The 576,716-nt window shown below is 25.4% G+C and overlaps 32 protein-coding genes and 1 pseudogene across 56 annotated transcripts in view; 18 read left to right on the forward strand and 15 right to left on the reverse strand.

Annotated features, from left to right (window-relative positions):
* Positions 1-1,542, forward strand: part of LOC113556796 (probable cysteine--tRNA ligase, mitochondrial) — a 3,640-nt gene extending 2,098 nt beyond the window's left edge. For both annotated transcript variants that reach the window (XM_026961953.1, XM_026961954.1), the window contains exons 7-11: positions 1-129; positions 198-314; positions 384-482; positions 555-722; positions 797-1,542. The exon at positions 1-129 is cut by the window's left edge and continues 5 nt beyond it. In XM_026961953.1, the coding sequence (XP_026817754.1) occupies positions 1-129; positions 198-314; positions 384-482; positions 555-722; positions 797-862 (579 nt within the window). In that variant the 3' untranslated portion in view covers positions 863-1,542. The remainder of the gene's footprint in view (positions 130-197; positions 315-383; positions 483-554; positions 723-796) is intronic.
* Positions 1,543-2,061: 519 nt separating this feature from the next.
* Positions 2,062-8,538, reverse strand: LOC113557338 (transmembrane protein 39A). The gene is made up of 10 exons (XM_026962799.1): positions 8,203-8,538; positions 7,346-7,516; positions 6,309-6,448; positions 6,137-6,235; positions 5,968-6,068; positions 4,791-4,951; positions 4,177-4,274; positions 2,621-2,707; positions 2,444-2,564; positions 2,062-2,362 (listed from the first exon to the last, which is right to left on the reverse strand). The coding sequence occupies exons 1-10, from the start codon at positions 8,239-8,241 to the stop codon at positions 2,138-2,140; spliced, it is 1,242 nt and encodes a 413-aa protein (XP_026818600.1). The 5' UTR covers positions 8,242-8,538; the 3' UTR covers positions 2,062-2,137.
* A 189-nt stretch (positions 8,539-8,727) lies between these two features.
* On the forward strand, positions 8,728-13,644 carry LOC113556720 (ATP-dependent RNA helicase SUV3 homolog, mitochondrial). The gene is made up of 15 exons (XM_026961840.1): positions 8,728-9,013; positions 9,159-9,385; positions 9,487-9,709; positions 10,308-10,476; positions 10,593-10,704; positions 10,791-10,960; positions 11,017-11,133; positions 11,201-11,358; positions 11,425-11,566; positions 11,650-11,808; positions 11,879-12,058; positions 12,165-12,313; positions 12,396-12,586; positions 12,644-12,765; positions 13,419-13,644. The coding sequence occupies exons 1-15, from the start codon at positions 8,946-8,948 to the stop codon at positions 13,533-13,535; spliced, it is 2,304 nt and encodes a 767-aa protein (XP_026817641.1). The 5' UTR covers positions 8,728-8,945; the 3' UTR covers positions 13,536-13,644.
* Positions 13,645-27,106: 13,462 nt separating this feature from the next.
* On the reverse strand, positions 27,107-28,198 carry LOC113557733 (annotated as a pseudogene).
* Positions 28,199-29,946: 1,748 nt separating this feature from the next.
* On the forward strand, positions 29,947-49,634 carry LOC113555458 (CAP-Gly domain-containing linker protein 1-like). Its single transcript, XM_026959758.1, has 19 exons — positions 29,947-30,167; positions 31,970-32,029; positions 32,888-32,953; positions 33,017-33,082; positions 33,245-33,397; positions 33,454-33,672; positions 34,751-34,946; positions 35,007-35,193; positions 40,160-40,300; positions 40,383-44,338; positions 44,474-44,599; positions 44,668-44,758; positions 46,339-46,411; positions 46,479-46,593; positions 46,886-46,994; positions 47,076-47,223; positions 47,295-47,430; positions 49,187-49,377; positions 49,476-49,634. Exons 1-19 carry the CDS (start codon positions 30,056-30,058, stop codon positions 49,520-49,522), a joined length of 6,192 nt encoding a protein of 2,063 aa, XP_026815559.1. The 5' UTR covers positions 29,947-30,055; the 3' UTR covers positions 49,523-49,634.
* A 1,235-nt stretch (positions 49,635-50,869) lies between these two features.
* Positions 50,870-56,154, reverse strand: LOC113556131 (solute carrier family 25 member 44). Of its 2 annotated transcripts, XM_026960899.1 has the most exons (6): positions 56,115-56,154; positions 55,858-56,045; positions 55,147-55,439; positions 53,406-53,592; positions 51,858-51,985; positions 51,188-51,379 (listed from the first exon to the last, which is right to left on the reverse strand). In XM_026960899.1, the coding sequence occupies exons 2-6, from the start codon at positions 56,039-56,041 to the stop codon at positions 51,188-51,190; spliced, it is 984 nt and encodes a 327-aa protein (XP_026816700.1). In that variant the 5' UTR covers positions 56,042-56,045; positions 56,115-56,154. The 2 variants fall into 2 exon arrangements, with proteins under 2 accessions (XP_026816701.1, XP_026816700.1); XM_026960900.2 differs by lacking the exon at positions 56,115-56,154 and having other exon boundaries at positions 50,870-51,379; positions 55,858-56,041.
* Positions 56,155-56,511: 357 nt separating this feature from the next.
* LOC113556132 (exosome complex component RRP46) lies at positions 56,512-57,710 on the forward strand. The gene is made up of 5 exons (XM_026960901.1): positions 56,512-56,745; positions 56,802-56,915; positions 56,982-57,103; positions 57,165-57,305; positions 57,382-57,710. The coding sequence occupies exons 1-5, from the start codon at positions 56,673-56,675 to the stop codon at positions 57,565-57,567; spliced, it is 636 nt and encodes a 211-aa protein (XP_026816702.1). The 5' UTR covers positions 56,512-56,672; the 3' UTR covers positions 57,568-57,710.
* An 865-nt stretch (positions 57,711-58,575) lies between these two features.
* Positions 58,576-59,744, forward strand: LOC113557534 (HIG1 domain family member 2A, mitochondrial). Its single transcript, XM_026963108.1, has 3 exons — positions 58,576-58,727; positions 58,813-58,976; positions 59,355-59,744. The coding sequence occupies exons 2-3, from the start codon at positions 58,820-58,822 to the stop codon at positions 59,555-59,557; spliced, it is 360 nt and encodes a 119-aa protein (XP_026818909.1). The 5' UTR covers positions 58,576-58,727; positions 58,813-58,819; the 3' UTR covers positions 59,558-59,744.
* A 2,648-nt stretch (positions 59,745-62,392) lies between these two features.
* Positions 62,393-75,640, reverse strand: LOC113558588 (insulin-like growth factor-binding protein-related protein 1). The gene is made up of 4 exons (XM_026964084.1): positions 75,250-75,640; positions 66,309-66,480; positions 64,929-65,072; positions 62,393-62,716 (listed from the first exon to the last, which is right to left on the reverse strand). The coding sequence occupies exons 1-4, from the start codon at positions 75,565-75,567 to the stop codon at positions 62,535-62,537; spliced, it is 816 nt and encodes a 271-aa protein (XP_026819885.1). The 5' UTR covers positions 75,568-75,640; the 3' UTR covers positions 62,393-62,534.
* A 14,178-nt stretch (positions 75,641-89,818) lies between these two features.
* On the reverse strand, positions 89,819-108,110 carry LOC113556100 (prominin-1-A-like). The gene is given in 15 exon segments (XM_026960846.2): positions 89,819-90,094; positions 90,153-90,311; positions 90,976-91,104; positions 91,193-91,366; positions 91,683-91,914; positions 92,001-92,234; positions 92,848-92,947; positions 93,038-93,208; positions 93,508-93,640; positions 93,712-93,914; positions 93,986-94,081; positions 97,687-97,874; positions 100,974-101,167; positions 107,315-107,623; positions 107,625-108,110. Coding segments are annotated over 15 exon segments (2,970 nt in total). The 3' UTR covers positions 89,819-89,932.
* LOC113556101 (trace amine-associated receptor 1) lies at positions 97,841-175,131 on the forward strand. Of its 2 annotated transcripts, XM_026960847.2 has the most exons (10): positions 97,841-97,882; positions 119,079-119,230; positions 149,806-149,981; positions 157,002-157,242; positions 157,384-157,509; positions 163,935-164,051; positions 171,188-171,481; positions 174,047-174,202; positions 174,308-174,433; positions 174,495-175,130. In XM_026960847.2, exons 4-10 carry the CDS (start codon positions 157,021-157,023, stop codon positions 174,738-174,740), a joined length of 1,287 nt encoding a protein of 428 aa, XP_026816648.1. In that variant the 5' UTR covers positions 97,841-97,882; positions 119,079-119,230; positions 149,806-149,981; positions 157,002-157,020; the 3' UTR covers positions 174,741-175,130. The 2 variants fall into 2 exon arrangements, with proteins under 2 accessions (XP_026816648.1, XP_026816649.1); XM_026960848.1 differs by lacking the exons at positions 97,841-97,882; positions 149,806-149,981 and having other exon boundaries at positions 119,186-119,230; positions 174,495-175,131.
* A 1,608-nt stretch (positions 175,132-176,739) lies between these two features.
* Positions 176,740-188,809, reverse strand: LOC113555680 (protein-cysteine N-palmitoyltransferase Rasp). Of its 3 annotated transcripts, none has more exons than XM_026960175.2 (10): positions 188,522-188,697; positions 185,913-186,074; positions 185,660-185,832; positions 185,381-185,578; positions 185,085-185,294; positions 184,877-185,023; positions 184,585-184,805; positions 177,635-177,845; positions 176,944-177,085; positions 176,740-176,881 (listed from the first exon to the last, which is right to left on the reverse strand). In XM_026960175.2, exons 2-10 carry the CDS (start codon positions 186,028-186,030, stop codon positions 176,784-176,786), a joined length of 1,518 nt encoding a protein of 505 aa, XP_026815976.1. In that variant the 5' UTR covers positions 186,031-186,074; positions 188,522-188,697; the 3' UTR covers positions 176,740-176,783. The 3 variants fall into 3 exon arrangements, with proteins under 3 accessions (XP_026815976.1, XP_026815977.1, XP_026815975.1); XM_026960174.1 differs by lacking the exon at positions 188,522-188,697 and adding an exon at positions 188,795-188,809 and having other exon boundaries at positions 176,784-176,881; XM_026960176.1 differs by lacking the exon at positions 188,522-188,697 and having other exon boundaries at positions 185,923-186,062.
* Positions 178,527-180,388, forward strand: LOC114253641 (gamma-glutamyl hydrolase B-like). The gene is made up of 4 exons (XM_026960181.1): positions 178,527-178,756; positions 178,819-178,930; positions 179,041-179,273; positions 180,019-180,388. Exons 1-4 carry the CDS (start codon positions 178,527-178,529, stop codon positions 180,386-180,388), a joined length of 945 nt encoding a protein of 314 aa, XP_026815982.1.
* On the forward strand, positions 181,263-183,400 carry LOC114253640 (gamma-glutamyl hydrolase B-like). Its single transcript, XM_026960179.1, has 4 exons — positions 181,263-181,492; positions 181,557-181,668; positions 181,886-182,118; positions 182,922-183,400. Exons 1-4 carry the CDS (start codon positions 181,263-181,265, stop codon positions 183,289-183,291), a joined length of 945 nt encoding a protein of 314 aa, XP_026815980.1. The 3' UTR covers positions 183,292-183,400.
* A 4,988-nt stretch (positions 188,810-193,797) lies between the features above and the next one.
* On the forward strand, positions 193,798-198,374 carry LOC113555681 (gamma-glutamyl hydrolase B-like). Its single transcript, XM_026960177.1, has 4 exons — positions 193,798-194,126; positions 194,191-194,302; positions 195,138-195,370; positions 197,998-198,374. Exons 1-4 carry the CDS (start codon positions 193,897-193,899, stop codon positions 198,368-198,370), a joined length of 948 nt encoding a protein of 315 aa, XP_026815978.1. The 5' UTR covers positions 193,798-193,896; the 3' UTR covers positions 198,371-198,374.
* Positions 198,375-206,588: 8,214 nt separating this feature from the next.
* On the forward strand, positions 206,589-210,487 carry LOC113559401 (probable cytochrome P450 6a13). Its single transcript, XM_026965204.1, has 4 exons — positions 206,589-207,656; positions 208,785-209,006; positions 209,792-210,043; positions 210,147-210,487. Exons 1-4 carry the CDS (start codon positions 206,765-206,767, stop codon positions 210,308-210,310), a joined length of 1,530 nt encoding a protein of 509 aa, XP_026821005.1. The 5' UTR covers positions 206,589-206,764; the 3' UTR covers positions 210,311-210,487.
* Positions 210,488-220,884: 10,397 nt separating this feature from the next.
* LOC113559105 (autophagy-related protein 2 homolog B) lies at positions 220,885-233,169 on the forward strand. Of its 3 annotated transcripts, none has more exons than XM_026964692.2 (30): positions 220,885-221,291; positions 221,374-221,660; positions 222,121-222,289; positions 222,353-222,505; positions 222,821-222,923; positions 222,977-223,124; positions 223,396-223,747; positions 223,807-223,909; positions 223,967-224,010; positions 224,085-224,464; positions 224,530-224,666; positions 225,970-226,078; positions 226,142-226,236; positions 226,305-226,586; positions 226,916-227,263; positions 227,324-227,457; positions 227,522-227,676; positions 227,778-227,928; positions 228,008-228,189; positions 228,257-228,444; positions 228,513-229,236; positions 229,306-229,550; positions 229,632-229,710; positions 229,777-229,917; positions 229,978-230,145; positions 230,207-230,375; positions 230,441-230,807; positions 230,878-231,154; positions 231,219-231,374; positions 232,479-232,703. In XM_026964692.2, exons 2-30 carry the CDS (start codon positions 221,493-221,495, stop codon positions 232,701-232,703), a joined length of 5,952 nt encoding a protein of 1,983 aa, XP_026820493.1. In that variant the 5' UTR covers positions 220,885-221,291; positions 221,374-221,492. The 3 variants fall into 3 exon arrangements, with proteins under 3 accessions (XP_026820493.1, XP_026820494.1, XP_026820495.1); XM_026964693.2 differs by having other exon boundaries at positions 220,885-221,121; XM_026964694.1 differs by lacking the exon at positions 220,885-221,291 and having other exon boundaries at positions 221,493-221,660; positions 232,479-233,169.
* Positions 233,170-233,673: 504 nt separating this feature from the next.
* On the reverse strand, positions 233,674-236,713 carry LOC113559106 (molybdopterin synthase catalytic subunit 1-like). Of its 6 annotated transcripts, XM_026964697.1 has the most exons (4): positions 236,523-236,654; positions 234,352-234,456; positions 234,017-234,271; positions 233,674-233,919 (listed from the first exon to the last, which is right to left on the reverse strand). In XM_026964697.1, the coding sequence occupies exons 3-4, from the start codon at positions 234,259-234,261 to the stop codon at positions 233,706-233,708; spliced, it is 459 nt and encodes a 152-aa protein (XP_026820498.1). In that variant the 5' UTR covers positions 234,262-234,271; positions 234,352-234,456; positions 236,523-236,654; the 3' UTR covers positions 233,674-233,705. The 6 variants fall into 6 exon arrangements, with proteins under 6 accessions (XP_026820498.1, XP_026820499.1, XP_026820497.1 ...); XM_026964698.1 differs by lacking the exon at positions 234,352-234,456 and having other exon boundaries at positions 236,523-236,623; XM_026964696.1 differs by lacking the exon at positions 236,523-236,654 and having other exon boundaries at positions 234,352-234,487.
* Positions 236,714-237,595: 882 nt separating this feature from the next.
* LOC113559107 (protein yippee-like 5) lies at positions 237,596-240,267 on the forward strand. The gene is made up of 3 exons (XM_026964702.2): positions 237,596-237,907; positions 238,015-238,198; positions 239,952-240,267. The coding sequence occupies exons 2-3, from the start codon at positions 238,038-238,040 to the stop codon at positions 240,139-240,141; spliced, it is 351 nt and encodes a 116-aa protein (XP_026820503.1). The 5' UTR covers positions 237,596-237,907; positions 238,015-238,037; the 3' UTR covers positions 240,142-240,267.
* A 6,025-nt stretch (positions 240,268-246,292) lies between these two features.
* Positions 246,293-252,204, reverse strand: LOC113559429 (dolichyl-diphosphooligosaccharide--protein glycosyltransferase subunit STT3B). Its single transcript, XM_026965252.2, has 12 exons — positions 251,806-252,204; positions 251,481-251,699; positions 250,525-250,702; positions 249,920-249,985; positions 249,266-249,636; positions 248,979-249,157; positions 248,702-248,916; positions 247,581-247,801; positions 247,135-247,480; positions 246,953-247,066; positions 246,677-246,892; positions 246,293-246,505 (listed from the first exon to the last, which is right to left on the reverse strand). Exons 1-12 carry the CDS (start codon positions 251,946-251,948, stop codon positions 246,410-246,412), a joined length of 2,364 nt encoding a protein of 787 aa, XP_026821053.1. The 5' UTR covers positions 251,949-252,204; the 3' UTR covers positions 246,293-246,409.
* Positions 252,205-252,479: 275 nt separating this feature from the next.
* On the forward strand, positions 252,480-259,159 carry LOC113559428 (WD repeat-containing protein 11-like). 2 transcript variants are annotated; one of them, XM_026965250.1, is made up of 23 exons: positions 252,824-252,945; positions 253,098-253,209; positions 253,327-253,471; positions 253,531-253,704; positions 253,765-253,957; positions 254,027-254,195; positions 254,259-254,397; positions 254,460-254,579; positions 254,652-254,791; positions 254,859-255,082; positions 255,163-255,336; positions 255,399-255,507; positions 255,572-255,635; positions 255,733-255,854; positions 255,913-256,137; positions 256,447-256,624; positions 256,905-257,027; positions 257,110-257,333; positions 257,693-257,859; positions 257,917-258,014; positions 258,075-258,244; positions 258,488-258,620; positions 258,721-259,159. In XM_026965250.1, the coding sequence occupies exons 1-23, from the start codon at positions 252,824-252,826 to the stop codon at positions 258,822-258,824; spliced, it is 3,429 nt and encodes a 1,142-aa protein (XP_026821051.1). In that variant the 3' UTR covers positions 258,825-259,159. The 2 variants fall into 2 exon arrangements, with proteins under 2 accessions (XP_026821052.1, XP_026821051.1); XM_026965251.2 differs by lacking the exons at positions 257,917-258,014; positions 258,075-258,244; positions 258,488-258,620; positions 258,721-259,159 and having other exon boundaries at positions 252,480-252,945; positions 257,673-257,852.
* Positions 259,160-261,761: 2,602 nt separating this feature from the next.
* On the reverse strand, positions 261,762-268,134 carry LOC113556791 (poly [ADP-ribose] polymerase tankyrase). Its single transcript, XM_026961946.2, has 20 exons — positions 267,255-268,134; positions 266,329-266,553; positions 266,131-266,258; positions 265,876-266,063; positions 265,523-265,776; positions 265,340-265,461; positions 265,070-265,271; positions 264,846-264,986; positions 264,653-264,779; positions 264,484-264,582; positions 264,246-264,411; positions 263,931-264,150; positions 263,618-263,850; positions 263,150-263,505; positions 262,927-263,087; positions 262,593-262,762; positions 262,348-262,531; positions 262,178-262,286; positions 261,954-262,110; positions 261,762-261,887 (listed from the first exon to the last, which is right to left on the reverse strand). The coding sequence occupies exons 1-20, from the start codon at positions 267,445-267,447 to the stop codon at positions 261,822-261,824; spliced, it is 3,501 nt and encodes a 1,166-aa protein (XP_026817747.1). The 5' UTR covers positions 267,448-268,134; the 3' UTR covers positions 261,762-261,821.
* Positions 268,135-268,413: 279 nt separating this feature from the next.
* On the forward strand, positions 268,414-270,836 carry LOC113556612 (succinate--CoA ligase [ADP/GDP-forming] subunit alpha, mitochondrial). Its single transcript, XM_026961667.2, has 6 exons — positions 268,414-268,648; positions 269,297-269,541; positions 269,608-269,829; positions 269,901-270,185; positions 270,246-270,380; positions 270,441-270,836. The coding sequence occupies exons 1-6, from the start codon at positions 268,612-268,614 to the stop codon at positions 270,504-270,506; spliced, it is 990 nt and encodes a 329-aa protein (XP_026817468.1). The 5' UTR covers positions 268,414-268,611; the 3' UTR covers positions 270,507-270,836.
* Positions 270,837-272,098: 1,262 nt separating this feature from the next.
* LOC113555737 (26S proteasome non-ATPase regulatory subunit 1-like) lies at positions 272,099-275,869 on the reverse strand. Its single transcript, XM_026960259.2, has 3 exons — positions 274,557-275,869; positions 274,006-274,267; positions 272,099-273,942 (listed from the first exon to the last, which is right to left on the reverse strand). The coding sequence occupies exons 1-3, from the start codon at positions 275,756-275,758 to the stop codon at positions 272,452-272,454; spliced, it is 2,955 nt and encodes a 984-aa protein (XP_026816060.1). The 5' UTR covers positions 275,759-275,869; the 3' UTR covers positions 272,099-272,451.
* A 147-nt stretch (positions 275,870-276,016) lies between these two features.
* On the forward strand, positions 276,017-277,201 carry LOC113555739 (apoptosis regulatory protein Siva-like). Its single transcript, XM_026960260.2, has 4 exons — positions 276,017-276,575; positions 276,735-276,892; positions 276,960-277,075; positions 277,142-277,201. Exons 1-4 carry the CDS (start codon positions 276,458-276,460, stop codon positions 277,185-277,187), a joined length of 438 nt encoding a protein of 145 aa, XP_026816061.1. The 5' UTR covers positions 276,017-276,457; the 3' UTR covers positions 277,188-277,201.
* A 1,615-nt stretch (positions 277,202-278,816) lies between these two features.
* On the forward strand, positions 278,817-281,838 carry LOC113555914 (ferrochelatase, mitochondrial). The gene is made up of 9 exons (XM_026960533.1): positions 278,817-278,856; positions 278,918-279,062; positions 279,126-279,228; positions 279,288-279,406; positions 279,471-279,572; positions 279,633-279,798; positions 281,069-281,225; positions 281,317-281,432; positions 281,529-281,838. The coding sequence occupies exons 1-9, from the start codon at positions 278,817-278,819 to the stop codon at positions 281,727-281,729; spliced, it is 1,149 nt and encodes a 382-aa protein (XP_026816334.1). The 3' UTR covers positions 281,730-281,838.
* Positions 281,839-282,281: 443 nt separating this feature from the next.
* LOC113555913 (beta-TrCP) lies at positions 282,282-301,727 on the reverse strand. Of its 3 annotated transcripts, none has more exons than XM_026960531.2 (11): positions 301,033-301,727; positions 286,055-286,298; positions 285,808-285,994; positions 285,652-285,745; positions 284,666-284,836; positions 284,402-284,593; positions 284,068-284,330; positions 283,872-283,982; positions 282,941-283,019; positions 282,666-282,858; positions 282,282-282,600 (listed from the first exon to the last, which is right to left on the reverse strand). In XM_026960531.2, the coding sequence occupies exons 1-11, from the start codon at positions 301,099-301,101 to the stop codon at positions 282,590-282,592; spliced, it is 1,614 nt and encodes a 537-aa protein (XP_026816332.1). In that variant the 5' UTR covers positions 301,102-301,727; the 3' UTR covers positions 282,282-282,589. The 3 variants fall into 3 exon arrangements, with proteins under 3 accessions (XP_026816332.1, XP_026816331.1, XP_026816333.1); XM_026960530.2 differs by having other exon boundaries at positions 282,666-282,861; XM_026960532.2 differs by lacking the exon at positions 301,033-301,727 and adding an exon at positions 287,148-288,143 and having other exon boundaries at positions 282,666-282,861.
* Positions 301,728-307,475: 5,748 nt separating this feature from the next.
* LOC113557015 (transferrin-like) lies at positions 307,476-315,994 on the reverse strand. Its single transcript, XM_026962286.1, has 14 exons — positions 315,752-315,994; positions 315,556-315,667; positions 313,959-314,089; positions 312,138-312,280; positions 311,358-311,502; positions 311,136-311,293; positions 310,945-311,069; positions 310,474-310,873; positions 310,253-310,409; positions 309,357-309,497; positions 309,169-309,291; positions 308,944-309,065; positions 307,852-308,019; positions 307,476-307,736 (listed from the first exon to the last, which is right to left on the reverse strand). The coding sequence occupies exons 1-14, from the start codon at positions 315,816-315,818 to the stop codon at positions 307,545-307,547; spliced, it is 2,184 nt and encodes a 727-aa protein (XP_026818087.1). The 5' UTR covers positions 315,819-315,994; the 3' UTR covers positions 307,476-307,544.
* Positions 315,995-322,534: 6,540 nt separating this feature from the next.
* On the forward strand, positions 322,535-332,994 carry LOC113556875 (succinate--hydroxymethylglutarate CoA-transferase). Its single transcript, XM_026962080.2, has 4 exons — positions 322,535-323,166; positions 330,288-330,613; positions 331,130-331,437; positions 332,661-332,994. Exons 1-4 carry the CDS (start codon positions 322,739-322,741, stop codon positions 332,883-332,885), a joined length of 1,287 nt encoding a protein of 428 aa, XP_026817881.1. The 5' UTR covers positions 322,535-322,738; the 3' UTR covers positions 332,886-332,994.
* Positions 332,995-338,740: 5,746 nt separating this feature from the next.
* On the reverse strand, positions 338,741-454,581 carry LOC113557155 (gastrin/cholecystokinin type B receptor-like). 2 transcript variants are annotated; one of them, XM_026962490.1, is made up of 9 exons: positions 454,127-454,581; positions 381,553-381,834; positions 352,326-352,468; positions 343,597-343,712; positions 341,763-341,952; positions 341,331-341,464; positions 340,747-340,890; positions 340,504-340,668; positions 338,741-339,521 (listed from the first exon to the last, which is right to left on the reverse strand). In XM_026962490.1, the coding sequence occupies exons 1-9, from the start codon at positions 454,165-454,167 to the stop codon at positions 339,378-339,380; spliced, it is 1,359 nt and encodes a 452-aa protein (XP_026818291.1). In that variant the 5' UTR covers positions 454,168-454,581; the 3' UTR covers positions 338,741-339,377. The 2 variants fall into 2 exon arrangements, with proteins under 2 accessions (XP_026818291.1, XP_026818290.1); XM_026962489.1 differs by having other exon boundaries at positions 338,741-339,528.
* A 19,346-nt stretch (positions 454,582-473,927) lies between these two features.
* Positions 473,928-516,588, reverse strand: LOC113555906 (alpha-1,6-mannosyl-glycoprotein 2-beta-N-acetylglucosaminyltransferase). Of its 4 annotated transcripts, none has more exons than XM_026960519.1 (10): positions 516,421-516,588; positions 482,713-482,874; positions 482,301-482,515; positions 478,914-479,126; positions 478,327-478,568; positions 478,027-478,172; positions 477,482-477,639; positions 477,189-477,293; positions 474,570-474,784; positions 474,293-474,503 (listed from the first exon to the last, which is right to left on the reverse strand). In XM_026960519.1, the coding sequence occupies exons 2-10, from the start codon at positions 482,756-482,758 to the stop codon at positions 474,293-474,295; spliced, it is 1,551 nt and encodes a 516-aa protein (XP_026816320.1). In that variant the 5' UTR covers positions 482,759-482,874; positions 516,421-516,588. The 4 variants fall into 4 exon arrangements, with proteins under 4 accessions (XP_026816322.1, XP_026816321.1, XP_026816320.1 ...); XM_026960518.1 differs by lacking the exon at positions 516,421-516,588 and adding an exon at positions 499,378-499,609; XM_026960521.1 differs by lacking the exons at positions 477,189-477,293; positions 516,421-516,588 and adding an exon at positions 499,378-499,609 and having other exon boundaries at positions 473,928-474,503.
* A 6,638-nt stretch (positions 516,589-523,226) lies between these two features.
* Positions 523,227-536,180, forward strand: LOC113557732. The gene is made up of 15 exons (XM_026963290.2): positions 523,227-523,295; positions 524,277-524,433; positions 524,528-524,568; positions 524,698-524,804; positions 527,250-527,570; positions 528,839-529,083; positions 529,421-529,581; positions 529,651-529,809; positions 531,793-531,898; positions 531,995-532,035; positions 532,147-532,253; positions 533,868-534,188; positions 534,951-535,195; positions 535,610-535,770; positions 535,844-536,180. The coding sequence occupies exons 1-15, from the start codon at positions 523,242-523,244 to the stop codon at positions 536,009-536,011; spliced, it is 2,394 nt and encodes a 797-aa protein (XP_026819091.1). The 5' UTR covers positions 523,227-523,241; the 3' UTR covers positions 536,012-536,180.
* A 5,378-nt stretch (positions 536,181-541,558) lies between these two features.
* Positions 541,559-565,384, reverse strand: LOC113556538 (ribosome-releasing factor 2, mitochondrial). 6 transcript variants are annotated; one of them, XM_026961548.1, is made up of 15 exons: positions 551,941-551,972; positions 547,947-548,077; positions 547,674-547,787; positions 547,451-547,603; positions 547,220-547,390; positions 546,459-546,727; positions 546,176-546,397; positions 545,419-545,550; positions 545,154-545,324; positions 544,118-544,220; positions 543,905-544,051; positions 542,850-543,037; positions 542,074-542,169; positions 541,857-542,003; positions 541,559-541,788 (listed from the first exon to the last, which is right to left on the reverse strand). In XM_026961548.1, the coding sequence occupies exons 1-15, from the start codon at positions 551,958-551,960 to the stop codon at positions 541,618-541,620; spliced, it is 2,235 nt and encodes a 744-aa protein (XP_026817349.1). In that variant the 5' UTR covers positions 551,961-551,972; the 3' UTR covers positions 541,559-541,617. The 6 variants fall into 6 exon arrangements, with proteins under 6 accessions (XP_026817349.1, XP_026817353.1, XP_026817354.1 ...); XM_026961552.2 differs by lacking the exon at positions 551,941-551,972 and adding an exon at positions 565,354-565,384 and having other exon boundaries at positions 541,618-541,788; XM_026961553.1 differs by lacking the exon at positions 551,941-551,972 and adding an exon at positions 561,767-561,785 and having other exon boundaries at positions 541,618-541,788.
* Positions 565,385-576,716: the final 11,332 nt, after the last annotated feature.

A 576,716-nucleotide genomic window follows, 5' to 3' on the forward strand; every position in this document is an offset into this window, starting at 1 on the left:
GAGTTTAATGAAAGTACTATGGACGTAGCTTGCGGAGTGTTGAAAAAATTTGATTGTTTCATTGCTAATTGCTATGCTCATTTAAATAATTACAATAGTAACCATACTCCTGATATTACATTGCTTAAAGTAAAAAAAACTTTATAATTAAAATAAAACAGATCATATGTTACTAAAATTTAACATTTTTATTTCAGAAAATGAATGATATTGAAAATGATATATTAATTAATCTTGCGGATAATTTTAATACATCAAAAGCTTTGAATTTACTTATTGAACTTATTAACATATTTAATAAATTACTTACAGTGGTAATGTAAACGGTTTTTTATATTATGTTAATTTTAAAAGCATTATTAAAGAGTATAATTTAAATTTAGGACTTTCATTTTAATTGTTCAAAATTGGAAGTAATTCAGGCATTAAATTTAGTATTAAAAACATTGGATTCATTTGGAATCAGTCTAGCTAATTCAAAGGTAATTATTTTTTTTTAAAAATGAATGATAAATTTCTTAATAACATTTTTTATTAAATTATTTTCTTTTTAGTTCAAGTCTGATGCTGAAAACATTTCAATTATTAATACCACAGTAAATTTTAGAGCAAAACTTAGACAATTAGCATTACAATCAAAGTCCGATAATATTAAACAAGATATCTTAAAACTTTGTGATACTTTAAGAGATGAACTTGCTGTAGCCAGTATCATTGTACAAGTAAATTGAAATAATAAATATTTTATACTAACTTATTTTATTAGATATTACAATTATTTTACTTCTTATTTCAGGACTCTAATAAATCATCCATATGGAGGCATCAAAAAGTAACAAAAATACAAGTCAAAGAAAATTAAATTCAAGACTTATTAATTTTCTGTTTACCATGAGTAATAATTAAATTGATCTGTAGTTTATTGCGTGTAATTTACTTTTATTTTCTAATATCATAAATTTGTTAGTAAATCTGATGTACATTAATAAAAAATAGGATAAAAATAATTATTAATGACAATTTAATTAATATAAGCATTTGTGTAACCTAGATTTACCAACAACTGCGTTTTGAACATTTTAAATCGTACATTAATACAAACCACCACTCTGCACTGTATCATTGTATTGGGATTCAACACCCTAGGCTCTATACATATTTTTACATTGTTAAGTGTTGTTGAATATGACCTGTATTCTATTTTTGGCCAATTCAATTATTTAAAAAATCAGATATTTATTCAAATCTTAATCAAACTCTGGAAAACTTTTTGCAAAAAAAAAACTTCCTATATAGTCTATTCAATGTGGGATTGGTAAGGGTGGCTAAGTTATGCGCATGGCTATGGATTTGTTCTGCAGGACATGAATCAATAGGTGATTTACTTGGTGGAGAAAGTTATATTTGCGTGCCACCGAAAAAAACTGATCGCCACCCCAAACCGATCTCGTTTTGAATAGACTTTGATAATTAATAGATAACTAAAAATGATATGTGTTCATCAGTTTTTATTGTGTGAAATAAAATATTATATGCTTTTTATCTTGTTCAGTAGCTAATATAAATACTAAGGACCTATAAATCTTAGTTTGTTTTACTACTAAATAATTGAAGATAAGCTTATATAAAACATTGTATAAAAGCTTACTGTAATATGACAAATAATCTAATGCATATAAAAATTAAAAAAAAAAACATTTACAATATTATTAACTTTAATTATATTGTAATTAAGTACTTATTGGATAATTCAAATTTTTCTTTTTGACTAGAATTGTGTACAAAGTAAAAAAAAAAAATAAAAAATAGATAATACAAAAAATTAAGGAACTTGCTATTATCACTATTTGAGTATTAAAGTAATAAATAATAATTGGAAAAATGTAAGGAAAATTACAATTATTGTTGCTACAAATATTTACAAATTGAGCAATGAGATTTGCTTTAAATACTGTACATAAGTTAATAATAAAAACATTCAAATCTTACATTATAATATAATTTAAATCTAGCATAAATTAATATCATAATAAATAATAGTTATTATTAAATAGTCCTATGTCCAAACCATTGATAAAAAATAATATGCAAAAGTTTGATATAATAGTTTTTAGAAGTTTAAGAAATAGTTCATAGTCTATTGAGTTTTTTCCTTTAACAATTTGTATATTTTGGCAGTCATACGATAATTAAACAAAGTTTTACATAATGTAACATAATTTAATAGCATTACAAATGAAAGGTAAAATATATGATGCCATTGAAAACTGATAACTAGTGCTATTATTAATACTATCATAAATGATACTTGCATAGAAGCTAATGTAAAAAATACTGTTTCTGAAGGATTACTGAAAATTCTCTAGATTATAAAAAATATATAAAAAAAGATTTTTAAAAACTTATTACAGTCCAAAACTCCAAAATAATATAATGTACTTACATAAAAAACTTTATCAGCATTTTTTCCTGGTTCAGCCACATTCGATACTCCTTCAGCCTTATACAAACACTGATTATGACGAACCAATGATCCTTGTTGCCATACCACTTCTTCTGACCATCTGTAATGTTCTATTAGTTAACAGCCAACACGAATACAAAAAATATTAATACGTACAAATGTATAGGCAGATGAGGCCGATCTAATTTTACTCTCTTCCAACGACCCAAGTGCATAGCTGCTTTGTGTAAGTGATCAAAATACCTATGCATATTATAATTAACAACTAAAACTTAATTACTTTTATATTATATATTATATTTAAATCTGTAAATAATATATTTTAAACAGCATGGTATTTTTTAAAAAAAGGAGGGTAAATGGGTACTACTCTACTGTACGTTAGAAGTTGAGTGGCGCAACGTAATGTAATGTAACAAGATTGAATTCAATGATACATCATTGCATACAGAAAATGATTCTGAACAGAGACAGTCTATCAGTTTATATTGCCACCAAATACATTTAATAATATATTTATTAATATTGTAATTAAAGTAAATTTATTTTACTATAAGTAGCAGAGTAGGTTGATTTAATTTTTACAAAAACATAACATTTATAAAATTATTATTGTAATATATATTTATTATTTAAATCATATTATATTATAATTATTAAGTTTGAGTCAATACCACCTTACTGTATATACCTATAAAAAGTAATTGTATTTGTACATTTTCAGATTTTTCAGTTATGATATAAACATTTTTGAGAAAAATCATGTTAATTTTATAAACCATATCTTTAAAAATTAAAGATTATAAAAACGATTTGTAAATTTCAGTGATTTTGACAAGTATGAAAAAAAAAAATTATGTGGAATCTTGGATAAAATTTTAAAGAATTTTGACCAAGAAAATACATTTTTATACACATTTGTAAAAAAAGAAAAACTACAAAAAAATTTGTAAATCCTGTAATAATTTATTTTCAAGTATTTTTATCTATAAAAATGAAATAAAATTACTAAAATAAAAATTTGAATTTCAAATAACAATAACAAAAAATTGTGTTATATTTATTTCTTATATTTTTTAAATTTAATATTACTTATGAGGAATGTTCTATTAAAAAATTTATCAATAGAAAATAAAAATTTTATAATTTTTCAATTATAAAATAATTTGTGAATTTTTATGATTTTGTTAAATTTTAATTTATAAAATCTCGAACTGCTTGCTTAAAAAATAAACTAAAAATATTAAAAATGCTAACTATCAATAAGTAGCTCAAAAAGAATATTTTAAAAATTGTATCAATTTTAGAAATTAATAATATAAAAATTGTGAAAATTTCAAGTTTCAAAGGTTATGTGTTTTAAAATTAAAATTAAATAAAGAAATCAATTTTGTTGAAGATATTCAACATTTTTGTTTTGTGTGAAATTTCCCATTTTTCTTTATTTATATTTTTGTTTTTCTGGTAATTTTGAAAATTACTGAGAACTTTTTATTTTTGACCCCCTAAGACTAGTATTAACTAGATCAAACTTGCTACCAGGGATCTCTCATAAAACGAAGCATTTTACAGCCTCAAAAGGTGATAACATACACACATCATAGTCAAATTAGTACATTAATTTTCTGCAATTAGAATAAAAATATATTAAAATTTGTATTCTAACAATATAATTATTACATTAATAATATATTATATAAATAATTCCTTACTTAACAGGATAATAATGAATACATAGCATCATGCCCATAGTCATCATAACAAATGGAAAATGCATTAACACCCAATGTTCTTCATAGACAACATAAGTCTAAAATACATACATAGAATAAAATAAAAATAATTTTACTGAATTTAATAAAAGGGATAATTATCCAAACAATTAACAAAATTTTAAAGTTATTTTTAATAAACATCAAACTTGTTTCAATAGCATCATAACTGAAAAAATTTATAAATACATAATTGTATCATATAGACATTAGTTTATGCTTCAATTATATGGATAATTTCCCCGTAAAATAATTATGTTAAAAGTAAAACACAATATACTGATTTTTTTAAATAATGGATTAGTGGTGTTTTCATAATTGTTAATATAGTGAAATATCTATTTAAAGAATATAAACATCCCTCAAAAATGTAAATCTCTCTGTAAAAGACAATTGTTAATACTTCAATAGTCCAGCTAAAGAATTTGTATGGTTAATTTTCCCAATAGTGAACAGATATTTTTTTTTAAATTTCCATTACATAGAGATCCACATTTGAAAAATCAGAAAATTATGAACTACTGTGTTTATTTAAAAACAATAAAATAACATACTTGTACAAATACTAGTGGTAAAAAACATGCATAATATGCTGAGAAAAAAGAAGAAAACAGTATTTGGGTTAGCCTATTGTTAAAATCATCTCTCATATTTTCCACTTCTGATCGAATTATTTTTGGGTTTGATGTACATATGTGCATATTTGTATATTGAACTGAAATTGTTAGAAGTTATGATAAAAAAGTTATAAAAATTATACTAATATTACTACACAAATGATAATAAAACAATTATTGTTAATAAAAGGGTTGCCATTTGCAAGGCTGGCATTAACAATTTAAAAGTTAAAATTAAGTTAAAATGTTAAGTTAATTAACTCATTACTTTTTTTTCAAGATTAACTTGTTAACTTCAAGTTAACTTTATTCAAAAGTATCTAAATTAAGTTAATTTTGAATAATGCAAGAATAATTTAGAATTTTAGGATTTATTTTAGAACAGTTTTGATAGCTAGTTGATACTTTGATGTCATTTTAAATTTCTCCAGTAATTTTCTTGAGCATAAAGAAAAACTATCAAATAAACAATATTATGTGTCTAGAATTTTTTATTTTGCAAATTAGAAAATTTTTACTTTGAACCAAGTTATTTTAATTTTTTTAAAGTTAACAAAAAAATATTAGTAACTTTAACTTAACTTTATTATTTTAAAATAACTTAACTAAAGAAGTTAAAAAAAAATTGTTAACTTGCAAAGCCTTGGCCATTTGTAAAAAAAAGGGTGTTGATGTCAGTCTCCCAAAAAATGTCCAGGTTTAAGATAGAATTATCTCGAATTTAGTGTGCAAATTAAATTAGTAATGCATGTGAAATTATATTTAATGTTGTTTATTGAATAAAAAATGTTGGAAATGTTACTTTCTTGGACACCACTATTTTTGACCATTTTTTCTTAGAAAAAAATATTGGAATAATCAGAATTTGGGATTCAAACTTAATTTTTAAGTTGTAGCTATTTTAAATTGTTTGCCTTAATAAAAAAATTTTAAAATTCTAATATGCTAAACATTTTAATGAAGTATAAAAACACTAAACATTATAATCATGTTTTTATTTTTATTCGCCTTTTCAATTAATGGCAACCCTAGTTAATACAAAATATTTGAGGTTAAATAAATTGTTAATTTAAAGCCACAAAGTATAAATGTTTATAATAATTTAAAAACTTACTTAATGGTTTTCCATTGATAATTATTTCTTTTTCACTTATACACATCATGTCAAAAAATGGACATGCTTTAAAACCATAATAGCATAAATAACCAATTATCCTAAAATAAACCAATAGTTTTGTATTGAAAACATAAATTAATAATAAAAAAATTGATTATTGACTCACGGCATAAATAAGTACATTATTATTAAATAATCATACTTTAAATAGAGATCAAATGCCAATAGGGCTAATAAAAGGAATAATGTTACTGAAACAAATAATCTGAAAAAATGTATGGTAAATATTATTTATATGGTAAACGTGTACTTCATATTTGAAATAGAGATAATCTTACCTAATGAACAGTCTTATAAATTTCCAATAATTTTGAGGACATAACATGTGGAAAACCCATGTTATTAAGCAATATATAAATCTTCGACAATGCATGGCCAGTATAAATATAACCACTTGATAATCAATTAAATGTATTTTCTGAAATGAAAAAAGAAAAATAATGTTGATTGTTATAAGATTTAAAATTGTAATATTATTTATCCACTTTATTGAAACAATTTAGTAGTATTATTAGTAGAAACTATTTTTATTTTATTAATGACAGATTACGAAAAAATGTTTAGCAATTGAGACTGCTATATAAATAACAGGAAAAAATAATGAATAGATAATTTTTCAATTTTTAATATGCTTTACCTAGTATTATACTCAACTTAACTAAAACTGCCAAAATGTATTATTCAATATTAAAACAACATAAGCGCTCTATGGTCCAAACTATCTTCTATTGAACATATTTTACACTTAGGTATTTAAGATAACATATCTTTTTAACAGATAATTATAATTAAATATTAATTGAATATAATTAGAAATGTAATAGATATAATACTTAAGTTTAATAATATCAACCAGTCCCAAATAGCATTAGAAGTATTATCTGAAATTATAATTTGATTTTTGTTTTCACTAAGCTTTTTTAAATATAATCCTAAATATTAATTTGTATAAATACAATTTATTATTTGTAAAGAATACAATTTAAATAATTTTTGTTTTTAATTTATAATATGATGCCATTATGGTTGAAAAAACAAAGATGCAACTTATAGTGTAATTTAGTGTAAAGCAACTAACAGTTAAATACATTTCTACTTTCTAAATTGGTTCTTATTTTTATTGTTATATTAAAAACAATAGCATTTTGAATTATATAGGCTTTTTATAATAGCATTTAATTATAAATACACAATAAAATAATATGTATTTACAATTTGTTTATATTTAACATAATAATAATTTCATAGTATTTAATTTAGAAATATTATGTAGAAAATAAATATATTTAAATATTATATTAGTATATTATCTTACCCATAAAGTGTAATTTGAATTTGGTAACCACCACACTGATCTATAAATGTTTAAATATTGCAAATATGTGGAAAATGATGCAAAAACAACCATTAATCCTTCAAATGTAATATTGCCATCATTGTACATGCGTGGGGATGTGACTCGTGGTAATGTGTCATCAGATTTCATCTAGTAAAATAAAACATTCATTATAATATACAAAATATGTAACTATTTTAAAAATTAATATACTGGTCAGATTCCTACTGTAATTCAATACTTCAAAATATTATTAAGTACTCTGATGGTCTTTTAATGGCCAATTTCATATGCAACTCAGCATTACATTAATCATTAATTTTAACCAATAGAATGGATGTAAAATCTACTTTTTCTGATCTGTATATATACTAATTGTAAACTATAAATCAGAGATGGGTAACTGGTAGCTCATGTACCTATTTTGTCTACATTTTAAAATTAATTTATAAGATTATAGCGCTTTTCTGTATTTTATTTTATTATATTTTTGAATATTTAAACATACTGTGAATACAAATAAATAAATGTAAAAAGTAAATGTTAAATTTCATTATCTTTATTTGCTTTCTTTACGTTTTAGCCTACTATACTTAAAAATTCTAAAAATTGACCCTTTAGTAACTTTGAGTTACCTACCATTCCTGCTATAAATTATAATAATTTATTTTTCAATGAATGCAAGTATTTGGATAATAACATTTAACTTTGATAAATTTACATGTGTAATTTGATCAACAAGTTAATAGTTGAGATTAATTTGAAAAATGGGTCATTTTATGAATAAAACTACAAAAATTAGGTGTTCGTACTATTTTTTAAACTCAATGACTTACTTTTTTTAAACAGTCTGCCAAAAAATTAAAAAATTCCATTGTTTCAGTTATGTAGAGAGAAAAATTGTGTATCTCAGTTTGAAATGTTAATAGAAAATTAGTCAATAACTAATTTATTGATTTTTGTGGTGTTCTATAGAATATTATTTTAAAGAGCATTTTTTGATTCATGGATTCGACTAGTTTTAATGTGGTATATAGTATAAGATATTATGACTTTTTATGACAGTTAAAATTTAGAACAATATTTTTTGTCATTCTTAAACATCTTTAAATACTAAATAGCAAATACGTGATGAGTGATGACTGAAAACTGAAATATTGATATGTTCAGTTTCGAACTACGGACTACGATATAATTAATGTATAATAATAGTTAATAGTGATAATATGATACACGTGATAATAATAATGATAAAAATTAAAAACTTTAAGTCCTGGTATAGACCAAATTGACCATGAATGTTGTGGACGAGAGATAAAAAAAAATTATCCGGTGATAAGAATGCTGAAAGGCACATTTTTTTCAAATCTCTATGCGCTGTGATTTATGTATCTAATATTCAGATTAATTGTTCCAGGATTCAACTATAACTGACTTCTATAAAAAAAATTGTTTCATTTTTATTTTTTAATAATATTATATTAACACCGACAAATTTTATTGGAAAATTAACTCCCGGCTAGCCGATAGTTACTACTCAGAAGTCGCTCTAGGTATAATAATAGTGCGATTTCAAAGAATGAATATTTCTACTTTTTTATGTGCACATAAGTACCGCCACTATAGTACATTAATAAAATATTACAGGTACAGGTGTTATGGTTTATTGTTTTTTTTAATATGTTATTAGTATATTATTTATGTTATTTACAGATTAATAATATTATCTCATTTATATTTGTATTTATGTGACTATTATTTTTTTTATTTGAAATTTATTTTGAATTTTTAGATATGGCAAACCAAAATTTAATTCTGTAGTTATGCAAAAGAGATTTAAAAAAGATGACAATTTATCGACCCTGTTTGTCCCAGTACCTGTAAAACCAAATCCAGATGATATAAATGTTGGTGCTGAACTTACTGGTAGATTAAATAAAGGCGATCTTTTAAAAGTACTAAATAGATTTTATCAGAAGCCTGAAATCAAACAGTTAGCTTTAGAGAACGGATTAGATAGTAAGATACTTTTTTACTTCTCTCACCTAACTATAACTATATAAAGATCTTTATATTTCTATTGGTCAAATTCAATTCACATTATAGTTATTATGTTTTAGATTATTTACAGCACCAAGCATATATAAGTTTTAGAAGATATTGTCTTGAAGCCAATACATTGCCTGTTGATCTCCATGTAGTCATTAGTGATATTTTACAAGGAGCTGGACATGTAGATGATATACTTCCATATTTCTTGAGACATTCAAAACAAATGTTTCCACATCTTGAGTGTATGGATGATTTAAAGAAAATAAGCGATCTTCGATCACCTGCTAATTGGTTAGTGTTAAACTTGGTTTTCTGAAATGGTTCTTTAAAAAACTTTTATTTTATATTAAATTATGCGTTAAAGTATTCTCTTGGAAGAGATAAACTATAATGCTAATAAAAATTACTTCAACATTTTCTAATATTTTTTTTAGTTAGACCATATTAAGGAGAAAATTAAGTTTAAAATGTTGATTTACTAAACAAACTTTCAATTATAATTTGATTATTAATTATGTTTAAACACTAAGCTATATTGTTAGTTTTCACATTTCAGTCTCTTACTATTTTTTAAAATGTAAATAGATGTACCTAATGATATATATCAATTAATGGTATTATTGGTTATATTACATTCTCTGAATCTTTATACACTTATCATTTAGAAATAAATATACAATTTTCTCAAATAGTTTGAATGAAAAATTAATTAAAAATCCATTATACTAACAAAAATTTCTAAAAATTATTTTAAAATAGAAAGTAAATAATGTGTTAAATATTGATATTGATGTCTATTTAAAACATAAATAATTTTTGTATAGCCAGGCATTTGTCTAAAGTGTATTATAGTGTTTATATAATGTTATATTATGATAATTTTATGTAGGTATCCAGAGGCAAGAGCTATTAATCGAAAAATTATATTCCATGCTGGTCCAACTAATAGTGGAAAAACGTATCATGCTTTAGAAAAATATTTGTCATCCAATTCTGGAGTGTATTGCGGTCCTTTGAAACTTTTAGCTACTGAAGTGTATCGTAAAGCAAATGAAAGAGTATGATGGCAACAAGATAATTTATTTTGATTCATTTGATAATTAAACTTTTGATAGTTTTCACTACAATTTCCTTATTTTATACTTTTTCTTATATATAATTATAATTATTTTAGGGTACACCTTGCGATTTGGTTACTGGAGAAGAAAGAAAATTTGCTGATGAAAAAAATGAAGCTTCTAAACATGTGTCTTGTACTGTTGAAATGGCAAATGTAAACACACCCTGTATGTTAACTATTATATATTATTTTTATTACAAAAAATAATAATAATTATAATTATAGATTCTAAAGATTTTTTCTTCATTTCAGATGATATTGCAGTAATTGATGAAATACAAATGATGAAAGATCCTAGTCGTGGTTGGGCTTGGACAAGAGCTTTGCTTGGTTTAGTAGCGAATGAAATTCATATTTGTGGTGAAGAAGGTACTGTTGATTTAGTTAAAGGTTTAATGATAACAACTGGTGAAGATGTTCAGGTATTGTATTAAAAAAAAATAGTTTTGTATTTATGTTAATCTTGATTTTTTGTAAGGTTTGTAGGTATAAACGCCTTACTGAATTAACTATCGAAAATTCAGCAATTTGTACTTTAGATAATATTATGCCAGGTGATTGTATTGTTTGCTTCAGTAAAAATGATGTGTACACGGTAATTAAATATATTAAATTAAGTACAATATTGAAAGAGTTAGTTTAAAAAATATATATTTATTTAGGTAAGCCGAGGAATAGAATCTAGAGGTATTGAGGTAGCAGTTATTTATGGTGGATTACCGCCTAATACAAAATTGGCCCAAGCACAAAAGTTTAATGACCCTAAAAATTCTTGCAATGTTCTTGTTGCTACTGATGCTATTGGAATGGGGTTAAACTTGTAAGTTGTACAATTATTTTTTGAACAATTATCAGTTGCTGAAACACATAAATTTTATATTTTTAGGAGTATTAGAAGAGTTATATTTTATTCTTTAATAAAACCAACTTTAAACGAAAAAGGTGAAAAAGAAATGGATACTATTTCAGTCTCACAAGCACTTCAAATCGCAGGACGAGCTGGACGTTATGGAACACAATATGAAAAAGTGAATAGAAGACTTAAAATGTTCAGAAACATTCACTATGTATTAACTATTTTTAAATTTCAAAACATTATGTATTATTTAAGGGCTGTGTAACTACATTTAAACCTCAAGATTTACCTACATTAAGAAATATATTATCAGAAAAACCTGAACCCATACTTAAAGCAGGACTTCATCCAACTGCTGATCAAATAGAACTATATGCATACCATTTGCCAAATTCTACATTATCCAATCTTGTGGTTAGTGAAAAAAAATTATAATTTCAATATGTTTATGCAATTAATTTTATAATTTAATTTTTTGTATTAGGATATTTTTATTTCATTATCTACAGTTGACGATTCATTATATTTTATGTGCAATATTGAAGATTTTAAATTTCTTGCTGATATGATACAGCATGTACCATTACCACTAAGAGCAAGATATGTTTTTTGTTGTGCCCCCATCAATAGAAAAATGCCATTTGTTTGCACCATGTTTCTTAAGGTATGTATTATGGTCAAATTATAAAATTGTTACTAATGTAAAAATAATTTTAATTAGAGTTAAAATATATATATTTAATGAAATTTTAAACCTTTTTTAACAACAGTATGCAAGGCAATATAGTAAAAATGAATCTATTACTTTTGATTGGTTATGCAAACATATTGGATGGCCTTTCACTATTCCAAAAACTATTATTGATTTGGTACATTTAGAAGCAGTGTTCGATGTTTTGGACTTATACTTATGGTTTAGGTTTGTATTGTTTTTTTAATTTAACTGTAAAGATAAATTATTATTTTATTGTAATGGTTATTTTACACACTATATTTTATAGTTATAGGTTTTCTGATCTCTTTCTTGAAGCGAACTTAGTGAGAGACATGCAATCAGAATTAGATGATATTATTGAACAAGGTGTAGTTCAAATTACAAGACTGTTAAAAAATTCTGAATCATCTAGTCCAAGCAGTGATTCAATAGAAGAAGAATTTAATGTTGCAAGACACAAACATAATTATTTAAGAGGTATATTTTAAAATGATCAAATAGAAATGATTAATAATTACTTATCTAAATGTATAGGATCAGATCAAAGAAATTTCAATAAAAATCAAATAGGAAAGGGAAGACTAACAGAAAGACTTTTAGCTCAAGGATTATTGACTCCCAATATGCTAGATGAGCTACAAAAAGAATGGGATAAAGTAAGTAGATATATTCTAGTATTTGCTTAATTTTTAATATAACTATAATTTTTCTGACTAAAGAAGGGGCACTTTCTAAAATAATCACAAATACCTATAAAATAAAATTATGTCCTTCTTTCATTACTATAAAATATTTCTGTTAATTATAAAAAAAATTGGTATAGACCTAAAATAAAATGTGGAAAAGAAACCTTAACTTAAAATGCTAAGGTTTTATTGTTGAATCAATTTTATCTTCTTCATGTGTTTCATGACAAAATTCTAAATTATCTGTCAATCTATGTTACTTATTTTTTATTTATGTATAATTAGATTGTAATTATGTTTTAATAATACAAAATAATGTATAATTGATTATTGAATAATTATAGTATTTAACGCTCAATAGTCAATGTACAATGGTATTAATTGTATAATTAAAAACACGGACTGTTGATAATAATATATTTATTTTTATTGAACAAATATTAAATAAAATAGTAAATTAGTATTTTAATTTTCATAAATGTACAACAAAGTTGAACAATTCCCTTTATATTGATGTGTTTGGTTTTTTGTTTGTTGTGGTAAGATATAAAAAGTAATAGAGTTATGAGTGTTTTGTTTTTGAACATACAAGTGATAATAATAATAAAAAAAAATATTTTTAGAGTAAAAATAAAAATGAAGATAATATTGAAAGTGATGCTGATAATGACGATGACCCACCTCCACAACCTAATCACCCGAATAATAAAAGATCCAGGAGAAGAAGGAGAAAATATTAAGTAATACATTAATATTATGTAATGTATTGTTTTTATTTTAATATATATATTATAATATGTATGTTATAATAATTTATACTTTGTATTTATTTTTAAGCTCATAAAAATATAGAACTGTTGTAATAGTGTTAAAATTATAAAATATTAATCAGTTGCAAACGTAAAAAAAAAATGAATTGTATAATAAATAAATGTGTTTAAATGCAAGACTCCAGTAGAATTTTCTTTACAATTATCTTGTAAATAGCTAAAACATTTCATATTCTCATATTCATTGAGATCAATTTAAGATATGAAGTTAATAGAATAATGGAAGTAGGATAGTTAGGTTTATTATAATAAACAAATAAATATGTAAATATCCTTTTGGGTCAAGTGTAGGCAATGATGATTGTATATTTTATAGGTATTATTATTATTTTCTATTACCTACTTTATACATTTTTAATACCTACTTAGTATTGTGTAGTTAGTGCTGAGTATGCACTGATTTTGGTTATACTTGATTTAAAGTTTATTAATAAAGTTCCTCCCTGTCTTTTGTATCAGAAAAAACAGATATGCAAGTAATAACTTAAAAAAATAGTGAATACAACAAGGAAAGATATATCTAAAGTATTAATATATTAGTACAATTTTCTGGAAATTCAATGCATTCTTAAGGTTAATGATAGACAAAATGTGAATATTTTTTATGAAAATTCTTAATAAATTCTTATTCAAACCAATGAGTATCCTTTTATGTATTTAAGCCATTAGGATATCCAATTAATTTGTATTGTATTGTGACCTTAAAGTATCGCGCAATCTGATGCATTAACTGAGATTAGTGTCGTCTCCAAATGCTCAACATTTTATGAATATGAAATATAAGCATATTAATATTACAGCTTTAACTAAATATTTGTGGTTACTAAGTATTGTATGTCTGTATTACTGTAATTAGTGTTTATTTTTGGCTTTGGTGAATAACCTAAATCGTTTAATTGTGGCCATGGCATACTAACGGGTAAAGGGATACCCCCTCCCAAATGAGGTCTAAGTACGCTATTGAATTAGACAAATTGATTAGATTATGTCATAACCTTGAAAATATTATTCTCTATCATTTTTGTGTAATTGGTGATTTTATTCTAAAATTACTCAAAAATATAAAAAAATAATCCTGCGTTAATGCCGTTTGTCTATGTTGCGCATGAGCCAGAAAAAGAAAACATATTTGTTCTATCTACTATTGTTTTACGTACTATTGTACGTTGACATACTCTTAAGGTATTTGGACGTTTCTCTCCTGGACTAAGACATTTTTCCCTGAATCAATAATATATTAATATATATATATTTTTTTACATTTACACATAATAATAGGTTGGAAAAAAGGTTCTGTAGTTTTATCCGTAATATACTGTCATCTATCGATAATCATTCGCGTTCCATATGGAACGTATTTGACACTAAAGCTGATATACATAAGTAGAACAAACAATATTTCGGATGGCATAATACATTTTCAATACTAGTGCGAATTAATCATCTAAATATTTGGCATTTTGGCTTTTTATTGAAACTACAGATGAGTCATGAGCAACTCAAATGCATTTAAACATTTTAAATGATAGAGCAGGAGGTTTTCACAATAATTTGTGTAATGGTCCTCGAATTAAAAATGTTATGTGAGTTTTTCAAAAGATGATATTTTAAATTTTTTAATTTCCTTAAGCTATCTTACTAGAATAAAAAATATTAGTTAGGTTTTTTTTGATTTGTATTATTTAATTTTACATTTTAATATTAATAATATTATTTGCATTAGTGGTTTGTATGTACCACGGCTATATGTACTACCTATCTAGTATCTATGTTATTAAATTTTTAATATTTAGATATATCAGTGCATTTTGTATTGGCATTAGTGTTGTCATAACGAATTATTAAATTATATCGAGAATTATATTTATATATTATGTTAATATATATAATTGATGTAATAAAATTAACATATATAATTAATTTGACCATTTATTGATTTGCATTTTATATTATTGTTTCATATTTTTTACTTTTAATTTTTTGTCCAGGGGAAATTATTCCGTTAGGGGGGAAACGTCCATTGAAACTGTTTGGTTTGCTCAATTTGTTGGTGGGAATTTGTTGGTTCTTAAACTATAGAATAATTCATTCTATGCTTAAACTACGGTCTTAGAAGCCGTGGTCCATGGCTTAAACCGTCAGTTTGATAATATTATCACAAAATAAATTTAATTAATTTTATTCTGTGATAATATGGTGAAACTAACATCATGTTGGTAATATTCACATATTAAATTATTATTAACCGTTATTATCATTAAAAGAGATAACGGTACTTAATAGTTTATACCTATTTATTATTTTTTTCAGAAATATTATATTTTTGTTTTTGTTTTAATTTCGTTTATTTTTGTTTTAACTTAATTTTGTTAAGTGGTCCATCTAATTTGTAATTAAGAAATCACAGATCGAAATTATAAATATTGCAGGTAAGGGAAAGCCTATATTTAAATATTATTAATTATTAATTGAATGTACCAAATAGTCTGATTACATCCATTGTACGTTGTACGGACTGCGTAGGTAGACGTAGTCATATTAAATTACCATCGTTCTACTCATGAATGAAATTAAAATGTTCACCTTTTATTGTATTTATTTGTGATTTGTGAATTTAGTTGGTAATTATTGAGGTACAATAGTTTGTTTGTATATATTTTTACGCATCTATTTGAATTATGATTTTAAACACTAGTAATAATTTCTTGGCACTGACAAACTGATTCTGTTACAGTTTCATATTAATTGTAATATGATATTCATATTACATCAGTGTGTTTTATTATTATGGAATTAGTGTTTATTGTATGATTGTTTGATATTATGTTTATTTTGTTTATATTGTTATAAGTTTTTCAAAGTATCTTAATGATATTTGTAATTGTCATGTTAAATACTTAGCAATGTTATTTTAAAACTAATTTATTTAGCTACTTGCGTTCAGTAAATATGGTAAAATTGTAGATTTTTGGGTACCTATGTTAGTAATACATTTGTGGATAAAAAAAATGTGTTTGGTACTGTAACAATTTATAGGTTACTGATTGTCCAGTAGTTGGATTTGGTTTGCCAAGTAGAGACTGTCAATCAACTTTATATTTTTTGCAGTGGGGCCAAACCTTATGTCCAAGTTTTGCTCTAGCACACGCGTGGTGGTTCCCATAAGCTTATTTTTAATGTCGTACTTAATGATAATACTTAGTGTTCAAATAAAGGATTTTTTGAATTCAAACTATTATAAATACATGAACACATTACACTTATATAAATAGCTAATTCTCCAACAGTAATATCATGCAATCCAAGGTCAACAGTTTTAGCAAAGTAGTACATCTAGCTATAATTAGTAAATATATGAAGATGTTATGTATGTGGGTCTATAAAACAAATTTAGGTGGTGGGTGTCTATATAAAAATGTATAATTTTGCCACACAATTTGAAATAAACTTCGGCACCACTGATTTTGTGTATAATATTATTATAGTATTAGTTTACCATAGATACAATTACCTACCTAATAGATAAATCATTATAATTTTACATATTAATAAATTGAATTGATTAATTTGTGCTCCACTATTCCTTTTATCTTTGATATTACCCTTAATAGTAGGATTACTCAGATTATGGTGTACTGTATTATTTTATTACTCTTTTTCATAATTTGAATTTATGTTTACATTGCTATATCTAGTTCAATCATTTCAGTTTAAAGAACATAATCCATACGTATCTAGAACCTGTGAAATATAACTTAAAATAATTTATTTATAACAATCCTAAAACTGGGTTTGCTAGTAAAAATGTTGACAGCCACTTTGTTTCTAAGAATGAAGGAGGTATGTTGCAATACATTCATTTTAAAATTATTACTTTTAAATAAGTTGATAGGTATTTAATAAAGATTTGCATAGGCTTAAAAGTCCATTTTGTTTTAAGTAAAAAATTAATTCATTATTTAACATTTTAAAACTTTTTTTATCTTCTACTATCCTGATTTAACATAAGTCGTAAGTTTATATAGAGCAAAATATCATACGTTTAGATAATTTATAGCACATACCAAATTTTAACATACAATAATATAATATATTTTTAGTGCTGATTTGTGTAAAGAACTTTTTTTTTTTAAAATACTCTTAAAATTATTTTTAATATTGAAAAATTTTTACACAATAATTACGTTTGATAAACAGTATTACAGCTGGTGTCATATTTATTTGATTGGTAAAACATAACAAATGATAAAAATAAAAGTACGACCAGGCAAAATAAATAATATTTAATTTTATTCTTTTAGAATGAATTTTAATTACATTTTTATATAAAAATGACTTAAAAGTGTAAAAATTTTAAAAATTTCAAAAAATGCAAAATTAAAATTACATTTTTTAATTCCTTGATATATGAGATGAACTTTGTACATGAAAAGCAATATTTTTGGAAAGAAAAAAATGCAATTAGCAATCAAATCCTTTCCTTAGTATAAGGAACAATATTATATTACATTTTCTATAAAATCCGTGATAAAAGTCATTAAAATTTAAAATGTATAAATTAATCAAAATTTGTTCACCTATTACCTATCGGTAATATATTTAATATATTGAGTGATTTGGTGTAGTAAATAAGGGTAACATTGAGTTGAGTCTCAAATTCCAATAATAGTATGAATTGTGTCCAATCTTTATCTTTTAGTATTATTCTGAAGACACCATGTGTAGGTTGGCTAGAAAGTCTTCCAAAATTATTTATTTTGCTACATAATGATAACAGTCAGCTGCTGTATAAAAATTATAAAAATATAAAATTATTATTCAATTAGCAATTGGTTTTTTATTTTTTTTGTTACCTTTTTGTATGTATACAATTATTAAAAAATTAGCTTTAAATGTTTTTTTTATTATTTTTATCGTTAATATTTAATTTATAATATAGTTTAAATTAGGGAAGAAATTTAAAACACACATCTTTCACAAAACTTAACGGGGTCAGTTCTCCATTGACAAAACCATCTATTCTTTTAAAAATTGCTCTTTTTCTGCTGTTTTTTGCTCGACTGTGTTGCTGAGCTCCGACAACTGACTACTAGCTATAGCTATAATTATAGTTTAGATATGTTTATTTTTGGACAACAACTACCCGATTATGTCGTTATGGGATGATTTTAAACTTAAGTTATGTAATTAAGATAAAATATTACCGTGGACCCAACTCGTGTTTATTTTAAACGATCAAATATCTCGAGACCTAATTCAAAATTTCCCGTAAATAGTAAGGCGTTTGGGCGAATTAGCTTATTACCCGCAAAACAAAAACAATATATTTGGGGCGGTGCATACTACTTGCGTCCGAAATTATTATCAGTAGGTCAATTGCGTCCAGCAAAAAAAGATTCAAAAAGGGTCATAGCCTATTTGCATCCCAAAAATATCAATATAATCCATATAAATATGCCGATAAAAAAATACACTGATGTTTATTTTAATTAATAATATAAAAGTTTCAAAACATCACATTGTCATCATTCATATCAATCACCATCGTCCATCACGGTGTATTATAATATTATTATAATATACTGTGATATAAATGTACAAAATGCATATGTTTTACATTTTGTCATGATAACAATAAGTATAGACTAAAGTTCAATTAAAATAGGTATATAGTATACATTTAAATGAAACGTTTATTATAAAATTTAATGGGGTAATTTCGATTTGTTTTTTTTTTAAGCATTGTAATTTTAAATGCGTTTTTGTGGTATTAATTATATTAATTAAACAATGTACCTAATTATTATGATATACCGCGATTTTTATAGATAAATTGTATCTACAAACTGAACTGTCTTCATCCCACAAATAGTGAGGCCTATTATTATTATACAGTAATCGGTAAAAAAGTCCGTTTTAAAAAAAGTTGGACTATAAGTCCGGATTCCGTTTTTATAGTCGGACAAAAAGTCAAAAAATACAAAACATTTTATATAATATAATATTTATTTAAAAATTTTAAAATGTTTGTAGACATCATATATTATATACAATGTATATTATACATTATATTATTATATTTTTTTTCGATTTTCTTATTTTCATCTATAATTATATAATTTATTATCAATTTTAATTTTAATTAATTTTAATAGGTACGTATAAATACTTGTATTTAAAAATATTAACATAGGTAAAAATCACACGATATCTTAGGAATAACAATATGTATAAACATTTATTTGTAACTAAATACATTTCAACAAACAATGAATTTTATTTTATTTATAAATAAGTTAATCAAATTAAAACTAAAAAAAAAAATAGTATATATAATAAAAAAATATAAATTTATCATTACTATAGATACCTAATTATAGTGGATTTCCGTTATATTTTTGTTGGTTAACAAAAATATAATAATATAATGTGTGTACAAACATCTTTAAATTTTTAAATATTTAAAATAAATATTAATTTTTAGACTTTGTTCTACCCCAGGTTAGTTCGGATCTTTTGTCCGACTATAAAAATTGAATCCGGACTTTTTATCCAACTTTTTTTAAAACGGACTTTTTGTCTCCGGACTTTTCGTCCGCGATTCCTATTATACAGTATAGTTTATAAACTATCGATTTTAGTGATTTTAGTAGATGATATCGATAATAATCATACATCCTACTTGTGTCGTCAACACGGAACGCAAGTTACATTGGCTAAACTAGGTCTAAAATATTAGGAGGGAGGGCTACAGGCCCACAAATAAATATTTAATTTAATTTACTTACTTTCATGTTTCTCAAAAAACTAGAAGGATCATCTGGATTATTTTCATTTCATTAGTAACAACTGTTCAAATATGGACACTTTTTTTGGTATATTAAAAATAATAAATAAGTTTTTTTGTCTATTTAATCACTAAAATAAAACTAAAATATTTGACGGTAGCCGCCGCAATGCCACTAGTCGCTGCTGCATGCTCATATAATATTTATTAGATAAAAATATTTTTATTAAATTATATGTATCTATATTGCAAAATAAACTTAAATATTTTATATTTATACAATTTACTTTTGAATAATTCTAGTGACTAAGCCCACCTAAGTCCCCCCTAGTTGCGCCAATGGCAAGTTACCGGTCAAATTTACTACCTGAAAAATATACACCTTTTTTGGGACGCAAGTAACATTGGGACACAACTCGTTAACTGCGTGAGTAGAACTCGCTCAATTTTGGTTCTAGAGTAAAATTACATTTTGATAATATTACTGACAATGAGTTTAAATATTTACCGACCCCCCCTCCGAAAAATAAAATAATTATTAATAAAAGTTGTTCATAATATAATATATATATGCGGAAAAATATTGATTATAGTATATTAAAAAAAGGTCGCTAAAACAGTGTTTTTAAGTAAAATCACTCACCCAAACGCATCATATAAAATTGTCCAAACGTAAACCGCCTAAGTGATCTAAATTCGAATATCTTATAAAATTCACTATACGTTTATACCTAATATTATAATGTAATAATGGGTAATGTATATATTTCTACATTGTCTTTTTATACTATTGCGATTAAACCTACACATATTATGATAATATTATAATATCTGATGTACAATATAATACTTTACTATTACTATATATAGGTTTTTTATTGTTAAAGTGTAAATATAATTTCCACCCAATCATCATTTTTTTTATTCCATAAATTTATTACGGATTAACGTCAGATTTCATATAGACAAATAAAAAAATAAAAATAATATATTATTTGTAGATCATCATAAATCTTACACTGTTCAATAATATTATGTATATTTATTCATGTATAATTTTCCAAACTACAACCAAATAATGTATATAAATGTTGTATTGTTATTTTGTTTTAAAATTTTTATCAACGATTTAATATGTATTTTATACATTATATTGGTATAATATATTATTTACGTATATTTTGCATATTAAAATTTCATTTGATATTTAAATTTAATTGATGTAGATACCTATGTATATGAGTAGGATTATTTTGTACAATAATTATGCAAAAAGAGTGAGTAACTAATGTGATTGGCGACCATGACATAACAATTATTAGATAAAACCTAAAAATGAAATCAAAATTATACTTATTTGTGTTCAGTGTTATATTTTATAAATTAAATTAAATAAATCTGTTCAGTATTTAAATGTTATGTATTTATTTAATAAATTGTGAAATTAAAAACCTGGTAAGTCACTATACTGCATGTTTAAAGTTTTATCTGACCATTGTGTCACTGAAACTCACTGTGATGGAATGTGTAATGGCTGTATTATTGAAATTCAATGATAAATGCTTAAATACACATAACAGTTTTAAGGAAACGGTATGTCAGACTTCATTTTTAACAATTTTAGATTCTGAACGGAGTAATGAATGTATTGATTTTATAATGATATGTGTTTATTTTTTTATTTATTGTTGTAACACGTTTTGAAGTAGTAATAGTGCTTTGATTTTTAACTTCATTCCCGTTTCGAAAAGGAAAGTGAATCTAGTTGGTACTTTGGCCTTTGGGGAGTCAAAAAGTAAAAAATTTCCAGTAGTTTTCAAATGCATCAGGAAAAACGGGAATTTTTACGAATAATCAGTTTTTGACAAAATAGATTTTTTTATTTTTCTATAACTTAAAAACGAATCATTTTAAATACTTGAAATTTTCACCAAATGTTTATATTAGCGTTATCTATTTACAACTAATAATTTTCGATTTTTCTAAGTTTTTTTTTTTTGAAATGTCGATAAAAAAAGTTTGACATTCCAAAAAATCTTTAAAATTTAATACAAGGCTTATTATAAGTTGTACTTATCAGAGAAAAATAAAACAAAAATCGTTAGTCACAATTTAGTTTATATAAGCATTTAAAGTTCAAATGTTTACGAAATATGTCAAAATCGCGAAAATTTGCTAGGAATTTTGAAGTTGAAAATTCATAACATTTTTGTGATTTTTACCTAAGGTAAAAAAACTTAATACAAGATTCTCCATAACTTCTTCAAATAACTGTAAAAAAACTCTAGTGTCAATATAGAAAAAAATTAATGAGCTTTTGAAATTTAACGATATATCCTAAGACGGTTTAAAATATTTGTTGTGATTCAAAAAATTAAAATTTTCACCAGCAGTTGAGAAAAATAAATTCATTGTATTAAAAAAAATACATATTTATATACGTATATATTACATTTTAAATGTAGATAATAATTTAATATAATATTCTAGACTGACAAATTATCTTTGTACAGAATCGTTTTTTGTCCTGTCATTGCATTCAACTTTAACACATCCGTTATAGTTATCTACTGTCAACCTCTACTATACAGCAGAGTAATACCTACTTGCCTACCCTTTTTATAATTTATTTAGATCCCTATTACTTATTAGTTATTACTAATAAGTTATTAGTAGTACGATAGGTTGGACGTTGGACTAATTGTTTCGGATTACATGGCAAACATTATAAGATAATAATTATTAAGGTTTGCGATATCTAAATAATTAAATATATTATACAATATAATAATAATGCGGAATGGTAAACTCCTGCAAAAAATATTATTAATTCCTACAAAAGATAGTGTTGATTCTTACAAAAGAGTGTTAATTCCTACAAAAGAATATAATAATAAAAAAAAATATAGCTATTTTGTCAGTAAGGAAAGCAAAAACTAATGGTATATTATTTTGATTTTCAAAACCACGAATAGTAAATAATTTCAGAAAATATTTTGTGCAATAATTAAATGTACCGTCTAGTAATATTTTTTCTTTAAAACAAAGAAATTTTGAATTTTCTATGCGAGAAAATATCTTGGAAAATACTATAATTTTGGTATCTTTATCATTTGACACAGCAAATTGTTTAAAGTGGTTTGTTTTAAATGTTTTAATATCCATTAAATTCATCGTATCATGAACTTCAGCAATACTTTTAGACAAAGGACAGCTAGGTGGTAACATATAGATTTACGCATATTATACACATTTTGTCTAATATAAAGATCAGCTGTATTTAGTTATGATAATTTTTTTTTTAACTTTTTGAGCTTTTCAGTTTCAAAATCGAGTATTCAAGTTAAAATATTGGAATGAAGGATATAACCCGAATTTTTTTTCAGATAAAAATGTCTGTGTAGGAGTTTACATTTGGCTATACTAATTAATAACTTATAAATTATAATATATTTGTTATAAAACAATTCTGAGAGAATATGATCTATCAGCTTAAAAGCTTAATGCTTATATAACTAAGTATATTTTATGATATATTTATATTGTTACCATAATAATGTATTTTACTTACTATTGGCTATTGGAGATTTGGTAGGTTCAATTAATTTCTTTCAAAAACATTTCATTTAAAAATGTATTATGTGTATACCCTTGTCCCTGTGTATATAATATAATACACGTAATTATATAGATAAGTTAAGGCTTTAAGTATCCATGGGTGATATTTTTAAGTTACCATGATTGTTCTTTGTTAAAATATCTAATTTCGTTTAAATTTAAACTTAAAATGTTTTTATACTTATAAGATTTTTTGGTTCAAATATGTATTTATAAGATTTTTAAATAGCTACACTAATTACTTATGACTTTTGAGGAAGCTTGTATTTAATTTTTAAGCTCAATAGTTCAATCAGTCAATATATTTTGAATATTATACCTTGAAAATGCTATTATAAATATTTGGTGTATATTTAAAATATCTACTGCAGTTTTTCGTTTTTGAATAATATATATATATTAAAAAAAAAAATCACTTCTTAAGAAATCGTAATTTTTTCAATATCCAATTTGGTCAAAATTTAAAATTTTATAAAATATTTTAGAAATTCCACTCAACTTTTTTTTTTAATTCCACAAATTACAACTATGAGGAACCTTATTGTACTACTAAATTACATATTTTTCATATGTTTAATTACCCTTTTTTTTTTAATAGTCGTTAATAGTTATTAAAGTAATTTTTTTTACTCTTAGTATTACGATAGGTTGATTTATTTTTTTTCGAAAACATTGCATTTATTATATTATTATTAAGTTATTATAATAATATATATTTATATCATTGTATAATTGTTATTAATTTTTAAGTTAATAGTACCTTATACTGGAAAACATTATGAATAGGACAATAAGTTCATAGATCTATTATAGACCATAGTATATAAACAGATAATATTTTAAAATTAATCTACACATATATCATTGCGCGTATGGTAAAATTTATAATCCAAATTTGAACTACAAATATATATATATATATTAGTTTTTATAGTTCCAGTATGAACTAATTATAAGAACATTGTATTAACTTTTTATACCTTAGCTATAAAAATTGAAGATTTTATACATATCTTACAACAAAATACTTGTAATTTGTAAATTTTTATGATTTTGATAAATTTCGTAAGAATTTCAATTTTGTACAGATACAATACAACTAATGTGAGGTTTTGTATTAATGTTTTATGAATTGAATTTGTAAAAACCCATTCCTTATATTTTTTTCGGCATTTATATAAAAAAATATAAATCAAATTTCAGTTGCCTATAAATAGCTTAAATATAGTTAAAATTTTTTGAAAATTATATTAATATTGAAAATGGTAAAATAAATATTTGGTGATTATTTCAAGTTTCTACGGTTGTTCGTTTTCAAGTTATATTAAAAAAATTGATTTTGTTGATGAATTGATTTGCGTAAAGATTCTGGTTTTTCTTAATTTTGGAATGCTTTTTTTTATTATTTTTCAAAAATATTGGTAATTTTGACCACTCAGTATCACTACTAGTTTCAGTTTCCGAACAAAAAATATCTTGAAGTTGTAAAATACAGCATTTTTTCTATTATATGTCTACATAAAAAGTGTTTCCAGACAAAAATAAAAAAACATTGTTAAATCTGTTCATATTTAATTTATTTATTGATCCACTCATAATTTAAAATAACTTAAAATCTTGAAATTAGTGAAAATTGAATTTAGATGTTCAAATGGCGATAAATATCAATTTTTATCAAATCATATTAGTTAATTTCTTGCTATTCAAAAATGTAATCAAAGATTTGAAACTTCTTAGCAGTTTAAATTATCGTTTCCTATAAATGCAACGCAATTTTCAAAATTATAGACAATTTCTTAAGTAATTATAAATACATGTACATTTCGAATTTGTTTAGTTTTTTCCTAATATTAAGGCTTGAAAATGTGATATTAAGTGTTCCTCCTTAGTTGAGGTTTAGGAGGGCTCCAAGACATTTTTATTAAGATTAAACCCTTCAAATATACTGCTATTTACGCCAATGCCCAAGCCCACCCTCCCATTATGATCCAAATGATGAAAGCAATCAATAAATCTATAACGATAAATATTATAATTTAATAATACTATGCATGTCGTTAAAAACATATTTTTTAGGAAATTCGTCTATTATTTTTTCGAATTCATCTTATTAATAAATTATTTTTCTTTTTATAAATATATAGCTTTCCCCGTGCATTTCGTCACCCGTTCAAAATGCACTCGCTTTAAGTTTGGTTGCCTATAATACTAACAATGTTAACATTTAGCGAAAGGATTAAAAACTATTTTTGGTTTTTTGATTTAGTGTATAGATGATATCGCTGACATCAATTTTACATAACTGTAAAAAATAACCTTAAATTTCTTGAAAAATTTTAAAAGATGTAGGGGAGGCTAAGCTCCCTTAAGTCCCCCCTAATTTACGCCTATGTGTATATGTACTCGTATATTTATATGTATACAATTTATACAATTAACACGTTTATTTTAATAAGTAGATAACTCAGAGGTTTTTTAATTTAGACAAATGCTATGGTGATAAAAAAAATTGATAAGTAGTTTCAGAGTTTACCCTATACAAAGATTTTCATTTCACATTTATATAGTTAAATTCATAATATAATTAATATATTATTAGTTGGATTGAGTAATTTTAATTTATAATTATTTTCAATAATAGTTCAACCATATTATATACTTATAGATTTATTTATATTTTATATTAGATACATCGTTTTATAGATTGAGACCAGCGGCTGATTGGCTAAAAATTTCGGCCCGGGAAATTACTGTATGACCGGCCCAACCATCCAAAAATAATAATTTTCCATAAAACTATTTTTTTTTTTTTAGTCATTGTCTTATTTATTTCATAATAAATATTATATTTTTATTTAATACAATATCATTCACTTACCTTTACTTTTTGTATCAGTTTTCATGCATCATGCAACGTGCACGTATAAAACAATATTAATAATTAAATATTAAAACAAATTTTATAAAAGTTTAGATTAGATGGTTAACAGTTAATTATAAATTAACTTATGTATTAACTGCTTCTACTATTTTGGCAAAAATTACAAGCGTGCAAATAATTATTAAAGCAATTAAATTAGTAAGATAATTCTTATTTTAATAAATCACTATTTTGTTTTACATCATCAATAATCTCATTTATATCTAAGCTATTCAAACAATTTTTTTCCACAGCCATAAGCATAAAAGCATCAAGCTTTGATTCATTTAAAGTGCTTCTAAGCCTTGTTTTTATATTTTTAAGAACCGATAAAGACCTTTCACATGCAACCTAAAATGAAACAAAAGTTTAATATTTTATAATGCTTATAGTGACTTAATTTAACTCATAAATGAATTATAAGTTAATATTTACTTGTGTTGATGGAAGTGTAAGAAGATACTTGTAAACCAAAGTTAATTTGCTATATGCATCCCAATAAAGTTTATACTATGTAAATACATTGAAGCAACATACAGCATAATTTTTACATGATGATAATGTAGTACAAACTTTGTCTTTAATTTCATCATGATCATTATTATATTGAGATAAGAATAACTAATAGGTAAAATCCTTAATATTTTAAATTGCTTACCTCCATTGCTTTATTTTTTACGTTTTGATTAGACATTATAAAGCGAATATTTTAGCATGACTTAGCCGAATCCGCAAGTAATTTTTGTTTTTTTCCCTTAAATTTTGGACTCCGCCTTTTATTTATTATCCGATATTTACTCTAGGTTTTTATAACAATCTTACTTTATAATTAAATACAATATACTTAAATAAATTATTTTTATAAAATTTATAATTCAAAATATGTATCGGCCCAGAGTTATAATACGACAACCAGCCCACCGGGAACTTTCCCGATATCCCGGTGGGCCAATCCGCCGCTGATTGAGACTATTTTAAATTTTTATAATTGTTTTTGTTGTATATTAGAATGTAAAATAATATCCAAAATATACATTATTAACTTAATTATATTTGAGAAATATTATCTATTATTGACAATTGAATAATTCTATAACTTTCTTTTCAAAATTATTGCAATGCAAAAATATTGAGGCCTTAATTGAGATAAAAACTATCCTATCTTTTAATTAGGACCAAATTACACATAGTGTAAAAAATTTCATCAAGATCGGTCCAGTAGTTCCGGAGTTCATCTCGGATAAACATTGTGACACGAAATTTTTATATATAAGATCATTTATTGAATTTAGGACCAGTGATGCTATAAGCATGTAATTACGGCGTTGTTTATTTTATTTTTGATATACATTTATTTATTACCATGTCTATAAATAAATCAAGAATACAGTCATTTTTATGCCTTATGCTTAAAATTGTTGTTTATCGATCGTCTTTGTATCCGTCTCATTTATACCCGCATGTTGTCTCCGTCTTACTATCGTATTCATAGCGAATTTGCGTTCAGCAGAACCAATTTTATATTGTTAGCTTTAATATTGGAGTCAATTTACCTATTTTCAAACTTAAAGGTAAGAATATTATCTAGGGCATCAAGTGAGATTTCATTGATATTTTTATTCTAAAATGAGCATTTTAAAGTTTTAATATTTTATAAAGCTATTGGCGATTTCGCGTTACCTCGTTCGTAACGCGCAATCGCCAATAGTATATAACTCACTTTAAAATTAAAACAACAATAAAAGCCTCCGTGATGCCCTAGATAATATTCTTAAGAAATTTTACCTTTAAGTTTAGTATGGTAAATTGATTCCAATATTAGCTAACAACATACGGGTTCTGCAGAACACAAATTTGCTATGATGTATGATGTATGCTATTAAGACGGAGACAACACATACGAGTATGGCGTCCTCTTAATGTATCTCTTAATTTTTCTATTTATTTGCATCTTTTGATATGTCGAACATCACGACGGTGGTGAGTGGAATATATTACAATGCTGAATATTGTCCTTATTTTAATTGTAATCTTATTACTTAACTATGTGTAAAATATTAATAAGATTTAGGAAAAAATTAAATGCAAATCATAGACGCGAAGGATTTTATTGCATATGGTTCTCTTGTAGAAAATTTGACTTAGGTGCCAATAAGTAAAAATGACTGAACTATGCTATAGTCATACACTTTATGTAGGGTATTACTATGAGTGGGCGGGTGGTTAAAGTCTTCATTTAGTTACTATTAATAGGTTATCTGATTCGTGTTGAATAATATATTAATATTTAAAAACACAAGCAATAATAAAAGGCTCTTTATCTGATAACTAATTTAATTTTTTAATATAAATTATAATAATGTGCTTATTTGTTTATTTGTATAATTTTTAATTTTTAAATTAACAAGCAACTAATTTTTGTATGCAAATAACTGTTTAGTAATGATTTTTATTTATTTATAATTATAATGTATTGGTAATGAGATGTGTAGGAGGTATACTTACCGACAAAGACAAAGTGTTAAAATTTGACATACTCAATTTTACAACTGATAATTACTATTGTTTTGTTAATATAATGTCATAAGTGGGCGTCTGTGTTTGAAAGCCACCATATAAATATAAAAACAAATTTGGCAAATTATCTAGTGTGTTTTGCCAAATATTTTTATTTTGATAACTTAAAGATAAAATTGTTTTTATAAAAAACCACGATGTATACGTTTTTTGTTTTAGGATAAGAACACAATAATGAGTATCTTATATGTACAAATATATCTTAGATTATAGTGACGATAATGTACCGTTTATATTTTGTAATTTTTATATAGATATACACCTACGTATTTAAGTTTATTTGTTATTTAAAAGTGTTATAATAATTTTATTTATGTATTTTTTCAGGTGTGCTGTGCGTTTTATATAAATACAAATTATTTAATATTTCATTTTTACTTTTGATTTTTAATATTAAAAAATATGTTTGGTTCGTATTGTTCTATTTATATTTGTGTTTTAAATTGTTCAATCGATAATTTTAAAAGTTTATAGTTTTTTGTGATTTATTTTTAATAAACTTATAACAGTTTGTTCATACTATTAAAAATGAGTGAAAACTCTGAAAATAAGGAAATTAAGACGTCTGGTTTACGACCACCGACCAAAATTCCCACAATGGGAGTGTCGAGGTTACCCAGTTCATCTTCCATCAAACTTGGTGAGTCAGTTTTTATCTTAAATAATATTAACGTTATAATGTTATTGCAATTATGGTCGAAAAAAGTTGAAAAAAAACATTAAGACCTTTAAAAGGAAAGAATGAAAAGTAGTTATAGGTACCTATTCATTTAAATTAAGAATTATAGTTAGTACCTTAGTAATTACTTATATTACCTATTAACATTCAAAGTAAAATTAGTATACTACCGAAATGGCAGTTATTGCGTTACTGTGTTTAATATACGGAATAGACTGTATATTGTATAGGCTTTATAATTATTACAGGATGTGTTGAAATATATAGTGTAATGATATATTGAGTTCGGATGTACCATGGACATATAAACACATATCAATATCTTGGAAGGGGGGCCACTCCTGCAACACCTCCTTCACAGAGGAAAAGTTCGTAGGCGACCTACTGTGCACCTGTGCTTACAAGGTTATGGTCATCATTAGTTGTTGTTCTTTAGTCAGGTGTTGTTTTGTAAATATTCGGACAGTTCAGTTTGGTGTACAGTATTGGTATTTTAAGTACCTATGTATGCGATGCCGAATCCTGTATTCGAAGAGACAATTATACCAAGACATTTGGATTTATTCTGCAGAGCAGATGGTAGAATTATAATACATTTTAATATAAATAGATGATTTTAAAATATATTTTATAATATTCAATAAATAGGTACATTGTTTGAAAGGTATTTAATTTCAAAAATGGTAATATTGTTATTTTCCAAAATTAATACGTATATTATATTTATTTTTATATTTTTGAATACATACTTATTTTATATTTTTAGAATTTTAACCCAAAAATGTTTTTGGTAAGCCTAATATATTTTAATATTTAAAATTAACTCGAATGTATTGTTTTATAATAATAACTAAATACTCATAATATAACTAAAATTAACAAAAATATATCATAATTAATATATTACGGATATCCTAAAAGAATATTATAACAATGATAATAATCGAATAACAAAAATCATAATTATTAATTTATCTTACCTAATATATAATATTGATTTAAATCTAGTTATAAATAATACCCTTTTAAAACTAGCAATATGAAAAAAAATTGGAAATAAATATTTCGTAGTCGTAAAAATTACATTATTTCACTATTTTATTAAAACTTTAATATACTTGTACATATTTTATTATTTTAACATAGTGAATAGTTTTTTTGAAATTCATATAGGTATAATAACAATGATAATTAATTTTGTTTTTTATAATTTATAATATATTTTAAGCATGGCCCGTACTTTATGATGGCTGTTAAATAAATTAAAATATATTGTTATTAAATATATAATAGATATGAAACTAGAATAGAAGTATAAAACATAAGCTATATCGTATTCCTTAGGATAAAAATATTCATACAATGTAGTGCTATAATTTTTATGTTTATATCCTGTTTGAATAAACACACAGAGAAAATAGAACATCGTCCTACACTATAGGTTACAGGCATGCATATACTAGTATATATACGCCTACATTTGTTTTATTTGGTGGGTGATCTTAAACTTATGACCTACTTGTATTAATTTAAATTTAAAATACTATAATCAACGAGAAAATATTATTGAAAATGTTAATACTTTAGGTATAAATATTTCAAACGATGGTTGTAATAAAGATTGTTAAGTTCATTTTAGGCCATTTAATTTTCACTGGCGTACCCACATTTACTGATCTTTAACTATAATCCCACCATCCTATTGTCATTATTGATTATGATCAATCTAATAACAATAATTATTTAATGCCATGTCATTCCAGATGGAGTAAGCTCTAATGCAACCAGACTAGACGGAGGTTCAAGTGTAAAAAAAAGTACAGGTAATTATAATTTTTGGATGTGTAAACTATAAAATACCTAAATAACAATCTATAATATATAATAATATAAATCGTGTGTGAAATTTGAAATAATTACATTTTTTCCTAGTATTTTAACCGTAAAATTATTTAAATATCAAAGTACAATTACCTAGATTATTGTTAGTAGGTATTTTATAAATAATTTGGGTCATTCATTAATCATTATGTTATTACTCATTACTCATTATTTATTTGTATTAATATGGTTTATTAATTATTACAAATAATTTGGTTTTGGCAGTGCTTTATTTCTCGTAGTTTTTTAGCATTTAACTTATTTAGAGTTAATTTTTATTCCCTTAACCAAATTATTTCTTTCTATTTTGGAAAATGTTAAGATTTCTTTATGTATTTTATTGGCTTATTTAAATTTGTAATACAATTTTTATAATTGAGTAAGGGCATACATACAAGCATGCGCTGACTTCGTTGAAAAAATTAAAAAATGTCTCAAAAAAAAAAAATGTTCCACTTCTTTTAAAAGTAAAAAAAAAAGTGTGGTTATAAAATTGCAGTTTAAGTTACCTTTTCAACTGCAGCATAAGCATTTTCAATTCGTCTATAACATCTATAGTATACATTTTCAAGCCATTTTTTAAAATTTATATTTTGTAATTTATTAATGTTGAGTTCCTTAAGAATAAAAGGGTTTCATTGAAGTTATAAAGTATGTTTAGCCCACCTTGTAAGCACGTTAGGATTTTTAGAATTTTAGATATTTACGTATAACTAATATTTTATAACTAATAATTGTTTATTATTGCTTTTGATATTATTTGCATGTTGCATTTTTGTTTTATGTTTGTAATTTATTAGATATGGCGTATGTTAGCAAACACAATGGTTTTAATAAAAAGCCGACAGATGAGCGCAAATTATCTAGTAAGTTGCAGCTTTTTTTTATGTGTGTAAGTAGTTTAGTTTTTCATGTTGCTTTTATATTAGGCGGTTCAGATTCTTTCATAGGAGATGCACGTAGACTTAGTGAAGCTGGTGTAAGACGGAGTTCAGGTTTGTTTTATTATCTTTATTTTAAACACATTATGTATGTGTTCGTTTAAATAATCATCACTTTTTACTGTAATATATAATATCCATCATGCGGCTTATACATTATTTATTTGCGTACCTAATTATATTAAGAAATAACTTGGATAGTTTTATAATTTCTAGGAAACAGTGTTGTTCTTACGGAAGATACGGACAAATTTATCATCGGCAATCGAATTTGGGTGGGTGGAACTAAACCTGGGCAAATCGCCTATATAGGTGAAACTAATTTTGGAAACGGGGATTGGGCTGGTGTAGTACTTGACGAACCAATTGGTAATTTGATAATATACGAGTTATGTTATTGGGTTATATAATATATTTTATTTTAGGTAAAAATGATGGATCCGTAAGTGGAACAAGATATTTTCAATGTGAACCAAAAAAAGGCATATTTGCTCGTTTGACTAATCTTACCTCTGCTCCTTTGAGTTCTGTTGAAGATTCTATGGTTCAAAATTCGTTTGCTGCAACTAAACCATTAGGGTTTTCAACTCCAATGCCTAAACGGCAAGGTTCTACTGTAACAGCTACCAAAGCTGCCCCAAAAAGTAAGTAAAATAAGCATGATTCTGTTGTGTAGGTTATTGAAGTGGGTAAATAAATTACTACATTAAAAGACAAAAATATTAAGAGCAAAACTCGAATTATTATTATCAATATGCTTATTTTCATTTTGTTTAAAAAAAATATAACAAAACTTGAGTTTGTATACACTTTTTTATCTGTTGTTTTTTTTATCATTTTTAATTTTTCAAAAACATAAACTACATGTTTGACAATCATTAAAAGCATTTAAAATATAAAAATCTATAAACTGCTTAAGTTGCTCAGATTGCACCTTTTATTTTCTCTATTATTTTAAATGTTGAGTGGAGTGATTGGCTGTACAAATTGTAATGATTTATTTTTTTATAATTTTTTTTTATGTGTGTGAAGAAACTTTTTCTTATAGAAAAAATGCTCTAAATAGTCCAAATAAATTTCAATATAGGTTTCTGATAGCAAACTAGATCTTGTTTGTACTTTGGGGAAGAGGGGTTGTCAAAAGTTGATATTTTAAATTTCTTTTCAAAATACTCACAAAACATAAAACACTTAGGAAAAAACTAAAGAAAATCAGTTGGATTTAATCATGATTTAAAAACAAATTCCTATTGAAACCCGACACTTTTAATACATGCTTAAAATTGTTTTAAAATATTTTGAGCTATTTAGACATTTTAAATATTCACCCCATAACATTTTTTATTAGACTTATGTATGATAATATTTTGGTTTATGAGTAAAAAAAAAAAATTGAAAATTGAATAAAGGTTTCTCCAAAGTGTTTCTTGCAATGATTAAAAAATATAAAGAATACATGATCAAAATTTCAGGTATTAGGGGAAAAAATAACACACTTTAATTTTTATATTATTATTAAAATAATCATTTGTTATGTACTTAAAAGTTAGAACGTCACCACTCATAATTATTTTCTAACGTATACAATTATTTATCATTGAATTCAAATTTCCATTAGAGTACTGCAAAGGTTACTTAAGTACCCCGTATTTTTTTTTATAAATGTATAACAGTTTTATATTAATAATTGATATTATGTACATAATATACATTTTGTTGTAGGTATTAGTCAAACACCTATAGTCAAAAGTAGCAGTGATTTAAAAATTGGTGATCGTGTTATTATCAGCAGTGGGCAAGGATCTAAATTGGGAGTTCTGAGGTATCGTGGCGCAACTCAATTTGCACCAGGAGAATGGTGTGGTATTGAATTAGATGATCCTCTTGGAAAAAATAATGGAACAGTGGAAGGAATCAAGTAATTTAGTTGTTTATTGTAAATATTTTTAAAATTAAAATTATTCTATTTTTGTTTTAGATATTTTGAATGTGAAGATAAATTTGGCTTATTTACTCCAATTACTAAAGTTTCCAAATCTCCGATGTCTGCCAGTCGAATGTCAACCAATTGTGCTATTCACAAGGCAAAACGTTCACCAGGTTCTATGAATGGATCTATGGTCAGTGGTATTACAACAAACACTATGTCATCAATACCAACTCGGGTAAGACTTGGAGTTGCCTCTTTATGCTACAAGGTATTTTGCATGAGCTTTGATTGCTTTTAATATTTAATAAAGTGAATTATTGTCCTAAACAGAAAATAATAGTCATTGTATTTTGTGTAGTAGTTTATATGAGAAATTGCATTATAAGTATATGTTATAAACAGTAAAATTATTCGGTGAAGGTAAAATTTATATTTTTAAAAGTATATCCAATAATTTATTTTAATAATATTGTTGAACATCATTATTAAAGTTTAGTTATAGATCCATTTATAAATACCTCATTAATATTATTCAAGTTTATTATTTAAAAATGACTAAATATGGTATCTTAGAATATGCATCATCCACACTGATTTAAATATTCAAAAAAAAATTTTGTTGTTCATACTTAAAAAAAATATATTTGTAGCTTTATTTTATTGATGCAGACATATAAATGTAAATATTCATGCTTTTTGCTTACCATGCATACTAAGCTAAAACCTTACTTTTTTATTGTCTATTATGTATATATTACAAAAAACAAGAAGATGCCAATGAAATGTGTGTCATCTGTCTATAAGTATTTATTATTTAATTTAACTTTTAACTATGAACTTATTATTAATTATTGGTGATATATCCAATTGTACACTTTAAAGGTGTGAGTGCACTGGTCAATGAGTCTAATGAGACTATAACAAAACAACTAATATACCCAAATTTAATGGACCTATTAGAAAATTTCAAAGCTTTTTTTTTTAATTATCAAAACTAGTACAGTAAAGCCTCAATAGTCCGGACTTCCGATAATCCAATGAATGTGGTAATCCGGACGGCATATAAATCCATTTGATCGTAAATACAATGAACCTATTTAACTTTATTTTTAATTCCTGGAACCCAATTAATCTACAAAATATTATTATTGACAAAAACAATTTATTCATTTTTATTACCCACCTATTAATTTACCTATTTTTGTAATTTAAAATGCAATAAATATAAAGGTGCCACAAATAAAAATGTTGTGGAGGTAATGCTAAATGGCTATATAAAATTAATCTACACAAATAAATAATAAAATGATTCCCAAAGTGTGTATTATAAAAATGTGATCAAAAAGTGCTGTAATATTCTTGGGCGAACAGCAAAAAGTCATTTTTGGGTGAACAGAGTCTTGCCCATAGGCAAGTACATACCCAAATTGTCAACCGTACAACGTGCAACACTCGGACATTTAATCAAGGATTAATATTTGATTACCGATTAGCTAATTAATGTTAAACCACGCAACGGTACAACTGGCCCTTAGTCATTTGAGTAGGTTATCTTGAAAAACTTCCAGTAATTCAGTTGAATCGTTAATCCGGACGATGCTCGGTCTGAATTCGTCTGGACTATCGAGGCTACTGTAATATCAATTTATAGTCAATTTACGATTTCATTTTATTCTATTGAGTAAAAATTTGTTTTGGACTTTATTAAAACATTTCCTTATTGATTGTTGTAATAGGTTATGTTTTACTTAATTTGATTAATTTAACTATAAAATAAAAAATACAATGAAACGTTTGCTGTACATAAAATATTTAGTAGATGGTGATCTTAAAACGGAACAATTAAACAAACTGTGTTTAACTAATAATTATTATAATATTATAGTAAGTAGTATATTTTTAATTTAAAATAGTATTATACATAACTAAATGGAAATTTTATTCAAATATCTAAATGATACATAAGCTTTAAATTAGAACTCATTAGAATAATTATTATAACTGATTAATATAGTTTAATACTGCTATAATATAATAAATAATGTGGTTATTAAATAACTAAGAAAACATAAATATGAAGCATTTGATAATTTTTTATATTATATTTTATATCCAATACCGGTGAAGGAAAATTAACTTTTATTAAAACCAAAAATAAATTAATGTTCAATAACAGAGTAATTCAATTTTTTTTTAATGATTTTGAACAACGCAAATTTGGTAAGTAATAAAAAATAATATTTTGTTTTGAATATAGGTTATAATTTATTTTTTTAATACTTAAATAAAATATTAATTATTTTGTTAAAATTTCTAGTCAGAAGTGAGATTTGTGGAAACCTATCATCCGCAATGGGAATCTGGTTATTATTAAATCAACCATCATTTATTGTATAAACTAAAACATATATTTGATTATTGGTATAAACATTAATGCAATGTTTTTATTTATTTTTAAACACCAAAGTCTAAATTATTAACAAATGCACTACAAGATAAAATCATTAAATCAAATTATTAATAAATGTAATCTTAATTTATTGTTCCACATTTTTATTAGACTATTCTAACTTTATATCTAATTTTATTGTTTGTTATATTTTTTTGTTTCTATTTGTTACATTTTTTTTATTTTTTATGTTTTCTTTTTCACCAAGTAATGAAAATAATTTTCATTTGTATATTTTCATTTATCCTGCCTTGAAATCCTTGTGATTTTTTACCATTATATTGTACTTCATGGTAATTAAGTTATTTAATGTGATATTGTGTGTCTTGTAAAGTTTAATTAATTTTTCTGTCCATAAACTCAATTATATTTTTATCTGATTTTCATGTTTAATATTTCAATTAGTTCAATCTAAATTCTAAAATATTTTATGCTTTAACTTTAAGTGTTCTAGTTTAAAAAATATGATGTTGGCAATTTATGAAGGGCTATTTATTTAAGATAATATAAAATTAGTGGTCAAATTCGAAAATATGTTTGGTTGGAAGAAGTTAGTACATATGTAAAAGACCCTTTTATAAAGCGAATTTTGCCATAAATCTATGTAGTATGTATCTATTCTAGTGGTATACTCAAAAAATTAAAAATTAAAAAATGTGTTTTATAAATTAATTTTATATTCTAATATTTTTAAATATAGACATAAAAGTATATATTTATATAAACAGAAATGTGAACAACTCTTCATTATTCCTTTTGATAGATGCACCACAAATTAAAACTAAAGGTAAGACATTACTGCCTTTAGGTAGGTTGACCCATTTGTCTATGAAAAAAATTCAGTATACTTTATTAAATAAAAAGATACATATTTAAATTTTTTGGGTTTTTATCATTCCGCATGTTTATATTTAAACATAAATTATATACATATATATATACTTAAATTCATATGGAATTTAATAATAAAAAAGTTTAATACATTACCAATTAAATCAAATTTTATAATTCATAGTTTAAGTAGAAAATACAAATATAATTTTTCAAAATATTGTATTTTGATCAAATGCTAGAATATAGTAGTACCATATTCTGATACTTAGGTATAGTCTGAATTGAAAACTATCACTACAGCAATCAGTAAATTAAGAATAATTTAATTATTAAACTATCATCATACTTAAGTATATCATTTGTATATTATGTATTTAAAAATGGGTGATTCTTGATGAATTTGTAAATTATAATGGTGTCTATTCATTTTTATTTAAATATGAATTGTCAATTTACTTGTTATATCCCTCTAAATTAGTATTTTTAAGTATCAAACAATTAATAATACATATAATATGTAAAAATAACTATCAATACTTCCTTATCAAATTGTAGGTACATATTAAATAAGTATAAAGAACATCAACAATGAATTGTTTAATTTAAACAAAACATTTATTTTAAAACTTTAAAATAATTTAAATTATACATATGTTATACAAAGAAAATTTATGAATTTTCTGCAGTGCTTGAATTAGGGGGGGGGGGGTGCGCAAGAAAATGGAGCTCCCCTACTATTTTTTTTTGCGTACCCCAACTTTATTTTTTCATAGGAACGAGGGTCCAAAATAATTTTTATTAAAATGTGAATTTCAATTTATAATATAATAAAATCAAATTTAATTATTTATTATTATTATTATTATCACTTCTATGGCCCTATTTATTTTTTTTGTAGTTTGTTTATTAATTAAATACAACATCACACTATTCATGGCCTATAATTTATTGTACATATCTATTCTGTGGACTAGTATGAAGGTAGAATTAAAATATCTGTAAGGTTGATAAGAGGGGGGAGGGCCAAGTCCCCCACTGTGCAATTGGAACGCAATTTTTAAATTGTTGGATTGAGATCCTCTATTTAATTTTTTCCAATTCAAGCACTGATTCTCTGATGACTAATCACTATTTTCAATTTAACCGTGTTAATAAAAACACATGTTTGTAAATTGGAAGCTCTAAAGTATGATCTTCAATATATTAATTTAATATTTATTATTTGCTCATGTCTAATTGAATAGAGGACAGATTGCTTGCATTAATATCTTAGAATTTCTATATTTTAATTGAATGGAATTTGTATTAAAGATAAACTTATCTTAAAAGTATCAATTTTTAAATCATAAGATATGAATTTTTATTCCTTGAATTATGGTTTGATACACGAGTATTTTTAATTGTTTAAGATTTGTCTTAGTAAATTATAATATTTTATACATAATAAGCCATATAAAGTAATAAGTTATAAAATAATTTATTTAAAGTTGAATTTAAAATTTAGGAACAAAATATATCTTAATTATTTTTCTATATTTAACACAATGTTTTTACAGTAATATCAATGCTTAAATCATAATTTGCTACATCTTATATGTAATATGCCAGTTTAGGACAATAAATAAGGAAATTTTATTTTGTTTACAAAATTCAGTTTCAAAAGCGTTTTAAACTTATTTCCTAAATAAAAAATATATTATTAAAAACTAAATAGTGAACAAATATTCAAATTATTTAGTTTAAAGTTATAATATTTTTGTGATAGTAATTTAGTCAAGTGTAATAATAGAAAAAATTCTTATTGGTTATTTAAAGCTTATGTATCATACAACAATATATAATAAATATTTCTCAAAATTATTGTTGTCTTGGATGTGTGTAAATGTTTATTAAATTGTATAATGGTATTTTATTTTAGCCATTGAAAGTATCAGATATGGATCGATTAAAATTACAATTAACTCAAATGAAAAATGAAAATGAACTTCTTCGTTCACAAGTTATTAAAGCAGCTAATCAAGCTGATGTAGCTGAAAAAAGATTGGAAGAAACATTAAAAGTAAGTTATAACATTATAGGTTATTAAAGTACTGTCTTGTATTATCAATATGGTAGTTTAATTTTTTTTTTTTTTTTTTAAGGCTCAGTCTGAACAACCGTCAGAAATTCAAGTCAATGGTATAATAATGCTACAAAATCAATTAGATAATATAAAAAAACAAATAGATGATGAAAAAGAAAAAGTTCAAAATTTACAGTTTACCAATGAAGAACAAAATGTTGTCAATATTGAATTACAAAATAAAAATGCTGAACTTTTAATAAAAATTAAAGAATTAGAATTAGATTTGACTAAAGAACGAAATCTAGCTAAAGATATAGAAAAAGAGACAATGAAAATTTTTGAAAAAGAAGAAGAATTATGTAGAGTAAAAGAAGAGTTAGAAACCCTAAAAAAATTAATAGACAATAATGAAGATGAATTACAAAAATCTGTGTCCAATTTAAGTTCAGAAGTAGTTGATAAAGAAGCAATTTTAAATACATTACGTCAAACATTGAATGAAAATTCTCAAAATCATGAGCGTTTATTAAAAGAAGCTAATGAAAATTTATCTGCTACCACAGAACGACTAACCAAAATAATAGAAGAAAAAGAAAAAAAAATTGAACAGAATCAAGAGATGATTGACCAATTAAACGAAGGTATAAAATGTTTGAGTGCATTAAAAAATGAAGAACATGATGATATCGTAAATAGTTTAAAAAACGAGTTATCAAAATTAAAAAATGAATATCAAGTAATCATTGATGAAAAAGAACAATGTATGAAAATAACTCAAGAGAATCATATCAAAATTGAAAATGAATTCAAACAAGAATTAAAAAGCTTATCAGAAAATAAAAATCAAGAAATACAACATCTTCAACAAAAAAATCTTGAAAAACTTGAAAAACTTGAAAATATTAACCAAAATATAAATATGGAATTAAAAGCAGCATTAAAATCTATACAAGATCAAACAAATGATATAGCCAATTTAGAGAAAAAATATAGTGATTTAGAACTTCAACAAGATTTAAATAAAAATGAATTAGAAAAAGAACTTACTACAAAACTAAAAACTATTGAAAATGAATTAACATTTTTAAGATCTGAAAAATCTATTTTAGAAGAAAAGCATGAAAATTATGTGAAAGAAGCAACAAATACAACAAATGTCTTAGAAAATAAATTGAAACAAAATAATATTTTAATAGAAAATCTTAAAAAAACATTAAATGAGTTAACTTTATCAAAACAAAATGAATTAGATTCTATGAAAAAACAAATATTACAGTTAGAAGGAGAACGAGATAATTTATTAAAATGCCAAAGTTTAGAATTAGCTACTAAAGATGAACTAATAAATACCCTATCCAATAAACTTGAATTGACATTAACAGAAAAACAAAAACAAGATTTAAGTAATGCTAATTTACAAACTGAATTAACAAATGAAACTTTAAAGTATCAAACGACTATTAAAGATTTACAAAACAAAATTAATGAATTAGAAGCAAATATTGCATCAAATTATAAATCATTTAAGTCAGAATTGGAATTATTAAGTAATGAAAAATTAGCAAGTGAGTCAGAAAATTTGAATCTTTTAGAAAAATTAAAGTTTTTGGAAAATTTAAAGTTGAATCTCGAAGAGAAATTAGTTTCTAATGAAATATGCATCCAGGATATTCAAAATTTAAATGAGGTAATAAAAGAAAAAAATAAAATTATAGATGATAGTCAAATAAAAATTAAAGAATTAGATAATTTTGTTACACAGACCAAAAATGAGTATGGTGTTATTCTAAAAGAAAAAGAAAAAGAAATTAAGGAATTGTTAAAAATTGGAGAAGAAAAGATGAAATTAGAAAAATTGTCATTAGAAGAAAAAACCAAAGTTATATTAGATGAAAAAGATAAAGAAAATTCAATACTCCACAAAAAAATTGCAGATTTAGAAAATATAAAACAAGATTTAGAAAAACAATTAGAAATGTGTAAATTACACGAACAAGATTTGACACAATTAAATGAAATAATTCAAGATAAAATTAAAACTATTAAAGATAATGATTTAAACATTGAACAGTTGAATAATAAGATTGCGCTGTGTAAAGAAGAGTTTAATTCAGAGTTGAAAGAAAAAGAAAACAAAATTAATGAGCTTATAAAAGTAGGAGAAGAGAAATTAATTAATGAAAAGAAACAAATAGAAGAACAAAATAAAGTATTATTGGATAAAAAAGATGAAGAAATTTCCAATTTAATGGAAAAACTTAATATTTTGGAGAGCTCCAAAACAAATTTTGAGCAACAATTAATTGAAACCAGTAAAAAACAAGAAAATATAATAGCTGAACTTAAAATATCAATTGAAGAGAAAACAAATCTCATTAATGATAATAATTTAAACATTGAACAGTTGAATAATAAGATTGTGCTGTGTAAAGAAGAGTTTAATTCAGAGTTGAAAGAAAAAGAAAACAAAATTAATGAGCTTATAAAAGTTGGAGAAGAGAAATTAATTAATGAAAAGATACAAATAGAAGAACAAAATAAAGTATTGTTGGATAAAAAAGATGAAGAAATTTCCAATTTAATGGAAAAACTTAATATTTTGGAGAGCTCCAAAACAAATTTTGAGCAACAATTAATTGAAACCAGTAAAAAACAAGAAAATATAATAGCTGAACTTAAAATATCAATTGAAGAGAAAACAAATCTCATCAATGATAATAATTTAAACATTGAACAGTTGAATAATAAGATTGTGCTGTGTAAAGAAGAGTTTAATTCAGAGTTGAAAGAAAAAGAAAACAAAATTAATGAGCTTATAAAAGTTGGAGATGAGAAATTAATTAATGAAAAGATACAAATAGAAGAACAAAATAAAGTATTGTTGGATAAAAAAGATGAAGAAATTTCCAATTTAATGGAAAAACTTAATATTTTGGAGAGCTCCAAAACAAATTTTGAGCAACAATTAATTGAAACCAGTAAAAAACAAGAAAATATAATAGCTGAACTTAAAATATCAATTGAAGAGAAAACAAATCTCATCAATGATAATAATTTAAACATTGAACAGTTGAATAATAAGATTGTGCTGTGTAAAGAAGAGTTTAATTCAGAGTTGAAAAAAAAAGAAGACCAAATAAAGGAGCTTATAAAAGTTGGGGAAGAAAAATTATTACATGAAAAATTAGAATTAGAAAAACATGCTATGCACACATTGGATGAAAAAAATAAGGAAATTTCTAATCTAATAGAAAAACTTAATATTTTAGACAATTCAAAGTCAAATTTAGAGAAACAGTTGGAGATCAGTAAAACTCAAGAACATGATATAATAGAATTGAAGAAAGATGTCCAAGAAAAAACTAAAATCATAGATGATAAGAACTCAAAGGTTGAAGTGTTAAACAGTCTTATTGCACAGACTAAAGAAGATTTTAGTATGAGGCTCAAAGAAAAAGAAAATGAAGTTCATGAGCTTGTAAAAACTATAGAACATAAATTAAACGCCGAAAAGATATCATTTGACACTCGTATTAAATCATGCATGGATGAAAAAAATACAGAAATTAAATTATTGAAAACCCAATTACACGAGTTTGCAGAAAATAATAAAGAAAAAGAATTGATGCTTAAATTAGAATCCATCATCAACGAATTAGAAAAAGAGAAATTACGGGCATCACATTTAGAAGCACTAAAACTTGAGTTGGAAAAAACTGTGTTACAACATAAAACTGAATTGGATTTATTAAACAAATCCAAAATAAATATGAAAGAAGAAATGATTAAAACTATTGAAAAACAACAAGTTCTCAATACTGAATTAACAGCTAAAACTGAATCTGAACAATTAGATAGTGAAAAATTAAATATTCAAAAACAAATTGATGAACTACAGATTGAATGTTCTAGGTTACGATCAACATTAAATGATAAAAACTGTGAAATTGAAAATCTAAAAATTCAGATATCTCAAGAGTTGAAACCTGTTGTTTCTTGTAATGATGAATTGAGTCAGTTAAAAGCTTTACTGTAAGTAAAAATATTAAGACCAGATAACCAATAATCAAATTTTTGTAAGAATAATAAATAATGCAAATCATATTTATCTATTTAATGTAATTAGTTAACCCTATTATATTCTATTATTTTAAATTTGTATTTTAGTGAAAAAAGTCACAGTGCCCAATCTCATTTGGAATTTCGTATTCAAGAGCTAACAGATGAAAATCATCGTTTGAATGAACGCATTGAAGTTGACAATAATCAACTTCATAAGAATGATAACATTATGTGAGCTAACTAATTACAATATTTAAACTGATTTTTAAAATGTTTTTATTTTATTTATTTTTTGGTAGGCAAGAAAAATACAACATTGAAAAAAAATATGAAGAAACTTATAATATTTTAAAAATTAAAGAAAATCAAATTTTAGTGTTGCAAACTGAGGTTAGTATTAAAAATAATTTTTTTTTAATAAAAATATATTCACAGAATTTGTTTACATTAATAGTTACTTTACTATATAGGTAGACTGTATACTTTTACAAGATATAATAATATAATATTTTTTATTGAAATACTTTAAATTATTATAGAAAAAAAATTATAATGTGTAATAATAATGTACATAGGTTGTCCGATAAATAAGGTACAAAGTTATTTTTAGCATTAACTATGGACCAATATGGGCAGAATTGACGATTTAGATAACAAACGATGTTCTATGTGTACGAGTATTATGACTTATATTAAGTATTATAATTTTAGTGTTCCGTCTGTTACATAATTGCCATCATTCAATTTTTTAATTTTCAAAATGTTTTTCAACTGAAATTAATCAAAATATAAACAAAGCTTATAACCCACTGCCGACTTGTAATGTCTCGTAGAAGTGTACCTACCCTTACCTATCGGTTTGGTGTACAAAATATAATTCTGGTTGAGAAAGTGTTGTTTATGAGGCAATAAATAGTGACCAACAAGCATGTCTTCCACTGAAACCATTGGGGTGGTCAAAAAACTGCTACGATCGAATAGACAACTCAAAATTAGGGAAATGGCCACACAACTTGATCTCTCAGAGACTACCTACTGTGCATGAAATTTTCCAATAGAAATTAAATTTACGTAAAGTTTGTGCGAATTGGGTTCCGAAAATGCTTCGTTGAAGTGGACCACAAAAAAATACAAGCGGACATCTCAAGAGAATTTGAATTTTGTTTGTAATAATGAAAGCTTCATTGAGCACCTCATTACAAGTGATGAGACATGAGTTCATTATTTTATTTCTTGCAAAAAACGAGAATTGATAGCTCGAAAGCATCCCAAATCATCAGTTTCAAAAAAATTCAAACAGACAATTTCCTTAAAAAAAAGTGATGGTTTCTCTGTTTTGAAATGCACAGGGAAATTTCTGATTGAATTTTTATAAAAAGAAAATGAAACAATAAATACTGATAGTTACATGGAAACGATAGAAAAATTTCGTTTCAAAAGAAGAGAGCCATTACACTCAGAACATGTGAAACTGCTGCATGACAATGCACAGGGCCGTCCCTATAATTTGCGGGGCCCGGGGCATAACTCCTTTAGCGGGGCCTGACAATGCAACCCCACATTCAGCGGGAATAACCAATTTGGCTTGAAAAATACAAGTCGGAAGTATCAAAACATTCACCAAAACCTGATCGGACACCTTCAGATTATTTTTGTTTAGTCTGCTAAGGAAACACTCAAAAGGAATTAATTTTCAAAATGAAGAAGTCATAAATGTAGTTCCCTAATATTTCGATGAGAAATGTGCTGCATGTTTCCAAAATGGTATTTTCAAGTTATTTCATCGTTGAGAAAAATGTATCAATTTGAATGGTGACTAAATAAACAAAAAAATATGTAATTTATTATATTAAAGTAATAAATTCATTTTTAATTAGTTTATTATAGTATATTTTTTTACCTTATTTATTGGACAACCTACTTTTCATTATCAAAAATTAATAAGAAATATATACTTTGTGTTTGTTTAGTTGAATTCTTGGAAGTTAAAAGATACAGAAAAATCCAAAAACAATATTACTCATGAAAATACAGATAAATCTGGTAATTTATTGTATTATATTTTGGGTTTCGATTATATTTGTGACTGATTTATTATTTTTATTTTTAGAAGCCCATTTATTAGCAGAAAAAAATCAAGAAATTAAAATGTTAAATTCAATAATATTAGGCTTACATAAAAAGTTATCGGCCGTTATGGAAACTGATGTTTCTGAATATGAGATGTAAGAATGTCATATTTTAATGTTTACTAGTTATTATGTCTTAAAAAATATATTTAATTTAAACATTTTTATTAAGTTTTTACTGAAACAGGAGGTATATATTATTATATTTAAATTATAAAAACCTTAGTTAACATAAAATTTGTTTGGCTAAAAGTTTTACAATGTTTAAATATTATATTATTATTGTTAAATTATTCTTTAATTAATTACTGATTAATGATTATGTATACTTTATCTATAAATACTGTTTAATCATTGCTAATATGTTTGTAATTTTCTATGCATTTAGTGAGAAAAACCCTAATAGCATTTCAAAAGAAGATTATCAAAAATTGTACAAAACGGCTAAGAACAATGTTAAGCTAAAGGAATGTGAAAATCTATCATTGAAACAAGAGGTTAATTTGAATAACATTAATAAATATTTATACTTTATTATTTAGATATTTAACATGAGTAATTTTAAATGTTATTATCAGATTAACAAGTTAAAAACAGAAAATGATCGTTATTCCGAATTCAAAACTAAATGTGAAAGTTTAGAAAATGATAAAAAATCACTTCAAAAATTAATAGTTAGTTATGATAACTCTATTCCCACAAATGTTAAAAGTGATACTAAATCTGGTTAGTAATTTTAGTATTTAAAATAAAATTCAAATATTTTATATTTTATAAATTGTTAATTTTATGTTTAGAAACGGAAAAAATATTGGAGGAAAAAGACTGGCAAATAAATTTGTTAAACAATATTATTGCTGATCTTCATGCTAAGGTGTCTGATAATAAATTTAAAATTGAAGCACTAGAAACACAAATATTAGATTCTGGAGTGTAAGTATCTGAAATATTATAATTGTCATGACTTAATATTAATTTCTTTCCTTTTTAAGTTTGTGGTATAATGTATATCAGTAGTTCCTAAATGTTGGCGTAGTATGTTAGTGTCACAGCAAACCTATTGTGAAGAGATTACTTATTAAAAGTTTTTCAAATAGGTATTTAAATTCTTTAACAAAAAAGTATTTAGTTATTTATTTTAAATACTTAAATACTTTTTTAGATTTGTTGGTCTGTTTCAAATTCTTTGTTCATAGGTTTTATTAATTTTTTAATGATGATTTTAAGCAGAAAAATTGTTTATGTTAAAGTTGTATTGACTTAAAAGTTAATAATAATAATTTAATTTGATATAAATATATTATATTATAATTATTAAATGCTAATGATATAATAATGCAAAATGCAGTGTTATTGAAACAAATTAATTCAACCTACTCTATTACTAATAGTACAATAAAATAGTTTATCTGATTGCAATTTACAAAAAATATAATATAAATATACTAGGCTGACATACCGTCTCATGCTCAGAATAAGTTTTGAATAAGATAAAAAAAGTGAATTTACACATCCATTAGTGTGATCCATTAACTTCTATAATATAGCAGAGCAGTACCTACCTTTTTTTTAGTCATAACTTTATTTATAATAATAAGTTAAACCTACTAAAAAACAATTTTGTACAAACCGAAAATTGATACTTTATCTAAACATTCTAAACTATTTTTTTTATAGTGAAATATACTTATAAGTTATATGTTTTATTATTACTGACCTATTAGACCACTTTGCATATTCTCAACTTTCCAGGATCGGCTTTGATTAGTGTTATTAACTTTTATATATTTTTACTAATATGGACGCTTTAAAATGGTTATTAATAAGCAGTAGTGGCACCAGATATTTTTTATTGAAGGGGAAGGGAGCGATACCTAGCCAAGTTTTTTTATGTATGGCTACTCAATCACCCATTTACTTGTTTAAATCATATTTTCAGGAAACTATTGCTAAAAATGTTTTGGGTATATTTTATATTTCTAAATAAATAATCAAAAAATATACTTCCCACTATATTATTATTCCAAATGTATGTAACATGTATGTATGTACAATGTATGTATGTAACAGTAAAGGTTAAAATTTCCTCAGTTTTCTTTTATTTGTATATAACAATACATAACTTTTTATTTTTTAATGTAAAAGATTTTAGAAATTGTGCCATTAGTAATAGCTTTATTAAATATTTTTATTTTTAAATGTGCAAAAAAAGCATATTTAATTTGAATATAACAATCAAACTTAATATAACTTAAGTCAAGTCTAAAATCTTTACAATTTCTTTATTTCTTTACATATTTTTTACATTATGGAATCCAAAGTAGGTATAAGGTATAACCTTAAGTAATTATATATTTTATGTAAGCTTGTCTTAAGGTTATATGACTTATGACATATGAATGTGTTATATGCACATTCATTTTTATATTCGCCCTTGTTAATAAGATCTAATATTTATCATCTTTTATTTGTGTTCACCGTGGTATTCATGGTATGACACTGCAGCTGATTTTTTCTGAAATAGTGTACCCCGCTAGTTAAAAAGTTAGGGAACCACTAAATTTGTTTATAAAATTTTATTTTATTGAGATTGGTTGTAAATTTTATTATGATTTGTTGTTTTACATGGTTTTTTTTAAATATATCTAAGTATAATTTTATAAAAAATTTGCCGTATATTTATTTCCAGAGAACAAAACAGTAAAAAAACACGTTTAAGAACTACTCGTCTTTATTGCGAAAGATGTGAAATATTTGATTCTCACGATACTGAAGATTGTCCTGAAAAACCAGAATCTCCAAAATTCCAAAGGAAACGAAGAGTGGTTAATGATAGTTCAAATAAAATGATTGATGAACCTTTTTGTGTATGTTGTGATAGTAAGTAATTTTCTATTACCTTATATTAATATATTTTTAATGAAATCTATTATATTATGTAACCAATGTTAATGATTTTTTTTTTTTAATATTTATAGTGTTTGGACATACAGCTAATGAGTGTGACAACTCATTAACATTTTAGTTTGGTTTGAATCATGTTGCTGATTGCTTGATATCAAGATAATTGTTTAGTAAATTTATGTTATTGTTATTATTATTATTTAGAATTATTATTCAGTAAGACTGATTTTAAGTACACTTTTAATTTAATAAGTATTCTAAATGAGAATTATTTATTTTTTGTCTATTATAGAATTTAAAATGTGATATTAAATTTTAGATAGTAAGTTATATTATGATAGTATTGATTATGTAGTATAATGTATTTACAACTTTTTTTTTGTAGAATATTTTTATCATAAATTCATAACATTTATTATAAATTTATAAACAGCTCAGTTATACAAAATTTAAAGAAGTTAAATTCACAATACTTTCCCAACATTATTAACAAATTTAAATACTCCTCTTTATCCTCATTAACCTTAAATATGTTTTTGGTGTTTTCATTAAATAAGGTTTTCCTTTACATATTATAGCTATAACCATATTATAATTCTAGTTAACTGTATGCAACATATAACAATAACGTTTAAGTGTAATTATTATTTAATTATTTGAAGTATTATTAACTTATTTTTATAACAAACCAGATATTTATGTTTGTGAACAATGAGCTAAAACAAATATACATATATGCCATATATTTTAAGTTGTTAAACATTGCTAAATGTTCAGTTTAATGAAAAATTTTATGTTAATTATAATGGTATTAACATTTGGATTAGACTAGTAATGAATAAAAATTTTGATTTTAAATATTTCACAAACATTGCTTTCAAATTTCTGAACATAATCATAAAAAAATATACACTACCAATCGACTAAAAACATTAAATTATAATAAATCCTTTTGTGGTAGTCTATGAATTTCAAAAAAATCTAATTTATGATAAATATTAATTATCTTCTTTCTTTTTTTTTTAATATCAACAAATAAATTTCCATCTAATAATATGCATGTATATTGTGTTGAACATTAATAAAATCACATTAAATTAATAATTTGGTAACTGATTATACTTTTAATTTGAATTTTATAAATTCATAAGAAACTATATTTTTCACAGTGATAATACAATTAATTATATTCTTAACAGTGATATACAATGTAACTTTTAAAATAAAAAATACATAAAACCTTAAGATGAAAAAATTAAATCAATATTGCATTGTGATAAGTCTATAATTTTAGAAGTGAAACACATTTAATAACATAAACAACGTAAAAATAAAATAACTGAAGGTAACAATAAAAATAAATGTTGACTATACATACATAAATAAACAAGTCAAATTGTCAACATAACAAAACATAACGTAAATCAATAATCATATAATATGTCATTTATTATTTTTATTTAAAATGATTAAAGGAGCACACTGCACACATTATTTTTTCTTAAAACTATGATTCAACATTTATTTAACGTAATACAAATACATTTTAGTAAAATCTGATTTATGATAATTAAAAATATATTATTTTGTGATGTTAGTTAAATTGATGTATGAAGCAATCGCACTTTAAGTTTGGATAGACTGTTATATAGTCACATAGCTATTTTAAATAAAATATACTTTAATCTACATAAGCTTATTTTTTGTGGCATGTACTCCTTTAAAAAAATAAAAACAATAAAAAAAATTTCACAGTAAGATTACTTACTGATCTGTATGATTCATATTACCATCGTACATGATCTTTGTACTCATGAAGTACGCTAACTCTTTTGATGCTCTCATAACCTAAAATAATTGTAAAACTAAAACAAATTGACTGGACCAATCTGGCAGAAAGTCCTTTACTGAACATTAACATGCCCTCTTCTTTCCATAAGGCATTGAATGTACCAACAATAGAGTTTGTTCTTTGAACCTATGTAATTAATTTTTTTTTCATTAATTTAACTTTTAATTTAATAATATATTTGATCAGCGATTATAGTAAAATGCAATATGTTGCAACAAAATCTAGTTCAATAATATTTAATGTATTAATAAGACATCAATTTTCATTTTAATTAATCTAGTACATATTACTATGTCCAAAATTACAATTAATCGATAGGTAAGTTGCGTTTGAATAAAAAGTGTCAGAAAAGGTCATAGGTTACTAGTGTCCCAGCATGACTTTCATTAACCTGATGATTTTTTAACAGTTATTTTAATGGTTTAATAAATGAGTTAAATGTATAAAATATTTTTAAATGCCAAAATAATTTTCTTAAATTTAAAAAACAGAATAATTTTAAACATTATATCACAAAAATAATATGTTGCCTTATACGATATACCCAAGTTTAATAGTTTTAGATGAAGACTTAAACCTAAGAGTTTTGTCCAATTTATATTACCTGTAATCGTGCTCTTATTGTATCCATGGGGTTTGTTATCATAGTGGTAGTGAAACCAGCTAATACTCCTGAAATGCTTTGCAAAAATAAAAGTGAAGTGCTTACTGGACACCTTTTTTCAAGTTGATCTAATTGTTAACAAAAAAACAAAATTACAATAATAAATAATATCATACAATGAATATTTTTACAACTGATCTTTATAGATCATTATTTTCATGTAATTCCAAAATTCTATCCTTAATAAATTCAAAAGTTTCCAATTTAGTATAGTACTCTTATAAAAATAAATGTTGTCAACCTATGTTTGAAATAAATACTACCAATTAAATGTTTTATTAGTTAAATAATTTAAGTCAATAATCGTTCAAATATTTAAGTTAGCAATAAAGCAGTGGTTCCCCCCAGGGTGGAATTTAGAATCTGTTCCGGAGGGGGGGGGAAGGAAATATAGTGATGATGGAATTACAAAAAAAATTATGTTATTTTTTAATGTGTAAAATTGAAATCATTATATTAGATGTAGAAAAAGGTAAGAAAAAAACAGTTTCAAATTACTCATTAAATTAACTTTTTTCATTAATATTTTTGTTTTTATATTCAATAATATTTTCTTATACTTAATATTATTACTTTGTAAGTAAACTTTAATTTAAGGAGGTGAGAATGAGATTTAAGTAAATTTATAAGGGGGGAAGAATAGAATGAAAAAGGATGGGAACCATTGCAATAAAATATTGAAGTATAAACAAATCATTAAACATAGAAACAAGTTGGTCACTATTACAGTTAGTTTAGTTTCATAGATAACATTAAAAAAAAACTGTTAATCATTATTCATATAAATAAATCAAAAGCTTAAGGTCACTGAGAAATAAACGGTGATTAGGAAATTTATAAAAACGTAGTATCAAAATATAAATAAATAATAAGTAGCAATTAGTAGCCAAAAAATATCTAATATAAATCATATTTAATGTAACATAGTGTACATGAGTATGGGTATAAAATCACTTACAAATACAAAATCCAACTTTGACCAAGTTAGAAATAACATGTTTCATATATTAGAAAATCATTTTTATTACATTTTATTATTAGTCTTAGTGAATGATAATAGCTACTAAAAATTGTGAACTGGTTTGCTGACATACTACATATTGTGTAATAAATACCCAAGATTGATCAAACAGAGCCCAAAAATACTATTTAAATACTTAAATACCATTCTAATCAAAATATAAGAATTAGAACGATAATCAAAAAGAAAAATAAATAAATAAAAAAGTATCATTGAAGAATTTGCAAAATTGTGTTAGATAATTGAATAAATACCACCTACTATAAAAAATAATACAGCAACACAGCATTTAATACTAAATAGAAAATTTTTAATTATTTATTGAATTAAATTATTGAATAAAACAAAAAGTTATTTTTTAATTTACATGTAACTGTTATTTGACATAAATATTAATTGGCTGAGTGAAAAAATACAATCTAGAAAGAATTGCACAATTATTTAATGAAATAACTAGTTGTAAATACCTTGAAATATTGTATAAAAACTCCACCATAAAGCACTATTTGGTGCATAAGTGCAAACTGAGGCTATATAACCTCTGTAAAATCCTTTAAAACCGTCTTGTTGATAAACACATTGAGCAATATCTAATGTGGTACGAAATTTTGATTTTGAAATGTCCAAATGAATACCCAGTGGACGAAAATATATCTAAAATAAAATAACTTAAATTTAATAATTCAATATAGTTATTATCAATAAAAATATCATTTTTCTTAATAGTTAAATTAATGAAAACTACAATATTAATTTAAATAAAAACATCAATTATAATAGTTAATAATTAGGATTTATAAATAAATTTAATGTTGGAAACATTATTGGTAATTAATTATAATCAATTACTTAGTTTTATTTTTTTAATTTGCTGAGTTCATAAACATTTATTTTAAATTGTTTAATATTATTACATATTTTATATTATATCTAAATATCATTATTAATATAATATAATATTATATAGTTTAAATGAAACATTAGTAATTACCTATTACAATTAACAATAATGTGTATACACTATTGTACAACTTAGCACTAAATAAACTAAATTTAATTTTTGATAATCAATGTCATAATAACAATTAATATTTATTCAATAGTATAATGAACCATACTAAACATATTTTAGTATTACTTCAGTAAATAGATAAGCATGTTATGAAATTAATTAATTAATTAATTAACTTTATTTAATTACCATAGGTACCTATGGACTATGAATTATATGGATAAAATTAAAATTTGACAAATTATATGTACTATAGTAGTATAGTATGTTTCACATCAAATGTGACTCAATCATTTCACATCAAGAGATGGTGTTTTTGTCAGGGTTACTCATAATAGCGCGTACATAAGGTGGGAAATTTAAAATTATTATATTTACAGAACTATTATTTACTATTATAAATTTATAAACCATTGATTTGAGTAGTCACCAGGCACGCGCTTGATCGATCAAATTTAATGTGCAACGTACTATACCAAAAATAATATATGTACTTATCTTTAAACATCAAAATAATTTTATATTATTTATGAATAAATCAATAAATGATATACACAATACATGAAAAAGTATAGCATACTGCATAATCATAAATAATTCATTAGATAATTAAATTTATTAGTAATAATAGTCATAATAACTCTAGATTAATACATAAGAATCAACCATACCGCGTAAATATGTAGTAATTGTCGTACACCTAAACTCAAATTTAATTCTTATTAAAAGTGAGAAATGAGGATGAACTAAATTTTCATTTAAACAATAAAAAATATATTACTAATAGAATAATAATTTTGATATAGTTGAATTATTTATAGTTGCTTAAATTTAATTATATTTGAACAGCAAAGTCTTAATTACAAACAGTAATATTTCTATAGGATAGAAAAACTTAGAAAAAAATATATCCAGATTCACATTCTTAAATATTTAAGAACAAAGGTCAAAAGTACATCATTATCTACTGTAATAATTTTACGCAACCAATAAAACTAAAATATTGAAATATTATTGATTATAATTAATAAATATATCAATAATCAAATATTTTTAAGGATTTGAATTTTTAATTAATAAATATGTACAATCATCTTTATTAAAAAAAAAAAACAATTATATTTTCATCTACTCCTGGTATTACAAAAGAATATTTATTTTTATAAAACAAATTTTTGAATATAAAACAGACTTACTATTTTATTTTTGTTTGTATTATTAGTTGACAAACCGAGCATCATTAAATGTTGACTGACCACATCAAAAGGTACAATTATTGTTTGGCCAAAAACAGATGCCACACCTCCCGCAACCATTGATCTAATTTCAGGCCATTGTTGTAAGTATGGAGCTGTCATATGTCTAGTTTGTTCGTATGCGCCAATGTAAGCTGCACCAGAAAATACTTGGGCAGAACTTACCCAAAAACCACGATAAAGTCCTGACATACCCTCTGTATGATAAATACGATTAGCCGCATCCAGCAAACCTAAAATCGGAATTGTAATTAAATTATTATATAATAATAAATCAAAGATGATTAATCAAATTAAAAAAAAAAAAAAACTATTACAAATTAATACTTATTTTAAAAAGGTTTATTTTTTTTTTATGTTAATTAGATTTTGAAAATTTTATTATTTTAAATAATTTATAGGTTTTTATAACAAAGTTAATGTATTGTACTGATTTAAGACTTATCATAAAAAATTATGGTAGTTTTGTTTTAAGTTATCTACTAACATAGTACTTATGTAAACTTTGTTACCCCAAACCGGTTGTCAAAATAACTTGATAGTTGTCATAACAAGTCAGGAAAAAACATAGTGATTGTTGTACTACCTTGTACATCAAATATATTTATTGTTAATTTTAGAGTACAGTGAATTTAAAATAATTAATGTTACCTTTATACATTTCTCCATGTTTTTGGATTTGAAGTCTTGTTTTAATTAAAGTCAATGGATAGAGAGTACAGCGAACACAAAACGAGCTTAACATACTCAATGGCAAGAACTTTGTCTTGTCCATCATATCCCATTCGATCGTTGAGACATGTGATCTTGAAGTTAACTTACTCGATTCAGACATATTTCTGTTTTGTTTTCATAGAAAATACAAAGCGTATATTAAATGTTAGAGCATATTTTTTTATAATATTTACTTATATATTAAAAGAAACAGTAAAAACAATTTTTAAAGCACTTGTACATTAAAAACACAAAATTAAAACATTTTTAAATAAGTGGCTGTCTATCCGCATATTTAAATTTTAAATAATTAAATGCAATTAATTTTTTTTTTTTAAACGGTCGGGGTACAACAAAAAAAATTGTCTCAATTTAACCTGAAAGCTTTCTGGACTCAAATACTATAGTACTAGGTCTAGTGACTATAGTACTACTGAAAAGTAAGTAGTCAAAATAATCTTATATTCTTATCGTTAAATACGATAAATACGTTATGGTATCAATAAACCATACCACGATTTAAGATCTTAAATACTATCTTAAATCGTGAACCATACTCTATGATCGTATCATATTATCACTGTAACCAAATACCACAGCTTTTAGGTTAATACTTGTACGCAGGTACATTTTTAAAATAAAGATAATAAAATACCTAAACAATTTAAATTTTAAATTTTAAAAATTAAAACACATCTACGAAACTTAATACCAAATTATCAAATTCATAAAGGTATCTATAATTAAGAAAAATGTCTGAAGATTTTCTGAAGTGCCAACTAGGCTTTTTAGGAAACACCGAAGGCTCAGCATATTTATCTCAAGGTAAATTATTTAATGATTTTTGCTGTTTATATCTTGAATATTTACTTAATATTTAGGTAAAAGTACCGTTTCTGTGTCGGTTGTTGGACCATTTGAACCCAAAGCTAGTAAATGCATGTATGACCGTGCTACCGTGGATGTGACTTTTAGACGAAAAACTGGAAGCATAAGTACTTATAGATAAATATTTAATATTAGTTGAGTAAAATAGTAATTATTATTTAAATTTTTTACAGCTGTTCATGACAAAATGTTAGAAGGTATAATGCAATCAACATGTGAAAAGTCCCTAGTTGTTGAACAATACCCTAGGACAACAATTGTTGTAACAGTCCAAGAGATGCAGGATAGAGGAAATGTATGTGTAGTTTATTTTTTATTTTTAAATTTTTAGTTTTAATGATATAAATGTTGTTTAGTTATTGTCCACTTGCTTGAATGCTTCTTGTATGGCTTTGATGAATTCTGGTATTGCTATGCATCATTTATATGCAGCTGTGAGTTGTGCAGTCACCGAGAACCAAGAAATCATTCTCAATCCAGACGAATCACAAATAAATGTATGACAATTATAACTTATGAATAAGTGAACTTCCAGCTGTATTAATAATGTACAAATTTATATATATTTTTCAGTCTTCTGTTGCATATTTTACACTAGTGTTTGCAAACTCTGAAACCAGGTTTCTGTTAACATCACATACTACTGGAAAATTCTCACAGAAAACATATATGGAATGTATGAACAAATGTTATACAGCTAGTAAAGAGGTTTTTAATTTTTATGAAAATGTCATAAAAAAAAGTTATATTTTCAATTAAATGTTTAATATTTTACTGTTTGCTTTCGTTGTATTAAATGTTGATTATGTAAAACAAAAAAAAACTTAAACATAATGTTAATTATTTTTGATTGTGAACCTCTTATGTGAGCAATAAATTTTCATACCATTGACCTTTTTAAATGCAGTTTATTTAAAGTTTTTAAACCAACAAAGAAAAAAATAATGAATGTGGTTATGAGGTACTTTCTATTCTCTATCATTTTTTATGACACAAAATTTTTATTTAAAGTTTAGATGCATGAAGTGGAGCGGTATGGAGTTACCCCGCAAAATTTTCACTACTCCACTTGTCTAATCCTTAATACATATAAGGTATAACTCATAAACTACTCGCCCTAAATTCGATTTATATGTATCAAAATACTCAGAAAATTATTCTGCTTTTGAATATGAAATTAAAACTTTGTTGTTATTCAAAAAAGTAAAAACTTAAAAAAATAAAAGGATAAAAATATAATTTTTTAATAAAAACGTTATTTTTTTAACAACTTGAAACTATGTAAAAAAATGTTTTCAAAAACATGAATACTTTTTGAAATAATGAGTGTTATATGATAAAAGAATCACCCTGTATATATATATATATATATATATATTTGTCATAGTAAACACTGAAATTTATAAATAAAAAATGAAAAAACAAAATACTTTTTCAACTTGTTTATTCCAATGCCTTTGTTTCCATAAACACATTTTCTTGAATATTGGATTTAAAAATAATTGTTCATTAATAATATAATTGTATCAACCACTTTTTCCACAATAAGTTTGCTTGTAATTAATTTATTAATTACGATTATCTATTTCGTATTTTGATCAAATGTTGTTTTCGGACACGAATTATCTTAACATCTTAATTCGTGTTTTCGGAACAGATGCTTTTGGGGAATAAAAAACTATTGGATCAAATGTATTATAGAACTACAGATATTATCACTCTCATACTATTTTTTCTGTTATCATATGATTTTTTATCAGTGAAAATTTCCTCGTATGGTGTAAGCAAGCCCTATAATTATTATTATTAATATTACCTATAATTACTAATTACTATTCAGTTTATTCACTATTGTGTAAGAACCAAGGAAGCTATTCCGCCAGCTATTGTAATTGTTATATGTTTTGAATTTTCTATAGGTGATAATTTCATTAAATTAAGCTTATGCAATGGGTACCTTATTATATTAATAACCAAAGAGTAATATTATATTTACCTCAATAGTATCAAAATGGCAGATTCCGAAAAAAGTAATGATGCAGCTCTGGAATGGTTGAAATTGAAAACGGACAAAGGCCAAAAACCAGATTATCAAGTTAGAGCTGAAATGGAAGATGTTGGCAATAAATTTTTAAGGAAATTTAAAGAAAACCCATTAGTGCCTATTGGTAAGTTAATTTACAAATTAATAATGGTGAAAGCAAAATTAGTTTCCTTACTTATAAAATTTTATAATATCTTGTGAAGACCATAAGTTGATACAGAAATATACAGATACACTGTATTATAGTTACCATTATGACTGAATATTTTCATATCAGGAGTGCTACGGCTGATTTGCTGTTTTTATTCTTTCACGGTGAATGTTAATTTAACCATCACATGTAATCTATTTTATGGTTTTTCTTAGTAGGTAAATTATTCTATTTTTTATGTTCTTTTAATAATCAATATTTGCAATTTAATTGAAATATTGCTACATTTTAAATAAGCGCTTATAAAAATAATTGTAAATAATGTTATATTATTTTTTTTTCCATTTTTAGGTGCATTGGTTACTGTTGGTTTTTTAGGTGTAGGTCTAAAAAGTATGTATGATGGTAACAGAGTAAGATCTCAAATGATGATGCGAGGACGTATTGCAGCTCAAGGATTTACTTTAATAGCTATATTGGGCGGTCTGTTTTATCAAGGAATGAAAGCATTGAAAGAAACTGAAGAAGACACTCATGTAACTGGTTTGAAATAATGATTTTTGCCAAGTTACATATTGTTCTACAGTCCAATTATTTGTTTTATTTTTTATAACTTATAAACTTAATATTTTACACAGATTACTTATTTGCACGCTATTTAAAAATTGGCGTTTGCATTTATCTTATAGTTATATATATTATTAGATAATTATAAAATATAACGTCTTGATTTGAATATCAATTCTACGTATCTATAACTTATTGAAATTGGATATTGGAGTCAATTTTTTGGTGGGTATTTTATTTAATTTTTCACAATGATATATTTTCAATGACTTATAATAGACATGTGCTTAAGGTTACACAGTTTCAAATTTTACTCTAAGATATTTGTTTCCTTATTAATTTTGTACTTTTCTGCTAAATAAGTACTACTCGTGTATGTATATAGTAAGAATATTAACATTTGGTTTGATTTCATAAAAATATAAAAATTTCAAGTCATAATGTCACATGTTGAAATATCATTTATTTATTATTATTAATGTATGGACTTTCAGCTTTAGTTTATATAGATCACTAGATCTGTCACATTGCCATCATGAAAATATCTATTTTTTAAATTTACTATCATACTATAAAGATTAGATTTTTTTTGTATATAATACCATTAATAACAATTGGAATTAATAAGTTACTACTTTTTAGTACTTACATTTTTTTAAATTAATATTTTAAAAATATGTCTTTTTATATATTTAAGTAGATTATATAAAATATCCAAATACTACAAGAATTTTTTGTTTATTTTATATTTAATTATGATTTATGATATTAAATCTTAAATACAAATTTTTTTATAAAATTAATATTATAATAATATAATATAAATTAATACAGAAAAGTCTTAATAATTATTATATTATTGAATATTTTTGTTGTTAAAAATAGGAGTGGCATCTAGCGGCTAGCAATTCTTAATACAAAAAATAAAAGCACAGAATTTGTTTAGACGAACTTTTTTATTAACAGTTTGCAACAATTAAGTATAACTTAAAAAGAACTTAAATAGGTGATCAATTTTGAATATAATAATATATTAACTTTGATTATTTATTAATAATATATTTTATGAAAAATTATGAAATGTATTAAATGTCCGCAATCATAATAAATGCAGTGTGATCCTCCCCCTCCCCTATCACAACCTAATGAATAAAGTTTATATTTTTCATCATAATTAAGTCTAAAATAAGAAAATTGCCTAAATCAGACTGCATGTGTATTAATCGTACAGTATGCTACATTAATATTAATAAAAAATAATACAAAATAATGATCACGGCGCACGGTATAGGCATTTTAGGTACAATACTGTCGTGAATCCACTTATGGTATCTCATCAAGGAGTTTTTTACACTGCTGTTTTGTTGGAGCAAAATAACGTATGAGTTCTAATGTACTTACTAAAAATATTAGTACAGTTATTGCAGTTTTACTTCGATAATAATTTTAATTTATTATAGAGTCGATTTTTTTTATCGAGACTCATTTATTATTCTTAAAAAAATCTTGTATTTTTAGAAATTTCTATGGAAAAAAATTCAGTTTTAAAATAATGTTTACAATTTTAACTGAAAGGATTTAAATTAGACTTCATAATAAATTCAAATATGTTTTAAAAGTAATTATCAGAGTCAAACTCAAATCAGTACGTTTGAACTCGTAATGTGAATAGGATCTTAATTATGTGAATATATCAATGCAATTGAATTTTTGGTATCTACCTACTTAAAGGCTAAAGCCAATTGTTCTAATATACATTTTTTACGCTAAAACTAATTTAATTTTAAATTACTGAAATTGATTATCAATAAGTAATTATATTTCAGTTTATTGTTACTAATAAAATACTAATACTCTTTAAGAAGGTATTTGCGCTTATTATACATGTATATAAATTATTTATTTAATTTATTGGATTATCAATGAGACAATGAACAATGACGCTATAAAACACTATCGTCGCTCACTTTCGTCACCAGGTAACGCTACCGTATTCGTTTTCCAAATTTAATTTTCTGATTTTCTACGTTTGATTTTATTTTGTGATTGCTGGCCACAAGTTAGAATAAGGATGATCTAAAATCATTTAATTTGAATCATTATCTCAACAACATTTTAAATCTCACAAATTTCCAGATATATGAAGTATATACTTATTATTATTTAATAGATATAGGTATTATCAACTTAACAGTTCACAATAAGTATATTCAGCTTTCAAAATCTATTAATAACTTGTCATTTGCTTTTGGTTTTTTTTTTTCAAAATATTTAAGCTCTATAACAAGTCTAGTCAATGATAAAATCAAACATAATGACGGGAGGAAAAAACTATTGCTTGTCGCTTCGACTGACTTATGATATTGAGGAATAAAACAGTGAGTTACGAGTTAATGAACACCAGATATTGGCAGACACCAGCTATATGTAGATAGAGTTAAAATGGCCAACTATTTGAAAATAAATAACTTAATAACTATAGGTACGTGACTGTTATTTTGATAAAGGAATACAATTGTATATTTACTTTACTAACCTATCTTACTAAGAATTATCTAATCATTTAAATAAAATGTAAAAACAAAATTTTTGAAAGGTAATAATAATGGAGATCGTACATCGTCATACTATTTTCTGAATAATGTTAAATAATTATTAAAAATTATTAAAACTTTGAATGTGCCTTTAATCAATACTTATTATTTAAAAACGTTGGCTTGATTTAGGTAGGTATTACTTAAAAAAAAGGCTCTTTAAATTAAAAAAAATACCTATATTTTTACATATTTTTACGAATTTCATCATCATTTAAATTTCAAGTATTTATTTAATCTTGTAATAAAATATTTCAAGCTTTTGAGTTACACAATTTTTATAATAAAAAATAAAAAAAAATAAAACAAGTCAAAAATAAATTTAAAAAAATACAAACACAAGTATAAGAAATGTTGTAAATAGACGTATTTAAACCATTTTGCGGACATCCAACGCGGCTGAAGCTGTAGTCACATCCACCGAATTAGTGCCTAGACATGTGTAATTTCCCGCGTGCATGGCAGGTTTGAATTCAATAATTTGTACCCACGAAGTGACGGTAAAACGATCTGGGCCTCCTCTGGTCTGTATCGTTATTAGTGTATCATCTCCTATGTAATAAATTAATATATTAATGCATATTATAAATTAATACACGAGTACACTGAGTACTAGCCACTTGGTAATAACTAGTATTATATATTATAATTTATATAAATTAAAATATACGAATAATGTGGGTTTGTTAAATTTTAAACGGTTGGTATATGTTATCCTGAATTTCTGAACCTGAATAATAGATAATATTGTACCTACTTGGGGTAAGGATGCAAATTTCATTTTTTTTGGATTTCCTAGAACATTGCTTAACTTTTAAGAGTACATGTTAACAAATATAATCTACAATTAGATGACTCTTTATTATTTGATCAGTATCAAAACTTAAATGTTTTTTTGTTAGAAATGGAAAAAATGAAGATTTCTCATCGTTATTATCAGACGAAAATTGGGTAAAATATTTTGAATAAAGAAGCTTTGATACATCTACAAAACTTTTAAAAATATGCACGTTCACCTAGTTGCACTACTGGTTTACGTGCTGGCATCATATTATTATATATTATACAATTATAACATAATATTGAAAAGTAGTTTTATTTCAAACTTAAATCAGTCATGATAATTTCAAATAACGTAAATTTAAATAATATAAATTGATTGTTGTTTAATTATTTTTATTTAACATTATAATAAAATAATGTGTGAGTATTTTAAAAATTTTTTTAATATTATTAGTGCATTAAAATAGTTTTCCCGGCTTTTCCGGTACTACCTAAATATCACTCTTCCAACGCACGGTTATTATAGTACATAGTGTTAAATGTTAATGAAATAATCGATCTCGAAGCATTATCCGAACGTCATATCAGATTTTGTGCTAATTTTACACGGAGATTAATTGAAGGTCACATTTTGTTTGAGCGAATTTAAATTTATGTCTCATTATTTGTTAATATCAGGCTTCAGGAGTCCTTTTATTTATTAGTGATCTAGCTTAATTTTGTAAAAAATGATGTACACCATCATAATATAAAGAATAATGTCTTTAATCAATATTAACATTATTAAAACTGATATAAGGCTAAAATGTTATCGTGTAAATAATGTGAATCATTATAGTTGCTATATTTCTTTACATTTTCTTATAAACTTATGCCTAAAAAAAGCCAGATGGTATTAATTAATTTATTAGATAAATAAATAAATCGTATTTTAAAAAATAACATTTTCATGTTTTTTTTCTTAATTTATTGTAATAATTATTTAACTACAGTTAAATAAGTCTGTAATGTATATATAAATTATAAATTTATAATATTAGGTAGTAGGTACTATATGTATATATGTATATTCTGTAGTCAATATGACTTAATATTTCAATTATCAATGGTTGTATAAGATATAAATGCACGACTGCACGAGAAATGATAAAGTAAGTAATTTTATTAATCTTATTTGGACTATTATAAAGTGAAAAATATCATATTTATGACTTAAGTAATATAATGATGGCTATTTGCGTTTGTATAATATAAGTTGATTAATAAATCGTCGTACTATTGAGATGTAGATAATTAATTATCGTTTCTTGCACATCATCATGGGTCATTTATAATTTTATAAACAAGTACTAATCGATCAAACTTCAATAATTTCAAGATTAAGAATATTTATTAAAAGATTGATTGACATTATTTATATGGATATACAAGGTGCAGGTCTCATAACAGAAATTGAAATAATTAAGCTCAACAAATAAAGAAAATATTATCATAACGCCAAGTTTTAGTTATTATTCAGATCTAGCGGAATCAATACATCAAATAAATATCATTAATTTAACCAATAGATATTCCTAAAGTTCACATTCAATTTATTATATTATAGCATGTATATAATTGGGGTTATCATTTAGAACTACTATGAAAATTCTGTAGATTAAAATTAATCATTGGTACTATTTTATTATGTATAAAGGGTCGTAACTCGCGAGGTCTGATATACTGTGTAGTGTTTAAGCATGCAGTTTATTGTTTTTTCGGGTTGTAATTTTTTTTCTATTATTATTTTCATCCATTGAAACGAATTTATCAGTCTATGACAATATCACATCACTTGGGAGAGGTATAGTGTGTTTATAGCTCACTACTACCCTTTTTTCTAAGAAAAGAATCTTTCACGTGTTGTGGACGTCACTCCCAATGAAGTGGGCCCAATTGTAACTTAAAAATAATATTATATATATATATATATATATCAAACCTGGCAACCATTTGGTGATTCCGAATGTGTCCGTAAATGTCCAGCTAATGCTAGGCACAGGATATCCCTTGACTTCACAATCAAACACCACGGTATGACCGATAGAACCAGCCAAGTTCTTGGACGATGACCTAATGACAGGGGCTTTAAACGAAAATAATTATATAGTATTATACTAATATTGTTGAAGTGTTGATATAATTTGTCGGAATTCGCTACTGTAAGCAAATAGTTTTTTGCTTAAATAAATAATTTTTTATTATATCGATAAGAGAGATATATTTAGATATCTACTTTACGAGTATAATTTTATTTTTAATGTGTATATTACACTATCATGTGTGACGTGCATGATTTCTCAAAACATATTCAAAATATTTAATTAATAGCTAGTTATTTCTAATTTAGTTTTTTAATATTAGTTATTTCATCAGTGGTTGCCATTAAATAGTACATTAATAATCAACAATTACAGTTCAAATGTTTGAATCGTAGGTTTGTAAACATTATTATCGCCAAGCCGTTAGTATACGGTTTACTGTATAAAGTTATTAAACTATATTTACTTATTAATAAATAATAATTGACTAAATATTACATTAATTTTATATTTTATTTTAAACCATAATAATTAAGGAGTATTATTTACTAACATTTACAGTAAAAAAATGTGGTTTTGTTTGAAAAATTAAGTTTATATCGTCATGGAATAATTCTTAAATCTCACAAAAATCTGAGTTTTTAAAAATACGGCGTTTTGTGTTTGCTGGTTTCCTAGTTACTTTGAAATTAGAAAAATCAGAACTTGAAATAAAATATAGATGCATTATTAAATTGTAAAAGAGTATGGAGTAATAATATACCTGATGAACTACTTGGTAAATGCGTATAGTTATAGGTATTTAATTTAATTTTTATGTTTTAGTACCTAATCAATAAGAGGAAAACCAAAAAATATTTAAGTCTTGTGATTATATAAATCTGTTTAAAGCCACTATTTGTTAAAAAAAAAAAAAAGAAATAATAAATAATAAATAAAAATCCTTTAAAAGAGAATAATTGATGCTGCGTGAAGCTCGGTTGAAATCAATAAGTATAATAGACAACACACACATACACACACACACTACACATATACTTAAACGTGTTCGTTGACAGATTTATGTATGTAAGTACACTCGCATTACGTATATTATATTTTAGTGTATTTAATCGTACGCAGAGCGGGAAACTGAGAACGCGAGAGACAGTATTTGAAGAGAGCGGAATCGAATTAATACGTTTCCGAGAGATCGTTCAAACGTTAAAATATGTCTTTAATATAATTTAACATTAAACACGTATGTGTGTGTGTGTGTGTGTGTGTGTGTAGGTACTTACCCGATTGACACGGTCCCTTGTATTGCACCCAGAGTTGCGACGCGTTGTTGCCGAGCTCCGCGGCCGCCTCGTTCAGCTGACACGCATTCGAGTACGTCCTATTGTCCGACCCGCATACTGGAACGGTCTCCTTACACGTGCACCGGTACTGCACGCCACCGTTGACGTCTTCCTGTGTACATAATAATATTATAATATATTGTATCGTAACATGCCTGCCGATAGTTTTCATTGATTTTATATTATATAATACTACCGTAATATCTTATATACATACACATTTTCTCGTTAGCCAATTATAAAGAAATGTAGATGTTAATAATATTAACGTATATTATACGTATGATGTATTACATAAATGGAATTGAAGGGAACCAGGGGGATTAACCACGAAATATGTTAAAATCGGTTAACTAGCATACACTTAATAGTTTTTTAAATATAATTTATTAAATATATTTTTTTTTAAAGTATATATGAATTTATTATAATAATATACAAATTTAAGAATGGTTAGTGATCTAAATTTTAAACGTTTAGTAGGTATTCATATATATTACCTATATATGAAAAAAAAACTATTCGACCAAATATATTTTTCACTGACATTAAAACATTTTGAAACAGCAGTGAAAAATATTACTTTAAAATATAATTATAATACGTAAAGGCATATACGAAATACGAATCGTAATTATGCTATCAAATAACAGTAAAAAGAATTAATATACATTAAATTTAAATATGAATGTATATATTACTATAAAGTATAAATAATTACATTATAATGAAATTTAGTAGCAGGAAACCATTATAAAGTTCTTTCATATTGTGGTAACTGAGTAGCTCCAGTACTGCCTACACGAGTTTCTAGAACGCCAGTTTGTTTGATTGACCGCAGAAATCTGGTAAATTTTAAAACCAGAGTACTTACTCCGAAAACTATTTATTGACTTTAAGTTTATGATGTCAATATAATATACAAAATATTAATAGCGTAGAACCTTACAAATTTAATTTGATTTCCTGTGAATTGGTAATTTTTAAATAGCATGCATACTCAAACTATTTGAAAATATGAACAGAGGAACATTTAAATTTATAAGGTTTAAGTACAAAATATACATATTAGATTCTGAGTGAAGCCAGAAATAATGATATTTTTTTTTATTAAAAATGTATAAAGAAACATTGTATAAATATGCGTACCGCATTTAAGTGTATAATATCTGTTTCATAGATCTTGATGTTTCACACACCAGTATAATATTATATGCTGTACTTATTGCTGTTACTATTACCTATTACTATTCGTCACAATTCGCAGTATAATAGGAAATTGTGTGTTTCCATACTCCTCCACCAGTCTCGTTATTATTATAGGTACACATTTTTCTTCGTCAAAGCGATAATTAAAAACAAAATATTCAATCCCGCTAAGGCGTGTGTTGTGTCTTAACAGCCTGTTGAAAAAAAAATGCCGAGTGCACAACATGTTGTCGAGTTGTATCATGTCGGTCGATCGATCGATCGACTTGTATACGCGACATACGGAATATGTATATATAATACATTATAGTACCCACATAACATAGTATTATGATAATAATATGATAAAGCGGATGCATCACTGAGTTTAAAAGATTTCACGTGTTCGAGAAAAAGCGATCGGCGTGGAACGAAACAAAAAACATCAAAGAGAAATAATGTGCGTCTACACCACAGTCGAGTAAGTGAGTAAATATATATATATATATATATATTGTATAGAAACGTTGTAGGTATGTTAATATTATATAAACTTTATAATATCAACACGACAGCCTGCAGGAGAGAAAAAAACCGAGTCTTGTTCTCGATGTTTTATATACCATGTGTATATTATTATATTATAACACTATATGCATACAATACTATATTGTTGAGTATATTATTATTATATCGTATCAAACAGTGCGGGATTGTTGACGTTTGTTCATAATTAATTATCACATTATGTTTAATAATATTATGTATATATAATAATAATACTATACTATCGCTTTTACTATTACTTTTTCACATTATTACATATAATATACATGTTATTATATATTATTTTATTTAATGAATACTTAAATAATTACAAATTATATTGTATGTTTAGAAAAATATTAACGTTTGTTTTTATAATTTTTTCCATATATTTATGGAGTTCTTACCATTAACTCGAAGTATATATATTATATAAATACCCAATATTCGCAGTTCAAATCCACCTGTGTATTACAATAATATTATGCTGTCGTATTTCGTGTCTATTGTCCATGTGAAATTTGTATTACGAATACATAAAACGTTAAAAAAATGAAAACAATTTTAAAGAAAATTTACAAAAACATTAGGTAAATATTAAGATCGATAAAATAATACAGAAAATATTCTCTCATGTAGTTTTGTTTATTTACCTGCACGTCAAAATAGCTTTATGATAGGTACTATATAATACATGAATATAATTTATAATATATAGCTAAATTTCCTAGTTACTATTTCATGCATATATGAGTATCTAAGGTAAGACGACAGGGATATACCTAAAACCTTTTTTATTGCTGGTAGGTACCTATTTACTTATTCAATGACTTTATAAAAATAATAATGTATAAAAATATATTACACCGTAATAAATGTTTAATGTTTTTATTTACCCAATGATCTTATTAATAATTTAAGTTTAAATATTATGATAAGAGATAATTCGATTTAAAAAACGTTCCTTAGTAAGAATTGGGTATAGTACTAATATTGTATTTATATTTTAGTTATTATTTATTCATTTATATCTATTGTTGATATACCATGAATTGGTGGGCCAATTTATTTTTGAAAAATCATTAAAAATGATGATAAAATATTAAATTGGTAGTTGTAATAGGGGGTTGGATATCTTTGCAGTTACAATACTTTGTACAGGTCTACAGCCCATAGTATTCAATATTACACATTGTTCATATCAATATTATGTGATGAGAAATGGCAGTCAAATATTATATACTATAGAAGATAGAACCATTAAATTACAAATATTATCTTGTTATCTGGGAAAATAAATATCACGTGGGTAATGACTAATGAATAATGATTATTGTTAATTCTGTGAAATACAAGCATTTCGTTATGAATTTATCACGATCACGTATGAAGCAAATAATAATATAAAAGCGGCTCTTTCGCTATCTCCTTAAATAAAGATCTTATAATGTGAACTTCTATTTTATTATGTACCCATTGCTTCGTGATATTTTGATATCACTACTTATTTCGGAAGCTGTACACGATTTTTGTCATAAACAAATTGCTTTATATCTGACGAGTGACGAGACGTATATTATTAAATTATATATATGTCTTTTTCTTCATAAAAGACTGATGGTAAAAAATGTTCAAAAATATATATATATTATATACGCCTAGACGTTCCTTTGAACATAAAATCTGCTGCAGTGTATACTTTTACTATAATTAATTAAAATAAATGGCATTTTAAATAATATATATATATATATAATTAATTAATAATTGAATTTTTGTTCAAAGGAACAAATATATAGATATATAATCACAGAAATTCAACGAAGACGTGCATAGTTACCGAAATACGTGATGTAAATTATAATAAGTTCATGTTATAATAAACGTCGATATGGACGATACATGTATATTATGCAAAATTATATTTTTGAAGAGCACTTCTCACGCGCATATTATGTTGTCTTCCTACAGGCTACAGTTTTGAAGTGTGTAGCTAACATAAATAGTTTATTGTCAGTAATTCTCATTTAAGTTTATAATTTTTAATTTTAGAGTGAGTTCACTTATTATTTAATTTAAAGGTAATACCATTTTCTGTGATTTGTCGGAGGAACATTTTTAGTATTTACATTTTCAAGTAAATTATTTAAAGTTCTATTTTAAACTGTAATATTTTATTCCCTTATAACTCGCTTCGAAACTAAAATATCGAAAAAGCACTTTTAAATAATCATAGAAAATGTGGTTAATTTTAAGTTCATTAGTAGACAAATTCTGTATTTTAATATTAAAAATGACGAAGTTAAACGAGAACTACTGAATGTAAATTAACTGTTTTACACACTTGAAGTTTATAGATAACAGTACAACACAGATGAAACGTCCGTTTAAAAATAATTTATAATCACAAACATTTAACAGGGAGGTAGCTGAAGGATAGGAGTATAGGACTAGCTATAAAACTGTAAAAGAAATTTATATTAATATATTTTTTGTCGATTGTTTAATATCGATAATATATATTACGAGTAATGTCAGTTATGTAATACGTATTATTTCTAATAGTATCATATAATATTCGTATATAACTAATATGACTTTACGTGTGTCCTTATGAATTATGGACAACTATGATTTATTTTAACTTTCGTTATCGAAACATTCAAAAATGTTGTAATCTAAGTACCTATCTTGATCTTTTGAATCGGTTAAAGACCAATATGGTCAACATCTAACATAATACATAATATGTATAAACATGTAGTCATATTATTTTGGAATTTTTTATGATATATTATATAGGTATACCGATATAATAGCATAATAGGTACATATACTTTACGCTTTATCATGTTATTATTGCGTTATTGAGTAAAATATTATACTTTATTAGCCGTAAGTCGTAACTGTTTGAGATTTAGACTCGAAATAGGCATGGGGATCAGGGACGTGTATTTACATTTTCGACGCCCTGGAGCACTAGTATTTGATGTCATCCTCTCCCGTCTTCGTCGATACCAACGAGATGAATAAATAACAATCAGTGTCCTGTAAATTTATTGCCCGGAGCAGCCCGCATCACCATTGCCCATTTTGAAATAAGCCTCCGGTCTGTATGCAAGTATAAAATGTATATGCGAGTAAAAATAAAATGACTCCTCCGCAGTATATGTATATACGCGGTTCCTCCCATTTCAGTGCTATAAATCTTGAACGGGATTCACAGTATTAATAAACGGCTGTTTACTCTAAATGTCTTGTGCGCGCGCAATGCGTATTGTACTATTTTATATAATACAATATATATAATAGTTGAAAGAAAAATATATATTATTTTTAATTTTAGCAAACAAAAGAATTAAAAACGACGCTATTCAGTAAAGAAAAAAAAAAAAGAAAAGAATTTGAGAGCAGTATTTAGTAATAATTTATGACTTGATTTTCATGAGTTTGCTCAACCCAATCAAATAAAACCAGATAAAATGATTATGTACGAACACTACGAACGTAATAGAAATATCGGAAGATATATATGGGGAAGGAGAACTCCCACTCATCTTTAGGGCTGATAAAATGATTGGGTCACTAAGGACTTACATTTTGATTTGTAAAAAAAAAAAAATCTAAAAAAATCTCTAGTAATTAATATTATAGTGTTTATGTTACATATATGTAAATTAAGATGTTTTATTCCTCCTACCTATACGAGAAAATCTTTAATCTACCACCGAATAGAAATAACGTCCATGGCCTGATGCGGTTTAGTATATTAATTTCAGAAAATATATACACGTATTATACGGCAAAGGTTAAGGCGATTATATTATACTGTACATGTGTAATGCCTGAATGCCTATAAAGTATAAAGCCCGGATAGTCGTGCGATTTATTATGTATAAATATTAGTGCACTATCGGAGTGCTGCGCTGTAGATGGAAATGCACTAAAAACGACGTAAGCGGCGCGCTAAGGGTTATTGCGACGTTTGTCGAACAGACATTAATGACGATTTGTTTCCCCCATATTATGTATACACGCGAGTGGATGTCGCTTAACCCGGAGGTCCCGAACATTATGTATTGTATATATATATCCTTAACAGTAACGTTTTATGACCTCTTTTTCCTATTCTTAATAATACATTGATACGGCATCGATTTCCAGGCTTTGCACGCCGATATATTACAGCGTATTCTACTTCAAAACGAACTCGGACACGATATTTTTATTATTGCGCTCCAGGTATATGTACAGGTACTTTTATACAGGTACTATTAATAATGGTAAAGAAGTGAATGATCGGGACGACGTCCTCGCCGGTGTCGTTAAAACTTAAAACATTGGACCCGGTAAAGAAAATATATTTACAAACTCATCGCTATACGCAAGCCCGCAAATACATCAGCGAAGTATAAATTGACAGCGAAAATTAAAATGCGTGGAAACGAGAAAAAAGTTTTAGTAGCTTTTACCAATATATTTTTATGTACATACTTTTAATATCATTTTGTTGGTATAACGTAGAAATGACTGTTTTTTTTTTTTTTAATATCAATACGTCAGTACACGTACATTTGACTCAGAAAAATAATTCCATAATTTTTTTTTTAATAAGAATCAATTCGCGGAGCTGTAGAGTAACACTACAGCTAGTATCTTATGATGATATATTATATTTGACGAATTATGATATGTACAATGTAGGTATATATAATATATATGATTTATTCGTGTATATGTGCCATAATAAGACGTTGCATGTAAGAGTGTCTGCTAGAAGGGTGTAAAGGGCTTGCACAGTCAAACAAGAGTCCCGAGTCAAGAGTGTGCAATGGTGGTGGCCGGTCTGTATGTATATATGGACTATATATACAATCGGTGTCATCATAATATAAAGATTTACGTCCGGTAAAATGTATACATACACGTTCAACCAGAAACCTGATAAAAAAAAAAAAAAATCGTATTCACGCCACAAGTCTACATCGTACGCTATTATGAGCGTAATATAATAGCTGCAATAATATAAAGTCTACCATCGGTGATATAAATATCCACTATTACATTATAATAATTCGTTCGGGTGTGTGGTTAAAGTTAAAAAAACATGTTAAAATATGTATTTTGTTCATATTCACCAATAATTGGGGATAGTAGACAGTCTCATGATATTTCCAATAATATAGTTATATACAGTGGTGGATCTGGGCTATGCATGAATATGACACATTTTATATGAAAAAAAAGAAAAAACATGCACAGTATTTTATCATAATATGTAAGTGTGTTCAATTACTTAGGATTTCTAAGACGTTTGCATTACATATTGTACCTGGTTAATACTTCTATAATACCCGCATAGTTAGTTGTTTTCTGCTTTTTGGATTGATCACACGACTTGTATTTATGCAAGATAATTTATTGTTTTGTATAAAATATTTTTAATTATTATTAGTCATATTTTCTGCAAGGTCTGCAGCTGAAATTAAATATTATTGTCGACCATTATTTTTTCCTATGGTTTACCAATTTTAACTTGAAATCTTGAACGTACGAAATAACTGTCAATGAAAAAAAAAACCCAGTTTTGGCCAGAGCATTTTCTGCAGAACTGTTTCTGTAGAAAATGAGTCAAGACGTGTAGAAAAAACGTCGTAGCGACCATGTATGACTTATTATATATTATATGTACTATGGAGACGAAAAAGTTAAACCCACACTCTACCGCTATTACACTCGCAAATACGCCACGAAGTCGTAACATATTGCACACCACATAGTTTAATAATAATATTATACAGAGTGATTCTCGGATCAGGCTCACCCTTATTTTATTCTTTGATAATGCATTTATTCGAATTCTGCTTTTTGGATTTTTTAAATATATGATACTAATTACTAAATGATTATATCTTTTTATGTTATTTAAGGAGTATTCTGCAGAAATGGCGATATCAAATTCATTTTTTTTTTTAATGAGAATCATCACCCTTTTTTTCTGTAACTTAATTAAGAATTGACTTAAAATCAGAATTTCGTTTTTAAATCATTTGACTTTGAGTAAAAGCTACAAGGTTAGTAAATAATTCTATGATAATAGTTTGGAAGTTTAGTAGATACAATATAAAGGTTTTACAAAAACCAAAAAATAGATACCAACCTCAATTTTTTTAAATCTGAATGTTTATGTTATCATAAAAATTAAATTTAAATGTTTTTATTTTCTAATATATTTATTTTTATTTTGACTATAATTATAGTTTACGATGACATTTTTAAAATTAAATTAGTAGTACTGAAGTAGAACCGGGAGAGTTTACAATCACCAAAAAATCAACATTACCGTCATTACCTAACATATTAATATTTGTCTATTATTTAAAAACTAAAATTTGTTTGATGAATATAATAACTACATTTAATATTATATATTTTTCAAGGTTTATAAAACAATTTTTTAAGAATTAGGTATTGTATCCTTGATGTTATATATATTTCATTAACTTAGAAACTATTATTTGTTAGAATGATCATTTCGAACAAGAGTTGAAATTGTCATAGGATACTTTTTAAATTATATAAATACCTATAGGTACCTGTTTAAAAATAAGTTTCTTAAGTAAAATTAAAAAGCAGAATTTGAATAAATTTATATAATTAAAGGAAAAAAATATGGTGAACATACTTGGATAATCATCCTGTATGCCTGTATACGATAATAATAATAATACGCAGGCCCGGCTCTAGAGGTAGGTGAGTAGGTGACTTAGGAACCTGCCTGGGGAGGAGGGAGGAGGCAGCATTTTAAATTTTAATATTATGTAAATAGTTTTTAGAAAGATTACACGAGTACAAATACTTTGAATTGTAAATAGTGTAAATTTTCTAAAATTTATATTATATCGATAAATATCTAGAAAAATGTAATCAAAAATGTTGAAAATAAAGATGGTTGAGACGTACCCGTAGAAAAGTATGTTGATTTTCGTTTTACTTTTATAAACAAATATTTAATGGAGAAAATAATTTTTAATTTATAAATATGTCAGGGGTGGCGAAACTTAGGGTTTCCTAGGTGTTTTTAAACACTTCAGTTGGACTAACGAGTATTATGTATATAATATAATAGACAATAGTTATAATATACCGTTTTGATGCATTCCAAGTTATCGGCGCACGGCCGGTCGGCAGCGTTGCATTCGGCCGTTTCGCCCAAGCCGCACAAGCCGTAAGGACAACACGCGCACGCGTCCGGTACCAGGCCCAGCGGACACACGTCTCGGTCCGCGACAGGACACCGGAACGCGGCGCATCCGTTGCCCGGACATTGCGGCGGTGCTTTGACGGCGCCCTGTCCTCCGCCAACGTCGTCGCCGTTGATTCCGGTGACCGTCAACGCCACGGTTAAGGCGAATGCGTGACAAAAACGGAACAACGATTGCGATACGCGACGGCGACTGTCCATTATTATATTACAGTTAATAATAATATAAAATATAATGCGTTATACTAAACGGAATTCCGACAACGACGTGCGACTGTTCCGGATGCACGTGATGAGATCCGCGCGGAGCACCCAGACCATTTCTCCCACTTCGCCGATCCCTCTCCCACCTAATATCGGCTAGACGAACGATGGTTCTCCACGTTTTTTCGTACGTGAGTTTCCCGTGGGAATTACATGTTTGTTCTGAGAGAATGCGGTCATACCGACATTTCGTCGTTTTCGTGTCTCCTGCGTGGCAGCAAAATGCTCACATTTTGACGTCGTATACCACAAGGCCATGTTTAGGGAGGTTATTGGTGACAAAAAATCACCCAATTAAACAAAACAAAAAAAGATTTTCATGATAATATTAGTACTTAAATAGCTTATGCGTATCTACTATCTACCTATAATATGTTAAATAAGTTAAAATGTTCTTCTTGGATTCCGAGTGGTGACTTATTAATTATTTTACCATAATTAATTTATGGTGGACGTTAAATCACTTTCTGTGTTTAACAGGGCTAAAATGTTTATGCTCATTATAATTATAATATAATAAATAGTGGTAACAAATTACAATAATGGTATACCGAAATATAGGTACCTATTATCAATCGTAGAAAATAAGTGAACGGAGTTATGGTAGGATTAAGACAATTGCATTTTAGAAAAAATTAGCAACCTCATCAAAATCAGCTGCCTTATAGCAATAACCTACCTTCTTTAAAAAAAAAAAAAAATGGCCTTGAACGTACAGCGTACGCGTTTAACAATAATGGCACGATCTGTATAGTGATCCCTGGATTGATATCTATTCAATTCAGAGCATTATAGTAGGTATACAGGATAAATAATCTATTATAGATAGTGATTATGATAACGATTTTGTCATAGTTTCAACATTGATGATAAATCGATAAAAATCTATAACGATTCGTAATGCACTACATATCTGTACATTAAAATATCACATTAGAAAATTTTGACATTACAAAAATGTCGTTTAGTTTCGTCACAGTTTCTTTTAAATAATTGCTAATTACACACGTCACACGTGATAGTTATTATTATCTTCATTTATCATGCTTATTGTAAACTCATTTATACTGGTATAGTTTCAAAATTTTTAAAAGTTTCGTTCGTTTTTATAATAGAGTAATACAAATATTGTACATTTGTACCTGTTAACATATTTAAATGCAACAGTAATACAGTATCAATGCATCCACCATACGTGATTTTTCGACGTGATTCTTATCTATATGTTAGTCTTAAAGCGAGTTATAACAATGTGAAACACTACAATATTATATTATTATTTAACAGTGCCCATAGGTAACTTAATTTGAAATTAAAACACCTAAAAGCTAACAAAACTAAACAGTACCTTTTAAATACTTACACATAAATTTGAAAATTTGCAAGCAATTACGATCTCTTTAAGCGGTGATAATAATAATATTATTTTGGTGTTTATAGTCATCAGTCACCGCACTATAATTACTTCACTCATACCACAACACAGGGTTCTTGAAATTTAGTTAGACTATAGCTGTAAATAGTGTAAATACATAGGTAGGTAAATGTGAGTTTAGTGTCTGTAAACTACGCTAAGCCCTAAAAGTATTTAAACTCTTCACTCGCGTCTCGTTATTTTTAACAAAAAATGTATATTAACGCTAACAGCTCCATTTCAAATTTGGATTTCGCAATCACTTGTCGAGTGTGTATGTATATAATAATAGTTAAGTGCATGTACCTATGTACTTTAGGTTAAGTTTAAATAGTTCGTAAATTTCGAAATTAAATCAACTAAAGAGCGTGGAAAGTAACGTGTTTTGATTAAACGGAGTAGAAAATGAAACTCTTTTATCCACTATAGTTATTAAGTATATATATAATATATATATATGAAGAAAAACGTTAAATTCAAAGCTTTATGGTATTAATTTTTGTATATTCTGTGCGCACTCGTTTATGATATTATTTTACAGTAGGTAATATAACTACCAAGTTTTGATACTGCAGAAAACGCAGTACACGTGGCTTCGGATATTACGCAAACATTAATAATATTAATCAACTATGGCGGCTGTGATAACAAACACTATATGTAGATAATATAATTTACCTATAATTGAGTACGCCATATTTAGCTGTAGTTCTGTGCTGTCGTAGGATTGGTGGAGAGCGTAGTGGATGAGGACAAGGACGAAGATTAGCACAAAGGCACACAGTGTCCGGAGGTAAACCACGAGAAGACCGAAGAGATGACCGCGACAATCGATTCTCAGCTGTAGGTATAATGTCTATATATAGCTGTCGTGCAAAACTGCTGTGCAGTATTCTATCTCTCTTTGCAGTATATATGACGTCCTGAGGGGATGGTATTTTCGTATGGGGTTTCAAATGACAGGAGCCGACGTAATAATAATTGGATTTGTCGCGAGGGGGGGTCGAGTTTAGTTTTATATTTTATTTTATGTATAGGAAAAAGGAAATATATGTATACATATTGCTGTATTATATTATGTATAAAACTTAAATGCAGGCGTATATTATATAAAATACAAATAATATATAATATTTACACTTTATTAAATAAATACAACCGTATTGCGTTAAACTATATTATAATAGCTATATATTAATGAAATAAATAAAAATAAAATAATGCTCAAGGAAATGGTATTTATATAGTCTACAGTTACTAACTTACAATCTACCCCATCCTGCATCATAACCTTGCAGAATTTATTTCAACATCGATTGTTGCAGTATATGAGTGCATTGGAGGTGCAGTAGAACATTTTAGAGTAACTGCTATATCATGCACCGAGCTAATTAATGAAATAGTAAATAAATACTGTTTAAATGATACAGGAAAATTGAAAATTTATTTTATTATATATTATATATGAAAGGATGAAAGGATAAAAGGATTGTGTACGTATATAGACATCTCCACCGGTAAACGCAAATGTGAGTTTTGTTGAAATGTTCACATGGCAAGATGATGAATTTGAATTTGTACGCTAAAAAAATTAATCACAGAATCAACCGTACATTATTACTACGTTACTATTAACTTTAATAATAGTTAATAACGTTTATTATAATTATAATTATGGTAATTTGATTTAATTTATTATGTTGAGATTAAAAACGAAATATTATTGTATTTATTTACTTTAAAAAATCGGTATGTACTTTAAATGTATGTATATATATATATATTTAATAATTTAAAAAAACTTCTTATTTCTTAATAAAAAATATTTTGATGGATTTTTAGACTATTAAAAACAGCTTATTCGTAGCATTTTTAGTGCCTGAAAATCCGGTTTATAATTTCTAATAATAACCAAGTTTCTATTGCGTTCTGTGATATGCTCAACGACCCTCGTCCCTCTGTTTATATATTATATTAATATCACAGTACACTTGTTCGCTAGCCAAATGGTCCATATAGATCACGTGGTTTCATATTGTGAATGACTTAATGGACTGTAACTTATTTAGGCATAGAAATAGGGAGATATTTATTTAAATCCCCATAGTTAATATACCCTCGTTACAGTGCTCATATCCGACATAAATATACAACGAAATCTAAATGCGATACGATAGTCACGGGTGAACAAACGGCAAGACTGTACGTTACACTTGATATTATATAATTCATTCACTTTTGAAATTTGGTGTAAAGTTTGTTAAAAAAAAATATTTAATAAATAACATTGTATTGATTACAATTATGAAATTTCATTAAAACATTCGTATTCAATAGTATGTAATGTTTTTGAAAAATTATTGTACAATTACAGTAATGGATAGTATACAATTATAAGCAATTGTTCAAAATTAAAAATTAATATCACAAATGCGATTTGTGTTCCGAATAAAAGAGTAAATTGTTTTTACATAAAAACTTCAATGTACAGTCGTCAATCAATGATCGATCAAGATTTGATCTTTCTGTACATCATTTTACTCTGACGCTACTATCAGTATATCAATGATTTATTTCTAAAAAGGCAATAAATCAGTTAGCTTTAGTTGTACACAGTATTTTTTTTTCATTTGTGTAACACGATCTTCACTGATAAGTGATTTGTTTGATTAAATGAACCAACTGAAACAAACTGATTTATGAAAATATATTATGTAATATTTTTACTTTGATTGTATTTAAATAATAAATAACTTATTTGAAAATACTTTTTTCTTAAATATTTAATGTAAATTCAGTATTAGAACTATATAACAATTGTTTTTTTTACATCATCTTTAACTTATAGTCTATATAAATCTAACTTTAAATATATATATCAATGTTTGTGTTTGAACTATATACTACTAGACACAAGTAATTGCATGTAAGGTAGTATATTGAATACAAGAAACCAAACAAATTTAAAAGTACCATTAGGATTTTTTAAACAATATATCTTGAAAACAAATCTAACGAGAAAATGTATTGGATATGTTAGACACGCAATCAATTTTACCTATAGACGTATTATTATCTATAAGATGATTCTTCGAATGTAATATCAACAAACAATAACATAAATATAAACTATTTATTAGGAAGCTTTGAGTTAACGCTAGAAAAATATAGTTATAATGTAATCTATATGCTATATCTATAAATGTTAATTTTGCACTAGTTTATTTGTAAAATTCTTTAAAATGTTAACAATTTTACAATGATAGATCCGGGCTATTTTCCCCTGTATTCAACCGTGTAATATAGTTATTAAAATTAAATACCTAATGGTATGCTTATACCTAAAATCTGTATAGTAAATTTTAGTCATCTACCTTTTTAATCACAAGTTTTAGCAAATAATAATACTTAACTATTTTTATTTCGAACGCTACAAAACAGTTAATATAGATATATTCAAATCCGTATTAGGGGGGTTTTGAGGGTTCAAACCCACCACGAATTTTTTTCGTGTTATATTATGTGGTTGTAAAGTAATCTATATAATATTATAATAAAATTAGAACACAATTTTTTAGCTTAAAACCCCTCAAGAAATTAATTTTCAGTTACGGCCTTAGGTATACTAGTTAAATAACAAAAATCCTACAGGTATTAACTTCAGTAGAATAATTAAAAATAATAACAATTCTTTTAGTGAATCAAAATAAAATTAATTTTTACGTTATCGATACATTTGAAACATACTAATATAATATATGAATTTAGAATTTAATAATATTATATATAGTAAAGCACATATAGATGTGATAATATCGCAATATTATCTGTACATCGGATTTATACCATGCATCGTTATACGATTGTTTTATAGCGATTAACAGTATAATTTTCTCTCGATATGTCTCAAAGAGAAACGGTGACCATGGACTGTTCTTCCTACGTCTGTCATACGTTAGATCTTTGACGATTCCTTCATTCAGACCTACGAAAAACGTATTTTTAGATAAATTGTTTTTACGCTAGCTATTCTCGAATAGTGATTTGTGGTAGATACGTGGAAAAAATAATTATTAACAAATGTGATTATTATAGGTATTAAATGTTATGCATAATGCATATTATTATAGTTATCACTGTTTTAAAAAACAAAGTATCAAATATTTGATTATAATTATATTTAAATAAAAGTTCATCACTGAACTATATAATGCATAGTTTTCATAAGTTTTTATTTCCTATAATAAAAATCTTTTATTTACTCATAAAGTCATAACTATATTTTAAAGGGAATTTCTTTGAATTGGTATACGTGTGAAAATGTTTAAAATGTGTAAGTTTATAGTTAGTACTGTAAACAAATAAGAAACTTTAGGGTTTTTGGTATATACGCTAACTCACGAGTGAGGGACTGCAATAATTTCCATAGTCAGTCTGAAAAATATACTATTGCATCGTCCTTTTTCTCCGTGCCCATCTGCAGTTCAATTCTCGATAAAACCATTTTCGCGTCACTGTTAAAGAGTGATGGGTACTATGTTTTGAGCATTACGACGAACTCTGAGTGAAACGAGTATTGTACACGTAATATATGATTTAACATAATATGATTTTGATATGATGACATTGGCGCATCAAGACTACAAATCGGTCACCAATAAATAATAATGTTTACTACTCACAGGTTCTTCGTATTAGAACACCTCTTCGGTAGTTATTTACAGATTGTATAGTAGTTGCAAATAATAGCAGTGGCATAACTAGGGGAGGGGGGGTAAAGAGCTACAATCTTTTCCGAAATTTTAGGAAAATTTAAAAATGCTTTCAGTATTTATATGAAAGTTACTGAAAAGTCTAAAATATTATATAGGTATTCACGACATCAGTATACCAAAATTACGAAAGATTTTAGTCAATCCTGCTCTATATTACAAATTATTCACCGGGGGGGGGGGGGGTCACCCAAATGAAAATCTTGGCCACATCTTTAATGAAGTGACGCCGAAATAGATTTTTATTATTTGACAATTATTTATAATTAATCCGTGGACTATCACTACTATCACTTTTTCATTAAACACATACCCTTTTCCAGACTTTCTTCGACACAACTTTTTAATTATCCATTAAATCAATTAAAAACCATTCATTTATCATTTCCTGGTTGTAAAACTTTCATTTTAAAATAAAAAATGAAATGTACTTAAATTGTGTTGATCTTGCACTAAACTGAAAATAAATCAAAATGTATGTAGAATTTTTCACAAGGTTACGCCTATATAAATATATACAATTATATCAAAACCTTTTCGTATTTGTTTTGACCAAAACTTTTTTATCAATCAGTTTGTTTTTATTGTGATTTCATTACAAGCCTGTAAGTTGACAGTCTATCTTATTGTACTGTATGTTACAGAAATAATAATTATCGGAAACTTTTTAATTTTAAAATATTTTTATGTTTTGAAATGGTTTTTTTTTATGTATAAGAAGGTATAACTGTAAATAAATGTTTTATTCTATCAGCCATTGTACCTCTGCATCTGTGATAACTGTGACACTGAATAATTATATAATAATAATTATAACTATATGCTATATTCAATAGAAAAATACCGAATGTATTCTGCAGACTCCGCTCAACTCGGCGCCGGATAGTGGCTTGTTCTAATATTAAATTTGAAAACAATGATAAATCACTGTCGTGCGTATTTGAAATGTCGAGAAATGATTTCGGGCGAAACTGGGTTATTTTTCGCGATTGTTGACATTTCTTCAAAAATGTTTGACAGTTGTAGTTGTCGATAGTTTTCCTTAATGCTTATATATTACCATTTGGGAAAAAAACGAAAAATGACCACTTTAATGTATACCATCTAAACTCGATTTTCAATACATGAAAATGCTAGAGCTAGACAAAACTTTTGGAGTACTTCTTCTATCCGAAAAAAAAATGTCTATAGATAAGTATTAAAAAACCTTCACTGTAAAACCAATACATCATGGATCACTTCACTTTTATGTTTTGAGTCTAAAACACTTAAATAAAAAGTTGAAATGAATATTCCAAATGAAAGTCATTGAAAGTATACTAACTATACTACCTATATTCGTATATAAAAACAATTCAAGCTCGAATAATAACAAAATATAACTGTAGCCTGTAGGATACGTATTATTAAGACGAAATATAATGACAAACATTATGCTGATACAGACTTTATGAATTTATATTTTATCTTTATGTAAGTACATTTATCAATAATTATTTTGGAAATTTGTTTTATTAATTTATAAATTCTATGATTTATAAAATAAGAAAACTCAATCACAATTATAGATGTTTCTTGCGATTATTTTTTTATGAAATATCTTAAATATTGAGATTTTAATACGTCAACATATTGGAAAAAATAACACTATATTTTATCTAAAATCGAACTATAGTATTTTAAATGGTTGGCTGGCAACTATTTTTGAATCATCAAATCATATCGTTATTTGTTACACAAATTATCAAATATAGACTGCGCGATTGTAGTAATTATTATGGTTTAGAATCACATACATAGAAATATTAGCTTTTCCATGATAATAAATATATATTTAAAATAAACGAGTGAGTAGACATATTAAAAATTGATGAAGTATAATGATATGGAACATGAACATTTAAAATCATATATCCTGCAAACTATAATGAAAACAAAACAATAAAATCGGCGTTTAACGCCACGTCTACCACAAGGTCTCCTTCTTTCTGAATCAAGCGAAGACGAATATCAATAACTAACTTTAATTAAAAATTGTAATTTATAACTTATTAACTTCATAGACGAATTTAGAAATTCATAGTAGGGTGTGCCTTTACCTTAATAAAACTCTCTGTAGTTCAAAATACCTTTCAGTTATCATACGTTTAAGAGATGTTTGCCGTTTGAAATAACAATATTAATAATATTAAATAATATTAAGATTAATTTTTATTAGTTAAGATGCTATTTTTCATGCTGTAAAATACACATGTAATGTTTAAAAATTATTCAATTTAATAAACTACAACTATTGCAAAGTTCAATATATGTTACTCAATTATTTTTGAACACACTTACAACCAACAATTAAATTGTTAATCAATTATAGTTTAAAATTCTTATAGAAATTTAATATAGCATCTTAATTTTATTATTAATAATAACGAATTGTATTTGATATATAATATAACTGATAGTAATCAACAACTATTTTTTATAGATACATTTGCTATTATGCTTATCACAATAATATTTGTAGGTACCCATAAAAATGTATGAAAATTAAAAGATAAATTGTTTAATGTCATACTCAATAGTCAATACATTTGTAACTGAAATGAGTATTATGGCCTCTACACCGGTTTATACGAGTTGCAGGGTGTGCACTGTCACACTCGGCACACTCTGTAGATTCGCCTATGATTAACTTGTAATTAGTAGGTAATCAAGCTGTAATAGCATGTAATATGCTGAAACATTTTATTTTTAATGAATAAAAAAAAAATATATTATATAGTAATTTTAGTAACTTCTGTTTTTCACTTTTTTAACTGTAATTACTGATTAAAATATCAATCACTGTTACGTATGAATAAAAAATATTTTGGTAGGCATACATACAAAATTATACCTAGGCCGCAATTATTTACGTTTACATAAAATATACCCGGGCCACAATTTACAAGATTTGTATTTACATTTGTAAAAGATATTATAATTTATAGAATATATATTGAAACAATTAGATTGATGCAAGGTAATTTTGTGAAATTAAAAAAAAATAGATGATTTAATTAACAGTAAATTGGTGGTTTAAACTAAATCTAAGTATATTTATTGAATGTTTGCTTTCTATATGTGTGAATATTATAATTGATCTTGACAGTTGATGTATATATTTAACATTGCAATTATGTATAATTTAACTATTTAGGTAATTTAATATATTATAATGTGTTATAGTCAGGGTTGGGCATATCATAGTTATATCCATTTATATCTTATATGTAACTCGGTTATTTTTGTAATTTGTAACTAGTTACAAATCTTCTTGTAACTTTATATTAAAATTTAAAATTAATGTTACATAATATTGTATACAATAAATATATTTAATATTTATCACTGTATGATTATAATATTATTATATAAAAATTAAAAATTAAAACAATATTTTGGTGCTATAATAATAAATATTATGTATTTTATATATCTTATACTCCTGTTGAAAGGCTAATTTCATTTGCTGGGTTTATTCATTGTCCTACTAAAAGAAACTTATCTGACCACAATTATGAAAAAAATTAGTTTTTCTTAAAGAAAATTAATAATATTAATTTTAGTAAAAAATAATTGATACAATTCTTTTATTTAACTTTAAATTCAATTTCATGTTTTTAAATTGTATTACCTATCATATTATATAAATACCATTGTTCATTGGCTTAGTTAATAATTTAATTACTATAAATATTACTATTTTATATTACTTTACTATTACTATACCTAATATGTTGCATGCACTTTTTTTATAAGAAGACTAACTACTAATTGTATGACTGTTACATTAGACAATTGACAAATATTTTAAAGAATGTTATATACATTTTTTTTATTGTGATTTGTTATGGGCGTAACCCGTTTCGCCTAAAATGAACCTTTCCCTTCTCGCCCAGGTATCCGTTTCGACCAAAGCCATTTTAATCGTTTTTAAATTTATTATTTGTTTTATTAGTTAAGTATTGCGACTATTTAGTAGAAAACAATATTTCTGAGGACAGTGTTTTTAGTCCAACACTATGGGCATGCAATTCGGCGAGTATACTGCTCACAACAAATGCGTGTGAATCATTTCGCTCGTATTTCAATAAAAACTTTTATTTTAACTCTCCGTCAATCATAAGCTGGTTAAATATTATACGCAATGACATCCAGCCAGAAACGTATATAAAAATTAATAGCGTTGAAATTCTCAAAAATCTATGAACACGATTTTTTTGTCAAAAAAATACAATCCAGTGAATGCTATAAGACAAATGATTGTTTAGAATCAAATATTAACGGTTGCTAATAGAGTAATAAGCTCATGCAAATAATATAATCGATTTTTGTTTATTTCAGTCGTATACTATAAGGAACGTTTATAAAAAAATAAAAATAGAATCATTTATTCGAAAATATAAAATTAATTTTTATTCTCATTTCAGGATAATATAATAATATGGTACGTAGTACTATAGTAGTCGAAACGAAACCGCTAACCTGAGTGTGTCTTACTTCGTACTCGCTACAATACTATAATAGGTATAACTTTTATAGTTTTTACAGTGTCTTTAATCTGTTTATAATTGTAAACGCACATATGTATCAGCTATAAAATAAACTAGATAAAATACTATCAACAATTGAGAGGATATAAATTACTGAAAAAAAAACGGTTATAATAGGTAACTCCATTGCTTACAGTAGGTGTCGAGTGTAACTCCATAATTGCGTAAATCAGTGTAATGTATTTGTTAAATTTGAATTCAATGATAAATGATTGCATACGAAATTGATTCTGAGCGAAAACAATCAGTCAGCCTATATATTACTATGAATATTTAATGATATATTTTTGTTTATTTTACTATTTTTATTATGATAAATAAAATTATATTTTATCGAAAAACTTTTGAAAGTTGAAGCAGGTCGAAAATAACATGTAAAACAACCAATAAGCCAGATAAAACTGTAAGACTTGGGGTTGATTGATTTTATTTTTGAAAACAAATTTGAATTTGTATTCTAGTCTTCTATGTTTTGATCTAGGCGATTTTTGATATTTGAACAATTGAACCCGTACTTAATTCTTAAAATAAAGGAAATGTATAGTTTTTTAAATTATTAATATTTTAATAATTAATTTGAATATCTAAAATTGCTTGTTGTGTGAACTAAGAACACTTTAAAATGTTTAGTTTACGTAATGTTTAATTCATGTTCACTCATGGTTAGTGATGACCAATACAAGACTAAAACCAAGACTTTCAAAATCTTAGTCTTGGTCTTGGTCTTGCACAAGACTCTTGCAATTTTCACAATACATGAAAAATACATTTAATACCTGTTATAGATGTGTTTAGGTACATAGGCTTATTTAGGGAGGGGCCAATCGTCCCGAACGCCAAATTGTAAGCCTATTAAAGTGGCGCCGCGCTAGAACTCTAGATGTTTAATGTTTAAGATTTAAGTTTTTTTTTAGGGGGGACAAAGATGCCAACATATTTTTGCATCTAGGGCGCCAAAATCGTAAACACGCTTCTATGTATGAAGGTTTTTTGCTACGACCTCTAAGTCTGTACGTAAGACGGAGAAAACACAAGTGGGTTCAACGTCCTCTTAAGTGTTAAGTGTTAATTAACAAAATAAAATGGTTCGATGCTGATTATTTAAATAAAAATACAAATGTTAAGAAAATAAAGTTTTCCTAAATTATTTTAATATAATCAAATAAGTGGAAAATGAGTAAAACTATATTGTCGATCAATACATTATATTAAAATAATTAAATATTACTGTAAAACTTAGTTTTACCAATCCGATTAGAATAATATAGTTTGCAAAAAATCAGTGTTCAAAGGTAAAGATTTCTTTTATCCCAAAATTCTATCAATTTTACTCGTTTTATTATGTTTTCTAAAGAATTAAAAAAGATAGCAAAACACTTACAATGACATTTTTTCTTTAAAGTACAATCTAGTTATGATTTTACGTCTTTATAGAGACACTATGTTCAGTTTATATGATTACGAAGAAAAAAGAAACAGTATTTTTTTTTATCATAGATACAATAAAAATGTTTTCGTTAGATTTCTTCATACCAATAATAAATGAGATTGCACTGTTCTTTATAATCTAATGTAAAAAAAAAAAATAAATAAAATATGTGTCATTCTATTCATAAAACTAAGTTATTCAAATAGTTTCTTTTTTAAACTTTTAGTTGTCAAGATACCATTAGTCAAATTCGCTAACACTCAAACAAATATAATAATTTTAATATACGAAAATCATTTTTTAATCTTATAAATGGTTCTTTAGTTAAATTTTATTATTATTTTGTTATTAATTTTTAATATAATTCTATGTAGGAACAAATCAAACTATAATAGTTTTGAACAGGTACCTATATAAGAACATTAAAAACTAGTGACGGTGTTTTAGTACATCATTACCAAAAACCTATTATGCATTTACCTTCAGCTGTCTTACATTTTAGACATATATATATTTGTATATATATAACTATTATATATTTTAATTATTGATATTTTATGGTTCAATGATTATATTGCAATCATTACAACAATAGTTTTTAACATAAACAAAGAAGTACCTATGTTACTATATCTTGATATAGTAAATAAAAATATTAAGGAAATGGTTTTATTTTTATTTTTAATACAATAAAAGAATCTTATTAGTACCAACTTCAACTTTATTACATGACGCTTATATAAATCACCAGTTTATTTTATTCTTTATACATGTGTACTCTCAACTCTTGTATAATAATATTTCATATTATTCACCTGCCCTTAAAACGTCTTGTACTGTATACTTTTTTATAAAATGTTCTTTAAAATACATTCCTAATTTTCTTCTCACTAAAGTATAAATTATAGATACTTACATAATAAGTAGCCCGGTAAAGGAAAAATGTATTATTATCAGTTCACGCGTGATTGTAATGATTAGTGTAGTATATATATATTGGTTATAGTTATTGTAATAATTATGATATTAATTATTTTTCGCATCAAATACTTTAAGGTTCTATTGTTTATTATCACCTCGCCACCACACCCGTATCAAATTTATAGTGCATGACCTGCAATTAGGATCGTCTATTGCAGATAGTTTATAATTAAAACTAAAGATAAAATAATTTTCTCAAGATCCATTAACCACATTTGTATTTTCTTGACCATTGTCAGTTGTCACATATTTATTATTATGTTTTAACAATATCGTTTTGTTATAAAAATTGAATAAGTACCAGTATTTAATAAGGTAGATAAATCATTAAAATACATTTTTATTGATATTTTAAAATATCACTGCAAGGTACGGTACGCACTTGACACATACGATGAGCAACTAGTAGACAACCTATAATAACATGATAATGCGTAACAAATGTAAGCAAAATATAAATTAACAGGTTTTTTTTTTTACAAATAGTTTGCATATTTACTGTGTTATATTTATTTGAATGTAAGATATCGAGATACAAAGAAATATCAATCATACATTTTAAATTTTTGGATTAAAGACTGTCGACAGACTGCTTGGCGGCACAGCGTGTGCAATAAATTTTATACGAGCGGTGGCAGGAATAACAAACTCTAGAGCTTATTAAATTATATCTCTCAGATAATTATACTTACAAAGTTTGATAAAATAATTGCACATCACCTTGTGCACCATGCTGTATTATAAAACTTAAGCAACCAAACTCCTTTATATCATAATGTGCTAGTCAACACAATTTAATTTAACATGATTTGTAAAAACAGCTGATATAATTTAAAAATATAGATAACAATAACCTCGTATATATGTATATTACACCCATATATATTTTATATTTTCATAACATAAAATATAAAAAAATCTAATCAAAACATATAATATTATGTATTTATATTATTATAAGTTTACAAAACGTAGGAATAATATTATGAGTAGGTAATCGTTTTAAAATGTTTTCTATATAGTTTGGTTTGATATTAGCTAATACATTATTTATTAAATGTTTGCATTATCTAATTTAATATTTTTACTTGATGAATGTTTGTCATTTTTAAAATTAACTACTCGTGCACATAAGTTCCATTGCTGGTGGCGGAGGTATGGTATAAAGGGACATAGAAGTTAGTGGAGACTTATGAAATATTTTCAAATTTTTCACAACTGGTATTGTGGCGGTAACCGACATTGCGATGAAAAAACATATAACCCAAAATCCATTCTGAAAATCAAAATGGAATAAAAAATAAGTTTACGTTTTTTAAGTAGTAAAAACTCACCAAGGCGTCTAAAGATTGCCTGCAAACTAAATCTCTTCCAATTCGATACACATTCCATACGGGTCTGCACGATGCCGTTTCTGTTTTTACTGCTTCAGTTACGTGAATCTTATATTTGTCCAACAACAGTTTCAAATTGTTTGTGTATTGAGCCATATTCTAAGATAGTACATTTTAAAGTAATAAAACATAATTTATTTTAATTTTTAAATTATATCAAATTCACATTGATTCCAAGTGTATATTGTTATTATTATTTTTAAATATATGAAGTCTTCAACTACATAGGTTTTTAGCCTACTTTATCTTAAAATTAATTATAGATTATAAATTATATTTTTAAGAGAAAGGATAAAAAGAGAAGAAAGATAAAAATGAAAATATTGAATAAAATTTTATAATTGTTAACTTAATTTTTTAGTGTTAAAAAATGTGTAAATTTCTGTGGTGTTTTCTTCCTTGAAGTCTTGTTGTATCGAGGATGGGTATATTATGAGAATTTAACGGGTTTCTGAGTGTTTAAACAAGGTGATTATTACATGTTCTATTGTTAAATTTATATGACATGCGTCATGTATTGATGTTCGGGTGTTATGAATTATATTAGATGAATTGTTTACCAGCACACAATTCAATACCTACTTATTTCAATCACTACAGTGAGGTACAAAATACAAATATTAATTTATTTGAACGAAATAATTTGGTGTCTAAATTTGATTAAAAGTAAAACTTTACAAAATAAATATTATGTAGACTGCAGTGTTTTATAATATTTATGTATGGCTAAACATTTTCTTTTAATATAATTACTGTGATATACCTTTCGCAATATTTGATCAAAGTCGGAGTTTTCGATTCTCGTATACGCATTTGCCCAAGTCCGGTTTAAAGATTCTGATAGTGGTTGCATTTCAACTTCCATTAATGTTAAGTGATAAAGTAACATATTCTGTAATAGATATTCGCGATTTCAAATTTGAAGATTCAAAGATTGTCAAAACAAACGAATTGTTTAATACACAAGAAATATTTCTCACTTTCTTCTGACTCATTGGGCTTAACATATTTTCAACTAAATCCGTAATATTTGTTACTACACGCTTCAATGTTAATTTAAAAATATTGGAGAATGTGGCAGTTTGTGTTGAAAGTGCACGGAGTTGATCGCGCAACAAAGTCACTCGGCCATGAGCCATCGAAGACTGTAAAATCTGTAAAATTAAATAAAACTATTATGATTGCCGTACGTGAATTGGTATGAAACAATATTAAATGTACAAATAAAGTAGTAAAATAATTATACCTTATCGGGACAATAGCTTTTAAAGTAAAACGAAGAGAAATAACTTGAAAATGAATATTGGAGATTTTATATTAAATAGTATAAAATAAGAATATCTATAGGTAGCTGCAATGAACTTATTGTTATTTTAAAGAACATGATATTTTTTTATCTGCGTGTCTTAGCATTACAATTTATATTCAAGCACACAGGAAAGATTTTAGTTGCGTGTAAATAAAGCTTACGAGACTTCGAAACTTTTCAAAGTCCAAGTTTGTTGACTCGGCAATCGGTTTCAATGCATCAGTTGTGGACGGTGGTCTGTTTAAATCCAATTCTACGTAGACCCTTTTGGTTTTGAGACTATCTAGAGCATCCATAAGACCTGGCCATTTGTTGTAATCTGAACTAGCTTCCACGTTAAACACTTTATTTAAATTAAATGTAGCATGCGCTGTACGATTTTCTCTGCACGATCTAAAATAAAGGGGGAGGGACGAGGGAGAATATATAAAAATATATCAAACGGTTATTATATGATTGATTCGAATAAAATCAATTACTCGATGACTTCGTTGAACGGGGCTGTGGATGTTTCATTTCCAAAGATGAACCATGAAAAGAATCCACGTTCATTTGTTATAGACGGACAATCCATTATTTTTGATACAGTTTCGTACATAGGTTCGTCGTATAATGGTCTACAAATATTGACTTCACCGTTGCTGCTTAAAATCAAACCTACTAATGCCGCTGTCCAAAGTACCAAACTGGTCAATCTCATTGCACTCACGCAGCTAAATATTTTTTCAAAAAAGAAAAAAAAATACACGTTACTGCATACAATTTAAAATCACATTATACTAATAGGTACTTTAGTGTTACTGAAAAAACAATTTTTTAAATTTCAATGTTTATTTTTTTTTTAATACTGTTTTTATACGGATTATATTATATTCAAAAAAATAATTTTTAATTTTAATCATTGAAACGTGGTTGACACAAATCCATAGAATTAAACTTAAATAAAAGTTGTATACATTTTCAAGAAAGTCTTATGTTTAATGTGGTATAAGTTATTTAATCGATTTATAATTTACATTGTCTTTTATTTTATTGTGATCCGAGCTTTTCTTTTTTGTATTGTGTGTTTAATATATATTCAATATAAATTAATATTCAAACATAATATAATTAGGTATTATCATCGAATTTAGTGTAACGTAATAACTGGCACAATATGAAATTATTATTTTGTGTTCAAAATAATATATTTGTCTTATGTGCATTGATACTTTGTACAACATTCATAAATCATAATCCATTAATGAATACAGGTATTTTATAAAAGAAAACCTATCTAATACGATTATTTGTGTAGGTTTAAAGGCTAATTTTAAGTTATCTTACCCAAAAAAGTAGCATTTTGCCCAATTCGTGTACGAACAATAATTTACCACAATACTGCATGCTAATAAAATCCAAACTAAAAGTGCAGCGATTGCTATTCCTATATGGTACTCATAAAATTCGTGTCAATCATAAAAGCAGTATATATTATATTATACATATATAATTTACATAAATATTAAAAGCTTACCAAAACTAACGGACCACCTATACACTTCTATTTGTTTCAGGTGGTTCAAGTAATTGTTAGCTAATTCTTTTATGTCCATTAATTTTGAAATTAGTTTACGCGTATGACTTTCATAAGGATATATTGAAAATTCTAATTGCCGTCTTCGATCCATTAAAGCTTGTTTTATACCTTGATAATGATAATAAAAAAATTATATTTATTTAAATATTTTTAATTATAATTCTTTTAGTACAACAGAACGATATCAACGCTTCTTATCAATTTTCCAATAAATATTTACAAAATATTTAAATTATTTTTTATTTTTTAATTAAATTTGTAACGGTTATAACCAATATACATATATTTTAAATTAAAAATATTAGTTTTCTAATAACGAGATGCAAAGAAGTTTCAATAAATAAGAGTTATATAAAAGGACATAATTGTTATTAAAAGTTATATCATTATACGTTAATTTTACTTACGCCATCTCTCTTTTTCTGTTTGTTCATAAAGAGCCTTTGGAATGTTTGCACTTTCAGCCGATGTCAGCGGAAGACTCGATAGTCCGTCGTTTTCTACTTCCAAAACGCTTGTGACTACATTTATCAAATCATCCTGTGAATGATAAATATTAAACGGTAAGAACTATATCACGTAATAACGTTCACAATATATTATTTACGCACCAAGTACGTATAATTCTCTGCTTGCAATTTGTTACCAGAGATCATATCACACATGGCAGATACTTCAAGAGGGCATCGTTCGTGTATCATTTGAAGTTCAATGTTCAATTCGATTATTTTATTGTTGTATCTAATAATGTCTTCCCTTACTAATTCGGCTTGGGAAATTACGTCTTTTGCCTTTGGAAATATCTTCTGAAAGTCTAAAATACAAATATTTAAACACCATTCTTGCAGATTGTCGAATATTATACGAATAACAGTCTATCATCACCTTGAACTACTTTAGAAACATTAGTCCTGGAACCAAATCTATGACTAGGGCCATATATGTCATTTTCGATCGGCCCTCCTAATTGTTCTGCTATATCTAAAAACGAAATAATTCAATAAAAAACAAAAATTTAAACAAATTGTTATTGATTTTTATACTTGTATAATATTTAAGTTTATGTTGGGTATACAATTATGTATCGGTTTATGTAAGTGTATTATTACAAAGTTGCTTAGAAAGCCTATTTCTCCTTATCAAGATTTTTTCAAAGAATATAAAGCTCGTAAATAATTACATTCTTAGTTCATTTTCTTCATGGTCTACTTATGTTGGTTGGTTAAGTACGAATCCTTGTAGTGGAGAAACTACACAATTAAATCAAAAGAACGATTTGTAGACCACTAAATAACTGCAGGAGGACGTAGATTATAAACAAATTAAATTAACATATAAATATAAACAGTAGACGTATTTCATGTTTTTGAGTGTTCGCCTCATTAAGTATACGCCAATCGTTAATCTTTTACGCTTTGTATTTTGTTTATGGACTATGTATAGTTTTATTATATAAGAAAATGATTTTTTTTTCTTACATATTTTTATAACATACGACATTTTATTTTTTAATTTACTTACTAAAAATGTATAAGGAATTTTCATAAGTAAAACTAAAAAAAAAATGTATAGCTCATCGATTGTTAACTACTTTATTTCTAATTATTATCTAATATTAACATAATTTAAATTATTAGATAGATTACAAAATTAATAGTGAAGTCTTAATATAATATTTTAATTATGTTCAATGAGAAATAATATCTACATTTTATAATTTAAACGCAATTTAAAAAAATGATAATAATAGTTTTTGTGAAGTATGGGTACTGTAGTTAATAGTTATATTAGATTGTATCAATATAAAAAGTTTTTTTCTACACATTATGTACAGTATGTAATACTGTATATATTCATATAGTGTTTATGTTAATGCCTACTATAATAACCATATTTATTGATATAAATAAATAAAGTAAATATAAGTGATTAAGAAAACATTCTTAACTTCCTTATCTTGTTTCATCTGTTAACAATTTAAATCAATAAAACATTTGTTGTTTATTTGATTTATGTAATACAAATTTTCAGGAAATGAATTACTAATTTGAATATTCAGTTAAAAATATGTATATACCTATAAGTTACCTACAAATTGAAATCTAACTTATATTATAAACATATTTTGTCATAATTTATTATAATACGACGTATTAACCATAAACAGTAGGAGAAATCGCATGCAATTAAATTAAAATTTCTAATACAATATATTTATAACGTTTTAAAAAATAAAAATCTGAATAAATATAATATAATATTTTTATAGAAATAATGACTTTTAGATAACATGATTACACGTTATTTCAAAGTGAAAAAAATAACCGTTATTTATTTATCATGGTTTTCTAACGAAGTTGTCATAGAATTCTCTACCTACTTGAGAAAATTTGTTTAACTATTCATCATCAAACTAAAATACTTTATTTTTATTATGATATTATGTACCTACCTACTATGTATTTTTATATCTTATAATCTGATAATATATTTTTTTTCATTTAAGGTGTAATTAAAAAAATATACTCAAATCAATTTTATAATGGTTCAGTTCATTTTTAATACACTCCTTGAGATTTAATGAGAAATATTCACAAATATTACTGTATTGTTAATGACTTCAACTTACATGAGTTTTCTGAAAAAGACGACAAAAATTTCCACATGACCTACTTAATTGAAAGATACATATTTATATATATATATATTCTACTGTTAAAGTCGTCTACGAAGTACAAGTGCGTTTCAATATCTGTGAAATTATTTTTTTTTTCAAATTATATCTTAATTACTATCTATTATAGTACACAATTTTAATTTTAAAGTGAATTTGTTTATTTATAACTGAATTTTGTTATATTTTATTTTATCAAATACAATTCTAACAGTTATTATAAATATGTATTTTTTTAAATTAAAAATAATCGTTTTCTATTAACGAAATGCAAAGAAGTTCAATAAATAGCTTATAAAATCAAGAAATTAAGTAACCAGGAATTTAAGAGTTGCAGTTTTGTAATTGATCATAAAGAGAAAATGGAAAAAAATGGAAGCTACTTGTTAAACATAGCGCGTTTTATTATCAAAGGGTTATAAAACTGAAAAGTCGTAAAATGTATAAATCGAGTGAAAAAACTTACTTTTAATATTGAATCTGTTTAAGATGATAGATTAGAGGGGGAAAGGATACACCATTGGGACGGGTAATTTCATTTTATTCTCTACAATCATATACATCTTATAAAATTGTCTGTAAAAATAATTAGAAGTGACGTCAGAGTTCATTCATTCTGCAGATTAACTTTCTAAGTTATTTTTGAAATCTATATTCGAATTTGAATTAACTCTAAAGTTAAAACAAACATTAAGACGAACAAAAAATATCGCTAGACATAACATGCAAACTTAAGTTCATATTGTCAAATTATAAATTTAATATTGTACTTATATTTAAATGAATAAGCATATGGAAACAACTGTATTCGATAAAACATTTAAAAAATAACAAATTTATTTTTATTTAAGATTTTGCATTTTTTGTTCAAATATTTGTTTCGAGCAGGCGTGTGATATGCTTTTGTGTGAATGTAAGCAATTATACTAGTGTGTAATACTTTAATCTAACTAACGATATTTCTATGTCTATCGATTTATTATAATAATGGAGTTTATATATCATAAAATGAATTTAATAACATTATATCCACTATGCACTGGTATATTAAGGCGCCGGAACTATACCGATTTATAAATCCAAAATATGAGCAATAAGTAGCAATTATTATAAAATAAGTTTACTTTTCAACGATTGGTAGACGTTTCAATTTCTATATTGATCACTTATTGTTGTCCATTAAAAAATCAATCAAATTTTTATAATAAAAAATTGTATAGCGTAAAAAAAAATGTTAAATTTATTAAAATGTAAATTTGTGAACAAATCCAAAATTGAAGTCTGGAAAGTAGGTTGCTATTTTTTTAAATTGTCAAAAAAATCAATGGGTTTCAAGGATCTTAATATAATTAATAATTATTACTGTAAAAGAGTCATAATATTGTTTTAAGTAGTTTCAAAGTAAATTAATCATCTCAGTAAAAATAATGAAGTTTATTAATTATCATTAATATTACTTTTATAACTGATTAGATGTCAACTACATCATAAAATGTATAAACGATCTCTCATTATTTACTAGAATATTTAAAATAATATTTATATAATATTTAAGGTTTGTTTTTTATTTTCTATGCTTATAGTTGTTTCGTGTTATAACCCTATTATACTTATAATCAACAGAATGTATTATTATTTACCTTTTTAATATTTAATCATATGCAATTCATTTTTGACATAAATAATTGTGTTTTATTTTATATTTATTCATGTTAATACTAGTTACTTTTTGATGAAGCTTATTAATTTAAGCTTTTTACAAAGTTTTAAGAATAATACAGTTTTTTATAATTCTTTAATGTATTATTACACTTATAAATTAGGAAGTTAAACTGTACCTATATACTTATTTTAGTGAACTAAAAGTATAAAATGAATTATTATTATATAATATTGGCTAATGATAATATACCGTCTAATTTTGAGAAAATTGCATCGGTTGTTGAATCCATTGATCCGACAGTTATGGTCCTGATTTGTTTTTGAGTGATGGAAAACATGTCTACCAAGTCGCCGACGCCAAACTCTAATAGGTCTCCAACACTCGACACAGCAGATCCCATGGTCTCGTTTGTTACTAACAATCCGCAAGCACCGGCTCTGAATATGTACGTATATTTTAATTTATAATAATTAATTATGGTATTATTATTGAAAATGTTGAACGAACCAAGGAACATAAATATTACAAATTGCACCATCTAAATATATAATATAAATTAGTGTATTCATACAAAGCCCTCAAAGCAGTTGAACTCATTTTGTGAACTTTATAACGGTCGTATCTTTTTTCCCAGGCACGAAATATTTACACCATAAATCCGGTTTCCCGTTTAATGTACAGTACTATAGTCTTATAACGCCAAGAATTTAAAAGGTGGAATTCCTGTTTTCAGTAATACACGACATTTCCAACACTCAATATACGCTAGTATAGAATATTTTATAGAACGTTTTCCCCTTTGCAGTCAACAAACATTTTAAACTTAAAATTTGATATTAAGTGCATGATATTTTATACAATATTTTGTAATAAATATGAAAATTATAATTCATAAGACACGTCAATTTTAAAAGTAGGTACTAAGAAATGAGTATGTCATTTATTAATAATATTATATAAATATATACAAAAAAATAGTGTTTCATAGTTATTCATATATTATAAATAGTTATTAACCCATCATGTATATACAATTTATTTTAAATTATTAGGATCTCATAATAAATATATTAAACAGAATTTAGTCATTTTTCATAAAAGTTTTCTAACACAGAAATAATATTGAAGTATAATCTTAAATTAATATTTAATTTTAGAGTGAATTTTTTATTTATAAAATTATAGCATTTTGAAGTTCTTTCTAAAGGGTGTTAAGATAAAACATGACAATTGGAATCATTGTAAGCTAAATAAATAAAAATTACAATTTTGAATTAATCTAATCATTTAATATCAAGTTTGTAAGTTGTATACATTTTTTAATAGAACCGTGCACTTAACATTTTGTAATTTATTGATTGATGTTTATTCTAAATGCATATTATTTGAATCAAACATTTCGTTGCCAATTAGTTGTAAATTTATAGAAGGGATCTTATCAAATTATTTTACTGTAATGTGTGTGAAATGTTCACCTATTATAACATTATAACGTTATAATTGACGATTTAAATAAATAATATTATATTATGTTAATAGATACAATACAACGTTTAAAATTGAAATAAAAAATTTAAAAATTAATATGAAATATTTGTAAGATGTTTATACTTAAGAAATCATTTACAATACGTCATTAATTATTTTTTCTTAGTTTTTAAATTATTTTATGAGTACTTAAAAAAAAAGAGTCATTTATTAGTGATACTTTTAGTTATGCAATTTTAGTGTAGTAAGTTACGGTATCATTTTCTTTTGAGACAAAAAGACGAGAAGAATTGTCAGGCATATCGTATTCTTGTAAACATAACTCTACACATAGATTTTGGTGATTTAGGAATGAGGAGAGTAGTATTAACGATATAAACGGGTAGCTGTTGCAAAATTTTTCTAAATATTAAACAACGAGCTTTTCTGTAATTTTCAGAAGATTTCTGAGAAATTTCTAAAATGAAAGTTTTATTACATATACGAACACAGCTCTACATTCCACGGTGAAAATGTCTGTAAAATGCTCTTATATCTACAGATATAAGCCGGGTTCTTGAATGGCATATATTTTTCTTTTAAGGAGCGTTGATCACATAAAGTCAAAATTATTTTTGTGTTATAAAACAACAGTTATTTATATTACAATATTATAATCTATCATAATATTAATATGCTAGCGTTTTTCACTGTGTTCAAGTATACCCATTACAGTAGTCACTATACATGACCGTAACCACCGTAAATTATGCACGGCACCGAGACTCGCGGGGGCTTTAAATTAGTAATTATTTTACACCTAAATTATGATGTAGAAGTGTGGTGGTAATACCTACCGTGGAAGAGAATCGTTTACTTGAAATAGTGGGTAAACAACACACTGTATGTATGGGTAAGTGGTAGTCTATATAGATCAGTATAATACTGAAGATTAAATTCATTAATATTTTATGAAAACTTGATTTATTATTTTGAAAATCTACTAGACAATTACGTGTGGTAGTGCTTATATATTATGTGTATAGTGAATAATCGATTTACCAACTAATTTATTTTTTAGGAAAGAAAACGAAAGAAATGATTTACATAACGAAACATAATTTTTTTGTTTTTTGTGATCATTCGTCGAATGTCGTTGTCTGTTGACCAATACTGGCTACACTAATAACACCGTTTACAAAATTAATGTAAGGGCGCGTAACTTATGTTAGAGAGAACGATTTATTACGGACAAATAAAAGCCAGTATCCCATGGGTTCGTACGTATTTTAGTTTCTCCCTTAAGTTCTCGTATTTGATTTTCGGCGAAAAAAGATTTTTAATAAATATGACGTTCAAAAGCCTGTCCAATAAACTTAAAATTTAAATTAAAGTTAAACTTTAATGTATATTATGAATGTATTTATTAATATTAACAGTTTCTGGTAAACATTGAATAGTTCTTTTACTCATATATATTCATATAGACTACCATTTAAATTAATAAATTTTGGTGATAATAAGTGAATCTATTATTTTATAGTGAAATAAACAGTGACTTATTCATTTTTTTTTTTTATTTAATAACAATAAAATAATTATAAAGTATTTTTTTTTAGTAATAAATATGATTGTTAACGTTTCTTATAATATGTTCTATTATATTTATATAGGTTTTATTTAACAAATTAAAAGTATATACTTTTAATGGAAAAAGAAAAACTCAATGCCAATTACCAATACAGTTTGTGGTTTTTTTTCAAATAGATTGAAAAGTATTGTGAATGTTCATAAGTGGCCTCTCTAATGTACCATCTGTGTACAGTTTTAATATCTGTAGAGGGATCGTAATTTTGAGTTCTTTCGTTTTAAAGTTGTGACCGAAAAATATATAACTAAAATAATAAATATATAATAGTTTACTTTGCTCCATAATAGCAATAATTACTCATACTTATCGACAAACAAACATTATAATTGACACAAATAAACATTAATTGTCACAAACAAACATTAATTGTCACGAACAAAAATTATCCGTTCGTTTCATTCACGAGTGACGTACTTACCCTAACATAAGTAGAAGCATTTGAATGGCAACGACCAACACACCCTTTTTGCAACCCGACTCCCAGCCAGTGTCTCCTAACCACTTAGCCTCTTTGTACCGCCTCTGCCAATACACGCCGTATCTTGCTAGTATCAAACCGCAAAATATCATTAAGGCGCAGACCACAGCCAGTGGCCACTCGTACGGTAGTATCTAGAAAATGTCATAAAATATCATTATTAATTTCGAGAACAAAATATTATCGATCTGTTTTAATCGTAATATGTATTTTAATATATAACACGAAACGATAAAACAGATGTAGATATTCGACTGACATATACGAGCTCAACCGACCACGAAAACGGAAATCGATAATTTTTTTAAACTGTCAGTAGAAAAATGTACGAACAGTATTGTTTACCTATGCCTATTACGATGCATTCATTATAAATACATTTTAATCATTTTCGTCGGCTACGGAACTATACTATGTTAGTAGAATATTAAATAAGAATAGTAAATAATAGTTAATAACTACAAAGTTATACATGACAACTATTATATTTTATAAATGCCGATCCACGCTATCGTATCGAATATAGTATGATTGGTGTCAAGCTACTTGTATTTTTATGGGTTCCAGTTTAGATTTATATAACTTTTTAGTTTATTAATTGTGATTTAAAAATAAAATGATTTCGAACTTTATATATTAGTTTTAAGCATTCGAATAATATAAGCTTCACATAATCTTAATTTAACATACCACATTATTATAAAATGTATTGTTTTCTAAATATCTATTCATATATATTAATTTAATTATTTTAGTAACTACCACCAAGTATATTTAAAACTTAAAAAGTAAATTATTCCTTCTAAATTAAGTTAGTTAAATTTTTAAGCTTAAATTATTATACCTGCAAAAGTTTTGATTTTAATAAATTCACTAGGGAATACTTTTTTCGTACTAAAAGATCTTTTAATTTTTTTATTTTTTAAAGAACCCTTGAAAGTTAGCCCAGTTTTTTAATAGCAATAATCATTAATTATTATACCTTTTATTATTATATTTCAATGACACACCTTTTATTTTAATCTAAATATTTACATTTATAATATTTCAATAATTTATTTATAACAAATTTCCAACTTCATCATTTATATGTTTAGTACATCAATTACTTATTGAACTAACTTAATCTATAAAAAATAATAGCAAACAATAAATATTGTTAGCAATACAATAGTGAATTCGTACAATAATTTCAGTGTACACTTTTATTATCGTCTTCAAATATTGGAGAAGTTGAGCATTTTTTTTTTTTATTAATATTAACTAAATAAAGATATATACTAAACTATTTATTTAAACTATTTAAATAATACGGTTTACAAGTAAGACAAGACATTTGAAATGTATTGGTTTTCGAATCATTTCTTCTACATATCAAACAAAAACTACGATACCCCCATTATTTCCCTGCGTTGAATTTATTAGTTTCAATATTTTAAAATTAAAACTATGTTTAATTTTTTACATTATTTATGTATATCGTCATTTGCAATTATAACATAAATTTTAAATATTACACATAACTATTATATTCACTATTAAGTTTGTTAAAAAAAAAGATTTTTTCTGTCCTAGTTGTGTGAACTAAAGTTTTTATTTGTTTAAAGGTATTCATAAAAAGTTTTGTATATCACGACGGATAGTAATAATAATTATTTCTGATGATTCGCGTTTATAAAAATTCTTATTGCAAGCAATAGCATTCAGTTAAAATGTCTTACCCTGAACTCATTACATTTTTTAAAGTACTGTTAATACTAATAACTATAATAAGGTTTAGATTGGTATTTTTTTTTGGTTTTCGTGACTAAATGTGTAAATTTGATTTTAGTTTTAGAAAGTAAAACTTAAATTGCCCAAAGTTTTTAAAACTGCTAAACATAATTTCGTGACCGAAAATAAAATCACTACGGTTCATTTCAAATCACAGTTTTGGTTTGTATCGCTATTTGTCAATTCAAACTTCAGCGTTATAGTCGGTAATTTCGTATTTCAAATTACCATTAAGAAGTGTGTTTTCAAAACCAATTCATTTATTTTTAAATTCTAAAGACCGTCAGATCGTGACGCTAAAACGTAGGTTAGGGTTTGGAAGTTTTTTTAATGTTTTTAATATTAAATTCTTTCGGAATTCACTAACTGTAGACGTTGTTAAAATATATTGACATCAAGCAAGAGTTCAACTATGGACAACATTGATTATTCTCCATACTGATGCTGTCTCGTGTTTCCACAATATCGATCAAAAGAATCTTTTGAGACGGTAAACTTACAAATGCACAACGAGAAACACAATGTTTTAATTAATTTATGCGTAAGCACGCATCTATAATACAGCATCAAGAGTATTACGCATATTTGTAATTATCTGCGATCATTGGCATATTAATGGATCGGGGTGTATGGGAAGAGGGCTATCCCCTCGACTCTGTCGGCTAATTGTGATAAAAATATTTTAAACTTAAAATTATAAACTTAAAAAGTATTGATTTTTTGTTCGTTGTTTAAACATATAGATACCTTCCTAGCCTACCTATCATTATTATGAATTGTATAAGTGTTATATAATACATTTTAAATAAATTATACCAATTAGTAAAATTATATTCACATTTCCATATCACAACATAATAAAAATCATGATGTAGAAATTAGAAATATTACAATTTATATTAGGTCATAATAATTAATTATGATTTGTATTATAGTTGTGTTATGATTTTTTTTTTATATTTATTTGTTCAAGTGGTTGCGATAGTTGTGGAGTGTAACTAGTAAGGAATTCGTAGAATGTTATCTGGGCAACGTTTCTTACTGAGTGTTATGAATTAATTATTTTAATATGAACAATTCGTTAAAAATTAATACAATATAGAACTCATAGCTGATTTCAATCATTTATATTAAATAAGACTTAGCGAAATTGATGCAGGTAAAATAATAAATATAATTAAATTATATGAGCCGTATAGTCAATAGTCGATAATGTCGATATAATATACATTTTTTTAAAGTAGGATGTTAAATACCACATATTATTGGAATAGTCAACAAAATATGCCACTGTCTGAGTTATTATTTAATGTAGAAAAAGAAACAAACCATTGTTTTAAAATAATTAATGCAAATGCTCAATATATTGATTTTTATTGTATTAAAATATATGTATTTTTTATAAGGGTTTTTGGTTTTCAACTGTTCTCGGACAATTACGTCACAACCAATTGTCATAACTTTTGCTCCTATTAGTTCTTTTCAGGTCGGAGTTTCGAATCATTAACATTTTTAATATTGCATTGTTGTTTCTTTTAATGATATTCAAGAAGGGACGGCAATGTAATTTACACAATTATTTTTACAATAGTTTATTATCCCTTTTTAAGGCAAAAAAATTCTTTAAAAGCATAGATTCTATTTTGCGATTTGGTTATGGCTAAAATAAATTACTGTTTGTGTTGTCAGTAATATTTCGCATAATAAATGCAGACTATTGGTCAGGTTATTTATCATATAAAGTATATCAAACAAATCCACGTCTTTAGTAAAAACAAATTTTTCGTATAATATAACAAACGACGGTTTATACCCTCAACGATTTATTACCTTTGCCCTTATTATTATTAGAACTAAATAGCTGAATACTGCCCGAATGCACATCGGCATTTCTCAAGTTTGAAATAATGGTTGAAGATTTTAAAAGTGTATACCAACTACTGGGTAACTAAAAACAATAGATGATCTATTGGGAATAATGATAAATAATGAAGACGGATGAAGTATTATTGCAATCGTTTGATGTAATATAAAGTTGATTCGGATTTTAGAATAATAAACTAATTAATTCAATTGTATTTTCTTTTAATCTTAAATAAACATCCGATATGCTATAAATATACTTTAGTTAATAATTTAATTTATATTTTACGTTGATATAATATAGTATTCCAAATTAATTACTATTACCAAATTAAAAACTATTATTTTAATGATTATAAATTACTATTTAAATTAAAATCATTAAAAATATTAATTTTAACTATAACATATTATCCTACAAATAACTTATAAAATATTATTGTTAGACAATTATAATAATATAATAAATAATAATGTATTATTGTATGTTTTTAATGTGAAAATATTTTATTATGAACGTAAATTTATTTTATAATTAAGTATAATTTAAATTGGTAAAATTAATATTTAATTAGAAAATACGTATGCACCAATAATCTATATTTAAACAATTAATTTTATTGGGTAGGTTTACTAGACACACTACTATATATAAAACGTTCATCGACTTATATGATACCTACTTTCAAATACATCTATTTATTGAAAACTGTTATACTAAGTATGGCGCAAGGCTTTTATGAACTACGACATTTTATCACGTTTTCCTCGATTAACAGTCGTATATGGGGTCGTAAAAATGACACCGACGTTTTATACTCGTAGTTGGTATAGTGAAATAAACAAAATATATTATGGGTACGTATATAATGTATTATGGTGCCGAAAGTTCGATAAGATCTGAAAACATTTAAATACAAGTTTCGATGGAAAACAAAAGTACTAATAGTTAGGTATAATAATGAAAATAGTAAGTCTGATAGATTGAGATGTTACCAATCGTTATATTTTTGTATAATTTTCTACTAAATTTTTTCGAATACTACGGTAACAGAGGCTTTATAGCCACCAGTTCCAATGCCGCCACGTCTGAGAGCTTATATTGTATATAATATACATAAAAAGAAATACGTCTATTTCTTTTCAGTCACACGTTTCTTTTATGTTTGCGTAGGTATACACGCAGCACAAAGGTGTTTATTATAGTGTGTAATTTTATACGTGTGCAGTATAAAATGCAAGATGTAAATACGGAGTGATACAGTTGACACTGTTCAAACTTTACCCATTCGTATGCACTACGTAGAACGTAGATGACGGATACACATTGTGATTCGATTAATTGTCCACGCTAATTATTTTGGAAAGTTTTAACTTAAACAAATTTTATTTTCATCGTTACCATATATTTTTTAAGTTTTTATTTTTTTAAATGACAGCAATTTTTAATTTCATATTTCGCAGTACTTTGTTGTAAAAAAATCTTATTTTGAATGAGTTGCTTAATTAGTTATAATTTATAAGTATTTAAAGTTTAAATGCACAGAGTAGTGGACCAACATTTTTTGGAGTACTCTTATGCCACTGTCCATTGCTCATCTAAACCTTAAATATTTATAACACATTAACTATTCGTCGAAAATTTGAATTTTATAACTAATTATTACAATTACCTTGAAAATTTATTTTGTTTCTGATTATGAAATTCAAAATGTTTATAATGTCAATTTTAATTTAAAAAATTGAAAATTTAATACATGATAATGATCAAAAACTATAAAATTATTTTCTTTTTTTCAAAAGTATTGTTTTATAATCAAACTATTTTATTTCAAAATTATATTTTCAAAAAACTAAAACTACGAAATTAATGAGTCTAGATACTTAAATGAATTCCTTTGTACATATAGTTGTATGATGTGTATGTGCGATCAGTTTTAAACTATAAAGTATACTGTATAGTACTAAGCTTAAAAGACAACTCAGATTAAAAACAAATTCCATTGTGGTTTACTGTCGTGTATTGTACAAAAAGTTCACGTATGTGATGCACTTGAACTTTCGGTTCTGATTTTCTGGACCACTGTGTATATTGCATACTACATCTACATACAATATAATATAAAATATACACACATAAATCGACTTAATATCTTTTAAACTATTGATACTGTATGTACAATAAGAGACAAATAATAAAAAAGTTATTATTGACACGAACTCAAGGAATAAAACCTTAACGAGATCGAAATAATAAGTCGATTTCGAATTTCAATACACATTATCCGGTCGGAAAAAAGGAGAAAAAATGGCAGTACCGTCAGTTAATTGACACAATTAGTGTGTTTGTGTAAGATGGAAGCTTTTTGAATTATATTTTATTTTTTGAAATTTTAAAGGTCTGTTTGGAAATTGGCTATAATATATATATATGTGTGTGTTATGTAGTTTATTATTTAATTTGAGTAATACCACTCTCCTCAAAAGAGTTTTGACCCTGATTTTATTGCGTCCATATGCTTGCTATCACTATTCTATCCCATCATCTGCACTTCCAATTAATCGCTATCTTCTTTACTTAACATAATTTATAGATACTAATTAGTAACATATTATAATACTCGTATACGCGTTATTCTCGTTACTTTTTTTGCCACAACGTCCCATTCGTACGGGTTGCTAAAGAGGTCGAGAATGAGTTCAGCTGGCATGCTGTGCCACATAATCAAGTCCTCGGCAACACCAATGAATCGGAGTCCGACGTCGCCGACTACTATCCCGACTCCGAACAGTCCGATCGCGGTCGCGGTCTTGGAACCTGCGCTGCCATCGGACTGTGACGTTTGTTGATCTAACTTGACGTTCTCGCCAAACTTGGCACTAGGGAATGTCGCAATCTGTCCAAGAGCCACTGGTTCAGCAGACGTCTCCAGTGGGGAAGAGGATCGCCTAACAGGTGGTCCGGCTGGTATACGTGAAATCCATCATTCCTTGTTTCCGGACGGCGAACAGGAATTCGGTAATTTGGGCAGCCAACGAAGTCCGGTTGTCGTTAGGTGATGATGATGACATCTGGTTTTCCGGAGTTAATGACGATGACCAAGTGGTTAGGTTTCCGGAAGATGGTTCCGACGACACAGAGATCGGATTTTCGGTGGGTGGTGGTGACGACGACCAAGACGCCGGGTTTTCGGTAGGTGGCTGCGTAAATGATAAAGACGTAGGATTTTCAGTAGGTGGTGGCGATGACGATGACGACCAAGACGTCATGCCAATGTCGGTAGTAGGCCGAGCTCCGGTGGTGGGACCTACTGCGGGTCGGGTATCGCACAGATGCGTAACGTTTACAGTAACTGTCGCGGCGGTCGCCACAGTTATCATCGTCAGTAAACACGATGTCGCGCAGTAGATATACGAAAAAAGCGACGGAGGCCGTTTCATCGTGACCCACAATATGCAATTAGGCGCGATTTCTTATATCAAATGAAATATAGTCCTAAATATACAACGCCTATCTAAGAATTTATTACCGCGTACACGTACGACATAATAATAATGTATAGGTAGATATCGGGCACACAGACGCACACACGCACTTGTGCCAAGCCGGAAACGACTGGCCACCGTGGCGGATTATTACGTCGTCCGATGCCCACCCGAGTTTTTAAAAGGTTTCCCGTGTACGCGGGGATCAACGGACCGCATAACTACGGCGGAAAACCTGCACCGTCCGCCACCACCGATGTGTACCCGCTCATAGTTCGACCCTGCGCGACCGCACGCCACTGGCATTTATATATACTCGGCCGAGACAGTCTAATGTGCTATACAGAGTGATTCATCAATCGTGTTCACTATTTTTGTTCCTCTTTGATAACGCAGTTGTTTAAAATCTAATTTGTTGAACTTTAAAGTTTAAGACCGCATTTTTAAATTCTTGAGATTTGATATACTACTTAATGAATATCCTGTGGAGATGTAAGCTTTTGTTTTTCAAATAACAGTCCCCTCCATTATTTACTGTAAATTATCTAGTAGATCATTTTTCTGAGACTAAAGACGTATCAACATCAAAACTCAAATGAGTATAGTTTTTGAATTATTTAACTTTGTGTCCTAAGGATAGTGTAGGTTAACGATAATGAGTTTGGAATCAATGGGGGGTATTTAAAAGATATTGAAGAAATAAAGAAATTATTAGATACAAAAAAAAATAAAAAAATATATTGTAGTAAAATGAGAGATGGTCCTCATTTGTAAATAGAAATTTTAATCACCAGAAAACATTTCTTCAGGTAGCATAAAAAAATCTCAAGAATTTTAGAATATGGTTTTTAATCAAATTTCAAAATTTGAATAAATGTATTATTATGTAATACAAAAGGAATGGTCAAGTTTGGTGAATCACTCTGTACACACACACACACACACACACACTCGTTGCAGGATTCAGCTCAGTATTAATGTATGTATATACAATATACATATATATAATGATATATACATCGGTGTTTCCTATAAACCATAATAATATAGAGTATGCCGATTGCCGAACACGTGAATAAAATGTTTCGTAATTTTATATCTATAACAGCGATTCTATATAATATGTGTACTCGATCCCCCATCTTCTCTCTCATCCATTACGACAAATGACGCGCTAAGCGAGACTCGTTATTTTCTCTCGCTCCGCAAGTGCGGAACATATATAACGGCATAAACACTATAAACGGTGATTTGTTGACATATTATTATTTTTGTACAGGTAGAAATGAATATGTACATTGTATATGTATAATACTGATAATAGTACTTCATATTATTGTAGTGATAAATGCCGGTTAGCCCTTATTAATAAAATAAATTAAATAATATAGATATGTACATGTTATGAGATGAGCTTTTCCCTCGTAATTACTTAATGTTTTACGTCTGTGTATGCCCACTGCCATTTTATTACTGAAAACGACAAATCGCAATGTCTATTCCCCTGAAGAAACAGCAAAATAAACAATAACGAATACCCACACTATCGAGAAATTATTGTGTTTTCATTTTACACACTGCAGGCGAGTATACATTTCAACGGATTATGCAAATAAAAGTGGAACGTATAACATTCGAGGCCTGCTGCACTATAGACAACATAATCGAATTTTCTGAAAATATCAAAATTTACATAAATCGGGTGGGTAGCACCGTCTGAAACCTCCAAGCCACCCTCGCACGCATTAAACAGTATTTTGCAGTTTTTTTCTGTTCATTGTACTGTTCAAATTGTAAACATGTCTTGATTTATATAATTTTAAATATAACTTTTAATTATATACAATATTTTATAATGAAATGTATTAAGTACAGTATTTAAATTCAGTTTAAATGGAACTTTATTATAAGTTATTAAGTTATAACATATTACAATAAAATTTAATATAATGAAATATATATATATATGATTAATATCACGCGTGGTTATCTACTAGTAATTTTTAATATGATTATGATTGATAAGAATTAAGTTAGATCATTGTAGGTGAAATAGTTTGACGTCTGAGGACCGTTGTTTTTATCATAATTTTTTTTCGATAGAGTATAGTGAATATAAAGGTACCTAAAGGCTTTAAATCTAAAGCATTTGACGATAATGTAAAAATGATTAATAATTTTCCATATTATTATAACTTAAGTAGTAGGTACCCGTATCACCTATGTATACAAGATTATCCAATTCAATACATCGATGTTTTAATAGAAAACATCGAAAATATTACAAAATTACATTTATACCGTCATATATAAAACTATGATTTATATGTTGACCCAAAATATATACGGTCGACGGTCATTGCTACTCGCTAAGCAAAAAGAAAGACAATGAAAAACTAGTAATATACGCGATAAACTAAAGATAATAACGCGAGACGACCTAGTACGATAATTTGTATAGTGCATATAGAGTATTCCAACATTAATGTCAAACAGGAAGTATTATATTCCCATTGGCTATAAACACCGTGTAAGTTAAAAAATTATTACGGACCATTCTACAACACTCATTCATACAACCCAAATCGTTTAGCCGAGTCAAGTCGGCGAGCTTTATAAAAATATAGATTTGTACATATTTTAAATTACTTAATAATAATATAAATAATATAACACTTTCTTAATAAGATGAAAAAGTACGATTTGAAGCTTTCATGAATATGAATTAAAAAAGAATATAATATATGTAAAGATATTAATAAAAAATATCGTCTCGGTAGTATAGACCTTATATGGGCAATATAATAATTATTCTTCAATATGTAAGTCAACTGGGGCGCACTCATACGTACGTATATGAAGCACTGACTTGAGCGATATAAAGCTCTCTTAAATCCTAATATATATTTTATTATGATGCCTTAATTTACTTTATTTGACGTCCTTCCTTTTTACATAAAAGTATTTTTTAGTTTTTAGGTTTCGAAGTATTAACTGGGTATATCTATTGAATATAGATTTTAGAATGTGGAATACCTATATAGGTACTTGAGTGTTCAATTCTATAACGTAAAATGGTCCGTCATCATTCATCAATATTTTGCCACATATTATATTGTAAATACCTATAGGTGCCGTTCTCAAATGATATTTTACTTAATAAATCAGCAGAAAATTTATTTTTATTTAATGTTCATTTTTTTTTAAAAACAATTAACACAAAAATTCTAAATTTATCCACGTACACGCTTAATATTATGTCATTAAAACGAATTATTAAATATAATACACGTATAATATATATCAATACAATTTTTATTTTATTACTATTTACCTCTAGGCTAAAATTGTAAATTATTATTTTAAAATTAGTTTTTTTAAACACATTATAGACAGCACTACTAATTTATAGAATAATAATAAATATAAAATATGAGGTTCGCTGTAGTGAAGATATTCTATGTACATTATATAAGGAAGTACCAACATCTTTTAAAATGTGCCATTTGTTTTTATTTTTCTAACAAAAAAATAAAATAAATATTTTATAACAATTTAGTTTCTTCATTCTTGATCATGGATGTCGATCAATTTAAACCATCCTAAATATCTTATTAAAAATTTCAATAAAATTAGGAGGTTATAAATATTTTATGACTAAATTACAAAATAATTAATTTATATTTTACAAGGGAACGATGAAGTACCTATAGAGATTTTTTTTTTTAAACCAAATGGTTATTTAGTATCTAGTACAATTCAATATACTTACCTTATATAGTAATGCAAAACTTTATAACTGATTTAGAAAGTTTATCAAAGAAGCAAGTAAATGTTCATTTTTCCTTAAATCTCTTGAAAACTTATTTCCAATAAAATGAATCGTAGCCATTGTGTTGTAAAAGTTTATAGAATACAGTAACTACGCATAAAATTGAATAAAAGTAGGTAGGTATAATACCTGTGAATATATTATGTGTTTTCCTAGTATTCTTATATAGCTATTCTATTCAAATTGTTAAGAGTTTGTTAAACATCTCAAAAATACATTAACAACTGAAAAATTTGATATGTTTAAGCTATTTATTAAATGTTTGATTGCTAATTGGTAATCTAAGTTAAAACTATTTATATTTCATATCATAGAAAACAATGCCCAAATATTATAACAAGTATTTCTCTCATTTTAAAATAAAAATTTAATTTAACGGTATGTTATATATTTTAAAAGCAAATTCATACCAATGAAAAACATTTATTTTCATAGTTTTCAATTAAAAAATCACGATAAAATAATACATAAAAAACATATTGTTATTGAATCAATATAATTACAATTAGTTAGACGCATATATATCTTTTTCGGGTTAGGGTAAAATGTACCACTGCACAAAATCTACAATTTTAATAACTACCTTATGATAATACTAAATTATTCAAATTTCGGATTAAAACCTGATCACTCGGGCGTTTCTTGACGATTTTTGACCCAGGTCTAAAATATAGCCATGGGAATATCATTTGTTAGTATGTGTACATTTTTCATGCACAAAGAATGTGTAAAAAAATGTATACTTAAATGTTTACATATAATGTAAATACAGATCGTTGACACGGTGTTGGTACGCTTTAAATCATTTTTTAAATTACTCAACATTGACATATTATAACCTGCAAACTAATCAGTAAACACAAGTAATAGGTAGAAGCGCATATTATCTGGCATATGGTTATAAATTAATTAAGTTTCCCTAGGACCTAGATACGAATTGATTACATTTTCGTTGAATTACAGTAAGCTTTTGTACTAAATACCATAACGGAACTCATATATAATGAATTTGCCATTTTCAATGTAATTTAAGTCAAAAGTTTCATAACATATCAGTATACATTAGGGTGGTACTATACATAGATTATTATTATATTCACCAAAAACTTAATGATTTCGTTTCATAGTTGCATACGGAAGTTCTTATTTCTTCAAGATATGGATACCTACGCATTAATATAATATTATAATATTATACTATGCAATTGTATGAAAAGTACATTTATTTTTGTAGCATGCTGCTGTGTCGCTACCTCATCTACACTACTTAAATAAAAATTTAGTGTTACTACTTTTAAGGTTATTAATAAAAAAATAAACGATTAAATTACTTTTTTGTTACTTTAAAAAAGGTTCCTATTGTACACTATTGTTGACAACTTTTTATTTTACCTTTAGATGGTCAAATTGTTAAAAGACGGTTGTTGACCATTGATTGCATAAACTCAAATGTATTTTAAACAAAAAAAAAACAGGAGAACTCACACGACTGTATACTGTGTAATAAGTTTTCAAGTATATTGACCACTGTAAATTAATGTATTAAACTTAATTTAATTCAATGATAAATCAAACCGAAAAATGATTCTAAGTGAAGGAAGCGTTTATAATTTATTAATTGTATTTGTATATAATATGTATAATGCAATTTATATTAATTTATGCACTATATTATTATATTTAATTTATGTATAGGTGTTTAGTACTATAAATTTAGGTTGATTTTTGATTATTATTTATTTAAAAAATATGAAGATATAGGTACTTAGTATATTATTCAAATTATATTTGATAATCTAGAAAATTACCTACCATTGCAAAAAAAGTTATTATTTATCATTATAGCAAATCATAAAAAAAAATGATTGTATGAATGTAACTATTCATATGATAACTCACAAGTATTATTAGTTATTGAACTTCTTATTGAAATTATTAGATTATATTTTTAAAAAATATTGTAAAAGTAATTAAATGCTTTTTATGGATACTTATATCTTTGATGTAATAATATAAAGTGTAAAGGTATTTCCTCATGTGTAAGTCTTATGAAAATACTAACGAACAATTTTCAATAAACTGATATATAAAAATATTTTAACAAAATACATTTGTTAAATACAACTGTAAGTTAAATAAGTCGTTAGGATGTTTAAAATAAACTTTTCACAATTTGAACGATTTACTTATTTTATTAAAACTGTAAATATAACAGATTTAATATGCTTAAATATATTAGACGAATACTTTTTCGTATAAATAAACTATTTATGATGTCAATGAATAAGGTTCATTAAAGGAATATATTTACTTTTTAATATATTTTTCTTAGTTATTTCTTATACCATTGTGTGTAGGTCTCACCACGCCACCGTTTCAAACCAATATGTTTTATCTGCCTATGGATTAGTATAAACATTCTAGTGTTAGAGTTCACTGCATTGCTAGGAACTATGATAAAATCTATTTTTGATAAGCGTTGAGAATAGTCTTCCCCCTAATTAAATTTACTTAAGGATTCCTTTAATTTATATTTTTTTTTTGTTTTTCTTTTAATATATTAACATTGTATTTATAGTATATCATGTATATTGGTAACTGCTACTTTTTAATGATGTACAATTATCGTTGAATTAGCGGTTTGTGACGACACTGTAAGTTTATTTTTTTGTGACAGAATTCTGATTGAAAATATATTGGTATTAAAAAATAATAAGTAGTTGAAAAGATGAGAATTCTATTGACAATGATTGCATAAATGTTTAGGTAATTTAATATCGGAGTAGATCGTAGTACGTACCTATTAGGTACCAAGTAAATATTTCCTTCAGAATAATATTATTTTTCAATTGGAAATTACCATAATTATATTTTGTTTATTATGATTTTGGCCACCATGGCTATTGGCTGTCACAAAACAGTTATAACATTTAAAGGATTATATTATATTAATTATATTGAATCGTATTTACCTCAAGAGATATTTTTTAACATACATTTTTATTACTATTTTTAACTAAACAATATCATAATATTGATTTTATTGGTGATTAAATATTTTATACTAAATACTTTATTAAGTATAGTTAATTATAACATTTAAAAATATAACATACATACAACACACCTATGCATAGCTAAAAAATAAAGTATTATAGGATAGTACTTAAATAGAATTGAATAAATTATAAATTATTATAAATTAAAACAAATAAATAGACTATTAAATAATACTGAAGATATTATCAAATTCTTTATAAAGTATGATAATTATTTTATTATAAGGTTTAACTTTAATTCAAAAATATAATATAATAAACGATAATTTGGTACAAAAATATTAAAAACTAATAAATAGGGATGTCAGAAGAAAAGTAAACAATATCAATCTAAAATAATATCAAAATAAGTACCAAGGTGCTTTAGTCTTATAATATTTTATACGGGTACTTTATTAAAATCTTAATAATAAAATGTTAAATATTATGATGTGATACACTTATGAAAGCAAAGATTTTGTCACAGTTGTAAATTTATAATTATAAACAGCTTAAATACACAAAATCGTTATACGAAGCTGTCTAAATATATGAATATACATTAAAATAAACCTGAAATTATTTTTAACTATTAATAATAACATTCTATGTTTAAAATGGTTGATTTTAGTTTACCAAACTTTAATCTTAGGTACACCTATGAATAATTTTTTAATTATTAAATTGGTTGCAATTTTGATCGGGACATACTATAGGTTAATATATTCATTATTCATACTATTCCAGCAGATAGTGCACATAAACCTCACATTCTTTTGGTTATGACTCAAATCTTCATGTACGGTATGCTTATGTATAGTACTATTAATAGTACAAACTCAAACTTTTTGGAAACAGGAGCAAAGACAAATTTAAATTATAATGTATGGATTATTTTATAATATACATTTTAGTTTCTAAGTGAAGAATAATATATTACATTTTTTTTCAATGATGTTGCTGTATATATATAAAAAATGACTGCGAACACTTTGTTATAAAAAAAGAAAGATCAAAATACGTCTTATTATAACGTGTTCTATTATAAAATAAATGGTACTTAAAAAATTAAAGTGTGAATATTTTAAACTATTAAAAAAAAAGTTAAATGATAATAAAACTTTAAGTACCTATAAATTTATAATATACATCAACATCGTGTATGTATCAATATATTATTTATAATAAATACATAAATGTAAACGACTAGACGTAACAAAATTAATATTATACATTATCCAGCACTTGAACAATTTTCTTAAAACTAAACAAATTTCACAATATGCTAAAGCTAAACGGATTGTGAAAAATAAGAGTAATTTATTTAATCAGTGTCCAAACACTCCAAACATAAAAAAAAAAAATAATACATTGCTCCACTCAGAATTTAAAAGAATTTATCATTTTACTTTTTTTGTCATAAAAAAAAAATAGTAATAAAAAACCACAACTCGCATATGGATAAAAATATAAATTACTTTATACAGCTTTTTTTGTGCTGTTCTATATTTATCGCTGGATTATAAAATAATATTATATTTTCATCCTAGGTGTGTATCAAATAATTAATTTTTTCTGTAGAAACATATTTTGACGTATGCGCAATAAAATATATAAATGTATTAAGCTTTAAAAGATCAACACAAAAAACAAAACTAATGAAGAAATGAGTAATACTTTCTTATATACATTTGAATAGTTTAAATCAACAAAAAATTAACGAGTGTTTCAATTATTATTTTATAACTATTTAAAATAATGTATTTTTATTTTAATAAATTCTAATACTAAATACAGTAACTTATTTCTATTGGTATATTTAATTTCATTGCTTATTGGATAATGAGTATATTAAAATCGACATTTTTTTTAAAAATACAAATATTTTAATAATTTTTATTAAATTTATTTATAGGTATATATTTATACATTTACTTTGAATTTTATTTTTGGATTTAAATAGTTATTGTTATGGTTAAATAAAATAAAATGCATGTTAATACATGGATAAATAAAAATTATAAAAAAATAAATATTGCTACAAAATATATAATAACGAGGATACAAAGTTTAGAATATGAATTTAATAAATTATGTTTATTACCTTAGACCATTTAAATAAGAAAATATTAAGCGGGCGACAATTTGAAAGCCTCTATTTAAAGTAGGTTTTGGAGCGTGTTATTATATATGAATTATATCTCATCACATTCAAAAGACGATTCTATAATTTTAACCATTTAGGACATAAGTACATATCTAATTATAGTAAAATGGTAAATTATGAAGAGTTACGAATAACCAGAACGAATATAATATCGCCCTCATTTAATTTTCCTTGTCCACGCCTAACCATGTATTATTGATTCACTTAACAGTAAACCTCGAAAACTGCAAACTGAAAAATTGTATTTTTCTATATATTGCTCAAAACATCTTCATAAAGGATTAACAAAAATGTACTTAATCATCAAAATTTTTTAGTTCACTTTCAAATGCGGACCTTTATGTTATCTGAGAATTCCTTCCTAAACGCTTTAAACGTAAATAATTGTAAGTATATTAGCATGATATTTTAAATTAATAATTTAAAAAGAGTCAGTACTCGAGATAAGTTTAAAATATGTTAAATTTATGTTATATATATTATGAAACATTAATTAAAAAATGCTCACATCTTGCTCACAACATTAAAGTTTCAACGATAAAGTTATGATCTATCAATTTATCATATTTATATGTTTCTATAAAAAATGACTGTTAAATGTTGCTATGATAGAATGCAAAAATGATTAAAATGTAAGTCATATATTAAAAACATACGTTTCATAACAAAATAATTATTTGTGCCTAGAAAAATATATTGGGAAATCATATATATTTAATTAATTAATTCCTCGTTACTTTTTAGATACTAAACAAGAATTTTTTATATTTTAATAATGATAAATCCACTTCAAAATTCAGAATATAGAATTTGTTGAGCGTGTAACAATGGGTATAGAACATTTTAATTATTGATAATAATATAATATTATTAATTATTCAAGACATATTTTGAGTTTTTATTATATAGTATTATAAACAGTATTTTTTTATTAATCAAATTGTATGAGTTATACTGGTATAGAAAATGATGGTATAAGACACGATGTTATTTTAATTTGTAATTCCTAGTGACCTAAATAAGTAAAAAATTAATTTTAAATAAATACGAAACAATTTGATTCCTTACCAATTTATTAGATATGTTTTAACTTAACATGTGTTATCTTTTGTAAATCGTTTATGTAAATTAGCTATAATTGATATTTTGAAATATTTTTAAAGATGAAAATATCACGGCTTTTTCCTTTTTTTATTTAGATAAAGACTTTTTATTTTAAATTTATGTAAATTCTAATAATTTTATTAAAAAATCATAAGTAAATAGTTATTATATTAGTTACTTGCAACTACCATTTAATATTGTATACATTATATTTTTCATATTTTATAAATAATATAATAATATTAACGTGTCGTTTTTTTGAAAAAATAAATATTCTAATCATTCATTTTATCAAACCAAATCACTATTTATACTTTAATAAAAAAACTTGTTTTAAATTATAAAAACACATACAATATTCTCAAATATTATAATGCACTTTTATTACGTTATACTAATTATTCCGTGTTAACATGTTCATACTTCTACTTAATATGTTACTTCGCACACTAGTATGAATCCTGCTGTACAAACATATTATTATACAATATTATACATTTTAAAATTAATATTTAAAAACAATTTTGTGAGTTCTTGGATTTTAGAAAACTATAATGACGTATTATACTTAGGTACCTAGGTACGTTTTTATTGTTTAAAACCTAATAATAATAATGTATAATATATTTGCTTGTGTATCACAATCATCGATCGAATTCAATATCGGAAAACTCTGAGTCTCTTATAACTGAAAATAAATAGGTGTAATATTTTTAGTTTTTACTGTGAACGCATTCGTTGTCTGTATAATAATCTTTGCTCGTCAATTTGCTTTTGCACAGCATATATAGTGAACGCTTGCGCTTCTGTCTTTTTGTGGTACGGAATCGGTGTTTCAAGTCGCGTTACGGACAGTGCGTTCTCGACTTCGGCTCCGTGAACTTACGGCCAACCTTTAACCGAAGTCATAATAGACGAACATCGTAAATCATTTGTAAGTATTATATATTATTTAATTTCATTATAATGTAGAAAACTATCTTATACACGTCATAATTTTTCCCATTTAGTTTAAAAATGTTCAAACATGAATCAAGCACGCAATATAATAAAATTAAAAAATATTTTAATTTCTATATAGCTATGCACTTAATAATTTATTTTATCTAATTATTGAATTATAATATGTTAAAAGCTTACAAACAAATTTAGAGAAATTGCAATAACGTTAATTAACGGTTGGCGTGTGTTATTATTTTTGATGTATTTATTATTTATTAATTTTTTACTAGAATTTCATCTTACTTGAATAATACCATTAAATATGATCATTATATATTTTTAAATACAATATATATAAACAATAAATTGGTTTCATATAAAATTATTTAAATTTTTCTAATTTTATTGAAAATTCATAATATAATTATGTTTATAAAATATAGGTAGTTATAACTTATAATTATACAACATAATAAAGATAAATATACATAATACTATTGAATACCTACATAAATACATAGAGTTAAAAATAACTAGACGTGTTCTTAAATATGAAATATATTCTAATTTAATCGTAATATCAATACAAATTTGAATGTTAGGTATTACGCTTTTATTAAACATTTTTTCTTTTTACAATTATTGTCACTAGATGCCTTTTTAATGATATTGTTACATAAATTTATGTTTTAAATTAAGTATTTTATTTATTTAATGTCTATTAAAATATAATTCTAGTATATTCTATTCTCTATATAAATCAAAATTAATATAAAATCTACTACTAAAATGCCCCAATAAATTGTTATCTAAATTATTTAATAAAATTACAAAATATATATAATTTAGTAAAAAATCAAACCATTTAATATCTTTGAAGGCTGAAACACTATTACCTAATACGAATTAAAAATATATATTATCATATAATATTGCTTCATTACGAAAAACTTGAAATATAGTAGTAATTTTAACATGTCATAGTTTTAATTATCCTTAAGTTAGTTGCCAATTTAAACTTTATTTTAAAATAAATTAAAGAACAGATTGTAATAATGTAAATAAAACAACAGCATAGTATAATTTCTGTTGTAAGCCCTACGCCTATAATATTACAATTTTCAAAGTAACAATTCTATAGTTTTTTTTTTAATATTTTTTCCTTCTAATTGAATTTTATTGTGTAAAATGTATTAATTTTATTATTAATTAGTGATTTAATATTATTTTCTTATTTAAAACCATTTTTTGAAAATTAGGTTTTACATCGGTATTTAAATGGGGCATCGCCCATTTGTGCCAAAATAAAAAGGTATGTTTTTCTGACAGCCCAGTCGCCACAAATTTATCTGATTTAATTATTATAAAGTAATACATTTTTTTTAAAATAATTATAATCAGTAAAATTTATTTAAATCATAATTAATTGTACGAATTTTTCGGTTATGTTCTTTCGGGAAAAACTACAAGTACCATCAATAATACGCATTTTTTTTAAACAATAATAAATAATTACTAGGTTCAAATTTTTTTTGAAAATTATATGCTATGGGTAATATTATAATACTCAATTATCCAAAGTTAAAAATATCGATATAAGTAGTAAACAATTTAATTCAGTGGTTCTCAAACTGTGGTACGCGAAATACTATACAGTATACATGGTGGTACATGGAGGGCTATTAAACTGTAGTTGTAGTATATTTTACTTAAGTGGTACGTAAAAAAAAAGTTTCAAAACCACTGATCTATATTATAATTGAAATACAAACTATTCATTCAAGTAGGCATGACAGGTATTTACAAATGTACAATGTAGGCACATGGTGATGTGAGTCTTTAGTTTAAAACGTATCACTACCTATCCACTTTTCTATAATACCTATATTTAACCTTCAATTAACTCACTGGGGATACATTAAATTAAAATGTCATGATGAATAATATATAAATAGCTTTATTGTAACAAAGAAACATGATCACAATCGCAAACAAGTAACTTTGGATCATGGTATAATGCACAAATCTCTAGGCATTTCTTCCTTTACGCGATGACCCAAACAGATGATACAAAGGATTCGGTGTATTCAAATAGACAAAGACGTTTTAAAATCCCTAAACACCACAGAAAATAAATCCTAAACAATGTTAAAAGCGTTTGTTGAAAAGTAATATTACAGAAAATGGGTTAGTAAATGATAATGTTTGGTTTTATACGAATTCCACAATCCTTCATTTTTTATGTATCTGTCAACCGTTGTACCTTAATTTATAAAAACTTACTCTATTACTCTTTTTATTTAAAAACCATGAAAATAACGATGATAAAAAAGAGTTAAATGCTATTACTTAAGTTTACGTAGGTATTTGATGTATTTCTTATTCAATTTGATTTTAGATTCTGAGCAGGTCGACGAATGTATTATTGGTTTAACAATGATGGCGTGATTGTGCGTTTATTTTAGATTCTGAACAGAGCTAATCTAACGTAATAAGTAAAGTAAAATAAATTACTTTAATAGCTATATCAAAAAACATATCAAGAAATATTATATAGGCTGACAGTCGACAGATCGTCTTCATTTAGCTATAATTTTTCGTGTTCAATGATATAACATTAAATAGAAATTTAAAACACCTATTATAGTGACCTATTTGATACCTAAAATACAACCGAGTGGTACTTACTTGCTCCCTTTTTTTTTTTTTAACAAAGACACTTTTTATACCAAAAAAATACTTCAATATTGAAGGTAGTTTCTATTAATGAATTGTCTAGTTTGTTATTTCGGATCAATTACACTTACTATTCTTGACAATCGATAAAAAACTAAAAATAGAGTGACGGTATTTAAACTATACTAATTTTTACGAAATTTATTTTTTTATTTTTTTGTTATTTCAAAAATTAAGAACGTATAGATACTTAAAATATTTATTAATTATTTATTATGCATTTTACAGTTTTGATTTTTTAAATCAATTTATAGACATTTTAAAATTTTCCTTAATTTTTAAAATAGATTCATCAAGAATTATAAATTAGTCTTCAATCAAAAAAATTAGAAATTGAATACGGTGCTTTTGATTAGTTGTAATAAAAATTATATAAATACCAAAAATAGATATGCAACATATTCTTTAAAAACGTTTAAAGTTCAATTATACAATTAAATAATTAAATGAAAAATAATGATATTAGCTAATAATATTTTGTAATTCAAAAATATTAATTTTAGGGACTTATATTCATTAATACAAATTTTATTGTTTACTATACAGTCTGCACACAGAGCAAATATTAAAATATTTAGACTAATTTTAAACTATTTATACCTACTATACGAATCTAATTTAATCGTCCTAATGTACATTTTCTATATTTACTTATTAGTTAATAACAGTTATTCATATAACCAATATAATATTATGATAGTTATTATAGTACATTAAATTTGATTATATATTGTCATATTGAACAAATGTTCAACATATTGTATTACTATTAGCAATAGAAATATGAATTATAAATTATAAAATATTCTTAGAAATATAGCTGCTAGACACGTCTCTGCTAAGAACCTTATAACGTATTCAATGACTTATCATTCAATTCAAATTTAAAATATTCATTACAGTGACCTGAATTTCGTATATTCAAAGTCTATTACATTAAATTAACTTCTTTGGTTTTTTAGTTATCTTCTATTTTTCAATCATTTTTAGACTGAAAAAAATAATTTAATCTCATTTTTAATGACCAATATTTCTTTTTTATCATATAATTTTATTTCATTTATTTTAAGTAAATAACAGAAATCTTACGAATTATCTGAAAAATAATAACATATTGGACATTGGTTAGGTAATGCTGCACAGAGCAATTGATAAATCTCTACCATGGCAACTGGCGAAGCACAATATTTACCGTTCATCTGACCCGGGCGACCGACCGTTGGCATATAAGCCCCTTGACAGCCGGCATATTAATAGTACCTATCTATATATGATTTATATACCTATTTGACTATTTAAATGTATATAAAAAAATCATATTTATCCAACAGCATCCTAACACTAATTTAATTTAAAAAATATATATTCGTTTAAATTAGTTTTTAAGTTTATCAAGTTACAACATAAAAATATATAAATATATATTCACATAACTATGTATATTTTTGTTCAAAATCAATAATATATAAATATTAAAAAAAAACGTAAATATAATAAATAATAATGCTTTGCATTTTTATAATGTGTAACAACACACAGTAAATATAATAAAGTGGATTTATTCGGTATATTCATATGTATAGGTAACTAACATTTTATTATACATTTACAAACAACGCTGAAACATTTTAAAAATATTATTTTTTAATTTTTTACATAATATACGCTTATATAATAACTCATAAATTCATAATTAACAACGAAAAATTAATTATTTCACTAACACTGTTGAATATATAAAAATTATATTTTTTTTGAGCTATAATAATAGTCATATGCTAATCGAATAAAAATACAAAATTATATTTTTTGTAATTTTAAATATATTTCATATAATTAGGTTACTTAGCATAAATATTTAAATTAATTGATATATTATTTTTCTTAATTTCTTATTCTCAAATTCAAAATAATATTTTAAATCAAGTCGTAAACGTGTACAGAAAACATACTTTAGATACCTACTAATAAATAAATAAATTTAAATTCATCGGAATAATAAGAAATATATCGATGTAGATATCGATAATTATGTATTTAAATAATACAATAATAATAATAGTTTTATTCATTTATTGCATTTGGAAAGAATACATACTTAGAATACAATTATCTTTGAACATAATATACTTATTAGTACTTACGGTGGACAATTACCTGCCCAAATATTGGTTCTAAATTTTTAATGCTCAATATTGTTCTATAATGAATATATTCATATGGTATATCTAAAAAAATATATAACAAATGTATTCAACCGAACTTCTCAAAACACGGAAATAGAAAAATATAGACCAAAAATAATAATGTATAATTTTAAGACTAGATAGGTATTATATTTATCATTTCAAAGGAATACATAAAATATAATACCTACAATAATAAACGCTCACTTGCATAGAAAGCTATTGTTTGAGAATTCAACACGACTGATGTAATTTTAAACATATAATAAAAAATTTCGTATGCACGAAAATGCAAACGACTGTGAGCGAAAAAAAAAACTTTTAATCCGTAAGACCAGATCGTAGACCGACATCAAAAAAGAAACCGTTCTATTCTAAACGATAATGATAAAATAAAATATTCCACGACAACCGCATAATATCTATACACGTACATAATAAACAGAAGATTTAAGTTTTTTTTGAATCGTTAACCATTATGTATTATATTAAGGTTCGTGCAAACAACCGTGTTCGTTGATATCCATTATAGTCATATTATGTACCTGTACGGCTGAACCTAGTTGATGTTTGGCGATTCGCGACGATTTATGGCTCACGCGCCAGTCGACGCGTGTAATCAAACGTTCATATTAAATTATGTGCAAATAGGTTGGCAAACACGAATAACATTATATTATAAACAGTAGCCAGAAATAATTCAAGACTCGAGGTGTTAGTTAAACTTATTAGTTATTGCTGGTGGTGTCGAGACGAGATAACGAAAAAGGTTTCTATAGCTATAAGATCAAGACAATAGGCAATAACAGCACATTAGCACTTAGTTTTATCTCGTAAATAAAATTCAGATAAATTCAATTTTATCCTAACCTAGGGACAGTTGAAACGGTTAAACAATTTAAAAAAGAATATAAAGAATAAAGCATGTTGTAAAATAGTTATATTTAAAAAATACAAACTTTAGCAACACAATTATACTACTATAGACAATAGACCTTTTAACAGTCATTCATTATATCGGAGACTAAAAATACTATTTAAAAATAACCAAAGTAAAAAATAATAAATACTATAATATATTATATCGATAATATTATGTCATTACTAGAGATATTCATCCCCTACTAATTACGCTCGCCAAATCCTCGGATAAAGTCTAGGATCTAAAATGATTTTTATATTTCAATACTGATAACTATGTTTTTTTAATTATTACTTTTATTTTTTTGTCTTGAAAAATTTAAAAGACTGAGAAACAAAAAAATACAAAACTTTTTTATATAACAGAGAGATATTATATAGGTATCTATTAATAATTATTATTAATGATTTTTATTCCAATTAACCTTACGTTTTTCTACTATTTAAAAATTTTATAAACGCCCATAAAATATCTAATGGACTTGGAATACATAATTGTGAATAAGAAGTGGTGATTTTTCGTTTTCATTTATAATACATATGACTCCGGCATTTTGATGGGCTTTTAATTTTTCATTCAATCATACCAATTAATCTAGTGAAAACCATAAGGTTTATACGACTACGTAAGATATATACTTTTCCTAATTTTAATTTTAACTTCCCTCAAAATGTATTTATAACAATTTTATTTTCACTTTTCATATATTTTTTTAAAGATTTAAAGGAATAAAATAAAAAATATAGAAAAATCAATCTAAAAAAGACTATAACTTTAAATTTATTTTTAGAATTGCTATCTATTATTAGATCCATCAGTATATCTATATCAGAATGAAACTCAGGGTAAATTCATATGCTGAATTTTTGTTAGATAAAAACGAAAAATCGTCGCTTAAAATCCCTTTAAACTCTCCTTAAAATCTAATCCCTATCTTAATTCAATGATCGTCTATTACATCTATTTCACAATATTATTTTATGTTTACCCGTATATTTATCAATAAACGAAATAATCGTGGTGAACGGGACGGGTAGATAAACGGTACGACGGTCGTTATTGTAATATTATATATAATCCATCTTCTTTATGCTTCAAAGAGAATATTAGACTATAGCCTTGTGTATATTATTGGTATATGCTCACAACTGGTGTGTTGTGTGAGACTATTGGGACTGTATATGTATACATAAACCTTGTAGTAGTTGTAGTTTATATTATTAAATGTACAAGTAGACTTTCGGTCAATAGTAATAATCGTATGAACAATGATTATATAAAACGATCGCGAGTCCAAAAACAGACAGTCTTTGTAGTGACAGACATGTATTTATTGTATTTCAAACGGCTGATGAACAGACGATATAATAATATAATAAGTTCTGACACGACAACAATAAACCGTATAAACACTATACTTTATGCGTCTGACTGGTCATCCGGCGTTTTATCGTTAGTGCCGACAGCAATATTGCTCTATATAATATTTTTTGTGTGTTATTATAATGTATGTTCATATATACACCACGAGAATAGATAAACATACAGTAACAAATCGAAAAATTTATCGTACGATTTCAACATTTTAAAATCACCGACCCGGGCAAGTAAAACATCGGTCTTACAAATGATTGTTGGATTTGTTACTATCTGCAAATAATATATATATATTTTTATTTTCTGAGCAGAATAAGTACTTTCAAAAGTTCAAAAAACGAGCACTGGCAGTAGACTTAAACAAAGCACAAACAATCTAAAGAGGTAATTTTTCAAAATTCAATATTTTACGAGAAAAATCACCAAAATGGTTTATATACCTATTAGGACATGAAATATTTTTATACAAGTTTCAAAAGTTTAAAGTTTCAATATTCATTAATGCATTTTTATACTTATTCGTATTTTTTTCAAAATCAAGTAAAAATTAATAAAAAAATAAAAATAATGCCATGTTCATGTCATAATATAGTCATATACTACTTAAACACGCGTTAAATATGCATTATAATCTAATCCCCAAAATCTAAAAATATAATATGCTGTAAGTCGTATGCAATAAAAATTACAAAATATGCACATAAATGGTCAACCGGCTTGCTGCAGTTTTTAGTGAAAGTAAAAATAGTAAAATAAAATATTCAAGTATTAACAGGTATCCACTGGCAACTATTCTTGGTATAAGTTACATATATATTAATTGTAAAAATATAATATTAAATAGATACTTATATTTCAAAATAGATTTTAAAAATGATTCGATCATCGATAGAAAAAAAATACGTTTGACATTTTAATACAGTGTAATCATGATTTTTATCAACAATTTTCATAAGATTAAAACAACAATATTAAACATTAGATATTTTAGAAGTGAAATTGCTTTAATTATCTGAATTATTTTAATATTCAAATAGCTAAATAGCTTTTATGCATTTGAAAAATCTGTCTTGTAAATATGTATAAAAATGGAAAATTTGAACATTTTTCTCCTTGTCGTACACGTGGTCATTCGTAATTTTTTTTTTCATATAACAGACGTTTTCTTTGCAATGTAATGTGTCATATGTCCGAACGTCGAGTCCCATGATATCAGCATTCACCCTTGATAAAAGTAGTTTTATACAAATCATAATATGTTTGTAAACTCGTTTGTCTTAATATATAATTCGTTATGAACTACTATTGTCGGTGTGGTTAGATATATTATGTTATATTCTAATATACGTAGTGGGCCTCTGTGTTTCCCTATTTTTCAAGAAAAAAAAAACATTATTTTAATTACTTTTGTATATTTCAATAACATAATATCAACAATATACTTAATAAAATATTATTATTTATAACTTTGATTATGTACATAATAATATATAATGTTAGTTTCATCATAAGTATGTTCTTATACGATATACAGTTCAATAAACATTCGCAAATTTGTAAATAACAACATTTTTTTATGTTTTAGATATTCCATTTTTTTTAACACTTAATAATTTTAATTATTGTCTAAATATCTAATGCAAGTTGTTTCAATATAAGAAACTGTATAAGTTTTCGTAAAATTTTGTGTGCGGACATATACTACGTTAAAAACAATAAAAACCAATCAAAATTACTCTCAAGTCATATGTTTGCAATTAATAACAAATTGACATAGACTTGAAACTATTGTATAAAACCAATCGAATACTGTAGATTCTAAGGGCTTTCTGCAGTAATATCCCAATGATCAATAATACATTTTCTTGATACTCATATACTCATCTCACTAAAAATTAAAATAAGAAATAAAGAAACGTCATACACAACATTTTACACGTACAATGCTTTGAGTTCATTATGGTTAAATTATGGTTTAATGAATTCTTAAAGTCTATAGTTTCCCGTTTTAAATTTTGATTTTAACTGTTATTTAAATTGTTTAAATAATAAAATAACGTTATAATCCATTTTATTAAATATTATTTTTTTAGATAATTTTTCCCAATATGTAGTCTTTAATATTGTTAACTATACACATAATTTAACTGTTTGAAAATTAAGCAATAAATGAAGATGCCTTTCAATAAGAGATTGAAAGTTTAGAACTATATAAGTTGAGGAGTAACTTATATAGTTCTAAACTTATATTTAATGTTTATATATTCCTTCGATAAATGGACATTTGGAAACAATGCTTAAAATATAAATATACATATTATTATTAGTATAGTACTATAGTATAGTATCTATACTCAATGACATTATCATAGAATTACAAATCATGTGCAAAGGAAAGGTCGTATAACTCCTATAAGAACTTCGTGCAATAATATTAAACCCTTTCAGTCAATGTATTTAAAGTTTTGGTCACTAAATTACTCTAAGTTAATGTTGTATAAGTATTTAGCACAAACTTAAGAATACCTCCGGAGGTATTAGTTAGGGCCCTAATTACTCCTTTAAAATTCTAAAATATTATTAATTGCTAGAGAAAAATTTAACTTTACTTAAATTACATACAATTAAATAAAATATTTTTGTTTTTATTTGATATTGCAAAATGTTTGAATTCAGCACGTTATTCCTGCCGAACTTTCAACTATAGTATTAATAGTAATTATTATTATTATTCATCTAACCGAATAATTTAAACACGTAACAACTTGTATACATTTTCAAATAAAAAACCAAAAAAAAAAAAAAATAATACATTCGCTCATCAGGATAGACCAGTCATTAAAGAGTAGAGACACATTAATGCCAAATCTATAAAAACGCGTCTTGTTTTTTTCATATTAACCTGAGAATGTGAAGAATATTTTTGTTGTTCAAAATCTCAAATTATATATTACAATACATATTTCTAAAACTTTTCAAAGTTCAATTTTTTTTTATTTATTTATTAAACTTAAACTGTTTCAGCATATTCCATGCTATTACGAGTTTGATTACATAATTTAATTCTGTCTTTTATTCTCTCAGTTAATTTAATATTGGTTTGTTAAATCCTATTATTCATTAAAATATTTTAATAATATATTTGAACATTTGCAAAAGTATATTTTAAAAGCGAAATAGTAATTATTGAAGTAAACGTTTTTTTTTTTCAAACAAGAATGACTTATAATTGTGATCATTTTTTTTTTATACAAAAACAATATAAATATTTAAATTATAATATTTGAATAAAAGTTGATGAATACGTTATAATTTCTATCAAAGCAAACAGAAAATAATTTAAAAAATAGTTATTAGGTACATTATAAATTAATCTTAATAAAAAATAAATTTTTATACTGTGAACAATTTATCGAGTTGTATAATTTTTATCAAATTATATTTATTATTTAATAAATTTTAAAATTGTTTTTGCATATAAAATAAAACTATTTGAGCAAAAGTGTCGTATTTCTTTACAATATAAGGAATGCTGTTAACTAACCAAGTTTATAACTACGTATACTGCCTATATGTGAAAAATTGATATTGTATTTTTAAGTACGTATTAATAGTAGTACCTATTACGTTTTTATATTAAATAATATTTAACATAACAATAACAATAATATGAGCAATGTAGTGATTGCATTATTTTAAAATATTTCACAACTCTAAAAAAGCCAAAAATATCCAACGAATATTCTTACATTAGAAACATTTTAAAGATAACTCAAAATGATGTATTGACTTTCTTTATTAGCTTTAGATTTTTAATCCTATCTTTATAGAGTTTGGGTAAAAAATTCTACACATGAGAACGTTATGATGATCGTGTTAACATTTTTATATTTTATCATTTTTTTTAATCTCATGTTTCAGGCAATGTGCCAACATGAAATATAAATTACGGCAGCTCCTGGCCGAATTTCTTTGAAACGTTAGAATAAATATCAGGATATTATATAGAAATCGGAATATTTAATATTATAGTTTTTTATTCCTTCTTGTACATACTTTTTTTAAAAGCCTTATTTTAATTATTAATATTTTAAAACCGTTTATTTGTATATGTTGTGTTTTATTTCTTTTCTTTAAGTATTTATACAGTATACACAATTCCTTACCTTACATTATAATACATTTAAATAGCTGTTTTGATTTAAACGCAGTTGTCTAATGGGTATTATATTAAATACAAAATCTGTACAAATAACAGTTCCAAAATCTTAAAACTGCAATATTGTTTAAATATTTGTACACACAATTTTACTCTGTGTTAGGTTCTTCAGTTAATCAATAGAATCTTAACAATAAATTCATAAAAATTTATATTTTACTGATAAATATAAATTAAATATCCAAACCATTCAACATTTACTTGAAAGCAACACTTATTTTGTTTTATTGCGTTTATGTCATCTCCCCTCGTTTTTCAAGGAAGATAGTTGCTATAATGCTATATAACTTATTATATCAGTCTCAATTCTTAAATGTAGACTAATAATTTGTGGTTCTTTCAAGATAACTCATAAAAAAAAAAATCACAAAAGACAATATACTACCAAAAGTGTATCCAATCAATTTTTGTTAAACGTTCTTTCATTATTTAATACAATACTTAAAAAAAAAACTCGTCTGTAGTTCCTATTTACGATAAATAAGAATGCATTATGATGCAGTTGCTTTGATAAAAATATTAATATTTTGTCTATATTTATTATTTAGTGAATTTATACTGAATAATTAAATACGATACGTATAAAAAAGTAATGAGTATAAAAAACGTGTACATCAATGAATGAGTGACATCACTTAACATACGTTATTTCTTCTATTTTGTGCGATTTTTGAATAACTTTTATAGAATCCAGATTTATGTAATGTTAAATTAGTTTTAATATTACGAGCTATCGAGGGTTTCAATATTTTATATAATAACTACCGAGTAGGCAGCTATTATTTCTATACAAATTTATAAGATTTTCTAGACTTATAATACAAATAGACTACCGATTTAATTACAACAGGTTCCAGTTGAAAAATGAATGAATTCATTATTTAAAATTTAGTAAATCCTTCAATTTAAGTATACACATTAGTTGATTTCTAGAATTTGATTTTAGTGTTGTATGTAAATACCTATATTTTGAAGATTTTGTATAAATTTTACAACGTATAATATTTTTTGTATACCATTGTTTTGCTTATTTACTCAAAAAATAAACAAATTACAATTTAAGTGACGTATAAAACATAATTTTGTTAATAATACTTGAATTTATATAAATATATAATAAACTAAATCAATAACTTGTTTTTACACTGAAGTGACTGAAGCTAAAAGACGAGTGTCCAAGATCCGGTCTATGTTTCCTGTTTGCCTTTTATAATTTATTTATACAGTGAATCAAAGACGAATTTCATAATTTTTTTATAGATGACGGATGTTACTATAAGATCATATTATATAACAAAAGTACAAAACTTGATAATCACCAAAATGTATAGATAATTATATATACTCGTAATAATCGTTCTTATAAATATAGTTTATGGGCAATTATTTTATCTGAATATAACTAATATTTCTATTACAATAATTCATGACTATAAACTAAAAGTTTGAAACCTGTTGTACAAATAATTAGTATATTTAGTTGTTGTAAATAATTGTTACACCGCACTGTATACATTTTGTTTTAAATGAAAACATTACAATTTTAGCATATAAAAATAAATATTGATTTTGTGCAATCAATGACTTAAAAAAAAATAGCTTAAAATTTACTTTTTATCTTTTATGTTTCTTCCAAAATTATCCCTCGTAACTCAAATAAAAGACACTAAAAAAAACTGGCTTAGAAACTATCTAAACTGTAATCAAAACTAACATTAATAAACAATTTAAGGCGCTAGCTTCCATAACATGTCATATATAAGATGATGTACCTTTTTTATTGTAACTTAACAAGACGCCATACCAACATGTGTTGTCTCTGTCTTACTAATGTACACCATTACACATTTACAGAAAAATATATTTTGTGATGTTAGCTTTAATATTAGAGTAAATTTACTTATTATCAATTTTAAAGGTAAGAATATTATCTAGAAAATGACATATGATTTTATTGATATTGTCATTTTAAAGTGAGTTATAGCTGTATAAAATATTACAACTTTAAATTGTACATAACTCCCTTTAAAATGATAATATCAATAAAAGCATAATATGTAATTTTCTGGATAATATTCTTACCTTTAAATTTGATAATAAATAAATTTACTCTAATATTAAAACTAACGTCACAAAATGTGTTAAAACAAAAATTTGTTATGGTGTACTACGTTATGTTAGTAAGACAGAGACAACACATGCGGGTAGTGTTCTCTTAATGCAATATTGAATATAGATTGTTTAATTATTTTTTTTTATTTATCAAAAAAGATTTTCTAGCTTATGGCTATCTTAATCAATGGATATTATAGAATATAATTTGTGACTATTTTAACAAGATAATTAAGTATACTAACAGTGTATAATGTATATACAACTAATTTAACTAACAATTATTAATTATAAACAAATTATTTGAACAGACAATAAAATTAAATACGATGTCATTCTAATGAGGTCATGTGGGCGAGCGTGTTTTAAACGTCGTTGAAGTGATGAATGTATATGGAGGTTATAGCGGAGTGAGTTTGTAGAATTGAGTATTGACTTATTGGAATTTTTCGATAAGACATTAAACGCGTATATGGTCTATAATTTTGTTGATTTTGAGGTCTTTATGTATTTTTTCATCACATGAGAAATATTATAAATGTTCTGTGGTTCATCATTTATAATAATTCTTAAAACATTATTTTGGAATTTATGATTTTTTTAATATGTGTAGCCGAACAATTTCTTCAGATCGGACATGCATAAGTAATTAATGAATGTAGTATTTTATTATATATTAGAATTGAACATTTTTATGAATGGCTGATTTTTTATTTATTATTGGGAATAGCATCGATAGACGATGGCATGTTAGTTGTAATTTTGTTGATAAGTATGCCCCTTATCTGCTTCTTAGTTAGAGTGACTTCAAGTTATTTGACTGTGGGTTTCCTAGGTATGGACGCGTTGTTGAATTTTAATAATAATGGTATGAAAAGACGAAACTTTTAGAACTAAGAATAATTATAGTATCAAAAAAAAAAAATTGTTTGTATAATAGAGATAAAATTTTAAAATGCCGGAATAACAATAAACTATTAACATGCTACTTATTATTATTGAAAAAGCTTGTTAACTGCAAAGCTGACAGGACAAAATAAATAAGTTTCAAGTATAGAACATAATGTATCTTCCTTTTAACTCATAACCTATGACTTATTATACAATATACTAATAGAAAAAACCAATTATTATAATATGAGTTGTGTACATTAAATTTGTTATAGTATAAGTATAGAAATTGTAATATTCGATTTGTATTAATGTGTATTTTACACTATTTTCTGCTTTCTTAAAATATTTTTCCGCATACAATTATATTTTTTACTATTTTTTATGCTTAATCTTAGCTTGGGCTCTCTGATATAATTAATGATTTTAAAATGAATTATTATTTATATTTAATTATCTCTATACTCTATTCAATAAAGTCTATTGTTTTCATAATAATTTAATAAATATAAAATCTACAAAAAATAGTTCACAGGTGATTTTAAAGATGTATAATGTAAATAGATGATACAATAGTGCACACAAAATTAAAAATTTCTTTGTGAATATTTCATGTAATTAAAACTGTTGTCTTTCGGTCTATAATTTACAGGTTAATAATTTAAATTAGAATTTCACATTTACACATTGCCTTGAAGTTAATATGGTGTACGAAACTTTTTAATCGGTGCGAGTTTTACAGTGCACAGTGAGGGTTGTCAATTAAAATTCTATCTACAAAACTTTATCATTCAACCCTCCAAATTTTTAGGTGGACATGACAAAATGCCTCTAGTGTATATTGACGAAAAAGTTGTTTAAAAACAAAACAACCAATAACTAGGATTAAAAAGACTTTCTCTTGGTATATTACGGAAAAGCGACTTTGCGCATTGTTTTTCGACAAACTCAATTGCCAATGCCCATAAAACCATTAAAAGCCCCAAACATTGGTGTCATTGCGGTTTTAAAAGCTTTCCGACGATTTATGTTATAATGAACGAAAAGACGAAATTTGAATTATCGAGGTTCACCCCTTTTTGAGCTGTAAATACAATTCCATTGCATCGATATCCAATAATAATCGTTTATAACAAATAAAAAGTCAATAATCCATTCGACTACGAGTACTAATTATTATGTATCATATTGCACATTATAGTATTAGTTTGAGACTCCGATATAAAAGTATCGTTTATAATTTATAGTGTTACATAAATTTAATATATTTAATATTAACTTCTACCCAAAACAAATAATAAAGGAAAATAATAATATCGATTAATTAAGTAAAAACACAAAAGTGTTTTGTGATATGTGCTGCGTTGATTAAATAAATAAATTCACACTTTTCATCTCTAAAGTTGATAACTGTCATTTTTGCAATTGAAAATTCCAAAAGTTATATTTATATAGATTTTCTTATAATACTTATATACATAAATATATTTATAATCTACTAAGTATATTGACCATTATTATTCTATACATATTATTTGTTGTCCAAACTCAACATCCATTATTGTACAATTTAATAATTTAAAGCATATAATATATTTTATTACGTGCCTTTAAATATAATAATATGGTATCCTAAAAATGCTACTCATCATAAAATATGTCACGCATTAAAAAAAAAAACAAAATAATAAAAGTACCTATGCTTAAATTAAACTTTAATTTCATTTTTTATAGTGTTTATTCATACGTCATTTTTTTAATCCAATGTATTTATTTACATAAATAAATTTAAGATGAATTAAATTTACATTAAATATATTATTTAAAACTATTACGCTATTTATACACTCGTATACGTTTTATACAACTTAATCAATTGTTTTTACACATTTAAAAACCCCCTCGGAGTGTACATTGTACACCTATATGGCTATATCATAGATATTTTTTAACTTATTATTGACTCATTGTATTCCAGACTACAACTCCACACCTATACAATTCTTTTTAAATAGATACATTTTATATTACAATGTGTAATTATACTTATTTTTTAAATACATTAACTGATAAAGTTCACTTTTTATATATATTTTTTTATTTATTTTAGTTAAAGTATTTATAATACTTAATTTTTTTTTATCAAATTTGATAGAACATCATATAATAATCTACTTCGTACTATCTTGAAAAATAGTACGAAACTTTTAAGAAACTAGATTGCAACTTTCAATATTTTTAGTTATGTATGGTGCAGAATTTTAAGTGGCAGTTGAATAATTCGAAGTTTGAAAACAAGTCTTGTTTAATATTTTCAAGAAACTTGATTTACTTATACCTAACGGATTATTAAATAATTGTCTACCGAACTTATTTTGTTTCTACAGTGTATAACAGGAATGCTGAATAGCGATATCACTTTGCTTGATATTTGTTAACTTATACAAAAACCAATAAACATGCAATTCCGCGGCATGCTGGAACTTTTTATCTTGTAGTTTTCATTTTTTTACCCGACATAGTATTTTGTTACTATTATTTTTATTCATTTTCATTTCATGCCAACACGTTCTTTGGACGTTTTGAACCGGAAAAAACGATTTTCAAATTATTGCACCAATGCGGATTAGTCGATGTCCGTGTTAAACAATTCGTATCAGAGGGTAAAAAGGTCAACGGTCCACTGGGCACTATTGGGCGCAAAGAACTGCCCTGCTGGGCGATTCCAGTGGGACAATTTTTCGCTGACTCTGAACCTCCCCTGGGTCATGCAATAACACGTGTGCACTACACATATATATGTTTTTATTTTTCTTCAAAAATAACAATTGAGAGCATTATAAATTAATATTGATTTAATTTCCATAAATTAATTGGATTTTCTCTTATTTAATAAACAGAAAACTGTATAATAAGATGCTATATAAAATTCCAATATTAATAAATATTCATAAATTTATTCGTGAATAAAATTGTATATTATAACTTCTAAGTAGGTAACATTTTTAATATCATTCTAAAATACGAAGATAATAAATGAATAAACCTATTTAATAAATTTTAAAATATAGTTTTGGCTTATATATATTATATAATACATTATTTATATAATAAATAATTAACATTTAATTCGTTTAAATGTATTACTGTACCTATTTAATTGCCGTTCTACACAACAACTACAGCGTGTGTATAGTTTTACTTTTACAACAATATAACGGGAGTAGCCGACGTCCCTCCTAACTGATAAATCAAACGATTGACGTTTTATTTGAAATATATAGGAACGGTCGTCATTCATTTCCCGGAAAAAAATTCATCGAGTTATTATTTTCTTCTTTATCATGTACCACACGTGATTATACCTACAACATTTGCACTGTTTACAATTTATGGCAAATAGGAATGGTCGTAAATTATTTAAAATAAAAATGTTATCAAGTTATGTCAATATTTTGGATTTATTTTCGTCCTTAATATTTGTTTGGTTAAGTTGTGTGCAACCTCACGAAATAATAACTACACAACCACTGTATGCAGGAAAAGGGTCATATTTTCGGGTCATAAATCTTTTTCAACAACACAACACCGAATGCCAACTGAGACGGTAGTTCAAAGTTTACGCCGTTCTTCCGAACACTTATAATATCACGAAAAAACATACATATAATTCACTCGTTTTGTTAAGTGCATATATGGACTATAATATTTGAATTGTTAAGAAATAAAATAAAAGCCTTCCAAAACTTTACTTAAAATGGTATGACATTTGACTACATATTTGTTTTCCTTTAAATATTATTATTTTTAAATTTTGTTCCGTTGTATAATTTACCTTCCTAACAAAAGTCATTGGAAATGTTATCTTTAAAAAAAAATTCTCCATTTTCTGTAATTGAATACATGTAATACTCCTGAACATAACAATCATAAATAATATGATTTTTAAGATATAATTACATTAATGTTGCTAGCAACCGGAAAAATGAAATAAACTATAAAAGTTTATTGTATTTTTTTATTTCGTTTTTATTTTTAGTTGTAATTCTCATAAAAATATAAAATGATAATTTATGTAATTTATAACTAATAAATACATACAAGTATATTAAAATTTAAAAAATTTAATTTATTTAACATACATATGACATATAAATATAACTTTTCTATTGATATTCGATTTATATTTTATGTCAATTTAAAATTTTAAACAAAAAAAAAACACCGTCTTTCACTATACTTCAGTTTGAATATAAATCGTATAATTACATAGTTAATTACATAGTTAAGCTACGTGTAAAAACAACTTAAAATGTAAAGTTTTATGTTCAAGAAAATGAATCAACTTCAAAGAATAATCGTCAAAATAAATTATACGAAAAATAATTTAAATTAGTCAAAAAATATTGTGAAAAAATATGTAATTTAGAAACGCTAATACCAATGACAAAAATAAACCATTTTTTGAAAAACTAGTCAAAAATATAATGCTATTTTAAAATTGTACTTACGTTTGTATAAATTAAAATTAATTGGTATAGATAAATATTAGTTTTAAATAAAACTATAACAAAAAGAAAAAAATTTAATGTAAAACTAATAAACATATCACTCAGATATTAAGCTACATTCTAATAAATGTAATCAAGAGTAGTAATGATCAAGCGGTTCAACCTGCTGTCGGCGATGCCATAAAAAATAAAAGGGATAATGAATGCAAAATATACACTATATATTCTATAATTACGTACAAAATGTACACACTGTATGTCTGTATAGCTATATAGTTTAAATTCATTTTCATTAATAATATTTTTCAAAATAATTAAATTTACAAATCACGGATTAGTTAAAATAATGAAGTATTTACGATTTATGACTTGGACACATTTTGTAAAGGTGTCTACCTACATTTTTTCATCCAAATTCTTTGTTCATTGTTTACAATTAATATGGGCGATGTACAAAGTATTTTAGATGCCAACCAAACCGTATAGGTACAGTATACATTTTATAATATATACTCAAGGTGATTATTTTAACAATAAGTATTAATTATCTCACTATGTCTATTGACATTTTATAAGATACTGCTTTTACAACATTTTCAAATTTTAAGTATAATTTATTTTACGAAATAATATTTCTAAGCAGATCAATGAATGTATTTTATTATTATAGTTTATTTTTATTATTTATTTATTTAATTTAATTTTTTTTTTTTTTATAACTTTAGACATCTAATTCCCATTTTTAAACAGAATATTGAATACAATTTTGAAGTATAAATATAAAATGTTCAACTAGTAAATATTAGATAGTTAGTAACTTAGAACTTATATTTATATATTATGTATTATGCAAAATGTATTTGTGTTAAACGAAATGTTGGTGAAACGATATAGACTGATTTCATTTCATTAAACTATACATGAAATTATTTATCAAATAGGTAGTCTCAATATTATTCTAATTATATTAAATAAAAATTCAGAATTTTTTTCTTATCTCGTATTACGATACATTTATACTAACCATCATTTCACATTAAAATAAAACAAATTATATAAATGAATAAGTATCAAATAAAAATAGTCTGGTATCAATATACCGGTAAACCGTGCCAAAGTGTTATAAATGATTTATAAGACATTAATATACTTAATATTGGATTGCATTTTTTTTAAAAATTCAAAACCAATATAACTTGTTTTGTTATAATTTTTTATAACAAATTAAAATATTAGACAAATTTGTCTTTCACGAAAAGTTAGATATTTTTTCTCGCAAAAATACTCAAGTCTTAATACTGGAATATGCTTACAAAATATTTTATAGTAACACATCTTATACAAGAAAATGTATTATTTTATTTGAAAAACATATTTTATACTAAAAGCTTTTTCAGATAGAATTAAAAATATTGCATTTTTTTTATTTTTTTAACTTTATTTAAAATATACAATATACATATTACTGGTGTTTTGGTATAAAATAAATTCACTTTATGGTGATAGGTAACCTACTACCACCTTGCTTTTAATGCATTTTTTACACTTTTATACCGAACAATTTTACATTTAAAATAAATGCATAGAAAGATTATTTTATCTTAAAATGTAATGTTAACTTATGTTATGTTTAATTTGTTAAATAAAAAATAACAATAACACATAATAATAAGTAATAACATTATATAGACCAACTTGGTGCATACAATCAAACTTTGAATGCATTTTTAATTACTTGAATGTGCTTACTAACAATTAATACAAATTTTAAATTATAAATTTTTTGTAATCTGTAAATTACACATAAGTTATTACATACTAATATAATTTAAAATAAATTGATATGTGTTACAATTATTACATCATTCAATCATTGTATATATTTTTCTTCGTGGATAAGTTACAATAATATTTATGTTGTATGAAATAAATGTATCATGCTAATCGCTAAATTATATTTTCATGGACAAGCAAACTATTATATAATATCCTTTCAAAGTTCTCAGACTAAATAGCTTTAGACACGAATTTAACAAGAGTTCTGACATTATAATAAAAAATAATAACCACTCTATAAGAACCAATAACTTAGGAACAATTTTATTATGAAAATGCATCCAGTTAATAATTTTGCACATGTAAATTATTTGAAAATCCTCGGAAATGTTCTTGTTATAAATTTATAAAACTCATTATTTGTACACTCATTGATGAAAAGTATCATAACATGTTATTTGCAAGGCCTCAACACCATGGCTAAAAATGTTGTTGGTCTATTTTATAAATAGCTATGATCTCTAAAATTAAAAGAAATTACCAGCCTAAGCCTGCAGAGATACAACCATAATCTTTAATTATGCCTAGAAAAATTTAATCTTAAATATTTTAATATAGCACAAGTATAATTATTAAATTATAAATATCACAAAAATGATTAAACTTAGTCGATAGTCTACAATTTTTTTTTTAGTTAAAAACAGTCTAAAATGTCACTTGTTCAGTTGTCTCATAAAATTATTCGCTTAGTTTTTCATAATATTTTTCTGAGAAATTGTAAGGTTTTGGCATTTGTTTATAACGTGTACAATGAAGTTGTCTCTAAATATATAAAGAGGATGAAAACGCCAAGGGGTAAACACAAATTATTGTATAATCAATATTTTTTTCCTTTCAAATACAAATAGTAAAGGTTAAGAAATAGGTACATGTTTTTATTAATATACAAATTTGAAGTTTAATTTAATTTACGATATATTTATTTCATGTTAGATAATTTTTGTATTGACTAAACAAAACTCAAAATAAAAACGTAGATACAAGATACACGGTAAGGACTAAGTATTTCTTTGATGCTACTGAAAAATTAAAATGTCTTCTACATTCAATAAATCAACGATCATAAAACAATGACTGGTATGGTTAAAGAATAGTAGAGTATAAAGTCAATTATGTATGTTTCAATTAGGAAAAAATCAATTATCTAAATTTGAAAATTAAAATTGACCAAAGAACAAGATGCACATAGTTTCAAAGCACACACATAGAAAATTTTGTAACGTTTTGGCTTCAGTATTAGTCGCTTGGCTGTTTTTCCACCCACTACCAGACTTGTGATTCCCAATCGAAAACCAAAGTAATAAAACTCGACCTAGAGTATATTTCTTCTTTTATACTTAAGGTTTATACTAAAGGAAAAAAAACTTACACAAGTTTCTTCATTTTATATTATATGAATATTGAAAAATATATGCTTTCAATATACGATGCACAAAATCTAAAGAATAAATAAATGCCAGTAGTAATTATAAATGGTCGAAAATAGAAACTTTTGTTTAATATAAAATAAACATTTGTTTACAATTTATTTCTCTTGGTTTTTATTAAAAATAAAATCTTAAATAAATATTTCAAACAACAATTAGACATTTATAAAGCATAACTTTACTTAAATGTTGCACAATATAAAAATTTAAAAACACAATTGTTAATTGTTACATTATTTAAATGATATATTTCCTACATTTAAATTGCTACTACAATTGCATATGTTCTAAACTTAAACTGGTATTCCCACTTTGCTTAAAATTAAAACATCAAAAAACTTGACATTGACGAATCAAATATTCAATAGTTGTGTCACCTGTCATATTTGTATCTCATCATTTATCAATAGTTTAATAAATTTTAATATCAATATATATCTAGATCAGTAATTATTAATTTTGATCTTACTGATTGCATACCTAAATAAATATAAAATTTGTTAAATTTAACATTTTAAATCAATAGAAAATAAATATTTTTCGTGTATAAGTATTTTAATAGTCGTATCTAAAAATGTGTTTAAATAAATATAACGAAAGTTATAAATTTAAACTTTCAACTAGCACTTTCTCATATTGTAGTACTGTAATATTAATATGTATTTTGCTTAAAAAAATACCTGATGGGTCTATAGTCATTAGTCTCTATATAGTACACAATAATTTATAATGTGTTATATTCTAAATATTTTCTTTTATGAATTTTATGTGCGAATATCTCAGAATATTTAAAGGATAGGAATTTGGTTTACAAAGATGAAATGTTCACTAGATGTCGTTTAAAATGAAACAGTTAACATTCTCTGATCTGCGAGTCAAATACTGGTGCAAGTAGCATTAAAGCATTAGAGATAATTTTTGAAAGGCATTTTGCAAGTTTATTTATGCGTAGTGATATGTTAAGTTTATTTGCTGGTTTCAAAGTGTGTGATATTCTCAGTATAGGATACGAGAATACTAAATCATATTACAAAAACTTACAATAAAATAAAAATATATAGTATATAAAAATTATCAATAAGTGATAATAAATCCTTTAAAATAAAATGACTGAAGAAAATATTAAAACAACAGTAATTAACAGTCTCACAAAATCGTCTTTGATTCTAAAAATAATAGCTACTTGATTTTTCAAAACATTTACTTTGTGTTAGAAATATTTTCAATTATCATACAACTGTTAAATACAAATGTTTACGTTAATGCATCGTATTATTTTACCATCAAAAATAGAAACTTATATAGTTCTACGTTCTAATCTTCTACAATAATAATTATCGATTATTATTAATGAAATTGGCGTAGCGACAAACTCGGCTCAAGGGGTAGGCGACATAGGCCTACGCCCAGGGCGGCATTTTTCAAAGGTGATATTTAACATTTTTGTATTATAGATTTGATGTAGTATTTATATGTAAGGGGCTGCAAAACTCAAGTTTGCCTAGGTGTGTTTAAACACTTGAGCCGGGCCTGCGTAGCGATCATACGTAGCATGTTGGTGATGATCTATCAATCGACCACGCATCGCTAAAAAATAAATCTGAAAGTCCATGTAAAATGTGTGATTATGTGTTGTAATATTTAACTCTTACCAACATGAAATAGAAGAGAAATACGGTATCAGATCTTTGGAGGAAAATGTCTACAGCCATTAATTAATATCAAAAACCTTTTGTATATATATACCTATGTATGTGTGTGTGTGTGTGTGTACCTATAAATACGTGTATACGTCGTTTACGAATAACATGTATGACTGCAACAGCTGCAATCGTATAATATAGATTAATAATAATAATATAAGATTAATAATTATAGAGCAATTATTTCACTGATATAATTGACGTATATTGTCAAACTATACGATAATATAATAAAACTTACAGTTTATAAGACATTGGTAATTATAGAATGTTTAGTAGTCAATAGTTCCAAAATATAAAGTTTTATTTTGCTTATTTCTGTATTTTACGATTTTTTATTGCATATATACGGTTTTTAGATGCATAATACGTAATATTTTGCTTATTTTAATTAAAATAACGTATTTATAGTCCATATAATTTGACGAAGTCGTTTTCTTATTTTATCTGAGACCTATCGGGACAAATAGTAATCTGTTATTGAGTAGATTTTAGTAAATCATACATAAGTCGTGTTTATTTCTTCATGTTTATCGTGATCCGAGTGCGCGTAACTTACATTCGATTTTATTTATTTATATTTAAAATGCCGAAAATCAGTGCAACTACCTCTAGCAAACTAAACAACTTTGTTGCAGAATATAAAAGAGTTATTATTAATAAGTATAATAGCGTAGAATAAACAGAAACTTTTTAGTTATATAACTCATTATAGTAAATAATCATAGATATTGACTTTAACTATTATCCTGAGTTAACGATCTAGTTTATTGTTTATGTCTGTGTATTTGCCATGTATGTCTTACCTTAACGAATCGTCTTCGACTTGTATAATCCACAACACTAAAAAAACGAGAGATTTATTGTACCGGAAATGATATGACTCAAAAAAAGGGAACATGACTTTTTCCGCTGTAATTTCGCCACACTGCACGTGCCACTATAATATTGAAAGGAGGTCTTCAAAACGTAGAACATATCGAATTATGTTAATTAATACTGAATATATGTGTATAGTAAACGTTATTAATAGGTACATCAGCGATAGTATAATCTACTGACAAATTTAGAGGTAAGAACATATTAATATTATGTATGCGTATGTAAAATATTACGATTTAGAATTCTGATATAACCCACTTAAAAATCAAAATATCATAAAAAAAAAATATAGACAATGTTCGTATATTTAAGTTTGAATAATTTTATCTTTGATAATAGGTCATATTCACTCATATATTAAAGCTTACTAGTTACTACACAAGATTGGAACTGCGAAATACAAATTTGCTATAATATGTTGACATGTTGTACATTTATAAGGCAGAGACAACACATAATGGTGTCTTAGTTCGAGAATTTATACCATCGTCTACGTTACAGTTATGTTATGTTAAGTACGATATTTTTTGTTGGTCTCTCTGATAAAAATTCAATTGCTACCGACAGTTTTCTCTGGGTTCGCCACACTCTAATTTTCAACGGCTCTAGTCTTCGATATAGATGTAATTTTAAACATCCGACAAATCAAATTTTTATAAACAACCTATATTCTAATCTATAATTATTGTTACTAGCATTATTATTTGCTATACTATATACCTATTATACCTAAATAGTTATTAGGTACAATACTTTTTTAGAATACTTATATTTATACATCTAACAGGTGGGATGATGTATTATTGATTAAACCTATGTAAACATTGATTTCCAACTATTCCAAAACTAACATTAATCAGCGAGAAAAAATATTCAAAAGTATTCTAATACATGTTTTGAATAATTATTCTTTTAAGGTCTAGCAAGCTTGTCGGCAGATACGAACCGATCGCGATATGGCGAACCATTAAAGTAAGACGTATAGCAATCGTCTAAATATATCTTATTCAAAGATTTTATTTATTAGAGCCTGGAATACCTCTATGGCCGTTATTTAGAATTTTTTACTCATAATATTTTTTGTAAGTATAAAGATTTTATAAAATCCAAATAAAATTACCTTAAAATAGTAGTCGCGTAGTTGTCTAAATACGCACCGTAAAAATGTCTCTTTAATATAATTAAAAATTAAAAAAGTAGGAAAGCGGGTACCACTATCTGCTGTACTTACCTTAGATATCATACGGGTCACTATTAAAATGTGTTAAATGTTTATAATTAAACAATATATTATTGTATACGAAATAAATCAAAAATGTTATTGTGCATAGTATAAATTATAATAATATAAATACCTATATGAAAAAATTCCCATGTATAGTGTTTTTAAATTATAACAAAATAATTAACATTTATCATCTAAATTGGAACTTTAAATATCTATAAAAAATAATTTTCAATTGTCTTTATACGTTTTTTAGATTTTATGGTTTTAATATAAACTATCTACTCATGAAAAATCTTGTACACAAGTGAGTCTCATTTAGGGATGTGGGGTCAGTAACATTTTTTCTTATACATTAAGTCTATAATTTTTCGTAAGAAATATTGTATTCTTGTTGGATTATTTTCTATTATTTATTTAGCTATATGCACATATCTTTATTTATGTCGTCAAAAATTTATATTTATTATGGTGTGATGAAGGCAAAACAAATTAACGTAGGGCGTGACAATTTTTAATACATTTAAGTACTTGTAAATAATTATATCATACAGGCCTGCGTTTGATTTTAATATATTATAGGATTAACGACATTTTATAGCACTAAATTTATAAGATTCAAATATTTTATTACTTAACCACGTGTTATATGTACCCAACCACCTAATGTAAAGTGACAACAGAAACTAATTCAGATTTTGAATACCTATCATGAATATTTTTTTAAAAACACGTTAAGGCTAACGATAGCTATGAATATGTCAACATTTGTTTGCATATATATTTTTTATTCATGTTGATTACCACAATTATTATTCTAAAGTTCGATTAAGTTTTTATAGTACGATAAAATTGTTGCCAACAATCGTAAAATAATGGGAAATCTTGTTGAAAAATGTTTTAAATTCCATTTGAAAAATGTTGTTTGCAGATAATATTTTTACCAGTTAACTACTTTTTTCAAAGATTTATTGTTAGTAAAACTTTTTAACGATTTTAATGATTTACACGTTTCAAATATTTTAAATAGCAAACAATTTCAAATGATAATAATAATTTCAAATAAATATAATTTTGTGATAATGGTAACTATATTATATTACTTCGTGGCTTTGAAGGCAACATCGTACCTACTACTAACGAACATAAATGTATTATGTTATTGTATTAAAAAATAGTTTTCGATGATATTTTGATATGGATAAACATAAATTATTACGAACAAGTATACAAATATAAATATTCAATGAAAACCACAAACATTTAAAAAATATATATTTACCATTTTCGATTAGTGCGATTAGTTAGAGACACAAAAGACAAAACGTTATGGTTTCTTTGTCTTCAATTAAACACATATTATGTTGTATTTTAGAACATCAATCCACATTTTGGGAATATAATAAATAATATATATATATATATGTGTGTGTGTGTGTAATGTGTATAAGGGGAGTGTGGGAAAATGACGTTAGTTCTGTAGGATTTTAAAACGCTCGTCCATCGCAACAGTCGAGTACGCCTCTCTTCTGCTTCGTCTTCTCCCCAGAGAACATCGTCGCAGTTTACGAGTCCAATTCCCCAAACGCGTAACGAATTCCCCCGCTCACGTACGTAATCACAGACCACGATTCATTCGTCGTTACACAAAAGGCCCAGAGATGTCACATAAACCGCGCAACTTTACAGTTCAACAACCGTAACTTCCTCCTCTTTCCTGGAAGTCACCTCACCACTCGTGAACAAATTGAGTGATTCGGTCTGCAATGACATTCCGTCAATGATGATGAACACCGAACACTGCAAAACATATTTACACATTTCTATAATATATACATACAATTATTATACGCATTTACAGTTTATAATAATATTATGAACGTGTTGATCGATTATCGGTAATGTATGTAACAATATTATATAATAAAACCGGATTTACGCGGAGTCGTATACTGGACGAGAATAATACTACTAGGCCAGTTATTCGTGATCACTACCTAGTGCAAACTGGTGGTCATAATAGTGGAAGTTGTCAATGACCAAAAATAGATCGGTCGCGATTACTCCGGCATGTTGAACTGTTGAAGTGAATACAACCGGTCCGGCCAGACGTGAGACGATCGGCTCGTCAAATTTGATTGATTAGTATGCTAATTTTAAAATGGCAACTATATTATTTTACCTCTTAAAACGAAACATCACATAGACGTAGTGGTCGCACGGTCGATGTCTCAGTGATAGCGCAATAATCGGTCTATTTGATTTCCATTTTCCACTAACCAACACGGTCGTTGCGGCAAGTAGAGACGAAAAACCACTTATGTCGCTAATACCCCACAAGTGATTCAAAGATCATCACTCGGTATTTCACGGCGTGGAATATGAGGATTTTCAATATAATCATGCAATTTCTCACGGAGATTATTGGCCGCCATCGCATAAAAGCTAAAAATCGTATATACGTACGTAAGTATATAGTATGTGTCAAAAATCAGAATTCCTATTCCTATCGTCATTTCCGTGAAGCATTAAAAATGTATTAAACGGAAACCTTCTAACACGAGAGAATGGAAAGGTGGATTTTAAATATTTTAAAAATAAAGTAGCAATTTCTTTGACGCACTTCTTTATTACTTACGGCACTCGATTTTAATTTAAAATCTTTATTAAACCAGTTAAAATTATTACTCTCGTCAATATATCACGTTATACTATAAACATTTTGAATTTTGAATAAACAATGAAAAATCTGAAAATGATGAATAAAGCGTTCAAGTCGCATGATTAGTAGGTTCATTTAAAAAAACTTCATGATATTGCTCATGAAAATATTTATCAAAATGTATCAACTGCTAATATATATGTGGTTAATTAAACATTTTTAATATACGTCTGTGTTTAATAGTTATAAAATAGTCGACAATGACGAATATTTTATTTAAAGTTACAAACGAATTTACATTATTTGTTGTACCCAACTATATAAGTAAATTTAATTCTTACGGTTTACCCTTTTATGCTAAACAACAATGTATGTTTACCTTACAACCCATTATTTGCATATGAATGTTTTACTTGAGTGTATTAATTTATGTTTTAGTTTTATAATTGTATCATGATTTTCTGTTAAAAATAAAAAATCTATAGCTCAGTTTTAATATTTGGTACATTATAGTTTATACTTTTTAAACGTATTATAAACTTGCATATTATTAATTTCTACAATTTAAATCTCTTAAATAAGTACCTAAAATAATAACTTAATTCACGCTGTATAATTATTGATTATATTTTAATTTAGCATAACCATATACATATATAATACGTGTTTTAATAGGAATTTAATCGAATTCGACACCATATGAAACCTTCAAACTGTATTTTTGAATACAAATTACCTATGACCTATATACTGAATAGGTACTTTAATTAATTTTTTTCTGTACATAAAATACAGACTGATAAAATATAATTATTTTAGAATATTTAACATACTATTGATGAAAATAACATATAAAAGCATAAATGTATATTATTATAATGTAATATTTATGTATAAATAAGTATATATTATACAGTTTTTGGCTGATAGAATACTTTGTGGCCACAATAAATGGAAAGAGAAAGAGGAAAGCCTCAGTATTTTACGAGATCGAATAAAAACGGATTACACTTGGGGCTTGGGTGAAAAGCAGAGATTGTCTGCATGTCCGTCCCTTGTGTAGTCGGGGGACCTCGGGGGTAAATTTATTTGGCGTCCCGGCCAAGGTGAGGGGCGATTTGTTATTTTTCGTCGAGTTACTAATACAACTTTCTAACGCGCGCGACCGGAGCTCGGGAACTGTATTATGTATAGAAATATTTTTTTTGGCTGCAGTTCGGGCCGGAAAAAAAAAGAAAAACGAGAAAAAAGGAAAAAAAGAAAAAAAATCAGACAACCGGATAGGGTTTTATGTTGACAGGGTGAAACATGGCTTTCTACACACCCTTCAAACCCTAGAATTTTGTTTGGGTTTTGATATCCACTCTATAATGAATTAATACTATTCAATTGATAATTAATATAATATATTATAACCATAAATTAAAAATAAAAATAAAAAGTTTACTGGTAAATATATTTGATAACTCAATAAGATGATATTATAAAAATCTCTAAAACACATTTCACAACATGAATAATACATATCATAGATGATGTTATATATAACAAACAAATACTTATGCGAATTATTTAAATATTTAAAAATAAATGTAAATTGTAAATAGTAAGTATTATTGTTGTTAAATCTTTTGGTAAAATGAAAAAAAAATCTAAAATCTACATATTATCTGGTAATTGTTATTTGAAATGTTAAATTTAAGAATAATTATCTTGAGAGCAAATTTGATATTGAAAATATAAAATATTGGATTTGTTATAAAGTATAAATATAAATGTTATAAGCTAATTAAATCCATAAATTTTATTTTAATACCAATAATCTCTGTAAGTTAATAGGGCAATTATTATTTTATTTTACATTTATTTTATTTTCAGAAAATGTATGACAGTGAAAGTGTTCCATCGTGCGTTTCGTGCAAGATATTCACCTGATCATAATTTTGACACAAATTATACTATAATGGATTAACGTGTGTCACAATTAAAAAAAAATGTCTAAGAACATTAGAGAAAAATTAAAAAGAGCTGTGGTGCAATTTCAACTTAATCAAGTAAGTATAACTAGTCAGTTGATACTGCTGAGTACCTACCAATAAATTCTATTATTATTATATCATATGTGACAAAATTGCCTATTACACATTATAGAACTGTATAAATTGTAAATACATTTTTTTTAAATAAATAAAAAACTAATAACTACTGTCGATTTTCAACTATCATACTATGTGTAATTTTATATATTATAGTTATTAGTATTTTTAAAACAGTAAAGGTCCATTTTTTATTTGTACATAATACCATGTTTATTTATAGCTAATACTTATTTAATATCGTATACACTTGTCTACGCTGCAGTATAGGCGCTGTATAGGTATAATAATGAATACACAACTTATAAGTTTTTACATTTTAATTTTTAACTTTTAGTTTATTGTTTAATATTTTGAGAACCATTAATGGTATTATAATTTTGTGTATAATATAAAATAACTAACCTGCAATGACAACTATCAACATAAATATTTATTTATCAATAATTATTGGCAAATCGTAGAAAAAGAAACCGGGAAACCCTATGCGCAAAACAATTGACAATTTCTAGTAGCACTTAAAAGAAGGGTTACGGTTAATTAGATTATTTTATAAAGCGCTTTAGAAATGGCATTTATCCAAAAAAAAAAATATATATATATATTAAGTGTTATCGATCGACTAAATGTGCTGGAAGTTATTACTCTATAAAAACCCATTAAGATTAAACTTTGACAAGAATGAGTATTATTAAAAGGTGTAAAATTAATACGATCTATAACAATAAGTCAATAGAAATTTGTATTTCATAGTATTTTATTTTTTTTTTTTTTAGATATATTCATAATTTCATATTTTATTACCTTCAAAAAATAGTTTTCATCGGTCTAAATAAATATTAAATTATTGCTACATTTTAGGCCCCAAGTATATTGGTTGGAATCTCGCATGACTTTTTTATACTTAGTGTATTTATTATATTTTACTTTTAAACTTATAGTCATGTATCACTTTTTTAACTTATAGTTTTACAATTATATTAGTAGTAAATAATTATGTAAATATTTAACGTATAAATATTATTGTTCATTGTTTATTTACCACTTTTACACTATATTTTAAACTTTTAAAACACATTATAGGAAGATATTATGAATATATAATTTTTAATTAATATTAAAATTTAACTTAGAGGTTATTTTGGAAATTTTTTTAACCATTTAAAATTTAACACAATAAAACCCACATCATTTTTTATCAGAAATAGTTTATTATACAAAACGATTTATGTATAAAATAAATATTTATTCAACATCTACAACATTTTCATTATTTGCATCGATTTATTATTATTGTAATAGCTGATAATCCTCTATTATCTTAATTTACATAGCATAATTTTTACAACCGTAAATTTGTTGGTTATTAAATTAAGTGTATATAATGGAAATTGATAATGATTTATATTAAAACAATTATGCATTTGAGTAAATGAGTACATTTTATACATAACTTGAATAAAATGTTAGAACTATTTTATGAAATAAAACGTAACCATTTCCCGATTTATTCATATTATCTATAATAAAAATAACATCATTATATTATTGTACGCACATAATATACACTCCGCCCACTCGTAAAACAATCATTTTTTTCTAGTTTACTCTTTCTTTCTATTTTCCAAGACTACCTCTCACACCAAAGTAACGCGTGTTCTACTAGTACGATGACATTTTTATTGAGCGCCGACAGTCGTAAATACGATTCGGTGAATATAACCGGGTTACATCGGAAAAAAAATGTATATAATACGGGCGAACCCGAGGAGTTATAATAAAAGTCCGAAAAGAGGAGGGTCTTCTTGAAATATAATGGTGCCACGTTGTATGTATTTCTGTAGGGTTAATGTGACTTTCTCATAGGTCACAAATCATTGTTACATGCCTGGAGAAAAAAAAACTATGGATTTGTCGACTGTCGTACTTAAGTTGTTAGTATACGTTATTGACTTATTGTTATTTATTGTTGGGAAAATTATGAATACATTTAAATTGGGTATCATTTGCAATGGATACCTACATAATTACTAATTATACTCATTTTAAACATAACCTTGACAATTTTCAGTTTTAATGCTCACCTCAAAATCGGCATTTGAATGAAATTTTATTGATCGTTGCTTTTGAATTAAAAGTTGTTACCCATATGCGTAAGTCTTATAGTATACCGACAAACTACATTAGCCCACCAATAAAAACAATAATTTATAAATATTTGATTTATAATAAGTTAAATAATACAAATGATTAAAATTAAATTATAATTTATTATTATGTAATTGTTTTTATCTACATAATAATATAAATATATAGTTGTTAGATACTTGTATACTCTTATTTTCTTTGTTTTCAAAACCTTTATAACAATTATAACAAATCATAAAAAAAATTACATAGGTATATTTAAAGTTTTAATTGATTTTCATTGAAATATTTTTTTTCCTTGTGCGTTATATTAATTTATTTCGTGTCTTATATTATATAGTGTTGCTTACTATTTCTATTACGTAAATCTTATATTTTAAAATACAAGCTATACACAAAACATGAAAAATCTAATTTAAAAAATGAATATAAAAATATTCGTATTAAGAATTATTTAAATTGTAATTGGTTGAGGTCTATACATTAAATATATTAATAAAGCTAGAAAATAAATAATTTTTATTTATGATTTTATTTTTTTCAATTTTGCATTATGTGTATATTGAATATAATGACTATAATTGCATAGGTAAACCGTAAACCATTTACTTTAATACTATACTACTGCTTAAGATACATAATTTATCCTTAATAAAGTCTAAAAAAATGTAGACAATTCACTATTTTATCTAAACAAATGTTGAAAAATTATACAAAATAGGAAGCCTGATTATCTATCGTGAACAAATTGATACAGAATGAAAACTTAAGTCCATTTAAAAAACTTATATTAAATTGTAATGTTTAAACTTTCGCGACAAACTGTTATTCTATATTATTATTATCCGAACAAAACTAAAACGTTGCCTTTGCCCTGAAGCACATGCATATTATGGTTTATATGTTCACATTTCAGACTTCATAAGTATAAATATATAATGTATGCTTCAAAGGAAACAAAATAATTTAAAAGTAACGACTTACCTATGAAACGTCGACTACACTATCGTGCACGAGTGTACTCGATTTATATTAACAAAAAGCAAATAATAGTACCTATTGTGTTATTTAAAAAAAAACAAAAATAAAATTATACAATTTAAAACATCAAATCGTACGTTTTAAATTGAGTTAGTTACAAATAATTCTATCTCAATGAAATATTTTAAGCTATATTTGTGATTGTATATGGTGTTACAGAGATGCAAAATATACAAGTTATATAAGTATTTATGATATATAAAATCCATTGATATTTAAAATGTATTACTGTATTACCATTGGTTATAGATAAGAGTAATAAAACAATATAATATTAATATTCACTACCTACTTTCATTTTTGGCGTTTCACCTTTTCGAGCTTTTTTATTTTTTTATTTTTAAATGTATTTAATTATCTGTCCTTTTAATTAAAACTGTCAGAACACGGAGTAGCTAAAATTAAAAGAAAATTTTAAAGAAATGTAGTGAAAACGTAACATGATATATATTTAAACCATGACAAATAATATAATAAAATCTTATCTACCGTAATTAATCAATAACGTTAGAATTAACATTTAACACACTTATAATGCTTAAAAAATGTTAAGCTGTAGCGTTAGTGAGCTATACAAATACACTAGCGTCTACTGTCCAGACAACTATGAATTTGATAATAAGACGTAAAAATTAATCTCCAGCTATTGGAAGATTTTGACTCACACACACACATTGATTCAAATAACTAATGTTATACAATTTTCGATTTTGAGCGAATTGCAGATTTTAAAATAATATGTATTGTTTTTAATTTTTTAATTTTAGAAAAAGTGCTCAGATTTTCTACTTTGCTAATGGTCTCTAGTAACAAACACGATTTAAAATGAAAAATGATAACTTGGTTTTTCTCTGTGTAACTCAAAGACAAATAATTCCCGTAAAAACTTTAAATGTTTTCCAAATATTTACTTAAGCTTTAAGCATTTTCTATATACTCGTATGATAAAATTTTCAAAATATTTTTGAGTTATGTATAGTTTTTTTCTGTTCTAAATGATAAAATTAAATTAAATTTTTACTATATCAAAAAGTTAGGAAATTATAATACATACATACATATTATTATGTATGATTTTACAATATGAATTTTCAGTCTAGTTTTTGACAAAATCACAAAAACTTAAAAATCCTTTTTTTTTTTTTTATAGTTGTAAATTTATAAAATATTCAATTTTTATAGGTAAGATTTGAAAATTTAATAGAAGGTTCTTTAATCATAGTTCATACTGAAACTAAAATATCTTAAAAATATACAAACACAATTATTGTTTATAGATATTTATAGTTAAAATTTGAAGAAATTATGTTTATTATAATTTAAAAATATTATTCCTTAGTACTTAAAACTTTAAACGTATATATAATACATAATATATGTTATATTTTATACACACAAAGAAATTTTTAAATAAAATATTTTTGTTAAAAAAATAAATCAACCTACTGTTTTACTAATAGTAAAATAAATTACTTTAATATACATGTAATTATATCTTGAAATATACTTAGGCCGTCTTTGCTTAGAATCGTTTTTCTATACAATGATTTATTATTAAATTTAAATTTAATACATAATAAGTAATGTATAAATTAATAACGAAGTACACTCAATACCCAATACCCATAGTACCTTCAATTTAATGTAATTACAGCAAAGTAGTTACCTACTTTCTTCATCTTTTGTTACTAGTTTTTTCTAATGAATAATCTTTAAGTACATTAACAGCATAAAAAAACCATTTATATACTATTATAATTATTTATATAAATTGATTCTTTAAAAAATACAATTATTATTAATTAATTATAAAATATAATTTTTATATTAAAGTTCTATGATTAATATAATATATAGTTGTTGATTTGATATATCTTTAAATTTTAACTTTTTAGTTAAAATATAAAAATTCAAACCATTTAGTTTATTGTATTGGTTAAATGTTTTTGAGAACAACTTTTTATGGTTAAAAAGTTCTTAAAATATTTTACGTATGGTATATTTTTGATAAGAAGTTTGATGTAAATAATAATTTATATGTTAAAACTAAACAAAAAATCATTATTGAGAAAAAAAAACCTGACACTACACTTGAAATTTTTATTATTCTATTTTCACTTTTAAGTTGAATATAATTACAACCCAATTATTTAAGTGACATACCCATCACATATGTGGATGCGATTTTCTCTATTTTCTGTCCATTTATTTTCAGTAGGTATATTATAATCTTTATTTAAGTATTTTTTTTTTATACCTAATTAGCAGGGGTGTTCCCATAGGGTATACTACATATACGCAATATTATGGGTATACTGCGTATGCTCTCAATCTCAATTTTTTTCCATATTATTGACACGCTCTTCGCCGGCTTTACTCCTATAGACCATAAGAAAAATATTCTTATTGTATTAAATGTTTATATTTGACGATATAGTATACTCTCGAAAATATTAATGAGAACACCACTGTTAATTAGTATATATAATAAGTAATTATAATAATAATAATAATAACCAAAATTAAATATATACTTCATATTTCATATACTTTTATAATAATATAATAGGACTCTATATACATTATTTTTTTTATTGATCAAAAAAAAAAACATCATCAACACGACCCGCGAGTAGAGGACCCTATATAATTCTTTTGGTTCAAGTTAAATTACCATATAATTATAATTAATATATATTTAAAAATCAATATAAATATATGAAATAGATCTAGAAATCGTTTATCATACCAAAACAATTAAATGTATGTATGAACAAATTTTATTTATAATAATCTGTAATCAATACTATAACCAATAGAAAAATAATTATTATTTCTTCTTTTTGCCTTCTACAAAAGTATAAAGTATAAAAAATGTATCACGCACTATTAATAATATCCAAAAATGTTTCACAGCATGATTATTTTAAATACATCTAAAATAAATACGAATAAACAAATGCCATGGAACATTATTAAAAATAAATTGTAAAAGCATTGTATTCCTTTTTAAAAAAAGCTTAAGACTTGAAACTATCTAGACGGATGCATGGATGGTATACATGCGGAAATGATCAAAGTTTTAGATGAAGATAACATGTTATACAACCTATAATAAGAATAAAATTTATAAAGCACCTAATAGGTACTTAAAATTTATTTTCGTTACACTGCAAAAAAAGAAATCAAGAAATTTAACAATATTTTTTTTTTTACAGTCGTTTATTCTTTGACAATATACAATACGATAACGGTATAATAATAGTTTAGCCCATAGTAAATAGAGGTACCTGTATATTAGAATAATATTATTAATACCTATATTAATTTAGGGTAATATACTATACACAGACGTCAGGCATGATATCATTTCATAGTCATACACTCAAACATGAAAATACAATCAATCGTTTATCATTACTTTGTGATAAACTGATCGATTGTATTAATGATTGCTGTAATAATAGTATTACAGCAATATTTATATGCGCAAAAGTATTATTGATATTGATATATTATATCAATCAAATAAATTATTGTGGATAGGTACTTACACGGCTATAAATTAAGCACACATCAGAAATGTTTCTTAACTATACTTCTTGTATCTTTAACTTTTTTTATTATTTTTTAAGTATTTGAAGTTAAATCCATCAAATTTCAAATATTTCAATTTGTATTATTGGTTTCAATGGTTTCGATGTTTTTCTTATAGAGAATAAAAAAAACTCAATTATTGTAAATACAATATGAACATTTATTTTACTAATGTAACGTATTTTTTTTTAGAATAAAACCATGTAATAAAATGAGGGCTGGCAGGTCAACAGTGCTAACAGCTCCACTTTTGTACAATAGCAGCTGCTGGCATCCGCGTATCTACACCAATGGTCTATTATTTCGCATAACCGTATCGGGTATTACGGAGAGTGCATTCGTTTCGTTACTCACAGTGGCCATACTCGTCGCTAATCTTATGGTGATAGTCACAATCAACAGCGATAGATATACGAAATTTATACATCCACAGGTAAAATATTCTTTTCACCTGTATTATTATACATCATAATAATTTATAACATACAATGTAAAGGTCCATATATTATATCACACGTGTAATAAAAAAAATAATAATAACTTCGTTACCTAGTTTTTTATTTCCATTTTCCAGCCTCGGTATTTGGTGACATCGCTCGCATGCAATGACTTAGCCATTGGACTGTTAGTTACACCGTTGGCCGCTTTTTCAGCTCTAGTCCATTGTTGGCCATATTCGGAAATCGTATGTCAAATTCAAGTAAGCTAATAATTCGTGTTTTAATGTAATAATATGTCAATTAAATAACTTAACATATATAATGTACTAATATTATGAAATAAATAAATAAAATACATTTTAAACTACAATTCACATTGGATATTATTTTAGTTATTACTACTTACACTTCAAAATTAATAAATTAGTATATATTTTACATGTAACAAAATCACAATACTAACGGGCAACAAGATACAATATTCTCGTCAATATCTTATTTGTGGTAAATCACTTATTCTACAATGAAACTTAAATTAAATAGAAAATTACTGCATTCATTTATTATTGCCATTATTTATAAAACAAAAAAAAAGTAATACATTTTTATTTTCTTATTTGATCTTTAGTTTTCTGTAAATAAACATTACTTAGATCGTAATATTTTCATAACTAAATATAAATCTCTAGTAACTTGAGTAAAATTGAAATAGAAATATACATGACAATGACTGTCCCATACTTGCAACTTTTTTTATAGTTATCGACTAGATTTTATTCTCGACTTATGCTTTGTAGCAAAGATCATGTCGAAAAAGTGTATAACTACACTAAATAAATCAAAATGTAACATTGATTTGTTTCCTTAACCTTGATATTTTTTAAAGTTTTATTTAATAAAAAAAGTTCTGTTTTTAGTATGTTTTTCGTATAATTTTCAATCCGTTAAATAACTGAGTCGACCAACTAAAAAGGGCGCCAAACTTTCACAAAAGTAACGGTACAACAATTCCGAACAACGCTGGTTATGACTTATGATGAACAATCGTAGACTAAATTAAAATATATTTAAATGTAAATATTAAAATACTTATAGGATTATTATATCACAATGTTAAATACTCACGTTGAATTAAACTCATGACTTAAATCAGTACCTATAAGTTATTGAATAAAACATCAACTGTTTATAACTTAGAGACACAGAGTGTTGATAAAGGAAACTGTATTAAAATCGATGTAGGAGATAAAAGCAAAATAAAATGTTTAATCCGACAAAAATACCACAATTTTTTTTTTTTTTTTGCAATAATAGGCAAGTAGCAACGCATGTTACACACATCGAAAATACAATCAATATTGTGCATTACATTATTAATAGCTTTGATATAAACAAATAATTCAACACATCACAGACGGCCAATATTATGCATTTTTGTTTTATTTCGACTATTGGTTAGTTATTATACTTGTTTAATATATTATTATAATTTATAGTTCATTATTCAATGATAATAAAATTTAGCTGTTATCAAAAACCGCTATATATAATAGTTTCGCTAAACAGGACTCGCGGGTGATATTACTTTAAAACGTAACGATTGAACATGTTATTTTACTTTTAAGATCCATTTATTTATATCAAATAGAACGATATTACATGTATATATATATATATACGGTCCAAGAGAGTAGTTTGTACTCTCTCCTCTTCGTCGAGCTCAACCGCATTCTCATATATTTTCTTCTGTATATTATATTTTATATATAAATATAAAGTAAAACTATTTCCAATAGCGTTGCTAAATCCACACCATCCCTTATATTGTGCAGGGCGAATATACGGTACCTAATGCTATCCAAATGACTTTATGCCCGGCATTGAGCCGTTACGCGTAGTCCCAAGGAAATTATTAAGACACTTTTCAGCGCGGTATTATATTTCCCACGAGATGTACATTCGAAACCGTTCGAACGGTACATCGCGATCGCGTTATCGAAATCCTCTTATGATCCCATTACGGGGCGACGATGGGTGGGCGGACAGAGTTTTCCAATGGACGATCGCGGCGGCGTATATTATACTATTACTATTATCATTATACGTCGTATAATATGCGTGGTGCGGTCCATCGTGTATAATAAAAGAAGCGAAAAAGATCGAAATAATTTCGTAATGACGAATAGACTTATAAGAAGCTGCTATAGGGGCGGTGAAAATGACCGACTTCAGCGATCTGTATATAAACGCTGCAACAAAGCATTTATGTGTATATACGATATCGACAAACGATAACTTACGTATTTATGAACGGTATTTCGATGCGTATATACTAAACATATGTTATCGACAATGATGATGATGATTATGGACACTATCAAGAATGACTTGCCGGGAATGAAATCGCCTGTTTTGTGTAAGAATTTATATTCTATATATTATTCCCTACTTTTTACTCTTTTATGATCATGCCCAATACATTTAGGAAATTACACCAAGACTGTATTGACTGATTCTCGTGGTATTAATAATGCTAATTGTTTTTAAACAACCAAATTAGTTATCATCAAAATGTATTCTAAATCAGAAACTACCTACTATATGGAATTATTTCGATATATTTTATTACTGACAAGGCAAACACGTTTATTGGCATTTTGTTAAGTTCCCACACGAAACATATAATAGACAAACAATTACATATTATGTAAATTTCTATACAAAAATAAAGACACCAATACATACATTTTTAATTGAATAAATATAAACACCAATGCATATTAATAATATATATTATAATTATTCCTTCGTAGAAATAAAACTAAATACACTACTTTCTGTACTGCAAAAAAATATTTATTATTATACAACATGTCTAACATAATCTTAACTACCTAGAGCAGTAGAGACTAGACTTCCTTATTTTACGTATATAAATATGACCGGTGTACCTATCTATTTTTAATACACTATGGAATTAAAAACGTTTTGATGCAACACAAAAACAAACCCATTTCAACCACACCAAATACATTTTAAGTATCAGACCTTAAGTATAAACAAAATGGGAAAGAAATTTGTATTCGTTCAAGCTTTTATTCGTGTATGAAACTAGGCATGCATACCCTTGGGTGATTTTTATCTACTACGTCTCGCATGGGAATATCCATTCACCCTATATATTACCTTTTACCTAATCTTATACATTTCATTTTACAATTACATTTTAAAATTCCTGTGTTTAATAATTAAAGTATTAAATTTTACAATACGTGCAAATATGCCATGTACGCGAGGCGAGTCCAGTCTCAATATTTCATTGAAGAAACAATAATAGTATAGCAATTATTAAGAATCTTTCATTAAACTTACTGTATAACGTTGACTACGATAGTTTAATTTACATAATTCCTAGCTAAAGTTTTTAATTATAACAATATTCCTTATAAGCTAAACGGCATCATAATGTGTTGTATAATATACTTAATAAAAGATACATATTAGTCATTTGCTAACAGCTCTAGTTAGTTTAGATGACATGTTTTATTATAAAATATAGTTGTTTCCTAAATTTCTATAATTTTAGTTAATATATTATTATACACAATGATTCATAAGTTAGGTTAGGTTGTCTTTTTATTAATTAATTAATTTTTTTTTTTTTTTTTGATAATACAGTTATTCAATATTTGATTTTTGGAAATTTTATATAATATACTTAAAGAACATATTTTCAATTTCTTTAGATATTTTGTACTACATAAAAAGTGTCCAAGACGTATCCTCTATGGAGATGTAAACTTCTGTTTTTCAAATGACAACCCCTCTTTTCTACTGAAATTATTCAACGGATAAATTTTCTAAAAATTAAACATATCGAAATTTAAATTTAAACTTGTAGTTATTAATTTATTTGACATTATGTACCAAGAATAATGGATCAATGATAATGAATTTGAAGATATAGGGGGTATAGTGATGATTGTAAAATAATAATTTATAAATATTTCAACAATTTCTAAAAATAATTCACGTTGATGTAATGAATTTCAATATTATCACAACTATTTTATATTTTTATTAAACTACATTTTAGGCTTTGGCACTATTATGCTTAGTATAAACCCGCCAGAAGACATTCCGGTATATATGTAGGCAAAAGACAAGTTATAGGCTGTTTTCGAATTCAACAGATTTCCACTAGCTGTAGATATAAAGCTAGTTATGAGAACGTAGTAAAAGTGGCTATATACGACACATTATACAGAGATGGACACTTAAGTCTATATTAATTTACCAGGCGGGGCCGTGATCGGAATGAAAAACCTCGTGCGTGCCGACTTGGCCGATACGCACAAGCGCAGCACATCGGTAAGATTGAGACGAAGACAGAAACGGCGACAATACATGTCCGAAATGTAACAATAGCTGTTTAACATTCAGTTCGTTGTCCGAACGAAACTAACACTAACGAATACCATAATAATACGCAATGAACATAGGTACAATTGATTCTACTGAAAGTTTAAAAAAGAATGGTTTTTTTTTTATTATTATTATTATTATTATTATTATTATTATTATTCGCACCTATAACCCGCTTATTCAACGTTATTTCGGCGTCTCTCGTGTTCCGTTTAGCAGTTAATCGGGTAATCACTCTTACAGGCCGACCTTTTAAAATTCAACACCGGTCGGAGTAGATTGCTTTTGAGTATTCACGGCTTTGACATGATTCATCGAGACCATACCACCACCTCCGCCCCCACGACCAGTCCAGCAGCGTTGTACACATAGGTATAGTCGCGTGGTCTTTTATCATATTATTTGCACAGCGCTTAGGTACACTGCTTATATCATCTATATATATATATATACATATTATTTTATGTATACGAGTATATACATATAATTTATATAAACAGTTTTCTAATGTATCATTTTGACGAGCCATCCTTTTTGCGTACCTTTAACTGCAATCTTCAAAAATATAATTTTTAAAACTCAACTTGAAATATATTATTTAATAATATATTAAATAATAAATTATACGCTCGTTCCATTGCGTTTATTTCAAACGATTTAAAGACGATGTATTACTGTTTGTGTATTAATTTACAAGGTTTGTATTATATTGTATAATATAATTATAATTTATAATATGAGAGGTAAATCGGTTTAACAAAGATTCATATTCCACCCAAAGTTAGGTTGTATCTAAAAGTTGTAACACCACAATATTGTATAAGTAATAAGTATCATAAAAGCTGAAAGATATTATTAAACTTTTAAACGTACAAACTAACTTAACCTTATGAACTATACAATATATTTCTTAATTGATATATTAAACATCAAAACAAACGGTTTCATTATGTCATGACTTTTTTTGATATCAATTAATACGTTAAAAAACTTCACACGTGTTCATAAGATTATTAAGTACTTTTTATTATAATTAAAAGTGTCATCAGTCAATAAACCAATACAAATTTTTAAAAAATTACAATAATCATGTTAAAACTAAATTATTGTAGAAGTCATCATGTTTAAAACATTAAACTAGTTTCTTCATACTTTAGCTAGACTTTAACCTAACCTAGCCTAATCTAACTATATGACTGACGGGACTTTTGAGTCCAGACTGTAAATGATCGACGGGACCAGAGAAATTCTCAGGATTAAAAAAAATAAAGTAACAAAAATTAAAATATAACAAAATTATGCTGTTACTTAAAAATTGCATAACAATTTAATTATGAAAAAAATGACTATTTAATATATTTCAAGCTTTGGTCAAGAAAGGGTTAAAACTAACTTAACTAATTTAAGTGTAGTACACAGAAGTATACTTTATATAATACATTGCAATCCTTAGATCTTTTATATGAAAATAAAATTAATACTAAATGTTTCGTATAAACATTTTAATTAATATTAAAAACCAAAAAAATGTCATTCCCAATTTGTCAATTTTTTTTTTACAACACCCTTATTTATTTTTAATTAAAATTTATTATATACTTGTTAATCTTGTATTATACTATATAAGTTGTACTATAATGAGCATTTTTTAAGTACAGTTCTTTATTATTTTAATTTTAAATTAAATGACCCATTGAACAAAAGTCTACATAAATTTTTAATCAAGTAACATAATAATAATTCTACTCAAATGTCTTTCAATGAGATAATTGTACGTATACTTAGATACTTCTCGAAATTTCAAATATCTTGACAGCGTTGTTAACTAAAAATAGTGATCAGTGACACTGTGATTATGTAATATTTAATGTAAAATACATCAAATATTCCGTGTTATTAAAATATCTACACGTAAATGATGAAACATTATTTTAAATTTGTTAATACAAGCACTTACAAAAAAGTATAAATAATAAAAGAGTACACAAATAAAGTATACTCTTATAGACTATTAAAACTAAAATGTTAACCCTTCATTGGCAGCTTTTAAAAACATGCAAAATAATGCTGTTCTGAAGAATGTGCGTCCTTGAAAAATAATCTTTTTTGTACTACTTATAAAATATTATATGAATGTAATCTGACACTTTATTTTAGTACCATATTCTTTTGGTCGAATATGACCTATATTATTAAATAAATAAACATGTTATTTAACGAATTAAAGTTATTTTATTAATTTTCCGTATTATGTTTTCAGGCTCTTTTAAGGGCAGCTTTGCCGCAACAAAATGCTATGATATTAGTGTTCATGGCAGTCGATAGATATACATGTATGTTGCACCCAGATAAATATCACAAACATTCGAGCAAAAAAGTAAGCTATGATTTTTTTTATCATGAAAAATATGGAAAATATTGTGAAGAGTAAGTACAGATAGTCGCCGTTGTTTATGATGTTTGATAAGGATAACTTTAACCAAAAATAATATAAATTAGAAATTGAACAACTAAATATATTTTAAGTAGGTACATTATCAAAGTAATATATTACTTGAATTTTGAATGATGATCGATAAAACAGTGTCATTATATAATTTTGCTAATCACACACCATGGTTCTGAAATTAATAAAAACTAAAATAAATTAATAAAATAAAAACTGATTCGTACCTACAAAAATAAATTCTTAAGATTATTCAGTCTTAAGCAATTACTTACATACATAATAGATATACTTCAAACACTAAATGTTTACACGAGACGGATAACAATTTTATTTGTACAATAACAGAGCCTCTAATTGTAACATTAAATCGATAGAATACTATTCCTACGTGTGTTCCATTATCATTATTGTGAATACCTATATACCGAGCAAGTTTCCGATAAGTACCTACTACAGTCGTATTCCACAAATTTAAAAGTCTTCTTAGATCTTATTATTTAAATAAACTAAGATAATATTCAAACAATATGCTCGTTTATATTATCCACACTAATGCTTTTAATTTCAATAAATAAAATACACCATTATGTACTGTTTTGTAATAAATTATTGTAATCAAACATACTTATAGTTTAAAAATTTACCAACATTTTTTAATAGTTATAAGTTTATACTATAGTTGAACAGTATACACTTACTCATAAGTACTCGTATACTATATTGTTTATATATCATCAATTTCTTTCATAAATTTATTTTTAAAACTCGATAAATTACTTTTCAATTTGTTTATTAACAAAATCTTTTTCTTAAAAAGTAAAACTACCTATTTGGCTATTTATATTCGGAAAATGTAATACAATCTTAAAAGTACTTACAATATAATATGTAGTATAAATTTATTAATAATATTAATTTGAAGCTATACATAAATACAAGATTCTAAAATCACCGATATTCACAATTATTTGCGAACGTGGTATATACTAACAGACTTTGAAAGTTTGAACACACAAAATTATTTTGTTACGTGATGTAACACTATAATTTAACATATCTCTAATAAATTATTATCTATAGATTGTCTTCGTCCAAAACCAAGGGACGTGAATAACCTAAAAAAAAATTATAATTAAATACATATCTATTCTATATACTTAAAAAAAACAATCGTTCGTTTACTGTTTGTATTCAAAAATAACTAAGAAAATATTAAAAAACAAAAATAACAACTCTGCTATTATACACATCAATTTTTTTTTGATTTGTCTTCACTCGTTTATGGATAAATTATTTTCATATATATGGAAATAAACTCTCTTCTAAATTATTTGACGTGCAGAACCGTCTTTTCGGTATAAATATTAAATGATTAGTGAATACAGTTTTTAAAAGCCTATACACACTTCTCGTAAATCGCGAAAGTAATTATTTACGTAATTTAATACACGTACGTATAGTTATTGTAAACCTTATCACTAGCATAACCATTACACATTTTAAATTATAAATAAGTAAATTTTAATGTTTCTGCTACCAATTCTAAAACCAGCTTTTTCAAATATAAAATCATTGAATTTCAAAACTCTCAAACTTCTCATCTCCTCTCAGAACTCAAAATATGTACGTATGAAAACAGTTATTTAACAAAAATTGACATTATATTATAAACATACTTCAACGAAACTTACACATAATATACAAAATTAGATCGGATATGGTTTTAAATTATTAAAATATGTATTAAAATTAAATCATAAGTATAACTGATAATATCAAACAAATAAAATCGTGTACCTAATAAAATTTAAGTACACATTGGTACCTATATTTTATTTAAAATCAATGAATAATTTCCATCTACAATTCGTAAAACATACATTTATATTCAGTCTCTCATATTTTCGATACATAGGTCCCTCTATACGTGTATTCAAACTCATATTTATAAATCTTATGATGAATAACAATAAAACTCAAAGAAATGGTTCATAAACTTCATAATACTATATACACAGATATTTAATGTTTATTCGTATGAACAAAAATTGAGTAGAATGAAAGTACGAAATATTTATCATTCATGTCGGAACTAACTGGGTAAAGTAAAATATTAAACAACATTAATTGTGCTTATTTACACCAACGAAATGTTATTTCCTTTTTTTCCATTCTCCAGATCAACATAATCTGTATTTATACCTACTAAATATTTCATATTATATCAAAATATGTTTATGATTTTGCATTATTCCATTGATGTTAATAAATTATTTCGTATTTGTAAGATTCTTTGCGATTGACCGATCGATAACATAATAATTTTTTATCATGAGAACCGGATTCACTTAAACTAAGACTAACTATATAGGTATCTGGTACAATTATATAAAAAAATATTTATTCTTCAAAATTCAAAATATTCAAATAATTCTTTTTTGATAAATCTATAATAGTTTAATAATTCTGTTATAGTTAATAAATGTTCACCATTCATGTTTAAAAAGTGTATTTTAAACTAAGAAAATAAATTGCATACACCAACTTTTAACGGCAGTTTTTTTTCCTGTTTCTATATTAGCTGTGTAAGCTATTTAGAATGTAATTTCCTCTAAGTTCAAACGTCATTTGGATTTCTATTTCCGATTTACATCATAGTATATTAGTAGTTTTTCCTGAAAATATCTTGATGAAATACTCAAATAGCTGGGTTACAACTTATGACTAATACATTTTCCATTTCGACTTAAGAAATAGTTTAGTGGTCTACGTTAGATTCTTGAATTCCTATCTGTGCACTTTGAGTAAAGGAAATTAACATTTATAAAGTTTCAATTGAAAATTCTCATCAGCCTAAACGTATGGTAGTGACAACAATATTAGGAAAAGGTATCATTCACAACATTAAACTTAATTGAAAGGTCAAACCAAAGTCGGCGCTGTCATTAAAGTATCCATAGAACGTGTTCACTGTTTCGTGTACATTTTAACCATGTTATGATACATTCAGTATACTATAATAACCTTCCTGAAAAATGCTAATAGAGAAGCAAATGCATTCATTATTCAACTAATATTTAATCTTAATATTTTAGTTAAAATATATTATGCGATAAAATAAAAAAAAAAATTAAATAGATAGTCTTTATTATTCACTATATAAATACATTACAATTAATACCTAACATAGAACATTGAAAAAAACATTCAGTAAGTATAACATTTTTTAACGTTTCAACATTTTTATGAATGCCTAAATATATATGTAAAAAAAAAACATAATACCTTTAATATGTTCGAAGTATTATTTATTGTTTTGTATCTACTAGTATTTTAGCTCTAAAATCGTTTCCTAATAATTTATGATCGGTCTACGTGATGTGTTTTCGTAATGTAACCTATACATGAGACTGAGAACAAAATATAATATTAAAAAAATAATAAAAAATATTCTTTATTCGATTCGTAAATATGAAAAAGGAATTACAGAAAATTCATAAAACTGAAAAATTTTCGAGTATTTAGAAATATGAAATACATAGATACGTCTTTATTTTATTAGATAATTAAATAGTTTCTTATATCCGTAAGATACGTCTGTGTGATAAATAATTTATAATTTTACATGACACATTCTATATTAATATATATAATATTCATTTGGTTTTATTTAACAATAATAGAAGAAAAAAATTACAATTATAATTGAACATGATGGTGGTTCAGTTCTTAGCCAAGGGTTGTGACCAAACACGAATTCCAGCATTATAAAATATTTAACGATACAATTACAGGTACTTTATATTTAACACTCATAAGTCATAATATATACATACAAACTAAAAAAATTCTTCAACTAAAACAATAATGAAAATAATAATATAATATAAAAAATATAAATATCAGCATTCAGCAGTTATGAGGCTATTATGTATAATAATGAAATAGTGATTGTAACAATATAATATTATTACAATAAATAAGCATATTTTATATCTCTATATATAATGAATAAACCTAAAATACATATTATTATGCAATAAGAATAGCGTTGAAGTTTATAAAACGTTTTTCAAAAATATTACATTTATAGTTACTAACAAATAATTTTTTTTAAAGTTTAAAAAAAATGTATGTATAATACCTTGTTAATTAATGAAGTATAAATCGTTAAATTAATTTATTTTTAATATTATTATTATTATTAGTTTATATAATTAACTTAGAAATATTGTAAAAACTCAAAATCTATTCTATATTTTTATACATACTTTATTAAATAATAAGTTAAATAGGTAACCTGCGTAAAGTAAACCCAATTTTCGTAAAATCAAAAATGTGAAATAATAATTATTCTATGTTGTGAAATAAGATTAAGACAATTTTCTGTTTTATTCGTACATCAGTTTTTAGGGTTGTAGTACCCAAATAAATCATATTTTTTTTATGACTACGGATCGAGCATTTTACATAACAATCAAATCATCCAAGTAGTTTCCATTAATGAGAATACCTGAGTACTAATATATTATTTTACCATTAGAGGCATCTAATATTAGATATCTTCTACTTATACATATATTTTACTTTAAAAGTGAATTATCATAATTAATTTACATTCAATAAAATTTGAAGGCAAATATTTCATTTAATTCAATTCAATTCGGTCTCGTATTGAGGTAAACGGACAAAAGCGGTCAAATATTTAATAAATTTATTTTTCAAAATATTTAGAAAAAAATACAAAACGAAAAATTAAAAAAATAATATTTGAACTTTATTTGCTATATTTACAAGTATTATCATTACCATGCTACAAATATTTCATCATCCTTTAAAATTTATTTTTTTATTTATCCAACATACTTATACGCACAGATATTTTAATAAATAAATAGTTATATTATAGTTTATATAATATTAATTTATATAAATGTAACCAAACCTAAACAACATAGTTACCTACTATTTGTCGAAAATTCGAAATCGTTAAAAATTAATTTTATTTACTTTTTAATCTTTATTAAAAATAATAATAATAATAATAATAAAAATAACATAATAAAGATAATTATTTAAGAGTAAGTATATTTAAATTCTCAAATTGAATATTTAATCGGAAGTCATCTTCTTATTTACCATCATTTTCGGGATAATATATTATAATTTATATTAATTTTCTCTGGAATTCACAAGGATGTAAAAAGTAATTACTAGATCGATTGAAATTTCAACGTCAAGTAAACTCGCGCGTAATACGTACCGGAAATCAATTGCAAAAAAAATTATATTTTTTCATCTTGGTTTTTTATAAAACTAATCTAATAAATAATATTATTTTAATTAATTCATATATTAAATTTTATGTTAAAAAAAAAAACCTTTGTTTGTGAATTTGTAATATAAATATAAAATATTTTTAAACCCTTCAGCCTTCGATGTGGTTCTTATAGAAAAATTAAAGAACAGACAATTACATTTACGATACAGGCAATAACAGTAACAGACCATGTGATTATTGACTATATAAATCGTCGTCGATACAAATACTTATACTACATTATTGATATAAAAATACATTATATATATTTGCTATTTGTATCACCAACTTATTATCGACCTCAAACTTCAAAATAATAATTTCATAACGTATATAATGAAAATTGGAAATAAAACAAGTTTTTTGTTACTAGTTGATTTAATAATTTTTTTAAATGTATAGAAAAAAAATTAAATATAAACCAATAATGTATCATTTGTTTTTATAAATAATTTAGTTTTCATTTGTAGGCACCTACTTAAGATTATGATTGAAGCGAGAGAGAAATCGTTTTTATTCTTAACTATTTTAAAGACAGTGAAAACAGTACGTCTATAGATTGGAAACTTGATTTTAGACTTTGGAGATGTTAACTTTCTAATTTCGCTACTAAAGTTTAATAATTGACCAGTACACATGGTGTTCCGGTCCTGAAAATAAAAATACTTAAGTTTAGAAATAGAAAAGGTACCAGGAATATAGTGTATTTTGACTATAAGAGTACAGACAGTATTCCCAGCCATATATCATTAAAACCTCATAAGTAATAAAAAATTAAAATAACAATTTAATAATCTAATTTATTTCAAGTGTGTTGAATCTGAGAAAAATCTTTAAAAGAAATTTATTCCGTGAAACTAGGTGACTTTCATAGATTTTTCATGAAGGAACATTTTACAAGCAAATACTTATGCAATCGGCCATCGGCCATGTCGTTATGACGTTATGTTAGTACCTACTTTGTACTTTTATGTCGAAATCATAATTTGTAAATAATCATTTTAATGTTTTAGTATTTGATTATAATAAGTTCAAATACGTGCTATACGTAATACGAGTACTATTATATTTTACACACTCACATACACATGTAAACAATCTATATATTTTTCCAATAACAAAAAAACATTTTATTTTTCATTCAAACTTCTGATAAAATGATTTTAGTTATATGAAATGACGCTTAAGTAATGCGATTTTTATTCTAAAAAATATTTAAATTCTTCCAAATTTCTATGGGACAGACCGAAACTTTCTATTAAAATTTCTATTTTAATTTAATACTTAAAATATATAACCACATTTATTAAAAAAAAAAAAAATTCAAAGAACGAAAATAAGAAATTTTGTTCAATTGTTCCATCGTACTTGTCATGAAGTGTTTGAATATTCGTCGAAAATTAAAATGAGTACAGTTTTTAAATAAATATACGACAGTCCCGAGGGCTGTTAATTATACAGGTACGCGGTTATTCACTTCTGTAAGATAAACAATAACAAAAACTCGGTGTATAGGATGTATAAATCGATTTCTTAAAAAATATCAAATATAAATTCTTATTTAAATATACTACTTCTTGACTGAATATTCTCACCAAAATAACTACTTATATTCCACTTGTTATTAGTACCTACGCATTAATTAGGTATTCGGTACATTTGTGTATACTTACATATTTTAGAATTCAATAAAAAATTAAAATGTCGCCACTTATTACCAATAGCTTGACTTTTGTTCTTGCAGGGCTGTATGTTGGTGTTGAGCTTGACTCTAGTGGGTTCATTAACCGCATTTGGTGCGGCAGTAATCCGCCGAGGTGGATATTTTTATAACGGCAATGGATTAATGGCGTGCGAGCCGTTTTATCAAAGGCCGAGTTTGCGAATATTGGCCGCCTGCCTGTTTTACTTCCCCACAACAATGGCACTCATGTATTTCTACGGGTCGGCATTGCACGTGGATAGGCTCCGGCACAGGCAACAAATCAACATATGTGCCGTTCTAGTGCAACCAATGTTACCCAACAGCGCTGGAAAGGTACTTATTATATATTACGAAGACGCAGGTGGTATAGTTATAAACGTTATAGTATAGTTATTGTCCAACATTGAATTTGTAATGTTCAGTTTAAAATACGATAAAATCAATGTTCACGTTAGAAATTACACAATATTTGGTGTTGTTTTTACCAACCACGAAGCCTTTGCACTTTAGTTCAATAGTTCAATCAACAAGGGACGTGTGATGTTTGCCATCAGGGAGTGTAGAACAAATAAATGTACCTACCTATATAGACAGTTTACTGATTAAGTTAAATAATAAATTGTATTTAACAACACTCGAGTAAAATTTTTAAAATGTATCTTAACTTTCAATATAGGTCCATTATACCAATGATAATAGCTTACGTAGACTAAAAATTTAAATATACCTACTTGGATATTATGAAATATGAATAATGAATTAATTTTCACATAAAAAATGTATATTGTTAGAATATTGGTGCCGAATATTATCAGCTCATGTGAATACACTATATTTTATTTCTATAGAAATAAATACATATACGTGATGGTGATATTTCTTTAATTTTAATAACCACTAAAATCAGTATTCCTACCTACATAAATACTTTGTATGAACCACAGTCAGGATTCAAAAAAAAAACAGGTCACTTTAAATTTTCTGTAATTTATACGTATTTATATGTATGATGTATAGTGGTATATGGTGGTATATGGTGTCCCTATACCCTTTTTCCTAGTCAGAAAATCAAATAATTCGTTAACACTATTGTTTTCGTATGCATACCTAAAAATTATACTTCATATAATATTAAATTTATAATATAGCTATGTAAGCAAAATCAAACTATTATTTTGGTTCAGGAAGATTATTTTTTACCTAGCGGAATCGATAGGTTCTATTTAGACTACCTGTACTGGTAAAATCGATATAGTATAAAAAAAAGTCTAACCGATAAAATCCTGAATTTCTAAATCAAAATGTGATAGACACTATTCAAAATATTGGATAGGTCCAGAAGTTTCAAGTATTAATTATAACTAATAACAAAATAATTTTAATTTATGTATAGATAAACAAATGTTAGTAAAAAACACGGTACCAAGGTTAGGTTAATTAGGTATTTTATTAATTGGATTTTGAATTAAAATCTTGTTTCCGATTTTAAATATTACTCTAAGTATTACAACACATTTACTCTTTTAATAATAAGTGTTGATAAAATCCGCGAGTTCCTAGCAGTATATTTTCCCGCGTAATTTTTTATAGTACCTAAGTACCTACCTACTATTATATTATATTCATTTCATCTCGAAAATTTTAACAACAACCATAAACTGTGGTAGGTGGGAGGTAAAGTATGCGTGTCTTAAGAATTAATAAATATATTGTTTTTCTAGCAATCCATAAAAATAAAATAGAACTAAATACCACTCATACATATATTATTACTAGGGAACGGATTTTATTGTAAATACATATTTTTATTGAAATGAGATATTTTAAATCTGATAAAAAATGTGTACAATTTAGATCATCCTAATTGAAATAAACTCAAATTTATTTTACATATTTTTATATATTTAGATATACCTAATTACATATTTGGTAAATAAGTATATATTTTGTACATATTACATTGATTTTCAACAACGTTTAACATCATCTGCTTCGTCTACAACAACAAAATAAGTAATTTTTGACAACCACCAAATTTAATATTCTACGTTATCTAAATGGCGTTTACGGACTTATTTACGGCATGCCGCTATATTACTAGTTCAGTTATTGCACTAGTATTTAGGTACCTACTGTATACACTATTATCGATATTAGTATTGCCGGACGATAAAAATATAAAATAAGAAAGTGGTATTCGACAATCGTTTTTGGTATTATTCGTAGTCGCATTTACAACGTAGTCACATGTACGTCTTATTTCTAATTTTTTAAATGTCCAAAATTGTGAAATCGAAATCGACAGCGAATTATTATTTAAGAGTTTCCTACATCATTTGTATTATTTCATTTAATATTTATATTCATTTTTTTGTAATTTTTAATAATTATACATTTTTTTCAATATTAACATACTTTGGATTTTTTATTCCATATTTAAAAAAATAGAAAAATTGGTACTTATATAGTTATATATGTACATATATTGATTTCTTTATTACAATAAAATCCGTTCCCTATTTATGACTATCTAGTACCATTTATTTTAGAATATAATATTATGTATGATATAATATATTCTAAAATCAGTGCTAGTACCAATAGTACCTAACTATTATAATATTATACTATAAATGTATTAATCAAATACAATTATCTTTTTCCTGGATATTCAATTTTTTGTCTTAACTCGAAGTAGCTAAAAAGTTTTAATGAAACATAATTTAATTAAATTATAGTGAGGGACATCGCCTGTTATAAATAAATTGAATGTACACATCGTAATACAAATTGCATTATTAGTTGGGTATGAATTTCTTTAGGTTAGGCTTATAACGTCAACAGCATAATAGTAGAGAAAAATAAAATAATAAGCTCGAAAAAATTGATTTAATTTAGAACACTGTCGATGAAGCATCTGATCGATTAGCATCGAAAGAACTGAGACAAAGCATACGAACTACCAGGGCTATGGGAGCAGTAGCATTAGGCTTTATAGTAGCCGTAACACCTTGGACAATTCAAGAAGTTGTGACTGCGTGTACAGGTACAAAAGTACGTATTTTTTTTTATATAAATATAATAGAATCATTTATATTGCAATTTATGGCATACCACTAAGATAAGATATTTTATAAAACATTTTTACCATATATGTAGATGCCCCCAGCTGTAGATTTCATAATCACGTGGATAGCACTAAGCAATAGCTTTTGGAATCCATTCATATATTGGGCTTTGAATCGAAAGTTCAGACGTATCAGCCGTAATATAATCAAAACCAAAGTAACAAATGTTAATGATCCAAATTGTTTTTAAATATTAATTTTAATCTTTTTTTTTTAAGATTTTTCGGCGTAAAAAATATAGCTCTAGCGTGATATCATCGTCTTGCAATGTTGGACACCAGGAAAGTTGTTGCGCCAATAGAGACATGTGTTTTGCAGCCCTCCAGAAAGACAACGAGGATATTATCGAGGTGGACAGGCAGTCATTAGGATCTCAAGATAGAGGAGGATTTCCTCCGACGCCACCCCCGCCACCTCCTTATCATAGAGGAGACATACAACATTGTCATTCAAGGAGATACTGATAATAATAAAAAAAAAAAGAATAAGTTGTAATAATTTATTAGGTACCTACTCAAGTTGATCAATCAAATAACTGTACATATAAGTGTATAGAAATTATAGGTAGAGCGATTTAAGAATGGTCACTGTACAATTATGAATCATATAATAAATTATAATCGATCGTTTAACAGGGTGGCTCTAAATATAATATAGAAGTTTTTAAAACTTCAGAATATCTAATATAATATGAAATTATTTTTAGTTTTAAATATCTACGGATATTAAACTGAATCCAAGTATATTAAGACATACTATATTAGATTTTAAAGTATTTAAATAGTAGGTATACGCAATAGATTTACTCAATGATTCATACTGATTAATTGAATGTGATAAACATAACGTAATTCTATGAAAGCTTTTTTCAATTTTTTAATATCATTTAATTAACTTTAAATCACTTTTTTGTAAAAAACTTCTTCATAGTTTATATAACCTCTAAAAATTGATTAACTACACACAGTTAATTTTAACTCTAAAATCTATTTTTTTTTTTCAAAAAAAAAACCAATTACATCTCAACGTAGGAAAAACATTTTAGTCATAATTAAACATAACGACGGTAATTTTGCTATTAAAGGTTTAATTACTATCATACTTATTCACCTATTTCATTTTAAAAGATTTTAAAAAGTTCATTAATATTTTGATATTATATATTTGAATATATCAAAAAAATAAAACATTTTATAGTTAAGAAAATAATAGAATTTATAGACTATAGTATAAGATGAAATATGACTAACACAGTACTTATAATTTTACAAGTATTCTGAAATAATGGGCATCTTATAAAAACCAATTAACAAGTGGCAAAAATTTAATTTGCAATAATAACTAAAAATTTTAGTTTAATTTAATCATCCTAATTAAATACCTACCAACCAACTTCTATTTAATAAATTGGTTTTTTTTTAATTCTATAGCACTATAATAAATATCTTAAAATTATGTCAACTATAGAATGTATATAATACAACGTTTACAATCACACTCACAATACTGAGAAAATATGACAACTTCAAGAATATGACTTAGAGCACTTACTCATATTTTCTTCTCAATCTTCTTCAATCTTTATACCTAATGTAAATAATATATGATATAGGATTTTGTTATTTACATTTTACACATTCATAATCTTTTGAAAAAAAAATAGAAGGATACTTGACGATAATTTGTTTATATTATATAATACATATATTTAAAGTTAACGTGGTTCTAAATTATTATAAAAATTAATATTTTACTATTTTTTTTTTTTTTTTTGTTAGAGGGAAAATAAACAGTGAAAAAATATAAAGTAAACCACAGTATGAGTATCTTCTATTAAAAGTATGTAAATAATTGAGTTTAAAATGTAATTATCAACACTTAAGACTAAATAGATAGGATAAATACACTAAAAAATAAATATATAACACAAAATATAAAATAGCAGTCCACATCATTAAAATTATAATCAATACATTACAATTTTATAAATACTTATAGGTATGATAACAATAACAATATTACCATATTGATGTAATACATAAAAAATCTATATTATTAATTTTGAGTAGGTCTTTAAAGAAAATTACAAATACATTCACAAAATTAGTACAACTAAACAATTTTTTTTTTTAAATATGTAATTGTTGCAAGTATTTAAAATTAAAATCTGTAAATAAAATGTCTAATAAGATATATGTATTCATTATTGTATTTACTATTTAGTAATAAAAATATAATACTTAATTAATACTAATAAATTAGTTTTGTTTCTAATACTTAGTGTTAATAACTAATTTGTTTATTATTTTACATTTATAACATACATACGTAGGCTACAGACTAATTATTAAATCATTGTATTTAAAAAATTACAATATCAAATATAGGAACTATATATAGTACATTTAATATATAAATATTGTACTGATTAATATTTATTTTAAATTTAATTATTTGTGTTAATTGAATAAAATATGTACCTTATTTAAGAAATATATACATATAATTTATTGTTGTTTTGATTTTTTATAATGGTTGAATTCTATAGATATTTGACACATCGAATAAAATATTATGATAATAATAATGTTTTCAATCCATGTATCTTAAAAAATATATTAAAAGGGTCAATATAATATATTTAAATTGCTAATAAAAATTACTCACTTAGTAAAAATATTGCTTCAAAAAAACTCAATCCAGCATCAATACCACCAAAAAAAAAAAAGTTTGAAATGGCTGACAACATTGTTAAAGGACTGGTTATAAATGCTAAAAACCTCCTTTCATTAGGGGCACTTAGATTGCACTATAATCATATAATACACAGTAGTTACAAATAATTGACTGATTTATATATTTTTTTATATATATTTAATTCATAGATATAGTAGTTAATCCTTTTCCAAATTATTAATAAATAACTCTTTATAGTTTTGTGGAAAACAGTCTTAAAATTACTTAATAATATCGTGTGCATCAACAAACTTAAATACATCAAATTTCCAGGCCTAAGGCGCCAAATTTTGTTAGAAATATTTTATGCATTTATATGACTATGTAAAATAATATTATATAATATTTACATTATATATTTAAAAAACATAGAAGTAAATCCATGAATTTGACACATTGGTTTATTGTTTATTTTAATTTATAATTACTTGTTTTGTTTATAATTACTACTGACCTAATTTCTTTAAAATGAAATAAATTTATTAAAAGTAAATACTACATTTATTTCTTGGGGTAGGAGTGGCATATTTAAAAGGACCTAGGGCGGCACCTGTTTTAAATTCGGCACTACCTAATTCCATTAATCTTATATTAAGGATTTTGAAATAAACAATTTTATTACTTTAACATAGTGTAAATAGTAAGATGTTTTTCCAAAAACCCTTGCAAGGGTTTCCAATGTGATGCCGATGAAGTTGAATAGAGTCCATAAGAATACTTCCCATGATAATCCATGCCAAATGAAAATAAACGCAAAACACATAAATGACCTAGTTAATTTGGTACCAAGACTAACATTTTCTGAATGATATCCAGATGGTCTATATATATACCTGAAAAATAAAAATATGAATATAAACACAAGAAAAAATAATGTGCATTTTTATTAATTTTCTCCATATTTTTATATTTTATTAGGAAATAATACTTGAATTTTATATTTTCATTTATAAATATATAATATACATATAAATATCTAGTAAGCACAACTTACCTACTTAGTAAATGTAATAATACAATATTAGCTAATGAGCTTAGTAGTCTCTTTTCTCAATATCTAATATCAATTAAAAAATTTCTTATGGTTCAAAACTACAAAATATTAAATTAATTTTAAAATTAAAAAAAAATAGCAATGAGATGCTCTTGAATAAGGCAATATTGTTTTGTGTAATTAGTGATTAATATTATAGTTGTTGAGCTTAGACTCAAAAATTATTTTCCAACCATTATTAAAGCTAATCTATACACTTATTATATATAAGAGACAGTCGGAAGATCCAAAGATAACAGACCTTGGTGTAGTGCTGTGTTATTCAGAGATTAAATATACCTACAAATGTGTTTATTCAACTAATCAATTACATAATCTAATATTATAAGTAAATTTTAATCGCCTGGTTAGAAAATTAATAATAATTTAATTAAAAAATGTTCATTCTGCTTTGGTAAGTGTTGGGAACTTGTATAAATTATTAATATTTAAATTTAGTTCAGGTAAAATTGGTAACAAAATGTATTTACCAGTTTTTCTTACTCTAATTTTGGGTTTTGTTACAAAACTAACCATTTGTAATGAAAGACCAGTGATCGGAATACTGACACAAGAAGTTTATTGGTCTAGTTTTAACAATATTAAACCATCTAATAACTCATATATAGCTGCATCTTATGTTAAAGCAATTGAAGCTTCTGGAGGACGAGTTGTACCAGTTTTCACCAACAGAACTACTGAATATTACATGTATGTAACAACAAAACAATTATATTTCACACAACATAATTAACAATAATAATATGTTATAGTGAAGTAGTAAGAAAAGTTAATGGCATATTGGTTCCAGGAGGAGGATGTGCGTTTAATATTAGTTTTGGAATAAGTCAATCGACAAATGAAATTTTTCACATTGCAAAACATGTAAATAATATATGTAACATTATTATGGGGATCAACATAACTTTATAAATACAATTGATCAAGATCAAAATAGTTTGTTGTCTATGGATAAAAATGTTTTTATTTTTTAGATAAACAATATAAATGATCACTTTCCAATTCTTGGAATTTGTCTAGGATTTGAACTTCTTTTAATGGCATCCATAAATGGAAAATTTCCATTTTCAAAATGTAACGCTCAAAATTTAAACTTACCTTTAACACTAGTACCAGAAATGGAAGAAAAAAGTGTGTTATTTAGCAACATGCCTAAAGATATTCGAAACATATTACTTACAAAACCAGTCACAGCAAACCATCATATGTACGTATTAATTAATTCTTTTATTTAGATTTATTTAAACAATGGGAAAAAATCAACTATGACTTTTGAAATGTTTCTGTTATTAACTTATAACGTATAAATAATAAAACATGACTCATTATTAGAGCTCTGAGGTTATAAGAATTGCATATTTTTATGAAAACTCTCAGATTGTAGTAGACCGAGCTAGAAATGTATTCTATATCTATACATTGATTAGTTTAAAAATGAATAATTTAATATGCATATTTTTAAATTTCATATTTGTATGCATATTATTCAATATTTTAAAGTTGTCTATAAAAAATTAATGTTGTTCTTTATGACTTAAGTATTTAAGTATTCAACTTCATAATTACTGAAAAAATAATTTTGCTTATACTATTTAGTATTTTTTTCAGTTCAACAATTAACATTGCCAACTGGCAATCAATTTTCCAAACATGAGCATCATTTATTTAATAAAAAAATTTTTAATTTATTATACCACTAAAACAAAAGTGTTAATAAATAATAATTATTATATTATTAACATTTTTTTTTTTTTTTATATTATGGACTTTTTGATACATATTTCAATATTTGCATTCATATACTGTCTATTTAGCTCTCATAACTTCTGAACCCTATTTATCATAAAGTAAATCAGTATAATTAAATGAGTATTAATGTAGAGAAACAGCATATTAATTAATCTAAATTTACTATACATATTTTTATGTACATAATTTATCAATTTTTACAGTAAATGTATGAAAAAAACAAACTTTACGTCAATGAATTTGGATAAATTTTGGAATTCTATAACAATAAATAATGATTCAAATAATTCGACTTTCATATCCACAGTAGAAGCTAAAAATTATCCATTTGTGGGATTACAATTTCATCCAGAAAAAAATGCCTATGAATGGAAAAAGAATGACCCTCATAGTTGGTCAGCAATATATTCAGCACGTTATTTTTATGATTGGTTTGTTAATGAATGTCGTAAAAATAATCACAGATATATCAAAAATAGTACACTAGAAAATGAATTAATTTATAATTACCCTACTACATATGTAGGAAAATTAAATTCTGTTTTTGAAGAAGTATACTTTTTTAGTGAATAAAAAACAATTGTTCAATTTAAGTATCACAATAATATTGTGATTTTGAATTACATATTATTTTACTTCATTCCAATATTATTTATTTATTATTTTTAAGATTTTTTGAAAATAAGTATATAATATAACAGATAATATTTTACATATATTATTATTGTTATAATATCCAAAATATGATTTAAAAATTATATTTTTATATTTAAATAAAACTAATAGGTAGTTTATACCTGCATATTTACATGAGTTTTAATAACATCAACGTTTAATTATTTTCTTTAAGTTTATCTACCAAAAATGTTCTACTACTATCACCAGTGATGTTTTTTATCCAAAAAATTGCATTTTCTTGGAGTATGTTTAATGTACTAAATTTAGTTATATAAGTGTATACAGATAAGTATAAAACTAGATCTAAATTAAAAATATAAACATTTTTATTTTAGCACAGTTTTATAATTAAAAATAGAGTTTATTACATATAAAAAATATATGTAATAATTTGATACAGCTCTAATTAATATACATTATATTACAATATATATCATATTATTATTAAGATCAGATGCATAGTTTAAAATTAAGAAACAATCATCGCCTTGTTATTAAATTGATGCAGTTATAAATTACAAGTAATTAATTTTACATTTAAAGGTTTTAATAATATGTTTGATTAAACTATTATAATATGATCTAAAAAGTAAGATAAAAAAGCCCCAATCAATAGTCAGTAAATAAATTATTAAAAGAAGAGGTTCTTTGTCTAGATCATAAATTATCATTTCTACAATACTTAAACAAGCATACAAAATATAAGTTTTTAAATACTATTGAACCATAAACAATTTTAATTAAATATATAGACTTGTTAACAACCAAAATGTATTTACCAGTTTTTCTTACTATAATTTTGGGTTTTGTTACAAAACTAACCATTTGTAATGAAAGACCAGTGATCGGAATACTGACACAAGAAGTTTATTGGTCTAGTTTTAACAATATTAAACCATCTAATAACTCATATATAGCTGCATCTTATGTTAAAGCAATTGAAGCTTCTGGAGGACGAGTTGTACCAGTTTTCACCAACAGAACTACTGAATATTACAAGTATGTAGCGCAACAGAACAATTATATTTCATACAACACAATTAACAATTCTAAAATGTTATAGCGATGTAGTGAAAAATGTAAATGGTATATTGGTCCCTGGAGGAGGAAGTGCGTTAAATATTAGTTTTGGAATAAGTCAATCGACAAATGAAATTTTTCACATTGCAAGACATGTAAATAATATATGTAACATTATTATGGGGATCAACATAAATTTATAAATACAATTGTTCAAGATCAAAATAATTTGTTGTCAATGGATAAAAATGGTTTTGTTTTTCAGATAAACAATCATTAATACACAGAATTAATTTATGATTTGAATTCTTTTTAATTGCATTACTTTTAAATTTAATCCAAAAAACCTTAGGCTATACATTTTTTTTCTAGATTAATGACAATGGGGATCGATTTCCAATTCTTGGAATTTGTTTAGGATTTGAACTTCTTCTAATCGCATCCATTGCTGGAAAAAATCCTCTAACAAGCTGTAATTCTAATGACATGAATTTACCTCTAAATCTAATACCAACAATGGAAGAAAAAAGTGTGTTATTCAAAACAATGCCAAAGGATGTTCGAAATGTACTACTTACAGAACCAGTTACAGCTAACCATCACATGTATGAATGAATTCTATCATTACTTTTATATATATATAAGATACAATTAAATTAATTTAAAAATATTATCACTTATTATTATAGGATGTCTTTCTCATAATCCCATAGGTGGATTTAGAATAGGAAGTTAAATTAAAATAGCTCCATAGCCTTCAAGTGGGATTTTATAATTAACATTCTTTGATCTTGTAAATATAAATCTTAGTATGTATCACTGTACTCTGAATAATGAAAGTTCAACCAAAAATTAAATAAATTTATACCAAATGTCCGCCATTAATAATTTATTTTATAATAATTAATAGATTTAGAGTACAGAAAATACTACATTAATAGAAATCAATATTAGTAAATCAGTTACATTTTGTATCTTGTTAATAATTTAATATTTATAAATTAAAAATTTATTGGGTAATGAAGAGTATTTAATAGTATATTAAATTAAATTTTAATAGTATATTATTATCATAATTTAAAATTAATTAAATAATGTACTAACAGAATTACAATTTTAGATCTGAATATATATTTCTAAGATACAATTAAAATAAAGTTTTACAATAGATTACCTAGTAAATATCATACATTAGCAATTAGTTTCAATATTTTGTACAATTTATAAAGTATTATATTCTTGAATACAAGTATACAACCTAAAAGGAGGGGGAAGTATGACACTGATTTAAATACTTTAAAAATATTAAATTAAATCTTGAGACATAATAATATAATGAGTACATAATTTCATTAAAATATTTATTATTTTAGTTGATGCTTTCTAAATTATTTTTTTTTCTATATAGTCATTGTGTTTCAAAAAAGAACTTCAAATTAATGAAGTTAGATCACTTTTGGAATTCCATAACAATAAACAAAGATTCAAATAATTTGACTTTCATATCCACAGTAGAAGCTAAAAGTTATCCATTTGTGGGATTACAATTTCATCCAGAAAAAAATGCCTATGAATGGAAAAGGAATGACCCTCATAGTTGGTCAGCAATATATTCAGCACGTTATTTTTATGATTGGTTTGTTAATGAATGTCGTAAAAATAATCACAGATATATCAAAAATAGTACACTAGAAAATGAATTGATTTATAATTACCCTACTACATATGTAGGAAAATTAAATTCTGTTTTTGAACAAGTGTACATTTTTGATGAATAAGTATCAATTATGTAATTAATATATCATATCAGTTTTATAATTATAAATTGTTCTGTCATTCAATGTATTTTTTATTCCATTTTAAATATATCACTACATATAATCATTATTATTTATACTTTAATACACTTTTCTGCCAGTACTGATCCAGTAAGAGGGTAAAGATACAGGGCCCATGCCTTAGGCGCTAATCATAAATCACAAATTTCAAATCTTAAACTTATACTTTTTTATTTTAATTCAACATTGTCACACTAGCAAAAAACTAGTACATAGATAAACAGTGGCTGCAGTGGCAAGAGGAGCCTGAATAATGAGAATAAGCTAATTTTATACTTTTCCCGGATAAAAAATATACTAGATCGGGTATTGCACTTTACACATAAACAAAATGACTGATATAAAGTACATATCAAAATATTAATCAGTTTTAATTGCATTTAAAACTATAAAAATAAATATTATATTAGTTATATCTTAGGCTCAGATTTTGTAGCAAAATAAATCCTTAAAAAACATTTTAAGTAGCTAAAAAAAGCATTTATTAAATTTAATTCTAAAAAAACAAATTTAATAAATTAAATATTAGAAAAGGGATTTACGATCATATATTTGATCAAGTTACTTCTATTAAAACTAATCCTATTGAGTGCTAATAAATTTTTATACGTACAAAATTACCCTTCCACATCAACTAAAGTAATTGGTACATATTTCATATCACGACCGGATTGGTTTGATGAACTACTGAGGAAAACTCGATGAGCTGCTAAAAAAAAGGCTGGTTTTGAGTGTTAGGTCATATTTTTTTTATTTTTGTGATAAAATAGGTAGAAAATATAATTGATTTGAATTATTTGAACTGTAAAGTAGCTGTAGCTGTAATCAAAAGTTAGAAATTCTAAAACTCCGTAGGCTGATATCTTGCCAATCCGGCGCTATTTATATACACTAAATCATTTAAAATATACTGTTCTTATGATTATAATACTTTTTATAACCTTACTTTTCAAATATTTTAAATATTTATGTATAAATATATGCATATAGAATAATATTCTACCTTTTAAAATAGTTTTATATATTATAAATATATACCACCTATTGTAATTGAATACATTGTTTTAGATATTTATTATTTATTATTTATTTAACTGTAAATATTATGTACTATACTATTTTAAGACTTAAAATTAAAAATACCTAAGGTAGGGTAAACTTTTCATTTAAGCTTAAAATTCCTACATATTTATAACTAAATTTATACACATTAAATAATTTAATTTAACTTACACTTTTAAAAAGTTGTAAAGTCCTCGATCAAAACTTCTCCACATATCAGAATATAAATAAATCCGTGAAATGCATTTTGGTGGCTTGGGTGGTTCAAAATATTCATCAAATTTTGCAACTGTAATCACAGTACCATAGATGAACGTGTACTTAATGAAAAAAAATTGTCCCATACCAAAACCAAACCCACTAAGTGCTGAAATTCCAAAATGTTTGAAAACCTAAAAAATAATAATAATAAAAATCACCAAAACCAAATATACAATTTTATAATTAGATAAACAGAACATACTTTAATATTTTGCAAAAACATATTAATGTAAACATAATGTAATATAAACTCAACAAAAAACATCCAGAAAAAGTATCTAATCAAATTTATTACGAGTTTAGTCAAACGTTGACACAATGGTTTTGTGGTAGTATTTGTATTTGCATCCTGTGGTAATAAAAGAAAATATTAAAGGAATTAAAATAATAAATTTTTCAAATGAAATTACATTAATTTTTTTGTAAATAATTATTGGTCCAAAGAAAAAACACGGTAAGTAAAATGAATATGCTAAAAAGTGTAGACAATTTGGCAAAGTTTTACTTTTAGCTTTATGCAATGAGCCAAGTGAAAAACTTATACAGCGTAGTTGATGCCAGTATAATGTTAAAAGTAATAAATATGCGATCTCTCCATCTGAACTAGAATCGATAATAGTCTAAAAGCATATAATTATTAATAGGTATATACTAAATACTATATAGTATAAATTTATATGTAATTAACAATTTTTAATTTCCTTACAAATAAAGAATCATTGTATGTCCAAACTCCCAATAGTAATATGCTTGTAATCCAAATAGAAATTTGATTACCAAATAATAATAAACAGTAATAAATCAAAGTCAGACCAAAAAATATGAAGACTGATAATAATCCAAAATTATAAGCAGTACATAAGCTTGTAACAGTTATGAACCATATATCACGAATTGTTGATATCTATATAAAATAAGAACAAATTTATTAATATTTATAATTTGTCAATTCTCTATAAGACATAAACTATTCTGAACAAAATACTTTTGAAAAATAATGTTGTGTTATTAGTAGAATTGATGAATGTAAAATAACCCATGGACCTAATGAGTACATAAGAAATGTAGTCCATATCCTCCATTCTGGGCAAGTATCTTTTCTTCGACCAAGCCATGACCATCCAGGTACTAAGTCAGGTATTTCTGAATTCTTTAAACCTAATAAAAAAAATGTATGTCTATGTTTTTTTTTTTTTATAGCGAAACAAAAGATTAAATATTTTCCATAAGGTTCTTACTGGAACTGACATCTAATAAATTATAAGCAGCATAAATTATGCCTGATGCCCATATAACAGTATAGCAAGATATTTCAAAATAATGCAATGGTACATATTGATTTTCCGCCTTTTTCATTTTGAATATTCTTATGTATATTTTAATTAAATAATTTGTAATACCTAAAAATAATTAAAGTCTGATGGTATTAAATTGCAATATAAAAATAAGACATTCTATTCATTATTCATTCATATAAATACAGTGAAACTTGAAAACCTGGAATATGATTTGATTAGTGTTGAATTATTGAAAAAAATATTTATTACCTATACTATTATAGACATTTTTTTACTAATTATTATAACTAATAATAACAATAATGTGCATTTCAATAGATATTTGTTTTAATCAAACATGATTCTTTTTTACCATAATCATATAATATTTAAATTTGTAATTTTGCATAAATCCTTATACTGTGCTTTTGTCAAAACCATTCTTGAAAACTATACTGCAATTTAGGATTCCTCATTATGCTAGTTCTTGTTTTCAGGTTAAAGGTGTCCAGAGAAAGTTCCTCGGCTATGTTAGATATACTAAATATTCCTACCCACCTCACAACCATTTATTCCTTTACTTTAAGCTAAAATCTTTAGCTGCTGTCATTACTCTCAAAACATTTCCTTCTTTGGAAGGTTACTTATCTCCAGCTATTGATCTTTGCTCAATTTCTTTACTCGTTAATTTTGAAGGGTCTTCACATCTTACTCACTATAAAACTCTTTTTTACATTCCTCTTTGCTCAACCAATTATATATCCAACATGAACCAATGAGCGACTACTAAAACAAGCAAATAAGGACCCCCTCATCTTTAATACATAAATCCCTTAAGCTCATACTTCTGGTTTTAATATTATTATATTGTTATACTGTATAAATGTTATGTTATATGCATCCAATTTACTTAGGCACAAACCTATTTGGTACGAACCATGAAAAAAAATCACAAAAATTAAAAAGCCAAACTTCTATATTTTGCTATTATATAAGATTTTATTAAACATTAGTTTTAATTTTCTAACTAAAAAATTGGTTCAATAACTCAACTGATCGGATGTTTTGGTACATTTGATCATGAAATAAATAAATGTGTAAATAAATTAAATAAAAAACATATCCATTGAATTAATTGTTTAATAGATTAATAAAATATATTAAATTACATTTTTTTTAATTATTTGCATTGCTTATATTAAAAGATGACTAATCATATAACAATTTAATAAGTCAAATAGAACAAAAATATATAAAAATGCGGTTAGTCAAATAAAGTTATTAATACCAAATAACATTGAGTAAAATATAAATTCAATAATAATAGCATAAAAAATGGCAGTTAAAAAGTTTTTAATGTAAAATGTACCATTATTATACTATTGATACATTTTTTTAGTTAGAATTGTGTTTTTTTATACACATTTTTTTGTTTTGTTTCTTATGTTGCACTCTAATTTAAGCTAGCTTAGTTAAATCAGCTACCATTTCTAACAATAAGTTATTAATCATTCAAAGTTGATTCATGAACATTCCATGAATTTAGTTGAAGAATAATTTCTAAATACCTACTATTTTGTTGTTTACACTTCTAACTTGCCATGAAAAACTACTTCCAAAGCATAGAAGTATAAGAAAATATTCATAAAATATAATTATAAATAAAACAAAAAATAATTATAAAATAATTGTTTTAATTATTTAAATACAATTAAATAAATATAATTTTAATCACATTATTGATCTGCATTTTTAGAACAAATCTGACATAATAACAAAATATATAAATTTGGTTTTATTTTGTTAACTCTTTTGTACCTATATATTAATATAAAAATAATATGTGCTTCAAATTATCATGTCATAATTTCATTTTTCTTAACTTATTAAATACAATTATCAAAACTAGAAAAAACTATTATTAGCTTGATAATGTTTAATTGTTGAACATTTGCTAGTTACATAATTGTGTGTATTGTTCTTTGTATTTTAATAACTAGGTAAATTCTTTTTAATCAGTCGAATTTTTATTTTATTTATTTGTTATCAACACTAAGACTATCTCCTCAACAGAACAATCACCTAATTTAAATCAAACTTGTCCTTAGTTAACCCCACATCCAATCATTAATTTTAAAACTACTTAAATAATATATATATCATAATTTGATACATCTATAATATAAATTATTCAGACAGTATGATACTATACATATTTTCCCACAAAGAAATCATTGCACAAGGTAGGTCTCACAATTTAACAATACTAAATTAGCGCATAGTATAACATAACAAGTGGACACAATATTAGACACAGATAGATAATTTTAATTGAATAACAATACATAGTATGCAATAAGTAATATTATTGATATTTTTGTTGATATACTAAAGTAAAAACATAGCATAATATAACCTATAGGTCCCTCATAAAAAAATTAGATAACTTAATTGATATATTAGGTTTTTACATACCCGGATTACAAAATTACACAGAGTAATAACTTATTCAATTGTTATTTTTTTAAACTAAATTTACTAAATGTATCATATAATTATGGTCTACTTACAATACTCATTTTTAACATCATTTCTATTTAAAATAAAAACTAATTATCATGGACATTTAAATACATAGTATTATTCATTATCACCAAAAAGGATTTTAATAAGTCACAATCCATCACAAGAAACATAACAGTAGTAAAAATCTTAATAAGTATACAAAAAGTTTAATATCCAGTTGTAAATAGTTAATATTGTTTGACATAAAAAAAAAAAACAAAATAAAAATTGAAATTAGAATTTGTGACAATATTTAAATTTGAATGATATACTATTACCTATAAATTAACAACTAACAATTAGGTACTACAGTCAACAAGTATTTAAATAGTAATAACAACAGTAAATTTATTGTAAACTGTTAACTTATTTAAAATAAGGGTAGTACACGCATTGTATGTATCACATTCACACATTGTATTCAAGATATGATATCAAAGTGGTAGTGGTTACCTTAGGTGATTACAATCAAATGATTTAAAATTATAATGCCAGATGGCGGTCAAGTTTTTAGTGGACAATATTATTTTATATTTCTCCCTATAGGTATTATTCAATAGATTGACTATTGATCGATACTCAATAGTCAATATCAGTGTTACCTAAATTGTAATATAAACCAATATTTTATGATTTTTGTTATTAGAGAAATTGTTGAGAAAATATAAATATCTAGAGGTAATAACTTTTTAACAGTTTTAAATAATTAACAGAAATCAAAATATTTACTGTCATGCAATGGTGGAAATCGGGGAGGGGGGCTTGAGGGGGCTTAGCCCCCCCTCCCCCGAAAAAAAGCCCACCAAGCCCCCTCAAACATTCTTGCAAACATAAAAATTTTGTAGTTTCATTTTTATATATTATATTCTTAAAAAACAAGAAATATAACACATAATAATTTTTATATTATAAATTTGTTTGTATAATATTTTACATAATATTTTATTCGAAAATTAAAATTATAAGTTGGAACACTGTCCTATAGTGGTTTGTTTTATCGTCTGTCGAATATAACAAAATATATAAAATTATATTAATTTGGAAATACAATATACAGTGATTCTTTTATCATAAAACACTCATTATTTCAAAAAGTATTCATATTTTTTAATACATTTTTTTACATAATTTTAAGTTGTTAAAAAAAACAACGTTTTTATTAAAAAATTATATTTTTTAATATAATATTTTTGATCCTTGTATTTTTTAAGTTATTTACTTTTTTGAATGACAATATAGAGTTTTAATTTCAATTTTCATAATCCAAAGCAAAATAATTTTCTGAATATTTTGATATTATATAATTTAATTATATTATAATATAATTTTTTAATAAAAACATTGTTTTTTTAAAAACTTGAAACTAGATGAAAAAATGTTTTCAAAAACATGAATACTTTTTGAAATAATGAGTGTTTTATGACAAAATAATCACCGTGTATAATCATTTTTCACAGTTAAAAAAATTGTTATTTTTTGCTAGATTTTCATTTACAGTGGTAGATTACCGAAACTAGAGAACGGGTTTTGTTATTTGGGGTCTTGTTAGATTCATTCAGTATAAGAGAAGTGCTGTGAAGATTTTCAGAACTTTATTTTCAATCGTTAACTCACTACAAAGCTATAAAGCTGAAAAACATAAAAAAAACTCCCAATAAAATGTGTTTTAATTTTTTTTTTTTAAAGTTCTGTAATGAATTAATTATAAAATATAAAGTTCTGAAAATCTTCACTGCACTTCTCCTAGCCAATGTGAATCTAATAAGACCCCAAACAACAAAATTCGCTCTCCAGTTTTAGAGATCTATCTCACTAAATGAAAATGAAAATAAAATCCCTTATACATACATATTGCGTACAATTAATACATTTCTTACGGTTTTGTTTTATGAGAAAAATCGTAGCCCCTCCCCAACTTTTTCAATGGATTTCCGCCTATGCTGTCATAATGTTCAAGGTCATAATCGACGAATTTGGCTAAATCACGCAATATTATAGTAGTCTAATACTGCGCTATACCAGTTGTAGCATTTATAGAGAACACTGGTTTTGGGAAAACTGACACTATATAGACATAAGACAAATTGTAAATTGACACTAGTTATTTCATAATTTAAAGTATTTGACTTGTCAATTTTTATTTTTGTTTTACAACATAAATTATGCGATAACGATATTACGATAGTGCTGGTTTTCATCGATAAGATAACACCTTGACTAGACCCACAATAATAATAGAATATAATATACACTAAACAGTATAAATATAAATTAACAAATAATATACATTTTTAAAGCTATTTTTAGTTTAATATTCTGAGCTAGTAGTTACATTTTGATTTTATAATGTTACAATGATGAGTATTTTTTTATTTTTGTCAGTCATCACTTTTTGCAGCAGTGAAAATGCTTCAATTTTCATTATTTTCAACTTTGAGGGTGATTACTGGTTTTTAGTAGAAAATTAGATATGAATATTACTTTGGAGGGTCAAAAGTAAAAATGTCTAGACTTCTAGTTCTTTTCAAAATAACCAAGAATAAAATTTGTATACACCTTGCATACTATCTTCTTTACATAGTACCTATACCTATAACTTTCAATTTTTTTAAATTTATTTCAATAATTTTATATTTATACCACGAATTTACTTACACCTTTTAACGGTAGTGGTTTTGGACTATTGATTCAAAAGTTAAGAACAATAATACATTAATACCTGATATAAATATATAAGTGCTATAATAATAATTAAATTAAATATAATAAATGCAATGTTTTAATCAATAAATAATTTGACCTACAGTATTACTAATAGTAAAATACTTAAATTACTAGGTATAAAATTAATATAAATGTATCATAAAATGTATACTTTAACTCAGGGCCGCACAGCAGAATAATTTTGATAGCACATGTAATTAATAAAAGTTTTACTACCACTCCTATTATTTATAGATGTGCAAAATATTTTCACATTATTATTTATCACTGACTCGTTTTGAACTACAGCCCGATTTTTAATGTACCTCATCTCTGTATTGTTTATATTTACATTTTTATTAGTATTATTAATAAAAGTACTTATAGAAAATCCTTCGCTAAATGTGATCGGTAGAAAAATCCAAAATCAACTACACAAAACATAACCTGATAAACACCCTATTTGCGCTAATTGAGTCACACCCCTCACGAATAAACATAACATCATATAGGTATTCCCATTTCCCGAATGTCATAGGTTTGAAATGAAGAGACGAGAGATAAGAATTCTTACATTCTTTCTGAAGCTTTACAGCTGGACAAATAAAAAATAATAATAACCTTTATTATTAAGTCCAAGTTAATTAATTAAGTGTAATTGGTAAGTACTAAGTACACAATGTAACTTAAAATCAAATTTAAAGCTAAGAATATTATTTAAGCAATGTCATATGATTTTATTGATATTATTATTTTAAAGTGAGTTATAGCTATGTAAAATATTACAACTTTAAAATGTTCATAACTTACTTTAAAATGATAATATTAATAAAAGCATATGACATTGCCTAGATAATATTTTTGCCTTAAATTTGATAATAGGTAAATTTACTCTAGTATTAAAGCTAATATCACAAAATGTGTTCTGCTTAACGCAAATTTGGTATGATCTACATTAGTAAGACAGAGACAACACATGTGGGTGTAGCGTCCTCTTAAGCCAGTAGATAAGAAATTAATAAAACAATTAATATAGACCAATGTTCATTTTAAAACAAATAAGAAATTAAGAATACATTAAAAAAATATACACAAACATTTAACTAGATTCGAATTTATCAAAAAATCTCCTTTTAGGAAAATTTTAGTAAAATTTGTAATTAAAATAATCAATGTTTAAAATTTGAGTTATTTAAGTAATAAATAATTTTATTTTATAATTTAATAAATAACTAAAATAAGAAATGTTCATGATATTTAGTACATTTCATTTTCACATATATTATTAGGTTTAGTTAAAGCAGTGTTTCCCAACCTATGTCGTGAAATTTTTTTTATGGATCCCGTCTGGCTAAACTTACCCACTAATAAATATATAAACATACTATAAATCAATCACATATTTTTTAGTGGGGATGGGTTGCGTAACTAATAAGGGGTAAATTTAAGAGTCACCGTTACAAAAAGAATGAGAAACACTGAGTTAAGGTATTTCCTAATGATTTTTGTTTTAGTTGAGTGCAATTAGAAAAAATAATGAAAAAACGCTTGCCAAGTCAGAGATCGGCATGTAAACTTTCTTGATTTTCAATTTTTAGACATTTATTAATTGTATGCAAATGTATGTATAAGGGATTTTATTTTCATTTTCATTTAGTGAGATGGATCTCTAAAACTGGAGAGCGAATTTTGTTGTTTATGGTCTTGTTAGATTCACATTGGCTAGGATAAGTGCAGTGAAGATTTTCAGAACTTTATCTTTTATAGTTAACTCACTACAGAGCTTCAAAAAAAAATTAAATCATATTTTATTAGGCGTTTTTTATATTTACTTGATAATCCCTTTTTAATGAGCTATCAACCAACTTTTTAACTATAATAGTTTTGGAGAAAAATTAAAAAATATAAATTTTGGACTGTTTACGCTTTTATGGATTCAAATCGTTATACCGCTTGGGTGTGATGTCGGATCTCTCTCATTAATATTTTATGTTAAAGATAGCTTAATTATTCACCTACTCATTACAACTGAGTTACATTTTTATTATTTTCCTATTTAACAAAAATTCTTGAAATTTTAAAAATTCAGAATTTTTTTCATTTCAATTACCATACTTACTTGACTAAAAATCAAGAAAGTAAAAATTTACTAAAGGTAATACAACGTTTGGAAAATCGTTTAATATGAAACTATGAACGTATATGCTACTCGTAATATATTTTTACATAACTTTATAGGTAATACCTATATAATATATATGTTATACTTTTATAAGCTGTGTATTAAATATATTTGATTTGTAAATTGTAAATTTAGCTAATAGCATATTAGTTTTGAAATATTAGTAAAATTATATTTTATAAATGTAAAATTATTTGGAGACAATATAATACAAGGCATTGATGAAGAATATCAAAAAATAACGGACCTTCGACCGGTACTAAGTCACTATAAGGTTAAATTATACATAAACATATTATGTTAATTTAACCATTCCATTAAATAATGCAAACAATGGAGACAATGGTATGTATATTTTAATCACATTCTTATAAAATTCATATTAGTAAACACAAAAACATGTATACTCTACTTAGTCTACTTTAGTGAGTAGGTATTGGTAACTTGTATCAATCGTTAATATTTAAATTTAGTTCAGATAAAATTGGTAACAAAATGTATTTACCAGTTTTTCTTACTCTAATTTTGGGTTTTGTTATAAAACTAACCATTTGTAATGAAAGACCAGTGATCGGAATACTAACACAAGAAGTTTATTGGTCTAGTTTTAAAAATATTAAACCATCTAACAACTCGTATATAGCTGCATCTTATGTTAAAGCAATTGAAGCTTCTGGAGGACGAGTTGTACCAGTTTTCACCAACAGAACTACTGAATATTACAAGTATGTAGCGCAACAGAACAATTATATTTCATACAACACAATTAACAATTCTAAAATGTTATAGTGATGTAGTGAAAAATGTAAATGGTATATTGGTCCCTGGAGGAGGAAGTGCGTTTAATATTAGTTTTGGAATAAGTCAATCGACAAATGAAATTTTTCGTATTTCCAAAAAGGTAAATAATGTATTATTTAATAAATCAATTAATTATAAGTATAAATACATATGTATTAATTAAATATGAGGCAAACATTTTGATAATTCCTAGTTACGTTGCATAACAGGTAGTACAGAAAAAATAAAATAAAAATATGTTAAAGATAAAAAACGACTTTGTAGAAAAATTTAATTAGAATAAATGGATTTATTTTGATAAATTTTATTTTTTATACTTAAAAGATAAATAACACATTGTTAAAGTCACAAAAATAAAAAACTTTATTATTACCTTTTAATTTTAATTCATTCTTAACCATTCACTAATTTTTATTGTCATCTAAAAAAAAAAAATCAAAAATTTGTATCATCTATAAATAGCCCAATAAATTTATTGTCAAATTATTTTAAAAATAATATCATACATAGAAAATGATTATAATTACTTAGTGAACATTTCAAATTTTTATAGTCATTTGTTTTTTAAATAAAACAAAGTAAATAAATTGTCTTAAAGTGATTCAGCATAAGAATTCCAGTTTTTCCTTATTATTATTCTTTTTTTTTCGGAAATTGTTAAGAAAATTAACTATAATTTTGATCCCCTAAGGTACCAGCTAGATTCAATTTGCAACCAGAAATCATCCCTAAAGTTAAGAATGGAGAGTTTTTGCTAACCCAAAAGATAGAAAAAAAAACACACATCAATGTAACAAAATAAATAATTGTTCTTTACATTTCATTTCAAAAAATATTAAAATGCTTATTATATTGACTCAGTTCTATACATCAATTTATTTAAAACTGTTTTTCAATTTATTCAGAAATATCATAGGCTTACAATTTTTTTCTAGATAAATGACAACGGAGATCGATTTCCAATTCTTGGAATTTGTCTAGGATTTGAACTTCTTCTAATTGCATCCATTGATGGAGAAAACCCTTTAACACGCTGTAATGCTCATGACATAAATTTACCTCTAAATCTAATACCAAAAATGGAAGAAGAAAGTGTGTTATTTAAAACAATGCCAAAGGATCTTCGAAACATATTACTTACAGAACCAGTCACAGCAAACCATCATCAGTATGTGTTTAACTATTGAATAATTTAAACAATATATAAAACTATAAGTTTAGATATAATCTAGGTATCCCGTCAATTGGTCATACTTAATGGATCGCAATGACAATTTACAAAAAATTACCTAAGGGTAATAATAATACTAATATATATTAGTACCTATATAGTATATGTATAATACTGAAATAGGACGTTTACATAGAATTCTTAAGACTACCATACAATTGTTAAAAGTTTTCATTAAAATTTTGATTCTTAAACTACAAAGAGACTATTGTAAATATTCATATTATGAGTCAGATAAAACAGATCATGACCTTAATTTATTTTAAAAAAATGTTTTTGAATTTTTCCAAGTGTGATTTTTCCTGACTATTTTACTTTACGTACCTACATACAAATTTAAAAAATGTAAAATATGCTCAAATATGCACTTTCTTACAATATGCAAAATATGCAAAAATATGCAATTTAAATTTAGTTTCGCTGTTTCTTAAAACAAATTTATAGCTCACCTAGAATATAAGATCTATACGATCACTAAAAATGCAAATGCAAGAAGTCCCGAACCTTACTTATAATTAGGCTAGGATTTCTATGCAGTAAAAATTGTAATATATGCATTTTATTAACCAAAATATGCAAAAATTATCAAAAACAAATTTATTAGTTAATATTGTTACATGCTTTTATTAAATCATGTATTTTAAATTTTTAAATGTGAACGACCGGCGATTAAATTGAAGATTTATATTGGCTGAAACTATTTTCCACATCACACGAACTTTTTGGAACATATTCAAATTACGTGATTTGTCCTGGATTTAAAGTAATATTTACATCTTTTTCTTCTGTTTTAGAATCACCGTTTATAATGTTAAACATTTTTTGAAATTTTTTGAATCCCTTATTTTTCTTTAGTAGTAAGTTAAATTTTGTAATTATAGGTAGTATATTTACGATAATTCGATAAATAAACCAATAATTATAGACGTTTAAATACCATATACGTATAAATACCATTTAAAATTAACAAGATTCTCAACAATTTATATATATGCAATTATATGTATTATGTTCAAAATATGCAAAAAAAAATTGTTCTATTTAATCAAGAATAAGCCAAATCGTGGACATATCTGACAACCAATCAATTTGGACTTAAGGAAAAAAACATGCAAGTGCATAGAAATCCTAGCCCTACTTATAAAACAGCGAAACTTCCATTTAAAAAAGTCGCATGAGGAGCAAAAAAAAATCGTAATACATCAGAGGAATTTGTTAAATAGAATTACATATTTTTTATTCTACATGATTACATATTTCATATTTCATATTCTATATTGTGTAAAAAAAAAAAAATTAAAAAGTATTGAAAAATAAACATAAAATACATATATTATAAATCTTATTATCTTATTACATATACAAGTATCATTTTTATCTCTTTAATTTATTCAGAAATAATTAGTGCGTTTCGTTTGTTTATTATTTTTATAAAATGTACATTTTTCTTAAAATGTTTCTATTTCGTTTACAAAAACGAGTTTATTATCGAATATTTTATTCGTTGTATAGAAACATTAAATTCTTTATACAGAGATACTCAAACACATTTATGCATGATTTACAATGAAGTTATTACTGTTGTCAAAAATAATTCTTTATGAAAATCAGTTAAATTGAAGTGTTACTGTATTACCATAAGTGATAGATAGGTACATAAAAAATAAAGTTTTGAAACCCTTACGCAAAGATTTAATAATATTATATTTTTAATAACTATAATGTATGTATAGGTATTATACAGTATACACTAAATAGTTAAATAATAATTTTAGACTTACAAGGCTACAACTATTTAAATCATTAAGCATTATTTGTCAAGTACTTATATAAGTAAAATAACATTATAATTTAGATATTACCTATTTAAGTTATTACAATTTAATTAAAATTATTAAAAAAAAAAACATATGGAAAAAATACCAACAAAATCAGTTTTTCGAATAAATATTTTATTCATTTCATATACTTTCGGTTACTACGTTCAGTGGATTATAACTCATAAGATGACAATATTACTCGGATGAATATTGAGACCGAAGTCGGAGTATTTTGGATTTAATAATTGTTAATAACTGACTATTATCATACATATTTAAACGCATATTATGTAATTCGTCCGAGGAGGAAGAGGTCAGTATAACTGTATAAGTTTTCATCATTAAACAAAGGAGAGGGGAACAATAATGCTATGCTTCATAAAAACATTATATAATTTTTAATGCTACAAATTAAAATATATTTCAGTTTCAGTATCCAAATTACCAACTAATATGGTTGTGATTAATTTAACAATTTCTTATAGTGTATATATTAACTACTTAAAAGTAAGTGCTTATTGCAATAGGTAATATTGTTCCTAAATAACTCTATATCAATGTAGATAAGATAGCAAACAAAATTAAAAATAAAAATTTCTAAAAACTTAAAACATTTTTAAATGATCTTAAGTCTTAAAAATATATGATACATTAAAATTGATAATGATTTTATTAATTTATATGTTTAAACTTTTTTAAGGACCTTTATAAAAGTTTTCACAGTACTTTATTTTTTTTTTACAGAAAGTGTATAACAAAAAGTAACTTTACATCAATGAAATTAGATCACTTTTGGAATTCCATAACGACAAATAATGATTCCAATAATTTGACGTTCATATCCACAATAGAAGCTAAAAATTATCCATTTGTGGGATTACAATTTCATCCGGAAAAAAATGCCTATGAATGGAAAAAAAATGACCCTCATAGTTGGTCAGCAATATATTCAGCACGCTATTTTTACGACTGGTTTGTCAATGAATGTCGTAAAAACAATCACATTTATTATATCAAAAATAGTACGCTAGAGAATGAACTAATTTATAATTACCCTACTACGTATGTAGGAAAATTTAACTATTCTTTCGAGGAAATATACTTTTTTAGTGAATAAAAATCAATTGTTCATTTTAAATGTGTCAATAATTTATTTTTAATGTTTTACAGTATTTACAGAAATAAGTTATTTAATTTTGAGTTTGAGTTACATAAAGATAAATTGATATAATATCATATAAATATACATATATTATCTATATTACCTATATAAAATATAACCTAACCTATAGACTAGATATTACTACTTACTATATTTACTAAATACAGTGTTATACTTGCATATTTTTGGTAACAGTGTGTGTATAATTTATCATAGCCCGTCTATATGGTTGAAATTGGAATTATACAATAGTTACTAAAAAATTAAAATATTATTAAATCTTTACTTAAAAAAGTTCCCAAACTTTAAAATTCTATAATTTATAACTGGTGGAAGAAGGAATAACGTTTTTTCTAATTTGACGGAAAACGGAAAGTTCATTTTTAACCGAAACCGATGACACCTGTATAAATATACAGTATTTGTATACTATAGATATATTTATAAATATACATATTTCAATATACTACCATTGATTATAAATATGTATCAGTATTTATATTTAATGATAGTAACTATCTATAGTTATAAGTTTATAACTAATAGTACCTGTATTTAAAGCTAAAATTATCAAATAATATAAATATAATAATAATATACATTAATACATTATGTGCATTACTCGGCTTGTCTGGCGCATTGTACAGACAATTTCACTACATTTTATGTGTAGACCAGCACATTTATGATAATAATATATTATAATGTCTAATCGAAGTGTTTAAACATACTATCTGCTGCTGATTTAACTGAACACTCAGTGTAGTATACCGTCAGTCGAAAACATAATAATATATAGCTGAATGGATATTTTTAGTTAAAAGTCTTTTGAAAAAGAATGTTAGGTCTTATAGGTACTAATAATGTTCTTTTTTGTTAGAAGATTATAATCCTTTAAAAGTTTTATAAGTATTGAAAAAATAAATGATAATATATATATCTAAAAATTAGTTAGTGTTGATTCAGTGAGGACTTAAAATCTTAATATCGTTTTAGTGTGTAAAATGAGTAGCCGCTCAACTAATCACCATTCATCTTGGTATGTAATTTGTATTGCCATCACATATTACATAATATATACCGGTCGTTTGTAACTTCGTAAGTCGACCTCGTGTGTTATCATTGAATAGGACGACTGTGACACACGTAGAAAATGCAGCATCGTTGTCCACTCCGGTACGACTGGCCACAGTGTCGCCGTCGCCGCCGGGCCGCGCGATTGTAAAAGGTGTGTGTCTTTCGGCTGGCCGCCATGTAGAGGGGGTCTAACGCGTCTATATAACCGAGCGTGTGACACACGACGGGGTGCCGGAGAACGTACGTCGGTGGTTTATCGCCAAACTTCGTAGTGCCTCCTCTTTTTCGTACCCCCATACCGCATCGCTGCAGTCGTCCTATGCGACGGCTTCACTTAAGAACCACAATTTTACGTACGTTGTCGGTTTGTCAACTACTGTATCGTTGTCCGTCGACAGCGACATTGTATCTTTGTATGATTCCACGCTGTTTACCGTTTACGTTATCGCAAAATATCATCATTAACACTTCGGATGCCGGCCGGTGCTATATCAGTCACCATATATATATATATATATACTGATACTAACTGATTAGATTGCGTGCATACGTCTCTACTTGTGGTAGGTATACCGTGTAGCATTACCTTTACTATACATAAATGTGACAAGTCCGTCACAAAAATCGTCAAGATACCTACTGTCGAACACTTGAACGACAAATCGTTTTTGAGCGTCCGTAAAACTCGTATGCAAGTTTTCACGGTGAAGGATTTATTTTTGAAATCCGAAACATAACACATGTCATTAGAAATATATTCAAAACATTTTACGCCTGAAAATACTTGATAATAAAAAATAATTTTCATTATTACGGCCCTTGCTGTTATTTTTTACCGTTTTTCAATTAAAAAACTAAATATGCGTGTTTTTAAGATGGTAGAGTATTCGCGATGCTTCCAAAAACATTGTGGCGTGCAGAAGGGACCGTCGAACTTTCTTTCTATACCAAAAAAATCTCGTAAACCAAATATTAAGCATCTAAGTACACTAAAACCTATTTTTTGAAATAAAACTCGTATGCAAGTTTTTGCGGTGAAGGATTTATTTATCGACTCTGAAACTTAACACGCATCAAACGACGGGTTACCCATACAAATTGGGCGCAAAAAACACGAAATAATCAAGATTTCAATTACTGTACATATACTTTTAATTATAGTAATTTTAGCATTTTTATTCACATTACATTAATTCTACTCAACGAGGAGATTGTTTTTGAAAAAAAAAATAAGTTAATTATGATAATCAACACTTCATTGTTCAGTTGCAGATTACTAAAATATATCAAATCTGTCTGATCCATTAAATGTTAAAATGTCTTTATAATTTTAAATTATAAAATTATGATTATAGGTTAGATTAGTAGAATGTAAACTATTTGATATTTCTGTGAACATTTAAAATTCGCAAAATACTCCTTTCCCCGAAAATATCAATTGACACGGAGATGTGAGCGCTGAAGTTAATACTCGCTAATATAAGTAAAACAATATTTTACTTTTCATAGACCACTAGGATTGTAGTTAGGATTTTGATCTGAAAATTAATCTAAACTGGGACGGATATGAACCCCTCAATCTGCATATCCCGTGAGAACACCACTAAAAGAAATGTATATCGAAATCGAATTCATATCAACAACTGCACCTTACAATGAAGTGACCGACCGTTAAATCATGCGTGAGGCGTCGTCCGGAAAAAGTGCATATAAGGGCCATATTGACAACAAAACTGATGTGTCAACGATAAAAAAACTCGACCGACGCACAAACGATCGGTATATTGGTGATGAAAAAGCAATACGAACACCTGCAAAACGAGTAATGGTACCGTAGTAATGGTTAATCTGATGGCTGTGAATTTTACGCACCAAAACGATACATGGTTTTGACTTTTGAGTGTACCAATATACAGTATACACTCAATCAACACTAACTGATTTATATCAATCTATATCATGAACTAATAAACATTATATTATACATATATGCAACAATTGTATCATGTTACAGCTATTACATTTTACACAAGTACCTATGTATATTAATTTAATAGTTTAATATTATAATGTTATATTATAAAATAATGTGATTTATTACAACTTATAACTCATCGGTCCATAAGGGTTTGTAGTAACTTTACCTGTACAAGTTACTTTCGAACACTACCAAGGAATAGGTACTTGATTTATTTATTCTTAAAATGGTATAACCATAACCATATTTAATAATTTAAGATTTAGTTTATAGTTGTTTAGTTTTGGTTCATAGTGTATTGCAGAGTGTAAATGTAATGTAACTACTAATGTAACCTGCGTCGTTGAACGTTTTCGTGGGTCCAGAGCTACAATACTGACATCCGTGATCCGTATTCCTAGATTAATCATTCAGTTGTAAGTTCACATGTAGTGTGTATAAACAAACAAATTCATACACATTTCAAAATGTATAATGAAAAAATGTCGTTTTTAAGATAGAATAAAATTTCGATTAGATATTACAATATATTATTATTAATGTGTTGCTCTGCACATAATTAATGCAGGTAGCCAAATTGTCTGTACAATGAGCCGGACAAGCAAGCCTAGTAATGCGATACACATAATATATTATTATTATATTTATATTTATTTGATCATTTTAGCTTTAATTCAGGTATTATTAGCTATAAATAGTTACTATAAAATATCAATTATTTATTAATCATTTATTACAATGGACAACCTGTTGACGGTTTAAAAAAAAACTAATTTTATGTTTTTTTAAGAGATTAGCGAATTTATTAGACTTGAAAAACATTCAAACATGTTGGAAATAGCGGAAGAAGACTTTTTAGCACCCTTGGGAATCTTAAAAATTTGATTTTTACCAATTAAAAAATTGAAAAATGTACGTAATGTACACGTTAATAACAATAATTAATAATGAAACACTGATAGAACAGTTTGGCATTTTCATAATTCCATTATTAAATTAAGTAAATAAGTACACACATTGTGTACTAATGTGTATAAATAAAAACACATTTAAAAATGCATGTATAATGAAAAAATGTGGTTTTGATGATAGAATAAAAATACTATTTTTACCATAAATAATATTTCACAAATAAAAACTTGGGATTTATGTATTTAAATGTGTTAACTATGTATGCTGATTTATAATCAAACGTTTTTAATTATTAATTAAATTTTATCATTATAATTCATAATTTCTATATTCTAATTCCGTTCTATTATTAATTCAGAGAGTAAAAACGAGTAACTCGCAAAAAATGTTACCTTATTCCATACCTGACACCCACTTACACAGCGACAGCGCCTTATCCACACTACTCGCAAATTTTACTCAGTTTCTGATAAGCAGCTCATAGATAATTTTTGTGTGATCTATTTTGGTATCCCGTACTCGTAATCCGTACACAATTGCTCCCGGTTTTGAATTCAAAATCTATAGTAAATGTTTCATTCCACTTTTTTACAGCACACACCTAGCCCACAAACAATTCTACCCGATTATAGACACAAGACTCACAAACAATTGCACCTGATTTAAACGTCAAATCCGTACCCATAACATTTTTACTCAAATTTTAATACAAAATCCGATTAGTTTAGGTACCCAACAAGTTTTAACTCATTTTAACTCCATGCAAAACTTATAATACAATGTGATTAATAATTATTTAGCACCTGCAACGGCTTCACTTATTTCTTTAGACGCTAAGACATTAGCCAGACGCATTTAAATTCAACACTAGTAAGCTGGAAATGAGCGAACCTCCATGCTAAAACAAAATCAAAATTATAGATTTAAACCAATTAATACTTTCTTACTAAATGTATTATTCGATATTTATTTGTTTATATTACCTGTATATTACGTATTACTTATATTGTATATTGGTGTATTTTAATATTTTTTTTTACATAAGTGGGGAATCGTAAGTTCTTACAGAGTATCAGATAAAAAATTACATACATTAATTCTTACATAAGTGATATGTAAGTTTCTACACGGTAAAAAAAGGTACGTTTACATATGTTAGTTTCTAAATGGTGAGCAAAAGGTACGTATATAAGTTTATACACAGTTGAAGACAGGTACGATGTAAAAAAATATACAATATTTTATATAACATTATAAGTTATCAAACTTATGATACTGTCTTAAAAAAATTAAAATATCATAATTCATTTAATTTTCACATACATTGTATAGTATAATATTTCTATAGTAGTTATTGAAATTTTCAAATTATTTTAAGTAAATACGTACATAAAAATAAGAACTAATAAGTCACACATAAACAAAAATCAGTCAAAAATATGCCGAAAAAGGAAATTTTATAAATCAAAAAATTATAGAGTACTCAACAAACAAAAACCAATAGGATAATGTTAAACACTTATAAGTTTACGAAATAAACCACATAAAATATACATGTTTTTATTGTAATTAAATGTATGATAATATCATCCGATTTTATTGTGTGTCTGTGTCCCTAAAAATTTCCGGTCGAGTCCCGCCGTGTGCATGTCTATGATTGTACAGATATATCTGGCATCGTTTATTTATATTCTACGCAAAATATATAATGATGGGATGGACCGGATATTGAATGTTCGTGTTGACTGTGCACATGAGCACTTCAACAATTCGCGTGTGGGCATACGGAACAGATCCTGCCACCGCCGATAGAGAAATCTGCAAATATACAACAAAAATGAAATCATCATAATAAACTAACGATTACTATGAAGTATGACACGCGGTTAACAATATCGTTATTGACGTTTGGAGTGTAACGACGCACATGTGTGATATTATGAAGTCGTAATAATCGTTATGATTATTATTTTATTGGTCACACATAAATACATTAATAGAATGATGGCGATGTACACTTGAAGCCGTTTGGATTTCCGCTTCTTTTTGATTGGCCTATGTTTGGATTACCGTGACGCTATCGCGGTGGCTATCGCTATCGCAGCGTGGCGGACCATACAGCGGCTATTTGAACACACGCGAACCACGACTCGGACCCAATAGTGATGACTACGTTAGCGATGACGTATTGATGGCAAAGACGGTACGGTGTGAGTTGCTTGGAATAAAAATGTCAGCAGTGTCGACGACTCAGATGCTGTTTCCGGATACGGTGCAGCCGGTGCAGATGCGCGAGATCAACGGCGACCGTATACAGACAGCATTACCGACAGGACGATGGTTACACAGTATCAGGACCTGTGTGGTGGCTGTTCGCCGACTACCTGTACCTCTTTTACGTCTTCGAATTCCAACGGCAGAGTCCTGTCCGTAGTAATTTACACGTACATTAGCCGTCGTCGCAAACTAATACATCCGTTCGACGTACCCGTACGTTAAAGGTCAAAACGCACGTTAAACATGCTCGTGGCAATTTTCAGTCAAGGAGATAAATATATATTAATGTGATCAGTAGATGTATGATTTGAACAAAATCTCATCGGTGTTTCGTAATATGTGCGGTATTTTTTTTTAATGTTATATTTATATTATTTATTATTATTTTAATTGTTTAAAAAAATAATAATATCCCTAAAGAATAAACACACCGATAAAAAAAGTAATAGTGTCATGCTATTTTTTAGACATTTTTCCTCTCCAAGGTTTGGTTAAAATATATTAAATACAAATATAGCTAGGTACCAATAAAATTTAATACAAAATTAAAAGTTTTCTATGTTGTTTTTGAAAAAAGTATCGTAAGACGGGGACATACGCAAAGTTAAAAATTGTTTGCGTTTACTATAGGTAAATTATAATAAAACACAACTATATCATAGTAAATGAATAAAGTATCTTACGATTCTTATGCTGAAAATTGAAAAATAAGTGTTTTTTTAATATACACAACTTGACATAAAACAATAAATGGAGTATACCTACTCACATATAAATTAAAATAACATAATTATATAGGATACAATTTCATGTTACGCGTGGTCGGTTGTGTAATATGCACAAATCTAAGACACAATTATTAATAATATCATATAACCAGCGCAAAATATTATATTAATTTTCATTGCACCTACACTCGTCCGTAAAAAAGTTTTTGTTATTCTTCAATTATTATTTAGGTCATATACACGTTGTCATTTTGAGTCGATATTAATAATATCATATTATTGGTACACTTAGATCATTATATCCATTTCAATAATAAGAAAGAATTTGATTTCATTGATGTTGACTGATTAGTATAGATCAGATATTTTTTGTTTTTAAATCTTGCAGTTTAACTGGTTTTTTTTTATTTTTAATAAAAAAGAAAACTCTGTTCGCATCGAATACTGTTAGTTCGTTTAAATTTGCTGCATTCTATTTACATTAAAATACGTAAGACGCAATCGATATATTAATTTAGTTTTAGTAACAACTGAATAAAGTATTATTTTATATAATGTACAAATATAATATATAGTATAAACCGTAATAATTGGTTTATAATAAAGAAAAAAGCCGAAATTTGATGACACACAAAAATAAAAAAAGAACTCCTTGAATGAGTCCTTCAAAAATGAGATTCTCAACAATCAATGTTTGTTGATTTTCCTCCATAAAAAAATATATTATTTATTAACTTCCAAACATTTTTTTGTCTAAATTGTAATCGATATTAATGATATATTTTTGTTGTAGTTATAGTCTATAGGAGGCTTTCCAGGCACATCAACCACTCGTACGGCCATATGAAAAGAAGGCGTCCAATCATTAAAAATTGATAAATTATACATACAATAGTTTATAATATTACTCACGCAGTCTGTAGCCTGTAATTATACTCTTATATATAATCTTCATTTGTTTTATTATATCTAAGATTAAACTAATCTTATACATATTCGAATAATGTAAGTATAACAAGTAACAAACAAGTTGACCTCGAAACGAATACACCTGCGAAAAATACAATAATTTGTTCATACCCTTTCTATTTATGCGCATATACAAGTCTTCGTGAGTAGATACTAATATTATACATAAACGGGAAATGGTAATAATTGTAAGCGTAATACTATAAACTGTAGATACATCAGTAAGCTTTGGTACAGTTTGAACCTGCCTCAGTGACTGCATACTATTGAGTTACTATATTCAGTACACTAAGTATACACGACAGTAATCGAGGCATACGCATGTTGTGACCTGCACGGTTGCAGTGAATTTGGCAACGAATATTATAATAATTTATCACCAACGTTATATTGTTACTTATCATCATAATGATTTCGAGTGACATCATCAATTATCTGTTTTCTTCTTCAACGGTTGTCGGCGTTGCTGTTGCAGTATTGGCGATAGTTTACTATTATTCAACTAACACGTACGGAAAATGGCGAGAATTAAATGTGCCCCACGTACCACCGTGGCCATTGATCGGTAACACGTTTAAAATGATAGCAGCACTCGAACACCAGGTGGAAACATTCGACGGAATTTACAAACAGTTTGCTGGGGAGAAATATTGTGGTTTTTATCAAATGAAGACGCCGTTTCTGATGATCCGTGACCCCGAGCTTATCAACACCATACTGATCAAAGATTTTTCGAATTTCGCCGACCGTGGCTTCCACAAAGATCCGTCGACAAACATACTAGCGAACGGACTGTTCTTTTTGTGTGGTCCCAAATGGAAAATAATGAGACAGAAATTGAGCCCGGGATTCTCGTCTGGTAAGTTAAAAATGACTCACGACCAGATAGTGGCGTGCAGCGATGAGTTGATGCGGTTCATCGCGACCAAAATAAAGGAAAACGATCAGATCGAAGTCAAGGAGATCATGAGTAAATACTCAACAGACGTCATCGGTACATGTGCTTTCGGTTTGAAATTGGACACTGTCAAGAACAACGATTCAGATTTTCGCAAATACGGAAAGCAAATAATTCAAACAAACTTTAGGATTCTTTTCACCCAAATGTTGTCACTTACGTCGCCAAAATTGACAAAACTGTTGGGAATCTCTGAGTTTTCACCCGAAGCTTCGGCGTTTTACGAGTCGGCATTAAACGAGGTCATCAGGTATAGGGAGGCTAACGGCATAGTCAGACATGACGTGGCACAGAGTTTGATAGAAGCAAGAAAACAATTGGTATTGAACTCGACAGAAAAAAGTAAAATTAATACCTACATTGTGTACTTATTCTACCGATTATCTGACAATTTTATCATACTACACAAAAATAATAATAAATTAACAATATAGGTATTTTAATCCAATGTCATTTTTAATTCAGTAAATGTTTTTCTGCACCAAAAATACCCTAGTATAAAATATCTAATCAATTATTTATTTATTAATCATATAGTGAGTTAAAATAATATAAATATTTATAATACGAAATGACTTATTTGTTGCTTAGCACGTGGTCTTCTAGGTTGCCTGATCTTATAATCCATGTGACTATTTCTATTGGGAATTCTTAAAAAATACAGTACTAGCTTTATCATAAACCATAAATGAGATAATTAATAAAAATAATAACATTATAAATTCTAAAAAAAAAAGTAAGCAATTTATATAATCACAAAATAATCAGGAATAACAACAATAACAAAAAGTGGTAAGTAGGTAACCGCTTTACTACACAGTTAGTGTCGAAGTACCTTATCATTCAGTAAATCACCTAAATATATATGTGTACACTTTAATCAATTCTGCATAAACACAATCTTCCAGCCTATATTACTAATTTTACATTATAATATATTTATATTAAGCTATAAGTTATTTATTTTACGATTATAATACAGTAATTAAATACAGTGAACAAATAATATTTCTTTAATAAAACTAAATAACTAAAATCGTTATCATTTAAAAATCTAATTTTGTTCAAATTTGAATTTAAAATGTCTATAAAAAAATCGTAGATAACATAGGCTAAGTGTATAAAATGGCCGAAAAATGAAAGGTTCATTTTTTCCCGCACATTATTGTCCGTAAATCGTAAATGTATTCATACTTAGTACGAATATTGTTTAAATATCCATACTGCAATAATAATACATTATTTTTTTCAAATTTTATGTCAATGGAATATTTTTTTCACGTGAAATATTTAAAAAATATAAAAAGAAAATGGCATATTGTTATAATAGATTATTATCTTTGATCTACTTGGACAACCTATCGATAACGTATAAATTTTGCTCGGATAATATATACCGGATGAAATTACTTTTTTCTATATTATTGTAAAAAACACGGTGTTTTGATCTTTATTTATTATTTTTTTCAGATGGATTTACCGAACAGGACATTGTTGCAAATTCGATCCTGATGTTTCTTGCCGGTTTTGAACCCGTGTCTTCTACTTTGAGTTTCTGTTTGTATCAGTTAGCGCTAAACCAATACATCCAGGACAAAATGCGTGACGAGATGAATTCAAAGTCGAAAGAACATGGACAAATGAGCAATGATTATTTATTGGATCTCCATTACACCGATATGGTATTGGCAGGTGAATATTACGATTTACAAGTACGATATACTTGTAAGATGATAAACTGCGTTCAACATTGGTTATTAGTGCATATTTAAAATTGGCTAATACATCCGGTTAGGGATTAATTTTAAACAGAAAAATCGTTGAAATTATCACTTTCGTCTGTCACCTTGAAGTATTTTCGAAATTTCTTTTAAAACCATTAGTCTTTTAATTTAATTGAAAACATTTTTAAATGTTGTTTTAATTTTATTGTACTATTTAAACTTTTAGGAAGTTCATTGCAGAATTTTTCACTTGTTTTAAAATGTTTAACGAGTCTACAAAATAACAAATGAAAGTTTTTGATGCTTTCAACGATGCATGGAAAATTTGCTATAATATAAACACAATCATTTCTCACATTTAATTTATCTTTCAATTTTTAATGCTCTTTGCTTCAACTTCTAAGGGAATTTAGCACCCAGATATGCTTTGAAACGTAAAATATTTGGTAGGTATATTAACGTACCTATAATTTTTTTGTTTTTGTTTGACACCTTTTTAAACGGTTAGGTGCATCTTTGTTACAATATGCAAAAATATGCAGAACACATACACTAATGTCATTATATACAAAAATATGCAATATAAAATGTTGATATTTAATCTGTAGTTGGTAATGTTTCATAGACACTCGTTGACTTCATGTACTATATCATGTTGAAAAAAGCAACGAAATTAACTGTTTTTTTTTTAAATTGCATCTATACAATGGATATAATATAATATTTTTAAACTTTCGATTTTATATAATTTAGAAACAGGGCGTATGTACGGAGTAACCAGCGCGTTATTCAGAGAAACAGTGAATACATATCACGTGCCAGGCGAGTCTTTGGTTATTGAAAAGGGGACTAAGGTCATGATACCCTTACATAGTATTCATCACGATCCAAAATATTACCCCGATCCGTATACATTTGATCCGGAAAGGTTTTCTCCGGAAGAAAAGGCTAAACGGCCGTCTACTACTTACTTACCGTTTGGCGACGGACCACGATTTTGTATAGGTAAATATATTTAGTAATACAATGCATGTAAAAATATTCTGTTTAAAGTTTCAAACATTTTATAGTTATTATTAAATATATTTATATTTATTTCATTAAATAGGAAAACGATTTGCTGAATTGGAAATGAAAATGGTCCTTTCACAACTATTGACGACGTTTCGAGTTTTACCGTGTGAAAAAACTGAATATCCGCTTAAATTTCGAAACGGTATACCCATATTGGTCACAAAAAATGGAATTTGGTTGCGTTTTCAATCGATTTAAAAATGATTATTGGTGCTTATTAACTAATAACTTAATACAAATTATACACTCAACTTATTATATTGTGACTATTACTAAAGGTAATATCCATTTATATTTAATATATGGTGATAGGTTAATCTCAATATATCTAAACTTCAAAAGTACCTAAAATAATTAAAACAATTGTTTAAAATAGATGTTATTCATTTTTATTTATAGAAATTAGTGAGTGTCAGGTATACCAATATGCAATTAGTGACATCTTCAATAATGTCTATTTGACATATATTATATGGTACTTAAAACATAATATAAGTATATCCTAATAATAACTCAATGTACTAAATAAATTCACAATTATTTTATAATTTAATAAAAAAAAAAATTATGTCACACTTAACAACCAACCTCTCCCAACCGCCCAAAATGTGCGTTACCTAGGTCTATATCTAAACCGCCGACTAACATGGGCTGCCCACATACGAAACAAATGACTAGTACTTAACAATCGTCTAAGACAGCTTCGCTTCCTTCCTTCATCCAAACATGTCACACTGCATAATAAAATTCTCATCTATAAGGTATTCCTCAAACTTATCTGGTCCTATGGAATTCAACTTTGGGGATCAGCCAAAGACTCCAACACAAACAGAATCCACATTCCAATCCAAATGCCTCCGACAGATAACCAAAGCTCCTTTTTACGTATCGAATGATACTGTCCACAGGGACCTCCTATTCCGACAGTCAAAAACGTCGCTAAAATGTTATATAAACGTTTCCGCCTTAAACTTGCAAATCATCGTAATCCCCTCATCCAAAACCTATTCTCTCGAACACTTCCGGACGACGCTGGCCGACGTTTAAAGCATAGCTGGTGCCGTAACCTGCTAGTCGACTAGTCAACTAACTACTACCATCCATGTCATGAAGTGCTATTACTGAATAGCTCCTTCAATCAAGCCAATCATGACCTATTAGATATATCCTCCATCTATTGTGCTTATTGTAAATGTATTTTATACAGATTGTACAAATAAAAATAAATATGACAAAAAAAAATAAAATAAAAAAAATGAATATCATTGTATTTGTAATATGTAGATATACACGAAACGCCATATTTTACACAATAAAATTACAGTTAACAAGAGTCAAGAGATACAGTAAACAAATGAAACGTTTTATTTTATATGAGTATTTACATTTTATACGTCATAGCTTATAGCAATGGTTATAGAATACGCTATTCTACAATGAATGGTAATAGGTTCGTAGTTATTAATTTTATATTTTTATTGTTATCCGTATTGTACGCGCGAGTGTTATCGACGTATGATTCATGCAAATTATATAATATACACGACTGTCGAGTATGTTGTGTTGCCTATGCGCGTCTCTTCCTAATGCCGTTGGATATTATTATTATAAACCCACAAATTCATTATTATTTAATAGTTTAATAGCGTCAAAAATATTTACTCAACAATTTAATGTTTGTATTTTAAATTTAAATTAATCCAAAGTGTCGATGTGTTTCTATGTTAAAAACGTAGGTGGAACAAAGTTTTTGAAAATTCGCTTGATATAAAAGACATATAAACTTTCCCAATGATAAACGTTTAACTCTTTTGGGTTTATTTCAGACATTTCAGTACTACCTGTATGATAAATATTAACTCTCTTAAGTTTATAATAACTTAATTTATATATTATAATTTAATTTTTATACCTAATAATTTGAACATTATTACATATTTTTTTAAATTTAATATATATTTTAATTTCATTTAAAAGTCCAATTGCATAAATTATAGTAAATAATAAAAATTATATATATAATTTAAAAAAACTTAGTGTCTTTTTTAGATTCTGAGCGGACCAATGAATTAAAGTCTTTAAAGTCTATAATTGTTTCATTATTATTGGCATTAAAGTTTTTATTTACTTTATTTTATTTTGTGACTGAATTTGTATGTACACTTTGATTTGAAAATTGTTTAAGGCACTAATCAATATTAGAGATAGGAGAGTACTATAAAAATATTAATCGAAATGCGAATGGTACGATTCACAAACGTTGGCTGTTTTTCAAGTTGACGATGATGCTGAGTCCTCATTGTTGGAGGATATGATTCATCTTCATCAATATACATCTAAACTAAGTACAAGACAAAAGTTTCCATTTTTTTGTTTTGTGGAGAAATTATTGAAGCTAATGTGAATTTATAAACATTCTATACTATATTTTTAAAACTACATTCTACATAAAAAAAATAATTACATATAATATATGAAATAGTGACTAAATCCAACTAAGATGGGCAATCCGCCTGTGGCAGATTGAATATAACCCCTGGTCCTGGTGTATTTAAATTTGAAGTATATGTATAATAAATTCATAAGAAAATAGGTTTAGGTATATACTGGAAAAATTAATTACAAATGTAAACAACGTACATTTTTATCACGGTGTCAAGTAAGTGTTTCTGTAAAAAAATGTTTTGAAAAGTTAATATAAAACACAACAAATGGACGTCACGTACTTCATGTATAATATTTTACAATATGTATAGAGTGAAAAATATACATGAATACATGATATTAGTATTATTACAATTATGATAGTGTGAATTCTGAATATTTTAACTATCATGATCTTTGAACCTATTGCATTGGGTAAAACATGAAACACTTCGATAAACATATGAATACAATTTACCCCCCATCAGAAAATTGAATTTACTCCACTGCCAATAAAAGCCAGAAATAATTAAAAAAATTAAATTTCTTGATTCCCCGAGTCCCAATAACAAATCTATTGATATCATGTAACGGTACTCGCCCGGAGCGGGCAACTGCAACGTGTTTTTAAAATAGAAGGCACGTTTTCTCCGACCTTGTATTGGGTTGATGGAACGAGACCTCTGGACAAATGTTGGTGTTTATTGGGGTAAGACAATACTGGAATTAGTTACGGTGTATCACGACCAGCCCGCTCGAATAAATGGCGTCGGTACGTGGGACCGCCCGGGAAGCGTGGCCTAGACAGGCGCGCTCGGGAGGACAATTCAGGCTGGGGTCGTCATGAAAAGTCAATCCAGCGTTGGCCATGATAATAATCGTTTTGAGTGTTTGATGAATTTGTGCCGTATCAATCAATTTTATTTAAATCGATCCAGTAATAGTTTCAAAGGTTAGCTATTGCCAAAAAACACTCAATTTCACATTTATATCATTATATGGTTATTATATGGTTAAAATATTATAATATTATAAATCAATAAGACAATAACTAATAAAAACACAATCTCAATAATAAATTATTAGTATACTAAGTCTCTAAATAGGCACTATTTAGTTTATAAGTTTAAATACTTATTATATAATTATTTATATAGTTTACGAGTCGTACCTAGGTGGAAATTTGATACTATGATTTTAATTAATAAAAATACAATAAAAAAAAAATTTCTCGCATTGCACGAACAACAGTTATTAAAGTTACATTGTAGATAACGTTACACAATTTTTTATTTTTAATAATTCGAATAAACAACAAAAAATTATTCTGCATTTTAACTTCAACCTTCATAACATTTTCTATATATATTACTATAATACTATATGCTTACAATTTGAACAGCCCCTGTACATTCCGTTTCTTCTGTCGAAGTTGTTTTTATAGAAATTCAAAAATATCGATAAGTCACATGTGTATAATTTTATTTTATAACTGTTTTTTAAGTTAAATTTGTCCGACTCTTTCGCCCAAATTTTTTTTTTGTATAGGTAAAGTTATCTACTGTCTACAATAATTTATTAAATTGATTGAATTCAAATCGACTGTACAGTAGAAGTAAACTTTCTCGTTTTAAAAGTATAATTATTGTAAATTACCGTTCAAGCAAGAATTTCAAAGGAAACAATAAGGACATTTTTTCAGTCAAAATATTTATCTCTATATATTTATTTATATTAATTACTATTTATTAAAAATACATTCTATATAAGTAACTACCTAAACTTAACATATTTTATAAGAAAAAGAAAGGCCCAATTAAAAGTAAATAATTGTTAGTAATTTAAAAATAAAAATATTCATGTTAAATAATTATATAGGACTGAATGTTATTTGGGTCATGCATGATGTAGGTAAGTGTATTTTTATCATAATATAAGTACTTATATTAGTTATATCTACTCGTGATTCGTACTTTGCTAGTAAATAGATAAGTATGTCATTATAACAATTGTCTATGAAAAAATAATAATAATATTAAATAATACCTATGCAATATACTTGTTAATACATTAATATTATAATCTCTAAAAATACATAATTAAATTATTCTTACACAGCTACACTACGGAAACCTACTATTTTATAAAACAGTAAAATTTTTAAAAATATTTCTTTTATACGATTTTAAATCTAAATTTTTGGAAAAACAAGCAGAGTAGTGGACCATCATTAATCTTGTATTTACTGTAGGTACTTAAACATTTAATACAAATTATTTATTTAGTTTTTATTTTAATATGAAAAATATATCTAATAGTATATATGAGAAAAATAATAATTGTAGTTTAATGCTTTGAAAAATAAATACATATTGAAAAGTGTCCGTTTAATACTTGTTCAATTGTGTACATGAATAAAAATATTTTTAGGTAAGTTATGTAGAATAGAAAAAAATGTCATCAAGTAAGTACTAGGATGTGCTAAGAAAATTTTTTTTGCCTTACGAAAAAAATTTCTAAGGCTCATGAAAATAATCTGCTACGGGCCCCGCAAAACCACCCACTGACGCTGATCAAGTGAATATAATTTTGTTTGTTATTAGGTCTATGTATTATGTTTATGACGTATACTATCACATATTCACACTGCATCGTAGTGTGTACATTAAATATTGGTGATGAACTGATAAACTATTATAGATATCTCATACCTATTAATCTCAAAAAAGAAAAAACATTTACAAATATTGAATTATGCAATAGTGCAATAGGTTTTCATAATAATATTATAAAATAATTTTCATGATAAACAATATAAACATGATATTATGGTCACGGATTGTAATAAAAATTAAAAATGTGGATCAATTCATTCAGCTGAAATATTGTTAAGCTAATTTGAAATTGGATTGTCAGTGCAGATGCGCAGTGTACTGTGTACAGCAATAATATTATTATTATTGTTCGTGTTCTACATCTACAACGAGTCAACGCGAGGTAATCACAGAATGGTTTATACATAGTACGTCATATTTATTATACTCGTTTATTATTATTGTCGAATATTTATTATTAGCGTCGCAAACGAACGAGAGCCACTGTGAATCTGTACGATGTGCGCGCACACGTCGATGTACGTCGTATAATAAATTCTATAGTTCTATAATAATAGTTTAACGATAAATAGGTTTGCGATATGAATTTCATGAGGTGACGCGTATTTACGTAATTATCATATATACAATGTACGATATACCTACGAAATATACTGATATACCTATATACTTGATGTCAATATGATGGGCCAATATTTTTATAAATATGCATCGTATAACTAATTTACGCAAATTGGCAAAAACGCAGGGGCTAATATTTTTATTATAAATAAAAATATGGCGAGGAGTTGTACCATTAATCAAAATTCACTTAAGCTAATACAATTTTATTTTTGAATTTTATCTCAATAAATGTTTTAATAATGTTTTCATTATTAACATTTTTTGACAACTGTGGTCCGTTTTTCAATAATACGGATAGTCAATATAGATTTAAAATGAATAATTATTTTAAACCCCTGGAGTTCTCAGTCATCTTTTGATTTAGTTATATACTTGTATTAATATAAATATTATAACCATCAATAACTATAATCAACCATAAAAAAATATATATAATTGGGGGAGGTAGTAATAATTATTTTCTAACTTAGCTTCCCTTTCATTTTCATATTTGATCGTACAATGAACTATGTAGTGAATACACTTCCTATACAGTATAATCAGTATATTATAATATTTTATAGGACATATGTTATATAGGTTATAGGTAAATCATAAGTGCGTCAAGTTCAATACTATGTAGGTAACCTATTATTTTATAGGTAAGTATATTATCTTAATAAGCATATAATTATACGTAAATACACAATATAGATCATAGTCCATTAGTTGTAGTATTATTATTAATATTTTTTTTTACTTAATAATGTAAAATATTATTAATAATAAATTACATTATATTATACATTATTAGTAACTACTAGGTATATAAATATGTAATATTATAATAGTATAGTATTAAGTAGTGGTACCTATGGTTTCGAAACAATGGCCAATGACGAAAAATCGTATTTCCCTAATTTAATGACCCTGAAAATGAAAACCAAATAAATATAATAACCAACAACTGTATATAATAGTTTAATAATATATAATGACAACGAAAAAAATACGATGCGTAGGACAGGAGCCGAATGGTCGAGAATGGATTTTTTGAATATTATGACGTGAAATAATATTTAATATTATAATGACGATAACATTGAAATTTCAAACTATCAAACAATAAGGAAGTTAGCTGTCCTATTATTGCCACATCGCCGTTGATTCATTATCGACGACTATCACTATATAATATTACTCGTTCATCCGGGTAACACCTGTTCTATAGCAGTGTTCCACAGCAGAACTTCTTTCGCTAAACTGCCCCATTCACCTGAATACCCGATTAATTATAATATTATATATATAGGTACCTATACCAACGCCGCCGTCCGACCTGCACAGACTACCAAGTTCCGTTATATTATATACATTTGATGCTTTATTATAATCATTATTATATCTATTGAGACTTTAAGAACTTCCCTAGTCATGGTTCTACTTTGATTATTATTTATATATTTCATCTGGATTATGTGTAGAGAAATCAATTTTCTAGTACGTATAATTTATCAATAAAAAAAAAAATCAACTACGTTTTAGTCTTACGACAAGATAAAAAAGTGACTATTATATAATAACATTAATGATAAACATTTATACATACATTCTACAGTACTGCTTAAATATATTTATATAATATGTATACTATGCGTCTGCGTAGTGTACTATGTACAGACTAAAATCGTGATGGTTAAAATGTAGAGTAGAAATTAAACGTCCGAACATCAAAAAGTAACACAAATATAAAATATGTAATGACGTCCACCAGTAGGATGCAACAGTGGACTTGCGCACAGAGTAAGTAACCGTTTCTCCCCCATCGACCAAACGTAATTTTGCATTTACACACACCGCGTATAACGTAATAATATTCGGCGTAAACCAGATATATCTCGCTTTAATCAATAATCATTGTCTTCGGAAGAATGTATAGAGGTAGGTAATATTATCATAATTAAAATATTTAGGAATAGGGCTAGGGCATATTGTATAGTATATAACGATTCATTGTTACACAATCAAACACATTTAAACATTTAATTCTTATTATCATTAATATAAATGTAAAAATTAATTAAAATTGTAATAACAACAAATGTGCTGAAACTTTAAAAAAAAATTCTAATTGGTTATGCATTTTTATTATGAAAGCTTATAGTCTAAACAAAGACGTATATTTCGTATCAATAGATTATAATTTTTTACTCATTTATCATCAGTGGCGTGATTACCGAGAGGGGATATTTGGGAATCGTATCCTCCCCCCTATGATTATTTTTTTTTAAAGACTGGTTAAACTACATTTATTTACTGATTTAACAATAAATATTATTGAATATTTGTGTAATCATTTGTTTCTGTGTCACATGTGTACATACATTTATTACACTGAAAGGAGATGCTATTGATAAATACGATTTTTTTTTGGGGGGGGATTATAGGTAAAATGTAAAAACATTTCATTCCCTTTACAAACATAACCAAATTACGCTACTTTTTATTATAGACATATAATTATAACCCATAATACATAAATATATTTATATCTTATTATATAATACAGTCTATCGTATATAACATATATATAAATTATTATCTCGTAGCGTGTTTCCGTATAGTCAAATATCATTATATTAATCTACTAAGACTTAAGTATGAAGCATTTATCAAAAATCGGTTAAATACATCGGTCACCGGTTACGACTAATCGTGTACCTACTGATATACAGCATATACTATCAAAGTATCAATTATAATTTACTAGCCGGTCAATGTAATACGATTATTAACGTATTATGTAGGTAGGTACTTTCATATCAGTTATATAGGTATTAATAAATATTATTATTTATTATATATTTATATAATATGTAGTAGTAGTATTGTAGAATACAGGCACGTAGCTAGAATATTTCTACTAGGAGGGCCAATAATTGTTGGCCCTTTTATCATTTTCCATCATTTTTCCCAATGAAATACTTGTAGGGGGCTTTTCCCTCACACTCATCATTAGGCGGTATGCCATAAAAAGAATCTTATTAATTTATAATTTACTTTTAGATAGAAGTTGATTTAAAAATATTTTCTCAACAAGTGGATAAAGTATTATAAAAAATAGATAGTGCCTGATTAAAAAAAAAAAAAACAAAAAAAAGTCAACGATTATCGATATCTAAAAATAACAAAAACTAAAACCGACCATTACATTAAATTTATAGTTGATTGTTTATGGCCAATGTAAGATTCAGAGTTTATTAAAATAAAAATGATTGAACTATAGTAGATTTAAAACTTCCAAAGTATACGTTTTTGGTGTTTCTGATGCGTTAGATTAACCTAACGCAATGATATGTATCGTATCGTACATAATAAAGTATTTTGAAATTATTTTTTTTGTTTTATCAACAAAATTAAAAATATCTAATAGGAGAGTGAAGTAAAATGAATAAATATAAGTAAGGAGATATTTTAAATAATTTTTATGATATAATTTGTAGTATGCTACAAATATGTAAAAAAAGATTGAAATTTGAAACAGCTGTAACTTATGAACTATTTAGACAAATATAGTTTTGAAAAGTAGTATTATAGCTAAATTTATTAAGTTTTAGTCACTTGCCCTACGTTTAAATAACAGTGGTATTATTAGTATTTTTAAACAGCCGATTTTGCACTTACCCCGTGCCAAGGTACAAGTATACGACATTTATTTTTATTTTTACATTTTTAATCATAACAAATTTTTTAAGAATATTTTTCACAATTTTGACAGTGAATTTATATGTAACACTCCCGTATCATTATATTGCAATAATCATCATACATTTAAGTTAATTATTTCACAAGAAATTGACAGTTGAAATTGGACTATTTAAAATTGCGTCGCAGTTACCCTATTTCACCTTATGTCTATCAACACCCTTACACCCTATTATTTAGGTATATTTTTCAGAAACGTTGCCCACGAATAAAAAAATTAATTATTATAATAATAAATAAATAATTTTATAACCACACATCGATTATGTTGAGATAAAAAAATCAGACTAAGAATTTAAAAAAAATATTTAAGAAAATTAATAAGAAAAGCAAATCGTACTTGGAAGGTACCGATGGAAATATTACATGTCCTCGTCATATTGTCATAAATCATGAACTCATGACAATAAAATTTAGTGGTTATTGGTTTTTAAAAATAAAAACAACTTGGGCGCACACTTTTTTGCGAATAAATATTAAATATATACTGTATAGATAATAGCCAATAGCCAATAGGTAATGTATATTGTATTATTGTATACTGTATATACAATGTATAATATTGTTATAATGTAACGTATAGATTTAAGTAGACGGTGTAGAATTTACAACTTAAAATCACTGGATCCCGTGTGTACATAAAATTGTTACTAACAGAAAAAATAGCATCTTCTATAATATTATATACACAATAATGTCAATAATACGTAAAATAAAGTATAGACATAAAGTTACATAATATACATTTTTAGCACCCCGTAGTGGTCCATTTTTCCCCACCACCATTTATTATATTATAATGTTTAATTTGTATACAGTGGTTGAGTGGTGTACTGATGCTTACGTTTTATTATGGACTAGTGTTTTACTTATTATGATTTTACCTACCTACGACGACGATGAGAAAAACGAACAATATATACTGACGTATAATAATAATTCCACGACATCTTTACTGTAATAATGTAATATCGACCATCGACGTTTCGCCCGTATTACACGGTGTACGTGAAAGTATGAAATATTAAAATAATATATAATATGCACGCGGTCATACAGAACGTCGGGACACAGTACAGTATAAATGTGTAATACCTACCTATATAATAATAAAATAACAATACATTAAATATTGTAGGTAGGAAGGTGCGCGCGCACAGCGGATGTTTTGATCGGACTGGCCCTAGGCAGTCGGACGGCGGCGGTCGAATCATATGTTTTTTATTATTGTTTTTGTTCTGTGCGCGTGTGATAATAACCGTGGCCGCGGTGGCGTTCGGCTGTCCGCGGTCGGCGGGGTGGCGGGGGAGGCAGTGGTGGTGCACGCACACAGACGACTGCCAGTGTGTATTTACTATTTTCCTTTGTTCCGCGCGCACGGTCGTCGACGACGTGCGTACAGTGGTCTATACCCGAAACGCAATAATAATCGCTCGTGTTCTCGTGTCCCGTGTGGTGATTTTTTTTTTGTTTACGATCAATGTAGTATATTTTCCATTTTCCGTATGCATAGGCATAAAATATCTACCACAGTATTATTCATATAGGTAGTTGTTATTGAAAAAACGACAGTACATGAACTATATAATATAATATTCAGATGTACGTATATTATAATATATAAATATTTATTACACTGTGATGTTTTCGTACGAAAAAGAAATATAATAATAATAATTACAACGACCGTTGTTTCGTCATTTTCGGTCCGAATCGTCGTCGCAGAACATTGCCAAAGTCGAACGAACGGCCGCGACGGAAACGCACTCACGGTTTCTATTTGATTTTTGTTTATTTATACATAATACATTCGACTATACTATATATACAATTCAATATACGTCTTTACCACAGGGTCTAGATCAGGAGCTGTGTGTGGGCGTCGAGGATTATAGAAATAATATAATAAATAGTAGAATAGGAGGTTGTGTGCCAAAAATACATCACAAACTGCCTTACATGTGCCGCACACAATGTCGTGGTTCAATTTTTGCACAGAGAATCTGCAAAAGAGGTGCTGTCGGTACCTCCTACAGCGGTACGTTGGACGGTTTCTTGAGCACAAAATTGAGTCTGACCAATTGTCCATAAATGTGCTTGACGGAGCTGTGTCTATCGAAGACATTGTACTTGATGTTCAGGTTAGTTTTGCGTTGCCTTTCTTTGCATTCCACATCAGCTGTGCTGACAATGAAAACAATAGATTACTAAATGCGTGTTACATTTGTCTGATTACATCATTAACAATGATTTTATTGCTAACAGATTATGTACCCATTGTCTATACATTTTATTTATTTATTTTCTATTTTATAAAATACATTTTAAATAAGTAGAAGGTAGGTAAAAGTTTTTGATGTCATTATGTAGCATAGCTTGCTTATATTTTTTATAAATTAATATTGTATTCATGCTATAGTACATAATGTACTTATATTAAAAATATGATCCAACAATGAAAAATGAAAAATTAGTTTAATTTCTTTTACATTTCCTATTATTACTTACTACATTTTTAAAATAAACCATTTGATAGACATGGATTCGGGAACAAATCCTTATTGTAATTTTTAATTTATAATTGAATTTGTTTATCTTTAGGCACTGAATGATGTAGGAGATGAGCATCAGCTACCGTTTGAATTTGTCAAAGGTAGTGTGCAAAAAATATCTCTTTCAGTACCATGGAGAAATATGCTTAAAGAATCCAGTGTAATACACATTGAAGGGCTTAGCCTCACTGTTAGACCAAATGTAAAAGAAACAGAAGGTATATAAAACTTGGTATAATTAAATTATACCAACATATAAAAAAATAACCTATTTTTTTCAGGAATACCTAGTTCTATGCTAGAATCCGTTTGGTCATCCATGTCAAATAGTGTATATTCTTCGCCAGATAGTGATTATGAAGAAAGTTTTGATAATGCACCAGAATCTGAACAAGTTTCAGGTCTAGAAGTGTTCACCCAGGCCATAGAATCTAGTAAATTTGAATTAAATTATTTTATTCAATAATTTAATTTAAGTAGTAAACCAGGATGAGCGGGGCTTAAGAAAACACATTATATATTAAACCCGTAGGCTCTGAACTAGTAAAATTAATATTTTACTGGTTCCTATGTGGGATGTATAATTTAACAAGTACTAAATACTTTATGAATCAATAGTAAGCTAATGGCTTCTAATATAATTTAGTAGACAATGACTGTTCTATTAAACTATGTTGTCCCATTTATCAAATTTTTATGTAACTCATCAGAGGTTTATATTATAACTATATTTATTTTTGACATTTTAGTATTGAACAGAATAAAAGTGAAGTTTTCAAATACTGTGATAAAGTTAGAATATATGCCAGATTTTATGAAATTAGGATTAGGATTACAACTGCATATAATAAGGTAAGTGATGAATTAAGTTTCCAAATTATTCAATTTAATCTCTGTTCTTACAGTTTAGATTATATTGATGAAGTGGCTGATGAATCAAAAGAAGGAATATTATATGATAGCTTAGCTTTTCTTACCAAAAAATTAATAATTGAAGGAGTGTTCTTACAAACATATGAGTTTAAAAGTCCTAAACCTAGTAATGAAAAATCCGTAAGTTATTTTAAATTGTTTTTGTTAAATTTTTTTCTAATGCTAAAATGTCATGTATGCAAGATTCTAAGTATTATATAAGTTGTACAATGATGTTTTTTTATTTGTATACTTTTTGCGAGAACTTTTAATCAAAAGTTCCTTTGAAATTTTATAAATTGAATTTTTTTTAAGTACTTTGGGCCAGTCTAATTGTATCTAAGTTCTTTCTACTTAAAATCTTTTTGGAATATATATTTATTAATTTTTTTAAAACTTTATTTTTATTAAGAATTCAAGAGTTAACATGACAGAGCCAATAACTATTGCCGAACTTACTGGTACTCAAATTATTCGAATGGTACTTAAACACAATCCTAGTCTTCCTGGTCCAAAACTGAGCTTGGAAATAAACTTTGGACCTCTTAATGTTATTTGTTCTCCAAGACAACTATATTTAGTCATAGAAATCTTGCGTGGCATATCTAAGCCACTAATAGAACAAAAACTTAGCGCTCCTGTACAAAAACCAATGACTGAGTCAGATTTCAATCGTATAGAACTAGATTTATTTAATCATGTTGACACTAGACCTGATGCTGATGTTGGTTTGAGAGGAATGCAAGGATGGTCAAATTTGCAAGGTAATTTTATCATAGTTTGTGAGACCTATCAAAAATTAATTTATAAATTATATACTTAGATGACGAAGAAGAATTTTTCCCATTACAAGGTGCTAAAAGTAAAGCATTTGCACCAAGTATGAATTCATCAATGACTTCTAGTATGAGTAGTGTAGCTAGCAGGTAAATACATTTATTCAAACATGTTTTTTTTAATATTAATATTTGATGTTTTTTTAGTAAATCTGAAGTGTCTTCTCGTCACACTAAGCATAGACATAAAGGTAAATTATTAAAAGCAATCAATAATTATTTTGTTTTTTTTTTTTTTTTGTAATTTTAATAATTTTAATTCTAGGTAAAAATGAATGGTTAGGCGAAACAAACCATTTTAATATACAGTTAACTTCATTGTGTGTCGCTTTGCTACATGATGATATTCTTGCTGTTTGCCCGGAGACCGATGTTATTACTCAATGTTCCTTAAATGAAATGCGTAAAATATCCCATCAATATCTTATGGCTGTTCAAAATACTGACATTATTAAAGATTATGATAAGATTACTAAGTCTTTAGAAAGAAACCATTTGAAGCTTGTGGCTACAAATGTGATATTAGAAGGTGATGAAAAAACTAATGAGACTGTAAAAGATGTTAATATTATTGCTTCAGGATCTGATGTATTATTAATGGAAGTTCTTGTTGAAAGTATAGAAGAACCAACACTATATATTCCGGTAAAAAAGTTTTTCTTATTATTAAATCAAAATAAGTTTTTATATAAAATCTTTAATATTGGTAGATTTTAAAATTTGTCCAAAATGGCAAGTGTTCTCCAAAAATATCAAATATATCTTGTCAACAGCCAGACATTCAAATCCAATTTAAACATAATACTAAGTCTACAAGATATTGTAATCCAGTCACTTCAGAAATAAAGTATTTTTATTATTTTTTTAATTATTATTTATTTTAAGTAATTTTTATTTGATTTAAAAGGATGTCATACCTGCATGTGTTGTCTCCGTATTACACACATATGACATAGACAAAATGCATTTATGCAGTCTGAGTAAAACTCGCTCAATTTTGATTCTAGAGTAAATATACCTATCATAAAATTAAAAGATGACAATATTTTGGAGGGCAAGGCACTAATTTTTTTTTACAAAATTAAAATTTTGAAAAGTTAAAGATTATTTAAAAGTTTTGAAATTTTTGCTAATTCTATTTAATTATAATGAACTTTATAATGGGAATAATGGAAAAAACTTAGCATCTTGCCCTCCAAAATATTATCATCTTTTAATTTTATAATAGGTATATTTACTTTAGAACCAAAATTGAGCGAGTTCTACTCGGACTGCATAAACGCATTTTGTCTATGTCATACGTGTGTAAGACGGAGACAACAAATGCGAGTATGACTCCTCGTAATAATACAGTAAAATCCCATTACAACAAACTCCAGGGGACCGAATTTTTTTTTTTGTTATAACGGAAATTTCATTCTAACGAAAATTCAAATAAGCTCTTTATAAACCTTGCTTTTCGGCAGTGGACTTCTATGACTTTTGTTATAATGGGATTTTTCGTTGTATTGGTATTCGTTGTAACAGAAATTTACTGTACTATAAAAAAATATATTTAAATATTTTTATTTAATCTTTAATAATTCAATGTTTTTAATTGTTAATTACCTAAACCATAATTTCTTTACTGAGGCAATTGTAGGTTAAAATTGAAAATAAATGTACTGTATTATTTTATTTAGTATTTAAAATCTTTTTTGGCATTAATAATATTAATTTTAATACATTAGTACTATCATAGTATTTAAAATAAATAAAGAATACAATTATAGGGGGAAGGGATTTAAATGATAATGCACTACTATTACCATTAATTATTTAAAGAAAAAAAATATTATGTTGTGAATTTTTTAACTTTCGAGAGATAGAGTAGATTTTTTTTATATCTACAGCTTATAAAATTAAATGGTTAAAAAAACAATTAAAATTTTAAAATAATTAAGGTAATATATATTTGCTGTGAGAAGTGTATTCCTTAAGATTTATACCAAGGACCAATATATATAGTTCTACTTAAAAGCCTATTTAAATATTTCAATTAATATATTTTATTTTTTTTGTTTTGTTTTAGTATTTTGTATTCTACTATACTATATTATAGGTATTTCTACTATAATTTTTAAATTAATGTCCTCCCAACATTTTTCCAGGATTACTATGCAAGAAGCATTTTCTGAAGTTGATATTTCAATAATTAACCGCTTATCTTCATATATTTACAATCCAGATTTTAAGATTTCAAAAAAAAGTACACTCAATGTATGGAAATTGTGTTATATATAAATAATTAGATTTTTATATATTTTTTTCATTTTATTTTAGGTTAGTCAGCCTCAGTTTAATGAAGTAATTGAATCTGTCAATGATACAAATATAAATTGCACTTTAAATTTTAGTTATCTGGCTATTAAGTTTCGGTAAGAAATTATTGTAATTATTTAGTGATATTAATACATTTTTATATAAGTAACTATTTATGTATTAGATTTCCTGTTCCTGATTTACGACCCCTAAGTGATATAAATCGATTACCATGGTGGAAACGTATATTAAGAGATGATATTTTATGGTTGTACTTGTCTGACGTTGAGGGTTCATTTACAAAAACATCACAACAAACTGTTACTACCGGTTATGAATTGCAATGTCGGTCTATTGAAGCTCTATTTCAAGAAGGAAACACCAATAATATAATTCCCATTGCCAAATGTAAAGGAATTGATGATGAATTAAAATCTATTTCAATGGATGTTAAACGCAGACCAAAGTAACTACTTGTTATTTTAAAGTTTATAACTATTATTTTTTTATTAAGTAGAAATAGGTCAAACCACAGTTATTACTTTATTAGAGTTACTTTTTTCTGTCATATGGTTTACTTTTGTATGAATTAATACAGTCAAGTTTAAAAATTAAATTAAATTTTTTAATATTTTTTTGAAAATAATTAGTAAATTAAGTTACATTTAGTAATAATTAGTTAACAAATATTAAGATTAATGAAAAATATATTACCAATTACTTCTTTTTCAATCTTAAAATTATAAAAATTGTCTAACCAAAAGTAAAATATCTATTTATATATTTTTTTTTAAGATTAATTTTAAGACTATGTCCAGTTGTTAATACTGAAGACGAAAGGGATAATGGCAATTTGAACGTTGAACAGAACATGACAAGTAGTGTGTATGTTGAGTCAAGTAGAAAACCATCACCATTTGCTTCCAAAAAAATTATGAGACAAAGAAATCATCATTCTGATGGTCAAGAACATGAACGAAAATTAGGTGATGGGGAAATACAAGTAGTTCCCGGTTCTAGAGAAGAAATTATGGAATTTGTTGAAAATACCAATGCTAATTCTAAAGTGTATTTGGATATAAATGTACCATGTCTATTTGTCACATTACCTTCCAAACATCTATATGAAACTATTTACAACAGGTTAATAACACTTTTTTTTACAATAATTCCATACATAAAATAAATTTTTCTTTTTTTTAGATTTACAAATGATTTATTCTTTTGGTCTCCATCATTTCCAACTCCTGCATCATCTAGAAGTGATATTAATCGATTATCAAATATATTGGATAAGACTCGTTATTTTGCACCTTGTAAATCTGGAATTCAGTTTGGTAAGTGTTATAACACGTTTTAAGATTAATATTTTTCATTAATGCGTATAACTTTACAAATTAGATTCAGAAAGTGAATCAGAAGATGAAACATCTAATAATTATTATTCATGTGGACAAATTAATATGAATATTGCTGATCCTATTATTAAAAGAACTGAATTTTGTCTTAATTTGAATGTGTCACAAGGCTTGTTTACTGTTGTCACACAATCTAGGGTAATTATCAATTATATAAGTTATGTTAATGTTCATAAATAAGAAAATTATAAAAGAATTTTGTGATGATATATTTTAACTAACCATAAATATTTTGATAGGACCGTTCTGGGCGAGTTATACCAGAACATTATGGTGAATTACAAATTGCTTTTGATGATCTTTATTTATACACTGCAGCTGGATATGAAAATACACCCAGACATAATTTTATTTGTATACAAGCTAATAAATTCTGCTTCAGTCACGAAAGTAAGTTTCAAACTTGATTTGATGATCAATAACTATTGATTTGAGGTTTATGTATATTTTAATAAAAATTTTAACTTAGATTTTTCTGCAAATGGTACTGATATTTTGAATTCAAAAGAAGTAGTATGTCGAAAAAATAAATCATTACAACGTGTGTTGTACAAAATACCAGATGGTATGGATTTTAAAGAACGATCTGATATTAATAAGTCTGATATGTTGACAGTTGTGGTTGAAATATCTGTTTGCAATCATATAAAAGTAATATTATTTATTAATTAATGATAATTAAATCATTTTATTTTTATAAATTATTTATATGATGTAGACAATAAGAGTAGCAAATGAAATTTATGGTACCACTTTGAGGCATATATTTAGTGTTGTTGCACAGAGTTGGTATTATCAATTATCCGATTTCTTTGATGTTGTGGATTATCCTGTTGCTGGATATGAATCACCTCATGTAATCACTGAATTACATCAACATTTTAGGGATTGTATCATTGATTATAGGTAAGTAATTAATTATAAGTTTAATTATATATAATTGAATACATTATTTAACCATTTAAATTGTACAGGCCACTCCATTTACCATATCAATGTGTGCTTACTATTGGTAATTTTAGTTTATCAAGTAATATTGTTGCAAGATCTAAAGCATCAACTCTTCAAATTGTATCTGAAGATGTAGCTTTCTTTATTTCTGCTCGTTTGTCTAAATCAGAAAATTTAGATTTAGTGTCGCATTATATTTGTGTAATGGACTTGGGCGTTTTTGAACTTTCTTTAAAGCTTAGCAAATGCTCTAAACAGTCAAATGATTTAATACAACCCGAAGTTGATTTAAGAATGGCTGTGAATGTTATACATATAAGAACTTGTGCAGACTCTGCATTTGCTTTTTGCCGTATACTCAGTTATTTGGCTTCTGATGGTGATAAAAGTTCTGTAGAAGAACAAGCAACTGAGTTTGAAGGAGTTGACCAAGAAGATCCTGTTTTGCTAGATCAAGCTGATTCTGACAACAATTCATTATCAAGTCTTATAATGGAAGCTATGCACGAAGAAACTACAAATCTTAAAAAACCTAAAAATCTGGGAGATTCAGTTAAAAAACAAAGTTCAAATCAGCCAACTTCAAGTCAAAGTGATAAAGGAATTGAAGTATTTTATTTTCCGGATGAAACCAATAAAATAGTCACCCCTTTGGATAATGAACCGCTATTGCAATATGAAGTAGAAGACGATTTTATTGAAAAAGAATTTTGTTTTGTTGAACACGAAGTTGGTTCGGGAAAAATGGTATGATTTTAAATTAATCGTAAAATATACCCAATTTTGAATTATTAATTTTTCATTAATTGTAATTAGCCTCGAAGTAACATACCAGAAGTGCGTATGTTAACAGACACACAATTACGTTTGGTTAACAACTATTTTAAAGCCCCAGTTGGAAAAATTGATATGCTACAGGCTCCTAAAGAATATCCAATGCCAGTAGTTAAATATACATTACGAGAAATGACTCTAATTTGGCATATTTATGGTGGAACTGATTTTAGTACTAAAACTATTCATAATGAACTAACCAAACATGTCACTATAGTATCAGAAACGTAAGTACATTTAAATGTATATTAGTATATTAAATAAAAATTAAGTTATTGTATTAATAAAATGGTGGGTACTTTGATTAGGAATTCTTGTCCAACTTCTCCAAATACATTAAGACCTTCTCTTTCTCGGTATTATTCTCAAACCAATATAAATTCACAGGTAATTGATTATAATTTTTTTTTAATTATGGTTCAAATCATATATTTTTAATTCTCTTTTTATTAGAAAAATCCTACTTCAAAAAAAGGATCCAATACATCTCAAGCTAGGACAAGATTTTGTTGCAGTGTTTTACCTACCAGTTGGCAGGCAAAGGGTGGTAGTGGAAGACAACATCATGTGTTAATGCAACTCCAATTAAATAAGGTATATTTTAATGTTGTATGTATAAATTAAAATATAAAATTAAGACAATTGTATTATTAGGTACGATTCCAGCATGAAATTTACCCAACACATACAAAGCAAGCAATGAGGCAAGTGATTCTGATTCAAGACTTAGAAATTCGTGACAAACTTGCATCGTCAAACATCAATAAATTTTTATATCTCTACTCAAGTGAAGCGATGCCTAAACAACAGGATGCAAATATGGTAAATGAGGTGGATAGATTTTTTTTTTTTCAAAAAATAATTTAAATACAAATTTTAATAGTTTGTTGCCAAAGCTGCTCATACACGACCCGATTCCAATCTAAAGGTTCAAGAATGTTGTGTCAAGGTGTCCATGTTACCATTAAGACTTAACATTGATCAAGATTCATTGATATTCCTAATCTCATTTGTAAATCAATTTAATGCACTTGGTCAAAAAACCAAAGATGGTAATATAACTTTTCTCTACTTTATCGAATTTTGATTTTTTTTTTTTAATCTTTGTTCTTTGTAGAAGTAATGGCTGAAAAGAAAATACCCACAAAATCAGAAGAACCAATTATGACATTTGGAAACACAGTTGATGGCCAGCAGGATATTGCACCTAACCCATTGATTCAATTAAATGATGAATTTGATCAGCATTTTGGATTAAAAGATATACCTGTTATTCCCAAACCAGATGCTAGCCCAAGTCCAAGTGACAGTAAAGCTCCTGTTTACATAAGACAATTTGTGTTTTCTCCAGATGTTACTATACGTTTAGATTATGAAGGACGACATATTGATTTGAGACAAGGTTCTTTGGCTGGTTTACTAATGGGATTAGCACAGCTCAACTGTTCAGAGATCACTTTGAAACGTATTGTTCATAAGCATGGGTAAGAAAACATAATAATCTTCTTAAATGTTTTATGATCATAGATTTATATTAGTTATTGAATTATATAGTTTACTTGGATTCGACAAACTATTGACATATGTTACTCAGGAATGGTTACAAGATATAAAAAAACATCAGCTTCCATCATTACTTGGTGGTGTAGGTCCAATGTATTCGTTTGTCAGACTAATACAAGGCTTCAGAGATCTAGTGCAACTTCCTATTGAACAATACCAAAAAGATGGTAGGATAGTCAGAGGTTTACAAAGAGGTGCTAATTCATTTACTACATCTACAGCAATGGCAGCTCTTGAAATAGCCACCAGAATTGTAAATCTTATTCAGGTTTGTATGAGTGTTCCTTTAAAGGTGTTAATAGAAGGCATTTATATTTATAATTATTTTATAGAGGGTAGCCGAAACTACTTATGACATGGTAAACCCAGGACCTAGTATGCGGCAACTAAGACTACAAGAAGGTAAGAAGAGAAATCGTCCCAATAAACGTTCACATCCTGCCGACATTCGAGAAGGAGTAACGACTGCTGTTATGTTGGTTAAAGAAGTTAGTATTTAAATTACTCTTATATAATACTATTGATTATAAATATTTATAATCTATAGTAATACTTACTAGCAATGTCATGAAACTAGGTGTGACCCCAGGGCTTATAGGACGTAGGGCCTCTTAAATGTAGATATTAAATTATTAAATACTAAATAATAAATATTGATGATAGAAAGAATCTGATGCTATAGAATTGTTTTCGTATTTTAAATCAAATTAATTACATAATTATAATTTAAATTTATAAAATATATATAAACAGTATTTTTTTTAATGAAATTATAATGATTTTGTAGCTCCTGAGGGCCCCAACATAAATATATTACTACTTATTAGTTGTTAATTAGAATATCTATATGATTGCACTTTATAATGGTTTGAAATCAATGAACATTCTTTTTTTTACTGATAGTCAGTGAAAGTGGCAGAATTTTTTTCAATTGGTAGATAATATTATTTTCAATAATCATTGGAAGAAATAGAGCTAATGTATTTCAATATTATTGTTATTCTTCCACTTAATTTTAATAAACATATTTTCTCATACTACAAAATATACCTAATAAAATATATAAATGAATTACTTTTTAAAAGCCTTGGTAATTTAATTAAAATGATTCAAAATATAAAGCATTGTCTTAAGTCATGTTATATATAACTGAAACACTTTTAGACATTTAGCATTTAAATTTAATTTCAGTTGTCAATATAAATGCGAGATGAAACAAAATATATAGGGGGAGGAGCACTTAATCCTTCAGCCTCAGTTTAATTTCCCAGTGTTTGTTAAATATGTACATTGGTATGGTAAATCAAATACATTAAAAAATATGATTAACTTTTAAGTAGCTATTTATGAAAATATAAAAAGATAAAAATAAATATGTAACTCGCTGAGTATTATTCAAAGTTATATTGCATTGGAATCATAAATTATGAAAATTAATCTTATTAAATTTAGTCCCATACTATATTTAATAATTTCAAAAAAGTGTTCTTAGGTATAAATTCATACAATTATCCTATTGTTTATTTCTAGAAAAAAAAATTGTATTTGTCTGGGTGAATTTAATATTACTGTTCTATATTGTACTCTTTTAGGGTCTTGGTGAAACAGCACAAACTATAGTAAGAGTGGCAAGTGAAGAGCACGAAAACAAGGGTACTGCTGGTATGGTTGGTGGTGTTATGCGGCAAATACCTCCTACTGCCCTTACACCCATTATACTTGCTAGTCAAGCAACGTGCAATGTACTTCAAGGTGTTCGTTGTCAACTGGCACCGGATGCCCGTGTTGAAGCAATGCAAAAATGGAGGTGCGACTAAACATCGACTACATATCAAAGACCAAAATACTTTTATTATATATTTTCATATATTTTTTAATTTTATGATTCATTTTTGCATTTTGTTTTTAACAATCAAAACTTTTGTCTGACAATTGTATAATAGAATGTGATCGTAGTATATTTTTGCAAAACCTATAGCACGTTCTACGTATTTTATTTTTGAAGAAAAAAACTATATTGAATGGTTAACAGTTGTACATGAACTACTGAGACACCAAATGATAAATATAGTAAAAACGAAGATGCAATCTATTATATATTTTTTTTTTCTAATTCTAGTGCCATAGTATTGTGGTTCCATTATTCTTAGTCTGTTTAAGACATAAGTGTTTTGATTTGTTATATGTTAAATTTTATACTATTAACCAGATGTTTAATTTGTCATTTTGAACATTTTGTACAGAAAATAGGAGAAAAATTAAAAGCATTCATTTTGATGATTATTTTTTTGTATTTTTTTGTTACAGTATTAATACACTTGGTTAGTAATATCATTGATTAATTTAAATTAATTTAATCAATGATAATACACGAGTGCAAAAAACATTTTAAATTGTAACCAGTAAAAGAACTCATAAGTTAAGCTTATAAATAAACATAAATACTGCAGGGAAGACTTCAAGGAATATTATTTTCTTATTTCCAAAAAGTGTTTGTATATCACAGCTGTCTATTCCTTGTAAATAATGGGGATTAATACATATTTCTTGTGTTATTAATGGTCATGAAGTAATATGAATTACGATTATGAACAATTTTTTTACTTATATATTACGTATATATTTATAGCAGCTTGTAGGAGCTCAAAGATTATTTATTTATAATTAATATAATTTGAATGTATACTAATGTCACTAATGTGAATAATATATAATTCCTGAACTCAATTCACCATTATAACTTATTCACTATAGTTATTTTGAGTATTAAATAATCAAGTATCCAAATAAGATAAAGTCCAATTAATTTTATTTAACATTTAACAATTTGATACATTATTGTTACTTTTCCAGGCACATTCTTCATTAGCTTTCCATACTCCACTGCCGTCTTCGTACTGTTCTTTTTTAAAAATGGGAACTGTAGTTTTTAGTCTGTCAAGTATAAATGATACGGCTTCTTGAGCGTGTTTGCGATGAGGAGATGATGCAGCAATCACTACACCAGCTTCTCCTACTTTTACTTCGCCAATCCTTGTATAGAATAGAGGTTATTAAACAGGCAATATTAATTATACTTAAAAAGCTAAGATATAACCTATCAATGTAATTTATCAATTCTTTAAATTACCTGTGATGTATTGCAATGTTCACAACTTCAGGCCATTTTTGTCTAGTCAACACAGTGATACTTTTCATTTGATTCAATGCCATTGACTCGTAAGCTTCATAATATAATGTTTTTACTTTATTCCCATTAAAGTGTTCTCTAGTTGTTCCAACAAATATTGATATAGCTCCACATTGCGGCAAGTTGACAGAATTCATAGCAGAGCCAATGTCCAGTTCAGAATTCAGAATTTTTAAATCAGTCATTTTTTTTAACCTGACAACAAATTCAATTACTAGAAATCCTAGTTTTATAAGAAAACTGTTTTGAATTAAATTTATTAACTAGTTTAATACCTCCACTTATTGGTGGGATAACAGCCACAGTGTCCTTTTCTCTTAAGGTAATTTGCAAATCATCAGATATATAACTCTCATTTACAGCTAATATAAATATATTTCCTATTGACAATAAATTAAATTGATCTATTAACATGGAACGTAAATCGTGTCCAAATAAGGTTTGTGGCAATTGAACAGTTGTACTCTTAACTTTAGATAATTCACGAGCTTGAGCAAAAAATACAATTGTAACATTTACCACAGTCATCACCTAAGCACATAAAATATACAAAATAATTTATTTTTAAATTCTAATGAATTTGAAAGGTATTTATCGGTTACCCTACCACTACTAGCCAGTATCAGATTGTTTTGGGATTATCATGTCAAGTAAACACTATTGCTATATTTTTTATATTATCATTATTATGCAAAGATTTTAAAACATTTAAAAAATGTGAATACTATCTATTCATAAAAAAAAATATTCATATACAATTTAAAAACATACTCTATATTATTTTATTTATTAGCCAAAATAAATGACTAACAATTATCCATTCCATATATAGTATGATTACCGACATATAATTTAAGACATGTACATCTTTAAAAACTCATAATTGTATTATATTTTATTATGTTTAATTTGATATTCTGTACTTTAGACTGTGGCCTATATTAAAATTAAAATAAATAATTGATGTTCCATTTAGCTTAACATTTTGGAGGTATTTAAAATTGTCAGAGTTCAAACCGTAGGTAAGTCCTAAATGTTGTTTAAATCTTACCAGCAATAGTAAAAAAGTGTAGAAATAATAGAAGTGAAATGGTATATAAATATTTATGTTCTTCAACGTTTTAAATACAATTTTTTTTTTAGTTGCGAAAATGTCAAAAACAATATTTTGTAATTTACAACAATGGGCTTTAAAATTGTTTGAATAAAATAGCTTAATCTAACCAAATTTTCAATTATTCGGATTTATAATAATGTTAGCAACTATTGTACTAACTTATGGGAATTCAAATGGTAGCATATATCAAATAACAAATTCAGAGAAATTAAAAATACTATCATATACTTGATTAAACCCATTCATTCAATTGCAAAGATGAATTAATTATAAACGGGCTAGGTATAGGTTACTCAAAAATGTCCCATGGTCATCTTATGTGAAGAAATGAAACAAATATGTGGAGAACCTCTTGGCTCTTACAGTCGATCACCTTATGTATTGTCAAAATTATAAAAAAACATTGAAAACTAAAAAAAGCGTAAGAATATCTGACAACCTCTTTGAAGCCCTTAACCCAATAAAAGATAACATCAAAACATCATCTCATTTCTCAAACACATTTGATATGTACAACTTAATCTAGGACAACCAAACTATTGTATTTAAACATATTATATAGCATTTCTATTTAATATTGTTTTAAACTAATAACATAAGTTGTTGAAACTGTACCAAGAATAATAAAAAAAAAGTTTAATTTAAATTCACTTATTAGATAAATTTACATCTTAAAAGTTATTCAATTGGATAATTTTTAGTTAGGTAACTACAAAAAAATTCTAAATTACCTCTTAACACTATATAATTATTTAATTAAATAATGAACATTAATTAATTGTATTTAATAATATTAATATTAATGAAACAAAACATTTAAAAAAAAAAGAACAAAAATTATTTAAATTGTTTTAACTTGAAAATTAATAATAGTTAAACAATAATTAACAATAGGTATTTCAATTTTATATGTTTAAAATTAGATAGCTATATCAATTAAATTTTAATTTCAGAATTCACACTTTACAAGATAACGATAAGTACTTAATTGTTATATTTACTCTACAGTTAATTTATCAGAATTTAATCTAAATACTCTAAAAAGTATTTAGGTTTTTTTTTGTATCTGTTAATAGTGAACCATTTGTAAGTAAATAAAAATATTAAAAAATAAAGATAATTGATACTTGAACAGTCAAATAGCTAGATCCTATTCTAATTAAATACATACATATTTTTAGTACAATAATAATGAATTAATGGATACCTCTCTATAGATTATTATAGATTACTCATAGATCATAATACTGTAATTGTTTCACAAAATATGAAGAATCCACGACTAAAAATGTTTTAGAATTTATTTGAAAAAAATTAATATTAACCTACCTTGACGAATAATTGTAAGTCTGAGTGGTAGCTTAAAAAACAGAATGATCTTTTAATCAATATTTTACCATTCAACATTCGAAACACAAAAGAAGGAGAGGTTAAACTGTAGGCCATATTAAATTACAAATTTTCAAAGGCTTCCCAAGCATTACGTAAGAACTGACTAATGATAATATAGTAATAATGTAGGTATCGGAGCTATTATTTTCTAATTTTCTATAAATTAATTTGAATAATCAATACTTTGTCATCGATTTAGTCATTAAGTAATTAAATGAAATAATAAATAATAATAACCATTGATAATATATAATAAAATATATCGTGTACACTATTATTAATTATAATCCACGGCTTATGACAGCTTCATATTGTTTAAAATAGGCAATATATTCTCTTACTAAGCTTTTAAAATATTATAAATTTATGATATTTTCTTTCCTTAAAAATGCAATATATTCTTTTTTTAATAAATTATGTAAAAAAAAAAAAAAATTTATTCAGTTTAAATTTATTTAATCAATTTGATTTAGAAGTTAAGTTAAAATAATTTAATTTACTTTATTTTGTTTATGATAAAAATCAATTGGTTCATAAGTAATGCATAAAAATAATATGTTGCATAGTAGTTATTATTTTCTTTAGTAAAATATTTAAAAATAAAAATATTGTTTATTATTCTCGACCCCTAAAATATTATGCTTTTTATGCAAAATAAATTGTTTTTTTTTTATGAATTCCGTGTTTTTTAAATCGTAAATAAAATCTTGCTCCTAATTAAATGCTAAACACTTATTATATAGTTTAATGGCATACACAAGAAACAAATAGGTATGTAAAATCATAAAAACCCGACCCCTTATTATTAGGTATTTATCTATTCTGCGTCTATTTAGTTTTAGTATTTTTTAGATAATCTAAAAATTATAACAGATCACAACGATTCTACCTGACCTTTAGAAGTCAGCTGATACGTTGTTATTGTTTCGGAAAACAGCTGATTTTGATTGACAACAGTTGATTACGCTGAATGATCGAAAGTAAACACAAAAAGACGTAAATAATAGTAAAAAGTAAAAAGACGTAATTTATTATTTAATGTTTATTGCGTCTCAGTTTTACACTCTCCGACTCTCGTGTTTGGTCATCTTGTACGTAATAATCGTATTAAACTTAAATTTCTGTATTAAACCGATAACCGATAGTGTTTATTCACTTTCATTCCTGTGCAATTATTTCACGTAGATCAACTTAATTCTGTTGTTAAAAATAAAGAAAAATACTTTTTAAGCTTCAATCACGATTTTGTTGAACTGTCACGAACACACATTAACCTATTGGATAACGAATATACTAAATCAAATTTGCTACGACCAATAGGGGTAGGACATTAGGTTTATTGATCTTAAACACTGACTTAATAATTAAAGAGTGTACTAGGTGAAAAAAAAACAGTGAAATAATTCTAATTGTTTGCCATTTTTTGTAGTCCAACTAGTCGAATCAGTCCCTATGGGTCGAATATTCCTTGATCACGTAGGCGGTGACCGACTGTATGCGTGTGCTGCGTGCGACACAAATCTGACTAATCGTGATGAGTTGATTAGTACCAGATTCACAGGTGCAACAGGTCGAGCATTTCTATTCAACAAAGTTGTAAACCTCAATTATAGGTATGGTGTTACTAGTTTATAAGGTAATAAAATGATAAATAGATATTCTTAAAAAGTTTTAATTTTATTTTATATACTAATTTTACATTAGAAAATTAACTAAATTCATTAATTTGATCTTTAAATTACTGAAGAGGTTAATCTGTAAATTATTATGTTAATCCATTGTTTTTATTAGCAATTATGTTATGGTATAAGATAGCAATTCTTAACCTTTTATATAATACAGACCCCTGATGAAAAACTTTAAGACTAACTCCTTTGTCCATTTTCTTTCAAATACCTTTTTTTTATAAATATGTATACTTGACATTATGTGCCCAGGCCATACCACTGATAGAAGACTATGGAACACAGTTTAAAAACTGCTGATTTAAAACATTAGTGTTATACTGTATTATTCAGGTTTAAAAACAGTATTGCTTAGGTTAAGAAAATTTTATTTTCTGCAACATTACTGCAGAAAAATCTACAAAAGTAAAAATTGTTAATAAAACTTATTTTGTATTAGAGGTATTATTGTACTATTAAGTTAGTGATATTTTGTATAAATAACTCAAAATATTTTAAAAATAATAACTTTTAAAACATATTTTTAACTATCTTACCCTTTAATCATTTTAAATAATAACATAACATATTTTAATTTAATAAATTATAATAATTAATATATAATATATATTTAATTATAATAAATTATTTGGGTTTTTTGTTGGTTTTGAAATTTAAAAATACAAAATACTAATGAATAATTGTTCTATGAATTATACTAAAATAACAAAATTCTTATAAAATATTTGGTACAAGGTGTATAGAACATATTGAATCCTTGATGCTTATATTACATTTGAAATATTAAAATATTTTATTTTATTTAAAATAATAAATTTCCCAGTAGGCAGAGTACTTTTGGTAAATTAATATAAATAATAATATACGTATGAAGTCAGCATAAATCTATAAATCGTCTTCTAAATTCCCAAATGTTCCCAATTCATTATTTAATTATTTTGATGTTAGTTCCTGTTTGTTTTCTTTGTATGCTAACATGCATAAAAATTAGTTTTGAAGTCATTTCAATTTAGCTATAAGATAATCCTGATATGAATTTAATATCGTTATCTATATTATAAAATTGATCAGACAATGGAAAAGTATTAAATATATAAACATTCTAGATCATTAAATTCCCAACAATTATGGCTTTAAAAGCCAAATACTCATAAGGCTTTGTTATACATTATATTGATGTCAATAAAAGGTCATTAGAAAAAACAATCCTTAAATCTTTAACCTTATAATACTAAGTTTTTGATTATTTATGTGATATTGTGAAATAAAATAAAAAATGTAATCATACATTATGATGTTCTCATGGATGTTGTTAATGATAAGATAGCCACCACTGAATCGAGTAAAAAAATTCATGCTGAATCATAGGCGCCATGTACATGGGTGCTCGGGGGCTCAGGCACCCATTGAAATTATTATGGGGTATTGGGCACCCATTAGAATATTGGATTTTACAGGGACTAAGTCCCATCTCCCAAATTGTACATTTATGCCTATGATACCAAGGCGCACCCATTAATTTTTTTAAAACTTGGCGCCTATCTGCTGAATCGTATATACTGTCATTACCTTATTAGTTATATACCATTAGCAATTTAATTTATTAAACTTAGATACATTGGTACATATTTATTTATGTTGTCTCTGTTATAATCTGAAAATTATTTAACTTGTTTCATAGTGATGTGCAAGATCGAGTAATGTTAACTGGTCGTCATATAGTGCGAGATGTATCCTGTAAAAATTGTGACACAAAGTTAGGATGGATATATGAATTTGCCATGGAAGAAAATCAGCGCTATAAAGAAGGTAGAGTTATTTTGGAGAGAGCTTTGGTTACCGAAGGAGATGGTCTTGAACATGAAATATAAACATAAACATACTCTGAGATGTGGATTTGTACAGATTTGTTTTTTTCTCATTTAAATTATATTATAACAATCTTTAACATAATAGTATAATGGGTATAACTTGAATATACTAAATAATAATTTTTTTTCTTAATTTAAATATAAATGTTTTGATGTTCTATATAAAATAACTTAGGTTATGTTATTCAATATTTTTTACACTAAATATTAAATTTTGAACATAAATTATTAAATATATTTAAAATATATGTATAATATATATATATATTTTTTAATTATATTAAAATATTTTACTGCATGTTTAAAATTATGACTATATGAAACTAAAAAAATGCATGTAAAACTGGTAAATATTTTAATGTATTTTACCTATATAGCCATTAAGTATATTATCTATTAATTTATTTGTTTTAACTTTATTTTGTTGATAAAATTATTCTTTCATGTAATTGAATAATGAAAATATTATTTTTGCTTGTGGTTAAAAACACATTCATGAAACAAATTCATTGTTTTGTTATTTTATTTGTTAAATTAGTTCTCTCCTTCAACTATGCATGTCCTAAAATAATTGTTATATTTTATACACTATATTGTTAACTAACTTTAAAATTAAAATATGAATAAAAGTTTATCAAGGTGCCTTTGATAATATAAGTAAATCGAGTTACTCTAGTATTAAAACTAATGCTACAGAATTAGTTTGGCTAAACTCAAACTTTGAACTGAATTAAGCTTGCTATGTGCTAAAACCGTTGTATAATGTACAATTTCTTCTTGAGAGGACACCCCACCCACATTTTTTCAGTGTTGTCTACAACTTACCAACTCATAACATATTAAATTTTACATTTAGAATCAGTTTTAAATTTTAAACTTTTGTGTACAATATGAGTGTGAATTGATCAATTATTAAAAAGTTAAGTTTATTATTTAGGCTCTTGGATGAAAGAGTTACAATTGTAAATTTAAAATGCTCGTACTTGATTGTAATGGATATCCATTTCATGAACTACGATCATATTGTGTAAGTAAAATTTTAGTTCATGAAATGGACATATATTTTATCTATTTCATGAAATGGAAACTCTTATTTTATACTTAGTGTAATATTTTAAATTAATTACATCAATAGGTAACTTTTTGTGAAATCGAAATAAAAACATTGATACGATAACACGAATCTAGTACCCTTAAATTGTAAGCTTTAAGATACTAAATAAGTATTATAGAACTTACTGTAGTACTATATTACATAGGTGTGCGCACGGGGGGCGTTCCGGGTGAGGCTGGGCACCTCCGACAAATAATTGGGGTCCTACAATTTAAATCCTATAGCATATATATATGGATCCGTATTTTAACTCATGTTACTAGAATAAAAATGGTATTTTTTCTAAAATATGTCGTAAAAAAAATTATGTTTCGGGATAAAAAAAAATAATACAACGTAAACTATTTTAAATTTGCGTGGTAAAACTTATTATGATTATAACAGCTAGATGTTATTGACACAAAAGTAAACATAATAAATAAATATTGCAGTTAAAATAGATTTTAGATCCAACTATCTAATGAAATATATTATATTACTTGGTACTAGTAATACCACTGATTAATATGTGATATAATGTAAGTAATGTTTATTCGTGCATTATAATTTATTAATATATGTTCATGTCTTTTTAAGAGTGGGCCCAAATTAAGAAAAGGGCCCGAAAAAATTGTAGGCACCCCCGAAATTCAGGTCTGCGCACGCCTATACTGTACTACTAATATGTTATTAATAAATAATCGCATCAATTGTATGAGTGTAATACGACTATGGCATTCTGGAAAAGTTTTATATTATATTATTTTTATTTTTATATGATGCCAGTACGTTCTCTGACTTGATGCGAGCCGTATATTACCAATTATTACAAAATAATTATTTTATATAAAATGGAATTTGCTTAATTTTCTGAATTTCATGAAAAATAATACTTACTAAATAATAAATGCTTACTACTTAGACAAACCTGGGAAAAAACCACCTACTAAAAATGAGGTTCAATTAATAATTGAAGAAATCTTAGCAGCCAAAATAAAAATGTAATTAATTGTTAAAACATTTCATATTTCTGGACGACAAGGTTTTTTAAGTTGTATTTGTAAACGCCAATGTTAATCAAAACGATGTGCTTGTTTTAAAGCGTCTGTAAAGTGTAACAGTCGTTGCCATAACTCTAATATTTGTAAAAATAAGTAATAAGTAATAATTTATTATTTATTATTATTATAAAAAATTATAATAATCATGAATAAATGTTATAGATTAAAAATTAAACTTAATTTAAACTGATTGTATTTTTTCATAACACAAAAAGTTACCTATTGATGTAATGAATTTAAAATATTACACAAAGTGTAAAATAAGAGTTTCCATTTCGTGAAAAATACGATTACACTAAGTGGATGCGACATATATATCAGATAATATATGTAATCCTCTAAAAGAAAAAAAACAAAAGATCTTCGACGAAATCCGTTAAGGTCTGTTCAGAATATTTAAAAAACGTATATGACAGCGTTATTTAATGACTAAAACTATAGGTTCCTAATAAAGAATTTTGCACACTCGTTGAATTGTTAGACCACTATAGTATGAAAGTCATCATTCAGACTAGAAATATATTATCATTTTTCTATTGTATATTCATATGTGTTATGGTCCAGAGTCCAAATTAGGAACTCAGAACATGGTATTCCCGAATTTAAACGCACCATACTATTAGCAATGTCCGTTACTCCGTTGATAAACGCAACTAAACATACAATTTTGGGGGAGTGCATAAATTGTAAAGAATTTTCACACCCCAAGACGCCTTTCACGCTATACATACATACACATTATATATTTATATACAGAATAAAATATATCATTGCATGCGAAACATAATCATAGCATTGGTAAAAGGTAGTACTGTAAATATATCTGATTTCGGTGAGTAAAAATAATTATTGGATTATATCATTGATTATAAATCATTAGACGAAGTGGAAAATTTTAAAGATCTTAGATTACTTGGAATATCAAATAAGCCTGAATCCCGTGCGCTTGTGGTTATGATTCGTATTTCGTATGATTTGTAGGTTATATATGTAAACTGGGAAATTCCATTAAACTACCATTTCACAGTCAGTGGTTTCAAAGGTGACATTTTAATATCGATCATTAAGGAATTGGTTCAGAAAATATTAAAACTTGGATCTGCCATTATTTATGACCAGAGTACCCAAAATAGGCGGATGTTTTCAATTTCAGGTGAATCTGAAAATGAACCATTTATTACAACTTATGATAGAAATTATTTTTTATTTACGACATGTCACACCTCATAAAAAGCGGCAGAAACAACCTTCTATTAATAGAAAATCTAAAAATGGAGATGAACTTATTTTGTTCTCAGTAAACGAGTTGTGTCCCAATTGTTTTATGAAGTTTTACACAAGTTGTGTGCTGATAAATTCAAAACGAAATTTTACACAAAAATAAAATATGTATAAAATATATAAAAACGATAGGTATCATTTAAATGTTTGCCTAATATATAATTTATATAGGTAGTTATTTTTACTTTTTATTTACATTACCTAATTAAACGAAACCACATTGATTATTATTAGGTTAAGTTAATATTTTTATAATAATAATAATACTATTTTTTGTGTAAAATATAATATAAAAAATAGGTAAGTACCTTTAATATTGTTATAGATAAATTTTTCAATGCGAATTTATAAAAATATTTACATTTTTGCCTGATATGTAATATTATTAAAATTATTTGTGTAGTTATTTTTAATTTTAAATTATATTAGTTAGACTAAACTTGTGTGTAACCCGAAAAAATCTGAGGCACACAATTCGTGTAACCGGGAAAAAATCTAATGACACAATTCAATATTTGGGACACAACTTGCTTTCAGCCTTTTTCTGGAATAGTTTGGACTTAAACTGCGTTGCTTTAACTATATGAGTCAGAACTGATGATAGATTTTTTTTATGACTAATCGATTAACCCAAGATTCATTGAAAAATGTATTTTCAATAATAAGGCAAAAAAATGGACATAATAGAAATCCAATAGCTCGCAATTTTAGATGTTGTTTTGGAAATGTATGTTCTTACAGTTTAATGAAAATAAATATTCAGATAAATGAAACTGCAGTGGGTGAAGAAGATAACAATGAATTGTTGACAGTTAATGTTCTAAAAGATACTTCAACCAACCCTATAAACCCAAATTTTATAGAAATCGATTTCGATGACGCCACTGGTCATATATATACTTAATTTTCTTATGGGGAGATGTGGATTACATTTTATACATATGTTAATTCCTCACTCTGTAACTATTTAAAAACAGGATTATTTTTCGTCTTTGGAGGAAGATTTATTCCGTCTCCCATTTGTACGCCACTGTAGATGAACAATAACAAAATTTAATTTCTGACAGCTCATCATAAGCCAGTCCTTGTTCTTTAGACAATATACATAGTTTATTTCTCAGGGTAAACTATGCATTTATTAGCAAATAAATGTCTTGAGAAATTTAAGCGCGTTGATTGTCAACCAAATTTAACTATAGATAAAGATCTTAATGACCAAAACTAATTATTAATAACGTTCAATATATTTGAAAATATCTTAACTAATACAGAAGGTTTAAAAATGCTTTCATCAATACTCATGATAATATAAAAAATTTTACTTGCTATTTAAAAAAAAAAATATAATCACTCAACTTATGAACAATGCTACCATTGCTCAAAGATTATTATTTATACATAACAGAATTACTTTTCAGAACTAAAATTTATAAAAAATGTAAATGGATTATATCAAAACTTTATTATAACAAAGAAATTCAACAGGCTGATAAATTAAAGATTTTTCAGAATGATTAATCGTGTTTAAAATGACTAGTGAGTAATGACTAAATACATAATTAATAATGTAAAGTAATCAAGTAATATAATTTGATAGTTTATAAATTTTAATGTAGATAGATAGTAAACACTAAACAGTCTAATCACCTGTGATTATGCAATAAGACGACGGTGACAATAATATACATATTACTACAAACGACGAAACTTGTTTTTACCCTTCATTCATTGAACTTAACGACTATATTTTATAATTTATAAATATGTCAATGATCGAAATTAAATACGAAAATATTAGTGTTGGAATTCCTTATTGCCATGTAGTGACATTTTTTTGGAAGACCGACGAAAAACCATTTGGTGAGCGATTTATAGTATTTATAATCAATGATTAGATATTATAATTTATTGCAGTTTAGACTGTTTAATACCCGATTAAGTTATATTTTAAAATTGAAGTGACAGTTGTAGAATAATGACCGAAAAACGCGATATAAAGGTAAGGGTAAGGCGATTGAATATTATAATTATAATTTATTAAGTAGTGCGTCTCTTACTAAAAAGGTAATGTACCTATATTGTCTATACGATATGCCGTGTTCAATCAGTATAAATTTAAGAAAGGATATTTGGGATATTCATATTTAATTCGCCTTACTGCTTTTTTCGCGTATGCGGATAATGATATAATATTGATTATTGTACATTTGAAAACAGTGAAACATGAAGGTATTTGAAAAAATTATCAGATATATCGGTGTATTAAGGGCATTTTACAAATTATTCACATTTGTATATTACTTAGTATTTTTGTCTAATAATAAAAGATTATCTTGTTATCTGGCTTGGCATATGATTCGTTTTAAATAGGAAACTCATCTAAACATTGGTAAAACAAGTAAAAATTATTGAAAACAAAATAATTTCTTATTTTAATTTATATATTCCCCTTTTAAATGTTTTTTTTTATTCTCTAGAAATTCAATTTACAAAATTGTACAACCATATAAAAACAACAAAAAAAAAAAAAGATAAAAATATTTTTAAAAACAAATATAATTATTTTTATTTTAGTTCAGTGCTGACCATTTATAGTTAAGTAGAGTCTACGTAACAATATATTAATGTATATATTATATACAAATAGACCATAGACTTGATAATATTTAATAAGTGCATCCTAATAAAAAAAAAAAAAATAATAAAATAAGATGCATTCAAGTTTTTGTCATATCTATTGTAAACAACAATAATTTTGTGTAAATGAAAAACAAAAATATAAATTATACATTTAATAAACAACATATTATGGCGCCCATTTTGAGTGGTAATATTATATTCCATTTGTGTATGAGTTGGTTGTTTTAGGTTTTTTACCTTTTACAACTGTAGGTTTGCCTTGAATAATACCTTTTTTCTTGCGAGCAGACTAGAAAAAAAAATTGTATCAAGTATTATTAGTTTTTAATTATTAGTAAAATACTTTTTTTAATTTGTAATTGATATATAGTATGTTTGAACGAGTTTTTTTTATAACATTTTCAAACACTTGCTTTTAAATATTATTTACTAATATAAACAATTCCATAGAGGTTTGTACCTTTTTTGATATAGCAGATGCTCCAGGATTACGAATTTTTCTTTCTAGAACTGGTATACGTGGCCTATTAAACTCATCTGGTTTTTTTACCCTGTATATTCTGACCAACCAGTGTTCAGTAGTATAAGCCTCTTCCAAATAGGTAAGGTCAAAATTTTGATTACCTATAACGGCATTACGCGTACGATCAAAACCAGCAGGTGTTCTAAAATCCAACTGTAAATCACAACAATTTTATTTTTCAATTGACATAAAAATATGGATATTTATACAAACCTTCAAGTCACCAAATCTATAGTAGCTAAGTTTATACATTAAACAATTGAGCATAGTTGGAGAGCCCTGACTGTCTATTCTAAATTCACCACGTTCAGTAAAATAATCAGATTCCTAGATAAAACCAATTTTACAATTTAAAAAAGTCAATAAAATAATAATAAGTTTATAATTATTTTTACCCTTATGTCTTTTGGATGTTCGCCTTCAGCAATACGAACCATCCATAAGAATTTATTGATATCATCACCCGAGTATCCAATTACACCTCCAAATATAACAAGGACATAATCAACATCAAGTGATGTCATTATCTCATATGCTTTTGGTTCGGTTGACGACATTGCTTTGCCAACAAGTGCTATATGACTATTGTTCCAAGTATTATTGTCAACTAATGTTGTGCGATTTGCCATTCCAGCTATTTGATAGCCATAATCCCACCAAGACATAACACGAGCATCATTGTCAGTGTTTTGGGACAACCAATAGTAAGCTTCACGAAAATCATCCAATATTTGACGAGATCTAATCAAGAAATTGTAAAGGGATTTTATAATTTTAGTATGTTTTAAAGAAAATAATAGATAGCAATAATTCAAAACTATATTTTAAACATATATCTTACCCATCATTACTGAATGATGCTAAAACAATACTAGGACTTGAGTATGCATTACTGGTAACCCATGTACAGTGAACAACAAACATCATTAGGACGAGTAACATAGAAATAGTCACAATACTTCTAATATTTGATCCAACACCTTCTCCATTACTATTGTCACTGTTTAATGAAGCTATTGTTGGTGGCTTCTTTTTACTCTTTCCGGAGCCAGAACTTGATGACTACAATAAAATAAATAAGTAAAATTTAGTGATATATTATAATAATTCATTAGACTTCTATCCCATTATTCCTGTATAATATGTGGGTAAAAGAAAATAACCTGTAGGTACCATATGATAAAAAAAACAAAATATTTTTATTTTTTAAATTTTCAATATTGAAATCAAATATTTTAAGAATGAAAATTCACACAATTATCACTCTATATAATAATACACCTTATCCACCAGACATAAAGGTGACCAAAATTTAAATGTACAAAAAAACTCAACAATTTAACTTTGGTTTAATAATTAAATATTAATTATAACAAAGTTGATACTAAATTTCCTCAAAAAAGACACATTATATTTTTAATATCATATTTCGAAATTATTTGAGGTTTTTAGATTTGTAAAAATCAAATTTTAAACTATAGTAAGTATTTAGTTATAAGTATTTTAAGCTTATATGAGTGGAGTAATAGAGTAACATTTATAAGGTGCCTTTATATATTTCACTTTGGAATAAGCAATTAAAAGAAAAAATGTAGGGATTTAAATGACACAAAATTATGAAAAAAAAAATGTATTCAGACGTTAATAGATTTTTAAATAACTAGTGTCTTATATTAAATGGATTTATTAGTAGATATATATTTTGGTAAAATGAAGATATTAAAGAATAAGTATATAAATAACTATACTCTCCACGGAATAAGAACGCACCCCATCGCGCCAGTGGCAGACTGGTTCTCCACATCAACCTCGTCATAGTTGGGCTGTATCAATTTCTTTTCATTATTTTTAGCCAACTAGCGACAACCTGAGCGTGGTAAACCTATTTTAGTCCTCTGCCCAGGTAAATTCTTATTCCACGTTGAGTATATACAACCAAATTTATAAAATATATGTAATTACTTGTGAAGATTTAGAAGGTGTTTTATCTTTTACAGGTTGTTTTTCTTCAACTGCTTTTGTTCCATTGTTAGTTACTGAACTATCTTCTTTTAAATAATTTTCAAAAATTTTGGAAAATGCAATACCACTAAGAATACATACAGCTGGTGTTAAAGTTAACATTAATCTGACCATAACACCGGCAAAGTAAACAGCACTTAGAGCGTATAAAACCACTAAATAAACAAACAAAAATTAATGAATACTTTGACTTTTAGTAAGCTATAATAAATCATACCAAAAAGTCGCTCGTCATTATATTCTTGAATGCAATACCATAGTCCAGCTGGGAATATACAAACAAGTATATGGAGATCAAAGAAAAAGCTAAACCATGTTGTCGGTTGATGTTCAGATACTGATGCAATAATTGGTATATGTATCTTAGCATATGTTGTATCCCATAAAGAATAGAATCTAAAAAGAAAAAACAATAATTGTATCAACATAATATTTTAAGTTTGAGATAGTACTTGAGTATTTTTGATATTTACTTAAATTGATTGTTTAAACTAAAAAACATACCTTCCACTCCATGGTGCAATGACTCCTGCCCAAGTTAGACCAACTACAGCCAGTAGTACAATACCAGACGTAACTAATGTTGCAAATATAAAAATAAATTTAAACTCAGCCTTGGTGATACGAGTTTGAATGTAATTAAATGCCCCAGCAGCCATGACTAAAGCAAATACTCCAGATGCTGCCATGTGCTCACTAGTCCTAATTGGTTGAAAACCAACAAAAGGAATTTGCATACTCAAAACCAAACCAAGTATGTAAAAAACAGTGTAACTTGTGAATAAACGATATGAATAACGGCCCATAATCAGCAATAAAAAAACATGAAGAGGAATCAAGTTAATAATGAACACATATCCACCCCAAGCTGATACCTAAATAATTAATTACATTATTAGTATTAATATTTAATATTATAATAAATTCCAGATAAAAAATTTAGACTCAAGTTTTTAATGCCCAACAAAAAGTAAAATTATTAAAATTATTCAATTCACTAAATGAAAAAAAAAATACATACTTTTGTATTGACTATATGACTATGTTTATTAAATTATATTATTGGACTTTTTGTAAGACTTGAAAAATGTAGTCAAATTTTTTCAATTCAGACTTAATGTCCCTAGATTTTTTGGTTGATTACCATCAACAACTTACCATATAGAAATAAGAAAGAGCTGTAAGCACTGACCAAAAAACTGAACCAGTTTTGATAGATTTTACCTAGAATTTTTAAATTCATATCATATAGATAAATGTTTTTTTAATATTTTTAATTTTAATGTAATATATAACAGTTTTAAGCAAAATAACCAGTTAATTTAAGGTGACTAAATACAGTGAAAACTTTATAACGAATCTGAAGGGACCAAGAGATTTCTTTCGTTAGTGTTTTTGTAATAGAGGGTTTAAAAAAAAACAAAATTGTTGTTAAAAATTACGTTGATAATAAAATGAATATAATAATGGTATTATTACGATATTAAAAGTAAATAATGAAAGAATGTAATCGTTCTTGGAAATTTCGGCATCTTTGCCAATTATTTTTATAATTTATAATACTTAACAGGTAAATAGTGTTATGAAACATAAATATTGTTTCGTTATTGAGAGTGACCATACATTATAGAGAATGAATTGACTAATGGGTTATAAAGCAAACCAATCAATATTATGTCATGTTTATTTTATATAGTTTTTTTTGCTGTAAAGAGTTTCGTTATAAAGAGATTTCACTGTATAAAAAATGTATGATTACTTACCCAAAGATAATAGGTAAATTGTAGAGCAAATATAGCAATTCCTTCATTGTCGTAGCTTCCAGCTACCGATCGACTAATATAACCAGGTACAATTGCAATAAAACAGCATGCAAATAATCCAGCACCCGGAGACCAAAGTTCTTTAGTCAAGAAATATGTTGATATTGCTGTCATCCCACTATAATAAACAAAATAGATAAATACTACAAATATTAAACATTTAATTAAGTACGTAAAAAAAGAGAAATATTAATATTAATTTATCATAAACAATATATAGTTTAAAATTCTTTGGCAATGCTTATAGTCCATAGAAAACTTAAGTGCATTTGGTCCAATTATTAAAAAAAAAAAAAAAAAACAATAATAACTCATATTTAATATATTATTAAATATAATCCATTAATTAATAATAAATAAAGTTTAAACTAACTTAAGTATGGTGTTGCAACCATTTCATCTGATCAAGGTCTTTTTAATAGCTAATTTCTCCATTGCTAATATGCAAATGCTCAATGTATTAGAATAAGTATAAAGAAGAAATTAAATGAAAGTCGGAAGATCACTAACACAATGAAACCTCGATAAAACTTTATAACTATAAATTACTTTGTAATTATAACACAATAACAGATAGGTTAGGTTTAGATATTAAAGAGGTTTACAGAGTTGTATTTTAGTCAATTCTCATTAGTTATATTAACCTATGTATGAAACTATAACCAAAACTACCATTCATCATAAAATCATTTTTCTGTAAATAGGTTTAATAATATTATGTTTCAAAACGTTTAGTTTGATTTAAAGATGAAAATATAAAATAGGTAAATATAACAACATACTTTTATTTAGCTATTTTTTTCTGTAAAAATAATAAATTTACTATGAAAACATGAAGATTAATTTTAAGGATATTGTATAATACTATATAGTTTCAGCAACCTAATATCCATTACCTGAATATGGGTGCCAAAAATACGCAAATATCTCTGATATGTACAGGAATATTTAACGCATGCAAGACATGGTGTATAGCACCGGACGTGACCATCAGTCCTGGGTAGACTGTGCCACCGACAATTCTGCCAAGCGGGTACCATGCTCTTTCGTCAAACCAGTTCAGAAAATTGTAGAAACCATGTTCGACCATGTACGCTGTCGCACGGTAATTGAACCTGTAATAATGAATCGTGGTGGTGAATTAATGACACCATGAATGCTGGGATATTATGTATTTATGTATGTCTGTGGCTGTAGGTGGATCGGTTCGCCAAGACTCACCATGGATCGAATTCGTGGATGATGCTCTCGAACCGTATAACGGCAAACAGCCGGGCAGAGAACCCAGACACCCATGCCAGGAAGAGGATGGCGAATGTGATGAGACTTTTCCATCCGGCCGGGTTGGTGAGCAACGTCTTCATATTAACATCAGGGTCCGCGGGATAGAAGTTTATTCACATGGATCGCGATCGTTGGATGGGACAAATCTGACGCACCGCAGAACGAAGATTACAGGTGACCGTCCACCATCGTTGTATACTATTAATGAATTATTGTAATATGTTAATTTCCAACTTCACGGTTTTCAGACCGGGCGAGTTGGCTCTAATCTCTATTCTATAGTTATGGTAGCAACGCTACTTGAACACGTATACCGTATACGTAAGTAAAACTATGAAACATAAACTATATTATATTTATTATTTACCCGTAAACAGTGACAAGCCGGCAACATGACGTCATCATTTGAGGTTAAAAACCCACCGGATGAGTTGGCAACCGCCTCATCCAGTGTTATCGCCATTGACAATGTTATCACGAACACGACGTCTTATCACAGAATCTCGCTTGGATTTTGGTCCGGAATTCTGAATGGGCTTTTGTTCCACAAAATCAAAACGCGTATGTTTTATCTGCAACTGTTATCAGCAGCTGTGATCATCGAAACGGATAAACATCAAATATATTAATTAATAAAAAATAGTAAATAGTAAATACACCACAGCTGCGCCGCCACCACCGCGACTGTTTGAAGATGTTGTGATGCCGAGGCTATGTGCCTGTGTACGTCGTATTGTCGTATACCGTCCGTATTAGCACAGAACAATATTATTAATTTGCTGTGGACGATAAGATAATAAACCACGATAAACAATATTATAATTTAAAAGTTTAATATTAAATACAGTATATTTAAATTTTGTATTATTCCCGTTTGTTTTAGTATTGTTTTGTTTTTAATTATTCAGAGTTTATTTTATAGTTTTAATTTTATTTATATACATTTTTCATTCCAATGGAGACCAATAAAGACAAGAGACATTCCACGGGATCCGAACAATCTAATAGACTTCACATGACTGCTCCTAGAACGTTTTCAAATCAATGTCATGTATTGAATAAAGGAGCCATAGATTGGTAATCATTATTTTCAAATTGTTATGTTTTATACTTTTTTTCAAGAGTTGTGTTTATGTGACAAACTTTTTGTTGGTTTCAAATTTGTTTGATTTAAATTTAAGTTGTATGGATATTTTAATATTTATAATGTTAATTAAATTATTTTATAGGTCTGAAAATGGACTTTTAGCTTATGGGTCCAATAATCTAGTTGTAATTGTTGATACAGCTAAAGTCATTCCAGTCCAATGCTTCACTGATCACAAATCTTTAATTAAAAAGGTTAATATTTTTGACATTATATCACCTATTTATTTCAACTGCATTCTACATTGAATACAATAATTTTTAGTCAATGATTAAAATGTATAATACAGTTATTTAGAAAACATTTTTCAGCTTTTATGGGTTCCATATGATTCTGTTTCTGGTGCATCATCTGAATTAGTTTCTGCAGATTGTACAGGTGATATTGCCTTATGGGACGTATGCCGAGGTCGATGTATCTCATGGATTGACTCAGAGCAAGCAAAACCAGTTAATGGTAAGATGTTTCTTTTATATAATTGTTAATCATGATTTCTTACATTATTTAACCATCAGGACTAGAGTGGGTGCCATCCTCGTTAAACAATGATTTGCTATTGGGAGTTCTACATGCACCTTACACATTTTCTATATTAGATGTACGTAAAGGTACTCGACTTTGGAAAAAAACATTTTGTGATACAATCAACAGTTTTGCTTTTGATCCATTTCATTTAAATAAAATTGCTTGTAAGTTTTTCATAAGCTATTAATTTTGATTTAATTATATTACAAGCTATATTTTTCTAGTTTTGTGTCCAGAATGTATATTATTTTTTGACAATTTTGAACGTAAAACAGCACTTAGTGGTAATGGACGTAAATTTTATATATCAAATACTGCAGCTGGTGAGAATTCAACTGTAAATGAAGAATCTACGCGACCTAGAACTAGATTCAAAAGATTGATGAAGGGATTAGTATTAGGAGAAAGTCAACCTAAGTGAGAACTTTTGTATTTTTCTAGAATATGAATGATATAAATATGTATTTTTATTTTTGTTATATCAAGAATGGATCCTTCATTGACGGTTTCTGAATGCATTCAATTTACATACCATCGTGCACTACAAAATCATATAATTTTAATGTATCAACATGATATATTAATTCTTGACCTATATATTAGTATGACAGTTGGTGTTATCAGTATAGATCGCTCTTTCTCTCCATTTTGTCAGGTGATATATTTAAATGAATTAACTTTATTCATTTTTTTTTTATAGTATTCATAAAATTTTTAGATTTATTCTTGTCGACAACGTGACATTATATATTGTTTACAAGAATCTGGAAGTTTGTCATTGAAATTAAGACGTAAACCTATAGCAAATTATTTGATGTCCCCCATGGATGCTTCTCCTGTAGCTGTAACTGGCAATGGTAATTTCATGTGTGTATATATACTATATAGTATACCATGTATTATTTGTTTTATGTTTTAGAATCATCTTCTGATACATATTTGTGGTATGAACATAGAATACAAAGTGAAATAATCAGACAGACAAAAAATTCTAAAGTTCTTGGTTTAGCAGTTTGTCCAATTACTGAAAAACACTGTGGTTTGTATTGACTTAATTTCATACTTAAAAAATTTATTAATTTTTTTATTATTTCTATTTCTTTAAATATAGCAATACTATTAAGTTTGGGTAAGATTATGTTTTTTGAACTCGAAAAAATTATGGCTGCATCCAATGATGTTTCATTTTATCTTGGACGACGTGATAATCACAAAATTGCATTAAGTAACATTTTTCCATCGTTCAACGATGTAATTAAAATAAATAAAAATAAAATAAAAATAAATTTCTTTTTAATAATTTTTTTTATATTTTTAGAATCAAGGCTTAATACCAAAAGTACGTTTATATCCTCGAGGAATGCTTCCTAGTCTAGAATCTACATTAACTGTTATTAAATATTGTCCGCCACTAACATCAGCCACAAGAGCTAAATACAAACCTCTTTTAGCTGTAGGTACAAATTCAGGAAACATTGCAATTTTTAATTTGGCTACAGGATTAATGTTGAAAGAATATCATGTACATTCTCATCCTGTTAGGTAAGCTATAAATAATAATTTAATGATAATATTTCAGTTTATCAAATTGATTATAAAATCATATTTAAATATTATGTTAGAGGTATTGAATGGATCAGTCAGCGCTACATAATTTCTTGGTCATTTTATTCATATACATTAAATACTAAGAGTCAAGTTATTGTAACTGATATTCAGTGTGGACAGTCTACACCTGTCCGTATAAATAAAGTAGATGAGCCGTATGTAGTATTTGTAAAAGTATCACCTTTAAAGTAAGTACTTGTTTTAATAACACAAAATTAAATTTTATAATTATTTGGTTTCAAATTCTTAGACAGTATTTTGTAATTGGCATTAAAGATGGACCAGTTGAAATTTGGGATTTAAAAACAATGTCTTTGTTAAGTAAAATGTCGAAAAGATTTCCACCAGCTGTTTGCATGGTAATTATTTTTATAGTATAAATTATTAATATTCATAATCAATAGTTTTTATACATTTTTTCAGGAATGGGTTCAATGTAACTTGTCAAAAGGGAAAAAAAATAGTATAACTACTACTATAATTGAAGGTAGGTACATAAATATATAAAATTGTTTATTTTAAATCTAAAAAAAAAATGAAAAGAACTTCATTAATTTTAAACTGTGTTATTATTATAATATTAGAGAATGAAAATGGATCAAAATACCCAGAACATTTGTTGATTTCTGATATAACAGGCAATCTTTATGCTTTCTTAATTGATTCAAATAGTTTTTTAAAGCCTGGTACTATGATAGAGCCTGGAGTAAGTTTAAAAAACTGTTAATAAAAAATGATTTATTTATCTTTCAATTTCTTATTAGATTTTGTTAAAACCTCCTGTATACCTTACATGTAAGTTGAACATTGCACTTCAAGCAGACAGTGATGGTAATTTATTTGTGTGGGATTTAAGTAACCAGATGGACAAACAAAAACAACATATTAACCGTTTGGAAATTCGAAAATTAAAATTTGCACCGGGTGCTGGGAATTTTCGATTTTTATGTCTATCATCAGATGGCATTGACATTTTCAATGTTTTTGGAGTAAGTATTCCGTACAGTGTAATTTAAAATTATAGTAATTGATTATATTACCTGCATATTAAATGAAATGTTGGTGTGGAGTGTACAGTACACACATAGTAATAACATAAGAGACAGTGGTAGAATCAAGCCTCCCTTGATAGTTATGTGTGTAAGGCCTAAAATCAAATCTTCATTTTGTGTTTACAAAATTATATGATATGAATATAATATAATATGATTAATTTTGAAGACCACTCAAAAAAAAAAATCCTATAATTGTCATTGATAAGTGTGATAGTTATAAAAATGTCTGTATGTTATTTTTAGTCTCCTCAATCCATTGAAATAATTTCTACAATGAAGATGGATAAAAAGTTACAAGTTGTGGACGCTGATTGGGCTAGTGCTGAACACTCTGTAATCATGTTTAATGATCATTCTATAAGAGTATTTGACCTAAAGCTTACTAAGTCTTACTCTTCAATATACAACTATGAATTTGATGGTATAATATTAACATAATTATATATATTAAATATAATATTATTATACTTTGGCTCATGAGTAAAGTAAAACATTTTGTATTGATCAAAACCTATTATGTTGGTATGTTTAATGAGTGGGCTGAAGTATTATAATATATTTATTTACAGTATGTATCACAATTATTTGATACATTCCAATGTAATTTTGTCATATTTTCCTAATGCACCTTGTTATACAGTAATGTGTAAAAACATATACAACTTTTTTTTTCACATGATTATTATTATTTTATTTTCTAGATTTACTGGGGCCTCCTGCAATTTTAGATCGTGATTTATGTAAGATGTTTTATTTTTGGCTTTCAGCTACTTGTAAAAAAGTTTATAGCACAGAACTTGGTTTTAATAACTATGAATTATCTCGTGAGTAAAAACAAATTCTTATTAATTATAATTTTGAATCTGATCCACTTAGTTGTAGATAATATTTTTTATATTTTTAAAGTTATTAAAAACGCCTGTCATTCTCTACCATGGACAGAATTAGAATTATGTACAAAAATAGCTGAACGGTCTTTAATAGTATGTCAATCACTTGGACTAAAGAATGAAGTTCAATTTTGGACAGTGGCTTTTCACTATATCATGGCGGGCGATGATTATGCTACAAGTGTTGTCCCTCCTTTAGACTCTTGTTATGATGTTGTGTGCGACTGTGAAACATACAGAGTAAGTTAAAAGATATATCTTTTTAAATTTTAAAGTAGCCAATAGTCATACTCAAAATTATAATAAGCAAACTATTTAAATAAGTTATTCTTATTTATATCATAGTATTTTTATGAGATTTTTTTTTCATAGAATAGAACAGTGTTTTCATGGATAGTCAAACTTAAAATGTTGATTGTAAAAAAATTTATTTATTCAAGAAATCATTAATCATAATCTGCTTGATATCTTAGTTACATAAATATTTTTAAGATTAATAATTGTAACACTCTATTATATATAATTGTGTTTTAGTATTATTAATATTTGAGTAATAGCAAATTTGAATTATTAAATAAGGAAAAATGGGTAATGTTTAGAAAATACAACTAGAACGAGTCTTATTACATGAATGGAAAAGTGGCGACTATATGCACATGAGACGTGTTGCTGATAAATTTATATTACTTGGAGAGAAAACAAGAGCATTAGACTTGCTTTTAGCGACGAATGTGAATGATCCAAACTATTATACAGACGCACTGAAGTAAATACATTTTTATATATTGTTTTATGAACATTTTAAATAATATTTAATTAATAGGGCTTGTTTGATTGCTACTGTGGATTCTAATACTGCTAATCAAAGTACAATTAAATTGGTAGCAGCTAATCTCATTGCAGAAAATAAAATCGATGAAGGTAAAGTTTTAAACTAATACTAAAGATGAATTATAATTTTGAAAAGGTTATTTAATTCAGGTATTCAACTATTATGCATGATTGGCAAAGGATCTCAAGCTTGCCGCTATCTTATATCATACAATCGATGGGAACAAGCGGTATGGTTAGCAAAGTGTTCATTGTCAAAAGACGATTTTGATACAGTTTTAAAAAGTTGGGCTGATCATTTACTATCTAATAGAAATCAGGTATTTATAATTATTATAGTCTAAACTATAATTAAATAATGAAAGATTTATTGAATTATATTAAAAATAATTTATTATAATTTTGTTTATACTTCAAAATTAAAATAATTTATAGTGTTTGATTATTTTATTATAATTACAAAAAATAATAAACATTATTGGATTATTTTAAAAGTAATAAATATTTATTGAGCCTTCAATTAAAAATTTAATTTATTTTTGAATAAATTGTATATGTTGTAGGAACAAGCTGTTTTGGTATTGCTGTCGTTAAAAAGATTTAATGATGTATTGAAAATCTTAATCAATAGTGACCGTGTTTATAGAGCTGCACTATTAGTTTTAGCCTGTCAACAAAACAATATTGGTCTTGATAATATCCTTTTCTTCATAAATTTTACATACATTATTAACAATTATTATATTTACTTAGTTCATTATACTGTTCAATTATCCTTAATTCATATATTTATTACGTATTTTAGAAAAAGAAGTATGTGAAAAACTCAAACGTGAATTGTACATTAATGGAGGTGATGGTGATGTCGTGGACAATCTTTTTAATGAAAATAAAACCTGAGAACAAATATCTACTGTGATATCTAATTATTTTATCTATTGTACTATTAAGTTTTAGTTCACAGTTTACTTTTTATCACATTGTATCTGTTGTATTTAAAATATAAATACAAAATACATATTTTCGCATTATTATGGAGCAATTGCTATGATCAGTGCAATATTCATACTGTATGATAAACCACATGTATGTTTTATAGTCTCGTAATATCAGTCATAGTTTGTAAATGATGTTTATCATTGCTCATGAGTCGTGTCTGTACATAAAATTAGTAAGTTGTTTTCAGACAATACATACATTGTTGCCAAAAATATATAAAAGTCCTTTTTTTTAGATTTAATGGTTTTATTACATTAATCAGGTTATATACATGTCACTGTGATGTATACCCTCTCCTTGATTTTTTTTAAGCCGCAAAAATTTGAAAATCTTAATTATGTAGTAGATTTCAAAATACCATTAATAGTCATGCTGTAAATTTCTTATCCTCATTTAATTGGGATTTAACTTTCTCATATTCATATTTTGAATTTGCAAAAAATATATTCAATGATGCTCTTTAATGTTATTTTTTTTATTTAAAAATCATTTATTCACTATTCATGTTTTCCGAACTAATTCACAAAATAATTTAAAAATCTTATATCCTTAATAAATGGTGCTCTTAAAAATTATAGACAATCAATTAATTTTCATCTCAATGTATACAATTATTCAAGAAATCTTTCTGTGACTTGGAATGTTGAAGGTAATCTAAGGCGCAATTCAAATGAAAATAATTGCTTCAGTTACAAGCCTAGAAATAATTGAACTTATTCTTCGAACATTTCTTCTCAGTGTATTCTACTCTCTCATCTATTATTTAATTTAAAAGTGATTCATTGTAATCAACTTATCAAGAAATCCCTATTTTTTTGTTGATAAAGTCTTTTAAAGACTATCTACCTACTTTCAGCAACAATTTTTCTTAAAGCCAGAATATTATTTACATTGATTTTATACTTAACCGAAAAGGGACAGTTTTGCCTGACTAAGAAAGATCTGATGTAAGGAAAATTAGTTGGAAGTAATAGAACTAAAAGATATATCAACTATCAATTCCTAAATATAGTATAAATAAATGAATAAATATGAACTTTTTTCTTAAATTTATAAATTATAAAAAAAATTAATTTTTAATTCATTATTGTATACTCGTAAAATGGATTTATAACTTTTTCAGTCATAAATCTAAAGCATATATTTAAATTTTTACAATGTTAGAGTGTTAGTGGCAAAACATAATTATTATACAATAGAATATTTTGAAGAAATTGTTCATAAATTTATTGAGAAATTTTAGTTGTGTTAGGCAGCTTTAACTACATATACATATACAATGTTCCATGTACTATAGTATATAGAATTTAGTAAAAACATTAATAAATAAAATAAACAAGTAAATTGTGTTCAGTAAAATCAATTTATTTAGTATAATTAAATTATTTTTGTTAAAACAAATGTTCATAACAAAAAAAAAAAAATATAGATAAATTGAATTACTGCAGAATAATTATAGCAAGATAAAATATAAACAATTCACTAAATACATATTATATTATCTGACTAAGAGTACTGGAGATCAAAATATTCTAAGCTAATCAATATTACAAACGGTTAAATGTGTTAAATGTAGTCGATGATGTGTATTTAATAGTTATGAATATTTTTCCTTGATAAATATACTACACAAAAACTGATATAACCACTTGAGGATATTTAAAGCCAAGATACATAACAAATAAAACAAGTATTAACCATAAAGACAAATGAAATTAATTTATTTATTATCTATCTGATAATAGCAAGTAATAACATATTTTTAAACTATATTTATATACTTTTAGCTTAATAATATTTTAAAAACTAAAAATCACATAACACTTCAGATGAGAATATTGTTAACCAGAAATCGGTTAGATATTCTGTTCAACCTTACGAACAGTCTTAAAACTTTATTATTCATAAAACTAAATATTTAAATTTAAATAACTAAATTTTAACACTAAATTCTAGAACAATAAAATTAAAATTATATTTAACTATTGCAGTAAGCCCATAAAAATTAATTAAAATTGTACATAAATAATTTGTTAAATAAATTGATATGATATGAAAATTAGTTAAATAAAATATAAACATTGACACACTTTAATCACCATATATTGAAGACAAAAATTAATATATTTTTTAAGCATTATAGGTTTATATTCAATTTGTATTTAAAATTTGAGAATTTGTTTTCATCAAAAAGTGTTTAATAATTTATCATTTTTGATGAAAATAAATGTATTCTCTGATATTTATATTATTTATATATTTTAATGTAAAAAATACTGTTATAGGTTTTTTAATTTTATCAAAGAAAAGTCTCATCACAAAACAAATATTATAAGCAAAATTAATAACAACAATTATTCAAAAACTGTTCAATTCAACATTTAAATAATAAATTGTATACAAACTTGAGGATTAAAAAATAATATTAAATTTCATATAGTAAAAATGAAATTAATATTTATTGTTATGTTATATGAATTAAATAAATTTAATTAAATTATACTCAACCTTAATATAAACACATAGTTTAGTAATTGGTTGTTTAATTTTTTGATGAGTATTTTATAAATTAAAACCAGTTAAGGAAATTTTAATACCATTTAAGCATCAGACTTAAACTCATAGTATCCAATATTATTTTACCCGGATCTTAAAAGGTTTTATACTGCTCCTGGTTTTATTTGACCTTAAATATAGGCAGTGTTTTAAACATATTCTTAAGAATAATAATATACATTAGTAGCTTTTTTTTATGAAATCCTCTATATAATAATTATATTATTTTTCATTATTAATAATACAAAAATGATCAAGAAAAATTACACACTAGATTTTTAATTAATTGAAAAAGAGGAACGTAATTGAGAAAAAAAAATTGCTTAGAGCAGAGAGCTGAGATTAACCACTTTCCATAGCTTCTGACGGATTTACGATTTGGTAAGCAATTAAATATTCAGGATAAGCCTAAAAACATATATATCATGGTTTAACTTTAGTTAATATAAGTAAGTAACAATTATGTTAATTTACCTGTTCGCCTCGATACACAACATATTCAGAGTAATTTAGTCCACCAACACTAGGTGTTCCCATAACAGAATGATGTCCAGGTGGTGCATGAGCTATTTTTATCGCATTGTATTGAACAAATGACTTTCCAAGAGTTACTCGACACATAAGTAAATGCCTTAAAAAAAAAACAATGGATTTTTATTTATTTGTTTTTTATTTTTACATGATAAATAAATACTGACCTCAAACATTGATAACATGAACGATCTTTATGTGATGGGCAACCTGTCCCTCCACCAATTCCATACACATACTGATTGCTTTTGGATGAGTTTTCAGCAAAATATATACCTAAAGACTTGATGTTTAAATACATTTTTTCAATTAAAGTATCTTATAGTTTAAAATTTACCAGCTCCAAACATGCCGCCAATATATGCATGTCTTTCATCAAATCCTTTTTGGACAATTGCATTAATGAAAGGTGATCCATGGAAAAGCATTCTTTCATTGGCCTGATTACCATTTTCTAATGACACTTCTCGTTTACGATGTATATAACGATCCCAAAGCTTGCGATTTTGAATTTTTTGGATCTGAAATTTTGGAATTTTAAATAAATATCTATTGCTATATTTTAAATATAAATATACTTACTCTGACAATATTGTATCGATTAAATATTCCACCAGACTGTCCATTATCACGATGTTCTCGTATAGTACTTTGTAATTCTTGTTCAACAGTAATAAATTCCTTGTCTTCAGGTAATAAATCAATCAAAAGCGTGCATGGCATTCCACCCGATAAACCAGAACAAACACCTCCTACAAATTAAATCAGTCTGATAATTTCAAAGATAAGCTGTTTTCAATAAACTTAATTTAACATTTACATAAAAAGATTAAAATACATAATATATATCATAACAATATTTATAATAAAATACAATATAAGATTTTATATATTTTTTATAAAATATAATAATTACCATGCTTAGATACTAGTTTTTCCATCCCTTTAATTAGTTTATGCCGATAACCATATGCCGTAATTCCAATTTGTTTTAAGTCTTCATGTTCCATCTCTGCTAATATATCTAGAGTTATTTGTTCTCTTTCAAATATTTCATTTAAATGTTCCAATCCAAGACTACAGACAATAAAAATAAATTATATGTATAGCATGTATGTATAATTGCATTTAAATGTTACCTAGAGAGGAATCCTTGTACAGTTGATAATGTTATACAATTTGGATGAGGGTGAGCACTCTCATATCCATTAACTGATCCATCTCCTTGTGAACCTAACATAAAGGATCTACCAGTTCCACCAGGACTAGGTAATGCAACCGAAGCTCCAGATGGCATGACAACTGTAGCTGTTTCTTCTGGTGATAATTGGGGTGGTGTAGGAACATAAATTGATGCATTGTTGTCAATTGAATTTGCACTAGGATGTGAAGCCATAGCATCTGTTAATAATGATCTCACGTCTTCAGCTGTAGCTAACTCAAGAGGAGTTTGTCCTTCTTGGTTACGCAAAAAAGGATCAGCGCCATGAGCCAACTTTAATAATATAACATCAATGATACATAAATAATATAATATGTTAAATTATATTAAAGATAAATAATAATGTAAATATATAATGTATAACAGATATTTTAATATAACTTACAAGAAGTGCACTTAGTTGTGTTCGACCTTTTTGAGCAGCTTCATGTAATGGGGTAAAACCCCAATTATCAGTAGCATTTACAGTAGTGTTATGTTTGATTAAAAGAGCAGCAAGATCTAAGTGCCCATATGAAGAAGCATTATGAAGAGGAATTAAACCGCCTTTATCTTGGGCATTAACATCTGCCCCTTGTTCAAGGAGGAATTCAGCCACTTCTAAGTTATTATAACCAGCTTAACAGTTATGAAATAATAAAACATATTATAATTAATTTAAAGCTAGTTATTGAACAAATGCATTAATGTAATTTTACCAGCTAAATGCAATGGTGTAGAATTTCTTCCTTGAGTATCTCGACAGTTAATGTTTTCTGGGGTAAGAAGTCTTTGAACTCGTGCTAGTATGCCTTTTTTAGCAGCATCCAGTAGTGCTGCATTACCTCTTAACAAATCAGCAACTTCATTATCATTGTCTCTGACTAGCCCTAAAGGAGTGTGTCCATCACGATTTTTTTTTGTATCATCAGCACCATGCTAATATTATTTAAAAAAAATATGAAATAAACAACTTTAGCTTTTTAAATAATAATAATAATAATAATAATAATAAAAAAAAATAATAAATGTACCTGCAATAATAATCGTACAATTTCATATTTTCCTTTAGCTGCAGCTTCATGAAGTGGAGTGAATTTCCATAAGTCAGAAACATTAACATTGGCACCATGTTGAATTAACATATCGGTAACTTCAAAATGGCCATATGAGCAGGCATTGTGCAGAGGTACAAGACCACTATAGGTACATATGATTAAATTATTAGTTTTATCTTTGATATATTGTAAATTAAAATTCAAATATGCACACCCTTTATCTTTTGCATGAACATCAGCACCATGAGAAAGGAGATACTGACAAACTGCTACACGGTTATAACCAGCAGCAAAATGAAGTGGAGTGGAATGTCTATTTAAAAAAAATTTAAATAATTTATATGTTTTATTTAAATTTTTAATAGTAGGTACTATATTATTACCGTCCATCTAAATCTCTACAGTTCACAATATGAGGATAAGCAGTTAACAGTCTCTGAACTTTTTCTAATTCACCAGCCTTAGAAGCTTCTAGTAGTTCAGATTCTAAATCTAAAACCACAGGAGGCTCTGTAATACATAAAATATTATATTGATGAAATCAAAATCATTTATAGTTTATATGATGTAAATTACCTTGTAATATTTTTTTAATATTTTCAGTAGCCATATCAATTGCTTTAAATCCTTGTATTGATGTAATGCTAGTATCAATATTATATGATAAAAGGATTTTACAGCCTTGTAAACAATCATTTCTTGCACATCGATGTAAAGCTGATAATTATAATTTTTTACGTAATAAATAATAATACATTTAAAGAAAATAAAAAGTTAACTAATAGGTAATTAATAATTACCTGTTTGTCCAAGTCCATCAGTAGCATTAACTCGTGCACCAAGTCTAATAAATGTTTCCATCACATCAAAATGACCATAGTCAGCAGCTATGTGTAAAGGGGTCAATAAATCTTTATTACATTCATTTATTTGTGCTCCTTTACGAGATAATAGTTCAATAACTTGCTTGCGTTTTGAACCTAATGATGCAGCTACAATATGCTAAAAAAATACAAATAAATAGTACATATTATATATAGAATATAAAAAATATAATTATCATAACTTACAAAAGCTGTATCTCCAGTTAAGTGATGTTTAAATTTAGCAATATCCGAACTTAAAAGTTTTTTAACCTTTGAAACATCGGCTAGACGACATGCTTCCAATAAACAATAACCTTTAAATTCATCTATATACACATAATATAGTTATTAGTTATAAATAAAAATTATATCTCAAAAATTTCTTACAAGATAATTTTTCTTGTAGTTCTCGTGTGGATGCTAAGTCAATAGCTGACTTAGAATGACAATTCAATAATGTTGGATCAGCACCCTTGCTTAGTAATAAGGAACAAACTTCCACACGCGATTTAGATGCTGCTTCATGCAAAGGAGTAAATTGCCATAAGTCCATAGCATTAACACAAGCACCATGTTTTATAAGCATTTCTGTCACTTCTATGTGTCCATACGAACAAGCATTATGTAATGGAACAAGACCGCTATAATTAAAAATATTATGATATATTTTTATTTGATTTAAAATGAAAACGAATGAATATAAATTTAAATAAAATAATAAAAACTTCATTATTTTTTACCCTTTATCTTTTGCATGGACATCAGAACCATGTCTAAGGAGTAATTGAACACACCGAATACGATTAAAACCAGCAGCTAAATGCAATGGTGTAGATTTACGTCCATCACTTGCATGGCAGTTAACATTAAGAGGCGTTAAGAGTGATGATAATTTTGCATCATCACCAGATCGACTAGATTCAAGAATCTATAAACATTTAAGAATAAAATAATTAATTGACTATCATAATGATCTAGTTATTGTTATTTCATACTTCATCTTTTCGCCATTCTCCTATTAACACTTCGTTGATACCAGGAACTCCACTAACATTGGCTAAATCAATAGGTGATTTATTTTCTGAGTTTCGGATTGTTGGATCTGCTCCATGTTGTAATAAAGCTATAAAAGATTTTTTTTAACAGAAATAATAAAAAAAGGTAATTTTTATAATATCCCATTAGTACTTTACCTATACATATTTCAATTTTTCCTTTGGCAGCTGCTTCATGAAGAGGTGTATAATTCCAATTGTCTCTTGTATTAGGATCAGCTCCAGCTTCTAGTAATAAACCCACCACATCTTCATGTCCAAATGAGCAGGCATTATGTAATGGATGAAGTCCACCGTCATCATGAGCTTGAATAGATGCTCCAGCAGCTAACAATAGTTCAACTATATCACGCCGACCAAATCCTGCAATAATTTATAAATTTTTATAAACTTTACTCAACTTTTATTGTTACACAACAATATATTATATAACTACTTTCTATTTTTAATATTTGTTTTAATTGAATACATAAATTATATTTGTCTATTTTAGGTAGGTAACAATACAAAATGGTGCGAAATATAAAATAAGTATACTAAGAATTGCATTCTTATTCTTTTATATATTTTAATGGGTATAAAAATGCCTATTGTCAAACCTATATAACTCCCTCTCTAAAAATCCTTTCCATCAGCTGTTCAGTATTGTAATTATTTTTATTTATAACAATAAAATATAGAACTTACATAACTATTAATTGATTAAAAAATTCAATTGTATTACTTTTACAATTTAATTTTTTTTTATATAAAACCTATGTCTATTTGTAGCATAGAAATTATGAATCCTGTTAGTAAGATAATGGTTGTTGAACTAAGATTTAAATACTTAAAATGTATAAAAAATAACATAATTCTAGATTTAAGTTTATAAGCAAAAAAATATGAAATTAAAATATTGTAACATTTAACAGTTAATAATATCTCATAAAATTAATATCACAATTATTTTGGTAGATAAGTGGGTATAATAAATAAAAAGTGTTAAAACTATTAATGTATTTATCAATTGATCAGTCAAAGTATAATGTATAACACATTATACAACGGAATATCTTATTTACCTGCGGCAAAGTGTAAGGGAGTACTTTTTCTGCCGGTCGTATCCCTAGCATTGACAGTCTCAGCATTTATTTGTCGTCTGACTTTGTTTAAGTCACCCGATTTGCAAGCTTCGAACAGTTCTCGCAGTGGGTCCTCTTGAAGCAGAGCATATATGTTGGGCTGTTCAGACTCAAGCCGTTTGGTACGTATCATGGTGATTGGCGCTTTTCTTGGAATAGTCTAAGAAGGAAATTACTATTCAGGCACCAAAGGACTCAACTACATCGTAAGAGACAATAACATTGCTCACTACGCAACTAGTGTCAAGTCAAACGTCTATTTCGAGTTCGGCGACAGATGTTGAGGACCGGGTATATCGTCTCCTCGGCTAACGTATTGGCACGCAGCACGTCGGTGCGTGATTGGTAAGTTTAAGACCATATTTGTGCAAACGATGAAAGCGACGGCGATTTGAAGGACGACATTTACAGGAAAATATTCGTTCGCTTGAACGACTGGGGCAAAAAAAAAAAAAAATTATCAGAATCCCGACAGTCCGGTGATCTGAAACGAGCACCGAGCAGTGCACTGTGTCGTATTGGCGGTGACGTGAGACAACGATTTTCCTCCTTTCTTTTTCTATATTTCAGAGGTATTAAGAACACACACTCATAGATACCACTCAACAATTACTTACCGCCGCCGCGGCTGCAGCAGCTCTGTAGTCTACTACTCTACTCTGTTCTTTCTCTTCACCGCCGTACACCCGGCTATCATAACGACGGTGAGGAGAGGAACGGGTAACGGAGGCGAGTAGCCGACCAGTGTCGTACTGTTATTCCCCGCCCCGTGCACAACAAGACAAGCACAGGCGCACGACAAGACATTGGACGTAGCAACAGTAAAGCCGTAAATGTAAACAGTGCTAGCCCGAGGTTGTGCGCAATGCCCGTGAAGCATTATTATACTCGGACTCTATGGTTGGTGGACGGGGTCGTCATGCGCATAATAAACTTGTCATTCAGTGGGTGGGCGGTCGAGTGTTGCGCTGAAGCGGTACCATCAATGGTATCAGCGGTTGGCAGCACCGGTCCATCCATATGTTATATTCGCCTCCCTATAACTTTACTGTTCTCCGGTTACGGTACGTGTGATAGTAGACGGATTTTTTCCGATCAATTTTCTCCTGTTTAGGTTGAACAGCAGGCTTGCCGTCTCGGTCTCCCATCCGTCGTCGACCTTTTCCTCTAGTGTTCTTATCACTTGTACTTGGTAGTGCCCGCAGCCGATTATTTTCACAGAAGACGATTAGTTTTCTGGTTGCCGTCGCATTTCTCGAACCGGTCAAGCTCGTCCGAAATAATTTTTACGCTCACGATGGCTGCTTCCACTAGGATTTTTTCACGAATCGCAGGTAAGATAAGGGTCCTACGCTACTCTTCTAATTATTAACGACGCGTTTCGTTTCGATGACCGAACCGAGTCTAGAGGGGCCCTATAGCAATGATTTCCAGAGAAATTAACTTCCTGGTTCATGTATTTGACCTATTGTTACTTTACGGTACAATCACATCTGAGCTTATATTTGCATACACTAAGTCTAGTACTCTAGCTATGATCTATAGGGATAAAATAAATGTACTTAAACATTCCATAAGACATTCCACTTAAATATTTCAAATTCTTTACTATTGTTAAATTATCAATTACACAACCATGATAAAATTAATAGTTTTACTAAAATGGTTGACTGTAAAGTACAAATATTTTATTTTGTGCTATTAAACTGTACTTTGGCTTATTTTATTAATTATAATTATGATAGTAATAGATTGTATTATGTTTAATCTACTGGTATTATTATATTATCTACTTTTTTACAATATGCGACTTTGTATTAGTACTAGCATTTTAAAATGATGATTAATAAAAAATAAAATTTTATCGTGTTAATCTTTAATTATCCAACGTTTAAAAGAAAATTAATTAAAATAAAGGCAGCTTACATTTTTATATTTCATGGCTTTAAATAAAAATATTTATCTTTTAATTTATGTTGTAGTATGCAATTTGATGGGCATACGATCATCATCAAATACAGTTGACCCACGTATTTATGCTGAAACAAGAAAAAATTTACTACTCACAAAAGATACTAAAGTAATTTGTCAAGGAATGACTGGTAAACAAGGAACGTTCCATTCTACTCAGGCTATAGAGTACGGAACTCGTATGGTAGGTGGTGTATCCCCTGGCAAAGGTGGAAAAACTCATTTAGGCTTACCAATTTTCAACTCTGTCAAAGAAGTAAGTGGTATAATAATATTTTTTCTGGCCACAACAATGTATTCACTTTTTAATTGGTTATTATAGGCAAGAGAAGAAACTGGAGCAGATGCTACAGTTATTTATGTACCACCACCAGGCGCCGCAAAAGCAATCTCAGAAGCTATAGATGCTGAGGTTCCTTTAATTGTTTGTATTACAGAAGGAATTCCCCAACAAGATATGGTACGAGTGAAACATAAATTAATTAGACAAAATAAATCTAGATTGCTTGGACCTAATTGTCCTGGAATCATTGCTCCAGAACAAGTATGTAACATATTCTATCAGTATAGGTAGTATTAATTTGCAATATAAATACATTTTATCGATTTTTTTAGTGTAAAATTGGTATTATGCCTGGTCATATCCATTTAAAAGGATCTGTTGGTGTAGTATCTCGGTCAGGTACACTTACTTATGAAGCTGTTCATCAAACATCTCAAGTTGGTCTTGGACAAACATTGTGTGTTGGTATTGGTGGTGATCCATTCAATGGTACTGATTTTATAGATTGCTTAGAAGTATTTTTACAAGACCCAAATACACATGGTATTATTCTCATTGGTGAAATTGGTGGTCTACAAGAAGAAATGGCTGCTGAATATTTGATAGAACATAATTCTGTAAGTAATTATTTTTAATAATAGCATTAATTATAAAATATAAGTATATTATTTATTTAGGGTCCAAATGCTAAACCAGTCGTATCATTCATTGCTGGTCTAACAGCTCCACCAGGCCGCAGAATGGGACATGCTGGAGCAATTATATCTGGTGGAAAAGGTGGAGCTCAAGACAAAATTAATGCATTAGAAAAGGTAATTTGATTAATAAATTAATTTTAAATTTTATATTTATAGCATTTATATTCTTTTTAGGCTGGTGTGGTCGTTACTAGGAGTCCAGCTGCCATGGGCATTGAATTATCTAAATTGATGAAATAAATTCATAAATTGTTTGTTGGCTGTTAGTTTGGTATTATATTTGAAAACTATGGTGATTTAGACTTAACACATTTAACCTTTGCATTGGTTAGGTTAAAGTGGCTTTAATTAAGAACAATATATTTGTCATTTTCCCTATTAATTCAAAAATTCCATTTTGCCATTAAAATAGTACCTACTATTGTCTTTTACAAGCAGTAAATTTATTTAATTAAAAACGCTTTTGACAGTATAGTCTGAAGAATAAATTATAATTTGCACTAAAAATAGGCAAATAACAGCACTACATGTTAGATTATTTTATTTTAAATAAATCTATTGAATTGTACAGTTGGAATTTGTTATTTTACCATAGTATTAAAACCCAACATTTTGTAAGTTATATTTTATTGTTAACCATTTTTAAAATGTTAAAATATTTAATATAATTTTAAGTTGTATTATTTTATCAACTATCTTATGTGTTAGAAAACAATTAATTTTATGTTCTTCAATGCTGTACATTAAAAATAAAAAAATTATAAAATTTTCTTAAACAAGAGAAAACAATTTAAAAATTAATCATATTTTTACGATATGAGTTAGTTTTGTCTATAAATGACTACCTACTAAATATAGTTAATGATTTTTTTTGTAGTTACAAATTAACTGTATACATCTTTAATCATTATATTTGTATTCATACCTTTAAAATGGTTAATACTGAATGAACAAAAATATTTCCTTTTGTTGCCTATATTAACATTTACTATCCTTGTTTATAACATTCATTTTATTTTAATAATAAAATAATATTACAACTTTATTTCATCAAGTTAAACATATTTTTCTCGTATTGTTTTGTATCATAATTTATAATAATGGCCATACAATAATTATAATTTTAAAATACATTCTAAATACTTTAATTATAATATTAATTGTCTATGGGTCAAAGAATCGTTTTATAAATATGTTATCTTTATATAATGTGTTATTGTAAAAATACAATACCTTAAGTGCTGTTAATAGTTTAATAATAATAATAGAATAATTAATTGTAAATAAAAATGGATTTTAAGTACAGAGTTGCTTAAAAGGTTAAATAGCAGACCTTGGATTGAACGAAGTTCAAAATATGTACATGTAACATAATTCCACAAGTATAGTATTTCTGTGCATTAGTTTGTTAAAAAAAACCACTCAAAATGGTGGTATAACTTCAAAATTCATAAAAAAAATATATAGGAAAGTTTTTATGAGGGTAAATTTAATATACTGAACTTATTTTGTACATTTTTTAAAAATATTGCAAATTACAATTAATTATTAAAGAAAAACATTGTAATAAATGAACCTCCCAGTAAACAAGCCTGGTTGTGCCATTGCACAAAAAACAAATTCCTATTAAGTAGCCAACATGTGAGTAACTCATTTTCATTTCTTGACCATTGATAAATATTTTTAATTTATGTTGCTGGTTACATAACTTATTACATAGGTTAAAAAGAACAAAATGCTTTAATTTGAATTTTGAAGCTGAAATGGATTACTATAATTTGTGAATTGTTTTCAAGATTCGAGTGCCTGATAAAAATTAAGTAGAACAAACATTTCTTGATAAATATGTATAGGTGCCAGGTGGTTCCCACTCTGGACCACAAATGAAATATATTTGGTATCATGAAAAAGATAGTTTGTTTGAAAATTGTTGACATACATAAAATAGAATTTTCAAGTAAATAGTGAATGAGATTGATACATTATCTTGTATAAACACATCATCAATTGAACATTTATAGTTAGTAAAAACTCTAACAAAAATATTAATTCTCCACTAGACTTTAATATTTATATAATTATGGATTATTATAATTAATTCAAGTTTACATAGATGAAAAAATTATGTCTAAATAAAAAAAATTATACATGATCTGTTAAGATGTAACAAAAATATTTTATATTATTAATCATCTGTGTATTCAAAAGGTTCAGGTGCTTCAGGTTCCTTATCATCTTCTGGTTTAGGTCCAAAAGCAGCAACTGGTTCAACCAACTGTTCGTCTTCAACACCATTTTTAGTAAAACGTGTCATGATAATACCACCAATGGAAACATCTTTTAAAGGTTGATATGCCGAATTTTCAACTAATTGTAAGTGCTTTAGTTGTTGTTTCATTATTCTAGCCGGATTATTCAGTATTTCAAAGTTGGGTTCAGGTTTTTGTTCTTCTTTCTTTTCATCCTTTTTCTTGCTGGTTGTTGCTTCTTTTTCGTCGATTTCCATTTTTTCACTAGTGGATGGTTCAGCATTTTTTACACTTACACTTCCACTTCCACCTTCACGACGTTTAGCTCTTGCAGCAATACTTAATACAGCGGTAGTGACTTTTTCTCTTTCTTCTCGTTTCTTTTCTTCCATTGCTGCAGGATATGCGTACAATGATGGTTTAGCATTACTTTTCAATTCGAGAAGAGGCATTTTAAGATGTGCATTTAATGCAATAATACATGTAGGGGTAAAAGCTAATGCTAAACAATGGGCTAGTGGAAACCAATACCAATATTGAGTGAATAATAACAGACCAACAACTGCCAACATATTAGTATGACCAGTTCTAGATTCTAATGAAATCGAAACATTACGACCACCTCCATCAATGATACCTTGTGCAAGAATAGCTCCAAACTTAGCCATGACATCTTCATGTTTATCAGTAATCACTTTGGCATACAGTGAACGGAATTCTTTTACTTTAGGGCAAGTGCTTTCTGTTTGTTGAATAAGAATCATAGCAGAAGCAATTAAAGCTCCTTGACGTACATAATTAACTGGGTCATTGGTCATTGGTTCTAATAAATTAATAGCTTCTTTGAGTCCGGTCCCGGCACAAGCAATACCTAAAGCCATGGCTGCACCATATCTAACATGAGGGTTATAACTTTCAGCAAGTAAACTAACAACTTGAGGACATTGTTCTGGTGTTCTGAATAACAAAAATCCTAAGCCTGTGACAGCTGCACGACGTACATCATCATTAACATCAGACACTGCGACATGCAAAAGTTTCCGAATAGCCGTATTACTTCCAGTTCCACAATATGCCATTGATATTGTGTACATGGCAGACCGACGTAAAATTGGATCCTTATCTTGTAATAATGAGGTAATTAAAGGATCAGCTTCTTCTAGTCGACCATACATGACAAATGATATTCCAACAGCTAAACCTCTCAATATTTTTTCATGTTGTGTTACTTGAGCATACGCCACCATGTCTTGAAGAGCTTCACCATTTTTCGATCCCAACATAACCAAACCCATAGCTAATCCAGCAGCTTCACCAGTCACAGCATCATCTTGATACATATTGAATTTCAACTGTTCGTAAATATCTTCACGACTTGTACCCATTGCTGAAAGACCAATTCCTAAACATCCTCCATGTTTCACAATCTAAATAAGAAATATTTTTATTATGTTTTATTTTAAATATATTTAATTATATTTATAATTTACTTCATTATGAGCATCTTTAAGTTGTCCAAGAAGATAGTCATTGATAGCAGCACCATGGTTAGCATGAATCAAACCTAAGGCATAGAGACCACCGCCTTCACTATATCCAGAACTTCCTGATGAATTATTTTCTCTAGGAGGTAAATAACTGCGCATAAGTTCAAGAGCGTCTGTTTCGTGACCTCTATGAATAACTCCAAGTGAAGCTGTAGCTGATAATTTTGCCCAATTTGTAGCCCTGGCTAGCCATTCCAGATTATCTCTAAAACATGAATTATTTAAAATAACAATTAATAACAGAACAAATTTAAAAAAAAAACCACATTGTCTTATGTGAATTTCACTAGTAAAACCAAATATCTACAATTTTTAAGAAGGTTTTATTAAAAACAATTTTGTTGATTTCTGAACATGTATTCTCGGGTTTTAATTAATAATATAATAAAAACAAGGGTTATCTTAGAATTCTCTTTGTCAACAATTCAGAAAAAAACTTGACAAAAGATTGAATTAATAAATAAAATTAGAAAATATAGAATAAATTAATTTACCTTAAGAACTGATCACTAGTAGTACCACTATGCATGAAACCATTGGCAATTACTGTAGCTGTATGGCAAACACTTGCCCGAATTGCTTCTTTTGTATTTTTTAAAATCAACATGTCTGTATGGTTACTCCTAATTAAGAACTGAAGATGTAGCTCAATACTCACTTCCCCGCTTAATACTTTTGTTAACTTTTGGATTACTTCTTGTCGATACTTATCATCAGGCCCAAGAGAATCAAAAGAACGTTCTTCAACAACAGGTTGAGCTGTGCTGGCATCAGTTGAAGCAACAGCTATTGGTGGGGCAACAGTTTCTTTTTCTGTACTACTTTGGGCTGCAGGAATTGCTTTAATGACATGTGTTGCAGAAGGTATGGGTGCTGTTTGGCGCAGGGACTCAAGAACACTAGATAGAAATTGTTGGGTAGCTGATTCGTATAAATCAAATGCTATTTGATATGCCATTAAGCAATTTTTCTCATCATTATTTTGTATCAAACCTTCAAGAAGTTGAGCTACAGATTTGGGATCATCCAAAAAGATGAAACATTGGCTCATGTTCACATAGTCTGGCACTTCAAGGTTTCGGTACAAACCAATGAGACAACGTAATACAGTACTGCGGAATTTGCGATTTTCAATAGTACTCATAGCCACTTGAAAAGCATAAGATAACATTTCATTTACATTGTCTGACGATTCGATGGATTTGGCAAATATATCCATGCGTCTCGTTTCTAAAGCTAGACCTAATGCTTGTTTGTATTGCTTGTCATCCAGGCATCTTTGAAACATACGATTTACAATTGCTTCCAAACGCACATCCATTACAGGGGGAGAGTTTGGATTTTCTGCAGCCTCTACGCTCAGTTTTGTGTAGTGGTCGATACATTTTGCTATAATAGTCTCCACGTATTCGTTGCGAGCATTTACGTCAAACAAGTCGCTAGCACCCAACGCGTATTGTAAGGAATCCGCGAACGAACCGAGATGATAATATACCTTGCTAGCAACTAGAGCAGCCAAACTTTGTTGTGCGAACGTCTTGTCTTCGTGGAGGAATTCAATTTTTTGGATTGCCTCTGATATTTCTGGCCAAAATTCATCGACAATAGCATCCAGTTTTCGAAGTGCGAAGATTTTTAATTCGGACGCAGGCTCGTCCAGCAACGATATTACGCCTGCTGCCGACGTTATATTCATTTTGTAATAGACTTTAATAATTAAAAATGAATTATTTCAAATGAATTTCACTAAACTTTGATACAAAAGCATAAAGTACTCCACTGTTTCTGTTAAAATAATGACAAGCGAATATCGAAACATCCATCCATAACAATAAAATACAAGTCATGTTTTCCGAAATGCAAAGAGCTTGTAAGTTTCAAAACTCCTTGACTTTTGTTATCTCATTGCCAACTTCATTATCGTTACAATAGTAGTGATAAAAAGAAGTGGCAAATTATTTTATATTTATTATGAGAATGTGATATGTGAATTGACACTGACAGTTAAAGATTATACAATTATAGACTATACTCTATACGTTTGTTAGTTTCCTGTGACCTGTAGGACGTGTGTACTTATTACTAATTATGTAATATTTCCTATATTTTATTTTTAACTTTAAAAAAAATTCCACTTGTTTACACTTGATATACGGTATCATTGCTTAATACATTTATTTATTATTTACCTGCTGTGTACGACATGCTATAGTATATTATTAAAAGTGACAGTGTATTGTGTGTACAGAGATATTTATTTTTCAGAATTATTTGTTTTTGTTAAAAACGCGATTGTTTTTTCATGATTTTTTTTGTACTTACATCTTTAGTTATTTTTTATCAACTATAAAATAAAACAGAACTATATATCAACGAATACATTTTTAACAACGACATGAACAAGAGAAGGTATCCATATGATATTGATATGTGTCCTCAGTTAAAAATACACATTGGTGAGAAACAAGTTGCTAATGGAGTTTTGGGACCATCCAAAATGTCTGAAATTTATGGTAAGAACATATTTTAAATAAAAATGGTTTATTTTTGTAATACATGTAAAGTTGAAGGTAAATGTATGTATAATTAAGATTAATATATTGTAGCATATGCTTTTTTGATTTATATTTTATAATATAATCATTATCAACTGATTTGTTTTATTATTATAGAAAAGACTAAACAGATGTTGTTTCAAGGAGCAGGAACATCTTTTGAAGCAATAGAATGTGTTGCGGTTGTTGATAAAATGCCACGTGACAGTAAACCATTCAAACAAATGCAGTTAACATTTGATGGAAAATTATGCAAACCTGATATTTTAATTGAAGTACCTACCTAAAAATTATTTGTATTGAAATTAATTGTTTTTAATTGTTTCATATTATTATTTATAGAATTCAAATGTGCATAGTTACAATCAAGAAAAATGTAATTTTTGTTCTCAAACAGAAAAATTAGAGATTTGTGAGATCTGTGGAGAAATATTTTGCAATATGTGTACATTTTCTTTGTAAGTATTTAACATTTTTTAATTTTTTTATCAATTTCAAAAATTTGAATTTATTATTTTTTTTAGATTTGCCGACGAAGTCAATAAAATATGTTTAACATGTTATAAGTAAAAACTTTTAATTTTTAAGAAAAAATGTGATAAGTGTTTATTGATTTAAAATTTTATTAGACAATTGTATTTTTCATGTAAATTTCATTTATTTTTATGTTTTTAATATAATTTATATAATCTATTTTTAAATAATTTTACTAAAGTATATAAAAGTAAATTATTCAACTGTTTTTTAACCATATTTTTAAGTTTAAATTTGATTTTCAATATAAGTACCAACTTAATAAAGCTAATATAATATTTTTAAATTTTGTATTTTTTTTTTATGTACACGAGAATATGTTGAAATTACTCAGTTTATATTTTTTAGGAATGTTATTTATAACTACAAATTTAACCACCACCAGGCATTTCACATTCATACATGTATACAATAATGAGCATTTATAAAAGATAATTAATTTATTTTGATAAATGTATGTTCAACCGTTCATAAGTTCTTGATATTTAATAGGATAATATACCTAAAAAAGATTTCTTTTATTGTTTCATTCTTACTCTAAATTTTATACTTCTTTCAACTCACTTATTCTTTAACATTTTGTCTATAATTGGTGCCACCCGTCCTCCCCTACAGTATATTTTACCCTAATGAATTAATTTTCCAATGTAATTTACATATTTATAAAATCATAACATACATCGATACATCTATCTAAACATTTGCATTTTCATCTTTACTCACTTTTCATCTGTTCTGTTTTGTTATCCACAATCCAACACATTGATTCATTTAATACAGCTAGTCTCTTAAATGCTGTATAAAATCTATTTCTGAATTACAAAGGTATATTTTTGTTGTACAATAAACTTTACAATACCTATACCATAGAGTAAGAATATACCTAAAAATATTTAAATGGAAGTCTAATTAGTAAACACAAAATAATTAGCTGTGGTCTATAATATTTTAATAAGTCTATAAATTCATGAAAAATCTATTTTGTCATTTATTCATTGTCTTTAAATCAAATCTCTGTATACAATATAATATGTCATTTAAAAAATTAAGACATAAGCAATTGTCAATAATTATAACTTAATAAGGTATAGTAACTGTACTGTTAACCACAAATTAAGATGTCTGTGGTACATATCAATTCGTAATAATAACCTTCTGCAAATAGTACTTTATATTTTGTACATTTCGAGGCTCAAGTGGTTCAATTAGTAACTGTTGTAGGCGTTGTAGCTAAGTAGCTTCAAACTTGTTGTTCAATGCTTTATTTTTATTGTTTATGTATAATAGTTAATATAAAAAAAATCAAATTAACTAAATGTACTGTATACTGTATATATATATATATAGTTTCCTCTTGACCGCGCTCTACACATGAAATACGGCGTTATAAAATATTAATATATAAATTCTATAGTACTGTTCTGTGATAGTACAGATATGATAATATTTTTAGTTATTATCGATATTATCAAAAATGTTTAAAATTGTCAAAACTGGTTATTGCATATAATTGACTATTGTATAAAATATTAAATACCTATAGGTATAATTAATAAACCTATATAATTTCATTTTTATACTTTCATCAGAAAACAATCCGTTAATAATTTATAGTTTTATTTTAAACAAATATTTAATTTAATTCTTAGATAAAAAAAAATAAAAATGTTTTCGTCTCTGAAACATCTTAGTAAACCCACTTCAGGTTTGTTTTTAATTAACTTAAGGCTTACTGACTGGCCAATAAACAATTTCATTTGTTCCAGACGTAACTAGTCGATTTATGTCCTCTCAAGTAAAAACCGCTGTCGTCATGTTAAACATGGGTGGGCCGCAACATGTAGACCAAGTGCATGGCTATTTACATCGTATAATGACCGATCGAGACATGATGCAGTTACCTTTTCAAAAGTGAATGTCAAAATAATTATTTTTATGTAAGTCAACTTTTATAAGTATGTCGTATTTTTGTAGCACTTTAGGACCATACATTGCGAGGAGAAGGACTTCAGAAGTACAGAAAAAGTATGCTGAAATTGGTGGCGGATCACCAATTTTAAAATGGACCAATATTCAAGTAAGATTGTTGAAATACTTATTATAAAACAGGGAATAATTGTTGTGTACCTATTTTAGGGAAAATTAATGTGTGAAAAATTAGACAAAATATCGCCTAGTACTGCTCCACATAAACATTATGTTGCATTTAGATATGTTGATCCATTAACTGAAACTACTTTTGAACAAGTACAAAAGTAAGTATTAAGCATTTAAACGTTAATTTTACAGATTATTAAGTAAATTTGTTTATATTTTTAGAGATGGTGCTGAAAGAGTTGTGTTATTTTCACAATATCCTCAATACAGTTGTGCTACTAGTGGTTCAAGTTTTAATGCCATTTATTCACATTTCCAAAACAAGTAAACTTTATACAAATCTTAATAATATCTTGTTAATATATAAATATGTATTGTTTTAAGAAAATTTCCAGAAAATTTAAAGATGAGCATAATTGATCGATGGGCCACACACCCATTGTTAATTAAGGCTATTGGTTCAAGAATTTCAGATGAAATCAAGAAATTTCCTGAAAGTGATAGAAATGATGTTGTTGTCTTATTTTCAGCTCATTCTTTGCCTTTAAAGGTAATATATTTAAAGTTTTTATTGCCTAGACAGTATAGAAAAATTGGTTTTTAATGCTGATATTTATAATTTAGAGTATTGAATTATTTCATATTTAATTATTATCAAGTTATATCAAGTATTTTCTATACATACTTTTAAACCAGAATAATTACTTATTAGCCAAGTTGTCTGAAAATTGATTTAAATCCCATACAAGTAACATAGGGGCGTCATTTTACATTTTTTCATGGGACGCAAAACCAATATTGAAAATCTAAAGTAATACCAGTCGCTTGCATAGCCGAGTCATCCCATGAATATTTTTCAACACACTTTTTGCGTAAATGTAGATCATTTGATAGACATTTTAGTATAAAACATATAACAATAATTTTGTTCATGGGATGCATTTGTACACCATTGTATCTCATAAATGACGCCACTGAGTAACAGTAGTTTGATGATCTGATTTTTTTATTCACTATAATAAAATAGGATACTTATGAATACATTTTTTTTAAATTATTAATTAAATATCACATTTGTAATAAAGAACCAATAAAAGGGTATTCTCATTGATGATAGTATTAAATATTAATAATAATCACAAACAAAAGATGAATTGAATAAAGAGATCAGGTTTTGAACACTAATTTTATTTATTTTTGTAGGATGGTGATCTATGGTGATAAATTGTCACTTTTAAATATCTATTATAGGCACAATTCAGCTGAGAATCCATTGTTGTTTGTATTTCTTTCAAGTATCATCCACTTTATTTTCGATCTTTGGAATGCATGTATAACTTAAAGCCACTAGCCCTCTTCTATTTGAATACATAATCTTATATTATAAATCTAATATATTTTTTACTTTGCTATAAGGATTTAAAATATACTTTCACATATCAATCAACAACTATAAGCTAAGTCATGGGTTATTGTTATTTTATTAAAATACTTACTGAAATAAATTTAAATTATAATCATTCAAATTAATGTTTTTTAAGTTCCAAATAATTATTTAAAATTTCTTAAGAATTTATAACAAAATAAAAATGGTTAATTTATAATATTTTTAGTGACATATCAAATGTTGAATATATGATTGTGACTTACTGAACATAAAAATAATATAATAATCCTTATCAGCTTTTCAATATTTTTCAATGGCTGGTTGTGATAAAGCAATATTATTTTTAGTGAAGTTAGCACAATAATTAAATAATTAATTTATCAAGTTATCTTTTACAAGGATTCTTGTAATAAAAAATGTTATGTTTATTTAGGCTGTTAACAGAGGAGACGCTTATCCTTCAGAGGTAAGCTCAACAGTGCATGCAGTGATGGAAGAACTAGGCTATGCTTATCCTTATGCATTAGTTTGGCAGTCAAAAGTTGGTCCATTGCCTTGGTTGGGACCATTTACCGACGATGCATTAAAAGGTTTTAAGCTAATATTTTGATCTATGATTAAATTTGCTTATTATTATTATTGTTTGGTTATTTATACCTGGTGGTTTGATTTTATTTAAAGGTTACGTGAAGCAAGGCAAAAAGAATTTTATTTTAGTACCTATTGCATTTGTTAATGAACATATTGAAACATTACATGAACTTGATATTGAATATTGTAAAGAACTTGGAGAAGAAGTAAGACATTTCAATTCTAGAATACAGTAATGAACTGTGTTTAAATAATTGAATATTCAATGTGTTTTATAATTGATAAACATTTTTATTTTTTAGCTAGGAGTCAAAAATATCCGTAGAGCTGCTGCACCTAATGACCACTCTTTGTTTATTGATGCTATTGCTGATATAGTGTCGCAACATCTCCGAGAAAACAAACCTGTTAGTCCAAAATTTCTTTTAAGATGCGCACATTGTATTAGTTCTCGTTGTTATGAATCAAAACAGTGGTTTTCAAGTGTCTGCAAGTCTAAATAATACAGTTGAGGTATAAATGGTACAACTGTATTGAAGTATATGCATTTAAAATGATGTAGTATTAATGGGAGATGGAAGTTTTAAAGTTCAATAAAATTTATTTACACAAGTTTAGAATTTTGTTTTCTAATATAATTTGTATTTTATAATAATAATTATATAAATTATACAAAATCACTTTTATACAAAGAAAATTTTTTTAAAACTTATTCAAATAGGGACTATACAAATATTAGTGTTGATACTGTTTTTTATTTTTGTTTTTATTACATAAACAAATCAATTAATCTACAAACATGTTTTGTTATTTAAAGCAAACATGATGTAAACTTATGATTGAGAAAAAAGTTTTAAAAAAGGAAAGTATAGAAGTGTCATTGCACTTGTCTGGTTAATTTCTTTTAGAAAATTCATATTGAAAAATCACAGACATTCAGTTTAAAATTAATTAAATATTTTAAAGCATTTAAGCCCTTCTAAAAATTGTTTTTATTTTAGATATTTATATACATACATATATACACATACACAAATATATATATATATATTATATATACATGCATATATAAGTATAGTGTATTTAAAATGAGAAACATCACGTGTACCTATACATTAGGGTAATAGAGAACATCTGAACATTGGCACAGTTATTTTGGGCGTTATTGTAATTATTAATTATGTTATACATACATAAATATATACTGTTATTATATACATGTACATATATATAAATAAATAAAATGAGAACAAGATGTGATAGAATATTGTTTTACCATCTTTTAGTGATATTTTAAGACGAGTTCTGTATATTATTATACACGAACCTGATCCAGTCAATTACAAATGACTAGCATATTGGGTTACTCAAAACCTGAAAAAAGTAATAAACATATAAATAATATCAACGACACTTAACATTAAAATTACTTGACATACCAGGTGGTAAAGGAGGAAGGGTGTCATTTGCATGTGCATTAGAACTACCGTGCAAGACATTATTTGATGTACCCGCTGCTGAATTATTTGTATCATTATAGTTGAGGAAGTCCCAAATAAGTATTGTATCATCATGTGAAGAGCTGACTATTTGGAACTCGTCAAACTGGAGTCGAAACACTCGTCCCGAGTGCTCCTGCCGGACAAAAATTCCTCCTCTCTCAATCACGAAAAAACAACAAATCATAAAAGTGAACGTAGTGCAAAACGCTTACCATAAGTGTACGTAGACATAATGTAGATGCAGGAGCTCTGGGGTCTAAAGCTGCTACTAAATTCCATACTTTGATTTTCCTAGAAATATACATTAATAAATAATTATCTTTACACTTAATTACATGCACTATTTGTTTTTTAATAATTACACACATGGTGTATTTTAAACACCAATTTGGTTTACACAAAAATAAATGTGGTATTATACATATAATTGATAAAAGTACAGTAGAACCTTGAGTATCCGGGGTGGTAATGTGGGGAAGGGTCACACGGATAAAAAAACATAGCTAATAGACTTTTTATTTATTTATCAATGCTATGTATATTGTATATATATATATACTGTCTTGTTATAAAGTTATATCGGGGCTTAAAATATGAAATAATTAATCTTTTTTTTATTTTTAATCCGGTTTTAATATAAATAAATAATTTATAATAATTTTTTTACACATGATTTAATTATTTATTGTTCTTAACCTATGTACAAAATAATATTATATATTACTTACATGCAACATGCCTATTTCTTTACTTTTAGTACATACACATATTAGGAAGCACAGTTAATTGCGAACACGGATAGTAAAGACCCAGGTAATTAAGGTTCTACTGTATTATACAACTTAGTATATTTTGTTCATATACAAAAATAATTGCATACAGTTTGTTTAGACTGATAAGGAAAAGATAAATTAGAAGAATAACAGAAAAAAATTATGAACCAGAATAGATTAAGAAATGGAAAGTTTGGTGTACAAAGTACATACCAGCACATTTAGTTAAATATTAATGATTATCATAAAAAATAAATCAGAAATATATTCTAAAAAGAAAGTATAAACTAAAGAAATTTTAATAAAAGTATTAAAATATGTACAATCTATTAAATAAGATACGTGAATATTATTTTAATTAAGTTCTTACCCATCATATGCGCCACTGACAATTCTTTTACTATCGAATCTAATGCATCGTACTAGTTCTTCATGGCCTTCAAGTACTCTCAAACAAGCACCATATTCAATATCCCATAACCTTATAAAAATTAAAGGACGAAATTACAAAAATAATATTTCATAGCAGTGAGTGAATCAGATTAATTAATATAATTGATTAGTACCTGATGGTATTATCAGAACTGCCACTAACTACTAATCGATCTCTATATTGAAGGCAGGCAATACCACGTTTGTGACCATTAAGAGTACGCACAAACTCACAGCTTGATGTATTCCATACTTTAATAGTACGGTCTCCAGAAGCTGATACAATGTATTTATCATCAAAATCAACAACATTTACTGCAGCTCTATGACCAACTAAGACACGACGCAAAGTCATTTCACTAGTTGACACCATATCCCAAACAGCTATTGATCGATCCTTCAACAGAAAATAGTAAGCATGTTAGACACTTACTTATAATATTATAATAATAATAATGTAGAAATTACTTTTGAACAAGTGACCATCATATTGTTGCTAAACCTTAAATGTAAGACTGCTTCACAGTGGTGTATTAGAGTATTGACCATTTCACCTGTAGCAACATTCCATACACGAACTGTACTATCGCTAGAACCACTCACAATCACTTTGTCGTCATATTGCAAACATAAAACTGACCCGGTGTGGCCAGTTAATACCTAAACAAAATGTTGATTTGTTGAAGGTTACATAATTCAATATTTTAAAAGAATAAAATTTGTATTCATTACCTTAACACATTCTAATGTATTTCTATCCCATATTTTTATGGTATTATCACGTAAACCCGAGACAATTTTATTGTCATCATACTGTAAACAATATACACCTTTGGAGTTTTCAGAACGGCAATTTATCCTTTGTAATAGAAAATGGCCAGTTCGCCAATTTGATTCTATACTCTGAAAAAATAATAATATTACTTTAGTTATAATAATTACATTGATTCTTAATGTAAAGTAAAGATAAAAGCAATATATTTTAGATAAATTATGAACTAACACAAACTAAGTATAAATTAAGTGTACTGTTTGTTTTATTTTTTTTTTATTATTATTATTAGATGTATGAATTATAATTATAAAGAAAAGTTAGAAGCACTAAACATTTTTTAATGCATGAAGTATTTATAGAAAAATGACAAAAAAAGAAAAACATCAAATAATAGTGATTGTGCTATTAAAATATTCAGATAATTTCATACGTGAGAATTTGTTAAAAATAGTTAATTATAACTATAATGTTTTTAAATAATATCAGTAAGTGATCTGGTATCTGATTTATCTTAATTTAATTAAGATCTATGATATTTTAGGGATTATTATTATATAAGATTTTCAAAAAAAGTCTAGAATGGTAAGTAATATTATTGGACACCCCCTTCAATCAAGAAGTCGTCCAGTCTTGTAATCAATTTCTTTATTACTTGTTGCATAAATACAGATTGTATATATTCTTGTTTTTTAGTAAAAAAAAGTATAAAAATAAATAAAATAAAAGAAATTGGTATTGTATTGTAAAAAAGTAAATATAAATATTGAATTTAAACAATGCATTAGCAATTGTAATTTAAATATACTCCAAGTATTCGTGTAAAATTTAATATTTATTTTAAGCTCATAAATTATAATTTTATTTAAGTATTCAATTTTAATAAGACAGTTTGTTAATTACAATATTTTAATAAAGCATTATCATTAAAATAAATATCACATACTTCTATGTCTTGTATAATTTTAGGAAACAGAGCCCTGTAGGAGAAGTGATCTGGGTGGTGTTCACCTGGTTTTGGTTTGAATAAATACTGAATCCTAAAATGTATAAAAAAGAGAATAAATATTTATCTAATGTATTGCATAATATTACAGCTTACCACCCTCTTCGTTCAGCAAGTCCTCGCCATAATGAATCTGTACGTACTTTTCGTTCAATTAGCTTTTTCCAAAGCATACCTTCTGAAATTACCCTATACCATTCTTTACATACCAATTCTGCAGCATATAAAGATTCGGCATCGAGGTAAGATAAAATATTTTCAGCCACATGATCTAGGCCTTTTTCTATAACATAAATACAATTTTTATATAAAGATGTCTTACATAGTTAAATCAAATACTTACTGGGTAAGAGTGATATGAAGTCTCTTTGTAACATAGGTTTTAGATATGTGTCGATGTGTCCATGTTGGTAGTGACACATGCGTGCCAATAGGTGTTCGACAAAGTCGATTTGGTGCTGTTCGCTCCATTTATCAAAGTACATAAGACACAACTCTTGTTCGGTGGCAAATTGTGGAGATGTAACACCATTGGTTGCGGAATCTTTTCTAATTGTTGGGTCGTATAAGATCGTCATTGGTGGATACTGAAAAAATAACAATATGATAAAACCTTTTTATGTTTGTTGATATTATAATATATAAATATATAAATATAGTACATGAATGGAATTAAATACATGTTTTTAAAAGGAGTTAAACAGATTCATTAGTTGATCTTAGGAGAGAATGTTCATTAAAGTTTTTAAAGTATATAAAACATTAGAAATTAGTTAATATTATTATGATTAATGGTTTTTTTATTTAGAAAATTTTAAAAATCATAGTACATAGAAATAACTTTTACACTGTATATTTACAAATTAACATTGTGTTATCAAAGATCTATTAATTTAAATTTGTGTGATGATGAAATTTACATTATCTTACCACTTAAAATTAGTAAATCCTTGCAAAAACCTGTATAATATAATACATATTATCAATCATAATAATAATTTATTTTACCTATAACAGTAGGTAATGAGATAATTAGCAGATATAACAATATTAGTATACTCATAATAGCCAATGGCTGTCATATGAGTAGGAGTTATAACGTTAATAATTAACAAAAAATAATAATAATATAGTAAGATATTATGATTAAAAAATTCATAATATAAACTTAAATTTTAATTTATATCATAATTGTGTGAGATTTTCAAAATCTATAGTATTAATGTATCGTTTAAATAATAAATAATTGTTATCAAAACAATGTAAATTAATTTTTAAAGTAGTACAAAATCCATAAAAAAAGTAATAATTAAGTCAACTGTGCATTGAATTATGCACAGTACACAAAATAGCTAATTAAAAAATAATTTGTGTGCAAATATTATAATAAAAACAAATGGTATTTTTATAAATGTAATAGAAAAAGAATTACATACTTGTTCAACTAGAACCATTTTGACACGAGAAATACTCTGTTATTATATTATATATCTAAATGATGGTTTGAAAGAAAAACACTCGTAATCGTTTAGTATACAATTTATTTATAATTTTGAAATACACTGCACAGCGGTATAGGAAAATGTGATTTGAAACGCTTTTACTTTATCACTGGCTCATTGTCACGGTGATCGTGACGTTCGACCTTACGCGATGTGAAATTTAGATTTTTACGCTTTTCCTGCACAGTGGATAGCGATTAAATACAAATAAATCGCTTTTCTTTCGAGCCACTTTTTTTTTGAAAGAGAGAGATCTGTATTTATTTTCTAATACTAGAAAGTTTACTTTATTTAATATTTAGTATTATATATAGTTAGATGAGTAATTTGATTATCCATAAATAAGGCGTAAATATATTTCATCGAAAAATATCAATAGGTACGTTTGAGAGTAGGGGAAGTTTTTTATTTTCTTAATTTAACACGAATTTCGATAAACATACAACATTGGAGAGCAAACAAGAAATGTTCCATTATTTACTTGAGGGACACGCACAATATAATAATTTAAAAATTAATATTATTTAACAGTTTTGTTATCTCGCACATGAGAGTTATGGGGACACAAGGTCCACCGATCAGACCACGACGACAAATAACAGAATTTCAAAAAGAAAAATGAATTGATCAAATGTTACATTTTTCTGGGTACGGAAAATTCTAAAATGACGTGCGTTGGATACGGATTTTACGGTAAAAAAAAATTAGATAGGTACGAAAAACGCGAAAGGCACGTAAAGGATGAGTGTTTTTCGCGTTACAAGTCGAGTCAAGGGGCGGCGTTCACACACGTTATATAGCTAAATTTAACATAAATATACAGCGACAAAACGACCACGCGAGGACGGAACGGGAAAGCACGACCGCGTACACGAGACGCGCACACGCGATATGAAGAGTCGAACTCGAAGACGTCGTCGTTCGCGGCCGGCGGAACGTTTTCAATAATAATAATATGTAACGAGCGGTGCGTGGCCGGTTGCGAGTACGAGGACAATACACTATACACGCACAAGCGGCGATGGCAGCGGCTGCGGCGGCGGCTGCGGTAGACGAGAACTCGCTATAGTCGGACGTAATAATAATAATAATTATTATTATATATAAAAAGCGGTATTGTTGTAGTGGCCAGACCAGTTCAGTTTCCCCCGTCTCCCGTGTGGCTTTCGTCTCGCGAACGAGCTCTGCTTGCGGAGTACTGATGTACCGAGGGCCGCGCGCACCGGTACGGATTCTCGAGACAACACGAAACAGCTTGCCCCTCCAACCACCGACCATATTTATATTATTATTATCGCTTACGACGGTCGGTTATTACTATAAAACGTATTTACTATTAGTTTCTTTTCGCATTTCAGTTCCTCTTCTTGGCCACCACCGTCGATACGATGACGTTCGCCGTGGTATCTTTTTTTACCCGACAAATCGAATCGAGTCGCGGTTCATCCGTCCGTCGGTCGGTTGACTCAACTGTTTGACCTTCTCGTCGTTGTTGGCGGCGGCACGGACGACACGCGTTTCCTATACCCTCAGCAGGCTCAGCAGGCTTCCACCACCACACTATTTCTTTCGATTATAATTATTACGATATTACATAAAATACACATACGAATTAAATATTATAACGCCCACAGCAGCTTCTACGTATAAGGTTCCCGGGACCCAAATGTATGTAAGAACATACATCCGGTTGTTCACAGTCTTAGCATTTCCGCGAGTTGATTTCTAAGGTTATTCGATGTATTATTTATACAATATATGATTAGAACCCGTCGAATATTCGAAACGATAGTTTTGTCCAAAAAACTATCTGGTTTTGACCTCGTTAACTTCAAACAAAAGTACAAAATGTTCGTCTAACATTCAGTGATTTTTTGTATCGTATTATCATTTATATGTTTGTATTGTCGACTTCCTAATGATTTCGCATTGTCTTACAATGTTAAATACTAATAATAGGTTAACAATTATTCAAATTAGTTTATCTACTCATGCTTTTTGCATTATAATACTGATTTCAATAGATTAACAGTTAGATTTACAACTCTTTGATAAAATTAATGTTTCAATTTAGTATAATTATTTTAATTAGAGCTAAGGTTAATATTATCATCAATCGTTAGCATACAAAAATTAAAAATTAAATCGTACATTATCATTCGTTGATATACCAATTTGTCTTAATTTTAAATTTTAATCGATTCTTCTGTAGTTCACTTTTATTATAAGTTTTGTAGGCGATTCGAAAAAAAATCTCTTCACTCACATTAACGCAATCTTTATCTAATATAGTAAATATTTTTATGTGACATTGATTAAGTTTCAAAAATATTAGTATAAATAAATATGCTACTAAAAATATTACTTCAATTTTAGAGGTATGACGCTTATGCTTGAATATTTTCTTACCTTCCTTTTAATAGGCTTGCGAATACGAAAATTCGTCGATGGTGTATATTATAAGCTATATAAGTAGGTACCTATTGGTTTTTTTTAAATATGTAGTAAAAATAATATTTTATTATCTATCTTTTTTTATAATCTTTTAAAAATTTAAATTTTTGTGGTATCACAAAATATTCTTCTTTTATTTACTTCCTAACATGTTCGTAGTCAAGCTCGTACGGTAAATAATTCGTGGAAACAATTTTGAGTAAGCTCTGTTATACAAATCTTAATTAGTTTTTGACCAATAATAATTCAAATATTTCAGTTAAAACATAGGCGTAAAAAAAAGTTTTTATATTGAAGACTTCACACTTTATTTAGCTTAAAATATGTTACTTATTGATCACCAATTTATAAATGCCAACTAGTCTAGAATCTTAAAAAATTATCATCATAATGTGTACATTTATTATTAATTTTAATAAATGAAAAAAATTACATTATTGAAATTCTAGAATCTATCTATAATGTTATATTATAGTTTTTTTTACTAATATTTCAATTTTTTATTATAAAATAATAAGTGACAATTAATGCAAAAATAGACTTCGATTGACAATATTTAAATTCCTTAAATTTATCAGAAATTGAACATTTGATTACTATGCTCAAAAATTTTACGAAATTTCAAAATTTCAAAATGATTATTTTTATTTAATTTAATAGGCAAGTATTAGGTATAATATATATATTATAATTTTTAAAATTAGGTATTATAAGATAAATAATAAATATATTTGTATGTCGACAAAGTAAAAATTATAAACTATTAAAAATACATCTAATTACGGCCAGAACAATTTAAATATAATAAAATACAAAAATTCTTTAAAATCTTGGGTTGATCATAATATTATTATGGTGTAAAAATATATGATTTTTATAAAGGCCTTAATAATATGTACGTCGCAGTAATGATGATTCATCTACAACACGAAGTATATAAAATAAAGGCTATGTCTATTTCTCATGAACCTGTCAGTTATTTATAATTTAGTCACCGTTTTTATACAGGGTATTTTTTATGTAACTATTTTTTAATTAACAAACTGAAATTACAATTTTAAATTTGATAATAAATCTAATGGTGTTTAAAAAAAAAAAAAAAAAATATGTATCAATATTTTATTATACCAATAATAACCCCAGTAAATTACTGAAGTTATTATTGTATGTCTGTATAAAAATAAACAGTAGATTAAACAATAACATGTAATTTTAATTATCAATTATAATTAATGACACTGTAAAAAGAATGATTTTTTAAATATCAGCACCTTGATATAGTAAATATAGTCGGACTAGGGCTAATATTATAGTTGTATACAAATATTCAAATATTATTATTAATAATAATAACAACAAGTTTTTTGGTACCTACATTTATTTTAGAATTTTTTTACCAATACATCGTTGAATTTATTATAATTATTATATAATATTTATTTGTAAAAAAAAGCATTGATACCATTAAATAATATAATAATATATTGGTGATAAATATGTTTTTTTTTGAAATAACGACTTTAAATGACGGAGTTATAATTTTCAATAAATATCTATTAAATTTATATACCTATTATTTACTAAATTCTCAAAATTAAGTTGTATACAAGAAAAATATACTATTATATCATTTAATAGGTGCTACGAAAAATGTTGGTATTGAAATTCACACTAAAGAGTAAAAAATAATTATAAAATACTGTGTTGTAATGATGGAATTACATTTTCTAATGAATGGTTATTGTATAACCGAAACACTTTCTCTAACAATAATTAAAATGTTAAACAATATAAAATTGACGTAATTATGAAATCTCTTCGAATAATTCAAATTAATCAAGACTACGAAATACCTACTTATATAAATTATGTACTGATCAAGTCTGGATTAAGAGGGCAGGTCACAAAAAATACAATTATTTAGGTGCCTCTAATTTTGTACCATATATTTATAATATCGATATTAATTAATTAAATATTCTGCGTAAAAGAAAATACTTAATATCTACCATTTAATATGATTGAAATATTTATTTTAGAAAAAATTTAGATTTTTAAAAATCAAATAATAAATTCGATACTTTGAAATTACTATGAGTTATATTAATCAACAACTAATTCTGTAATAAATATTTGTATTTGTATATAATAATGTATGTAGTACAACTACAGTCTACAAGCCACAATTGTTTGCGTAACATTTACGTACAAATGTACAATATACGTAAAATTTGTCCACGTAGGATCTTGTTATGTTATGAAATTGAATGATCTTTCATTATTTTATTCTATCAAATAATAATAAATAAGTAATTCTATAAGTATTTTAAGAAATTTTAGAAGAATTACAATTCACATTAGGACTTATAGCAAAAATACCGATAATTGCATAAAACTTCATTTAAGTTAGAAACAATTGATTTAATCTGATTTCTTAACATATTTTTTTAATAAAAGGTTTAATAATAGTTATACTTGAAGTTTTAAATTATAAGATTTAGGACTTTAATTATTATGTTAATTGTTTTATGAAATACGAATAATGAACTATTAAGTAATTACGATAAAAACTTAAGACTGAGACGGGAACGGGGGGGGGAATCGCCCCGATCATCCCTCCTGAATCCACCCCTGTTAGATAGATCTAAAATCCCACATTGGATATACCAATAGTTAACATATTATTATTTCACACAATATACTTGTATATATAAATAAATCCACCTATTGGACATAATTTAAAAAGAAGATTAAAAGAGATGGTACATAATATATTATTCAGTGTAATTTAGATAATTTAACCTGTTTATATTAATATTTAAACTTTGTTAAATAGTCATTTAACAATGATTCGAATAACTTACAACTCATTATTATTTTTATTATTATATATTAAGACATGTTTTTAAAACAAAAAAATATTTAATTTAAGTAGTAACTATACCTACACCATATCTACCAATAAATGAGTAATAATAACGAAAGAAAGAAATATAATTTTATATTGTCATACAAAAAATCTAGAGCAAAACGAAGATTCTATTCATCCGAGTCGTCCCGGTTCGGATAATTAGGGGTCAACGGTCTCTAGCGGTTATAAGAGATGACTAGTAGAGGTAAAATACGCTGAGACAAAAAGATTTGTTTTTCTTCGTGAATACAGGATTGTAATACACCAACTGGCGTTATAAACCAAATTAGAGTCGGATGAAAATCAAAATGTCACTCAAGGCTCAAATATTATCACTAAAAAACAAACGTTTTACCATTGATTTTATAATAATTTCAATTATAAGCAAACTACTGCTCAAATTACAAAGTTATTGTAATGACATATCTTAAATTAAATTAAAATACTTGTTAAATTTCACGTGTATTATATTACTTATTATTATTATTTAGTGTATTATTATAGATACTACGTATGACATATTTTGGTCGAGATACAGGCGATTAAAAAAAGGTAGAAAATCTGTTGTATATTGGGTGTTGAGTGGGTTATTATATGTTAAATTTGAATTATATGATATTATATTATTGTAAACGAAAAACGATTCTAAGCGGAAACGGATAGTTAATTTCGCTTAGATTCTAAAAATTATTATACGACAAGCATTGAGAAACTTAGTTATTTTGAACAAATTAATTTTTGTAAACAAAATTGCAAAATTTTATTTTGACTGAAAAAATAAAAAATATATATAATTAAAAAACAGTAAAATATTTAATATTTGTGTTCATATAAATTATTAAGCTTGCATTTTATTATTATATCTTGTGTTATTCTGTTTAAGGTAAATAGAACAATATTAATATAATATAAATATGTATTTTTTATAAGAAAATTTTTCAAAAACTGTAAGTAAATAATATGAAAATCCTTTCCGTCATCGTATGAAGAATATAAAATAAACCAGTTCGTCAGACAGTTTAAATATAAAAATATTGCGTTTATTAAACAGGTTAAGCCTTTATCAATATCATCAATGGCGTCGCAAACAATTTTAAGTTGTGAGACACGTCGATGTGTTAATATTAATGTGAAATAATATTTCTAAATCTATGAACTATAATTATCAATTATCAGGTATAATATATCCAGAACCATTGAAAGAAACCTGCCAGCTTTTACATTTTTCAACCATCCACCCATCAAATTTTTGTCTGGGACACTTGTCTCAAAAATCACGGTTGCGCCGCCACTGAATACTGGATGAAAATATGAAATATAGGTTAGATTAGATTTCAGAGCTCTATAGGCTGAAGGCTTTAATGGTTCTTAAACTGTATGTTTACAGAGATTTTAAATTGCTGCAAAACAAACAATTTTAAAATACAAAGCATAAGGAATAATAATATTAAACTAAGAAAAATGATAAAAAATGATGTACCTACCCATATTATTTGTTTTAATTCGTTTGATTTAAAAGGAATAATAATAAGAAAAAATTTAATCGAATTAATAAATGACAATATAATAAGGAAACATATTGGTTCTACAATTATATTATATTTTTATTTGTCTGCCTGTACCGGAGTAAAGTTATCTAGGTTTAGTGTTGGTTATTTTGCTCTGTGTTTAGATACAGCGCAAACCAGCTATACGGAGCACGTTTTGTTAATGGGTCATAAGTTTATAACTTTACAAGAGTTATTTTAAAAAATATTATCTGTTTTTATATAGTAGTTTAAGCTATAGTACAACTTTTGTTAAACTGTATGGAAATCATAATTTTATGCATTAAAAATGCAGTAGTTATGGTTTTAGTGGTGTCGGTTACCGTAAAAAGTATTTATAAGTACGTTTTAAAGTAGAAAAAATTCTTCGATCATAAATTTCGGAGGTGGTCTCTATTAGAAAATTGGATGCAGTTAGTATACTTTCAGAATTTTAAAAAAAAAAATCCAAATACTTCTCAAAATAATCAGGTAAAATATAAAATATATATAGGAAAATAATACAGTGGATTCCGCTTAATGTGGGCAAAATGGTCTGGTCCCAATAAAAATGTATATTAACAAGGTTAAAAAAAGCCGCGTAATATGGGCACTCGATTCGGTTTATGTGGGCAATTTTTATTTTATCATAGTGTTAGAATATACACATATGTATTAAAAAATGACTAATTTAATCGGGTTTCGTCATATCTATGAGATTGTATTACTGAAAGTAATAAAAAGCACTAGGTACCATTTAAATCTTAAAACCCTTTTCTGCATATTGTACCAAAAATGACAGAAATTAGTTTTTTGTAATTTCTATTGTTGAAAATAAAGTTACAACATTACTACATATACGGCTAGTTACATCTACCTAGCAGTAAAATTGTGAACTTTAAATGAAAAATAAACGACTGAAAATATTATTGTTGTGCAAAGTGAAAAACTACCCTTTTTATGTTACAACAATAACAATTTGATACTAATGATACTACCGATCTCTGGTAAAAAAAATCTATCTTGTAGTACTTTTTGTCCAGAATATTTTAAAAATAAGTATTGATCTTTAAAAATCAATACTTATTGAAATATTCAAATATATATCATAACCTAATTATGTGCCAAAAATTAATCCTTAATCAACTTTTAAGGGTAGTTTCACTTGAATATTTTTTAAATATTTTTCCCATCTTCCTGGTGTTTTTTACAGTAAGTACATTTTTATTGGGAAAAATAAAAATTCATGCAGAAAGGAATTTTATTGACTTTTTTTGATATTATAATTTTTTTTTTTTTAATCAATTTCGGTTTTTATGGGCAACCACTTAATGTGGGCAAACAGGGTTGGTCCTAACGTGCCTACATTAAGCGGAATCAACTGTAATTTATAGACACACCTATAGTTGGTTTTCAACAAAACTGAATTTGTTTTATTGCTGTAATTAATAATAAATAATAGTAGACTTAAAATGTTCATAAAATATTCACATTAGAAGTGACTAGACATGATAGAAAACATTTTTAAAATATAATTTGGTTCTTGTTATGATATTTAAAGATATTTGAAATTTTCAATTTATGTTTGATATTGTTATGTTAGTAAAAAAGCTCGAACATTTAATACAAGATTCTTTATAAAATATTTTAATAAAAATTTAAAAAAACATCAAAAATATAATGTTTTTACGAAATTCATCAAAATTACAAACTTTACTATTTAAAATTCATAAAATATTTAATTTTATTATTTAAAGATTGAATAATTGAGACAAGATTTCTCACAAAATTATTTATTGGAAATTAAATAAAATTTTAGTGTAGGTAGGTAGTTACAATATTTTTTTTATGAGAGAAGGATAGATGCAAATAGGGTGGGGCTTAGCCCCTCTCTCAAACTTCAAACACTATTTGCGCCTATGGATAGAAGTTTAAATTTTGATGATATTGTCAGAATATTCAATAATATAATAACAATTTATCCTGAACTGATTTTTGTTATTTTGTAATTATTCAAAATATTCAGATTATTTAGATTTTGTCAAAAAGCATGTAAATGTAATAGAGTCCACATGAGTTGTTCTTAAAGAAATTTAAAATAATTGAATACATTTTTTTATGGTGCGAGGTTTTAACTTAATTAGTGATCCTAGCATTTTGAGATGCAACTAATATGTTTATCAATTTTTTGTTACTTTTGATTAGAATTATTTAACAAGTTTTCATGAGAATGTTAATAGTTGACTATGATTTTAGTAGTTCAAATTTAAAAGAATAGATTTCTAACATTTATTAAAAACCACTAAAAATAATAATAGAAAAAATATAATGTTTTGAAATGTGTCATAATGGAATCTATTAATTTGGAAAATATGATGATTATAACATTTGCATTAAAAAGTAATGTGTAATGGGTCATCATTATTTGGGTATAAATTATTTATTCCATGTGGTCATTATCCTTTTTTTTTGTAAAACAATTTAAGGTTTGCATAAATTAAAACAAAAGTAAATTTTCTTTAGTTGTTTGTCAATGACCAAATTACATTAAGTTATTAAATAAAGCTAAATAAAACTGGCTATAGACCGTATTGTAAAGTACATGAGTAATAGTATTTAAATATTTTTTAACTTGAGCAAAATATTTTTTAAAGTATATGTATTTAAAATTAAACACTAATTTTTAAAAACTACTACCTAGTTTATTATAGTTCATATTTTTTCTAATTTCAATTTTATTAAATTAAATAAAAAGAGAATATTCAACATATATAATAGGTTTATATAATAATATAGGTGAATTTTTTTATGAGGCTTATACTCAACTGACAATTTAAATATTTTGAAAAAAAAAATGAGCAATTTACAGTTACAACTAATGATATAGTATAAAATGCTCTCTACAATTATTGTATGGTACGAATATACTAAAAAATCTAGTTCTGTTGAGAGGAAAAAAATGAAAGTATTCAAAATACATACTAGAAACTTTATAAAAATATTCTTTACAAGATAGTCTAAACGAGTATATTTATTACTATAATATATAGTATTTACTAGTTATCTATGTACAAGTTTTAAAAGAAAAATAAGCATTAAATTACTTAATCGAATTCTGATGAACCTTGTTTTGACTACTCCAAATTAAAATTTCTGTCATACTTCTTAATGGCTCAACTTACAATATGTGATTGGTTATACACAATCTTTTTTTTATCAGTGTTTTCAAATTTGGCTTGATGGATAAGTTGATTGCTAACACCTACTTCAGAATTTATTTTAACGTAATTTTTTGTATTTATTGATGTATTTAGTTTCATGCAGACCTGTTGTTGAAAAATTATATTTTGTCAAACATTGATTCTAATAATGAATCAATTAATTCTATATTTATATGGTTTTGAATGTTTTGATAAATGTTTAATTTTCTATTAATTATTATGAAGAAGTATTCTGATAATCATTTATTAAAAATGAGTTTTTAACCTAACTAGTTTCTGAATATATTTTATAGCTTCACTAGTTAGAACTTTTTTTTTATTTTAATGACAAAAGTATTTCACTTAAAATAGGTATCATACAAGTTTATGGTATATTTTGTAAAATTAGACTTCTTCTACCTACATTAAAAGTTTGAAATAAATATCAAAAAGTACAAGCAATATCACCATTGTTTAGCTAATCTAGTTTTATCAGTAAATTCATAGATATTAGATAACAAAAACTATTACTGTAAGATTAGAGACATTAATTCAGTTTATGTCTAAGTTCATATATTGTTAATTCTATGACAAACTGTATGATTGATAAGAGGAATATTATTTATTTATTTGGCCGACTTTATATTGAATACAACAATATCAGTTTAACACGATTTAATGAAAGTTTAGGAAATTATATAAGCTTTATTTCCTAGATCAGTATTATAGCAAACCACATTAGAATGCTTCTGTTACCTTTTTGTTAGCTGATTTTTCTTTGGTGTCTATATGGTTAGTTTTAATACAACAATAAAATTTGGTGAGCACCATATCATACAAATATGACAATTATATTGTGTACACTTTGTACATTAGGAAAAACTTAAATATAATGTACAATTTATCATGGATAACTATTTATTATGAAAGCAAAAGAGCTTTGTACTTTTCACTTTCATTGATTTTTTTTTTTTTACTCATAATAGAATCAAATTTATGGATTTATAATATTATAAGAATACAAATTATTCAGAGTAAAACAGTGTTCATCAATATACGCATAGAAGAATATTATATTAGCGATGAATGATAACTGAACACTGAACTACTGAAGGTATTATTAAAGTTTTGTAGATTACAGATATGTAAAATAAATTATAAATGTAAATTAATATTCCATCAATTTGTATCTAATCACTTTTTTGACTGAGATATTGCTAGATGGCTTTTTACTTTATTGAATATTGTTCAAAATTTAACAATTAATTAATATAATTTTTAGTCTATGCAGTACAAGTAATATAGTAGATAAATATTACAAGGTAGGTAATTAAAAATACTGAGTTTGATTTAATAAACCAAAAAGCCTATTTCTGCCAATGTTTTAAGTAGATAAAAAAAAAATATATATAAAAATGACCTATAATAATAGATTATAAAATGTAGGTATAAGTACAGTATGCTTTATCTACATACATGAAATTACGACAGTAACTATCATATTGTGCAAATAGAGATAGTCTCTTAAAACTATCGTAATATTAGGCATTATATTCGCAACTATTATGTTTCAGTAGTATATCAAATTCATAAATTTTTGCTATGTATAATTATTATAGTATATGAAATATGTATAGGGTATAATGAAATACTTAACATAATTTTTATTTTTATGAATAACATAAAAACAATAGTGTTTTTTTTCTAAAAAAGCATTATAGCATAACATTTTTTTAAACAAAAATAAGGTTATTAGGAAATCTGACTTTTAGATTTGTCCTTATATACATCCCAAAAATACAGTTCCTAATCTGCTGATAGATCTATTAATATTTTAGGTCTAGAGCAAACTTATTATTAACAAGCATAGTATCTCAAAATAAAAGAAGAAATAAATTATTAAATATTCCTCAAATGAGGTGTAGTAATAAATATATTGTATTTTATAGAATTATACCTATTTAAAATATTAACTGAATATATAAATAGTATTAGCTTGACTATATTGGTACTACGTAAATTAATTTATTTTTGAAATTTTGAATTCCTGGAATACAGTAATTTTTTATTAGTAGTAATTGTAATTATAAACTATAATTATACTTATACCAACATAATATTTAAAAGAGAATAATTTACTAAATAGCTTGAATACATTTATGTAAAAGCTTTCAATAATATTAAAAATAACTCCTTATTCATCTACCTACTTAAAAATACAAATTATTTTTTATATTATCAAATCTAGTCAAAACAAATATATAATAATATAATATGTAATAATACACACTATAACTACACGAATGTAAATACCTATATTATTTATAATTATTAACACTAAGCAATTTCTATTGCAATTTTTATGCATATGTAGGCCCTTAATGATGATAAATAATGAATAATGATAGATATAAGTAGATACATTTATCCTTTTTTTAAACTTAGTAGACAACAATTGTAAATTATTGAACGATTTCTATAAAAAATATTTCTTTAATTATAGGACTCACTAGCCATAAACATATTTTTCAATAAAAAAATTAATATCATACTTGATTTAAGTAGTTAACTAGGTACCTATATTATATAATAACTATAATACACTTGTATACATAAAATAAATAAAAATAATTTTTATAAGAGAGGGAAAATATAACTATTTTTTAGTTAGGTTAAGTAGGTATATAATTTATGCATTCATTTGCTTGTTGAAAGAAAATTACTCAAGAACCTTCTAATTAATGATAGATATTAAATAGTTATTTATAAGTAGTATTACCTTCCTACATAATAAAAAAATCTATGCAAGTAACAGTATTTCCAATCCTTTATTTATTAGGTATTAATTAAGTGTATTCCCAATATACTTATCAGGCACATTAGCCTCAAAGATATAAATATATAGTCTAAAAATATGTCATATGCTAAAAATGCTTCAGGTTAGGTTAGGATGAATTATATTTTTCATATATTTTGATAAAAGAAATATTCAAAAGTTAAATGTATTTAATAGGTCATAAATAATGTGACTATATGATTCAATGATGGATGCGTGAGTAGCCCCTCTAAAATGTATTTAAATATTAAATTAAAACATCCTCCTTTAAAAAATCATAGTTACGCACTTGATACTCATAAACTATAATAAAATATTGATACATAGTAGACGAGAAACTATAAAGCCTACCAACTTTAAAACATTATATATTTATACTGTTAAACATAACATTCAGCTACTTATGTATTTTGTTAATATCAACAAATAATAAACAACAATAAGAGCTTAAGTATTTTAGGTAATATTGTCTTCAGCGAATGAACACCATAAATTTTTTGTTTTTAAATTAGTTATAGACACTCAAAATTTTTAAAGATATTACATTATGAATTAAAATTATTTATATGACTCTAAAGTACACATTTACAATTGTATAGCAGTAGTATGTGTTAAAACTTATAACCAGAACTATTTTTGAATATGAAACAAAATAGGTAGGTACCTAATAAAATATATATCTAAAGATAGGTAATAGTAGATCATTATAATATAGACAATTTTTAATCATCGGTCAATACAATTTTTAATAAAATTAAGTATCTATAATACCAAGTGACCACTAGACCATTGAAATCTGTTGAAAGTATTTTATCGAGTGAAAGGGGAGATTGAATGACAAAAGGATAGTGATTTGGATGTTAATACTAGAGTTATAAGTTTATGTGTTTACCTGAGGACTACCGATATCGTCATCGACTATTTTATCAGTTTCCATAGCAGTCACATTGTCCCTATCCATTTGACTGGGAGCCACATTGAACACACAGCAACGCTCATTCTTGCGACAACATCGGTGTTTGATTAGTGGCCGCTGAAATTAATTTTAGTCGTCGTCGCCGATTGATGTGATCGAAAACAATTAATCGCACCGATGCGTTACACACAGAAACACCTGCAAAACACACGATTTATGGACGATACACGCGCGCACACACAGCTAACACCCACTGACTCGAGGGAGCGCGACACGGCTGTGTTGTCTGTGAAATGATAGCGTGAGGCGGCGGCGGTAGGTAATAAATAAAACGAACGAGAGGAAGATAAAATTAAGTTAAAAATTTATAAAAAAATATATCAAATACGAAAAACAATATTATTATTAATCTATTACAAACAAAAACAAAAATTGACAACAAGAGTTATATTATTAATGGTACCTATATCACCCGGGACGGTTTCTATGCGCACAGACTACACTAGTACAGTGTACACGGGTTTACACGTACATATAACTATAATATCAACATTCAACAACACGGTGGCGATTGGCGAATATCAGTCGGGCAAAATCATTTTCACTGCGAACGAGAGAGACGGAGAGTCCTGAGTTTTTCAGAATTTTTCGCGACACGAATGGGTTTTAGGTTGACGGGTTGTTGTCATTGCAGTGTGGCCATCTCCGGACGCGAATAATATCCCGTATTCCTATCCGCATTCACCACGGCTGATGTTGTACGTGTGCCCTAGCTATACGGACTTGACGCCTTGAGTCTCGACCTCACCACTCGTTTATTCGTATTCCTAGTCGCATGACGCATGTAACGTCCTCATATCATATTGCATATTATATGCATAAAAAAATTATTTTCAACTTTCCATCACATACTATGTTTTTAATTTTGTATGTATTGCCTTGACGGTTCAATTTTTAAATTCGTTTCTTTTTTATTTTCGAAAACAAAATATATAATACTAACCAGACACAAGTTACATTTATAACATTTATATACCATGGTACCAACCGTCACGGTATTTAATCACTAGTATCAAACATTATTACCGCTATATTTTATTTATTGGACGATACGATTTATAAAAAAATCTTTATATATACAAATATAAAATTTCAATAACTGATGTACCTAAAATTAAAAAAAAATTGTTTTTTCGCGTCTATCTTGATACAGATAAATATTAATGTGATTCAAACAATTTGAGTTATTATCAAATTTAAGTTATATTATGTACTATTATTATCATAACATTTTTGCTTTTAAATTCAACAATAAATTTAGCCGATTTAGACACATGTATTCAAATAGATATTCTATATATTTACCTACTTTTTATTTAAACAACCAGATTTTCTTTAGAAAATTGCAGTGTTGATATAATAAGTACAGTTATAAATAGATGAATATAATTATTTGTCATTATATGTCAATTAGTGAACAAAATCAAACAGCCTCAGGTATATAGGTAAAAGTACGTAGGTAATAATAATTAATATTTATTAACTATACGGTCTATAGTCATCCATACTTTTAAATTATAATGTATGCACGGCCGCACGGGTATAAGTGCATAACTAATAACTATTAGTCATGATCATGCAAACGTGCGGTTACTCCTGATAAGTGATAACTATAGAATAAATCTATAGTCACAAACTCACAACTTATAACGTCTATATCTTGTTTTGTACAATTTGTACACAATATGCTCATACTATATATTTATAAATTACTCATCTAACTTATAAATAGACATTCAAGTTCATGGTAGCTTAAAAAAAGTTAAATAATACCTATTTAATTAAAAAAAAAAATATATATATATTTTAAATAATATAACATACACATTTAAAGTATTATGGACTTAATAGGTAAATAGGTAATTATGTATAGGTAATAATTGTTATTGGTATAATATTATTATTTACAGAAGGGTAAATTAGTATAAAGCGTTCAGATGAATAGATGATGAAGAATTACCAAACGTAATAAACAATTAATAGGTAATACCTCGTCATGACAAAAATGTAAATTTAGCACCAGTTTAGTTGCAGAGCCGTATTCTTAATTTTAATAATGATAATTAGTGGTCGAAATGGCTAAGTAAAAAATAAGTGGATTCAATTCAGATTTCTTTATTTCATCGATAAATGGACATTCCCCACCCCGAAATATATTTGATGCGGAAATCTTCCCCCATTTTATTTTTTAAATTTAACTATTTAATAATATTATCTATTATTTAATATGAAATTATTTTTTTAAATAAAATATAAAATATAATAATATATTTTTTTTCATAAATTAAATAAATTATTATTATAATTTTAAATAAATACAGTAGGTCGCTAAAAAATTGTGTATATCAAGTATAATTAATAATTAATAAAATATGGCTAAAAAATAAACGAAATAAAAATAATACATTTTGTAAAAAAATATTTGATCTCTGATTAAAATTTAAAATTAATAAATAATTAATACTTTCGCTCATAACGATGCAAGATTGTATAACAATGTTAATGATCTTAATAGTCTAAATCAAATAATTTATATTACTCATACTAGGTAGTTTTTGACAATCCAGAAATTTATTGGGTTTTAGTAACAATTTTAGATTTAAATATATTCAATTTATATTTTTATTTACATAACAAGCTAATACAGTATACTAGTACTATTATATTTTATTTAGAAAATCTTTTAAATACCTATTATTATTATTTTATCGTTTCAAATAGTTCAGTTGATCAAAAATATACATTTATAATTTATTATATATTTATGAATTTTTTTCGAAACATTAGTCATTAGACAATAGGCTAAAGATACTGTTACTCCTGACGTATCCTATAAATCATATAGTTGGGCGATTCGGTAATTGATATAAATATTGAAATAGGTATTCCTTATATAGTACCTCAGTCCTTAGACCCCTCTGTAGTTTACGTATATAATATTATTGGCAATAATATCAATATTATCAATATAATAATTCATAAGTATAATTACCTAATACCGATGTTATCATTACTTTATTCATTTTAATGATCGTGAATTAAATAAATACATACACACAATGTATATAATATAATATCTATATACAGTACACACATGTGTAATTAATCTATATACCTATAATATATTATTTTCCTTTTAAATATCTCATATTTTAATTAAACTTGTACCACAAATACAAATGATACAATAAGGTATACACAGGAATACTCGTAGATATATTTTACAATTGTCAATTTATAATATTTACTTATAAAGTAATTTCAATTATCTAACCTTTAAAATGAATAATTATTATTAACGATCGTAATCGACTGTTGAAATGAACTATGCGCCAGAGCTATAAAAGACATAGGTATTGCGAAAACGTCCCCATAAGGTTATTATTATTATTTATTAAATATAAATAAAAAATCAAATTACATTATATTATAACTCTTAGTAGATAAACTTTAAATAACTCAAAAACTTCTTCCCCGAATTTAGATTTTTATGTATAAAAATATTCTGTCCCAGAATATGAAATTAAAAATATAGGTACGTTGTCATTCATAAAAGTAAAAACATATGCTGTACCACCTGCACCTCGCAGGAGTGGGCATGACGCGCTAAGCTCAAACTCAAAAGAAAAATACTCATATTATACCGAAGCCACAGCGAACACATCACCATCCAATCAACCTCTGAAAAATGTCACCGATTTCCTTAACGAGTTAAAATTAATCCTAAGCCCCGTTCTAGTTGATCGAACATCCTTAATAAACAGAATCCCTTTCCCCATCGCCCCCACTCTTTAATTAATTAATACATGCATCACATATCTTCTAATCATTCATACCATATTTAATAAATAAATTCTTAATTGTAATAAAAAAAACTTGTAATAACATGTAATATGTTGAAATCACATTAAAAATATAATAAATGAAAAAATAAAAGAAAAAAATATTAAAAAAACAAAGTTTTATTTAGAGTTTATATAAAAATTACTTTAAAAAAGGTTAATAGAGTCTAAAATAATAAGTTGTTTCATAAAAAAATTATCCTGTAAATATTATAAACAGTGCCAGTTTTAGGCAGCGACCAGCGGGGTCTCTGCCCCGGGCCTTGCGTTTTGGTATGACATCTTGAGCCATTTGTATACTATAATTTTTCGATGAAAATAAAAAACAAAAACAAAAATGATATGTTATAATAGTAATTATTAATTAATAAACTAGAATAGGTTAGTCATGATTGTTGTTCTAGAATTTTGCGTATGTAAACCAATATCAACTACATTTAAAGCCTATTGTAAAAAAGAAAACTAATCTCATATTTAAAAATGATTAATAATCAATATGAAATTTTAATAATTAATCGATATTTTATTTTGTTTGCATACATAATGTTAGAAAATTATGATTAATTTTTTAAATTAAAAATGATACCAAAAAGAAATTCATTAGATAATTTAATAGATATTTAAAAAAGCACACAATACAAAATATTTTTTCTTTAAATTGTTATTAAACTTTAAATTATTGCAGTGAGAACTATTAAAAATTGTTTGGCCAAAATCTATTATTTTGGGAGGTATTAGAATACTTAGAATATAGTCATGACTTGGTGTCATTGAACTTATAACTATAAATTGCCTATCTTACACGTTTGTTGGCTTTATTTGACAATGATTTACAAACTTTAAAATAAAATAAAATTATAAAATTATATTTAAAATAAAAATTTTATTTTTGATATTTGTTTTATGTATAAGTGTGTAGGTATTTATTTTCAATCAAAATGATATCAATATTTCAATATAATATTTAGTTTTTTTTTTTAATTATTAAAAATACTAAAAGAGATTTTTTGCTAAAATGAATGCGCTAGTAATCATCATAACGTCGCGTCTAAACGAATATTACTTTTGTAAGATTTTTAATATTACCAAAAATTAAACACTTAAGAAAAATTCTGCTTCCATTAACATATTTAGTGCATAAAACTACAAAATATACGTGATGTAACTAAAATAATAAAATACACTTTAAAGGTAGGGAAATTATTGTGTAAAGTAAGCAACTTTTAATAAGATACTTAACATTTTCATAATTCCTATATTCGTATAGTTAAAGGCAATTATAAAAAAGATCAATTTTATCATTAAGCATGTCTAAAACCATCGAAATATTTGTGTTTGACAAGCTTCTATTAATGTTTATAACAAATTTGTAAAGTATATAGAGTTTCTTCTTTATGGAATAACAAATATTGAAATATATACATACTTTCATACCGCCAACGATGTTCCATTGATTTGTATATAGTTTTACAATTGTTGATATTTACCATTTTTTTGTATCAACTTTATCCTGATATGACACGGAGAGAGATAGTATCAAGTACAATTTTTTTTATTTTATGTGATTTGCGTAATTTTGAAAATAAAGGCATTTTGTATACAGTATGTCAGTATGTATACTATAAATACTAAAATCAATGTTATTATACAGTTTACTCATGGAACAGGATACTATACAAGGTTTAAGTATACTCGTTTAATAAGAATGAAATATTACCAAATTCTTACATCATTTTTATGTAGGTATAGATAAATAATATGTAACAAATAGCTGTGATGAAACGTCATTGAAATGTATGCGCTTACTGTCTAAACCTATATAATGAGGTTACATTGTTTGACAGTTTTACTAGTTTTTATGTTTTTAGTAAATGCGTCAGCTCATAAATCTTTATGTTTATTATAAAAATAATATATATTTCCTAAATAAATTATCTATAGTGATCTATAAGTAGGTTGACAGAATATCCATTAAATTGTATAGTGCAAAACATTTTCATTCTACAGAACATTGAACATAACTTACCAATAATTTATACAGTATAATTATTATTCGTGATAGTAAATACTCACATTATACGGAATATTCTACATAGGTATTATTAAAATTTAGTCCAAAAGTTTAAATAATTAAATTTTTTTTAATTATAGATAAATTGTTTAAATTAAAACAAATTGAAATAAACATAAGGTGTATATTGAACTATGGTGATTTATTATATTATTTATTGATCTAAGATTATTTAATTTATTACTTAAGTTTATAACGTTCATCTTTAAGTATATTAGGCGATAGTTTAGTTTCTATATTCAAGATTTGAATTGTTATAGGATCTACATTCGATATTTTTACAAAGCTATAAGAGTAAATTTTCACTTAGCTCAGAAGTAATTGTAAAAAAACTAACAAATTTTTCATAGAATGATAAAGACTTAATATTTTTATTTAATTTTCTATTTTCGTATATATTTATCAATGTATATAATTTATTATTAATAAGTATGTAGTTTAAATAATTATAATATATGGATCACAATTTAAAAAAAAAATTAGGGTACTTATGTATTTTGATAAAAAGTGCCTATTTATATACAATATTTAAATAATAATTTAAAAATTATAAGTAATTGTAATAAAGAAAATGGCATTATCAAGACGCTAGAACTTACTGTAGGTTTAAGATCATTTAAAATATGAATATAAGATTCATACTGCGGTGCTATTGGCGTTTGGTGTTCCTTTAATTGCTTAATGGTTTCCAATTTCTCTGTATCTGCCTGTATGTGATACAAATATATTTTTATTATTGATTAAATGATAAATAGTTATGTATAATATATATCAAAAATTAACTGATATTCTATAGTTATGTATTTAGATTATTTACTTAACCGGAAACATAGGATCAGCAAAATCATCAAATGGTCCATACATAGAGAAAACTGGTGGTAATAAATTATTGTTTAGCTTGGATCTTCGTCCAAAAGTCATATCCATGTTTATTAATAATGAGGTCATTTCATTTTTTGAAATTGAAGATATATTTGGTTTTGCTAATATCTATAAATATAAAATATATTAAGTTTGGTTTGTGTCCTATATTATATTCTAATTAAATTTAAGTAAAATGTAGGTAAAGGCATTCGATCTTTTAATTTGAAATCTAGCTAGGTAAAGGTATGCAAATAATAAAAGTATGTATATACAAAGATTTTTAAATTTATATTATATACCTAATATAACTAAGAATTATACTTCGGAAATTAATATAATACATATTTATCAATGATAAATTATCATAATGAATAAAGAAAATTACATATTTACAAATTATTTAAAGTATTAAATGTAAATAAATATCTATGCTTAACATTATTATATATCCTGCAGTAGATATTAATGTGGCCTTCATTTAAATTTCAAAACCATCAATTAATTGTGTAGTAGAACCAGTACGAACATACCAGTTTTTATAAACGGTTGGACACCCCTGATTTATATAGTATCAAGTATCAACTACATAATAAAGATTTAAATATTTTATTTCTTACCATTTTCAGTAGTTAGTTGTACTATACTATGGTCGCTCGTAGGCAATTTATCGGGAGTGGGGAGATAACAAAATCAAATACCAAAAAAGTAAATTAAAACGAAAGATTATTTTATGCAAATTAAAAAATAATTAGATTTTAAAAATATAAGTTAGTTAGTAGTTATTCTTCATTATCGAAAAAAAACTTAAGTTTTCGTAGTTGTACAATCGCGATTAATGGCTTTTGTTAAAACTATATAGAGAAGCGAATCTCCGTTATTTAAAACTTATGGGTTTCTATAATATACGATAATAAAATTGTCTTGTAAACATATAAAGTTATATTTTTAATCTTTTACTTTATTTTAATAAAGGCAATATTTTATATTTTTTAAGTTAATAATTATGATATTTATTAATTGCTTATAAATGTTTAACCTATACAAACTTACATGTCCAAAGTAAGACCATGACAATGGACAATCAACTGAAATACGATTTTTTCGATTGCAAACAGTTGAAAAATTATGTACATCAAAGTTGTTTGGTAAGTTTAATGGTGATCTTAAAATATCTAAAAATAAGTATAATAATATTATTTAAGTAGTAAAGTTATGTCTTAAATATAAATATAATCAAATAATCTTATTAAAATATTTAAAATCTTTTATATTTACCTAAATATTGATTTATATGAAGAGTATTGATAAATGCTACATCTCCACCTCCTTCAATAATACATCTAAGTGTTTGAGTTTCAATCCACATTCCGTTTTTATTACTATCTTCAGGTAAGATATCTAAAAATTAAAAGTTATTTTTTTACTTACTACTAGTAGATTAATGTATTACATTTATACTTAACCATCAAAATCACATTCTGCTATTACGTTTTGATTTGAACTCAATATTGCACAACTTTCTTTGAAAAAGTTTTTTATTGTATTATTATTCGGAAATAAATCAATATTTTCTAGTTTAAGTGTGATTAAAAATGAATTCCAAACTAAAAATTAAAGTTATTATTCATATAAAAAAAAATTAATATTTAATTAGCTATATTAAATTTGTTGATACATTTTTGTGATTATGGAAAACACTTTTTATATAGTTTGAAGTATTTATAACTTAAATTAAAAAAAAAAAAATGATAATATTGTTTAGAAGTAGAATAATTTTAACTAATCGCAATTTTATTGTGTAATGTTCGAATGCTGAATAATACGTTTTTTTTTTATTAACGTGCATTTAATTTTTATTAAATGAGAACAAGTATTGTTGAAAAAAAAACTACGGTAGATTGATGACATCTATAATTTATTAAAAATTATAAATATCGAATATCGATAAATATGCAATAAAATTTATTTTTCAATAATTTGGCTTTAAGTATTAAGCTACTATATATTATTATTTATTAATGTGAAAGTTAATACAATTTGAATACAAAAAAACTAATTTTTAACAATAATCATGCTCCATGATTAAAAATATAACAATCCCTATCGTAATTAATTTGCTTAGCTTTATTTTTATTTTTAAATCATTTTTATTACTTGTTTATTATAATATAAATAATATAAATTATTAAATAAATTACATTTTTTGTAAAATTGTATAGAGTTATAAATATTCCAAAATATAGAAAATATTTTTGATATCACAAAAATTGACTAAAAAAATGATGTATCATTTGTGTATATTTTAAAATAAATAATTAAAAAAAAAATATTGTTTGAATTATATGAGTTTTTGTTTTACCATAACCATCATACGAAGGAAAGCAGGCTTTTTTGCCTTTTAGCTGTTGAAGATCTCCGGCTACATTTTTCGTCAACATAATCGCGCTCATTTTTCTATATAAATGGTGATAAAGTGAAGTTGCATAAAGTATTGGTTTTGATATACCATAGTTTCTACAATTTGAATAATTCATTTTAGAATTAATTTTTAGTTTTAATAACATTTTGCATATTTGTACCTCTTAAAAAAGCAATTTTATCAGCATCTAATACCATCATATCTACTTCTCCATCTTTTAATTTTTTCCCACAATTTGGAGAAAGTATGCAATTTAATTTTGGCTGTATACCATAACTTATTGATATATCCGAGAGTGCTTGACATTTTTTTAAGGCTGTTATTGTTTCAATACACATAGAATATCCACGATCTTTGCACAACCGTCCTTTTTCTTCAGCTTTTATATAACCAGGAGCTGAAAAAATGTATTCTTTTGGACTTCTAATGATATTAGATGAAATAGGTTCAGAATAGTATAGAAGTAAATTGTTTAAAGCCCACTGCCATGATGTTGCGTTTTTTAATTCTTTAGCTGTGTTTACGTAGTTAATCATTCTTTGTATATTTAATGATGTTGAACTAGAAATAATTTTATAATTGTTTTTATGAATGCAAAGATTGTTTGTTTCATACATCGTATTTATATTTACTTTCTTGTAACCACGGCCGGCCAAGGTCGAGATACCCAAATGCATGGATTAGGAGTTTCCATTGATTGTAAAGTTCCATCAGGACATAGAAAACTTATTTTACTGCAAGCATTTGTACTGTCACCCTTTAGTGTAAATAAATGCACGCATGTAGTTTTCAACATATAATCATTAAAATCACATATACTTACTTTAAAATGTATTCTAACATCGGATAGTCTGGCCCAACTAATATCTCCAAAACAATCACTTAAACATTGTAATGCTCCCTGTCTACCCCAAAATTGATCATTAATGTTGCATTTTGACGGGTTCTTACAATTTGCGCATAGATTTGGATATTTTTCTTCTGTTCGCGTACATTTAAAATTAAACCCATTATATATGGAATAATAAAATTTATGATTACCTACTTAGTATAATATCCATATCAGGATCTGGATCCCATTGACCTGGTTTGCAAGACTCGTCAAAAAATTGAGAAAGTGATTTTAATTGATTTTCTATTAGGCTTAATTGTGGATCGCATTTTTGTGGAACAATAATTCGTTCAAAATACTAGAATGAATATTAATGTATAATATATAATAAAATATTATATATCAATGTGAAATATATAATTTTAGATATTTGAAGTAATCAAATACAGTTATTATAAGCTTCAAATTAAAAATAAGTAATCAACTTATTTTAATTTTTGTAATTTCAGATAATTTATTTATAATATTGTATTCTTATTAAAACTTAATGTTATTAATAATGATTTGTATATTGTATTTATATAATGCTTATAATAAAAATACTTTATTGATCTATTAAGCTATGCCGCTATGGTAAGTAAAACTAGCTTTGATTTGATATAACATATATATTAGTTGTTATTAACTATTGATGTATAAAATCTGAAAGTGATTCAGATTTAATATACTAGTATAGTATGATATATATATTTTTTAAATACCCTATAGTTTTTAAACTGTTTATATTTTTATTTATTTTTATTAATATGAAATTATAAAATTATAATAATATAATTTGTATAATTTACTATATAAGTTACTAGTTCTTATATTTATTTATTTGTATATATATATTTTTTATTTGATTTAACATATATTCTTATAAAATGATATTTATAATATTATACTTTAATATAATATTTATTTATAGGTATAATTTATTAATTAACTTACTTGTGATATTAAATTAGACCAACCATTTCCTGGTTCTCCTTTATAAAATCCTGGATGACACAAACGCTTACCTTTTAAATCGTTTAAGTTCTTAATGCCAGCATCTTCATTGATTAACACTACCATGTTATAATCAAATTTTTCTAAAAAAAGAATATACAATTTACATTTAAATATTAAATTAATATGTATAATGTTATTATATAAATAATTTTCATTCGTTTTAGTTCATACTTTATGTTGAATATTATTAATATTTAAAATTATAACTTTTAGACTTTAAGTATATTTTAAGAATATAATAAAACATGTGATTTATTTTATGTTTTATTGTTCCTTAAGCTTCACACATCCCTTCTACATTCAAAAAACCACATTCTTATCCCAACGACCCAATATATAAAATATTTTATATCTCATATTATCTTACTTCAATCATACAAACTATATATTTTTTTTATTTTTGTATATAGCTTATATTTTCCAAATAATATTTAATACAATATTTTGACTGTCGAAATTCATTGCCAAATAAAGCTTGAATAATAAAAAAAATTGATTTATATTTTATATATTATCTCATTATTTTAGATATTAAATAATAAATACGTCATCATGGACACAATTCTAATAATTTACTTTTTAAATTCTAAATGAAGAAATTAACTATGAATGTAAATATTTGTTTTAATATATTAATAAAATATAAAATACAAATATGATTTTTCTTTTTCTAAAAACTCTAAAGAAAAAATTCTCCAATATCACAAAAATGTGTAAACAATTTTGTTGTTAAAAAATAATTTTGATATAAATGTTATTGAAGATGTCTATACTTGATTAAAAAGCTTGAGTTCTTATAATAATTTAAAAATATCGATAATACACAAAATATACGTAAATGATAATCATTTTTTTTATGATAGATTATATTTAAAAAAAAAATTTGTTAAATTCTTGATATTATTAATTTAATTTTAATAGTTATTTTAAACATTTAATAAAGTAAAGGTTCCTTATTATGAATTATACTTGATAAATATTAAAATTCTTAAAATACATATGCACAATTTTTTATAAACATTTCAGGTCCAAATCTTGAGAAAAATTACATATTTAAACAAAAAATAACAATTTTAGTTTTTTTTATAAATAAAAATATTGTTTGTAAAAATTTGAAACTTCGTCAAAACGTATATTAATATTTAAAATTAAACGAAAATTACCTAGATACCACCTAATTAATAAAATAATTTCATTGTTGTAACGCATACCTAACATGATGACGATATTAACAAACACTATATTTTTATAATTCATAAAATATTTGATACATTTTTTGATGTCTTTCCTTTATCACTCAATTTCTTTGAAGTTAAAAATCAACTAGTACATTTATAATCTATTGATGCGTATTGTCATGATGTAATATAACGACGTGTAATAGGAATATTAAACAAATTGTGTCCTAAAATATTGTGTGTATTATAAGAATTAAACCGATGGTTTATCTTATTTTATAAACATAATTTAAGTACGTGATTTAATTTTTTGAATATTTTTTGATTACCTATTAAAATAATTTTTTTCAATAACTTTTTTTAGAAAATTATTCAATTACGTATTCTAAGTATATTTTATTTAATTATTCGAATGGTTAAAAGTTTTGAATACTTATCCTTATAATACCGGAATTCTTATTACCCACATACATTTTTGTCATTAAATATGTATTTTAAGTGTTAGTTGTCAAACATATAAATATCGTATATATTTTATAAATCAAATTAATTATATAAATATAAATAATGAATAATGTACCATTTTCAAATAAACGAATTTCATTCGTAATGCTTAAATAGTCATTCCACTGCGTTGCATATGATATTTCTTCTGCTTGAAACACTCCAAAATCTGCTTCTCCATTAAGAATTTTTCTTAGACAATGCAATCTACAAATTATTAACTTACTGTATTATAAGGTCGGGAAATAACGAATTAAAAAGTTAAAGTTAAGTTACTTTTACCAAAATTAGATGACGAATTTTTTTTTTTTTAGAAATAATTTTTAACTAAAAATTTTTTTCCCCATGATATGCAGTAATTTATGAGATAATTAATTTTATTATTACCTTAAGTTAATATTTTCTTGATATAAACGTCATGAATTTAAAATATACTTAGTTCTGTAATAATCGGAAATATCAAATATTATTTATAAATTATTATAATATTAAATGTGTTCTAATAGGCACCCACTGAATTCTTCCGTAGAAGTGTTTTGTAACATTTCTGAATAACTAGTATTAAATTATGAAAGTACTTGTAGTTATTAATTTTAATATAAACATTTTTTTAAATAGTAGAACTTATGTTATATTATTTTGTTATTTGTTAAGCTATAAAAAAGTATAGTTTTAAATTTTATTTTAAAGAAAAAGATTTTTACCAAGTTAAATTACTTTATTTCTATTTAATTTGTAACTTTTACAAGTTAAAGAAAATTCAATTTTAACTTTAAATTTAACTTAACTTAATGAGTTAAAATCATTAGTTAATTTGTCCAGTCTTGTTATATTATACATTTTGTTGTAACAAACTGGAATTGTCAGAAATGGTCAACCTCTGACAATCTAACACAGTGGTGCCCAACCCGCAGCCCGCGAAGGTATTTTGTGTTGCCCGTCACAAATTTAAAAATCAGTTTTTTTTCATATGTTGATATACTGATCATTGTACTTTTTTATTTCGTAGTCCGTTCAAAGATGATTGTTTACCAAAGTGGCACACCGAACAAAAAAGGTTGGGCATCATTGGACTCTAACATATAATTGATAATTAAAAAAAAACAATTTAAAACAATTTTTTCCACCAAACTACGGATAAAATGCAAACATTTATTTGTATATGTATATAATAAAAAGAAAATATATGAATATTACTTGGCTTAGGCGTGCCGATATTTAAATTTTCCCCGATAATTGGCCTTGTATTGATTTTTGTTGCTAAATTGATTCATTTGGTTGATATTTTTCTATAATTCACCCATTATTTATACTAGAAAGTATATTATGTGTAAATATTGGTCATTTATGCAAGAAGCTCAGCGTGACTTAAAATTTAAAAGTATATTTAAAAAATTATTAAATTATTTTTATCAGTGCAACTTGAAATAGTAAATACTGACCTAAATTAAATGTTAGTTTTCATAAAAAATGTCAATGACCAAACTTACTTAAGTTAATGAGAAATAAAAATTCACCTTTAAATTAATAGTTATTGCAATGATACATGTATTATAATTTTTTTTTACGAATTATTGATTAAAAAGCAATCATAACTTTAAGTTTCTATCAAAAAGTCATTCATTAAAATGTATATTATTTTGTATGATTTATATAATTTGAATGGTACTTACTTATCAGTTGCGAATACACATTCGACTTGACTAGATTTATCTACACTTAAGGGAGGACAATGATCTCGTGTTTTGTCATTACCCCTGTTACTCATAATTACACAAATTTTGTCTAAAATCATTTACATTTTGAAAAGTTAAATAATTATTTGTCCTAGAAAATATAAACCAATATTTTTAAATTTATAAAACTTACATTTCACATTAGCATTAGTAAGAACTAAAAAAATAAATATCCACAGTAAATTTAAAACAATATTCATTGTTTAATTTGAAAAGAAAAATACACCTATTAAATATTTAAAAATGTTTTCACTGCTGTTAATCACATTTTAGTAATAAGCTACTAATGCCAATATTTATAAATATATACGTACCATTGACATTATAATATATAAATATATATTATGTATCAATGGTAAAACGATGTGTCTGTGTTTATGGTTAACACGCTACTAAATAAAATATTAAGATTAGATAAAAGCCGGGCGTATAACTAAGTCATAACTAGTATATTTATAATATCCATATGTTTAGTGTAACATTGCGCATGGACAGTATACAGTTGGTTGAATTTATTTGGTTTCTCGTTTGCCTTGGTAAGCAATATCAGCTGCTGTCTGTATAATATGGGATAGTACCTACATAATGGAAAATGGGTTGGACAACACGAATAATTATACTAACGTATTTGAACTGTTGTTCATGATTCATGGTAACATTATGCGTATTTTTGCAAGTTTAGGCATGGAATATCAATTATTAATGTGTATTATCTACGATATTTTGTAATTATTATTCAAAGCGTTTTTCGGTTTTATTTTATTGTTTAAATTATTTATAACTCACAGGTAGGCGATAGGTCATGTCATATATTCATATTATGTTATTTAAGAAAATATTATATAAGTGATTAGTATAAATGATTTTAAAACAAAACATATTAAATATGCACTTAATAAAACATCTGAAAAATATGTTTTACCTTCACCATTAGTAAAATGGTTTGTTATACATTTTTTAAATATATTTATAAAATATTCTATGATTGGTTATAGATTTTATTTTGATTATATGTCATAAATACGCACAATATTTACAAACGTATACAAAAATGTAAAATATTTTTTAGATATAAATTTCATATATATATATATATATATAATAATGCAATAATTTTGCTTTAGACATGTTTATTTTAAATACCTGTATATGTCATAACTATCTATAGAAATTATGTCTGTATATTATCTAATCTCTGAGACATCAGTTTACAATTTTGACTTTAGTTCTATTTCATATAATTATTGAAATACTACTAATAAATGTAATGTTTCAAACTTTAAAAATAATTTGTTTTGCATACGCATACATATTAAAGAATCATGTATCCTCAAAAATGTATAAAACAAATCATAACATTTTTTTAAAAGATTATATTGATTTTAAATCAATGAAATATAAAAAAAAAAAATTATATATTGCTTATTATTGGTTATTTTATTTTATTGAATTGTTTAATATATAAGTAGGTATACTATAAATTATAATAAATGAACATATTTTTTTGAAACTTCATAATGGGTACCTACTTATATAAAATAATATTTTTTTTAAAATAAGGTTATCTATAACAATAAATCATAACTAGTTTTAATATTGTTACGATCTGAAAATTATAATTAACATAAATTTTAAATGAGTTTCTATGTAATTAATCTTTTTATTAATCACATTTGAAGTATATGTATATTTTAGTATATTTTATGTTATTAGTAAAATCAATTTTGTAAAAATATTTTATTAATATTATATTCGTGTAATAAAGATTTTTAATATGACCTTGTCATTATATTATGTATATATATATATATATAAATTATTCAAATAATTGCAATTATGTTAACACGTTTCTACTACATGTATAAATATTTAACAAATTAAAAAAATTAGGGTTTCTATAATATTATGTTGGTAATAAAGAGAACAAAGTATTAATTATTTACTATTACTTTTTTGTGTGAATACTTCTGGTAATCTGGTATAATAGAATCGTGTAAAATGTAATAATAACTTAAATAACACATTAAATTACCTACGTAAGTAAAAACAAACATTTTTGAAGCAAAATAACTTAAATGCAATAACATTATGATATGTAGGCAATAGGTATGATATAATAATATACTATCATAGAAGGACTGTTATCATTTATATTTTTTATATTCAATTCATTTAAAGTATAAAAAAAATAAAATATTATAATATAATAAGTAATAACCATTGCATGTGCAAGTAAAGAATTACTTAGTTTAGTATAATAAAAATTCTGAGATATTATTATAAACTACATTAAGTTAAAACCAGTTTGTGAGATTAAAATTAGAATAATTATATGATTTTATAATATAGTAGTATAGTACATCCATGCATACATATTACTAAAAATTAAAAATAAATAAATTTATTTTAATTATAACTATAATTATTATTTATTGAAAAAATATATAAAAGTTTTCAATACTTTTATAATTTTTATAAAACCGTATAATATTAAGAACAATTTTCGAAGGTAATAGTTATAATATTTTTTGATCGAATATCGTTGCTATAATATTGTTATAATATTTCAATATTGAATTTTACTTGAAAATTATTATTAAATCTTCAAATTCAACGTTTAATATAAAGATTGTTAATTTATTTGTAAATAGTTCTTACAATTTTTTTTTTTTTGTGAAAATCTAGTTACATTAATATTTATCTTATTAAATAAAACAAAATACATTTAATTTATTTAGTATTAAGCATGTAGATAGTTGTGAATATAAGTATTTTATTGGAAATTCAAATAATAATTTACATAGAATATGAAAATATATTATCAGATGTTACTAACATTTGCGTGATATAATGTAATTAAAAATTTTATTTTAATTAAACTTATTGTTTTTAGTCATTAAACAATATTAATAAATTAAAATAGTTACACATGACATAACTTTAAAATTGTTAAATACTTTAAAAAAGAGATAGATCATATGGTCATATGGTTACTATTAAAGGAAAAAATATTACTTTTATATCATATTCAGGGAGATCAACTTTATTATTATTTTTATGTAAAAGCCAACAAAAAATTTAAATCGTTATAGATGTCAAGGTTAGATAACAAATTTATTCCATTTTAAATAAAATTAAACATATGATTGCTGTATATATATATATATATATATATATATATATATATATATATTATTATCTATATAATTTTCAAAAAGTAATGTATAACGATGTAATCTAATTTTTTTTTTAAATATGTTGGTTAATATACTTAGTGGTGTTCAATAATACCAGAATCGGGTTCAGAGCGAAGATCTAAGGAGGGGTTTCATTTGAATACTAAATAATAACTAAAATATTTATCTTGAAGATTATAAATGTTTTATTCCCTATAATATAAATTAAAATTCACCATTGAGCTTATATTAAATTATAATTTAGAAAATAAAAATTAATATAAGTTAGGTATTATAATAATAATAATAATATGTATTTTTATTCATTACTTTATTATTACTTAAAATATTTTGAGATCAGTGGGCTTCATCAAGTCAAACTCATGTGAAGGTTCAGAGATCTACGTGACAAACAAATTTCTAAAATTAATGTTGTATAATAATAAAAAAAAAAAAAATTAGAATTCATTTTTATTCGGAGACAAAATTAAGATAATAATAAGAAAAGAGAAAAGAATATAAGATGAGAATGATAACATTGATAATAATATGGTATAATTTTTTTCACGTTATAACCACGCCATATCTACGCATTAATATGCTTCTTAAATAAAGGCAATATAACGTGTTTGCTAAATAGCTGGACATTCAATTGTAAATTCAAATCACCACGAAATCTAAATTCTTTAAATTTTTTTACATTTGTGAAGTTGGCCCACCCACTTTGAAGTTGTGACTCAAAATCTTCACCAATAGTTTACAAATTAATTGCGAGAATTTGTGAGTTTTCCATTTATGAGCTACAAATAAAACAAAAATGAGTGGGCCAAATTCACGTAGCTTACCCATGTCACTATAAAATGTCGAAATATATACCAAGAGATGCGTCATGATTTGCGAGAATTTTTGAGCTAAATTTCAAAATTTGGTTTTATAAATTATTTTGCAGATATTATAAGTTATTTTAAACATAAAATACTCACTTGAAATAATTTTTTTATTTATTTGTTTAATTTAAAATAATTTTGATTGAAATTCATTAACATTAATGCAATATTTACATACAAATATTAAAAAAATCATTTTCTAATCAACATATATTAACGAAAAAATCTGTGTGAGGTTTTCATTGTCTAAAATGAGAGAAAACAATGGGATTCCCAATATTTGGTTTCTACGTATTGTATTATCACATTCATATTGTGCGGCGTAATGTATAGGCAATAGAGGTACATTTCTGAGCATTTTTAATTGTTAATTTGATATAATATGATGTTACGTGTGTGTATTTATCGTATTGTGTTATAAACATAAAGAATATAAATTCAAAAATTAGAATATTTTTATATTTTTTTTTTAGAATTGTTTTTTTATTTACTTTTTAGTTCATAATAATAATTTTAAAACACTGTGAATTAGGTTATAATACAATATTGTGATATACACTGTGAATTATATTTTAAAAGTTTATATATCCACGTAGTTACAGTTGGTTATAAGTAAATGTAAACTTTGAGGGTATAGGCAATTTAGTCAACTTAAGTTAAAATCATAAACAAATAAATAAACATTAAATTAAAATTATGCTAATATTATATTATGTTACAATAAATAATTTTTAATGGAAAAATTTAATATTTATATTCAAAGTTAATATGACATTTACAGTAACTGCCTTTTTTGTGCTAATAGAAATTGGATAACTATTGTCTATTTCTATAGACTTTTGAATATTATAAATTCTCTAATGGTATTTAAATACACTCAATCCACACACTTTTGTTTTAGTGGAAAGGGTAGGTAAATGAGTGTACAGAAATCTTTAAAAATAAACGATACTGAGTAATAGAAAGATAAATTAGGAACATGTTCGTTATAGAATGATTTTGTTCATACAATTTTTTATGGCAGTTGTAAAAAATTAATTTATTATAAATCAACTATTTTATAGTCTTGATAAATATATTAAATTTTGACATTAAATTAGTGACTTAAAATAGAAATAGATTATATAAATACCGAGTAAAAATGAACTCGGTATTTGTATAATCTATTTCTTATTATCAAGAATATTTAATTCAAAGTATAATTGTTTCACAAAAATATTATAATGCTTATATTAGTTATTCAGTTTAAAATCATATGTCATTTAATCTTAACTAAAATATTTGATTACAAAATAATACTATATTATTGAAAATATATTTTAAGCATGGTATATTTTGATTGCTGTAGCCTCTTAATAACTTAAAAAAAAAAAAAATAATAGTTTTTTAACTTAATTAGGTATATTATTAAATATGGATAAATACCATTGTCTTAAAATGTTTAAATTAAAACAGTCATAAAAAATTGAATAATTTTAAATTAAAATGGTTTTTTTAATATTTGATATAAAACATTAAAACATCTTGTATTAAATTTTCAAACCTTAGGTCAAAGTTGAAAATCGAAGCATTATATCGAATACTTATCTTGTACGTGATATAAATAAAAAAATAACATATTGTAAAATCAATACATTTATTGCTCAGAATTAAAAACTAAAATTATATAACTCATATAACTCGTTATTTTGACTAAATTTTGATGAACCCGAGTTATATAACTCGAATAATACTTACCTCGAAGTGATTTTTTCTCTCTTCAACTTCAAGTTATGGCAACTCGACTGTATTAGGCACAATATCATAAATTACTATAATTAGCTAATATGCATAATCTAACGATGCAATAAAATTTGATTTTTTTTTTAAATCGCGGTAAAAGGGTGGTAATTAATCATGAATATTATATAAAAAAATCATTAAAATATGCACAACTAATTTTCAATTAGGGCTGATGACTTTTAAATTAATTAATGTACTGTATATTATATAGGTACAGGTGTGGGATTCTGATTTTTGGTAAACCTTTATGAAATAATATGCGTTGATTACAATATATAATAATATGCGATCGCCATTCTCACAGGTAACATACTAACATAATAGATGGACATGTTATCTGTACAAATATAATATGTATTATGCATGATATATCATATTAAATTATAATAGCGCATAAATAGACGTAAATCAAAGTCATGCGGTGTATATAGGCACATAGTAATACGCCGAATATAATTATATACAGGATGATTAAAAAATCTACATTCTTAATCGAATTGATAAAACTCATAAACTATTAGTAATACCAATAGTTGTATGTCTGTATGTCTGTATGTTCGCTGTATGTCTGTATATATACAGACATACAGCAAAACCCCGCTTAACGGACACCTTCAAAATTTGGACAACATTTCAGTGATCGAGAGTGTATGGTCGTATTTAGAGTTTTTGATGTAAACCCATTGCAAAGACGAGGTTATTAGGTTTGTTTTCCAGATAAACGTAAACGTTTGTAATTATTTCGAAAACTGCTGTCAGTTAATGTCACGAGATGGACGAATAAAAAAAGTTCTTATTTTGTAGCATACTGTGTTACAACTTGATTATTTTGAGAATATTTATTGTTTTACTTTGAATACAGTATCTTCGCTTTAAAAATAAATAAAAAATGTTGAAATGGGTTGTACATTTTTGAAACACTCTGTATGTATGAGAAAAAAACTATTAAAAAATAATAACGTTCCGTGTGATGGCACCACTGCAACGTCACGCGCGGGAATTCGGTTCGATACCGAAATCGAACGGTTTGATAAAAACAAATAATTGCAACTACAGTATTGATCCGTCAGGCGTACGGTAATATCATATATTTTATGACACGAGTGCGAGCCGCGGGTTCGATCGAGCGCACGATATTACATTATATAATACGCCGATTGCCGATGGGACGGCGTGTAGAATCGCCTATACAACAACAACAAAAACAACTTTAATAATAATAATATTGGATAGATCGTCGTCGGGTATTCGATCGCTCGCTGCTGATCAGTAGAAATGTTTCGTCGAACAAGCGACCTATCGGCGGCGGTGGTCCTCGTGGCGGCCCGCCGAGCGAAGTCTACGGGCAACGTCGGTGGCTTTGGTCCGAGACCGTTGGATGGCGTCAGGGTGGTGGACATGAGCAGGGTGGCCGCGGGTCCCTATTGCGCGATGGTGTTGGCCGACATGGGCGCGGACGTGATCAAAGTCGAGAGACCAGTGGCCGGCGACGACAGCCGCCGTTATGGGCCACCGTTCGTAGATGTCTGCGGCGACGGCGGGAGTGGCGAAAGCCGTATGAGCTTGTACTTTGTCTCATTGAACCGGAACAAGCGAAGCGTGTGCGTAGACTTCCGGCAGCCGGACGGCAAGGCGATAATCCGGAAGTTGATCGAGCGGTCGCACGTGCTCATCGAGAACTACATACCAGGCACGTTGGACAGGTGAGTGACCGCGCAGACGGGTAAAGTTAATGACGCTGCTGGAAGACACGGGCTAGCAATAAAAAAAAATACCGGAGTCTTTGAAAAATGGACTATGTAATTACCCAACAACCCCTATAAACGACATCGCGGACATGTATTATCTTATGCTTAACCCGATTAAAATGTTTCGACGATTTCCACTCGTCTGTTCTATTACGGCACGCTCTTGGGTGTAAGTGCATATAGCTAACATAAGAACTGGAAAGTTTAAACGGTTAAAATATTTAACATAAAATAAATAATATTAATAAATGTATATATATATTTATATTAATATATTTTTTTATTTTTTAATATTTAATATTTTGCAACATTTTTTATTCAAAATTCCAAAATAAATATGTACATAATTTTTTAATTATTATTTTTTATCAATAACGTATTATTAGTTTATTACTATATTAAAAATTGTGTTGTAAAATAAATGAACAACTAAAAAGAAAGATCTAATATTCTAATGAAAAAAAAAAACCAGTTTGTTGTTCAGTAATATTGGTTATTGAACTGAACAAATATTATCAATAAATAGTACTTATTAGGTAATAAAAATATATTTTAAATATTTCTAAAGTTGTATATTAAAATACATCCTCTATTTATCACGTTATTCTGTTGTAGAACATTATTTTTAGCAGTCTTTAATGTGTTTATTATTAATACATTTTATTTTTGTATTATTTCTTAACTCAAATCTATGAAAGTATAAACAATGAAAAAGCCATCATTGTAGTCACTACATAAATTATGTAATTTTTCATTTCTTGAAAAGTAGTTATATTATCTTCACTGCCAAGTGCCAATACCATTGTATGACGAACGGCAGTTAATCTCGAGTTAGATCAAGTTAAACAAAGGATAAAAGAACGTGTTATTGTTGCTTAAGTTCCGAAATCGTTGTTTGGTTTTGGAACTTTACCAAAAACTCTAATATTTGTTTACATCTAGAAATTAGAAAGCATGATTTTTTTTTGTAAAAGCTGATTAAAATATACTATGTTTTAGATTTTGAGGTAAAGCGATAAATGAATTAATTTTACAATGAAGTGTGTCTTTTTCAAATTTGTCTTTTGTTTTTAATGACACTTTTTGTAGAGGAATAAATGCTCATATTGTCTACTTAGATGAAAGTTTTGTTATAGAAAATTGGATCTTGATAGTACTTTTAGGAGATCAAAATTGAAAATTCTTTTTTTTTAATTACTAGGAAAATTTGAATAAAAAATAAAATCAATAAAATTGTAATATTAATTTTCTTATTGTCAAGATGCACTCAACTCTTCTTTAATAATTCTTATTATTTTATAAATATTGAAAAATACACTGTTTTAGAATAAAATATGAACATAGTATATTGATATTGTTAATTAGGTTTTTAAATTAATTGTCAATTATGTATTTGTGCAAGACTGACAGGTAGTTGTTGCATATATTTGTTTCGGCAAATAAAATATTTTTAAGGACATTTGCATTATTTATGCATTATTTCAAGACTACAACACAATTAGCTTTTAACGATAAATTAAGGTGTGATTTCCTAAAATATAAACGATGTATTTGGAAAAAATCTACAAAAGAAAAACTTAGTAAAAAAAAGTTTTTATCAATTATTTTCCTCATATATTAGGTAGATAGTAGAATTTTAATTATATGTACTGTACCTTGTTCTACCTGTAAAAATACTATAATAATAATTAATTATTGTTATAATATGATATTAATTGAGTTAAATGTTTTTAAATTGATGTATGTTATGTTGTTATTTTTATTGATAGAACATTTTATTTTATTGGTATTTTAGGCTTAAGTAATGTATTGTTTTTAATCTGTCTTCATAATTTTTTCAAATAAATACACAACTCACAAATTGTAAAAATAGGCCGAAGAAATAATCAAATTATTGTAATTTAATAACTATAACATGGTATTCGTAACAATTTGACTTTTTCACAATTTTTAAATCAATACGTTTTATTTTTTTGCATACAAACCAACTTATTTTTTCAATGAAATTTTATATTCTTCAGAGATTTTATATAAAATGCTACGTTTTAATAAATTTTTTTTCTAATATATAATCGTCTTTTAAACGATTTATGACAAACATTAACCTGTGTTAAAGTTTTTTGTTATTTGTTTCATATTTATGAATAATTTGTTAATTTTTATATGATTTATGGTTGATGGATTATTGTAACGTTTTTTAAGGATATTAAAATTATGTTTAACGAATGTCAATAATATTTTAAGTGTTTACATACCTTTTATACAATAAGAATTATTCAATAACACTTATGTTTATAGTTCGATGAAGCTACATCAGTAATAATACAAAGTGTCTAGTCGTATTTGCTTTTGTTCATATTGTAAGATATTACATAGCAGCTCCTCTACCATCTTCGTATCATAACATAAAAATTGCAGTATTTAAACATACAATGCAAATTAGTAATTCAAGTACCTATTTTAAAACGTTTACATAAATAAACTATAAATCGACTTTTCCGGATTTTTAAGAAAATATATAATATCAAACAATTTAAGTTTTTTAATTTTTAGTTTTGGTAGTACTAATTAATAATATTATGAACTATAAAATAATTAAAAGGTGGACTCTCTTTGACACTGTTGTGACAATCAAAATCAAAATCATTTAAAAAAAATGTATTAGGTAATTGCTATAGAATAAAAACATGTATGGATAAATTGGAACAAAACTATATAGTGTATTATGTATTATGTTTCTAAAACCAGTGTTATAACATATAACATACCTATACCTACTGATATTTTAGTTTTTAAGTGGACAGATGAATTTATTTAATTTTACAATAATATGTATGTATGTAATTTTTTGTATGTACTTTGATTTACAACTTTGACGGTGGTGTTGGATGGAAAATTGGATATAGGTTATATTCATAGAGGTCTAAATTATAAATTAACAGTATGTTTCCTAATAATAATCAGATAAAAGTGTAAAAATAAAACAATTTAGGGAAAACGTAAATTTTTATGCAAATTTAGTTTTTGGCAAAAGGATTTTGTATCTTAGGCATAATTAAAAAACGAATAACTGTAGATATTTAAAATTGTTATAATTTTTATTTAATCAATTTATATATATATATATGATACAATTTGCATAATATTTCAAGTTTTTTTGAGTTATTTAAAGATATTAAAAATTTTTCATTTTTTTATTTTTATAAAAGTTGATGACAAATTATTCTGTTAATGTTTGAAAATTTCATACAAGATTGCACATAAGTTGTTCTTACAGATGTATAAAAACATTTAAAATACATATGCATAATATATTTTTATAAGCATTTAAGGTTCAAATTTTTATAAAGTTCCTTAAAATGATCAAAATTTGGAAATTGTTTTGAAGTTGAAAATTTAATACATAGCTAAAATCTAAAAAAATACAAAAAATATATATGCATAATTTTTTTGTATAAATATTTTAAGTTAAAATTTGGACAAAATTATATAACTATGAATAATGTTGTTTATTTTGTTATAGTTAGTTCAAAAACATTATTCATGGGAACATATAACTTTTACAAAAAAATATAATAATTTTATACCTACATAAAATTATATTTTAAAATGTAATGCTTTCGTCAAAAATTATTTCGATATATCGTATTATCAATTCTAAAATAAATTACTTTATCTAATAGTAATATAAACAAACATTACATGAAATATAATTAGCAATATAACCGATATAGGCTTATTAACCCTAGACCGTTCTTGTTAAGAATCATTTTTCGTATATAATGATATATCATTGAATTCAAACTTAATACATCCATTACAGAGCATAATTTAACGACTATCTACATCAGGATTTTACTCACTTGCTTTCCTTTTTTATTTTAACTTTGTGGATTGTTTTAATTTCAAGTTTATAGATGAAATATCGTGTAAATTATGAATTATCTGTACATTATTATATTCTTTTTTCTGTGTTTAATAGTCATATGAAAATAAACAGAATATTTTACCATAATATATCATATTAATTACTCGCAGCAATTATTGAAATGTACCAACTTTACTGTGATTTATTGCGTTATTTGTTTAGTGAATAATTTTATTTTGTTTAAGTCAAATGATATATTAGTATATAATATATTATCATTTTTTATTCTGTTCAATAATATATTTTTAAGTTTACACCAACCCAAATAAATCGATTAAAAATATTTTACTATAATATACTAAGGTACTAAGTTTGTGACTCGACAACTTAGATGTTTAGAATTTTTTTTATCACGTTTAGTGTTATTACCAACTATAAGTTTGATCAAAAATTATTCGTACTTGTTTTGTAGAATATAACTAGGCATTTTTAAATAGAAATAAACATTTAACAAAAAATCATAACCTATTCAACAAATAGTATTGATGACATCTATGAAAAAATAGTTGAAAATAATTTAACATTGTTGATATTTTAGTTTAAAAAACGGTAAAACGTGATGTGGTATTGTAAATTTAGATTGCTGTATACACATAGGCTGTCTTTATTTAATTTGGATTTTACTAACTGTATACTTGAATTTAAAATATAATACAATTCTCAATAGGTTTTGAAAGGTTAATCTTGAGATTTCTATTTTAATAGCTATAACAATTGAATTGAAATGAAATGCAAATAATATTATATTTTGGAATTTAGAGTTTAATTTACGATTGAAAATCAATATAAACCTAAATGTATAAATACCGGATTGACATTTTTTGTAAGCTATTTATCAACATTATCTATTATTTGACTATTTGCAAAAAAGAACTTTAACCTTTGAAATCATTCATTGACTAGTTATTATCATTAAATAGCTTGGTTTTATTTTTTTTAAATTTATTTGTATAATTAAATATTATATTGAATACAGTTCATAACTATTTGTTTAGTTATTCTTTTCAACATTTCACGTAATATAATATATACTTATTAACATTATTAATTTGAACGTGCTAGATACATTCTATATAATTAAGAATTTAATTGATATAGACACGTAGTGTATATAAACTAAAAACTATAAAGTAAATAGTATATAATATAATATATTATATTTTTTTCATACGTACATATGAACTACACAGACGATACGCGTGTGTTATGGTTTATACATTTAGTGATTTGAATGCAAGTGTCCGTACATTTAGAACTGTAATTATTCGACAAAAGTATAATAATCCCGTTTATATTATGACCATAATATATCACACCCGATCTAAAAGTTTGTATAATAATATATGTTTTAAATAATTGTCTAGCTTATTAAATCTCATCGAATTGATTTTTTTAGAATACTTCATTAACTAGAAAATAAAAATTATTTTAATAGGTGGAGAGATTATAGAGATTGAAGTATATCCCAAAATCCTATTTTTTATTTGGTTTTAAGACATCCATTGCGTGGTTATTAGCCAGCATTACATTATTTACATTAGAAACGAATTGAACTTTCATTACTTATACTACATTTAACTACAAAAAATGACTATTAAATATTCTGTACATATTATTAAATTAGATAACGGAGTTCAGTTTCTTTGATAAAATGTATTAATTTCCTGAATGTCTCAAAAGTTGCTGAAAATATCTTATATAGAATCCTACGAATTTGTAAAACTATGACACATCAATATAAGTGATTTAATGTAAGGCACTTAATATTATTAGATGGTTGTATTATTGTAACGATTTAGAAATAAATAAAATAAATAATTTTAAAAACTATTAATGTTTTTAGATAAAAGATTCATATCATATATTTGAATGTAGGTTTTTTACAAGAATAACTAGTTATTTTATAGAATTACGGAATTTCATACATTAACGTTAACATATTTAAATATAACCAAGTAGATAATTATAGAGTGATACACTGATACGGGACTTTTGGAAATACACTATATTAATATAGTATATACACACAACTTTATAAGGCACCAGGTGGTTATAGTCATGTACTTATGTATAATAGTAACGCCAAATCCAAAGTCTATCAGGTTTTTCTGATTGCAGTAGCTATCAAATAAATGTCAAATAATAATTATTTACATTAGTTGTAAAATATAACTTAAAAAATGTATATTTATATTAGTATACAATAAAAATAGCACGAAATTGTGTTAGTATGTATCTAGTTACTTTTCTTATTAAGGCAATATTCAAGATTAATTCAGGAAAATAATGTTTTTTCATTTAATCGCTCACTTAAAAACATTTCTCCTTAAAAAAAAAAAATAAAATATAATTTTATAACATAAAGTTACATAACTTATGTATACAATTAATTATATTAAATGAAATTTTATTTAAACGATTAAAATATTTGTAAATAACTATATAATAGAACATATAATATATTATTGTAAATCGTTAAAATAATTGATTAAAAATAGTCATTATTTGAATATTGTAACTATATAACCACGCGTGGGCTCGTATTAATTATGTTTTTATCTTATAACTTTTAACAATAATATTTGATCATTACTCATTACATTTTTAATAAATTGTTACACGGATAAGGCACTTATGATGTCTAGAATAGCATTATATAAATTGTGTTTTAATTTCTGTGAAAAATGTTATATTGTAGATTCTGTCACTGATTAAGTCCAGTTTTATATTACATATTTCATATTATATCATATTGTAGTTGTATACTCTTATTAGAGTATTATGTTTTAATCATAAAATCATATTTGTATTTATACGAAATACCTAAATCCTAAGCCTACTAAAGTTTAAATTACAACATAACATATCTTAAGAAATTGGCGATTACTTTAATGCCAATTATGGATATTAAGGCCAACTGATGTACCTATTTATATATTACAAAATAATTTACCGAAGTAGTAAACCATTTTATGAGTCATATTCATTTTAACCAATAACTGGTTAAAAGCATGAAATAGTTTGTTTTATAACTTGAAATAACCTATTATCTATTGATATATTTTTGTGGTAATATTAGTATATTATACTATATAGGTATTATGAATAAAAAAATCGTGTTAAATCGGCTTGTTTTCTGTTTCCTCAGGCATGGTATTGGATACAAAGATTTACGCAAGATAAACCAGAAATTAGTATTTTGTTCAATAACTGGTTATGGATCCAAGGGACCATGGAACCAAAAACCAGGTTATGATGTTATAGCCGCGTCAATCGGTGGTCTAATAAACGCCACCGGTGATGCCGTTCCAGCAAAATGTGCTATACCCATTACTGACTTAATGACTGGCATGTATGCTCATGGTGCTATTTTAGCGGCTTTGTATCGCGGAGTTGGTGACAAAATTGACTGTGATCTATTATCGACGCAACTGTCAATGATGTTCAATTTGGGATCAAATTATTTAAACGCGGGTATGCTTTATACATCATAAATCCGTAAAGTGGATTTTTTGGTTATTTAAAAATAGCTATATTATTCTACAAGTAATGATGTACAAGTGTACTTGTACTAAGTAAAAGTGTTCTACTTGTCTCATATTTCAAACATCCAACGTAATTTGTAGTAAGTAAATGAGGAAAATATAAGAGACTGTAATGACCGACACAGAGGAAAATACAAGATTTATCTCCATTAAAATATAGTTAAATTATCGAGTAATGGATTGATATGAAAAATCAGCATTAATACGTACAATACCTATTATTATTTAATTAAGGATTAATACTGTGATGTACTGAGAAATATTGCACTAATTATATTAGATACAAATGGTATAAATGGTACAAATGGTACAAAGGTACAAATGTATAAGAAATGTAGGTAATGTAACTTACAACATATTTGTTTTTAACATCAATATTAATGTAATGCAGCTTAGTCTAAGTGAGCTTATGACATATTATGTATAAGAAAAACTTTTTTTCAAGGTATGCTAACGAAACGATGGGGGACTGAACATGAAAGTGTGGTTCCTTACAAAGCATTTAAAACATCGAATGGTTTCCTTACTTTGGGTACAGGCAACGACGGACAATTTAAATCGTTTTGCGATCGCATATCAATTCCAGAATTAGCTACGGATGAGCGATTCGTGGACAATGAATGTCGTGTTAAGAACAGAGAACAGTTGTATAACATCATTGAACCGATTTTAGAATCCAAAACGAACGAAGAGTGGATGAACATTTTTGAAGGAGTACCTTTTCCTTATGGTCCTGTAAATGACATGAAACAAGTACGATTTTTTTACTTAAATATTTATAAACTAATAAATAAAAACACATATTTCACAAATAATATGGTTGTAAACACATTTTATAAAAATATATATTATTATAATCATATTCTTTTAAATTTAATCATTATACTAAACTACGGTTTTTGAAATTGTTTATCTATACATATATTTAATAACTATTTTTGCTTTAATTTTTATTTTATTAATAGACGAGAAAAATTAAAAATGATACGCTAATTTGTTTTCATGAGTTTCAATTTACATTATTATGCTTCAATTTTAGATTTACACAATGTCCTGATGGGTTTCTTTAATATAAAATATTTAAATAATGTAGTTTGTTTTAGAAAATGCGTTTGTGTTTCGTTTTGCGGATCCACGCAAGCTAGAACATAGGGTTAATGTTTTAACTCTATTTTTTTCCTTTATTCGGGTAAATTATTACCAAAGTTATACAATGTTTAAAATATTCATACCTATCAAATAGTTTTATATTATGGTGGATAGTTTTGAAAAGCAAAAGTACCTAATTCACCAGTGGAATCAAATATTAAAGTATAGCGTATTATGTAGGTTTATATGCAGAAAAGCTTATTAATAAATAATAATCCATCAATCAACTACATATACACAATAATCTCTATCTTCTTCGTTTCTCATTCAACATAAATGGAAACCATACATGGATGATGTAGAACAGCGTTTCTTAACATTTTTAGTCTCGTGACCCACAAAAAACGTATAAAATATCGTTTATCACTTCGCGACCCCTTCCCTATCTATATTAAGTATAAATTAGAACAATAAAAGTATCATATCGTTGAATAAGCCAAATTTTAAATGAAAAGGCTCATTTTGTAAATCGGTGTTTTATTATTTTTGATCTACGTGACCTCTAGTCAAGGCAATCGTCACCCCCTGATTGAGAAACGCTGGTATAGAAAACTAAGTTTACACGAACTTGTAGATCCTATTTATATTATGATATTAATAATTTTAATCTTCTGAAAGTATATTATGCATTTATACGTGTATCGATTTGTTTTTATATTCTATCTATCTTCCCCAAATTTAATTTAATATCGCACGAAGACCTATTATATTTAGTTTATCTCAAATGTTTATTTTATAAATTATTATTTATTGTTATTTAATTTGAATATAAAATTCCATATGAAGATAAAATGTATTATCATGTTTTCATTTTTTTTTTTTTATAGGCATTTAACAATGAGCATGTTAAAGATATAAATATAGTCCAAGATATCGATTGCTCGTATAACGCCAAACTGAAAATAGTCGGCCCTGCAGTTACATTCAAGAATAGCAGTAATTTAATCCGAAGAGAGCCTCCGTTGTTGGGCCAACATACAAACGAAATACTAACTTCTTTAGGATACAATACCAAAGAAATCGAATTATTACGCTCAAAAACCGTAATATGATTATCATTGTTTTAGTTTTTTATTTATTTTCTTTTTACATAAATTCTTGTTTCTTAATGTGATGTCACAAATATATTTTGCATTATAATTTTGAGAAATTGGTGTTGACATTTAATTAAAAATCGAATAAATACTAGTTATTAGATTTATCTTATAAATACGATGTCAATTTGCTCATAGTCTACGTACTGCAATAAACTCGTCACTGGCTGTTAAAAATTCAAACCACGGTTGACATGCAGATGAACGTCAATAAATGGACAAAAAAGTTGTTAGTCACACTATAAATATAAAAATAAAGAAACTTTAAAATTCACTTCGTATACATGCACATTATACAATATAGCAGTATAGGTGTGTATACACCTATAGATACCTATAGATACACTTTAAACAAATTCTATTTGTTTTCAACTGTCAATAATTATTTACTATTAGAGTCCGGATTTTTATGCAAAAACATGTTTTTAACAAGCGTATGCTGTTTGATGGGAGTAAGAAATGTTTGTATTTCATAACCTGTAGAATCTGTCAAAAAAAGTTTTTTTTGCATATTAGTGCATATTTTGACTTCAGAGAATATTTTAGTTTATGGTACATATTATAGAATATTTTAGCATATTTCCGTTATATTGTATTATATTAAGGGATATTCAGTATATATAAGACAATAATCACTGACCGCCGTACTAACTTTACTCCGGAAAATTTGAAAAAATATATTATTGTAAATTTCTTTTAAAAACATAATATAATATTTTTTTTTATTGCATAATTATGTAACATAAGATATACTTATATAAATAATGATAAATTATAAATTCATAATCATAATCAATAATCATATTGCATTTTTTTTTTTTTTTACTTATTAGTTAGTATTATCAATATTTTGAGAATATAACGAATATTCTTGGGAATATTTCATCAATTGTAGCTGCATATAAACATCACATTTCAAAGTTTTAACAGAATATAAATCCGGACTCTATTTATTATTTTGCAATATTTTGTTAAATGGCTCTTGCTTGTTATTGATTATTATAAATAAATAAAAATAATAAAATCACGTGCTTCAAAAATGTCTTACTGACCCGTATGATGTGGTATACCGATTACCGGAGAGTGTCACCTTTTGATGCTGACGTATTGTATATTATATTATGTATAGTTTATAATATTTTGACTTCGATCACTAGTAAGTACCTATATGGTTAAACATAGTATGTGATACTGTATATTGTTTATATACTTATATTTATACTCTGATTTTATTCTGCACGGTGAAAAATGTCAACAATTATCTATACCCAATACTAGTAGGTAAGTAGTAACCAATCGTTGAAGCTTTGATAAAATAAAATGAAAAACATTTACCGATTTATAAGTTAAACAGATGAATATGGTTTTTATTTCTTTAATAAGTACTATAGTGCGATTGGTTTTTAAATTATTGACATATATTAAATATCATTAATACTATTTTTTACAACTTATTATTTTTGTTACAAAATAACATCAAATTTAAATATTTATAATCAGAAACATAACTTCAGAAATAGGGTATTTGAGTTGTGAAAATTGTACCGTTTACCTATATAGGAATAATGCTCAAAATACCGAAGAAATAGTACTTATGTTTTATTGCAGTGTGTAATAACAGAAATAATTCAGTTAACCGATTCAATTATTGTTTAAGTATCAGATTTAATCCGTATATTATTTTTAATATATTATACGTGGAAAATTACGCTATTTGTGCGTCAATGCAATGTGTCGTTAAATGGTTTTGATAACCGAGTGGAGTGCATTTGTCATTTTCTATGACTGAGGTTCAAAACTTAAGTGGTATGGTTTGAAACATTATATTGAACGAGCTGAGAAAAAACTTTTGACAACTTTTTAATGATGGAAATGAAAAGAAAATAGCCTATATTAAGTTACGCTGAAAATAAAAAATATTATTTATTGCGCTCCCCTGTACAATTAACCGTAAATCATCTGTGCCCTTAATTTATTAAACAATGTAGGTACAATGTAAACCCTTATCCTGTACAGCGCACACATAAAACAATATAGTAGTTATATTATTGATTTTTTTATTGGATGACAACTTTTTTTTACTTTTATATTATATAGTACCTTATAATTCATATGACAATCATTCATATTAATTTTTCTTTCGTCACTATTTGCAGAATACTTTGCCAACTGGCAAAGGATAAACTTATTTGCTTTTTAGGTTTTTTCAGTGTTAATTATGTTCTGCTATCATGGCATCCAAACAATAAGCAAGCAATATTTTTGCAGTTTTTTGATTCCGATATTGATTTTTAATTTCAAAATATACCTACTCATATTATATTAATATATTATTATAATTATCCATTAATAGAAATAAACATCTGCGAAATAGACGTAAAAGTAATAGCCGTATCACGTTTATTAAAAAAAAATCAATGCGTTCCGGAAACATACATAATATACGTGTGACGTAGTGTGTGCGTAATTTGTCCGACTTTCCGGGCCATAATGAAATGCAATATAGTATAGACGGATACCGATTAAGTATAATATTATGGTCCATAGACATGGGCAGTGTTGTTTTTAATATATAATATTATAGTAGTAGTCTCATTTTGAAGGACAAGTGATGGTAATTTTCCATCGCATAATAATTAATAAATGGACCAGGAGACGTATTCGCTGAAACGTTTTTGAATGACGACGACGATCCGCATACATTATAATATATTATATTTTTTATTCATGTGTGTCGATGCTGCAAGATAATAAAAATAATAATTGTTATTATTATTACTATTGTGGTCTTAGAATTGCAGTCCCCCACTCTACCACTTCTAATTAGGAATCAATCGTAAGACGGGATTCCCTCCTCGGTATTATTATTGTGATCCACGACTAGACTTGTCAATAATATAGTCATTATTTTTAATATGTAAACATATTTTCACAATACAAATGTGGTATATTATAATGTTATACGAAAAAATATCACTGTAAGATACTTTCATAATTTAAAATATATTATAATGTTGTATAATATTATATGTCGTATATAAAAATGTGAATTATTATGCAAACACCATATTTATAAATTTCCAAGTATAACTTTATAATATATTCATCGAAATCAATTATTTTTTATTCACTGATTTATAGATTTTCATACGAAATATATCTAAGCTAATAAATTTAATAGTGGCCATACAAGGAATATATCGATAACATTTTATCAGTTTATAAATATTACTCGTCATATACTATCGTGGTTAATTTTTAACACGAAATTTTAATGTATGTGTTTTTTTTTAAATATTTGTTATACATAAGCATAATGCATCTTTAAATTATATAACACACTCAAGGTTTTCTTGTGTATGGTATGCCCAACATATCCAATATTATCCGAACACTTGTGAATGTAGAATGAATTACTTGTAGTTGAACAATTTGGAATCAGAAATAATTTAATAACTATTGATTAAAATGTTCAAATAATTTCTAAATGTTTTGTAATAATAAATCGTGCTAAGTGATATAAGTGATATGAAGGTGTTTGATATTTAGGTCTGATAATTCGCAATGAAATATGGAGCTATTCGTGGTCTCTTATATACTCATTACTCGGCATTTACTCGGAGATAAACTGGTGGTTATATTTTAAATTATTGTGCCCTTAAGATATCGGTGATTTGTGTTTTGAAAAAATAGAGCTTTTAGTGTACATTGTCGAAATAAGTCAGTGTTAGAGAAACGTGCGTGGGTTATTTAGATTATTGTGTAAATTTAATAACGTTTCATTAGGATATGTGATGGTAATGGCAATAAGTTTAATGTGTTTGTTTTGAGACTGACAAATTAATTCGAATAAAAATTGATTGTATAAGAGGATATTGTTAAAAAATCAATTTATTCTTATATTGATGACATTATGACAATAAAATAAAGGTATAATTTAAAATCGTTTTTCCGATAAATAAATAGGAATTGTTTTGTACTGTATATCTATAGATAATTATATTTATCTACAATTATCATCATAGAAAAAAAATATGTATAAAATTTGTTGTTAACTATAATTTACATTGTTTATAATTCTTAAAACATGTTAGAGAGGTTAACATTCAATACTAGTTAAAATGTAACAATTAAAAAGAAAGAATGTTTAGGCTTATTTGGGTTTCTGTACGCACGCCTAAGATGTAGCCTCTTAGATCTTAAGAAATTGAAATAATAATAATTATTAATAATATAATATTTACTATAATTGAAAGAATCTGGGCTATAAATACTACTATTTATGAGTATATGCGTGTACAAAGAAAGTATTAATATATTTTTGCATAGTTTTCGAGACACAAAATTATAATAACTTTTTACACTATTGCAGGGAATATAATAACTGGCAAATTAAATTATAGATTTTTTTTTTAGTGTATGACTTTTACAGTTCAACAGTTAAATAATAATTATTAATGTTAATGATAATTATTGTCCAAATATGTTGTTTTAAGATATTTTTTTTTACCAATTTTATCTAATGTTATCATTTAACTTTAATCATTTATATCCGTTGAGTCTACATGTTTAAGGTTCTACGAGACTGATTTGAACTAGGTACCAATAAATAATGTTCATAATGCTCTTGTGAAATAAATCAACGAAACATCAAGGATCATTACGTACCTGCACAGTATTTTAATATTAATAAATGTTTTTTTTCGGCTCATATACTTATTGTTTATAAAAGATTATACACAAATATTTTTATAGAATTTCATTTATAATTTATATGAATGCCCATAGGACCACTGAGATATGTTCTGCAGAGAACAATGACATGTTTTATATTTAAATTATAAACGTTGTTGAACTTTTAAAAATGTATTAATTTACTTTTATTTATTTTTTAAATTTAAATTAGCTTTTAATAAAATATTAATAAAAATTAACAAATACAATTAATAAGGAAAACATGTAATTAAATATAACAGATTATATCACAATTCACAGTTGATTAATATATATATATATATATTTATATATATATAATAATATATTCTACAACTAAAATTAAAAAATATATAGTTTGTTGCTTTTGATTATAATAGAAATCGTAAATAGTAAATACTAAATAGACACTTATTTATAGGACGTATTAAAGCTATACAAATAAATGTATTTCATATCCATTTACCAAAATAGAATTTGGTTATATTTTATTGAAATTTCAAGTATAATAATTCTACAATGATTTAAAATGTCCATTGGTTATTTATTTAAAATTAAAACCAGATCGTACATACTTGATGTTATATTATAGTTGAAATGTATAATTAACAAAATAGTTTTTACAATTGTTGGTATATAATATATTAATTAGATGGTTTTATAATCGGTTTGAAAATGTATTTTTTTCAGCTTGTTTAACTTATATAATTTTACGTTTGAGATTTTATTATTAAATCTCCTAAAAAAAAAAAAACATTTAATACAGAAACAAATTAAGTTAATAATTAGGAATAGGATTTTTATGGATCAAAAAATGGTAAAATATGCGAGGTCATGCATTAAACAGTGTTAAAATTGATCACGAATAATTCAGTTCTATATTTTACCATCAATTTTAAAAATGTTGCTATAAAATTCATGAACAAATTTTCATAATTTAGCACCTTCATTTTGAACTTTAAGCATTTTTCGAAATCAATTAAACATAATATGTCATACACAAAATATTAATAACAATAAATCCCAAAAATAATATAAATTTGATAAAATCTTAAAAATCTAAGTGAATTTAATAATTGAATAATATAATTTGAAATGGATTTACCGAAATAATTTATGATGATAATATTTTGTTGGATTTTTTTTTTATAGAATTTTTAGGTTCGTATTAAGGCTGCGAATTTCAATACATGGTTGTTCAGTCGTCACCGCTTATAGAATCATTGTTATAATGTTTAACAGTCATTAAAATTCGTACTAATATATATTATATCTATATCATTTGATGGTGAAGTGAGTGATACAGAATTTCAAGACTAGCAAGACTAGTATAGTTAATCTTTAATAACTGATTTCTGTATTCCTAGCTTTTTAATTTAATTTTCAATTTTTATGTTATAATAATATATAGCCATACAGGTGACATTGAGTACACATTATGTATATACGATATAGGAGTTTTAAAAATATAGATTATATTATTTAACATCATTGAGGTAAGAAGTAAGTGTCTACAATAGAGCAATATTGAATAAGTAGTAAATAAAGTATAATATTGTTATATATTTAAAAAAAAAAATTAAAAAAAAAAAAAATTAGTTGAATATTTGTAAAAACATAATAATAACAATAAAAACATGTTATGTACGAGAAGTTTTTGTTCGAATATGGACAAATTTTAAGCTTTATACATTATAATACAAATTATATAATATTACAAAATGAACTCATTTTCATTTACAGAACAGCAAGGTTTGATATCGTTGCAGTTCGTGTTTGGACTGTATTGTTTTGGCGTAGTTGTGCCAGGGTGAAACACAGCCGACGTGGGTTGCGGAACGAGCCGTATCCACTGGTTGTGCTTTTCTCGGTCAACCCCTTCTGAAACCGATTAATGAAAATCCAGACTTATAATTTATTTATCAAATTATTGTGTGCTTCTATAGAATGTGCTTAGATATATATTTTCTTTATACTTCATATTACTAGGACAACAAAACAATAATGCATTCAATAAACTTTATAAAATATCTGTGGGTTTAAACTAAGACATTTTTATGTATCTCATTATTACCATTGACTTTAATTAATCAATAGCGTATAATTAATTAATTTTTGTGTATACTATTGTATCCATTTAAGTAAAACATATTTGTATTGAATATTAATAAACTATTAAGACACTTTGTTAGGATTTTTATTAGAAATAAAAACCAATGGATAAACATTTTGTTTTGTAGATAACTAAATATTTTAACATGTTAAAAAAGTTAAACCAAAACATAAAATACTACATTTTCAGAAAAATTAAACATATATTGGAATTCTATAATCATGTAATAATAACACTTGAACTTTGAAGGCATTAATATAGACTGTTATAAATTTATAATCATTATTATAGAAAATATTTAATATTTTTAAAGTTTATTGTTTTTCAAGTATACATTTTAAGAAACATTAAGTTATTTTTATTTATAAATACAAACTTTATGCATTTTATTTAATAAGACAAGCGTAAGATTTATATTCTGCTTTATATATTGAAGGTTAATTTAATTTAATTAAATAAATAAATAAATATTACTTATAAGTGATATATGTATAATATATTGATAATGATAATATATTATAATATATAATATATAAGCTCTATTATACTAGCTGTATAATTAAAATTAGTGACCATTAAATATGATATTAAACTCTAAATTTAAATATAGATGTACATTGTACATATCATATTTTCTCTATTTTGTAAATGTATATATTTTTATCTATTGCAATATAAAACATATTTTTTTATAATTCATAGTAATATAACAAAGATTGATTCAATGGAAGTCGTAGACTATCAACTTACTTTGCATCGATTTCTTCTTCTCGGTTTAGCGATTCCAGTATTACATACAAAACCTTTAATTGTTCTTCGAAAATTCCTTGTCATAAAACAATACAATAATGGGTTGATTGCTGAATTAGCATGGCCCAATAGTAGTGTAAAAGGATACCACTTCATTAAATACTCCTAAAAAAAGTATATTTTATAATATATCTATGATACGAATAAAAACAAAATAATATTAGGCATAATAATTGTAAATACCTGATCTAGACCAAATTTATCAAGCGTGATGTCTAAATCTAAAAAAAGTGTTAATAAGTTATATGGTAGCCAACACAGTGCGAATATTACTGCTAAGACAAAGAGTATTCTTGCTACTCTACGTCTCTCCCGTACCATTCGGACCTAAAAAGTAAAATATATTTTATACAAAATATATTAAAGATTATTATTTTATTAATAACTAAAATATTATAATAATACATTTATTATTATTAACTATTAAATTTGTAAAGGAATTTTTTTTTGTAAAAATATATAGTACATTATTTTATTTTAAGCTGTAAGAATATTACGATATTTATTTAACGGCTAAATTTAAAATCTGGTACAATTAATTATTTTAATATTTCATTATAAATTATTATGTATTCTACTATTCTAAAATGTAAGTATCTAAATAACAACTGCTATACAATAAATTAAGGTTTATAATTTCATAATTATTTGATTTATACTCAAATATAGAAGTTCATAACTATACAATTGAATTTGTTACATAGTATAAATTATATCATACATTATATTATTAAGTCATAATACATTTATATAATATATTGTTTTACCTGTTGAACACTTATCATGCCCTGCTGGTCATCAAAGGGTGGTCGTACTGCCCATAGTCTCCGACCCATCAACGTGTAGGCTCCAGTCACTAAAAATCCAGGCGTAGCATACACCAGAACAAAACATAAAATACCTGGAAATTGTAATATATTTTTACTTTATTACGTGTTATAGACTTCATTTTTTATATTATAAATAGTTTTGGTATAATATGAATAGGATGAATCCAAAATGATAAACATGCTCTAAGCTTAGAATATCATAAAATAAATAATCTTCAACATAATAATATTTAAATATACCTAATGAAAGTAGTTAAAAAAAGTTAAAATTTTATTGAGCTGTATATTTATATAATTTTTTGATTAAATTTCCGTCGTTGGTGCCTACAAATAGAGATAAATCGTATTACAATAAGTTAATAAATATACCATAAACGTGTTTGGATAACGTAGATTTTGCATGTGCATTTCCCCAGTCTTCTATACACCATGCCAAACCGTATCTATGGACTGCATCAATTAATATTGGATCATCTCCTAATTCCACAGATTCTGTTTGACGGACCCACAAAACTGGGCCGAATATAGTCATGGACACAAGCCATAAAGCAAGTATGACCTGCCAATAAAAAAATAGGTACATACATTAAATAAGTAAATTACAATTGTTTATTTAGTTTAACATTTTTGCGTATTATTAAATAAAAAGGTTAGATATAACTGGAATAAAAGTTTTAAAAACAAGGTATTATTATTATTATTTTAGATAAAAATTAGAAAATAGTGGTTTTTTATTTTATTGATTTAATATATGTCATAGTATATGATGAAATATCCAAAATATGTGGAGAAAATTATAACGAATGAAATATATTTATTTAAAACTAAATGAAAGTATTACAAAGGGTACTTCTGACTATAGACTCATAAATTAAAATTTCGAAAGTGAAAGTTTGACTGTAAAATATGAAATTAATTGGTTATTTAAACAAAAATTAACATTTTTTTTCTCAAATTGTTTTATTTATTTTGTTTTAATTAAAATAAATATTAACTACGGAAACATTTTGTCCTATTTAATGTAAATTATTATTTTTAACACACAATCTAATTTTCTAAATGTTTATACAATAATAATTTTCATATTATTGTTTTGTATAAGTATTGACTTATTTATGCGATGTTTCTGACAAAATTTAGTTCAACTTACTAAATTAAAAAAATACTAATAATAATTTTGAATAAAATAGTCTATCCTCCGAAATAGATGCTGATCCTTTGTTAAAAATTGATTTCTGTTTACAAATTTTGTTCATTATATTTAATATATTTATCATTAAAATTTAATACATCTATGATATACTAAATCATGAAATACATTTTAAACTATTATATTCTAGCTTACTGCAGGAGCGAGGTTTCCGGTTAAAAAAAACACATACACTAATGGTTTTTTTAAAAGTCACTTAAAGAAATGTACATAATTGCGGAACAAATTTATTTAATCAGTCATAACTGAATAAATTTATATTCTAAATTCAAATGTTTAAGTATGGTTTTTGAAGTTCTTATATTTTATAGTTTTATTTGTACAAAGCTTAAGTAAATCAACTCTGTAGACAATACGCTATAAAGTATTACGTTAAATGTACAATTTTAGCTTTGTAGTTTGTATGCATATCAGTATTATTGTATTTAAAATGTAGTACTATTTATGAAGAACTATTTTTTTTCAAAACTTTTTAGTATACATATAGTATATCACTGAAAAGCTGAAAACATTTTTTCGAGTGAATTATGTTTGATTACTCTATTTATTTGTTTTATTTAAATAAATTTTGATCGATATTCATATACTTACTGAATTAATAATTGTTTTTAAAAATCAATGAAATAATTAATCAATTTAAATTTGAGTGATGTTTATGTTTTCTGATATGATCGAAAAAAGGTGATTTCTGTCTCTACGTTCGATTTAAAAATTTACCGCATTCATATCGTATGGCGTAATGTATAGGCAATAGAAGGTACATTTTTGTGTTAAAGTGAATTTTAAGCACATTAAAAATATTGTTCACATTAAAGCCTCGCTTCTAATTCTAATACGTTAAAATATAAAATTAGTAATTTTTTGGCTTGATTGTGTTATTTGCATACTTTTTATCAATTTAATAGTTAAAACAATAATAATAATAATAATAATAATTTTTACATAAATACACAATATTGTACATAATACGAATATAATATGTATTAAACTTACATAGATGGTTGATTTTCGATTGAGTACCTTTCTGAATGACATCGAATGTTCGATTGCTAAATATCTATCTATACTCATTGCAGCTATAGTAAAAACGCTTGCACCAACTGAAACGCCTATAAATAAAATAAAATACAATTTATAACACACTTTTTAAACTGAACGAAATCAATAAAATGATAAATAATGTCTATAACTATTATATCATGACAATAATATTATAGCTGTTATAGGTATAGTAACTAAGTCTCGTAAAATTAATATTTACACAAATTAGTTTATATTTTATAGTAGCACCGTTTGCCTTGCTTTTGGGATAATAGATACATAGTGTGAAAAATTATGTAACCTACCATATACATTTTTTGGGTAAAAGTAAATTAACGCATATTTTACTGAAGTTTTTTATAATTTTTCTTGTGCCGTTAAAATCTTGTGCCACCTCGACTTAAATGTTTTTAGGACCGCAATATCAATTATTTAAATACTCGTATTGAGGATAGTTTTCACTAATAAACAAACAGATGAAATAAGACGTTGTTCAGGTTATTTGTACATTTTTAAAAGGTTAACTCTATAGTCTATATTAATCATAACTTTCGTAATTAATATGTATATATTTAATTATTATATATTTTTTTTATTAATTGATTAAAATATTAAATAGATAAAAATAGACGTTGATATTGAAGTTTTGTTTTATACTAGTTGTATTATTTATTTTATGAATTATTTTCTGCACTGAATGAATCATGTATCTTTTAGCTTATGCAATGAATAATGATGAGTTTTTTTTATGTATAATGTTAGGAATAGGTTAGATTGGTAGTAAAAAAGAATAAATAAATATGCATAATATAATGAATATAATATATACATTTAATAAAAGTTTTGAGAAGGTACAACATTGAACACGTATCATATTTTATTTAAAAAATGAAAAAACTTACAACTAAAAAAAGGTTGAAAAAGGGATTCCGTTAGAATTATTGTACAGGTTAGTTTTAATTTTAACAAGGTTAGTTCTTATATTGAATGAAGAAAAATATTTCTATCCTACTTTACATTTTTAGAAGGTACGCAATTAAAGGAATTACAGAATGAAGGTTTTTAATGATCAGAGGGAAAAAATGTATATATTTACTAGATGATTGCACTTTTATTTCATAACAATTAAACGGTCAACGGAAAAGAATCTTCAATGTTTGACAACGATGAGTTACACTGCTTACACAAATGTATTTACGGACGGATATTCGAATATGCGAAAAGCAATTACTACTTTTTAAAATTAAAATATTACACATTGATTTTGAAATTAATGCAATTGAAAAAACAAAGGAAGTTTTTCCTGCTGTCCAAATTGAAACATACCGTTTTCACTTGGGACAAGTTTGGAGACTCAAAATAAGTAGAATCGAATAAGAATATTTTTAAAAATAATTAATCAATTTTTAGATTAATAAAAAATTTGGCAACGTTGCCTCCAATTTCACTTAAGACCGTACATATTTGAATAGTAAAAATCATGTTCTTTGTTATTCCAGCACTGCATCCAATCACATACCTAAAAACGTACAACGAGCGCAATCGTACTCCGCCGATTTATATAGTTTTAAAAATGTTACTGTGGACGCATATTAATATATTATTATAATATACTTTCTCGTATTGTTGTACTTATGAGATATTTATTTTTATAAAAATTATTAAAAATTCATTGTTTAAAATATACATTCATTAATATATCTATTTTAGAAAAGGGAAATATATTTTCTACCTACCTAATGTTTTTTGTTTTTGTTTTCAATAACAACGCTGTACATTATGACGGTTTTTTTCACTTTAGTGAATATAATCCTTGCATTTTAAAAGCTTTATTCTAGTGCCTCATGTAGGTACTAGTACTAAAATCCACATTCATATTTTGTTATTTTATTTTACATTAGCATATTAATTGATTCAAATGTAATTCAATTATAATTTTCCCAGTGAGAAATTATAAATGAAAGTAAAATTGTCCATCTCTTATTCGAGTATAAGTGTTAAATAAATTGCGTAAAATAAATAAATTTAACAGTCTGGTATGTAGTTGACTAATTAGGATTATTATTGAAGTTTAGGAATATATTATAAAATATGAATTATATTTATTATACAAAATTCGCTGAATTATTACCATAATTTCAGAGTATTCGAGTTTATAGATATAAAAAAAATTTTCAAAATAATAATTTATAAGTTTAAGGTTATATTGAAAACTACTTTTATGTAATGTTTGTTGAAGAATTTTCAGAAGGAAATAATAATAATAATAATACGTTAGTTGTGGGTTTTTCCTAATTCCCTCTAGCCTTGGGTAGCAAAAATAGTAAGATGATAGAATGTTTTTTCCACCTTTTTGTTTTGCAAGTTTCAAACTTTAATTGAAAATAGTTATTTGTTTATTAATCGATTAAGGTTGAAAGTGACGAAGTACTTAAAATAATAATTTTAAGGGTAATTTAATTCAAACTTGTATTAAATGCAGTCTGACTGTTGCTGTAAATAATCGATTAACATTTAAAAAAAAAAATAATAGTAAAAGCGTAAGAGCTATATAATGGGGCATTTCGTATCAATATTCAAGTTTTTTCCTAAATTTCAATATAATAACCATTTAAACTGCTTTTAAAAATATAAAAATCTTAATAAAAAAGTTAGATTTAAATTGAGATATGTACGAGTTTTGTGCGGAATCTATGGGTTTTATTATAATTTTACGATTAATTAATTTTATTAACGTTAACAATTGGTTAAATTAAAATAATTGCAAGTAAGTACTAATTTTTTTAATTAAAATTTTTCTATATTACAATCTGTTATACATAATTATAAATATTAAGTAGTATGTACATGTATGGCAGAAACACATGCAGAGAGGACAAATTCATTAACAAAAACTATAAGAGGAACTGAATAATAATTTTATTTTAATTTATATTTGTAAATATACACAATAAAAAAATGTATAAAATAATTAGGTCTTTTTAATATCTTTAATATTTTAAATACTCAAAATCTTACCATTAAATATATCTAAATAGGTATATAGTGAAAACGGGATAAATGATAAATCCATAGGAAGTTAATATATATTATTATATATATATATAACAACAAATTAAATTTCTGGGACAAATCAAAATCTTGATAGACTTTTTGAACACCAAATTTCTATATTATTATTTTCTATTGATAACATTTTCAAAATATTTTAATTCTTTTTAAATAATTTATAGGCAGATGTAAAATATTTTTTATGGCCCAAATGCTTGAAAATATTATATAATAATTTTCCTTATAAGTTATTAATATTATTTTAAAAATATAATTCTTTTTATAAACATTTGAAATTCAGACTTCGACAAAAATTTAAAATTATTTTGTAATCAACAATGTTTAAAGTATTGTATTTGTATAGTTAATACATAAACATTTAATAAAAAATTCCTCACAAGTAATTAATTCTTCAACAAAAAGATCTAAAATATATATTATAAGCACGATTATATTTTTATAGACATTTGAAATTTGAATTTAAACTAAATTACATATTTAAACATGAACAACGATGTCCGTTATGTTTTAAATGTCATAAATAGTATTCACGGGTATTTAACATTTTTATGAACATTATGAATTTTACTATACGCAATTAATTTTTCAAAATATGTTGATTATCGTTGTCTTAAGGTAAGGTGATATTGACTCAAAAATCAGTAATAATAACATAACAGTGGCATACATAGTGGGTAGGGTTAGGGTCCTCTCTGCTTCACCGAAATTAATTCTTATATACGCCACTGTAACATAATATGGTATACATTTATATTACAATAAAACCTCGACAAGACGGAATCGCTTGGGATCATGCAATTTTACAGTGTTAATAGGGTATCCGTTTTACCGAATTTCCGTCTTATCGAGATTTTACTGTAGTATGATAATTAAGCATTACAAATATAATACATTTTTTAGCATTATAGTATAAGTTTTGAGTATAAATTAAATTAACCTACCGTATAATATTAATAGTAAAATATACGTAATTAGTAGCAATATCAAAAAATTTATCATAAATTAAACACTTGGTGGTATATGCTGATAGACTACTTTCGCTCAGAATTGTTTATTGTACTCGTATATAATGATATATCATTTAATTAAATATTTAGCCATTCTAGTGACCCACTTGATATTTACTGAACAGCAGAGCTATACTTCCACTTTATTTATCATATTTTCACTCTCCAATTACTTATTAAACAATGCTTTTCAAATATTTTATTTTATTTGATGTAAATTAGGTAGGCAATAGTATTTTTAATCAAATTTTGTACCTTTCCAGTCTATTAATATTTGTAAATGCAAAACTTAAATTATAGTTTAAATTATTAATTTTTGTTTCTGAGTGAAATTAATTGGTTTTATGTTGATGTGTGTATTGTTTAGTGTTGAATTTTAAATTGTTTTTTTTTTTATAATTAAAGGAGTTATCCTTATAGAAAGATTTGTTCTAAAAGATTCCAGTAGTTTTATTATTGATTGAACAATAGTTATATTATGAATACTTTAGGCTTAAGTAAAGTTTTGTTTTTGATTTGTATTAGATATTTTCCCAAGAGTAATGAAATACTTCTGAAAAATTGTAAAAATAGGATGGAGAGATAACTATTATGTTACAATTAAAAAAACTAATAAATTTCAAAAATTTAATAATTATTATATTCTATAATTTTTAGATATATTACAATCATTCTTCTCATATAAAAATAAACAGAATATTTAAGTATAATATTTCATCTTATTAATTAGTTACTACAGTTATTTAAAATATGTACACTTTACAGGTACCTTTACTCAATTAACTGTGATTTGTTGAGTTATTTTATTTCACAAAAGTCAAATGATATATTTGTATAGGATAATAAAATATATGACTGATTATTTTATCAAACAAGGAATTAAAACATTTAAAAGCAGCCCAGGAAAAGAGCTCAAATAATCAAATTTAAATTGTACATTTTACTAAATAATTATTAAGTTTTTGACCTGACAACTTAAATGTTTAGCCGTTTCCCTTTTTTAATTAAATTAAGCACCATCATTAACTACAAATGTGTTCCAAAATTATTCGCAGGTAGCTATACAACATAATATAGCATCTACATGTTTCATAGAATGCACGAATAGAAAGAAAAATAATAATAATAAAAAAAAATAATTATTCAATAAATAATACCGACGATATCTATAAAATAATAGCTGAACACAGTTTATTTAACAATTTATTATTTTTGTGTTCGTAAAAAAAAACTGTAAAACGTGATGTGGCATTGTCAAAGTTTGATTAGCGTACGTTATAATATTGTCAAGTGGTTTTGATCGATGACTGTTGATATTTTTATTCTAATAGTTATAATAATTTAATTTAATTTAAATTAAAAGTAAGTAATAATTTTTGGGGGAATTTGAGTTAATTTTACGATTGAAAACTAATAAAATTATAAGTGCCAAGTTTTAAGTCAGATGTTTACATTGTTTGTTAAAAAATTATAATATTATGAATAAAATAATAAACACATTATCTATTTAAATACATTGAATGAAAATCGAATATCTATGAAGTTACTGTTTTAAGAATTAAATAAATGATAGAAAATTATAATATAGTATTTCAATAAAGTACAAAGAAGTAAAAAACTAGCCTCAATCATTTTCCGGAAGAAAATTCAAATTACCAATAATATTCTATAAATGCATGTTAGCCAATGTATCTTTTTCGATAAAGTTATTAAAAATATATGATTGAATGATTCTAAAACAATTAAAACAAATACTCCATTTTCAAACTTTCAGTTCAAAACAGTGTTTTTTTATAGTTAAAAAATATAAATCACATTGTTGAAAAAATTAATTTTAATTAATTTTGAAATAGTTTAAGAATATTTCAGGATATTAAAATGTATTATACGTATTATAATATGTGCAGTATAAAAAGAGTAATAAATTTGAAATATTTAGTTTCATGATCAGTGATCACTTTCAATAAAAATGTTTTAAAACAGTATTAAACATAGTATGGCTTAGATTTTAGGTGAAGTATTAAGTTGATTAAATTAGATCTAAGGATTTATAAACAATCAAAGTTTCGTAATTTGCGACATTTTTTATTTTATATTTACCCATTATGCATATACATATTACTTTATTAGTTCTTTAATACACCGATATCCATTGAAAGCAGCTTAATCTGTATGTGTAGTGTACCTATTTATATAAATTGTATTTTAAAAGCACACTAAAAAATCGAGTAAAGTACCGAACATGGAAGTGTAGTTATTTACAAAACATTTAAAACATCAAATGACTTCTTTACTTTACAGGCAATGATGTACAATTTAAATCATTTTGCGATCGCGTATCAATTTCGGAATTTGGTATGGACGAGCGATTCACAAACAATGCTTACTGCATTAAGAATATAGTTGTATAACGTCATCTAACCAATTTTAGAATTCAAAACGAACGAAGAATGAATGATGATTTTCAAAAGGGTAGATACCATTCCCTTATCGTCTCTTGGATGGCTTGAAAAAAGTACGGTCTTATTCATTAAGTGTTCATAAGCTAACAAATAACATGTTTAAAAACACCTTTTTTTTTATTAATATACGTATACCGTTATTATCTTCTTTTAAATTTAATCATTATATACTTATCAACAGTATTAGCAGTTTTTTTTTATTGTCATAATTTAATAAAGTTCTTCGCTGTAAACTTTTGTCCATTATTAATATATAAGAGAAATGAAGGATTATACGTTAATCTGTTTTTACTTATTTCAATTTACATTGTTCTGCTTCAGCATTAGATTTACACGATGCCCTGGTTAATGTGTTTCTTCAATATAAAATAATAATACAGTTTGTTGTGGCAAAAGCGTGTGCGTTTCGTTTTGTGGATTCATGCCAGCTAGAGCATAGGGTCAATACTTTTCTTTTTTCGGCTAAATTATTAACAACTTAAACTATACAATATATATATATATATATATAATAGTTCTAAGTTTCGATGGTTAGTTTTGAAAAAAATTTCAATTCTCCGTATGAATTAAATATAACAATATCATACACTATGTAGGTATAAATGTAGAAAAGCTTATTATTTATGCAAAATATAAATAATTATTGACTCGCAGAGTCGCAGCTACATTTAGGAACCGCAGTAATATGCAATCCGTTATTCGTCAAGAGTCTCAGTTTTTGGTTCATTATGCAGACGAAATACTAACTTTTTTAGACTATACCTACAGTACCAAATAAATCGAATTATTGAGTTTGAAAACTATTATATGAGTTTATGACTATATATCATTGTTTTGTTTATTTATTTATTTTAATTTAATCTAGTTTATTTATTATTAGTAAGCGCCTGTAGGTAAAGAGTACATCCATATATAAGTAGTAATTATAACTTAATATTATATAGAGGTATAGGTAATACATGAATAAATATTAAACATCATTATATCACTAAGTTGAAATAAATTCAATTTATCTTAAGAAAAATAAATATCTATTCTACAATGTTAAAAATCATAAATCTCTTACATTAGGAAGTGAATAAATAAAATAAAATAAAATACAATTTTTGTTTAGATAGTTTTCCAACGTTAATATCCGGTTCACTGATGTAATAAGACAATAATTGTGTTTGTGAGTAGATGAAAAGAATATAGAAGAAGAACTAAATGTGCAATTTGGAATATTGAAAGGAATTCAAGACAATATTTCAGGTCAATCGATTTCAGAATTAAGTAAGTCATAATGCCAAAATAAATCATTAAATTTCCTTCTAAATTCTAGTGTTTCGATATTAAACTCTATGACTAGAATGTTAAGTACTATATACATTTTGTTCGTTTTATATGCTAAAAACAAGAATACAATTTTGAAGTTGTTCTTATTTTTGGATAAAATAGTTTTGATGTGGTTCCGAATTATTGATCATTATTCAGAATTAATCAAATAAGGAAAAACTCTAAAACACGTAAGCACAAAGGATCGATAAACTCTCAGCAGTTAAGTGTAAGAACCAAATACACGATAAAGCTTTATTATAGGTTGTATTTATATAGTTTATTAATATTATTGTTATGTACTCGAACATTGCTTTTACTGGGCTGAATTAGATTTTTTTTTTACAAAGCGTATACGGCATACTACGAATATATTTGGTGACTTAATTACTTTTCCTGGTATCTTTTTTTCATTTAAGTTCGTTTTAACTTTACTCGTTGGCATGGGGTCAAGTTATTAAGACACATTAATTGTACTCTACAAATTTGTACGAAACTAGTGTTTTTCACAATTATTCGTGTATTTCGTTGTTTCGGCATTATAGATGTATATGTATAGATATTAAACATGGATTATTATAATTTTAAAATAAAATGATAAATTAATATATATACAAAATAATAAAACACATAGACAGAAATACGTCCGTTCGTTATCAGCGACTGAAATGTACTTACCTACTACTATTTTTATTCTACATAAACACTTGGTAATTAATTCCTTATAATCAATAGTATCTTATTGTTCAAATTACATTTCATATTTTTGAAAAGCTGGCGTTTAAATTTAATATGATATCTAGTATAATAATGTATCAGTTATTACCTTGTAAATACGATGTTAATTTGCACATAGTCTCGCCGTACAGCCATAAGCCGGTTACTGATTGTCCAACGGCCATTGGCATGCATATGAATGTCACTAACAGGTCGGCGATGGATAAGTTCACCAAAAAGTAGTTGGTCACACTATAATATAAAAAAAAAAATTTCAAAAAATATATAGTATTTATTATACATAAATTTAACTGTAGAAGTAGTGGAAATTGCATACCTAGCATTTGTTGGAACTAATGAGACATTGGCATATTTCAAAAATATTTATTATTATACATTTTATATTTTAATTCATATTTTGTTTAATTGAGCTTGAATTTGTATAGTATATTTACCTATCTGTTTTTTTTTTTTTATCTTACGTAAACGTTGCGTGCACTAAATAATTCAATAACAGTGTGAAACAACTAATGACGAAGGTCATCAATATATAGGTATTATATTATAATATAAGCTACTACGCCGGTCATCTTATCGTGTCGTAAATGTAAATATATGTCTTTATTTAGACAGATAAGTTGTTTGAAAGCACGCGTTTTGAATATTTATCAACGACCCATGTGATGTGATCTAGTGGGAAGTATCGCTTTTTGATTCGGCCATATTATATGTATACTATTTTATGTAAAGTTGATAGTATTATGGCTTCAAATCATATCACTAGCTATAGTATCTATACGGTTCTATATACAAACATCTAATAGATTTATATTCTGATTTTACTCAATACTGTGACAAAAAATAAGTCATTTACTGCTCATTAGAGATGTTAATATAGTTGTCAATTACCATTATGCGTAAAAAATAAGCTTAACGCATGAATATTGAATATGACTTATTTTCAAAATTATTTTATATTACAACTTCTACAAATGTAATCACTTAAGTATAATTGTAAATTATTTTAAATATATGATATTAAAGTTTTTGAACTATGTTTTGCTTATGCAGGAATAATGTTCAAATTTCCGATGAAATTGTACTCATGTTTAACAGCAGTGTGTTTAAATTCCTGTAAATAACATTACCAACTGATTCAATCATTATTTAAGGACCAGCCTTCATATTAATATTATACGTAGAAAATTATGCTATGTTTGGACATTATTGCGATGTGTCATTAAATGGTCTTGTAACCGAGTGAAGTGCATTTGTCATTTTGCATGACTGAGGCGCAAAAGTGTTATGATCCGAGACATTTAATTGCACGAACTTAAAAACAAAATAAAAAAAAATTGAGGAAAATTCAAGTTATTATTTTGTTTTTTTAGTCTATTCAGCAGTATTTTTTTGAATTTCACTTTACGAACGAGAACATTTTCTGAATATATTTGGATGTACATAATTTATTTGTATAAACTACCGTATACTATGTTTAGTTTGTTAAAATAAAAAAATCAAGAGATGTTTTTGCTTAACATTGAATTTTTCTTTGTCACAAATACTATCTTCAATACGGGTATTTGTGTTATTATTTTGTCAATTATTTTAATTTTAGAACAGTGTGAGTAAATGCTTAAGAGTATTTTACAAATTAAATATATAATAAATACATTTTATTTTATAATACACTAATAATTGTTTTTCTAAATAAACATAATAAATAATTATGAGTAGCTAATATATGGGTACATTCCATTTCTTAGTTAATATCAAATTTAGTTTATTTAAAATAATATATCTAATATATTTTTTATTGAAATAAAATACATATATCTATCTATGACTATAGTGCAAGTTGTATGATTGAGTTGCAGAGGCAGCATAACTGCAACTACAATCAAAAACCTTTCTTTTATTGTTTTGCTAAAAAAAGAAATTATTAATTTGGTTAGGTATTGCTTTATTTTAAAGCCGTAATATTTTGTTAAAACTTTAAAGGTTGGCCCATAAAATAACCTCTTAATAATGGTTATTAAAAAAAAGAATTAACGATTATGCCCGTATTAGGTTAGGTTGAAATTGAAAAATATGATTTATTGCGTTTTCCTGTAAAAATTACAGTAAATTATTACCTAATACCCTCAATTAAACAAAGAGTACACGTATTAAAAAAAAATCCTTACCTACCTTGCGCACTCATAATACGAAATTCTAAAGCAATATAATATTATACTATATTTTATTAAAATTTATAATTAATCATTAAATGATTTTAATACCTATTAAAATCGACGCAGGAGTCAAACATTCTATCATAAAGCTACATCATAATGTAGGTACACACAAAAAGTTAATATTTAAAATTATTTGTAAATATTATTTTTTTGCACAGATAATAAGTATTAAGGGGAATGGGGTTGAAGGTAACTCGAAAAGTTCGAATGGGAACCAAGTTTTTTACAAACATGATGTGAAGAAAATTTATAATTTATTTTAGTGATTTAACAATATAAATTAATGCAAGGATCTATGCTTGGGAAAAATTTAAAGTTTTTTAGAAATTATATGCTGACTACACACCGCTAAGTAACAGTGTGTGTGTGCAGTGTGTGTGTTTAGGTTTAATTTTTATAATATAATGTTAAGATATATCTTAAAATATAAGGTCTTATAATTAACTAATTTACTTAAATTCAATTAGAAAACCCTTTCTAATATTTAATATTAAAACTGCAATTATTATTATCTTAATATTTTGTTCTAAATCTATAGACGAGCACATTGAGAGCTTGTATATTTTATAAGGATAAATGCTGTTGTTTTTCCTCGAGTAAGTAGGTGTCTACAAAGAAAATCTATAAAATAAATTAAAATAAATTGATAAATTGGATAAACTCAATACTTTAGAAAATTAATCATTTTTCATAGATATTCTAAAATTAGGAATCAACATATAAGCAAGTCTTAGACTATAATAATAAAATAATATTGCTTTATACAAGGATCCATTTCATTATTGATAGATTTTATTTGAAATCGTTTTCTTGTATAAAGATAAAAAATAAAACTAAATATGTATTTTTTTTTTAAATACAACTTAATCTGTAACACATTACACTAAACAAAGGTTGTTTTAAATTCATGGTGGAAGAGAAAATATACCAAATCACAAATTCCGAATAAATCACATACAAAAAATAATTAATAAGGCAACGACGACATGTATAGTAACGTCGAGGGTTTGGATGCTGCAATGCTATCCGTTAAATCGATGCACTTCAAATAGCTGTACATTATTAACCACTCATGTCTGCATTTTTATTTTTAAAAATTCGTATCGGTGAAACATTATTAAATACTACTGATTAAATAAATAAAAAAAATGCATGAAAGTATATATATGATCATATTATATTTCCTACAATATTGTGTAACTCTTGTTTCTATCAGCATTTTATTTTACATTTTGATAAAATCGATTTTGTTATTTTGTTGTAATTAATTCAAAAACGAATAACCCTAGGTAGATAATTTAAAATTTCTCCAAACGATTTTTAAGCCTTATCAATAAATGTAAAACTAAAATAAAATCTATTTAATCCCGATAATCATAATATGAAGAACCATGTATTAAATTTTCAAGTGCGTCGAATAAGTTAACTTTTTTTATTGATAATAATTATTGAATTATCGAAAAATTTTCATGTTTGTAAATAACTAAAAAAATCAAAATATTTTGAAAATAAAACCATAGATAATTTTTAGTATCTATGGTTATTTTTTTATTTCTAAATATTTTGTGTTTATTATTATTATTATTTAAAATACTGAATTTGGTTTAATGGAATATATACATGCTTTTAGTTGTTGACTAGTTATTTTTTCTAACTAGTATAATTGACTAAAGGTGATTTATAACTATATTTAAATAATATAAAACAATACTATATTATGTCAAAGTATTAAATACGTTGCTTTATGTCTGTATGTACTTTAAACATATTCTCTCCTCATAATTATAATTTCTATCAAAAATAAAACATTTTTAAAGTTTGGTCTTATCGTATGTAATTATTCCTCATTTTATGGTCCTTTAACCTTTAAATGTCTATTTATTAATATCGTTAGCAGTTAGGTTTTACCTAGAATATGCTAAAATTATCTGGAACTCAAATATCATTAGTATTTTCAATCATATTGCACTGTATTCAAAACACATTTTTTCATTTTATTAGTTTTAAATTTAATATCGAAAGCGCCTCATTCTGACTATAACAATATTAGTAAGTTTATAAATCTTAAATATTTTGCAGATAGACGTTTGTGAGATTCTTATGTTACTTAAAAAAATATATATATTAATAGAACAGTTAATTTATATATACCTACCAGTATTAAGTCTTATCAACTTCAACTACTGTCATGATGTTCAACAGAATATTAATGTTGATAATCAATGCTTATTTTATATTCTTTTTTTTCGTACTTCCTTCAAGTACTTATATGGCTATATGTAATTCTTCTCGATTAATATTGTATTAAATAATGATAAGTTTGTTAGTATTGACTTTGATTATTTTCTCTGATACATATTGTAATTATGAATATCAATATATTGTTTTTTATATTATTTTATTCTATGTAATTTTAGTTGTTAAGTTAGTTAGTAATTTCTAATTATTACACTTTTATATTGTTTTTGGTAGTTGATAACCAAATACAATTAACAAAAACCACTTGGATTCGTTCTATTTGTTCACGTTTAATACTGTTTACTAAGTCAGAGCTTTAATACACTTAGAGAATTACTATCCAAAAGTATCTATACGTTTATTTTACGAGGCATTTTCATCATGTTGTGTTTCGCGTTTTATAGTGTATATTATCCGATACAGCTGTGAATAGTATTATACTATTATATACGTAGTAAATATAATACCCGATGATATAGATTTGTATATGAGTGTTGTTTCTACTTTCTAGTGATAATAATCTGCTTAGGAAGTAATTTTAAATTAATATTTTGTATTTGTTCTTAGTTTTAGTTATTTTACGATCAAAGTAAGTATAGCTAGGTAATGTAGAATTTAAATGCCACATTATTTAGGTAATTATATCTTAATTGTAATTGCTGTTATTTTTTTTTTTGAGCTTATAACAAGTAGTTGTTATAGCATAACATGTACTTATATCTTATGCTTAAATATAATATTATTGGAATATAATAATATTGAGATATTATTATTATTATTATTATATTTACTTTAAATAAATATAAATTTGAGGCTTATTAAAATGTACAGATAACGGATTGTACAATCTGTGAGTAAAAATATTGTAATAATTAAATTAAATTAAATTTATGTTTTATAAAATAATTAAAATTTATTTTTATTTTTACGAGATGCAATTAACGTACGATATTTGAGAAAGACAAATTAAAGTATTAAACTTGATTTAAAATATAATAAATACCCTAAATATACTAAATACATAGTTTTAGCATATTTTTATTGTCATGAGAAAAAAATTAAGATCGTGAGTTTGATTGAAAACAAAAATTAGTATACATACTTACTACTTAATTACTTATCTACATTCTACTTAAATAATTATTATGAAAAACTAATGCATTTAGCTTAAACTATTATTTTTATAAATTATAAATCGATTGTTTGGGGTACATTTTAAATGTTTGTCTGAATCAACTCTGATCTTTGGGCTACAAATAAAGTAGTGCATACAAATAATATATCAACGTAGAAGTTCATTAAGTCTTTGAGAATATAAAATTATACTGATAATATACAATTGGGAATATAACAATGAATTATAATAATAATTTTGCAGAAATAAAAGTAATATTGCAAAATTTAATCATACGATATCTATAATGGTATATTTTATCATATTATTGCTTATGCTACAAATACCTTTCATATTTATTGTTTTCAAAATTACCATGGTGTTATATTAATATAAAATGTGTTCTAAAATAATTTTATTGTTTTAAATATATACATTATGATGTATGCATATTTAAGTTTACCAACCATTTACAATTGGCCCTTAAAAATGATACTTTTCGAAGTAAATTGTTTATTTTATATCATAATGATATTTAATAACGTTTATTGATTTCTTATTGATTTGGTGTTTCCTTTTAAACTTTAAATATATGAAATGTATTTATAAACAAAGAATTGTTATTTAAATTTTAAGTTATTCCATTTTTAAACAGATTACAGTATAATATATCGAAGTCGTTTATTTAAATCAAAAAAATTTAATTTTTCATTCAAATATGAAATATGTAAATATTAATAAACCAAATTTAAATAAATGTTGTTAATATGACGGTATTTATCAATTAATAATATAATCATTTGCGAATATATACTACTTATAATTATATGTATTCATATTATAATTGTTGTATCAATCTTCTAAGTTCAGAATAAATTAATAATTAGAAAATTGAAATTCCAACTTAAAAAATATTGTAAATATTTTAATAAAAATACCTTTTAACATCATAATTTTATTATTTTGTGAGATCGATGTGATTTTCTTATATTATTTCATTACTAACAATACAGACACGCTGATCTGATATATAAGTTTATACATTTAAAAATCTAAATCAATTATAAAATTTAATATACATAATTTAATGTCTTTAAAAAAAAATTGATATTTTTACAACTTTTTATCGTAATTATTTACTAAGATTGTAATTTTTATTTTCAATGACTATTTTCATTTTTAATATCATATTCCGAAAAAGAATATTTTTTGGAGTATATCGATACATTAAAATTTAATTTCTGACGAGAGATTAATTATGTAGTTATATAGTCATAAATTATTTTTAAAAAAAAAAATAAAACTTTTTGAAATTTCGAGTGTAAACACAACAACGAAGATCCTGCTGTCCGTATAATAATGATCGATACACTTGAATCAAAAGTCCGTTGAATTTTATATGAATGACCTATAATAACTTGATCTTTATATATTACAATATAACATTGTTTATAGTATATATTATGCAGAAACACATTTTTCTTAAATGCTTATAAATGTTATTATTTATTACACGCTTAATACATTTTGTGTTATTCGTATAATGATGTGATACCCACATTTACTACTATATCGGATAAGTTACATAAAAAATAAACAAACATAATAATGATGATCCGTGGACAAATCCACAAACAATCCTGTATTGGGCCATTGAGTAGATGGTTTTTTTTTTAGAAATCGGTATAAAAGGATATATATATATATATATTTTCTATAAAGCTTTGATTTCCAGTTGAAGTAACGTAGGTATACCATTACGACGAAACCCCAAGTGTATAAATTGTTCGTACCAAACGTTTATACTCACATGGTTATAAATATTTTATATATATACACATTATACACATATTTTATATGTATTGTGTATATTAAACGATACGCTATTCACTACATTCTCATGATGATATAACTTTGCACCTTACTTCTTATTGATTTTGTTTTTGCGTTTATCGTTCAAAATCCAAAACCTTTTTTAAAGTGACCTCAATAATGTTCCAAAAAATTATCGCTGATAATACTATAATAATATCGAGTTGTTGTGAACTTTTTATTTCATTCATTTTTGACTCTATTTTTATTTTTCTTTCATAAAAATATGCACATTTACTTTATGCATACATCTTATATAAGTATTAAATTATAATAATACTAATAGAAATATGTGTACAGTGTGCACCTAGTTATGTAGAAAAAATAAGTTAGTATATATTTAAAATGTAATCTTATGTCACATAATACATTTTAAAAACTATAATCATTCTTAACTATTGGAATCTTCGGATAAAGCTATACGTTGTATTTATTTCAAAAATAGTCGTAACAGATGTCTATATAATTTATCTTTTTCGATTCAGTATAGCATAGTGTTTATTAATGGTTATAAATAATTATTATCATATACTACTAATGATTCTTCAGGGGGGTGTTAGGTATGGTAATTTTGATCGGATTGTGAATATTTTGAGTGTTAAAACTATGTGCCAATACAGTAGCGCACTGTATATTATAATGCATATTATATTGTATAAAACAATAGCTTGACCTTTATGGCTTTATGTATTATCGAATTTCCCTTTTTTCTTCAATGTTGGTTTTCATCGCCTAAAACTTTATCCAGAAATAATATATATTAATTAATCATTGTATGGTATTGATATTTGAAAATTTAATTAATTTCAGTTTTAGAAAAAATATTCCTTTTTTCACCTATTATAGTGTAAATGCGTAAGTATTATATGATAATATTTTGTTTGATTTGAAACTAAAAATCCGACTTTGCTGGAATTTTTTTATGAACATATACAAGGTATTTATGTTTGCAATTATGATAGTTTATTTTTATCTTTAATTTCTTCTAATAATTATTATGATCGGCTATCGATGTATATAAATACAACTGCAGGATATGTAACAATCAGTTAATATATATATATAGTTAGTACCACTAAAATTGCAAATTATGTAATTTTAGTGTTGATCATAAAAGCAATACGCCAATATCTATTTATTTATATCGTTATTAACAATATGTCAATATAGATCTTGAACTCAAGAACACAGAGTAAATATTATTTAATATTTACAATATTATCTTCAGCAGAATAAATAATAATAATAATAATAATAATAAAAGATCTAGTAGAATATTATTTTATGGAAATTTTATGGAAATTAAAAGTGGAATTTCATTAGCAAAACGATTGATAGGGGACTTAAATAATCAATTAGACGAGTAAAGCGGAATATTACGAAGAAGTGTATTTATAGTAATACGAAGAAAACTTTAAAATTTATTTGTGGAAGGAGGGTAGATAACAATCAATCGAATTAGATAAAAATGAAATAATAAATTATATATTAACAATGTATCTGTGATTGTTAATACTGAATACATTTAAAACTTTACGGATGGAATCATAATCATGTGAAGGATAAAGAATGTTTAAAAAATAAGTAGCAAATTATAGGAGTCTGCGTTGAACCCTTTTAACCACTACCTACTAAATTTATAGATAATCGAGGGCACTAAAGAAGATATTCTTAATAATAAATAAAATATAATATATTATTTAATATGCAAATATTGAATACCGATTAATAAGTTATAAAATAATTTACCGCTAACCATGTAGTGAACTACACTAACACACGTATTAATATTAGAGATTATGATCAACCGTAATAAGTTATAAATAGAACATATTTTTATTTGAATTTTCGTACTTAAAATATCATGTAAGTTAACAGTGTCCCGTGACCGTTTTCATTATACCAATTACCGAGTAACTAAAAACGAGACCAAATATTATCCAATTCCATTTTAATCACCAGTAATTATTTGAGTGCATTCCTGCAACCTAACTATACCGAATTCAACATATTATATACTGCCTACACGGATAACACATAACCGTTATACATGATACCGTGTCACATTTACGCGCGTTCATGTGAATTGTACTGTCAACTACTCGGTGCATTCTACAGAATATTATTGAACATTTTTATTATGTTATGAATCAAAAATATGATATTAAATGAACCGTTCGCATAATACTGAATAGTGAATAGTATGCACTGTGTTTTGCGTGTATGTCGTTTACAAAAGATTAATTATAATTTTATTATTGAAATATATAACATAATCGTACAAATAATATATGCTATGTAGTATATGATAAATAGGGTCTTATAAAATGACGTAAAGTCAGAATAGTGACGGTATACCTAAAAAGTTTACCCATAATGTCGTGTGATTTTAGTTGATATTAAAAATAGTTTGTTATTAAACAGTGCAGTGTATAATATTCTTGGTTGAATACATAATCCAACTATATAAAAATGATATACTTTTCACATTTTTAAATCACATTATTATAGGTAGATACCTAAAAATAATTGGTAAACATAGGTGGAACCGTTTTCATTCGTTAAATGTGTCGAAAAAAGCAGACCTAGTCAATTTTCCGTTCTAGTGTTTAAAAGATCATCTTGATGTCTTCTGAGTATTTTTTTTTTTTAAATGGTCCTAAAAGGTCAATTTGGGACTATTCGTCTTATCGACATTTTGTTGAATGAAATTGGCTAAAGTTCTAACACGTCCTTTGCGTGTCATTTGATTAATGGAACTTTCCAATTGACAATTTTTTTTTTCATCTGATCTGTGACTTTTTGTAAAATAAAAACTAAAGGATTGTACCTACTTATTATGTAGTATTTTTTGAAAATGCTGATTTTTATATATCTTATTTTTATTTTTACATTTTACATGTGTTATATTATACTCTTGTAAAAACAAAAGCTTAAACAAAACATAATATAAGTTTTTAAAATTACTTATTTTAAAAATGTTGCTTTGAATTATTATTTTTTAATTCATACATTATATATTTGATATATTATTTAAAAATGATTAGTTTTAATAAATACCTACTATAATATAATATTAAATCATATATCATATTATTCAGCTTAGAAATTAGGCAACTTACATTTACAATAAAATAAATATAATACTAAACTTACTTTTTATTAATTAAATATTGTGATCGTTTTACACCTAAAGAAAAAACTTAAATAGTAAGCTTATTTTTTTTATTTTCTCTGTAACACCCTTAAAAGTCCGATAAGGTTTGTTTCATAAACATAAGTAAAGATATAATTAATGATATTTTTATATGTTTACATTTTTTTCGCCTCAAAAAATAAATTATTATCATATTTTACAACTAACTGTAAAAATAACCACTCTGTACATAAAATAAAATAAAAGATTTTAGCCTGTGTTTTATTTGACATTTATGCTATTAAAGTAGCGTATTCTCTTCAACCACAGGTGGTTCTAACGTAAATATTATAAAGCTCCTAACAAAGTATAAAATAACGTTGTCAAGGTATTATGATCACCCAATGTGTCGTTTTGAATAACATCAACCTTGTAGAATTATTGTTTGAATAATAAAACCTATAACTTTTAAAGGTACTGAAAATATATCTATTTTATTTCATACTATATTTATTATTATTATTTTTTTATTAGCTATTAGTATAATAAAACTATGATATATCAACAATTTAACTTTTAAACTATATTATACAATTTTTAAAGTAAATATTTCACAATACGATTGGAAAACGCTGTACTTATTAAAATCAGTTTTATTTTTTTGTAAGTCAGCTTATCAATGCTGTATATTTAAAGTTATATTACTCACTATACTTAATCCTTATTTTTTTTATGCATTTTTATCATACTAAGGCTTTAATTTTTTGAAATTTTACAATAAATAATCAGAGATCATATTTTAAAAAACTTAAAGTCCTTAAGTTAACTTAAAAAGTGTACTATTATACTAATTTCTAAAAATTATAATTTGAATAAGTCCATATGAAAGAAGAAATGAGAGTGAGTAATGTCTGTTGAATTGCACTGTATAAATGTTTATTGTTAATGTTCTTGAAATAAATGAGTATTATATTGTTATGTGAAATTTATATTTTTATTTTATTTTGATATTTTTGATAATTTGTAAAAAAAAAAACCCCAGTCCAGTGGAAATAAAATAGCATGTGTCGTGACTCGTGTATAATGTATACATTGCATTTGATAATATAAGTTTTTTGATGTGTTTGATGCCAATTCAGAAACTATGGAAAACGAAATCACCATAGTAACCAATAAAGCAATAAGACATAAACATATGGTCTACCAAATTCGGAGGCAATCAGCCTTAAATCATGACGTTCGAGACATTGTATGAATAAAGTATAAAGACAGTCTACTGAATTATGCGCTTAAATGGTATAGATATATTCATATCATACTAATGTAGATCTAAATGTATGACGTATATAGACCACAGTTTAAATTGAATACATATCGAAAAGTATTTTTTTTTCGTACACTACCTATATAGACTGAAGTTGGACAATTATTTATAACGCATTGAATAACATATGATTATCTTGTCCTGGGGGTATATTAATGTGAATGTATTATAATCAATAATCTTCGTATACTTAAATTATTGTTGAATTATAAAAATATTTTTAATGCAACTCTGTAATTATTTTTACTATAATGCTTTTATATTTCATCACTTAGTATTATTTAATATTGTACTGCTTTAGAAAAAAAAAATTATATTTTTACTGAATAATGTAAAGATCAACTTGTCACTTTATTATTTAGTGCTTTTTTATCAATAGATTTTTATTATTGTGACCGTGTTTTTAGTTTAACAGTTCACCGTGAAATAATGACAAACCTTAGATCTCAAAAACAAAATTTAGAACTTATGTATTCTTGTTTTTTGTTGTGTTCCGGAAATTAAAGTTTTTCAATTAAAAATTACGTCGACTCACTACTAATATTTATAATCGGTTTGATACCTGGAATCAATGTCCTTTAGATAGTTTGGTAGCTATAGGATTTTATACCCTATTTAAATAACATTAAAAAAAAACATGTTTTTTATTATTTTTAATTTTTTAATCAGTAGGATGATTTTGTTTTCATTAAATTTAAATGTTTTCCAATCAACCAAAATTAAATAAATTGTGTAGTAAATATTCAATATAGTAAATGTGTATTTAAAAGATTTATGAAAAAGAAAATGCCATTGATGATAAACTTATAAATTATAGTTTAAACGTTTATTAGTTTTTATTTATTTTTTAATGTAAGATCTACACATTTTGAATATGGAATATTATATTATATTAAAAACAAACATGTATTCATTTATTATTTATTATTCTTGATTTTGACATTTCAAATTCCTATAACGTGACTTTATAATGACGTAAATTTAGATGTTCTACGTGACTACGTGTAATAGTTAAATCTCGTTGAACCACGTTAAATCTATAAGTCTTGTGTTCAAAACCACGAGTTTACGTAGATAATTCTACACTGTAAAAAGCTTTTTATTTAAGTTTTTTTTTGAAAATCTTTTTCGATAAATGTATTTTATAGTTGTTACAATTCAAAAAGGTTTAGTGGAAAAGAATATTGTTTTTCCTAAATCGGCATTTGACACTCGTATTTTGAGTGCAGTGCTATTAACGTTAAAATGATATATTTTGAGTCTTAAGACATTTATATATTCTTTTAGAGCTGTTTTATTAAATGAGCATAAATTTTTTTTTGTTTGGAAATAAAGTATTACATTTTTGGAGATCATTACATTCGTATCATGTACTTTTGATAATTATTATTAATGAGTAATGACTGTGTAATGACTTTTGGCTTGATGATTTTTTTTTAAATTCTATAACAGTATTTTAAAACAATATTATTATACTTTTATACTCGATGAATAACTGTGTTCTTCAAATGTATTTATGTTATAAAAACCATGGTAGTCCATCTGATATTAAATATGTATGTGCGTGTATTTAAACCTTCATTCATAATGGCAGTGCAATATGTAGGCCTGGCTCAAGTATTTAAACACACTAAGGCAAACTTGATTTTTGCCACCCTTTACATGTAAATACTAAATCAAACCTATAATACAAAAATGTTAAATGCTGCTTCTGAAAAATACTCTGAGTTTCTTTTACAATTATTTTAACATTCTTTTTAGTCAATGTAGTGTATATGACTTGAGGAGCAATCAGTATTTTTGAAAATAAATAATACGGTTTTTAAAAAATTGTAGTCTACTTAATATTGAAGGAACTTTTTAATGTATTATGTTATAACTATAATAAAAGTTTGGAATTAATGATTAATCAATTGTATAGATTTAATTATATAAATTATTTTTTTAAATTTATTTTAAAAATAATAAGAAGGTAGTGGACATTTACGAAATAAATTTATGGAAAATTAGTAATATTTTTAAAGTATAACATTTATATTTTTTACTAAGATGCTATTCTTTACAGTATACTTTTATATGCACGTTATGGACAATATTTATTATAATAATTTACAATTATGTTTTCATTTGTTTAGATAGAGACTTGGAAGATTTTTGGAAGCTTCAAGTCACCCTGATTAGATAACCAAAGAATATGTATGTACTTATATATAACTTTATTAGTGGAAAGGTCATTGTGTAATATTTTAAGTATAAATGTATAATATGGTTATTGGGTGTAGAATATTCTATTAAACGAAAATAAAAATAAATAAATTGCAAGGTAAAATGAATAATGTAATAAATAATAATGAAATGTTTATTTCATTTACGCAAATATGAATAACGCAATTCACAAAAATATAATAATATGAAATTCAACTTTCACACTTTTTCATGTTAATTTCCATTAGTGTTTTTTTTTAATTGTGTTATTATTGTTGGGTAAGAACTTGTTGCATAGGCGACCATAAAGACAATTCTCAACGCAAAAAAACACTCAGTTCGTTTTAGAACTTTGAAATATAACCTGTATAATATATCTATGTTTACAAAGCTTGTGTATTTTGTCATGCTGACCATTCGATCGTAAGACAGCTTATTATAACTTACCACAACTGACATTCAAAACTAATTTTTAATTTTTTTATTAGTATAATTTTTTTCTTTTGTAATAATAATTTATAGAGTATAAATATTATTATTTTTTTTAGATCACTACAATCGTTTTTTGTGCTGGATGTGTTACGATGACTGAATAAAATTTTTTTTAACGAATTACTATTTACTTTTGGTTATTTATTAAAATAATTGTAATGTATTTTTTTAATTAGATATTCTGTTGTTATAACAATAATAATAACTTTTTGTTTTCGTTCACCATATTCAATTGAGGCAGTCGACAGATACATCTGTATATTGTATTGAGTATGTTAGTGTGTTTTCATTTATTTTTACATTGGAACAAATTGACAAAATCGTTGTATTAGGATTCTTTAAGTTTTTAGCTAAGGTCCACTATTGTCTATCGACTAACTAAGTTAATATATTTGTTTTAAAATAAAATAAACTAATGGTAAGTTATTAGATGATATAGTTACAGTTTTAAGTATATAGAACATCGAACGATAAGACAGGCATGCATTAAGTTTTAAACTTTAAGTAAAAGTTTAGAAATCTCTTTATGAAATTCAACGTAGTGGTAAAATTACTTATTTTAACACAACAGATATAAGGTTAATTATATCAAATATGTATAATAATGTAAAGGATAACAAAGTTTCTTCTTTGCTTAGACTGTTTTAAGTTTTGTTAAGGGTCCAATGGGTAATAAACAAAATATTATTATTTGGTTCTAAAATTAATTCACATTTCACACCTTACATTATATTTTATTATATTGTCTAAGTTTTTATTAATATACACATAAAAACACGATATTTTAATTAAAAACATTTATTTTCATCGATTCAAGTTTTTTTTTAAATTTTAGAATGGAGCACTTTTAGTGGAATTTTAAATTTTTGCTGGATCCTAGATTTTTATGCCATATGATTTAGATTGACTTTAATAAAACTGTCAACAGTGTTAGTTTAATTATTTTTGTAGTTTTGATATTTGTTTTTAAATTTTTTTCAACTGATTACTCGAGTGAAAATATATTATTATTGATAATATATTTTTTCGAGTTCTCTTGTCATTATTAAATAAAATTTTTTACAAATTTGTTGATTTTATTCAGTTGTCTTATTTTTATTATTATTATATAATGCTATATTATTTTGGTTATGAATATTAATGTAGTATATTAACTTAATTTATACTGTGGATAGGTAATTTTTAAAGCAGTTAACTGTCTAACTTTATATAATTTGTGTAATTTATATGTAACATTAGTAATTCTACCACTGTTAAGTGCAAAAGCCACTTTATAATTGATATTTGATTAGTTAACCTCCTAGGATATGGTTTACATAGTAATTGCTATTAAGTTTCGCAAAATACATCACACTCATCGAAATTCATTAAATTTTACGTTTCAATGTTATTTGATTAACAAACACCTTTTTTGAATGATTTTGGCTATAATAGCATGTCAGAAATTAAATTATTACGTTTTATAAACTAAACTTGAAGTTAAATAATATTTAATACAAACGCATTTCAACGATCGAAGTGTAAACTACGTACTCAATCTACAACGAATAAGTTCTTAAATTAAACCCATAGGGAAAATAGTGTACACGTATTTTTATAAAAATTACATAATGTATATGCTGCAACTTATGATATTATTACAATAAACAAATAAATATACAATATCATGAAATAATATTTTATTATTCATTTTTAAAGACATTGATTGTATTGAGATTACGTTTGAATTATTTTGTGATTGAAACTTAAGTTTAATTAGGTATAGATCTTAAAGTGTTGTAATGAGAAATAATTATGTATAATAATGAAACAGGAAGAGCGAAACTAAGTGCCTAGTAAAATACTGGCTACCTACAGTTGCTGTTATATTATTGCCACTTGTGGGATGACATAATATTTATAAACATACATGCTAAATAATCGGCCACCAATTAGTAAAAATGCCATACAATCGGGATTGTGCATTTAATTAAATTACTAAACTAAAATGATTTTCAAGACAAAAACAAGATTTTTTTTCTCTATGTCCACGGTATGCTGCCGTGTATCAATTTTGCTTACACATAACGCCGTGTTAATTTACAGTAGAAATCACCAAAACGATGATCGTTTAGAACGATCAAAAGCCTATGTCCCGGCACGATCCAATATAAAATATACGTTTACAACAAGTATAGTTTTAATGAGATATCGGCTACAACGAGTAAAATACATCGAATTATAGAATTAATGTTCGGTTATTATTATTTTTTAGTAATAAGTCGTTGTATTCATTCTATTATGTATATATTTGGGCGTCATCCAATTGCGGCCCATAATAACCTTTTTACTTTTTCACCTATCCCGATTGCGGTCCGTACATAGTAAATAGGAAGTACTATTTAAGTAGTTATCAAAACTAAATTAATACCCCGATTGCGTCCGATACGCATTTGAACATAAATATAACTATCAATTATACACGATTCGCCTGAAATATGGGTTACTTGTAGTTTAAGTATATATTATACTTGACTTCGAATACGCGTGAAAGTTTCTATTCGAAATTCAATTCACTATTTTATACTTCACATCCAAGTATATTAAATTTCAATTTTTGGACATTTTGAAATAATTACAAAATACAACAGATTCTAAAATAAAAAAATTCAATCTATTGTTTGTACTCCTCGGGAAACAACCAAAAAAAAAAAAAAATATATAATAATAAACATTTTTTTGCTATGATATTATGCATTTATTATAAAATCAAGTCATTTTATAGAAGATCGAAATTATGTAAAAACTTTACTAGAATCAGAAAAAAAATAAAAACAACTCATAAGCTATGATAAATTAATGCCATAAATAACAACATATAAGTTTAGAAGCACAAAAATATTTATTAAACACAAATTTGAAAGTCTTATATCATATATATTGTTACTATAAATTAAACCAAAGCATTAAATCTTACGTGGACTTGCGACGAGTTTCCTATCAAACTTACTTAAGCACCTATCACTTCTGAATTTTCACAACTTTCTCGTTAAATACTACCGAAACACGTAAACGTTGACTTACTTATCATGTGGAACTTTTGAATTTAATCAAAAACCTAACGCAGTTGTAGTAAATAGAGTATTTGATGCAGATGTTATACTATATTCTTAAATAACGTTGACTTAGGGCTAGGAATCTAAACAATAAAATTCGATAAAATTATTTCAGGTAACTACGTTCGAAAAATAATTTAACTTTATATTGGTTAGAAAAATTAAAATGTAATTTTTTAGTAGTTATATTTTAATTCATATCGTTATTGATAATTAAATAAGGTATCGAGTAGAAAAAAAATCTTTAAAAATGTAATTAAAACGTATTTGGATTAGATCTTTTGATTTCATTGTATATTAACTTGAAATGTCTATGTTAATTTCAACAACAAATTCAAAATAAATATTATATTTATTTAAAAAAATTACATCCTAGTCGGTTCTAAAAAAATATTATTTTAGAAATTCATACACATTTAATATTTATTAGAATTAAGATAAACTAAGATAAACCAGAAATATATCAGTTTTGTAAAATTCAAATTTCAAATAAACTGTGGTGACTGGTGATTATTTGTATAGAGTAATATGTCAATTTATCTGGAATCTGGATTGATTTGTATAACATTAATCTTTGGTTACGTATCATTTTTCTGATAATGTTAACAATTTTTTGAGAAACTCAAACGAAGTAGAATAAATTTGTAAATTATTTTCTATTTTTTGTAGTTTTTTTTCCGTTTTTGATCATGATTATATCATAATTTTTGAATTGAGAAGATATAAATGCATTACTTTCCTCACAATGTATGAACCGCGATATTTATCATATTCCGCAATTCTCCTACTATATTCATAAATATTATGATGATTTGAAGGATATTTTATTGTCAACTGACGTGTGAAACACTACCGTATAATCCAATTTAATTTGAAAAATGTGTTGAACAATAAATGAATGTCAATATTATCCATAGCTCACCTTATGAGTTGACATTTACGCATATAACGTTTTATATTTTATGCACAATATCTACCTATTTATCATATTTTACAGAGAAAAACAAATATGAGTCATATATTAATATGAAACCTGTAGAATATTATATATATTCTATGAATTACATTATATATTGCATTACCCATTAATGTACACAATTATGATTTAAGTCTCTAAATTATAAAATATTTAGAAAAATAAATTTCCACAGAACAAAACAAAAATTAACAAACAATGCTTTTAAAAATTATTATTATCAATAGCTACTACATAGTACAACAGTATAAAAATATATCTCAATAGCTATAATGTATAAGATAGAATAAAAACAATTATATTATTGTAAAAAAACCAGCTACTAAAATAAACAAGGTTTTTATTTTAATGGAAGATTCAGAATTAAACAATCAAATGTTATTTCCTCGATTTATGGTATACTCAATTTCTGTTGAACAGTTGAATGCATTTTAAGATAATTTGATTTTTTTTATTGAGTAAGTTTGTAAACAAATGTAGAGTATGTGTATGAATAAACTATACATGTCTGTTAACGCTCTGTATATAAACGATATTATACATTTGTTATCATTTGATTGCTTTTGGTCGTTTAAGCTACTCGTTAATGTTATAATAATTTAAATATAATGTTATAATACTGTTTAAAGTTTTTCAATAAAATTATTGTTTTAAATACAACTGCAGGTATAAATATTATTGTCATTAGCCAAAAACATATAATTTACGTATAATATGTAATATTCGTTTTATAAATGTCAAAAACTTTATATTATGACAAATTGAAAATAATAAATTACGGTGAATGTTCATTAGTGTATGGATATTTTATTTGATTATAATATTTTATATGACGACGGATATTATTATTATAGTGAAATATTTGTTTTTAAAACTGTGTTTAACTAAAATAAAAAATACCGTGAAATATCCCTTTATTCACTTCTATTAAAAAAAGTATTTTCTTAACATTTGTACATTGTTTTATTCAGGTTTCAAATTATTTTTAAAATTTATATTATTACATCACAAGGTTTGATTTTTTGATTCAAGAATATATCATGACATTAAAAAAAGATATTACGTCATAAGCCGATATAAATATAAACATCCTGTTAAACGAGCATACTTTAAATATGATCTTAAAAAGATTGTTCTTTAAAAAGTTTTCAGTACGTCATTACTCCAAGTCTTGCTATTAATTTTAATAAAATTTATACGCAATAACATCTAATTAATTTAATGAAAAATAATAATATCCAAAGTGCTAGCATAGCTCCACACACAGTTTGTAAAATATGTACATGGAAAGTAAACGAAACTGAAAGATTGTTTTTGAGGAGAACAGATTTTCTATCAGAAAAAAGCCTTTGACATTGATTTAAAACCGAAAATTCTATGTTTATTTTTCCATATAATATATTTCCCGTAGGTTTTTAACGGATATTATGGCCAAGTGCTGATGTTTTAAACTGTACTGATATAAATATCATTGTAATATAGTCAATCGTTTTATAATCGCCAGCAATTGGATATTAGGTTACAATCTAAGAGTGCATGAAAGAATAATAATTATTGTACGATGTGATTAACGATGTATGCTGATGATATTTTAAAAATGAAATTCAATCATATAAATAAACGCCGTTTAATATGATAAAGCCAACATTTTTTATTGCTTGAGATCAATTTCGTTTTTTGATTGAATGTTGTTTTAATTTTTGTCGTCATCAAACGGATATTGTTCGAAATAATCCTTTGGTTATTGTTGTCGGTAATCGATTTTTGATAAACGGTTATGAATGGCGTACAAAAAACATTCAACATTTGTTTACGTGTAGGGGAATGCACTCTAATGATTGCCGCCAGTGGTACACTAGTTTTATGTGAATTTTCGCAAGACCTATAGTAAAATTCATCAATACAAGTGACATATACCTACATACTATGGTATGATTTATAAGTATTTATCTATCATAATTACTGATTTCATGAGATTTATAATTGGCGAATCGTCATGACGTATGAAATACGATTGCTACACGTTCAATTTTTATATAATAATATAACAAATATAACAATATATTATGTAGTGAGTGCGTCGTAGGCACCTCTATAAATGTATAATAATATATAACACGTTCGCGACTTAAAACCATAACTATCGTCAGCGGTGAGTTTTTGACACGCAGACACAAAACGTGCCTCGTTTTTCCACCACTGCGAAACTGTTCTCGTTAATCTCCTTCGCCGTAATATGATGCGTGTCACGCGTGACTCTATTTCAACGGTTAGTGTAACAGCCACACGGTTTTGATTTGATAATAATAATAAATGTAGAACTCTGATAAACGCGTAGTTACACCGTGTTTTACGTTTTGTGTCCTGATCCGATTGTTTTTCTTGACAGCCACACGGCGTTTTCACCCGAATTATAACACATATAATATTAATATAACGTGCCGGAATTATTATTGTCTTGCGTATGCTCAGGCTCGTGTTCAGACTTTTTGAATGGGTGCGGAAATTATTTTTATCATTCTCAGATCCCGTTATAGACAATATCTTTGTGTGTATAAACAATGTCGTGTACGAAGGTGCACGGTGCACTACGAAACTACTCAACCGATGTTAATGAAATTATGATCTATGCGCGTGATTTAGTCTCCATCATAAGATAGAATAGTTTTAATCCCGATTAATGGCCTCAATATTATCTCTTTATTAAGTCACTTCAAATAAATGTACTTCGATCCTACGCATTGATATGAATATATAATTTATACAGCATATTATATGTTTGTTATGCGATTATAATATGTGAGCAAATTATTTTTTAACAATGTCTTTTTTTAATTATTTATTATTATTTCGTTTGAAAAACCTGGAAATATTTTTGGTCTTATATTTTATAACTATCGAAATGTTTTAAGGCTTCTTATTAAATAATTTATTATTTACATAAACGATATAAATTTAATTGAATTATCCAAATGTGCAGAGTTTTTAACTTGGCTTATTTAAAATACCTTCTAACGGCAATAGGGTGATATAATAAAGATGTTAATTAATGATTTATATCACGATATCATTGTGCAATAAACGCATTGTCGAAATATACAAATAGTAAAATGCTGAACATGGATATTTTTGTGTGTATTACGATTTTTTGGTTTTTGGACAAAATCGTATTGAAATTGAATAGACTGAGAAATATAAGGTACAATATTGGGCGTATACAATTATAAGATATCATTTTTCGTTAGCATCACAATTCAAAATTTGTATCAATATAGCAATATTGTAAGTTATATCGAAATATTATGTTACATGTTTTGAATATAATCATATAAGAAATTATTTTTTTGAATATCACGATTGGAATTGATTATACTTCTTTTATAACTCACTTAAGTTTACATTTGAAACAATTTGCTAAAAACTCCATATGGTTTTTTCTATTCTCGTTCACTCGAGCGCATCTTTACGTGACTAGAATAGCAATCGGGATAAAGATATTGAAATTTAGATTTTAGATTGAAATATTAAAATTCTTTTTTTAAAATTATCTATTGATACATATTAATAATTATATGTCACATAATATGTAAGTGGTATATAAAACATATTTCGATTACACACGTCATGATGCTTAAACATTTATCATACAATAAAAAAAAATAATGAAATAATACATTTTATACTGAAATATATTATAATAAGGATATATTTTACTTATGCCATTGAATATATTATTATTAAGGAATTCGTTTTTCTTATTTTGTCTGCAAACGTTTTTTCGTGTTGAGTGAGTGCTTTAAAATCCATCATATAAAATGTCAAAATGTTTATATAACTAGTATGTTGGGTGATTGTATTATAGTGATTTATTATTTAAATAACAGCAATGATAAACAATAGTATATACACTTTAACACAAAGAAGATTTTTAATTTTCTAATCAGTTTATTGTTTTGCGAAATAACAGTAATTTTAAAATTTTAAATTAAAAAAATAAAAATAAAAAGTTAAATATATTTTTTATTACTAGACATTTTAAGTTCAAATTTGTACGAAATTAAATATTTAAACTATAAATAAAAATATTCATTATTTTTAAATAGCTCAAACACATTATTCATGGAAACACTATTACTTATAATATTAAAATGTAATACATATTTTGTTATATACACAATAATATTTCTGAAAAAATTAATTCAACCTATTAAATTACTTATAGTAAAATTAATTACTTTACCTAAAAGTAATATCAAAATAAATAACATGAATATATATTTAGTGATATTCTTATACTAATGGAGTCCAGTTGTAGTTCTATATTATGGGGGCCATACCTCTTACATATAATGAGAGGGCAGTGAATACGTTTTTGACGGTAAAGAGTAGTGAATTGTTTTTAGTGCTAAGGAGAACGGGAGAGAAATACAGCAGAAATACAAAATCAAGAAGAATCGATTAAATTTCCAACGAATAAGAAAATCAAAAATCAGCTTTAACGTTAGTGAATACCTCACATGATTTTGGCTCCATTCTACCATCGCAGTCGAAGCTATCCCGGACTGTGGATAGTTGTAAGACGAATATTAATTGTCTATCCCTTTTCTTATCTCGCTGAGTGAGAATTTAATGCAATGACGGATCTAATCGTGAAAAAAAGAAATCGACTCAACTTCGTTAATTGAGGAGTCATACACCTCCATCTCACAAGAATTGAACCAATCGTAAAATTTAGCTCTGAATCATCAATCACGAATCCATTTCACTGATCAATACAATTATTTAAAAAAAAAACGTTAATTATCCACTTAAATTATACTTAAGCATTGTACTTAAAAATTATATTTGCATTTGATATTTATTATTCAATTACAAACTTTTTAGGTAAACTATTTTTATTTTATTTGTTATGTTTGCTTTCATATTTTAAAATATGTTCTATATATTATTATAATAATTAAGTAATTTATAAAGCTCAGTTTTTATGAAATGGAGATCAAATTTTTCCAGCTCGCTGATTGTTGGAGCATCAAAACATTTTATTTTGACAGCCACCATTTTATTTTAAAGCATTTTTACTATTTTTTTTAAGAAATAAACATACTATTATTAATAAGAGAACATCAGTAAACATTTTCCACTATTTTACACACGTAGAATAAAGTATTACACCATTTTCTTTATTTTATTGTTGTAATTACATTATTTAAATTAATGTATCATTGCGTATTATAGCGTTTATAAAAAATTATCTTACCTGTGTTTTGTCAGAAGTTTTTTTTTTTTTAATATTTTAACTTTTAATGAAATTATTACCTAGTGTTTAATTTTGTATTTATTTGTAATCAATAATTTTAAAAAAATATTTTAAAAAAAACTTCTAACTTCTGAAAAACATAGCTCATGTTATTCTTTATAGTTTATATAATAGGTTTTAATAATTTAATTACGATGTGTGAAATACGGAGAGAGGGTTTTAAATAAATTATTTGATAAGTGAAGAATGGCTAAAAGTTTATACTTATGCGACTTCTTAACTTCAGACATATATAACCTGATGTGTTACACTTTTTATGTTAAAAATTTAAAATACATAAATAATCATAAACTATGTAATATAGTACTGAAGTTAGAAAAATTATAATTTATTAATGTTTGTTTTGTCAGTGTTTGAAACTGAAAAAACAAGGATAAGCTATATGAAATTTGAATTTTTAGAACATCTTTCTACATTATTAACCATAAATAAATCTAAAATAAAACATCTCAATATTGGAACTATAATTTATTATTCGTTAAAAAACGTAAGTAAATACGTTTGTTTTATTTTCTATTACAAAAGTTTATAGGTATGTGCTTCCAAAATGAAAGGCACTTTTAACTATAAGTCTATTTACATATACAGAATTTAAGTATTTTTGGTCCCGTGGAAAATAAATTAATTGTATTGTTCCTGTCTATAATAGAAGGTAAAAAGTTTTACAAAATCCTTTGAACTCGTGAGTTTTATATAATTTAAAAGTAAGTGTAGTTTTTAGAACTATTAATCTCTTTTGTACTACCAATCCCATTGACAATTTGAACAAGGACCAACGCTATTTCATTTCATATCTTACTTCTCTTTACTTTGTGTGATGAATGTCTTATCAATACTCTTGAATACATTTCTCTTATATAATTATAATAGTCAATATTATTAAATTATATATATATATATATACCTACGAAGAATTCTTAAGTGTTGTACACATATAAAATGCCATACTTGTTGATATTAATAACAATATAAAATATAATTAAACATATATATATTATGTAAATCTTATGAATTGAACCAAATTGTATCAAAATAAATGTATCTTAAAATAATATAATATAGATAATAAGTATCATATTTTATTATAATTACGTGGTAGTTTGTAGATACTTGAGGGATAAGGGAAATTCTTAGTTTTTCATAGGTTTTCTATGACATAGATCTTACTAAGTATATTTCAGATATATTTCGATTTAGTTTTGCATTTAACTGTTTGTATAAACCAACCACTATTGCGTAGTTCAAAGTTATGTCGGTTCGACTAAGAACGTTTGTAATAATTTGGAGTGTTTGCAATTGGAAAATCTGTTAGGGTCGCATTTGATAGTTTGTCAGGTTCCGATTTAATGCACCATACGTCCGAATTGGTCTTGACAGTAGATTTGTTTGTAAAATTAAAGGTTGAAGAGATAATATTTTATTCGATTCTTATAGTTTTTTGAATAAAATATCCATATATAAATTCAACCGTAGTCTCAAAACAATGAGTTAATGTATATTTTTAACTAATAAGAATTACTTCTTAGATATTTTAATTTATATAAAATATTAATAAAGTAAATTATAGGTAGATATGTTTAAAAAATATTGACTAACCAACAAACGTGTTATAAAAATGTTAATACACAAAACAATTCGTGGAAATATCTGAAATAAAGTATTTACGTATATACATTTTTTTAGTTTGTACTTATTTTTATTGAGTTAGTTGTAATAAAAACAAAAATGCATTTGGAAATAAATTAGTATTTATAGTGGTTGGCACTTATTTCTCCGATCTTCAGTGTCGTTACTCGACTTTGCAAATACAAAATATCCTGTTCTAAATTATCTTATTGGAAGGAAAATTGTGAGTTTATTTTAGTGTTGTAAATTAGTTGTTTGTTGTTTTAATTAATAAAAATAAAATACAATTCTATAAAAGTTGAAGTTTTATTGTACTAGTGTTATAAATGGTTAGAAGAACTATATGGTGATCTGTATGAATATAAGTCATGACAAATGAAATATTTCACTACATTTCTCAGAATGACATGCTCGATATATTATGGATAAACATTTGAAATAAATACAATTTTTACCAAACACTAAGATTAGACATGTGAAATTTTTTTTTTAAAATAACTGATAAATATTTTTATAAAGACGTTTTTATTTAATATTTGTCTGTTCCCACAAAACGTAGATAATAAAATACGTTTCTCTAGACCGTTGTAGATTCAATTTATTATAGATTTATATAAGTGCAGCTATTTTCAAGTATGCCAAGTGAATTGATTTTTTTTTTCAAAATCTAAGCACTTTCATAGCGTAACACGCTGTGTACTCATTTTTAAAATTATAGGATATAATAGGATATATAAATTTTTTTTTTACTAACTAAAGGTTGAGTAAAATGAAGGCACGCTCGATTAATATTTATCAATATTCTTAAATCAAACGAATCTGTTTTGGTGAATATTTTTAGCTTCAATCTTACTTTATAATAATTAACTGAAGCAATTAATCTTATTCATTGATACGTAACGATAATAATATGTCTGAAAAAAAGATAATTGCAGACATTGAATTAATTTTACGGAAATATCGAAGTATGCGTTGTTACTGACCAAATTAACTGTATTTAGTTTATTTGCAAAATGTGTATAAATTTATTTGATCTATAATATCTATTTTTCATAATTCAAACTGTATAATTACGTACGCACAAAAACTAAACTTTGTTCATGAATTACAACTATTTTGTATTCAGTATGTTAATACGGTTAATTATTGTGATTTACATCATATCTTCCCACGCTTGAAATTTTCCTATTTTCGTTTCTCGAACATTCATAAGAAACCGCTGACGTTAGTTTAACAGTAATAAATTCTTAGTTTACAATGAAGGAAAAACTTTTCTTGTATTTCCAGTATATCTACTCTGAAATAAGTTGTAAATTTTTATGTCTCCTAAATATTAATAACACGTTTCTGGTCGTTTATGAAACAATTTTAAGCTTATTAACATTTTCAGTCGCTTAATACTTATACTTTTACATTTATAAATTTAATATTATAGCGACGAAAACATTGTAGATTTAGGCAGCTTATTTATGGAATTATGGTTTAATATTAAACATAAGTTTTAATTTTGATCTTGTGAATTGAAATAATGCATGCACTTCATTTGATACGAGGCAATACGTTATAATAATGTAAAAATATTAAATTTTAATTTAACGGATACCGTTGAAGGTTATTTATATCGTGTTCTTTAATTATAACATTTTACTGCACTCATGTGATCCATTCCAATTAAAAATTTAAGGCTTTCAAACTTTCCAGACACGATGTATAATTCTATATAATAATACTTGAGTTTTGAATACTTCAATATGTAACGGTTAAAATACCCCATTCGCAGTGTCAAATTTATTAATGTACTGTATAATGTTGTCTTTAGTCTTTTCTAAGTTTTTTTTAATCGAACATTTATATTATAGCGACAGAGTTAATTGTTTGTAAATAATAATAACAAGAAACAATATAATACATAATATAGCATTAATCACGCAGTGTTTTATTATTAATTTAGTCATTTGCGTGCAAAACTTGTGGGTTTCATGTTTCAAACATTAATAATGACTTTTAAACTTTATTATTCGTAGGTATATGATTGAAGTGCTATTGCTGCTTAAAATCTACATATTTAAGAATACTCCACACGAGTAACACGACATCACGCCCTATTGAACTTGAACTCATTGTTTCGAAAGACGAGGTTTGCATTAAATTACATTTATTTATTTCCATGGTTAATTCTTTTAATTTCAGAATATAGGCATTCGTTTATTTTAGTGTTCATGGTATTAATTGCTATTTAACTTTTAATTTTTATAAATTACCACTTATTGTATCCATGTTAAGACCACGATTTCTATTAAAAAAGAAAAACAGACATTTTCGATCTTAAAAATATATAATCAAAAAATACTATCATATCATTTTCCTTTGTTAGACATTGAATTATATATATTTTTTGTCTCTATAGTTTGCAAAATATAATATATTAACTTGTGTACTTTTTATTTTTATTATTGTTTCTTTTAACATTATAAAATATTTGAATTTGTGGTTATTGTTTTATACAACAGTTTTGTGGCATATTAAAACGTAATATATCATATCATAATTATATTACTGTATCATAACATTCACAACTCTGCCAGGTATAAAAAATAATTCAAAAACGTTCTGCTTTTATTTTAACCAAGTTTTAAAGGAATTGGGAGACATACTTTATGAATCAGAAATAGCGGAATAGGTTTGAAGTGTAGTAATATAGAGTTATCATAATATTATTCTCTATTATTTTTTCGTATTTCAAGTTTTTTTTTTAAATCTCTTTTTAGACTGGCTTATGTAATAGAGGAAAATATAAATATAACATGTTGATTTTTTTTTTTGTTAAATATCCACGAGTTATATTATATGAAAAATAAAAGCATAACTTAGTTAGTTTGACATTTTTTTGTAAATAATATTGTATTTTTGGAGAATGTATTATTTGTATCTTGTGTCTAAGTATAAGAATATTTAGAATAAAATAAAATGCTTAATCTTCAATATATAAGGCCGGTCACCCATGACCAACATTATTTTTAAAGTATTTCTCACCATAAAATATCATTGATAACTGGTTCTCCTCCTTCTATAATATATACCTTTTTTTTATTTAAATCAAATAGTTCCTTTTTTTATTACCAAAATTAAAAAGTTCATAAATAAATTTGTACATAAATATTCATATTATGAATATATTATATATACCTGCGTTAAAATATTTTTAAAGTGAAATATAAAATAAACAAAACTTTTTAAATAGTTGTAAAAATGAATAAAATATACTTGGGTCACCCGTGACCAGCCTTGTGTCTTTTTTAAGATTATAGTTTTGCTTGTCAATATTACTATGCACGTGTTGTCTAGATTAACTGTTTAAATTTTTTTTGTACAATTTTTTTACATTTTTTGTTCTTAGTTTTCATTTTAAAAAAAATATGTCTGTAAGTTATACGCGAATATAATAGCTTCATGTGCCTTTGATAAACAGACATTTTAGCTGGAAAACTAGTTAGGTTTAAGTTATGTAATAAGCATAATAATTATCGTGAAAATCGATTTTTGTATTTTGATTTTTAACCATTAGAAACTTTTAAAGTTACCTAATTAAAAAATGTTTACACTGAAGTGGCTCTCTTCAAGTCAATATAACCTCCTGATCGGCCAAGTTCGATGTCGAAAGTAAATACCGAAACGCTATTCAAAAACTATAAACATACTCTTACCTCCGCATGTAGTGATACTTGATAACTACGACGATCACCACGGAATTCGCTATGGCTGCAACCAGGAACAATGGGACGTAGAGGCCGATCAACATGATACTTCTGGTTTCAGTAAATTTCATTTGCGATGACGAAAATTCGGCGATCAGTTCATCGATCACCGCCGCCTGTTCCATCCCGGCCGCATTTTTCGTCCATAAACTGCTGACATTACGTGCCGTCGTGTTGTTGAACATTTCGTGTGCAGACGATGCGTTAATATGTCTTGTTAAATTGTTCGTCCTGTAACATCATAAACGGTTGAGAATTGTTGTAAAAATTAAAACAATATTGACAACGAACATAATATTATGGTAAAATATATTATTATGTATTATTATATTAAGTAGTTAAATAAATTGTATATTCAACGTTTCAATATAATATTTTTTCGTACGGAATATTGTATTATTATTTGTATCTCTAAACTGAAATAGCTTCGTAAGTTTGGTTATTTTGAAGTGTAAAGTTAAATTATACAATTTAAAATGACACAGTTACTTTTTATGCAGTTCCGCTAAAGTTTTTTAGTAATAAACTATTAAGCTTTATGAGACATTTTCAATCATTGGCAATTATGTAATTGACACGATTTTGATAAAGTATAAGTAGTATGTAAATAATAAAATATAATTTTGTTATTGAGATGTTTAAATATATACAACTATTATAATTTATGGTACATAAAATAATTATTTCATTAGTTATCCCTCATTATAAAAAATATATGATAATTATCGTTAATATTTTTTTTTTTTTTGCTATAATTAAAAATTGTACTTAAATATATTGTACTTACATTTTTAATTTCACACTTAGAATATTTTTCTGATTAGGTTAGAAATAGTTTTCTAAGTATTTATATAAATAAATAGAATCTTTAATGAGTAGGTAAGTTATTTAGTTATAATTATTTAAAATTGATGTAAAGTAAAATAACATAATGGTCTCTAATTCGTAATGTTGTTTTGTAATGACTCAAATTATTTCTAAAACATATTTAAAAAATATTATAGTTATAATAATCATACGAAATTAATAGTTCATAATAATAATTCAATAGATTGATTATTCTTGGTAAACGATGTAGTGTGTTTGTATTGGGTTTGAATATCCAATACTATTATATTAAGTCCAAATGTACTTATAAGGAAGAAATGTGTACTCGAATGTTTACAATAAGTTGCAGCTATCTCGCACAATAAGTACAAAACGAAGTAAGGGTTGAAATTAAAGACCTGTAATCAGTGTAATCCAGAAAGTTAAAATGTTTGAATAAGAATCATAATAATGAGGTGGTGTCGCGCCTGTCGCGAACGATCGACAATTTATTATTCGATTTACACAAAAATAATTTATTGAGTATAAGAAACAACTCGATAAAATCGTACTACAGTATGGTTATTTAAATTACAGTAGTACGTACAGTCGGTTAAATTATACAAACGAGAAATATTTTGAAAGTATATACATGGAGAACTTTACATTTTCTTTTAATCGTGTTGTATTTATTTTACTCAACATTAATTTTGTTCCCTCCAGACAAATCAATCGATATTTCAATAAGAATTATAACAGTCTTAAACAAGTTTTGTATTATATTGTTTTAAATACATACCCGTTTGCACGTTTAAATAAAGACTATTTAATGATATTGTACATTACAGTAGTATAAAATGTTTAAGGTTTAATTAAAATTCCGTTGATTATAATATTAAAAACGTCATAGCAATGCAATGTTTGTACATCATTATATATTATAAAATATAAAAAAGTAGTAATAATACTCGTAATCTAATATTGAATTCAAATTCGTAACCAAGCGAGTTTTTTGTATTGTCTATATAATATTAAAATTTGAACATGGTCGATAATTTTAGCATTGTTGATGAATTTTTGTAAACCATTAAACTCAAAACAATAATATTTAATCAGTCTGGTACCGTCCGACCTATTTCGTCTCGAGTCACTCTACCGTTAGACAGCGTTAAATCATTATTATTATTTGAAAAATATTTAAATTATTATTATTATTTTTTCATTTAAAAGCAATGATTAATTGTCGCGTTTGAAAGATGATTATGAACAGAGCTCATTTTACTAATGCATTTGACGTTATTTTTTCTTAAAATTTTTATTTTGCGTAAGTATATATAAAACGTTCGAGTGTCGAGCATTCGTCGTAATTCGCGAAACTTCATTATGCGTTCGTAATACGCAACTTACAACTTTTGATATTTACTTAACTTCCGTACAAAGTGACACAGTTAGTCAAAGGCGTGCCACTGGCTGAATGGCACATACGATGCGTTGTATAATAGAGGCCGCGTGAAGATTTCCCCAGTGCCGGGTCTTGATTAAACGAGCCGCCAGCAATTCGTATAGTTAACAAAAGAATTTCTCAACATTTACGATGGTATAAATTTATGTAAAAAAAATCGATACGAATCGGTTTAATTAGAGCGTAGGTACCTATAAAAACGTAAAAACAATAGTAAGTTTCTTGCTATCAATTATTTGCATCTCTTAACTGACCATTAAGTCGTTGTGTCATCATGTAGTGGAAATATGCGTGTATTTGTCTAAAGATCAGGATTTCCAAAAAAAAAAGGCGAGATTTTTCTGAAAGAATTGGGAAATTTACTGATTAAAATATAATCTATATTATTTATCCATAAATAATTATTCAAAGTTTAAAAATAAATACACACAAGTACATAATCAAGGTATTTTAAGAATTAATATGCTTATTGATAATATCGTGGGATACAGCATCTGACTAGGAATAATGGACTAGTATACTGTATAATATATTTTTTCGACCTTATTGGATTTTTTTTTCAGATATAAGTACTTATTTCTTTTTTATGCTGAAAACCCAGGCAGTTAGATTGAATTCAATCATTATAATTAGTTTTGTAGCTGTAGGCATTTTATGTTACATTGTAATTTGTAGGCAATATCAAAGCTTAATTTATTACTGAAAATTGTTTAAACAAAAAATGTTCTTAGGTCTATTTTTTGTGATAGTGACTTATTAACAAGTACTTATTTTTAAATTACTTTAAGCGTAAATATTTTTTCCCGAAGTCCTTTTTTATTTTTCTAAAATTAAATGTCTTTGATTTCTCCATAATTCCGAGGATTTTAAGTTTTGAATTTTTTTTTTAATTTTCTGGCATTTTGATTGCTGTATCTAAATTATAACTCTATATTAGTAATAGCGTTTAGACTTTCTTCTAAATAGAGAACAATTTTACAAGCGGAAAAAAACGATTGTAATGTTCAAGCTATATAACAAATTGTTATTCGAGTTAGGTAACTTATTTTAAAATATTTACAACAAGATAATAGATTTAAGAGTAATACAATGTGCGATCTGGTTTTGTATGAAATCTGAATCTTTATCGAAAAGTTTATTGTTTCGTATTTTATGTGTTGTTCGTTGCATTGACGGTAAATTCCGTAGAAAGATTATTAAAAAAAACCACATAATTTATAAACCCAGTCTCAACCACATTTACATCGGATACTTTTTATACCTTTTTTGAAAACATTAAATAGGTATGTTTTTACAATAGGTAAAACAATATAATGATTTTTTTTATTTATAGTTTGGAAACTTGATGGTGGTTAGATAACTACAAAAAATGTTGATTATGAATAATTCATGTATATTATACAAATATAAGAATTGAACTATTAAAATTGGGGTGTAGCTATTGTATATTCTATTATAGGTATTATTATTTTGAAATATCTTAAAGTTATAATGTACCTAAATATCTTAGAACTGAAACTGATTTTTTTTTCTATAAATGTGTAATTTTTATACTGATTGTCGTTCTTTTTATAAAAAAAAAAATAAAATATATTCTTATGGTAGATACTTTTATAGAATATTTCAACTTTTAAAAAATATTAAGTGCGCTTTAATAATTTTAGATTTAAATAACTAACTTATATGGTTTTCAATAGTAAAGATATTGTACGATCAATAATAATTTTATACTACGATGTCCATTATTAATCTAAAATACTTTTTAATAAATACCATAAATATTTAAATATTATTCTACTATTTATTTTAAATTGTATAGTTATTTTTATGTTTGATGTAGACTGTAGAGCATATTAACTTTTGATACAATTCGATTGAATTTTTGCTTTTGAAGAAATATTATTTACAAGTTGACTTTTCATAAGCTGGTACTTATTTTGAATTCAAAATATCGAAAATTTACTGTAATCCACAAGTAGTGTCTTTTAGAGTGCATGCTTAAGTACGTATTATTATATACGCCTATACTCAAAGTCATTTTCGGTACACGATAGAGATCTCAAAAAACACCTAACTAAAATATGGATCTAAATTGCGCGAGTACCTCTTGAAAAATATTATCACGTTAGTTCTGATTTATAATGCTTACCTAAGTGCCCGTAGCGCAAAATAAATGGTATTCAATTTAAATAAATGATCGTAATTATTTTCCTTTAATGCTAAAAACATAAATTTAAATTATTGCGCAAGCTATTTAAATGTATTTTGTTGTACGACCGTGGATTTACTTGTTCTTTACTTGTATACATATGTATCGATAAATACTTTAAACCTATCTTAGAGAACCAAAAATGTTTCTAAAACATACTATTTGATAGTATTATCCCTTGTTTTTGATTTCATGTTTGACCATAACATATGCATGTATATTAGGCAACAGACAATAAAATAAATTCATACGAAATTATCGAATTATTTAAAAGTAAAAATTAATTGATTCACAGGATCGTATATAGTTGTTATTAAAAAGTGAGATTTTTTAAAAACAAATTCTTTAAAATAATCATATTAATTAATTTGTTTAACGTTATTAATTTCATTGTTACATATAATAACTATGAAATAATATTAAAATTGTGTAACGTAATAAATCATAACTTTGTGCTTAATTTTGTTCCTTTATATTATAAGGACAAAAATATGAAAAAGAATAATTGTTAGAAAATAAAGTACCAAAAAATGTTTTTTTTATTTTTACAGAAGAAAAAATGTTTTAGTGGGACGCCTAGATTTATATTTTCAATAAAATATCACTAATTTGCCTTAAACTTAAGCTACCTGTGAAACAATTCACTTTAATTTTTAGTATATTTTTTTTCAATTCTTTGGTAACTTCATCAGGGTATCTAGATAATTGGAAATTTTTTGTTAGAAATAATAAGTGTATAAAAGCTTCTAACTTATTTTTATTCAATGAATTTGACAAGTTAGTTTTAATAACTTTTAAAAATGAAAATAAGTTTTCTTTATACACTTAGTGTTAAAATAAATATTTAAGCAAGTGTAAAATAAAAAAACTCGATCAATTGAAATAATAGTTCAGAGCTTTACTTACCTGAATTATAGGAAGTGTAAGAAGACACTTATAATACCAATGCATAAATTTAAAACTTGTTCTTCATTAAAACGTTAACATAACAAACAACAAAGTTTTTTTTCTCACTGCATGTGTTTTCTCGACAAGAGTTTTCGTAAGGATTGTATCATAAATATTTATATTATTTTATTAGTAGTGTTTTTGTCTTCAAAATTATAATTGTTTGTTTATGAAAAAAGAAATAATTTTTTATTCTGTTCCATAATGAATAAAATACGTTGTCATAAAATATAAATTTAGTGATCTACACGAACATTGACCAATCAGGAAAGTTACCAATATATCATTCCATCCCTGGAATTTGTGGTTCATAAAATTGATTCGTTATAGATGTATAGTTATGTTTGCAGGTATGATTTATAATTATAATGCTTAGTTAACTTTTGGATGCAATCCAATATTTCCTTGTTTAAAAACCAGTGGATTGCCTTTAATAATAACGGTCAGGGGCCCAACGATTTATAGAGTAGATAACTCAATATTTAAACAACGTAAGGTTTTACTTAAACTATTTACTATTTTTTGTTTTGCGTTATATTAACGAATACAATGATAAGTATTTATATTTTTTTATTTTATATTTTGAAAATTAGTTATTAATTCTGGCTATTGTTCCTGTTCCCATAAATATTATAACAGATTAATTAAAAACCAAAATTTTGTAATTAAACTTGTTTATATTGATTTTTGACGAGAAAAAGTTTTTTCAAAACAGTGTCCAATAATGCGTATACGAATGATAGGGGATAGTCATAAAAATTATTGTCAAGATATCGATACTAAACAGATAGTGTCATTTAATTATAAGTCTTAAATTGTAATCGGACCCTGAGCAGCAAACACAAAAAATGTCAAATACGGTGATTTTGAACTTAGCATTATTTTTTTGTTCAGTATCATAGTCATTAGGTTTAATTCAAATTTAAGCTACGTTGATTATATTATATTCTAGCGTATCTAGTAGATTTTTTGTGTGTAAATATTTTTGTATTAATTATTTAGCAAGAATAAATTAAAGTTTTACTATCACATGAATTTATCTAAGATTCTTAGACATAAGTAAATCTAAAAGGCAAACGAGTAGTTCAATTCAGCCAAATATTCTATTTGTCTGAGCTGTGAGTTTAAAATAAAATGTATTTTTACTGTCGTTTAGTAAGTATGATAAGTACGAGTTTAATAATATATTATCACAGATTAGTTTTTTTCATTTTGTGAATCTTGTTAGGTTTTAGGAATTTGAAAACTAAAAATATTATAAGTGGTTAATAAAAATACCAGTATTTTTAAATCGGAAAACTATTTTTTTATTTCCCTATATTTATTTTTGAATGTATTCAATATAGAAGGTATATGGCCAATAAATAAATGGCTTATTAAGCATAATATGATTAGCATTTTCAAATTTTTTGACACTAAATTCATATTTTATAATATTATATGTGTTATACCAAATACTTTGTTTTTCATTTTAATAAGTTTCTAAACATAATACCTCTCCTAAATCTTTTAAATGTAAGTTAGATAGGGCTTAAGCACTAAAATTACGAATCAGGTATAATACCATGAAATCTAAATTGAGCTGTACAATTTACAAAACTATAAAAGTTTGATGTTAAATAAAATTGTGTGATAAAATCCGCGAAGAAAAGTAAAACGTTTGAAATGAAAATTATTCTTTATTACGAGCGTTTACGAGTAATTGTTGGTTCAGTTTAATAAAAATCTGGGCAAATTATAAAATACAATAAGAACATAGTATGGTTTTTATTAAAAAAAAAATGTGTTATCTTATAATGAAAATTGATTTTTCAATTCTTAAAAATTAATTGAATCAAATTTATAAAATTATATTACATTATAATATTATAATGGAAAAAAATATAAATCTATTTGTTTAAAGATTTTAATACTAATGATCATTTTAAAATGTGCAGTTTCAAAAAGAAACTTACTTAAAAATAATAATATCAATAAAAGGCTACGTGGGGCCCTGGATAATTATCTTACCTTTAAATTTTATAATAGGTCAGTTCACTCTAATATCAAAACTAATAGCACAATATTAAAAATGGCGAACGAAAAATTGTTTTATCGCGCGTGTGTAAGACGGTGACAAATACATACGGGTACTACGTCCTCTTGATAGATACATAATATAATATAATGATGACTTAGGTAATTTTATATAATATATACACTGGAAAAAATATCAGAACTATTATATAAGTTACAATGAAGTTGATCGTAGGATATAACAATATGCTAATCAAAATATATTTTTTTTTTTTTAATTGCAAATAAGCATCACCATTAGGTACTAAACTTAATATAATACGTTAGTGTTGCTTATTAGACTGTAGAATCTTACATAAAGATCGTATTTGATTAAAGATTAATACATTATCATAAAATACATAATCAAATTTTAAATGTAAAAAAAACGAGCACATAAACATATTATTTTATATTTGAATACTTAATTTCACGTATTAAACTTGACGTCTTGTTTTGGAAATTATATAATATAACTTCCCAAAACACAGTTATATATTATGTTCTTGAAATTTTAGAATTTTCATCTGTTTCACTAATGATTCATACAACAAATATACATTATGTTAAGTGAACATAAGTAATAACAATAAAACATACTGAAAAACTGAAAAGTGTATACCTGCATCGAGTCTTACACGCACACGCACACACACACACACACACACACACACACACATCGATCTTGGTTCGTTAAATGTACACAATATTATACCGAATGATTCACTAAGAATGCTTAATAGTTAAACGATTTTATTCAAATTTATTAGTTTAGAATTTGTAAGTATATACTTCATGATCATAACTTGAATCACGATCGAGTGGTATAGTTTTTACGTGAATAATGTATTAAGAATAATTAATAGGTATATAATAATAGATTTGAAATATTATGGGGGTTATAATGATTTACAAATTATAATTACAATTAACATTAATTTATCAATAGTTATCCGAGTATAATATAAAATACAAAGTAGATTCAAAATTAAATATATTTGTTATATTTTTTTAAACTATCTTAATCTTAAAAAACTATATCGTTAGTAAATACATTTTAATAATTTAAAAATTACTCATTGGAATTGTATTTAGACATATAAATAGTTAAAAAAATAGTTTTAATTCAAAAATGTGATTCTTATTTGAAAAAAAAAATGCATACACGACACTCTTTATATGGTACATATCTGTATAATTGAAAATATTGTCTTTAATAAATATGATTAAAAAATCCAAAAGTCAGAATACGAATAAATTCATTAGGAAACAATAGTGGACTACTGTGGTGAGCATGCTTGACGAATTACTTTGTATAGCCACCACAGCTGCTGGTTGGCACAGTTGTTCGTATCGTAATAATATCGTTTTCAAACTGTATATTAATGGTCCGCCCCCGTTCACTATATCGCTGCACGTTGTTCAGTCGCAACGGGGCTTAGGTATATATCGGAAGAGGTGTATATAAACAATGAACATACACGGACACAATGGCTAAGGGATTTGGCTAATACGCCGCGTATATTGTGCATGTTTACCCGGTAATTCCGACATTAGCCGAATCGCTGACATTGTCCGCGACATACGTATAATGTTTGTAAATAGACTATGATAACAATAACAATGATAATCGTAGTAGATTTCAGTCAAAAACTTAAAAACAAAAAAAATAATAGTATATGATACTAATAAATCAATATCTATTGCGCATATTATGCTGGTATGATTTTGGAGTTCTGAAATACCGAACGTACAATAGTATGCTTAGGTAAATAATATTAGTTATTTTAATAGTTAACACAACAATTTTATTCAACCGAATTTGCAGGTAATATATTTTATAATAGTTAATATTCATAATAGGAATATTTTTTATTTTTATTGTGACGTTCACATCGGTATTGTCTTATGAAAAGTTAAATGGAGAAAGAGGGGGTTGGCATCAAAAAAATAAGCATTAGTTAATATTTATATATTATTACCTTAGTATAATCATAATCAATATAGTTACCATTAATAAAATTACAAAGTTCGCTTAAAGTAGTAATAAGTTCTAATAGTATAATAATAAACAAAAATAAATAATAAAATAATATGTAGATTATTATTTTTTACAATAAGCGATTTTTTTACGTTTTACATACGAAATTTACTTTTCGGTCTATTTTTATAGTATGATTAATATACTATAATGTAAAAAATTACTTACTATGTGTATTGTAATTTTATTTATAAGTGTCTAAACTCATTATTTCGAACAATTTCAACTTTTTTGAAAATATTATTTTGTATATAATTTGATATTGAAAAACTAAATTTTGAAAAATTGTTATTATTATCATTTTCCTCAAGTGTTTTACTTTTTGAATATTAAAATATATTTTTAATTTCATATTACAAAGCAGAGTAGTTTTCGGATTACTCGATACATAAAAATCGAATTTCGAATGAGTATTTAATAAGTTATAGTGGAATGGAGTGTCTCAGGGGTGATACCCCGTAAAATTTTGGTTCACTTTTCCACTCATCTAAATTTAAAATACTAACTACGAGTATAAGGTACACGTCATATAACAGCACTGAATTAACTGGGCTCTAACCAGTGATGTTTTAATAATGGTCGTAATGGACAATGGCAATGGATATGGAAACAAATCCCTCCCACCTGGATACTTAACATTATTAAATCAATATACACATCTTTTACTCTGAATATCTCAAAAATATTAATTACTATACAATAATCTTATAAGTGACGATAAAATCGTTTTTTTCCTCCAGGTTTCTTAAAAAAAAAATAATTGAATTAACTCGAATAGGGCATGTCCTATTTTAATGACATTATAGTTTTAAGTAAGATTTTATTCTACTGCGTTGATATGCTCAATTTCTTAAAGGTTTGATTTAAATTAAATGATTCATAATTTTCGCATTAATTCAAGCCAACAAAAAATGTACAAAAATATTATAACACTTTGAACTCCTCAAACGATATGTGCATAATACTAATATTTATAGAAGTTTAGTTGTGCGTATTATACGAAAACAAAGTTTTTATAACGAATTATCTTATCTAACGCCATAGTATAGGTTCATTGAACAAGCAGTGCAAAGGTGTACCTATTTAATATTAACAATAATAATATTATGCAATGTATTATCTTATACCAGTAAAGTTTACACTTAATGTTTGCTGTTTACGGTTGGTTCCCTTATCAAATCGATTTTACACATTCCGTCGATTTGCTTTAACCTTGCAATACCGATCATTACTTTCCATATTTTTGTTTTGATATACTTACATAGATTCTATAATAGGATAATAATAATGCACTCCATTAAACATTTGATGTAACATTTAAATACAGTGTGTTGTTAGATACAAACAAATATTTATCGAAATGTAGCTATGTAAAAATCCTGTAATATAATTTGATAATATTTATGACAGGTATGAACGAAACTCCAATTACATAAGTACTACTGTATTATAATCATTATACTTTCAGTATTTTTTTAATATATTTATAACCATATAACTACTGTATAATACTGTATGATACAAATACTATAAAAATTTAATACAAATAATAAGCATTTTTTAATATTAAATACACGTTAAGTCGTTAATGCGTTATTTAGAACAATGTTTTAGAAAAAAATTCGGTCGATGTCTCAATGAATACATAAGTAGAAAATATATTTTAAGTAAGAATTTTTTCGAACATAGCCTCTTTTAAATATATAATTTTACTAAATAATTTGTATTTTAAATATATGCAATATACAGCTGTCGACTGTTTTAATGATTATTCTGGAACCTATTAGTTTTTTGATTTCAAAATGATTGAGCAGATAATCATAATAATATTAATATTGTAAAAGGTCACTAAATTTAGCACATAATACTAAAGAGTAAATAAAGGAAAATTGAGAAAAACATAATATCATTCAGAACGGGGTGTTGGATAATAAGTCGCTGGTAGGTATAATATAATATAATTCTAGAGTAAAATATTTTAGCTAAAAACTTTTTATGAACTTGTTAATTTTGTAAATTATTTTTGACGCTTTGAATTTAAAATATATACGAGTATATAGTATATCATAAGCATAAGGTATTGTAAATATTATCTGTATTTGGTTATATTCATATCGTTATCTAGATAGACAATGAACCAACTTTTATTTAAAGGCTTTATGATGATAAATTATCTGATATCTTCGATCAATAATATGATTATATTACCATCAATAATTTATCAACAGAAATAAATATTGAGTAACATTTTTAACGAAAAATAGAAAGAAAAAGTTGAAAACTCCTACCAATAATTTCGTATATTTATATTTTATAATCTTAAAATAAAAATTATAAATTATTGTATAGTTTATAAACGCAATTTATGTACCACCACATGGTACTCAATAGTTGTTCTAACATTTTTCAACCCATAATCCCGGTCATATAAACAATCACTACATTACGCGGTTTAGGTATGTTCTATCCAATTAATTTTAATTAAACATTACCGTAATACAAAAGCATTAGGAGTGAAGGAGGTTCCTAAAAAGTTAAGCGAGCTTGTTTTAAAAATTGTTTAGTGTATAATGGGTTGGATTTACCTGCGGTGTAATTGCTTGCGAAGTTATAATTTAAACAATTCCTTTTCCGCGTTTTTAAGCTAAATTATTATTATGATATGTATAAGTATATTTAACACAATTTTAGCTATACATTTCAAGGGTCAAAATTGTTATAAATAATAATTATAGATAGACTTTGGCCACTAGCCAGTTATACAGACATGGTTTACTATATTGCAATGCAGATATAATATACTTAATATCAAATACACTCTGTGCTATAATCCTATGCCTATGCCTATAATCCTGTATAGTGTCGTTTCTGCTCGTCGACTTTCACTTTACCAGCTAAAAACACAAACGGTTTTCTGATGGTTTAGAACATGAATTTATTTATTGTGAGCGGGTAACTGTGCTCTGAAACTTATTATTATTATTATTTTTATGTGGTTTTAAAATATTGTTATGAATTAATATTTTATTAAAAATATAAATATTATATCATATATCCCAAAAATGATACACCAATAATCTTAAAATATTTAATAAAACATGAAAAATATTCAAGCTTATCTTTAAATTCAAAGAAATACCTACTTGTAATATATACTAATATATACTTTAAATTATTTTTCAAATGAATACAATTATCTTAGTTTCTTTGTGGAACAAAGTATAGAGCAACTAATAATATTATATCATGAAGTGTGCTTTTATCTAGTTATCGCTATTCAGAAGCAGTAAAAACTCATGAAAACGCATGCAATACCTATACTTATAGATCATTTATGAAATGCAAAATAAAATATTCATTCTTCTTTCTAACAAGTTATTTCTCAAAACAATCAGTTATTCCTTTTTGGAAATTTGTGAAAAAAAAACCAAATAAAAAATGAATACAAATAATATACGTAATATACAACAAATTATGCATTCATCAGCTTTGACGAAACGCATCGTGACCGTTATATTTATGTAGGCAAGTAGGCAACGAGTTCTTATTGAGTATATTTTTTTTTTAACGCGATGATATTCAAATTTAAATTTAAATCAGTATAATATTGAATATACCTGCAATAGTTAGCTCGAACTAAGCTGGGTACCGAAAAGCATGAAGACTGACGACTCAAAATTTTAGTTTGGTGTACACAGTAATTATATTCAATTTTTTATTGCATTTTGCATTTAAGTGAAACGGGTTAAAAATTTTAAAATAGCTTGATAATACCATGATTATTTTTTTTTGTCGAGGATTGTTTTGTACTTATTTTAAATCAGATTTGTATAAGACTTCAAAACAATTAAAATACGCATAATCAAATAATTTAAGATCTCTATTTTCAAGACTTTTACTGAATACCTCATATTATATACAATCCAACTGAAATTATACACAATTGTATAGGTATTTTATAAAACGTTAGAATTTTAAGTGACATATTTTAATAATGATGTTTTGTCCAAAACACTTAAACTAAGTGCAAGGTGTAAAAAGTAATCATTATTTTATAATTTATTTTAATAAGTCCGCTCAGTACAGCATCTATAATCGTTGTTACTTATTTCAAAATCTCAGTAAATACAATGTTGATAATTTAATGCATATTTATTTTTTTGTGTAATAGTAATTATATTGTGTCGGTTCACAATAACTAATAGTTTTTAATGAATTCCAGAGAATATTATTATTTGCAGTATAAACAGTGATATTAATTATTTTTGTTTTCGTGCTACTAACATTAACACTTTTATACTTTATTAGTTAACCTTTTATCGATGTAAATAAAATTGTTTCTGGGTACACAATTAATTTACGATAAATACGTTATCAAGTTTACAACCTTTCTCGCTAATTTTATATCGGTCATTTAACAATGCGGCTTTTTCTACTATTTATAATAATTTATTACATTACGACTTGTCGTAAACAAATCCTTTTTAATGTTGTAGTAAAATCAGGATTATATGACCAATATAAATAAATTGTCAATAAACATTCCTGAAATTTTGTAGTCAAATTGCTTTATTTTATTGTAAAACTTTCTTAATATTTTAGGTTAACTTTTATTTATATAATGGTTCCTGTCGTTGGACTCTGAGGTTTAGAATAAATAACTTTTTTATTTATCTATTAATATTTAGAGTACTTTAATAATGGCTCATGACAATGTATTTCATTTACGTAATATGTTGAATACGATAAAAATGAATAAACTTCAATAATAAAAATGGAACTTAAAAATACTTAATTAACCTATCAAAATGATGTAAAGAATGTAATTTACTATAATTTCAACTATATAGATTTGTACGAAGGAAAATATTTCGTTTTCTTTTACGGTATGATACCAGTCTAAAATTTTTAAAACTAGAATTCTAATAGCCGTTTCAATAGTTACCTTGGGAGTATGGTGAACCAAATTTATAAGCGATTAAAATCTTTAAAAGATTTTTCATAAATTAAATCTAATAAGTATCAATATTATTATATTAAAATCTGAATAATCAATACGCTGCAAATAATTGATGAAACAAAAAACCGTGTATAATAAATAAACGTAGATATATCACAGTACATAAATAATAGTTATAACTAATCTATTTTGTATATAAACATATATATATATATGTATATATATAATATAATTTACAATGCATTTACTTAAAGTTCAAAAATAATATTATAATTATATGATATTAGACAAATACATAGGACTAACCTTCAACAAACGGTCGACTTAATAAGTGAAACAAACCCGCATAAAAACATTAAAATTAAATAAATTACTTTATCAACTCCACCTTATACAAGGAAAATATTCAAAAATCCTTCTATTTCTTCTTAAAACTTAAAAACGAACTTACATTCAATTAATCAAACCAACATGGATTTAAAGAGTATAAATGATGTGTTTAGTTAAAAATTGAAAAAAAATGTCGATGTACAATCTTTAAGCTAATTAGTAATGACTAATATGCTTTATTACACTGACCTCCAGATTCTCAGAATAGCAGATATGGTATTATTGGTATTTTTCGGTATTTTTTACCGATATTAAATAATATCACAATGTATAAAACTAATAATACAAAAATCATTATTCTGTATTTTAAGCATAGGTAATTCATTTTTCAGATATTTATTTATAATTTAAAGGTAAGTACTTATTTACGTGTCATTCACAGCGTATGAATGGAAATACAAATGATACTGAAAAAGTGAAACTTGAATTTTCACTATTATTATTATTATTATCATTATGTTTTATCAAAGTACAAACGAATTCAAACAGCTTTTGCATAAAAGGTTATAATATCTAATAATAGTGTGTTGACTTTTGAATACCTACATATTTTTATTACTTTTTTTTTTTAGTCTAAATATGAGACTTATTTGAATGAATATATATGAATAAATAATACACGATCGGATAAAAGGTAAATACAATTTAAAATAAATATATTTTTATAAGGGATGGATAATACATGGGCTATGTCCTGTGATCTTATACTACAGTTGAGTACTACGCACCTATAATAAAAATTCAACTGAAAGTAAATATTTAAATATTAAAGGCGATTGTAGGAATTATTATTCTAAATATTAAATATTGTTATATTGTTGGTATAAGAATGACTATTGTTTAAACATAATCAGTCACAAAAAATAGAAATCTTTTACTATATTTTGAATGCATTGAAGAGCTTATTAAATTAAAATTCATAGTATTGTACTCTGTCATATATCATAGTGTTTAGAGAATAAGGAAGACATTATATTCAATATAATATCGCGCATCTGTTGTGTGTAAATGATTATAATTAGTATTAAATTAATTAATAACAAAACCACAAATTTCTCCCAACTACACGTAACGGATATCAATTAACGTTCCTACATTGAACTTGATTAATTATAATAGTAGGTATGTTTCACATTTCACATCATTCAAAATCTCACACCATCACTACAGTATCATAAAACATAATGTTAATCAATTCTAATCGAATTCCACCGCCGTGTTTTGATTTGTTCGGCGATCATACAAACATGGACGCGGGGACACACGTGTGTCTAATAATGATAATATTTCGTTAGAAAACGAGGTAATAATTAAAATAATATATTATATAAGTCAGGTAGTCCATCTCATTATTATAAATTGTTTTTAATTATTATGATAAAATATACCCAATTGTTTATGTTTCTTGGCAGCTTCACGTTCATACAGAAATACAGTTACAGATATGTACGTACTTTCCTCTCTATTGTAATAAAAAAGTGTTGTATATAATTTAATCTTTCACGTATTTTATTTTTAAATATTTTAAATTGCTTCACGCTTGCGTAGAGAGCTCTAAGACTCCAGTATTCTATATTTCTATAACAATATAATGAGTGTATTTAAAAAAAATCAATATTAAGATTGATTATTACTCAAGCTTAAATATTTTCTTGTACAACGTATCACTATAAGGAATTTTATGAAATGTAAATTTATTTTAACTTTATAGTATATTTATATTATTAGTTGTTTTATAATTTATCAATGAACACCGAAATCACATTTTATAGTTGTATTAAACATAAATAATATTATTGTATGATTTTTTTTTTTTTAATAAAAACCATATTAATATCGTTATAAGTATATCATGGTAGCAAATGTGTATTAGATATTATGCAACATTCGTTGGAAATCATTTGTATTTATTTCACAAAAGTCAGTTAACCTAACCTATAATTGATGTATCATAAAAATGTATATGTTTGAAGTATACTATTTAGTTTTATAAATTTAATTTTTAAACATAATTTGTATTGTGTATTTTTAGATATTTTCAAGTAATTTTGCATATCAAGTTTTTTTTTTGGAGTATTAAAATAACATCATATTGCATATTATTATATTATAATCATAACATTCTTAGTAAAAAACAATATTTTCTTTCTATAAATTCAAATTCTACTTATCATAACAAAATTAATTTTTAGTATAAATGTCTATTGATAATTTAAATATTTTAAACTTTATATTTCTATAACTATAACGGTCAATTATTCTCGTAACCATCGATGACCATGATGGTCATGTGACAATCATATGACATTCCACTCTACGGGTATAAAATGTCGATAAATATTCCATTTGACGGCAATAATAATAATAATTATTATTATTGTTCCTCGATCGATTATTTATAACGGTTATTCCAGGAGTCACGTCATCCACGTTCGTTTATCATCGCAGCATTGACATTCCTATACGTGTCTAGACGCATAGATGCATTAGCGCCGTGGCGTCGTGAAAGAATCCACCGAAACACCCTGTTGTTAGGTCGAATAAATTGCAGTCGACCCATATCATACATTATCTAGGTTTTTTTCACGAAATCTAGTCTATTTGTATAATACATAATAATATATACCAACGTGCATGTTAAATATTATCGAAGATCGATAAGAATATTCTCACTACGTTGGCCATACTATACTTGACCGTAACAATAGTATATTATGCATATGCGTCAATTTAAGGGGTAAATAGAAGGCATATGTGTGAACTCTGGTGATGTTGAAATTATAGCCCTTTACAACAGTCTGTTTCGATTCCATTTTTCTATAGCACTACCAAACCAAAAATTCAAGTCGTGGTGTTATTTGTCATGAGTGGAGCACAATCGAAAATATTTATTTACCATACATATACATACTTTATTACCTATCATACGTACATATTATATTATTAATATCATTAACAATAATAACACAATATTATTCAGTCATCTGAATGGGCCAAGAAAGTCTATAAATAAGTTGAAACGCCTAACTTATATGCGTTGTCGCAAAACCTCAACAAATAAATGATTACCAGACATAACTTATTAGTTATATGCATAAATATAATTAATATTGTTGGTTATAGAGTAAAAATGTAAAATAATAATAATTCATAAATAATCTAATAATAAATTATAAAGAATGTGCCTAATAAAGGACAAATTAATATTCAAATGTTTAGATGTAAAAGCTGATTTTATAATAACGAGCAAAATAAACTGACGAATTATTCTAGAAAACCATGATAAATTATCATTTCAAAATAATGTGAAACACAATCTTATACAAAGCTAAACACACTAACAACATGACTATTATTTATGTTTAGAATATTAAACAAGAACACAGTATATTTGTGTGCAAAATATAAATAATAGTATAAACCGAAAAAAAAATTGTGACTTAATCTTAAATTAATGTCCAAACAGTTATGTTCTAAAGGGCCATTTGGCCAATTCACTACTGTCTAAAACTAAGGACAAATATGTAAATTATGTATCATAAAAAAATGCATTATAAATCAAATGAATTCCTTGCATAGTTCTTATAACAATTGAATATAATGACCATAAAATTAAATTAAGTATGAAGTAATACATAATTTAAATTAATAATCAATATTAACACTCCCCGTATTGGATATACACGCAGTATAGAATTAAATAATATTAATATATTATATTGGAGGTATATAAAAACTCTTATAATTGTATAATACCATTCCTAACACCTATTATTTCAACTTAACCTAAAAGTAATTTTTTAAGAAGTCATGCGGCATATTTTACTATTGAAATATAAATCCAGCCATCGTAAGGAAAAACCATTGATGTAATAAATATAGTACATTCTCTTATTCACATTTCAAAGTAATGGAGATGAATATTTGCCAATATTATCATATTATTATGTACAAGCTATATATGATGTTTAAAACCCTGACAAACGGTAAGCATTAGATATGAAAAAAGCATATTTTCATTTTGATAAGATCGATTCAAATTACTTTCACTAAAATACTTGAAATAAAATATTATAATATCTAGCCCGTATATACTTTTGCTGGCAAATAATATTTTATACATTATATGATAATATAATATAATATATTTTATATAGCGGCTACATATCAAGACATAAAATATCCACTTTTGAGTTAATTTAATATTCTCGATTTATTCATTTATAAACAAAACTATGGGGCGCTGTACAAAAACCGAATACCAATAAAATACGACCTTTCCAATCAATACCATCACGTATAAATTTAAATTAATTTTATGCGTATACAATTCTAAAATCATTCTCTCCGCTAGAATTTAAAAATTTAAAGAGTCTCAATTCTTAAAAGTAATCTATATACTAATTCTTTCGTTCCTAGCTGTCTTGCGAATCATTCTAACCCAGTGGTCCTTGTATCCTCGGACTTTGGAAATATCGCAAGAAATCATTTGAGAAGGTTAAAAAGAAAATAGCAAGTAAAGACTTTTCAGCATAAAAAACTATTTTAATTAAAAATAAATATATATGTATATTATAATATTTTGACATCAAAAATATTATTACTAGGCAATCCTTTCTATGCATTTTTCATGCCTAAATAACTAAATATAATTAATTAATATGCTTATTGTAAGTACATTTTATAGTTTATATATTTATAATAAAGTATATACAAAAAAAAAAAAAAAAATAAATACAAAATATGCATCTTAAAATAAATTTATATAAACGTTTGAATTAAATTATGGTTTATTTTATTTATTTATTTATTTTTAAATACATTTTGAATAAAATCAGTAAAAACAGTAAGAGGTGACATTTTGTGATGGATTAAAAGTTGTTTCCTCCTTTAAGTCATTTTACACGTACACACATGCATATTAATCGATCTTTTAAAGTTAAAATAGTGCACGTAATCGTCTAAATTAGAAAATGCGAAACACATCAACATAAAGAAACATACAATTTACAATTCATAATACATTATCATTTATCTTTCAGGTATTGCGAGTAGCGTAATTAAATAATTACTAATTAATTGAGTTCCTATAAACGTGAGTAAAATAATAAACGTAAAAAAACTTAGAGATTTTTACTTATTTAAATGTACACGAATGAATTTAAAAGAGTTAACGTCAATTTTTTGGTATCTTAACTAATTTGTCGTAAGGAATTTTTAGTAACATTACAAATTTGTGGTAATGCAAGTTATAGTGGTGTGTAGTATAAACGTATACATTTATAATAATAACACACAAATAAAATACCATTAAGTCTTATCGATATCAATAATGTTTAATATTTTGTTATCTTTATAACAGTATAAGACGTGCTTAATGTGCTTAGGTTTTATATTATGTTCAAGAAATACTCAAAGTTGTAGTCTATTTATCGTTAACTCTTAAAGCACTGTGTTTTGCATAAAATATTTTATTTTTAAGTTGAAAAATGTATCAGTATATCATATAAAAAGTGAGAAAAGTAAATGTATAGATAATATAGATATATAATATAGTTGTACCGTTTCAAACAGGCATATATAAAATAAATAAAGCATTTGGAAATATTTGTAGAAAATATAAAAAGCAGCTGTAAAGTTAAAATACACGTGAATAATGATTCTATTGTAGATTATGGGATTGTAAATTATAGCCAATTAAAAGCAATTAAATTATGTTCAAAAATGTAAGCTAAGTAAGCAAAAGGAAATTAAAAAATCGTTTTAAAACCAATAAAAATACGTAGTTGTTATTTTAATTTCTCGCAATGTATTTCGAGACATCTGCAAGATAATTAGATAGCTAAAAAATAGATCTGATATTTTCATTTTAACTAAAATATAATCTAACTATATTACCTATTAAAAAATGTGTTTGTGGAACATAATAAGTATTTGAATGTTGATAGTTACTTAATAAAGTATATCATGAATAATTGGACTAGTTAATTAGTTAATTTTTAAAAGTTTACTTAGATAGTATTCTATTATCGTACGGTGAATTTATTAGTGTCAAATTAATTAAACGATCAATTAAGTAGACGATCAAATTCAAATTAGGAACCATTTTTATACGACTAATTTACTCAACATGTGTGGTAGTGTGGGTTTATTAAGTTTTGTAAAACGCTTAGTTATTGCAAGTATGAATTTTCTAATATACATTTTGTACTTTTATTTATATAAATATTTATTTGTGAGTGGTAGTCTGCAGTTGAGGTGTTAAGAAGTTCATCCCAAATATCGATTGTCCACACTTGTGGTTTTTCAAACGTACTCAACTGTCCATGGTATAAATATATGTATTTGTGTGCATGTGTGTGTGTGTGATTGTGTGTTTGTTTGTTGTCCAACGCGAAAACCGAAGAGTAGGTATACCTATACCTATATATATATATATATATATTGATCTTTCTTTACGGACTACTGAACGAATTGATTGATGTCCCATCATTAGTTACCAATAATATGACCTTCAAAGCATCGAATGTTTCCCATCAGTCCCATATCGCTATGATGTGTCTTTTGTTCTTACACATACTAGATATATATAATATATATTATAGACTATAGTTACGGTAAAAATTAATAGAAATATGTAAATATCGAACGAAAGTATAGTATATATATATCGCACTAAATAATAATGTAATAATTATAATACATTACAACAATATTATAATATTTTTATTTCGTCGATATTTTATAGTTTTTGTCTCGATGTAGTAATAAATCTTTCTTTTTTTCGTATAATAAAATTTTAAGAATACTATTGATTTTTTGTGAAACGATGAAAATTGCGGAACAATTATGTACTTAGATGGTATTTATATCAGTATTAGTATAGTTCTACGGGTGTATTTAATTCATTAGATATAACTGAAAATAAATATTATCACGAATCGATTTTCGTCAGCGCGTACTACTGAGAATAAATATTTCAAATATTGTGACTCGAGTTGTTTCATAATTTATTGATAATGAACATATTATTAATTTATGCATACATTTGTTTCTATTATTCATGAATACGGGACAAGCCGAAAAAACAACGAGGTTGAAATAATATATAATAAATGGGTTGATTTATACAACATAACTGTAAAAAAAAACAGTAGATATGTTAAAGTGAAAAAGTGGGGGATCTATATGAGTGAGGGCGTATACGTATAGGCCCGATAATCGAGGAATTGTCAAAATAGTTTGCCTAAGAATTCGTGATATGAAACAGGACATGCGTGAGCTGGTAGACGATGATCTACAAGATGTGCGGACCATTGTCAGGGATAATAATTAATAATTGTTTAAATGCTTTAAAAATAAAAAAATTATAATAATACGATTGGACACTACCGTAACGTACGGCCGAGTATAATAATAAAACCGTTATCGATGTTACCCGACTGGGCTAGTTAAGTATTTATATTATTTAATGACTGAATGACTGCAGACAAATGAAAATAAACGCTGAGTACGGTGAAACCATCGTAAATTGTCCACGTCCTGTAGAGGGTATATAGCCCATCCGAGATGCCTCTTACACACGGATAATATCAACATATTATATAATTATGATAGGTACTACTTGCAATTACAGTGACGCGTATCGAACGTATTAGACTGGATATGTAAATTTTCGAGTTTTAATGCCGAATATATTATGTAAGAAACATGATATAACCAATAATATAGAATTATAAATAATAATAATCATGACACGACGACGATACACGTGTGCCACCAAGATAAACGCAATGCCTTATCGAAACGTTGGATATACATATTACATGGCTCTTATTGGTGCTGTTTTATTAATTGTATATATATTAACGAATTAATCCAAACCGCGACACCGACATCAATTGTCATGCAAATGGTACCTATTGTTATTCTAGTTAAAATCCGTACCTTCGCGAGTGTTATTACAGTGTTATTTTCAATATAAAAACAGCTGAGCGCCACGAGGGCACGGGAATCGATGATGGCAATTTATTATAATGTCACTGCTACGCTCACACGCATATTATAATATCTCATACGGATCGTATTGCGCATTGCCGTATTACCGTATCGTTATAATATAATATAGTTTTTATCCCACGCCTTCGATCAAAGCCACTGTCCAACATTAAGAACGCTGTATGTACCTGTATCATCATGATGTATTATTATATTATTGTGTTCTAATATTCTATACACTGCGCGTATTTGTACGTTCGTGTATCGCGTTAAATGGGTAGCTAAATATTTACGAGATTTACATAATTGAGTACAGAGATATACACGGAAATCTTATTCAAACACCAAAACCGTATTCAGAAGCTCGGAAGGCAAGTATATTTTAAGCAGGCGCCGTAGTAAAGGTACACGATGCAAAGTTTGCGCACGTGTTTTACACGATTTCCATAATTTTCTTAATCACTCCAAGGATATAATAATTAATCCTGATTTTGAATGCCGTAAGCCCGTAAATCAATTATTGTTAATTATTTATATTATAATTTATAGTGTTCAAAGTTTTGCTTACAGGTACCTAAATACTTTTAATACAGTAGTTTAAGCATTGTCTATAATAGTAAGAAATCGCTATTTTACTCTCATCGAATAAGTAGTTTAAAATATTAAAAATTACCTCCCTGTTTTCTAAGGATTTGTGAAACTTTTTATAAAACATCTTAAGAGTGATATTTTGTTAACACAAACATTTGCCAGTACTTAAATACAAAACAATTGTTATTTTAATATATTCAAATTTTTATTTTTTCACCAGCTATTTTTAAACAATACGAAGTACCTAACATTGTATTTAGAACAGCAGAGCTATAGAATGGGTCTATAAAATATATTCGTTTACGTTTGCGTTAATGCATTGTTTTTTTTTTTTTTTCTAAATAACGTGACAGTTTAATCGTTTATCGTATAGACAACATTTAATATTAAATAACCAACAAGTGTTTGCGAAAATATTTTTTCAGGCTATTAAGTATATGGGTACACACCACCCAGTAAACAAGACTTGTTGAGTTTTGAAATCAGTTGAACAAAGAAATGTAAGTTGTTTTTTTTTTTTTTTAACCTTAAACACGACGATCTGGTATTTATTATGTTTTATTTTTACGAGATATATAAATTTTAACATCTACGTTCACATCACGGATTCAAAACCAAATATTTAAAAAGAAATATTCACCTGGTGATTCTAAATTTAAATTTTGAAAACTCATTTTACTTCGCTCACATAAATTGTAAATACCAGGGGTGTAAAAATATTTATGATCTAACAATTATTACCATTTCGCTGGAACTTTTTTTTTAATAATATAGAAAATTTATTAAAATAGTTAAATATATAATTAAAATTTGTTTACAAATACACCAATAATCAAATTAATTGCACATACACAATTAATATAATATAATATTTCGAATAACATATCACTAGCTATATCGTAAACAAGATTTTAATTCACTTATATGTTTCTAGATTTTTTTAAACAATCCATTAATTTCAATTTTAAAACATTAGTTTAAGTGTTAGGTACTTCTTGACTTGTACCTTGGAAAGTATGATATACCGATATTTTTATAATTTTTAACAATGAACTTTATTCTCAAACAATAATTTTACAGTGTCAGATAAACTTACTTCTTATAAAGGTTGTCATAACACAGGATCAAACAAAGGAGTTCTTGAAATATTAGCATCATCTTCATTGAGTTATTTACTATCTCAATGAAATGGCAAACAGTTTATTGTTCATTTGTTTCTGTACAAAATGTAATCTAATTCATAATGTTTTTAATGTTCATATACGTATGGGTTGCTGTTGAATTGTGCATAATTTATTCATTTGTTACGGTAAAATTGTAAAACTTAGTGTAATATACGAAAAATTACTAAGGACATGATATAATATTATTTTATAATTTAGTTTGTAAAAAGAAATAATTTATTAAGAAACCACATAAAATATATTGTCGGATTCACTTAACCCTTTAATTTTTGCATGCCTATATTATCATAATTGTATAATAACAAAAAAAAATAATAATAAATGAACAATTTAAATTTTAAAGTCGTTGAATGAGTTTGTTTTTATTTTTATAAGATTATTGTTATAAATTCATGAGAAAGGAAAAAATTTTTTTAATTAACTCTAAAGACGTAATAGCATCTTATATGTCAAAGTATAATATAATATTATATTAAAAGTGTTGAAAGTGGGTTAACTCATGTAATAAAAGCTTGAAGAATTCGACTTAGCAAGACAATTTTTACGAAAGAGTTATTTCTCACGAAATCTATGTTAATGAAAAATATTGTCAAAGAAAACTTTAAAATTTTATATTTGATACGTAAATGTTTATCAAAAAATAATAAAAAACTTAACTTATTCTTAAAATATCCGAAATAAAAAAACCTTAATAATTTAAAAAAACCACTATCTATAAAATTTTATTTAAAAAATAAAAATAAACCGGAAAAGAAAAATAATAATAAATAATTTATAATTTTAGCAATTCTACAAATCTTATCTAAATATTAAAAAATAAGATTTTTATTTTTTTTTAATGCATGTTATAATAATATATTTAGTGATTATTTAGTGTATAAATGCATGTATATTTTTTAGGGCATGTAGTCCCTAAGCCTTAGTATTAATCAAAATATTAATTTAAATAAAAAAAAAACTTTGATTTTTAATTTCTATACTTACTTGAATAATTATTAACATTAATTAGACACGTTTAAAGTGTAAAGTGTTCTTGTATATTAAATAATCATATTTTTGATAATAAACACATACTTGTGTAGTCGTAAATTTTGTTTTGGGTATATATATATATATATGAATTGGGAAATAATACATAGGTAATACGTGGAGGAGAGCTGAGCCCCACATTTACTTTAAGCCATTTGATTTAGATTTATCTATTATTATAAATTTATTTAAATACATAATAATATTATATAATTATATCAAACATATTTTTATTTTCGTTTGTAAATAACAAATAATTTTTTAACCATACATTATATGAGTATAACTAATATTATAATGTGGCAGCGATAGATCTTCAGTGGTCTATTAAGCTATTAAGAAGAAGATACCTAATATAATGCGAGTAGAATTATTGTGTTCAAATGTACTACATGAACTAAGTAGGACATTGTATCCCCAATTTAAATATGCCACTGCTTGATACTATTTTCAACATTTAATTCACTATTTTTAAAACTATTCGATTTTGCTACTTTTGTAAAGAATTCATGTATACTTCTTTTTTGATGCCATCGTAATAATATAATTTTAATTTGAAATATTTGTTTTATTTAATTATATATCATTAATTACTCGTAATTAATATTATGGTTATATAGTTTTCATTAAACAGCATAAGATTGTTTACCGGCGTATTTGTTTTATTTTCTTTCCTATACGCATTTTAGCGTTTTGGGTATACACCGTATACCCATTACCCACGTATACCCTCCTCTATACTACTGGATATACCAACAGTAAGATTTTAGTATAAAAGTAATAGAATATTGACTTTTCGAAATTATATAATCTTTTTGTATGAACAATTTTTAAATTAGATCAAAATAAGATACTTTACCAATTTAAAACTTTAAATTAAAGTTTTTTGGACGTCCTAGTTTATACTATATTAAGTCATTATTTTTTTGGCTGTGTAATTTATGACATTTTTGAGTAGATACATATTGTGCCATGTCTGTGTGATAATCATAATCTCAAACAAGTTATTCAAATTAGTTTTTGATATTATCTTTTGAACATAAAATATAAACAAAATTAGATATTGTATATATAGATATAGATATATAAGTATTATCTAAAGTATCTAATGTGTATAAAAAGTAAACGTCAACGATTAAAATTAAAGTAGTAAATTATTGGTAAGACACAATTTCGGGCACCTATCCACTTGACTCGATTCGTTTAGCTTGCCACTAGCTATAGCTACAGTGTTATATTATTGCTTTAAATGGTAAAAATGAAAACAATTTTAAACAAAATATCTTTCTTTTGTCATTATAAATAGTTAATCTGTAATCGAAGAAATATAAAGAGTTTTGTTCGTTAAAAATATTCTATACCATATTTCAAATTTATTGAAGTTTTCTATAAGTACTACTTAAAGAGTATTATGTGGTGATACAGACTTCTGTTTTACAAAATAGAATCCTTTTATTTTATTGTAAATTATTTAGTAGGTTATTTTTCTAAAAATTACGATGTATATTTAATTTTAAATTCGAACTAGTAGTTGTTAGTTATAAAAATGTAAAAATGTTTATATTAAGGATAAAAGTCCTTAAAAATGGGTTTAAAACAATAAAAAATAGATGTAACATTGGATGTATTGTTTATTATACTTGGACTATTTTTACAAATTATAAAGTTTAATCGATTAATATTTATTACTAACATTTTTAAGTCATTATAGTTATCAGATCATTCAAACTTATTATAACACACATATTATCCTTAATGCACAAATTTAAATAACTCAAATTATACTCGTTCAAATTTTTATCCCGATACGTCAATATTTTTTTAGAAAAATAATATGCTAAACAATTTGCAGTAAAAAAGGGAGGGAAATCTCATTTTAAATCAGTTTGTAACTAACTTTACAAAATATTCCTTAACAAAAACTCTCAACAATTTGAAAACATATTGCTTTTAAATATATTTAAAAACTGTGAAAATTAGATTTTGAATGACTGAATATTGAAGAAAATAAAGTAACTAAAGTGTGTTTGGTAAATCATTATGTAGAGACATTATTTATTCCAATCACACTATAAACGCTATACTATAAAAAGAGATGATAAATTTGTGTCCTAGACACAGAATAAATAATTAATTCATCCTATGATAATACAAGAATACGATTGCATATTCATTTAATAGCAGTATACCTATATCCGTATCTCGACGTGTTTCTGTAGAATATAAATACAATTTTGTTTTTCAAACATAAATTTTAGGGTTGAAAAAAAATAGTGTTTAAACTATTATTTTACTGCAAAAACTTCCAAAACTTTTCCGTAGCTATTTTGCTGTATACAATGAAAAAACACTAAAACCTACTAAAGATTCGATATTATAAAACATGAAAAACAACAAAATTTTAGTCACTACCAAAAATTTGTAATTTTTTAATATTTCAAAAAGCATGTATAAATCTACTTCACATTGATATTTATTAAAAAAATGTTAACGGAATATCGTAGAATTGAATAAAAATGGATTTTGTTCTGTACACCACGCCGCCGTAACTGGAGCAGTGGAATACGTTCGATCTTTTAATAAAATGTGTCATTGACGTTAATGCCAAGCTTTGCGTATGGTACGGCATATCATACTTACGCATGTCGTATATAATATTAATACTATTATATTTCATAATATACCTACCAGAAGTTCAACGAAACCGCTGTATACTCATCCAAAGACCCTATATTCTGCGTGAACATCACACGGTTACCATCACCAGGTATGTCGCGATAAATGGTAACCCGCGTCAACACTGCGTGATACATACTAACGAACAGCATATTATAAGGAATTTATATTATATTAAGTGTTGCTAAAATATGTGTAGTGGAGATATAGTGTTTATGTACTTTTATTTGTAAATAGTTTGACGTAATGCATTCGAATAAATAATGTTTAAACGCGTGAGAAATAAACACATTATTCACATTAGTTTTTTATATATATACACCAATTAGAATAAAATACTTTTCTGGAAAAAATACAGATATATTAATAATAATAATGAAGTTAAGTGACTTTTTTCAAATTGTTCGTATGTACTGATTTATCATTTAATTTAAATCTAACAAAAACATAGAGACCTACTCAATAATAATAGGGTATACTACTATACATCAGTGGCTTCCCTATTTTATTTTATTCAATATCTTTTACAGGAGTCCTAACCTGTAAGACGAATTTTCGATTATTTTTTTTCTTTTTCGTTTGATATGTAAACCAAAATAGTTTAGGAACCACTGTATCATACATATTATACTATTATGTTGGCCAAATATTGGACGGTATAATATATACCACAGCTCCGGCTGTAAGAATATTATTACTACACGCGTGTGGCATATAGCATACCCATGTAAATGTCTTGAGACAGCTCAAAATTATAATATTATTTAAAATAGTCACGAAATTTGTGTATTTGATCTTTAGGGTTTCGTGAAAAATACGCGTTGAAAATAAAAATAAATCCGATGTACAGACATGTAGTATATTATACGTCGCATACATTGTTATATATATAATATTAAATATAAAATAAACCATAAAATATTTTATTCAAAACTCTCGCATTTTGTCTGTTTACAGTGCTAAATGATTTATTGAGTAGTTTACTATATTGTAAACCATTATAGTACAGAAAGTACAGCTGTACGTTGTTAATAGCTAGTACAATGATATATTTATCATTAAATTCAAATTCAACACATCCATTATAACAGTGACAAGTTACACTAAAACCTACAATAACTACAGAAGAGCGAGTTATCTGTTTTTTCTTTAAACTTTTAAAGAATATTATTTTCAGTTCTTAGCTTTCTAATACCGTACGATAAAACTTAATCTAACTATTTTTTTTGTTTTTTTTTTTTTTTTTTTGATAAAATATTTTGTTAAATTAAATTATAAACGAAATAGAAATAAGTAACTATGATAATTACACTATTCAGTTCAAGTAAGGTTGAATATTTTTTAACTATAAAATAAATCGATTAAAGGATTGGGAATAAATAAAAACATGATTTTTCAATCATGAACCCTGTTAAATATTATATATAGTTCTTATCAATATAACTAGGTGTATTATCGTATTTTTAATAGGTATATTTAAGTAATAAATTTGTAAACTAATATTTTTTTAAAAACGTTCAGTTTTAAAAATAATTATTATCTTAAGTCCAAAATATATTATATTATTTATTAATATGTTTCACCAAATTAATACTAATATAATAATAATATTATGTATTATATTTTATTTTGTATACTATTTTGAAGTAACATGGTAAATCGTTTATGCTTTCCCGATTCTTACACTTAAGTCTTAAAGACCTTAATATATTAACACGAGCGTATTTATATATTATTATCATATTGATATTATATTCTCGTAGACCAATTGTGGGTTCAGCATAAAATGTACACTGAAGTATTTAGCCATCACCTGCACAGTACATAATGTTATTTAATGCTTCGTTGTGGTTGCGTGAAAATATAATATGTATACATAGCCGATAAACGATTTAAAATGTATAAATATTATTTATTGTAAGTTATGTGTAAATTATCATAACCTAATTATTTTATTTTATTTTAGGTTCACAAAAAAATTTACTGAACGTTTATTTATCAAAATAAATTAATTTATTCTAAATGTTTTAATAACTATATTGTATTTTTTTTTTTTATTGTACCTACGACGAATCTACAATATTTCTGTGTCATTAATTAATATTATTTTAGAATATACTAATATTTGCATACTATACAAATCCAAAAATTCCGAACTACAATAATTAATAAGTTGGTAGTCAATATAATCATAATAATAATTAAACCTATAGGCTTTATCGATGTTCTTACGGTTAGAAAATTAACATTTCAGAAATTGTAAAATATTCTTTTGCTCTCAAACTTTCATACATATTTGATAAATATATGATTTATACCATAACTTTGATATTTTTATTTCGATTCTTTGAAGTCAGAGCGTGTGGTGATTTAGTACTCAGCCTTCTCTGCCCTGGTATCGTTATACCGATATCAACCCTTCACAACATTCTATTTGTCTTTGAAACTGAATCGTTTTCGGACGTAACACATAATAATAATCAGTAATAAATAAAACAAACTTTTGATTTACTTATACCTAATACGTATATACTATATATACATTTCAAGTGATGTATAATATATTTAATGATAATTAATCAACACTACAAATGTAAAGGATTAACAAGTTTTATCCATATATATATACAAATAACAATAAATACGATTGCTTATACATACCTAACTAAGTTAGTAAAATAAATCATTCTCTGTGATTAATATTAAAATGTAATCGTTATCCACAGTATTACGAGTATTATAACTATATAGCTATTTATTTTTTATTAATTGTAAAATCATTTTTATTCTTATATGTATTTTATTTAAATCATTATTATTTTATTGATTAACATATAAATAAAAAAAGGCATTCAAATTCAGTGGATTTAAAAATAAATATAAAATTTATGAATTTTGAAATATAATCCGACGATATGTATGAAATAGAAAATATAATCATGTGACCACATCAGTATATATCTGTACAGTGATCGGACGAAGTTTTAAACAGTAGATATTTTCAATAATTTTATATGCGTATTCTTATTTATTTATATTAAGATTAGAATATTTTTGATGAAATATTTATTGTAAAACATATTTGGAGCGTAATTTTATGCAAACAATTTTTTTTCTTCCTCAATATAACATAGTTTATCTAAAGGTATGTAGTTAGAATATACAGCTTTACGAACACGGCTTATGTCACGGCTTTAACTTCAATATTTAATATCCAATAATATTTTTAGGTTATTTTTTTTTTTGGAAGATTTTTACCAAGTGTTGTTTATATATTTGGGACAACAATAAATCAACATTAAAAAACAGTTCAGAGAAATTCCATTTTGTACATCGTTTTTATAATGTTAACAATTCGCTACATAAACACAATATTATTACGATTATTCCCGAATAAAAATAAAAATATACAAATGCCATGATATAAATCGTGTGTCATAATTTGATTTCGTCTAACGCGCCAAGTAGGTAAATAAACTAAAAAAAAAAAACAATTCACGTTTAGACTTTTAATTAGCGTTATCAATCATATTATGATTTATTACTTATAACAGCTATAGGTAGTTAATTGTATCTTCTCCGGCTATAGTTGACTTACATATACCTACGTATTACACGGACCTGTACCTATAGGCTATAATACATAAATTCTGTATTCAGATCAATAGAGTTGATTCATTTTTTAAAGTCCGAATTACATAATTTTCTTTAACTTATTTTGAATTATTATAGAATTAAAAGAAGATTAAAAACACTGATGATAAAATAACTATTTCTATTTTTAACTGTTATGAATTATTAATACTAACATAATAATTTATTTATTATTTATTATTATTATTATAAAAATTCATAAATTTTATTCCTGATGTTGAAAATATATTTTAATATCAACGTTTCACTAAGTTTAGCTGATCAAATATGAACAACTTTAAATTAATAAAAATAAACTATAATAATAAAATGTTTTTAACCGTAAATATATTTTACTTAAATAATGCCTCAATCATCATGGTGTTTTTGGTTTTGCAACAATCTACGATTCTTTCGGTGAAGTGATGCTTATCACGTTAATAAATGCAGTTGAGTAAAATTATTAAATATAAACATTTATTTGAGTGGTATTATAAAACTTGCTCAAATATTCATCACTTGTACGTATATAGTCATATGTAATGGGTAATGTTAAATCGATTTGATGTTTTACATATCTTTATAATAATAAGCATGTATCAGCATGTGTTAAAATGACCGTTTTTTTTTTTTTTTATAGAAAACCATTTACTTTACCAAAAAGCTATCTACATTTATGGAAAAGTTGTAAAAGGAGGTAGGTAAGCGATTCATTTTTAAAAACAGTGCGGTACTATTATAAAAGTTCCATAAACTTAAATTTCTTTCAGTATTTTATATATCACACTAACTTAATTTATTATTATAATATGGTGAAAAACTACTTTATGAAATTAAAACTTTATAATATGTAACATTATTATCTATAGTGTTAGTATAATATCTGAACATAAGTTTTAGATTATTGTAATAATTTTACTTTTTTAAAAAAAAAAATATTAAACTATAGTATTTTGGATGGAGCAATTTATATTAAAATCGTATAAAATACTTAGTTTATTATGATAAACTTACTAGACTTTATGGGACAATAAATTAAAATCATGATTTTGTATTATTATAAATTCAAGTGCTCAAGTATACTGTAAATAAATAGTAGGTAGTTTATTGTGTGGATTATAATGTGCATTTAATCTGCCAAACAAACAAACGAGTCAAACTGTTATTTAGAATTAATACGAAAGGTTTTTAAAGGGTTTTAGATGAATTAATATTTTTTAGGGAGTATAATTAAAAAACAAAACGTAGAATGACACTTTTTTAATTTACTAAATGTGTTACTAACTGCTGGTGCGTATTATGTTATTAAAAATAGATACATGTGTTTCAATCATGCCTAGCAAATAATGAATAGGTAGATAGAAATTCATCATTACCGTAAACAATAAATTAATTTGAAAAACAATAAAAAATGATGTCGTCACTTAAAATCGGGTATCTGTATTGAACGCGAGTACTTAGTATAACATTATCTATTAGCTATTCCCCTATTCCTTTTATTTTTAATGTGTATTACATCTGGAAATTTTGGATCGTTTACTACGACTAGTGAAGACAACTACGCTTTGTTTACCTAAACTAATCGCCGAACACATGTTGGCGGTTCTCACGGTTGGCTGTAACACTAAGGATTTCTAATCAATTAATTCTTGAAAAACTCTAAAACCAATTTAACACATTTATGCACATCGCAGCTGTGTACAATAGTGCAAAATATTGTACTATTTGTCACTGTTTTTACATTGTACCTGTAAAAATTTGATTGTTATTTTGATGTAACCACTTTATCATTAACGCTGAACCGTTATTGTTCAACATTTAAACAATTTACAATTCGTAGTACAATAAATCACATCATCATATGATACATCGTCATTGAAAGACATTCATCGAATTTTATTTCCCCCAAATGTTTTTTCTTCGCTCTATATTTCGCATCAGTATAAGATTTACATATTATGGTTCTTAATCTGGCGAAATTATTTCCCTTAAAAGGCGTGAAAATTAAAAAAAAAAAACATAAAAACGTTATTTCCGATTATTATGTTATTTACAACAATTCAAAGAACACTGCTGGGTTATAAACATCGATATTCATTATGTACAATATTTACTATTGCACTACACTAATACAGGAATATATATATATAGGATATATATATCCTATATACAGGATGTTTTTTTTTTTAAACAACACTCATTATTTCAAAAATATTTTTTTTACATAGTTTCAAGTTGTTAAAAAACAACATTTATACTAAAAATTGATATTTTTAAATATTTTTTATCGTTATAGTTTTTTAAGTTTTTTTACTTTTTTGAATGACAACATATTATTTTAATTTCATATTCCAAAGCAGAATAATTTTCTGAGTATTTTGATACATAAAATTCGAATTTAGAGCGAGTAGTTTCTGAGTTATACTTATTTAAAGTTTTGACAAGCGGAGTAGTGGACAAACATTTTGCGGGGTAATCCCGTACCACTTCTCTCCACACAACTAAACTTTAAATACGTATAACTCATAAACTATTCGCCCTAAATTCGATTTTTATGTATCAAAATACTCAAAAAATTATTCTGGTTTGAAATATCAAATTAAAAATCTATGTTGTCATTCAAAAAAGTAAAAAACTTAAAAAATTATAAGGATAAAAAATATTTAAAAATATAACTTTTTTAATCAAAACGTTGTTTTTTTGAAACTATGTAAAAAATATTTTCAAAAACATTAATACTTTTTGAAATAATGAGTGTTGTTTGATAAAAGAATCACCCTGTATATATATATATATATATATATATATATATATATATAGTAAGTACATCAGCTATATTCTTAAAATGTTAGATAGTAATAATATTTTTTTCCTATACAAATAAATTCATTAAATAACCAACATAAGTATGACGTGTCTAAATGTATATAATTCAATCTTATAACTATAAAAGGGGTGTAACTTCATAAGATAGTATTAAATTGGACACAATCCTCAAAAAGTTAATATACCTATATATTTTATAAAAATGGTATAACTGTTATAATTTAATGGAATTACTAATATTTCATGCACAAAAATATTGTATTAGAATAGCAAAACATTATTTTGTTGATTTCGAAAATACATTATACAAGTTTAACTTGAGTTGTATACTTAAAGGTCAGTTATCCATAGAAAGATTATAGATTTTAGAAAAAAATATAATTTACAAATTATGTATTTCCGTATTCGTATGAATTAATTATTTTTTAAATAAATATTTCCAAGTGGTTATCGACGAGGACTACGATCACGGAAATTGTATTATTATGATAAATAAGTTGGGGCATGTCCTGTCTATCTCTCATTTTTGGATATTTAATACGTTTGAATATTATTGTATCTTACTGCATCATGAGGAAGTTAAGTTAGTAAAATGAAAAGTGTTAACGCAGTTTCCATAAAAAATCAAAAGATATCAATGCTACCCGTCGTTATAAGTAGGTCTAACTTAAATGCACTTTTAATTAAGACGATGAAAATGTTGATAACAATATTTATATAGAGTCCACACCTATAATATTATAATATCATTACATAGGTTATTTATTTTTTACTTATATAATTTTAATCGTTATATAATATTACTGTTGTACAAAATATTTTTATTTAACGTTGTGAAAAACCGCTGAATGTCATTAATTGTTTAATAATACAAAAATCCAATACCTTTTATAAGAAAATAGCTGTAGAATTTAGGTAGCTGAATTTCAAGAATCATTTTTGCTTTTTCCATTGAACAATGTTTGAATTGTGTTTAGCGTCTATTAGTACACGGTCGATTTGTCATGTGCATCCCCTTTCGGTAAGATTGTTTGCGAGATTCATAGGTACACTCGTATACATGCCTGCCGAAGTAAACCACGGCTACTGGTATATTGTGAAATTGATAAGCGCGATAATTTCATATTGGTTGCTTTCTATCACATTATATTCGTAACTATCTTTTTAAACAGTTGACTTACGTATAGGGTTCATTGACTCTTTGATGTGTACGAAAGCCTCCGGTTTTGTGATTTATCAAAGATAAAATAAAATAAAAATCAATCGCCGTTAATAAACCATAGAACCCAATACCGATACATGTAGCTCTTACAGTATAATCAAAATATGAAAATAATTTACACTGCAGTAGAAAATTCGCTTTTCGCTATGTATATCGACCGCTGAGTTGTCACAGTCAGCGATTACCGCAGACTTCAAAAAGCTCGCCGTCCTGAATACAGTTTTAACGGTGATATTATTTTTTTGACATGTCTAGCCATCATAGACGAGATTATTAATTAAAATTTATAATAAACTGTTGCATAGCTAATAGCGCAGTAATATAACTAATATATTAGTATATTACTTAACTATTTAAGAACCTATAGTACCGTCGTATTTATTATTTATTGAGAATGTTTAAATTAAATATTTTAGATAAGTCATTCAAGTTTATATAAGCGATTATATCATTAAATTTTTCAGAGGATCTAAAGCAGTTATATTAAACGGAAATTAGTTATAACTTATAACAATAAATTATTATAAATCTATTTTTGAATATAATTATCAGAGTATATTGTATAGAATTCTACATTTAAATATACAAATACAGCTGCATAGAAAAATATGGTTTGACTATAGTTCGAATATTAATAAATGCAATAAGATTTCGAAATATATCTATATAAATATTGATTTAGACGTGTGTGTAGATTTTATGCACCTCAGTGGGAAATTAATTTTTCTCCGATAAATATTTGTGGATAAATTCTAAATTTGGTGGTATAAATTGCTAAAAAAATTAAAATTAATAATAATAAAAAAAAATTTTAAATTAATTAATTTACTAACGATGATGTGAGGGTAACGTTACTTTGACACCACAGCAGGATTTTCTGGTAAATATTTTGTACAAATTCTGAACTTGGTAGTAAAATTAATACAAATCAAAATACAATAATTAATAGTAAAAAAAAAATTTAGACATTGTGGACCAGTTTGACTAACTTAAAAATAAATAATAATAAAAAAAATAATTATAAAAATATTTACAAGGGTTTTTTTTTAAGAAAGATCACTTAATTTATTTAATATATTCGCAATTACTATTTTTATTATCATAATTTAATAGACCATATAACATAATGCATGTGGTTAAAATATAATAAATAATATATTTATATTAAATTAATTTATGTCTGTATTTATTTAAAAAATAAAAATATATTTTAAATTTTGTTAATATTGCATTACAAAATTATATATTATGTTAAAAAGGTTACTTATCGAACTGCAGTTAGATATTATAGGTACACTATTTATGCATATACGAGTAGAAAAGTAATTTACTTAGATATCAAGCGAAAAATAATATTAAATTGGATTTGGTTGAAAATTTAATTTGTATATTTAATAAAGAATGCAAAGTTATTATGGTAAAGGAAAAGTATAACAAGATTCAAAATATAGTTGCATAGTGCAGTAGTTAATGGATATAATTAAAAAGAAAATAAATTTTAAAAGTTTCAAGTGCTCTAAGTTTCGAAGAGTAAATTTAGATAGACCATTGCTCAATAGAAAACAAATGTATTGAAGTAGTTATACGGCAGGTACCTACCTATATAAAGTTTAACAAACACAAAAAGAAAAAAATCACGAGTTGTTTTCCACTTTAAACTTCACACAAAAACAGAAGATGATGCGATACCCGGATTAAAACTTTTTTTTTGCTTTTAAAATATATATAATAACGAAGTAATATTATGTAAGTATTTTTAACATTTTAAATAGAGAGTACTATATAATATTAAAATATGGTATGTGGTATACTATAATATGGAATATCTTATATTTTTTAAATTATTTTAAGATTAAAAGTACATCGTATGCTCGTACTTAAGTCAATTGAAAAAGTCAAATGTATATTACAAAATATTAAACATAAAAAAAAAGTTAAACGATTTGAAAAAATATATTTGTATAACTTAGTTTATTATAGTCTTATAACTTGGTAGTTGAACACAACTACCTACTGTTCATAAAAACGTAGAAAAAGTCTACTGTTAAAATATAATGATATAATATAAACAATTAACAATATAATTGCAACCACTAATTGAGTTTTCAAAAGATTTTATCTCCAAATATACATCACACTCGCATGATTGTCGACATAACATATAAACCCGCCATGTGCTCGTTGACCTGATTTGAACTTCACAATAAAGTAAGCAAAGTTATGTAAACCTTTATTTTACTTAAAATTCGTGAGATATTATGTGAGTTTTAATACAAGTTTTCAGTATTAAATGTTGGTAATATAAATACTTATATGTTAATTTATAACTGATTTTTGGCAAAACAAAGTCATATACTATATTACACAACTTCCTCTTGTCTCTAAAACGTCGATCGTTACCAAATCTATGTATTGTCTATACCTAGGATTATTTAGTTTTTTTTTAGTTTGGTACCCAGTTAAATTATTAATGTATTGTTTTAATAATAAACATTTAAAAAAAAAAACAGTATTAAGTTTATTTGAGTCATAAGTTATTTATAATAAAATCTTAATAAATCGTTAATAAAGTGACAAATATACATTTCTAATATTCTGTTTTATAACATATTTTTATAAATACATTTTAATAACATTTACAACAAAAATCATAATATAAACAAAATATAGGTATTTTCAACTTGATATTTTTTAATTAATCATTGCATTGATTTTTTGTAAAAGTACCTAATTGTTTCATCAATAACTTTTGTCTCGTAAAATATTTATTTAATATTAAAGGTTAACTGTTTTCTTAAATTCGTTGTAATAAATGTGTAATAAATAATACTAGTTCTCAGAAAATTTCTTTCGACAGGAAAAATCAAAAGTATATAAACATTCTGTGAATTTAATAACTCTGTTGCCCGATTAAAAATTGATTCATGAAATTAATGTAATATCTCAGAAAACGCCAATTACATTTTTGGTAAGTAAACATATTCCTATTGGAGATTAAATACCAATTATTTTGTAATATCATGGTTGATGAAATTGTGACGTGGAACCAATACTAGGTATGTGATATTTTTATTGTTCAAGTTTGTTTATCGATACTACAACATAATACGTGTCCCTAGTTCAATATTGCATGATCAGTAAAATTATTTAAATTTTTTTTTTTTTTGAGCTACTAGTCTAATCCCATTCTCAACATAAATTTACAGACTTTAAAATACGATAACTTACATTTCATGTAATTTCAATATGATACTTTATATGCAATGTTGACTAAATGTATTTTTGAAGTTCCATACATATAAATTTACATAAATTTAACTTCTTCCTATTCTTTTTATTTTTAAATGTGTGGTTTTTTGTTTTAAAAAAAACAAATAGTGTTTAAAATCGCGTTTTAACTGCAATAAGAAATTAATAATTCATCGTCAATCTGTTACTATTTTTCAATTTATAACATAACTTACGTACCTAACTATATTGTTTAATGATATATGTATGTAGAACGCAGAGTATTATTGTAATACACACCGCATGAACAAGTATCTTTCTACGAGTTTGCGTTTAATATGTAGGTACTTATTGCAAACCAAAATTAAATGCTAAATGTAATATAAGCGTCGCCTCCGAGATAATTCCTTGTGAAATATTATTTTTTATATATTATCAACTCCCTGCCCGACCACATTCCAAAAATAATGATATATTATAATGCTATTTTCTATAAATCTCAACCTTCGGCTGTGAGTGAGTTACGGTCCGACGTGTCGTTTACGATGTTGGAGAACGGTAAATTCCAGTCCGATAATATTTTAGCTGTAGGTTAGTTGCGACCCGAGTAATTATCATTACTTATATATGTATCTGGCAGACGTGGTGGTGGCTACATAGCGATAAACGATAAAAGTACGAAATGTTACGTGTGGTCAGTTATATCTTTATAACATCTCAGCTTAATTAAACAAGCCGTATAGATAAAGATATATATATATATAAATAGATTATTATGTTATATTATTATTATTAATTTTATTTGAATATTTATCGAATACTAGGAAAATACGTAACATTAATAATTAATTTAGTAAATTACGTTCAATACTTTTATCGATATATATAAATATTATATGATGTGTATATTATATTGTGTATGTAATATGTACATTATTATGTGACCGAAACTCGTACATACTTATCATAAGCTAAACCTAAGCCACAATTCATACGTCCTTTTAAAAATACTGGGTCACAATTCGTACTTTATTGGATTGGACCACAATTCACCAACACCGCAAACTTCAAAGGAGGAAACATTTTTCACGACTATTTTAGTGTTGTCTGTTAGGTGACTTTTATAAATTATTGTTGTCCTAAGGGTACGCGTGGAAGAACTTTTTCGGTCAGTTATCATTATTTCGTAAATGAAAAACTGGTGACTCTTTAATGGTACAGGTTGTGTAAGAAGAACATAAAAGTTTCGATAATTTACTCTTATTGAAACTCCTTTCTTGCTTACCACATTATTGAAGATTATTGCAGTTTAGCGACTTTCGACATCCTTATTGAAAACTTAGTGACTGAAGACTTAAAAGACCCACCCATACACAAACCACAAAATTTAAATTATACTTTATAGTACACGCAGTGTAAACGCATTCTATAGATATGGTGTTTTCATTATTAATATAAAGTATACGATATTAGTGATCTAAAAATCATTTGAAAAATTCATTACTCTATCTATAACGATTAATTGTAACTCCGCAGTCACTTGTATGTGGACATTTGTAATAAAAATCTTATTTCAATTAATAAATATCCGAAATGATTTTTGGATCCCTTTCAGAAACTTAAACAATCATTAAGTTTTCCAAAAAGTTATTATTATGTCATAGTAAGAAAAATATATATGATCTTAAATTAAGAAACAGTGATAATATCAACGGTTATTTATTGAAGAGTGTATATACTTCAAAACTAAGTTTCCGTAAACACGGAAAAATAACGTTGAAAAAATAATAAAAGTATATTGTTGTGTGTGAGAGCGTTACTGCATCTTAATATCGATTTAAATCACATTTTAGGTATGAGGAAAATGTAATTATACGCATATCGAATAAATTTACAAACAAAATCGTATGTTTATACGAAGTAATGTTTAACTTTATTATTGAAAATGTTTTCTAACATTTTAAAATAAAATACTGATTAGGTAATATATTTTCTGTTATATCTGCAATGAAGTATAACAGGTTCATACTACATAATATATATATATTATAAAGTGTAAAATATATACCTAAGAATATAATCATATAATGGAATGTATAATCCAATATAGAACATATCAAATTAACGTTAAATATACAGTTAAATCACTTGTATTTCCGTGAATAATTTGTTTAACAACTTCATAATACTATATAAGGTCTGTAGTATAACGACGTACCTACCTAATATTATATTCGTACCTGTAATCACGTTCGTAACACGTACATCATACGGTTATAATTCTTCAGAAGCCAAAACCATTTACACGATCAAGATAATAAGAGCTAGTGAGAGGTAGAGAAACTTAAACACACACACGGGCAGACATGAGACACGAAAGATAACTTATCAAAATGGACTTAGTTGACAGTAATTAATACAATAATGATTAATACAGTTTTACTTACATATACGAGTACCCGCCAGTACACACGATAGGTACTGCACAATGATTTAATTCAATTTAGCTTATTCCTATTAAGTGTTTGCTTCGACGTGTTATGTTTATTTTTAATTAAAATCACGCGACCAATTCGTAATCAAAGATTTTATAATGAAAAAAATAAAATAAAAACATAATAATAGACTTTTTTTGCTGTCATAATATTTGAGAATGAAACGTGATCAGTTTTAAATCCAACGACTTAATTTTATAGGCCACTGATATACACTTATGACATTTATTCGATATACCCATTACCTTAACTCGAATTAACCATTAAGTAATATATAATCCATTTTAACCAAACATTGTAAAATATAGTACAAAGATATGTAATAGCATTGTGGTGTTTGAAATATAATAAACGTATCATTCACTTGTATTGTTATCGCATTTTACAGAGAATTCTATTGTACTTAGAGTACCTATAATATGAATAAGTTATAATAGACATAATGTAGATTAACGTTATATTTGTATAATATTATACAAAGATAATTATTTATTTTTTCAATTTGTACCATTGCTTATTGTAGAACTTTTTAAAAACGTAATTACCTTTATATAATATAATAAATTATAGCATTTTTTTTTGCAATATTTTAATCAATCTTTAAGGTAAACGAATAAATTCATTAGTTAAGATACAACAAAATGAATATAATGTTAATTAAATAAAAAGCTAATAGTGACAACAAGTCTTGAACATTACGACGTCATTTTTATGAGACAGTGGCCACTTAGTATAAGAGTGAAGTGAACGATAAAAAAATCTATAAAAATATGATTTACTTCCTAAAAGATGTGGTAAAATAAAGTATCTTATAATAAAAACTATCAACAATAATGATATTATACCTTTATATGTGCACATGTATATATATATATATATATATATACACCTCTTGGCTCTATGTAATATTACCATTTCCTTTAGTTTTTCTATGAAAATATTTATCTGCGCCACTAAAAATAACATTCAGTCATAATATTTTTAACGAATATAATAAATAAAATACATTTTAATTAATTGTATTCGTGGTGTAATGACACTAGTTGGCGTCACTGATCAAATTGCTTATTAGTAAATTTTATTATTGAATATTTTTTCATTTTTGTTATTTTAAAATTGTTTCACTTCACAGTCTGTTCATACTTTTATAGATATCGAATAGTATGTAACTGTGATAATAACACAATGAAGTGTACAAAAAAAAAGATACGGTTTACAGAATGTAAAAACTCCATTGAAAGCACTTTGCCGAACATTTGTTCAAAACTTAAATAATTATGTTAGTAGTATTTGTGATTCGTGTACAATGTACGAAATTCCAGAAAAACTGATAATTAATACGATATTAAGTATATACATTTATAGGAAAATAATAAAATGTATATCAATACATACTTGTAAAAGTGAATCCTATACATATCAAAACCAATATCAAAAAATCAGAAGATATATTAGTAGCTTATAAATAATATAATTTATAACAAATAAAGGTGAAAATATTCATTGGTATTTTCTATTTGATAAATATTAAAGTAGAAACATAGTTTTACCAATTAAAAGTAGGAAACATATTTGGATATAATGAACTCAATAGGAAAAAAATATCAAATTAAAATAAAATTTAAGTACCTATTCATTTTAGATTCTGAACGGAATGATGAATGTATTGATTTTGCAATGATGTGTTTTTTTTTTAATTTTTTTTTTTTTTTGTGTCTGTCATCACGTTTTGGAGTAGTGATAATGCTTTGATTTTTTACTTCAGCCCCTCTTTGAAAAAAAAATTATATAGTTGGTAATTTGGGGGGGGGGCGTCAAAAGTAAAAAATGTTCAGTAGTTTTCAAAAACGTCGGGAAAAACCCTGAAAAAATAACGGAAAAAACGGGAATATTTACTACTTTTCGAAAAAATCGATTTTTTAATTTTGCTGTAACTCAAAAACGAATAATTGTAAATACTTGAATTTTTTACCAAATATATATATATTATAGTTATCTATTTATTGTAAAATTTTAAAAATATTTTGATCTTTTTCAAGCTATTTATAGACAATTGAAATTTTCAACTTTTTTATTTTTTTCTTAAAATGCCGATAAAAAAAATTTAGCTATCTAAAAAATCTTTAAAATTTAATACAAGGTTTATTATAAGTTGTTCTTATCGTAGTAAAAAAAAAAATCAAAAATCGTAAGTCACAATTTTTGTTTATAAGCATTCAAGTTCAAATATTTACGAAATATATCAAAATCGCGATAATTTGCAAGGAATTTTAAAGTTGAAATCCATACAATTTTTATGATTTATACCTAAGGTTAAAAAACCCAATACAAGGTTATCCATAAGTTTTCCTTCAAGTAACTGTAAAAAAAAATTCCAGCGTCAATTTAGAAAAAAATTTATTTTTATAAAATTATATTATAAGTGACCAGTGACCTACTCTCCATCTTTAATATACAGCGATACCCAATTGCCCACCTTTTTAGTACTACAATAATACAATTTAAATCCAAAAACTTAATTTAATATGCTTTTGAAATGAGTATGAATGTATTGTTTATTACTTGAACAATTTTTGTACATTATAAAACAGAAAAAATCAGCTCTAGGTATGGTAATTGAAAGTTTTTCTTATAAAATCATAATTTTTATACATTTTTATCATCGTATTTAAAAAATTATCGTTATTTTTTAGGAATAAAGAAATTAAGTTGTAAACCTTATTACTGCTTTGTTTTTGGAGATTTTATAAAGAATACAGAATATTTTATTTATAATATTTGTAAATAATTACTAAATTACATTTTAAAATATAATTTCGATTAAGAACAAAATGAATAAAATGTATTTTTGTGTTTAAATTTAAGATTTATATGAATTACAACAATCTCAAATGAAAACTATCGTATAACTTATTAGAATACTATTAAAATTTCTTTTTACAATAATCTTATTCAATTTTAATTTTCCAATAAAAAGTTAAATTACGAAATGTTTTTGATGATAATTTATTAAATATCCTAAATCTGAAAATCTAAAACTCGTAAACTACAAGACAATTATTTTGAACATATTGTGTGAATATTTGATCTAATATAATTAAAATTGTATAAAATATAGTGCATTTGTAACACAATGCATAATATCTTAAAACAGTGGTATTACTGCAGTAATTAAATGTAAACAATTAAAACCTAACAAATCGTTATTTGATAAAAAAAATTTGAATGTTTATTTACAGTTTATGAATTAAAAAATAGATAACTACTTGTTTCAGTGTAAAATTAAAAACAATTAGCGTAATATATGTATTTCGAAACTTGTTTGTTTATTTTATACGTTTTACACTATTACAACAAAAAATATAATATTATTATATTGATTACACATAATATATATATATATATATATTAATAAAATAAATATCTAATGAAATATTTTTATCAAAAATTCGATATTAATTCGTGTTTATTTAATCAATCTTACTATTGATATACCTAAGTTTGAAAAATGATTTCTTTATTTAACAATTTACAGATAATAAACATATACATAATCATACTCAAATATTCCGGTTTAATATTATTACATTTTTAATAAAATAGAATAAAACAACATTAAGTTCTAAATATTTAATGATAAACAAAATTGTTTTTATTTTTAAATATAACAAACATATTCAAATAAAATAGAATTACAAATTTCATAGCTATTAGTTTTATATCATCATACATGCTTATAATAAATAATATGATCGTATATTATAGTTGAACATTAAATTCCAACCCTTATTTTTGATATGTTTATTTTTTTTTTTTATTCTTATGTTTGTTACATTGTTCTGGTATTTTGTAAGAAATAAGTTGTATTACTAAGTTTTTTTTCAATAATTAAGTTATTATAATACGGCATCTTGGATAGGCAATTCAGCTACACAACAATAGTTATTTTGCTAGAACTGGGGATATATGGTGTATTATAAATTATAATATATGGTATCTACACAATATTATTTATTGAAGATTGGTATATTATAATTTACGTTCTTCAATATCGATTACCAGAGTTGCTTTGTTGAAGATTTTGAATAAAAATTTTAAGTTTTCCAATTTAAGTGTAATCAAAAACTCTTAATAGTGTAGATATTTTCATGGAAGTTTTGAGGATAAGGATAAGGATGCTGACGGATGTTCTGACACTAATATCAATTAAAAATAAATATGTTAACATTTTAAATCATTTTGTAAACATAGTGTTATTAGATTCTGATAGAAGTGTTAAATGTATTGATTTTACAATGGTGTGTGTTTTTTTTTAATTTTTTTTTCTTGATGTGGTTAAATGTAGATAAATATAATTTAAAACATGTGTTTTATTATTGTTCATAGGGCATACAACAAACAAAATAAAAAACGAAAATTCTAACAAATAATTAATTAATTTAGTATTATATCATAAATCAAGCCAGATAATATGTAGATTTTTTATCTTTCCTTTTCCTAAGTAATTAAAAATGTTTGCAGTTTTTACTAACCAAACTTATAATTACGTGCGTATTTATAATTGCTCAAAAAGTTTTCGTATACCAAAACAGTATATAATAAAGGTTTAGAATAATCATATTTATTATTATTTAACCAACGAATTATGATTTCTTGTTTAATAAAATATTAAAAACGCCAAACAAAACTTTCTATGTATAAAATTTATTTTTATGTTGAATTAAATTTCATTATTCGTTCCATATAATTAATATTCCTATTTATTACACTTTTATTTAAACTAATTTCTTTTTTTTTTTTTATCTAACCCAACCTCGCCTTCAAAAATACGTTAGCCTAACTGGGCTTGCTTCTTATATCTCAGATATTTTTTTTTCGATAATAATATCACTGCAACGCGGTCCTGAACCAATTCTGCCAATTATGTGAAGTGTGTGATGGACTATGCGTTATTAAACCCCGAATACGTGCGGCTGCGCATAGGTATAAATAATATAATATATCTAGTATGATAAATAACATATTAAATGAACTTATTTTTTTCCCGTTAAATGGTAGACCATAGTATATTAATGATCACGAAATTATTTGTGTGGTACAAATGATATCGTCTCATCGATAATTTTTGCTTTTAAAAATAGGTGGAAAAATTCAAATGTTGTAAGTTCTGTAGATATCAATCATAATAAGTCATTCTATCCGGGTAAGCCGGTGCATATTTCGATGACAGGATTAAATTGTGCGGTGATCGGTTACGGTAAACAAGCAACTTTGAAAACCCGCTGTAGAATATTATAATAATAATATGTAGAATGTCAGTCACGACCGCTAATACTTATTACTGCGTTACCGGTCACGAGGTCGTCAATCAATTAACATTTTAAAATCAAACAAAAGAGCAAATCTTCGCATTTCACTTATCCCAATATAAAATTTGCGAGTAAAACGCGGTAAATTACTGATTTTTCACTTGCACTTAACTTGCCGTAATTTTCAGAGAAGCAAACATTTTAAAACCCAAGTTGTGATACTGCCATGTGCATATTATAATGAATAAGATGATGTTTCAAAGTTTTTTTTCTCAGTACATTTTTTTAATTAATAAATATTCCAAGAATACTATAAATGGGCAGGATGGTAATAATATCCAAGAAGTCTACGAGATTGAAACCTGGAACGTCGAAACTGGCCGTAACAATTATAATTACTATTTTTAGATTATATAATGCATTTAATGTCCTTTATATTCGCAGCGAGAAACACAAATCTGAGTTTGAAACTCTTAACTATTAATTATTATTGTTTAGAACGAAACTAAAAGCGTTGACGAATGATAATAGTATTACAATGAATTGACAAAATAAAATATATTTATATTTACTTTTGAAATACTGAAAATAATAATACCTTTAATTATTTTTATAACCCAGACAAAAAAGAAATCGTCTACAACATTTAAATAATTTTAGATTCTGAGTCGAGCGATGAACATATTGATTTTGCATTTATATATTTATGTGTGTATACGTAAAAAATAGAAGAAAATATGCTTCGATTTTTAACTTTGAGTGTGGTTTCTGATAAAAATAAATTTATTGTTGAGAAATAAAAAAAAATCTTTACAACATTTTTCAAAATTATCATAAAAAGAAAGTTAGTCAACAATTTGAAAACTGAATACAATAATCGTCATGAGTTTATATTATAACCATTTAAAAATATTAACGATTTGAACGCATTTTTTTTATAAGTATTAGAAGTTCAACATTAACAAAATTATTGCGGAAATTTTCAAATAATTTTGTAATTAAAAATGTCTAAAACTGCTTTGATTTTATACCAAAGGTAGCACGAGTTGTATTGATATTTTTTGTTGCGTTTATAGTTTGTATTTCATTTTATCAGGAGACGTAATTTATTAAGTCTTAAAGATTCTATTTTAATTTTTATGTGAGTTGCACATATGAATCTGTATCTAGATACATCCTAAGATATTTTACAGATTGTTTAATTTTTAGTTGTATGTTGCTGATATAAACCAAAGGTAAATACCAGTAACATACAACTACAAATTTTGGGAGTGAACTTCTGAATATGATATTCTATATTTATATGATATATGGTTTATGTTATACTTTAGCGTATTAGATAATAATATATAAATAACACTGAATAGTGACATCGCGAACTTGCACACACCTAATTAATGCTTATTACTACTATATTTTAGTAAATTATCATTTATTACTATTATAGTTAAATGATAACTGGTAATCGTCCCAATATTTTTGTTATAACAACGTTCTTAAAAATGCTTGTTAATGACAACTTACTGTAACCTGTATTATGGTTGTAGATAGGGGATGTTTCTCATAATTTTGATCAAAATATAGTGCTCATTGATTAATCGGTTTTTATAACCGTGTCGTCGACCATACTTACTATAATTATTAGTCGTCGTTTAATTTTTTTTCTCATTCGGATTTATGTATATTTTTAAACAAGGGCGAAAAAAACAGGATTTTGTACATGTGGAACAAAAATTTAAGGTATGCAAGTTGACGGGAAAAAAAGAGTAAAATCAATAAAATTATATCATAAGCATTGATGTAAGTAAATAAATTAAGGTTAGGTTAGGTTTGTTATTTGATTCAATTATTTCAAACTCAGAAATTCAAATCGTAAAAAACTTGGGACTAAGAGAAATTATTTGTTAATATAATAATAATAAGTATATATTTGAATAATATGGACCGATTATTATACAGTACCAGGCACGTACTTTTATCGATTCGTTGCGTCACAACAATAATAATTTTAATATCTAACAATAATAATTAGAGGGAAAATACTGATTTTATATAACTACCGTTTTTAATCACAACATATCCCTTTGATTTTAATGCAAAGGCGAGTCCCGTCAGAATAGCAATTCACGGGAGAAATTCGCATGGACATGATTCTACTCGGTAGTATTTTAGGGCGAACGATAAAAAAAAAAAAATAATAAAAACAGTACACCGGTTATTCCAGACCTATATGTGGTCAGTGGGGAGAAAATAATTATGGTAATTTCAATTAATTTATTGGAATACATGGAAAACCACGCTTGTTATTTTATTGTTTAGGTAGGAGAAAAGTATATGATCATTTAAGGTCCGGTACGTTTTCAATTATAATTCAGGAGTTATACACTATAAGTTGAAGGTTGTTGCACAGTGTTTCAGCTGCGGGAAATCGTTTATCCCCTTAGTTTTAGTCTCGTTTTGTGGCATCGTAATAGTTAAGCGCATTTCATGTAAATTTGTATGCGTGATATTACAATCACGCAAGAATAATAAATAATGATAAATAACAATTACATTAAAATATGGTTAATTACGTTTTATTTTTATCGTCAGTCCAATTCAACCCCTATTAAAAAAAAAAAAACTATAAAATAAAATAAAAATTGTACCATACACTTAGTCAAACTTGTATAGTGTATGGAGAGGCCAAGTCTTAAAAAATTGTTTTGAATAATTTTAACGCGTATGAATAAGCTACATCAGTGGTTCCCAAAGTGTGCACCACTGAATATTATCTGGACTAATATATAATAAATTTAGAATCAAAAGATAGTGTCGCGTTGGTTACCTCGCGTAGTCATGTTTTCACTAAGAGGGAAGGACACTTAAGGAAAAAACTGCGTAGCGATTTGAAAATCATTTGGAATCATTGATCCACGGCTTTTTAACAGTAAAGTAGTTATTGGTTAGTTTCTGAAATAGAGACTGCCGTTATTTTTTTATATTCCGAGCGGAGACGTGGTATTGATTTTACAATGATGTGTGTTTTTTTTCTACTTTTGTATCTGTCATCACCTTTTGGGGTAGCAAAAATCCTTCGATTCTTAACTTTGAGGGTGGTTTTTAGTAGAAAATTGTATTTAGTTAGTACTTTGGGTTACAATATTCATTGTTTTGTTACTATAATATTAGCAGTGACTTAAAATTTATACGTATATTATTAATTTTACTATACTATTACTTTAAAATATATAGATTAATTTATAGATAATGACTATGTATACTATAAACTTATTTACACTGTTAAACGGTAAAGTATAGTATTGACTCAAAGGTTAATAAACAATAATATAATAATATAGTAGGTTATATTTATTATTATAAAAATGAAATGTTTCGGCGAAAATTAAACCAACCCACCGTAATACGAATAGTAATATAATAGTAAATAAATCGGAATATTAATTAAAAAAAAAAAAGATTTATAATAATATAAGCTGAAAAATTGTCTTCGCTTGGAATCGTTTTTTTTTTTTTTTGTATACAGCAACGATATAATATTGAATTCAAAACTAATACATTTATTGTAGTAATACCCGCTAATAGACACCTACTAACTGCGCGGTGTAGAACGGTATCCACTTATATACCTCCGCCGAATGGCGAATAGTATTGGAATACCGTGTGTATAAATTTAAACTACGTACATTGCTAAACTAATTTACCAAACTATTGATTTGTGGTGGTATTAAACAGTAGATATACCTACGACTATTTAGCGTGTCTACATCTGTTTGAATAATAGTTGTTTGTTTTACTGTCGTCCGCGGTCGTTGCCTCGGGTAGCTACAATAGCTGTAAGGCAGTCGTGATTTCCGTGGAATCCAAGACTGTGTAAGCGCAAATAACGATTTTGTTTATGTTATGAAGAGGTTAAGCTACCTAACCCGTTTATATTTATTGTTGCGTATGATAAACAGACATTACGACCCTGGTGATTTTTCATTGATATTTAAGAACTACGTTATCTCCCCACAATATTTCAGGTAAAGCTGGAAACCAGTAGACTTTTATCTCTGCGGAATTGGGTATTTGATATTTCTACGACTAAAAGGTTATTCGATTATAACACTATTTATTTTGATTAAATTGATGTGCAATTCACATTAATATAAACACTTAATAACCTGACTTAACCTAAACAATTATACTAAAAAGTCAAATTCACGCCATTCAATTGTGTACAGTATCACATCAGTTTAGGTACACCATCACCATATAATACATATTTGTATACGTATTTAAGTCCTGTGAATAATATGAAAATAAAACGCACTTTATAAATTGCGACGAGTGTAATATTCACTGTGTAGCTCAAACAAATGCCATTTATTTCGGCAACACTTAATTTTTCAATAATATGCGACGTAGACGCTTCAAGTTTTGAGTATAATAACTAGTAATGCTAGTATACAATTATATCTATATAACAATGAACTGAAAGAACTAATAAATAGAAGACATATAATAGCTGGAAACTATAGAGTTTCAAATATTTGACACCATAATATAATATATAATTTGTCTGTACCCTTTTCACATTGGTCTATGTGTAGTTTTTAAGAAGGGTTAAGGTAATTATGAGATTTATCTTAATCAAATTTCTCTCGCTGTCTTGAGGCATTCGACCTTATAAATAGATTAATTACACTAAACTTGAACTGAAGTACGAAATCGTATTTGTGTAGTGATTATATAAACGTTACTTAATAAAATAATAAGTTATAACCACAATAAAGTCTTACTCATTATTGAAAGTGAAATAAAGCATAAATTAAAGTGAAGTACAGTTTCTAAAATGTTTCTGGATGAATTGCTATTGCTTTTAAATAGGCACGAATCCGGGAGAGGGATATGAAGGGCTTTAGCGTCTCTCCTTCTTTAAACATTTTATATACAATTGGACTCACTTTGGGACCAGCTCATTTGAGATTATAAATCAAGTGAGTCAATAAAGCAAAAGATCTTCAAAAGTATACGAACATTTAAAAATGTTATTCAATTTAAAATACAGTGATTTTCAGAAGAACTCAAAAGTGCTTGCAAATGATCTATACTATTTATACAATAGTTATTTCTAATATTTTTTATTATTTTTAATGGACTATAAAAAGTAATGTAAATTATTTTTTCAGATTGTTTTATAAATACTTAGGTATACACCGTTTACCATTTGTTTTAAAATCTAATAAAATAACAGAAAATTATTCTAACTTTTTGTATTTTTTTCTATAAATGTTCTTAGTATAGTATACTTATCTGTTTTACTATATTTACTGTTTTACTTACTTTACTGTTTTAAAATCTAATAAAATAACAGAAAATTATTCTAACTTTTTGTATTTTTTTCTTTAAATTTTCTTAGTATAGCATACTTATCTGTTTTACTATATTTACTGTTTTACTTACTTTAAATTTTTAGTATCTTTTATTGATTTTTAAAATAGCAATACTATATAATAATTGAGTAAGTAATTTTATTTTTTGTGAGACAATAATATAAAGTATAGTATTTATGTGAAATCCAGAGTTAAGAACAAATAAAAGTGTAGCACGCATTAAAAAATAAAATATTTTTTTCTTATGAGTTAGTGTTTGGATGATAAAATTCTAACAACAAAATAGATACAAATAATAATTATGTAATCATATTAATTGTTTTATAATTATTATTAATAATTATGTATTGGATAAAGTGAGTTTCTATAATGAAACACCACATGATATTATGTATTGTTTATAAGTTTAACGATTAGTAAGTTAAGATTTAATATCATCGAATATAATGATTAATAATATATATATATATATATATATATATTTATTTATTTTCTATTTTATGACTTTATTTTCAATGACATATTTATATTATAGCCAATGGAGTGATTTTGCTAAAAAAAATTAATAACAAGTCTTATTTAAGTATTATTTATTTATAAATTATTATTTTATAGAAAAATTGACATAAAACAATTGACTGTTTGACTATAAGTAATGTTAATAGTATTATTAAACTTAATTCAGTTTTCTAATTTTTTTTTTTTTTTTTTTGTAGTTTTTACAATAGATAATTAAAATAAATTTTTCTTTGATATGGTATGAATTATACATACATAGTTGTATCAGCTATTGTTTAAAAATAAAATTAATTATATACAGTTGCATGACTGGGAAAATGAATGATTTCCCTAAGCAACGAAGTAACCACAATATATATATATATATATGCATCATATACAATATTTTTTCATTTTAAACTAACGACAAGGGATGCTCTGATCAACAATTATTTGAGTATATATTATCACCTAACCAACATATCCTAACCTTTTTTTTCGTTTTAAAACTGACAACGCCGTGAGAACAGCTTTCATATTACTTCCGTTCCATCACCATCGTTTATTATGCAAATAATACATCCATATATTCTCAAGAGGACACAAGGTGTTCTATACATTTAAATGCCGTTTTTGTCGAGAGACCGCCGAGCAGTTATATTTCATTCTTTCAAAACATTAACCTAACCTAACCTAACTTAACTTGTGGTATTATGTAAAAACATTGTAAATAATATTAATTAAAAACTATATATAGCTTAGACATGTGATACGTAATGAATATAATATTATTATTTATTAATTATTCTAATTTTTAATAAGAACATTTAAAAATATATATGAATATAAAATATATAGTATCAGCCCCTTGCATCCCAACGATACTAGTGCTTCCTAGTGGTTGCATCCAACCGTAAGGTCGTCAAAAATTATTATTAAATAAGTTATCCTATCTATTCTATAACCAATGGCTATACTCTTAGTCAGATAGTTAAAGATTATTCTAAATTATAATGAGATTTAGATAATTATAAAAGAACACTTAAAAATATATAATAATTATACAATGATTTTTTTTTATATATAGTAATCTATTGAAAGCAATTTAAGCGCAATTTTACATCAATAACAGCTGTTAAGTATACATAATTGTGATCCGTTGAGAAATCGAAAGTTTTGATACGGTTTTAGCATAAACGTAAGGAGTGAGCAAATAATAATATACCTATTGTTTGAAAATAATAAACACGTGCAAGATTTTCATATTTATATGCGATTGAAAATATCAAAAAATAAATAAAAATAAATTACGAATATTTTTCGACGAATTAGTAAATTACTGTAGTATAATAATAAACGCTGACCCGCGTTTAATCAATATAATAATATACAAATATATTCTCTCTATATGTAATTAGAATATCAAAATCGTATATAATACAATGTGCGTTTTTACTGTATGTACGTTATGCGAGGGGGAGTATCGTAATAATGTATTACAGTAATTGGTGGCACAGTTTAATATAATGCTGGCTTCGTTATTCTATTCATATATTATAATATTACATGATATATTTACATAATTTCTTTCAAAGCTTTTGAAACACGTCTGAGTATATGACAATTATACTAATGAAAGTCGGATCCCAAATTAGTGCAGTATAAAATTTGACCGTTAAATTGCGCTCTTAAATGCGGTCATACAACACCGCGTATGGGGTGAACATCATAATCAGATAGTGTTGATCGTATCCCCAACTACTCAAAACTTAGTAGTAAACTCGCACTGTAATTTGATATCGTGTACAAATTATTAAAAATGTAGGTATTTTCACATACTGTATTATACCCACTACAATGTTCGATAATATTCGAAATTATATGAGATCGTATTAATTTTATTCAGTTATCGTTCGTAATCGGAATTATTTAGATTAAGAAATTTCTCAAATATTATTATCTTATATTATCTAGAAGACTAGGCAACTATTTTGTCACTTACCTAACGGTAAGTTTTCACGACATATTCCCTTACTCATACAAACAAATACAATTTCAATCAGTAAAATATTCATAATTCGTGAATAATATTTCTCTAATATTATAATAAAAACTATTTCGATCACAGAATTTTATCCAATTGGATATTTTCTACTAGAAAATCTTTTTTAATTGGTACTTTTAAAACGTTATTTTATGACTTTAGGGATTTTTATATAAATGTATATATTCTTTTATTTTTGGAATTTTCGGCAATGTAGTATATTTGTTGTAGATTTTAAAGTTCTTAATTGTTTTATTTGGAATTTCAAGAATACGCCTCTTTAATTTTGTTCAAATAATCTCAAAAATATTTACTGTAAAAACATCAAAAAGTGGCTGGCTTATATTTTGTTCAAATGTCTTATATTTATTTTTATCGCCTTTTTAATGAGATATTTTATTTAAATATTAATAAAATAAAATCTACTATATTATATAGTATTCTCCACTATAAAATAATTATCTGTAAATTATCTAAATTAAATCTTATTTATTTATTCTCAACAATCATTGTTTATAACCCGTTCATCATACAACACGGGCACACGAAAAAACAATTCAATACACATATATATATATATATATATCTGTACGCACGTGTATAGTGTGGCCTATACATTATTGCATACCTATTTACTTCAAATACGTGTTATTCAGACAAAGTCCGTATACATATGTGAGTATATTATAATTTATAAGTAAGTAGCACGAAATATTTATATGATTACATATTAATAGTACACGATAAGTAGAAATGGCACTTTAAAACTCTGAAGTAGGTAATATGTAATATGAAAAATGAATCGAATTGTCCAATGTGTATATAACTCACATTATAATATTGATATACCTTCTAGAAAACTCATTGAAAACTTTTATAATGCCATATGTTATTAAAAATCGCTTTTGATGGAAACAATGTAAGTTTATATATTATTATCTTTGACGGTTTCAAAAGTTTAATTATTACAATGGTTTGTTTTTTTTTTATTGGCTTATATTTTTATTTTGTCTGCTTTTGAAATAAAATTTGAGCACCATAAAGGTTGTATGATAATGCAACAGACGCAGGTGTTATGGCTACTATTTATATGGGTCAATAAAGATTCCATGGTTGGTGTTATAGTATTCCAGAAAAGAAACAAAGTAACCTACGAATGTATTGAAAATCCTGAGGGAGTCCCGTGTAATATTGGCTCAGTCAGATGATATATTTTTGCATTATTTTACAACTTCATGGTAAGAATTTACATTTTTTTCAAAAATCGTGAATCATATAAATTTGAATTTTTTTGATTTTATGAATCAAAGCTGTACTCTAAATATTCTATCCGTACATTTTTTTTTTTATTATAAAAATACATTTCGATAAATAAAATGTGGTAACCAAAGTAAAATCCTAATTTTTTTTTTAATAAATTAATTGTAACTGTAAAAAAGGAATTTAAAGTAAATTATACAATAAAGTTGGACTAAAAATTAAATATTTTATTATTGTGTTTTTATAATAATTATAATTATATACACACGAGTTGGTTAATAAATGATTCATTATTTACAAATTTTCATAATAATTGTTATATATTTTAGATGAATAATTTTCGATTTATTTTAAAAAACGAAATTCAAATCTTTATATAAACTAAGCAATTTATCAAGTATCCTCATTGAGTGACTGCTATTATTTCATCCATATTATTATCATTGATTCAATAAATAGTAATTATAAAATATTGAATATTTATTCAATTATATTATGTATAACTAAATTTATTATCGTAGTATAACTGAAAACATTTTTATTGTAAATATTAAATAAGCAGATATCATTTAATAATTTAATATACAGAGTGATCCACAAAATATGGTCACCCTCATTTTTGTTTTAATAATGCAGTTATTCTAAATATAATTTTAAATTTTTAAATAACAATTATACCTTAAGACCAAATTTGTAAATTTTTAAAATTCGTTGTACTACTTTAGGAGTATCCTGCAGAGATACAACCTTTTGTTTTTTAAATTTAAATTATTTAGTGTTATACTTTGGTCGTAAGTCAGGGATAAATAACGCTTTGTGAAGGTTACTTTTTAAATTTTAAATCGTTTGTGACAAAAAGCAGTACCGACAAACTGTGCGAAGAAATGTGAGCAAGCAACTGCTCTTAACAAAATCTTTACCACTTTTTTTCCTTCAACCGATGTTTATTCAATGATCTGTCAGGAACGTTTTTCTAAACCAAAAATTTATCGTGATTTTTTTCAAAAAATTAAAACTACCTTAACAAAGGGATTCAGCATTTTTGTGCTATTTAAATAATTTGTTATACTGTAGGTATGTAATTTAATTATGCTATATGTCTATATACATCTCAACTAATCATCGTATAAGTGAGATATTAAAAAATACGTGATTAATAACTAATTATTTTTGAAACTAATAAAAGTTTAAATTATATTTTTCTTAACTCTTGTATCAACACTAAATACTCAGTAAGTATAACATAACTAATAATAACCAGTTATGAAGAAAATTTGTTAATTATCTATTTGATTTTAATAATAATATTAATATACCTAATAGGAAGTGTTAATTTAAATTTAATAAGTGACAGAATTTTAACGAAAGAACATAAAACAATACGTACAACGATTAAATTATAACAAAATGTGAACTAAATATAATATTGTAATTTATGTTAGGTACTCTGTTTTATGTGTTGTGCGTGTCGGTGAAACTTTTAGTTCAACAAAATCTGATTTGTCGGTGAAATACGTGTACATTGTATTATTATAAGTATGTAAACTATTAGAACATTAAAGGTAAGTATATCGTTTTATTACAGACCAAAAGGATTTTCGATATAATAATATTGATTTTACTGAATGATAAACGAGAATATATCGATCGTTATTTATTTTACATACGTATAACAGTGTAACAATGGTTTTGATGTCGAGCTTTTATTCCTTTATATATTACTGAAATTCAATAGATATAAAAAAAATAGAATTACATTATACGCGAGACTTCCGATCTTTTGACTATTTACATCGTTTATTGAACGATTTCATGAAAGAATCCATCATCATTAGCATTTAAATTCAACTGAAGATATTTTCTTTCAAAACTAGACACAAAATGTTTTAATATGTTTTAATACAATCTAGGCGTTTCATAATAATATGTTTGTTCGAATCGTTTTATAACCAAATTTTTGGTTTTGAAAAAATGTAAGTTATCTTTTTATTTTATTAGGCAACCATTTACATAATTTATTTGCAATTAGAGTAAAACCAAATGTGAATAATAAATAATAAAGTTCTAAAGTATAAATATTTAACAAAATGCATGATGTGAATCCAAAACTTACCGCCTATAACTATATAATTTTAGTACAACAAATAAATATATATTTTTTTATTACTATATAATTTAAAAATAATATAGTTTAAATAATTGATGCTATATAAGAATATAATATAAAATAATTCAATAAATTGATAACTCAATCTGTTTATTTTTACTATTAAAATGTGATTGTTCTAGTTAACAGTTTTTCGGTTAAGACTTGAGCATAACTTTAAAAAAATATACTTAAATATGTAATATTAAAGTGTAAATAATTGCTACAACACCATTATGACAAAGATTCATGACAAGGTATTGTATACATTTTTTTTCTAATTTGTAGAAAAGTTTAAGAAAATTTGCATCATATCAGAAAAATATCAACATTTCTAAAATATAGTCTTAATGTATATTAAAAAATTCCAATAATAAGTACTTGAACTAATGAATTCTTTAGGAGAAAAATGGAGTAGAGCATGTTTGTTGAATCACTTTGTATACTAAGTATGTTTTATTGTTCATAAATAAAAAAAAAAAAATACGGGCTATGCGTAAAAGTGCGTTGTACACAATTAAATACGTATTATAAAACGAATAAACTTTTTTTATCCAATTGCATCACTATCCATGTGCGACGAAAGAAATCGTATTTTGCAAATACACATTTTAAAAGTTCATAGAAGTTAATAATATTATATTGTGAAGGCAAAAACCAAAAACAAACTAACTCTTACGTAAATAATTGCATAAATTATATAATACATCATCTAAGGGTAATTCTTTTAATCGTAAACACTCATTATTACATTGAAAACCCTTGAGGTTTTTTGAAACATTATTTTTAGATAATTTGATGAAATCGAAAAAAAACAACGTACATTTTCATATTTCATACTATTTTTTATCTGTATTATCGTTTTTTTTACTGTTTTACTGACAATATAAATTTTCAATTTTATATTTTGAATAGGACATTTTTCTGATATTCTAAATATATAAATATTTATTTTTGGACGAGTAGTTACATAAGTAGGTGTTTAAAGTTTTTTTGAGCGAATTAGAGTGGCACAGTAAAACGTGATACAGGTATTGAAATCTCTCAAAATGCTGATTAGCTACGCTCATCGGAGAATTAAATACTCATAACTAAAAAATTAACTTATCGCTTAAAAATCGATGTTAAATACTGAAATGAATAGAAAAAACATCATGTTTGGAGTATAAAATTTAAAATTATTGTTGTTATGTTGTTGGAAAAATAAAAAGCTTTTACAAAAATCGTGATGATGAATAATAGAAAAAAAATAATCATTTTTTTCTCTTAAAAAATGTTGTTTCGCAACATCATTGAATTTTGTAAAAATAATCATTCCGTAAACGTCATGAGTTTTTGATAAAACGAGTATACCTTTAAATAATAGCTCGTATCTGAAAGAAAACAAAAATACTGGAGCTGGGAACAAGAGGATCTGTATATACTACAGATATATCTCCTATTTGACATTATTCGGAACACTGATTTGCCATTTCGTATATTTAGATGTAATAAGTGTACGAAACGAATAGCAAATACGTATTAAATCTGTACAGGAGACACAATAATAACATAATAATACGTAATACATTTAGGTATATAATATATAAATACACTGTACTATATGCGGTCTGCCTTTTTTACTGACAGCTACAACATACGTCTAATGATAAATCGTTCGGCGAACGACGTGTTTTTGACGTACATATAGGAGGACAATAATTTTACTGTGCGGTGAGGTACATAAATAAGATAATATTTTAACATATTTTGGCATAGTTTTTCGTCGTGAACCCTTAAGTAGGGTGGGGAGGGGGTCAAATTGATATGCATTCGTCACATCATGTGTTATTACGTGGTATTACATAACTACTCGTATTGACGTCAGTGTTGTTATATTCCCTGTATTACATATTCGCAGACCAAAATAAAAAACGCTGGATATCAATAATAATAATTTAATATTTGATTATGCGATCGTAATAACATTAATTATACCCCATATATACACGTATATATAAGACAATTCGCATGAAATTTCGTATACGTCCATATAAATTACATATAATATACGAAATAAATCTTAAATCACGTTCCGGTTATGATATAATAATGTAGCATTATTTTGAAGTAAGCATTATTCGAGACAAGTCACGTATGCTTCTGAAAGTGCAGTCTTCTTAGTCATCTATTATTGCAGACCGTGCTTTGGGAATGCATCGTATAACCAATAATGATTAAGACGAAATAAATAAATTTTAAACATAATAAAATAAATTAACTAGTTTAAATAGTTCGTGATCCAAAACCTGCACATGCCTATAACTTTGAATGGCCGATATTACGTACATGTGGTTTGTGTTTGAAAATAGGTCCCCTCCAAAGTATCCTTGTTTTTACATATAATAACGGACTATATGTGTTGATTGTGTAAATAGCATACAACACCGCCACCGAATTACCATACAAGGTGATTTTTTTTATTTTAAGAATACTATCTTATTATGAAGAAATTATTTACATTTTTTTTGAATTTTTAATAATCAAATGCCGGTGTATAAAATTGAATTTCTAACGAATAATCGAAACGATCAGTTATAATAAAACGTATTTATGGTTTAGATAAGTGGAATGAACATATTTTCAAAGGGGTATCTCGAAGAATTTGGGTAAACTACGTATTATACTACATCATCTCATCTAAAATCTTAAAATACTTTAGATAATTAATTTCTAATTTAAAATCCGATTATCAACTGCATCAAAAGCTATAAATGTACAAAATATTGGATAAAAACCATGCACCTACGCAAAACTATAGGAGTTTAAGTTTTTATAGCTATCAAATCCTGATTAACCGATAAAAATATCTATGTTATATCTATTAGGTACACTCAAAAATACCGAATATTTTCATCATCTGAATAAACATCATATTATTGAGTACTTCGTTTATACAAGCACTCAATGTGCATTACACGGTTTTATGAAAAAATAATAATAATAATAATAATAGTAAATAAATAAATAAATAAATAAAGGATTTATATTGATTCGATGAATAAAAAAAAAAAACATTGATATACGGATATGAGGTATTTTGCCACCAAACCCGATCTATATTGCTCGGGGTACGTAGCTTACATTTCAAATTTAATAAATTAGAATGTAACTTCAGGTATAAAAAATGAGAATATCTGATGACAAATATAGAATACAATATTCATATCCGAAACATGTTCGCCCCACGACCACTATTTTTTTTCATTTAATATTAAATTTATTTGGATTCGAATTTTCGTAATTTCAATATAGGTATATTTACCAACCATATTTTTAAATTCAAATTTTTCACACTACTTAAGAAGCGTTCTAAGGCAATAAAAACTTTGTTTTAATTAAAATCCCATAATTTTATTAACTGTAAATTATAAAACCGATGATTTCATTAAAAATGTTGGTATTGTATTCAAACAAAATTCATACGAGTAGATTTTGAGTTATTTAATGCGATTTACCAAGGATAATAATATAATATCTATCATAATAGGTTTGGAATATATAAGTGCTATGGTGTTTTGAGAATTATAGTAATTGATATATATATATCTAACTACGTTTTATATTTTGTACATTTGGCTGAGTATAATAAGTTTTATATTAAATAATACATCTTAAATACATTTTGTAGTTTTGTAAAACCTTTTTTTATAGACTGTTATAGTATTATCCTTAGTTTATATATTTTAATAATTCAGAAACTGCTCGTTTGAATTTTGAAGTAAATACATCAACATTAAAAAAAAAAAATAACCATCTGCTTTATAATTTCCAGTATGCAAGTTTGGTAAGTTTATTTCATCTCATGAGATATTTTAAATTATGTAAAAATCAATGTTTTTCAAAATATAGTCCTTAAATGTAAATACTAAAAAATTTCAAAGCTCAAAATTTGAAGAAATTCATTATCAAAAGAAAATATCGAAGTCCGCTTACTTATAGTAAATCATCGTATATGCTATGATTAACGGTTGAAATTCACATCAAAATTCATTCTCACTAAGGAAACGCTGTCACGTAAATGTCTATTTAACATTTTACATTTATTTCCGGAGCCGCAATCATCTATATTGAAATTCTCTACGACCAACGTTGTATCAAACACAATAAACTGGACTCAGTAAACATTATATTGGTTGTATTGTTATACGAACTCATCTCTCATAATACGATATACGAATCAAAAGAACGGGTATCATATTGAATAATAAAAAGTTACAAAAGGTCGAGTGATAATATTTTTTACGGTAGTAACAGTACTGGACACTAATCTACTTTCGTAATTTTTCCTACGAACTATTTTTATTATACCCGGGAAATTCTAAGAAAAATTCATATTATAAATAACAAGTGTATCCAAGTGTATACAATTGTCAATCAACTGCTGTAGGGATTCAATAACATTTCTAGAGCACACATTATTAGTTTCATTTAATAGTCTTTGATGGGTATAAAAAAACGCTTCACTTAGAATTTAAAATTTCTATTATGGCGTTCGGGTGAAAACTATATAACCCAAAAACTCTTATCATTTTGATAAAAAAAAAAAAATAAATTCAAACTTCCAATAACATATTGCATTATTGTTTAATAACCTCAAAATACAAAAATAACAAAAATATATATTCAATACATATATATATACAATATATAATATTACAAACTTGTTTTATTGAGTAAAAATACTAGTAATATATAATATACATCTACAAGTTATAACTTATAATAAATAATATATAATATAAATATATAAAAACACATTGTGATATTTTCAGAAAACATTTTTTCGTTTTAAAAAGTAATTACTTAAAAAGTAAATTATTTAATTTATTGTGTGTATGTATTTTGACAAAACTATTATACCATGATGTATCTACAATCCACAGCATCTGTTTGGTTTGTAATATTGTGATTAAATAAAACAAATTCATTGACCATTTATATATTATACTTATACTTATTTACATTTTAGTTCAGCATTGTATAATCACTAATAAATATAACTCTATAATGGTAGAATAATGAAAAGTAGTGTTTGCATATGAAACTGAACAAGATGAATATAATAAATAAAATACACAGTTTAAAACGTATTTATGATGGATACATTTTATTTGAAAACTCTTTTAGTTTATGTCATGATATTAAAATTTAAACCTATATTTTGGTAAAATATATAATGGCCAATGGATATATTTTATCAAGAAATCTAAATTTTATTCGTTTTATATACATTATAGCATATTATAGCTTTCCAATAATGTGGTATATTATGACTATTAACTGTGTTTAATGCGTTGAATTTTACAAGACTAATAAATTATCATTAGTTGATGTAGGTATGATGAATATTTTTTCTCAAAATACCTATGTGCTATTCTCATAACTTTAATAAATAATAAATAGAAGTTCAATTTTAAGTTCATATATTCAAACACGTATGTACTTATATAAAAAAAAAAATTATAATTTAATACCAAACTTATAATAAACTATTAATTCGATGAATTTTTTGAAAAATGCTGATGAATCTAAATCGAAACTAGAATTAGGATAAATGATTTTTGAATTATTTAACTTTATGCGTTTAAGGTAATAATTGTTATTATGATAATGGGATTGAAAAAAAATATGATCTGTGATGATTTTAATTTTTTTGTAAATAATGTTAACTCTTAACTTATCAAAATGTTATAATTTGTAATAAATTTCCTTGTAACATAAAATGCTAAATTTAATATTTATAATATATTTAATGTTTAATTTCATTGCTTAACAATAACTCAAAAACATCTTATTCAAATTTTAATTTCAACATTTAAACATTTTCAAAAAAAAAATCATGTGAATTTCATAAGTATTAATAAAAGTTCCAAAAATCAAAATCTGAAAAAAATTATTTTCAAAGGAAAATATAAAAGACAATACGCTGTATAATAACAATAATTTATCATATTTTCTTTCTAAACATTTAATTGATCTATTAATTTTTTTTAAATATCGACAACGTCATCTTCGTTTGTAAATGTTTAAGCTTATTAATTTATTCACATAAGTAATATATTTAAACTATTTTTTTAATAAATTTATATATTATTTAAAACTATTTTCTTTGGTTGTATTGTAATTTATTTATTTAAACTAAAACTATTATTTAATTCTCCGTTCTCTACTATAAATTGTCAAACAATATTTATATTATAATTTTAGAATCAAATGTGCAGGCTAAATAAATTTGACTAACCTTGAGTTCAAAGTTTAAGACTGCAAAATAATGTTTGAGCATGAAAATCGTCCAAAATAACTCAAGAGTGTAATTCACAGAAAAAACTGCAAAAGTTGCTAGAGATTAGAACGAAATGGAATATAACATTATGATAAAATACGTCAGTGCTGTCATTTACAGCTGGTATACCTGCGTAGGCTACTTTTTCACCGAGTTGTCATCCTAATTGGTTTTTCCAGTAGAATCGCATAGATATTTTCCCATCAAACTTGCAGTATGAATATACTTATGGTTAAATTAAATTAAATAAATTTACATCAGAGGATGATAATTTAAACGAATACTCATGATTTTATATATCACTAACTGCGATAATATACGTACTATGTTGCGGTTTTGTTCGATGAGTTTTCGAATAGATTTCCGGAATAACTATACCTTAATGATTGTGACATTTTTCCGGGATATTTTTTATGATGTATATTATTAACTATATTGTAGACTATACCAATATACCTAAAACTTAAAAAATAATTTATGAAGTAAAAAGTAAAAATTTACTGCGTTTTTATATTATACTAATTATACATAGGCACATAAACAAAATTATAATAACAATTGTTTTTGTATATGAAATAGAAAATGGAAATGGAAATAACAAAAACCAGTTCGTCTTTATAATGAAGTAACATTCTTATATAAGTATTCTTCAATTTAAAACTAACGTATTCATAATATACTATAACTCAAATATTAATAGTTACTTTTAATAATAGTTACATATCGAGTTACTTTTTTGTAAACTAACTTCCAACTTAATGAGTTAATTTTTTTTTCACGATATGTAATTATTAAGCTTATAATATAGTCACGTTAAGTTAATTTTTTTCATTATATTAATCCCATTGGAGTTTATTATGTTTTGAAAAAACTAATTCTTGTATGGAAATACAAATTTATAATCGGAAATAAGTATTATTTTTAATATTATAATATGTATGTTTAATACTAAATATTGTAAACTGACAATATATTGAATGCGCTAATTTGTATTTCATTAATGATAAAAATAACACATTACAATAATTAAATATAATTCGATATTATACGTATGTAAAAATTATAATCTCAAATAAACATATTCATTTCAAATATCACAAAAAAATAACACTAACAGATAACCCAATTTAACGTCAATTGAAAAAATAAAAAGTAACTTTTAACTTATCTTACATTTTTCTACACTAACTTAACGAATCATATCTGTTTACGTTCGCTATTTCTGCTGAAAAAATTAATACATACGTCAGTTGTTTTTAAAACATATAATATACAAATGGTTTTAAAACATTTACACATCACTACACCGTACCTATGTAATATGAATATAATATGTAATGACTGGTGAGTATACCTATACTGCACATGTGTCCAAACGTAATCTAAACGTATACAACAAAAACAGTGACGGTTTAATAGTGCTTAATATTTTCAAGTGGCTGTCTATTTAAGTTTAACTATTAAGTACCAAAATTGCTCGGAAAACCATGTTATATAATAATATTATATCGTGATAATATAATTAACCTGGCGGGGCAACAACAGCGTCTGAATTGAGACGTAAATTTAGTAAACACACCATGTCATTCGACGTATTTGCTCAACATTTTAAAACTATATAAACATATTGTTATTATGAAATAATGACTTTTTAATTCTATAGAGAACGAAATATTATTTTTGTAATTAAACAACTGAACTGCATTTAAGTTTTCTGTTTGATTTCGTTTAATGTGTAAAAAGTCGGATCAATACCTACGATAATTATAGGTGCTTTCAAGAAGAGATGTCGTTTTTCGATTTTCTCCGAACTGGCATAAACAATATCATCATCATATTGACAGTCTTAATTCGAAATAATACAATGTGGTGCTTAGAATATTATGTTAATTCAATTTGGTTAACCTATATGCATGTCTCCGCAGAAACACTGCGTGCATGCTTTTCAAAGTTTCACTCACGTTTATTAGACAATCTGAAAGAATGCATTATTATATTCTCCCAGTCTATTAAGTTATGGTTATTATTACGATAGAATAATACTTAAACCATACTAAGTATCTTAAAGATAGAAATTCAAGGTAAAAATTAACTTGTAGCTATTGTCTACGAAAGCGACATGTTTTTCCTTTACTTGAAATCAGTTATGCTTACACAATACTCGGTTTGTGTGGCGACTAAAATGCATTGTTTCAATAGATTCTATAACTTGGCTTGCTTACCTCGTGGTATCACCGCTAATCATAATTAATTATATCATTCGATATTACATTAGTATTTAATCGTTTTATCAAAAAACGCAAAGTCGACATAATACGACAACATTTTACTGACATATAAATGTATGTAATATTATTATTGTTATAATTTCACAATACGCAAGCCTGTTAAAAGCACGACATTCCCATCAAAATATGATAACATTTAGTTAAAGTAAGTAAAAAATCACTCTCAATGGAATATAATATTTACTCTATAAGTAATAATTTCCATTATTTTCAATCAATAATAATAAATTATGTACAATAATGTATGTGTATACCTATTATACCTAATGAAGATATATCTAATACCTATCAGCGTTTATTGAAATCTATTGTTTATGTGGTAGTAGATACTGCTATTTACGCATATTTAAAGTATTTACACGAATCATGGCATGCTGTTGAAAGATAACACAATTATTATAATAATCCATTATTGAGAGCTACGTTTATTTTAAGATTTATTTTTTTACGTTTTTATTAAATTGAACTGTGTTTATTATAAAAACATGTATTTAATATACTCAGTTAAAAAATATTACATACAAGAAAATGACACAAAGCCAGCCTTCGTACGCATTTTAAAATAATATAAAGAAACTATAAAACTACAAAGAAGTATATAAATATACTAAAATAAAATGAAAATTAGTTTTTATTTATACTTTTCGTGTTGGAAACTTGTATTGTGTACAGGATTACCGAATAAATAATATTATGGTATCATAAATCAAAATGATGTTTCATATGCTACTTCTTAAAATGAAGTTTTTTCATTATAATGTATTAAAAAGCATTTTGATTTAGTGTGTAATAGTATTACCTAATAATAATTATGAATGCAGTTGTAGTACTCGACGAATTAATAGTAGAATAATATTTACACCTCGTAATATACACTTCGAGTGAATTAAACAAACGGCATTAATAAATATTTAGATTTAAAAAAAGGATTAAATGTAATAACGATCTTATCAGTTTAATCGGTTGTTTAAAAAAATATTTTTTAATATTAAACAAAATCAACCGATCATCATATTAACTACATTAGTTATTCATTTTTATTACACTTCTAAATATTAAATTATATTTATACCTAAATAATCAACATTAATACATTAGTAGTTTACATAATATACTATAGCCATGTGCTAGTAGTTAGCCACTGCAGTTAAGGCGTACGAGTGTATTAAATACCCAATTATGGGCGGCCGTTTATGGTGAGTTATTTGAACAATCATTGAAATACAATAGTACATACTACAGCTGTATCAAAGGTTTGTTATTATTATTAACATGAAATTGGTAAATCATAATATGGTGATCATAAATAATTTAAAACTAGATAAGCCAATCTGTTGTATAATTTTGAGTGTACAACATAATTAAATGGGTCACTAACAAATGTGTTAAATTTGAATTCTATGGAAAATCATTAGGTACGAAAATAATGAATCTGAGCGGTGACTAAGTGAATATTTTTCATCCGAGGATTAAATAGCTTAAAATTTATGTAGATATTTGGAAATTAGATTTGTGCGAAATATATTATGATATTACTAATGACAAAAGGCTTAAAATTTCTTCAAATAAATACTAAAATTGGAATTATCCAATAGCATCAAAATTTGAAATTAAAAAAAAAAAAATTGGATGTACGTATTTTTGATATTTTTAGAATTCTGTAGACCATCTTAATAACTTCTTTGGACTAATGTACAAACTTTGGGTACTAATATATTATTTCCTTGTCATAATACTATCAATATAATATATCATACATATAGGTAATTTATATTTTATTTTTAATTAATTATTACGAATTTAAAATGTTTTGTATTACTAAAAATTATAAAAACAGACAATGTAAATTTAATATTAAAAACAAAGTTACGATATATAAATTAATATGGTATCACAAATTATTCCAATATTCTGAAATACCAGATAAAATGTGTTGAAAATTATTATTTTTAATGAGCTTTTGCCTCCAAATGAACTCTAGCTGTTAATTATGAAATAAGGAAATATTGATAAATCGATAGTCCAAAAAAATTATTTATCAGTCATAAAGGGACGATATAGCCCAATACCAATTTTTAATCAATATTCATACAAATAAAAAAATGAATGAATTCAAAAATTTAAAATTCCTATAAGTTATTTTAAATTAATCTTAATATTTTGAAAATTACATTGTGTATAGAAAATGTATAAGTTAAGTAATAAAAGACTGTTTTGAGTTTCTATTATTAAAATTATTTGAGAAATAATAAAAATGTAACCATTAAGGATAAACCGTTATTATGTATAAGTTAAAATATCTGATGTAAAAATTTGAACCTTAAATTTTTATAAAAATAATATATTATGTAGCTTTACGCTAAACTATTTTCATAATATTTTAAAAAATGTGATAAATTGTTAAGCATTAAATATTTAGCTTTACCGAAAATCGTAATTTCAATTACAAAATTATGTACATATATTTTTTATATTGCGAAAATTTGAACTTTAAACGCTATACTATACAAAAAATTGTAACTATATTTTTGATATTTTTAATTACAATAAGAAGAACTTATGGCAAACCTTGTGTTACATTTTCTAGCTTCTTTTATACTTATACATAATCATTTTATCATACATAAATAAAAAAAATAAAAAAATAAAGATAGACAATTTTAATTTTATAAATAATACTAACCAAACCAAAATATTTTAAAATAATAAATAATATCTAAAAGTGATAATGATAAATTTTAATGAAAATTTAAAGTAACTGTGGTTATTTATTTTTGAATCACAATATTACTTAGCAGAAAATCGATTTTGTTTCATCGTAATTGTTTTTTTTCTGATTATTTTTATAGTATTGGAAATTTTTAACTATTAAGCCTTAAAAGTACCAACAAAATCTAATTTTGAACCAGAACCACCATCCTTAAAGTTGAAAATTAAAGTATTTTTAGTTTTAATGATCCCGAAAGTTGAAGATAGAAACGAAAAAAAAACCATTAAAAACCAATAAATTTATAGCTCCGTTTGTTATCTAAAATTCTAAGACTAATAATTAGGTATTTAACTAACAATAAATCACATTTTGGTTTGAAAATATAAAATAACTAAAAAAAATTACATGAAAAAATAATTCATATGTTTGAAAATCGTGGTTTATTATTCTTGTTTAATAAAATAATTAAAAATACTCACGCATTAATCAGTTATTTTAATTTTAGGACTTTAGAAAGTAGAAAGGAATAATAAAAAACTGTAAAAAACACGTATAGTACATACTTAGGTATGTAAAACGTTAGTAAAAGAATACCACGTCCTATACACATAATAGAAATTTAAAAATAAGCATTAAGATAAAAATAGATTGAAAAATCTGGTATTTCATAAAAAAAAATAGTTATGCAAATTATATACCATCGATAACGTAATTTTAAACATTTTACTTTTATTTCGTTAAAAAACAAGTACAATTTTTGACTAAATAAAACGTTAATCATTAAAATTCTTATCGATCGATATTATAATATTATAGTTGTTATTGCTGTTTTACCAACAATGAATAATTGGACTACTGTATATTACTATTATCTAATCCTTTGAGATTTAATACGTTTCAATTGAAAATAAATATAAAACATTTTGAAAATGTACTTTATTATTGTTAACTTAGAGCTCTCCATTTCACTAACAATCGAAAATAATTTTCATTATTCATTTAATTATTACAATGCAATATTGCAATGTATACATAATAATATGCCGTATATATTAAGTCGTATGTCTATATTATTATAATAGTGCACTGACCGTGAATTAAGAATGTTAAATATTTTCCAAGAACTAATATCAAATACATGTTATATTGCAATCTACAACGTTTGATAAATGATAATAAGTTTAAATACAAAGGTTTAATGTTGTTTAAATGAGTCTTGTTAGTACTTTGATATTGTATATGCACCAAAAACGAGCTAAGTAATTAATTATAAAATAATTAAGTATAGAATTTACAATATTAATCAATATGCTCCAATCGGTTCTAAATTCGTGCACGAGTCTAATATGATTCTTAAAAAATTGTTTATGCTACAAAATAACAATTTTGTCACCGTAATAACACATTAATTATGGACTCGATAACACACACACAAAAAAAAAATGTTATATTTATCTATAAACTGAACCTATTAACATAATAAATAAATACATTATTCGCCAGACTTGATGTTTATCAATTGCTATTAACTTTAACGCTCACATTATTAATGTATTAATAATTAACGTTATGTAGTACAGTAATAACCAATTTAAATATATTGATTAATATCGAATGTAAGTCATTGGTATAATTAATAATAAATACAAAATTATCTATATTACATACAGGTATATCATGATAGGTATATTGTGATTTTAGAAGTGATTAATGTACCTATATTCAATATGTATAAAATTGCTTATTAGTAGGTACTTGAGACAAGAGTATCAAACACTTTAAATAAGACAATAATTTTGACATTCAAACTTTTGTAAGCACAATTATTAAATTTCTAGATTAAAATGAAACATTATAAAGTAATATTACAAAATTATATCATATAATACATCCTAAGGAAATACGAATTATTAAATACAGTACCATTGCTATAGTTATAACACTTATAATAAAACAATATAATACATATTTGAATAATATGTGAATATACAACTTAAACTTTTAACTTTTGTTTGGATTTTACATATTGAACAACATATTATGCCTATTAACCTAAGACTATTTAATGTGTTCATATCGTTAAATTTTATACTTCGTACATAACGTTTATAACTTACAGTGTACGTGATACTTTTAAATAGGTCTTCAGTTGTTGCACTTTAATTTGTTAGGTATAGTTTTGAAGCAATTATAAAGTAACATATAACTTTCGAGGAATTGAATTTTGGATCATTTAGTTTTTCAAATTAAACAAATTTATGTAATCTTACACTTTGATCAAATGATTACACTATATATATATATATATATATATATATAGTATAAAGTTCATATAGTGTATGCCTTGTTTAAAACACGTCTAATTAACTAAAAATGACTATAAAAAACTACTCAAATGTAATTTTATTGAACATTTTTTATCTGGTTGTTTGTCATGACATACATACATCTATATAAAATAAATAATTTAAGTGTATTTTTAAATTATTGTATTATTGTCAATGTATTACAGGCTATACGTAGTATAAAGTAGAAATTCGTTGGTCAAGGCTGCGTTTAAACGCTTCGAAACTAAAAACGACGAAGTTTATAATGCTTTAATAATGGAACTTGTATTGAACCACCTAAATTAAAGTGTTAATTGTAAAAAATTCGCACGAAACGTGTCTGCAGTTCAACTGTCATAAAAATTATTATGATAGTAATGTCTAAGCCACCAACTGAATAAAAAAAATACCCAAATTATCGCTCACAAGTGGGTTTCCACATAAATATAAACATTACAAACCAAAATATTATAATCCAACTTACCAGCGTTTCAGGAGATACTCCGAGTTATGGACCGAGTTCATACTATTTCGGTAAAACCGATTATATACTATTTCCGAGGGGCTAAGTGCATTATTGTTTATGTGAAAATATCTCGCGGATTTGAACGTGAACTTTCTTGTAACGCGTCCGGGAGAGTAAAATAAAGTTCGATAAGACCGCTAATGGTTTTTGACTATTTTACAATTGGTAAGAGATTAGAGAACTTTTTTCAAAAATATTTTCTGAAAATATATTTTCGTCGTCTCAACGTAATAATACAATGTACCATTAAATACAGTGTTAATATTACGTTCGTTATCGGATGTCTCGTTCACGCAATAATATTGTGTTTTTTATGTTTATATATATATATTTATATAAATATATAATACGAAGATGACGCGGACACGGCTGACGAGTTACGACGGCGTGCGAATTATTGTAACCGTCCCGCAGGAATGGCGAACAGCAACTGAGAAAAAGCCGACGACGCGGCATCGTCATTGGTGTTGGCAGTGGCGGCGACGGCACTTGTCCACGCGGTGCACCTCCCCTCGTCGAGGGTCACGCGGTCACAAACACTCGTTTAATAACAATAATTATTATTATTATTATTATACGATTATTATTATTGTAACTGTCATAATGTCTCTTATTCGGTATCATACGTTTAGCGTATAGATAATGGTCTATAACAAATACATCACGCATTTGCACCACGGAACTTGCACGGTGGAGCTTGGTAAGTGTGATGAGTAAAAAGATTGGTGAAACGTTTCAATCATATTATATTAAATTACTGTTTATAGGTTAGGTACACAAATCATGATACATACTACACTCCCGTAAGAACGACCGATTTGCAGCCGATGGCTGTTAGAATATATGTGTTTTTTATTTTTTTTTATTTTACCCCGCAAACATAACAACCGCAGTATTTTGCGCTTAGTGTGGAGTTTCTGCAGATTATCTTACCACGATAAAATATTATTAAAATGTACACACAATATTATAAGTTATTATAAGTACGTGATCACATAATATTATTGTAAAAACGGTCGTTTATTACGACACCGTTACGATTAACGTATTATAATATCGTACAGCATGGATATATATATATATATATATATATATATATATAACCCACAATAACTAGATAAGTCACTATAATACAACGAAGTCGTACACGTCTAGATCGTGAAAACACGAGAGATATAATATTATATTTATGTATAAGGTACTATACCTATCTTGAAATCTGCTAGACAATACATAACAATATTATCACTATTTATTTATATTTATTATTAAACAACAACGATCCGTCTGTATGAAGGCTAAAGATAAAAAAAAAATACATATCGCGGTGAAAACGCCAGTGTGGACTGTTTTTGCGCGCCACCTTGTCAACACGCGAATTGTATCGATAAAATAAATTAGGAACACAATGATTTCGACGAAGACCATGATGATTATGTTATGACCCGGGCGGATTGGCAAATCGGGAGATCAGCAAATTTCCCAATGGGTTAAAAAACCTAACCCATAAAATTGAATTATGGGGCCAGCTCGGGCCGGGCAGTTTGGTTGTATAATAAGTATAACTCAATATGATATTTATATTATAATAATAGTATTTCAATCATCCCGCCCTAAATATTATATTTTGTAAGATCTTTAGAACCAAAAATCTACACTACAGATTAAAAAATTTAATAAACTATACTTCGTAAATTATTGATTCCTTGACCTAATAAATAATCATTACCGTGTATTTCTAATACGTGTCATGTATATCTTCTGTTATTGTTTATATTTTTAATATTAAACTGAGAAAATGTGTGGTATTTTTTAATCATAATAAATGCTGTAATTGGGTATTAGATTAGATAATGGTTTTTAAGCCGTTTTAAAAAAAAATTCCAGAGATGGTCTGAAGGAGCTAGTCCACCCCTGCAGATTATGACTTATAAATAAATTACCTACATCATAGTATTTTAGCCCCAAACGTAATACGGGTACCGCGGACAATACCGTAACTAGATAATAGTGTTGAGCAAGTTACTTTTAAAATTGATTGTAATTTAGTTATTTTACTCATTAGGCACTCAAATAAAATTGTAATGAAATTACTTAACTTTACAATAAAAATAGTAACTATGCACCCTTTACGTTCCACGTGTATTTCTCTAATTTATTTTGACAATCGTCATTCGACAAACGATGTTAGTATAGAAATTCTATTCTATGTGTAGTTATAACTTGGAAACGTGTCAAAACAATTTTTAAATAATAAACATTAAACAACAATCCAAATATGAACAAATAACAAACAACAATTATTAGTTTTTAAATATTACGATAAATATATTCATGTTAATATAAGCAAAAAAATAGCATACTATAAGTCGTGTAAGTTCACGTGACTTATTCAAATAAGAAATGTTCTGTGTACTTCAATAAAAGTCAATTATAAATACATTTTATTTGATTAATTTGTTTTGTAATTTACGGCCTACATAGACATGTGGTTCAAACTATTGAAAACAGAATTTGTGGCCAGTCAAAATTAAATATATACATCATACTATTCACCATAATGTATTTATGTCTATACATCTTATCCACTTTATATAGATAATTAAATTAATATTCGTATTATTATTTTTGTTACATAGAAATAATTCTATTGAGATTACGTAATACATTACAAAAAAAGTAACGTCGTTGCGGTAACGAGTTTCTCTCAATGTGTTACTACCCAACACTGCCGTTAGATCGCTACGACTTCCTAACTATTATATTTTTATATTATATCGTCAAATTCGAATGTGTCAGGGTCAGAACACGGACCGACCGATTTATTTCTTTTTTTCTTTTTTGAAATAAATGCAACCGACCTAAAAACTAATACTTACTGATTTACTATATATATATATATTTATATGTGTATTAACGAACATAATATACAGATTACGAGTTTGGCTCCAGTTTAGTATACGGTCGATTGGTCCGAGGGCGTTTTTAAAGTTCGGAGCCGCCGCAGCCTGTAGGATAATATATCGACTGCCCAACAGTGCACAAACGCGTATAATAGTATATAGACATAGCATGGTAATACCGTAATACTGGATAAATCAGCAATTTTTTTTCTTCTAAAATTGTGTGTACCGTCGAGAAGTGTGTTTTTAAATGCCATCTATTAATTAGCTAGTAGATATAGATACTATATATTGGATTAAAATATATTCGTTACACGTTTTACTAATGATGTAATATATTATACGTACAGGGTGGATTTAATTAACACTCATCACCACACGAAAATAATTAATGTTTTTGAAAATATTTTTCTTAAAAATATTTAGTCGATAGTAATCGCAACATTTTTGAAAAAAGTTTTACTATTTAATTTTTACCTTATCTTACCTTCCGCTTTATATTTGTTAATATATATATATATATATATATATATGCATTTTAAATTAAAATTATGAATTGAAATAATGTTATGAGAATAATGATGTATACAAATTCAATTTCAAAACCGTATATTAATAACTGGTTAATTTGTTAAAATTTATAAATTATAGTTTTATAAAACTTTGAAGTTTATTATTATTAGATTAAATTACTGCAGTCTTTTGCTATTCCTCCTCTCCTTTCATCATAACATTAAACACTTAGAACTAATAAGGTATACGTTTTAACTATAATAACTAACAGCTCGTTAAAATTCAACTTAATATACTCGTAAATATTAACTTGGGAAAATTATTCTGCTTAGGAATATAAAATTAAAGACCTATATTTGTCATTCAACAAGTATTAAATACTCTACAAAAATTATAAAAATATAATTTTTCAAAAATATCAATTCGTATATTGACTTTATACTATGAAAATAAAAATATTTTTAAAAATGTTAATGCTATTTGATATGATGAGTGTTAACTATTAAAATAAGCACTCAGTATAATATGGATAAGGTGTACTCGAGAATGCACTGTAATTTCTTATCGTGATTCGCGGACAGGGAGCGTGGACGACGGAATATATTTAACATTAAATCAATAAAAGAGCTAATACAAACAGGTGTATATATTTTCCGGCGATTCTAAAAATCACATTTTGTAATCCGTTGATCGTTTAGGGTTTATCTGTACTGAATGGAAAATAAAAACAAACATTCGTTAGAGCGATTATTGAGTTTAAATATTGTATACGTGTATGAGGCATTTATGGTATAACATAAACAAGTACTTTAATTGGTTAATTGAATTGAGTTATACTAAAATATTAAAAGGTTATAATTTATATATATATATGATATAAACACAATAGTTGAAATAATCCAAACAACCTCACTTCAAAAACTACCCAGTAAAATGTAGCACTTAAGGCATTCAATATAATAATTATAATAATAATAACAATAATTGTTTAAACACATAATGAAAACTAATTGAGATCAATACATTTTGTTCTGAATTATTTTTACACTTACCCATAGTAATAACTAAGGGAGTTTAGGGGGTTAAGCCCCAATTTTTATTTAAGCCCCCTACCATAATTCGTATTTTACCAATGGTAACTACATTTTTATATTTTAATTTACAATATCGTTTAATTTTTTTATTTTTATTTACGTCATGGAAAAATATTTATTTTTTTGGTTAATGGTAAACTATATTGTTTCAATAATTTCCAAATCTTGTGAAGTTTAGCATTGAGCAGTTTAATATAAAAAAGTTTAAAATTACGTACCAAACTTATAAAGATAGATGCTTAAGGTGATTACGTAAAAACAACTTGTGGTCAAAAGTTCATAGATTATCTTGGTCCTACCATATTTAATTCATTGAATTTTGATGTAAATATGCAGAAACCATTATACTATAACAGCAAAAATTAAAAAAAAAAATTAATATAGGAATGAATTATTGTGCATATCATAAACCTAATTTTAATTGTATTCATTATGCTATGTTAATATTTTTTCTCATATTTTAATATATAAGTTTATTTATTCGTATATGTTTTATATTATGTTGAATTATTTTAAAACTATATTTTTTTTATCATAATATACTAAATAATATTGCTTGATTGTTTATTTATTAGCTTTACAATTTACAATTTATATTATTTAAACATTTTTAATTCTCTTTATCCTACACAAGTCTAACTTAAAAAAGATGGATAATCGATAAAATTTATTTTTTTTAAATCATGATATATATTCTTTTTTGATCAATAATATATATATGTATACTGTATATACATTGGTTAACTATATTACCCAGATCGATTTTCTAAGTTGTTTATCACAGCTATTGAAAGAGGTTTATCCAATTTTTTAAACAAAGAAGACATTTTAAATAAATGTATTAATACTAAGAATACTAATAAACGGAGGCTTAAATTGTAATGACTACAATTTGTAGTATATTTATTGTAATTTTACTTATATAAATTCTTTCACTTATTTTTTAAGAAAATTAAACTCGAATTTGTAACTTAAAATCATTTAATTTTTACCAAAATATCACTTTTTTACGGTTCATATTATGCGCACATCATTCACACTACAAAACTATTACATATCATATGTATTGTTTATTTATTCAAAATTAATATAACATGTTTGTAGGAGGTGCAAGCGGCAAAAACCTCCTGTTTATTTAATAATTTTAAAAATGCTAGAGCTGGAATGCTTACGTCTTTAAGGTTTAGTTACGTCTACGCACTTATCTAAGTGACTAAGTATGCTTAAATCGGAAACGCATCATCTTTTGTTTGAATGTGCACACAATAATATTCCAGCTTAAAGCACGAAAACATTATTTTGAATGCACTCCTTCATACACTTATTATAAGTAAATAACGTATAAATTTAATCAACTTATATTTTGTGAATAAAAGCGTATTATTTTTTTTTCGATAATCTAATATCCGACTGTACGTTTACAATTCAAACATCAGAAAAACATATTCATATTAATATTGATTAAATATACTTAATATATACTTAGTAGCTAGTACTTAAACTTAGTATATTTAATCAATGATATTAATATTAATACCATTAATTTTGTTAAACATGTCATAATACTGCGTTTGTTTTCACAAAAAATAAAGTCAAATCAACTCTTTATTATAAATTATTATAACAATGTAATAGTTCAAATATATTATTCGATTTTTTTTTTATTTCATTTGGTTGTGATTTTATAGTGCGTAGCGCGTTTTTAATTCGGCTACTAAATACTAAATGGAACTATTAACATTTTGCACGGAGCCCCATTTATACGCTAATGGAATGCTTCTAACTATATAAACCACAATATTCAACATATTGTGCTTGATGAACATGCATCGTTGGTGTTAAACTACACCCAACTTTGAGAGAGCAAACACTTAATCTAATTATGTATTGACCACCACCAATGGTTTTCACTTTTAGGAAACCGAATAATCGAAGCTGTGGATTTTCATAAACAATAACGATTAATTTATTTCCTTATAGTGGTTCCCTAACTGAGAAATTTTGTTTTATTATATAATTTTAATTTGTTTTAATTAATATTTATAATTTGTTAGCTAAAACAATAAGTAAATTTGAATATGATAGAGAAGGGAAAATTCACATAATTAGCTTGTAAAGAAATCCGTTCAATAATTGAAAAACCTCAAGAATAATAAAAATTAATCCGTGGTTAATACAAGAACCCTACACTAAACCACTAAATTCTATAATTCATAAATCACAATACAAATTTGGCTGAAAGTTTCTTTAATAGGTCACTGGTCGACAAGTTCAATATTAACATTTCAACATAAGACCACCGCTCTGTCGCCACCTAAGACCTAAGACGTCCTCGTAATTTAATTATTTAAAATCCATTAAACGTACTGTAAGTTAAAATATCTAATTGGAAAAAAAAATATTTTTAAATACTTAAGTACGAGATATTAATTCAATAATAAAAAATATAGGTAAGTAGGTACAAAATGTGTCAAGTGGCCAATTGGATTACTATTAATGAATGTGTTTAATTTGAATTCAATGATATTCCATTGTATGTGAAAATCAATTCTGATCTGTCAGTATTTAAGTTTTCATAACAATAATAAAGTAATTCAAAAAAGCTGAGCATACATAGAAAATATATATACATCGGCTATATTGGATATTTTTATTAAATTAATTAATTTTACCATTAGTATTATGGTAAGAAATCTCTTGAATTAACATAGAGTTTTGTAAGTAAATAAGTTAAATAGATTATAATTAATAAATAAATAAATTACAGAAATGATTTTAACAATAATTTGCGTTCAGTCACTTTTATATATTTTAATTCATCGTTATGAGAAAGATTTTTTATAGGTATAATAAGTATTACACTTTTCAACAGCAATGTCTCATGTTTTTATTCATTTATTTCCAATCGACACTTGTTACAATATGGCTACGTATTAAATTTCACCTGTGTGATGAATTTCAAATTTCCATAAGAAGGCTTTCCAGTCGATTAATGTATATGTATATATATATATATGTGTATAAATAGGAAGGTACCATACGTGGGCAACCCTAAAAAGTAGGTTTAAAAAAATTGAGTTTAATATAATTTATGTATTAGTTCAAAGAAAAATAAATATAAAACTTACGTACAGGTTTATTTGAAAACACGAAGTTAAGATAGCTCCCGCTCATTGAATTATGATATAATACATATAAATATTTGAAATTTTCGCATCAACACGTTTGGCGTGTCCTTTGAATTGTCATAATTATATTAATTGGCCAAATTTGTAAAATGTATTAACAATTAATTGAAAATTTAAATGTAAATTGTAATACATAACACCTCTAAAAACCATTTAAAAGTATAACATCCTAAACGTATATAAATAAGTAATCCGAATGATTAATTTTCTTCAAAACACCTGAATAAAAATAGCTAAACTCAAATACTAATTTATTTTACAAACTTTTCGTGATACGAGCCTATAATACTCGTATTTTATTGCGATTAATTAGATTTTGTAATTATGCATTTAGTAGTTTATTTTGTAGTTTATCATACTTTTATTATAGCGAAAATAATGATCTAAATATTCTAAATTCACATTTCGTAATAATAGTTATAATTATTGTTATACATTATTATCATTCTATATCGTCTATCAGTAATATTATATACGTTTAAATATTTAAACAACCAGTCTATGAATAGAAAAATTAAATTTATAATCGTGATTTTAAATTAAATTTATTTATAAACCAAATATTCATACCATATAACTTTTGATTTAGTACTATTGAAAAATACTGGGATGGCTGATGTATGACATTAGTTATAAATCTCCAATATAAAAAAAGTACATTATATGTATTGCCGCGTTAAAATTAAAAAAAATAAACAAGAGACAGGTAGGTAGTAGTGTATAATTACAGTAAGAAAGTCGTACAAGGAAAACCGTGTTGAAATAATCCGAGTATATTATTCACATTGTAAATAAATATATTATAATATATAGTGTACGATTTTCACTCGAATAATTCCGTTTAGAGATTTCATGTGATTGGTAAATATTTTAAATTGTATAAAAAAAATAGCTTATGTTACGTACATGAAACTCATTTTAAATAAATATATCTTATATGTATAATGTATATATGTTGTTATAACATAGGTAATTATTAATTAAAATACTTATATATTAGAACAATGCTTCAAATCCACTATTTGAAAATTACGTTTAAACTAATATTTTTAAAGGGGAAAAAATATTATGAATTTATTGACTTATCTTATAGTACCTAATAGACAATAGTATAATTAAGAAGATAATATATATGTGTTATGGAAATAGCTAGTTCAATATAAATAAGTTTTCTTCATTTTCCTAAAAAAATGAAAGTTTTTGGTCGAATTATTACGTCGTTCATATAAATACTGTCTCAAAAATCTCTACAAATTGTCCAATTAAAATAAAAATGATCTTTATAAATTAATTTATTCTGTAAATCCGATTATATATATATATAATAATATATACCTATATAAATACTATTTGAAATATTATAAATTTGTATATATTTAATTATAAAATAATTATCCATAGAGCTTTAATCATTGCATTTATCCATAAATACAAGAGCTTTATAGTAATAAACGTAATTATAAAAAATAATCCATATCTTTAACAACTATTTAATGTACAAGTACTTCCACACGGTCAGATTTTTATAATATTAAAAATAGATAATTTTAAAAATCAATATTTATGTGAAATTTTTAGGTTCATGCTTTAGTGTGTAACAAATAACTAATATACATATCATTTAAAAACTAAAATGGTACCTAACAATTCTATATGTTCATAGAATAGTATTTAAAAATTAATAGTTAGGTAATTGTACTTATTTCTCTATCTCAGAAAGTAGGTATCATTTTTAAATATTTTTAAAAGAAAATAACATTTAATTAAATTAAAGATTTTAAACTTTAATAATGTTCTCTCAACTGACTGTTACTATACGGTTCTACACTTAAATATTCCCTTTATCCGACCGATTAACACAACACGTGCGAAAAAAGTACTCTAGTAATTAAATGACAAATCCATGTGACTCGTGAGTCGTGACTTATCCAAATTCTCCCAATAGCAACAATATAATATTAATATCATATATTATTATACATTTTTATCGGACAGCACAATGTGTAGACTAGATAATTTAAAGACACTTATTATTGTAATTAATTATAAACAAAATTATTTTTAACGAGTAAACCTATTTTAAAATGTAATACTGTAATAGTATAGAGTAAATATGAAGAAATTACCGGCACGTGTTAGGTAAATTATATATTGTTGACGGTCATTAATATTATTTTAATATAATAACAATAATAGTATAAGTTGTTGCGTTCAACAGAAAAATATACAAATAAGTTTAAATGAAAAATACAATGTAAATGATTGTCCTCGAAAGCCTTACTGAGCCTAATTTACAAAAACTATTCAAATCGGTAATTTTAATCACGTATATGGACACTTTTATCTTAGTCATATTTTTTTATAAAGATTATAAAAATTGTTTAGTAATTATATAGGTAGGTAGGTATTGCCCAAATGCATAACGAATTAATAATCTTTTTCCAAATTCGATATTATATTATTTATTTTAGATTAATTTTTAACTATTTGAGGAATACCATAAAACTGTAGTTGAAACTGTCGTTTTTAAGCTTAATGAAATAAAAATTAATTTGTACTGATATTTGCCTGATATTTTTTTAGTTAAATATACCATACATTTTCCCAATGAATATATTATAAGAATAAATGAAGAAACCATTTCCATTATATTAGGCGTATAAAATACTATTTAGTAATTTTTAAAATAGGTGAATCAATTTGAAGATTCTATTTTAAGTATTGATCTATTAGCAATACTAATAAGATACTGTGATTTACAACTTACAAGTAGGTATTTATACAAATTTTCTATTGAAATTTTGTATCATGTATTTTAACTGGTTCTGGAAGACAGAGAATTCTAACTTTTGATATGGAAAATGAACATGGCAAATATTGTTTTATAAAATATATTTCCAAAGAATTTGCATTAAGCCAATTTTTTATAACAGACATAATTTTTTTTGCATACTTGCATTATACATTGAATTAATTTTTAAATTTTAGACTAAGATTGTAGTGTCGTTGGCAAGACAAAAGAACGATCATTTAGAATCTAAACTAATAGTATAAGACATACGAGTATAAACATAATGAACAGTAATGGCTTTAAAACGGTCCATTGCGGAACGCCGTACTATTTGATTGTATTTTTATTACTTAATACTTTATTAATACGAATCTTTTAAATAAAATTTTATGAGAACGTTTAATTAAATTATTTGCGACCCCTGGAATATCATATATTTTTAGCTTCATCGACAACACGTATTTTGTAGTAAACGAAATCGAAGATTTATTTTGAGTCAAGAATAATTCCAAGAATACAATTTCCTTCGTCTAATTAATTTTGTATACAATATATTAACGAGAGTTTATATAGCTATCGACATACTTTTATTAGTTCTAAACCTGAAAACAAGAGAATTTTCGATCACATAAACCTGTTTTTATAATTTTTATGACGTGTTTGTTAATGCAATTGGACAGTTATATTGTAGACAAATGATAATCATCAATATTATTTTAATATATTTATGTAATTATAATAGGTCAGGCCAGTCTTCAAGGTGACACTAAGTTTTTATTACCTTTTATAAATACCGTCGCACACAAAGGCAAGGGCAAACACGTTATTGTAATGAACTCGTCAAGAGCGTACATTATTATTATAGGCACGACGGTCCTACACGAGTGAACCACTGTAACACACTAACACGGACGAATTGTTTGATTTTAAACCAATAAAAACATTTTTACTTAAAACCGCGTAAGAATTGTATTTTAATCGTTTGACGTTCTTACCTTTTAAACGAACTGGGGCGCCCGCATATACGTACATCGAGTCGAGGAAGTTTGCTTCGGCTGAATTGCGCTGCGGTATATGAAATCTCGAATCATTCTATTCTGTAAGGGACGGGCGTTAAATAAACAAACTTATATAAACCTTCGTACCTCATTAAAGCCAATAGTGGTAATCCAAAGGTTTTGGAGAGAGTCAATAGCTCAGAGCGTACGAGAGTTAAACAACCGTACAGGTTTTGCGCGTGTAACTCAATGTACGGGTGACACGACAACATCAATATACACACAAGAGGAGCTTGATACGCTTATTATTTAAATGGGCTGAAGCCTGTGCATTAGTTTTTCACAAACTCGATTGTTTACTCAAATAAAATGTATATTAGATTTAAACGATTATAATTTATTTGGGAGGGGTGATAATTTTATACTTGGAAGAGCTTAGTCCTTCAACCTCCTCCCCTATATATCCATAAATGTCTAACCCGCTTTAGCCGTGCAAGTTTAGTATCGTAAGTGCATGTCCTACACGATAATATATTATAATTTTACATAAATAACAACTATATAAACAGGTTAAAAACGCAACTATATGGGGTTGAAAATACGAGAAAGGGTTAATTGCACCCCACCCCCCTTGAACGAGTTTTTACGCAATTTTAATATTCTATAATTGTTTATATAGTTGCAATATTTTTATCTGCCAGACATGTTTACCGACAATTATAGAATTTCACATCGTTATGTATAGCCATATAGGTAGTCTAAAACGCTTATAAATATAATATAATATGTACTTTCTCCTTGTACAACCCCTGGATACTTTATAATCTATTATAGGTGTGTAAAAGTAGTTACTTTTCCATTTATAAATTATTAAAATGTCTGATATGTGACTCGTGAGAGCATAATAATAATAGTTAGTTACATATGCACGTAGACAGTACGTAATAATAATATTTTTTTTAATTATTTCATTTTATTTTGAATAAATCATCGGTAAGACGGTAAATCTTTTTTCCAACACCATTAAAATCATTGATTTTTCGTTTATCAGGGTACACACGATTATACTTACTTACATGGACACATAATAATATAATACAATGAAAACCATGCGTGGACAAATGGACAACACAAATTTTGTGGTCATCTCCCCGTTATATCATTTCACCACAAATTTATTTCCAGTTTGCCACAGTCTCATTTCACCGCCAGGTATCTATTCATCAATAGTTTCTCAAATTATTTTGATATTATTCTATGTGATTATATTTTATTATTATTATTATTATTCAGTTATCAATTATTAATTTTATACAACGTAAATATAATTTATTATCATGATGTACTTACCTATATATTATCTATGTAATTTTTTACAATAATAAATAATAATTAATATTATAGTTATTATTTTTCATGGTTAAGATAATGTTTGATATGAAACACAAATGTAATTAATTTTTCAATAGTAATACTCATATAACACTATTAATTATATGTACTTGCAAATTTAAATTATTCTAGTTTATTATAAATTATACCTAATCTATAAATACTTTAATTGACTTGTGATTTTGTTATAGGTTCCTAATTAGTAATTATGTACGCAATTTTTATACTGCATTTTGTTGAATAAAAACTATTTTATAAAATAATTATAAAAATAATATTTATTGTGGACTCTTTCCCGTAATTATTATAAAATTAAATTCAATAATCAAATAATAGAATATCCTAATTAAAAAATATATATATATTTGTATCGCTGTCCGTCGCACTAGTACCGGTAACCATCTCAATGAACGAGTATCTCATACTGCATATAGGTACATCAGACATGGCTTATGGCCACTGACTAATTTATTTACCAATATTGGTTTTATCTACCTATATGATTTATTAGGTAAGTGCAGGTGAGTCATGACGTCATGGACCCTGGTAACGCTCTCCGCGCGTGACGCACAGATTTATGGAATGACTTCAGCCATAAGACATAGTGTATACATGTTAAAAAAAAAAAAAATTGGTGAAATGGTACGGCAAAATGGGAACTGACAACCAATTTTGCAACTACTTAACAGCACCCCTCTCACCAACTCGATATTCTAAGGAAATAAAAAAAAAAAAAATCATGTCTGATTTATAATAGCCGAAGACAAATTCCAGCGCACGTTTTTAACAAAATACCTTCGGGGACGTACGCCGAATTATGCGCACCCGGGTTTAACGTATTTGTAAAATATACCTATATATCGCAGGCGTGTAACTGTCATTTCGAATTTATACCACGTTCTGGAGCACACATCGTTTCAAAACCAATCACCGTCCCCGAGGACGACTAATATAGGTACCGTCTATACCTAACCATATAAATATATATTCGTTTAGGATAATTATAATAATATATAATGTTACCTATATTTTATTGCATGATGTTATGCGTACTACGTATACAATGTTATTTCATGTAATATTGTCGTATAATATTATAATTCCATCGACAGATATAAGCATAACTATTTACTACAACTTGTAAGTGTTATTAATTTAATATTGTTATTTTTTTCTGAATATTTAAATTCTTTTGTAAAACTTACAATTTGAATTAAATTCTAACCTTTAAAATGCCAAGTCTCCGTCCTCTTACTTTAGTTATAAATACTTATAATATAGAAAAGTTGAGAAAAGGTAATCGCATTTTGTCACTTTGTGATTTTAAACTATACTATAATATTATGTATATTAAATTCTGAGCTGAATAAATTATTATTATATTCATTTTATATTAGTATTTATACCCAGTACGTTTTTTGATTCTTTTGACTTTATTATTTTTGCTTACTAGGTAATAGGTATATTATCTTTGAAATTATTCTTTTAGCCACATTATTCCCTGCTGTTTTCTGTGTAAGGCTGTAAAACTGTGAAATAAAATATGATCATTTTTATTATTTACTAGTTATCCCTTCGCATTTCGTTGTCCATACAAAATGCGTCCAGCGTCCATGTTAAATTTAGTTGCCGAATGCTAAAATACAAGTGTGGATACAAAATATTTTTGATTTTCTAATGTGATGTATCGATGATATTTCCGACATATCAATTTTACATAGAATTGTCCCTTCAGCCAGCGTTGCTTATTTTTGACCAGCAGCTTTTTTTTTTGTTTTGTTGTACGACTCAAATTTAGTTTCCTTTTCATTTTGTAGGTACCTACCAAAAACCAACGATTCGTAACGTTTCGATAGCGTGAACTAACTAAACAGAACGATAAAGTTTTGTACCTACCTACTGTTCTACTACATCGATTATTAATCATTAAATACTAATTTCTAGCAATAACTAATAATTGGTAACACAGATGAAAAAACAAATATCTTTATGAGCTTTAAAATATTAATAACTTGATTTTGCATTAATACTTATAGAATCAGAAATAGGTTTAAACCTCTTTCGTGATATACCTACTCTTCCATTAAAACGAATTAATAAACAATCGGATGCGTAATTTTAGAGAATATGCATGACAATGACAAAACTTTCTATATTCATGTTTATATAATACAGATTGTAATTCTACATTTGTACAAAATAAATGTTACTTATTCCTCGTTCAATAATTTTTCAATTGATGTATCATTAAAATAAGTGATAAAAATAATCTAATATTTATATAGGTACATGTTATTTTGTCAAAGATAGGTATTATAATTTATATAGTTCATTAGTACTACAATGCATGCATTGGCGGATGTAAGGGTAGGTAATGCGACACAGTAATTATAGTTCTTCTGCAGAAGATAACATTTAATATTTATTGAAAAATATCACAATTTATTATAAATGAATATATGTAGAAATAGGAGCTTTTTTGTACTTTTCTTACCATTCATAAAATTGAGTGGATCTTTATTTCAAATTGTTTTCACGTGCACAATAACACTAGGTACTTTAATATTATTTGGTTCACAAGTATAAAGGTGGATGTATTGTATTACTTAATAAACAATAGATACATATTATTATAAAGGTAACTGAAATAATATTAGAATTATGCACTAAATGCTCTAAAAAACATAATAACGCATGCATTTATGGCTTATGCTCTGAAAATTTACTTAGTACTTTAGTAGGTACAGTTTAATTATAATAGTATGAAAAAATGTTTGAATGTGGTCTTAAATATATCTTATTTTATAAGTAATTAAAAACCAAACGACTTAAAAATTAAAATTAACAATTTAGTTTTCTTTCTTAATCATTCTTATTTAAAAAACAAACATTTTATTTTAAATGAATATAGTGTATTATTTAATTTTAACTCATACCCAAATGGAAAATTGCATGGACTGACTACAACTTTTCGAATTTAAATAAATGAGTGATTGTTGATCATCAATTAATTTTTGTATCACGAAAAAAAAATATATTGTTTAATATGTGAAAAGTACACTTATGATACAAATACAGTAAAATCCCGTTACAACGAACTCCGGGAGACCGAATTTTTTTTTCGTTATAACAGAAATTTCATTCTAACGAAAATTCAAATAAGCTCTTTATAAGCCCCGCTTTACGGCAGGGGACTTCTATGACTTTTTTTATAACGGGATTTTTCGTTGTATTGGTATTCGTTGTAACGAGAATTTACTGTATAACAAAATATGTATGCATTTATATGAAAAATAGAGCTAAATTACAAAATAAAAAAGTTGCCTTTAACTCCTAATGTTATAAAACAAATATCAAATTTCTGGTATAGGTACTTAACTATGTTTAAATGATTATTGTAAAACATGCCAACTTAGTTAAACAATGTTTACATCCTAGTAGACAGAAAGCCTGAAAGGACGATTTTTAAGAACAAAAAATATAACATAAAAAGACACTACACTTGCACGTGTTGAATCTTGAGACTTGATACCTATAAACATTTTCAGTTTGTAATATCTTACATGCTCATATTTTGCTTAAAAAGTAATATATCGAGAAAAATTCAATATTTAATCACTGATGTTATTCTAACCTTTAACTTTGATAATAAGTCAATTTACTCAAATATTAAAGTTAATAACACATGATAAATTCTATTGAACACAAATTTGCTGCTATGTAATGCGTATATAAGACGGAGATAACACATGCATGTGTGGCATTCTTAAATAATAAATAATTATTATAAGCCTAGGTAATATTATGTATAGCAATTAACATTAATAAAATAAATAGTACATAATCATAAAATATATAGAAGCCAATAAATTAAGTTATGTTAGATGTGTTTAACTGATGTACGGGCAGAACATAAAATAATATTATACAGAGTGTATAATCACCGTAAATATTTCGTAATTTAGAGAAACTAAATTAGCATCAACTGAATTATGTAGGTATTGAATTATTTAACTCGTCTTGATAAAAATAGTATTTGAAGAATAAAATATTATTCTACATTACATTATTATATAAATACACCATTAATTTTTTCAAATAATTATAAATTACCTACCGTAATAAATAATCATTTATATGCATATTTAAAATTCAAACTATAAATATTTGTTACTTTTCATAAAAAGAAGCAATTAAAACGTGAAAAAAGTATTTTAAATATTGATAAAGCTTATGAAATCAATTATCAAAAAAAAAAACAAAAATGTAGGTATTATAGCAGTTTATTCAGTTTATTTTACAGTACATGTAAAAAACGCGAAAATATTCATCATATTTATTTTATTTGTACAAAGCTTATTCTTATATTATCACACTTAAATATATTGAATATCATATTGCAAAAAGACACCATTCAAAATAACTTATCAATTAATCAATTGGGCTTTCTTACCTATAGCTAATAAGTAATATCATTGATGAAATACAAATTAATATAATATTTTATTATAATGTAAACATATAAAAAAAATATATATACTTCAATCTACAAACATGTACTGTTTTAATATTTTAATTTTTTTTACAAAATCAAATTCACTAAAATCAATATAAGTAATAACATTGTTTATATAATATTGATTATTATATAAGATTATATTATTATACTAATTGGTAATCATCAATATGGTAGTTAATTGAGGGAGGAGGAGGTTATTCTTTGATTATCGCAAATTCTTATAGTTTAATATGAAAAATACATTTTATGAATAATTAATAATTTGATGTAGGTCAACAAATATATCGCCTATGGATTATTAATTAATATAGGTATAGTTAGGTATATACCAAATGATTTAGAGCCGAAATATTGAGACACAAAGAATATATTTTCTAAATAACTACCTATTCAATATAATGCATATTAAATTTAGTAATAACAATAGTACAAAATTAATATTCTACTTCCTGTATTTTGGAAACTGATGAATGAGAACAAAAATAAATAAGAAAAGTCTTGAAACGCAAGATAGTTATTTTAAGGCAAATAATACAATACTGATTACTGTTTAAGCTATATGAATAAATTTATTTTGTAATATTAGTTGCTGTGAACATACATTTTATTGAGCATAATTGGCTACTTGAATATACAATATATATAATATATTGATACATGAAATATTAATGATTATTAAATGCTTCTTAATTTATACTAATATTGCATGCAATTGTATCAATGAGTATAATATTGATTTATTTTTGATTTTATGATAATCACCTTTCAAAAATATTGATTCAATTAAAAATATTAACTTTTATTTTGACAACATTCTAAAAAACATAATTTGGGTTCCAATTCATAATTTAGCATAATAATATGATAGTTATGTAAATTGTAAACATTAAATATAATAAATTATTTTATTACTAAATATATCAATACAATTTAAGAGTATTATAGTTGAAATAATATAAATATATGATTAGTAAGAATAGTAAATAATAAATATGTTACAATACAATCATAAGTACTATCATTGTTTTAGTTTTAAATATTATTCAGGAAGAAGCTAATTTAAAATGTAAACCAATATTTTTGGATAATAATAATAAGTTAGTCTTAAAATGTAATATAAATAATTTAAATAATTTTGACATCAAAATTATAATTAATCATGACTAAATTGAGTATAAAAATATATAATATTATCACCAGTCATGTTCAACTAAGGTATAAACATTATAATGAATATGGTTGTAAATTATAACACAAAAGGACATTAAACGATTCAATTACCTTATTTTTTCATCCATTATAGTCTAATAAATATTTTAAAAATATGTAGTTCAGTGACCTAACTTTTATTCTGAATTATTTATTTTGTTAATGTATATTATGTTCCAAAATTTCATTCATAAATAAAAACAATAAATTTCTGTTAAAAAATGTATTAAATCATTTTTAAAATACCAAGATAAAATGGCATTGTTATTATTGAGTTAATATGAATACTGTGTAATATAAATAATAAATATAACTTTTAATTAATATTTATTCTGTATTCCGAGAATTAAGTATATTATGTAGGTATATCATACATTCATAACTCATGGTCCTTAACTAGGACATTTATTATGTGTGTAATTTCATATTAAATAAATAAGAATGCAATTAATAAAGCAGACAAAAGGTTGGAGACTATGAATAAAATTGCTTCAGAAATTATCAATTTATAGTTATGATTATAGATCCACTTATACTAAATAACATAAATATCAAGTATATTTTTGTATGACATTTTTTTTAACATACAGACAATTTTTTGTTATTTAATATTTTTATTTTTATTTTTTTGATTTAGAGATTTGAGTACATTTTTTCCAACTACATCTAAATTTAAAAGTGATAAATATTTATATATATATATAAAAAAAAATATTCATGTATAAAGAATTAATAAATTTATTTTCATGTAATTCTTTTATATTACAATTGCATTTGAAACTTAACCTAATGACTATTGATAGTTGGGAAATTAACACAACTAAAAGTTAAACATTGACTTCAAATGACTAGAAAGTTAATCTTAGAGTTGCACATTTTAATTTTAATTTTAATTCTATTATGTTCTAATAATACGTTTAATGGAGAGTGGAATGCTGAAGTTAAATAATAAAATACAAAATACATATTTTATAAAGCACAATAAGGTTTACTCCATTGACGAACTATGAAAACTATATAAAATTTGGTATGTTTAATTGAATAAAACTTAAATTTTTTTTTTTTGTGTCAATATAAAACTTATTAGTTATCCCAACAGTATATTTTAAAAATCACCTGTGGTATATAAATTCACATAAATAAAACCAACAGTGATGTTAAAAAAATATTATAATTACATTAATATATAAATAATGTATTAGTCATCGAGCCTTAACATAACTTATAGTAGTTGCCGTACTACATAAAAATAAAAATTCTTGAGCGCAATTATGGCAACGCAATACATAAAAATCAAATTTCACCCAATAAAAAAATAATAATAACTGAACAAAAATAAATAGGTGATAATAATAATAAAATAAAAACAATACAATAAACAAGACTTGGTTCAAACATAGACATAATAATACATATTACAATATTATGTCTACACGTTTAGGAGGTCTAAACTCCATAATATAGGAACTTGATCTATTTCATTAATATGATAAATATTAAATACTAAGTGCCAAATGTCACCATTGGCGGTTTACCATTCGCAAACATAGTTCATGATCACGCACATCACCCCATCCGCCATTTCCTTTGCGCAATACTTTTTTTTTGATTGGAGCATAAGTTACTTCCAATTTTTCTGGAAATAAATATTTGTACACCGAACTAAGCAGTTTTTGAACTTTAGCTATGAGTGCCATATCGAAACAACTTTTTTTATGATGAACACCACTACACAAGAAAAATGGTTTATATTGTTATTTTATACATGAGTGTTTTAATTTTATGATCACTTACCATTCACCAATATGAAATACTCTAGGAGCTTTGAGTACAAACACTTTAAATTCATGGCTAAGACAATTATTGGATACACTCTGCAGACTCCAATCCCAATTATAATCATCATACTTGCAGAATGTGTCAGCACAATCAACAAACTGTTTCCAAACAGTTCGATTGTACGCCATACCCATATTATGTTTGCTGCTAATCCATTGAGAAATTTCGACCTATAATATTTTAAATAACATACAAATAAAATTAGTTTAAATTTAATTTAAATAAGTAAATAATTTAAAGAAACATTTTTTTTATTATTAAAAAATCTAACACAAAATGTAACAATACATCTACATGCTTGATGTTTAAAAAACTTTATTATTATCAAAACATACATATTACAAAAAATATTAGCTAAGGTATGTTCTGCAATTACAATGCAATACATTAACTAAAGTAGTTCAAGAATCAGCTACTGTTAAATAAATCAATATGACATTTTTATTGCAACCTCTGAAAAGTCAACTATAAAGTAATTATTATCAATTAACCTCTTTTTGTTTTTAAATCAATAAACATCAATTAAAATTTTTAAAATACATTCATAGATTATAAATTAAAAAAAATCAAAAGAAATAGGTAAGAAGTAAAACCTTTAAGTAATGAATAGTTATGCTAAATTCTCTAATTTCTATCAAGCCCTTATTTAAGAGTTATATAATATATAATTTATGCCACAAATAACTAATAATTGAAGTCACGTTGACTATTTAAATAATCAAATTAACATAAATAGAACAGTTAAGATGAAAAAACAACACATGATAAAGTACTACCCTAAGGGTATATCATACAAATTAACAGTAGAAAATGGAATTTATTATATGTCAATCAAACAAATAAATATTATTATTGAAAACTATATATACTTTTAGGAGTAAGCCAAAAAATCCATTAAATAATATTTTTATGAAAATCAACAATAATGTTAATGCAGTCATGGTAACAAGTTACAAAAAACTTTTTTTTTTTTTTATAGATTTTATGTTTTATAGAAATGATTTTAGAAACTAAAATTTAAATTGATATAATAATACTTAAAGTATATTTGATAATTTTTTGCTATTTTCTTTCAATAAGACAAATTAATCATTAATGGTTATAAATTTAATAAAATCAAAGGAAAAACATAAAACACAATAACTTACAACTTTAAGCAAACAAACAAATCATACTAATAATCAAAATTAATTTTGGTACCTAACAGTTACCATTAATGTCTTATAAAATCATGAATAATTGAATGATCTGAACTATTTGAAGAATTTTATACCGTGCTCAATATAAAATACACAATCAGCAATTACATTATAAAAATTTAAACTTCAAGGAAATAAAAAAATAATAAAATTTTGTATATTTTAAAAGTTTCTTAAGATTAAAGATATTATTTAATTTTTAAGATTATTTAAACTTGAGTAAGTTCAGTACGCTTATTATTATCATTTAGTCTGTATTGTTATGCTATAGGGTATGCTATATGTATATTAACAATTTCGTACTTTATCATTTTATATTATATAAAAAATAAAGTGCTAGAATACTCAAAAATAGAATTAACTCAATTTATTTCAAGTAACAGATTTAATATTTTAATTGCTATTATAATTATAAAATTCTATTTTTATCAATTTTGCAATATGCAAGTACATATTTTTAGCAATTTGAATAAATAGATATTATGCAACTTGTATTTAAATTGATTTGTATTATACTCTCTCTTAATGTATAATAATAAAGTAAAAATTAAATCGAAAGGTAGACTTAATTAATTTGATTAATCAGTTTAAGAGAAATTTTAATTATTAGCTATTTCGACCACTACACAACCCTGAACAATTATTATTAATCGTGCAAAACAGATATTCAAATATATTAAGTATAAACAAGACACGCATCCACATAAATTGGCAAAATAAATGCATGGCTTATTATATTGCAATTTAAACAGTTTTATTTATTTAGGTGAGTAGGTCCATGTCTACTAATTAATTGTAATTAGAGGTACATGTCTAATAATTAATTGTAATTAGTAAATTACCATTAGCACAAAACGAATTAAGATTGATAGCCGATAGGAATAAATTTTACCTTATTCCTTAAATTAAACGTATTGAAAAACTGCATGACAAGTCGCGTGGATGCTTCTAACTAATAACCAACAGTTCAAGGTTAATGCACCTAAATTACTACATATATACTTATGAAACAAATTTATTTTCAGCAATCTGCATATAAAATATTTTTAATTGATGTTGCACACTTTTCTGTAAATGGGATGAAAAGGAAATATAAATTCAACCGGCCGAAAAGCGTTTAATAAATACGTTGGATTTGTTTACAGTATAATTATATCAAACTGGTAGCGATTACAGTATACAACGTGCATGCAGATATACTTATGTCGAACATAAAAAAAATACATTTTTTTGGATGGGTTCAATTATTAATATATGATGGAAAAATTACGAAAACTAAAATTGAGTTATTGAAATATTCAATATGATTAGATAATATTATATGCATGCATGCAAAAAAAAAATATAAAGATACAAATAAGGAAAACTGTTCAACCTTATCATAATGTGAAAATGAAGGAACTATTTTAAAACTCCAAGACGGCGGTGTTAATTCTGCAGCAAATATTTGCTGTCGACGTATTACCCTTAAAATATCCTTCTATAATATGTCGATTTTTTTTATACATTTATTTAATGTATTGTGTATGTTTCAAAATTGATCCAAAACCGCAGCAGTCATAATGAAAAAATTGTCATCAATTAACACCATATATTATATTCAACATAAATTGCAGGGGGGTCAAGGTCATTATAAACATATGTAAATATAAAAGTATTGTAACGTACCTTTGCTTCTCCGTAAAAATTGTACGTTTTCAAATATGTTCCTAACGACAACATACTACACTGTGGGCACGCCACGCTACACGATTTTTCCATCAACTTTAGCATGTATATGAAATCTTCTGCTACATAATGGTCGTCTTCCAAAAATAAAATCGGACCTGAAAATTACATGTAAACTGTATAAAAATTTCGTTCGATCAATTAAAATAGACAACAGTTTAAAGATGTGTTAGATCTCGGACAACCCCTGCCCCGCCCCATTAAAAAAATCTAGAAATCTTAATTTAAAAAATGTGATCATTATCAGTATACTAGAAAATTACCGAATTTTAATTTATAATTTAAAGAAAAATGGAGATGGTCATGCTTGGTTAATCATTCTTTACATGTATAAAATATGATAATATTGCAAGTCTGGCGACAAAAATGAATCGATGTAGTACTCGGCCACCGTTAAAACGTATTGGTAAATTACAAATGTATTGTCATCTCTGAATTAACCACACATTCGAGACCCAGAGGCAAGCGACGAGTCCATTATATACCTGAATAATTACTGACAACGTCCAACTCGTTGAACACCCTGTTTGCTTTCCACCACCAATGATGCTTGGTTTGGGTGAATTTCGCCTCTCGATAATGACCGTATTGATCCGGATGCATAGCGTTGATACACTTCCTTTTAATCGCACTATGTACCACAAAGGAAAACAAAAACAGAAAAAAAACACACGTTAATATCATCATAATATTTAATGATATGATTTATAAGAAGGGTGTAGCATTTTTCAATATTATTAACATATATCATTACAATAAATATTAAATTGTAATGGAATAATTACTCTGATTTGGAAATGTCTCTGGGGCAGTCTTCCGGGGATTCACCAGGAAACGAAACCGGATGCGTTTGTATAGAATACGGATAAAATATCTGCATGGTTTTGCAAAAGTCTATCATCTGTATCAGTTCGTTTATTTGTTCATCATAATGGTCGTGACTGAATATTAGCAGTGCATTTTCAATGCCCCGCGCCCTTGCCAGACTCACTATGGTGTGCCGAAGATACATAATACGTGTATGAACCTAAAAAACAACCAATAATAATAACGATGAACAGTGTTCGTCTTGGATCGTATACAGGCCACAGAATTATGACAATATTACAATAATGCCATATCACTACAGTCTATCATTTTTTGGATCGTTGGTGTCCAATGGCCATTCGAAAACGTATAATGAACATTGTATGATGTATAGTTAATAATATTAAGAATAATAAACATTACACGCAAACACACGTGGATGACATTTCTGTATATAATATGAATTAATTATAATACACAAGTATGCACTCAGCGTCTGTGCGTACATAAATGTATAATGTGTATAGGCACATACTATATCATATCAAATAATTTAGTTTCATACTTGTATAACAATGACTAGAGAATCGTTTTGTAACGGGCCGTACACGTCTTCGTTGAGTACGATCTGTTTAGAGTTTTGCTGATCGATCAAACGTCGTATTTCGGATGCATTCAGACTGACCGCTGTCGCAATGTGTTCGCTGGCGTTTCCGGGCAATATCGCCTGGTGCGGACGGTCACGTTGAGGCAACGCGACCAAGTACTTGTGCAAATGCTGTATACATAAAATATACAAATACAAAATTAGAAGACAAAAAAAAAATGATACAATAGAACAATATGTTTTTTAAATCAAATTGAACATGCAATTATTTAGTCAATAGATTCCGATGAGATACGTACTAACATTTAGTTTAATATTAATATATTATAGAGGCTTTGTATCCAGCATTATACTATCGGATTCGTTTTGTACTTAAAAAATCAAATTAAATTATACTGATATGTCAGGGTCTTAACATTTAACTTTTAAATCTACCACTGATTACGACACATAGATACATGGTTATACTTTTCGTTAATATATAATATTATCATAAGGTGTATAATATACACGTATAACGTACGTATAAATTTAATATGATTATTATTATGCGGATATATTATATTAAAATCGATAAGTATATATAATACGAAAAGTATATCGTACAGGAGGAACGAAATTAAACACGCATATTCGCCTTCGATTTGACTTCAAATATCCGGTAGATATATATAGCAAATACATGTATATCATTAAAAGGCAAGAAACAGATTAACTTAAAAGTGAATATTGATTAGATTAATCAAATTTTGATTACAAGAAAAGAGTACATTATTTTGGGCAAGATTACTAAGGAAAATATAGAACATTCTTTGGCATCAAAATATAGAATATACATTAAATATTAATTAAAATAAAAATAAAAATATTAATACAATTTTAAAGTTATAATAAAACAACTGCAATTTATAATAAAAAAAATAAATATCTATTATAGAAAATAATAATAATTACATATCATTCTGTATAGCAACATACTATATATAGCTCATTAGCCATTATTATACAGGATAAATGATAATTCATCAATCACGACGATATCAACATCGATCAACAATCAAAACAATATTTTTCTTTAGTAATGATAAATAAATAATGATTAACATCCTGGTTTTTGGTAAAGTAAGAATCATATTTTCAACCATTTAACGAATATCCCATAGATTCGTAGTTCACAACATCTCAACGCGTGTTGCGTAGTGCCAAAATGTGTGTTACCCCCAAAAAGTATTTTAATATTTTTTTATTTATTACACTATTTGGTCATAATAATTTAAGTGTGCTATTTATTTAGAGTTCGTCATGAATAAAAAGTTTAAGAACCACTACTGCAGATGATACCTGTTTTTTTTTTAAATAGGAACCATTCTTTGTGTAAATCGCTTAATATGATATTTTTGAATATATTTTGATGTATCTGATAAAAAATTCAAATGACTAGTTACTGCGGGTTATTAAAATATATATTCAGAATAATATTCCTTAAAAATTATTTTATAAAAATATAAAATTGAAGTGATATTGGATCTAGTATTTACTGTTTAAGTTAAATAAATTTAAAACTATTTATTCGAATTTAAATTTAGATACTTACATCAACATTTAAAAAAATGACACCTGGTTAATAATTAAAAGAAAAAAAAGTAATTCTCATTTGAAATAAAATGTAGGTTTAGTACAGAACACTTTTTGGATAGTGTACATAATCTAAGAAAGTATTTGTAACAAGGTCATTAAATAGGTACGCTTGAAAATTCCATAGATCAGAATTTGAATACATTTATTATTAATTAAAGAAATGGTGAAATACCTTGTATATAAAACTTATTAATCGTGATTTATTTGTTTAGAAATATGAATACAATAACTACCGGAACGATTGTTTAAATAATACTTTATTAATTCAATATAACGTCTAATATATAAACAATTTTAAAAGAATACCTATATATTTAAGTTTATATGAAAAAAGAAAGAGTAAAAATATTTTGTGATTTCAAAAATATAAGTCTACTAAATCTAATCTGAAAGACTCAACGGATAGTCAAATCTTTCCAAAACACTATATTTGTACGAATATCCCTACAGGGTTTTTTTTTAAATTAATTATTTTATGTTTTTAACCTAACTTCTTAGGTTACCGGATTTCAAATCATGTAATTACTTAATTTAGGTATATATGTTACGGGGCAAACGTAAATGGAATCCCGGTATTTTTCAGGTATAAATTTCTATGTAGTAAATTGCGCTCAATAGAAATATTATCTTTATTATAGTCATTTAGCATTACCCAAAGGACACCACGACTATTAGGCGACTATTACTGTCCTCCAAAAATTATTTTTTATATTATGGGATTAATAAGTTGTTTTAAATATTTTTTAGGTTAATTTTTACAGTAAATAATAATAAAAAAAAATTTAATACTAAAATATCAAGTAAATTATATAATATAGAGTTAATAGTATAATAAAATTATAAGTTATATATAAGCATAGTAATGAGACATCATTTTTACATATTTATCTCTCTTAATAGTGTTTTCTTTGTATTGTTGAGCAACTTTTTCCACTTTTTGAAATTTTTTTTTGATTTGGTGTTTTGAAATTTATAAGGTTCATTTATATTATTTATTTTTATATACATTTCGGATTGTAACTCTAATATTTTATCCATAAAATTATAAATATGAGGATGAGGAGTATAAAAGCTTTTATTAAAATGACTGTGGAAAGATTCACATAATCATAATGATTAAACGATTAAATTTGATTTTTACACCAATAAATGTATAAAAGTTTTTAAAACGGATGAATTCAAGGTCACTTAGATTGGATAGTATGGGCGCATTTCACTACATAAAAATGTATACCTGAAAAATACCGGGTGCAATTTATTATATTATTTTTACTACCTGCTCACTATGGGCGCAATTTACAATTGCCCATGTTACGCACTACGCCACTAGTATATATAGAAATAGTTATATTCTTAAAGAATAAATAAAAATAAAAATAAAATATACAAGCAAATATGGATAAAATTTGATTAACGATTAGATGTTTTCCGTATGATTAAAAGTAAGCTACATTGAACACTTATATACTAGAAACTAAATTTAACAGGCTTCATTGTTTTGATTAGTTATCACTCTGAACCTAAGAACTAACTTATAATATATAGCCATTTGAAATCAGATATAAATACTCTATGCATTAATTTTATGCGCTAATAACACACATATTACGGGACTGCTATATTCACAAGATACGTACACGCATCAACTATATACAATAGGTAATATAATATATAATAGTATTGTTCGTATACACATATAAATCGCACCTGAGGAACCAATTGGAGCATAGAATCATTAGCGTCCAGCAGTCCGTCCGGCTTGGCTAGTATCTGTAACGTCTCGTTGTCAGCCACGTCAGACATGTGCATTTGTACCCAGAAAAACGTGAGACAAAATATCAACATGACGGTACGTAAACACACGCCGATGCCCAGCTTCCGACACACGGCGATGATTTTTTGTCGCAACGTCCGCACCACGTCTATATTTATAAATGCACGATCTCAGAACATTTCATAGTACTATATATTCTATATATTATGTATATTAATATTAACTACGTTACGGCATCGTTGTATGTTATACGCAACATACACGCCGTCTAATGTTAAAACGATATCGTGAAAAATAGCGTGTTTATAATATTATATAATATTATATATATGTATTGTATCTTACCGATCGCCATTTCAAATTTGACTATTTCGGTCACTTTGACAACCATTTTTTTAAGTGTCTCCTGAATGTATGTGCAACGCAAAAATCCAAAAACGACGGGCACGGAACAAAAAGTGGTTCATCCATTAAATGCACGTCCGCGGTGCTATAATGGTTTTGCACCTGAAAATAGTAAAAAAAAAACATACATTAATATTAAATACAACCGTAAAACAATTTTTGACCATTAAAAATTAATTTAAATGCAAATATAGACCTAACATACTTAATTATATGAACTAATAATAAAAATAAAATACAAATAATTTATTGGATTTTCATTATAATAAAAAGTAGAAAAAAAATATCAATACATCTAACTGTCATAATTTTTATCGACCTTCAACTACACGGTTAATAGCTCAATTCAAACGTCACAATGGTTGATTCATTAATATGTTTTGACGTGTAACATTCGATTGATCAATTAAAATAACCATTTAGTGTTTAATTAACGCTTTGATTTCATGTTTCTCTCTTTTTAAAACATAATAGCTACCTAGTTAATATAGGCATTTTTTTTTAATATTTAGCTTTTTTTCGTGTATAGAATACATTATCTTTATCAATTATTTATAGATAAACTTTTAAAATCATACTTTAATTATAAACAATTAAATATTCTAAACTTGAGTATGAAATATTCTGTAACTTGAGGCAAATATATCTACGTTAATGTATTTTAATATTTTATACCTACATCTACAATTTCAAAATGCTAACATATTACACAAAATATAATCGTTTAGAGTTTAGACGTTAACATTTCACATTTGCGTAATATGAGTAGATATAGGTACCTACAATTATAATATTAAATATTATTATACTACAATTATGATTTAAAGTAAATAAAATAAATATAGTAAATATAATATTGTACATAAATAATTATATTAGTATATAGCCTACAGTTGAATTCAATTAAATTTTATCTATATATGATGTATTACATTGAAAACTAGAAAATAAAATTATTTGGAAAACTAAACGCATAACGCAGTGTATTGACAATACAACAAATGCATCGATCAACATTGCACTAAAAACCTTGGACATTTTACGGAATATTGAACGCAGATTAAAAATATATTGTCATTTAAAAATACATTAAAAAATTATTTAAAAAAATTCAAGTCTAGATTTGTATAAAATAAATAATATTTTGTAAACAATTTCAAAATGTAAAATATAATGAGTTTTTTAAAGTTATTTTTAAAAAACTATTACTTAATTTTACTTAAAATACTCGAACAATAAGATAATCTTATTATGTTTTGCTAACTATATGTATACCTATTAATAATAATTAAAATTAAAATAGGACCTATATGTTATCACATTATATTTTTTTAAGGATTTACAATTTTAAGAAAGCAATTCTTGTTATAGTTTATGTTTTTATTATTAAATCTTATCTATAAAGTTTAACATTAATATTTTAATAATTCCTAAATTACTCATATAAATATAGTTAATGAATTTTTAACATTTTAATATTTGTTTATATAGATATCCTAACTCCTAAATATATGATAGTACCTAATTTATAATAATTTGACATAAGAGATGTTTTACATTTCAGTTTTGCACAATTTTTTTTTCATTTTTATGTATTTCACAACTATAAAATAAGCTATATTTTTAGAAAAAGTTCATTCTTTATTATAAACTTTAACTATTGTTGTTGAAACGCTATATATATATTGAAGAAATCTAGAGATTAATTTTTTTTTTTAAATACAATAACATTTAATTAATTCTAAGATTCAAAATTCCAATGATTCTATTCAATAAATGTATATATATAATCTATTGAGTATAGATATTGAAATGTTAACACTTTATGTTCGCGTCGTTAGATAAACTCTCATAGTTAGTTGTTAGATATATATCGAGAAAGAAAAATAAATAATCGACAGGCAAATCAAAACAAAAAGAAAAGAAAAGAAATAAAACCACCCATAACAAAATTATGCCAATGTTGTATACATAATGAGGTATTCATGATGTTTTAGGTAGAAACAAGAATGTTTTTTTGCAACCCTTAGCTTCCGTTCAATTTAGTTTTTCTATCGTCCATTTTAGCAAAAACCCGGTTTATATAATAGTACTACGTAATAAACGTATATTATATACTACAAAATGACTCTCTCTATCTTTCCTTCAAAGCTGTGCATGTTTCGAGCGTCATTTCACTGAATATACTGAATATAGTACAGTGTAAAACATTTAGAAATGTATTACATATGAATTGAAAAAAAATAAAGTTAAGGATGTAAATTAAGTATTAACAGGGGATTTATAGCGTAGACTTGACTATTTGTTATAGCGATACCTACTGCAAATTTATGACGAGACATCGTGGTCTAATCGACCCAGGTCTACGCTCACGTAATTTCAACGACAACTGTAAAGCGTGAATTTAGTTTGAACTATTTATTCGATCAAAAAATATAAGCACTATATACGCTTTTATATCATATAAAAAATATATTACAGCCAACTTTATTGTAGTATTAAGTATTAAGTATAAATATATGTTATTTAAAGATTAATATATGCGAAATACCTTATTAATAATAGTGTTAAAAAATGAAACTGTTTTTTGCATTTTTTAGCATTTTACGAGGTTTTTAGTATAAAATTAGTAATTTAAAATATTATGTATCTCAAGAAATTATGTTAGATTTAATGCAATGTTTGTGCAGTTTACCAGTTATAAAATAGTTAAAAATAAAATGTATTATAATACAGCATTATATTTTTATTTGTGGCGAATAATAGCCCCGAAATGACATAGTTGAATAATTAAAACGATTTTTCAATTTTTTTAACAGTATTATTATAATTCCTTAGATAGTAAAATATGTATTAAATTGATTTATACAATGAAATAAAGAAAATTTTAAGTCATTTTTTATTAGTATTAGTACGAGTATATGATTAAAAAAAATTCTTAACGGCATTTTTGTTTTTTATGACTTCATGTAATATAAATAAATTAGTTATAATTCATTACGAGTCAAATCATAATAATTAGAAATTAGGGTACAATAAATTAAAAAATATTATAAAGGCATCTCATAAATAAAGTTATAATAAACAAAAGTAATTTACTATAAAACACTTCCAAGTTCTAATATAAAATAATATCAGTTCGAGATAAAATCTAGTAAGCAAGTGTAAAATAATCCATAATTAATACAAAATAAATGAACCCGATAATTTAAAATAAGCACTACAGGAAAACACTAATCAAAAAATATACAATATAATATTTTAGCAATCAAAATAATATATTCATAAAAAAGTCAATGTTTTATTTTACTAATTTATTAATATATACCTTGAATTTAATTAAAATTAATTTATTTTATTTAGTAAATTTTTCTAATTGTTATTATTACTAGACATTCTTAATATTATAATTTTTACATAAAATATATTTTATAAAATGTTTATGTTCTTGAACAACTTAAATTATTTTAATACAGTTTTTCCTAAATTTATTATGACTATAATATTAAATATGCATAAGAATATACAATTTTTTCAAAACAATTTATGTGACAATTTGATCTCTAAAATGAACATCAAATAAAATCTGTATTTCTAACGTAACATAAATTAAATTTTTCATTAAATGCCAACTATATAAAAACACTTATATTTTAAATAGCTAATGAATAACAATATAATTATAACTGATAGAATAATTTACTTTAGTTAATGAAACATATTAACTATATAAAAAACAAACTAAACACACAACGTAATTATTAATCAACGAATCATTAAACTTTACACCTAATGTGATAGCTAAATTTAATAAGAAAACAAACTAATTTGAAAATTATAAATATAAATGAAATACATTATCACTGACATACATTATCCAGATAGATTCGAGTCGCTATCATTAGTAAGCATGAACACTAATTAAACAATTTCTGTCATGATTACTTTAACTTAAAGTCTTAAAGGTTAATAAAGAGTAAATATTATAACATTCAATTTTTGATAAGTCTTAGTTAATATTCAATAGAGGTGAACTTCATCAAAAAATTTTTAATACTTATGATCATGAACTATAAAAAGTAACACTATACCAACAATTCGTTTTAAACTTAAAATATAAGATTGTAATTAATAACAATTAATTTAATCTTTAAATTTAATATAAGGTTAATTCACTGCAATAAAAATAACTAGAAAAAATATGTCTTTCAGTGAAAATAGGTACAAAGTTATGGTTTATGGTTAATGTTTGTTATTTATTATATCGTCATTATATTATTCAAACCATACATTTTGAGAATGCTTAGATATAAATAAATAAATTTACTAATTGATGGTGTATTTTTTTTTTTGTACAAGGACCTACAGGTATATTTAGAACAATTGTAATGTTAAAATACAACCAATTTGTATTTAAATAAAACTAAATTAATTATTATAAATTTATTATTTGTATCCTTGACATTCTATATTTTATTAAAATCATCCAAATTATGTACCTATTTTCCTCAGTTGTTTTAGTAATGTCATTACCTGCAAACAGGTACTTAATAACCTTGAAATATTTAAAATAACTTACATGTTTTTAATTTGGAAGAGAAAAACTTATGGTCATTTTTTAACAATTGTCAAAATATAAATACCACAAGTTAGGTACTTATGTATTTTATTACAAATTAAACACAATATCTATTATCCTTAATCAACTTGTCATTCATTAACTTAAATACACTTTTCCGGTATGCTTTTTATACTATAGTTATAATACTAAGTCAAAATAATATAACAATGTAATTTTTATATTATAAGTAATAACATTTAAAATAATTATAGTGCTGAAATTAATTATTGAGTACTTTTAACTAGAGCGAATATTTTAAAATTTAAAAAAAACTGATAAATTTGTGATGCAAAATATTTCTAAGCAAAGGTCAATTAATTAAGAATGTGATCTAAATTTTGTTAAAAATCACATCTTTAAGTACTATTAGTGTTCAATTCCTAACTAACACAGAAGTGAAAAATAAAACTTTTACATAAAAAAGTGTTTTGTAATAACTTCATACAAAAATAAGGCAATTAATTATAAAAAAAAATTATACCAGCTCAATTACACTACAAGTATAAAAAATGTTTATGATTCAAAAATCTACGATTTTAATTAGAACAAAAACGTAGGTAATAAATAATTAATTGTTAGTCAATTAATTATAAATTAGGGCATTTAAATATGAGATTCACCGATGATTTTCATTCCTGTCAAAATTATACAAAATATAGAATAATATTATAATTATATTCTATAAATTAAAGTTTTAAAATATTTATATAATCACAAAACTTAAAGTGTATACATAATAACAAAAAGTATATTGTATAGCCCTATTCAGAATCTAAAAAAAATCTATTATTTTAATTATGTTGGTCGAAACTTTAAAACCATTTCCAGGGTGGGACAGGCAATATAATGCAATATAAAACAATACTATACAAAGCCATAAATAAATAAAACCAAAACAAAATGAATAAAGTACGACTGTATAAGTGAAAATACCTTACCAAATAAAGCACGTATTTTCGTCGTCAGTCGATTATTTATCTATTTTTCTAGCTATCAGCGTATTTTTATTTATTAAGTAAATACAATAACTAATAAGTCAGTGATCTCTTTGATATAGACGAAGCATAGACAATTTTAATAAAAACATTGTCGTGCAATTACAAATTGCATATAATTTTCCAATGTCCACCAACTTCTTTCTTTAAAAATACTTATATAAATATATTTCTCTGAAGATTAATCATTTTCAACTAAGGAATTGATACTAGCTATACTACCTTGATATTAATTTATTATTTAAGGCAGCGGTTCTCAAACTGTGGTACGCATAGGTGGTACGCGGAGGGCCGTTTTTGGATAATAAACCCATTCAATTATTTAATTCGTATCTTATTTTAAAAAACTAATAAATAAAAATAATTATACTGTAGTTGTAGTATTGTACTGTATTATTATTAATAAAAAAAATATATTTAACTGTACAATTTGGATTTTGGATTGTTCTTGATAATATATCTAAGTGGTACGTAAAAAAAAGCTTGAGAACCGCTGATTTAAGGTAAACAATACATATACAATATTTGCGTGTGTAGAAGAAAAATCGTCTTTTTATGTGTAGTTACATTAAAAATATAAAGAATTAATTATGTAAACGGACTGAGATCTATGTAATGAAAAACATACACGCACGATACCCATAATAGCATGATATTATGATCTATCAAGTATATGGTAATCAAAAAGTTTTAATAATAAATAGTTACTAGATCCAATATTACATACATTAAATTTTGATAACTCATTTTTAAGGCCTATTTTATTAATAATATAAACTTTTTAAAAAGCAGTTTTCATTTTAAAGTTTGTATCTCCACATGACATTTCTAAAGTAATACAAAAAAACTTAAGAATTTGATTTATTTTTAAATGAAAAATATGGGGCTATACGTGCTTTGTGAATCATCATGTATATACCTCAGTACCTATACATTTTAAATCATAGGTATTCACCTCCCGACATATAATACCAAACAAAGCTATAAAATAAAATTCATCAAGACATTATATTGTACGTGTATATTATAAGTGTGTGCGTTATTATGTATCTATTTCTAATATATATGATGTGCTTATATCTTTACTATTATAATACATAAAATAGCATTTGGCGGTCTAACCTCTGTCGTTGTCGAGGAGGCTGAGAATCAGTTAGATTGGAGGATGAAAGGGGTAAAACAACTTAAGAAATTTGCATTTGAACCCCGTGCACGGACAGTTTAACGCTTGCCGGGCGCACAAAACCTGGGAACACTCCATCCCCTCAACCGACCCTTCCACATACACCTGAACCCCTATCCAAAATCACGAGCGGCGCAGCGTTCCAAACAACCGTTGTCACGACAACCCAGCAGTTCAATGTATATAATAATATAATATAACTCAGCGCATCGTCTTCGTCTTTGCCACCCCCATCCACGTAAATCTACGCGCATATTGTTTCAACGGTGTGGCGTGAACTGCAAACTGCACGGACGTCCGCACCACACCATCACTGTGGTGACGGTAAAAGCCGAAGAATGACACGCCGACACCGTCTGCCGATCGCTATCGCTAGATTATATGTTATCATTCAGTATATCATACATAGAGTGTTGCAAGCTCATTCCCGTATTATCTTTTAGTTATGCATTTATTCAAAATCTGAGTTATCGAATTTTTAAGTATAATAAAAAGCTATATTTTTTAAGCCATTTAGAGTGGGAATGTTTGGTAAATCACTCTATATAATTTTATAATACGATATAAATTGAAATGTTATAATAGCATTATACTATGCAGCGAAATGCTGTACTTAATAATCTGGGTAATATATTACAACTGCGCGCAAAAAATTATAGTTAAAAAAAGTCGATAATAATATACTGCAGGGTGATCTTGCAATTTATACTTTTTTTTGTGAGGAACTACTTTTAATCGGATAGTTATAATACAGTATTATGATATCGATACCTTTGCTCGTGTTAAAGTTCTACGATAATCAAGAGGTTGCTACACAAGGAAACGAATCCGATCAACGCTCGACAGAGTGCACTGTTAGGTATTTTTATTACACTGTAAATTAAATATAATTTATTGTAATCATTATTATAAATTATCTAAAATAATAAAAATAAAAACTACACATCACTAGCTTACGCTCTGAGGAGACCAAGCGAGACGATTGCTCAACGTTCGGTTCTCGGATATGTGCTGAGGCTTAAATCGTTTGAGACAATTATACTCAAATTATAAGAAACAAATAAATCTTTTACAGTGACTATCAGTTGCTAAATCGTATATAAATTAAATAAGTCATTTTTTTATACACACTTGACAATATGGCATACACATTAACGCTAAATAAAAGCTGTAACCCTTTATCTGATCAATAAATATATTTTTTAGTTTTTATAAATACAGTCGACATTTTTTTATTCTTTACTATTGGACGTTTTTACAATTTTTATAAATATTGTAAATATTTAAATAGTTATATCACATAATAAAACCGTGTTGTACTATAAAGTATGTAAAGGCATACTAAAAAATAAAAACATATCCTGACGTAACTATTTGACGCATAGCCCGTATAACAGTAACCTATACCTAGGTCTAAAATAATAAAATGTTATTTTTATTCTTAGATAAAAATTTAGAATATTGAAAAACGAGCATATACATATTGGTAAAGTGAAACTTATGAGTTATGAGTTAAAACCAAAAAGATGAAATAAAAAACTGAATATGTTTTACAGATTGTATAAATGGTTAAAATTTTGTTTTGTTATAAATTTATACAAATACAATAATAGTATAAAATAATTTATGTATTTCATGAAATTCTCAAATAATTTTTATTTCTTTATTTCGCCTACAAAATTACAACAAAAAAAGACATGGGTACTTAAAATATTATCCGAATTAAATTTCAAATCTAAGTATAGTCTAATGAATAAGCTACCAAAACTTTTGCATAGACACTAATTTAACCTAAAAAAATATAAAAGGCAAACAAAAAATAAATTTAAAATTAAAACATTCTACTCAGAATAAAATTATATTTTAAATACTATTTTTAATTTTACTAAGCACTTCATGAATGATTAATTAACATATTATAATATGACATACTAATCCACTTCCATGTAGATATATTATACTACATAATATTTTAGTGTGTAATTACTAAAGTTAATTTTATATGTAATATATTATACTTCAAAAGTTTCTATATAATTCTATTATGATTTACATAAAAGTAGTTTAAAAATAATAATAATAACACGTTAGGTATTATATTTATTTTTCAAATATATTGTGGCATGGTTACAAAAACCACCCATAAATATACACAAAATACAGTAAATTACTGTAACAACGAAAAATCCCGTTATACCGAAAGTCATAGAAGTCACCTGCCGAAAAGCAGGGCTTATAAAAAGCTTATTCAAATTTTCGTTACAACGAAATTTCCGTTATAACGAAAAAAAATTCGGCCCCTTGGAGTTCGTTGTAACGGGATTTTACTGTATATCTATATTGAGAGTATTTAAAAATTAAAATAAGCAGAAGCAATATTCACTATTTTGACAATAATAAAAGACTTATCATATATACCTACAGCTAGTATTACATTTTCGAGATTTTTGACCAAGATAAAACAATTTTATCAACGTTTATAGAAATAAAACTAAAGAAATCGAACATTTCTCATGATGCCTATATAAATAGTTCAATAAGAATCAAACTATTTTGAACATAGCATGTATAGAAAATTATAATATTAAGATTTTGTGAAAATTGCAAGTACCTAGGGTAATTCGTTTTTTAATTAAAACAAAATAAAAATCTTTTTAGTAAGATAAATAGTTAGTTTATGGGTTAGTCGATAATATCGTAAAAATTTTAACTTCAATCACGCTTGTGAAAATTTTAACTTCAATCGTGCTTGTAAAAATTAGTAGTAGATTTATGCTAATTTTTTTTTAAATTATTTCAATTAAAATAAACTTTTGAAGAATCTTGTATTATATTTTTAAGGATTTTGTCAGAGCGAAAAAAATGTTATTAACAATTTAAAAAAAAATATCATCAACGGTAATAAATATCTCAAAAATATATATTTTACTAAACATAGAAAATTACAATACAAACATATGGTGAAAATTTGTCTATATTTATTTGTTTTTTAATTATAAAAAAATAAAGAAATCAATTTTATCGAAAACTGGTCTAACGTAAAAATTCACATTTTCTTAATGCTTTGTTTGTTTTTACCGAACAATTTTTAAAATAATTCTGTATATCATTCAATATTTAACTTTTAATCACTTAAAGTACCAACGAAATCCATTTTTCAACCAAAAACTACTCCCAAAATTGAAAATCAAACCATTTTTATTGACCTAAAAGGCGATGACAGGTACTAAAAATAACATCGTTGTAAAATAAATACATTCATCGCTTAGCTCAGAATCATATATAATTTAAAGAAAAAAAGACACAAAAACTTAAACAAATTATTTTAGAAATAACATATGTATATAACGTAAACTGGAAGATATATTTTGAAATATTCTTCAACAGAACCCGATAAATGTTGTAAATGTAAAACAATTAAATAAGAAAAATTGATAATAAAAACAGAAAGTGAGTTAATAAATTTGCAATTAAAAGACATTAAAGAATATGTATATATATTATTATTAATTAATGCCATAGCCGATAATTTGAAAAATTTAGTAATAACATAGTTTTTGGATATTTAAATATGCAATTATAATATTTCATAATAATATAATATATATAAATAAAGGTATACTCATAAATATTTATTAAAAATTATATTATTGCACACAGATAATCGTTTTAATTACTTGTATTTTTATTAGGCATTTTATTTGTATCATATATATCATACTTAGATTGTTAACAATGAGAGTTACTTGTTTTCAACAAAAAGATAATTTTCAGATCATTGTGCGTCAGTAAGATATTTATAATTTTTAAATCGATTTAAAATTTGCCTATAGGTAAATTAATAAAATATTAAAATATATTCAATACACTATTACAATGATTTAAATTTAATCATAAAGTTAACTGCCTACCTATATAATTAGTTCAGACTTAAATAAGACAGATAATACATTATGGTATACAAAATATACACAAACATGATAGTCAATTAATATTATACAAAAAAAAAATTTATTCTGAAACAACAGTTTACATGATCTAAACAAACATATAAACATACTATTTACTTTAACGAAATATTTGATAGAAATTATTTAAAATATAAATTATTTACTTATTTCCAAAGTACATTAAATGCGTGTACATGTGTATTAATTCAGTAAACAAATAATAAATAATAATGCACATAAAAAGTAGTACCTACCTACGTTTACTGAATAATAAGTTTAGTCTACATTTACAAACTTTAAAAGAATTTAAAATGATTATTTAAATTAATTTTAAATACGAAGTTGTATATTCTATATGTGGTATGGAATAAAAAAATGTACATGCATAAGTCATATATATGAATTAATTAATTTAAAAATATTTAGTATCTATTAATTTAACTTTTAAAGCATTTCATATAAAGAAATAAAAATTTATAATTTCTTTCGAATTGAACAGTTATCACCCACTTAAATCGTAACCTCAAAATAGTGGCCAACTCGTTTTACGAAACATAACTCATATATACTATCATTTAGAAGACTAAAAATCATAACTATTGTTTTATAGACATAAAAATATACTGGTTAAATTATACTTTGTCAAGTTACCTACCTGTTATGTAGCAATAACTTTTGAAGCTATAATATGCAGGTCTTTCTAAAATTTGCAAGTAATATTTTAAGGTACCTACAATTGATCTTTTACAATTTAAAGTAAATAGTAATAGCAGTTGTCATGAATTTAAATCAAGAACAGAGGAATTCAAGTAATTTGTGGGAGGTAATCAATTAACCGGCTTTTCGGTATAATAATAAATAATTAGTACAGCGTGGACAATCGATTTCCGTTTTATTTTCATCTCGCCCGCTTTATTGTAATGGTACTTTACGCTCTATGGTTGAAAGTATTAATCAAACACAAGATTGATTAAACATTGCACAAAGTAGTTACAAAGAAATACTGAAATTTTAACATAATTTGGAAATCTAAACAACGGTTTTAATTATTTTAAAATGGCTTAAAAAAAACAAATCATTATATATTATTTATATTATTTAATAATCTGAAGCTTAATACTTTTCCGAAAATTTTTATACATCACATATATTGAACTAAATAATTATTTGTTTTATTTAATAGCTTTTTAAGATAAGAAAAGTGGTATAGTGCACTACAAATTTGTCTACAACATTATCTATTTATTTATACACATTAAAATCGTATACATTTTGTAATTATTGGTTACTTCAATTATACTTGACACTTTTACGTCATAATTTTAATACAAGTATTCTGCTTCGGATTATGAAATTTAAAATAAAATAAAAGTCGTAAAAAATATTTAAAAAAAGTTAATTTACCATCAAAAATAGAAGGAAAATAAATTTTCATGACATTTTCAAAAAAATTAATAGGTTTATAAAGTTTATTTTAATTTAATTGACACTTTATGATATTTATGTATAAATTATAGTACAATAATAAATATTTGAGTATAACATAAATATTGAGCCAATATAGAATCGCATTTACAAATAAATAATATTACATAACTAAAAAAACGATTATTCAGACTTTAGATTGTCAATCATAAGTTATTTGATGAGTTTATTTGAACCATTGTATATTTAAATAAATGCGTAACAAAAATAATAAATCAAAATATACATGTATTTTTTAATAATAGTACAATGAACAATATTTAAAGTTTAATGATGTTGTTACCTATTTATTCATTCAATTTATAATTTATTATTTTATAAAAAAATGCGATTTTCAATTTATCAAAATTGTAACACAAGAAAAATGAGTTGAGAATAGTATTCATAGCTAATAGCTATAAATAATTGAATTATGAATAAATCAATAAACTTACAAGTATCGAAATTATTTTTATCAAAACAATATCACCCTACTTACTTTCTCTTCTAATAACGCATAGATATCACACCTCTAAAAATATTTAAAAGTAATATTAAAACATTTTTAAAAGGTAGAAATCGGATATAAATAATAAAGGCCACAGCCAAGACGTATTTTTATATTAAATTATACTATAACAGCTATTAAGTAGGTATAATATGTAAGACATTTCTGTGCGGAAATAGGTTCATTATAGTGTTGGTATTCCATTTTCAAACATTAAGTGCTAATAGGCTATTGAAAGTGCTATAGGAAATTACAATATGGTATGAATATCTGCAGGGATTTGGAAAGTCTAATCATTATACCTATAATTCAAATTATTAAAGAAAAATATTATACTAGAATAAATACATTTTGCCATAATTTAAACTGTAGATTTCCAACCACTCAACCACAAAACATTCATAAAGCACCTGTAATACTATTCTAAAATGTAATTTTTTCTTGGTTATAAAATTGTACTAAAATAATTACATTTTTATAATTTGCTTAAATATAATGATAATTTTAAAAATTATGGCTCTAAATATAACCAAAATGAAAAAATACAGTCAAATAAATCTATAGTTGTTTTTTTTTATTTAAATGGAATATGCAAAATACTAAAATATGTATATATATATTACATCATTATTAAAGGGAAAAAAACATAAATTGAAGTTACATGATTAAGAAGCCATCCATTAGTAACACTTAAATTACTTTTTTAATTTTAAAAAATTACCAAAACAGCGATTTCAATATTGATCACTAGTCTCACTTCATTCAGTAAAGTGCATGATAATATAGTGATATAAGTATTTATAATAGTATCCACAATAGTAACAATTTTATATTACATTTGTAAAAAAAACTAAAGCAAATCTTGATTTATAATTAATAATCTGTTTGAATACATATCAGATATACCAGATGGCTTGCAAACATGTTTTCTTGGAAAACTTATAAACAATTTAAAAAATTATATTCTAAAGTAAGTAGTTATAAGCTTTTTTTCAAAATTAATCTAAATAAGTGCAGTATGGATGTTTAAACTTTTTCTACCCTCAAAAAGTGAAATTATTGTACAAAAAAAAACAAAGGATAATAATTTTAAAATCAATCACTTTCTGACATCGTTAGAATCTAAAATTTCTGACTATCTATTTAAAAGTAAATATAATAAGGCAAAAAAGAATATTACCTTATTTAATTATAGGTTTTTAACTTATTTATGTGTGATAATAATAAAGTTAGTCACAAACTAATTTAATATTATTATTTAAATTATTAACTACTTATTACATTTAATACATTTATGAATATATGGCTTACAATAAGTAATATAGAAAATCTAACATCTAAGTTATGTTTTTAAAACTATATTTTTTTCAAAATAAAAGTAATAATATAATGACACCTGGAGATGTTAATTCTCAAAAAAAAAAAAAAAAACAAAACAATAATCAAACAGACGACTAATTAAAAAAATTCGCCACAGGGATTTTTAACAACAATGATACAAACAACAAAATATAAGTAGGTACATTGAATAATGAAACATGAAAAATATGTATAATACAGACTTAATGAAATGCGCCAAGAGACAAAAAATAGAAGTAATTGTACCAAATTGTATTGGATGAGTAGAATACCAACGAGGTAAATTATATATATATACCTATTTTTCCACATCACTAACTCAATAGTCATGGTATATTAAATGTACAAATAAAATTAAGTATCTATTATTGTCTGCTACCTTCTAGGGCCATTGGTCTTTAACTAAAAGAGATTCTTAGTAGTTTAACTGAGTTTAAAAAAAAATATATATAATATATATATATAATCCTTTAAATAAGTACTATTTCAGTTTCAAATTGTATACTTTATGTCATGGTAACACTAAAAACTATATAGATATTGACTATTGAGTACCAAAACATAGAACTCATATTTAGTATTAGTAATTAGGATTAATATAAAAACATTTCATAGTAGATACTTCTTATTCAACTTTATGGTTAGGTAGCTTAATTCTAACAATAACATATTTGAAGCTCAATGGAGGAGGGATTTAACAATTTTAAGTACCTACACCATATATTTACCGTAAGGAGTGAAGCCACAAAAACTATGATCAATTTAGTTGTCTTGAAAAGTTATATTAATTAATTATAATAAAATGTTATGTAAAAAACATTTTAAAATCAAATATATGGAATTATCAAATAAACTATTAATCAGTATTAATCTAGTATTATTATTCTTAACATCGACAAATGAAAATTTATAATTAATTGTAGTTTATTAATAAATGTTTTATAAATTAATCAAAACTAAAATACCTATGTATTGATAAAAAGCCTACATAGGCTATTAAATTAACATACAAAAAAGTTAAGGCACGGTGAAAGCTATATCCTTCCCCTTAGGTCCTCTATTAAATAAAACACCAAATTAATGAGACTTTCATAAAATTTAAATGTTTGAGTAAATAAACAATATAAAATAATTTAAAACAAAAATATATCAGTTTATTATAACAGCTATTAGTTTATAACGTTTATAATATTAAGAATGTTTATCTGTCATTTTTCTATTAAAAACATATTGATATTTGTTAGATTTTGTACTTAATAATTTTAATAAAAATATTTATGACATAGAACAACAGTATTAATATAAGGTAACAAAAATATTTTTGATTAGATGATAACATAAAAATTTAGTAATTTATTTAATTAATAAAAGTGTAGCATTGTAACACATCCTAGAATTTGCAATGCTATTATATTACTTAATTATTGATAAGTGATTTAATATAGCAAGCAATTATTTTTATAATACTACAGTAGTAGTTATGATAATTTGGTAACAATAATTGATCTGTATTCTAATATAAAATAATGAAACTCTTTAGAGAACTAATAAATAATAAAGATAATTAATGATGTAGACTGTTTAATTATAAATTTAAATAGGTAGATATATTAATTAATTTGTAAATATAATATGATATTCAAGTATTTTGTTTATTTATCATATTATTTTAATAACCCTACATACCAAAAGTTAATTTTAAACAAAAACCTATCAATACTATTTAAAACATTAGCATTTTGCTAAAAGGTACCTAAGTTGTTATGTTTTCAACAATATCACAAAAAATAGAAATTACAGTTGCAAATTTAACATTTTAAACATAAAACAAACTTTATGGTATCAACCTGGAATTTGGAACCAAATTAGTATAAATACGCTTCAATATATTTCTTCACAAGTACGTAAATCACAAATAAATAACATATTAAATAATAATTATACATGTTAGTGACATCTAAACTTTAGCAACAGAAATTAATATATTTTAATAGTCTATTGACTATCAAGTATTCAAGTACCAATATACTATAACATGTTACCTTAACTTAAGTTATATGGAGTGAGTAATTTTTAACTTACTGTACAATATAATAGGTATATTATTTTAAAATGATTAATAAATATTATTAATTATATCTTAGAATTGAATATTTTATGATGAATTTTCCAAATAGGTATAATTCAAATTGGAATTGTAATGCTTAAATTAAATGTAAATATATACAATGAAAACAAATAGGTATATATGCATAAACATTATTAAAATACCTATTCAACCAAGTAGAACTATAATTCATCATTACCAATCAATACTCTTATTAAATAACCATTGTGTATAATTTTTTGAAAAAATAATGATACTCATAAAATGTGTTTAGCGGTGTTGTTATGCGTTCATGATCCAGAATGTAAAACATAGGTGCATACTTTTAATAACACACAATTACCAACCCTCATTCATGTATAAGGTGCTATACAAACTACAATAAGTAATAATCATTATAAACTCGATATTAACATACCTTCATGTTCGACGTTCACGTCTAATTCACCGTGTAGTGAAGTCATTTAATCGGTTGTATTGTATAAGTTGTTTCATTTTTACCACCGACAATCGTGTAAAAAAAAAAATTACTAACATGTATAAGTATGTATTGTAATAATAATATTATTATTATGATTTTAAAATTCCGGTTAGATACGACGAGGACGAACACGACGAGCATCAGACGGATCACACGAGAATGATAAGACTATCACAAACACTACTTCGTAAAATGAAAGGTTCAACAAAAAAAAAAAAAAACATAACACCGGCACGGCGGTGTGGATGACTCGCTATCCGCCCCGGCCGGCTGACCGACGTGCCCCAAGCGGCCAGTCGCAGCGTGTGACCTACAAACGCATCGACGAAGACCTTCACGGAAACCAATTCGCGAGTCTAATACTTACTAGAATTACCAATTCAATTATTTCCACACATTTATCCACGATTGTTAGTGGCTGTAATATGCATAATACATTTTACACCTTCAATTTGTAATTTGTCATAGATACAGCCTACCTATCTAAATTTAATTATTGCCCGATTCAGATCATTTTAATTTTGTTTCAAAAAAATATATATAATAATAAAATAATAGTTTAATAGCTAAACGGGAAATTATTTAAAAGTATATTAATATATTATAAATTTACTAATATACTTGAGAAGTTTAAGTTCGAGTATAACTAATTTGTCAATTCTATATTTCTACACTGAAAATCAATTAAACGAAATAAGATACCTACTTATAATTATCTAGGGAATAATATTATATAATCGAAAAAATAAAACACTCAACTTTATATTTTTTTCGTTTAGTTATTGTATTAAATATATCATGATAATCACGTAACAATAAATATATTTTAATTTTAAATAAAATATATTAAAAAATATAGTTAGACCCCAAGCCACATGATCTTTTTTAAGTCCTGTAGGAACATAAAAAAATTTGGTAACTATTAAACAAATTTAAACATTAAGCAATAATCAATACATTTATAAATCACGAAAAAAAACAATTATAAAGGTACAATTGTACAATTATTTACCTCCGGGAGAATGGGGAATTAATTCTATCGTCTCCCGATACAACAAATTGAATAAGTCCTTTATTAGAACAAAAGATGTCAAAACAAACTTTTTTTTTTGTATGGAAACTATCAAACAAATAAGTAATAACAAACAAAATACGATCAGAACAATGTGTTTTTATAGTAAGAATTAAAAATATAATATAGTTCACATTTATAAAAACAAAAATGTTATTTCATTATAGGTAGTACAAATTTCACATAAATACTGTATGTACGAGTTTAATATAAAGCGGATCCAATGTACAAATCTGATAAAAAAAACTGATCATAAAACCATGATAAAACTACTAAGATTCTATTCCAGATAATAATAAACTGAAAAACATCAAGAAGACAAGAATACAGTAACCAAATGGGCATATCCAGACAACTCATCTATAAAAGAGAGCAAATTATTATAAACAGAGCCAGAATAAGCCACTCCTATCTCATATTCTCATGCACTTCTATTTGTTTACTAAGAAACCCAATATTTTTTGGCACACTTAAGACTTAACCTCCCTTTGCCCACACAATTATTAATTTTCCCAAATTACGCTATATCGTGTCTTTTACTCAACAATATTGCGTCAATCAAAGAAACCTTCAAAGAATACAACATCGCCAATATTTTTAAATTGTTCAAATTAATAAATTTAGATAAAAAACTGTAACTATAAGTTATAACTATAAATATCATATGTTATCTCTAGTATTGTAAAAACTTAAAAGTTATTATACTCGTAGTATATACATTTTACCCTAAGCTTAGTGATCGAAGTAATTGAAGCCTTGATATAAATAATAATAAAAAAAATCTGATAAAGTAAGTTAGGGTTGCCATATGGCCTAGTTTGGTCGGGACTGTACTAGTTTTGAATGCATCGTCCAGCGACCAGCTGTCCCGAAAAAGTATTTAATTACGGTCAATAACTGTCTCGGAATTAAACTTCAATAATTTATGTTAACATTTTATCTTTTACTAAACATTTCTATAATAGAAAAACAATAATGTTTTGATAAATGATAAAATAATTAAGTTGATTAAATTATATTTGATTGACTAGCGAAATCTATTTTAAAATTATTTTCTTGAATTGATGACGATAATATTAATTTATTGATGAATAATTTCATTGTTTTTTTCTCTACAAAATGTTTGTTATAAGTTATCGCTAATAATTTATAATTTTGTTGATTTGCCATAATTTGTATTTGTATCAATGAATAAGCATTTGTCTTACGTATGTCGTAGAGTGCTGACCACCCCATTGTGTGTGGTAATCTAGGTTAATTTAAAACTGATAGGTAGTCTACTGCGGTTGAATGATATATGATTATTTCCATAAAATATTTGTGACGGCTTGAGTAAAATAGCAACCATACAGTTGATAGAATTAAAGGTAGGAACTATATAGTATATTAAATAGTAGGAAAGTATATTAGTATTTAGTATATTTTATATTTTATACACAAAATACAAACAATAAATAATATTTAATCGCCAATCTCAACATAATTTTTTAAAAATCGGGTCCACGCAATAATATGATAGAAAAACGCTTAAACACGATACCTAGTTGCATTTATAATATCATATCGTGATATAGTTTAAAAAGACTGTCATGTTACCACAAGGACAACATAATAGTGTAATAATTAATGTCACAATGATAGAATTGTCGTTAGTATCATACTAGGTATTAAAAAAAAAAAACACAATGGTAATGTTGATAATAGATTTCAGAATTTAGAGGAATAAGTCTCATCAAAATGACAATTAAATTAATATTTCATAAAATCTTAAAATAAGACTACAAGTTTTAATTTTTGTTTAATACGAGGACACAACTACAATTTTTTTTTTAATTTCGAATGTGGTCCAAGAATCCAAAAATATTACCGATTTCCTACTGCACGTCTATACTAAACTAAATATTGTATATATTTTATTTTAAATTAAAAGCCATTAGTAAGAAATATAATCGTATTTTGTACGCCATAATATAATATACAGCCTAATAACTCAAAATCTGTCCATTCGAATTTTTATTAAGATACATCAAAATGATTAAAATACTCATTTGCTTAATAATTATTAATAAAAAAAGGGGGAAACGGATAACCACTTTGTTGTTCAGTAAGTGTTCAAGTGCACCACCTACTCAATGATAGTAGTCACTGTAAAGTATGTATTACATATTTTGAACTATTGAACTTAATAAAAACTTACATACGAAAAACCATTCTGAGTGAAAATGGCCTGTCTGCAGCCTCTATATATATTAATATATTACTATAAGTATATTTTATGATATTGATATATTTATATTTTATATTCCTATTATGGTAATTTATTTTACTATTAGTAATACGATAGGCTCAATGTTGAATTAATTTAAAAAAAACATCGCATTTATAATATAATATTAAATTTTAATTATTATAATAGTATACATAGTTATATCATATACTATTGTTATTAACTATCGAGTATTTGAGTCAGTACTGATTTATGGTAGAACAGTGTGAATATGTCGTGATATAAAAAATAAGCAATAACATAAAATCAATCTAAATATTTCGAAAAAGTCATTGTGCTTATTAAATATAATATTATACATAAAAGTTTCAAATTCATCCATGAAATTTTTTATTAGCATTAATAAAAAATACTAAAAATAATAGAAAATACGAAATATCTTTAAATAGCTTAAAAAGAATCAAAATATTTTGAAAATTATATCATACATAGAAAATTATAATATGTTTGGTTAAAATTTAAATTATCTACGTATCTACGGTTATTTGTTTTTTAATTTCAATAAAATAAAAAAATCGATTTATAAATTGATTTTACGTAAAAATCTCCATTTTACCTAATTACTAAGAAAAGCACTAATATTTTTTTTAACTTTTTACTCCTTCCCCCTCCCACCAAAGCATCAACTAGATTTATTTTCTTACTAGAAAAGAAATTGAAGTTGAAAATCGAAGCACTTTTTTTACTGTATAAAGTGTCTCCAGACACAAAAAAAAAACATCTTTGTAAAATCAATACATTCATCGCTCCACTCAAAATCTAAAAGGGCCGTTCTCATTTAAAAAATAGAAGTTTATTACTACAGAATACTCCATAAATAGTATAAAAAATATTATCAAATATCAATTTGAAAGTATGTTAAAATAAGAATTTAAATGAATGCATCATTTAAGTATAAAAAGGGGCGATTGTGTTTAGTGAATTACGCTTTATACATATACATATATATTGGTACTAAAAATATTATTTCTTTATAATAGTACATTATTACGTCTTATAATTATATCCGTTAACACCCTTAGAGACTTTAAGTACCTATATGGTCATATGTGTAGAACTGATATAATATAATAACTATAATAATATTCGAAACTCTTATCAATCTGATGCCTATACATAACCCTTATATATACAAAATTTCAGTGGATATCAGTGGTAACTAATATACCTAAAAATAATTATTATCCGTGCGACCGTTCACTGTAGGTTTCTATGAAATAATACAATACAAGAAAACCATTAAATTTAGCGTACTGATAACATTCCTCCTGTCACCGTAGACACACTATTGACTATAGCTAATAGCTGAATTTTTGTTCACTTTCAATCTTCAAACTAAAAATTTTTTTTTGAAAAAGCTTGAAAAAATAATATAAATTTAATGTCTGTAAGCATTATAAGTTAGAATTCATAGCCCGTACACTCCCCGTATAGATAATGATTTAATTAATGAAATTATCCACGTGTAAAAATAAATTTAAAAATAAAACAATTAATTCTTCTAACTAATCGATGTTTAAATAGATTATCTATATAGTATACTAAAATTATGCATAATAATACTATAATAAATGATAATGATTGATAATGTTTAAAAAATTAAAAAAATGTAAGAAATTAAATAAACTAAGAATGTACGTATTTTTTATACATTATGTAGTAATTTTATATATATATTTTTTTTTACCATCAGTCATACACTAAATGATAATATTGTTAAAAAATTATTCAGTTTTAAAACGAATCACGTTTAAACCCTTCTAACTTAAAATGTGCCAAATGTACTATGTATACATACTTAGATCATATTATCTTTATGCTTAATAACCATACAAAATATTAAGTAAAATACCATTTTTGGTCGAGATGAGTTTCTTTGAAAATAAAAAAAAACTACAAAAGTTGTATACATCATAATTTGCACAAACTGTGTATAGACCGCGGAGGAAAGGGGAACATTCTATTGTTCGTGCCTACTCCATAACGGTGTATATAACACATAATTGGAACAACGTATACTCACTATACTCGTATGTAATATACTCATCAAAGGAAGGAAAAAAATGATGGTCTAGACGTCTAGAGCGTTGTATTTCTCTATCATAATATTGGACGTGTACATTGCAAGGTTCAGCGGTGATGTAGATCGTGGTTATTGTATAACAACTAACCTGATATATTATATTATACGTATAGTTTATAAATATCATTGATACAATATATTATATTCTACACCGAGAGATGTTGTCTGCACTTGATGTATTATTTGTTAAATTCAATAATGTACGCACATATATCATAATATTATACAATAATGTGACTTTATAGTTGGTAGGTGCCTATACTGTCTATATTAGTAAAGTGCAAGTGATCATTGTACAATATAGTCAATAGCATATACATTTTCATTGGTTATTAAATTTCCGTTACATTAATTTACAAATATGATTTAGGTAGCTATCTACATAAAAAAAGCGTAAAAAGCTACACGCTTATTAATTACACAGAAATTTATAAATACAAGTATAATTGGCAATTGCACGCATAATAACGTTTTAGACATTTTAACTGAATATGTATATTATAACATAATACGTAAAGTTGAATAATTTGTACAACTACGAACATTATAATATGAAACATTTAAATGATATTAAAAATTAAAAAATCAAAATATTAATACACACAATAGTGTTATAACCATTGTAAGTTATAACTCATAATAGGCATAATATAATACATCTGAATCTACATATAGCCAACTCAATATTATACTAGTCACATTAAAATAAAAGTAGTCAATAAACCTTTTATAAAATAAATAGTTAATAATATAGTGAAGTTTTTTGACTATTTCTGCTTAAACAAAAATATCTATATTATTCAATGGTCACAATTCATTGTTCAGGATCAAATATTTAAAAGGAAACTATTAACTGGCATGGATATAGTGATTGTAATAGGATATTAAATTAAAAAAAATTAATTTACTTAAAGTGTGCGTTATGCAATACTACAATTAATAGCTTCCGATAAGCACAAGCTTTAGAATAATAAACAGGTAAGATTTTAGTAAAACAATAGAGTTACTACATAAATATTTTCTAGTTATTTTATTGCTACAACAGCTATTTTCTGAAAAAATACATAACTGTAAAACTACTAAAACCAATAAGGCTCTTCAGCTATAAACGCCCAGAAACTAAAACTATGTAGGTAATGTTTAAAATGTATCTGTTGACAATTTCCGTGTTGTGTGTATGTTGTAATATTTACCGACTGTTGTGTTATGTTGTAAGTCTGTAGATGAGATATAATAAATAAGCTTATAATATCTCTTCTTTGTTTTTAAAATATGTTTTTCTACATTTACTAGTTATTACATTTGCCATCAGTTTATAATGCAGATTGCCGCTATAGATAATATATATGTAATATTTATAATGTATATATTGCACAAAGTCTATATAGATACTGAAATTGTGTCGACTATAGTTCTACACTTCTACAATTCTACATACTAAATTACTTATATAATTTATATAATGTGTATCCGTGTAGATCTCATATTATTTAGGCACCTATTTTGTTTATGTAACTATGTGAGTATACCTAATATTTGTTTTTATACTTCACATATTATGTTTGTAAACAATAACAAACCTACTTAATAAATAATAATATTATGTTTAATACTAGGTATACTATAGTTGTTCCTAATAACCAAAATATAGCATTAAAACTTTGTTCGCAACTGCTATTAATTTGATATATAATATATTATTATTTTTTTTTGTATTTTATTTTAATCGAAAATACGATTTAGTTCCAAATTATATACCTATATTAAATTATGACTTTTGAGACATTGTTTTAATAATTATTTATATTAATGTTAATAAAAATCGCTTAACAAAATGACAACCAACCAACAAGATTTGCATTTACAATTATATATATTATTTGTTATAATTTTTTTTTGCAATTTAATATGTTAAATAATAATTAATATAGTTAATTAGATTCGTTCATTAACAGTTTATACCAATTTTGTTATTTTTTCATAATGTTTCTTATGTGTTTTATACTAACGCAGCAACACTTAATTAATTAAGAATTACATAATAATTAGAAATAGATACTTATACAGTATACATAATACATTTTAGATTAGTACTGAATAAAGCGAGGAATTTATTAAACAATGATTTGTTCTTTTTGTCTTTTTTTTACATTTTAAAGCAGAAAAAGTACTCTTATCTTCAACATTTATATGGTTTTTAGTTGTCAATTAAATCAGTCGATGGTTTAGAAAATGTACGTAACGCCAATATTTACGTTTCGTTGTTTTTCGAGAAATTCGTAGAAATTTGGAATTATCACCAAATTGGTATTCATATCAGCATTTTCTAGAAATTATAATACGGTTTTTTAAAATATTTAGACTGTTTTTAAGCTAATGCGAATCTATTCTCATCATTTTATGATACGTCGGTATTGACTTATTAAAAGCTATGTTTTTGGTAAAAATTAGTCGGATCTACCGAAATAAAAATATATATTAATATTATAAATCATAAGTATAGTATCTATATAACATAAAGTATCTTTGAAAATCAATGTCTATCGATCACCTTTGCTCAGAAGTCAGAATATGTTTTCGTATGGCCATAATGATTTATCTTTGAATTCAGATCAAAAAAACATATAATTGTTATGACCAACCAATATATATCGACAATATTTAATTCTGATATATTTTATATTGTATTATTTATTAAAATATCAGCTATTACATATATTAGCACATAACTATATCATATAGTTTGGATTTAAATAATAATTCAAAAAATTCGTAATTCCAGAACCAGTGAAAAAACTATAACTGTGGATAAAGACAACAATATTCAACTGTCATTACTTATTAATTTATTTATCGTTTTTTCGTTATTACGTTCTGATTCAAATACTAAAAAGGAAATTAAAGAATTACAACTTTAAACTACAGGTATGACGTTTAAAATGTATGTTGGATCTTGTAGGCTTTAAAGACAAAAACTGTACGCGATAATACATCATAAGACATTATACTATGTTAACATCACTGTTACTAAGAATATCTAACCATAAAATATTTTTCCAAAATAATAAATAATAATACACTTTGACTAAATTCAACAGTTTGGCTGTAGTTGCGTTCGTTATTATTTTAACTTTTACATATTTAGTCAAATAATGTCCTGTATGGCTAAATACATATTAATATTATTATTACATTAATAATATATTCAATTTTCAATGATTAATTTTATTAATGTTAATAACAGTTTATTATTGTTTATTTTCTATAAACTTCTATCCACTAACTACTTATTAATATTATAATGTGCTGTTTTGATTCTGAGGACCATAATTTTATATGAATACTAGTCAGATAAATCCGTGTGTTATTATCATTACAATTTATTAAGTCATAACTCATATATGTATAATGTATAAAACAATATAATGTTTGGATGGTAATGTGTTTTTTTTTATTTCCAATAGAACATCATATTATCACAGTATTTTCCTATTAATAAAAATCTAAATTATAGATGAAAGACACGAAAACCCAGTATTATTATTAATGAAAAATTTCAAATTTCAATGCATATATTACACCGAACTTAGGATTCTAATAATGCAAGATATTGTGAATACAATTTCTTTTTATTTTATTATCATGGTTTATTAGTTATTATTATATCTATATTATATATTACATTAATAATTATATTGTACAAGTACATGATGTACCAACTTGTAAATATTATTTCAACAAAAAAAACTAAGCTACTTATTCAAATATTCCACACAATGTAATTTGTTTGAGTTGACATAGAACACTTGTACCTCATAATGTAAGATTATAAAACTAAATAAATCATTTTGCATGTCTGAATAATATCATATCAAAATGTGTTAACATAAATTCAGAAATTGCTTATAAATATTTACTATAAAATGATAGTGATAGTGAATGACGTTTTATAGTAACAGCAAGCACTAAATTTTCGATGCTATAATAATTACTTCAACACTTGTGTTTTGTGTAACATGCCTGTATGGCATATAATGCATAATACAGTAAGTATTATGTTTGTTGTGTATTATTATGTATGTAACATTTACACAATACACATAAGTATATTCATAATTATATTTTATTTAAAAGTGTTGTACAAAGTAATAAAATGTATTATTATTTAATTTTGAATAATTATAGCTCCTATGTCATCATATAGTTAGAATATAACTTATTATAATACAATATACATATTGGTTTTATAATATAATATACGAGTATATTATATTATATTTCAATTCCAATTATGAACGCAAATCAAATGCTTTAATGTAGCTTAACTGCTTAACTCACCTATAATCGTGATTACTATTGAGGAAAACTTCAAGTATATAATATGTATAATAGAAGCAATAATAAATCCATTTCTGATAGGGAAGTATATAATATACCTATACGTATATTATAAAATATAAATACGTATAAAAATAAGAATTTCTATTAAATTATCAAATTCGAAAATCCTAACCGGATTCACATAATTAGACCGGTACTGTCATCTCTGCGCAGGGTAGTGGTTATTGGTATTATCAAATCACTACAATCAAAAAACGATTCTAAGTAAAGCTTTGTATTATTATAACAATCTAAATTATTCGTAAAAATAATAAATCATTAAATATTTTTAATATAATAATCATAATAGCACGTTCTTGTACTAATTTAACCAATGATATGCATTTATGAATTCGATCAAAATAAATCTCAAAAACTAACATGATCATATAGCTATTTATGTTGAGTTTTATTTGAATTACTAAATGTTAGTGATTGAAAAGTCGTTATTGAATAATAATATCGTACATGTGGATAATAAACACGTTAATTTTAGCATTGTTATTAACTAATTAATTGTAAATTGTATTTTGTCAAGAAATTGTTTCTCATACATTTTTGGTTCAATCGAAACAAGAATTGAAACTAAGCAAATAGTTACAAACGCTTATTTTTTTAATATTATTTAGTATTTATTACTTTTGACTTTTGAGACAATCACAATGAACATTTCCATAATATTACAATTATGAACGTACAAAATATGGACAGTTATTATTAGTTATTACATACAATTTTAATAGGTATACTTACATTACCAAATATATGTAAAATATAATTGCTAAGAATAAATATAACAGTCACTTTTTGATAACATAATATAAAGTTATCATTTAATATTTTTATTGTCAAAAAATCAAAATATTTTTATAGCTTAATATGTTATTAGCGTCCTGTAAAAATATTGTTTGATTTTTTGTCAATTGATAAAATAAACGTACTAATTTAAAGGTCTACTGGGGAGATTGAATGAATAATATTATATAGTTTAATAACCTTAAAATGTATATACCAACACTCGCGGAACGTGTGTTGTGTGCCATATATAATATAAAATATGTGATTCAAATTTATAACTAATAAATAGTATTGAACATAATAATGGTGTGTGAAAATGAAACCCACGAACACTCGGTATTATTTATTATGTTCCTATATTTTGTTCGTTACAGTTTTAACCGATATTATACGTCTAAAAATATTAGTGATTCCTTGTTAAACAAAACCATATTTTATTTGAAATTAAAAAATTATTAATAAACCCTTAAATATATATATATATATCTTTTTTTTGATTTTATTGAAATGTGTGTTTAAAACATAATATGTTAGTATTTTTTATGTTATATCATAATATTTTATAAATATATAATAATAATGTTATTACTTAGTTGTTATTAATTATAATATATGTATCTACTTTGGATATTATTCATAATACTATTAAATTATTTTAAAAACATATTATATAGATACTAATAGTATGGCATAGTTTTAGTTATATCTAGTAATGTATAAAATAATAAATGAAACTTCTTTATTTAATGATTTTTTAAATTATAAAATGTAATGTATAGTGCATCGTTATTATGAGTATTTTATTTTAATTATAATTGTATAACAATCATGTACATATAAATCATAAGTATAATAAAATAAACTTTCCTTACTAACAGTATAAACTTTCTTTGATAATAAACTATCCACATAATAGTCAGGCTATTTCCAGAATATACATACTTATATATTTAAATACTTCTAATCTAAAACTTTATACATAATATTATAGGTATTATACATGTATACTATATACACAAATTTCAATTTATGTGATGTTATATACTAATTATGTATGAAGCTCATGATCTGTATTATATCAATATCAGAATCGTACCTAAAGTTAATTTTTTTTTTTTTAATTATAACTTTAACGCAAAATCTGGAACTAAAGGTTATAAAAAAATGTTTGAATTATTTAAACTAATATAAAAACAAATATACTCATATAGGCACTCACATTATAAAATAACTTAATTTACATGTCAATAGTTATAGTACTTTGAATATTCAGTTTTATTAGAATAACATTATGTAACGTATGTAGATATATTGTTATATCAATTGACTTTACTATAAAAATATAACTTTTTAAATTAAATACTATGTATTAATTATACAATATAACACATTTAGCTCCTATAAATTGGTATAAATAATACATTAATATGTAATAATATATTACATAAATATATGTTTGGAGACCGTGAGCATTATTTGACGACTGATCGATTAGTATGCTTAAATCCGGTTAAATATTGTAATTTATTGAGTGTGTGTGTATGTGTATGTGTTTAATATTGCTTGCCCGGCAAAGTCCTATATTTAATTAAATATTATTTATTAACCAACCATTAATTAGTGTTAATAATTAGTAGGTATTTTCAGACAAATTATCGTGTAACGTAACAATTCTATAAAATCAACCGATTTTCTAGTATATTATATTAGTAAACAACATAATGCATTATCAATATATTAGGTACCTAGTTATTGGACATTCAATTATTCTGAATACTATTTGAATATAATTAAATACTTGTTCCTAATACCTATTTTTACGTTGTAATTTATATTTTTATTTTTTGACTATTAATTATTAGAATAAAACGGTTTTGTTTTCTTACGGTATTACAATTAACCCATATGCTTGAAGTCCATAAAACTTACGCCTACATTAAAATAAAATTAATTCGTTCCGAGGTCGAGGGTAGTAATTGATTTTGTTCAAATTAATCGACATGCCTCGTGCTCTATGCCTGTATAACCGGTAGAACCAATTACTTATATCATGGATTATATTTTCTTTTAATTTACGACATCGTAAACAACACATTAAATAATTTTTTTTTATTTTTCTTTCAGAATAGACGACTGTGTTAATTGTGCAGTGAAAACATGGTTCTTAATATTAACATCGATTATAGATAGTCAACTAGCAATAATATTATCAATGATATTAAATAAAATACAATCAAGTACAGCTCCCGTGTTTAGTATATATCATTGCTTTAATAGTATAATGCATTTATATGAGTAAAAAAGTATTAATAATTCGCTTTTGAACTTAAATATTATTATTAAGTCGAAGTGACCCAACCGCGCGCCAGTTTTAATTCACTTTAATGGCACTGAAATGGCAGTTAAGCTATTTTGTAACAGACATAGGCATATATTATGTTGTTTTTTTTGCATCTCTGAAAATATATTCTTGGCACAAAATTTACGTAAAACGAATGATATATTATATAATACTTAACTGCTTAAGTAATTACATTCCTCGAAATGGCAATTATTACGGAATAAAAATCAATAATCATTTACTATGTATAATTTCAATGTGTATGGATGACCACTATTATTTTTATATAATATTTGTCAACCCACTTAAACCCGAAAAAAACACGTTTTATTTTTCATATTTGTACGAGAAGTTGGGAAGTAGTCACATATTATATGTTATATTAATGTGTTTAATGTATGTAACTATATATAATATATTACATTATATATATATATACTAATAGCCACGTGTAGATGAAAAATTAAAAATACGTCAAACGAGTATCTAACAAATATATGGTTACATTACTTGGTTAATATTTTGTCAATTATATATAGGATCGTGAGTATATACTCTGTATCTACATCCTACATAGAAATAATAACAAATTATAAAAATATTTTTTCCCGTAGATATTTCACTTTAAGATTAAAATATGTAGAAAAAAAAAGGCTTTATGGAGTTTAGGCCAATCAATTTTTCAAAAGCTTAAAAACTTTAATGTGTCTAAGTGAATTTAATACAATTTATTTGAATGAATATCATGCAATCGTTTAGTATTAGTATACGTATGAGTTATTAATAATATAATATATAGCTCCAAAAGATGACATTTAATTTAGTTTTAAAATGAAAACTTTGAACCTACAGTAAACTGAAATTTAATTATTAAAATTCTTACATAATAAAACGTAAATGTAAATTAAGATCTAATTATTATTTTATCGTTATACCAACTTTTAATTCCTTTATCTCGTCTTTGACTTTTCCTTTTTTTTTAGCGATAATAAGATTCGCGTGTTTAGTTTTTTGTTTCCTTTTGTAGTATTATTGTTCTTTATTTTTAAAAGTGCTTTTTTTCTATGTAAAAATATTATAATATCACACGATACGTGTAATTTTTTTGTTTATATTTTTTTATTATTAAATTTACACTTAAACCAAAATATAAAGAACTGATTGCCTAGTCTGTCCGACTTACATCGATGGTCACTAATAACTAGACAACATTTAAACACCGCTTTCAACTTTCAATCTATATAAAACTTACAAAATAGTACTAAACACGCACTAGGGCGCCGTATCAAATCCACCGTAGGTTTGATTTACATTGGTAGTAACTGATACTCAGCTCATATACACACTCATACATAACTTTGAACTTTAGACAATTTTATACACAAAAGTCAATAAGTCATCGGGCATGTTGGTGTAACGAATTAAAATAACAGTTATCATTTCATAATAATGTTTATGCTTCCAAAATGAGCGAATTACGACTGTATTATAAAGTATATAATCCTCTTTGCATTCGTTACAAACAGTTAAGCCCATGGTTCTATATACGTTTAATAATATCTTGGAATTAATGACGACAGCAACACAATAAGATTTTAGAGTTCTTTAAAAAAATAATAATAATTCATATAAGTCGATGGTGGGTGCCTGAAGGGCGAATGACACTTTTGTCGTTTTGTTGCTTTAAACTGTTGGTGTAACAATAATAATGAACACAGTTTATAGTAAGTTATTAGGTTATATCATAATAATATATCCCTTATAATTTACAACACACACGCAATATCTAATGTATAATATATACTATCGTATAAGTAAACGCGCAACTTTAACATATTATATTGTATCAACAAACATCGATAATTTTTCTTTTTATTATTATTATTATTTTGGTTAAAAGGTCCAATTATTATTATTTTATCAGTAATGTTATGTGAATATAATTTTATTCGCTTGCCCGCTGAAATAATGCAAAATTACAACTAATGTTCGCAGAAAAAAAGAAAAATGATTAAAATTTGCATGTGTTACATTAGAATTAATCACCTGGCACATGCAGTTTATCGCTTTGACGTATCCGTAACCCGTTTTCTGAAGGTCAAAACGTAATTAAATGTAATAGTTTTTATAAAAATGTAGAACATCGTTTTATACTTATATATACGGTTTTAATTATTTTCATGTTTTGCACCAATAATGGTAACGTTGATTTGAATATTTTATAATATTCAATAAGCTACCATTCAACTGTAATAATTATTTTAATTAATTAATGTAGTTAAAAATAATATAGTTTTTTTGTTAATTGCAAAAGTTCAAAAACTTATGAACACCTATACGTCCTGCATGCTAATTACAAACCAGCGTATATTAAATTTTCAAGATTACTATTAAAATTAATATATTTACTATAAACGATATACCCACTCCTATACTACTTATGTACACGGTACACCATCTACATAAAATTATTTTACGATCTAAAGAACTATCCATGAAAGTTTTGGAATTTTGTTTCACTCCTTCAGCCTTCTTCAAAAAACCGTGATGGTATTTAAATAACATTGCAACACAATATACACCAATATAATATATTTATTACCCTACTTAAAATTACAATTTTCTTTTGCATACTTCTTGCATCATCTTAGCCCTTAGGTAACTTTTGACTTTTTATAACACTACAGTGAACAACCACCTAATAACATAAAATTATCCTGCTTTAGATTATAATATTAAAAATACAGGTAGTGCCATTAAATGTCAAAAGTTAATACTTAATAGTTAGTTTAAATTATAAACTTAGTGGTAAAAAAAATAAGCTAAAATGATAGTTTAATAAAATGTTAGAATTGCAAATATCTTATTCAATTTTCAAAAATAAATGATTATAAATAAATAATAGTTTTAGAAAAATATATCCAAATGACAAAATTACAAATTAGTGTTTACTGTTCAAACACACAATTTTATTTTTTGGAATTTTTTGTATACCAATATATTATGTTTAGATATTTTAGATTTTCTTTGAGGTATATCGTTTATAGTTTACAAATGTTAGTAAGTATACGTTTTCTCTGTTTGAACCAACTAACTACTAAGCTAGTAGTACTAACCAGTCTACCCCACCCATGTCTCTACGTATAACGCTTTCATTCACAAGTTCTTCGCGTACGGTAAAATGCCTCTACGACCATCATATTTTACAATTTACGGTATGTATTATGTATAATATTACGGCGAGCATGTATCTACATATTATTAAAGTCCACATAGCTGTTGATCAAAGTTACTAAGCCACAGCTGATCAAAATTGAAATAAAATATAATTTTGCAACATGAAATGCGGAAACTGCTAGATATTCATACGCCAATCATCACTTTTTCAGTTTTACTTGGGTCACAGACATATTATTTTTGTAACATAATAAGCGAACTTGTAAACGTAATGATAATCAAAAATTATGATACCTAAAAGGAAAGTATTTTAGAAAAGATAAAAATAAATTTAATAGCCACTATATAACATTTTATGATTTATGTATTGTATACAGTAAAAAAATATAATTTTTAAATTACTGTGATTTTTAATTTTTATTTTTTTTCTGAGCGCATAAATAAAAACTTGTCGGCCGCAGGTTGAGTCCTTTTTTTTAGCAAGATATTAAATCTATTAAAAATGTATTTTCATCTTATTACTATATTATACGATATACCTATTCGAAAAATACGATTTATACTCATAAATTATAATAATATTATTACAGCAGTAATGAGTTTTTAAAAAATGTTTATTTTTGAAACACGATTTTTCTAAAACGCTATAATTCAATATACTTACATTTATATTAAATATATACTATATTATATATTTTTTGAATGAGTACGATAAAATTCAAGGCCCCTATACCTACATAAATTTGAAGCTCATCAGGTGGTATAGTTACGTTACTCGTACTATATAGGTATCTAATATAAGTTTTTAAAATTAATTAACAATTGAACAAACGACCTTTTACCTATATGGGCTATACTGCTATCGGTTTTAATGGCACGGCAATCATATAGATGAGTTCATGAAATGTAAAAATCAATTGTCGACACGTTGCTACGATGAACTAAAACGTATTTTGACGCACAGACGCACAGTGAACACTTTATTCATAACACGTGAACCTATAACCAGTAAACTGTAATGTATAGTATCAAATGATAAAATATATATGGACGTAAAAATATTTCGATAGTTTTTCATTTTAAAATGTCATCCCCGCTATTCTATTCTAAACATTTGGGAACTGCCGTAACCAACGCGCGGCTATATTGATTTTAGAAAAGTATATTGTTATTCGACGTTGTCGAAATAGGTTTTAATAATTTTTTTAGGTAAAATTTAAACTATTTATGACGATTTAAATTAAATTTATTAAGTTGTGTGCACTTTGAATGTTTAACTAGGTGCGTAAATTAATACATAGGTAGGTACAATGCGTATAATTGACATTCGGTGTACATATTTACATTTTAATTATCAATGCAGTGCAAAATAGGTGCCAACGGTAAAATATTATACTTTATATTTTTCACGTGAAAAACAGTAAACATATGTCAATGCGTATTGTGTATTGCATATATTATACTTGATTACCAATAAATAATATAAAATAGTATTCGTATTGTGCATTAATGCATTATGTTAAGATAGTAATCTTAAAAACTGGAATGCTAATTGTGTTGAATGAGACTGTGGTGAGAATAAAAAGCAAGGAGTTACAATAATAGCAGTAGTAGAAGTGAAATCGGAAAGAAATGTATGTAATAACTATTTTGTATTAGAATGTCGATGCAGGTTGTGTATTTTAAAACCGGAAGTGACAGATGCATACATAATATGATAGATTATCATCGGGTTTGAGAATTTAATTTATAAGTTTTACATTATTCAAAGGAGTCGATATTAAGTAGTTTAGTACAATATTATTGTTGTTAAGAATTTTTTTTAGAATGACTGTGTTATAATATATATATATTGTTTTATTTTAATTTAAATTATTAAGATGGTTTGAAATTTAATTTCTTTGTGACGTAGAGCAGCCGCAGGCACCTCGAAAGTATTGATGTGCTACTCAACTCATCTATAACCTTTATAATTATTGTTTGTTAATAATATTACTATTTGTCCGGAAATCAATGTTTATACATTAAACTACGTAGGTAGGTAAAAAATGTTCACAAAATATTTTAGTTCAAAATATCAGATTAAACATTACAGTATGTTAACAGAAAACAAAAGTTTATAAAAAAAAACCACGATAATACCTGCAAACAAATATCATAAGCTATGCTATAATAGTGACTTAAAAATTCTCGCAGATCATATTCGCAATTAAAACAATTGCAAATAATTCGTAACCAACGATAAATAATTGTTATGTCTTATAGTTCCTAGTTTCGTTATGGTATCTACTTCAAATAAATTTATAAAATCTTATGGTTTTATAGTTTTGTACATAAAGGATTTTAATATTTATGTATCTCTAATATTTTGTGAATATGTATTATTTTATTTTTATATACAGTTTGGTACTATGGTAAATTATTAAGTTAGAAGCACATAGAGTTTTGTGTATTCATTTCACAATGATCATCTTAATTCTTAGTTATAAGCCACTTGGAATATTATTTTGATTCTCTGAAATTACATTGAACAACACGTAATAAAACAACAACCGGCAGTCACATAAATTTTAAATTTATGATCGTAAAATAAATGTGTAGGTACAGGTAAATCAAAAACGACATATATTTTATAAATTATACAATACTGCAATGGTCATGATTTGTATGACCTAAAAATCGTACATAACAATAATATATAAATATTAGCTATCTCAGATCTCTTAATAACAATATATTATGTTATTATCTATGTTCATCGTACAACAAAAAGTACGTCCCGAACGTTGTTTTTCTATTGTACACGCCATCATTCATATTATGATTTTTTTTCGCTAGTCGTATAGCTGTACTAATGATGTACCTATGATAATATACAGAGTGATTCTTTTATTGACAACACTCTTTATTTTAAATTCTATTAACGTTTGTGAAAATATTTTTTTACATAATTTCCATTCAGCGAATTTAACTATTTTTTTTCGTTGTAATTTTTTTAATTATTACTTTTTTGAATGACAACATACATTTTTAATTTCATATCCTGAAGTAGAATATTTTTCGTAGTATTTTGACGTATAAAAATTTAAATTCGGACGAGTAGTTCATGAATTTTAATTTATAAGTACTTAAAGTTTAGATGAGCGGAGTAGTAGACCAACATTTTGCAGCGTATTTTTGTACTACTAATCCGCTCGCCTAAACTTTAAATACCTATAACTCATAAACTAATCGTCCGAATTTTTGTATTTATGTATATCGATATACTTTAAAAAATATTCTACCTCAGAATATGAAATTAAAATACATATTATCATTCAAAAAAGTAATAATTAAAAAAGAAATTATAACGCAAAAATAAGATTTTTTTTTGAATAAATATTGTTTTACTTCGAATAGAGATAATGTAAAAAAAAATATTTTCAGAAACGTTAATAAATTTAAAATAATAAGTGTTGTTCGATAATAGAATCACCCAGTATACAAATTACTGTTAGGTAGTGTTCATTACAATATTACTGAAGTTTGATAGCATTACTGACAATTATTGACAGACAGCTGTATTAAGTATTATTACGATTAACGAGTATTTGTAGTATCTTTTTCTGCGTGTCTGTTGGGCGTATTTATTTTATCGTTATAATAACCATGTCGCTATATGTAACATGTCAATTGTATTTTTAGTACTATACACTATTAGGTACACATGAGTACACGACATTACGACAGTCGTGCGATGCTATTTTTTTATTTTTCGTGTATCATAATAATATTTTAATATAGTATATTACATATATATGTATCAACACAAACAAGCACGATGAAAGATTACAATATACATAAAAAATAATTGTAGAATAAAATATAGAAAGAGAAAAATAAAAATAAATTAATGTGGCTAAAAACGCAATACGTATTTTTGTTATTTTATTCTTAACTTTTTTTAATAATTTTAAAATTTAAATTATAGTATAAAACAATAATTGTGTTTTCTGAAGTCGTCTTTGAATACTCATTGAATAGTATAAAAAAATCTAAGAAAATATTAAAAATTAAGGTCCATCTAATACTAAAAAATTTCCAAAATTAGAGTATTATAAAACAAAAAAGGGGGTGAGCACTGAGCATGTCATGATATATTAGAATAAGGTAATCGACTGTAAGTAGATTGTTTTCATAGGAGATACTCCATCAAGTTACATCATTGAGTTTTATATAGCCATGTAGGTACCTATTATATAAAATTTAGCTCTAATATTATGTTATACCACAAATTAAGTAAATCTTATCTGTAGCTTTACTGACATTATAAAGTTTAACGCACCATAAAAATTGACCCAATTTATTTCCATATGGTTCTACTATAAAACAAATTACCCCCTCCCCCAACAAAGTCCTGGCTACACCACATAAAAATTATAAAATATTAATATTATGTTTCTTTATAGTTTATAGCATACGTCATTTAAATTATTACTATTACCTGTAACAGAAGTTTCAATCCCATATGAACACTATTATGACACTATTTTATTATTTGATATTCTTTTTAAATGTACAGATAATGCTTTTGTGTTTAATTAATTTTGAAAAAATGCCGTTTGTTTTATATATATTTTTTTTTAAATTATACATTTAAATTATAAATTAAATATATAAACATTTACGATAAAATATGACGTAACTTTACACGTGCGCAGCTAAAATAATAAAAACAAGACTAGGTACCTATTTATCTAACAATTTACACAGCAGTTTTTAAAAGTTTTAATTGAACAGTATATATAATTTATTATTTTAAGAAATGTATTATGACTAAATATTTTGTGAGTACCTATGAGATAATTTTATTTAACTAAGTGTTATCTAATGAAAAAATATTAAAATAAAATATAAGTAAAATTATAACAGTTAGAACTAATAGAACTTACCTATTAGTCATTATATGGATAATAAATCGCATTGTTAGTTGAAAAAAAAGTAATAAGAACCAAGTTAATATTACACTACAATACAATTTAGATAATTAACTATTATACTATCATTAGTTTAAACTTAGTTTTTAAAATTTAAAATTTATAACATACAAAACTTGTTTGTAAACATTTATATTATATAGGTCGTCATACAATATGCCTAATATAGTATAGTTTTTAATTATAATATTAATGAGATAAAAATAAGACTAATAATAAAATAATATATTTACACATAATATTGGTTATTTCCACCCTTCAAATTCCTGTTTACGCCACTGTAACTACTGGTCTTAACATTACTAAGTCGTCCACGATTTCTATTAATTGTTGACTGTTGGGTACTTAGTATCGCCTATACCAACGTACATTGATTTTGCCATTTGAGTATAAATTAGCCGTGAACTCATTGGGAAAATAAATTATTTATTACCTTTGATTAGGCACTTAATTAACGGAAAATAAAAACAAAATCGCTTTGGTTGAACTGTAATTTTAATTTTTTTTTTTTTTTTGTATTAGCTTTTTAATCAGCGACTATGATAGGAATTCCATTTATAACGGTCTAAGCAGCCAATTAGCTCTATTATATTACGATTCTTGTCCAACAAATTATCTATTGATGCGTAAAAGTTTCTTATAACTTTAATTTCTACTTACGTACAAAAATCCACTTCTTTATCCTTAATAAAATATTATAAATAATATATAATTACGCGCTATGAGAAGAAATCTACCGTATGCAGCGTGTCAAAAATATAACAATATAACATTCTAGATTTACTGATCATAATCATAGTCATGCATACATAATATTTGGTAAAGAATTCAATGATTTTGCCAGCCCGTTATTTAAAAAAAAAAATTCTTTTATTAACATCAAATTGTTGTTTTAACAGGAACCATTTGTTATACACACGCATTGACGCATAGTATATCATATACTATTATATTACTGTATATATTATATACTATATGGGCGCACGTGAGTTAAGACCTTTTTCTAGCTTCTGGGACTAATTAAACGTATATTGTTGCCATTTGTTGAGCCGCAAAGACGTAGGAAAATAAAACGCGAGTGTTATATTAAGTATTTTTAAAGATTAATGAGTTCATTCTTTAAAAATATGTATTTAAGGCGTAAACAAAGTTAAAAAAAACGGTGTTCGTTCTAACGCATTATTACTTTATTTTACATTTCAGTATTGATCATGGTTTTAATGAAGAGCTCAAGGACCCTAAAGGACAAGTATATATACATATTAGTTTATACATAATTATATAAAAAAAAGGCGACGCAGCTTGCGAACATTTTTTTTTTTTTTTTTAATCACATTGTTTAAAACGTTTTGAAGAAAATTTAAATATTTTAAATTTCGACTTTACAATACAAAATACCAATTTTAAAACTAAAATAAAAATGTTTATTTCTGTCGTTTTAAATCTTGTACCATGATGTTTTTCGCATACACAGCTGGGTTATTCGAAATACCGTACCTTTGTGATTTTTACTGCATATTGTTATGTATCATGCAAAGTAGCAAAAACATAATAACATCTTATTATAACAGCAGTGCCGCAATAAAAACCAAAAGTATTTTATACTATATCTGTATAGTATCAGTGTGTACATTAATACTTCTCTAGAGCTTATTTTTTTTTTTTTTTTTTACTTCATCAGCTCTTCACACAGTTCTATTCCTATGTGATATCTAACGCCTCGTGCTGAACTCGAGTGGAATCGATGTCTATTTATGCCCGTTATTAAAAATAAAAATAAATTGATAATGAAATAGAAAATCGTGTATAGTGGGTTAAATACTTTATATTTACTGACGCAAAAGTCCCAAGTCCCACTCCCATAAAAAATGCATTGTATCACATTTTGAAAACAGTATACTAATATTTTAACAATTTATATGTACGTATACGCTGTTGTGTATTTTCGAGAGAAAAAAATATTCATTTGTTATTTTTATCAGATTCTATCGATTACTTTTTATATTTTTGTGTCTTTAATGGTCTCAATAAAACATAAAAAAAATACAATAAATTGTATGTATATTGTGTACCTATGTGTTTTTGTACATTTATATTATTGTATTACACGTGTTTGTAATATACTTTTTCAATTCTCCATAGACACGTGGAACTATTTTTGTTTGAAACACAGTTGAAAAACAATGTAAATAAATTGTGTTATATCATCGTCTAGTCATCTATAAACACCTAATTTGAGCGGATTCATATTATGTTCCTTGATATTTATGTCCAACACTATTTTATTTAGCACTCGTTATCTCAACTTACAGAAAAGTTAAGTTAGGTTCTATCGCGCTTCATAGTAGTTACTATAAAAACACAAGTTAATAATATTATTGATTTATTATGCTAACTATTCAACTATGATGAATTATTAAAATACTTTCTTTATAAGAATCCATAAACAAAAGTAATGCTCTAAAATCTAAAATATTTTAATTGTATAAATAAGTAATGGCTAAACTGTTTCAGCCGTTTTAAGTTATTATCTTTTTACAATTTATTTGGTTCAATTTGAGAAATGCAATTTATACATTTTGATTTGCTTTAATAATATTATAATAATATTTAATATTAGTATTAAACTAAGGTTAAAAATACACTATAATATTAAACTTCACATAAAATATCATTATGTATGCTGTATGTTTGGTCACCGAAACGAAGCCATTACGGAGTTGATAATTCTATTAAAACAAGTAAGTATATTATGTAGTTCCATAACCATTACTATCGTACTCATTAAATCCATTTTATAGTTTTATAACAATATGCAGTTAACTTACCAAATGTATTAACATTATGCATATAGTTATCTACAATTTACAGCAGAAATTATTTAAAATTAACGATTTGATCATAAATTAACTAAATATTCTTACAATGAAATAAATGCACTGCCTATCTAAATAGTATGTACTCATGCATAATATATCGCACTACTGCTATGCACCCGTCAAAAATCGATCACTTAAACTTTTTAACAAAGTGACTTTTCCTCTTTTGTTGTTTAATATAACCTTATCGTGTAATGTATATGGTTGAAGTTAAATTGTAATTTAAAGTACGACGGCAATATCGTTTGATGAAAAACACTTCCAGCGTGTGCTTGTTGTATTTTCAGTAACTTTTTAATCAATAATAATTGTTTATTGTTTGATGTTTGTTACATCATGAATTAATTTTGTGTTATTCACAATAGCACAAGTATTACTTATTCAGTTTTTTAAAATATAATAATATCTGTTTGAGTCAATTATTAAAAAAGTTGTTGCTAACTAAATGTATGTATCCTTAATAAAAAATATTGTATAATTGCCACGTCAGACTGGAGTTGTTTGTTTTGTTTTGTTTTTTAATTTAACAAAAACATTTTTCAATTTTATTACATTTAAGTTAATTTTAATTCGCGAATACAGCTTTGTTAATTGATTATAAACATATTTTATTCAAGTTTTTATAGCAAAATAATAATGATAGATAATGAGTCAAACAGTCCATTTATAGCAGTGGTATGTAATATAGTATTGTCAAACGATAAAAGTTAAGAAGTCACGTTTAAGATACATTTTAAATGATTGACTAAACATACTTATTTTTACTATCCCAATATAACATATTATTACTTATTATATCGTCTTGATGACATCACACCCATACATTATATATAATTTTTAAAGGGCACACATTATGAACATTGTACTTCACGAAACACATTGTTCCTGGGATGCAAACAACGAACAAGTTATTATTTTAAAATGTTATTATTTAAAAAAATTGACGCTTACTTGTTACCGCTGTGCATATTGCTCTTTGTTGGTCTTCGCGTAATTGCAGGTAATTTTTGATGCACAACTATACAAAAATTCATTCAAAATAATTATTTATTGAAATTAATTAACATATTTATTTTTATTATTAATATTATCAGGTCAACTGGTACGAAGTAAACATGACAAAAACAGGAAACAGGTAATTACTTTAGCTACCTATTATAATATTAAAATGGTGATTAAACGTATATCGGTTAATTATTTACAAGCTATAATGTACTTAATATATCATAGTGTTATGTCATGTGAACAACTTGGATCTTTTTAGAGTGATCAAGTGTGCCGCCAAGACATGGAATGTGTTTCTAGATCTGAATACTGTGATATTAATATGGAACAACAAAATCGACAAAAATGTAGTATTGGAAACGAATCGTAAGTGCAATACACTAAAATTAAAATTATTTAAAACCATAATTATTATAAAAAGAGCATTATGATACACTTATTGTAAATATTATTAAGTATATTTAAAAATGTAATATTTTTAGCTAAAATATTTTCCTTGTTTAAAAATGCACTTATTGTATGAACTTATGAATTCATATAAAAATATTGCATAAATAATATAGAAATCATTATTCATCACATTTTGAAAATATAATAAAGCGTTTCAAATTTTATAAAATAAATAATTATTTAATGATTTTAGTTAAAATGTGCACCAACAATTTTTTTCTATTATTGTAAATTGAAATATTTTTGTATTTATATTGTCACACCATTTATATAATTACACACCTAAATTTTTGTTTAAATATGCAAATTTAATTTCAACCATTATTAATACAAATGTATATAAAAATACTTTTTACATTTAACATATAGTTTTGCAGCAGTTATTGAATAGGTAAACTTCAGTTCGTTTTTTGAGTTGTTAAAATATTAATAAGAAACGTACTTACATGCTTCTATAAAGTTAAAAGAGTAAATGTTTATATCACGCATTCTTATTTTCAAGCCAACATAATGCACCTATAAAAGTTATTGTTGTTTTACCAATTATAATTTAATTACCAATTTTGTAATTCTTCATAAACGTGTTTAGACGTATAGCACTATTTTATAGGTGCTCTTGTATACCATAAACCATATATTTAATTATTAAAATTGCAACTGTAGTCATTTTTAAATTACAAGCATATTTAGACAATGTAATAAAAAATAATTTAAATTTTAAGTTATTTATAATATGTATATACGTACAATAAGTTATAAACCTAAAACGATTTTGCGTAAGTTAAATGTTCATATTATGAATAGTTTATTAGTAAGTACTGGTGATTTTCTTTTGCACTGTTTGAGGGAATTGTAGTTTATTTATTTCAAAGTACAAAAGAAGACTTATTGGTAATTATGCTGATATTCCATTATTCGTTCGTTTCATTCCTTATCAACTTCACAATTCCTCTTTGTTTTACCTACGCTATTGCTCCATTTTATATCTCCGATATGTTAATAACTATGATCGTAATAATCGAATCGGCTACACCTGATATGCCAAGTGAACGATTACACAACCTTTCCATTATCTCCAAGCTAACAATAGTTCATATTGTACTAAATCCAATGGTGTATTTACACTATTTACAACAGGGGTTCAAAAAAACAAAAGTTGTTAATACACCACTGCCTAAATCAGTCTTTCTGAGTTAACATTGTACCTATAGCTGAGAACTGATTATTTGAGTTAATTTGCATTGTATTAATTTATATTTACTGTGCTCTGAACCTTCTTTATGTATAATAAACCATAATCAACAATTTGCTTTACAAACACCGATACACATTTGGCACCTAGCTATGTGCGTACGAGTATAACCAGTGGAGTCGTGCAGAAATGAGATCCACGGTAAATTGAGTGGTTTTCTTATCATTGAATTCACTGAATAATAAAGCTACTACTGCGTGTTATTCTATATAAAGTACCATACACGCACTTTACATAACCAATAACCATGTGCGAATGTACGATATGCATGCAGTAGCAGTATACTATATATACATACAATCGAATGAACTCTTTCCAATCTTCGTACACTAATATTCCCATATTGATCCCGTATGAGTCAAATGACAATATATGCCCAACCAGTAATAATTATTATTAAATATAAAATCTTATTGTTTCTTGTAATTATTAATCAATATTGTGTTCATCCTAAATTTCCGAGATCATCTGTACAATTATAGACGTGCTACGACCATCTTAGCTTAATACTATATAATAAAAAATTTAGTACACAGTTAAAATTATTTTTACACATTAAAACAGTCGATTTTCTAAGTTCAATTATAGAAAAAAAATACAATTGATAGCTAATCATTAACACATTATTATAATAAAGTACATAACATGCAAAGTATTTTATTTATTAAAAATTATTTCCTCAAATGACCGTCGTCTCTTCTTAAGCATGATTCTAATCTCTCTTGTACTGGACCGACGAAATTGTTGGAGATTATTCTGAGAATCTCCTACGTATGCGACATCCTGCCATAGTGACATAGTGGGACCGATATCATTGGCACTATGACAGAAATTGTGTAATAGAGATATATAGAGTTGGTTTGTTTTTCGCTAAACAGGGTATATATGCGTATGTACCCACTTGACTATTTGTGATGTTTAAAATGTCTAAATGCGATCCCTTAAAGAATATTATACACTTTTACTCGATATTTGATTATTTTAATAAAGCATATAAATGATAAACCTGCGCATTTGAAATATATCACACGTTTTTCTATATATCTTATAAAATGTTTGATTCCAAAAATCGTGTATTACATAATTTATATATATTTTTTTTCACTTAGACAGATGGGCTATTGCTGTCCTATTAACAAAGTTATTCGTCTAAATACAGAAAGAAGAATAACAATAAATGACGACGATGAATCAATCTTGGACAAAATTTTAAGTATACCGTTACCAGAGTCCATTAAACCGTTACCAGAAGAACCAGAATGCGGACAAAACATTAAGTCCTTATCCAACATCTTAAATGTACAAAATGCAAAAGCCAATGATTGGCCATGGATGGCGGTGTTTTTAGAGACGACAAACTATATAAATTTTTGTGGTGGAGTATTACTTAATCGACGATTTGTGTTGACTGCGGCTCATTGTCTTAAAAAGTATTTTTAAGTTTATAATAAAATTAAATAAATAATACAAATACCATTTAAAACATTGCGTTATAATTATGGTATATACCGTATACATATTTTGATAGCTATAATATATTATAATACAAATCTAACCAAAATTTAATTTATAGAAAATATTCCAACTATACACAAGTACTATAATAACACTAGTGCACTTGTGTATTAAAAATTAATGATCTCTAATACATTTCATTATTATAGTTTATAGTAATAATCACTACTATATTTCATAATATTTAATACAAAACATTTTAATTTCTAAATGAACACATAAAAAAAAATGCTAACTATTATATTTCATATTTTGTGTAGTTCTACAACATATTTATAATATTTATTATTCATATATTTATTTAATTGATAATTCTAATAAGTCATCTACCTGCTGAGTTCATTATTTGATATTTATTTAAATTGTTTTTTCCTAAAAATATGCATTAAAATTTCATTGCAAATTGCCCAATTTAAGAAATAAAAATTGTATTGATATTCGTTGATTTTGTACTCAAAACCGATTTATTCATATCATATGTAATTCAGAGGTTGCACTGATATCTTTTTGCATTTATGTATTTTTGCAAACGAAAAGGTCCATTTATAACCTTAAGGAACCTATGATAAATTCAAGTTAATTCCTTTTATAGGCTTACAATTCTCGATTTTTGACTATTCTCTATTCACGTTTAGAAGCGACCTAGGCTTTTGCACATGGGCGTAGTATCATTCTGTGTTTAAATTAATGGTGAAAAATTAGGGGAAATAGTTATGTATGTGACCTACGTGCCACCAACAAAAACTAATTGCCGCGTAGGTCGCTTTTAAAGTTTTAAACGAGAATGGAGTATATTCAGCTACTAATATTGCCATTTTTGTATGATATAATATTTTTAATTTCACATAGTTAAGTTTTATAATTGAGCCAATAGTTTCCCAATTTGTTTTTATTATCTTTTTATTTTTTCCTATTAAATCACCGCTTATCAGTCGTCATAAATGATTACTGAATAATGATACTGAAATTATTGCAACTTATAATTATTATACTTTTATCTATTGGTGCTTGACTCGGAAGTATTCACCTAGTCTGACAACAAAATCAGTAATGGAGACATAATTGTAATTTATATTCATTATACTATTGTATCATGGTGATAACTTATAAAAATTATAGTTATTTTCAATACGTGGCATTATTCTCATTAGAGTTTTATGTTTAACTTTGTACTATTTTTCAGGTATACGAAACAAGATTTTGTTGTTAGACTTGGTGAGTACGATTTCTCAACTAATAATGAGACACAATACATTGACTTCAGAGTGACAGATATTAGATTACATCCAGACTATGATCACGCTACGCAGGCCAATGACATCGCCATAGTGAGGTTGAACAGACTTACAATTTACAATTCATTTATTCGACCTATTTGTTTACCTAAAACAAATATGGAAGTGCACAAAAAAAACGCCGTCGTGGCCGGTGAGAAAAGCAACAACAACCAATTATAAAATTGTTTGTACCTATCACTATACAAATAATTAATTAATTAATAAATTATATTTTTTTAATATAATACTATTATATACCCTACGTAGTTAACCATTAAATTTCTAAATATTTAGTTCGTTAGATTCTATAATTAGCAGTTATTGTATGTTATTTTTATTTTTGTTTATAAAATATCTATCTACTATTTAAAACCATTTTTACGTCTAAAGGATGGAGTTTACGCAATAGATTGTTTAAGAGATGTACAATAAACGTATTCTGCAGATTATATAGCTGTATTGTATTAATAAATTTACTTTATAAATAGGTTGGGGTCGAACAATTTTAAGCGGTCAAGTTAGTAACGTGCTCCAAGAAGTAGTTATACCGATTTGGGAACATGACCAGTGCGTTTCAGCATTTTCACAACCAATTTTCAAAACAAATCTTTGTGCTGCGTCGTACGAAGGAGGCAAAGATTCCTGTTTGGTACGTCGAAACAACTTTTTTATTTTATATTTAAAATAATGTTTTAATTACAACTACGATTTTTTTAAGGGTGATTCCGGTGGTCCGTTATTAATGCAACGACAAGACGGAAAATGGACAAATGTTGGAATAGTGTCTTGGGGTATAAGTTGTGGACAATTCGGACTACCCGGCGTATACACAAAAGTAACTTCATACCTCAAATGGATAGCTGTGAACGCACAAGATGTCATTTAACGATTGGATCCTGCTATTTCATTACGAATATTAAATAATATTATTTAAAAAATTATATTAATTAGTATGGAACTAAATTATAATAAATCATGACATGTATACCAAAACAATATTAAATATTCATATAAACAGTTATATTATTTTATCAAATGTGAATAACTATACTTAGATTACTCTGTAATACTGAATTATGTTTAAAAATGATATTATAAGCACACAAGCACCTTATAATTGTTCTTGAATGTAGCACATGCGTTTTATGTTGTAAACATTTCACACATTTTAAATAAATGTATTATTAAATGACAAATACATTAAAAATGGTTATATTTTAGCTATTATAATCACTTATCTGACCAGTGGCGTATTTACGGGTGGAGATAAGGAAGATATATCTCCCCCCTTGGTCCACATTTTTTTAAATTATTTGTATATGGTTGTAATTGTGTTTTTTTTTCTATTTATCACTCTATCAGTAGGTAATGTAATTTTGAATCGTTTGGCATCGACAATTTTAATTATATCTCCTCCCTTAAAGAAATCCTAAATACGCCACTGTATCTGACCTCAAATAGGTACAATTTTTTACACTATTCAGTTTAATAAAAATATTTATTACGACTTTATTTATTTATATTTATTTATGGTTCTTTAATAAATCGTTCCTTAAAATCACCTTCTCATTCAAACTAACAGTTTGTACAATAATTTATTATTGGTGCCAATTCCATTTCTGTTTTGATTGTTTTGATTATAAATGGTACCATTATTTTTTTTTTAAAAAGATTGATTGTCTTATTTTTAGTTACTCCGTGTGCCTTTTTATCGATTATTAATAATGTTGAAAAATTTTACCTTTTAATAAATAATCAAATATAATAATCTAAATTGTTTTCTAAATTTACAAGATAAAAAAGGACTGTACCGTTCGAATTACTATTATTTTACTACAATACAACATGATAGCTCTACATCGTTATTTCAGTTTTTATTTTTACATTTCTCCGTATTACCTATTAGCTAAATATAACAATAATATTTATTATTACTTATCAGTATTAAACTAAGGCGTTGAAACTATGCAATAAATATGCCAAATTTCACGAGACCTTTTTTTCATAATTGTCTGTATGTTTGATCACTGCCACAAAATCGTCAGGAGTTGATAGTGAAGACCAAAAAAAAAAAATTATCTATTAAATGACTCCTTTAAGGCCATAATCGCGTTACTATCAATGCCATCGCCCATCGCACATCAGTACATCACTATAGTTTTATCATGTTGTATTTTAGGTTTTAATTATGATTTTAATATTTGTACAATATACATATTATATGACATTAATCAACGATTATTACACAATTGTGTACATTGCATAAAATGTATTTTTTTCTTGAGTAAAAATTTGATAATATCATGAGCAAAAAATCCTTGTATATATATCATAGGTAGATACCAGTAGAATACAGTATTTAAAAGCTGCGGGGAAATACATTTTAAACGATTTTCGACTAGTGATGGGTTAGGTTAATAATACGACGACCAAATCGAAGTGCCGGCTAATCGCGATGTCCGTCAGAAAACTGTATACAAAGGTGGTTAGGTTATTATACCTATTTTAAATAATATTATAATAATAATTGTAATAACAGACTCCAGACGATTCACTTAGCAGTTAGCTCACCTGGGAATATTCGATATTATACCGTTCCGTATTACCGGCTGTTCGGCTACTGTTTTGGCGAAACCTGGCAAGTGAGTACATCCAATCAACTAAACCGGTTTCTAGCCAATGTTGAGTATATTATGACGCGTTTATTTTTACTCCCATTACCATAATATTATTTTAATATTATATCGTCCTGATGACATAGCGCACTCGTCACTCGTGCATACGTTTTCAAAGAGCCCGCATTATTAACACTATGCTTAACTAAACGCATTATCATTGTTCCTGAGAAGAAAACAACTAACAAAAGCCATATTGTTCTAAAATGTTATTATTGAAAAATGTCGTTTACTCGTTACCTCTGTGCACGTTGCTCGTCGTTGGTCTTCACGCAGCTGCATCAGGAACAGGTAAAAGTTTACGTACGATTACATAAGCGTTGAAATTTTAACGTTTTAATTTGATTCAAAATATTTGTATTTATCGCTGTATTATTGTTTTATCAGGTCAACTGTTACGGATTAAACTTGAAAAAGACACAAGACGGGTAATAATTGCAACTACAATATGTCATAATGACGATTAAACGTTCTTGTTAATTTGTTAATAATAAATAAATTATATTCTTATAGTATATGATAAATGTTGATGGATTTAGGATGTTCGGGTATGCCCATATGATACAGAATGTGTTTCAGGATTCAAATTTTGTGACATAAATTTGGGACCAGAAAACCGTCAAAAATGTGGTTTGGGAAATGAATTGTAAGTACTTATACTAAACTAAAATTCAAATAAGAACATAAATATTATGTAGGTAGCAATATGATACATTTGCTGTACGATTAATATTGTTAAAACTTAAAAATATTACGCTAAAAAAATTTTAATTTTAAATATCATACTATTTAAAAACTTAATATATATATGAATATATTATTGTTCTATAACTTATAATTGATAAAGTACATTCCTAAAATGTTGTTTAAAAATGCACATTTTTTTTTTAAATCTAATTTCTGTAAATGTTAATAAGAATTTATATAAAAATACTTTTTACAACTTACATATAGTTTTGGGCAGCAAATGTTGAATAAACTTAAATTCTTTTTAGAATTGTTAAAATATTAAGAAGTGACGTAGACTAAAACGAATAAATTACTTTGTCTTGTGTCCTTGTTTTCAAGGCACTATAATTCATCTATAACAGTTATTGTTGTTGTACTACAATTTAGTTAGGTACCAATTTTGCAATGCTTGATAGTCATATAAAACATAATTTTATACTCTTACATCATACATTCATAAACTATATTTTTTAAAAGTAATAGTACTCGTATAACAATATACGAATATTTTCATAATTTATATAGTATAATTGTAAAATTCTCAATTAAAAATATTTTTATTTTAAATAAAATAAAATATAGAAAATCAATAATAATAATAAATAATTACACAGGACATTAAATATTAAGTGTAAATATTGTTTCATAAAATAAGTAATAACTATAAGTAATGTCACTTGTTAGTAATTTTGTGTATTGTAGTTGTTTTAGACCTTTGAATGTTATTAAATTCCAAACATATTTAGATAATATAATTTTAATTTTAAAGTTACTCACAATACGTATTATGATTAATCTTAAATAACTTTGTATGGTATGTACCTAGGTCAAATATTCTTGTGAGTTGTAAATATAAATAAGTAAGCTGGTTGAAAGATATTTTGTAGTTTATTTATTTCTGTGTTCAATACTAAAATATAAGCAATAAATTATGTTAATATTTCAGAATTTATTTTCCGTGGTTTCTATCTATAACACCTTTAATATGTATCTACTATATAATAAAACATAGTAGATACATTTATAGTTAAAACCCTCTCCGTCCTCTATCCCCATAATTGTAAAAAAAATATCATATATACTCACTTATGATACGTAAAGTACATTCTTTAAAGAATAATGTAAACAAAGATGATCATATTTATAGGCGAGCCTTGTGAAAACAGATCCATACTAGTTTAATTTATTACATTTGGTTTCCATTTAACATGAAACTGTAAAATTATTATTTTGTGTATGTTTTTTATTTTATGCACGTATTAAAATATGGAAAAAACGGATTATAACAGTTTTATTTACAAAAAAAAAGGAATCAAAAAGATTCCTATTCAAAGTTTGTCTCAAAAAAAATGTCAATTTGGTTTTAAATGGATTTTAAATTGGTTTTAATTGGTTATATTTCATTTTTTTTTTTTTTTTTTTTTTTAACTAAGACGATAGACTAATAATTTCATATTATCTTTTATTTTTACTTTCTATAATAACATTATAGATTCTAAAATTATTTTTAAAATTAATTTTTTTCACTCAGATCCGCGATGAGCTTTTGCTGCCCTGTAGACAAAGTTATTCATCCAAAAAGAGAAAAAAGAAAGACCAATGACGATGATGAATCAGACTTAGACAAAGTTCTAGATAGAGCAGCACCAGAGCCCATTAAACCGTTACCAGAAGAACGTGAATGTGGTCAAAATACTAAGTCTATATCCAAAATTTTAAAAGTGCAAAATGCTAAAGCCAGTGATTGGCCATGGATGGCTGTGTTTTTAGAGACGACAAACTATATGAATTTCTGTGGTGGAGTATTACTTAATCGGCGATTTGTGTTGACTGCTGCTCATTGTTTTAAAAAGTATTTCTAAGTTTATAAAAGATTTAGTTAACACAAATACTGTTTAAAATATTGTGTAATAATTATGATATTAATCGTCTACCTATAATACAAATCTAACCTAAATTAAAATTTTGATTAATTGAAAATATTACATTATTTTACTACCTATAAGTTATTAAACATTGATTATTATTAATATTATTAGTGACTAGTGAGCAATGAGTACCACTAAATATAGGTAATTCTATACTAAAAAATAAATTACCACCTATACATTTTATTGGTATAATTATAATAATAGTTACCTACTACAATGTTTCACAATAGCTAATATTATACTCGCTGTGGTATTATTATTGATTTTGGTATAATAACAATTTGAATTTCAAGATTAATTCATTAAAAAAAATATATTTAATATTATAACAATGTATTATATTATTAGTGTCTATTAGGTATGAAACATATTATACATTTTGTTTTTCGTATTATTTATCATATAAATATTTTTACACTAATTTGACTTATAAAGAAATTGATAATTTAATTTATGATATTGGCACTCACTGTATTATATTTCACATTCTGATACTTATGATGGATTTTTACAAGTAACCAAAAAACCATTATGGATAAGCCATATGTATTCTATTATGTTATAAGTACAATTCTCCTTTCTTGATGATTCAATTTTTTTTTTTTTTTGGAGTTCCCTAGTTTTTGATTTTCCATTTCATATTATTACAATTTCATATTTAACTTTGTACTTATATTTTTCAGATTTACAAAAAAAGATTTTGTTGTTAGACTTGGTGAGTATGATTTCACAACTAATAATGAGACACAATACATTGACTTCAGAGTGACAGATATAAGATTACATCCAGACTATGATCAGGCTACGCATGCCAATGACATCGCCATATTGAAGTTGAAAAGACCTACAATTTATAATTCGTTTATTCGACCTATTTGTTTACCTAAAACAAACATGGAAGTATATAAAAGAGACGCCGTGGTAGCTGGTAAGAACTGAAAAATCACTGTTTAAAATAAATTGTATTTAATAGTTTTTTTCTTTTAGTTGTTTGTAGATAATGTTTATAAGTATTCACCAAGTTTTAATAGACAAAATTATTTTTAAATAATGCTCTCATGCAAGGTAGCCAAGGAAACAACCCCCCTCCTCCCATAAACCTTCGCCACTCACATACCTAATTCCACCATTGAATTATATATGAGATTAAGTATATTTTAAAAATTGAAGTAGAAATAATGAAATCTATTATTTTTTTACATTTTGTTGTTGACAACCAAAAAAAAAAAATTATCTCTGACACCCAATCTGCAAAACAAAAATATGTCAAAAAGACGTACAAAATGTATGTCTACTGATTACACAGCGCTATTAATTAATTCACTTTATGATTATTAATTAGGTTGGGGCCAAACAGTGTTCGGCGGTGAAGTCAGTAACGTTCTCCAAGAAGTAGTTATACCGATTTGGGAACATGACCCGTGTGTTTCAGCTTTTTCACAACCAATTTTCAAAACAAATCTTTGTGCTGCGTCGTACGAAGGAGGCAAAGATTCCTGTTTGGTACGTCGAAATATCTTTTTTATTTTATACTTGAAATAAATAATATTTTAATTACAATTACAAATTTTTTAAGGGTGATTCTGGTGGTCCGCTAATGATACAACGACAAGACGGAAGATGGACTAATGTTGGAGTAGTGTCTTGGGGTATAAGTTGTGGAGAACCAGGAATACCCGGCGTTTACACAAAAGTAACTTCATACCTTAAATGGATAGCTGTAAACGCACAAGATATCATTTGATGATTGAGTCCTTAAGAATATTTTATAAATTTATTTAAACAGTTTTAACTCTCGATTCATAATTAGCAATGACATTTATATCAAAATAACTAAATAATAATATTTTATAAAATATTAATATAGCTTTATTATTATTACCACGTCTTACTCATTTAAAACAATTTTAAATCGTCCTATTTTTGATAACGTGCATACTATGATTTAAGATGATAATAATACTATAACTTTGCGCCTTATGATATTTTATATTATGAAAATTATAATTACTGTATTCAACATGTACGATCGACATTAAAATATACGTTACACAAATGTTAAATGTATTTAACCATTATATAAACAGCCATAGCCCATAACACGAGACATTAGTGTGGTGTACATAATTTTAATTCATGACCAAATCAACGAGAAATTGAAGTATTGATGTGAGTAAATGAGAAAATTAAATAGTGGTTATTTCCATGTGTGGCTAAAGTATTTACGTATTTTCATGTCGCACAGACGGTAAACCTAATTAACATTTATTTAAAATTCAAATATTAATATTCGTCTTATGCGATATACTGATCACTGATATTATTATATATTAATGTATTATAACATACGATAGTAATATACTTCATAGTTAATACCTACTATGTATAATATATAGGCTGCATCCGAATTGCATGCCGTGTTACCTACCTATTACCACCTACAAGTTTATCTTTATTTATCATGCACTTGCGTTCACAACTTAAACTTTATTTTTCTATTTTTGTAAAAAAAAAATCATGAATAGAAACACTTTATGATATGGTTGTTATAACTGATTAGTTTCTAAATTGAAATATTTTTTAAGCATTATTATATTAATATGAAATATTATTAAGATAAAAAAATGTATTAGAGCTATGCCCGAAGTATCCGTATAGGATCCCGTTTGTCCGCTTCCGCTCCCGCATTTCACTCGAAGGTGGCCGTAGGTTAGGTTATAGGAATAAAAAAAAACAGACATTTTTAAGTGCATATTTGATATAAAGTTGATGTGTCGGAAATATTATCTATACACCAAATCAGAAAACCAAAAATAGTATTTATCCTCACGCTCAATGTTAGCATAAGGCAACCAAACTTAACATGGATAAATTTTGTACGGGCAACGAAGTACACTGGACAGCTAGTTATATATATACTTACACTATATTGTATATTGTCAAAAAAAGTTCATCAAATTTTATAATAAATTTTTTTGAAAACGTAAGTGCATGATAAATAAAGATAAACTTGTAGGTGGTAATAGGTACGCGGCATGCAATTAGGACATTTCAATTTATGTTTATTTTCTTGGCACGCAATTCGGATGAACCGAGTATATATACTCCGATACTCGTACTTTATAATTTATAATAGTTATTCAAATTAATTTATGAACAGATATTAATGAAAAAAATTATCAATTAACTTGAATAGATTTATTAAATATGGTTATCAGTGACCTATGTCACCATTTATATGTATCAATTTGTGATAGTTAAATTTTCGGAACTAAGTACCTAAGTAAGTACCTAACCTTTTTCACATTTCATATTTGTTATAAATCATTTTATTAACTATAAAAATGTTGCAACATTTAGTTATAAATGGTATAATTAAGGAAAACATGTTAAATTATACTACCGAATTGTGAAAATTGTATATAAATGGTTAATTTATTATAAATATGGTAATTAACTAATTTATTAATTAGTACCTATATGACTCGATAATTACTAATGAACTTTTAGATACAACTTACAAACAAAAGTTATGCTATTATATTATTTTTAGTGTACAATATTAATTATTATAGTTTTATATAATTATTATCGAGATTTCAACAAGAAAATAGTTGATAACTATATTGTACAACCGTATAATAGATGATGGTAATTGGTAAGATAAATTAAAATACAGGTAGGTACTATACCTATCGTAAATCGTATATTATTTCAATGTTACAGGTACTATTTTCTAACGGACACATTTTGTGTTATATGAATAAGGAAATATAATTTTAAACTACGGTATGATATTGTTTTTTTAATGTTTAGTATCTCACCGTACATAATTAATGCTAAATAATTAACTATTTAGGGCAGGTAGGTACTAGGTAGGTACACACCAGTACACAATTAAGTGCCAGTAGTGTCACACATTTTGAAAGCAAAATTATATTAATAAAATCAAAGTAAACCCGTGTCCTATATTATTATAGCGTATTTCACGCTTTAAAATGAAGGACATATAATAATTAGTAAAGGCAAAAGATCGAAGAACATGCACTTAAATATTATATTATATTTATTATAAAAATCAAATATCGGCTATAATAGTAGTTAATTAGTAAGTTATAACTTATAACTTTGCGAACCAACGTTTAGCGTGGTAAACTGTGCCACCCCACTCAACTTCAAATTTTTATTAAAACTCATAAACTGCTCTTCCATAATTAGATCCAATATATCATTGGCGTACTCCAAAAGTATTCTGCTTTTTAAATAAGAAATTAAAACCCTCCACGCAGAATCTAAATCTATCTTATCCTTAAAAAGAAAAGCACTGATAGTTAACAATAAAAATTTGTATAAATACAATTTATAAAAAAGTATAGATTTTTAAAAAATAATAGTATTCTTATTAAGAATAAGACAATTACATAAGTTATCAATTCATAGCATAAAAAGTTGAACAAGTAGGTTGTGGGTAGGTACCGATTTGCTGTAACCTATAGCTCTATAGGTGCTATTGAAAAATAAAGTGAAATTCATAATATACCTACATAAAAGTGAATAATCTTGAGTCCTTATGAATAATATTTTTTAATCAAAACAAAATAATTTATATTGTTATTCATTTTAATTGTCTATAAATAACTTGAAGCGTCGAAATATTTTAAAAATTATAAAAAATGATTATATAAACATTTTGTTAAAATTTCAAATATCCACGGTTTTTCGTTTTTGAATCTCAAAAAAATGACTTTCCGGTATACATTTTTTTGAGGAATTTTCTGTCACTTGACTTTTTTTAATTTATATTATTCCAATTTAAGATGAACCTTGTATTCAATTTTCAAGAATTGAATTAGTAAACTTTTATTATCATTTATAAAAAAAAAAATTTAAAAAGTTTAGAATTTAACGTGTCTGTAAAAGAGCTCAAAAAATGTTAAAATATTTTAAAAATTATGCCATGTATAGAAAACGGTAATATTAACACTCGGAAGTTGGAGTACAAGTTTCTATAGTTTTTGAATTATAACAAAATAAAGAAATCGATTTCATTTAAAACTGGTTTAGCATAAATGATCTCGTTTTTTCCAGCAATTTTATAAAGTACCTGCTAGGCTACTGAGAATTTCTTACTTTTACCCCACCCCCCCTTCGCTCAAAGTGCCTACCAGATCTAATTAGCACACGCAAAGTTTAAAATCGAATTATTTTTACTGTCTCAGTACTCAGTATAAAGTGCAGATGACTGATACAAACAAAGAAAACGTACATTATTGTAAAATCAATACATTCGTCGTTCCATTTAGAATCTAAAATAGATATGTAGATATATTATAAACTATTAACCTTACGTGTTGGGTTCAACTATATTAATTGTATTTTACCATTACTTTATAATGTACTCTATGTATGGATATAATAATACCCTTATACAATTAAAACAATAATACTATAGGTACGCTATTATTATTTATTAGCCAGATACCTATACACCTTAAAAGTTAAAATGTAAATAATTGTTAATACCAAAAGTAGATATTTTGGTACTTCAATACTTATAGGCATACCTATTGCATTGATATAAAATGTGTTGTATTTCTGTTACAAACTTTTAAAATCATTTTTTAATTCCAGTCTCATTCAAAACTCTAAGACATACGGTGGAAAAGAATATATTTTAATATCTCTGTGAGAATATTATAGTCAATTTATTAAGTTTTTTACACTTATTAGTTAAAAATATCTATTTGCTCAAGAACGAACTGTTTGTACAAAAAAAAAAAAACTGTATGTCTGTATGCGAGATGCAACAGTTTTTACGTAATATATTGTACGTAGATATTTCCTACGTAGGTACCTACCAGAATTCTTGTACTATAATACTAGTTCTAAATAATTTAATACTTATATTATAATGTAAGAAATATTCCGAGGACCCGAGGTAAATAATATGTCGTACGGTGTGGGTGTGAAGTCCTGACCTGGCGATTATTCTCAGCGGGGAGCCAATTTATCGCCGACTTCGAGGTAGATACCATTGATTTTATAATAATATACTCATATATATTTTAAAATCAATAGATGTAAATACTAAATACTCATGAACTCATCTCAAAGACTCAAAAGTCAAAAGTTACAATTAACATGGTATTTTCTTGTAAATTACAATCAAAACCATTACTAATTAATAAATATTTTTGATGATCATTGATTAGACTTGAGTGATGAGTACAATAAATCATGACTCATAAGCATAAGTTATAGGTGTATTATTATGTTTATTAATAAACAAAAATTATGTATACAGCTAGATAGCACGAACTTTATATATTTTAGTTCGTGATAGTGTTTGTGAAAAACTTACAATTATTCAACTGATTGCTGCCGAATATATTAATGCTCTGCGCCTCCGCCCCTCTTTTGTACACGGTCACACCCATTAAACAAAGATAACACCTAATCATTATAAATTAAGTTTAATGTATAATTACATAGTCGAAGGTCTTAAACTTGAAGGCTAAATTTTTTATTTTTTTTTGTAGATATTATCGTTATTCTTTAGTCAGTTTGGTCTTCTTAGTTTATACCTGATGATCCAAACTCCGAGACAAAATAGTTGAAATATAAAAATTTCATCATCGGTCAATTGTCACCAAGTTGAACTGGTTGAAAGACATTTTAAACAATGTTCGAAACAGACCATTTTTCATCTATTCTATGGTCTTTCTATAGTCTTAACTACTAATATCTTAAATTGTCGTATTGTGATTTGTTATACATGCACATTAATTTTTGATAATGATTGTCCAGTAGGCACCTATTTAACACTGTAACGTCCGTAACCACTGAATTAATAATGTTTGTCATTTGTAGTATTTGTACCATTTAATGAGTGTCAGATAGGTATAGGTAACTGTTCTGTTAATTTTAATTAAAAGCATTTAGGTTTATTGGCATAGATAAATATCTAATACCATAGTGTTAGCGTAGACATCTATTCTATTACATATTTAAAAAATATATTATATAATATAAAACAAATTAGACTAGGAGTTAGGAGAGTAACTTTTTGGAAAGTTCATTGTATAAAATCAGCATCAACTCAACATAAAACAATTATGAAAATTGATTTTGAGTGTTGACTGTGATTTACAATTACTGCAATTAAAGGGACCATTATTTTTAGTGTTAATTTAAGCATTTAATTTTCTTAAGATTATAAATTGTTCATCTTATAAATTTTATTTTAATCAATAATAAATATTATATCTTTTGTATTAGATGACTGATATAAAATACATTTTTAACAATACAAAACAACAAATTTTATTTTTATTTTCACACAATATTCAATTAAAATGGATAAAATCCAGTAATATTTTTAACTGCTTCTCCTTCATCTTTAGCAGAAACTTCTTGATAAGAATGAAATTCCATAGAAAATGATGCAGTACCTGATGTAAATGTTCTAAGATCCTTTGAATAACCTAATAAATCTGCTAGAGGAACTAACGCATTTATTACCTAAATTACAAACCATAAAAATAAATAATAGAATAGATTATATAATTTATAATGTTTTATTCTATTACTCGATAATTTGATCTAGTTGAAATATCTTGAATCGAGCCTCTTCTTCTTCCAAAATCCGAAAGTACAGCAGAAGAATGATCATCATCAGTCACGACTTCAACATTCATAATAGGTTCGAGTAAAGTTGTATTAGCAGATTTCAGTAGCTATTTTAAATAAGCATTAATAGAAATCTATTGAAAGAAATAAGTTAAAATCAACAAGGGGATACCATACTTTTTGAACACATTGATTTACAGCGGAACTTAAGACAGTATCTGATGTCCCTTTGCCAACTTCTAGCCAATGAAGTACAAAACGAACATTGATTACCTTAATTATTAACAGTAGACAAACTATATTAATATATAAAATATATAAAACAATTACGCAAAAAATTTTAATTTTATTTTAAAATAAATTTCATCCTTATTGTTTCATAAATTCACGATAGTCAATTCATAGTATTAGTATATTAAATGTAAATAACACAATATTACAATTGGAGTATTTATCCATAATAGAAATTAGAAAAATCATACTACATTTTTTTTAGAATGAGGTTTTAGAATTTAATAATTTTATAAACAATCGAAAATAGAAAACATTAGGTATTTAAAATCATAAATGTAACTTCAAAATAAATTTATTTAAAAGTTATTTAAAATCTGAACAATTCATTTTATATTTTATTCTATAAAAAATTTGCAATGATATTAAATTTTTAAACATAAACCGGTACCTAAAAATAACAACATGTAATTACTGATTTAATTTAAGTTGTTAAATTGAATGATAAATCATTATTCTTCAGTTTTAACCTAAATTTAATAATTATAAAAAACTGTAACTGTATTTTCTATAAACAGCATCACTTTAATACACGTTCATAATGAAATATAGGTTCTAAAAGTATTGTAACATATAATTTAAAATACCATGTTGTAAGTTTTGGTAAAAATAAAGTTAAAAATAATATTTAGATAAGATACCATATTTTTTTAATTACTAACAGGGCATCCAAGTTTGGGACCATGCGCTAAAGCAGCTTTTGCACTTGATGTTATAATATTTAATCGGTTTAAATATATAGCTGCTGTATTGGAAGCATTATCTGGACTCTGATCCAATGATAACATTTTTTTATTAGTTTCATGTTTTAATATTGACATCACTACATAAACACTATGTGTAGTTGAACCTAAAAAAAATGTATATTAATTATATATTTTTTAAGCAATGTATAAAGAAAAACAATTAAAAAGGACATTGTTCTGTGTTTTATCAACACATAACATCACGTTACATTTCATGTTAAGAAAAATTAATTTAATTCTGTTTTTTTTTTTTATATTAGAGTAAATTAACTTATAAGTTTTTTTTTATTTAAATTTTAAAGCAAGATGTGATAATTTTAAAGTGTACTAAAAATTTCAAATTTTAGTCAACAAAATATATGAGTATAACATCATCTACTAATTTCCTCAAAATAGGCACTAATCAAACTATTTTGCTTTCTCTGATCATAATACCTTTTAAAAATTTTACGCTCTTATCAAATTGTTGATAGTCTGAGTATCTGTCAATGAAACAACTATTTATTTACTTTTTTGAATTATCTATTATTCTATACTAACTCAAGCTTTATTTTAGTTTAGTGGTTCTCAACCTTTTTTGATTCATGTTGATTTATGTCACCTAGCCACTAGAATTAAACACTGCATCGCCCTAAGGTTAGGTTAAACATAATTTTAATTATAGTACTTTAAGTAAAAATATTATTTTGTAGTCTATAATTCCTTTACTTTTGAAGAATTTCTTATATAATTTAAATATTTTATATTGTTAAGCATAATATAATGTAAGTTATTAATTAAGATAATCATTTCGGCATCTTGATAATTGCATACAAAATACAATTAACTTACTAACAACAAACACATTGAGAATGAAAGAAATTAGTATATTAATATTTCTTATTTACTACAAGATACGAGATATCTTATAAAAAATACTAAATAGTAATCATTCATAATATAAAAATATAAATTGATTAATAATAAAGTACCAATTTTTAAATCAAGTCTATGACTTTCTTTTGCTTCTGACATTAATCCTTCTTTGTACGAAATTTGTGGACGACTAAGATCAATATCAATTTTAAATTCAGTTTTTATCCGTTCTCCAATTACTTCTAAATGCAATTCACCCATGCCTAATCTGAAAATAAATTGAATTTATTCTAAGGAATTTAAAATAAATAAATATTAATATAATTTACCGGCTAAAATTGTTTGACCAGTTTCCTCATCATACTGAATTCTTAAGCTAGGATCTTCTCTATGCAACTGACTTAATGCATTATCCAAAGCTAATTGATATGCCTAATACAAATTAAATCAATATATATATATATATATATAGAGTGAATATTATTCAAATAAAATTAGAACAGATAAATATATTATAATTAGGTATATCAGCAGTTCCCAAGCCATTGGTCATGGCAGCATGGAACTGGGCAGCAGATCATATAATATTAACATTACTAATGTAAATATTTAAAACAATATTATATATATTATTATACACAAATGTATTTGGGTATGCTATTAGTCATTGGTGGGCCTCAGAGATTTTTTTACAAAATTTGTGGTCGGCAAAACCATAGATGTATGGTATGCCGTGGCATCCCCTGCGGATCTATGGAGCCAGCTTGTTTTTTGTTTTTACTTTTTAGTAAGGAGTTTATAAACATTCTTATTTATAAAAAAACTTTTGACAGACGATTAGAATTATAAATTAAATTCATATTAATATTAGTAATAAAATGCAAAGTTAAAATTATATTTTTACTTATATTGACTATTATTTTGAGAACTTTGTATTTATGTAATACATGTTTTTTAAAAAAAATTCTGATTTAGGTTTTTCTAAAAGGAGATAAAAATTGAGTTTTTTTTTAAATATATTGGCATCTCCTGCAAAAAAAATCTGCTCACGCCTATGGGCAAAGCTAAACAGATTGAGAACCGCTGAGGTATATCATGAACCATGATTAAAACATTTGAAACCAATGTCAAACAAAAAATATTAAATAAAGAAAATTAAAATCATATCTTTAAAATAAAATAAGTAATGATAATAGTGAAAACTGACATTTTTAAAAATAAACATGATTAATGATTTTTATATATGTATTTAAATATCATTATAATTTTAAAATATAATATAATATATTATAAATGGTAATAGTATTTACTATTACTACAATGAAAGTTTAATCTTTTTCTGAGAATATAAATTAATTAATTTACTTGAGACGGTGGTTCAATAGAACAAAAAAAAACTGGATCTGGTATGTTCATTTCAACTCCAAGCATTTCAATAGATTCTTCTTGGGTCATTTTTTTTGATTTTGACAACTTTGTTAAAGCATTCTTTACTGCATTGTTACTGTTGGAAAGTAAATCTCCACAAACAGTGTTCTTAAAAAATAAATACAGTTAAATAAAATAATAATATATTAGTAAATATTTTATAAAGTAAATAAATTAAAATGTATATTATAAAAAAACATACTTTTAGCCCTGTAACAGCTACAATGTTTCCAGATTCTACATTATTTACTTCTTTATAATCATCAGCGTAAGCTATCATAACACGATTAATATTTTCAGACTTGGATTGAGAAGCATTGTATAATTTTTGGCCCTGAAAATTGAAATTAAAATACATTAATAGTCAACAAAAGCCAAAAAAAATATATTTTAATGGAAAACAAATAATCTTTTGTTTTTTAATAAATAATATTAAGTTATTTAATTAAAGAATAAAAATACTGACTAATAATCTATTTAATAATTACATTATTACGTGGTTTTCTAAAGCTAGATCCAAGGCTAGGTAGCCTTATGCTTGTGATAATTTCAATACTAATTAAATATCCTAAAAATATTTTACAGTTTTTTCTTTGTAATTATTTTTCTTTTCTTAATATATGAACAATAAGGTACATTTTTTTCCAAGACTAAAATTTATCACATTTTCAGTTTTATACATAATATTATAATATTATCTTGGCTTAAAATACTTAAAAAATATGGAACTTAACTTTATTCAGATGTAATTATAAATTTACAAAAAATGTAGAATATGTCTAGAATTTTGGGATTTAAATAGATGATACATTTTAAAATTTAAATAAAAATAAATTATAACAAATGATTTCTTTGAAAGTGAAAAATCTGATTTCTACTAGGGTGTATTTTTATTCTAGTTGATTAAACATAGAATATAATTATACAAATATTTTTATTATGAAATTAATAACTTTTACCTTTTCTAAGGTACCAGTATAAATCCTTAAAAATGTAACAGGCCCCTTTTGTTTTTCATGAACAATCTTAAAAGCTCTAGCTGACATAGAGGTACCAAAACATTTAAATGGATCTAAAGTAATACAGTCATTTGGTGATGGTAGATAATCTATAATACCATCCATAAGTGTTTGCACACCAATATTCTTATAGGAACTACCACAAAATAATGGGACACCTTTCTAAAAGAAAAAGTTATAACAAATTAAAATATGCAAAAATTAAATTATTCTATTGACATACTTGTGATATACACACTCGTCTAATAGCTGATAATAATATATCATAATCAATACAATTAACATTATCAGAATTTAAAACAATATTAGCAATTGTTTCATCCATATCAGCTAAATCTCCAATAAGTACCTCTCGTACTTTACACAATGCCTCCCATTGTTTAGTATTATCTTCTACAGGAGAAGAAATTACTTTTTGACCATTATCACCATGCCAAGTTAATATATCCTTTTTGAGTACATCTATTAAACCTATGAGTCGTCCATTGCTTTCTGAAAAATAAAATTATTATCATAAACAAAATACAAAATATAAATAAATTATAAATTTAATTTAATAGGTAATTATTAATATTGTATTATAATTTTTTTACAGTGATAAGAGAATAAATCATTGTATGCCTAGGGCAATTAATTGCTTAACAGTAATATAATAAGTATTGATTAAAAAAATATGTTTCTACTGGATGGTTCTTTTATCAAACATAAATTATTATTTCTAAGTCTATCAACGCTTTTAAAAATAATATTTTTTATCATTATAATTTTTTAAATTTTACTTATTTGAATGATAGTTTACATTTTTAATTTCAAAAATTACAAAATATTTTGTGAATTCATTGATACATAAATATTGAAATTGAAAATGTAAGTTGTCATTCAAAAAAGTAAAAACTTATACAATAATTATTTTTTAATTTCTTAAACACATTTCAAAAATTTCAGAATTATAGTTTATATAATTTTATACCATAGAAGTCTCACCTCTGACTGGTATTTGTAATTGCAATGGAGTAATATTAAATTTTGACTTAAGTAAATTAATACACAATGGCAATGAAGCATCTGATCGATCCATTTTATTAGCATAAACTATACGAGGTATCATGTACCTATCTGTTTGACGCCATACAGTTAATGTTTGAGCTTCAACTCCTAAAAAACATGAAATATTTTAATATATTTTAACAATATCTTAAAAAAAAGTTAACCAACCAGCAGATGAATCCAGAACAATAACTGCTCCATCTAGAATATTTAATGTTTGTTCAACTTGCATTGTAAAATCAATGTGTCCTGGAGTGTCCACTAGATTAATACTGTGTTTTTTCCATGGCAAGGTTACAGCAGCAGAAGTAATAGTAATACCTGTAAAAATATTCAGTAAGTGAAAACAAATAATTTTAAACTAAGATTGATAAAATGTTAATAGTTTTGCCTCGGTTTCTTTCTTGATCCATATAATCAGTAACTGTATTGCCGTCGTGTACTTCTCCCATGCTATGTATTAAACCTGAGTAAAATAACATTCTTTCAGTAGTGGTAGTTTTACCTAAAACAAAAATATAAAAGATTTGAAAAATTAAATTATGTATTAATTTTTGAAATAAATATCAATTGTTAAAAAATAAGTTATAACAATCAACAGTTTTGTATATTATTTGATATATCAACATTCCGAGGACTAAACATAAAATAGTTAGATATTTACCAGCGTCTATGTGTGCTAAAATACCAATGTTTCTTATTTTTGACATTTTATCGATATTGTGACAATAATAACGTCTCATAATATGTTTGAAGTATACACTACGATGTACACGTCGATGAAAAAATAACATTCTAGAATGTAAAATAAATTAATAAATCAATTATGTTCACAATTTTATATCTAAATTAATTTAAAGTAGGTATATATAAAAAAAATTGTAGGTATTTAATATGAGCATTATAATCATAGTACTTGCTTAATTATTGTGTATAGCTGTAATTACATATATATTTTGTATTAAATTGTGAGGTTTCTTTAAAAACTGGATTTTAATGAATATGTTTAACTCTAACTTAAAGTATACTTAGTTACTGTAAAAAAAATAATTAATAATCTTAAAATAATATAGTTATGATACATTCAGTTCAACATTTTAATGCTGTGGTTCTGTACCAGTAACTCGTTTCGGCCTATAAGGTATCAACTATCTAGTTTTTTATCTGTTAATTTAAACCTTATCACAAATGTTTTTTCTATTACATAATTTAAAAATGATAAGATATTTATTGTTATTTGATAGTGTTGTATTTGAGGTGAGCCCGTGCGCAGAATTTTATGTGGCATTGTGGCCCTTCACATATTTTAATATTTATGGTTATAACTTCTAGCTTATAGATAAATTAATGATATAATATAACCTAACCTAAGTACTTCAGGTCTTCATAGTTTAGAAGACTTAATAGTAAAAAAAAAAAATTAGAAAATATATTAGAAAACTGCGAGTCAGCAGTGTCATAAGTTTTGTTATACAATTAAAAATTGAAATCATCAATTTTATTAGTTTGGTAGAATTAACGACTAGTTTTGTGATAATACAATAAGACTTGATTTTTAAGATTATCTTAAAGGTTGTCAATTCGAAGGAGTTATGATGAATTTTAAATATAAATCTTACTAAAGAGAACATAAATGCAAATATATACATGTAAATTATAAGTACCTATATTGTACACTTGTAAATTTAAAAAATATATTATTTATATCTTATAAATTTATAATTCGTTCTTTTTATTACCTACTTCATTCTTGTGTCAATCGTGTAGATAAGAATATGGACCATTTAAATTAATATTACCTATCAATCATACCTTACGTGATTAAAAATGAAACATACCTATTCGATTTATCGCACATGATACAAAAATATATATTATAAATTTTCAAATGATCCAAAATTCGTTTAAAATAATAATAAAACCAAAAAGATAGGTATATTTGTGTAAATATTTCTAATATGTACCTATATAGTATACATGCAACTATGCAAGATATGGATATTTGTATGGTAGATACATTGCTGCTGAAAAAACTTTATGTTATTTGACAAAAAAAATAATAAAATGCTTACAAAATCTAAACCCTAATTATCACTATTCAGTATTCACCATTCAATAAAGTTATTAGCATAATTTATTTGATTTAAATTTTATCATAAAATTAAAATCAAATATAAAATATATATTTTTTTAATAAAATAAGTAAAATAAAATATAACTTGATAAAAACCGTCAAGATAATATTTTTAATTGTACCTAAAAAAAAAAGGATAACGTCTTACTAACAATAGAATTTTGGCAGCAATTGGTTTAACCGGTCAATTTTGCTCATGCATTCCCTCTTTGAAATACAAGTGGCCAAACCTGATTATCTTATGCTTTACTCTTCACTATTGTCCTTTTTTGTTGTGTCAAAAAACGTGTTTCGGAATATAAAATGGATTGTGATTTATTATATATAGTCCGGTTATTTTATTCAGTTGTATGTTTTTTTATTATTCATAACAGCTAGTTCTAAAAGGATGCTGTGTACCGACTGACCAGGACCACCTGGCCTTTTAAAAAAAACTTGTTGGGGCACCTATTCCTATCTAACCGTAGTTATTCAACGGTTAAAAATTGTTGTACCACAGATTTTAAAATATTTATCAAATATAAAATTGGATAATTTAATAATTAAAACATTTAATATTATATTACTTATATATTGTATACAATTAAATATTATGTGTTATTAATATTATTATTTAAATAGCTTTAATAACTAGTTTTATTACTTAATAAATATAGTTACCTATTACTTATTAGCAATAAAGCAACAAGTTGTTAACAACAAGAACATTATAACCGAATAAAGATTAAGTAAAGCTTGATAGCTTTTTGAAAAGGGCTTCTAGTGTGGTCAAGGAGAAAACCTTTGAAATGATAAAGTTAGTATAGAAAGGTATATGGTATATCTACACCTGAAGCTCAGGGATTTAACTAACTTGGAATTACTTGTAATTATTAAAGGGCTACCTAATATTTTTGAGTTCCGATCATAATTTTTTGAGCTGGAATAATTATAATTGATTATTCATATTTAAAAAATCATATTAGTCAGCATTTTATATCCTTGAAATTTAAATTTTAAATTACTTACAATACATTTTTTTATATCTATATTTAATATTTATGGTACACAAAAAAAGTAGAATCTGTTGTTTTTAGTTGCATCAAGAACTAAAATGCATAATTTTCTAATTTAAAATAGCTATTAGTTTATTAGGTACTTGTATATTCGTGTTATATTTAAATATAGTGTTACATTTTGATAATTGGATATTTTAATACTTAATTTATTTAATTCGTACACTATTCACTATCTATCTATATATAGGACATAGGTACCATATAGACCATTCAGTGCTTCAATAAATTTATTGTATATCTATATCTATATTTAAGTCTTGAATTAAATCTGTAAACTTCACTTTAAAACCTAACCTTAGAATTGTTTTCTTAATATTATGATTGTTTGTTACTTTTTAATTAAAAATAATAATACAGTATAAAATTGAGTCAAGCCGGTAAAAATGGATAAAAAAACCAACGTTCGATAAATGGGTATATTTTAACTGTCATATTTTAATTTATTAATTTATGATCTATAGCAGGGGTGGCCAACTAGTCGATCGCGAGATGAATTTGAGTCAATCGCGACACCCTTTCGCATTTTCTTGAATTTTTAAATTTTTTTCAGAAAACAATTATAAATTTTTTTTTTTTGTAAATTTGTATTTCTTTGTTTATTATAAATGCATATATTACCTAATTTTATATTGATATCTATCACATTATGTAACATATATTTGTTATTTTGCATTACTATAGGCTATGATAATTATATACAAATAGATTCGTCAAGTATGCTTAGAAAATGAAAATTACTTTTTTTTTTATAGTAATTTGTTATCTCGAGTGATTCTTTGAAATTTTTGAAGTGACTGAATCAAAATTCAAACAAGTAATTTTTGAGTTATTATATTTTTGTTTATAATAGTGATACTTATCCTTTAATGGTTTTGTACTTTTGTATAAAAATAAATATAAATTAAGTGCCTGCCTATGCCTTATATGTAATATTTAGTCTAGAACCTATTGAATTATTATTCTAGGACAGTTTTTATAAATTATAAATTATAATATATTTATATTAATAAGCAATAATTATAATTATTAAATTATTACGATTTACAGCCCCTTTATTTTCTAAACCTATATTATAATGGTAATATAAGTACTCTTAGGCCTTAGTGCCCACATGTATAACATCTCGAAAAATATCTGATTAAATTACAAATCTAGGCGTGATAAAAAATGTATAGATTCTATTAAATAATAAATTATAGTGAAAAGGGTAGTTCTCATTTCAAAAAAAAAAAAAATAATTAAAATAAAATAAAAATGTAAGAGGTAAGTACTTCCGTTTCAAAAAAATCTTTAAATTCCAAATGTTCATTAAAGATAAACTATATTATCTATATTTATAGTTGTAGGTATAGGTACTTTATTATTTGAATAACTTGTTTTATAGTTATTAACAAAATTACATGTAATATCATACTATAATATTCATTACTAAATATTATTAAATAAATGTTTAATATAAACATTACCTGTTATAGGTATAATACATGAATATAATGTAATATTATTTATCCTTCAACTTCTATTTTATTTGTGAAATACTGAAATAGATAATAAAAAACAATTATAAATATAAATAATTTCTGGAACTGTTTTTATGCTTAAATCTAACACACTTTTCAACCATTTTAATTATTTATTTATGAACAATTATTACTTGAGTTTATGAGTAGTTCTGTAAAATATTCAGGATTTCTGGAAGTATATAATATAATATACAACTTTTTTTTATAAAAAAAAAGCCTGGAATTTAACATAAAATAAAACCAACTTCTGTTTACATTATATACAAAGCTAGAAATGGCGAGGCGGCGGGGTGATGGATGCAGTTATATGGCACTACATACAGTAAGAACGCGTACGTATATATACAAGACGGGAAGAGTACATTAAAGTTTGCCAATTAATTAAGGGTCGGAGTACGGCACGACGGCAACGGGGTGCGTAGGAGGCGGAGGAAGCAAATGACGGGGCTGGGGGGCGGGACGCCAAGGAAACCCGCGATGAACACAAGTGTGTATACTCGTATAGTTACAAGTTGGATCGTAAATTGAAATTTACGGAAACCGGCGGCAGTAAGGGAAAGCCGAAACATCTTAGACACCCAGTATCCTCTTTTTCTCTCTGCTCGGTCTGAATGCCTTCTGCGCGTCCCGTCCCCTTCCTTTTATGCGCTACTCAACTACCCTCCCCCTTATGCTTCACCGCTGCCCGTACAACAGACTTCCATATTTTGAACCTCTACCACTCGAGAACGTCTACTGATTTTATTTTATTTCTACTCTCTTTATACCACACGAGGGGTTTAATGCCATAAAAATCTCTTTCCGCTTGCGTTCGTTGCGGGGTCGTAATCATTTTTTTTTATTTTATTAAAAAACGGCCCCCTTTTCAGACGCAATAAAAAGCTAACTCTTGGCGGGGAACAAGGGTATATAAGTACTGAAAACAAATATCGTGAAGAAAATGTTTTTTTAATGTAAAAACTATCTCGGTTTGGACTTATTGCAACAGTTCAATAGACGTCCAAATAAATAAAACAATACAATTAGTTTGTCACGAAATCATATAACAATTCTATAAATCCTAATAATTTCTTTTTCTTTAGGACATTACACTATTATAGATATATCCAATGATTATTGCCTATTATTAATCAAGTCTGTATAAGTTTATGTTAAGGTTAATAATAATGACTATTTATATTTTTAAACAGTTCTACGAACAATATAGTTATATTTTACATTCCATAATACTATATTAAGTATATAATATTACTAACTTAACAATACGCATTAAAGCAATAAGTACATAATATTAATAAAAGTTAATTTATTATCAAAATAATCATAATATATAAATATATAAAAATATAAAAATATATATTTTTAAATCTTAACAGAATTTAAAAATATTTTCAATTTTGAACAAGGAATATATTTTTATAGAAGAAATATATCAACTATAAATATGTATAATATATTTAAGCAAACAAAAATTATAAAATTACTAACCACTTTATACTTATAATTTATTCATGGATACGAGTAAATAAGACAATACAAGTGTAATGAACAAAAATAAATATCTATACATATTATCAATGTATCTACATTTTAATACATTTGATTAGTTAATTTATTAAAAACAACATTGGATTTAATATTAACACTGTAAATATTGTTTTTAATATTAGTTGATTTATATTCGTTTACAAAATATAATTATTTCTAAAATTTAATTTTTTTTTTTTAAAGCTAAAGTGCTATACAATTATTTTGTCAAACTATTTTAAATTGTAATGCATTATAATATTTAATAATAATATTAGGTTAAAGCATCAATTCTTCGATTTAATAATCTAATAATAATAATTACCATTTTACTTTAATATAGGCAAGGTTGGAAAGGTACTCAAAAAAAGTTATCATGATATATATATATATATATATGCATTTAATGTGTCTAGATACAAAACTAGATACAAAAATACAATATAGATTGTGATTGTGATTTGTGAATGTAGAAAAGATATAAGATTATGAATCAATTAATATATAAGGCACCAAGAAACATGATCTTTTTATATTTCCAATTTAATTTTATTAATTATTAAACGTCTATGCACTAAATTGTCTATACAAATAAATACATAGTATATAACTATCTGTACCTACCTTTGATTTTATTTTCAATTTTATGTGAAAAGACCTATATGCCCTACATGGTTACACTCATATCTAGGTAGCAGATTAATATTTTATGAGAACGAACATTCCAGTTGAATGCTTATCTGTATTACTGTAGATAGGTATACATATACGGACACCTTAATTTTATTTTATGTTTTTCAAATTATCTTAAAAGTTATAAGTGTTATAACATTGTGTGGTAAGTAATTTTTTTCGTTATCGTTAATTTCGGCTCGATTGCACCTGTAAAATTTTTCGTAAACATATTCAGTACAGGTATCTGCGACGAAATTAAAAAATATAAATAATACAAACATAAAAAAAAATCTACCACAATTGTTCCATTTATTTTAGGTTTTGAGTGTCCTGCAAATAAAATTTAAATTTTCTGGTACTTTTCAGTAAAAAGTTTTTATGATAATATTATCTTGTATCTTTTGGAAAAATAAGACACATGATACAAGATATAAATTGTATCTTTGATATTGCCCAACCCTAAATATAGGTAAGTACCAGATAGAATATAATCATACCTATGTCAATAACTAAATCAAGATTTTTTTTTTTTAAGAAATAATAAGAATTTAAAATAAGAATTGTAACGCTTAGATCGTCAGGTATATGTACTTAATTTTCTATTTAAATTTATTATTTCATAAATATTTCTAATTATATTGTAAAATTATAATTTTAATAACTTATAATTAATTTACAATAGAAAACTATTTATGTATCAAGTCAATTGATACAATATATTATTATTAACCTATAATTTTTACCTATCAGTTTAATCAAATTAATATTTTAATACACCTACCTACTACATATAATACTCTCAACCAACATTAGTTATTCAAATTTAAAAATGCAATATTTTAACTGTTTATGAATACAAAACAATATATTTTAATCGTTTTATAATACTTGTAATACATTTGTTAGTAATTGTATATTTTTAAGCACTAAGGAAAACCATTCGAATTATACCTACTATTCTAAAAATTACAATGTTAACATAAATGTAGACAGTCACAGATTATTAAAGTATAATAAAGTTAAGTTTTCTAAATGTTGGAGTGTGGTTAGAAAATTAATTTTCATCTACCTACCTAGTAAAATGGTCGCTTAAGGTTGCGGCTTTTGTAAACTTTGACAGGAGTTCGAATAGAGTTCAGGACTTATGAGGCATAGTATTTTACCAAGTTCCAAGTATTTTCATTATATGTTTAACATAAATACGTCGTTATGAAATAAATTTACAAAATAAATTTTATAAAATTTTTTTATTTGTGATTAAAAAAAATAAATAAAATAAGTTTTTTGAAATTAATTGAGCAAAATATTGTAGTTTAATGTACTACATTGTGTATCCTATACATAATGTGCTGTATTGAAAGACAATTTAATTTAGTAACCGGTAGGTATATAAAGTTTAAACAAATTAGGTGTTGCATTTTTATATTACTAGTTGTTATTGCTGCCATATTTTTTCGTAATAATTCTAAGCTTTTTTTTTGTACATTAAAAACTACTATAAATCAAAACGATATGGGCATATGGCGTTTTAAATGTTCAATGTTTAGTGATAACTGATAAGGTTTTAAATAGTATTATTTGTCTTTTATTTCATCAATTTTTTTTCTGAAATAACTAGTTTAAGTGTTTATTATAATAAAAACACAAATTTACTCAGACACTTAGTGATGGATAAATAAAGTAAATATTTAGATGACAAACACAATTTATGACGTTATTCAAAAATGACTATACGTCAATTTAAAAAAATATGTGTTTATCTTTATACTAAAAAATAAATCATAATTGAATGAAAAAAAAAATATTTTCTATTTTTTTAAGTGCTAAAATTTAAAATTTGTATGTTTTAATTCCATACAGTATCATCTATAATTTATAAATATTTAATTATGAAGGTATTGTTTCAAATTTGAATTTCAAAACATCAATGATTGGTTTACTTTTGTGTTATATATAATAACTTATATAATTCATAAATATCAATGCGACAGTGACAATTAAATACGATAATAACTATCATAACCCTATATATAAACATATCCAATATGTATGACATATAGATATTACTAACATAATTATTTTGAATAAACTTAAAATACTATATATTATAATACGAATAATAATTTTTCTTCGTTCTACAATGTCCCGATAGCTGAGAGAATAAAAACTAAAAACACTTTAAATAATTATACTTAAAATTAAAGCTTGTATAGGTTACTAAATCGTTTATTTTAATAGTCTAAATATGTCAACTAAATAAACGCCTGTCGAGTGGTTTGTTTTGAAAATGAATATTTTTAAATGCAGATGAGTAAAACCTTTTTTTTGAAACCTGATACGGTAGATATTAAAGGGTGTTTTTAGTTATTAATTGTATTATTGTTTTAGTATTGCTATATTAAGGTAGATTAAATATTCCCTGTTCTTCTGAACACTTATGAAATCAACCCTAATAAAAACACGTACGTGTACTTAGCATATGAGACGAAAATAATGTTTAATAATATACATTTCATAAAAACATTAGTCTAAATAGTTCGTTTAAAATGTGTTTCATGTAGGCAAACATCTAAAATTTAGTATGATATTATGTTACTAATTAATAGTGATGTTCATAAAATGAAGACTATTATAACTTACTATGTATAATATTCGGCTGATTAGTTGTTAAAAATTTTAAATTAATTATAATCAGTCTATCTACTCAGTTCTTAAGCAGAACTAAATTGTTCTGAATTATTTAGAACTGCAATTGAAGCTTTTACACTTTTTGTTAAGCATTTTGTAAATTGTTGTATAAGTAGTTGAATTTAAAAAGTAGTTAATAGTAGTTTATATGTATCAAGTACTGAAATAATTTATTTTAATGAAAACTCAATTAATAAAATATTGTAGTCGTAGTACGACACTACGTTGTTATACAAACAAAATGTGTATAGTATCTAATGATTATCGATAGCTTATAACAGTTATAACAAAATGTTATTTTATTTATAATACATATATATTTTACAATTCAATATAATAATGTATAATTGAACATTTGAATACCAATTTAACAATTTATTTAAGTTTATAAAAATTTAATAATATTGCCAAAAATGAAATGACGTAAAATTACGAATATTTTATGTTACGTAACTTGAAATTATTAAAAATTGTAAAAATATAATAGTAGGTATATGTAATACAATATGGTTTTAGTAAATTAATTAGCAAACAAATCTGAATTTCATATGTGTGTGTGAAATACAAATCGAGTCCGCTACCTTGATATCTTATATAATATAAATTCTGATTCCTAGCTGTAATTTAAATGTCGACATTATTAAAGTAACGCCTTTATAGTTGGCCGCTAATTGCTAAATCTGCGTGTTTATTGCATTAGTTGGTACTTGGTACATATTGGTAGGTAGTGAATTTTTGTTTTAAAACTATTCACACACATTAAAATATAATACCTATTTATTAATTAGCGGTTTTTTTTTATCGTTCCTTCACGATGCATATTCTTACATACTCATATACTCTGCATAATATTTAATAATGAATTACCTACAATATTATATAGATACTAAATTATCTGTCCCAAAAATATTATGTACATGCTTATAAACTGTATCTTAATAGTTATTATTACCAAACATAACATAATTTACTGATTTACCTACCTATAATGATTGCAAGAATCCTATAATCATAGTCTTCTCCCAAATATCTGCGGTAACATATTATATGTTTTCAGTTTAGATGCAGCAGTGATTGAATTGGGAAAAAATTAGAAGGGAGATGCAAAAATAGTGTAATAAACATCTGCGTATCTGAATATTTAAATGTCTTATTGATAGAATATAATCAGAAGGGGTACGCATAAATATTTTTTACAAGAGGGACTCGGTACTTTTTCAATTCGAGTAATATAGTTATTTAGACAGCTGCATCTAGCATATATATAATATAACAGTTATATAATATATAGCTTAAGCGTAACAAATATAGTTTATACCATTTACGCAGTTATACATATCATATGTGTGACTGTTCGTGGCAAAATGTCTGTTAAGTTTATACAGGCAGGTATAAGGTTTACCTACTATATATATATAATATACGATATACATATATTACATACCTACACACAACACTCATATATTATATACAAATGTATCCTGTAAAGTTTCTTGAAGTCACCGTCGTGGTCGCCGACGACGCTTTCGTCCGGCAATACTGTACACAACAGCAAAGTACCTATACTGTACACTATATATATAATATATATATATACTTTCACCGCCAAAAAGACCACCGAAGCGCAGGGTGGGGGGATCTTGTAATTTGCCACATAAATTAAATCTGATTTAAATTTACTGAATGCACGGACAGAGCCAGTACTGCAAGCAGCACGTCTGTGTGTGCGTATATTATACCATAAAGTCATAGTCAATGTGTGTGTGTTTGAGCGCGCGCGCGTCGGGCTATACTGCAGCGGACGATGTATATACATCGAGCCCGGTGGTGCTGGAAAGAGACGGTGGGGGTGGGTTTACGTAAAGTTTAAGGCGCGCCGGCAACTTTGGAGGAATCTTGTCTATTATGAAATTGTCGAAGTTGTCCGGTGAACGGCCGCGGGGCCCTTTTGACCAGCGCGCGCGCCGCCACCCCTTTCCCACAGCCGCCGCGCCGCCGTCCCGTCTGGTTGATTGCTCGGCATTCCCGTGTACACCGCCGCAACTTTAATTATTCGCGTTCACTTTAACGTTAACAAACTCCTTAACCCGCCGTGATACACGCACCCGCCTCACCCCCTCTCCTGATGTCACCTACAGTTTAATCTTGGACATTGCCGAACTTAAGAACATCCCCTCTCCACCACACCCCGCGACCTCATGCCCCGCCACCGAAGCCACCACCGGTAAGGGGTGTACCGGGAAATATAGCCTTTCCCATTTCAATAGCAATACCGCCGTCCGTGTTTATATTGTTGTATGTATATTGTATATATATATATAATTGTATAGACGAGTGAATAGTATATACACACACACATATATATATGTATACCGATAAAACGACTCTGACATCTTTAGGTGTTCAATGAGTATTTAGGTTCACTGAAAATTAATTTACGGCTTACGACGATGATTTAATCAATAATTATTATTATGGTTAGACTATGTAACGCATCTATTATTATATAAAACGGATTAATGACGGTTTTTTAAATATACCTACCTTCGATGTAATAATGTAATATAATTATTAAAGGTATAGTTGGCTCGTGATTTGTTCAAATAAATACAAAAAAAAACAATAAACATCCTAATCATTGTATCGTTTTATCTTTTATGTTTTCGATTCCATACCAACTGAACTTTATATTGATAAAGCAAATTTTAAGTATAAAATTATAAATTATAAATAGAAAGAAAAATTATTTTTATTCATTGTCATCATCATCACTGTATAAATATATAAAATACTAAACATTAGACATTAGTTTATGAATTATTGAACTATAATAAAGCTTAAATATTATAAAATTTAATATAGAAATTTACTAGTGTTGATTATAAATTATTTTAAAAAGATGAATAAATTTGATATTAATATTAAAAAAATTATATTATAGAAATGTATTGTTGGTAATTAAGTGCACATTAATGTAAGTATAATTTATTCATTTTCATCGAATTTGATATTTTTGGACAGAGCCATATCACAAAATGTGTTATAAATTTATGATAATTGGATACATGTCAGAATTTCTTAACCAAGACCCGTACAACTTTTGATTTATTTTTAAGAGTAGACCTATCTAGTATAGCTATTGTAGATGCGCTAACTATAACACACGTAAACTACAATTTTTGCAAACATTTATAAGTTTAATAATATTATATATTAGCTTTTGACACCGAGGACTTGGCTTTAATAAAATACGTAAATAAAAAAAAAAATTATTTTTTAAGAATTTTTAAGTATATCATAATTTATAATATTATATAACTTATATGATGATATTAATATCTATTCATTAATTACGGCACTAATTTCCGTCGTTAATGCTATTTCGAATAAACAGTATAAGTATACCAATCATACTGCAGTATTTTAAGTTTACCTATAGCATTTCGATTATTCACATTTCAAGTATCGGTAATCAATTATCACTGTTATTAGAATACTATTTTAATGAAAAATTGATTCATTTAATAGACCAATCACGGGTGACTAAATTATGTTTAAGGGAGCATTAATTCACAATTGATTTATTAAATGTTAGGTTCGTTTAGTGATTGTTCATGCAATCCAGCATAACTGGGTTTGATATTACATTATTCATAATATTTTTCTTCTTTCATTTGTATTATTATTCTATGTTCTGTTTAATACTATGTAATATAATATATTGTTCTGTTTAAGTACCAAACAGATACATTATTATTATTTTATTACCTACTACTATTATTATTATAGGTATTATGTTAGTTTCTGCACTATTTATATTCTGCTAATATTATTGTCTTTCAACCTTTTAACTGTAATAATTTCTTGGTTATATATATATATATAATTTCAGTAGAGCTATAATAGTCTCGTACTAAAAGCTAATAATAATAAAAAAAAGTTTATCATATATACCTATATTATATGTGTGTACAATGTTTATATTATGTATATGGTATCCACAATAATTATTATGTCTTATAAATTATGATATTATTTATTCTCTTCATTAAAAAATTTAACTACGTTTATCTATAATATAATCACAATTTCATTTTCAATGTAGTGCAATATAATGAAAGATAAATTAATATGACGTATAGTGTATTAATATATATATGTATAATATTAACGTTTTATAAAGTCTTAGTGCGTTCAGTTTCAAAACAATTTAGTGGTTGTATATAAAAGGACTAAGGAAAATTAATATTAAACCTAAAACCTAAAGGATACTTGGGTAACTTAAAAAAACCAAAAAAAATATATATATATATATTTATATACTTTTATTACTTATACTAAAATATAGATAAAAATATAAGTAAAAATTGAAAGGGTTTTAAATGATAATTTACAAATATCGTCATCTATAAAAGTATTTAAAAATAATTAAACAAAACTATAAATATTTTTTTGATGAATTATCGATATTCACCAATATAATATTAGAAAATATTTATCAGAATTTATAAGTTTAATGAAAATAACTAAAATGATTACTGAATTTGGATAGAATCGTGATGAATTCAATTACGTCAATACTCATTATTGTAGGTACCTTACTAATTATTAAGCTATTACAAGATTTATTTTCTTTATTTTCTTTATTATTTTCCTTTGATTTATACAAAACAGTTTTAAATCGACTATTGCGAATAATGGATACAATATAATTTTATCAAAATAATAGGTAATTAATTACTGCTGCACATAACGTGTAACTCAATACATTAGTTTTTTGAGGTAGGCTGTTTATATAGATTACATAAGCATAATAATTTAGTTATTATATAATTATTATAATAATTATGTTATATTTTAAATAAATTATAAAACTTACCAACACCGTTACATGTAAATCCAGGTGTTTTAACGATGTTGCACAACTCAAACAAAATTGTGCGACACTAATATTTATAAACCCTTTAGAAACAAATAATAAAAGGGTGAAAAAATATTAATAGGGTTGGTGTACCAGACTAAATGGAGTGGGGGTAGGCTTCCATGTTTTTACCACCGTTAGAAGAACACTGCATGGGGGAATAAGTCAGTGACCAATCGATAGTCGCCGTTGGAGCTATAATCGCGACTGGAGGGGTTAGGAAAAACATATCAATCGGCAGATCCCTTCCCTTGACTAAAAGACCCATTGATGATGCAAGGAGACCCCGACGTTCCTTAGAAGACCGCTGTTCCATGTAATCGAACAACGATTCAAAGTACACACCACAAAGAGATATCTGCTGCTGCATTATACCGGAACATATTATGATATTATTATGAGAGACTACAAAGCCAAGACAATCGGACCGTAAACACTGGCCGCCATCTTTCGACTGGTTTACAGGCTAATTAAATATAAGTCTCATTTATTGTTTAAAATTAAAATTCCAACTACTGTTTTACTTTCTTGAAATGTTAAGAAAACTAAACGGCGAAGTCCTCAATACGTACCTAATAAAATAGTAATAGCTTTTATTTTGAATCTATTAAGTCTAAATATGTTTATAGTAAAAAAAACACTATTAGTTAATCTAAGATTGAGATTATTAAATAATTATAATGAGGTATTGAGGCTATATTTTTATGTATATAACTAGTTAAATAAATAGTTAAATTATTTATAAATACGTATACCGTGGAATCTGTGTAATTTAACTAATTGAAATTTATTTATGTTTAAATAAACTATGATTATTTGTATAGGTATACTATTATATGGCATTTATTATAATTTATAAATACTTTTATAACCTCAATACTTACCTTAGACTAAATTCCCGAGCACAATAATATAATTATCAACTTTTAAAGATCAATAATTTATTTTACAACATTTAAAATAATTTATTGTTAATTTTCATTGTACGCGTCGTATTTATTCTATTTTTTTTTTTTTACTTTACCTAATGCATAGCTTTATAATCAAATGAATTGCAATTACAATTTAATTAACGGTCACTGCTTCCGAAATTGTGAAAGATCAATAATAATAAAAAATACCATTAAATACCAATAAATAATATTAATAATCTATGAGATTATTTATCCAATCATTTTAGATTATAACAATGTAATGAGAATATAGAATTGTTTTATCATTATGAGTATAATTCTACAAATAATGAGTGAATTGTTAACAAAACTTATTTATTAATTACTTCGTATAAATAAAGCGATCCATTTAATAAATGTCATAAAAATGATATTGCTAACAATTTGTTATCGTTATCACCTTTTACATTTTTTTAAATAATAATATATATTTTTTATTAAACAGAATTATATTGAATTAAATATTTTTTGGATTGCATCGATACATAAAAAATGAAATACACTAAAAAATATTTTGTTCAGAAATATAAATAAAAAACGTATAACCTACCTTCAAAAAAATAAAAGTTTAAAAACTTATAAAAATATTTTTTTTTAATGTTCTGCAATGCCATTAAATTATATAAAATAAAAACATTTTCAAAATCATAAGTATAGATACTTCAACAGATCACCACAAATATCAATCATTTAATATGTTATAGATACATATTATTTATTTATGTAGTCTTATTTCTAATTAATTAATTTATTGTTGTATAAAAATATTGTACAATATAATTTCTTTAAAATATTATTGAAAAACTTAAATTTAATCACTAAGAATGTATTTTTGTCCACATAAATACTGTAGATTTAACATATTATTATTTTATGTTATTATATGAATTGGTATATCCAATGTGAACTTATAACCATTTAGTAATATGAATATAGCTTCTTGATAGTATTCAGAAAATTCTGCCGTTAACTTTAGAAATCAGAGTGATGTAGTAAAGTTTTACAGCAATATTGATTCATACTCTATCACTTGAACTCAAAATTCATGAAATTGCTAAGTAACATGTTACTTACTATAATATTTTAAAATCTCGTTCAATAAAATATAAAAATGTATTTTTTATAATAAAAAAACAATTATTAGGTATTAGTGAACTAATTGTTAAAACGTAAACAATTTAAAAAATACATTTAATACATCTCATTTGTTATTCATGTTTTACTCGTTTTGATATTATGTCAAACATTCAAAAATAGTTAATGTATCATTTTTTTTATTATTATTAAAAGATTTTTATATCATAATATAGGTAATAGGTATATCTAACATGTAATTATACTAATAGACTAATATATTATACTCCCAATCCCGAATCTTAATTTTATTCAATAACATTTAGTAGTCAAATGTTTTTTTTTACATTATACATACGTAGTATATCAAAATTGATTCTTTGTACAAATAAATAGGTTACGAAAATAATTACTGTTCAATAATTCATTTGATCTAAAGGGCTTGCACTGTTTGTTGGTCAAGTTATAATAGCGAATATGTGTATTGATAAACATGCCGAACGAATTACTACAGGCTAGTAATACATTACTCTTGTATTAAACAACCTTAACATCTAATGACCTACCCTATTTGGAAGTTTTGTACGTCGTTTTGAAAACCAACAGCAGGGGAGGTTTTTCTTTTCAAAAGATCCTTTCAGCTTTGTCTACCAATGATTTTGTACATACATATGTATTCTTTAATGTCTGTTTAAGGGGAGATTTTTCCCCACCCCAAAAAAACCTACCCGTTTTTAATTAACTGCTGTGCACACAAACATACTGCTTGTAGCAGTAGGTATTACGTTCATCAAAACTAAATTTCTGTCTAAGGCGTGCTATTATTCCTATTGAATATGTAATCCGTTTCGTCAGTACAATATGTAAACACTAATTCATTTTTATGTATACAATTACTCTTTCATAAACTAAATGTGAAACAAATTGATAAACATATTAACATGTCCGTAGTATAAGTTTTTTTTTATACACAGAATAATATTAATACACATTAATCATTTTACTACATACAATTTGAAATAAAATATTTCAATTAAGATATATTTTATATGCATTTAAAAAAACTATAACTCATAATAAAGAAGTGAATGATACCAAAATGTGATCGATATTACACTGAAACAAAATTGTACGTATTAATAAGTAGGTAGTTGCACTAACTGTTATTGGTGTGCTTTTTTCAGTCTTTTAGGTAATTAAGTCATTAAGAAATAATGCATTCAATAAAGAAAGTAAGCCGTTCTTATGTATTATAAGCTACAATTTATAAAAAAATAATAATGAAAAAAAAATGTAAAATTAAATTATGTTTTCATATAGAAAACACGTTTTTACTAAATTACCACGATTTAGATAGCAAGAAGGTAACTACCTACCTACTCGTCTCTTTAAAATAACGTAAACATTAAAATTTAGGTAATTTAATTTTAAATAAACGAATAACAGAGAAGTTAAACTATTACATACTTGTTCTGTTATTCAATATGATACATAAAAATATTACAGAATAGTACTTACTAAAAAAAATTCCATTTGTGATATTGAGCATCTTATACATAATTGTTAATTACATATTCGTTATTTTATTATATTATATGTTTCATGATAATTAACTAATAAAATAAAATATTTTTGAAAAAATTGGATTTATTGATGTATCGAATTAAGTTCTGTAAAAATATAATTATAAAATAATATTTAACGTAGGTACAAAATTATTTGATTGAAATCAATTGAATTGAACGATTTCGCAGAATAAAATTAATCGTGTGATGTACCAAAACTTTAAGTTTTATCGACAACATTATTTTCGATGACTATAATATTCTATTAGTGATGATTTTGTGCAACTGACCCAATAACAGTGACGATGCGCCGTACAACTATGGGGGAACTGTTATGTCCTTTCAAAGGGATGCTGGTCAAACTGGACCCGCAAAAACTGGTCCATGAAGGCAGATGCTTTAAAAACGTTATTATTATTATAGTTCTTTAAAAAAACTGACATGAATAGAAACCAGTTAAACCGGGTGGTTTTAGTATACGTGCGGATTTTTTTTTTTGAACGCATAAGATAAATGGGAGAATTTCATATAGAAAGCCATGCAGCTAAAATTTATTAGCTCAACCCTAAACGTATGTTAACTATAATATCGGTTTACGCACTTACCTATACCTTTGAGTTTAATTTTTATAGTATATTTCTGAGTGTAAAATAATATAAAACTTCATAAATCACAGGATCACTCTGATATTGATCAATACAATTTTAGTAAAAACTTATGTTATATATATGTACCATGAGTATCTTATGCAAAATAAATATAGGATTCGCTGTGCATATGGATAGGCGTAGATAACAAGGTTTTTGAGTTTAGCAGGGAAAGGACTTAATACTTGGCTATTTTATAATGAATAGTGAGTTGTAATGGTCGTAAAGTGAACCACTCCAAAACACTTCCGCATCTTCATTCGAAAAATTATATTATTTTTTAATAGAACATAATTTATATTATTATGTGTACAATATTTGAGACTTGAGTTATAAAAGGAAATGCATATAATAAAATATATATATTATTAAAAAATAGATGTATTATATTAGTATACATAGGTAACATATTAATTGTTTGATATTAGCTTTATTGATTAATGATTAAAAACTTACGTTATTGATTTGCTTAAATTTTAAGGATTTATTTAATATATAGGTAATGCTGTATATACACATATAATACGTGACGCTGTTAATACGTTTCCAAAATTAAACTTTATAATCATATTTTATATTATTAATTATTATTTTTCCTTCTTTTTAAATTGTAATCGTTTGATACAACATACATTTTTTCGAGATGTAGATAATTCTGGGCATTCACACCGTAAGTTGTCCCAGTGACGCTTTGTAAATTTGTAATCTCTAAAAAGTTTTAATAATTAAAAAAAAATACACATTTCACTGTAGTTATTACTGTAGTTAAACCCTCATTCAGCATCAGAAAATGTATTTAAAATGTTAAATTTATTATTATTTATAGTATTATTGAAAGTTTTAACTGCTTTAAAATATTTAAAATATTTATATTTCCTAATTGATTATCTAATCAATTTTGTAACAAAATTTCTGATTTTAAATCAGTTTTATTGATACTTAATAAAGTGAAAACATATTAAAACAATTTAATGAATTATAATAGTATTAAATCATATATTTAAGTATTATATACGAGTTTATATAAAAAAAATGTCACTTTATTTATAATTCAGATTTATAAAACGATCTAATATAAATTATTTTCAATCGATTCAATCGCAACATCAATAAACTTCGTATTTTTAAATTAATACAGGATACAATAATTTATAATATTATTTGCAATTTAAACAAGTCGTACAGATATATAATAAAATCTTTTTTGCATTTACTTTATGATAAAAAAAAAAATGAGATAGGTAAGTACGTCGAAGTGTTGAACACTCTTATTATTATTTCATCAGTTTCGGTGACAGTTAAAGAAGTAATATAACTTTGAAAAAAATATTGTATTCAAAGACGATGATTAGGAGAATACATTTCTTCAAAATTTATTTTAGTTTTCGTAATTTTTTATTAAATTACCACTTTGATAGGCATTTTGTTATCTGTATTAACATATAATATTTTACATATTTAGGTAGTAGGCATACATAAATATGTTCACACTCTGTGAGTTACAATACTGTTATTAGGTAGGTATACTAATTATTTTTTATACGCCAGTACGTCACGACATCAACATTAAACAATATACAATGATTAGTATTAATATTTGAAATTGGATTTTGTGTTACCTAATACCAATACAATCATAATATTTTTGTAGCATTAGTACAGGTTTTTCGTCCCCAATTAAAACTATACCGTGTCTGCCAGATCTCTGTATATCATAATATTATGTTTGTACTTGGTGTTATTATTCAATACAACATTTTGTCATCTGTAGTTTGTGGCGTATTTTTATAAGAAAATAAAAATTAGGTACCTATTCTTTTAAAAAATTATATCATATCATATATATTTACAAAACATAATAGGAATTTTAATAATCGAAAGATTTATTTTGTTTTTCTGTTAAGGATATTTTTATTTTACACCAACCAGTATGTTTATTACCATGGTTCTGTTAATATTCTGTTATTCGTCCAACTATGTTTACTATCACGTATTCTTATAACTTACCACGCCGGTATTCAAGGAATTATAATTACACATTGGAAAAACATTTCTACGTTTTTAGTATGGGTTGGTACTAAGTTTGCGTTTTGTTTTCATCATAAACTAATAACACTATACCGCCATACTGGTATTAGTGTATTACATTTTCAGCTTAATCATAGTAGAAAAATTACTGCAGCCTGTGATGGAAATGTGTATAAAATATGTAGGTACCTACATATTATAATTATTATACATAAGTACTTTCACAAGTTATTTACTTATAATATAATATTCCATCTATAGATTTTCTCATTAATTTTATTAAGTAAGTACTTACAAAATCATTAGATATTTATAGTTTTAATTTTTTCAATATTTTGAATTTTTCATATTGTTTAGTACTTTGTAAAATGTTTGAAGAAAATAACGATAACTTTTTTAAAATAAAAATCAATCTATGTGTATTTTAATATATATAGAAAATAAACTAATGTAGTACAAGATAGGCTAGTAAATAACATAGTTAAAAATATTTTACTCACAATACGTAAATATTTTAATTTATTACGCCTAATATTACCGTACTACTGTTACTAATGTAAGTAGTAATAATATTATCGTTAATTTAGGTAATTTTAATTATAAATAAACATTTTTAATTATTTATGAGTTATAAATAAATTAAAGAACATAACTAACTCACCAGCCCTCTCGGTAATCCAAAAAAGGAACCGCTGATTTAGATGATTATATAGATAACATTGTATTTGAAAGATATTTTACAATTATTTGAAAAAAAAATATATTTAGTTAATTTTTAATATGATTATCGAATATTTTATTTTATTTTATTATAATTTTAAACACTAAAATATTAAAAACAATTGTTACCTAGCTTTGTATTTTCAATCACATACATTATATTTTATTCAGAATAAATATAAGAATATTATATACTTATATACAAAACTATAGAAAAAATATATACTAATACTATATACCTAGGTATTATAAACCATAATTTTGCTATAATAATTTCGTAATTGGTAATTACGACAATAGTCAATATTAAATAATAACAATAATAAATGAAAATAAATTAATATCAAAATATCTACAGAATATAGAATTTTTAAATTAGATTTCAAAATAAACTTTTCTTCAAACATGTTATCTAATACTTTGTTGAATTTCGATAAATTCGTCATAATTGCAGGTATTACGAATTAGATGAGAATTAATTTAATAGATAACAAATCAAATATCAATAGAATGTTCGATTAATAAATCATTAAAATAATTATTTACTTTAATATACAGCCCACACTGTGTGCTTTTATTGGAAAGTCTCTTCAATCAAGTATATATATACTAAAGCCTCTAGTATACCTACAACACACTTACACTTATTGTAAAAATATTTTTTATAGATCGTGTCATAAAAAATGAATGTTAAAAAAAAAAAATTTAATAGAATAATATTTAATATAAATTTAAAAACAGAAAACCTAACTAAGTTATTCTAAATAAGACTGTAGTACTGAAAATAATGAGAATAGACTATTTATATTTTATCTTATTGTACTGCAATAATAATAAATTATTCAATATTCATGCATAGGGTCATAGTGAGGTAAATAAACATCATACCTAAATGAAGAATTTAATAATATTATAATTTATATAAATTATGGTATAAATTTATAATACTAAATAGGCAATAGCCAATAGGTACATTAGTATTAAAATTATGTTAATTATGTAAATTAATCGAATAATTTTTATTCGAAAAATTTTAATTGAAAATTAGGTAGTTACATTTTTTTATTTGAATAATTGTAAAAGATCATTTGTATATTGTTTTATCGATAACATATTTTTTCCAATAATTATTTATGAAAAATTTTCTTCAAAACTGGTCTTTATATTATAAATCTGTTTTATTTAAATTTTTTTATTTAATATAGACCACTGCAACAGTGGACATTGGATGATGTTGATAATATTAAATTACATACCTATAGATAACGTAGAATTATTATGACGCGTAAATTATGTTAATAAAATTACTTTATAAAATATTATTTTAAACATTAATTAATGCCTATACAAATTATTTTATATATAACAAATTTCTTTGAATAGTTTTTGAAGTACAGTAAATGAATTGTGTCATTGTGTCATTATCCGCCAGGGGTTCGTTCAAAATATGTTCGCTATGAGCGCTATCCACATTGAGTTAATGGTTTCTAATTATTGGTTTTTATTTTTAAAACTAGATCGCGCTGTTGTATTTATATATATCATGATACATTTACTTTATTACATAACATTAATTATTAGTAAATCATAATAATATGAATAGAGGAAATTCATTTATAAATATTAATAGTTTTATCGGTTAATGGGAATCTTGAAGGGGCAAGATTTTATATAATATGATATCCTTCTTTTAATCATTTCCTTAGGAAATAAATATAATTTCATTTGACTGATTCGTCCGTCAAACCCCTTATATAATAATATTATTAAATTAGCTTTCGATTTTATTAGTTTGATGTTATTTTAATTAAAATATTTACTATTAATATCAGGAGGCTATCACTTCACATTTGTTATTACATTTATTAGTTTACCTACCTACAAATATCATTAAAGATTCAATACTGATTCGTATAATAGTTATTGACTATATAAATTACAAAAATAAAATATTAAAAAATATTTTTACCACGCCAGTTAGAAATTTTTTATTTTTAATTCTTATGCTTTGCATTTCCATTGGTTTTTATATTTAAAAGACATCAATACATCATGTAATTAAAAAAAAAATTGTTATTAAATATTGTTCTTTTTTTCGAGTTTTAATTGCATAATATTTTTAATTTAAGTTGTTTTATTTAAAAATGAAATACTTCGGTTCATTATATTATCATGTTTTTTATTCTAACTAAAAAGAAATTATATATATTATTATTTAGTATTCAAAGTATTTTGTATACATACATATCCGCATATTTTTTTATAAATTGTTTGACTGTCTTAATAGTTTTTAGTACTATTAATTCAATTGATTGGTGTGATGTTAACAAGTATAGTTCATCATAAATTTTAAGAAAGAATCTACTTAATTTAAAGATAATTTTATAATTTTTGATTTTATATTTTATAAAAGTCTACTGACTATTCGGCCCTAAATAGAAGCTATCTTAGCATTTGTTTGTGTCCCGAACTAAAATACTGGACTTGACAACTTGCACTTTTATGAATCAAATGTTTTTTAATTTTTAAATGCCACCTACTTAGTAAAACCGATAGTTAATTATATAATATTTTTCTCGAAGTTTATAATCTCATTTGACGGGAAAGTATTATAACACGTATATTACTCTTATAGGTATTTTGTTACTATACTGTTACATACCTACTATTAATTATTATACATACGTTAAAGTATATTAATCATATTAGTAGTGTATTAAGTATACATTTAGTTATATACTCAATACTCATATTATATAATATTTTTTTTACAATATGTACTATAAGTCATTTAAATAGTAAATGATAACGAAGATGATAACATGAAAAAGAATTCTGATTAGTAAAACTTAGTATTATACGTAGGTATAATATTATATCGGTATAATTCCTGCATGTATATATGCAGCCATATAAGGCTTATAAAAGCGTAGATACACCAATTCCATTTTGTCCTATAGCATAAAAGTAAAAGTGATAACTTTTGAAAATATTTGAAACTTTTATGTTTAAAAAGAATATATTAAATATTGAATATTCGGGTCAAATTTATAACTCTGACAGTAAACATTAATATTGAAAAATGTTATAAAAATGTATTATATATACAATTAAATCCATATTTAAAAAAAAAAAAATAATAGTTAACTACAATAATGTACTAGAATGATTTTCACTTCCTGGAATTAAGGGTAGGTACCTACAATACCTACGACGGTATATTATCTTTATTTTTATAATAATATTTTAAAAATATCTAAATACCTATTACCTATAGGTATAATGTGGATAATAATATGGGTTACGTAAGTATTACGTTTATACATGAGTTAAGTCCAAAAATTATTCCATCATACTTAATAATTGGGTGCCGGATTTATTTTGGTGATGTATACTAGTCGAATCGTGATTTTTCTATGTTTATACATAATTTGTTCATGGTAATATTTTCGATGTGTATTAAATATTGTGTATAATAATATGGTGTTTATATCATATTGCGTCCATTTATAAATTACCACGTAAAAATGACGCGACACCATTGTAGTACTTTCCGGAAAATATTTAGGATCTAACTAAATTAGAATATAACCTAAAATAATATGAAACTCAATTACTATATTACCTGTATTTGCAAGTATCCCTAATGTCAAGTATCCAAAAGCAAAAACTCGAAAATTTATTATTTTTATATTATTAAATACCATTGCAGATGATGGACATTTTTCGATAATGGTACTTTGATTTAAAAAAGACGATTTAATAAATTAATGTAAGTGTTAAGTGTTTTATATTAAGTATAGATTATAGGATACCTTATGGTAACAAGTACGAATAATAATGTATTATATATTAATGTATACAAATAATTATATTTTAACCAAATATTTCTGTAGATAAACACTAATAATTTTAGTCATTTATGATAATTGATAATAAATTAATATATACCTATTGTTAATTTAGTTTAGATAAGTTTCTCGCAATAATGTTTATAGACTTAAACAAACATAATATATTAAAATAATTTAAAATTATCTTATACTATTTGTTTTAATTATTAAAAAACCAAGTATGGTATTTAAGGTCTTTATACTCATATGTACATAATTATATGGTCCTAATGTATACCATAATTTCCTAAACCGGTATTTGCACTTAGGTTTGTGTATGTCTGTGTATTCGTGGATCCATTTTAGATACTTCAATTATTATTATATTATAAATTATTTGGAGATTTCATAGTAAAAACATATTTAGTGTTTAAAATCTATTTGAACTTGTTTTTTTATAGAGTTTGTAATATTTTCCCAAATTATCTTAACGATGGCTTTGGTATACTTGATAGTAAATTTATTGCATAAATAATATGCGCATTACTGTATATTTCTGATGTGTGTCCATCCTTTGTGACTTTCGTTTATCACCGACATTGTTGATTTAATAACGATTTTTTTTTAATCTCGATCGAGCAAAACTTCTAGAGGTACTGGTATTGATATAAATAGATAATTAAATCGTGTATTATTGGTTAAATAACCACATTATTAGTTGTATAATGAGTTTTATAAGTAATTAATATCTATACTTATTATACTCAATAATTTATATTATATTGAATTGTTGTATCCCAGTTTATAATCACCTTTTCTTTATTACAAATTACTGTGTAACCAGTAATAAAATCAAGTATGTATATAATTATTAAATATTTTGTCGGTAACTATGAATACGTTATAGTTGTTTTAATTTCTATACCTAATGGATTTTAAAATTAGGAGTATAGAAATCGGACAATAGTAATTTTTAGTAATATTAATATATTAATCTTACATAAAGATCATGTCTCCAAAAAGCCTGTACCGGCAGTACCAAATTACAATATTATCTAAACATGCAGTTATATACTAACATAATACATTGTATCATACCTAGTAAGATTTGTAATATTGTATTGAAAAGAAGCGCTGTACTCAACGATCGCTGAGATCGAGACGCACGCACGGCGTAGAACGACAGATACGCGGCGGCGCCCGTCTTCTTTAAGGGGGTGTACAGTCATATTGATTATTCGGCTAAGACGGGTGGCGCGTGGGTTAGTGCTAAGGGACAGCCACCCCCTTACGCCGCTGGTTCTTCAAGATGGGGGATGGTAAAAGGCGCTTCTTGCGAGGGGTGGTCTATTTTGTGACGCGGGCCAAGAGCCGATGGTGTAATATCGATCCATTTTCACACGCACACCCTTCATAATATACAAGCACGTATACTATTTTCAGTTCTATATATTTTACGATCAAATTTATTCAACATAACGTATCGAATCATAAACATGATGGTTGAACCTACTTTAATCGACATATAGAAATATCTAAGCTAATATACATAAGAAATTATATCATATTTAATACTCTTCTCACTTTTGTATGACAGACTATTTAACTGAAAAGGAAATCTTGAACATTATTATGTCAGTTGTATTGTATGAATTATTATGTATTCTAGTGAAATTTTAACTTTTTTATTATAATACACGTTATTTTGTTTTCATAGTAAAATAATATACTCGTATATTTATCATAATTAAGTTTATATATTTTAAATTAAAACACTGTCCCTCAGAGGTTTAAATTAATTTTTGTACGATTAGAAGAAATCATTACAATTAATAATTATTATTATCATTCTCAAGGAAATTAATTTTACATAATATAATGTTTTTTGAATGAAAAACTGATATTATAAAAAATAAATTTAGGTTAGTACCTACATTATATATTTTATGTATTAATATTTATCACTGTTGATAAAAATCACTCTATTTTTATGAGTTCAATCATGCTTTTGTTGTTTTATTACTTAATTTAAAATTTAAGGAATTATAATTATAGACATTTTAGCATTTTAATTAATTCAATATTTTCATAAATATTACTTAAAATATTAAGACGATTTATACATCTTTTATAAATAATAATGTATTATTAATTAATACTATAATTTCAATGCCAATTTAGTTTAACAGTAGGCACTTAAAACTGATGAGAAATAAATAATACAATATTATTGTAAAATTATAATGTTTTATAATTTAGAATAAAATTTAATAATTAAAGTTAAAAAATGTTTATAAAATTTTATTGTAGTTATTAAAATTGTAATGTTGTAGAATATTGATTATTGTTAAATTGAATTAAAAAAATACTGTTATGAGGTATTGTTGCACACATTTTTTTTTAGTAATCAACAATAAATTATAATGATCTTAACGGTTATATAATTGTAAGTTATAATAATTTTCTTTCAAAAATGTTATGAATAATAGTTGTTAATAGTAGATATTGATAATTATACACAAAAATTCGTGCGTCTACAGACCACAATAAACATAAAAAATAAAAATTTTTAAATTATATTCCCTGTTTTAATTCGTTTAATTAAATGCTATACTTTATTCGAACATAATAAGCGGAGGCCATTATCACGCGCGTGAAAAAGGGTCCACTCCTTCACCCCCGCAAAACCACCCTTACAAAATCATGAGGGATTGTCAGCAGCCATATTTTGTGCGTAGCCATAATGAGAAATGTCTATAAGCATCATCCTTTCTTTTAGATTCAAAATTGTTGTGCTGATTACTTATATATAATTATATACTTATATCTATAAAACTATATGGTTAAAATATTTTAGTTTTTTTGTTTATTTTACCATATAAATATAATAGCCTTTAACTGATAGACTCATATGTTTAAAAAACTTATCTCAAACTAATAATTAATATTTTATTATAATAAGTTATAATTTTTAATGTAAACTTTCTTAAAGGTTTATTGTTATTAACATTGATTATAGATGTTTACAATGTATTTTGTTAATTATTTGTTTTTCAAAAAACATGAACATATATGGTATTCAAATAGATACACAGAATATTTAAAATAATAATTTCTGAATTCCTTCATTGAATTAATAAATTTGTTCGTAAGTTATTATTTACGAAGCAGTAATATTAAAGTATATTTTAAGGTACTATAATCATAAACATAATATATTTAATATATTCTATAGTATACGTATGTCAAATGAATACTAATATTTGTATCTAACTACGTCATTCAAAAGTAATTCAAACTCGGTATTTATGATTATGAATACAAATAAAGATAATAAAATGAATTTAAGTGCAGTGTACTGTACGGTACTGTAAGTATGACATGAATTATTAATAATAATAATATTAATTAAGTAATAATTTTTATCAATACAAGTGCTTGGGTGGAAAATAATTATTATTTATTGTAGATTACCTACTATAGTTGTGTGTATACTTCAGGAAAAAGATAGACTATAGGAAATTTATAGTTAGCGATATAACACTTATAACCCATGATGTATACTTTGATATAACAAAATTCAGCAAAAGTTTAAAATGTAATACAAAGATGTTTAAAAAATGATTATGTTTATTTAACACTTATTATAATATTATTGACGAGTTAAGTGATTCCGTTTGTTTATACTTTTTATAAGTTAGATCACAGTGATATGGTATTAAATAGGTACATCAATATAAATTATAATATATATTTAGAACACGATTATTAGGTTTTCCTAAATCAGTTTATTGTGGCAATATGCATCGGGTATAAACAATATAATATATTGTACTATATTTTGTGTTTATTATTAGTTATTCGTGTTTTGAAATGTTAATATTTACTATGTATACAAATAATGGTTTGGTTTATTTAATTTAGTGGGTTCGGCTCAATTAATTGCGAATCATTAATAGCTTTTCACTTCAGACTATAATATTCCTGTTGTATAAAGGTACTAAATTTGTAAAAAATAAAAATGGGGTCAATATAGGGCGAATACAAAAAAAAGTTGTTGTGGGATTACGTTTTTGAAATATATACAT

The sequence above is a fragment of the Rhopalosiphum maidis genome, chromosome 1, assembly GCF_003676215.2.
Source record: "Rhopalosiphum maidis isolate BTI-1 chromosome 1, ASM367621v3, whole genome shotgun sequence".
NCBI lineage: Eukaryota > Metazoa > Arthropoda > Insecta > Hemiptera > Aphididae > Rhopalosiphum > Rhopalosiphum maidis.

Coding starts and splice junctions, on each gene's coding strand:
- LOC113556720 (XM_026961840.1), top strand. CDS start 8,946: ATGAATATTTCTACTTTTTTATGTGCACATAAGTACCGCCACTATAGT. Junction 9,014..9,158: donor ACATTAATAAAATATTACAG/GTACAGGTGTTA, acceptor TTGAATTTTTAG/ATATGGCAAACCAAAATTTA. Junction 10,477..10,592: donor ATCGTAAAGCAAATGAAAGA/GTATGATGGCAA, acceptor TAATTATTTTAG/GGTACACCTTGCGATTTGGT.
- LOC113557338 (XM_026962799.1), bottom strand. CDS start 8,241: ATGGAATTTTTTAATTTTTTGGCAGACTGTTTAAAAAAA. Junction 2,708..4,176: donor ATTCATTATTATCCTGTTAA/GTAAGGAATTAT, acceptor TAATATGCATAG/GTATTTTGATCACTTACACA. Junction 2,565..2,620: donor CCTCATCTGCCTATACATTT/GTACGTATTAAT, acceptor AGAACATTACAG/ATGGTCAGAAGAAGTGGTAT.
- LOC113556612 (XM_026961667.2), top strand. CDS start 268,612: ATGGCTGCTTCCACTAGGATTTTTTCACGAATCGCAG. Junction 269,542..269,607: donor TTTTCAACTCTGTCAAAGAA/GTAAGTGGTATA, acceptor TGGTTATTATAG/GCAAGAGAAGAAACTGGAGC. Junction 270,381..270,440: donor AAATTAATGCATTAGAAAAG/GTAATTTGATTA, acceptor TATTCTTTTTAG/GCTGGTGTGGTCGTTACTAG.
- LOC113559107 (XM_026964702.2), top strand. CDS start 238,038: ATGGGTCGAATATTCCTTGATCACGTAGGCGGTGACCGACTGTATGCG. Junction 238,199..239,951: donor GTTGTAAACCTCAATTATAG/GTATGGTGTTAC, acceptor CTTGTTTCATAG/TGATGTGCAAGATCGAGTAA.
- LOC113557534 (XM_026963108.1), top strand. CDS start 58,820: ATGGCAGATTCCGAAAAAAGTAATGATGCAGCTCTGGAATGGTTGAAA. Junction 58,977..59,354: donor AAACCCATTAGTGCCTATTG/GTAAGTTAATTT, acceptor TTCCATTTTTAG/GTGCATTGGTTACTGTTGGT.
- LOC113559401 (XM_026965204.1), top strand. CDS start 206,765: ATGATTTCGAGTGACATCATCAATTATCTGTTTTCTTCTTCAACGGTT. Junction 207,657..208,784: donor ATTGAACTCGACAGAAAAAA/GTAAAATTAATA, acceptor TATTTTTTTCAG/ATGGATTTACCGAACAGGAC. Junction 210,044..210,146: donor CGGACCACGATTTTGTATAG/GTAAATATATTT, acceptor TTCATTAAATAG/GAAAACGATTTGCTGAATTG.
- LOC113556791 (XM_026961946.2), bottom strand. CDS start 267,447: ATGATACGTACCAAACGGCTTGAGTCTGAACAGCCCAACATATATGCT. Junction 265,272..265,339: donor TAACTGGAGATACAGCTTTT/GTAAGTTATGAT, acceptor GTATTTTTTTAG/CATATTGTAGCTGCATCATT. Junction 264,583..264,652: donor TGTAGAGATTTAGATGGACG/GTAATAATATAG, acceptor TTTTTTAAATAG/ACATTCCACTCCACTTCATT.
- LOC113555681 (XM_026960177.1), top strand. CDS start 193,897: ATGTATTTACCAGTTTTTCTTACTCTAATTTTGGGTTTTGTTATAAAA. Junction 194,127..194,190: donor AGAACTACTGAATATTACAA/GTATGTAGCGCA, acceptor AAAATGTTATAG/TGATGTAGTGAAAAATGTAA. Junction 195,371..197,997: donor GTCACAGCAAACCATCATCA/GTATGTGTTTAA, acceptor TTTTTTTTACAG/AAAGTGTATAACAAAAAGTA.
- LOC113556101 (XM_026960847.2), top strand. CDS start 157,021: ATGAGGGCTGGCAGGTCAACAGTGCTAACAGCTCCACTTTTGTACAAT. Junction 164,052..171,187: donor ACAAACATTCGAGCAAAAAA/GTAAGCTATGAT, acceptor TTGTTCTTGCAG/GGCTGTATGTTGGTGTTGAG. Junction 171,482..174,046: donor TACCCAACAGCGCTGGAAAG/GTACTTATTATA, acceptor GATTTAATTTAG/AACACTGTCGATGAAGCATC.
- LOC114253641 (XM_026960181.1), top strand. CDS start 178,527: ATGTATTTACCAGTTTTTCTTACTCTAATTTTGGGTTTTGTTACAAAA. Junction 178,757..178,818: donor AGAACTACTGAATATTACAT/GTATGTAACAAC, acceptor AATATGTTATAG/TGAAGTAGTAAGAAAAGTTA. Junction 179,274..180,018: donor GTCACAGCAAACCATCATAT/GTACGTATTAAT, acceptor CAATTTTTACAG/TAAATGTATGAAAAAAACAA.
- LOC113555914 (XM_026960533.1), top strand. CDS start 278,817: ATGTTTTCGTCTCTGAAACATCTTAGTAAACCCACTTCAG. Junction 279,407..279,470: donor ACTTTTGAACAAGTACAAAA/GTAAGTATTAAG, acceptor TTATATTTTTAG/AGATGGTGCTGAAAGAGTTG. Junction 281,226..281,316: donor TACCGACGATGCATTAAAAG/GTTTTAAGCTAA, acceptor TTTTATTTAAAG/GTTACGTGAAGCAAGGCAAA.
- LOC113556131 (XM_026960900.2), bottom strand. CDS start 56,041: ATGTCTGAATCGAGTAAGTTAACTTCAAGATCACATGTCTCAACGATC. Junction 53,593..55,146: donor ATACAAACAAAAATAAAATA/GTAAGTCTGTTT, acceptor ATTTTATTTTAG/ATATATTTTCGTCCACTGGG. Junction 51,380..51,857: donor CAATAAGAGCACGATTACAG/GTAATATAAATT, acceptor TTAATTACATAG/GTTCAAAGAACAAACTCTAT.
- LOC113556875 (XM_026962080.2), top strand. CDS start 322,739: ATGTTTCGTCGAACAAGCGACCTATCGGCGGCGGTGGTCCTCGTGGCG. Junction 323,167..330,287: donor ATACCAGGCACGTTGGACAG/GTGAGTGACCGC, acceptor CTGTTTCCTCAG/GCATGGTATTGGATACAAAG. Junction 330,614..331,129: donor ATCAAATTATTTAAACGCGG/GTATGCTTTATA, acceptor CTTTTTTTCAAG/GTATGCTAACGAAACGATGG.
- LOC113557015 (XM_026962286.1), bottom strand. CDS start 315,818: ATGAATATTGTTTTAAATTTACTGTGGATATTTATTTTTTTAGTTCTT. Junction 309,292..309,356: donor AGCAGAATGTGATTTTGATG/GTTAAGTATAAA, acceptor TTTAATTTTTAG/ATATCTTACCTGAAGATAGT. Junction 309,066..309,168: donor TCATATAAATCAATATTTAG/GTAAATATAAAA, acceptor ACTTATTTTTAG/ATATTTTAAGATCACCATTA.
- LOC113555913 (XM_026960530.2), bottom strand. CDS start 301,101: ATGGATAGGGACAATGTGACTGCTATGGAAACTGATAAAATAGTCGAT. Junction 283,020..283,871: donor GTCAGTGGCGCATATGATGG/GTAAGAACTTAA, acceptor GTATATTTCTAG/GAAAATCAAAGTATGGAATT. Junction 282,862..282,940: donor TATGTCTACGTACACTTATG/GTAAGCGTTTTG, acceptor TTTGTCCGGCAG/GAGCACTCGGGACGAGTGTT.
- LOC113559429 (XM_026965252.2), bottom strand. CDS start 251,948: ATGAAGACGTTGCTCACCAACCCGGCCGGATGGAAAAGTCTCATCACA. Junction 247,802..248,701: donor CACCTTCTAAATCTTCACAA/GTAATTACATAT, acceptor ATTTTATTGTAG/TCATCAAGTTCTGGCTCCGG. Junction 246,506..246,676: donor CATCTGCTATATCAAAAAAG/GTACAAACCTCT, acceptor TTTTTTTTCTAG/TCTGCTCGCAAGAAAAAAGG.
- LOC113555739 (XM_026960260.2), top strand. CDS start 276,458: ATGAACAAGAGAAGGTATCCATATGATATTGATATGTGTCCTCAGTTA. Junction 276,893..276,959: donor AACCTGATATTTTAATTGAA/GTACCTACCTAA, acceptor TATTATTTATAG/AATTCAAATGTGCATAGTTA. Junction 277,076..277,141: donor AATATGTGTACATTTTCTTT/GTAAGTATTTAA, acceptor TATTTTTTTTAG/ATTTGCCGACGAAGTCAATA.
- LOC113558588 (XM_026964084.1), bottom strand. CDS start 75,567: ATGGACAGTCGCCGTCGCGTATCGCAATCGTTGTTCCGTTTTTGTCAC. Junction 66,481..75,249: donor ACTTGGAATGCATCAAAACG/GTATATTATAAC, acceptor TTATGTACACAG/GAAGACGTCAACGGTGGCGT. Junction 62,717..64,928: donor AATCACCAAATGGTTGCCAG/GTTTGATATATA, acceptor TTTATTACATAG/GAGATGATACACTAATAACG.
- LOC113555906 (XM_026960520.1), bottom strand. CDS start 482,758: ATGGTTGTCAAAGTGACCGAAATAGTCAAATTTGAAATGGCGATCG. Junction 479,127..482,300: donor TGCTCCAATTGGTTCCTCAG/GTGCGATTTATA, acceptor TTATGTATACAG/CATTTGCACAAGTACTTGGT. Junction 478,173..478,326: donor AGAGACATTTCCAAATCAGA/GTAATTATTCCA, acceptor TGTGGTACATAG/TGCGATTAAAAGGAAGTGTA.
- LOC114253640 (XM_026960179.1), top strand. CDS start 181,263: ATGTATTTACCAGTTTTTCTTACTATAATTTTGGGTTTTGTTACAAAA. Junction 181,669..181,885: donor TTTTTCACATTGCAAGACAT/GTAAATAATATA, acceptor TTTTTTTTCTAG/ATTAATGACAATGGGGATCG. Junction 182,119..182,921: donor GTTACAGCTAACCATCACAT/GTATGAATGAAT, acceptor TTTTCTATATAG/TCATTGTGTTTCAAAAAAGA.
- LOC113555680 (XM_026960175.2), bottom strand. CDS start 186,030: ATGAAAAAGGCGGAAAATCAATATGTACCATTGCATTATTTTGAAATA. Junction 177,846..184,584: donor CTTTACAACTTTTTAAAAGT/GTAAGTTAAATT, acceptor TTTATTTTTCAG/GTATATATATAGACCATCTG. Junction 176,882..176,943: donor TGAAGCAATATTTTTACTAA/GTGAGTAATTTT, acceptor ATATTTTTTAAG/ATACATGGATTGAAAACATT.
- LOC113559428 (XM_026965250.1), top strand. CDS start 252,824: ATGGAGACCAATAAAGACAAGAGACATTCCACGGGATCCGAACAATCT. Junction 254,196..254,258: donor CTTTCTCTCCATTTTGTCAG/GTGATATATTTA, acceptor TAAAATTTTTAG/ATTTATTCTTGTCGACAACG. Junction 257,860..257,916: donor TATTATACAGACGCACTGAA/GTAAATACATTT, acceptor TTTAATTAATAG/GGCTTGTTTGATTGCTACTG.
- LOC113557155 (XM_026962489.1), bottom strand. CDS start 454,167: ATGAACTCGGTCCATAACTCGGAGTATCTCCTGAAACGCTG. Junction 341,953..343,596: donor ATCGAAAATCAACCATCTAT/GTAAGTTTAATA, acceptor TTTTATTGGCAG/GTCATACTTGCTTTATGGCT. Junction 341,465..341,762: donor GTTATCCAAACACGTTTATG/GTATATTTATTA, acceptor TACAATTTCCAG/GTATTTTATGTTTTGTTCTG.
- LOC113556538 (XM_026961548.1), bottom strand. CDS start 551,960: ATGTATTATACCTATAACAG. Junction 542,004..542,073: donor TAAATCAATGTGTTCAAAAA/GTATGGTATCCC, acceptor TATTTAAAATAG/CTACTGAAATCTGCTAATAC. Junction 541,789..541,856: donor CAACTAGATCAAATTATCGA/GTAATAGAATAA, acceptor TTTGTAATTTAG/GTAATAAATGCGTTAGTTCC.
- LOC113557732 (XM_026963290.2), top strand. CDS start 523,242: ATGTTTGGTCACCGAAACGAAGCCATTACGGAGTTGATAATTCTATTA. Junction 534,189..534,950: donor GCTGCTCATTGTTTTAAAAA/GTATTTCTAAGT, acceptor TATATTTTTCAG/ATTTACAAAAAAAGATTTTG. Junction 535,771..535,843: donor GAGGCAAAGATTCCTGTTTG/GTACGTCGAAAT, acceptor AAATTTTTTAAG/GGTGATTCTGGTGGTCCGCT.
- LOC113555458 (XM_026959758.1), top strand. CDS start 30,056: ATGAGTGAAAACTCTGAAAATAAGGAAATTAAGACGTCTGGTTTACGA. Junction 40,301..40,382: donor GATTGGAAGAAACATTAAAA/GTAAGTTATAAC, acceptor TTTTTTTTTAAG/GCTCAGTCTGAACAACCGTC. Junction 44,339..44,473: donor AGTCAGTTAAAAGCTTTACT/GTAAGTAAAAAT, acceptor TTTGTATTTTAG/TGAAAAAAGTCACAGTGCCC.
- LOC113559106 (XM_026964697.1), bottom strand. CDS start 234,261: ATGACTGATTTAAAAATTCTGAATTCTGAACTGGACATTGGCTCTGCT. Junction 233,920..234,016: donor AACATTGCAATACATCACAG/GTAATTTAAAGA, acceptor ATTCTATACAAG/GATTGGCGAAGTAAAAGTAG.
- LOC113556132 (XM_026960901.1), top strand. CDS start 56,673: ATGTCTGAAGATTTTCTGAAGTGCCAACTAGGCTTTTTAGGAAACACC. Junction 56,746..56,801: donor CTCAGCATATTTATCTCAAG/GTAAATTATTTA, acceptor CTTAATATTTAG/GTAAAAGTACCGTTTCTGTG. Junction 57,104..57,164: donor AGATGCAGGATAGAGGAAAT/GTATGTGTAGTT, acceptor AATGTTGTTTAG/TTATTGTCCACTTGCTTGAA.
- LOC113555737 (XM_026960259.2), bottom strand. CDS start 275,758: ATGAATATAACGTCGGCAGCAGGCGTAATATCGTTGCTGGACGAGCCT. Junction 274,268..274,556: donor ACTAGTGATCAGTTCTTAAG/GTAAATTAATTT, acceptor TTCATGTTTTAG/AGATAATCTGGAATGGCTAG. Junction 273,943..274,005: donor TTAAAGATGCTCATAATGAA/GTAAATTATAAA, acceptor TTTCTTATTTAG/ATTGTGAAACATGGAGGATG.
- LOC113559105 (XM_026964692.2), top strand. CDS start 221,493: ATGTCGTGGTTCAATTTTTGCACAGAGAATCTGCAAAAGAGGTGCTGT. Junction 224,011..224,084: donor CACTAAGCATAGACATAAAG/GTAAATTATTAA, acceptor TTTTAATTCTAG/GTAAAAATGAATGGTTAGGC. Junction 226,587..226,915: donor GATGTTAAACGCAGACCAAA/GTAACTACTTGT, acceptor TTTTTTTTTAAG/ATTAATTTTAAGACTATGTC.